Source organism: Equus przewalskii, chromosome 21 (genome assembly GCF_037783145.1).
Source record: "Equus przewalskii isolate Varuska chromosome 21, EquPr2, whole genome shotgun sequence".
NCBI lineage: Eukaryota > Metazoa > Chordata > Mammalia > Perissodactyla > Equidae > Equus > Equus przewalskii.
The window spans coordinates 4731131-5307846 of record NC_091851.1 but is presented as its reverse complement, the minus strand read 5'-3'; the positions used below and the strand labels follow the sequence as shown (position 1 = coordinate 5307846).

The window sequence follows — 576716 nt, the reverse complement described above, 5'->3', positions numbered from 1 at the left end:
ATGCAGACACACACAGAGAATGCCATGTGACCACGGAGGCAGAGGCTGGAGTGATGCTGCCACAGCTGAGCAATGCCAAGACTGCCAACAGCCTCCAAGAAGCTAAGAGAGAGGCCTGTACAGATGCTCCCTGGAGCCCCCAGCAAGGAACCAACTCTGAGGGATTTTGGACTCCTGGCCTCTGGAACTGTGAGAGAATACGTATCCATCGTTTTAAGTCACCACATTTGTGGTGATGTGTTACGGCAGCCCTAAGAAACGAATCCAATGATGATTCAGACAGCCACATAGAAATAATACTGAGTCTATCAACACATCGGGTCTCTTTGATTGGACCTTAACTATTTACAGGAAAAAGTTAAAACTATTGGTAAACATGGGAAAATCTCACAACACTGTTTAAGCCCTCTGTTTCCCTTTCCAGGTGGGGCCATTTGTACAAACAGAACAAACAGAACTCTCCAAGTGTGCCATCTTTGAAACAGTGTTTCTGTGGGAGATCCATTCCAGGCAGCACCTGGAAGTGCCCGGGCCACAAAGCCACGGCCGGGCACCTGCACACCCTCCCCCGTGCACCCAAGATGGGACCAGATCTGCCTGTGGTTCTGCCAAGATGAGGGCTGGCCGCCAGTTTGCGGGAGGAGGCTTGGCCACTGGGTGGTCAGGGGCACTGTCTAACGGGGATGGGGCACACATGCGAGACCAAGACTTCTGCGACTTCTTCTCCCGTTTGCTCTTATGCGGCTGGGCTGACGGCCTAAGCTAGAAGGCAGGCAGAAGGGTGGGGCAGGGCTTTCCCTGTGAAACATCAGCTCCAACAAAGACAAGCAGCCAGAGCTCCTTGGAAACGGGCAGAGGCTGAGGCCGGGGCCAGGTTGGGACAGTAGGAGACATCCTCAAGATGTATAGGATGATCACGGTCCCTGCCTTTAGACATCTGGCAGGTGAGTAGGGACACAGAGGATGCAGGTGCTGGAGTGTACGATGGCCGCTTCTCACTCTGCTGTGTGCCAACTGTCTGCCCAAGGGATGGAGAATCCAGCTGAGCTGTGCGTGGACCCTTGGCCCACGGAAACTGTGAGATGATAACTACGTGCTGTTTTAAGCTAACACATTTCTGGTCACTTGTTATGCAGCAGTAGAAAACATATCCTTAAACTCATGGAGCAACACAGACTGGAGCTAACCTCTGACCTTCCTTAACACATATATGTCAGAATGGTCAGTACCCTCAGAATGTTGTGAGTTCTCGGACCAAAATGCTATGTCCCTGAGGAGTACAACTGCCAAAAAGGCAGCAAATATAACAACATACCACCTGAAGCAGAATTACTGGAACGGCCTCACCAAAAATTTTAAATAAACATGATAAAAATATTAAGAAGGTAGGGGAAGAAATTAGCCAGATGAAATAAGAATCAGAGATCACACAAAAAGGAAACAAGTAGAAATATTAGCTATGAAAAAGAGAACATGTGAATATAGAAAATGATAGCTGGAATAAAGAACAGATGGACAGAGCCACGGGACCAAGGATTCGGAAGGTGTGATCCGGACCTCCTCCAGAGGACAGCCGAGGAGACCAGAGACGGAAGATGGAGAAGTCAAAAGTTACGGAAGACAGAAGTAAACGTGCAGATTCAGGCCACAGATCCAGAAGAAGAGGAGGAAAGAACTGAAATAATGTGCTTAAATTATTATTTAAGAAATCAGAATCAGAATAGAACCAGAAAAGATGAAAGTCTCCACACACAGAGTGTAGATAAAGAAAAACTCTTAGACTACGTTATAGTGGAATTTAAATTAAATTAAAAACATTGAAGATGAAGCTATTACTTTTAAGCTTCCAGATTGCCAAAGCAGATCACCTACAGTGAAGCAAAAATTAAACTGACCCCAGGCTTCTCAACAGCAGTGTGAGGCTCAAGAAGACAATGGAATCATACTTTTGAAGTATTAATAAATATAACTCTGAACTTAGAACTTTGTAACTAGCCAAATTGACACAGAACTGTGAGGACATAATACAAATACCTCCAGGCAGATGAAACCTTCAAGACTGTGCTGTATGCCAGAGGTACGGATACGCAGGGGACCACAGAGGAGCAGCTAGCGCGGAGGCTCAGGAGCTGGAACGGGAAAAGGCAGCCCCGAAGCAGAGCGGCAGGAGATGAGTAAAGAGGGGGCACAGGCCAGAGTGTGAGCCTGTGGGCCATGAGAAAGACTAGATTTCTTCTGAGAATAATGAGAAGCCAGCGGGGTGAGAGGGCGAGCGATGTGATCCATGTCCCTCCTAAATACATCATTCCGCCTGCTGTGTGTGGAATAACCAGTAGGGGGCAGGAGTGGATGCAAGATTCCAGTTAGAAGGCTACTGCAGGGTGTGGAGCGGTGGTGGCCTAGGTTGGTGGCATGCAGGTGGAGAGGAGAGGACAGATTCAGGTTACACATTGTGGGGAGAGCAGGCTGACATCAGTGATGTGTTTGTAGTTGGGAGTAAAGAAAACGCAGGAAATTCAGGATAACACAGAGATAGGGAAGTTTTGGGAGAGCATATCAGGAGTTCTAACTTTTGTATGAGAACACTGAGTAGCTGTCATCTCCCCAAGCATATAAGAGGTACGATGGTAGTTGAGTACAGAAGTTGGGAGACAAGGTGAGAGGTCAGGACTGAGGATACAGATTTGTGATCATTGGTATAGATACACTGTTTAGAGCCAGGGGAAGAAATTACCCAAAGAGAGTGAATATGTACAGAGATGAGGGGAGGGAGGGGAGGAGGGGAAAAGAAAGGAGAAGGGAGGGGAGGGGAAGCCTTGCTGGAGTCTGGTGACACTGGAGGGGACACCAAAGGAGAATGCAGAGGAGCAGATCCAGAGAGCGTGGTGTTGGTGTGGAAGCCAAGAGAAAATGTGGTTTAATTTATGAGAGAAATAAATTGGGTGCAGTAAAATGAAGAGAGTGAAGTGACCATAGAATTGGCTACATCCTGACAATGTGACTTTGACAAAAGCCATTTCCACCTAACGTCAGGGACAGACTAGAGCAGGCTGAAGAGCAAGTGAGGAAGCCAAGACGAGTAATACAGAGAAGGGTGACGTGATGTAAGGATTGTAGGTGGCCCAGAGCAGGGGTCAGCCAACTTTTTTAAAGCGCCAGACAGTACACATTTCAGGCTTTGTGAGACAGGTGATGCTTTAAAGTACAGCTTTTATTATTAGCCAGCTTTGGCAAGGCCAGCACATCAGGAGAGGATCGCCATTGCAAAGAGAGTTTGTAACTTACAGTTTCCAAGAGGAGGCGGCACGCCATGCCACAGAGGAACCTGTGGGGCAGCACCAGGGTTGGTGAGGAGGCAGAGGGAGCCAGAGGAGACATGGGCAAGAGCCTCTATTGTGGTTTCCCCTGGAAGGAATAGGTGAGGCAGGATAAGCTGGCTTACAATTGGCTAGTGTGAATCATTTCAGTGGGCTCTGAGGCCTAGGGACTGTCCCTAGTTGCCTGGCACCTGGCCCTGGGGTGATGAGGGCAGAGGGATAGTGGCCCAAGTGTGAGAGTCTGATAAAGGAAGCAGTTGGCCTATGGGTTTTGGACTAGTGGATGTGCATATGAAAGGCAGGCTCAGAGAGCAAGTGGTTTGCTATCTGTAGGAATTAGCCAACCCCGGGAGGGACAGTCCCTTCCAGTGTCAGCAAGGCCCCAAGATGTCAAAGCATCAGAATAAAAAGACATGCTTAATATAGATGGCCTCTGCTGCAGCTCCTTAACTTTGCTGTTGAAGTATGAAAGCAGCCATAGACAATAAGTAAATAAACTAGTGTGGCTGGGTTCCAATAAAACTTTATTTTAAAAATAGGTAGGGGCCAGCCCCTTGGCCGAGTGGTTAAGTTCATGCGCTCCACTGGGGCGGCCTACGGTTTCGCTGGTTCGGATCCTGGGTGGGGACATGGCACCACTCATCAGGCCATGCTGAGGTGGCGTCCCACATGCCACAACTAGAAGGACCCACAACTAAAAATACACAACTATGTACTGGGGGGATTTGGGGAGAAAAAAGCAGAAAGAAAAAAAAAAGGTTGGCAACAGTTGTTAGCTCAGGTGCCAATCTTTAAAAAATAAATAAATAAATAGATAAACAAATAAATAAATAAAAATAGGTAGTGGGCCAGATTTGGGGCACAGGCTATGGTTTGCTGACCTGTGTCTAGACAAAGAAATCAGAACAATTAGAACAGAAGCAGTAAACAAAGATATCAATAAAGAAAACCTTTTTAGGGGCCAGCCTGGTCGCGTAGCAGTTAAGTGTGCACATTCTGCTTCGGCGGCCCAGGGTTCGCCTGTTCAGATCCTGGGTGCGGACATGGCACTGCTTGGCAAGCCATGCTGTGGTAGGCGTCCCACTTATAAAATAGAGGAAGATGGGCATGGATGTTAGCTCAGGGCCAATCTTCCTCAGCAAAAAGAGGAGGATTGGTGGCAGATGTTAGCTCAGGGCTAATCTTCCTCAAAAAAAAAAAAAGAAAGAAAAAGCAAAATTTTTTTAAAGCTGCAAAAGAAATCATTAGAGACCAGAATGTTTAATCTGTTGTATACCAAATCAATGAAAATACTCATACTCTAACTCCAACACATCCTGGAAAAATGCTTAAATTAGAAAGATGAAGAAAAAGTCTTAAAAAAAGCCTGCCTATAATTATGAGGAAAAACAAATCAGGCTGAACCTAGACTTCTTCTCATTAAGAATAAATGTCAGGAAGTAATGAAGTAATGTCTACAGAGTTTTGAAGAGAAATGGTATCAGTTATTGCTATGTAACAAAATAGCCCAAAACTCAGTGACTTAAAACAACAACCGCCACTGCTGCTCCATCACTGTGTGGGTTGGCTGGGCTCAGCTGCTGGCTCTTCTACTCCATGTGGTGTCCACTGGGGTCACCCACACGGCTGCATTCCGCGAGGAGCTCAGTCAAGGCTGGCTCGTCCCAGATGGCTTCACTCACACGCCTGTAGCCTCAGCCAGAGCGGCAGGAACAGCTGCAAGCTGTCACGACTCTGTCCACATGGTGTCTCGTCACTCAGTAGCCTGTCCAAAGATTACATGGTGTTGGATCCCATGAAGGCAAAATGGGGGCTGCTGGGCCTTTAAAGTCCTAAGGCACAAGTCACATACCATCACTTTTGCCACATTCCATTGGTCAGAGAAGTCAGAGGGCAAGGCTAGATTCAAGGAGAAGGGAAATGGACTGACCTCTTGATGGGAAGAGTGGTATGCGCATAGTAGGATGGGAGAAACTGTCGGGGGCCATCTTTGCAGACAATCTACCACAGTAGACAAGAATTCTACACACATCTGTGTGTAAAGAGGCAAGAAAGATTTTCTCAGAAACAGAAATGCTCAGCAAACTTAGATCTCTTACGTCCTTGAAAAAATAGGCTATATTCCAGCTGAGCTACAATATTTTAAGCTGTATTTCTAGCTGATGAAAACGTAAATCATTAAGAATAGCAAAGACATGATAATTAAACCTGAATAATTATTGTAAATAGAATTAAAATCTGAATAGATATAAAATTATTCTCAAAAGATGTCATATAGTACAAAATAATAATTCAATAATATAAATTTCTGCCCTACAGTCCAGAGTTCATAAACAAAGAATAAGGGGGCTGAGCAAGGAACTAGAAAGCATGATGAATTCCATAGTGTGCATGGGCAGAGCTGTGGATTTTTTGTTTTGGTAGTCAAGGTAGGCAGTTTTAAAATAAATGAAAGATAATCAGGACTCTTTATTTCCCCTCCCCTCAAAACTGCTCCCAACCCAGTAAGTGGCACCATTGTCACCCAGGGGCTCACCCGAAAACCAGCACAACGTGGGATTCCTCCTTCCCTTTCCTCCTCAAGCACTTCTTCCAAAGCCCTCAATACTCGTCCTTTTATGTGGGAAAGACTCGGGGTATAAACACACAGGGAAACGCACGTGCACACACATTTTAAAAAACACTGTCCTAAGTGTTCCATTATAACTTCTGATTTTTCACAGTCTCAAAGGAGACAGTATTTTTTCAGTCAATGTAAACAAGTATTTACTATTTTAAGTCACCCTCCAAGTTTAGTAAATTTATGGATGGCTAAATTCAACTAAAGGGTAATCTAAATTGTATCCAAATGTCGCACAGGAGGGACATATAAGAGAGCGCGCCCAGGCTGTCCTACCTTCATGGTGCAAGGAGGCACACTTTTCCTCTGTCTTCTCAGAGTCTCTGGCTGGACTGGTGGACTGGAGAATTCAGTTGACATAAGACAGATCAACAGGAGAAAAACATACAAATTCTATTTTTACATGGACACAGGAGCCTCCACAGGAAAACAGAGACCCAAAACGCTGTTAGGCCTCGGTGCTTATATACTAGGCTGAAGAAAGTGTAGTGAACGGCAAAAAATAAGTAAAGAGGCAAAAGGAACAGAAGGGTTATTTTCACAAGACGTGTTTGCACAGATTCTTCTTGGCCTCAACTCCTTGTCTCCGGTGATGAGAATGTTCCTTTCCTCCTGGCAGAGGGAGGGCAGCCTTCACAGGGGAGTTTTATCTCCTGCTTTCAGGAAGAAAATAGGAGGTCACAGGGCCCTGCCTGCACCTGTTGTTTTGCAAGTGCCTATAGCTCAAAATAGACAATATGCCAAATAGGCATATTTTGGGGTGGTGTGTTCTGAACCCCCTCAATAGTATACCTTCAATCCACCCACCTTCCTCTGTCTCCTGTCACCAATCAGCTTAAATGTAGCATCCTCCAGGGAGGTCTTCTCTGATCACCCAATAATACAGGCCCTCCAGCCACCCTCCCTCACATTCCTCTGGCATATTTCCATGGCACGCCTCATGCCCTGTACATCTTAATAATTATGTACTTGTGTGTTTATTGTCTGTCCCCCCATTAGAAGGAAAGCACCTTGAGAGAAAGACTTTGTCTCTTTTATCATATATCCATAGTGCCTAGAACAGTGCCTGCCACCAAATACACACTGAATAAAGAAAGGCATGAACCACTACGGCTAAAACAAGAAGTGTGCTTCTCAAATGACTAGAGAATATAGAAAGAGATAAGGGACAGTCAGTTTAACCAAAAGGCATAGAACTTAGGAAATGGCAGGGTTTTATAAAACCCCCAACACATAAAACAAGACGGCAGAAATTAAACCAAATTTATCAGTTGGGTTTAAAAATAAAATTCAATTATGGTATGTGTTGCTTCAAAAGGACTCAGCTAAAAGAAAATGATGCAGAAAGGCTTAAAGAAGAGGACAGACAAAAATTTATCAGATGAATGCAAACACAAAGACAGCAGGGATCAGAATATGAATTTCGGTCAAAGAATAAATCAAGGCCAACACACTGAATGGAGCAAAGGAAGTTTTACACTGATAGCTATGCCACCCACCGTGAAATTATAGCACACATCAGTATCCATGTACTGGGTAACACAGCCCGAAAATGCTAGCATACAAAGGGTTGAAAATTCAAAGAAAAACGTCTCAGGACTCCAATTGAAATGGAAGATGTTAACACATCTGCTGTAAGTCCGCTTTATTTGGGAAGGGGAGTAAGGGATAAAGCAAGATATACATTAGGAGACCAGAGCCAACCCTGATGGCCTAGTGGTTAAAGTTCGGCACACTTTGCTTTGGTGGCCAGGGTTCGCTTTACAGTTGAGGAGCCACTCCACCTGTCTGTGAGTTGCCATGCCGTGGTGGCAGCTCACACAGAAGAACTAGAACGACTTACAACTAGGATATACAACCACTAGGACTTTGGGGAGAAAATGAAAAGAGAAGGAATATTGGCAACAGATGTTAGCTCAGGGTGAATCTTTCCCTGCAAGAAAAAAAAAAAATTAGGAGACTGGAGAATAAAACAGTAAAAGTAAATGACATAGAGAATTAGAATAAATATAAAAGATGAATTAGCATTTAATTAATTGATGTTCAAGTTCACTAATAAACAGTTTTTGAACAATTATTATATGCTAATTATAGAACTAGGTTATGGGGGGTATTAATATGCCCCTTCATTCTTTTCTGATAAACATATAAATTTTTTTCAAAATGGATCATATTGTAGGTCACAAAGAAAGCCCCAACTATTTCCAAAAAGCAGAAATAATAGAAGCTACACTCCTTGACCACAATGCAATAAACCTAGAAATTAATAAAAATTTAAAGAACAACAGACCTCAACACTTGGAAATTTTTAAATGATCTAAATACCAAAGTCAAAGAAAAAACTGAAATATCAGGTAATTATATGTAAGTTCGCTTTTACATTTGTACTTCTAATTCTATGTATTAATTTTATATAAAAAATTAATACTTTTTTGTGACTAAGAAAGTAATACACCATTTTAAATATTCAGACAGTTCATAAACATACAACTTGAAAAGTTAAAGTCCCAATAATCTCACACTCCAGAGATAATCACTGACTCCTTTCTTTTTGATTTTGAAACAAAGATACGAGTAAAAAAACAAATAAAATATGTATCCAGGCCAAACGCCCCTTCCTGTTAAGAAGCACCTCCCTCTGCGTGAACCACATCTTTGGTTCACACCAAAGGGGCGATGGGTATTTCTAACTCCTGGATAAGTCCCATCATCAGGACTTAGTGAACCATCCACTGATACTCCCCACCTGTCTCCCAGGGGGCTGTGGGGATTGAGCAAGGTCACATCACCCAGGACCAATCAGAGCAATAAAGAAAAGAATCACCACAATTACTGTGACTACTCCACAGCTCAGACCTGGAGTACAAAACCACCTTTTTCACGTCATTTTATGTGCACAAGACCTGCACCTCTACTTGCCCTGCTCAATAAAGGAGAGAATTAAATTGCTGAGTTGCCAGCTCAGGGTGACGCTCCCAGACCAAAACTGCTTGGTCTACTTTAGAGGGGAAATAACTTCATTAGAAAGGACACTTTCTTGGCTAGCTGGTCCTCAGCTGGCAAAAGTGTCTCCAGAGCGCTTGTGACCTCTGCAGCTGACTGGAGTGGCTACTTCAGTCTTCAGGGACCCTGGGGTGGGAGGTCACACCTGCCAAATGTGAGGTAAGTCCATGAGGGCCCAAGGTTTGGCATTTTTGTCTTTCTTTCCTGGAGTTTTCTCCAACCACCTGTTTTAAATTGCGGCCTCTTCAGCACCCTCTCTTTCTCTTCCCGGGTTAATTTTTCTCCCCAGGTTAACTTTTCTCCCCAGCACCTAACAACACCCGTGCCACATGTTTTCCTTGTCTGCCTAGCTTATGGCCTGTTTCCCCTTAGAATGTGAGTTCCCTGAGAGCACGGTGCTCCATCTGTCTGGTTCCGGGCTCGAGCCCTGCTGCCTAGAGTAGCACTTGGCTCACAGTAGCTACTCAGTTTTGAAAGAATAACCCCCAAATCCATCTCTACAGTAAAAGATGTTTTTCTGGGTGAGGACAGGGCCAAATGGGCCCCAAGTTTTGGAACAGAAGGAGTCTGTGGGGCCATCCATGGGGCAATGTCCAAAAGACATGGAAGTTTTCAAGAAGGTGAGTGGTAAGAGAAAAGGGGAAACAAGAAAGGAGTGGAGGCCCTACACCTTCAGCATTTACCTGGGGTGCTTGTGTATAAAATGGAATCAATCTGCAGCCCAAGAAGGGACAAAAGAGGGAGGGGAGTCGGGCCAGTTCTGCTTCTGTCCACCCTCCCTTTTGCCCACATATCCAACCTTTTAGGAACTCCTGACAGTTCTACCCTTAAAATAAATAAAAATCCAACCACTTCTCTCCTCCTCCAGGCTGTGACCTGCTCTGCGCCACCGTCCTCTCCAGCCTAGACTACGTCCACAGCTTCCCGGTGGGTGTCCACCTTTGCCCCTACAGCCGGCTCTCCACAAACATCAGCCTCATCTTCCAGCACTGTGGATCAGACCCTGTCACCGCCTGCCAGCCCCCTCAAAGCCTCTGTCCCTAAAGCTCTCCCCAGGTATTCCCTTCCTCACCTCGCAGGCCTTTGCGCCAATCCCACCTCCAGGAGGCCCCCCTGACCACCCTACCCTTTAATTCCACACCCTGCACGGGACGCCAGCCCTCCTCGGCCTCCTTATTCTGCCCTTTCCTTTGTTTCCTACCACTGACCTTTTCTAATATCCCGGATAACTATGGATGTTCACGGTTTACCCTGTCTCCTGCCCCTGCCCCTGCCCGCAGCTGCGCCGGGGCCGGGAGACCTTCCTGTTCCTCAGCGCATCCCAAGCCTGAAGAGCGCGGCCTGGTGCACGGGCTCGATTTTTTATTGAACCGGCGATTTGAACAGAAAGAGAAGTGCAGCGGCTTATGCTTTCCTGCCAGCTGAGCTGATTGTAAATGATAAATCAATCTTGGGATTTTAGCAGGCAGTATTCACAAGAGCTCCACGAAGGAAACCGGGTCTCTTCGGCTGCTGGTCTGAAGCAGAACAAGAACAGAAATAAGGTCTTTGTCCGTTTCTTTTTTCTGCTTCTGCCCAAAACAGGTGTCTCTGAGACTCTTTTTGGGACACCGGCAACAAGGGTAACTCTAACACTGCTGGATATTTCTCTCCGAAGGTGCTCTCCCCAGAGGGGAAGCAGGAAAGCTCAGCAGCTCACCAGGGACCGGCCTGAACTCGGAAGAAAAGACGCCAGCCGGTTCCTGCCTCCCCGCTTGCCCGCCCGCGGTGTCGCCTTCCCTCGCGGTTATAAAGGTCTCCCCGCGCAGCGCCACAGCACTTCCCGCCTCCCTGCCGCTCGGGTCCCTCGGGCCCGGGCGGGGCTGGGCGGCCCTGCACACGCAGAAACCGACCCGGGCGGCCCCCTTCCAGCGAGGATGAAGCAAAACAGCCCGCGGCTGGGCCGCGGCCGCCGCCCAGGCCCCTAGCGTGTCCGAGGCCGGCGCCGAGGGCCGGGGCCGCGCGGGCCTCCCGATCCCGGCCGGCGCTGCAGGCGGGCGGCGGGCTCGTCGCGGGAAAGGGGTGCGCACGCGTCTGTGCTGCTCTGTAATGAGTGGAAAGAAAGGGGACAGGGAGGAATCCCCGAGAACAAAACTCTGGTCCTCCCTGTGGAGTGCAGAAGAGCGGGGCGGTGGCGAGGAGGCGGGTCGGGAGCCGGTCCAGCCAAGTTTGCTCCGGGTTAGATAAACTTCCCGCTCCAGCTTTCTCCGTTGCAGCCCGAGGTCCCGGTTACCCGGTAAGCGCCGCGGCTGCATTCCCGGAGGGGCGGAGGGTGGGCGGTACGCGAGGAGGGGGCGGCCGGACCCCGGGGCGCGCAGGCGCCTGCCTTGCTCCCTCGGCCACCCGCCCCGTCCCCTCCCCGAGCTCGGGGCGGGGGGGGGGGGTGTTAGGGGAGGGGGGATGGCCAGCCCTGGAGCCGAGGGAGGGCCGGAGGCAGACACAAAGCCCTTCCCTCCCCTCCCCCTCCCCTCTCCCCTCCCCCTCCCCTCTCCCCTCCCCCTCCCCCTCCCCTCTCCCCTCCCCCTCCCCCTCCCCTCTCCCCTCCTCCTCCCCTCTCTCCTCCTCCTCCCTTCTCCCCTCCTCCTCCTCCCCTTCTCCTCCCCTCCTCCTTCTCCTCCTCCCCTCCCCTGCTCTTCCTCCTCCTCCTGCTCCTCCCGGGCTGGGAAACCCAGCCCCGCGCTAGTCTGCGGGGCCGCCCGTCGCCCCCGCCTCCACGACCTGCGGGGAGGGCCTGCGCGAGGTAAGGGGCGGCGGCACCAGAGACCCCACCCCCTGTGCCCGCACCCATCCTCCAGGGAGATTCTGGGGCGCGGGTGGGGCTCTGCGGCGTTCAAGGTTCTGGGTGCTGCTCCTCGCACTCGCCTTGCCTCCGGAGGAGACCTGGGGGAAGAGAACGAGCTAGCGTCCTCGGGGGTCGTGGGGACGGGTGGGGGAGGGAGCGCCAGGGAGTGAGGACACCGGGACAGGGACAGGGTGACCTTGGGGCGCTGCAGGGCGGCCGCTGGTCCAGGCAGGGTCAAGGGGTGTCCTCAGCTGACCTCTCCGGGGGTGGCGTGAGGGGCTGCCGGAGAGTGCCGGCGGGATGGCCACAGGTACGGGCGTGTGCGTGCGCGCAGGAGCAGGAGGAGGTAGGGACCTTTGTCGAGTTCTACCTGCGAGGACGTCTACAGGGTGTCAGGTGCGCCCCGCGCCTGTGCGCGGGGACAAGACCAGGGAAGCACAGCCCGAGTGCCCAGCGCAGATCCGGTCCATGCGCCTAGTCAGTGCACCGCGTAGACGCTCCGGCCCGAGATTTCCTCCCCCGGGTGGAGGAGCCCCGGTAGGAGGGTCGGTGAGTCCCGGCACTGGGCGATGGGGCTGTCGCGGTGATTGATGGCGGCGCCGCAGGCGGAGGAGGAGCCCTGGGTTCCTGCCGGGAAGGGTCGGGGCCACATTCCCACTTTGAGGCCTCCCCGCCCCCTTCTGGGCTCGGCCTCCACCCTTGGCCTCGGCTCTCATCAGGGAGGCGTCCACCCCTCCACCCCCCCCCCCGCCCCCCCCGTCACGGGGCGCCCCTCGACGGCCGGCGGACAGCAGGGTTTGCAGAATTCGGCTTTAAAGCCTGTGATATGTTGCCAAGAAACAGAGGGCGAGACCGGCCCCCTGGGGCCTCGGAGGCGCCGCTCTCGGAGATCGCCAGTCCTTGGGGCTCTCCTTGCAGTGGAGGCGGCCGGCCGCGCGCAGCCCTGGCGCACGCGGAGCCGCGCTTTCTTGCAGAGTGAGGGTTCCAGGCACCTTGGGGGTTCTTAGGAACGTGCTGTCATCAGAAAGGAAACCTGAGAGCACTCTTCGCCCAACAGGGCATTGTAAATATTGTAGCAAAAATAAACACTTGGCGGCACTCAGTATTAAGAAATAGTGTTTTAATGCTATATTTTAAAAAATAAAATTTAATGTAAAAGAATCCACGATGAGTAAACTGTCAACATTTTAAATAAAGACGGGATGTTGTTACCACCCTGCATCAGTGGTGTGCGTGCGACAGGAACAGTTCCCAGGCTCCCTCAGTGTGGTCCCCTCCTGGGGCCTTATGAGGGTTGATAGTGGCGTACAACAGATTATCCAGGCTGTCTTTGTATCTAGTCATGGTTTTTGACTAGAGCTTTTATTAACTTTTTACCTAGTTCAAATGTGAGAGAATATTTTGATAAGTGTACATAGACGTGCACATTTTCCTTTTTGCTCAGGTTCCAGTATATCTCCAGAACACCCATGCATTCCCAGTGCTCTGGCACTTCCATAGAGGGCATGGCCCCGGATTGACAGGGCCCTGGGACAGTGAGGGGCCCTTGCATTTGGGACTGGAGAAGAAGGCTGGCGATTGACAGGAGCTTTGGGGTTTGGGGACTCTGTTCTCAGCAGTTTGAGGCTGGTGACATGAGAGAAGGCCAAACTGCTGCCAGGACCCCCTTTGTCTGGGGCCGTTGTGTTGCAGACAGCTTATCTGAGTAGAGAAAGAGACCTAAGATGGCCACACTTGGCCCCCATGAGGGGCAGACTGGAGGAGCTTGACTCCCTCTGGGGCCCTGCTCTGTGCTGGCGGTTTAGAGATAACTTCCCAGCACCACCCTTACCCCTCCCCTTCTCCAAATTCAGGGATCACTACCCCCTCCAAAGAGGAGTTCCATGCTCCAGAGACAGCTCCTTACCAGGCTCAGTCCTCCTCCTCTGCTTGGAGGAGACATGACTCCTTCCTCCTCTGTGCAAGGGCGTGCGGCGCTGGAAGTCAGCCTTCGCTGGGCCCGCTCTTCCCGTACTCCCCACATTATAGCGTTGTGGCATTAGGTCTCACTCCCCTTGTACATGCAGCCCTCCTAATGATCCTTCAGGGGTCCTCATGGTGTCAGCTGTGAAGGTTTCCCTGACCTCCCTCCTTTCTCTGGTAAGGCACCCCTCAGCGCCACCAGAATTCCTTGTGATGTATCACTTAGGGGCCACATGCAGTGGGCCCCAGTTGCCCTCTGTCTATGAACTTCCTCAGGTCGAAAGCCAGGTCGTAGCTCTTACTGCCCAGTACTCAAGGCATGGGTGTTGAAAGAATGAACAAAAATATGCGTTTGTAAATGCATTTTGAGGAGTTATAGAGCAAGAAGTATATCCTTAGCAGATAATCATATTTTTAGAGCACCTTATAAAATGCTTTTACAGATAATGTCTCAGTTGTTTCTCACAACAGTACTATTAATTCCATTTGGTAGGTGAGAAAACAGGCCTGGAGAGGTCAGAGCACTAAGCCAGAACCAGGGCTCCCGGTCCAATAATGATTTCGCTGTGCCACAGCTGATTTGCTAGAGGTGGCTGTGCCCAGAGGCACACCCCATGCAGTATCTGTCTAGAGCGGAATTTACCAAATTGCGTTTTAGGATGCAACTTTAGTAAAGAATTACTAAAGCGTTACAGTGGTAAAATATATTAGAGAAATGCTAAGGTTAGCCGTTTTCCACTGCAGGACTTTTCAGTGCCTTTATTATTATAATGAGCTTTGGGACTCTTTAGATTGATGCCGTGATATGGAATATTTGCCAGCTTCATTTGGCCACAGAACACTCTCATGAAGGATCTTCTGGATCCAGTGTTCCAAGGAGTCCACTTTGGGAAATGTTGTTTAGCTCACCTTCTGACATCTAGGCAGTTTGCGAGGAACGTTGGTGCTCAAGATGGTAAAAATGTACATTCTGGACATTACAAAGGCACAGTAATCCCCCCTTGTAAATTTAGAGCTAATTGTTGGTTTGCCCACTTCTGTGAGCCTGATTAACACGAGTCCATTCTCCAGGGTCTGATCGGATCTCAGGGAACTGAAGCAGTCAAGTAAGCAATGCAGACAGGCCCTGGAGAGAGCTGGCGGTGCTGCGCAGGAGCCACCGGTTTATGCCAGCTGCCCTGGGAACACCTCAGTGCGGCTGTAGTGGTGGGCGGCAGCTTAGGAGGTCTTGTACCGAGGGCACCTTTCGGTTGATCACTGCACTGAGTAGGAAAATACACTTGGTGGGCCCTGGGAGCTGGCAGTGTGGATTCTGTAGGGCGTCAATGTCACATTCACCCCTGAGGAGGCAGCAGCAGTCGCTCCCTGGGCACCTCCGGCCTGGAACAGAGACTGCTGATGGCAGCCCCCAGTTCATAGGCACCTGTTGTTTGAAATCAGGTGTCTAAAAAAGAGTTTGCCTGCAACCTACTATCAGGCACTTTTCACGGATCGGTAACCTCTGCTATTCAGGCTTTATTGCCTTTAAGAGAGGAGGTGAATGGGGAAGCCAGAGTTCTATTTAAAGGATTCAGAGGAGCGTTGTGGGCTAGCAGAGGAGCCTTGGGAAAGGGATAGGCCATCAGAGGCGCGGCCTGGAGAGGTTAACGTCCACCTGCAGACATTTCCCCATCTCCACTCCCAGCGAATTGATCTCAAGATTTGTTTCATAGATTTTTCCGAAGCACGGAAAGTAAGTAATCTCCGAGATCTGCATTGAATAGCTTGGTGTCACAAGAGTCAAAGACAGTCAAAGGGAGGAGTGTTTGAGAAAAATTGACCTATCAGTTGGGGGTGGGGGGTGCGCGTGTGTGCGGGCGCCTGTGGTCCTGCATGTTTGGCCAAGGAAGAGAGTGGGGAGAAAATGCCGAGTATGATTTAAAAAAAAATTTTTTTTTTCCTTAAAGATTGGCACCTGAGCTAACAATTGCTGCCAATCTTCTTTTTTTTCTGCTTTTTCTCCCCAAATCCCCCCAGTACATAGTTGTATATTTTAGTTGTGGGTCCTTCTAGTTGTGGCATGTGGGCCGCCCCCTCAACATGGCCTGACCAGCGGTGCCGTGTCGGCGCCCAGGATGTGAGCTAGGGAAACCCTGGGCCGCAGAAGCAGAGTCGGGGAACTTAACCCCTCGGCCATGGGGCAGGCACCTGATTTTTAACTTTTGAGTTTAAAAGTCCTGTGTGTTACCCGGATAGCAATTTTCAATAAGCAGCTGGAGACACAGGGCGTCCTTGGGGCACTGTGGGGACCGGAGTGGGGGTTGATGAACTTACCCAGGAAGAGGCCACAGAAAGGGGTTAAAGCAGAACTTGGAAGCCCACATCCAGGGGCGGGAAGGGATTGTGACGCCAGGGACTGGGAGGAAAAGGCTGCACTGATGAGCAGCCAACCAGGACTTTTTTTTTCTTTTTTAAAGATTAGCACCTGACCTAACAACAGTTGCCAATCTTTTTTTTTTCCCTTCTTCTTCCCTAAAGCCCCCCCAGTACACAGTTGTCTATTCTACTTGTGAGTGCCTCTGGTTGTGGCATGTGGGACACAGACTCAGCATGGCCTGACGAGCGGTGCCATGTTGGCGCCCAGGATCCGAACCAGCGAAACCCTGAGCCGTGGAGGCAGAGCTGTGAACTTAACCACTCAGCCAGGGGCCAGCCCCACAACCATGACTTTCAACCTGCTAGTTATGGCCAGCGTCTGGTATGTGGCTGGTCAGGGCCCAGGCTGTACCAGGGTGTGAAGTATTTTTTTTTTCAATCATTTTATTGAGATCATAATGGTTTATAACATCATCTCATTTCAGGTGTACATTACTATTTATCAATTTCTGTATAGACTGCATTGTGCTCACCACCAGAAGTCTAATTTTTATCCATCACCATACATGTGTCCCTTTACCCCTTTTGCCCACTCCCCAACCCTCTTCCCCTCTGGTAACCACTAATCTGTTCTCTATCCATGTGTGTGTTTATCTTCCACATATGAATGAAATCAAGCAGTGTTTGTCTTTGTCTGGCTTATTTTGCTCAACATCATACCCTCAAGGTCTATCCATGTTGTTGTAAACGGGATGATTTTGTCCTTTTTTTATGGCTAAGTTTTTCATTGTGTATTTATACCACATCATCTTTATCCATTCATCCATGGAAGGACACTTGGGTTGCTTCTCTGTCTTAGCTATTGTGAATAATGCTGCAATGAACATATGGGTGCATAAATCTCTTTGGATTGTTGATTTCAAGTTCTTTGGATAAATACCCAGTAGTGGAATAGCTGGGTCATGTAGTATTTCTATTTTTAATTTTTTGAGAAATCTCCACACTGTTTTCCATAGTGGCTGCACCAGTTTGCATTCCCACCAGCAGTGTATGAGGGTTCCCTTTTTTCCACATCGTCTCCAACGTTTGTTATTTTTTGTCTTGGTAATTAAAACCATTCTGATGGGTGTAAGGTGATATGTTAATGTAGTTTTAATTTGCATTTCCCTGATGATTAGTGATGCTAAACATCTTTTCATGTGCCTATTGGCCATCTGTATATCTTCTTTGGAAAAATGTCTTTTCATATCCTCTGCCCATTTTTTGATTGGGTTGTTTTTGTCGTTGTTGTTGAGTTGTGTGAGTTCTTTATATACTTTGGAAACTAACCCCTTGTTGGATATACAATTTGCAAATATTGTCTCCCAGTTGGTGGATTGTCTTTCTGTTTTATTCATGGTTTCCGTGGCCGTGCAGGAGCGTTTTAGTCTGTTGTAGTCCCATTCGTTAATTTTTTCTTTTGTTTCCCTTGCCTGAGTGGACATGGTATTCAAAAAGATTCTGCTAAGACTGATGTCAAAGAGTCCACTGCCTAAATTTCTTCTAGGAGTTTTATGGTTTCAGGATTCAGTCCATTTTGAGTTAATTTTTGTGTATGGTGCAAGATAATAGTCTCCTTTCATTCTTTTGCAAGTGGCTGTCTAGTGTTCCCAACACCATTTATTGAAGAGACTCTCCTTTCTCCATGTTCCTGGCTCCTCTGTCGAAGATTAGCTGTCCGTAGATGTGTGGCTTCATTTCTGGGCTTTCAGTTCTCTTTCATTGGTCTGTGTGTGTCTTTTTGTGTCAGTACCATGCTGTTTTGATCACTATAGTTTTATATTCTATTTTGAAGTCAGGGATTGTCATGCCTCCAGCTTTGTTCTTTTTTTCTCAGGATTGCTTTGGCTACTTGAGGTTTTTTGTTGTTCCATATAAATTTTAGGATTCTTTGTTCTATTACCATGAAGAATGTCATTGGGATTCTGATTGGGGTTGCATTAAATCTGTAGGTTGCTTTAGGTAATATGGACAGTTTAACTATGTTTATTCTTCCGGCCATGAGCATGGAGTATTTTTCCATTTCTTTATATCTTCTTCAATTTCTTTCAATAATGTCTTATGGTTTTCAGTGTATATAGGTCTTTCACCTCCTTGGTTAAATTTATTCCTAGATATTTTATTCTTTTTATTGTGATTGTAAATGGGATTGTATTCTTGAGTTCTCTTTCTACTAGTTCGTTTTTAGTGTATAGAAATGCAACTGATTTTTGTACATTTATTTTGTACCCTGCAACTTTGCTGTAGTTGTTCATTATTTCTAATAGTTTTCTGATGGATTCTTTAGGGCTTTCTATATATAGAATCATGTCATCCACAAACAGTGAGAGTTTTATTTCTTCCTTTCCAATTTGGATTCCTTTTATTTCTTTTTCTTGCCTAATTGCTCTGGCCAAAACCTCTGGTACTATGTTGAATAGGAGTAGTGAGAGTGGGCCGCCCTGTCTTGTTCCTGTTCTCAGAGGAATAGCTTTTAGTTTTTCGCCATTAAGTATGATGTTGGCTGTGAGTTTGTCATATATAGCCTTTATTATGTTGAGGCACTGTCTTTCTATACCCATTTCATTGACAGTTTTAATCATAAATGGATGTTGGATTTTGTCAAATGCTTCTCTGCATTTATTAAGATGAGCATGTAAGTTTTATTCCTCATTTTGTTAATGTGGTGTATCACATTGATTGATTTGCGGATATTGAACCATCTCTGTGTCCCTGGTGTAAACCCCTCTTGATCTTGGTGTATGATCCTTTTAATGCATTGCTGTATTTGGTTTGCCAATATTTTGTTGAGGATTTTTGCATATATGTTCATCGGTGATATTGGCCTGTAATTTTCCTCCTTTGTGCTGTCCTTGCCTCGTTTTTGCATCAGGGTGATGTTGGCTTCATAGAATGAGTTAAGAAGCATTCCATCGTCTTCAATATTTTGGGATAGTTTGAGAAAGATAGGTACTAAATCTTTGAATGTTTGGTAGAATTCTCCAGAGAAGCCATCTGGTCCTGGACTTTTGTTTTCTGGGAGGTTTTTGATTACTGTTTCAATCTCTTTACTTGTGATTGGTCTATTCAGATTCTCTGTTTCCTCTTGATTCAGTTTTGGACAGTTGTATGAGTCTAAGAATTTATCCATTTCTTCTAGGTTATCCAATTTGTAGGCATATAGTTTTTCATAGTATTCTCATAATCCTTTGTATTTCTGTGGTATCCCATTGTAATTTCTCCTCTTTCATTTCTAATTTTTTTTATATCAGCCTTCTCTTTTTTCTTAGTGACTCTGGGGTTGTCAATTTTGTTTTCTCAAAGAATCAGCTCTTGGTTTTATTGATCCTTTCTACTATTTTTTTTAGTCTCTATTTCATTTATTTCTGCTCTCTTTTTTATTGTTTCCCTCCTTCTGCTGATGCTGTCCATTGTTTGTTCTTCTTTTTCTAGTTCTATTAGATGTAGTTTAAGATTACTTATTTGAGATTTTTCTTGTTTGTTGAGGTTGGCCTGTATTACTATGAATTTCCCTCTTATGACCACTCTTGCTGCATTCCACAAGAGTTGGTATGTTGTATTTTCATTTTCATTTGTCTCCAGGTATTTTTTCATTTCTCCTTTGATTCCTTCATTGATCCAGTGGTTGTGCAGTAGCATGTTGTTTAGTCTCCAGATATTTGTGACTTTCCCAGCTTTTTTCTTGTAGTGGATTTCTACTTTCATAGCATTGTGATCAGAAAAGATACTTGATATGATTTCAATCTTCTTAAATTTATTGAAGTGTGCCTTATTTCCCAACATTTCATCTATCTTTGACAGTGTTCCATGTGTACTTGAGAAGAATGTGTATTCTGCTGGTTTTGGATGGAATGTTCTATATCTCTCTCTATATATCTGTTAAGTCCATCTGTTCTATTTTTTCATTTAATTCCACCTCGTACCACTGGGGAGGAGCAGGAGCTGGGTTTCTGATCCCACTCCATCTGCTGGAAGTTGTGGGGGGTACAGCGGGTGCTCCCAGTGGCCAGGAAAGCATTCACGGGTGGGCTCAGGGCTGCCACCGCCTCCTCTTACAGTTGCACCAAGACTGGTTCCCACTTGTGGGGCCGCAGTGGTAATATGGGCACTCCTGCTGACCAAGAAGGCACTTGCACATGTGTGTAGTTCTGCCATTGCCTCTTACGGTCTCACCAGCTGCTGTGCTTGGTGGGCAGGGCTTCTTTGCAGGTTCTGTGCCTAGGCCACTCATTGGGACTGCAGTGCTGGGCTCTCCTGGCAAGAAAGCATTTGCACATGGGCTCAGGGCTTCCTCTGCCTCTCCTTAAAGTCACGCTGAGGCGCGTTCCCACTTGCAGGACCACAGCGGCACCATGGGTGCTCCCAGCCAGGAAAGTGTTCACTTGTGTAAACAGGGCTGCTGGGAAAGGGTTGGGGAGTGCTCACCAATCTTCACTGCATCCCAGAGGCCCAGTCCCTCCACCTTCAGATGTCTAGCTGCATGGGTCTCTCAAGTGTCCTCTTGTGCTGCGTGGATATCCTCCGTTGGTCAATGAATGTCCATTTAGTTGTAGTTCAAAGGGGGAGAGACAAAGGGAATGGCTTACTCTGCCATGTTGCTGATGTCCTGAAGTATTTTTAATGTCATCCCTGAGAAGTCAGCTGAGAGTGCAAACGGAACCACACACATTGATACAGCCACTAGCAAACCAACTCAGCAGCATTATCACATGTTGATTGAATGAATGATTAAGTGACATTGCTTTTTGTAGCAGAAACTATTTTTAAACTTGCTAATGGTTTGGTAAAAGTCTGAACAGTGACATTTTTAGAAGACTCTCAGAAAATCAAGTTGGGTTTTTAGGGGAATGAGGCACGAGGCTGCAGGCATTCCATCCTGTTCGAAGTGTTGTATTCTGGTCAAGAATCTTTGGTGGCAAGGACCCCCAGCGGTAACTTTGGATACCCTGAAAAGTTGCAGGAAAAGTTATAAAGATATGCTGATTTGTATTTTGAAACCATCTATAAGAACGATTTAAATGGTGTTGCTGAGCTTCACAGTGTCCAAATGAGAAACTAGTTCAGGAGGCGTTCTAATTACTGCTGTGAGCTGACGTCTCGTTTTTATTGGATACGACCTGTGGTCAAGTGATAGTAAATGAAGGTATTAACGTGTAATCCCCACTCATCTGAAATTCTCAGAAGTTGAGCATTCTTAAAATTAGACTTGTTGGAAACATTTGTATTTTACAACTTTTTTTTTTTTTTAAAGATTTTATTGTTTTTTTCCTTTTTCTCCCCAAAGCTCCCCCGGTACTTAGTTGTGTATTCTTCATTGTGGGTTCTTCTAGTTGTGGCATGTGGGACGCTGCCTCAGCGTGGTCTGATGAGCAGTGCCATGTCCGCGCCCAGGATTCGAACCAACGAAATACTGGGCCGCCTGCAGTGGAGCGCGCGAACTTAACCACTCGGCCATGGGGCCAGCCCCTCAACTTTTTTTTTTTTTAAAGATTTTATTTTTTTCCTTTTTCTCCTCAAAGCCCCCCGGTACATAGTTGTATATTCTTCGTTGTGGGTCCTTCTAGTTGTGGCATGTGGGACGCCGCCTCAGCGTGGTTTGATGAGCAGTGCCATGTCCGCACCCAGGATTTGAACCAATGAAACACTGGGCCGCCTGCAGCGGAGTGTGCGAACTTAACCACTCGGCCATGGGGCCAGCCCCTGTATTTTACAACTTTTAATGAATTAAGTCTGTTTTGAGTGAGAAGGTTAACCTAGTAAGTGAGATAAACAGACATTTGGGTTTTTATGTCTATAGTTTTGTGTGTTAGATCACGAATACAAAAATCCAAACCTTATTTGCCTAACAAAACATTGTTTTATTTATTGAAGAAATCACCACCGATTTTTTCTTCCGAATAGTTAACGCCGCATTACACTTAACTCTGGTTTGATCACAAGAATACTTTTTAAAAATGAATTGAGGGGGCTGGCCCGGTGGCACAGTGGTTAAGTGCACACGGTCTGTCCGATTAGGCGGCCCAGGGTTCACCAGTTCGGATCCCGGTTGCAGACATGGCACTGCTTGGCACGCCATGCTGTGGTAGGCATCCCACATATAAAGTAGAGGAAGATGGGCACGGATGTTAGCTCAGGGCCAGTCTTCCTCAGCAAAAAGGAGAGGATTGACAGCAGTTAGCTCAGGGCTAATCTTCCTCAAAAAAAAAAAAAAAAGAATTGAGGCAGATGTGTCTCCTGTATGAACAAGGGACACCTTCACGAGTCAGCTTGCACGTGAACCTTAGAGTCCTCGGCACTCAGCCAAGTTCCCACACCTCCCCACAGGGCAGAAACCAGAGCCGGGTCCCAGAAGACCAGTGTGGGGTTTGTCTGACTTCAGGGCGTGATGCCGGGGTAGGTGAGATGGTATCCCAGCAGCACTCCTCTTCTGCTACCCAGACATTTCTTGCCTGGGCGCTGAGTGTTCGTGGCTCTGTCACACAGCAGCTTCAACGTTGTGCCCCGTCAAGTGTTGGTACTTTTCCTTTGGATTCCTTTAATGGCTCCTGTGCTCAGAAAGCCTTTTTTGTGTCCTTAAACAGCTAGTCATTTATATTTTCTTTAATTTTTATGGTTTCGGTTTTACAGATTACTGTTAATTCACTTGGAATCATTGTCAGGTGGCTGATGAAGTTAGAATGCAGCCTTAGTCTTTTTTCCCAGTGATTTCCCCCAGGCCGAGCATCGGTTGGTGAATACGCTCTCCTCCCCAGCTCTGTAATACTTGCAGCATTTGGCAGGGCAAGTCTCATCCACTTTCCGCCCATTTATCTTTCTTCCCCCCCACATTTTCTTGGCAGTGTTCACCCTTAATTCTTCCAGTTAAATTTTATTCCATAGGATTTGTTTGGAATTGTGTTGAGCCGAGACACTGATTTGGGAAGAGCTGGCAGGTAGTTTTTGATCCTCTTCTTCTAGTAAACCACAATTGAGTGAAAGCCCACAGGCACTGGCTGTGCATATTCAGACCCCACTTGTTTACCGTCAGTCAGCAGGGTGCCGGCGGCGGAAGGAGGCAGAAACCGGGCTGGTTCTGAGGCTCCAGGTTTCAGTGCTGCTGGGAGCTGTGGGATCCTCTGGGGGCTGTGGGATCCTGGCTGACCTGAGAACTGCGAGATTCCTTTGTGGTCTGACCGTCAGGTGCCCCTCTGTAATTCCTGGTCTGAAGGGCCCTCCAGCCTACCAGGGGATACTTAGAAATACTGGCAAGGGCAGGGCAGCATGGTCATTGCTGGACTTGGAGACACACTGGTGCCAAGTTTGAATGTGAAAACCCCTAATTAAAGTTCTTCATTATTTTCCTTTGCGATTGTTTTTCCTCCTGGAAATTTCGGGATCCCAAGGAGAACAAGTACAGAGATGGGGGGTGTTTAAGAGGCTCCTCTGACTTTTGGCAACTCAGGTGACTGTGAAGGAAGGAGACTCCACCCCTGAAGATTTCATGGCTCCTGAGCAAAGGAGGGAGAGGGAGGGAGTCGGGACCAATGAGCAGACAGGTTGCCCCCCCACCTCCTGCAAGTGAGGAAAGTGCTCCATTTGGGGTAGTTTCCTCAAAGCTTCTTATCCTCCCTGTGGTGAGTTCTGATGTATGAAGTGACAGTCAGACCTGACAGCTCCCTGTCCCTCCCCAGGGTGGGAGCCCCCTCCTGGACATCTGCCCTTGCCATTCTCTCTGTAGTCTGAGATTCCTGTCTTAGTACATACTCAACACGTACTTGGTATTACAAACAGTTTTCTCTGGGCACATCTCATACCCCATTTATGCCTAATATTTTCAGCTAATGTCTTTCCCTAAGTAGTGTACAGGGTGACCTTAGGCTATGAGTGCGATCTAAACAATACAAGTGACCTCCTACGCTGTGATGTTGGCTTGGGCGATCCCCCTTCTTAAACTCTATTTTCACAGGGCTCTGGCACCTGCCAGAGCTGGGGTAATTTCAAAGGGCAGAGGCCAGGAGAGGACAGTGACCTCTTTCTGTTCAAGGAGGACGTGGTTGCATTCAGAAGGGGCACTTTATCTTGTCCCGGGTGTCAGCAGAGCGTTCACAGTGGGAGGGGCTAGTTCTGATGGGGGCATTATTTGGTGGTAGCTGGTGACAAGTGGGTTCTGGCTAAGAGTGTCACATGCGAAGGATGAGAATCAGGAGCATGGTGCATTTGGGAAGGAACGTGTCATTTGTTATGGCTCCACTTAGAATGTGAGATTCCTTGCTTGGGTTCTGCAAAGTGTGGGGAGAGAGGGAAGACATGGTCCAGACCGTCTGAGGACCTTCAGCCCAGGGAGGGAGGCAAGAGCTGTACATTCAAGACTCGAGGACAATTTAGGACAGTGTCATGTTGTAAAGAGCCAGATTGTGTGCTGAGACAGGGAGAGTCTGGGAGGGAACCTTTCATCCACTGCTCTGGGTAGCACAGGCCCCTCACAAAGGAATGCTCAGGTCCTGCAGAGGGTTTTGCCCTATTTTTGATTTAAGTAGAACCTCAGCCTCCTTTATCTATAACAGGAGATAAGGGGTGGTCTTCACAGAAAGGTTCTGGAGACAGTGTAGGACCCACCAGGGTGGCCAGATCAGAGGTCAACTTACTGGAGTAGTTGTACCCCTGTGTCAGTCGATCTTTGGCTAAGGGCTGCCCCAACACTTCCAGCTCTGTCTGTGCAGGCAAAGCAGGTCCCATGAGCCCAAAGGCCGTCGTCCCACAGAGAGATATGGATACAGAAGAGTGCTGTCAGCATCTGCCACGGTCTGGGGTGCTTGTTCTCAACCTCTCAACCTTCCAGAAGCTGGCAGAGTGGACAGTTAGGAAGAATTAGCCTTCATTTCTTGTGACTTCCTTTTGTGATGGTATGACGAGCCAGAGTTTCTTATTAATCCTGTGCCACGAGTGATGACAGATATGTCCCACTGACCCACCGGAAACCATCTTTGATGCTTCTTGGCCATGTTTATTTCCCACAGTCCTGCTGCAGACTTTTATGCCCTCAGATCTCATTGGAAATATTCAGTACAGTCACAGGATGCCTATAAATGTGTAAATATTCTTCTTGGAAATAGTTGGCTCTTTGTTTCTGTTATTGTTGGCCCCGTGGTCCTTGAAGAGTAACTGGTGAGGTGCAGGATGGAGGACATTGAGAAGTGTCGGGCTGGGAGATGGGAGAACATTAAGACCTGAAGGAGAATTTCTTAATCATGTTGGGACACGGCAGCATACACCCTCATTGTCCAGGCCAGTCATTTGTCAGATCCAGGCTCCATAAACACACGTGAGCATCTGCGTGCATATGCACCTCCTCCATCCTTTCTGCGCCATTGTCATCATCATCCTCCCCTCCTCATTTCTGGAGGTTGCATGGACTCTGCCAGTGGAATCATAAGATGTCGGGATATTCAAATTGTTTCAAACTGGCCAATCACAAGAGGCTTCAGAGATGAAGCGCCTGATTATCAGGGGTTGCAATTTAACACGCAGATCCTACCAGTGATACCACCATGCATCTGCTATTCTGAGCGTGCAGCAGCTGGAATAACAGTCGAGACAGAGAAGCCAGAGTAACATGGCAGGACCACGTGGAATCAGAGGAGATTTTAAACATGGTTCGAGAGCTCAAGAGATATATCATGGTAAGATTTAATTTGAACTATTGATACGAGGTAGAAATCAATCTCTTTAATTTTTTCTAATGTATTTTTTCATTTAGTTTAACAATCAAGAAACCATTAAAACAATAATTGCAAGAGAAAAAATTATCAAACATAAGGATAAAAGAAAATGAACATGACAAAGGAGTAATGTTTTAGCTACTATTTTCCCATGAGTCCATTCAAACTTCTGGATCTTGGTTGGTCTTTAATATTCTGAGGGATTCTCTGTACATCCCAGGAAAGATGATACAGTGCAAGGATGAAAAGCTTGAGGGAAAGCTGTACTCACTTCTTCCAGAGAGAGGAAAAAGCCAGGAATAAGAGCAATACTTCCTTTTCCCAAGGATTATGATGCTTTTATAAAATTAATATCATTCTAGAAACAGAGATAAAAATTAATAAACGTGGCAGAATAGTTGTTGAAGGTTGACTGAACTGAAGGTACTGTGCAGCTCTGTGATTAAGTATTATTAATTTTTTTTGCTGAGGACGATTTACCCTGAGCTAACAGCTGTGCCAATCTTCCTCTGTTTTTTTTTAACTATGTGGGCCACCAGCACAGCAGGGCTGCTAATAGAGCAGTGTAGGTCCATGCCTGGGAACCAAACCTGGGCCACTGAAGTGGAGGGCACTGGGCTGGCCCTGGTTAAGTATTATTAAATTTAACAAAACTGCCTTTGAGGAAACGTTGTTTTGGTGAGTGCTGGGAAAATTGACAAAGATATGATACCATCTGACTTTAGAACGTTTTTACACACCATGTGAAAAGCCCAGCACAGAAGCAGGGAGAAGGCCCTTTGACTGACAAAGCTTTTTCCAGTAAACCATTTAACAGAAAATTTCTGCAAGTGAACATTGGTGGGAGAAGACAGTCCGCCTTGCCCTCAGTCTTGAGGAAATGTGAAGTCTTGTTTTTCTTGTAGAGTTGCTTTGGCTCAGCCACCACCATCATTTGTCATCCATTGACCCTGCCACCTGGTCTCTGTCCTTCATCCGAGGCCCGTTCTCACCTGCCTCCTCCCCAGCGCGGATTCCCTAGTCTGGGATTAGAACCCTTCCTCTGTGGAAACCTCGCTTCTCTCGCCAGTTTCTGTCAGGTGACTCTCCTCACTAAACCCACCCCTGGCTGAAGCATGCCTCCCGCAGACTGTGCCTGCACCAGGCAAGTGGACGTGGCTGGAAAACCACAGCCACGTTAGGGCGTTTATGGCCGTTCATCTCAAGGCGTCCTACTCCGCTTTATTAGTCCATCCATAGACTTTTAAAAGAATTACACTCATATATATAAAAAAGTGAAATAAAGTTTTGGAAACTAACACTACTCATATTTCCTTTTCTCCTCTCTCTGATCCTATCCTGTTTCATTTACTTAAAATGTGCTGATGATGACCTTCTAAACTGATTTCACAACCCACTCATGGGTTTTGAAAAGAGATGCCGTAGATGATTATGTCACTCGCTTCCTCCCCTCCCAAATCTCCCACATCCCCCAGCTCCTCACTTTAAGCTGATGCCCTTACTTCTTATTCACTGAGAAACTAGAATTAATCAGAACTTCCATCACACTTGCCTTAAAACTGACAAGAGCCCTGCGTCTGGATCCATGTGCTCTCCCTCCCCTCCTGCCACAGTGGGTAAAACACTTGGGCTCCTCTGTGGGGTCAGCCCCTCTGCCTGTGCAGCGGATCCCAACTTCTGTCACATAAAGGACACTACTCCAGCATTTGTTCCCTCTGTCCTGTATCACCTGTTTTGCCCCCTCTATTGGGTCATTTCCACTGGGTACGGTCATGCTGTAATATCGCCCATTTTTGGAGAACCTTCCTTGACCCCACATCTGCCTCCAGCTCCTACCTCTTCTCAACTTCACTTGACAGCAGAGTTCTTCACGGGGGGGTCTGTGCTCCTGCCTCCAGTCCCCCTCCTTCCATCCTTTCCTAGATCCACTGTCATCAAGATGTTGTACCCTGAACTGATCTTGTCAAGGCCCCCCATGACCTCCGTGTGGCCAAATCCAGTGGTCAGTTTTTGGTCCCCGTCTCCTTCAATCTTCCAGCAGCATCTGACACAGGTACCTGCCCTTCCTACAAATACTTGGCTTTCAAGACAACGCTTTCTCTTGCTTCTCCTCCTTCACTACTATGCTGGCCCTGCCAATATCTGCATCCAAACCGTCAGCAAGTTTTGTCAGCTCTGCTTTCTGTATATATCCCTGATCTGACCACTTCTCAGCATCCCACTGCTACCGCCTCAAAGCCCCCATCATCTGTCTCTGAATCTGGCAGTGTCCTCCTACCCGATCTCCTTGCTTTGTTCTGGCCTCCCTGCAGTGTATTTCTTCACAGCATACTCACAGTGATCTTTTAAAAACATATGCCAGATCCTCTAGTTTCCTTCCAGTTTCCATCTCACTCACGGTAAAATCCACGGTCTTTTCCACAGCCCGAAAGTCCCTGTATGTTCTGGGCTCTCTTTACTGTTCTCACCTCGCTTCCCGCCACCCGTCGCTTGCTGGCCCCAGCCACAGCAGCCTCCTTGCTCTCCTCTGGGCCTCCGCACTCACTCTTCCTTTGCCTGGATATCCATGTGACCCGCCCCTCACTTCCTTCTGGTCTCTCTTCAAAAGTCCACTGCAGAGGGGGTGTCCGTGACTGCCCATAGGAAACAGCAGACCTACCACCCGCCCTCCTGACCCACTCCATCCCCAGGCCCTGCCCTATTTCTCACCAAGCATTTGTTTTCACCTGATATATGTTAGGAAAGTCTGGTTATGTCTGTTGGGTTCCGTGCTGCATCTTCAGCACCTAGAATAGTCCTGGCATATAGTAGGTGCTGAATAAATATTTGTTGGATTAAACAGTTAAGGCGGAATGATGCCTGAAGGTTGGGTAGAGCGGCTCAGGAGGCCCAAATATTCCTTTGGGCTAAAAGTAAAAGTACACCTTGTTCTGAGGAAGCCTTCAAGAGCTCCGGCAGGAGACATCTCACACCGGCTCAGGGCCCGTGGCTCATGCTGAGGAATCAGGAAGAAAATGGGCTACGACAGTGCTTTCCCTTTATCCTTTTCTCAATTTCTACAGGAGAGATTTGTTCTTAGTGCAAGTATGTGCAGTGTTCAAAGTAAGTTAGAGATAAAGACATTTGGACATTGAAATGCAACCTCCAGAGGGAGCTGAAGGACGGTGCTGAGGGGCTGTGACACTCTAAAGCTCCTGAAGGGTCCAGACCCTCCAGAGTCACTGAAATTCCCCCTGGAGAACATTCTCCTGCAGGTGCTGGTTGCTGCTGAGTTTTCAACCCCTGCGCGTGACTGGAGGAGCTGGCTTCGTAATTTGTGGGGCTCAAAGCAAAATGGAAATGGGGACCCCTTGTTCAAAAATTATTAATAATTTCCAGATGGCGTCAGCAGAGCATTAAACCAAGAGTGGGCCCCTCTGAACACGGGGCCTGTGTGACCACACGGGTCACACCCCCCAAAGCTGGCCCTGGAGCCATGCAAATCTCGTGTCATGTGTTGCAGGAGATGTAAGCTTCCACTGACAAGTGCTTCAACATCCCAATTAATAATCATACCAGCCAAACGGAGGGCACCAAGTGCCCACTGTGTGTCTGATGCTGTGCTCAGGACTTCACACTTGCTGTTCTCATTTTGGAATCCTAACAAGCCTGTGAGGTGGTTACCTCTTGTAGCATCCCATGGTACCCATAAAATAGTTTCCTTTTCCTTTCGGATTGTAGAAACTGAGGCACAGAGAGGTTAAGTAACTTGTGTATGGTCACAAAGCGTGAAAGTGGAAGAACCAGAATTCAAACCAGGTCTGTCAAAGATCAGCAGCTGCTCTGTAGTATCTCCAGAGCACCTCTGTGTGGAAATAGGAAGGTGAACTAGCTTCCTGGGGCTGCTATAACAAAGGACCACAGACCGAGTGGCTTCAAAGCACAGAAATGTATTGTCTCAGTTTGGAGGCTAGAAGTCCCAAATCAAGGTGTCAGCAGGGTGGCACTCCCTCTAGGGTGCTAGGGAAGGAATGTCCCGTGCCTTCGTCCTGGCTTCTGGTGGCCTCAGGGGTTCCTTGGCCTGCAGCCGCATTACTGCAGTCTCTGCCTGCACCCTCACATGGCGTGCTTCCTCCGTGTCTTCACATCGCCTTCCCTCTGTGCATCTCTGTTCAAACATCCCGTTTGTATAAGGACACAAGTCATACTGGAGTAGGGACCACATAAAGACCTCCTTTTAACTTGACTAAATCTTAATAGACTCGATTTGCAAATAAGGACACATTCTGCATGGTACTGGGGGTTAGGATACCCACATATTTTTGGGGGGAACGTAATTCAACCCACAAACAGAGAGTAAAGTAAAGCCAGAGCCTGATAGATATCCAGGAAGTGTGGCCGGTGAGCACAGTCGGGAAATAGAGTCAGCCGTTCCCAGTAGTCGTCCCTCCGTGGTCGAAGTGCCTGCCGGGAATCGCCTGTCTGCCTCGTCCTGCAGGTCAGGGACGCTCAGCACCCCCTTGGGGTGGGTCAAGCCATGAATGGGAGCGGGAGGCTCCACGAGATGGAGAGGCGAAGCAGGTGCTTCTTGACTGTGGGTTTGGAGATGTGCTGTGGTTCTGCCGCGTGCTGGTGTCAGTGGTCTGGCGGTGGCTCTGTTAGGCGCCAGGGTCTCTTGAGAGATCTGTGCTGAATGACCACACCTTCTCCTTCCTCTGGGCTTAGGGGGTGCAAGAGGCCAAATGACTGTACTGGGGAGACAAGTAATAGAACTTCAAAGTTCCTAATAATGCGGTGATTCTGGTCACAGTCGCTATATAACTTCACAGCGTGTGAAAATAAAAAAATATATATATTTTATAATATATAAGTATCATTATGTATTATATATATATAATCAAAATAAAAGGAATAACTGTAACTTTCTATAAACTCGTGGCCATGCCGTTGCTGTGCCCCTGACCAGCGCCATCTCCGTGACCTGGAGGCTCCTTCCTTCTGACCCTGGGGTTCTGTCCCATGGAACGACGGCTCTCACACATGGGCAGGATTTGGAGGCCTTCGCAGGCTTTTGTCTTTTTTCGCACAAGAAACTGGCAAAGGCAGAGCTTCGGTTCCTGGACTCTGCTTCCATAATGCATCTAAACCCACTCCAATGTCTGTCGTTCCTTCCTGCCCCCAGCAGCCGGGCACGGTTCCCTGAAGCAGGATGGAGAGCCTGGGCTGCCTACGAGGACCGGGCGATGGAGCAGCACGAGGCACTCAGCAGAACCAACCGCGATTCCTGTTTCCAGAGGAAGTCAGATAGGAATGTGCACTGGGCACACTGTATTTTTCTTGGAGCAGCATGTGATAAAAGTGTTATTTTTCATGCGATAAAAGCGTTATTTTTGCAAACAGAGAAGAAGTGGGAAATGATCAAAAGCCAGAGGTTGCAGAAGACGAGACAGGAATTTTCAGTCAGGAAGAGGTATGGTTATTCTCTCTTGTCTTCTGCCACTGTGGCATGGGAAGGAATCACAAGTGCCTGCAGAAAATCATTCCCATTCTAGAAAAAGGGCAGAAGGCAGCAAGACCCAGGCATTCATTCAAGTCTCTTGAAAACCCACGGTGGGTCAGACGCTGACGGGTGGGGTACCCACTTCCGTACCTCCGGAATCTTCGTGGCTATCGTCGGGTCTTGTGAGGAGGATGATACAATAGGATTTTATCTTAAAAAGGTCACTCTGACTACTAGTTACAGAAGGGGTTTCAGCGCAGCACGAGTGGTCTCAAGGAGACCAGATGGGAGAAGATTGTGACTGTTCAGAGAATCGGGGCACTAGGGAGGAATTAAAGGCAAAAATCAAAGAATGGCCCAGCAGAACCCAGTGATGGATTTGATGTGAGGGATGTGAACAGAGAGGCCCTGGGCTTCTCGCATGACCACTCGGCTTAATGGGGGCACCATGAAGGAGATGGTAAGTCCAGGAGGAAAAGAAGGCATGACAGAGTTCCATTTTGTAAACGTGAAGTTTGAGGTGCCTGTGAGAACTCAAGCGGAGGTGTCAAGAGGCCGGCTCCAGGATCTGAGCTTGAAAGAAGGCTTTGGGCTGCAAACACCTAGTTAGCCATTTTCAGTATACACAGAGCCGAGCCAGGGAAGATAAAATTGCCTACGAAAAGGGTATGAAGATATTGTCCTAGGGTTAGCTTACCAGGACAGTAGTAAGAGCAGAATTTTCTGTTTCTGAGTATAGCGTCCAAAGTCTGTGAAAACATTGCAACTCAAGGGTTGGTTGGCTGCTGGTTCGTTTCACTCAGCCGCATATCTTCCCTTCCAGCAGAGCCCCTTGGCAGTTGGGACTCAGCAGATTGGCATCCGGCTCCCTCTGACAGAGGGTTTCTGGGTCTAGTGGAAATGTTCTTTGGGACTGAGGAGACCACTTGATTTCGGCGACAGCCTGTGGATAGAGTCCTGAGGAGTGAGAGCGCTAGTAGTCATCATGAGAGCCAACATTTATTTAGTACACACGTGTGTCACAGCTAGGCTTGGCGCAGTCCATGTGCTGTCTTACTAAATGCTGTACCAGTCTTGAAGATGGATACTCTTATTATGCCCATTTTACAGTGGGGAAACAGAGACTTGGACAGCATAAGTAACCGGCTCAAGGTCAAGCTAATCCGTGGCGTGGACCCCGCCATATCCACTGATGGAGCCCAACTCCTCAGTGCCAGGCTGCACCGGTTCCCCACCAGCCCGTGGTCCAAGCAACAGTAACCATCACCTCATTTAGAGGGGACTTGGGGTGTGGGACTCGGTGCATCCAGGAGCCTATCCTCCAGCTCAGCTCTGGCCACAGCTGTGGAGAAATGCCCGGGAAATCTGGTTTTACCATTTCCCTCAGAAATAGAAATACTAATACTAACCAATATTTTTGTGATGTTTATAGTTTATTAAAGACTTTCCCAGGCATTCTCAAGCCTCAATCTTTCTGTGCCACCAAGTGTACTGTTAATCTCTTTGCGGTTACCTGATGAACTAGGAGGAAGGGCGAGGGGAGGCGGTGGAGGTGTGAAGGTGCGGGTCAGGAAGGGAACGCTTCTCCCCCCGCCCCGCCCCCTTTAACTCTCTTCCCTTTTATTTTTAAGACTGTATTGCCGGGGGACCACCAAATTCTCATCTTTTATGAACAAATAAAGAATTTCAGCTAAAAGATTGGTTGCAGGTTTTGTTTTCTCCTTTTTTATTACTTCTAATTGTAAAATTCAACAAAATTTACCATCTTAGCCATTTTTAAGTGTGCAGTTCAGTGGTGCTAAGTACTTTTATATCACTGTGCAACCATCACCACCATCCATCCACACAACTCTTTTCATCTTTCCAAACAAACTGTACCCGTTAAACCATAGCTGCCCATCTCCCTCCCGCCAGCTCCTGGCACCATTCTACTTTCTGTCTCTGAATTTGACTACTCTAGGTACCTCATATCAGTGGAATCATACAGTATTTGTCTTGCTTATTAACTTGTTTCATATAGCATAAATACTATATGTGTACAAAATGAAATGCTGGCTTATTTCACTTAGCATAATGTCCCCAAGGTTCAACCATGTTGTGGCATGTGTCAGAATTTCCTTCCTTTTTAAGGCTGAATAATATCCCATTGTACGTATACACCACATATTGTTATCCATTCCTCTATCAGTGGACACTTGAGTTGCTTCCACCTTTTGGCTATTGTAAATAATGCTGTTATGAATCATGAGTGTTCAAATATCTCTTGGAGAACTCGTTTTCAGTTCTTTGGAGTGTATACCCAGAAGTGGAATTGCAAGATCATATGGTAATCTATTTTTAATTTTTTGAGGAACTGCCATACTGTTTTTCACAGCAGCTGCACCGTTTTCATTCCCACCAGCAGTTCACAAAGGTTCCAATTTTTCTACATCCTCACCAGCACTTATTTTGTTTTTTTCATAGTAGTCATTCCTGACGGGTATGACGTAGTATCTGATTGTGGTTTGATTTGCCTTTCCATAATAATTAGTCATGTTGAGCATCTTCTCATTTGCTTGTTGGTCATTTGTGTATCTTCTTTGTAAAAATATTTATTCAAGTCTTTTATCCATTTTTTATTCCAGCTGTTTTTGTTGTTGAGTTGTAGAGGTTCTCTGTATATTCTGGATATTAATCCCTTATCAGATATATGATGAGGAAATAATTTCTCCCACTCTGTGTATTGCCTTTTCACTCAATTATTTGTGTCCTTTGAGGCACACATGTTTTTAATTTTGACATAGTCCAATTTATCTATTTTTTCTTCTGTGGCCTGTGCTTTTGAGGTCATATCCAAGAAATCATTGCCAGACCCAATGACTTGAAGCTTTTCTCCTGTATTTTCTTCTAAGAGTTTTACAGTTTTAGCATTTATGCTTTGGTCTTTGATTGATTTGAGTTAATTTTTCTATATGGTGTAAGGTAAGGGACCAACTTTATTCTTTTGCGTGTGGATGTCCAGTTTTTCTGTCACCATTTGTTGAAAAGACTGTCCTTTCCCCATTGAATGATCTTGGCAACTTTGCTGAAAATCATTTCACCTTATAAGCATGGGTTTATTTCTGGGCTTTCTAGTCTATTCTATCGGCTTTTTTGTCTGTCTTTATGCCAGTACCACACCATTTTGATCATGGTAGCTTTGTAGTAAGTTTTAGAATTAGGAAGTGTGAGTCCTCCAGCTTTGTTCTTCGTTTTAAAGATTTTTTTGGCTATTCAGGGTCTCTAGAGATTCCATATAAATTTGTGGATCGATTTTTCCATTCCTGCAAAAAAACACCATTGGTATTTTGTTTTTTTGTTGTTGTTGTTGTTGTTGTTTTGTTTTTTTTTTTTTTGGAGGAAGATTAGCCCTCAGCTAACTACTGCCAGTCCTCCTCTTTTTGCTGAGGAAGCCTGACTCTGAGCTAACATCCGTGCCCATCTTCCTCTAGTTTATACGTGGGACGCCTACCACAGCATGGCTGCCAAGCAGTGCCATGTCCGCACCCGGGATCCGAACCAGCGAACCCCGGGCCACCGAGAAGCGGAACGTGCGAACTTAACCGCTGCGCCACCGGGCCGGCCCCACACCATTGGTATTTTGATAGGGATTGCATTAAACCTGTAGATCACTTTGAATGGTATTGACATCTTAACAATATTAAGTTTTCCAATCCATGAATTCTGGATGTCTTTCCATGTGTTTCTGTCTTTAATTTCTTTGAATAATGTTTTGTACTTTTCAGTGTACACGTCTTTTGCCTCCTTGGTCAAGTTTATTACTAAATATTTTATTCTTTTTGATGCAATTGTAAATGGAATTATTTTCTTAATTTTCCTTTTTGGGTTGTTGATTGTAAGGATATAGAAACACAACTGATTTTTTGTGTTGGTTCTATATCCTGCAACTTTGCTGAATTCTTTTATTAGTTCTGTTTGTGGGATCTTTAGGGTTTTCTAAGATATACGATCATGTTGTCTGTGAACAGAGATGATTTTACTTTTTCCTTTCTAATTTGAATACCCTTTATTTCTTTTTCTTGCCTAATTGCTCTGGCTGGGACTTCCAGTACTGTGTTGAATAGAAGTGTCAAAAGCCGGCATCCTTGTCCTGTTCCTTAAAGCACAGGAGGAAATGGTTTTCTAATCCCCGTTTCTCCAGCATTAATGGCAGAGTGTTTTGGTTTTTGTTTGTTTGTTTGTTTTGTTTAAATGCAGAGATGTGTGCTCAGAGACTGAGGACACAGTCAGAGGCTGTGGAGCACCTGGAAATCCTGAGAAGGCCGGGAAGGGAACGAGGCTGTTGGGCCAGGGGCTGGGGCTGTACTGGGGGAACTGCAGGGCTCTGGGGAGTCACCATGTGACTGAGACGTGTCCCCAGGAGTGGCAGCTACACCAACCAACGGTGACCTGGCTCACAGAGCTCCTGCCCCTCTAAGCCTGGGGGACCCATTCCCTTTCCCCACCCTACTTGGGCCCTTCTGCCTATGGCTCCCTGCTCATTCGTCCTGCTGGGGTCATTGCCCCAGGCTATTGAAGAAAGGAGCTGGTGTCCCACCCCATGAGAGCCAGAGAGGGGTAGCTCCAATCTCACTTGCAAAGCAGAAAAGTGTTTTTGGAACCTCAGCCCTGCATTCTTCACACATTTTCCCTTCAGCACAGGAAGTTTACAATCCCACATTCCAGTTACCATAAAACTGCACCCTCAGGGATTACACAGGCTTCTATAAATTGTCAATTAGGCCTGACCCCCTCATAGCCTCGAGGTTCCAGGAAATGACCATTTGAAACTAGAGCCTCAAGTAAACTGGGGCTGTCTTTATTTTTCCCAACTTTATGTTTGTTTCCCAGCTGAGAACTGACCTTCTTTATAATAAGGGGGATTTCCTGCTCCCATGAAATCTTTCATTTCTCTGGTGCAGTTTTCATTCCACAGGAATTCAAAAATACTGTGAAAAAACAAACAAAATAATCAGGTGGAGCGAAGTCTCGCCTTGTGGCCTCCCTGGATTTTTACTGTGCTTTTTTTAAAGTCAAATTTCATTCTTTTAGAAACAAAAATATAACTGAGTGCTGGGAGGCTCGGGACCTATGACTACAGTCAACACGTGCTGCAATCTAGTCTCCTGGGGCTGCGATTTTCCTCCAAATCTAAGGAAATTCCTAGAAAGGCAATTAATGCTACAGAAGCTATATTTCCAATAGAAAAAAAAAAATCATGTCTCTGTTTGGGGTCTACTTGAATATATTTTCATTTGGGAAGGAAAAATAAAGTCTCCTGATATGGAAGAGATAATTTTAGAAATGCAAAGAGTATTGCCCCTGGGCATTTATAAATTTATAAATTGTCTGCATGAACATGCGTCACTGCCAGGTGTTATAGAAAAGCTGTCCTATTTGGTGTTGAGACAAGATGGTGAATTAAAGTTGTATCAGCATTTACATAGACAAAAAACTTTGGATAACAAAAAGACCCTAAAATTCATTGAATCCTACCACCTAATTTTACAGAAAGAGAAACTAAGTCCTAGAAAAGTTAAATTATGTGCCCAAGTTCTTGTAACTAACACACTTCACATCTTGGAGTTAGCTGTGTGCTAGCACTGTGCTGTGTGGGGCATTTATTTAGATGTTGCTAAATAGCAATTATGTTTGATTTTAATCTCAAATCATTAGTTGCCTTTTCTTTCTTCCAGGAGAGAAAGCAGTCTTATCTAGAAGGAAAGACAGTTAGTGTTTTTGTTTATTTTTCTGAGACATGTGATTTTGTAAATTATATTTGTACTTTTATTACTGAGTTATTTTTAGCCATTTAGATTTTTTTTTTAGTTTGTTGCATCCAATGTGTTTGCTACTCTAATTTCAAACTGATAATTTTCTAATTTTTTCAAATTAACTAAGTAAAAATTTTAGTAAAAAGAAAAAAGCATCATCGAAGCTCCTTCTACTCTTGATGTCACAGAGGACAGTGTTATATGAAAAAACCTGGCCATAAACTACTGAGTAGAAGCGTTGGACTCTGAATGTGAAGAAGTTTTACACCTAAGCAATTAATTTGCTTATAGTTGTCTTTTATGTGTATGCCCAAGGGTGATATATGATTCATAAAAAATATGTCTAAGTTGAATGGAGCTCTTTTGATGAGAATAAAATAAAAATTCTGTGATTAAAAGAAAAATAGTTCCCACTGTGCTGGAAACTTTATTCCATTTAGGGTCCCCACTCAGTTTTATAAAGTAACTGCCTTGATCCCCATTCTACAGATGGTTGAACAAAGGCTCTGAGAAGTTAAGTGAGCTTGTCCCAGTTGCACAGTTAGTCAGTGGTGCCAGAGCCAGGATTTGCAACCAGGAGCGGCTGATTGTAAAACTCGGCTCAGACTTCCCAGGATGCATCCCAAACACAGGCCTGAAGCCACGTCTCCGATTCTTAGCTTGGGGCAGATGCTGGCCATGGAGAACCCTGAGCCTCTTGGGGACCAGGAGCCAAGGAATAACCCAGCTCCAGCAGCCAGTGCTTGGGCCATACCAAGCAATGGAGTATTTGCGGGGGGGCATTTGGAGGAAGAGCATCTATTCAGAGAGCTGGGACCTCAGAGGATCCCTTGGGGTGCGAGGAAGGAAACAGCCAGAGAAGCCACAGCGGTTGCCTTGGTAGCGTCTGGGATTCCAGGGGTTCCCTTTCTCTCTTCACAGCCAGAGACCAGCAGTGGAGAATCTGGGTCTTGGGTTGGGAAACACTACAAAGTCAGAAGGTAGAAACATCCAAAAGACAATTCTAAGTAAGTTGAAAAAGAAAATAGGGCCATTTGACTGATCCAGGGAGGGCGCACAAGGCAGTGTTCCAGAGGATCCATCCACTTGGATCACCGCCAAGCCATAAAAGGAGACCTGGTGACATTCTTTGAAATTCTGGGTCCAAAGAAGCAGTGTCAGGCCCTGGAGGGCATCGCAATGGGGGTCAGGAGGGTGTCTGATTTCTGCCTCAGTCCTCACTTAAATCCAGCCAGTTCTGCTTCAGATGCCCAGTCCTGTGTGTCAGAGTGAGACCTGGCATTCAAGGCCCAGATAAACATGATCTTCATAATATGATAATAACAATAGTTAATATTTATTGAGTGTTACCAGGCCACAGGCCTGGAGCTAAGGGCTCTTCCTATGATGTTACTGAATCTGCCACCAATAACTAGAAGGATTGTGATAGATTTGAAAAAAAGAAAACAATTAGCAAAAACAGATGCTGGGGGGCAGTGTTTAAGGACACTTCTGGTTTGTTTTTTCAGAGACTCGCTTCTGAGCACAGCCTGTCCCGGGCTGTTTTCAATACGTGTGCAGGAAGGGAAGAGGGACACGGGTGGGCAGTTCAGGGGGCAGCTTCTCCAGGCCAGGCCCTGGGCCGGGGTGGGGGAGGGGGACACAGACGTCATCTCAGTTCATTCTTACAGCACATCCTTACCTGAGGGGGAGGTGTTACTGCCCACAGTTCATGGGGTTGGCCGAAGTGAACCTCAGACGGGTGTAATTAACTTGCTCGGGATCCCAGGATTAGAAGCCAAGATTTCAGTAAGGAATGTGATTCCAAATTCCAGGACCCATGTTGCCTCCTGGGATGAAAAGCAGATTCATTTTGGCCACAATTGTCAAACTGTAGCCAAGCAGAGAGCCTCAGATAAGTGTCCCCAGATCCAGACATTAGAAATGGAAGTATTTTTACATACGCAAACACTTAGAGATTTTCTGAAATAAAGCCTTCGCTGCTGAGACAATCCGGCCACACCACACTTCGAAAAGTATCACAGCTCTTGCTTACAGAGCTCCAGTTAACGCAATTGATTTGTTGTTGGTACCAGCAGATTTCATGCCTCTAGGGAAAGAAGACACTGAATCTTAAGTCGACCCAAGCACGGCAAAACCAGCCCTGCTAGAGCATTTGCCTTAAAGAAGCAGCGTCATGGCTTCTGTAATAGATGAGTCATTTTCCTCCCTGTGAGCAATTCGTTAATAGATAATAGCTTTTATTTTGATTATAAAGGTAATATCTACTGGTATACGATTTGAACAATTCAAAAAAAAATACAAAGATGAAAATATAAAACACCAAAGCTCATTGATTCAGTTCTTGGGCCAGAGTGTAATGTGGTTCTGAGCATGAATTGTTAATGGGGAAGATATTTCTTGAGAAATTTCATCCATCATGCAGGCAGCTATGTAATTTCAAGGCTGCGTGTGACTAGAATTCTGTTAAAAGGAAAGCGTTAAAATAGTGTGGAAGCAGTCGTGACCGAGGGCTGATGCACAGACAGCTTCCTATAACGGTCACGCATTTATGGGTTGTGAAGAGCTGCGCCTCCCTAAAAATACAGTCACAGGGGGAGATGGTGTTTCCTTCTCTGCTGAGATGTCACACGCCCTGCCATCCTCTGGACTCTGGGTGTAGGAGAGCAAACCCAGTGTGAATCAGGAGTATCACATGAGACCCCCACAAAACAGGACAGTGTTAGTTGAAGTGTGCTGTGCTCAGGATGGCTGGTGCTGGAACAAGAGGCTGATGGAGAGACAGTACAGTGTGGTGAGCAAGAGCATGTGTTCTAGAGTTCTCGTGCCTCCATCGACTGGCTGTGGGTGTGTAGGCAAATTAATTAGCCTCTCTGAACCTCAGTTTCTTCATATATGAACTGGAGATAGGAACAGCCCCTGCCACAAAGAGGAATAAAAGAGTTGTGCATGTGTAATGGTTAAATTGGTGGCCCTTTATGCACTCAGCATTTGTCCTCGTGATTTTCACATGCAGTAAGGACAATAATAGAGGTCCTGCAGGAGGAGCGGGCCTTTGTTCATTTTACCTCAGGCCTCCCAGTAGCAGAGAGATGGAAGAGCCACTGCAGCCTCACCAGGTGGTTAGGAGAGGCTGACAAATAAACCCCAAACTGTCAGGAGCTTCACACATAAAGGTTTGTGTGTAGCTGAGGTGGGTTGGGCAGCAGTTCTCCCGATGGCGACTCAGGGACCCAGGCTGTTTCTTCTTGTAGCGTGTCATCTGAAACACACAGTTACAAGGTCATGGCAGAAGGGGTCAAGGGCCTGGAGACAGGTGGGATGGTTTTAAATGCCATATCTGAATGTGGCACACATCACTCCCTACCTGTATTTAGATGGACAGAACTCAGCCACGTAGACTGAAATGTGAGAACGTCTGAGAAACAGAGGGGCACATGGATGCTTGGGGAGCAGACGTGGCCGGTGCCACAGGGGCTGCCTGTTGTGAGGAGTGGCATAGAATCACTTATTATAGTATTACCAAAACAGAGAACACTGATCGTGACTTTGGTTGGTGGCTTTCTGGAAGTTGGGAAAACTGTGTCCGGGCTTTGGGGATCTGTTTAGAAAAGCAGTGCTGTTGCATCACCCTGGAAATCAGACATCTGCCTCCCCTTCACCGTGCCGTCACCAGAGGCAGATGACTAATCAGGAACATGATGTCCTGTTTGGTTTTTCCAGGAAAGGTATTTCCAGGTACTTATCTGTGGCCGGTCTTCCTTAAAGTTCCTTAAACTTGTGCTTCCCCTTATGATGCTACTTACAGCTCAGGATGCAAAGCCTAAAGACGTCTGCATGGAAGGTTATGACGTCCTGGATCATCAAAGAAAGGTTACATTTCTCCTGGCGAGCTGGTTCCTGAGGGAGAATGATTTAGAACACGTTTTGAATAAAGCCCTCTTCAAAAACCTGTTTAATTCTTTGAGGGTTTAATTCCTAAACGGTTAGCCCTCCCTTATCTGGGCTCTGCACATGACCAGAACCCAAGGACCCAGCTCAGACAGAGTCGATATTTACAGCAGGATGATTCATAAGGTAGTTAGTGGCTCGACCACCCTAGACTGGCCTGTCTCTCTCACTCAGCTCCTTCAGGGAAGGGTCCTGGTGGAGGCTGCCTGTTCCTTGCTCTGTGCCCAGCGCCTCACTCAATCCAGGCCTGAAATGTAGATTAAATGATGATTGTAAGATAACAAAGTTTCAGAATAACTGCTGGTTTGGTTAACTGATCGCTTCAAGAATTCACAAAGCAGTGATCCACCTATAAATGTTCACCGTTTTCTCCTGCGTTCTGCATGTCTGGTTGCTTGCTTGAGGCATGAACTTTGCATGCCAGTGTGGCCTCTTCTAAACATGACCCAGGTTGACTGTCCCTTGTCCTAATCATTAAGATAGTCCCTATCTGGTGCACAGGGCCATTTCATGGCCACTCAAAGAGTATTCAGTAGGACCCACTGCACACCTGGAACAGGAGGGAAACCTGGAGGAGTACCCACGAGCCTTGTGGCAGAGTGAGGGAATGGTGACATGCAGTTAAACCGTCTCCACCTCCCCACACGTGACAGCTCCGTCACTCTGCTGCCTCCCCTGGAGTTCACAGCAGAGGCCACCAGTGGTCAGAGCCCCACGGTGGCAGTGGGAGGACTTCTGAAGAATCCAGCTCCTGCTCACTCAGGTGGTTTTAATTCTTGGACACATCATAAAATAGCAAATGTTTCCATTATATTAGAGTGTTCACTGGAAAAACCTTCCATGTTTAACAGGGTTTACATTAGTGTGGTTTTCTCAAATTGAATTCCTTATTCATTCATTCCACAAATATTTACAGAGAAGTTATTATATACACAGGCCTTTGCCATGGAATGCAGAAGGTCCAGGCCACGCTGCCCCTTTAAATACTCAGCCATGGCCCTGGGCACGGAGAAAACCCCAGGCTCTGCTCCGCATGCACATTCCCGCCGGGACCTTCTCGTGAGCTTCCCTGGCCCATGGTCATTACATCGAGACCCCTCTTCTTCTCGCCCTGCTTGAATTGGTGACCCAGTTTGGGGCTGTCTTCTGGCTCTGACCTGAGAGGTAACTCCCAGGAGGAGGCCCTGGGAGCCTAGAGGAGAGGCCCCCAAGCCGGGGTTCCCCCAGAAGGAGGCCCTGGCAGTGTAAGTAATTCACTTGGCACTTGGGGTGGGGACACACCAGGGACACTGGGAGGTGAGTGGGGAGGTGAGTCAGGGGAGGGAGGCAGCCAGTCCAGGGTGTGTTGTCAATCAAATTGACCCTGTGAACAAGAGCTTAATCCTGTCTCAGTATAAATTAGGGGTGAGGGGTGGGGGGTAAGAAGGCCAGGTATTCCTGTGCCCTCTCCCAGCAGTCCTGGATGCGGGCTCTTGGGGGTGGAGGGGAGAGCGGAGTTCACTCCCAGCACTTAGGCCTGCTGAGCTCCTGGGAAGAGCCTGCTCCCATAGCCAGAGACAGGCTCAGGCAGACCGGGCAGGGGCAGGCCTACCTCAGGCGCCTGGACTGAGAGGCCGGGTGCATCAGCAGGGGCCGAGAGGGCTCTGCCAACCCAGAGAATTCCCTGGATTTAGGCAAAGGCCGTTATCCTAGGGTGACTTGAAAATCACATGGGGCTCTTCCAGCACCTTCCCCACCCTGTGATTTCACTGAGGATGGCAGGTGCTGTCAGGGGCTCTGCATTTGCTGACAGTCGGGGCAGCTTTGGCTGTTTCGGTGATGGCCAATGATATTTAAGAATTTTGGCTTTGAGTATGCTTTAGTTGTCAGTATTTTAAACAACTGGTTGTGTGTGTGTGAATGTGTGTTAGTTATTAGAGTTCCTTTTTTAAAAAGTTACATATACTGCTGCCCTGAGACATTCCTGTATTGTGAAGAGCAAATAGGTTTGGGTAAAATGGATATATTTAATGCAATAAATGGCATTATTATTTTAACATAGCCAGCTCTGAGCTGCGATAGAATAATGGTTGCTTAGATCCAAATCTCTTTGCATAATTTCCAAAAGAAAAACACCCGAGTCAACAAATAGAGCAAATAAAGCCATCAGTGACACATGCCCACAGTATTACTCGAAGACAGAATTCTACAAACTTCAAGTTACTTGTAAGGATAAACACTCAGGTCCAGCTGGGCTGGCTCTGGATCCCACCCGTGTCGGGAGCGCTGGACAGAGACTGCAAAGAATAAGTGGAGAAAAGGAGAGGATTGCGGGGAGGCTGGGGTCTGGTGAGACTCACCCCTAGACAGACAAGTCCCATCCTGAGTGGAAATTCCTGAGTGCGCCTGGGGCCCGAGGTGACTGTCTTGGGAAAGAAGAGATTTCAAGACAGAAGGGGGAACCTTGGAAGGACACTCGCCCCTTGGAGACTGGGCGATGTGGAAAAAGAGCAGCGAAAGGGATAAAATCGAGAGAGTGGCAGAGACGAAAGGGAATCCACATCAGAAGAAACCTTCCTCCTTGCCAAGCAGCAGCCCTACGGTAAAGAAACTGCACTTCAGCAAATCAACAGCAGAGGGCGTGTTCTCACCAAGAAACCTAGTTAGCCACCCCAAGCCTGTCCCTTGTCAGCATCACCTCATTGCTGGCCTAGAAAAGAAAATAGATTATAAAAGGAGCAGAAAGCAGCAGACAACACGCAAGCAAATCTGCAATCAGAAGAAAACAGAGTCTGAGAATCAAAACATTTTGGGGGATGAATGTCCTTACCCCTCTAAACACACACATGCACGCCCAAAACAGAAGAAAACAGCAGTACGTTTTTCCAACATTAATTAGTTAAGTATCCTGAGGTAAGCATTTTCACATATATATTCATATATATAAACATTTTCATATATATCAAAAATTCAAAAAATCAGAGCTAAAATGGGCAAAACTCAGGAAGATGTGAGAGTTGGCTGAACTCAGGAGGGGAAATGAAAAAATTCAGTTTGCAGATGCTCATGTTGTCCATGGGACCAGCCTGTCCGTGGACACAGACTGACCACTAACCTTGCACCTTCCGCGTCCACGGTGCTTTCTTTCCCAAGCTGCAGCCCACAGCAAGCATTCCTTGCCCTGAGCTATGCTGCCTCTTCCGATGGGAAACCTTCTGTCAGGCTGATCTTAGTGCTAGTTTTTACTTTCCAACTTCTCTATAAACTGCAACTCTTGGAAATACCCAAATACTTTCCTAGGGCGATTCAAGTGGTACTTTTTAAGTAGATAAAACTTTCCAAGAAGAACTTCATCTCCTTTGGTAATATGTCAAAGTTTCAGAGATAAACTTTTCAGAAAAATTTGTTTCCACATTGCAATGAATGCCCACAATAAATTGTGCCGTATTTTATAGTTCACAAAGTAATTCCATCTATTATATTTATCTTTAAAGTTGCATGTTTAAACATAGGTTTGACAGTTTCTTCCCCTCCTCTGTGTAACCAGACACAGCTTAGAAACGCTTAGCCTTGGTTTATGTATCTGAAAAATGAGAATGGCAATGGCTTCCTCATACGTGATGTTTGCAGTATTTGGCTAACTTCAGACTGTGGGACAGAGTGTATTTTTCTGAAGATGGCCACAACATCATCGTCCACCCCCCATCCTTAGCCAGCTCCCTGTCAGGAGGTGGAGTCTAATCTCTTCCCCTTGTATCTGGATACATTTGTGTCTCACTTATAATAATAGCATGTGGCAGAAATAATACAGCATTACTTCTGAGGATAAGTTGAAAGAAGTAATACAAGTTCCACTTTGCTCTGTGGGACACTCTTGCTGGAGCCCTGAGCTGCCATATCAGCAGTAATACTGTTCCAAGGCCCCCCATGCTGTGAGGAAGCCCAAGCTAGCCCATGGGAAGAGACCACATGGTCTGAAACTACACGAAGGAGGAGAAAGACGCCCTGCCGGTTTCCAGAGGTGCCGGCTGTGCCTCCCCACCCACGGCCCTTTGTTCCAGCTCTAGCTGCCTTCTGGCTGCAACCATACTCAAGACTCTCAGCCAGATCTACCCAGCCAAGCCCTTCCTGGATTCCAGACCCTCAGAAACCATAGAGATGATAAAATGATTGTTATTTTAAGCCACTGTCTTGTGGTGATTTGTTATGTAGCAGTAGATAACTAGAAAGTATGAAACCTCAAGCAATAAGGACAATTTCTAGAGAATGAGTAGCAACCATGCCTAATTCCTTTTGTGATAGTTTTGTTTTGGATAATTTTTAAAGAGAAAATTGATAGACCAGAACGTATCTCTTTTGAGAAGAATTATGTTCCTCTCTAGATTTACCTTCTAAACTAACTTTCTACTGGAAAAGAATTATTTTCAGTTGATTTTTTTTTTTTTTTGGTAGTTGCAGAGCTTTAAATACCTACTACTTTTACAAAAGCGGGTGATAGGGCAGACTGTTGGAGAGAAGTGTGTACCTTGTCCGTGACTGAATTCTCAAGGCTTTGTGATGAAGCCCAAGGCCGAGGAGCTCCCACACTGGCTATGTGAGAGCAGACATGCCCGGCGGTCTAGGCCATGATAAAGAGGAGTGACCTCCGATGGAGGGCAGGAGCCAGAAAGTTTCATAGCATAGTGGCTCTATTGTGGACTCAGATGGCTTGGGTTTGGATCCTGGCTCCCCGACGTGCTGGTGGTGTGACCGTGGGCGCGTAAATTCATCTCACTGTGCCTTAGTTGCCTGATCTGTTACAAGGGTCATCACAAGGATTGAGTGGAATAATACATGTGAATGACTCAATACAATGTCAAGAATGTAGTGAGCGCTCAGTGCTCTCAGGAATTTAGGTGCCAGATCCAGACACCCAGAGCTTGTGAAAGGGATAAAACACAGGAACTAAGAACCTGCGTGACTCAGGTGTATGGTTATGGGCTAGCACGTTACTGCCCCATGCAGGAGACAGGACAGTTCTAGACCTGCTTAATCTGTCCTAGGTGATGGCCTTTCCCAAACAGAGGGAACAGTGTGAAGTGCTATGCTCCCTTGCTGAAATTTCCAAGGAAGTTAGCAAGGTTCCATTGTAGAATTTAACATTTAAGTTAAAAATAGCAGCCTTAATCTGATACATGATGTGTACAACCGTGTTTAATGGCGATATACTGAGTGCTTTTACTTTGAGGTAAGGAACACGATGGGGATGCCCTGTCACCCTTATTCACTCCCACCTCATGTCACCTGTCACCCCACCACTTGTATTCCACATTGTACTGGCCATGTTACCAGGGCACTAAGGCAATAAAAGAAATAAAGTTATTAAAATTAGAATTAGGATAGTCATTATTCAGAGATTAATGTACTAGCAACAAACAATTAGAAAATTAAATAAAAACCTACAGTTTATGTACCAGCAAATACCTAGGAAGAAATTTAACAATAGATGTACAAGAACACCACACTGAAAGCTACAAAACATTGAGAGAAATTAAGAAAGACCTAAATAAATAGAAGGATATACCATGTTCATGGATTGGAATACTCAGCAATGTTTGTTAAAATGATTAAACAAGTGAATGCATTGCCTCTACCTCTTTTTTTTTTTAAGATCAGCACCTGAGCTCACAATCTGTTGCCAATCTTTTTCTTCTCCCCAAAGCCCCCAAGTACATAGTTGTATTTTCTAGTTGTGAGTGCCTCTGGTTGTGGTATGTGGGACACCCCCTCAGCATGGCCTGATGAGCAGTGCCATGTCCGCGCCCAGGATCCAAACCAGCGAAACCCTGGGCTGCTGAAGCAGAGCGCACGAACTTAACCACTTGGCCATTAGGCCGGACCCTGAGTTGCCCCTTTTCTTTAATTGGCAAAATAGAATTAGAAATGGTTGCAAAGTTACCATGGATACATGTGTATTCCTAGAAATACTGGTCATTTCTGAAGATCCGAAGAGGTTTCCAAAATAGTGACAACGGTGACTTTTGAGAAAATGGCTCAAAAATGATCTTGTGGATATTATTGCATTTAATCTTACATATTTAAGCAAAGGTCAAAGAATCCGCTGTGAAGGTGTAGTGCTAAGATGTAGAGTGTTTAAGGTCCACAAAATTCTTAGCTTGTTTTTGACAGAAAAATGCTGGAGTAAAAGATGACCCACCAGGAGAGGAGGGGCACCCCTCCCCCCAATATCATTACACCAAAGTGAGAAAAACTTCATACAGTCACAGCAGCGTGGCTTCTGAGGGAAAAACTGAGAGCACTGGTTGAGGAAAGTTGACCAGGAAGCCCATTTTAAGGTAATCTAAAGTAATCTAAACTTTCTCTGTTACACAAAAGTCTTTGAAAAGGAATAAAGAAATATAACAAATTTAAATTCTTGTTTTTCACAGGTGCTATAATTTCTATTACCAAAGAGTATATTATTCCTCCGAGTAAGTGTTCCCAGAACTAGTAGCCAGACATATTTTATTGGGAGTGTTATTCTTCTCATGCAAACTTAGCATTTGGAATGACATATCAGTACAACTGGAGATCCTTATTCTGCTTTTATTGTGCCCATTTCAGGCAATAAATAAATAAGGGATGAAGAGTCTTCTAAATTTACCAGAAATGGTCATGTCTTGGAATTACCCATAATTCATATCTTAATTCCTTCCGTATTTCCTTCCCTCCCTCCCTCCCCGATCAGTTTCCTTGTAGGCTATTTTCTATGGTTGGGGTAGGTGGGGGGCGGGATCCCCTCTGGGGACAAGGCCAGAGCAGTGGACAGGGTCAAATTTACAGTTTGAAAGACAGAGAAACTATTCTTTGCAGGTAGAGAAACTGGCCTGGGAGGTCTTCGGAGGAGAGGCTTACCCGCAGGGAAGGAGACTTCCAGCTGCTCTCCTTCGCTCTGCTTTTGAGGTTCCACCTGTCAGCAGTGGTCAGCCACATCAGTGTCCCCAGTTCCCATTCCAACAGCAAAAATCTGCATTTGTAAAAAGTGGTGCGAGGAGGAGATTCAAGTATATAACTTGCTTTACATTAATCAAATACTGACTGAGGTCTCAAATCATTTTCTGTGAAGATTTAAACAAGAGCAGAATTTATCCTGATCTTCAGAGAGAATCATGTGGATCAGACAAAATCAAAATACAGTAGTGATAATACAATGCAGTAATACATGCTGTGAAACAGATGTATAAACTAAGATGCATTTACTGAGTGCAGTGAGTGTTCCAAGGAGTGAGGGATACACGAGGTTGGGAGCTCAGAGCAGACTTGGGGAGCGGTGGAAAGAACCAGCATAGGGGTTAAAGGTGGGGACTGTGGTGGCTGATAAACCAAACATCAATCTGGGCTTTGCCACTGGCCAGCTCACGGTGCTAAGCAGGTCCCTTCACCTCCCCCTGCTATAAAGTGAGACTCTAATGCTACCCACTTCATAAGGCTGTGTGATGGCTTAAGGGAGCCCCAGGACCAGTACTTAGCGTAGTGCCTGGCATGTAATCAATTCTCAAATGCCAGCAATTGCCTCTGATATCTTGAGATGGATCTTAAAGGAAGGATGGGATTATAGCAGGAGGTGGCAGCAGAGGGTAAGGTATTTTAGGCTGAGCAACCATTGTGTGTGTGTGTGTGTGTGTGTTCAGAATATAGCAAATACTCCAGCCAAGGGGTAGGGGATATCCATGTGGTGGTACTGACCAACAGGGCTATTAGGGCTGTTCCATAGAGAAATGTTATCTGATAGAAACATAATGTGAGCCACACATGTCATTTAAAATTATCTAGTAGTTACATTAAAAAATGTTAAAAGAAATGAGTAAAATTAATTTTAATAATATATTTTATTTAATTCAATATATCAAAATCTTTCAACATGTGATCAATGTAAACAATTGTTAATGAAGTATTTTACTTTTTTTTTATACTAGGTCTTCAAAACCCTCTGCGTGTTTTCTACTGCCAGCACATCTCAGTTGGGACTGCCCACATTTCAAGTGATCAGTAGCCACAGAGGGCTAGTGGCTGTTGTACTGGACAGCCCAGCCCTGGCGGGTCTTACTCTGACCATAGTAGCACAGTGTTCTTTGTAGCTGTTCCTCTCTGTCTTCTCCCCTTGAGAGGCGGATGGCAATGCCTTTTCTTAATACGACTAATTTAAAGAAAATTTAAAAAAAGAAAGGAAGAATCGAGGGAGACCAGTGCTGCAGGCCACCATCTTTCACAGCTGGCCTAACCCTGAGACGTGGGCTAACAAAAGCCCTTTGCTCAAAGAATTTTGGGAGATACTGGGATGTAATTTAGCCCTTCTAGATCACGTTCACATAGAGGCTCTGGAAACCTTGCGACAAAGAAGCCCATTTTACTCCTTGTAACTCCACAGTCCTCAATTTGTTAGGATTATGGAACAGTGTTTTCTCTTGACACAACTAACACTGGTAACATTGGTTGGCAGCCTGTTCTCTTCAACCTGCTTTTACCTTGAGGGTTTTCGTTTTTAAGTATTTTATAAAGGCTTTAGAGCTTCCGATGACAATAGTGACTCTGGGTATTTCCCACAGTGCATTGCACCTAATAGATGCTTAATCAATATTTGTTTAATGAATACTGGTGATCAAGACAACCCCTCCCCCATAAATTTAGCTTTCCTCCATAGAGAAATCAAATTAAACCTTAAGATAACTTACAATTGTCAAGGTTAGAAACACTTTAGTATTCCCTAGAGAAATTCTGGTTTGCTGGGAAACCAATATAAGTTTGAAATGAATTTGCATTTCTCTTAGGAAAACAACCATGTTACGGTTCAATAACCAACTGAAAACAGATGCCCTTTGCTGAGGAGATGCTTCTTGTGTCCGCACGCTATGAGACCAGCACAGCCAGCCCGGGAAGGTTTCCCGGGTCCTTGCAGCTGGTCCCCTGCCTCAGGGGCGCCTCAGTCCAACCACTTCTCTCCTTAATATACAGCTGTATTTTTCTTATATTTGCGGGGGTTTTAAGTCTCCGTATGTAAGATTTTACAATATATGTCATGTATGTCCACTGTACGCTCAGTGTAATATCTGTTCTTTAGGTTTATTTGGGTTTGGCTAGTTGCTGTATTTTTCAAAGTCAAAACCCCTTAGGAATTTTACTAATAGCATTTTGCCTGGTGAGTTTTTTCCCTCGGGTGCTCAAAAAACCTTGTCTTAAACACTAGAGATGCTCCTGCAGCATCATTAGTCAAAGCTGGACGTTGGCAGCAACATTTAATTCCCTGTATTTTGCCCATGTGGAGAGAGCACCAGATGCCTAAAACTGTAGTCGAATGTGAGAAGCTAGTTCACTGTTGACATACTGCTGGTGACAGCAAACCCCCTGCTCTGTAGGGCCGGATAGGTTTATCAGCTTCCCCGGTGTAGCGTTTCGCTAAATCCAAATTGGAAGTATGTGCCAGAGTGCTCAAACTCGGTCAACAAGGGTTAATGCAGATGCCTACTTTGTGCTCCTACTGTGTGAGCCGCCATGCTGGGTGGGCTAAGGAAAAATGAAGACCAATATCCCCTGAGCAGCACACACTGAAACAACATAATTAAGCTCTGCGAGCTCTGAAGTTTTTAATCGTTTAAGTGTTTTTCAAGTAGATGAAATGCTGCAGGATAACAGAGATATGAGATCACGGTCAGTGGGCAAAGTGTGACACACACAGGCAGATGTGCATACTAGAGGGAGTGGACGCTGAAGTTTGACCTTTTCTGTTTTGTAAAATGAAAGATTTGGGGTATAGTAAAGATTTTCAAAATGGACATCTGTAAGTGTGGACTTATTTTCAGGGGTTTACCTATCCCCTTTGGGAATTTTTGAAATCTGTTTTCATATCAAGGATAATATTTAGTTATTCCTTGAACTGTATTCTCGGTCTTCTAAGGCAGTGTTTTTAAAACTGTAGGTCATGACCCACTGGTGGATTGTTACCCATTAATGGGTGAAGTTGAGCACATCCAACGTTGTTTTAAAGAAAAGTGATTGGAATGGAAAACATCAGAATGTATGGCTGGTAGTAAGAGTGAAGCATTGGTTCATAAAATGTTTGCTTCTGTTTTTTTTTTTTTTTAAAAGAGTTTATTTTTTTCCTTTTTCTCCCCAAAGCCCCCCGGTACATAGTTGTATATTCTGCGTTGTGGGTCCTTCTAGTTGTGGCATGTGGGACGCTGCCTCAGTGTGGCTTGATGAGCAGTGCCATGTCCGTGTCCAGGATTTGAACCAACGAAACACTGGGCCGCCTGCAGCGGAGCGCACGAACTTAACCACTCGGCCACGGGGCCAGCCCCTGCTTCTGTTTTATATGTGTGTGTATGCGTGAGGGTCATGATGTCAAATGTATTTATTACTGTGGGCAGAAGTCAAAAGAATTTGAAAGCCATTAATCGCTAGATCACGCGTTCTCAACCTTTGCACCATGTTGGAATCACCCAACGGGCTTTGAAAATAGGGCTGTGTGGGTCCTACCCCCAGAAACTCTGCTGTAACTGCTTTGGAGTTTTGGGCATGGGATTTGCTTAAAATTTCTCAGGTCTATCGCTTCTTGGCCTTTTGGCTAAGATCAAGTGTAAAATTTCTCAGGTCTGGGGTTGGCCCCGTGGTGTAGTGGTCAAGTTTTCATGCTCCGCTTTGGCAGCCTGGGATTCACCGGTTTGGATCCTGGGTGTGGACCTACACATCGCTTATCAAGCTATGCTGTGGTGGGCATCCCACATATAAAGTAGAGGAAGATGGGCATGGATGTTAGTTCAGGGCCAATCTTCCTCAGCAAAAAGAAGAGGATCGGTGGTAGATATTAGCTCAGGGCTAATTTTCCTCCAAAAAAAAAAAAATTCTCAGGTGTGCAGCCAGGGGTGAGGACCCCTGAAGAGTTGAGCCTTGCAGCCAAATTCTGTCAGGTAATTTCAGTGCTTGCCTTTGGTTTGTGTTTATCTAATTTGCCTTGGGACAAAGTCGTTCCACAAATTGGAATTGTTGCACGATATCAGGAAGGAGCAGAGGGGCCTTAGATCTTTGCCCCAAGTGAAGACCAAGTGCAGTCTAGTGGGGAGAATGAACAAAAGCTTCGAAGTAGTTCAGACAGAGGAGTGTGGAGGGAGAATTCAGAGAGCGGAACAGAGTTTGGGATAGTTTGACTCTGGTGAGCAGTTCCACCTGGTATTCTGCCCAGTGAGCGAATGTCCCAGAGTCGGCATGATCTGGGACACTGGCATCTGCTGTGTCCCCAGGGGCGTCTCAGCCTGTGGGCACCTCTCACTACCGTGAGCCTCTCCCCACGGCAGGTCACCCTCAAGGGTAGTTCTTGATTTATTCTCTCCGTTAGCCCTTCCCCTCACGGAAGACGCAGCTCCACTCTAGGCCTGTGACAGGCAGCGACTTAGTTTCAGCACATCGTCCGTTGCATTGAACTAATCTTGTCACTCCTGATTGTATTGTTTACGTTCTTCTTCTTACATGATTTGTAATTTTCTTGGTTCTGTAATTGTACAAGATTGTGAGAATAAGGTATTTATACCTAGTTATTTTGTGTGTCCATACTTATTTAATGTTATAATACAGGCAGTGGAATGGAGGGACCGCTTGAATTTTTGTCCCCTGAGAGGCTAGGCTTCCTGTGCTCACGGGCTCCCTCTGTCCTGCGTGACGGTGTGGCTCATCCTGCATGCGGTGGGCTGGTACATTAACGCCAACTTCTTAGCTGTCGAATAGCAAAGATCAGAATACATTGTGAGCGATGTAAATGGAGCTTAAGGTTTATTGGAATTATTTTTCAGTACTGCTATCTATGTGAAGTAGGAGTTCAGAGGAAAATCTGGATTAAGAAGGAATGTGGGATTTAAAGTGTTACCCCAAAAAAGGTGATGATGATGATGACAATGACTGGTGTTGCTGATGGTGGCAGTTAACATTTATTGAGCATTTACTAAGTAACCCGCAATGGGCCAATGCTTTCCATGGCTTATTTTACTTGATCCTTAGAGCAGCCTTCTGAGGTAGGTGCTGTTACAATCATCCCACTTAGGAACCCAGGTTAAGTAAGTTGCCTGAGAGTCTCAGCTGGGATTCAAGACCAAATATGTTGCCTCCGGGCCTGAGAGCTGAATCTTCACAAGCACGTGGAGTGGGGCAGGGAGGAAATTCCCGGCCAGAAACGCGAATCTAGGGAATGAAGGAAGGGATGTGTGTGTCATCTGCCAGGGAGCATCCCACAGGAGGTGCTGGCAAGGAAGTCAGAGTCCAGTTATACAGCCTGATGGAGGAGTTGAGACTGTGAAATATTAATGAAAGAGTTAAAAAAAAATGAGATCATCATCTTATCCTGATGTAGGGAGTCTGATAAGATATCATGAGACTAGAACAAGCAAGCTGCAGAATGACACACAGTGACCATAGAAAAGAAACACGCACATACAGCTGTGTGTGTGTGTGTGAGAGAGAGAGAGAAAGAGAGAGAGAGAGAGAGGGAAAGGGAGAGGGAGAGAGAGGGAGATTGAATGTTTGAATGCCCGGGAGTGGTCTGGAAAGATATCATCCCAAATTATAACAGCGCCCACCTCTGCCTAGGGGGCAGGCTACAGGTATTAGTGCTGATAGTCAAAGGGAACTCGAGCTTTGATCTAATATTTACATTTTGTTTTCTGTTTGAAAGCAAGATGACTGCACTCATGTACTTAAATAATTTTGAAAAGGTTAAGGTGTTGATACAGAAAGAAAATGAGATGGGGTAATTTTGGAATTTCATATTCAGGTGAGTCTCATCTCCAAGTCCTAGACTGGAAGAGTGCAGGACTCTAAATTTGTAGGAGCTGGTGTGATGCAAGGTGTAAAGGAACAAACAAATTGTCAGTTAATTGATAGAGGATACAGTATTGTTGCTGATTAGTTCCTTTTTTTAAGTAGAGTTTTAGAAATCTGAGCATTGGCATAGGGATTTGGAGAACATTCGGGTAAAGAAAGTCCCTTCTCTTCAGTTACCTGGCCCAGAGGTGGGAATGAGGGTCAGAATAGGAGGGGAAAGCCATTCACTGTACCCTCATCTGTCAGGGTACCCTCCCAGAGCTGGGTGAGGAGCAAGTCCTCTGTGTGGTTGTTCATGGTATTTTTAAAATGCGTACAAAACTCTAAACGGCCGATTCTGTGTGTTGTAGATGGACACAAGAGATCTGGATTTCTGAACTTCTACTGGAAAAAATAAAATGTGCAAGCCCTTCAGACTGCTGGGGAGGTTGGGGCTGAACTGAAGTGGGAGATGAGAAGAGATGCTGGCGTGAAGGGTACGTGACGAGATTATAAAACCTGATGCGTGGCAACCCTGGGCTGCTTTTCATTTCCCAGTTCTTCAGTGTAGTCGAGGATATCGTGTGCTCCAGCTTGGTATGTTGGTGTGGATGTGACTGCTGTCTGACAGAGGGTCCGGGAGGATGCCTACTTGTTTCCAGGTAGCTGAGGCAGTCAGTTTATGATGCATTGGCAGCAGGAGCAAACCAGGAGCAGGATAGCTCAGGAGCCCCGAGAGCCTAAAATATAACCATTTGCGTGTATGGAGCGCTGACTGCCCCCCAGGCGTGGCTCTAAGCACTTTAATGCATTATTTCGTTTAATTCTCACAGCAACGCCATGAGATGGGCATGGCTGGTGCCCTCATCTTAGAGATAAGGGGTATCAGGGGCACAAAGAACCTGGTTAGTTACTGAGGAGGACACTGGCTGTTTCTGGGGCCCCATCCCAACATCCCTCTTTCTCCCTTTCTCGGACATTTTGCACAATCTTTCTTCCTGACCCCACTTTCCATCGATTTTTGTTTCGTGAAATCATAGATCTCCACATTGAAAGGGAATTAGCATCAAAAGGATGTCAGTATAGGTCACTGTGGCAGACCATATTTTCCCAAAATGGCCACAGCGGTGTTGCTGCTCTTCCAGAACCTTGCCACGCCCCCATCCAGCAGGGAAATCAGATTTCCCTCCCTGTGAATTTGGATGGGACTTGGTCACTGCCTTGACAGAGAGACTGTGGCAGAAGTGACACTGAGTGACTTCAAAATTCAGATTGGCAAAGGTGGTGTGGCTTCCAGACAGTTCTCTCACTCTCTTGGGACTCTTGCCTTTGAGACCAGCCGCCATGTTGTGAGGAAGCCCAGGCCCCGTAGAAAGGCCGTGTGTAGGTGTTCCAGCCAACAGCCCCACCTAAGGCCCCCTGACATGTGAGGGGGACTTGGGATGGCTCCAGCCTCCAGCCTCGGAGCTGCCCAGACTGAGGCCGAGTGGAGCAGGAACAACACAGCGGTTCCCTGATGAACCGTTCCCGCAGAGCCCTGTGTCCACAGCAGATTTAGGAGCAAAATAAACATTGTCGTTGTTTTGGGCTGTCTCATGTAAACCCCTGCAATGCCGTTTAAGGTCGATGCCATTATACTCATTTACAAGTAAGAAAATGGAGGCTGAGTGAGATGAAATAACTCACCCGGGCCCGCACTGTGAGCAGGGCTTTGAACCCAGGGCTACCTGACGCCAAGCCTGCGGGATCACCCTGCCCCAAATGGCCCATTCCTTCCGGACTGAGAGCTGAGGGCTTTGCTGCTCTCAGAGAAAGCAGCCCCTTTGGATGAGGACGAGAGGGTGCAGCTTTGGAGAACTCGCTTGATGTAGTCTGTCGTGACTCTCATTTCCTTAATTTGAACTCTAGATAGTGCTGCCGGTCCTGCAGCCGACAAGCAGCTCCGTGGGCAAGCCGCCTGCCTCCCCTCCGTGAGCTTGGATTCCGTGGGATCTGCTCACGTTACACCGGGTGCTTGTTCACATCATGTAATAGTCATCTTTGTAATCAAATGGTTCTCTGTCGTCAGTGTTTCTATTTCTTGTTTGACTTCAGCCTCCATGAGGCCAGGGGTCAGTCTGTGTGTTGTATTCCTCGTTTCTTCTAGCACAGACTCTGACCTGTAGTAGACAATGAATGCAAGTTAAATAAATACTGAAGAGCATTAAATGGGAATTTTCTTGAGAATGACGGTGATAGGATAAGGAAGTGAAAAATTCCAGGTATAAATACTCGTCTTATCTCAGTGTGAAAGTTTTGTCTTTTGAGGTCAGAACTATTTTTTTCACTTCCTCTGTCTTTCCTGTTAGATAAGACATCTTTCTGTTTGACTTTTATAAATAAATAACTTGAGTAATTCCCAGCCGTAAACAAACAATAACAGGAAGTGGCAGGCTCTGAGACAGTGTTTCGTTAGGGCGTTCTCCAAGTGGAAAATACTTTCAGACATGCAACATTGGAGAGCTGACTTTGTTGTGAATGTTGAAATATGACATGCGACTTCTGCCTTCATTCTGATCACCCTTTGCTCCTAGGAATGGTGGCACTTGGGTCTTTTACCTTGTGTTTAGTTACCTACGTGCATGTCACTGCAGCCACTTGAGAACCGTGAACTTATCTCTACATCATCCAGGATGTCCTATCCTTGACTTTGTGCTTAGTAGGTGTCGGGTTCCAGTAATAATGGAGGTAGCAACAGGACCAGAATAGGAGGACTTTTTTTTTTTTCAAGAAAGATAAATAAATGCACGTAAAATGTTAGGCAAGTTTAATTTTTTTTTAATTAAGGTTATGAAAGTTAACAACCTTGTGAAATTACAGTTGTACATTATTATTAGTCATGTTGTAGGTACACCACTTCACCCCTAGTGCCCTCCCCCAACCCCCCTTTCCCCTGGCAACCACCAATAAGTTCTCTTTGTCCATATGGTAACTACCACCTATGAGTGGAGTCATACAGAGTTCGTCTTTCTCTGTCTGGCTTATTTCACTCAACATAATACCCTCAAGGTCTATCCATGTTGTTGTGAATGGGACGACTTTGTCCTTTTTTATGGCTGAGTAGTAAGTATTCCATTGTATATATATACCACATCTTCTTTATCCAATCATCAGTTGCTGGGCACTTAGGTTGGTTCCATGACTTGGCTATTGTGAATAATGCTGCGATGAACATAGGGGTGCATGGAACTTTTGGAATTGCTGATTTCAGGTTCTTAGGATAGATACCTATCTATCCTAAGTAGTGGGACGGCTGGGTCATAAGGTATTTCTGTTCTTAACTTTTTGAGGAATCTCCATACTGTTTTCCATAGTGGCTGCACCAGTTTGCATTCCCACCAACAGTGTATGAGGGTTCCCTTTTCTCTACAGCCTCTGCAACATTTGTCACACTTGGTTTTGGATATTTTTGCCATTCTAACAGGTGTAAGGTGGTATCTTAGTGTAGTTTTGATTTGCATTCCTCTGATGATTAGTGATGATGAGCATCTTTTCATGTGTCTATTGGCCATCCGTATATCTTCTTTGGAGAAATGTCTGTTCCTGTCCCCTGCCCATTTTGTAATTGGGTTGTTTGATTTTTTATTGTTGAGTTGTGTGAGTTCTTTGTATATTATGGAGGTTAACCCTTTGTCGGATAAATAACCTGTGAATATTTTTTCCCAATTAGTGGGCTGTTTTTTGTTTCAATCCTGTTTTCCCTTGCCTTGAAGAAGCTCTTTAGTCTTATGAAGTCCCATTTGTTTATTCTTTCTATTGTTTCCCTCATGTGAGGGGTTATGGTGTCTGAAAAGATTCTTTTGAAGCTGATGTCAAAGAGTGTACTGCCAATATTCTCTTCTAGAAGACTTATTGTTTCATGCCCAATCTTTAGGTCTTTGATCCATTTTGAGTTTATTTTAGTAAATGGTGAAAAAGAATGGTTGATTTTCATTCTTTTACATGTGGCTGTCCAGTTTTCCCAGCACCATTTATTGAAGAGACTTTCTTTCCTCCATTGTAGGCCCTCAGCTCCTTTGTCGAAGATTAACTGTCCATAGATGTGTGGTTTTATTTCTGGGCTTTCAATTCTGTTCCATTGATCTGTGCATCTGTTTTTGTACCAGTACCATGCTGTTTTGATTACTGTAGCTTTGTAGTATGTTTTGAAGTCAGGGATTGTGATGCCTCCAGCTTTGTTCTTCTTTCTCAGGATTGCTTTAGAAATTTGGGGTCTTTTGTTGCCCCATATGAATTTTAGGATTCTTTGTTCAATTTCTGTAAAGAATGACATGGGAATTCTGATTGGGATAGTGTTGAATCTGTAGATTGCTTTAGGTAGTATGGACATTTTAACTATGTTTATTCTTCCAATTCATGTGCATGGAATGTCTTTCCATCTCTTTACGTCGTCGTTGATTTCTTTCAAGAAGGTCTTGTAGTTTTCGTTGTATAGATCTTTCACTTCCTTGGTTAAATTTATCCCAAGGTATTTTATTCTTTTTGTTGCGATCGTGAATGGGATTGAGTTCTTGAGATCTTTTTCTGTTAGTTCATTGTTAGTGTATAGAAATGCTACTGATTTATGGATGTTGATTTTATACCCTGCAACTTTGCTGTAGTTGTTGATTCTAATAGTTTTTCTATGGATTCTTTGGGGTTTTCTATATATAAGATCATGTCATCTGCAAACAGTGAGAGTTTTACTTCTTCGATTGCCTATTTGGATTCCTTTTGTTTCTTTTTCCTGCCGAATTGCTCTGGCCAAAACCTCCAGTACTATGTTGAATAAGAGTGGTGAAAGTGGGCACCCTTGTCTTGTTCCTGTTCTGAGAGGGATGGGTTTCAGTTTTTGTCCGTTGAGTATGATGTTGGCTGTGGGTTTGTCATATATGGCCTTTATTATGTTGAGTTACTTTCCTTCTATACCTATTTTATTGAGGGTTTTTATCATAAATGGATGTTGGATCTTGTCAAATGCTTTCTCTGCATCTATTGAGATGATCATGTGGTTTTTGTTTCTCGTTTTGTTAATGTAGTGAATCACGTTGATTGACTTGCGGATGTTGAACCATCCCTGTGTCCCTGGTATAAATCCCACTTGATCATGGTGTATAATCTTTTTGATGTATTGCTGTATTCGGTTTGCCAAAATTTTGTTGAGGATTTTTGCGTCTATGTTCATCAGTGATATCGGCCTATAGTTTTCCTTCTTTGTGTTGTCCTTGTCAGGTTTGGGGATCAGGGTGATGTTAGCTTCATAGAATGTATTAGGGAGTGCTCCATCTTCCTCTGTTTTCTGGAATAGTTTGAGAAGGATAGGTATTAAATCTTCTTTGAATGTTTGGTAGAATTCTCCAGAGAAGCCATCTGGCCCTGGACTCTTATTTTTGGGGAGGTTTTTGACTACTGTTTCTATTTCTTTACTTGTGATTGGCCTATTCAGATTCTCTAATTCTTCCTGATTCAGTTTGGGTAGGTTGTATGAGTCTAGGAATTTATCCATTTCTTCTAGGTTGTTCAATTTGTTGGCATATAGTTTTTCATAGTATTCTCTTATGATCTTTTCTATTTCTTCAGTATCTGTTGTGATTTCTCCTCTCTCGTTTCTAATTTTATTTATTTGAGACTTCTCTCTTTTTTTTCAGTGAGTCTGGCTAAGGGTTTGTCGATTTTGTTAATTTTTTTGAAGAACCAACTCTTTGTTTCATTGATCCTTTCTACTGTCTTTTTTGTTTCAATATCATTTATTTCTGCTCTAATTTTTATTATTTCCCTCCTTCTACTGACTTTGGGCTTTGTTTGTTCTTCTTTTTCTAATTCCGTTAGGTGTCGTTTGAGGTTGTTTATGTAAGATTTTTCTTGCTTATTGAGGTGAGCCTGTGTTGCAATGAATTTCCCTCTTAGGACTGCCTTTGCTGCATCCCAAATCATTTGGTACGGTGTGTTTTCATTTTCATTTGTCTCCAGATAATGTTTGATTTCTTCTTTAATTTCTTCAATAATCCATTGTTTGTTCAGTAGCATGTTGTTTAGTCTCCACATTTTTGGCCCTTTCCCAGCTTTATTCTTGTAGTTGATTTCTAGTTTCATAGCATTATGATCAGAAAAGATGCTTGATATTATTTCAACCCTCTTGAACTTATTGATGCTTGCTTTGTTTCCCAAGATATGGTCTATCCTTGAGAATGTTCCATGCGCACTTGAGAAGAATGTGTAACCTGCTGTTTTTGGATGAAGTGTCCTATATGTATCTATTAGGTCCATCTGATCTAATTTTTCATTTAATTCTATAATTTCCCTGTTGATTTTCTGTCTGGATGATCTGTCCATTGGTGTTAATGGGGTGTTGAGGTCCCCTACTATTATTGTATTGCTGTTGATGTCTCCTTTTAGTTTTGTTAATAGTTTCTTTACGAATTTTGGTGCTCCTGTGTTAGGTGCGTATGTATTTATAAGTGTTACGTCATCTTGGTGGAGCGTCCCTTTTATCATTATGTACTACCTCTCTTTGTCTTTCTTTATCTGTTTTGCTTTGAAGTCTACTTTGTCTGATATAAGTATGGCAACACCTGCTTTCTTTTGTTCATTATTAGCTTGGAGTATTGTCTTCCATCCCTTCACTTTGAATCTGTGTTTGTCTTTGGGGCTGAGGTGTGTTTCCTGGAGGCAGCATATTGTTGGATCTTGTTCTTTGATCCATCCTGCCACTCTGTGCCTTTTGATTGGAGAGTTCAATCCATTCACGTTTAGAGTGATTATTGAAACGTGGGGGCCTACTGTTGCCATTTTATCACTTGTTTTCAGGTTCTTTTGCATTTTGTTCTGATGGAGAGCTGTTACTTTGTGTTATTGTCCTTCTGCTTATCTCCTTTGTTCTGGATTTTGTAACCCCTTTCCTTTTTTTGATTTTTCAGGAATGAGGTTCTTCCTGAGCATTTCACGAAGAGGAGGTTTTGTGGTGATGAACTCCCTTAACTTTTGTTTATCTGGGACAGTTTTTATTTCTCCATCATATTTGAGGGATATTTTCTCTGGGTAGAGTATGCTTGGCTGCAGGTTTTTGTCCTTCAGAGTTTTGAATATTTCATTCCAATCTCTTCTAGCCTGAAAGGTCTCTCCTGAGAAATCTGCTGATAGTCTTATGGGGTTTCCTTTGTAAGTTATTTTCTTCTGCCTGGCTACCCTTAGTATTTTCTCTTTGTCATTGACTTTTGCTAGTTTCACTATTATATGCCTTGGGGTTGGTCTTGTTGCGTTAATAAAGTTTGGAGATCTATTGGCTTCTGTCACACGAAGTTCCATCCCTCTTCCCAAGTTTGGAAAGTTCTCAGCTATCATTTCTTTGAACAGGCCTTCTGCCCCCTTCTCCTTCTCTTCTCCCTCTGGTATACGTATAATCCTTATGTTGCATCTCCTAATTGAGTTGGATAATTCTCGGAGAGTTTCTTCATTTCCTTTTAGTCTTAGTTCTCTCCTCCTCTGTCTGCAGCATTTCTATATTCCTATCCTCCAAATTGCTAATTCTGTCCTCCATATTATTGACCCTACTGTTCAGAGACTCCAGATTTTTCTTAATCTCCTCCATTGTGTTCTTCATCTCCAGTATTTCTAATTGGTTCTTCTCTATAGTGTCACGCTCTTTTGTGACATAGCTCCTGAACTCATTGAGTTGTCTATCTGAATTCTCTTTTAACTCGTTGAGTTTTTTAATAATGGCAGTTTTGAAATCATTGTCATTTAAGTTATAGATTTCATTGTCTTTGGGATTGTTTTCTGGGTGCTTATCATTTTCGTTCTGTTGTGGAGATTTAATATATTTTTTCATACTGCTTAATGGCGTGGATTTGTGCCTCCGCATAGAGATAGAGTTTAGTCGCTGCTTCCACTTGTTGCGACTGGTGTGTGGGGGGGGGCAGCTGCTTAGACTGCACCAACCAGGAACCCTGTCAGCTGTTACTGAATGGACCTGGACCCCTCCTCGTAGTCACAGTGGTCCTGTGGGGTCCCTCGTCAGTTGTGGGGGCAATCGCAAGCGGGCCTCAGGCTGCTGGTGCCTACTGTTGCAGCCCACTTAGACGCGCTCCCTCCTTGTGGTCTGCAGTGGTGTTGTGGGCTTTCCCAGCAGCCAGGAGCAGGATCACCTATAATCACAGCTTTGTCCCTAACAGAGCCCACAAGATCACACTGGTCCACTATAGGTCCCAGCAGAGCTATGGGTATCTTCTGCAGTCTGTTGTTAGCTCACCTAGCTGTGCTACTTTTGCCCCAGGGCCTTCCCACCTTGCGATTGCCAGTCGGGACCTCTCCACTAGTGCTGTGCAGTGGCTTTCGCTGAGGCTGCTGTAGGAACCTGGAGTTCCCCACTGGGCTACGTAGCCATTTCACTGGAGCTCCACTCTGCCCCACTCCACTCTCATGGGATCTCTGGGAGCCCCTTGCCTCGTCTGGGACACAGCCAGAGTCCGTGGGCCTGGCGGTGGCTTGTAAGCTGCTGCCTTGTGGGGAATTCTGCTCTAGGGAGCTTCCTGGTGTTCTGAATGCTGGGCGGGGCCTCCCTGCCAATGGTGAGCAGCGGCCCTCCCTGCTGGGGGGGTGCGGGACCCTGGAGCATCCCCCCGGCCCGCAGAGCCAGGTGTTGGAGCTCCACCCAGTCCCCAAGCACGTCTACGGGAAGTCCGGGTGCCCCGTGCACCGACCCATGCACTGGAGACCGGCAAGTTTAATTTTTAATTGTTTTTTTAGTGCTTAATCTATCAATTAGCTTTGTGCCTAACAAACCACCCCAAAACTTAGTAGCTTAAAACAATAGCCATTTATTTAGTTTGTGGTTCTGCAGGTTGACAGTTTGGGCTGGGCTCAGCTGGTCCAGCTGGGTTAGCTGGGCTGATTTGTGAGTCTTCAATCAACTGCCAGGTTGGCTGGGTGCTGACTGGTGGAGGATGACCTCAATGAAGACAGTTCACCGCTACCTTACATGTCTCTCATCCTCCGGCAGGTTAGTCAAGGCTCCAGGAGAGTGAAAATGATGGCTTCTTGAGGCTAGCACTTGAGAATGACACAGTGCCACTTCTGCTACATTCCATTGGCCAAAGCAAGTCACAGCCCAGTCCAAATTCAAGAGATGAGAAGTAGCTCTTGATGGGAGGAGCTGCAGAGCCACCTTACAAAAGGTGGGCATAGCTCCCCTTCGGCAGCCCAGGGTTTGCAGGTTCAGATCCTGGGTGTAGACCTAGCACTGCTTGTCAAGCCACACTGTGGCGGCATCCCACATGAAATAGAGGAGGATTGGCACAGATGTTAGTTCAGCAACAATCTTGCTCAAGCAAAAAGAGGAGGATTGGCAAGAGATGTTAGCTCATGGCCAATCTTCCTTACAGAAAAACCCCAAAAAACCAAGGGTGAGCATATAGGGAGGGTGAAGAACTGTGGCCATCTTTGCAACCCACAACACCAAGTGGAGTGCAAATATTGTCCTGAGGGAATTAACAACATTACAATGGAGAGGGTGGCAAGGAAACTATTTGCATGGTTTATAACTGATGAGAAAATGGAACTGGGTTGAGAAGAGAGGCTAGTAGGGAGAGGCTGAGATGGACACGGAATAGAAGAGCCACAGGCCATTTCCCGCATCCTCTGTCCGCCTGAGTGTGTAACGCTGGGGGCGAGATGGTGGCAGAGTACAGAGGGATCAGTTGATAAGAAAGAGAGAGTTTCTCTTCCTTTGCTGTTCTTTCTTCTCCCATTGTCGCCCGGGCGTGCCAGGCCATGAGGGCGGGGCGGGTGGATCAGAGGGTGAGCAGCCACTTCGCGTCTAACAGGTGGAAAGAGACCTGCGCTGAGCCCGACAGACCTGGAGTCACTTCAGTTCTGCTTCCTGCCGCTGAAGCATCATGTCCCACACGGTTTGGCTGATGGGTTTTGTTTGCTGGAACAGTCGGGGGCCAGCAAGGAGGGAGAGGAAGGGTCAAATGGTCTGTCTCCTATATCCCTTTTTTCCCATGGATTTTCAGGAAGGCTTCAACTTAGGAACACTCGGCCTCCTGACACTACAGCCGTTCGTTGCCCCATTTCATCATCATGATAGCCCTAAAAGGGTGGGATCATTACTGTCCTCGCTTGACAGATGAGGGCACTGAGTGCTGAGAGGGTCGGTAACTCAGTCAAGGTCTCATAGTTGTGCAGTGGCGAAGGCAGGTGTGAAGCCAGGCTGTGTGATTCCACAGTGCGTGCGCTGCACACTCCTATGCCAGTGTGGCCTGCGGGCTGGACAGAAGTGGCTGTCCAACAGGTGTAGTCTGAGCAAATGACTGCAGTTTGGATGGAGGTCTGAGCAGTGTGTTACGGAAAGGCGGGGCTGGTGGGTGACATCACTGGAAAATTCATCAGCAAACAGTAAGAAGCAACTACCTTTGGGAAGGTCCCCGCCTTCCCCTGGGTGGTCGGGGATGGGGAATTTTAATCCCAAGTGGATGATCCATCTCTTTCTCCCCTAGAGGCTGGGTTTGAGCCCTCTTTTTTACTGTACCCCAAGGAGTGCTCTGGTGCTGTCTAGAGAGAGCATAGTCCTCTGCCCACCAGACTGAAGTCCTCTGGCCACTGCTGAGCCTATTTGAAATAATTCCTCACTCAGGGCACTTCCTCTAGAAATACCTCCCATGCCTGAGCCACGTGCACCAAGGAGCACAACCCCGCCAGCATCTCCCGCTGGAGGCCCCTCTTTGATCTTCTCTGGTTCTCAGCCTCCTCCTCCCTCCATGCAACAGAATTTCCCTAACTAAATATAACCAGTGGAGGATACTTCATCTTCCCTGTGTTCTCCCTGCTCTCTGTTTAGTTAGAGGCTGGTGCTGCCATCAGCTGGCTGAGAATTTAAAGCGGTTTTGTGAAGATGGAATTTATTACTATTCTCTTCATTTCTTTTTTTACTCCTTATGTTCCTCTGTCCTAGCCCTTTCTTTGCAATATTAGCAGATTCAGCTTAGTAATAAGGATAAGCAGGTCTTGCTTGAAAATAAGTAGCATTTATTGAAAGCTTGCTGAGTCAGGTCCTGTTGTAGATACGTTACATGTCCTTTCCTCACAGTAGCCCTGAGAGGTAGTAGGCTCTGTTTTTGTCCTCATTTTACAGATAAGAAAGCTGAGGCACAGAGAGGGGAAGTCATCCGTGTGCCATGGTGTCTGCACATTCAAGAGCTCAATGGATGTTAGTTATTATTTGTAGAAATGAGCTGTGTCTTGGTCTGGGTCAAGAATTAGGGTTCAAGTATTTATAAGGGTGGTGATGCCCTGAAGCACAGTGAGGGAGTCAGGATGGGATAGGAAAAGGGGAGAGGCCATACAGGGTGCGACCACGAGCAGGTGACCACTGTGGGCAATCCCACTGGGGATCTGTGACAGACTGCATAGGATGCATTTGAATTATCCCACCAAGGGATGCAGAAGCCAGAGTATTCTTGGAGAAGTGATGGGGACCTTTTTAAAGCAATTGTGAACTTCATAATTATATCCTGAATGTTTCTACCCATTTGTCCAGGGAAGGAAAGAGGGAAAGCCTGTTATACATTACTCCCCTTGGCTTCCTGTACCTCCCCTTTTTCCTCTGCATCAGCTCTTACTGGGCAATACATCATCCCCAAACTCCGAGGGAAAACTAATAATAAATATTTATTTAGCTCATGCAACTAAAGGTCACTGGGGTTTGGCTGATCTGGGTTGGGCTCAGCTGGGCAGCTCTGCTGATCTTGGTGGGGCTAACTCACAGGCGGGGTGGCTGATCCAGGTGGGCTCCGCTGTGTGACTCTGCTTCTGGCATAGGGCCAGCTAGGCTTGGCGTCTTGCTGGGGTCTAGTTCAGGCCTGTCACACCTCAGTACGTTCTAAGTCCAGGGTGGTAGCAACCCCAGGGAGTCTCTTCTCATGACCATGATAGAAGCATGTGGAAACCAAGAGGCCTCTTAACTGACACTGCTGTGCTCTTGTATTGACTAAGGCAAGTCACATGGCCAAACCCAAGTCAAGAGGCAAAGAGGTCTAGTCTGCCTTAACTGGGGACGTTTCCACCACTGGCCTTGGTTTGGGAAAAATAAGACAACTCTACCTAGCTTCCTCTGCCTCCTGCCACACTGGACAAATATAATGTGAAATTTAAAAGCCTTTACCAGTACCAGTTTTAGTTATCGCTTTGCGCAAAATCCCAAATCTTTAGTGATATTCTAATTTGTTATTAATGGGAGATGAAGCAGTTTTTAAGAACTGCACCCTTTCAGGTTCCAGAAATCTCTTTGTTACCTCAGACCTCAGTGGGGACTGTTGGCTTGTCTGGTCGCACGGCTCTGTTTGTCGTGGACTCAGGAAGGGTCTGGAGTTGTTGAGCTTGCTCCTCCCACAGTGACAACTTGTTACCACCTCGACAGCCTCCTGAAATGGTCAGACTTGCCATCCACATGTGCCTGTTGCTCAGGCTCCTCAGAATGAAATAAGAGCAGCAAAGGGAATGAATAAATTGCCAATTATATTGATGTGTATGTTTTCCTACGTTTTAAGAGAAGGCTTTGAATTCTGTAAAAATGTCATTTCTTTGCTTCTCTCGGTACCTTGGCGCACTTGTCTGGCATGACTACGGTTTAGCTGGAAGGAGAAGAGGCAAAGCTTTTATGTTGCGTGGAGTTTGTAGCCATAAATTTGCAGGGCTTTTTCCAAGTTAGCATGGAAAAGACTTGCCGTTTGATGCTTTTGGTGTGTTATAACTCATAAAGCATATGCTAAGGGTGGCTTGACTGTTGTGTTCTTGGCCCTGTAAAGAAGGTCTGTGAAAGAAACCTAAGCCTCGAACGATTAAACGTCTTTCCAAGCACTCATAAGTTATTTATACTGTGTCCCTGTGTTGGCCAAGCAAGCAAGCAAGCAAATGAACACAGACCTTGATGCTAATGTCTTAACCAGGGCACCTTATTTGGCCCAATAGAGCATCTAATTAATCTTTTAATGAAATCGGATTCCTTATTAATACTGTTAAAATGCTTGTGGACTTCGTGGCTTGATTCTTTCTTTATGTTTAAATACACAAGGATTGAGGAGAAAGTACCAGATGTGTGAGCCAATTAATAAGTGTCACTTCTTGGTGGAAGAATGGTAGGGGAGCGGAGAAATGAGATAGGGAAGGGAAGGAGTTGTGTTAATGAGCAGATTACCCCTGTAGGCAGCTGGGGCTCAGTCCTTCTGGGGAGCTCTGGGATACGGTGTCGACCTCACTGCACAGTTGCTTCACCCAAGAAGTGAGGACCCTGGGGTATTACCCACCAACTCCCATCCATCTTTGGTGAGGACCGTTCCAAGGGGCAGCAACTCCCTGGTCTTCTGGTCCACCCATGAGTGAATCAGGTATGCTACTGTCATTAGAGTCCTCAGAAGCAGAGCCATGGGTACTTGCAGTGGGAAACCCTTAACGTGTGTGGGGATGGCGGGTGCTGTGGGGACATGGGTGAAGCACCATTAGCATCTGCTCCAGGGGGCTCCAGGGATTTTAAGGAATAGAAGGAGAGAATTTGTAACTTTTAAATCTGAGCACAGCAGAAGCCCTTCAAGCTCTTTGGACTGAATGGGGAAAGGAGAGTATTCTTTTGCAAGGCTATTTAATTTATTTAAATTTTGGCACAGCCGTATAGTCAAACATATGATCACTAAAAAGAGAGGAAGAGCTACTGTGCTGACATGAAACTCTTCAAGTTATAGTTTTGTAGAAAAAAAGCATGGTACAGAACGATATTTAGAATATGCCCCCATTTATAAAAACTGTTTTGTTGAGATATAATTTACACGTCATAAAATTCAACCATTTTAAGCGTACAAGTATAAGTGTTTAGGTAAATTTATACAGTTTTCTAGAAATTTCATGTAAATGGAATCATGCAATATGAAGCTTTGGTGTCTGACTTCTTTCACTCAGCATGATGTTATTAAAGTCGTCCATGTGGTAGCATATGTCACTAGTGTGTTCCCTTTCACTGTGGCATAGTATTTCATTGCATGGATATGTCATTTTTTGTTTATCCATTCTACAGTTGATAGACATTTGCATTGTTTTTAGTTTTCTCATTGTGAATAATGCTGCTGTGAACATCCACATACAGACTTTACATGGACATATTTTCATTTCTCTTGGGTAGGTGCTTATGAGCGAAATTTCTGAGTCGTATAGAAAGTGTATGTTTAGTCTTTAAGAAACTGCCAAACTATTTTCCAAAGAGGCTGGACCGTTTTACCATGTTTCCACCAACAACGGATGAGGGCTCTAGTTTTTCCATATCTTCAACAACAGTTAGTATTGTCAGTCTTTCTTATGTTCATCATTCTGATAGAAGTGCAGTGGCATCCTATTGTGGGGTTAGCATTTCCCTAATGACTAATGATGTTGAGCATCTTTTCATGTATTTGCCATTCGTATATCTTCTTTGGCGAAGTATCTGTTCAAGCCTTTTCTCATTTTTGTGTTGGGTTGTTTATCTTCTTATTGATTACTAAGGGGTCTGGACCATTGTAATTGTTTCTGTAAGTTCAAAATGATTTCCAAAGAAAGTTTAAAAAAAAAAAAGCCTAGCCCTCATTACTCCCCCCATGTTATCTCAGAATGATACACTCAGGACTTCTTTCATAATGTGGACATCCTCACCAAAAGAATTAAAGGAAAGGACAAGATCAGAGTTTAAATCTTTCTCCAGAAAGAGTCATTGTTGGGTAACGAAACAATGGATCTTTATTAAATCAAGACATACTTCCTTGACCACTTTTTCTCTGTGAATGGGAAATTGGTGTTTAAAAAATGTCCACATGTTGGATAAAGGGAAAACGTGAAAGGGCTTATTATTATCTTCCTTTCTTCAGTTACTGCAGAAGTTACTCAGCTTCCTCAGCCTTTTCCCTTTGTGTATGGGCAAGAGGCACTTGCTGTGTGTCCTCGGGACAGTCTAGGGTCAGACGTGAGAGTGGAGGGATGAGCCGAGCTGCTCCATCTCCGCTTCTGCAGCAGGGGCACGGGCACACGTGTGGTCCACAGTGGACTTTCCCATCCTTGCCCAGTCCACACTGACCCTGACTGGGGCCGGATCAGCCCATTTGTGGAGTCACCTCTCTTTCACGTCCCACCAAATCCGCCACCTCTTCCTCAACTTCTCACATTATAAAAGAGGACCAGATATATGCCTGTAACTAAATTTACTGAGTTCAAACAGAAATTAACGGGCTAATTAGCCAATGGCAGATGGAGTAAAGACCAATGAGGTGGAAAAGAAAGATGGTCGAGTCCGCTTGCCGTCTCCCTGACTGGGCAGGTCGGCTTGTACTTGCTGACTTTCAATGTTTCAAATATTTAGCGAGTACCAACTATTCGTTCTTTCGTTCATTCATTAAATCTTCATGAACTCCTAATGTGGGTCAGACACTGTGAGGCTAGGGAGGGTTAATAGGAAGGAAAAGTGGCTGAGTGCTTTCCCCTGAGACTTCCATCCTAGTGGGCAAAACAGACAATGAGTAATCAAGAGAATAAATACGCAGTCTATGTCAGGTTATAAGCACAACACAATGAAATAAAACAGTGAGGAGGTAGAGACAGATAGGTTTATAAAAATTCTCTACTACAGGGGATTAATAAACAGACCTATAGTTTTGGAATATTTATTTATTTTCTAATTTTTCTATAACAAACTTACATTGTTTTGGTAATAAAAAAGGTATTCTAAATTTACAAAAAACATTAGATTTGAATGTCCACATGATTAATTGTATCACTCCTATCATAATTTTATAACCAAAAATATTGGAAAAGTCAACTGGAAAATAATACATAGGCTTTATTATCTGGGGTGTAGTTTCAGACAAAAATAAAACATTTTAAGGCCTGACTCAGACCATTTGCCATGGGGCTCAGCTCCCTGGAGCAGACGCCTATATCTGTGTGTGGATGGCGCCCACTTCCTGCTCCCTTCCCCCTGCTCTTCCCCTCTTCAGTGCTACTGCACATCTGACTCTGTTTTTTCACTGATTGGTACCACTTCCCAGAAAGGTGATATTTGATTTCCTAACATCACCACTGATTATAGCAACTGCTCACGACAACTAGCGTGGTCACACAACACCCTCACCCAAGACATCCACCCAAACCTGCCCGCCTCACACTCTCAAGTCTTTCAATTTCTGGTCTATACTGATTTTAAAATCCACTTGACCATCTCTGATGCTGGAATAAACCAAATCCTATCCAAGTACTAACTTCATTTTATGTTTTGTTAACCTGGTCATGTTTTCTTATAACTAAACAATTCAAATTAATATTTATCCATTTACGCATGACAAACTCAAAATTTGTGTCCACGTGGATTATTAATTGGCTCCATACTTGAAGTTCCATGGCTCCATTCACTGTTTCCAGTGATTCCCATTGTTTCAAAGTGATTGATCTCAAGAGCTTTGAGGATTTTTTTTTTGTTTGCTTATTTTTTTATTTGCTTGTTTGTTTGGATTCTAAGGAACCCAACTTTCCCTCCCTTGTTTTTCATTCCTAGATAACTCATTATTGAGAAATTAAATGGTGCTACTTGAGAGAAGGCTTATAATGAGGCAAGAATTCTCTCTATAAAGATAAGATGTACTTTAAGCAAAGTTAAAATTTGATAATAATCAACAAAAATATAGAAGGTATATAAAGGACTTTTTGAGATCAGGTGAAAAACAATATATTGGCTCTTTTTTTCTTATAACAAATACCAATTTCACTAAAAATAATTCATTTCTTTTATATAACTATATTATACTTTATACCAGTTCAATTTTGTCATAAATAGTTTTATTAGGCTTTATTTTGAAAATTTGCCTTTTTTTCCTCTTTGAACTTCAAAGAGCAGAAGTTACATTGGTATGCTCAGTGTGGTTTGTCGATGCGTACGAGTGTGTGTGTGGTTTCAATTTTTAGTTGTTTTTTCTCCCTTAACCTTTTCTTTTAATGTGAATCAGTTTGTAGTTCCCACTCCTGAGCACTGTGATTCATTGCCGTCCACTTCCTCTGGAGCTCACGACACCACAGAGTCCTCTGGGAAATCGATGAGTCATGGCACCTTGCCTGCCCGTGGTCGGCGTCAGCTCCAACAACTGTGTCTTTCAGAGGAAGGCGAAAGTTACTCTAGCATCTTCCTCTGGGGAATTAATAAAGCCTTAGTTTGGGGATTTGTATGGCTTGTCACACTCCATGGATTCGTCTTTACGATATAACATACAGGCAAATTGGGTCTTAAAAAGACAAACCTCTCATTTGGTTAAGAAGCTTTTCAGGCACACTTCTGCCGTCAGGAAATAGTTGTAAGAGTTGATCACAGCCCTTTGTCTGTGGCACGTGTGTAATGTTTACGGCTGGGTTGAATCTTAACATTTTGATACAGTTTTGAAAATCTTGGAACAGATGCATTTATCTCAAACATATTTTTATCTAACCCACTTGGGTCTAATTTTAGAAAGTTTCAAGCCAAAGAATTTTTCTTCACAGGCCAGACTTGTAAAGGCATTGCTGAAGTCATACCTTAATCGTATCAGTTTTTGTGGCTAGGTCTCAACTTGCATTTACTATTGCTGATTGACAGCTTGTGACCACCTATTCCCAGGAGGTGTCTGTGCTCTTACTCCCATTTGAGATCACCCGACCGAAGGGTGCTGTGGCTGCCAATTCTGCAATCAGGAGAACTCTGTAATTTTCCTGTTCAGAGTAAAAACTCTTTAAGTTTAAGGACCTAGAGCAGTCAAAGAGCAGGGACAAATGCTTAACCAGTTACATGGGCTGAACAAGACATCAGGTCAGATTCTGGCCTGAGCCTTAGATGGCGCTGGGAAACCGTTTTTGCCTCAGTTTTCTTATGAGTCTGTTAGCACGGCGAGTTAGAGGCGGGAAGGCAGACAGAAAACAGTGCAGCCAGGGTAAGGGTTGGACATGGGTGACCTGCGGTCAGAACTGGGTCACACAAACAAAAAGCCTGACCAAATATTAGATGAACCAATAGGAAGTGTAACAGTGAAAGGGATTGCTAGCTCCATCTCACTGAGACAGCGGCGCTCCTGTCTGGATGTTCGGCTCCTGCCTGTCCTGTTGATCATCTGGAATACAGGTGATACGGAATAAGAACATGGTAACCTTCTTACCTAGAATTAGGATTTAAGTGTTGGCACACGGTGGGGGCGATCGAGGAGAACCATATTGTACCCCAGCTCTGACGCTGGCCAGACCTCGGGCAGGTAACAGCCTTTAGGCCTCGCTTTCTTCACTGATGGAATAAATTAGAGCCGACTCTACCTGAAGGCCTGGCGTGCTGTATTGAAGAGGATTCTGAAGTACCCCATTGGGAAAGAGCCCCACAACTGATGATCAGCGTCTGCAGCGTCAGGGAGAGAAGGAGCACCCGGCGCCTGCCGTCCCCGGCTCTGTGATCTCTCAGCCTCCTCCCAGTGCCAACAGCACTCTAAGACGTTGTGACTTAGGACAAGTCTAGAGGGCCGTGTGTGTTGCTAACTTTGTGGATAACTAGCTAACCTGAACACCGGCCCGAGACCTTTACAGGCGTAGAAACTCAGTCAACACAAGGGGAGGCCCAGGCTTAGGTTCTTTCTCCTAAGTGGATTCACAGCTTGTTCCTGTGTAAACCACAGTGCCAGGTAGCGATCTACGCTGGGAACTAATGCCTGGTGGGTTAACGGAGTACTCCCTGCTGTTTGGAGTTTGTAGGCCAAGGAAAATACATTATTTTTTCAAAAGATGCCTTTGATGAGCTTAGAACTAGAAAGAAAGCGAATGGTCTTGGTGGTTATTTCCCATGGATGACTGTCCTGCAATTAGAGGTGCTGGATATCTGACCCGTCCCCTCCACCAACAAGCCATCCATCTGGGGGATCTGATAAGCTGGTTTTCATAAAGTATTTTTGTTTCAGTTTCCATTCTCGCTGGAGTGTTCTGTTTTAATTATCTTGTCACTCCTGGCTGTTACAGGAAGGAAGAGGAGTTTGTTTCATTGTGATTCAAATAATGTTTGTTTTCTCTAGCCTTTTATTTTTTTCATACTTTAGTCATTTCATAGAACTTAATTTAGGGAACTAATTGGATCTGGTGCGAGCTGGTCCCAGAACATTGCTGCAGGTGACGCTGACGCTGCTGATCTGGATGAGCCCTCCTGCCTACTCTAACTCCGCCTGCTCTAACCCCCTCCCGGGTGTCTGAGCTCCAAACTCATATATCTAGCTCTCTGTTGGTCATCTCCACTTTGGTGACCCACAGTTTCCTTGAACTCAGCTGGTCCAAAATTCAACTATTTGGTTTCTCCCACTATACCTGCTATTTTTCTAGATGCCATATTTTGGTGAATTCTTCTGCCTTCCACTCAAGTCTCCTATAGAAGCTGAATGTCATCTTAGACACCTTTTCCCCTTCCCACCTCCCACATGTATCAAATCCTGTACTCCCTAAATAGATCTCACATCTACGCCTCACCCTTTATATTCCTCTCACATGTGTACTATCATCCCCCTCACAATCTGGTTGACTCTCTGCAATGTCACTCTCCTACTCAGAAGTATTCAGTGGTGCCTCGTCATCACCCATAGGGTCAAATCTAAATTTGTTTGCATGGCCTACAAGGTGGTCTATTCTGTCCAGCCTCCATTCCCCCTCCACAGAATTATTGGGGTTCTAGCACTAGTGAGCAATAGTGGATTGGTGGTTTCCCCAAGGCGGTTGCTCACCCCTCACTTATGTATGGCATTTCTCTGTATGGCATTTCTCATGCTCTTCTCTCTGCCTGGAATCACTGCCTACTCATCCTTCCAGGCTCAGCTCAGAGGTTGCCTTCTTTGTAAAGCTCTCTGGTCTCCCAGAGGAAGAGCTTACACTTTCTATCTTCTGTTCCTATTGCACTGGTCACAAATCTCAATTTTAAAGATTTTATTTATTTATTTATTTTTCCTTCTTCTCCCCAAAGCCCCCTAGTTCATAGTTGTATATTTCAATTGTGGGTCCTTCTAGTTGTGGCATGTAGGATGCTGCCACAGCATGGCTTGATGAGTGGTGCCATGCCCACGCCCAGGATCTGAACCGGCGAACCCCGGGCCACCAAAGCAGAGCACGTGAACTTAAGCACTTGGCCACGGGGCCGGCCCCCAAAAATCTCAATTTTAGCAGTGATCCCGTTGTAAATGTCTGGGTGCAGAGGGCAGCCTTTTAATATGTCTGTTATTTCGCATTGACTACTTGGTATATTGTAGATACTCAATCATGTTTGTTAAATAGAAGAATGGTTGAATGAATTGCGCTCCAAGATATACCCATCCTCAGTGCATAGGTTGGGAAATAAGAGAACTGGAAAGATGAGAACTATGATTAGAGCTGGCTCATTCCTCTCCCACAAGTTTTTGAAGGGTGTTTTCGACAACCCAAGAATATTGTCTCCAGAACCTTCAGGCCCATAAAATCCATCCTAGTCTGTGTTCCATCCTTTAATGTGGACCCAAATGTATTTTATTTCTGAGTGGTTCAGAGATCTGAGCTTCCTGGGAGATCTGCAGACTAGAAATGGTGCAGGACGGATATCGGACAGGTCGACCAGTTCTCCAAGACTCAGCAGGAAGGTGAAAACTGCCTAGATTTGACCAGGGGGGTGGTAGCACGCTATTTTTCTGTCTATTGGTCTTGTATTTTCTCAGAGCTGATAGATGAATTTCTTATAATGAATCCAAAGAATGGCAAGAGTTTTCAGGGGCTGAATCGATGGAATAGATGGAAGAGCCCATGTTTGTATGAAGAGACAGAAAGTAAGGAACTCTCAAAGCCAACAATAGATTCTAAACTGTATCCTGATTTTATCTTCGGAGCTCTTCTGCTCAGGGCCTATCCTTCGCTAAGTACCTTCTCTAAGTACCTTTATTCTATCAGATATTAGGATTATATTAATTTAGAGCACTGTAATGGCCCTGCTAACAGTGCTTATTCTCCCGGCACTGGGTGCTCACTTATTTACACCAATGGGAGAGAGATACACGCACAGTTATAAAACCTAGATGTGAACACCATGTACATCTATTTGGATGAGCATAATTAAGTTTCAATTATTTATGGTCTCTCTTTATTACTTATGCTAATATGTGCATTATTATGGTTATGACAATAAATTTTGATAATAAATTAACTTGAAAAGTTCTTTGCTTGCATTTAGTATATTATTTCTTCACTGTGGAAAAAGAGAAGATTGTTTGCATAAATGCTTCTTATCTTGGCCTAATAACTTAGTAAACCAAGCTTTAAAAAAATCTCTTTAATAATTTCTAGTGATTAATAATAATCATTAAAATAGCCAGCATATATTAAGGGGTTACTACATTCCAGGCATTGTGCTAAGAAGTGTTTTTCCTTAGATTATTTCATTGAATACCCATCGTACAGATGAGGAAACTAAGGCACAGGGAGACTAAGCAACAGCTCAAAGTCTCGCACTTAGTGATTCCCCGGGATGCACCCTTCCCTGTTTTAATGGTCACAGAGCCATAGCAAGGAGGTGTTGCCAATTGTTGGAGTTTCTTACGTTGAAATTAAAGCTGACATGGTGAGGAAGCAGAGCATAGTGAAAATGTTTGTGGTCTGAAATCTGAAGACTGAGTTAAGTTTGATTTCATCCTTCAGTAGCCGTTTGACCTTCTCTGAGCAAAGCTGAGTGAATGATAGTAACACCTGCTTGTTTGCTTCTACAGCTGCCCAGGGGCTGGTGTGAGCATCAGCTGAGCGAGTAATTGTATAAAAGGGCGTTGAAAGCTGGGCCTGAGGGAGTCCTGCTTTAGAGGCCTGAACTAGGCTCCCACCGGATGACCCTTTCCTTCCTGGAAGAAGGCTAGGGCAGAGAAGGAAGCTTCCAAGACTGTTTCCCACCACTTCTTCTCAAAGGGGCAAGTGTCTATCCTTGGTTGAACACGAGATGATTGCAGCTGGACCGAAGATACATCTTTTTTGGGCTTAGGGATTTATTTTAAGATTATTTAAAATATATGTAACTAGCACATCAAATTGTGCTATCACCATGATTATTATTTAAGATGGGTTAGGTCTATTTGTTTTTAAGTAAATTAATTTCAAAAAGTAAATAAATGATAGTACAGTATTCCATGGATATGGTAGAAATTAATGCAGGCAGTTGTTGATTTATGGTGTATCTAGTGACACTCAAGTGTCCCTAAGGCCCTTCCTTTGCCCAGAGCCCTTCCAGGGGCCTGTGGGCATTTTATATTAGTAATTTTGTATTCTTTCTCGTAAAGGAGGCTTTCGAAATAGAGGAAGCCTCAGGCCCCTGGAAACCTGGATCTGCCCTTGCGGAACTTGGACTTTATAACAATTACAGGAGCTTCTCAGAATCTCAGGAAGAGATCTTTTGCAAGTTCTGCCTGTCAGGGACACAATAGGAGCCAAGAAGAAGAAAAATGGTCTTTAACAGTTTTTAAAAAATGAACTCAAGACATTAGTTACAAAAACTTAGGTCCCATTGATCATTTCCAGGTGGGCAAGAACATTCAAAGCCCACCCTCTTAAACCACTTGTGTGGAAGCTGATCCACCAAGATCCCTTTCACCAGGCTGGTGCACCCTTCTCCAAGCTGCTGTGGGTGTTGAATTCTAACGGCATCTCAGTGGCCTCCTTTTCTGGAGACCTGCCCTTGGCCAACAGGAACCTCCTCACCAAGGAGGATATGCCTAGCTGGGCAGTCCAGCTCATTGACTGACTGATGTACGGATGTAAAAGGCAGGACTCTTGCCTCAAGTGAGATAACTGTGTGGTTCTATTCATGCTAGAGAGCTCCCTGTGGGGTCGGGCCAAGGCTAGACTTTATTTGTGACCACAAGCTTGCTTGGTTCTTTATCCTTCTCTACTCTACTTTCCTCACTATCTGACAAGACATGGGCATCTGAATCCCCATCTTAGGTGTTGCTTCTGGGGAATCTGACGTAGGACTAAGCCTTTCTCAACCGTTACCTCTCCAAATGGTTGAATAGCTTATGCTTGACTTTCCCCAGCAATCAGGGGCCCTCTGCTTTCCAGGGCAGTCTATCCCATTTGTAGGCAGCTCTGATCAACAGATAGTTCTTTCTTAGGCTGAGCCCATCAGGTTGAACATAGTTGTAAGAAGACAATTCTCCTGCCCCACCCCACCCCCCTTCCCAGTCTTCTCTCTACCCTAAACCTCCCCAGGCGTTTCAGCTAATCCTTTTGTGACCAGATTTCTGTTCTCTCACTCCTTGGCTTCTCTCCTCACCTCAGTCCAGTGTGGCAGAATCCTACCACTGGTGTCCACAAAAACTGAGCCCTACGCTCTCGCTGAGAGCTGAGGACTCCCAGAGCAGGACTTCCTCCAATATAGAAACTACTTTCGATGAGCCCAGATATGCATGAGTGATTCAGGCAACTCCATCAGCTTGTCCTATGATTCGGTTTCAATCCAGAGTCCCTTTCACATACGCTTCTGGTAGACTGCACCTTCCCCCAGGATGTGCTTGGGCAATGTTTTTTGTATCCTTGCTCATAGGATTTTGCATTTATTTCGACTAAATTTCTTTTTGTGAGCCTATAGTCTCAGCCAGTTGAGTTGTATCTTGTATCCCAATTATGTCATCTGGTCCCATTTTTCCAAAGCATGTTACAAGCACCACTAGAGATAGCCCAGAAGATTTTTAGGTGGTACTCAGATGAGCATTTTTTACACTTTTATTTCTTTGTTTATTTTAATTATTTTAAACTTAATTTATAGTACAAAAATATAATTAGCACATCAAATGTATAGCATCTTTTTATATAAATTTGAGTTAAAAATGAGTCAAGCTGAAGAAAATCCTTAAGCCCATGTAGTACACAGTGGTGAGAATTGTGAAGGCTGTGCATGAATGACTGGTGTTTAGGAAACATTGACTTAAGATTTGCCATTTCTGTCTGCTTTAGGCCGTTTGTCAGCTTAACCTTCACACAACCTTTATCACAGTTTAACTTTTTAATAAACATCCTGGACGGGAGGGGCATGGAAAGAAACTTGGGGCCTGCTCCAGTTTGATAGCAATCCATCAACTAGGGCTCTTTGTGTGTGGGCATCTAACTATTGTATTGTCATCCTCTGATGCACACTTTTCCATCTTGCTAATAAGGTGCCATTATTTGTCAGCTCCCTTTTTGAAATTCAGATCCGCGGGTAACGGATTTTTCCTAATTTCCTAGTCTAATAGCCTTTCCAAAAACTTACCAAGTGTGGCTAAGCTAATATAGTTTGTCTTTGGAAACCCAAGCTGAGCCCTGGGGATGAGTACTTTTTGCCTAAAATATACCATTTTGCCAATAGTCTCAACCAGAGTCATGCATAAGATGGCCTCAAGCCAACAGCTACATAGCTGAAAGAGTCCATTGCCTTCTCTGTTTTTGAACCAGGAGTCAACACTATCTCCCAGCCTTGTCCCAGCACCTCTTCGGATCCCTGTGAGTGCTTGAAGATGACCACAAATAGTCTCATGTGCATTTTATTTTTAATCATAGGCTGGCAGGTGATCCTTCCAGACTGGAAAATGGAAATGCCTATAGTACATCCAGATATCCTCTTACCACTGCTTCATGGACTTCAGGATTCAATCCTGTTTATAAATGCTGCCTTCCTCTTCCCAGGCTTACAGTCTTACTTTATTTTTCTTTAATTTTAGTATTATTAAGTTTTATGTTTTTAATTTTCTGTGCACATGCGCCCCTTTACCCCTTTTGCCCTTCCCCTCTTCCTCTTTCCCTTCTGGTAACCACCAATCTATTTTCTGTGTCTGTTTGTTGTCGATGTTGGTTTATCTTCCACATATGAGTGGACTCGTACAGTATTTGTCCTTCTCCATCTGACTTATTTTGCTTCCCATAATAGCCTCAAGCTGCATCCGTGTTATCCCACATGGCAAGATTTCATCTTTTTTATGGCTGAGTAGTATTCTATTGTGTTTGTATGTACCACATCTTCTTTGTCCATTCATCCATTGATGGGCACTTAGGTTATTTCCAAGTCTGGGCTATTGTAAATAATGCTTCAAAGAACATAGGGGTGCATATATCTTTTCGAGTTAAATGTTTTCGTGTTCTTTGGATAAATACCCAGAAGTGGTATAGCTGGATCATATGGTATTTCTATTCTTAACTTTTTGAGGAATCTCCATACTGTTTTTCATAGTGCTACACCAGTTTACCTTCCCACCAGCAAAGTACAAGGGTTCCATTTTTTTCCACATCCTCTCCAACACTTGCTATTTCTTGTCATTTTAATAATAGCCATTCTGACGGGTGTGAGGTGATGTCTTATTGTAGTTTTGATTTGCATTTCCCTAGTAATTGGTGATGTTGAACATCTTTTCACGTGCCTGTTGGCCATCTATATATCTTTTATGGAAAAACATCTGTCCAGAGCCTCCACCCATTTTTAAATTGGGCTGTTTGTTTTTTTGTTGTTGAGTTGTGTGGGTTATTTATTTACTTTGGATATTAACCCCTTATCAGGTATATGGTTTGGAAATATCTTCTCCCAATTGTTAGATTGTCTTATCGTTTTGTTGATGGTTTCCTTTGCTGTGCAGAAAGTTTTTAGTTTGATATAGTCCCATTTGCTTATTTTTTCTTTTGTGTCCCTTGCCCAAGGAGACATCATATTCAAAAAGATACTGCTAAGGCCGATGTTGAAGAGTGTACTGCCTATGTTTTCTTCTAGGAGTTTTGTGGTTTCAGGTCGTAACATTCAATTCTTTAATCCATGTTGAGTTAATTTTTTTGCATGGTGTAAGGTAATAGTCTACTTTCATTCTTTTGCATGTGGCTGTCCACTTTTCCCAACGCCATTTATTGAAGAGACTTTCCTTCCCCATTGTATGTTCCTGGCTCCTCTGTCAAAAATTAGCTGTCCCTAGATGTGCGGGTTTATTTCTGGGCTCTTGATTCTGTTTCATTGATCTGTGTGTGTTTTTCTGCCAGTTCCATGCTGTTTTGATTACTATAGCTTTGTAGTATTACTTCTTTTTTTATTCGTTCATATTACCTGTATTAAACACTCCAATGGGCAAGGAGTTGAATAGGTTCGCTTTTCTTTTATTCTGCTGCCAGGCAACCTAATCTTGTTCCAAAAATACCTTTAAAACATTATTTTATGGTTTTATTTAGCTTTATCTGTGAGACACCCATTTCCTGGGCTTTAGGCTTCTCGACGTTATTCATACAGATCCCTCGCACTGTTTGGGGTTCACCCAGGCCTCTGGAACCCTTATGCTTATTTTGTCCTTTCTAGCTGTGAGTTCATTGCAAAGTTGTCGTGCAAACACATCAGCTTGTCATTCTTCTCCCTCTCGGCTATTTACGTACTTGTGTTTGTGGTGTCAGAACCCCATTTTCAAGAACTTTCCATCCTACTTGATGAGTGGAGGACATTTTTTATAGACTTCAACTCACCTTTAAACTTTAGAAATCTCTGCTCATAAACTACAGAATTCTCAGCCGGACTAGGTTTCTCATTTCCTGATGTCATGACCATGAAGATAATATGCACATTTTCTCTCACAACGCCCATCACTTCCACTTCTCCCATCAGTTCCTCCTTGTTAGTTGCTAGTAAGTTGAGAATGGCAGCTCCTCCCACTGCTTTCTCAATCTTCTGAGGGCTGAATCTGTCAGTGAGTTAGGTCAAGGGTGTGTCATACGGAGTTTTTATCATAATGACACTATGAGAAGATGTGTGGACATTTGAATCGCCATCAGTTCTGTCTTTGATCTTTCTTCCTGATTTCTGTAACAGGAATGAATCACTCATTTCCTGCCTTTGACAGTGCCTGTGGTATCCTGGCATTCCTAGTACTTTTCTCTGTTCATCTCCATTATTTTACAACATGAAAACTCATGCATAGTTGCATAGATTTATTTGTTCTGGCCTTCAGAGACAGCTTACTGACTCTCCAAAACAAACGAACAAAAATCTATTTCTTATGAGCAGAACACGATGCGGTATGTCCTCCCTTTGTCATATTCTAGCTAAGACTCCCATTCCTGAGGTCTCACTGAGTCCTGTGACGTCTACTGAACTGATCATTTCCTCCACCACTCTTAAATCTGTTTTTGTTTTCCCTGACTCTGCTCTGTATTGCGACAGGACTGGTCCAACCAGCTGTGTTTTCTCAGGCTCCCTTTGCTAACTGGCTTCCTGATAGGTTTGGGCAGTGTGAAGCCCTGATAGATGTGGAGGGTGGAAGGAAGGGAAGAGCCAGGGCAATTCACCAACCTTGCTGTATTAATGATTCAGATTCATGCCTCAGCAAAATTACAGAGATAATCACTGGAGAATAGTTACATCTGAAAATGGTAGGCCCGTGAATGCTAAGGACTATTGAAATGACTAGTCATTGGATGAGAAGAGGCATTGGTGTGAGATTTGCAGAGATGATAATTGATCCAGTCTTGAAGAGTGCATGGCATTTTCCTGACAGAATCATGATGAACATGTTGGGAAGAGGGAATAGTAGCTGAATGGTTATGGACACCAGAGTTGTAGGGTGTGCTTGCAAATGGAGATTAATTGGGTAGGACTGTAGAACAGGAGGCACAATGGGAGACAAAGCAGAAAAAAATAGTTTGGAGCCAGTGTATGAAGGACCCTCTGTAATAACCTTGCTAAGGAGTTTGTACTTTCCCCTATAGGTGAGTTCATTGGAACCCTAGAGTTCTAGAGTGAGGAAGGACAGAAAGACCAAGCTATATTAGAACAACTCCATTTATAGTCTACTTTGTATACTGGGTTTCTACAGAATATTGTATTTGATGAAAGTGCTATGGCTTAAAAAGTTCAAAATCCACTGTTGTGGGTGACAGGAGATGTATTGGTCGGGGTGTTTAGATGCCTACTACTGAATTGCCTTTAGCTGGTTTATGCAGGAAGAAATACTGAAGAACAGAGTTGTCAGACTCATAGGAGGGGTCAAGAAGTGGGCTTTAGGCTGAACTTCCCAAGTAACTCCCAGAGTGGCACCGCACAGTCAGCCCTCCAAGGATCAGGAAGCTGGTGAATCGGGACAGCCCTCCCCAGCGGCTCTCAGAGCCAAACCTGCTCTGCCATGGCCCTGCCCCTGCCTCTGTCCCTGCATCACTCAGGTCCCAGCAGATCTTTGCACGAGCTGTTCTGTTTGGCAGAACCTATATCACATGACTGCATCCCAGCAGTAAGGAGGCCAGGAAATGAGAGTTTCGTTGCTTTATTTTTACATTCTGTGTTGGAAAGACAGGACTTAGCCTGCACGACATTATCAAACTAGGGGAGTCTGGTCAAAAGCTTTGGGGCATACACCAATGACAGGTGTCCACTTCAGGAAGGCACTTATTTTTTTTAGGGGGGATATAGGATGATGCCTTAGTGTGTTCAGGCTGCTGGCACAAAATACCAGTTATTATAAACAACAGAAATTTATTTCTCACAGTTCTGGAGGCTGGCAGTCCGAGATTAGGGTGCCAGCATGGTCAGGTTAGGGCCCTCTTCCAAATGCAGACATCTGTTGTGTCCTCACCTGGTGGAAAGGATTAGGGAGCTCTGGAGGCCTCTTCTAAAAGGGCGCTAATCTCATTTATGAGAGCGCCGCCCTCACGATCTAATCACCTCCCAAAGGCCCCACCTCCTTGGCTTTTTCAACATGTGAATTTGGGGAGACACAAACATTCAGACCACAGGAGATGAAAGTTTAATTTTAAAATATCATTTTCATGAAACCATTTGGTTTTTCAGCCAAGGCAATCGTGATGACTATGTATAGGGTGTATGACTGCTGGCTTCTTTAGTTCGCTTCACGTTTTAACAAGTTCCTGAATGCAAGTTCATTAACTTTTACACTGGGTCTCAAATCATTTTTACTTATATGGCGTGACCCTTGGATCCTTTCTTGGCCCCTCTCTCATGTGTTGTTCTTGTGCAGGTTGGTGAGGACCGCCTGCTACTTGAGATATAGAGCCCTCCAGCGTTACATGAGGACTGCTCTAATAATGTAACCCTCAGCCGTAAATCCTAGCCCTTTGCAACATCATTTCCTACAGCCTGTAACATAACAAGCAGATATTTATCACAGCCTAATCCAGGCAACTAATTCAGTCTCCAGGCCCTACGTGTGGTTTGGCTGGAATTTCCTGTTGCTGTAGAATAAAGCATGTGCAATTGCCACATAATGTGTCTCTGAAATGAATGAAGGGTCATCAGTCTGGTGGACACTCTGATGTGCCACCAGACTCCCTTCAAGAAGGGGCTTGTTCCCCAGCTGCTGGGGTGTTGACCACAGGTAGCCTTCAATGTCAGCCCCTTCAGGGGTGCTTCAACTACAGAGAGCTGTCTGGGCCAAGGTCCTGTTAAAGAATGAATGCATTTTGGGGCTGGCCTCGTGCCCGAGTGGTTAAGTTTGCGTGCTCCGCTGCAGGCGGCCCAGTGTTTCATTGGTTCGAATCCTGGGCGCGGACATGGCACTGCTCATCAAACCACGCTGAGGCAGCGTCCCACATGCCACGACTAGAAGGACCCACAGTGAAGAATGTACAACTATGTACCAGGGGGCTTTGGGGAGAAAAAGGAAAAAAAAAAAAAAAGAATGAATGCATTTGATGACCCACAGTTGTAACGCTGAGCATAAGAGAGATTCCTTGCCCCCCAATCCCCAATTCTTCCAGGTAAATTCTTGTTCCAATTAATTAAAATTAGAGTGAATTCATGACTATTTGCTCATTATAACATCAAACCAAAACTAAAAGGATTTATCCTCAACTCCCAAATCTTCAATTTAAAAATTGAAGTATGGAAAGATTTGTAATTCTTTTTACATATTACCAGCTTGTTTTTCAGAAAAAGTGAACAAATTTGGTTTAACTTCATTCCTCGTAGTTATGTGGGTATTTTAATTGGAATTACATTAAATCTCTATATTAAATTAAGAGCTGTTTTCATCTATAGTATTTCTAGTCTACCAAGGAGAAGACCATGCTATCTCTCTCCATTTATTTGTCTTTCTTCCTTTTTCCCGTTAGGGTTACATAATTTTAAATGATTTTTATGTTTATTGAATTACGCAATTCTCACGTATTTAATTTCTTTAGCTATTATGATGGGGAAGATAATAAATTTCTATTCTATTACTAAGATTAAATAATGCAGTAGATTTTTATGTTTATAGGTAGCATCCTGTAATTTTGCTGAACTTAACTATTTCCTCAAAGAAATTTTTTGTTGATATTTGTGCAACTTTAAGGTATATAAATCATCCCATTATAAAAACGACAAGGACTAGAGCCTTATAACTCTGCAAACAGTAGGTACTCCTTTTAGAGGGACTGGCAGACATGGAGCACCATCATGGCCAGCCCGCTATTTTATTACTACCGCCTATTGCAGGTCACGTGCAGATACTTCCTTTAACCTTTATTTGTCCCCATTTTACAGATGGTGAAGCTGAACCTCAGAGAGGTGAAGTAACACTGAACGTAAACCACACGCACACATGCACGCATGCTTGCACAAGCATGCGTGTGCACGCGGTACATTGTGGAGCTCTGACTGAGTCCAAAGCGTTTACATATAATAGCAGCAAAAAGGAAATTTTTGACAATTAATTTAACTCAATAAACATGAGGAACGTTCATAGAACATTGAAATACCTCAGGGGAAAATAAAGGCTCTGAGAAATCAACAAATTTGAGCCTTATCTTTTTCCTAATCTTGGCTAACTTCCTAAATGAGAAACAGTCTTTCACTGTCAGTTTAATTTGCATTTTTAGTACTAGGAAGGTTCATCATTTTCAAATTAACCACGTATCTTTTTTATCCTTTTCTTTGTTTTTTGTGTGTGTGTGTTTGTGAGGAAGATTGGCCCTGAGCTAACATCTGTTGCCAATCTTCCTCCTTTTGCTTGAGGAAGATTGTTCCTGAGCTAACATCTGTGCCAGTCTTCCTCCATTTTATGTGGGATGCCACCACAGGGTGCCCTGATTATCGGTGCTAGGTCTGCCCCTGGAATCCAGGCATGTGAACCCCAGGCCACCTAAGTGGAGCGCACAAACCTAACCGCTACGCCGCCAGGTGGCCCTTGTTTTTTCCTTTTTCTTGTTCGTGACGTCTTCTGATTTCACCATTGGGATATTAGGATTTTTTATCAATTTATTTGAATTAATTATATAAGTGTATTATCTTGTGTCAAATTCCTAGCAAATGTTAAGCCATCCCTTTACTTTGCTTTTTAATTGTGTTTATGATGTGTTTTGATGTACAGTCACTTTAATTTTTTATGTAATTAAATTCATCAGTCTTTTCCTCTTTGATTCTTTTCTTTCTTGGAGTGGTGTGTGTGCTGAACGTGATCTTTGCTATCCAGAGATGAGACAGATGTATGCCTGTATTTGCATCTACTTTTATTACTTATTTATTTAATTCTATAATATATCTGAAACATATTTTGAGTGGAGGGGCAAGCAAAAGAAAGCACTTTATTTACCTGGCTAAAATAGTCATTTCTCAAAAATCAGATCTTTTTTTTTCCTTTAGTCAAAAAATCTTCAGAGATTTTAGCTTGAAGATAAAATGCATCTTCTCTTCTTGGGAGGCTATTTTGTTCTTTTAACATAGAGTAACTTTTGTTAGTTACCTTCTAACTTATTTTTAAACAGACTCTGCATCGTCAGTCTGAAACTAGTCTTATCACACACTCGGGACAAGATACTGTGAGCTGAGCTGGTATTCGCTCTGTGTCTTGGAGAATAGAGGTATGCCCTGGAGGAAAGATAGACGCTATGGTTTCTTAACTAATTTCCTCAACCAAGTTTAACTAATTTCCTCAATCATGTTTAACAGTGATTTTAACTTTAATAAAACCATCACTTTTTAAAAATTAAAATACGTCTCATAAAATTCACTCTTTCAAAGCATACAATTCAGTGGTTTTCAGTTTATACACAGAATTTCGCAACCATTACCACTATCTAATTCCAGAACCTTTCCATCACTGCAAAAAGAAACCCCATAACCATGAGCAGCCACTCCACACTCCTCCTTCCTCCTAGCCACTGGTAATCACTAATCTATCTACTCTCTTTCTCTATGGATTTACCTATTCTGGACATTTTGTATAAATGGAATCACACAGCATGTGGCCTTTTGTGTCTGTCTTCTTTTGCTTAGCATGCTTTGAAGGTTCATCCGTGTTGCAGCATGTGTCAGTACTTTGTCCTTTTTCATAGCTATATAATGTTTCAGTGTATGGATGTGCCACATTATGTTTATCCATTCATCGGCTGATGGACATGTGCGTTGTTTCCCCTTTGTGGCAGTTATGAATAATGCTGGGGTAAACAGTCATGTACAGGTTTTCTGAGGACATGAGTTTTCAGTTCTCTGGGATATATACCTAGGAGTCGCATTGATGGATCGTAGGGTAACTCTGTTTAGCTTTTTGAGAAATTGCCAAACTGTTTAGTAGCTGCAGCATTTTACAATCCCACCAGCAATATGTGAAGGTTCCGATTTCTTCACATGCTCACTGACGCTTGTCACCGTCCCTCTGTTTAATTATAGCCATCCCAGTCTGTGTGAAGTGGTATCTCACTGTGGTATTGGTTTACGTTTCCCTAGTGACTAATGATATTGAACATCTGTTTGATGTGCTCATTGGCCGTTAATATGTCTTCTTTGCAGCAATGTCTATTCAGATCTTTCCTCCATTTTTTCGTTGGGTTATTTGTCTCTTTATTGTTGTAAGAGTTGTACAAGTTCTTTATAAATTCTGAATACAAGTCTCTTATCAGACATGTAATTTGCATTGTAGCTTTGTATTAAGTTTTGAAACCAAGAAGTTTCAAATTCATTGTTGAATCCTCCAACTTTGTTCTTTTTCAAGACTGTTTTGGCCATCCTGCGTCCCTTGCACTTTAGGATCAGCCTGTCAATTTCTGCAAAACACGTTTTGAAAGGGATTGTGTCAAATATGTAGATCACTTTGGGGAGTGGGGCCATCTTAACATCTTCCAATCCATGAACATGAAATGTCTTTCCATTTATTTACATCTTCCTTAATTTCTTTCAAGGATGTTTTGTAGTTTTCACTGTACAAGTCTTACACTTCTTTTGTTCAATTTATTCCCATTTTATTCTTTTTGATGCTATTGTAGATTGAGTTGTTTTCTTAATTTCATCTTAATTACCAGTGTATAGAAACGCAATTATTTCTGTGCCTTGATCTTCTGTCCTGCAACCTTGCTAAACTTGTTTATTAGTCTGGTTTTTCTGTCTGGATTTCTTATGTTTTTCTGTACACAAGGTCATGTCATGTGTGAATAAAGATAGTTTTACTTCTTCCTTCCAATCTGTACGCTTTTTCTTTTTCTTGCCTAATTGCCCTGGCTAGAACCTCCAGTATAATGTTGACTACAAGTGGCAAGAGCAGACATGCTTGTCTTGTTCTTGATCTTTAGTGGAAAGCTTCTAGGTCTTTCCCCATTAAGTGTGATGTCAGCCGTGGATTTTTCATAGATGCTCTTCATCAGGTTGAGGAAGTTCCCTTCTATTTCTAGTTTGTTGAGTGTTTTTGTCATGGATTGGATTTATCAGTTGCTTTTTCTTCATCTATTTAGATGATTGTGTATTTTTGCCCTTTACTTTATTAATATGGTATATTACATTGATTTTTTCAGCTTTATTGGGGGTATAATTTACAAATAAAATTGTAAGATATTTAAAGGGTACACATCATGATGATTTAATATACATATACATTGTGAGAAGATTCCTCCCATGTAGTTAATTAACACATCCATCACTTCACGTAGTTATCTTTTTTCTCCTTTTTTGGGTGAGAACATTTAAGTTCTGTCATCTTAGCAAGTGTCAATGATACAATAAGTGATATCAACTATAGTCGCTGTGTTATATGTTAGATCCTCTCACCTTCCTCTTCTTATAGCTGCAAGTTTGTACCCGTTTACCAATTCCTTCCTAATTCTCCCAACCCCCAGCCCCTGGCAACTACTTTTCTACTCTCTGTTTCTATGAGTTTGACTCTTTTGGTTTTTGTTTATTTTTTTGAGGAAGATTGGCCCTGAGCTAACACCTGTTGCCAATCCTTCTCTTTTTGCTTGAGGAAGATTGTTGCTGAGGTGACACCTGTGCCAATTTTCCTCTACTTTATGTGGATTGCCACCACAGTGTGGCTTGATGAGCAGTGGCAGGTCTGTGCCTGGGATCCAAACCTATGAACCCTGGGCCGCCGAAGTGGAACATGTGAACTTAAGCACTACGCCAGTGGGCTGGCCCAACTTTGACTTTTTTAGATTCCATATATAAGCGATACCTTGCTGTATTTGTCTTTGTCTGGCTTATCTCACTCGGCATAGTGCCCTCAAGATTGTTGCATCCATGCTGTTGCGAACAGTGGGATTTCCTTTTTTCTCATGGCTGAATATTATCGTTTTATCCATTTATTCGTTGATAGATACTTAGGTTGTTTCCACATCTTGGCTATTGTGAATAATGCTGCAATCAACATGGGAGTGCAGACATCTCTCGAGATCCTTTTTTCATTTCCTGGATGTATATTATTGGATATACACCCAGAATTGGGATTGCTGGATCATATGGTAGAACTATTTTTAATTTTTTTGAGGAAACTTCTGTTTTTCATAGTGGCTGCACCAATTTGCTTTCCCATCAACAATGTATAAGGGTTCCCTTTTCTCCACATCCTTGCTAACACTTGTTCATTGATTGATTTTTGTATGTTGAACTAGCCTTGCATTCTGAAGATAAATCAAACTTGGTTATGGCATTTAAACCTTTTTATATGTTGCTAGATTTGGTTTGCTAGTATTTTGTTGAGGATTTTTTGCATCTATGTTCATAAAAGATATTGCACTGTAGTTTTCTTGTGATGACATTGTCTGGTTTTGGTATCATGTAATATGACCTCATAGCATGAGTTAGGTAGCGTTTCCACCTCTTCTATATTTTGGAAGCGTTTGTAAAGGATTGGTGATAATTCTTTAAACATTGGGTAGGATTCATCAATGAAGTCATCTAGTCCTAGGCTTTTCATTGTGGAAAGGTTTTTTTAATTACTATTTCAATCTCTTTATTTGTTATAGGTCTATTCAGATTTTCTCTTTCTTCTTGAGTCAGTTTCAGTAGTCTGTCTTCTGGGATTTGTCCTTTCATCTAGGTTATCTAGTTGGTTGGCATGCAGTTGTTCACAGTCTTCTCTTAGAATTCTTTTTATTTCTGTAAAGTAGGTAGTAATGTCTCCTCTTTCATTCCTGGTGTTAGTAATTTGAGTCTTCTTTCTTTTCTGTAGTTCAGTCTAACTAAAGGTTTGTCAATTTTGTTTATCTTTTCAAAGAAACAACTTTTGGTTTTGTTGATTTTTCTCAGTGTTTCTATTCTCTAATTCATTTATTTCTGCTCTACTCTTTATTGTTTCCTTCCTTCTGTTTGCTTTGGATTTAGATTGCTATTTTAAAAAATTTATTAAGGTGAAAGGTTAGGTTTGATTTGAAATCTTTTATCTTTTTTAACATAACCATTGTATAGCTATAAATTTGCCACTAAGCACTGCCTTAGCTGCATCTCATAAGCTTTGGTATGCTGTTTTCTTTTTCGTTTGTCTCATGTATTTTCTAATTTGCTTTATGATTTCTTCTTTGACCCATTGGTTATTTGAGTGTATTGTTTAATTTCCACATATATGGGAATTTTTCACTTCTCCATCTGCAATTGATTTCTAATTCATCTATTTCTAACTCACCTAATTCATCTATTGTGGTCATACTTTGTATGATTTTAATCATTTTGTGTTTGTTGAGACTTGTTTTATGGCCTCAGATATGACCTATCTTGGAATGTGCACTTAAGGAGAATGTTGACTCTGCTGCTGTTGGGTGGCATGCTCTACAGATGTGTCTTGGGTCTGGTTGGTTCATAGTGTTGTTCACGTCTTCTATTTCCTTATTTCTCTTCTGTCTAACTCTTCTGCCCATTATTAAAAGTGGGTATTGAAATCTGCAACTATTATTGTGGAATTTCTATTTCTTCCTTCAATTCTGTCAGTTTTTGCTATATGTATTTTGGGGCTCTGTTGCTAAGAGCATATTTATATTGTATGTCTTCTTAATGGATTGCCCCTATTATCATTATAAAATATTCTTTGTCTCTAGTAACAATTTTTGTTCAAGTCCATTTTGTTTGATATTAGTATATCCCCTCCAGCTCTCTTTTGGTTACTGTTTGCGTGGTATAACTTGTCCCATCCTTTACCTTTCAAGCTTTTTGTGTCTTCTGAATCTAAAGGGTATCTCTTATAGAGATTGTATTAGTCAGGCTTCTCCAGAGAAACAGAACCAATAAGATAGATATAGATATAAAAGAAGATTTGTTATAGGAATTAGCTCATGTGATTTTGGAGGCTGAGAAGTCCCACGATCTGCCATCTGCAAGCTGGAGAGCCAGAAAAACTGGTTGTGCAATTCAGTCCAGGTCTGAAGGCCTGAGAACCAGGGGAGCTGATGATATAAGTGCAAGTCCAAAGGGTTGGGGTGTGGGGGAAGGCAACAGTTGACGTTCCTATTTAAGTCTGAAGGCCCAAGAATCAGGAGCACCAGTGTCTGAGGGCAGGAGAAGATGGATTCTCAGCTCAAGCAGAGAGAGCATATTTGCCATTCGTCCACTTTTTGTTCTACTCCAGCTCTCAGTGGATTGGATGATGCCCATCCACATTGGTGAAGGGGATCTTCTTTACTTGTCTGTTGGTTCAAATGCTCCTCTCTTCTGGAGACATCCTCATAGGCACACCCAGAAATAATGTTTTACCAGCTACCTTTGCCCAGTCAAGTTACATACAAAATTAACCATCACAGAGAACAGATAATTGGATTTTTAAATTTCCTCTACCAATCTCTGTTTTATTGGAGTATTTAGTCCATTTATATTTAATGTAATTACTGGTAAGGTTGGATTTACATATGTCATTTTGCCATTTGTTTTCTATATGTCTTATGTCTTTTGTTTTTCTCTTCTTCCATTACTGCCTTCTTTTGTGTTAACTAGATATTTTCTAGTGTACTATTTTAATTTCCTTCTTGTTTCTCTTTTGAGTTATTTTTTAGTGCTTGCCCTGGGGATTACAATAAACATATTAACTTGTAACAATGTAGTTTGGATTAATACTAACTTAATTTTAATAACATATAAAAACTTTGCTTCTATATAGCTCTCTTTCCTCTCCTTTGTGCTAAATTGTCATACAAATCACATCTTTATATACTATCGGTCCATCAAAGCAGTTTTATAATTATTGTTTTATGAATTGTCTTTATATAAGATAGGAGAAGAAAAGTGTTTGAACAAAAAATATGTTTATACTCTCCTTTATATTTTCCTATGTAGTTGCCTTTATTGGTACTCTTGTTTCTTCATGTGAATTTGAGTTAATGTTTAGTGTCCTTTCATTTGTCTTGAAGGACTCCCCTTAGTAGTTTTTGTAGGGTAGCTCTGGTAGCAAAGAATTCTCTCGGTTTTTGTTTATCTGGAAATGTCTGAACTTCTCTTTCATTCTTGATGGATAGTTTTGCTGGATCTAGAATTCTTAGTTGACAGTCTTTTTCTTTCAGCACTTTGAATATGTTATCCCACCGCCTTCTGGCCTGCATGGTTTCTGATTAGATCATGTATCTAGGCCAACAAGCACAATATGAAATTCAGGAGGTGGCAGAACTTGCTGTTTGCGCATTTCAGTTTCCATTTCTTCACCTTCTGCAGAAAAGGAGCATGCTTCTTACTAGCTCCAGGAGTCTGGGGTTGCTCTCAAACTTTAGATGTTTGGAGGAGCGCTGAGTCCTGAAAGAGCTTGGAGGCCTACTGGGGAAAAAAAATTAAACGAAAAGGAGAGAGAGAGAAGAACTACATATTAAGGATCCTGCAAAGAGGCATGAATTAATATAAAGGGAAATGTCTAGTTTTTAAAATAAATCTACTTAAGAAAGGAAAAAAGGGAAAAAAGAAAGAGAGAAAGAGAGAGAGAGGGGAGAGGAGGGGAAGGGAGGGAAAATTGGATACCAAAGAGTTCATACCATCTGGTTCCATTTATATGAGGTTCAAACAGGCAAAACTAAGCTATTAGGATAGAAGTCAAGATAGTGGTTCTCTGGGATAGGGCAAGATAGAGGCTTCTGGAAGGCAGGCAATTTTTAAATCTTGGTCCAGGTATAGATGTGTATAAAAATTCTTAGAGCTGTCCACTTAAGACCTGTGCGTATATTCCATATCAACCCAAAAAGCAAGGAAAAAATATAATTCTGGAAAGATATTTTCGAAACTATCAATAGTGAGGGGAAAATAGAAGTAGAATTATTGAGAGAAAGAGGACAGGAATGTCACTATGTCTATCCTGTTTGGAAAAAAAACTTTTTTGCAATAATTGTGTATTAGCAGATAAAAAGGATTTCTATTTTGGAAAAATATTAAATGAATAAATAAACACTGGGGGAGGGAATGCATCTAAGGGCCAATTTAGCCTTGGAAGGAGATGAAGATGGAATGGGGGTCTTTGGGGCAGTGGATGATTTCGAAGGGCAGGGTAATTTCACAACACTTGGGGAGAACTGTGGTTGTAGCCCCTCCTTCCCTATTGAGCATCATCCTGGGGCCTGGAGCTGGCTGTTGCCATTCGTATCTCTTCCCTTTTATGGCTAGAGGAAATCACACTCCCAAACATGGTAAAATCTAAACCAATGACCTGGATACATCCATTGCAGGCAGGTTTGGCACTGTTTGTGACCTAAGGGATTGGATAACCCAGCATGTCTTGGCACACCCACATTCTAGCACCTGTTTCTGTAATGTGGGATGTGGCTCTGGGTGCAGGGTGATACTGGGGGTGCCACTCCCACCCACATACACTGCATCCTTGGAGACCTTCCCCAAGCCTCCTCATCTAGTCCCTGTAACTCCACCCAGTGGCCTGACAACACAAGCTGCTTAGCTTGGTGGGCCTGTGAGGCCTCCGTGATCATTTTTAATCTGTGTATGAGTGGACCAACCTGTTTGTTAAGAGCGAGATTCCAGCAGCAACTGCTGGGTGAGGTGGCTGTCTCAGTGGGAAGGGCCCAAGTGCCAGCCGGTGCACTTGCCCATGCTCCCGCCTCACTCATGTGCCCTGGCCTTGGTTCTTATCCCTTCCACTGCTTTAACTGCCTCACCACCATGTGGTTTCCACGGGAGGAACAAAATCACCAGGGAGAAAAGCTGCTGTGCACAAAGTCCCTTTAATTGGTATATAATTGCCTAAATACTTGTGAAGGAAATAAAATAAAGGCAAAGGTGGGGAGGGGCCCCCTTTCCCATGGCAGTGAAAGTAACTTGCCCACATACATGCCTTAGAGCTTGCCTTGAGCTTTCATGAGCTAGATCCATTTTACCTTCCCAGCTACACTTTGAAATAAGAACTATTGTCTACATTTCACAGATAAGGAAATGGAAACTCAGGAGGTCCAGCCCCCACCCAAAGTCACAAAACCAGTCCAGTGATCGAAGCAGACATGTCTCCTGGCTCCTGGCCTGCTTTTCTTCTGTGAATGGCCGCTCTTCCTGCTCAGAGTCTGCTGTGTCGTAAGAGAATTGTTTGACTAGGGAAGGCCCTGTTCTCTCTTCTCCTTCCAACCTCCTCCTGGAGGATCTGGTTCAGCCTTCACTCCTGGCTTCTCTCCTGGGCCTTTCTTCTTGTGCTTCTGTCTCCCCATCCTCCTGCCCCTCCCGCTTCTCCTGGTGTGATGTGGGCCCTCCTCTTACCCACTCATGTTCGGAGTGAATCATGTGTTATTACAATGAGCATGTATTATTTCTACCATCGAGGAGAGAAAAATGCTAAAACTGATAGTTCAATACCAATTTCAACCTCATCTTTCACGAACAAAGAAACTGAAACTCGGAGAGAACATACCTGGTTCACAGTCACACGCGGTGTTACCAGTGGAACTGGCCAAGTCCAGAACCCATGGCTCCCGTCCCTGTGGCTTTCTCCTGGCGCCAAGCCTTGGTAAGAGAGAGGTCAAGCTTATCAGTGCTTACTTGGGCAGGAGTATGGCACTCGTTCTTTGTCCCTCGTAAGGTGCCTGTGTTTCCCCCAGGTGACACCGAGCAGGCAGTGTCTAGGGAGACACAAATTGAAGCAGACATACTCCTATTTGGTTTTTTTTTTTAATATATAAACACACACCATCATTTCCTTTCCATAGAGAGCCCTTCCCCACAGTTTACAGGAATGTTTTATAATTGTTGACGCAATCCATTCGTGGGCTCCTTTCAAGGCTAAGTCGCCATGCCCCTTAGTTCAACCCAAAAGTTCTTCTGATAATGAAGGAGATGTCTTCACATGTCCAGTCACACCCTGAACTGCTGGGAGAGCATCTTCATCCCCGCTGGGTGGTGAGTCATCAAACCTCAAATCCGTACAGAGCCGTGCCCTGGGGCCCAGCAGAGCCTCGGCTGTGCAGGTTTCGCAAGGCCCTCTCATGGGCACCTCATTGTGCTTGTACTTGTCTGAAACAATCAGCCAAAAGGTGTCTTTTCTTCTAGAAACTCACAGATTTAAAATCTTAAAAATTGATTAAGGTATTTTGTTGTGGTGAGTTGAAACATAAGTCAGATTCAAGAGAGGTCCCACCGTCTCCAGCATGGGCCTTTGGCACCACTTTCTTCTTTCTTCTTTGGCTCCTCTCAGTCCCTAAGAGATAGGTTCTTTAGGGAGCGTTTGAGCAGATGGGCCATACTCAGTCCTTCAAACGCAGCATGCAAGGGCTTTGTCAAAAGGACTTTAGTGTGATTTTTTGGTATTGCCGTCTGGAATGCGAGCCGGCTTTTGTTGTTTCCGTTCTGTTGACGTGAATCTATAACTTCACCTGGAGTTGGGAGTAACAGACGTCTCATGGAATAAAAAGGCCGTTGAAGTGATGATTTGAACCGTAAAGGCAGAGCTGCCTCTTTCTCTACTAGTAAGCGTTCGTATTTGTTTTGGAAGATGATCTAGGTGTCCTCAATATGAAGGAGCCTATCGTGTGATGAAGGTGACCTTTTCAAAGATCAAAACCGTTGAGAGCCTCCCACAGTCGAAGATCATGGAGAGGCTCTGGACCTAATGCGGAAAGTGGGGGGCCAGCGGTGGAAGCGCCTGGAGCTCAGCTGGCATTTAGTCAGGACCTCCTCTGTCCTTTCTCCCTGTGGGGGCCCTGTCAGGGATGTTTGTTGATTCTGTAAGAAGGTCCCTGTAATGGAAGTGCTTCATGGTTGAGAAGGGAATTGGGGAGCAGCAATATGGAAGCAGCATACAGTGTTTGCGAAAGCTTTCTGGAGGGAGGTGGGGCTTGAGAAAGCTCTTGCCTGGGCGAGGTTCAGAAAAGCAGAAAGGAGTTGGAGGAGAGCGGAACAAAGGCTGGTCCAGGGCTCCTGGGGCACCTGACCGAGGGGTGTGGAGAATTTTGTGAGAAGAGTCTGTATGGTCCTAGAAGTTCTGCAGTGGCTGCCCTGGGCGATTGTAATGTCTGGTTCAGAAACTCTGCAGCCTGGAAAAGCACTGAGTGCGTCCCTCAGCCAGTTGTGTTCAGACCAGTCAGGGCTGCCTGTGAGTAGAGTGGTGGGTGGGCCAGCTGAGGACTTCCCACCCACCCCTTCAGCCAGGGCAGCTCTGCCCTTTTCTGGAGAGCTTCCACCTCGAATTTCACTTGAAGAGAGGGATTCTGCTGCAAATAAAAGATGTTGGAATTCACCAATGCAGTCTAGCCATCTCATGTTAAATATAGGGAAACTGAGGCTCCGAGGAGTGAGGCAACTCCTTTTTAAGGTATACAGCTAGTCAAAGACAGCCTCTCTTATGTCTGATCCAATAATCTTTATACTGCTACAACCACCAGCATGTTAAAAGATAAAATAGCAAGGACATGGAAGAATAGTCACTTTGTCTGAGTTTCTTTTGAGAAGAACTAATCTTGTTAGAAGTGGAAAATTATTCTGACAAAATAAGTTTTAGTTCTCAAAGTGTTTTCAAATAAAAGATGTTGAGTTTATGGAGAAGACATTTTATAGTTGTTTAAAACATGCAATGCCGTGGCTCTACAGCATGATTTAGATAAATTAACAAGATTCAGGGTACAAATAGCTTAAACGGGGATGCCAAAAGAATAAACTTAGTTTCCTGATTGTCAGTCATATTTAAATCCTCAAGTATGTCAAACTTCAATGCCACAATAATTTAAGAGAGAATAACTCTAGAAGCGATATTGGGAGAGTATTTTTCCAGTTTGGCTGGTAAGTTTGGAAACAGTTTGCAATTGCAATCCTGTGCTATTGGCAGCTGCCCATTAAGCACTTCATCGTCTCAGATATTTAAAGGATAAAAAACATCACTTGCCTCTGAATCTGGGACCAACTGTTTTACCAAGATGACAGCTAAAGGATCAAGGCTCGTAAAGATTTAATTGAAGCCACTAGGATATAAACCTGATAAATAATAGTTTTCACTTATGCTAAAATGTTTCCTATTGCCGATAGCATGTAACTCTGTTACTTTCCACATTAGCCTATCATAATTCTAAAAAGTTATCTTGATGTCTCAAAGTTATGTCTACTGCTGGAGGCACAAACTCAAAAACCAGGTAGTCATGTAAACAGGTGCGTGACTAGTGTATGACGACTGGGAATGGTGGAGACTGCTCAGCTAGAGAGTGCATTCTCTTTCTGGGGTGGCGGGGGCACCTTCTATTCCATCTAGCTGTCTGCTGTTACATGGGAATGCAGGACCTGTGTTCCCAGGCTTGTGATTTTTCAAAAGATGCCAGAAATTCAGACTTGTAAATAGTATGTCTTAATTTTTACACATTGGCAACTATTCAGTTTCTCTTTTGTTTGTTTTTGTAACATTGGGCAGACCCAAATTAGTATTTTGCCCTGCAGTCAACGTTCTTTTATTGCTAAATAGAATAATGACATGGCTGAATTGCCAAAGATAGTCTTACGGGATGCTCATCAACTCCTCTTTTTCTTTCGTCTGCATCTAAAGCATTTAGCATTGGTTTGCAGGTTGTTTGTGTCAGCTTTTTTGTTAGCATCATCAGTTTGTTTGTTTGTTAGCATTCTTTTCCCCTAACAAAAGTCCAAAGGGTTCTGATGCTCTCCACCAACTCATTCTACCCCTTCTTGTAAAGCTGTGAGTTTAGGCAGTTTAGGGATATGTTACAACTAAGGGTTGTAGGATTTCTGAGTGTGATTTTTTAATTCACATGTTAAAGAATCAGAGACGCTAACACAGAAATGCACGTGCAGTGAAGGGAAGGAGCCCAGGCTGGCAGTGGGATCAGCAAGGGGATGGAGGTGCTGGAGCTCCAGCTTCAGAGAGCCGGAGGGTGTTCTAGAACTGGGCTGCCCACCACAGTAACCCCTGGCCATGTGGGACTGTTGAGCACTTGGAATGTGGCTGGTGTGAATTCAGATGTAAGTGAAAGTTCACCCCGGATTTGGGAAACAGGAAGGGAAAAAGAGAAAGTATCTCATTTTCTATAGTGATTACATGTTGAAATGATAATCTTTTAGATATATTGGGTAAATAAAATATTGAAATTAATTTTACCTGTTTATTTTGACTTTTTAATCTGTCTACTAGAAATTTAAAATTACATCTGTGACTCTCGTTCTACTGGACAGTGCAGCTTTAGAACAAGAGTCTGCGAACTTTTTCTGTAAAAGTCCAGACGTAAATATTTTAGGCTCTTCAGGCCATACAGTCTTTCTTGCAGCCACTCACGCTGCCATTCTAGTGCAAAAGCAGCCATAGACACTATGTGTTCCAATAAAACTTTATTTACAAAAATGGGCGGGGGCTGGATTTGCTGACTCCTACTTGACAAGAAGGTAAAAGCCAGTGGGAAGGAGGGGTTGGGGGGGCCCTTCTGAGCTGGTGGCATTCTGTTTCTTGGTCTGGGTGCTGGGTAAGTTGGTGTGCTAACTTTTTGAAAATTCATCAAGCTGTTTTACGTGTAATTTGTCTAGTTTTCCATGTGTATATTATACTTCAATAGAAAACTGACTTAAAAAGAGCCAGAGATGTGCATCTGCTCTTGTCAGTCAGTGACAATCCTCTTCCCATTTTAAGAGTGAAACCAGTTTTTCAGTTCTCTACCAGTAGTCAACCATTTAGTTGTCCCAAATAATTTGGCTTTTCCCCAGGTACCTGTAACTCCTGCTTTACTGTCCATCATTCTTTACAACTATCTCTACTTTCAGAGAATTGTACAGGAGCCTGGAAGCTCCTGGCCATTTAGGGAGTTGTAAGCACACAGAATTCACTGGAAATCAGCAGCTTACGCTATGTTAAAGCTGTATACACTTAAGTCACCAGATTTTGCCAATTAAAAATAAATTCTGGTTCCCTGTGAGCCCATCCTGTCTGCAGAATGAATAAATGAGTTTTAATATTTTGTCCTTTAAATATAGACAGTCAGAAAAGTATGGCTTTTCCTTCTGGATCTTGATGCTGACCAGCTATAGTGCCCTTGTGCATGCCTGCTCAGATCTAGGGAGACAGCCTGGAAAACAGGGGCCGAGGTCTGGGCACCGGAGCTCAATGCACAGCCGGGTCCAGCAGCCGAGAGAGCGTTCTCCTCCCCCTGCCCTTTGCTCCTACTCTGCCTCGAAGTTGCAGTGATAGGGCCTTCCAGAAGTGGAAACATTTTTAAATAAGTCTTTTAACTTTTTGCCTGTGGATACAGCTGCGTTGACACAAAGCCACGTTTGAGGCCTGATGTCTCGGAAGCCTGGCACCACGGAGTGTTTTTCTGCTGGCCCTAGAATGGCTGGCTGTTAAGAGTGGTCCTGTGTTCAATCTCATCAATGTGGTGCTTGAACCGGACTTTCAGCTGACCTCCGAAAGGAAATAGTTTTAAAAGGAAGAATTTTAAGTCTGCCAAGAGTCAGAAAATGGCACAGCACAGAAAAAGCAAGGGTTTTGTGGTTTTTATATTAAAATACGAGTCTCTTAATGCCTCAAAACAGCAGCCTCCAGAAAATGTGAAGTTTAATATATGAGGCTAAAAAAGCCAATAGAAATTTTCTCTCTGTTCCTTGTGATTTATCGGAAAGGAGCAAGTCCCTTTCTCCTGAACCTCCTCCTACCACTGTTTTGAGTTTTATACAAGTGACAGTTCTCATTAAAGTAAATTTCAAAATGCTCTGAAAAAGTCCGTGCTGTGTTGATGAGCTCGCGCCCGAGGAGATTTTAGCCTGGACGCTCTGCAAAATGTGCCGTAAGGACAAAGGCCATTGACGTTGGTTAATCCAGCATCATCAGCTGCTTTCCCACTGGCGCACCGCTCCTTTTGCCCAACACGTAGTCGGGTGGGGACCCTGCCGGACGGGGCAGGTTGCTCACTGTCCCAGCAAGAGTCAGTCTCTGGCTCAGTCAAGGCTGTCATTTCTCCAAGAGTGATCATTTGTAAGGAGGAATATCCTATCCTCAGTGTGGACTCTTGCTGGATTCTAGACAGGGGACAGACATAAGCTCACTTATAAATCAGTTCCTGGGAAATGTAAGCTACCGTTCTCACAAACCAGTTGACCCCTATTGTCATCTTACCTTGTGTTTGTAGCGGTCTGATGAATAGATAAGGCAGAAAAGGACAGCACAGGCCACTAAAGGAGGTTTGGGGAACCCTGAATTCAGCAGAAACGCCACCTACACTTTTGTCACCTGACAGCTGCCCCTGGCGCGGTACATTCATTTATAAGAACAAGTTCCAAGGGGGTGCATTCGAGGTTAGAAATGGCTGACAGAAGGGGCTTTGCCTAAACTGCAACCTGACGCTGATCTCCAGGGCTGCCAGAACCAGGACAGCGAGAGAAGACCATAGAGCAAGGGGGCAAAGAGAAAACCTCGAGGCTGACGAGATAAAGGTGGGGAAGGGGTCCAGATGGCCTGGAGGTGACACTGGGCTAAGAGGATCCAGTCCAAGAGGGAGGAAGGAGTTGCAGCTTCAGGAGCTCTAGATGCAGGTGAAGCTTGGAGCCAGGTGTAGATGAAGGGGATTGGGAAAGATTTCCAGCCACTGTGGAGACCTACCCAGGTGCCAGAGATCCAGAGGGACAAAGAACCCTGGCCTCCTGAGGGTTCCAAGAGTTCCGGGGTGGGGTGACTGCATGTTGTTGGTGGGCTCTGCAACAGCTGCAATGACTGGCTGGGAAGGTGTATCAATCAGCTATAGTCTGAATAATGCTGCTTAATAAAGCATTTCCAAACTCAGAGGCATACGGCCACAGACATTTCTTTCTCGCGCTCATGTCTGCAGGTGGCTTGAGTTCAGTGATCTAGGCTGGGCTCGGCTAGGCTTGGCTCCAAGTCATGGTTTGATTTGGGTCTGCTCCACGTGTCTCTCATCCTCCTGGGCTCTCAGGGTGTGTTCTTCTCACGGCCATGGCACTGGAGCACAGCTCCTGTGCATAAGCGTTTTTGTTGTTGTTGTTGTTTTGGTGAGGATGATTGGCCATGAGCTAACATCTGTTGCCAATCTTCCTCTTTTTGCTTGAGGAAGATTGTCCCTGAGCTAACATCTGTGCCAGTCTTCCTCCACTTTGTGTGTGGGATGCTGCTACAGCATGGCTTGATAAGCAATGAGTAGGTCCATGCCTGGGATGCGAACCCTGGGCTGCAGAAGCAGAGCACATGAACTCAACAACTGCGCCACCAGGCTGGCCTTCATAAGCACTTTTACAACCAGTATTCACATCCTTTATTGTATGGGCCAAAGCAGGTCGCACAACCAAGCCCAACATCGAGGGGGCAGGAAATATGCTCTGCCTCTGCCGAGGGGAACTGGAAAGTCATGTGGCAAAGGGTGTGGATAGAGAGGGGTGAAATACTGGAAATGGGTAACATGCTAAGTGGATTTTTGCCAGCATGTCCAGGTAGTGATCCCTACTCAGGATAGACGCCCCCCCTAACTAAACTCACACAGCTGATGCTCAAGCCGGAATGCCAATTTATTGATTTGCAGCAAGAAACCTAATTATGCTGTGGACTAGATTTATCATCCACTCAGTGTATTTTTTCTTGAGGAAAGCTACTTAGAGCATCGAATCATAATTCAGATTTTGCTTGTGAGCATGGAGACAGAGCACGGGGGCTTGGCTGGGGACCTCAGTGCCTTGCATTATCCAGGTCTGGTTGCCAGAGCCTCCGTCTCCACTACAGGAAAGTAGCTGTCAAAGGGGTACCCCCGTTTAGCTGGAGACAGTGCCAACTTATTTTTTGTACTACTCTTTTCTGACCTCTTCTCTGATCATTCTTAACCTACCTTCTTTCTTTAGGTACACGGTAACTGACTCTATTACAGCTTTAGAGATAATAATGGAATTATTCTATGACTACAGATTGAGAATTAAGGCATTTGCAAGACTCCCCAGCTACCCAGTTACTGAATATCACTTAGGACAAGGTGCTTTTACTTGTTCATTACTAGCTCTGAAATTACCGTGAGTATGACACCTGATGGGATCTTACAATCCGTGTTGGCCGTGGGTGATGAGGTGGTTGTCATTTCCTGTGTGTGTACAAACTTGTTTGTTGTTCTTAGGGGCCTGACTGGATACCTGCAGCACCAGTGTTTCAGTCAACAAAGCATTTAAGCACCAGCTAAGGAAGGAATAAGAGTCTATGTTGTTGTCTGAAAACCTTCTATGGACCCTTCTGAAAGATCAAGAAAACACCAGCATCAGACTTGCACAATTGATGTCAGAAAATGCCACAAGAGTGGAGCACTCTCTTAAGAAATCCTGCACAATAATGCTCCTGAAAGAGTGGACTGTGTATATGAAATAATTTTAGGACTATATTAATCAATTTGTTTTGCTTTTAATGTGTGCAGAAAAGTTGTATATGATAGCATTGAAGGTCTCAATAACCATCAGGCTTTTAAAAGCACTTTCAATAAGATTAAACTCTAACGGATAAAGAGGCATCCTGTCGGGTTTAATTGGCACTGTTTGTCCGACTAGATGGTATGTAAAAAGAATGGTGGTCTTGCTATCAATGGTGACTTAGATGCTATCAAATTTAGTATTTGTCCACTGGAGAATTCCCGTGATTGGGCATCAGAAATGGAACTAAATCTTGAGAGGAGTGATTCCAGACCCTGCAGGGCATCTAGTAATGAAGAAACAGGCAGAGACACCACTTTCTGTGTGACCTTTTAATGCTTTTATGTATACTGGAATATCTTAGCCTCTATCTGCCCTCATTTTTAAAAAATTTATTTTTATCGAATATAATGTTCATACATTAAAGTAAAATCTTAGATTTTACTCAGTGAAGTATATGCACATACCCCTGTAGCCATCACTCAGATAAAGGTATAGGACATCTCCATCACCCCGGATAGTTTTTGTCAATACCACCCCCAAACGAGGAGGGCCGCTGTTCTGACATCTGTCACCAGAGATTGGTTTTGCTCAATCTATGGCATAAAATATCTACACTTTTGTGACTGCCTCCTTTTGTTCAACATAATGTTTTTGAGCTTCATCCATGTTGTGATATACATCAATAATTTGTTCCTTTTAATTCCTGGGGACTTATCCATTGTATGAATATACCACAATTTGTTTATCCATTTTCCCGTTAGTGGATATTTAAGCCATTTCTAGTTTGAGCTATTATGAATTAAGTTGCCATGAATATTCTTGCTTGTACGTATGTCTTTTTGTGGACCTGTGTACTCATTTATCTTGGATGTATACCTGAAAGTGGAATTCCTTGTTACAGGGTAGGCATAGATATCAGTAGATACTCCAGTTCTCCAAAGTGGTTGGACAAAATTTTACTGTCAACAGCAGTGTATGAGACTTCTAGTTGTTCCACATCTTTGCCAACACTTGATGTGGTCAGTCTTTTAAATTTTGTCCATTCAGCTGGTTACATGGGTATATCTCATTATGGTTTTAATTTAGATTTTCATGATGAATATTAGCTTTGAATGCCTTTTCACATGCTTTAGATTTGCATATTCTCTTTAGCGAAGGGCCAATTCATGTCTTTTGCTCCTTTCTAAAATTTGCTTTATCTTTTTCTTATTGGTTTTCAGGTGTGTGTTTTTAAAAATATATTCTGGTCAGAAATTCTTTGTTAGATGTATGCATTTAGAATATCTTCTCCCATTATTTGGCTTGCTCATTCGTTTTTTAATGATGTGTTTTGTTGAACAAAGTTTTTAATTTTAATGAAATCTAATTGATCCCTTTTTAAAGGTTTATTCTTCTTAAATTTTTTTTATTGAGATGGTTCATGCTGTTAATGTCCTGTTTAGGAAATCTTGGCGTACCCCTCATTTCCCTAGTCTGAGAACCACTGTTTCTCCTGCCAATTCACCTGCAGGCCAAAGTCAATGCATTTTCTTGAATAGGGAGAATGGAAATCAGGTCAAGCTAAATCTGGGTGAGATAGGAAGTATGCCAGAGATTAAATTAGGAAGGTGAAGTCTGTTAATTTACCAAATAGAATGAAGCTGGAAGAGGCCCAACACACCATTAGTTTTTGGTCTAAGGATCTGAAAGGAAAGATGTATTCTAGAGGCTTTGTGGTTGGGTGACCAGACAAATATCTGTATTGCTCTCCTGCCTGCATTGTGTCTCTTAGAGTATTTTGAGAAGCTCGTCAAACTCCTTCATAAAAACAGACTCTTGATGTTCACATCCCCTGATCTGTTGCCTAGAAACATTAACAAGTCGATGACGTTTGTTTTAGGGACATCATGCTAATGTCTAGTGGCCATCATTTTTCTTCTAAGCATTCAAAAACCATCTTCTTAATAATCCTTTCTTGACCGTATTCAGGAAATAACATTTACCCATCCCTAATCCGCTGACTCCTCCCCCATTCTCCCTAAGTTTTCTTGAAAAAGATCAATGTCAATAATTCCATGATCTCATCTGTTTTCCTACAGTCCAGGGTAAATGTTTGAGTCTGCTTTTCATAATGAGATCCTGGCAAGGCCTGGATGGAAATGCCCAGGCAGTGGGGACCAGGGCCAAGTGGGAACTGGCAGGAAGCACAGAACATGCAAGGAGAAGATGGGACCGCTATGAACTCTGTAGAGGACAGAAGCCTACATCCCAAAGTGGATGAGATCAAGGAGCAGCAGCTGAGTTGAGACCCTGGGGCTTGGGATATGGGCTCTGGAGACTGTGGGGCTGTGAGGCTTTCCTGGAAAGGCAGAACAGCTCGGTAGTAAGAACATACCTCTGTGCCAGGCCATTCCAAGAGTTTTACCATTAGTCTGTTGGGACAACGGGAATGGACCTTAGTCTCCTAAGAGATGGTAATTGGCAGGAACAAGAGGGGGAGGAGCCACTCAGCTTCCAAGAAGGTAAGGTGGATAAGACCGCAGAGATGCCCTTGGGCCTCTCCCCTCAGGAACAGTGTAGATGAGCTTGGCGTAATAGAAAGAGAGGGCTCTTGGAAGTCAAACATACCTGGCCCTAATCCTGGCTCTACTACTTATTAATTATAGGATACTAGACAAGATGAGACTATCATCCTAAGATTGATGAGAGGATCAAATAGTATGCATAAAATGCCAATTTTCCCATTTTCCTCTCATTTCTTTGATTCTTCCTTCTTTTTGCTACACCCAACAGATAGCTTTCAGTCCTTGTCTTTCTTGCCCACTTTGCAGCACAGGCCCCACTGAACAGTCGCAATGTCTTGAAATAAAACCATCTCTTGGCTCCCATGTAGATCCCTCTATTCCATGACGTCAGTTATCATGTTATATAAGTCTGCTAGGGCTGCCAAACAAAAAACCCACAGACTGGTGGCTTAAACAACATAATCTATTTTCTCACAGTTTTGGAGGCTGGAAGTCCAAGATCAAGATGTTGGCAGGATTGGATTCTTTTAAGGCCTCTTTCCTTGGTTTGCAGATGACCGCCCTCTTGCTGCCTCTTCACATGACCTTTTCTCCGTGTGCCTGCATCCCAGTTGCCTCTCTCTCTATGTCCTAATCTCCTCTTCTTATCAGGACACCAGTCAGATTGGATTAGAACCCACCAGAATGGCCTCATTTTAACTCCATTACCTCTTTAAAGGCCCTATCTCCAAATACAGTCACATTCTAAGGTATTGGGAGCTAGGGCTTCAACATGTGAATTTTGGGGGACAAAATTCACTCCACAACATGTACATGCTGACACCTGCCATGCTTGTATCCCAAGCATGTATCCCACTTCAAGAGCCAAGTCCGTTGATGGACCTGCCTCCTGAACTTTCCACACGGATGTCCTACTGACAACTCAAACTCAGCCATTTCAAAATTCGGTTCATTATCTTTTCCCTAAATCTTTCCCTTCCTTGCCGACTGGTGGATTTATACAAGATGAGCACTGTCTCATATGGGTCGTTGCAATTTATTGAATCAATTTGAATAGGAAAAATCAAGAAAAGCAGCATGTATGTGCCAGGAGAGGAGCAGTATGAATTTATAGCATAGTCTTAAGCATGTGGCCTCTGGAGTCATCCCTTCTCTCTACCACTCACTCCCTGTTGACTTTGGGAACATTATTTCACATCTTTACACCTCATTTCCATATCTGTCGAATTTGGGCTGATTAGGATGCCAACCTCTCATGGATGTTGTAAGAATTGTATGAGACCATGGATGTGCCCCAGCTGTGTACCCTTGGGCCTTATCATTGTGGTTCATACCAGCCTGACTTTTGGCTCCTAGCATTTGCATCTCTCTGCCAAAAGAGTCATGGGAATTAATGCCCTTTGAGAGGAGTCTTCAACCAAGGACTGGTGGGTGTTGGTGTAGAAAGAACCCCAACTCCCTCACGCTTTCGGCGGGGGGGGGGGGGGGGGTCACTCTGAGGCTTGTGTTTGATGCTGTTTGCCAGAGCTTCCTTGTGGATTAAACTTCCCTTGTCCACAGAGGTAACTGGCATGGAAACCATCCTCCCCTGCCCTGCCTTATTCCCCATTCACCCACCACTATTTCTGAGAATCATTTCCCCAAGAAATTGCTTGCCTTCGAATCTTTGTCTTGGGGTTTGCTTCTGGGGGAACCCAAACTGTGACAGGAAGTTATGGTCTGAATGTTTGTGTCCTCCCAAAAACCGTATGTTGAGATCCTAATGTCCATGGTGATGGTATTAGGGGCCTTGGGAGGTACTTAGGTCATAAGGATGGAGCCCTGATAATGGGATCAGTGCCCTTATAAAAGACACCCCACAGAGCTCCCTAGCCCCTTTCTCTATGTTAGGATACAACAAGGAGTCTTTGACCAGGAAGAGAGCCCTTGCCTGACCATGCTGGCACCTGGATCTCAGACTTCCAGCTTCCAGAACTGTGAGCAGTAAGTTTCTGTTGTTTGTAATAGCTGTGGTCTTTTGTTACAGCAGCTTCAATGGACTAAGACATAGTACATAAAAGCTTGGCTCAGTGCCTAGCATCTACCAAGTGCTCAGAACTGCTGGTGTTGTTTCTGCCATTGTTAAGTTGTTGTTCATCAGTAGAAAGCAGAGATGCTCCTAGGCGGGAGCACAGTCTTCATGCTGTGTTCATCCCCAGGCGGCAGTGAGAAGCCCTGTGTGGGCATCACGAGGCTGTGGGAGCCCAGTTAATAATGGTCAGTTTACAACATGCATTGTCAGCGGGGGCTATATTGGTCCCAAGGAGCCAAAAATTGTTCTTTGGGGGGGACAAAAAATCTTACTCTCTTAATGTATAAAGCACAGAGATACATATGACATATAAACAAATATACAGTATATCTGTGGTGTTGAAATTTAATAGGAGGGTGAGTTAGAAAAAAATGTCTAAAAGGTTCCTGGGAGAGAGAGAGTCACAACAATTACAAAACCCCACTGGTTTACAGTTTGCAGGAAAAGTTACTCTTGACGTCACCCTGGCCTTGCGCCATCCTGGGTGGCACTGTATAGTTTTCAGGGTTCGTGTCCGCTTTTCTGGAGTGGGGAGGTAACAGTTGAACTTTCATAAAGTTGTTTAGTTAAGTTTGCCCAGCGAGGCACCAGGCTTTTTGGCAAAACATCCATCTGTTTGTGGTTAAGATTCTCCTGGTTCTTGTTACAACCAGACTTGGTTACATTTCGAGAACCATGAGGCTTGGCTCCGATGAACAAGATGACCAGGTTCATCCAACACAGCATCCTTTGAATCTTTCCTTCCTGACTTCTCCAAAGCTTCTCCTCCTCCTGGCTGACAGCACTGAATTTGGCAAAAAGATAAAAGGACCAAATTCTTTAGTTCCAACTCACATTTTCTTTGTCGAAGTATGATCGTTAAAGAGTTTTAAAAATACAGCTCCTCTACAGCTGTACAATGAGCATGACTTAAAAGATTTATTTCACCCATTAAAAAGGCATCAGCAGGATGGCCAAGCTGGTTCAAAGCAGGATACAGGAGACTGATGCATATATCATCACCTCAAAGTAAGGCTGCTGAAATGTGCTCACCAACTTAGATACAAAACTGGGTACCGTCCTGCAGGGTAATCAAACCATAATCTTTAGAGTTTTTCTCTACTGGACAAATATAATTTATAAATTATATTGGGATAATTATATCTGGATATTTTGGACAATTTTCCTTAAATTATCATCTAGATTCACCTTAGCATTTTCTATCTGGGCCGAGAAATCTTAGCAAGATTTAGTTCTTCATTTTCCCTTTTGAGTATCTGAAAGGCTACCTGACAAACTTTAATTTGTCTCTTACATCAAAGGCACACAAGAGCTAGGTGCCTTCAATGGCTTGCTGTGTATGTTTGCAACACCCTCATATGTAGAGTTTGCCTATTTCCATGGTGTAAATACTCCAACCATGGTGAATTTCAAGCTACCAATGTAATGTCATTCATTGAAGGCCAAGTTGGGAAGAGATGTATACACTCACTATTGTGAGCCAGTATTTTCAGGTTCCAGCACATCATTGGGTGGTGTGCTGTGACATATATTTTATGGATATGGATCTGGATCATAGTCATGGTATTCAGGTTATTTTCTAAGGATGTAGAATCATGGTCACCGGGTAAATATCTCTGAAGAGCCTGAAAGATCAGTTCATTCAGTGGTCCTAACACTATGATCCCTGGAACCCTAATATTCCTTGAGGGTCCCTCCGAGGTTATGCAAAGTTTATTTATAAAAGTTGTGTTTTTTAAAATGCAGTGAAAGTGTACACATGCATACATATATAGCAAATATATAAAGAAATATATTGGAACTGATGAACACCAAGTTTAGAATTCTTGTAACTTCTCAGATGGAGAAGAGGAAACCATAGGGAAGAATCCATAGGGCTGGTGAATGTGGAGGTGTGTGATACAATCTTTAAACTTTTTTGCATATTTTAAGCACTGCGTTATAAATTAGCAAAACACACCCCTACAAATGGATTTTATATCAAAGTTCAAACCTTTAAAAAACACTAACACATCAAGTTGTACTTCCAGACTAACTTATTTTGTACACATGATGGAATAAAGCAATCTCCTGTCCTCTCTGTTTGATGAAACATTTTCCAGTGTCGCATGGTGCGCAGTTCTAAAGCATTAAACAGTCACTAAGAATCTTGTTTTATTTTGTGTAATGAGGTGGTGGAATGACTTTTAAATTTTAAAATAATTTCAAACAATAAATGTTGCAAGTATAGTACAAAGGATACTAGTATGCCACTTATTTATCCAGATTAATAAATTTTTAACATATTACCACCTTTGTTTTATTCTGTTTCCTACACACACACACACACACACACGCACACACACTCCTTTTTCTAAATGATCTGAGAGTAAGTTGCATGCGTCACGTCTGGAACAGTTAAAACTTCAGTGTTTACTTAAGAGCAAGGATGTATTCTTATGTCACCACAATACAGTTCTCAAATTCAGGAAATTTAACATTGACGCAATACTTTAATCTACAGTTCATATTCCAGTTTCACCAATTTTTCCAATAATGTCATTTATAGCAATTTTATTATCTTTTTTAGATTCAGGATCCACTCCAGGATCACTCATTGTATTCAATTGTCATTTCTCTTTGGATTCCTTCAATCTGAAGTGAATCCTCGGCCTTTCTTTGACTTTCACGACCTTGACATTTTTGAAGAGTTCAGACCAGTGGTTTTGTAGCGTGGCCCTCGGTGTGGTTTGTCTGATGCTCCTCACAGGTGGATTCAGGTCATGCGCTCCTGGTGGGAATGCCACAGAAGTGACGCTGAGTCCTCCCAAATGCCTGATAGCAGGAGGCACACGTGGCAGGTGACTTGATGGCTGGTCAAGGTGTTGTGCTCAGGTTCCATTACAGTGGAAGGTTTTTGAGAGCCATGATTTGGCTAAAAATTAGAGGTGAATCAAAGGGAGGTTATTTAGACCCTTCTGGATGGTGGCTCCAAAGTAGCTCTGCAAATGTCATCCAGCTGGGCAAGCCAGCCTGCTCTCTAAGCTTGGAGGCATTTTTGTGGCCCACGAAAGGGCAGCATCAGCAGCCTGCTCTTGGCAGGGGCTGGAAAAGCCATCAGTGTCACATGTCTGTCGTGGGGCACTCTGGTGTGCAAAGAGCTGGGCTAGATTCTACGACTGGAGCTGTCACCAGGGTAGGCCTGGGAATGATGGCTGAGACTGGCTGTCCCCCTGTTTGGTGATGTGATATTTGTGTGGCTTTTCTGAGGTTTCCTCACTTTACTATATAAAATGATGACGGTCTTTCCTCTGAGCCAGGGCTGCTGAAGCGCCGGGCCACAAATCCACACTGCCTGACCCAGGCTGGGACAGTGGCCTCTCCCAGAAAAACAGGAAATTAGAACATATGCACTTTCCACGTAATGGCTAAATGATGAGTTTCTCAGTGATTCCATGTGGCTTGAATAACAGAGTAATTTTCCTTCATGGAGTAAAGTACCCAAACTAATTAAGATGTATTGTATTGAATAACATTCTATTTTAGTGAGTTGTTTAGTGTCCAACACGGTTTTAAGTTCTATCAGAGTTACTCATGAATTCATTCCACAAGTTTTTCCTGGGCCAGAGAGCATGTGCTGTGGGCAGGGCAGCTGTTAGGCCCTCATCCGCATCTTATAGATATCCTGGGCGCATTTCACCCTGTATAGATAGTGCTGGACAACACGCAGGCACCTGCCCTGCAGAGGCACACAGCCTGTGGGCGACAGACAGAAACCTGGAATGAAAATGCCGTGGAGGCTGTAAGAGGGGCCTTGGGCACCCAGGTAACGGAAGACCTAACGGGGGAGCGGGGACAGTCACACAGGAGGTGGTCCTTGAGCTGAGTCGTGAGGGACGCAAGGGGCATTTTAAATAGACTGTTGCAAGGATACAAAGGTGTGGGAGATGAGGGTGGGCTCGTGGGAGGAGTCAGAAATGCAAGTAAACCTCTGAGTCAAATTCGGGAAGACCACTTAGTATATGCTAGTCAAAGGGTTTGGACTTCACATCCTAAGTGTCCGGGGCATCTTGATGAGGTTTTGTGTTTCTAGAGCAGAGTTTCTCAAACTTGAGGGTTTCTGGGAAAGAAGGCCCTGACTCACCTGTCTGAGGGAGCTCACTTGTATCTAGATATGTAGAGGTGGGAGGGTGAGGCCATTTCACCACTGGCCACACTGAGGTTGGGCTGCACTGAGCCCAGGAAGGCAGGACAGGAAATGGAAGAAAGCCAGAGACATAGGCCCTTGTGGAAATCGTGGAGCGCTGGACTGGCCCATGCCTCATGAGGACCACCTCTTGACGCCCACTGGGTTCCCCTAATCGCTTTTACTCCTTAGTGACTTTTAAATTTATATTTTGAAATAATTTCAAACTTCTAGAAATTTGGAAGAATAGTTCAGAGAACTCCCACTTACCATTTATGCAGATTCACCAATTTGTACCATTTCGCCTGATTTGCTGTGTCATGTTCTGAACCGAGTGAGAGGTTGCCCACCTCACACCTCTTTACCACTTACTACTTCCAGGTGCGGTTTTTAAGAACAGGTCGTTCTCTTACGTGCCCGCAGGAGCTTCCTCACTGGTGTGGTATTTTACGTAAACCACAGATACCAATCTTCCCAATAATGTCCTCATAGCATGTCCTTCTCCAGTCCAGGATTGCTTCTTTTTGAGGGGTTCAGGCCTCTTTAATCTCTTTTAATCTGGCATGATTCCTCAGCCTTTCCTTGTCTTTCATGACATTGATATTTTTGTAGAATACAGGCCAGTTCTTTTATAGAATATCCCTCAGCTGGAGTGTGTATGATGTTTCCTTATAATTAGTTTCAGATTCCACCCCTCCAGTTGGAATATACTGTAATTGAGGATGTATTCTTGGGGCATCCCGTCTGGAGGAACAAGAATCTGTGTACTGTCACTGGGGATATCAGTTTAGATCACCTGGTCAAGGTGTTGTCTGGTTTTTCTATCATTCCTATTGTGATTACTATCATTCTTCGTGCAATTAATGAGCATTCTGTAAGGAGACATTACTGTTTATTTTTAAGCCAATTTGAACTGGGTTTTCTGTTCCTTCCAACATAAAAGCTCCTCACTGATTCAAGGACCCATGGGATTAATTGCTGGGATTAATTGCTGATTACCATGGACAAGTAAGCAAGAGATTATGATGAGGAAAATAGGAGGAGTTTCTTAAAAGCTTTAATTGTGGTCAGGTGGGAGCAGAGCTGGACCAAAGTGTGGGTATCCTGAGAAGACTAATCATTTGGTGACACTTCTTAGTCTTTGAATTTATTTTACAAGGGCTGGACCAAAAAAAACGGTAGTCTCCATTAATAAAAATTACATCCTCTGTTCAAAATAGTTTTATCATTAGTTGCACTGAATGTAACATAACATTTTAACTTACTTGCAACTTTGCAGCAATTTGCAAATAAGTCTTTCATTTCAGTTTTTTCATCACTGGTAACTGGATAATGTTAGTTACACTCACAAAGCATAGTGGTTATTTACAGAGACAGACAAATTTTATTCAAAATATGTTTATATATTTTTTTCTGGATTTTATATTGGCAAAAATGTTTCCATTAGTTGTAATTAGCAGGATTCCTAAGAGAGATAGTGACCCAGACTCTGAGACAAGGATTCAAGAACCAGTCATGTACCCTGGTATGTGTGATCTCAGGGGACATCAGCAGGAAAGTGGGGACCGAAGACGGGGAAGGAGAAGCAGCTATTAAAGTGCATTATCAGGTGTGTGTGTCCATCTGTCCATGATTGCCTGTGATTGTCTTGGTTTGGGTGCCTCCAGAAGCAGGTGAGGATTCAAGTACAAATAGTCTTGGAGGGGTAACGGGAACACTGGTGGGAGAGTGTGGACGTGAGGAAACAGTTAGCCAGTGAAGGCGTGTTACTCAGCCAGCCCCCGCTGGGGTGACCTGAGCCTGATCTCGCAGAATCCCCCTGGAGATAGCACAGAACCCGCACCTCACATCTAACCCCTCAAGAGATGAGGGAGCTGGATCAAGGTGAGGCGAGTCACTGCTGCTTGTCGGTAGCCGCGCACCATGCATTATGTAGCTTCAGAATCTCGCCTGCCCGGGGCTGCCGACGTAGACCACTTTCAACTCCCTGGTCTAGGTTTGGCCGTGCGGCCGGGAGTGACAGCGTGCAAATGTCATGTGTGAAAATACTCAACAAGGATGGGTGGTGCTAGTCAGGAATGTTCTCTAGCTCCACTTCTGTGGGACCTCTAAGGTCTCTATTCTGGAGCGGGCAGAGCCAATCTACACACATCACTGCTGAGATTGGAAAATTGGGTTGGAAACTGGTCAGAAAGGGGCCGTAGGCTGGCCCCGTCACTGAGTGGTTAAGTTTGCGCGCTCTGCTTCAGTGGCTCAGGGTTTCGCTGGGTCGGATCCTGGGTGTGGACATGGCACTGCTCATCAAGCCATGCAGAGGTGGTGTCCCACATGCCACAACTAGAAGGATCCACAACTAAAATATACAACTATGTATCAGGAGTATTTGGGGAGAAAAAAGCAGAAAAGAAAAGAAAGATTGGCAACAGTTGTTAGCTCAGGTGCCAATCTTTAAAAAAAAAAAAAGAAAGGGGCCCTGAATACCCAACCAGGGAATATGGATATTCAATTCTAAAAACTGGGTTACGAGCAGGGAAGCAGACTGCTGGGTTCATTCCTTTGGTGTGGGCCTGCTGGACGGAGTGAAGCAGACACAGACAGTGGGGACACCCAGACATCAGGGAGCTGCTGAAACCATTAAGGTTGCCGCGGTCCGAGTCCTGAGTAGACGTGGAGCAGGGGAAGGAGGGGAGACATTGGACATGAAGACGCTGCAGAATGCGAGTGACTGAAGAGAGGGAGGAGCCGAGGCTCAGGCCTGGTGTTGTCATTAACAGAGGGGAGCAAGGACTTCAGAGGAACGGAATGTTAAGTGGAAAGTCAGCATGCAAAGCTACATTTTAGAGAAGGAAACCAAAAATGCGTGCTGCTTTTTGTCCTTTTTTGTAGACAGATATTCTGAGTTAGAACAGGAGGTAGGAAAGGAAGAAGAGGACTCCACAAATGCTTCGTTTTGTTTTGCTTTGGTTTGGTTTTTTTTTTTTTTTTTTAAATTGGAACCAGACAAAATAAATAGCTGCAATCCAGAAATAATGCACAAGTCTGAATGATTTGACTGCTGTCTGCTCTCTTTGTACACCTTGATGAAATAATAAAGGGATAGAAAATAATCAAAAACGGGAAATAGAAAGGAAAAGGAAACACTCAAGGCCTAACTGAGAACGGGGTCTGTGGAGAGAGACTGTGAAAATAGAAGCTTCTGGCTGTAGGGAGCCTCATGTTTGTAGATAGAGGCACCAGACAGTGTGTGATGCCGTCACAGGCAGTATGGGAGTTTTCCAGGTAAAAAAGATAAAAGCCCTTTGTAAATCAAAGTACCATATGCTAACTGGGTCAGTGTCTCCAGAGTAGTGGCTGTTGGCCCTGTTAGTCCAGAGCCCCCGTCTGGGTTAGGGGACAGTGAGGCGGTTGGTTTGGCCCAGCAGTGAGGCAGACATAAACTCTCTCTCCTGGCTTTAACAAAAGCACTCTCAGCCTTCTGGAGAAGAGCAAGAGGGAAAAGTCTTCAGGAAAACCAAAGCATTGACCTCTAACTGCCCCTTTGCTGGAGGCCTGTTACAGCCACCCAAAGAGAAGGAGGCCTTGTTTTACCAGGATAATCGGCTTTGGGCTGACTCTCAGGTGTGTTGTCCAGTTTTCTGTGATCTGCAGTACCTCGAGGTCAATAGAAGCTGATCGTAGAGGGTCGTAAAATTACCCCAGCCCCAAAGCAAGTGTGCGTATGGGGGCTTGACCTCAGACACAGGGCAGAGGTATTTTTCAGTGCTTATTGGGTGTGTTTTGACCTCCCACATGAGGATGCTAGGAGAAGAAAGAAAGATGGTTTAGGATGTAGATACGATTGGAGGAGGCGTTCAAGAGGTGGGGTCCATAGCGTAAGGGCTATAATGTTTTAGAAAAACCAAAGGAGCACAATAGCTGGGATGCTTTAAGGAGAGAGCATGACCTCTTAAACTGGAATTAAGAGCTAGAGAAAAATTAGGGTGCCTTAGGGCTGTTGAATCCAAGTCCGTCTGTTTTCTCCAGGTGCCACAAGGGTGTAACCAGGGCCTCTCAGAACTGAACCTTACACTTCTGCAAACCAGGCTGGAGTGACGGTGGGAGAGGAACAAAAGCGGTAGTGGGAGCTGTGTCGATTCTTCCGTGCGCCCTAAGATGATCCAACCCACCCACCCAGTAGAGCTGCAAGGCCTGGGCAAGAGGGGCTCTGCCCTGGGCGGTGCACTTTGTCCACTCCAGCCTCACCCCTCCGCCTGGAAGGAGAGGTCTGCAGGGTCGTGCCACCTGCAGCCTACGTTCCCTCCCTGTCTCCGCTACATTCCAGATGCACAGCACTCGGGAATCCACGCCTGCCCTCCCCCACAGCCCTCCACACAGGGCTGCCCTGCTCTGGGTGTGGCTTCCGTAGGCTAGAAGGTGGGAGGGAATGTGAGATGGACGGTGCTTGGACAGGAGGGCTGGGGTGACCACAGAGCTGTCAGAGGGAGGAGAAGGGTGACGAGCCATGGAGCAGGTTCAGGATCGCCCCATATCCCCACGTTCAGCACAGAACACTGAAGAGTCTATGAATTTTAAATTGAAACTGGGCCTTCCAAGGCTTATAAAGGTTCATTTGTCACGGTAGGAGAATAGTTAACAGTTTGTAGTCTTGACTTAGGACTTTTAAATATTCAAACATAAAGTACAGGAGCTTCCATTTGTCCTCTTGCCCCAGGCCCTGAAGATATTAGTGGCCACCCAACATCCCCTTGAGAGGCATGAGAGCCCAGACAAGGTCAATGCCAGCCTGTCCCTGCTATCCATCAGACTGCCCATCCGCGGGCCTGTTGGAGCCCTCGTCCTTCGCTCCTCTTTTTCCGGCAGTCTGGCCCCAAGGCTATCATGACCCAAAGCAGTCCTCCTTAGACGTGAGTTGTACTCACTTTTAAATACTCCCTATGGAAAAGGGATGATCCCACTGCCTCTATTCCGAAACCTTGGGCTCCATGCCAGTCGTGCCTGCCCTGCCATAAGCGTGGGTCAGATACCTGCACAAGAAGATGGGGGTGTAAGCCTTGAAGAGAGCATGCAGAGCCTAGAGGAGCTATTTGGTATTTGTAGCCTGTGCAAAACTGAGTAATATGCACCTGGATTTGTGAATTACCTCAGTCACGTGTGCTGTCCCTCCCAGCACAAGACACGAATGCCATTGGTCAGCCAAGAGAGGTTTTTAAACATGCCTGAACTTCTGAGGCCCCATTTCAGACGCAAAAACCACCTTTTTTGTGACTGCAGCAGATACCACTGAGAACCTTACTGATCTATATGGGTTTCCATGACTCTTTTGTAGACAGCGAATATATTGTTTTGGAGAGAAACTGTTTCTTTCTTTATGCATCTGTCTCCCTAGATAGTTTCTGGCTTCTGGCTGCAGGTCTGGCTGGTATTAATATGTGTTGGCAGGGCATTTACTGTGTATAGAAGGTGGTGTGGCATTTTGCTATTTTGCTGTTGGATGCTGTGCTTCCGCTGACTGTCCCACATAGACTCTGGGCTTAGAAGAGGGTGTTCTTCAGAGGAGGCCCAAATGTTCTCCAAGGCCAGAGATTTTAAGGCTCTAATTCCCACAACACACGGATGCAAATACATGCACAAATACAGAGACGTCCATGTTCTTGGCCAGTTATATTTTATTGGGGGTTTTGAGTCTGTTCTGGTGGGTTTTTTGTTCTGTTTTGTGGGCTCTAATGAAGATGCAATGACTTGGACGCACACCTGGAGACCTCTTTAAAATTCTGATTTGTGTAAAAATGAAGGAGCTGAGAAACATGACTTGCTAGGGACTCGTAGAGAACAAAGTGGGTTTGTGTGACAGGAAAGGCCTCCAGATCACAGATCCTCTGGGAAAAATCCAACCAGAGAGGGAACATGTGGACTCCCCAAACCAATGTCTTTATGTTTCAAAGTGGTATAAAAACTGGTTTTCTCCAGTATATTATATGGGTCAGCTGCGTGGTGTGCATGTTCCTGGCATGCGAGCTAACGTCTTTCTTGAAGCTGTGATTCTTTCTGTTATCTCCTACTTTAAGCAAGCCGTTCCTTAAAATCTTCCCTTTCAGCCTAGATGACTTCTCTGTAAAATCTCCTGCGCTTACTTACCCAGCAAACATTTACTGAGTGTATTTGTGCAGGCGCTGCGGAGGGTGTGGAGCCGCTGCTCCGAATGAGGCAGGTAGGATCCCCGGGATCTGATTGGCCGGAGGAAGATCATTTTTCCTCTTCAACCTCTAGAGAAATGGAAGTACTAAGCCTACAGTAACAGACTGAACATATGGCTTCCTTCAGGTTTTCCTCATGGTACCATTTAACTTGGTTAAGATGGTAGCCAGAAATATTTCATGTCTTACTTGGGACAAATAATGTGGTTTCATGGATAAAGCACTGGTTTCAGTCTGGAGATCTAATTTCTTACTTTTGCTATCTTTTATTGCTTCAATGTATGAAGAATCAAATAAAAGCAGCCTCTTCAGAGACCTTGTGGTTTCGACTGGGTGGATTAAACGCAGTGGTGAACTGGAGTCAGTTCTCTGTACTTACTAGGGCTGATGCTTACATTTTCATGACTTTTGCAAGCCTGTTGATGTCATTTTGGTAGCTTGAAATTGCGCATGATGGAAGTGTTTACACCACAAAATAGGCAAATGCTAAAACTTGGGCTTTTATTCCTTGGAAAGCCAGTTGTTAAACATTCTGCAGCACATTACTGATTAAAAGGGAGGGTGAATTTCCTAATGGTGAAGTGGAAAGCTTGGAAAGACACAGCATATGGAGGATCAAAATGAAGGAAAAAAGAATCAAGTTAGTACATGAAATTCCAGGCAATATTTTCCCTGAGGGGGCTAGTTTATTCTACGGGGATCATGTTCCTCTTTTTTTCCTTCATAGATGTGTTTGTCATAAGATTTCACCTAGGACCTTTTATTTTATTTTATCATGGTAAGAACACTTAACATGAGATCTACCCTCTTGGATAGGACATTTTTCATGTACCCATTTGGCCTTGTGTATGTTCTTTACTCTTTGCTCCATTAATGACAGGCTGTTAGTAAACCAAACAAAAACCATTAGCACATATGAATGGTGACGGATAAAAGCTAGAATATTGGTGGTGGACACGATGCAGTCTATGCAGAAGCTGAAATATAATAATGTACACCTGAAAGTTATACAATGTTATAAGGCAGTATGGCCTCAGTAAAATAATTCTTTTAAAAAAATAGGATCTGGACAAGAATGCCTCGTCACCATTTGAAACTAGAGTTTCTAACCTGTAAAATTGGGGGAATAATACCAGCACCTAACTCATGGGTCTGTTTCAGGTTACGTGAGTTGTTGTTAATAAATCAATTAGAACAGTACACAGTGAGCACTACAGATGTTTGTTAAATGAAAAAATAAACTAAAATAAAAAACTATTAGAGGAACCATGAGTATTGAGTTTAGAATTCTAATTGTCCACTGTTGGGCAGTAGAGTATTCCTAGAGTCCCTGAGGAGGGTTGCTTCCACTTTTCTTACTGTTTATCTAAGAAAAACAAAATATTCAGTATTACAGTCACTTCATAATGAAACAGGTAAAGCTGCACTCAGCATGATTTGTGAGAGACCAAACCTTGACTGATGAGTTATATCTTGTAATTTTGGAAAGTGAAAAAACCTTTGTCTGAGAAAAATTACACAGGTAGAAGAAAACCTAACAGCTAAAACTATGCACAGTCAGATTGTTATTGACTACAAATTGACAGAAGCATCAAAGAATCTTGCAAAATATATATTCAAAATTTAACCCAGGAAAATTGGAACTTCATAGGAATAGAAACAACAACCACTGCCCAACAGGGCAGGAACTTTAAATAGTAGAATTTCATGAATACAGAATTCTGTTTGATCAATCACATCTCTGATATAAAGTTTATAAGGAACAGAATTCATCTCTAAAAACTACTTTCCATAAAATTAAAATTAAATGGATATCCATGTGGAAAAATAAAGACTCTTGACCCCATACCTCACACCATACACAAAAATTAATTTGAGATGGATCGTAGATCTATGCATAAAAGCTAAAACGACAAAGCTTTTAGGATAAAACATAGAATATTCAATAGCTTTAAATTCTTATATTGGAAGAAAAGAAAGGTACAAAATTGAAATAGAACTGAAAAATGTTTTAAATAGTTTAACTGCCTTATAAAGAAACTGACCAAGGAATCAAGATGGCTTAATGGGATATGCCCCAGAAAACATTTTCTCCATGAAAATTATCAATAATGGTATAATTCCAATTAAAATATTTGTGTTTATTAAGGATTGAGTTAAAACTTCCATGAGGTCACAAAGACCAGATTGAAATAACAGGGTAAAAACATCTTTGCAACTGTCTGTAACTCTGTCTCATGATCAGAAAAGCTGAATCGGTTCCGTTTCATTCAAGTCAGAAACTTAAATTTTAAAAAAATAGATAAACACACACGACAAAGGCTCCACGCACATCTGCCATGGTGATAGAAGAGTTAGAAACATGCCCCTTTTTTATCCTCTTCACCCCCAAATTGAAGCATCTTCCTTCAGATGGTCCAAGGGCCTCCCTCTCCTGTTTTCGTCTAGGACATCCTCACCAAAGGTGACACCTGCAAGGTCTGTTCCGGTTTGATGGGGCTCTTTCTTCATCAGTGTGTGCTTTGCTTTATTCCAAAATCTTTGAATTAAACATTTGATAAAGTGATGATAAACATCTTAAAGTTCTACCTGCTTCTAAAAGAACGAATGGTCATCTTTCTGAAGCTGTTTTGGTCAAAGTATAGTTGCTCAAAAGGAATGTAAATCTACCCAAACTGCTCAAGAAAAGGGGACGTGTGTTGTCAGGATCAGGTACACTGAGCCTTGATACTGCCCAGCTGGGTGGGAACCGCCTGAGGCCAAGACTCCTGACTCTCAGTTGCACATGTGCATTCTCCCCTCCCCTGCCCCCGTGCTGCAATGGTCTCATCTGTTCACTCAGGATATCTGCTGCCCATAAAGCGAGCTGGCATATGGCTCCAAATCCAGCTTTCGAGCATAAGCATGTACCATGTGACTCTCAACTCAAATTCTCCAGCAGAAGATTCTGTTTCATCTGAGGACAGCCAGTGAATTGCTCGCCTGGGTCAGGTGTCCATCTCCGGTCCAATCAACTGAGGGGATGGGGTGGGCAGAATCACTCAGGTTGCATTCTCGCAGGGCAGGCGCTCTACAAGATATGAGTGGGCCGGGCGGGGCATATGAATGAGGAGACCAGGTCGGTGGGCACTGGTGAACTGGAGGAGCTTAAATCTCATGTAAAGAGGACACTCAGAGTCGGCCAGTGCTCATGCTGGAATGATAGCCCAGAATGACTGGATAGCGAGGCATGTACATTCTATGCAAAATGTCCTGAATTTGTAAAGTCGCCACTTGAAGCAGACACTGTCAAGCCCTTCCCATTCCCTTAGCATTTCTCATATCTCTTAGCATTTCCACACATGCTGGCCTAATTTCCAACTGCCAGCTTTGCCTGAGGGCTCTCTTTGGCCGCTAGAGCCCATTGTACCCACATCAGGGGCATGTTGGAAGTGCTGGTGAACTGGCCCCCTGGGGGCAGCTCTCAGCCAGTGACTGGGGGGAGCTAGACAAATACCCCAGCTCCCGGATGCCTCAGTTGAGACAACTCTGAGTCATGGTCTACGCTGGCTCCCAGAGTTCCCCGGAAGGGTTGATGTCCAGCCACCCACAGTTCACCTTGTATTGCCGCCCTTCCTGCCCCGTGTCACATCCCCTCTCCCTGAGCAGTGTTTCCTGAAGGCACCTCTAATAAATAATAAGCACCTTTAATAACAGGCACCTCTAATAAGGCGCTTGGACATGAATCCTTGTCTCAGAGTCACAGAGACAGTTAATTCAAAAATTTTTAAAGTGTTTTACTTCATCTACAGTGTCTGCAGTGTAGACTCAATCCAGGCGCTGCCAGGTCATAACCCCCAATTAAGATTAACCACCTGTACAAACCCTTTTTACCACTATGGCCAGAGAGCCTTAGAAAAGAAAGCTGTAAAGCCCAGTGGTCACAGGTGACCGTTGGTCCCTGAGGAGACCTGGAGTGTGTGGCTTCTTGTCCACGGCGTCCTCTGGGTTAAGAGCCAGTGTGATCTGTGAGTCTTCCTCAGTCTATGCGTGAAGTCACTGCACGCATATGCGGGGTGCGTGGTCACTTACCATGTGGAGCTTTTCAAACCAGGAGGTTTGAAAAGACACATGCTTTTGAAATGCCGAAAGAGAGTGCCCTTGGGGGTAGCTGCCCCCCGTCTCCCTTCTCAGTCCTGTTCCAGGTGGGCAGAGGGCACCAGCCTTGAGGCCTGAGCCATGCTCAGGAGAAGCTGCCACTCAAAGGAGGGGTAGGGATGTCTGCAAGAATGTGGAGAGGAAGAAGCAGGAGGCTAATTCTTAAATGACCCAAGGGGTAAAATGAAGGTATTGGGTGGGAGGTGGGAGAGGCAGTTTCTCATCCAAGAATAGGAGGAATTTCTTTTTTTCTCATCTTTTTTTCTTTTTTTGGTGAGGAAGATTGGCCCTGAGGTGACATCTGTGCCAGTCATCCTCTATTTTGTATGTGGGATGCGGCCACAGCATTGCTTGATGAGCAGTGTGTAGGTCCATGCCCAGGATCCTGAACCGGCGAACACTGGGCTCCTGAAGTGGAGCGTGCAAACTTTACCACTGTGCCACTAGGCTAGCCCCAGGAGGAATTTCTAACCAGCAGAGCTGCCCACATGTTGCCCAGGGCATGCACATTGCCCTTGGTGCAAGTGCCCACACCTCAGCCCCGTGGGCATTGGTAGAGCTTCTGCAGTGTGAACGAAGTGAGTCTCTGAGACACCAGTTTTCCAAGGGCGGAAAGGAGGGACCTCTACCGGAATTAGCCCCCTTTACAGGCCAACCCCAGGTGTGGCAGAACAGGCACCGACTCCTGAGCACCTTGCCAAAATATCTATAATTATCCTTGGTTACTCTTGGGAAAATCAAGGCACTGAGCATCATTCCTAGTTCTATTTTAAAACACGGTTATTGAGTAAGGGGGCTGGAAATATGGTTCTTTGTTTCTGATGTCTTCCCACAAATTCGTTTCTCTTTTCAATGAAAAGTTTTCATGAACTTAAAACTGCTTGAAAAAAAACGTTTGACTATTGACTGAAGGAAAATCAGTGCTGGACAGTGATACGAGACGCTTAAAGAAAGAAAAAATTTAAAAACTCACTTAGCTTGAATTGTCGAGCCAGAGCCTGGAATAGTTTTTTTCTGTCCAACTTGTAAAATCCGTGGTAGTACAAAGATAATTATGGAAATATTTAGAGAACTTCCCTGGATGCAGACACAGAGCCACCCCCACTCGGTTCTACCTCTCAGCAAAGACGAAAAGCGTTCAGAAGAAAGCAGACCTGCGGTCGCCGGAGCCGTTTGAGGAATCAGGTGAAAAGGTGAAGTGCATTTTTCAGGATTGGCCTTGACCTGACAGGTCCCCAGGGGTGAGTCACTTTCTCCTGCTTCCGTCAGTTTGGCTGTAAAATAATTACAATAATGAGACCTTGTTTACTAAGGACTGAAGTCCACTTTGCCTCGCCTCATTCAACTGCTAGAAAGAGGAAGAAAAAGGTGGTGATTAGAACACTTTTGTGGCCAGCTCTCACAGAAGCTTGGAGATGGGAACCCAGGGCTTGCAGAAGCCAAGTTTCTGTTAAGTCGGACTTGTGTGTAGTGGACGCCAATGTAAGTGTAACCGCTGCTTGTCTTGTGGGTTTGCACTTGTGACCTGAGACAAATGAAATAGGAAGTTTGACTGTTTGGGCTAAATAAATAGAGGGGAGAGGGGAGGGAGGGGTGGAGAGAGGATCCGTCTTGGACCCTCCATCTTGCCGAGATCTGGCCTGTGGCCAGGTAGAGCTGGAAGAGTGCCAGCGACAGCCCAGCTCTGTCGATCAGTGGACTGGAAATCGGGCACTCTGCGTTCCAGTCCCCGGTGGCCAGCCTGCAGCCAAGGTCCAGGTGTGCTGCCTCGGCGTCTGTCCTCAGTGGCTCTCAGTGGAATGGACTGGAGAGCCAGCCTTGAACGGGCTTGCTCGTCGGCAGTCAAGGCAGCTGGGAGCCCGGCCAGACGACTCAGTGAGTCCTTTATGCTTCTCAGGATGGACTTCACCTCAGCTGTCACTCTTGGAGCACGTTGAAAACCAGGGCTAGGTTTACTCTGAAGTGGCAGAGCCTGGTGTCTCGGGGAGAGTGAGAAATATTCCCTTCCTGCCTTTGTCCTTTGGCCTCGCAGAGCAACCGGCTTCGTTTACATTCCTGCAGTGATGTTATTGAAAAGGCTTGGCAGCTCCAAAGTGTTTGCAGTGTCCTTTAGTCTCATTAGGGCTTTTTTTTTTTTCCTTTGCTAGCTTTTAGCTAGCATCTGGAAAGATCCACTGGACACGCTGGGCTTGTTTTTTAAGAATCCACTTTACCCTTCAGGGAAACCAGGAAAATAGAAGCTTCCACTGTGTAAGTCTGGAGGAATCTCGCAGCCTCTCAAACAACGGTACCTTATTTGTTTCTTAGTCCAGGCTGTTATTGGCCGGGGGGGGGGGGGGGGGGGGAGTGTGGGAGGCGGCGGTTAGGATGAAACTGCTGGTGTAACTTCCGGGGGGAGGGGTGGGCTACAGTGAATGGAAAGAAGTTATTGTTTTCACTTATATTAAATTTCTGTCAATATTAAGCCAAGGTATTAGAGGTTATGGTTTGGGAAGGAAAGTATTGTTACAGCAGGAAAGACCTTAAACTAAAACTTCCTTTGGGCTCTTAAGAACCGTACCTTTTAAAATTAGAACAATCTATGATGTGCTGCTGTCCGCATGGATTTCATTCCGTGGGAAGGACCCACGGTGGCACTGGGCAGCCTGTTTGTGTTGCCTACTCTTGTCTCCATCCTGGAGCACCTTGTAAGGACGGAGGATGTGACCTGCATCTTCCCGAAGAAGTGTGAGGCATCGGCCTGCCTGGCATGGAACCCACAATGCGTGTTTCAGTGAGGACCACCTGAGGCTGAAGTGCGTGCCTGCATTTGTCAGACAGCTAATTAAACGAATAAAGTTCTGGAATCCAAATTGCTCCGTTGCTATAGGCAAAATTCCCTGCCTGTCTTGGCTCATCGGAAAAGGTTCATGTATGCGAAACTTCTGAACAGAACAAAGGGACTTAGGTTGGCTGAGGAATGAGGTCTTGGCTCTCGCCGCCGAGCTGTTCCTTAACTGCTGTGGGACGTCAAATCCCTCGCCGAGAAAACGTCTGAAAGGAAAAGAATTGCAGACATTAGGCTTGGTTTCAAGACGTGTACTTTTTTATTTGTGTGCTTCTGGGTCTAAACAGTTAATCCCTTGCTCCCGAAGGTTACGGCGTGGTTCCCATTTCACTCTTAGTTCTGAGCACAGCACTGTGTTTTCTTCCTGGAGTCTCTGCAGTCTGTGGACTTTGCTAATAAGTGATGAACTTCAAAGGGCTTGGGGCTGTGGCTCCGTTCAGCTGCTGAGCCGAGAACCTGAACTCTGGAGTCAGCGGAATTGCGATGGAAAGCTCACCAGCCTGCTCAGGAGGTTTTGGGAACGTTGGCCTTCGTCCCAGCAGGACTGCAAGTGGAAAGAAACACAAGGAAGACACCTCTAAACCTTCAAAGTGACTGAGCCATAGAGAGAGGACAAAAATAGGTGAAGCTTCTGGAAGGAGGGGGGGTGTGCGCTGCATTATTATTTTTTCCTAGATGGATTCCACTGGTCGTAGCAGCCCATGGTGAATGTGAACAGAGAGAGGCAAATTCCGGCACTGAAGCGACCCTCCCTCCAAAGACGGTCGCTCACTAGTGCGTATGGAGGTCTCTCCAAATCGCGTGATTATGCTTTTCCCCTTGTTGACATGTCCTTTGGTGCTGCTGGCTCTCTGTCCCCCAGCAAATAATGAAACAACCTTGGCAAACTGGCAGCTGCCGCGGTGGCTTCGGTGCCTCCCACCCCATCCCCGAAGCTGAACCCCTTTTAATAGTCCTTAATGTCGCACAAGATTGTTTCGCTTAATATTTTTCTCTTAATATTTGAAAATGTTTTCACTTAATATTTCCTTTGTTGTCCTTCCACCGTGTTGGTCGTGGTTAGGACCAGCTGCATCTTGCGAGTGTTATGGTGAGCGGAAGGGATTGTGAGTGGGCGGGCCGTTCTGTAGTTGCTCCTGGTCCAGCCTCACTGGATAAGGAGGGTGTGGGGATGCTCCCCCACGTCTCCTGAGTGCACGCTGGCCAGCATAAGGCCAGATGCCCAAGTATGTATGTGTTTTACTCAGAAGTGGACACTGAAGGTTTCATTGCCGAGAGGGAAGATTATTGGGTTTTGGTGCTGGAGGGAGGGAAATTTCCAAGCTGAGATAGCCATGGTTATGATCAGAATCAAACCATGCCTTTAAATTTCCCTCTGTGTCCGAAGTGCACCCCCCCCCCCCGCACCCCTGGTTATCCTGGAGCTGTTTACGTGCTATTTCTTACACAAACTGACCTCTGCAAACAGGGACACAGGATTTCATTCCAGTCTTTGATTTCTATGGAGAAAATGGAGGGATTTATTCCCAGTGCCCTTGTGTTGACCTTGCCGGGGTAGAGGGCTGGCAGCATTAAGGATGACCTCATCCCATTCCAGCGGGATTTCCTCGGACATGCAGGGTCTCATTCTTTGGCTGTCCCTCTGTGATCAGCCACATTCAGTCCATAAGCTTCAGAGCAGATTACGGTGACATCTCATATTGGTCCCTTTCGGACTTGAGCGTGAGGTCAAGCAAACACAAAGCAATCATTCTGTTTTCCACAGTCCCAGAGACCTTCTGCGTCAGCTGGAGAAAGAGGAGGTGGGGCAGTGAGGTGGGGCACAGTCTAGGAACTGTGCTGTCTGAGGCAGGAAATCAGCCTGAAAGGAAGTGGAAGGGCTTTGGTGGGAAATAAATGGCACTGTGTTATTGACGGAAAAAGATCTTGGCAGGACTATTGTTGTGAGTGTTCTGTGGCTTAGAAAGGAATTTCCTACAGGCTGAACTAACCATTAAAATGTCTCTACCTTCAGGAGTCCCAGGCGTGCAGTAGAGCCTTGCTGGGGGAGATGTCAGCTTGGACCATGGGTGCCCGCGGTCTGGACAAGCGAGGAAGTTTCTTTAAGGTAAAGGGAAGCCTTGATTGGGATGGCTGATCGGCAGCGTGCTCACTCTGCTGCGTGGGGAGCTGCAGGGCCGCAGTGAACTGCGCAGGGCAGCCTGCTGTCTGAGGGAGCTTGCCTGAGCCCAGCTGGGAGCTGTTACCAGGTTTTACAGTAGCTTGGGGTTTCTGTGAGTTAGTGCTCCAGACAGGCCCAGGACCCGGGCACAGAGAGATGCCAGCCTGCGTGAGACAATGGAGGCAAGCTTTGCCAATCGCTCAGCTGTTTGTTTTCAGCTGGATGATTTTACGACAGAGGCTGGACTTTGCATTCCAGTGAGGCAGTGCTGTAGACCCATGTGTTTTACACTTTGCTTGATTGTACGAATCACTTAAGAGCTCATTAAGAAGGCAACAACAAACAGATTCCTGGGCCTCGCCCGAGACTGATTGAACGTTATTTGCTGGTGTCTTTTATCAAACACCCCAGAGGCCTCTTATCGTCAGGCAGGAGAGAACCAAGGAAGCTTGATTAAACTGTACAACTTTTCTATATGCATGTTGGTGTTAATGGGATAAAATTACCTTGTTAACTTAATGAGATAAGATTCTAAATAGGTGTTTTATATATTCTGTGTGTGTGTGTTTTAAATTAAGACTTGGGGGGCCGGCCTGGTGACGCAGCAGTTAAGTGCACATGTTCTGCTTCGGCGGCCCGGGGTTCGCCGGCCCGGGGTTCACCGGTTTGGATCCTGGGTGTGGACATGGCACCGCTCGGCACGCCATGCTGTGGTAGGCATCCCACATATAAAGTAGAGGAAGATGGGCCCGGATGTTAGCTCAGGGCCAGTCTTCCTCAGCGAAAAGAGGAGGATTGGCAGCAGTTAGCTCAGGGCTAATCTTCCTCAAAAAAAAAAAAAGACTTGGTGGTTATTTCTGATTGACACTTGAGAAATAATTTCCTTTTGGCTTTTGCTTTGTGTCCCTTCACTCACCCTCAAAATAGTACATACTCGTGGAAAATTTGGAAAATAAAAGAATCTTGTAAAAAAAGTAGAAAAATGCAGAAAAATTCAAATGTACATTTGAAATCTGTCATAGGCAGGTGTTCAAACACCAGATCTTTTCCTCAAAGGAGGAATGATATAGAGACCTCCTAACTTTATTACTGAGGGAAACTGACAATGTTTAATAATTATCCCACCGTGATGGGTTGTAAGTATGTATTAACTAGCATTTAAAGTCAAGGCAAAAGGAGAAAATTGAGTATCATCAAAATTGCCTTTGAAAATTCCTTAGGAACACACCTTGTTGGACCCACTACAACCTATTGTTAGGTCTGTTGTAGACAGTTTTTCCTGCAGTCCTGGGAAACATCTTTTTTTTTAAACTCCCAGTTGAACAGCAGGTAAAGTAGTTTGCCTGTATTTCTGGGCTACATCCTATGAAAGAATCTGTCAGGCAGGAGGCAAGGGGCCTGTCTGTACCTGCTGAGGGCAAGGCCTCTTCCCTCATTTCTCCTGAGTCAAAAGCCCTTGAGGAAAATGTTGGCAAAGTGGCCTGCACTATTTAACTCGGCATTGTCTGTATTTGTTTTGTTTTTGTTTTCAGAGCTTAAATTGTTTAATTTATTTAAGTTGGATCCTCCACGTTGATGATAGACTTACCCTACACATCTTTTCTTTCTTTCCTCTTCTTTATACACAGTGCTATTCTTTACTATGGCTATTCCATAATTAGTTGTTATGGAATAATATTATTATCAGTTATTATAACAAATAAATAAATAATTATTCCATACTTGAGGCATGCAGTTATGTGCAAGGATGAAGTCAACTGCCCTCTGGACATTTAATACTGACGCTTTGGAGGTCTGCTTTAAGAATGCTGGGGTAGCCTTCAGTTGCTCAGATGGTTTGTCACTCAGCACATCACTGGCCCTTCTTTTATTTTGGCGAGGAATATCGGCCCTGAGCTGACATCTCTGCCGTTCTTCCTCTACTTTATGTGGGATGCCACCACAGTGTGGCTTGGCGAGTGGTGCTAGGTCCGTGCCGGGGATCCAAATCCACGAACCCCAGGCCGCTGAAGCAGGGCGTGTAAACTTAACCACTAGGCCACCTGGCCAGACTGGCCCTTCTTTTAACTCCTCATGCTTTATTTATCCACATTTATTGAGCACCTGTGATCAGCCAGGTTCTGTCCTAGGCTCCTGGGAGAGAAGCACCAGAAGCCATCCCTGACTGTATAGAGCTTTCAGTCTGATGGCAAAGAAAGCTGTGAATCAAATAATCACAGTACTAAATGCATAATAATAAATCATAAGAGGAAACAACGCTTTGTGTGAGAAGTAGAGAGGCACTGAGAAAATATAATGTAACGCGGGCTTCCAGAGGAATCTTTCCTGAGAAGGTGGCCTTTGATGTGAGAGCTGAGGTTGACTCCGTATAATCTAGGAAGGTGGGTGGGGCTAAAATTCAGAGTGACTCTTAGGCTACTGCGGTGCCGTTCCCCACAGGCACCAGCGATGCCCTACGACAGGAGAGGACAATCTCATAGAACACGAGGACTCATGGCTGTGCCCTTGGCTCACAGCTGAATTCTTCACGCTCATTATCCCTGTCTTGGTCATTAGGGCTCACGTGATTTTGTGTAAAGTGTAGATAATTGAAAGGCAATCACTGGACCTCTTTTTCATCCTTATCTCCCCCTATCCAGTTTGTGTTTTTAAACCAGAGTTGCTAACCACTAGTCGCAAGCCTTGACTTGTGGTTTCTAGTCTGTCCTGGCTCGTGGAAATGACTCAGAAAAGTCGCGGGACACGAGGGTCGTGGATAACACACACATTGTCTGAGCATTCGGGGGTGGCTGAGAATGCTCCGTGGTTGTTGTTCTTGTGGAGCCACATCCTGGAAGCTCTGGCCACAGAAATCTGTGCTGGACAAACACATTTTCCACAGTCCTTCCCAGCACCATTCTTAATTTCCCTCAACCACTGTGAGAAATAAGACCTTCCTGCTCTAGGAGGTCTCTGTGCAAACACACAGCGGGAGGCAGGTGATGCCCGGGACAAGGCAGTCCAAGTTATCTGCACCTAAGTAATAAAATGAGACACCTATTGCTGTAAGATTTCAAGGGTGGGTTGTGTGAAAGAGATTGTGTAAGAAAAACATCATCTAGGCTGCGAAAAGTTCCAGGTGGTCCTGCATTAGGGCAGAGATCCTCCAAGTCATCTTTGACCCCTCCTTTTCCTGAATTCCGCAGCTTCCCCCAAGCCACCCCTACCTACGCTAAGTGCCCAGTGCTGGCAAATTTCCCTCAAGTCTCCAAAGTCCACACTCTTCTTCCTTTTCCTACATCTGCCTCCTTACTTAGATTCTCATTCTTTCATTTGTGGGTGCTGTGGATGATGCTTGTAGTCCACCTGCACCACCACCGAATGTGTGTGTGTTTTCTCCCAGACCATTCCATCCCTCCACGTGGCCTGCTTGCAGACTCTGGCTCCATGAGGGGCCCAGGACCAGGTCTGTACTCTTTGCCTTGACATTTAAGGACTTTCAGGCTGTGCTCCACCTCCTCCCCAACCCTTCCTCCACTGCTCCTGCCACTGCGCCATCATGGGTTTGTTCCTGTGGCCCAAACCTGCTACTGCCCGGCCTCCAGGCTTTCCCCATTCTGCCTCCTCTCCCTCACCTTCCACCTCTCCCCATCAGGTTCCAGCTACCCTTCCAGGCTCGTGGAGACTCACTTTATCCACTGACAGTGGAGCTCCCACGGGCTGAGCTGGTATCTGCCTTTTCTTTTGTCTGAAGGTAAAATTGTGGTAGAGCGCCTAGCTGTGGCCCCACTGTAGTGCCAGGAAGTAAACTTCAATTCATAACTCAAGCTCTGCAATGAGGAATCTGTTCTGTCCCTTTGTTGCCATGTCCCTGATCCCGAGGGGGATCCTCTTACAGCAGAGAACAGTGCCAGAAGAGGACCGATGTGAACTGCCCACTCAACAATTCTGCTTTCTCCCAGGGATGGCCGGGTGAGCCTGCCCTCACTAGCCTACAAGGTGGTAGAGTTGCCTCTTTCTGAGTGGCAGCTTCCCAGCCTCCCTTTGCCTCTGGGACACGGGAGCATTTGGTCTTAACTGACCAGGAAGAAAATGTGTTTTGACTACAGAGTTCGTCCTCTTCTGTGCCTCCAAATGGCTCATTCTGTGGGGAGATGCCCCGAGTCTGGGCTCACAACCCGACGGGGATCGTTTGAGGGCCTGGCTGTGCAGCAGGGGCTCAGTGTGGTCCTTTTGCATGGTTTGTGTAACAGCTGCATCATATTTGTCTTTCAGAAACAGAAAGCCCATGACTATAGTTCAAAGAGGCCATGGAAGAGCTCTCTGGTACCACAAAGAGTAGAGGTGCGACTAGCTTTGGAGAAACCTAATTGCTAAAATCTGACTCTACAAAATAGATAAACCCGGGGTGATGTTTCTTTATACTCCACCATCCGTCTCCGGTGCAGCTGCACATCTTGGGCCTCAGTGATTCCTGGCATATGAATTTTCAGACTACTCTTTGTGTGGAGAGTCATTTCTCCCCGTGTATAGCCCAGACAACAATTCACTTTTGTGTAACCATGGACAGAGATGGCAGAGGCTTGAAAAATAATGGGTGGAACCAAAATCACATTTTAGTCAATAATTTCATTGAACAAATCCTTGCATGGATCTGTGGGTGCTTAAAAGCCATAGATATGAGCATTGTGCCCTTGACCTCCCAGCATGTCCCCAGGACAGTGAGTAGATGTCACATCCCATGCCAAGCATCCAGGGGGGCACCATGCACCAGTCTATGATGAGGAAAGGACTCAGCAACCTGCAGTGGAAACAATAGCAATTAGAGATGTGGTCAGAGTGATCGACATACTGATAATTTTTCATAATAATATTGCAAAGCATACCTGACATCAGTCCTTGGTATGTCTTTTATTTTCCATAAATAAATTCATCTTAGACACTTATATCTGGAAAGGTCATAGCAATGCTGTCCCATAGAAGTACCGATAAGCCACAGGTGTCATTTTAAATGTTCTAGTAGCCACATTAAAACAAATCAAACAAGTGAAATTGATTTTAATAATATATTTTATTTAACTTAGTGTATTTAAAATATTATCATGTCAGCATGTAATCAATATAAAAGTATTAATCAGATATTTTACGTTCTTTTTTTTTGTGCCACACCTTGAAATCCAGTGTGTATTTTACACTGAGCATGTCTCAGTTCAGACCAGACACGTTATCAAGTGCTCAGTAGCCACATGTGGCTGGTGGCGGGAGTAGTGGACAGCAAAGGCTTACATTTTAGCTAGTCTAAACCTCCTCCTTTTATAAATGGGGAAGCTGAGGCCCAGGGAGGTAGAGGTGCCAGGGTGGCTAGTCTACAGCAGGGATGGGAATCGGACCTGAGTGTCTCCTGTGGCCCCCCCACCCTATGTAGCCTTCCAGAGGGTTCTGCTCTGATCCTGTTCCCCCTTTTCCAGCAAGATGTCCCAGGAAACTCCATCTGGAGAGGTCACAGGGACAGTGGCCTCTCTCTGGAGGAGCAGTTGGCTTTTTTAGAATACACATGCATATCTCTCACCATCTGCTCCAAATGCCTCCAGGACACAGATCAGCCCCCTAGGGCATGGCTTTCTAGGAATGCCGTGAATTTGTTAGACAGCAGTTCCTGTCTGTTTCCAAAAAGCAATGGATTTCATGGTTTTATAGGGTATTTTTCCAGCACATTTTGGCCATCCATTTCTGATGTTAAATTGCCCGTCAGGCCTCAACACATTCTCACTCGCTCAAGGAACTTTGTTTTTTAAAAATCAAGACTGAAATACATTCCCCTGTTTCCCCTCACCCAAATATTTCTCCAGGCTTACTTGTAACTGAATTTTCCTCATTGCTAAGATGCCAAGAAGGAAGATGTAGATTTGAAAGACTATTGTGTCAATTTATAATTTTCAAAAATTTAAAACATGACTCATACAGTATACAATGAACATTGGTCAAAGTTTTATTCAGCTCATGCATGGAACCAGGAAACCAGTGTAATACTGGTTCAAAGAACACTGACAAATGCTGTGTTTGTAATTGACTTAAAAAGTCATTATATAATAAGGTTGCTGAGTTAAAGTCAAAACTGGTCAAAGTCCTACAAGGCAATAAAACTGTAGCTTTTGGGGTAATCCTTTTTTTTTTTGTTCTGAACAGAAATCTCCAGGCTGACATGTGACCTCTCAGTGCCTGAGCCCTTCATTAACAGCACAAAGCAAAGTCAAACACAAGTACATTCCTCTAGATAATGAAATAACCTTTAAGTAACCTTGTTAAGCAATGCCCAAGCGTGATGGTGAAAGGATATACTCAAAAACAAATGGCTCTTCCACCTGGAAACTTTAAAACTTTCCAATAAACAACTCTTGAATGAGAGGGGAAATACAAACTGGAATTATAGAATTTCTAAAAAACAAACATAATCAAAATGCTACCTGTCAGAATCAATAACATACATTTAAAGCAGCAGAGGAAAATTCATAGCACTGAACACGTTATCAGAAAGACGTGTGCCATCCACCTTTTTGCCTTATTTCCAAGTTTTAAATAGTGTTTCTTAACAATTAACACTGAGATGATTTGTTCCCCACCCCTTCTACAACTCTCTCCTTCCCTTGTCCCCAAATTTCTTCAACCAGGGATTGTGCCTTAAAAGAGTGACTGTCTTCCAAGAGATTCTAGAACCATGGGAAAGCTTGTTCTAAGTTGGTTGATTTAAATATCACTGGAGGGGAACTTCCTGTTCACTGAGGAATCACGGATGTATTAGTAGCATTACTTTCTGGGCTCTTTTTCATAATGTAAAATCCTGACAGCGATGTGTTTTGTATATTGCTCTGGTACCTAAAGTCAGATGTGTGAGTGGCCGTCGCCAGCAGGGTCACTGGACCAAGACGAAATGGATGCGGCCTGATTTCCAGGATAACATGCTTTCAGCTATCTTTACTTTGATACACAGAAAACCACCTTCACAACAAAATCCGAAGTTGTATTATCTATTGCTGCAAAACTACCCCAAACCTTAGTGACTTAAAACAACAAACATTTATGCCTCACACTTTCTGTGGGTCAGAAATCTGAGTGTGGTTTAGCCGAGTGCTTCCAGCTCAGGGTCCCTGTGAGATTGCCATCCAGTTGTCAGCCGGGTTGCAGTCTCTTCAGAAGGCTTGATCGGTGGGGAATCCACATCAGAACTCACTTGGCAGGTCTCACTCCCTCACCGCCTTGGCCTCTCCACAGGGCTGGCCTCACAACCTGGTGGCTGGCTTCCCCCAGGGCAAGTGACAAAGGAGAGAACAATAGATGAAAGCCCCAGTCTGTTTATAGCCTAATCTTGAGGGGGATGCCCCCGTCACTTGTGCCGTATTCTGTTCATTAGGAGCCGGTCAAGTGGTCCACCCCTCACTCAAGGACACACTACTCAAGGGTGTGAACACCAGGATGCAGGGTTCACTGAGGCCATCTTAGAGACCCAAACGTAAGCAAACTGTTTCATCACAAATTCAGAAACCTACAGGGCCAGATAGAGTGATGGGAATGAAATGAATGAGGGCCTGGCGTCAGACAGGTAGTTTTGGTGGAGACTATGGCCAACTGGAGGGACAGGCCCCTTCCAGGAAGTGGAAGCTGCTAATTCAGTTCCAACCAGCTGTTGTCACACAAGAATGAATGTGGGTCTTCTGATATTTTTCAAGAGAGGCCAGAAATCCAGATTTTTCTGTAAACTAATCCCAATTTAAAAAGCATTGTGAGGGTGAAAGAAAATGCTCCAGAGGGCTGGCTCTGGCCTGTGGGCTGTCAGTTGGACTCCTAACTGGGCGAGGAGATCAGCTGTGTGGAAGTTCAGCCTCCTAACACTGCTGACCCCCCAGGAGGCTCTGGGGGTGTGCAAGGGAGGCGGACGCCCCACCTTCTGTTTCTCTGGGGGCCTCATGTTCAGCAGCGACAGAGCCTGTGAGTTCCGGCTGAGCCCAGGGAGATAAAGGATCATCCGTGGATGGACTGAGGGAAGATAGGGAAAGGCTCAGCAAGCTTCTCTTGGCCTTAAGACAGTGCCGTGGGTCAGCCTAGGTCACCAGAGTACATAGGGACTCTAAGTTATAGATTTCTCCTCCATTTTTAGGAATAGCTTCTCACCTTTAGCTAGTGGGGTACCTAGAGCCCACTGTCGCAGATGGGAAGATGTCAAGGGAGGAACTACTGTGAGATACAGTCTTCTTTCTCCTTTCTCTTACCTTCTTGGAAGGAGAATGGCCTGCCCTAAAATATCTCTCCCACCTGCCTGTACTTCTAGCCAGAGATTCATTTTGAATTAGTACGTAGCACTTACTGGCAGTGTGTCAAATGGTACCATTAGTCATTCACAATTTAGTATAAAGGGCTTTCTGAACCATTAGCTGGGATGAGACTAGAGAGGAAATTTGAGTTCATGTGTGCTGAGTAGGAGGGGATGAAAAGAGGTAAATTGGGGTCTCTGAGAGGAAGGACAGGGCACAGGGGCCCACTGTGGGTGGGTCATCCCTCAGGGGCATCAGTCCCCCGGGGTGGAGAGGATGTCAGGAAGTAAGAGGTGCAGACACAGGTAAGCACATCTTTGGGACATTCTCGAAACACCATTCCCTGAACCTGGAGGCTCAGTGGTTCTACACGGGCCCTCTATTTAGGCTGCATCTTCCTTCACCACTAAAAGAAAACTGTTTCTCTACTCATAACACTTCTGACACCAAATGTATGGGCTTTTCCCACATCAGCCAGTTCTCCAATTCTCTGTGGTATATTGTGTTTTCTTTTTTTTTTAAGATTGACACCTGAGCTAACAACTGTTGCCAATCTTTTTTTTTTAATCTCCTGCTTCTCCCCAAAGCCCCCCAGTACATAGTTGTATATTCTAGTTGTGAGTGTCTCTGGTTGTGCTACTCTGTGGTGTTGACCGAGGAAAAATCACTACAGTTTAAACAGCAGAGATTTATTTGTGCAATTAGAATTGCAATTCAGGAGACACAGATTCAAGTGGAAACCCAAAACATGTGCCAATTACAGGAGAGGGATTCAGGGTTTTTATGGGGGAAATGAGAGGGTGAGGTGAGTTGTATTAAGAAGAGTTCGTTGGTGCTAGATGAGGTAAGGCTAGGTTTGTACTTGATAGATTGGCTTGAGGTTTGATCATCAGGCAAAAAGCTAGACTTGTGCTTCATTGATTGGTTCACGATTCGATCATCAGCCAGGTACAGTTTTATCAGTCCTTACAAACAGGATATTCTTATCCTTACTGTCTTCTTGGAATGTTGGCGGTTTGGTCCAGTTTGGAAGATAAAGAAAACAAGATGTGCGAGTCAACTCCTCTGAAATGGCTGATCCAGCTCTATTTGAATATGGCTCCACTCATGCCATCTTTCACAGTGGACACCAGCTGGGTGTCCTACAATTAAATTCCATTCTGACACTTACTACCCAGAGTTAGTGCAGACCCCACAGGTTAAGGCCTTAGTCCCACAAGACTGGCCCCCACAAGACTGCCCCCACTGAGGCACCAACGGCAAGTAGTGGCTCCCCAGGGTACCCACACTTCTGTCTGACTTGGCTACAAATCAGAGGTTCCCACAACCCCTTCTCAGGTTCAGTAATTTGCTATCAAGGCCCACAGAACTAAGGGAAATACTTTATTTACTGGTACGGTGTATTATAAAAGATAAAGGGTACAGATGAACAGCCAGATGAAGAGGTTCATAGGCCAGTGTCGGAAAGTGTCCTGAGCACAGGAGCTTCTGCGCCCGTGGAGTTTGGGGTGCGGCACCCTTTCAGCCTCACCAGCCACAAGGTCATTCATGTTTGAGCTTCACAATCAAACCCCTTCCTTTATGTTTTTTGTGGAGGTTCCGTAATGTAGGCATGACTGATTAAATCATTGGCCGTTGAAATTAACTGGGGATTAACCCAATCCCCAGCCTCCCTCCTCTCCCTGGTGGTGGGGCCGAGGGGTGGGGCTGAAAATTCCAACCCTCTAATCACATGGTTGGTTCCAATGGCAACCAGCCCCCATCCGGAAGCCATCTGGGGGCTTCCCCAGATTAACATAAACTCAGGTATGGTTGAAAGGGGCTTGCCATGGATAACAAAAGACACTTCTATCACCTCTATCACTCAGGAAATTCCAAGGGTTTTAGGAGCTCTGTGTCAGGAACCAGGGTCAAAGACCATATATAATAAATATATAATAAAGACCATAATAATTTTTATTATGTCATAACCGTGCAGGCAGGACAGGTGTGGTTAAGAGTCCTGCCTATCTCTCGAGTGAGCCAAACCCTAAAACTGGTCTTACCCCGGTTCCATTACCTTCTACCTGTGCAACTTTGAGCAAGTTCTCTCAACTCTTTGGGCCTCAGCCTCCTTATCTGGAAGCTGAGGATGAATGTACCTCCTTCCCTCATAGGGCTGCTGTTGTAAGAATTCATGATATCACTCCTAAAAAGCACTTAGTGCTGGCACTCGATCGTGGGCCGGAGGTTGCAGAGTCCTTGAGCGCTGGCCCTGCACAGAGCACATGCACACGGGCTGAGTTCCCTCTGTGAACTTGCACTGATTTGGCTGGGCCCCGGGTTTTTCTGCAGGGACTGGACTCATCTTCATCCAGGTGGTGTAAAGCCAGGGTCTGAGGAAGCCGTTGCCCCCAGTGCTGGGACCTGTTGTGCCTGGTGTTGCCGGAGACCTGGGCTGCATATACCAGCTCCTCACATTTCCGTTTCCTCATCCGTTAAGCAAGGGAGTTCCACTGGAGGATTTCCTTCCCCACACATCTCATGGGATAAGAATCCCTGTGCGTACGTGATAAGATGGAAATTCTCAGACCTGTCTCATACCCACTGAATCAGAACCTCCAAGGGAGGGAATGGAAGCCTTTGGCCTGAAGAAGGGCCCAGGTGATTGCTACTGTCAACAAATAAGAGGCATAAACTGCTAGAGAAGCAAAAGTTCATTTGAGGTCTCAAGAATTGCAATTTGGGAGACCCAGATTCGAGCCGAAACTCAAATGTGCTCCAATCACAGGAGAGGGGCTCAGGGTTTTTATGGATAAAGGGGAGGAAGATGAGGTAAGTTGTGTTGAGGAAGAGTTCACTGGTGCTAGATGAGGTAAGGCTAGGTTTGTGCTTCATTGATTCTGTCTACACAAATAGTCCATAATCGATCTATAAATCAAAATTGCGGTGAGTTTATTATATGAGCCAGTTTTGAGGACTGTAGCCCGGGAACAACCTTCACCAGAGAAGGAAGCACTTGGAAGAAGAGGTTGTACAGTGCGGTCATCAACTGTCTTGGAACAAGGAACATACTTCAGACATGACAGGAATATCCCTTTTACTACAGTCATGAGATGCTTGATAGCACAGCAGGTCAGTGGTCACGAGGAGAGCACAGTAGATCACTAGTTAATCCTTAGTTTCTGGGAAGAAATGCTTATCCTTAAAGAAATGCTGACATGGGAGGAGACATGCATCCCTATCTTTAAGGGCATCATTCTTGGCTTAGTGACATTGTAAATGTTGAAAGCATATGTACAGTGCATGCTCAACAAGCCATGTCAGGCCTTTCTGGAAGGACAAGCTCAGGCCGAATTAGTTTTAAACCAAATGGCATCCTTATATACCCCAGTATCTTTTTGCTTTTAATTTATGCATCAGTTGGCTTGAGATTCAGCCATCAGCTAAAAGGCTAGACTTGTGCTTCATTGACTGGTTAACGATTTGGTCATCAGCCAAGTCCAGTTTCTTCAGTCCCTACAAACAGGATATTCTTGTCCCTACTGACTTCTCGGAATGTCAGTGGTTTGGTCTATTTTGGAAAATAAAGAAAACAAGATGTGCGAGGCAATTCCTGTGAAATGGCTGCTCCAGCTCTCTTTTAATATGGCTCCACTCACATCATCTTTCACACTATCCTCAGAGGGCCTGGGAAACACTGATTAACCAGGTAGGTCCCTTCAAGGTGAAATGCTGAGTCTGTGTCTCTGCATTTGTGTGCATGTTAGGAAGTAACGAATACTTGAAATGTAGTCCCTGTTCAGCTCGGGCAGCCTTGGCATCGCCCAGAGCTTGATAGCAAGGCAGCCTCCACCAGAGGTTCTCGAAGTGTAGTGCCAGCTACCAGCATCAGCTTCACTGGGGAACTTGTTGGAAATGCAGATTCTTGGATTCCGCCCCAGACCTAGTGAATCAGGCATGCTGGGGGGTGGGACCCAGGGGTCTGTATTTTAACAAGCCCACCAGGGGATTCAAGTTTGAGAACTGCTGCTCTATAGCCTATGTGTGAATGAGTAAACAGGATGATACAAAAAGCATAAAAATGGCTGTATTCTAGACCTGGCTTCATGTTCCCCTCTGGAAAATAGAGTAATGTCACCTTCCCAGCTGGGTTGTGCCATCAAGTAGTTTATGTCCGGGTGGGGGAAAATCCCCTTTCTTCCCGTCTTGTGTTCTTATGGCTGGACTAATAATAAACTTGACATAAGACAAGATTAACAGGAGAAAAACCCAGTTTAATACATACATTTTGGAGATCATAGAGCAATGATGCTTGGAGAGTGCACAAAGCAGGCAGTATATATATCTTTTACACAAAGAAACAATAAATTTGTGAACAATTGACAAGACAAACTTAAGTTTGGGGTACATAGTTAGTGAGAAACTTAAACAGAGTTTCAGTTTGGGATAGGAAATCAACAAGGTTTGTTTCTGCAGGCTGCTCTCCAGGCATGCCCTCGCTCTGGTGATGGGGACGCAGGACAGCCCCTTCCACAGGGGACTGATCTCCTGCTGTCAGGCGAACAGAGACAGGAGGGTCAGAAAGACCTTTTACTTCTCAAGTAGCTTTAATTCAAAATAATCAATATGCCATTGTGGGATATTTGGGGGTGGTCTGCCCTGGGCCCCCACATTTAGACATATAGTACTTTGATGATTTCACTCACTCACTCTCTGTAAGCTTTGGTGCTGTTGCCACCGTCTGAAAAGATGTTCTACTTGTTTTGTCTGCTTTCCCGCGACACCCCCACATTATATTTGCTCTCTCAAAAGCTGCTGCACACAGACACACTACTAGGCAGAGTGACTCAGCTACCCAGAACCCAGTAACAGAAAGAAGCAAAATTGAGGCACAAAGCCTCCGTCACCTGCCATCGCCACTTACCCACATTCACTGTGCTCGAACATTCGCTCTGCTAAGATTCCGGGATGCAGGCTCCTCCTGTCTCCAGCGAGAGCCTGAGGGAAGTGAACGTTTAAACTCTACTGTTGGTGTCCACCTCTGTTAGCCAAAGGAACAGAAAAAACAGCTGAATATCCTTTGCTAAATGCCTGGCATTTAGGTGAAACATACCGTTTTGGTGCCACGCCACATGCACGGCCCAGCCTCGCTCCTTATTCAACTACTTTTTAAAATTTATGTTTAATTTCACAAACACTATTTCAGGGATCGTTCTGAGCACTTGAAACCCATTAGCTTATTTAATCCTCACACTGTCATTATGCCCATTTTACAGATGAGGAAACGGACATGGAGAGTTTACAAAACTTGCCTAGTGTCACACAGTTTGTGAATTCTGTGGTGGTTCCTTGGTGACTGCACTTCACCTTGGAAGGAATTTCTTAGAGATGGGACCTAGCACTCTTGGGGCCTTAAAATGCTGACTCTGTGCCTTGGCTGCTCTGAAATGAGCTCTAAGCCCTCTCCTTACACCGTGCTCCATGTCTGGGTCTGTGTTGGATGCTTGTTAATGGAGATGCCTGATTTCCCCACTCCTCCCTCCCAGCCTGTCCTCTACTGGCCGCCCACAGCTGTCTCTTTCAGATGGTCACCTCCCAGAGTTTCCTGCCTCAAAAAGTGGGGCTCGCCCTTCTCAAAGACCCCCAGGAATGCATACTTCATCAGAATTAGGTTTGCTAACTTGCAGCCAGGGGGAACACACACCAGAAGAAGCGCGGGGCGCTCCCAGTAAGAGGTAACTGGGAGGGGCTTATGACAGGATTGGGGCTTGTGCTGACTAATTCTAAGGAAGGAAGCGTTGCAGATTTAGCAAATTAAAACATCAGACACCCAGCTGAACTGGAATTTCAGATATGACATAAGCATATCCTATGTGATATTTGGGACATACTTCAACTAAAAAAGTATTCATTGTTTATCTAAAATTTGAATTTAACTGGGCATCCTGTATTTTATCTGGCAACCCTGAAGGAGGGTTTGAGTGTTATCAGGACGTGAGGGCAGTTCAGTGATTGGGTAGCTTAATAATTTTTATCTAGAAGGCAGGAGGAGTAGAGGGGTCCAGAGGTGTCACTGGTTAAGAAGCAGCCGATGCTCAGTGTGTGTCGGGAGAGGGGGCTGTTTAGTCGTTTTTGTGGTTTGCGTCCTGTGTTCTGTCTTTTTTCAGACCTGGTCCTTGGTAGCCTCATGGAATTGGCGTGTTTACGTTTTGTCTGCATTATTTATGTTGGAGTGGGAGCATGCCAGAAGCCTTGCTCACTTTCTCATTGACTTCCAGGTTCTGGGCTTGTTTCAGAGTCTCCCGAGATGCTGATGTCTCTAAGACGCAGGTTACTCGGGGTTCTGGTCCAGGATAGGCAGTTAGTTCCGTCTAGACCTCTGGTTCTCTACTTTTGGTTGTTACAACGTGGGTGGAGGTACGACTGGCTGGCTTCCTACGATGCATAGGCAGTTCCCCCACAACAAAGAATTATCTGGCCCCAAATTTCCATTGTGCTGAAATTGAGAGATCCTGGTCTGCAGTGTAAATTAGGAAATAACCCATTTCTGAGGTCTCTCTAACTATCTCTGGGGCAGGTTTTCAGAAGTAAAGGAAATGAAAGCAAGAAAACTGTGTGCATGTCTTTAACACCTACTGTTCTGAATTTGTATTCCCTGGTACTAGCTCATACCTGGCCCTTAATAGTAGGTGTTCAATAAATATGCTGAATGAATGAAAAATGTGTAATACATCTTTGTGTGTATTGTATAGGTATTGTTCATTTTTTCAGCTTGTATTGACTCAGCGTCTGTAAGCCTGGCCAGTCCTGGGCCTTGAGTGTGGGGTGATGGTGGAAGCAGATTACAATTAGAGAAACCCCAGCTTGAAGGATGGCAGGGAGGCACAGGGCTGCCATGGACAATTGGGGAAGCTTCCTGAGGAGGTGGCATTTCAGCTGAACTCTGCAGGAGAGAAAGAGACAAGGAGAAGAGCATTCCCAGGCAAGGGAGAGGCTCTTGCAAAAGCCAGAGCAGTGCCTGAAACTCAGAAAGAAGAACAGGTGGGGAGTGCGGAGGATGATAGAGCTGGGGGATGGGCAGGAAGTGAGGGAAGGCGGGGCTTGGCACCTGCCTGGGTGTGGAGTCCGGCTTCCGTTCTTAGTGCCATTGGAAGCTGTGAAGGGTTTTGAGGAGGGAGTGACATGATCCAGCATAAGTGCAACCCTCAGAAAACTCACTTGGCATTAGCACCCTGTCACCGCGAGTCCGTCAACCAAGAAAACCAAAGTGCGTTTCACATCTTCCCTGGAGTCCCTCAGAGGACACACAGCTGGCCTCCGTGTGGGCAGAACTTGCAGTCAGCCTGCTGGTGTCTCCCTGCACTTTGCCGTGTGCCCAGCAGCTCTGTCCAAAAACGTCCCCTCTCCACTCTCTCAAAACTCCTCCCTGCAGCTCCAGATCATCTGCAGTTCACTCCGCCTCGCCCCCACCTTCTCGTCTTTATTGTGCACATTGTCTTGCCTGTCTGGACTCCTGAGCTTTCTTCTCTGCTCCACAGTCAGAATCTGCACAGCTGACGCTGTGCAGAGCTGACGCCCCACTTGGGAGGCAGAGAGGGAGGAAGGCTGCAAACTCTGGTTGTGTATTTGTTGTTCAGTTCTGCCTCGTACTTTCTGAAGTTGCTCTCGTACCTGCAACATGTGGAGTGGACTCGGGGCAGCAGCCGAGGGAAGGAGGCAGTCGCCTAGGACAAAGTCAGCAACTGCCCTCAGCATGCCTAGTCCGGGGCGCCTGCTTTTGTAATTGGGACACGGCCACGCCTGCTCATTTATGTATTGTCTACGGCTGCTTCTGCCCCGCGGCTGCAGAGCTGCGTTGCTACAGAGACTATTGCACGCAAAGCCTAAAATATTTACTCTCTGGCCCTCTGCAGAAAAAGTTTGCTGACTGCTGACTTGGGAGATAATTGCATTTTGTCACTGAATTCTCAAGGGCGATCTTGAGTATGGGTAGCAACGTCTCCAGTTTACAAATGGACAAACACGTGCCAGGGCCAGTAAGAAAGAGGTCTCCGAGGGCAGGGCCCATTCTCCTTCCTCAGCCACACTACCTGCCTCATACAGGTTGTCAGAAATAGCTAGAATGAATACACCAGAGGTCTCAACCTCAGATGCCTACGGGGCCAGGTGGATAATGTAAACCAGTAAAGCCAACTCAGGTGAAAGTTGATAAATGGCAACTGACATTTGGCTTCGGTATTGGGGAACAACAGGAAATGGTGGGGACTGTAGCAAAACTGGAGAGCAGATGTCCCATCTAAAGACACATCACCGCGACAGCCCAGTGTTTGTAATTTTCAAGAAGCCAGCCCTGCTGATTGACCTGGTGGTTAAGATTCGGCTCTCTCACCACCACAGCTCAGGTGTCTTTCTGGTTAGGGTACCACACCACTCATCTGTCGGTTGTCATACTGTGGTGGCTGCATGATACTGTGATGCCGAAAGCTACCGGTATTCCAAATACCAGCAGGGTCGCCCGTGGTGGACAGGTTTCAGTGGAGCTTCCAGACTGAGACAGACTAGCAAGAAGGACCTAGCCACCCACTTCCAGTAAATTCGCTGTGAAAACCCTATGAATGGCAGTGGCTCGTTGTCTGATATGGTGCCAGAAGGATGGCGCAAAAAGACCGGGCAGCCTTCTGCTCTGCTATACGCAGGGTCACTAGGAGTCAGAATCAACTCAATGGCACTAATAACAAAGAAACCTTTTAATTTCTAAATTTGAATTGGGTTTTTATGTAAATCTCCTAAGTTTTGCATGAAATATCCTTTATGTTTAAACATTGAAATTATTTTAGCCATAAAACGCAGGACAAGCCCGTGTGAGGCAAGGTGGGTAAAACATAGCTACATGTGTCCAGGGACCTCTGATATACGACATACATGTTGGACTGACTGTCAGACTTCCTTGGGCAGGGTGCGTCCCTAACGAGGTGAGAGGCAGCTCCAGATAAGGCAGCTGGGAGTTGTCCTGGGCCCTCACCAGGAAAACTTCCGTGCCAGCAGTTAGTCTTGGCTTCCGGTCAAGCTTTCTGCTGGACACCAAGATAAGCTCCACTTATCATCAGAGAGAAGGAAGCATCCAGGAGCCAAAGAGGCCACAGAGATGCCGGGAGGCTGAGCTCAGAGAGGAGGGTGGGTGAGTTCGGGGAGAGCTCCAGGGTCTGAGGTAAAGCTGGTAAGTTCATCCTGGGGACAGCTAACAGTGGCTTTCCAGGGATGCACACAGCAACCTTTCAAATGTAAAAGCCCAATATTCCTTTTACTGCATCAAAGAGAGGGGCACCCTGCCTGGGGAGACATTGGTGCAAGTCTGAGAACCCAGCTGCCATCCCTGTTGCAGCCATCACCAGCTACTTGACATGGAAAACTCCCAGAGCCTCAGTTTCCTCCTCTGCAAAATGGGATCATTAAAAGTCCCTGACCTGTCATACCAGGACGATGTGAAGATTAGTGACACGATGGATGGTACTTGCTGCAGAGAAAGCCTCTCGTTAAGTGGTAGCTACTGCTGGCTGAAGCTGGCTAACACAGAGTATTTCTGTACCTTTCCTGTGATGTGTGACCTGGACTTCCTGAGACTTCCCCCAAGTCAGGACCGCTTCCATCCGCTCTCCACCCATCACATCCATAGCGCTGTCGCTTCAAGACCTGACAAGACTTATCCAACAAGCAGTATGTTATGTTCTGTACGTGAGAACTTGAGACCGATTTTGGACATCAAAAGGAGGGGGAAAAATAACCCTCTGGTAACTAGAATAACCCAGCATGCAAGTGAATGAGTGTTGAGAACAATTCCTGTAACCCAAAGACATTACTTATGACTGAGGCTTCAAATTTAAAAGTTTAAAGCTTTTCAAGATCAAACCGGAGAGGCAGAAATTACTTCCGGGTGGAAGAAGTCAGTGCCCCGCGTTCCCTTCCATTCAGAGAGATTTGTGGTCATTTGTTGAAAACCTACTATTTGAAGGAGCTGGACTTAGGGCATGAGTGATGGGAAAAATACACACAGGGAGCACTATGCCTGCTCTCAAGTTTTGCTAGTAATCTCCTGAGGAACAGAAAACAAATAGGCCTGTCCCAGAGCAGCCCGCTTTATAATCTGCCCCTGGACCCCCCCTCACTTTCTCACCCCTGCCACTCACCCACAGTCTTTTCCTGCCTACCCCCAAGACCACATTAAATGCCTTTAGAGTTTCCCAAATACTGAAAAATTTTGACTCATCACCATTTATACGTAATTAAAAATAAAAATTTTTATTTTCCTAAGTGACACAAAAGTTAACTATTTGATGAAATTAAAACTTGTCTCCTTTCTGGAAATGTTTGACAGCCAGGTACTGGGTGAGGCCATCAGGGATGAGCATTCTGGTGCATGGTGTGCTCCTGTGTATTGGCAACCCAGCACTGCTCAGCAGCCCCCACCACTGGCGTGGGCTGATGTGGGTTAAGCTCTAATGTGCATGGATGTGCCAGGCACCTTCCTTACACTAGTTCCCTTCAGTCCTCCCACCAAGTTCTCATCGCCATTTTACAGATGAGGAAATGAGGCTCAGGGAGATTATAGTCTCCGCTTACAGGTCCCACAGCCAGCAGGAGCCTGAGGTGGGCTGCCTGGTGGCCACTGAGCATTGGCTCCCCCCGGGGCACTAATCAGGAGCCTTAGTGAAGGGACTCGGCTGAGTGTGCTCTGCATGCACAGGGGCTGCAGCATGGCCAGGCCTGGGAGCCCAGCAGCCTTGTGCCGCAAGAAGTGTGGCCCCCTCACCCACGCTTCCTCTGGCTTGTGCTCCAGGGGCACATCGATGCAGATTCTGAGGACAAGGAACAGAGTGGCAGAACTTTTCCAAAGGAGAGATTTCCCACAATAACAATGTACAAAGTGAGCTTTGGAGATGTGTTGGGAGAAATTAGGGAACTTGTTCCCTGGTTTTCATCCTTGAGTACATTGTTTGAACTTTTTCCCCCTCAGGGGAGAGGGATGGTGGTTTTTATGGATTTCATTGCAAATTTACAGAAGAGTTGCAAGAATAGCCAAAGAGATTCCTTGTGTTATATCCTTCCATGTATGTATGTACTATATGATTTCGTATATATGTACTATATAATTTCAAATTTCCTTAAAACTTGCAAGAATAGTATAAGGGACTCCTAGATAATCATTACCCTGGTTCCAGATTCACCAGTTGTTTACATTTTGCACCATTTGCCCGATCGCTCTCTCTTTCTACACACACACACAAACAATTGTATATGTAAATATCCCATAAATATATAAATGTCTCTCTATAGTTTCATATGTAATATCTTTTCTGAACCATTTGAGGATACAGTGGAGACATCACGCCCATTTAAATCCTTCAGTGTGTATTTCCTAGGAACAGGGACATTCTCGTACATAATTAGAGTAAAAGATCAAAACCAAGACCTTCAACGTTGATACAACACTCTCTAGCCCACAGCTGTCTTCAACATTTGGTAATTGCCCCAGTTAAGTCCTTACACTTTCTTTTTCCCTCATCCTGGATTCAACCCAGGCTCAGTCATGCATTTAGATGTCATGATTCTTTAGTCTCCAAATGGCACTGTTTTATTCATTTTATTTTATTCCGTGTTTAACTTTTTGCTGAAGTGTAACATACATACAGAATGTGCTCACATCAGTTTCCAGCTTGATGAGTTTCACAAAATCAGCATAGCTAGTCCTGGTTCTAAATGGTGCCTGTGTAAGCTGTCAAAAACATCAATCCCTTGGTTATCACAATAGACGATTCTTAGGACATGAGCCCAGCACATGGGGACCAGGCAACATGAGGTGACTGGTTTTGATCAAAGGAGCTGTGGGAAGCCCTTTTAATTCGGCTTTAACTTCCTTGCCCTGCAGATTCCTGTGGCCCCTTGCACCATTTCAGTCTCCCCTCAATGTGTTTTGATGATTAAATTAAGCTGAACGTTAAAAGCAGATTCTAAAACTCCAGCTTTAACTCCAGCAGTCTTGCTCAGCCACCCATCAACTGGACCCAGACAAAAGTCATGTGGCCCTAGACAAGTTTCTCATCTGAACCGAGATGCTGCCAGCCCAAAACAGAGCAGGAGCTGCCAGGCATTGCTCATAGACACAAAAGGAAGACGTGTGGGGTTCCACCCAGCTCTCTAGCTGTAGACCTGACCTCAGGTCCCCCACTCCAGGTCAGTGCTCATATTGTTAGGCCAGGTCTTCCCTCCTGGGGCATCTCAGCGTTGTCACCTGATTCCAGGTGGCTTGTCAGCATTAGAAAGGTTCCTGGCATCCTTTGCTGGGATGGTCATTCCTGATCATCTTGTGTGTGAACAGCAGGCCCTTCTTCTCCATCCTGAGTGTTCGATATCATCAGGAAACAGAGGAGGCTGCATCTTGTTCTCAGCATCAAGAGGCCCCATCTGAGCGGGCCGGCCCAGGGCTGGCCCTCAGCCCCTACGGACAGGGTCAGCGAAAGCGCTGCTGAGAGCTTCCTCCTCTTCACATTTCGGGCCCTTTTGGGCTTTGCTTCCGATGACCTTACCTTTTTAGGGGAGTCTGGGGCTGGGACATTGTAGATTATTTCCTCAAAAGATGGTCTCCCCAGCATTTATCTCTAAAAAACAAAACAAAACACAAAACTCTGATACCCTGTTTTCTGACTTTTACGGATTCTGGTTTTATTTTTTTAATTGTGGTAAAACAGAAATAACATGAAATTTACCAGTTTAAACACTGTGGCATTAAGTACCTTCACACTGTTGTGCAGCCGCCACCACCATCCATTTCCAGAACTTTTTCATCATCCGAAACAAAGTCTGTAGTCATTAAACCATAACTTCCCGTTCTCCTCTTCCCCTAGCCCCTGGCAACCACCATTCTACTTTCTGTTTCTGTGAGTTTGACTAATGCCAGGTGCCTCATATACATGGAATCATGCACTATTTGTCTTTTTGTGCCTGGATCATTCCATTTAGCATAATGTCCACAAGGTTCATCCATAGTGTAGCATCTCTCAGAATTTCCTTCCTCTTTAAGGCAGAATAATATTTTGCTCTGTGTAGATTTTAGGTTTTGTTTATCCAGTCATCTGTTGAGGGACATTTGGGTTGCTTCCCCCTTTTAGCTATTGTGAGTAATGCTGCTATGAACGTGGGTTGGATTCTGTTTTTAAAGACTGTGTTCTTAGTTCTCTTGCCCTGAATCAGACTAGGAAAACTTCTCTGATTCGGGGCACATTGCCCACAAGGCACGTGTCCTGTATATTGGTGGGTGTGTGCTGGGACTGAAGTTAAACCTGAGTGTCCCCCCCGACCCCCAATGTTTGCTGGCTGAGAGAGGCAAATGGCTTTAATAACTGCCATCTATTCAGTGATCAGAAGGGCTTTCCTGAGCTATTAAGTGAGTTAGATCAAGCAAATTAAAGTTGTCAGTGGTACTACCGTCTGTGACCACTCACCAGACACATGTTTCTTGTTATTTTTCTCTGTCTTGCTTTCCCAGTCACATTGTAAGCCTTTCTTGGCATAGGGCCGATGTCCATACCTCTTTTCACGTCCATTAATCCCAGTACCCTAAAAGTAGCTGGTCTCCAATAAATGTGAGTTGACAAGGACTTGCATTCCAAGTCTACCATCTACCCACGCTATGCGTTGACATCTCTGGTCTCCTAATGCAGTATGTACTTTCCCGCCGTCAAAAGAACTTTTCTTTGGGAATTTGCACTGAACAGTTGCTGCTGTCATGTGTGCAGCTGGGCAGCTGAATTAAATTAGTGAGTTGAAGTATTAAGAAAACAACTGCAAGAGTTGATGCAGCCAGTATATATTTGGCACCTGCTACGCGACCAGCTGGACAAGATGCTGGATATACCTACATCTAAAGCATTGGTCTTGTTCTTAGGGTCTTGTCCTCTAGTCCTCAGACCTCATTATTGTTCTTAATGCTAAAAAGAGGGTTGCAAACCTCTTCATCAAAGTTATTTTGTCTGTGTGGAGGAGAGACGAGGCCAAGCTAGCAATGGAACACTGGGCCCAATTCTGGTCATATAACCTAAACCAAAGCAGTGTTGCAAGAATAGTCTGAGGCACCCCTGTATACCTACCCATTACCTGGGAACACTAGGAGGGAGAAAGTCTCTGAGGGTGGTGAAGGCACCTGGCTGCTTATGGTGGAGGAGATAGCCTGAGAAGTCTCGCTCTGAATTTACTGTGAAAAGAAAAACATTGTCAGGTTCCCCAGCAGCAGATTCAGAGAGAGAAAGGATGTGAATGCTGGTGGTCTCTTCTCTTTGGAAGGTGATCACAGGAAGCTCAGGTAGGGGAGTAGGGAAGTGAGACAGAGAAGGGAAGGTAGCCGCTGGGGCTCAGTCTTGCTGGGGACCTCTGGGAGGGGAGTGTCAGGGACTATCAGAGTTGTCCCTGCAAGGGGGTGAGAATGCTGGGTGTTTATGCATCAAGTCCCATCCTGCTCTGAGCTCAGCCAGCGGGAGCATCCGCGAACCTTGGGCAGAGACTGCCGGGTGTTTGCGGTAGGAAGCCATCACTGCGTAAGGGAGCAGTGACCTCCGACGGTTACGGTCAGGCCACTACCAATACCTGCTACACGTATCCTCTCTGAAATGTCGAGCCTTGGTGCCTCAGCCGAGTTCTGCATCAAAGCCTCGGTTCCTGATGAGGAACCAACTCTTTGCATTTTAGTAAGTTTCAGAACCTGGGTGATTCATCCCCTCAGCATTACTAATCATCTTCATAAGACTGAGAATGACCAGACTGTGCATTTTCTTAAAATCCAAATTCCCTTCTCAGAATCCCTCTGCCTTCTTCCTTCCCTAAACTAAACATATGTGCTCAGAGGACGTTGTCATACATACTCAATTTACAGAAAAAAAAATTCTTAATGGTCTGTTTCAAAATTTTCATTTTAATGTTGCAAGTTGTAGGTTCCTACCTCTTCTCCAAGTCCTTTCCCTTTGAATCTCCCCGTTCATTTCTGTTTGTTTGTTGTTTTTAATTAAAACTGAAATTCCAAATGCAGCAGTTACTATCCCCAGGGGCCGTGTCAGCATCCCCTAAGTCAGCATTTCTTTAAGGGTTTCTGCAGAACGTTGCTCCCTGGAACGGTCATCAACGGAGAGTCCTGAGGGCAGAAGGCCTGCGGAATCCTGCACACCCCAGTCTCTGCCTGGAGACCCACACGGCACGGCAGCATCTTCAAAGGTTCTGAGGGGTCCACAGTGACCTTGTTTAATCGAATGTTTAAGTCATTGGATGTTTCCAATGTTATTAGGGCAGTAACCCTTTTTTGAAGTCATGCTTTTCACATCCTATACTGCTAGTGTTGGGTGCAAAACATTTGAGGAAATACTACTTTAACTCATACCCCAGCTCTCTCAGTGCATTTGAAATTAGTAGGCGTTTGGAGTGGGTTGAGCAGAAGCAGTGGGACACAGAAAAACTATAGCTGGGAGTTTACTCTATTTTTATAACTAGAAGAAAAGAGAAAACTTCCTTATATGTAACTATTTCAGATTCCTTATTGAAATCATCCCCTGGCATGGAATTCAATAGCTCGGCCATGGGAATTGGCAGAACATCTTATTTCCTTTGTTTTATCAAGGCCTGCACCAACCAAGTGATATATTGCTGGCACTTCCATTTGGCAAATTTAAGCAGTTATTTACAGAGTATTGTATTGCCAAACCCAGGGGCTCTGAAGAAAACATATCTAACTGCTATGCTGTGAACTCCAGGTTCTATATGAATTCCACTTACTGAATTATTCTTTTACTTCTATTTTTCCCAAAATAAAAATAATTGGGGTTTTCTGGTGAGGAAGATTGGCTCTCAGCTAACATCTGTTGCCAATCTTCGTTTTTTTTTTTCTCACCAAAGCCCCAGTACGCAGTTGTATATTCTGGTTGTTGATCCTTCTAGTTATTCTATGAGGGATGCCACCTCAGCATGGCTTGACAAACGGTGCTAGGTCCATGCCCAGGGTCCAAACTGGCAAACCCCAGGCCGTGGAAGTGGAGCACAGGAACTTAACCACCATGCCACCAGGCCAGCCCCAGTTATTTTTTCTATGAAAAAAATATGCTTATTGCAGAAGAATAAAAAAATGTAAGAAAGAAAGAGAATATCACCTACATTGTACCACCTCTAATTGTCTCACCTGGAAATGAGCCCTGTGAGTGTCTTGATGCTGATGCATCCAGAATTTTGCTCTGTCTGCAATTCTATTACATTACATAAATCCATATATAAATGTATTATATAAATTGGCTCAGAGAATAGATACTGTTTTGCAACTTTTTCCCACTTAACATCACTATATTGATATATTGACATATATTGTACATATCAATAAACACATAACTGAGTCACCATTTTAGTGGCTGCATAGTATTCCAGTCCATTGTTATACCACACCTTAATGAGCCCACTGTCATTAGACATTTAGTCCTTTTTCCATTGTTGATTATTATAAATGAAGCTGCCAAGAACATTCTTTTATATATATATTTATATATATATATATATATGATTATTTCTTTGGGTCAATTCCTAGAATTAGAAATGCTCGATTTAATAGTTGCATACTTAAATTATTGATATGTACTTCAGTTGACTTCCAGAAAGGGTGAGTCAGTATTTCTCCTCCAATGCTTGTAGAAAGTCCAGTGAAGACAGCTGTTCAGTAGGAAGCTGGAGGTGGTAAAAGGGAAGTGAATGTGACTACAACATTCACGCCACCACATTCCGGAAAGGCAAGGAAGGACAGCTGGCAATCACCAAGAGTTCAAGCCAAAAGAGGCGTTAGGAATTCATTGATCTATTTAACGTTTGAGGAACCTGAAGTCCAGAGAGGGTAAGCACCCCTCCTCCACACACACATATACAAGGCCAAGGACCCACAGTCGTCAAGTCTCTTAGAATGGACAGCCCTAATCTTCAGGGATAATTTTCAAAAGGTGAAAAACATAATTCTCATGCAAATACATAGTGAGTGTCAAAGATTGATGTAGCTCCTTAAGGAGAAGATCAACAGGATGTTAGAGCCGATCGCAGATGGCAGAGACTAGTAAATAAATAGTGGACGAAGGAATCCAGGTTTGAACCAGCTTTAATATCTGCTGGTAGCTGGCTTTGTGTATCTAACTGCGCAAGGTTAGATACAAGCTTGATATTGTGGATATTCAACAATTTTTTGACCTTCTAACACTGCAATTTCATATAGTTCAACCTAATATAAAACTGGCTAAAGACATACAGGGCAATAAAACCAAAACTTATGGGGTTATCTTTTCTACCAAACAAGTATCATTTGCAATCTATCAATCTTCCAGAATGTCTGCATCTGACTTTACAGAATCTGGGCCTTAAAGAAAAAAAAGAGTCAAACAAAATGACATCCCAGGTGATCCTTAGATAGGCTTGTTAGTGCCCAACCATGACTTTGAAAGGGAACTTTTTTTGCTTCAAGCTTTGCATAGTTTTCTCAACTGTAGGAGCAACATTTTATGGCCGAACCGATCTGTGAGTGGACAAGGTTGATCTTAGTGGTGAACCTACCCATGCTGCATTGGCCAGCGTTTCCTCTGAAGTTTCCTCTGGGTTTCCTCTGAAGGCTTGAAGGCTGAAGGGCACCGCATTCAGGTTTTAGCTCTCATTTCATGCAGATGGGCTCCTGGCTTCCAGTTTCCCAGGGACCTGGGGCAGAGGTGCCTGCTCCCTGTGCAGGAACCTGCTTTTGCCAGGTTTCCAGCGGCTGTCGTGGTGGAACACCTCCCGAGAGGAGTCTGTCTTCCTGTCTCATCTGCAGAGAGCTCCAGGTGCAGCCCAGGAGGCTGGATGCCGGCTGGTCATCTCGGCAGCCCCGATTTTGTAAATTCCGGGCTGCTCGTCCCCACATAAGCATGTTTGTCACAAACAAGACAGCGAAACCAGCCCCTAACAATTGACCAGCACAACCTCAGGCCTCTTCAACTTAAGCTCCACGAAGACATAGATGAGCAGATTTCAATTCTAAGATGGACTGATTTTCGAAATTTATTGTCTCTGAAATCGTTTGTATACTATAGTCAATGATGTGCTACAACTGTAAGTGGCAGCTCGTCTTTTTCCCTCGATGTCATATAAAATATGTGTCTTAGAATTGATAGCATCTTAAATTTGATGGAGCATATTGTGTTTTTGTTTTCTTCCCTATTGTAGACCCAGAGCCTGATGCTTAATAAGTACTCTATAAACATTTCTTAAAAATATAAAGAAAAAATGCACGATCAAACTTAAACCACAAATGCTAAAACCAACCAGGGCTGTAGAAAACACCAGTGCCAACTCTTAGAAAGAACTTCATTCTTCATGGTGCTGCTCTCATTTGGCTTCTTACTTAACCTTAAAACTCAAAAGCCATAGCAGTGATATGGTGACATCTATGACTCTGAGGTCATTGAAGACTCTAACAGAATACTGGCCCCAGACAACTGACAAAGTAGATCAGGACCTCAGCAGAATGATTGTTTCAAGATATACCACGCAAGCTGCTTCCATATTTCTTATATTGAACTACAGACACTATATGTATCTTTAAAAATTGTTTTTATTTTTTGCCAAGGAGATGCTAAATTGAAACTTATATCAGAGTGTTGGCTCTGCAGGGTCATTTCAAATATAGTTTAAAAAAAAAAAGAAAAACAAGTCTGGGCTGGGCCTCCAGAAGTCACACTGACTCGGCAGCACCTGTGTCAGCATGATCCTCCCAGCCTCTCCCAGCCTGCCCATATTTGGTGTCAAGTGTCTGGCCAGGTAGGACCAAGCTGAGTCTCTTACATGTTGGTAGAAGTGTTTTACAGTTTAGTCACTGGGGGACTGTGTTTAAAGCCAACGGCTTCCACTCAGTAAGAACGTAACCGGGATCAGAGGAGAGCCGCTGCATTCTGGATGTGCAACCAACCATGTTGCTGTGTTTGGTGGTGAATAATTTAAAAATCTTGAGCAGTACCTTGTTAGTGGGCTCACAATGTCAGCTGCTTCCCCTTCATGTCCAGCTGAGGTTCCAATGGACTAGGTGGAGCTCTACCCGCTCCACGTCCTGATTTACCCCCGGTCTAGAAGGAAATGAACAGGGAAGTTACAAAGAAGAAGGCGGAAGAGGGAAGAGCGCGCGTTCATTCAAGGACTCATGTATGCCAGGGACTCTCCTGAGCTCAGAGGATACAGCGGTGAGCAAAAAGACAGCGTTGCTGCTCAGTGGGTTTTACACCCAGGTTGGGGCCATTTGGGAGAGCCTCTGGCTCCAGGAATAACCCACAGGCAGAACCATCAACCTCAAATGGTGAAAGAGGGGGCTGAGCGGAAGGTTAGGGGGCATCTTGGATCAGCTTCCTCAGAAATAGTCCCAGAGCTAAAGATTTTCATGAAAGTGGCTTATCAGGAAGTGCTCCCAAGAGAAATCCATAGTGGAGTGGGGCAGAGAAGGAGGTCAGACACGGCTCCATCTTACTGGGAGCTTGGGGACAGTGTAGCTCTCACCTCAGAGTGGTGTCAAGCACAGGTGGGGGAGCCGGAGTATTTATACCTCAGAGTCACTGGTGGAGAACTGACTCTCAGGGTCCTTCTAGGTCTCTGTGCGCCAGACAAAGCAGGTGCCGGCTGTCCGAAAGCCATCCTCTGACAAGGGACTCGGGGCTGGCTGTGAGGGGCCAGGTTCCCTTCTCCTGACTACTCGCAGGAGGCATTAGGGGTCCCCTCCAGTGGAAGCACTAGTCTCAAGGGAGGTCATCAAACGCAGCCTGATTTTTGCCGGATTGTCAGATTTGTGGAAGGGCCAAGAGGCTAAAAGTTCTAGATTCTTGGTCTCTCAGTGAGATTCCCCAGGAGGTACCAACAGCACACAAGGGGCATCAGGTCCTGAATTTCCTGGGGCTCCCCTAATTTCAAATACTTCTCTCTGTTGTAGGTACATCCATGCTTGTCAGGCCCCTAACAAGCCGTGTGGAACTGAAGTGGCTTTGGGGACATAGCATGTGGAGGTCTCCCTAATGGGCATTGCACAAGGACCCGTGTCCCCCAACAGATACAAATAGCCAACACATCCTGCTACCTTCATCCCACTCCACACGTAGAGCACCCTGTAAACCAGGCCTCTCATTTTTCTGTCATCTGTGGGTGGTGTAAGTTGCCGAGCCTTCTCCCCTCCAGCAAATACATCTGCTGCAGACTTTACCTGCATCACCTCAGTGAACTCTTAAACAGCCCTGAGAAGCCCGCCTCAGCATAGCCTCAGTTCACGGACAAGGACATTTAAGGGGTCAAATTATTTACTCAAGGACATGCTGCTTGAAGCAGCACAGCCAGAGGAATTCCAAGCCAGGCATTTAGCCAAAATTCTGCTTTTAAATATTAAATTATTCACTTGCGTTTGTTTCCTCTAAATACTGCTATTTACTACTTTGAACTAAAAACAGAAAGTTACTCAGGTTGAACCATTCATTCCCTGAACTCAGAGGATGGGTGGGGGTGGGCTGGTTATTACCTTTTACTCTATGGAAGTGTGTTGGAGGCGTGTGGTATTTTTTTGAAGATGGTGAATGTTGTTTTGGTAAACAGGAGGGTTCTGATTGTGATTAAGAGGACATTTTGAATCAGCAGGGCTGAGGTGGACATTTGCATAAATACTGTTGAGCTCATTTGCTTTCCTCTGGAATGAGAGATCAAGGACAGAGTTCTACCTCAAGCCTCATGGGCCACCCCCAGCCTTGGGGCACATTTGAAAAAGGCAGCCCTCTGGGCACACTCCTTGGCCTGCAGAAGGGACCTGGGGGCAGATACAGCATCCCAGAGTTTAGGGGCTTGGGGAACCTGGCTCTGACCATATTATAGTCATTCCTCACCTCCTCGTCCTGACTTCACGCCCCACTCAAAATTAAATTCCAGATGAATGAAAGGCCTACAAACAAATAAATACATTCTTTGTAAATAAGCAAAACTGTATATGTCTTAGCAAAAAATAGAGGAGACTATTACTTCAAGATAAGGAATGTCTTCCTAGACCAAGGTCAGTAATCAAGAGTCATAATGAACTTCTGATTCTATTAACATTAAAAGCCTAAGGAAATTTTAAATTTCTCTCATATAGAAAAGCAGTTTGAGAGAAAATCTTTTAAATATTTGAGACAATGGATTCATGTCCATAACTTATGCAGCTTAAGAAAAATCAAGAAACCCTAAAATGAGCCACAGATAGCTGAACAGGCAATCCTTCAGAGAAAGAAATACAAGTAGACAACAAAAATATAATCTGAGCAAAGCTCAGGAAGACAGTAAGAAGCCACTGTACTCATCAGATTGGCCAAAGCTTAAAAGTTTGGAAATAGCAAACGCTGGCCAGTGAGATGGATGCTTTCTAAGACGGTGGAGGCAGAGGAGATGGACTCAGTCCCCTGGAGGGCAACGTGGCACCAGCTCATAACCTCCCCACGCACGGAGGCCTGCGTTTTCCCTCGGCTTTCACACGGTACGCAAGGCTGTGCATCGCAGTACTGCTTGTGACCTCAAAACATTGGAAACAACCTAAGCGTCTATCAAAATCGAATGGATATGTGGTACATCGCCATGTGGTATATCCTTATGGTGGAAACCATTCCCACGTAAAATGAATGAACTAGGGCTTCATGTGTCAGTGTGGGTAAATCCCACAACATTTCACTGGGTGAAGTAAGCAAGCTACAGGACAGTCCGCCAGTATGATTCCATCAGGTGGAAAAAGCGATGACATTCAAGAATGGTACATGCAAAACTGATGATAGTGGTTACCTCTGAGTAGGTGGGATTCTGAGTGATGGGCAAAAAGAGATTAGCTTTAACTACAATAATATATGTTTTTCACTGGGAATGTATTCATGTATTATGTTTCTAATTGTAATTAAATTTCAAAAATATAAATGCAACCACACTTGGGAGATGTAACACACACAGTTTAAAAACAAAACAAAAGGGCAAGGCTCTGAGCTGCTTCAGCATCCTTCCCAAACACTCCTCTACAAATGAAGGGAAGAAGTCTTCATTACTTTTTTGTTTCCATGGTGACAATTCCTGGGAGCAAAATCATTTGAAAGTTTATAAGCAGCCCATTATTTTCCAGACTACTTTAGAAAAACTCCAACATGAATGTGCCCATCAGACCATAATGCTTCTCCAGCTCAGCGGAAACAGACAGGAGGAGGAATTGTTTGGGTCATGTGGTTTTTCATGACCTGGAGATAGGTCTAATCCCACAGAGTGGATGGGATTGTAAAGGACCATCACACCCCAGGGCCAAGTTGCTGTACTTGGAGAATAGAAATTCCACAGCTGGGAGCCAAGCACTTAACATTTCCCACACCCTAGGTTTCAAGACTTCATCGTATCAGCAACTCATCCCTTTTCAAACCGCTGATAACATTCCTGAGTTAGACTTGGAATTCGAGGAGCACTGTATCAGAACTTGCTCTATATGCACTTTCTTGTTTTATTTTTACTTGACCTTCAAGAGAATTTTTCTCCCTTTATCTAACCTTAAAAAGAGAAAACAAGATTTGGAGTCACTCTTGTTTTCCTCACTCCAGCCTCCTGTGCAAGCAGGGATTGCATAAATGACTTCTGTCCTCAGCTGGGGAAAATTGGTGTCCAAGATTGGGGACCTCTGGGCAGACAGGCAGAAGAAAGATTGGACTCTACAAACACTGGTCTTTGTAGATCCAGGTCTGCTGCTGGTGATGACATGGTCTCCTTGCAGGCTGGAAGGTGTATGAATCTGTTTTAAGTGTCTTTTAGCTTTATTGGCTCTCCGCTTCACAGCAACAATCACCGTTAATAGAAAGAGAGAATTTAAATAGGAAGAGAATTCGGGGACACGCAAGTGCCTGTTGCCAAGTGTTTTAATCCCATTGTCCTTTTTAATCTTCCAACACCCTTCTCCCCATAGCATCGTCTTAGCTGCAGGGGTCCAAGGAAGAGTGTGCAATGATGGATTCAGGACTCAGCCAACAGGGGACTGAGACAGGATTTGACGGCAGGTCTTCCAAGCCCAAAGCTGATGTGCTCACCTCTACTCCGTGCTGCCAAACTATCAGCTAGTCCTGCGAGCTGGCCTGCCTCTGATCCGTACAAGGCTGCTGCTCGAAGTGAGGTCCCTCAGATGAGGCTCCGGCCTCCAGGGAAATTACCCAGAATGATTACATAATGGTACAGATCTTTGCAGACTCCTGCCCCAGACTGGAGTGCGGCAGGCCCAGCCGTGTCCAGGTCTAGCCTGGGGTATGACCTCAAATGGCGGGAAAGAACCTGGGGCTTCCAAATTCTCTAGTCCTTGGCTGGGTGCCAGTTGGCATGGAAATCACCCTGGTGAACACTTTGTTATGCATGAATACTGCCAGGTTAGGGACCCTAGGGCTTTGGGTTTCTTTCTTTTCTTTTCTTCTTCTTTTTTTTTTGGTGAGGATGATTGGCCCTGAGCTAACAGCTGTTGCCAATCTTCCTCCTTTTTTTGCTTGAGGAAGATTGGCCTGAGCTAACATCTGTGCCAATCTTCCTCTATTTTACCTGGGATGCCACCACAGTGCAGCTTGACGAGCAGTGCTAAGTCTGAGTCTGAGATCCAAACCTGCGAACCCTGGGCCTCTGAAGCAGAGTGTGTGAACTTAACTGCTACACCACCAGGCCAGCCCCAAGGCACTGGGTTTCAGAGTACAATGAAGGAGACCCAGGGACCCAACCCCTGGCCTGCCTTCCTCTCCCCTGTTGTGGTGGTCCCCAGGCACCCCTGCTCTGGCCTCTTCCCACTATGGCGGCCACAGCAGTTCCTGTCCTGCCAGCAGACCGCTCTCTCCCTGCTTTGGAAGGCAAGCATACCTCCCCTCTGTTTCCCTTGGGGGGTAAACACAGGCAACGCCCAGGCTTTACCGGGACTGGCTCTGCTCTGCCCTGTACATGCTGATGACTGTCTCTCGGCTCGAGGCCTTAGTCACTGGAGTTTTCTGGTGAGAACACAGATGCTGTGTTTTTGGTATAAGAACCACTGTCTCACCAACTTAGTGCTCTGGAACCTGGCATCCCATCTCCCTGTGATCGCACTGAGTAGCAGCTGCTTGGCTCTGTCACCACCTTCCCGGGGGTCCACACACATGCTGGGCAGCCAAGGTATGAACAGGAATGCTTGCTTGCCAGCTTGGCAGATGCTTAAGCAGCCGCTTCCCGTCCTTGTAGGAATTCTGAAGAGGGACAGGGATGTGCTGGAGTGTTGGGTTGTGTAAGCGGATTTGGAGAAACTTCAGTTAGCAGCACCAATTTTGATGAAGGACTTAGGTTGAAACTGCTGTTGGCTTTAACATGGGAAAGCTTAGGTTAAAACTGGTCCCCTTGGGGGGCTGGCCCCGTGGCTGAGTGGTTAAGTTCGCACGCTCCGCTGCAGGCGGCCCAGTGTTTCGTTGGTTCGAATCCTGGGCGTGGACATGGCACTGCTCATCAGACCACGCTGAGGCAGCGTCCCGCATGCCACAACTAGAAGGACCCACAACGAAGAATATACAACTGTGTACTGAGGGGCTTCGGGGAGAAAAAGGAAAAAAATAAAATCTTTAAAAAAAAAAAAAAAGCTGGTCCCCTTGGGAGGTGGTAAGTTATCTCTGTTTGCCCTCAAAGAATGAAATTTGGAAGAACGTAGAAGCATAAGGGATGAGACCAAACATCTACAAGAATTAAAAACAAACAAACACAAATGTGTCTGAGGACAATGTGGGAAACCCCTCACATCCAGTCAGTGACATCTGGGAAGACCTCAGAGCGGAGCAGACGTTTGGGGATGACTCTTGCTGGCGGAGGGGCCTGGTGGGTATATAAACAGACCATTTGGAGAGGCTCTGGAACACTGACCTTTGGTCCACTTGTCGGGTAAATCCCTCTCTGCTGTCAGTTGGATGAGTTTGGGAAGGATGGAGTGTGGGGAGAGAAAGAAGGGGCTGAAAAATCCCTCCTCCAGCAGCGAAGGGTGCCATAGCTGTCCAGCCAGGTGCAGCCTCTGTCCTCATCCACCTTTGTGTCCTGGGGTCACTGCACCTCCCTTCTGCATTACGGATGAGTGGGTTTATCGGTAGTTTGCCGTCTGAATGCTGCTGAGTAGGACCCACACTTTGTAGTTTCTTAGTGTTTGGCTGGGAACAGAAAAGGAGGCTAGGGTGGAACATGGAGGTCTGGAAATGCACCCAAAGGTGTCAGCACAAGCAGGGTCTGGAGGAAGCAGCTGGCCGGAGAGCATCAGCTGCCTCTCCTAGAGAAGGTCATTTGGGATTTTTATCTTCAGATGAATATGGTGGCCATGAGGTGACTGCGGTTGGAGAGGGTGGATGTGTCTAGTGACCCATTTTCCTGCTGAGGATGGGAATCTTTTCTCCTAGGTTTGCCTGAGGCTGTCTCTGTTCCTCCGTCAGACAGGGCTCTCTGCTCCCTTGTGGGCTGTATGTGGCTCTTCCATCCGGGACCATAGCCATGGCCCAGATGGGAGGGGACACCAGCCCAGAGTGGCAGGGCTTCTCACAGACACTCAGCCTCCCCCGGCTCACCCCACTTGCTCCCACCTTCTCAGTCCCTCCATCTCCTTCTGTTCTCATACACATCCACCCTTTTTCTTATTTTCCTAACAATTTTGATATTATGAAGTATTTTAAACAGACAGAAAATCACACGTGACACTAAAACACGCATCACTATCTCTGTCAAATCTTATCATTTTGCTATTTCATTTCAAGAAATAAAATCTTGGGCCGGCCGGTGGTGCAGTGGTTAAGTTCGCACGTTCCGCTTCTCGGAGGCCTGGGGTTCCCCAGTTCAGATCCCGGGTGCGGACATGGCACCGCCTGGTAAGCCATGCTGTGACAGGCATCCCACATATAAAATAGAGGAAGATGGGCATGGATGTGAGCTCAGGGCCAGTTTTCCTCAGCAAAAAGAGGAGGATTGGCAGTAGTTAGCTCAGGGCTAATCTTCCTCACAAAAAAAAAAAGAAAGAAAATCTCACAGGTGGTTGAGTCTCTTGACCTGTGAACACCTCTGTCCATTTCTCCTCTAGAGGTAGCCACTGTCCTTGATTAGGACTGTAACCATCCTATTGCATATTGGAGTGGTCTTCATATCTGTGTGTGTATCTACCAGCACTAAATAGTACAATTGTGCATGGTTTTAAACTTCATATGCTGAATGTAACCCTTTTCAACTTTTCTTCCTTTTTTTTTCCTTTTATGAAAGCTTTTTGACCTTTTGTGTTTGTATGTGTATTGATGCATATAACTCTGACTCGTTAATTTTAACTGCTGTGTAATATTCCATTCTTAGCCATTCTCCAATTGATAGACATTTAGGTGCTTATAATTTGGTTTTCTTCCAAATAGCGGTGCAGCAAATATTCTTTTAAAGGTCTCCTTACACCCATGTGCAAGAGTTTCTCTAGAGTGCATATCTAGGACGTCTGTGTATCTTCAACTCTACAAGATATTGTGAATTGCTCTCCGCAGTGGTCTATGAACAATACTCCTCCAGCATCGTGTGGGGATTCCTGTTTTCCCACATCCTGGAATATTTGGCATTGTAGGAGTTTTTAATTTTTGCCGCTAGGACGTATGTAAAAGGAGATCTCCTGATCATTTTCTCTTCCAAGGCCCCAGTGCTTCTAGAAGCTCTACCTACTACCCGCACCCTAGTCACACACAAAGGGGAAGGATCAAGCATGCAGGACCTGGCTGGCCTCCCATCTGACCTCTGAGTATTGAGAGGTGCAGAGCTGTTTGTAGGCTAATAGCTATTTGCTATTTGCTTCTCTATCTACACTCGTCCCTTAGATAATCTCTGCCTGTCACAGGATTTGGGAATACTAACACATATGCCAGTGACCTCCAAATGTATAAATATCTCCATCTTCAATGTCAAAAGCCACTTCAATTTAATTGATGGCCAATAAGCGACTCAAATAAAACTTAACCTACCCAATGTCCAACTCAGTTTCGCCCTCAAGCCTAATCCTTTCCCATATCAATCAAGGGCACTGCCATCTGTCTGATTGCTCAAGCCCAGAACTTAGGGGGTGTCCCTTATTCCTCTCTTCCCACCACCCCCACATTCCATCCATCAACTTCTATCAATTTCTATGTCAAACTGGTTCTGGATTTCATCCCTTATTTATTTCTTTTCTTTTTTATTTTTTTGAGGAAAATTATCCCTGAGCTAACATCTATGCCCATAGTCCTCTATTTTTTCAATATATGTGGGATGCCTGCCATAGCATGGCTTGATTAGTGGTGCACAGGTTCGCGACCAGGATCTGAACCCGGGAACTGTGGGCCACCAAAGCAGAGCACACGAACTTAACCACTACGCCACGGGGAGGGCCCCTCCCCACTTTTTTCTAATTCCACTGCTACCACCTTGGTCCAAGCCGCCATCATCTCTTACCTGGACCCCTGCAGTTGCCTCCTAAGTGGTCTTGCTGCTCCTCCTCTTGCCCTTACAAACCATCTCTAATGAGGAGACAAAGTGATCTTTTTAGAAGATAAAACAAGTAAAATGTCGTTCCCCTACTTAAAGCCCTCTGATGGTTCTTAGTTTAGAAACCTCAAATCCAAGGATACTGCCATCTAGAATGCCGATGAGCTCCGGTCCCTGACTGCTTCTCCTTCCATATGACTCCGCAGCCTCTGGGACTTTCTCCGTGTAGATGGCTCTTCCCTTGATTGTTTCATGACTCCCTTGTCATTCAGGGGCTCCATCACTTCCGCAAAGACCTGTCCTGGCCATCCCACCATGGTGAGAGTAGTCCCTACAGAATCACTCACTTCTCTTTTCATTCTAGAACTTCTCAGTGCTCTGTGCTGGGGTCTGTGCCCCACCAGAATACCGTCTCTGTGAAGATTGTCAGCCTTACTCTATATTTGTGGTGCCTGGCATGAAGTGGGTGGCCAAAAAGGTTTGTAGAATTAATGAATGAATAGATGGGGTGAACATTTTAGAACAACCTATATGCTCAGATGAAGTTTCTCCCAGAGTCTGACTGGGATAAACGCTGCTTGACATGCTAGAAACATTTGTCTTTAGCTACGAGTGATTCTCAAAGTTTTTAGTCCCAGGATTCCTTTACACTATTAAAAATTATGGAGGACCCTAAAGAGCGTGTGTTCATGTGGATTCTATCTACAGACATTGGCTGTATCAGAAAATGAATGAAAAAAATTTTTTAATGTTTATTAAAACAATAATCTAATACATATTGACATGACATTTATATGAGAAATAACTACTTCTAAAAAAAATTAGCGAGCAATGCCACACTTTGAGAACAGCTGCTCTGTGTACAGTGCCTGGTTAGCACCAGGAAAGATTCTGTTGAATGAGTGGATAGGTGGGCTCAAGCATTTAGACCAGCCTTCAGGGTCAGATGGAGCCTCTTCCCAGGTGTGAGTGGGGGATATGAGACCACACCAGCCTTCTGCAAGAAGACAGCACGTTTCCCCCTCCATTCCCCGTGGCTGCCCCGCCCGCCCAAGCACCCACTCCCGGCCCCACGCCGCCGGCTCTCTTCCCCTTTCCCTAAGTCTTTTCTCATCAAAAAAAAAAAAACACAGAAAATAAGTTGAGAAATAAGTACAATGCCATTGAAAATTGATTTGCAAGCTGTATATGTCTTTAAAATATGCTTATTTCTGTAACCACGATTGTATAAATGTTAATCCAGGGAATTCCTCTTGAGTTTTCCCTTGATGATATGAATGTTGAGGCCTGGTTTCACCAGGATTTGTTTATTTCTCTTTGTATTCATGTTGAGTAACCAAACTGGGTGTCATATTCTTTTTCTTAGGGCGATACCGAAACCTAAGTTCTTCCTCTTTCTATGAAGAAGCTGCTCCCTCTCTTATTTTTTCGTCTGGGGAGAGGAAATTCACAGAGCCAGGACTTAAAAAAAAAAAAAGGTGGTCCTCTCTGTGCTGTGGAAGGGACTGGAGTGTCCCGGCTCTGGGCACGCCTCTTCCACTTGCTGACGTCACACTATTTTTGTCTTTGAACAGCTCATTGACACGATCGCCTCGGAGATCGGAGAACTGAAACAGGAGATGGTGTGGACAGATGTCAGCCTGGAAAATGGCTTGGGACCCACCGAAGCCCACAGGTGACAGAGGCGATTAGGCGTCGCGTGCGAGATGGGGGCTGCGTGAACCCTGTTAGCTGCGAGGACTGCCATTCTGGTCACTCCTCAAGTTTGGGAACTGGGAGAGTGGTGGCCGCTCCAGATGAAGCTGTCTGTAGGAGGTGGGAGGGGCCCAGGAACCAGTTGTCTGCTTGTTTATTTTAATCACTTTGAAGGCACTTGAACTTTCCACCCTCTCAACTCCTCCTGGCACCAGAACCCGGAAACCTAAAGTTCTCTCTGCCATATCCACCTACTCACAACGATGGAAACAGTAACGCAGCAGGATCCTCCGTGTGCAAAATAGGATTCAGTGTAGCCCACGTGAGTCTCCAGAAGGTTTAAAGGGGAGCACTAAAGAGGATGGACTCATTTTGCGTTCTCAGGTCAGAAAAAAACCCCAGCACTTACTGTACCCATTAGGCTGAAAGTGATTGAGTGTATTAGAAATTGGATGTGGTTGAAATGATTAAGAAAGGGGAGGCCATGTGTTACACTGGTGAAGTCTGGCCCGTTGTGCCCATACTGCAGGGGATCTGAGTAGGGCTGTGTCTGAAGAATGGTGGTGCAGAGGTCGGGGTGGGTGGCAGGTTGGAGGAGACAGCCACGACCTGCTCCAGCGCTTGAATGCTGTAATGCATTGCTAGCAAAGACAGCAGAATATGCTCACTACAAAATGACTTGGACACTTGGAGCCTTGGAGGCCAGATTCACGATCAGCTTCCCCTTTCCCCAGGAAACGGGGTTAAGGTTGCCTGATGCCATGAGAGGGTGAGCTTGGTGGAGTGGGTTTTGCCTGCAAGTCGTGAGACGAGACGGGCAGGAGGAGTGGGCGGGCGGCGGCCCTGGCTGTGCAGGCAGGTTTCAAACCAGCCCAACCAGTCCCGCCACAGACGGGAGAGTGTGCAAACCCGGGAGGCATTTTGCAGTGGAAGGAGGTGCTTTAACTCCTGTGTCTGTCCTGGAGGAATTGTATTTCCCCTTAGCTGTGGGAACTCTGCGCGCGTTGCAACTCCTTTCCTTCTCCACAAAGTGATGGGAGTAGACCAGATGGTCTCCTGGCTGCTCACAACAGCACCCAGGCCTTCTCTGATTCCTCTAGACCTCAATGTGATGGCTTCGATTGGTGAATGTTTTCCCATGGACTCGGCAAGTGCACACAATGATTTTTCATTAGAGACTTTCTGCCTCACATTCAAATTCTGAGGAAATTTAGCCAGGGGATTTCTCTTTACCCTTTTCATTATTGATCTAAAATTAAATTGAGAGTCTAAGTTGATGACCAGGTCCCTGAACCTCCTGACTCCCCTCTGAGGTAAATCTCCTGTATGACCCCATTCAGCTGACGTGGGACCTGGATGACGTGGGAAAAAGCCGGACTAATGAGGCTGTGGCTTCTGTGCTGGGGTCTCTCACTGATTTTTTTGGAAGCATGGAGTGCTGACTTTGCCTTTAATTCCTCCACTTTTTCCCAGTGGCTTCAGGAGGGCCAGATAACGGAGAGGTAGGGTAAAGGGGACTTTGTGTTGTTTCCACAATGAAGGCAGAGCAGTGCAGATGGGGAGTGAGAGCAGGAGCGGGGAGGGTAGCAGAGCCGCCTCAAGTGAAACCGCTGTGGTGAGAAGAAGCAGTCGGCCTCTGGGGACCTCGGCTGGACACATTCTGGTGGCTGCGCAGACGCATCTCAGTTGCCTTCCTCTGTGGCCTCAGCCACCCCAGCTGCCGTCACCGGGACGTGTCTGTGGCTCCTCAGTTTGTTAAACACTGGGTTAAGTGCCAGCCTGGTGCCCTAGGTTAGGAGTGCTGTGCCCCTACCTGCGCTGGCTTTTGGCTGCTCGCTCGTGGTTGATGTTGAGAAGAGCTTGAGATCTTTAACATTTTCTTGTGTCATGGACCCCTTCTCAGAATAGTATTTTAAATGCACGAAATAAAATATGTAGGATGACATAGGGAAAACTATTATATTGAAATACAATGATCAGAATTTTAAACATGCATGATTTCATAGCACAGGTACTTTATTAACATGATAAGTAACAAGGTGTAGCTGTGGGTCTGGGAACTGCTGTCATCTGGAAGCTGAGACGAGCATAAACAGTACTACTACACCAACAAGGAAACATGTGGGGCTTCTCTTGGTGACAGTTTCAGCTGTTGAGAGAATGACTGAGATTTCTTGCCTGCATTCAAAATGGGAGGAAGTTAATTTCAAAACCAGGTTAGTGAAAGAAAACATGTCACTTTTTTCCATCCAGTTCTCAGTTCCTACCTCCCGTCCCATCAGTGTCGTCAGACACAGTCCCTCTACCCGCCCTTCCTGGACCACTGCTGGGCTTGGCATCAGGGACCCCATGCTGCCGGCTTTCCACTCACCTCGCCCGCTGCTGCTTTCCGGCTGGGTCCTCTCATCTCCCTGGCTCCTCACCCTGAGCACCCAGAGCTCAGGCCTGGAGCCTCCTCTCGTCACATCTCCCCTCCTCTCTCTCCCACAAGCCTTGAGCAAGATGCTTAAAAGTCTCTGTGCCTCAGTGTCCACACCAGTAACATGAGGATAATAAGAGAGCTTTACCTCAGAGTTGTTAGGAAGATAAAGTGAGCTAATAGTTGTAAAGGACTTAGCACCATGTTGGCACGTGGTAAACACAATACAGTCATGCATCTTAACGATGGGGGTATGTTCTGAGAAATGCGTCATTAGGTCATTTTGTCGTTATGTGAACATCATAGAGTGTCCTTACACAAAACCAGATGGTATAGCCTACTACACAGTAGGCCTCTGAGGCTCAAATACTTTAGAATTGCCTAAGGCTCGGCATCTTTCATTCATTCACCAAATATTGTGTGTGCTATACGCCAGACACTACTGTAGGCACTGGAAAAACAGCCCTGAGCACAGACTAAACCCCTCCTCTCACGGAGCTCATATGGTCCTAATCTTATGGGACCACCATCGTATGTGCACTTCCTCATTGACGGAAATGTTATGTGGCACACAACTGTATATTGTTTACTGAAAAAGATGTCTAGAGTAATTTCCTAGGTAATCCCATCCTGGTGGCTTTGATACCATCTATATATTGGTGATTCCCAACTTATATCCCTAGGCTGGACCTCTCGAATCCAGATGTTTACATCCAGCTGCCCACTCAGCCTGACCTTTGGCATCTCTTATGAAAATCAAGACTGAGCCCTTGGTTTCCCTTCACAGACCTGCTTCTTCCATCCCTGTAACTGTGCCTCCAAGTGCTTGGGCCTCACAGTCATTCCTGATGCCTCCCCTTCTCTCATAACCGCCCTCCCATCCATCTCCACATCCTGGCAGCTCTACCTTTAAGATAGCTCCTGGACGGGGCACCACTCAGCAGCAGCACTGCTGGAGACCCCTGCCTGGTGCCTCTGCTTTCCCATGTGCACCTTCTCTGAGCTGTTATCTGAGCAGCATAGAGAATGACCTGACTTTAGTTCATCTAATCCAAATCATGCCACTCTGTTCAAAGCCCTTCAGGAGTTTTCTATTTAAAACCAAATCATCACATGGCCCTCGAGACCCCACAGGATCTGACTCCTCACATTGCCTCACCATCTCTTCTCTTAGTCTCTCCCCCTCCATCACTCTGCTCCAGGTGCACGGGCTCCCTGCCAAGCAGCCTCCTACCTCCCGGCCTCTATACTTTCTGCTCCCTCTGCCTGGAATACCCTTCCTCCAGGAAGCATTTACCCTTGGCCTCTCCCTTCCTCTGTCACCTTAGCTGGCTTTTTCTTCTTCATAGAACTTGTACAGATCTGACATATACTCCCTTGCTTCGTTGTGCATTTTCTGCCTCCCAGCACTGGAAGGTGAGCTCCGTGAGAGCAGGGGTTTAGTCTGTGCTCAGGGCTGTGTTTCCAGTGCCTACAATAGTGTCTGGCATATAGCATACACTCAAATATTTGTTGAGTGGATGAAAGATGTCAACCCTTAGGAGGCCTCTTGCAGAAATAAGACATCACCCTTGTGAAGCAATTAGGGGACACCAGATAAGGCATAAAAAATAAGAAGTTGAAAATGTGTGAGAGGCCTTCAGATTCCTCCCTAGCAAAGAAGAGGAACCAGAACCCCTTCCCTCTAGCTTCCAGCCATGCTTCCTCCAGCAATTCTGAGTTTGGGCCCTGGTAAACGTTTGCCAATAGAGTAGGAGCTAGTTAGATCTATCCCATGCCTTTGCTAGTGTTTTGCCAAATGGAAGCTAGGAGGCCAGCAGAAAGATGAGGGGTTTCTTGTTTCTGATTATCTGCTTTCTCTACATACTGTTTCCTCTGCCCTCTTTCTTCCCACTCCATCCCCCTGAAAGACTAGAGTATAGCAAAACAAAGTCTTTTTACTTTCCCCTCCCTCCCCTGGGATTTCACAATCCTTTTTCAGGTGGGGGTAGGGTGTCTGTTTGGGCCGGCCAGTGCTCCACCCTCCTCACCACCTGGACCCATCGCCTGAGACGAGTCTGTAAAGATTCTTTTGTCCTTAGGTAGAACAGAAGACTCAAACCAAACAACTTCCTGAAATGAGACTCAGGCTGAGTGTCCCAGCCAGACCAGCTCATCGCAGGCTATTGCTGGCTTTGTCTACCCTCTTACTTTCCTTTATCTCCCTCACTCCTGTTGTCACCTGGCTGGTACTCTCCAGCCCAAGTGGATCACTAGGGATGCCCAGGGTCCTGAAACTCCACATCTCCACCCCACCGTATTCAGTGCTACAATGTAGGAGTTGATCACCACTGTTGGCCTTGTCTGGAAGGGTCTACGTCCCTGGGAAGTTCTGAGCTTCCCAGCACCTATGTGACAGCATTGATATCAAAACCACAAGAAACTCAGACTCCCAGTCCCTGGTACAACCCTTCAATTCCTCCCTTAACTAGAGGTTAGAAACCAAGAATAGAAGAGAATAACAGTGGCTCACAGTCTAGGGAAGAAATGCCCAGCATTCCACTTAAGTAAGTCTCCAATAGGACACCAGTGAACCTGCTGGCTGCTCTGTGACCTAATGAATGAAACCCATTCTCGCTTAGTGCTACTTTTACAAAACTTTCCACTAAAGTAAAACATAATTGAGAAAGAGAGCACACAAATCAATATAAAGCTAGATGAATTTTCACAGAGTAAATACTACATAACAGCATCCAGATTAAGAAACAGAACATTCTTGGCACCCCTCAGTGCTCCCTTCTAATCCCTGTGCACCCCAAGGGTAACCACTTTCCTAACTTTTGTTGCCATGGATTAGTTTTGCCTGTTTTTTAACTTTATATATCTGGAATCATACAACATGTGCTCTTTTAACTCTGACTTCTATCATTCAACGTTTTATATAGGATTCCATTGTGTGAACACAGCACAATTTGTTTATCTGTTCTACTGTTGAGAGATATTTGAGTTGTTTCCAATTTGGTGCTATTTTAAATAATGCTGCTATGAACATTCTTGTGCATGTCTTTTGGTGAATGCACGTGACACGCTTGAGTTAGGAATATAGGAGTGAAATTGTTGGGTTGCAGGATGGTTATATATTCAACCTTAGTAAATAGTGCCCAACAGTTTTCCAGAGTCATTGTATCAATTTGCACTTCCACCAACAGTGTGTGAGAGTTCTCAATGCTCCATTCTCATCTGCACTTGGTACTGGCTGCTTTTTCATTTTAGCCATTTGGATGGGTGTGTGGATTTAGAGCTTCTGAAACCATGATGTATAGAGACGGGTAAAGAGTACCTGTATCTCAGTGCTCTGGGACTCAGGAATGGGGATTCTTTACTTTTGATGGAGCATTACAGTTTTTCCACATGTCTAAGTTTAACGTTAAAGTGGAGAATTCTGAGCTCATAGCCAGTTCATCGGGTGATATTTATGGAAACTGGGGCGTGGAAAGGATTATTTGGAAGGAGGAGATGAAAAGATAAAATAATCCAGAAACTATGAGAAAAGTGCAAATAGATACGTACCTTTTATTATTTCTATTTCTACTTTTGAATCTTAGGCCTAACAACCTTGCAGCAGGAAAAAATTGGTAATGAAATTCCCCCCATCTCTTAAATTCTTTTGCATTACTTTGTTCAGTACGTATATGCGGAAATATTCAGCGTCTCATGAATTGATTTGGCCAAGGCCATTAGCTGCGTCATAACTAAAAAATCTATGCGCCTAAATCTGATACAGCTATTTTTGGAGTTTAAACTGCCTTTAAACTCAGAATACATCTGCATCCAAGGCGATTTCCTATATTTAAAAAATATATGTCCTCAAGTTCAGTGACTTCAAACACAGAATGTAATGTCCCTTCATTTTATTCCTTTCCATCTTTTCCTCTTGAAAACATCGGATACAAAATGACTATTATTTATTGATTTATACCCACTTTTGCTCTTCTGAAGATTTTAGAGAGCGTATCCGTGACGTCATTTGGAAGCAAGTTCAAATCATCAGGTGCAAAAATCACAAAAATTTTGTCTTCTTACAGTGTCTGTGTCGTGTACAGTGTTAGCCTGCAAAACAAATATTTCTCTCTTTTACCCTATCTGGAAAACTGCCTGCACCTCAGGCCATTGGTTTGAGGCTTGAGGCCCATCCTAAGGTTCCGCAGATTCTGAGAGCAGGCTGTTCTCCGAGAACCTGTCAGAAAGGTTGGTTTTCCTCCATTACTGTAAGCTCCAGTCTGGCTTACCAGAACGTGAGAAGCTCACAATAATCGTTTGCTACAGATTGTTAGATGTATCTTGCAGTATCTTAGGCTCCTTGAAAAAAGTGGTGTTATTAAAATTTATGGTTCCTTCTCACACATTGTCTATTTCTGAGAATTGTAAATGCACGTTTCTACTGATTCTTGGATACTTGTCACTGCCTCCCTCTTCACATTCTTTGAAGACAATCTGGTGGGAAAACAAGGTAGAAAAGCCCTTTGACTTGGGTCGAGGTTGTGTTCTGAAAGACAGTTGAAAATCTGTTGCCTGAAACAGCCCAAGTGAACCATGGACACGGCCACTCTTTCCTTCGGGGAAGGAAGTGGGGCGGGGGCACGCTTTGAAGGGCTGTGTTTATAATTAGAGGAGGTCATGTAGTGGTAATCGTTTTGCAGTAGTAAGACATTTTCCTATCCTGCCTGTTGAGGATATTCTGCTATGACTAGCTGATCAGTTTCTCCCCTAACCCCCCCCCAATAGTGTTTTCTTATTTCAAGCCACCAAAAGGTTTTGGAATGTAGTTTCAAGGAATTTTGTGAAGATTGACCAACTCTTTGTTCAATGTAGCAACAATTAAGTTCAACTTAAAGAAAATATTTATTGAGTGACGCTATTTGGTAAAATACCTGGATAGTGGAGCCTGGAGATTTACACAGCCTAGGGAGAAAGAATTGTAAACAAATGAGTATCATGTAATGGAATGAGGACGTAACAGAGGACTATGCCAGCTGAATAGAGGTGTGCACCAGATGTCCTGGAAACCTTGGGGGATGGGGTAGGGCGAGCGGGTAATTCCAGGTAGGAGGTGGTTTTAGAAAAGATGAGATTTGAGACTCAAAATCAACCTTAAAGAATGGGATAAGCAAGTATAAGTATGGCCTCCAGATCAAAAATGGCCAAAACAGCTGTTTAGTCTGTCTTGATTGGTGATATCTGTGATATTGGGGAAGGTTTTTGAAAAGAACATGTAAGATTTCTGTTTTGATTACCAAAAGAACAACACAATAAATAAAAATAAATATTACCATGCACCCACCCCCTGAGAAAGAGCCACTGTTGAGTGTTTGTTGGCTATTTTATTTCTTTGCCTTGGCGTGTGTCCTTTTGATGCTTTTCCGTGTGTTGAAGTGGTAGATCATGCATGATTTCCGCTGATTTACAAGGGTGTTTTTGATCGTCCTGGAAATGGACAGTGTGTCCTAGAAATTGATTCCAGTTGTGTTGAGGGGTAGCATCTTCCAATTTAGTGGCTGGCTTCCTGTGAGCAGTACACTTGGGCACACACAACTGTGACAGCCGCCTACTCTCCAGTTAGATACATTTTCCCTTTTGCAGACCTTGCCTCATTGCTGGTGTTAGTAGTTGATTCTGCCACAGAATATCTGCTTGGTTAGAATGCAGTTGGGATTCAGGCCAGCTCAAATAACACCAGTGTAACCAAAAGCGTTTCTAGACTAAGAAGTGCGAATCCACAAAACGCTTCCGTTTCCGGGAAGCCTCGTGCATGCCACTGCTCAGACTCGAAGGTCAGTGGCCAAGCTTTGAGCCCGCCTGGCTCCTTTGCCTCCTGTTTTCAGCTCCAAGGGTACCCGGGACAATAGGTTCTTTGTTTCTATTGCTTAGTTTTACAGGAACGAATGAACGCCCCTGCCAGCGTTGGCTCCAGATCTGCCCTTTTCATCTCTAGCTGGAGGGTCAACGAGAGGAAGTTCATAAGCAGAAAAGTCACCAAATCCTCCTCTTGTGAAGGTGGCGGTGCCTCCACCCCGGGGGCAGACGTGTTTTTTTTGTTGATGTTTCCATTTCCGTATTCTTTCCTCCTAGTCCTCGGTAGATGAAGCTTGAAAATCATCAAAGGCCCTAAAAGTTTTTCACATAAATCCTCCTTCAACATGCTTTTAGAAATCTTTCTGAGGAGGTTGAGGCCTCCGCTGTCAGAAAGCAGCAGCCCTTAGCGATGCAGGAATAAAATCCGCAACCCAAAACACGTTAGTCTTTTTCCTTCCAGAGTTTAGGGGACAAAAAAGGGCTTGCTTGAGAAATTCAAATATCAACTTGCATGGTGTAGGGTAACTGCACCAGTTAGAGAACTGGTCCCAGGCCCAGTTCTATCAATTTCTAGTGTTTAACCTCTAATAAGGAGATAAAATGAATGGCCTCTAATATCCCTCCCAACCCAGGGAAACTGAGCGATCCTTCCAGGACGTCCCTTCCCCAGGCCTCTGCCCATCACTTTTCCCATCTTGGGTGGTGGCCAAAGATTCCTCAGCTCACCTGGCAATTTCTCTCCTATAAACTGAGAAGTTAGCCAGGACCCCCGCATGTAGCCAAAATGAAGTTGGGCCTGCCTTCCTCTCCTGACTTAAATATTACAGAGTAGGAGTTTAATTCAGCTTCACAAATTCTAAAGAAGTGTTTTCATGATTGAAAGTGTTAGGAAATCATTGGACATCAACAACTAGGTATTCTTGAAAAGGAAAGTTTGCTGGGAATTTATTTGCTGTGTGTATGTATGGGTGTTTAACAAAAATTGTAATTGGTCCTTATTCTAGAAATTTTTATCAGATGGATCTCTCAGGTATGAAGTGTTGTTTTCGTTGGGGTGGGGGAAAATCCCCTTTCTACCCTTCTTGTGTTCTTATGGCTGGACTAATAATAAACTTGACGAAAGACCAGGTTAACAGGAGAAAACCCAGTTTAATACACACGTATTGGAGATCATAGAGAAATGATGCTTGGAGAGTGAACAAAGCAGGCAGTGTGTGTACCTTTTTCATAAAGAAACAATACATTTGAGAGGAATGACAGGACAAAGAAACTTAGGTTTGAGGTACGTCGTTAGTGAGGCATGAGGAGTCTAGGCTTGAGGAGTAAATTGGCAAGGGTTGTTTCTGCGGCTTCTGGGCCCTGAGTGCCCCGGCTCTGCTGATGGGGATGCAGGGAGAGCCCCTTCCACAGGGGAGGTTTGTTTCTTGCTTTCGGGGGAACAGAGAGAGGAGGGGCAGAAAGCCCTTTTTGCTTCTCAAGTTAACTTTAATTCAAAATAATTGATATACTATTGTGGGATATTTTGGGGCGGCCTGCCCTGGGCCTCAACATTTTCTTCTTCTCTCTACGTAAGAGGCCTCTTCTACTAACGTTTTTTCAGAAACCGTTGACCCCAGACCCATCACTTCTCCTCGTCCAGCTCCACGAAGCCCTTCATTCATCTCCCACCAAGCTGGACACGTCGGCCACTGTTTGGCCTGTGGGGCGTGTTTACTTTCCTTTTGATACTTACACAAGGATCTACTGCTCCAACCAAGAGCAAGACCATGGTGGACACAGGACTCTGACTTCTGTCTGGTCCTTAATTCTTAAGATATCCCTGCACTGGCCTCTTATAGCTGGAGCACTCCAGCAGTCCCATGTCCTGGGCTGTACCTTTCTCGCCACTGTGGCTGGTTGAGGCAACGTCCTGTGAAAAGGCTTTGTCAGGCTAGGGTGCAGCTGAAGACTCGACATCCGCGGCATGAGGAAAGGGAGACCCTCAGAGAGGCAGGACGTGCATGGAAATTCCAACACAAAAATATCAAGAGAAGTGGTTTCTTGTCCTTTCTTGGTTCCATCTGAAAGCTGAGGATGGCAGGCACCAGAGTCCAGGTTGGGACTAGACCCTTATGATAGATGGGGAACGCTCCAGCTGCAGGGAGTGGCCAGGAGCCGCCCTCAAGGAGGTTCATTACGTGCTGACAACACCATGTTTATAGGATAGTCTGTGTCTCCTGGAGGGAAACACATTGCCTTGCTTTCTTTTTGGGAATATCTAAAAATTATTTGTGAGTATCTAAAACTAAAAGAGACATCCTGAAAACTCTACTGAACAGAATGTTTATTCGCAGTTCCCAAGATGTTCCAGGGTCTTATAATCAGTAGTTTTCAGGTTTTGTTTGTTTTAGTAACAGTTTCCTTTTTTTGACAAGAATCCATCTTTACAGAGAGGGGAAACCGAGGCTCAGTGACATGTAGTAAGGGGCCCAGGCCTCACAGTTCTGAGGAGTCGGCTGAGGCTTTGATTCACCTCTGACTGAATGCTCTTTCCACCAAACCGCTGGAGATGATGGGGCTGGGCAAACGCTAGAGTCAGCACCAATTTGATGGAAGCTGTGACATGCCTTAGAAAACTAGCATCTTGAAATCAGTGCACTCACATGTGCAGGAAATGAGTGGTTTTATTCCAGGTGAATGGGAACCCCTTGATAACTGAATGTTAAAACCCCTGGAGGTGTGTGCGTGAGGGTCTCACTCTGCACCTCGCTTAACCAAAGGCAGCTTTCCTGCCAGCACTACCCTCGCTTCTGTGCCCAAACAGCTGCTTCTGTTGGAATCCTAAATCTCGTTCCCAGTGTTGGAATAAGGCTTGCTGAATTTGGGAGCCCTGAATGGAGGTCCTATTACCAGCGTCCTGTGTTGGTGGGGATAGAATTACAATTCTAGGCCAAAACTCAGTGTTGACTTGTACACCCCAAGTCACCTAAAGCGTACCCCTGACCAGTCGATGGCAGGCTTGGAGGGGGTGTCCGTGAGGGAAATTCTCAACCAGTGAAGGAGCTGCTGAAAGTTTGAATTTGTTGTTCTGGAAGGGCCTCGTCTTGCCCCAGGCCCTGAGATGGCCAAAGGCCAGGGGGCTCTTAGTAGCTGTGGTGATTTTTGCCACCCATTTCCTGATAAACCCAGAGACAAGAACCCTTTGTCTCCTGAGACTGGAACTGAGCAGCCGGCTTCTGTTGATGGAGTCTGGCTGAGGAAAGGCCTGAATCAGAGGTTGTGCCGGGGGACCCAGACAGAAGCTGATGCAGAGACCCAGTGCCCGTGACCTTTCTCGTTGCCCAAGCTCCTCCCTTCCTCACTCGCAGGGAATAAACCTACTGTCCTCAGATCACCTCCTACCCAGTGCCCCCTCCCGTCACACCTAGAGCAGACATTTTATCAATGCCTGTCCTGGGCTAGGCCTGAGAATAGCCTGGGGGTGAGGCCAGGCCTGTGAGAGAGATCTGTATATAACGCAGAGTGAAATGGGGTCTGTGCCCCAGAGGCATAGACACTGTGGGTAAAGGAATTCAGTGTGCTGAAATGTTACTTGCGGTTGGCGGAGGTAGGGGAGAGGACAGGATTTGACCTTGGTTTTGACAGGTGGGTAGGAGCCTCTCTTGGCTGTGGACGCTCAAGAATAGCGTGAACACAGGCAAGCAGGGGGCTGAGCAATGACAAATAGATGCTTTTTTTCAAGATGATCTTCCCCCTTGAATCTGTGAGAGAGATTTTTTTAAACATTAATACAGGAAAAATATTCTTATGTTCTAATCTAAATTTCATCTCTTGTGTGTGCCACAATTTTTCTCTTATTCATGTACCATCTTTTTTTTTTTTTTTGAGGAAGATTAGCCCTGAGCTAACATCCATACCCATCTTCCTCTACTTTATATGTGGGATGCCTACCACAGCATGGCTTGCCAGGCGGTGCCATGTCCACACCCGGGATCTGAACTAGTGAAACTTGGGACGCCAAAGCAGAACGTGCGAACTTAACCGCTGTGCCCCTCGTGCACCATCTTTACTATTAACTTACCTAATATTTTTCTTTAAATTTGCTCATCTTTTACATTTATTTTAGAAGTTAAATTTAGTAAGCCAGTCATGAAGAGACAAATACTGTGTGATTCCACTTATACGAGGTACTTAGGTCAAGTCATAGAGACAGGAAGTAGAACGGTGGCTGCCCAGAATGGGGGGAGGGCATGTGGAGAGTTACTGTTTCATAGGTATAGAGTTTCAGTTTTTCCAGAGGAAGAGTTCTGGAGATGGATGTTGTACAACAATGTGAATATACGTAATACCACTGAACTCTACACTTAAAAATGGTTAAGTTGGTAAATTTTATATTCTGTGTATTTTACCACAATAAAAAAAATTGGGGGAAAAAAAGTAAATTTAATATCTCCACCATAATTGGGGACTACACTAAATACATGTCACTCTTAAAATAAGTATTGGACGTTAAAATAAAAACCATGCCTTCGTGTACTGCCTTGGCATATCCAGCACTCTTTGAGAAATAGTGTCAATTTTTAATAAACCATTGAGAAGTTATAAAATATTAAGTTTAATCTAAGACCATCCCACCAAATAGAGTTTTGTGTTGTTTCTGAGTTCTTCACTTTGCAGCAGGACTGCAGTTCTTTACGTTCAGGAGACCAGCGACGTAGTGAATCTTAAGCCCATAATTTAGTCCTAGACAAAAGCTACCTGGAACCCTGGGCTCTGCTTTTGTTGTTTTTGTTTCGTTTTGTTTTGTTTTACCGACGAGGTTAGCATCCTAGTGATTATGATTAGCCCCAACAATTTGTCTCGATTCATTCTATGACTGTTTATTAGGCACTTACCATGTAAACAAGGAAAACCTATTCGATTTCTTAAAAGTCTAGAAGGTCCACTGGGACCCTCAGGGAACCAGCCCTTGCTGCAGGAAGAGCTCTGGGTCTTTCCCTAGCCTTGAGTTAGTTATCAGGGAGCACTGTGCTGGAAATCCAGGCGAGGCTTGGCAAGGTATGACCTGGGGAGAGCCTGACACTCGCCCCTTAAGATTCCAGATCTGAGGCGGCCCTCGCGGCTTACTCAGTCCCACATCCAACACCAGGACTGGCCTGGAAGGAGCAGGCAAAGCAAGCAGGGATTCTCCTTCCTAGAAGAGAATTACCTTCCACTTTGTAAAGTCTGATAGAGGAGCCCAAGGGTGATGCCTGGGTCTAGGAATCGGGGAGTAGAGAAGGAGGCAGGCCAAAAGCCAAGCTGTATTTTAGCAGGTTGTGATGATCCTCCAACTAATCCTGCTGACTCAGTCTCCAAGTGACTCCAGATGACTCAGTTTACAGAGCTCGTTAATTCTGCAAGTAGAAGCAAAACAGACTACCTGGATGGACTATGAGTGGCTTTTCCATGAAGATAGATCACAAACATGCCAAATTGCAGGGCAGATGGGACAGTGTCTGTGCAAAGCCACACACACTCATACCTGCAGACACCCAGAAGGGAGCCACAGAACCATGGAGCGTGGTTTAGGAGAGCATTACTTAATTAGAGTTACTCCCCCATCATTTAATTCCACAGAGGCCTTGCCATTGATCCTATGAGAGGTTTTCAGATGTTGCTAATTAACTAAACCAATCTCTTTCTTAATTAAACTGTGATCCAACAGTCTGCTGTGAAAAGGAATATTCTTAGCACATTTTAAATATTTAATTGAAACAGCTTTTGTCTTTAAAAAAAGCAATCACAGGGGCCAGCCCCCTGGCCGAGTAGTTAAGTTCAGTGCATCTACTTCGGCAGTCTGGGTTCAGTTCCCTCGGGTGTGGACTTGTACCACTCGTCGGTGGCCATGCTGTGGCAGCGACCCACATAGAAAATAGAGGAAGATAGGCACAGATATTAACTCAGGGTGAATCTTCCTCAGGAAAAGAAAATATGTATACATAATTGTTCGCTTAATGGTATGTTTTTAACACGTAGAGAAGGTTTGGGGGCTTTTTGTTTTTTTGAGTATACTTGTTTTGTCCCTATGTTCTAACTCTGAGGACAGAGCCATCCAGAGCACTGCACCCCTGCTAAGACCCGTTAGCCAAATGAACATGTACCACCCTTGTTGACAGGAATAATTTGGCATTTTGCCTTATGTCTAGGCCCCTTAAACTTTGTTTTTGCTATTCAACAGCCAAACTTGGATTTTTATATCTAGAAGATTGTTGACTGTGTTTAACTGCACTAGTGTTTTTCTTCCGCAGAAACGACCTAATATCAAATTTTTATGTATTTTCTGTACTGCCTTGTTCATTGTCTAGCTCATTTGTTTGAAAATAGATGGGACTGTAAAGTCAAGCCTACACCACCCGTGTGTCGTGTAGAATGGAGCCTGGGAGAGAGAGTGATGTATTGGGAAGTGCGAGGGAGCCTTGGACTTCGGGACCTTGGTCATTTAGAAGCTGTATTGATAGACTGTGCCATCCTCTGGAATTCTGGATTAGGGCAAGAAACAGCATCATTTGGGAGTTCTGTTGAAAGTTATTGGTTTCTCTGAGATGAATTTAATTCTGTAAATTTTAATAAAACTAGGCCTAGTGTCTGCCTGGCTGTCCTGCAATAGAAGGCGCTTTCTACAATCGTTTATTCTTGCACCTCCCTGGGCTCCCAAAGCCTTACCCTGGGAGTGAAAGGAAAACAGCCAAGTGGAAAAGCCACTCTCCTCCCACACTCTGAGGAGCCTTAAACTGGGCATGCCCATAGGGGAGCTGGTGCTGGAGAGCCCTGTCCGCCACCCCTACTCCCCCCAGAGTGGGTGGAATATCCAACCGTCTGCTTCAGAGCCATGAGAGCCGGGTCAGTTGGAATGGGGAGAGATATGGTATAGGAGTTTTCCAGTATTTGTTCTCTGCTCCTAGAGACACCTTGCATTTGTGGGACATTTCATGGTTCATTGAATATTTTCACATGTGGGTCTCACTGAATTCATACCTGAGCTTCATCTCCCCATGAAAGCAGGCCTAGACATTTGGAAATATTAGTAATAGTTGAGTAAATAAATGAATTTTATACTCATAAAAACCCACTGAGAGGGCCAGCCCCGTGGCCAAGTGGTTAAGTTCGCGTACTTTGCTTCGGCTGCCCAGGGTTTCACTGGTTCAGATCCTGGGCGTGGACATGGCACCACTTGTCAGGCCATGTTGAGGCGGTGTCCCACATACCACAACTAGAAGGACCTACAACTAAAAATATACAACTATGTACTGGGGGGATTTGGGGAGAAAAAAAAGCAGAAAAAAAAAAAAACACCCAGTGAGATGGTAGATATTTGCCCATCTCATTTTCTCCAAGTTATTATTTTGAGAAATTGTAAACAGACAGAAAAATTGTAAGAATAGTACTGTTCATCTGAATTCACCAACTATTGAAAATTTTGCCACATTTGCTTTCTCTCTATTTTTTTCCGTTTTTTTGGGAGGAGGTGGGGAGCTGACCAGTTGACACTTACTTTCAAACATTTTCACACTTTTCCCCTAAATTCTTTAGTATGCATCTAATGCATCTCTTAAGAACAGGAGCATTGTCCGACATAACCATAATAAAATGATCACAGTCAGGATATTAAACGTCAATACAATATCATCTAATATACACCCACATCCAAATACTCCCAGTTGCCCTTTCTGGCTGTTTCTCATTCTGATTCATATTTGATCAATTCCATGCACTCAGTATAGTTATCACATCTCTTTAGTTTCCTTTTATCTATAATCCACAGCCTTTTTAAAAAAATTCTTTCATGACACTGACATTTTTGAAGAGTTCAGGCCGGTGGTTTTGCAGAAAATCCCTGAATTTGGATTTGTCTGTTTCCTCCCATTTAGATTCAGGTTAAACACATTTTGGGGCAGGGAGACGACCGAGGTGATACTGTAACCTCAGAGCATCACCTCGGAGGCGCTGGATGTCGGGTGTCTCATTTTTGGCAGTGTTAACCCTGATCACCTGGTTAAGATGGTGTCTGCCGGGTTTCTCATTGTCAGGGCACCTTTCCCTCTCCGTGATCAGTAATCTGCAGGATGACATTTTAAGACTGTGAATGCTCTGTTTCCTAACAGTCTTTCATCTCCTGATATTAGCATCCATTCATGATTCTTGATTGTGTCATTTCTACGTGGTGGTGGAGGTGTTATTTAGCACTTTCAGGTTAAAAAAACAGAGCTCAAAAGAAGAGCTGACCAGGCCTCAGGTGCCAGCTGTCCTGCTGTGACCATATCATCATTAGGATCTCCTGGATTATATCACAGTGGTTTATCTTTTATAAGCCACTCATTCTTTGCCCTCTCTCATATTTGCATGCAGGCACTTGTTTGAGAAGTCATGTCTCTGTTAATCTCATCAGATTCTGTCTTGGGTCTTGGGGGAAATCCCTGGAAGCAGAGCCTGAAGGGGGATTCTTGTGCAGTGATGAATTGAGAGAGGTTCTCAGGAGCAGCCTTTGAAGGACTGAGGCATACAGGATGTATGGGGAGGAACCCAGGCCAAGATGTGGGCTCACTGAAGTGCAGCCTCAGCCTGACTCCACAGGGAGCTCTGGAGCGTGACTAGCACCCCAGAGCTGCCCCACCATGAGGCAAGAAGGCAGCACCTCTCCGCTAGGGATCAGGATGTCTTGAGCAGTAGGTCTGCTCCTGGGGGAGGGCGTAACTTTCTGGGCACGTCCAGGGGAAGGGGCAGCTGTGAGCTTTTGGCAGCTGATGCTCACAGCAGTGGGGCCGTGGGTGCCTGGTCTGGTAAAGGGGATCTGGGGCGGGGCACCAAACAGCATCAAATGCAGGTTCGACGTGTCCCTCATTAGTTCTTTCCTGAAGGTGGTCCCTGATAAAAGCCAATTTGTCCTGTAATAATATGCTATAAACCTCAAATGGCTGGCTGAATAAAGGCATTAGTTAGCTTGGTCACTTGCAAAGACAGGATCTAATTTATGGTTGTTCCTGTATGAAGCCCCATGAATCTTATTCACCGTCTTCCTGTCTGGGCCCTGGCTTTTTAGGCTGAGATCAGTTGTCAGAACAAAGGCTTTTTAACCTTTTGAAACAACTGAGGTGTCAGGATGTGCCCTTCGAAGGAAAGAAGCAGTGTCAACATATTGACTCTCATGAGTGTCAGGGTTGCCATGTTAGAGATTGTAGAATTTGGTCTTGGTAAAATGTCCCCAACCTGAGATGACAGGGATGAAATGTTTCTTTATTTGGGTTCCAAGAATTCTTTCAGTGGCATGTCACCCGCTGTCCCTCTTTCTCCAAAAGATCCCCCACCTGATTGGATCTGAGTTAAAGTGCACATTTTGCTCTCAGGTCTCAAGCAAGGGCTCCTCAAAGTGCTCCTCAGATTGGCAGCATCAGCATCACCCAGAGCTTGCCAGAGATGCAGTCTCAGGCCCGCCCCAGACCTGCAGAATCAGACTATCTGGGGCTGAAAGTGGGAATCTGGCTTTAACAAACCCCAGGAGATTTCTCACACAGGCTCCAGCGCTCATCCAAAGCAGTGGTCGTAAACTTGGCTGCACGTTGGGATCTCCTGGGGGACTTTAAAAAATTCCAACGCCTGCCTTCTACCCCAAAGTGTCTGATTTATTTGATCTGGGGTGCAGTCTGGTCATCACACTATTTTTAAGCTCCCCAGGCGATTTTAATGGGCAGCCAGGGTTGAAAATCCCTGCTCCAAAGTCGTCTCGTTTACCTTACGTGAAAGGAATCTTAACACCAGCTTCATTTTGAAGAGTTTGTTCTTAGAGCTGCAAAGATTCACTTCAAAATACCCGGAGGCCCTGGAATGGCATTTGCAGAATGAGAAACAGCTCTTTTTTTGGCACAGACTCTCCCATCTGGAAAGTTGTAGCAGAGGTAAAGGAAAACTTTGAGGGGAAACACAATGTAAATCTTGAATGGAAGCATGAGATTCTTTCGATCTGTAGAAAGTCAACGAGGTGAGGGGGAGAAGTTAGGGTGGCAGTCTCTGGCCGACCCACGTGCTGTCGTTGTGCGTGTTATTACTGAGTCTGCACACCCAAAAATGATCGCCTTAAGTTGGCTTCCTCTGTATTTAGTCCACCTTCATAGGAGTGGAGCAGTCCACGTGCAAATAGCACACCTCCTTTCTACACACGCACCTTATATTCAGCTTCATCCTTCATCTTCCTCAATGTTGAAGACTTCAGCCAGGTAGTACATTTGGGTTTAGATGTTTGAAGACCGTGTGTACCCCAACCTAAAGTCGGCTCTTCGTACATAAATGGACAGGTCTGCTGTTCGCACTGGCCACTCCAGGACCAGTGTTGATGACCAACCAGCTCCTTGAGAGCCAGGGAAAGTGGGAGTTCTGAGCATAGTAGGGGGACAGAGACCCCAGAGCTAAGCAGCCTTGGGTTGGAATTTGCACCCTGTTCCTCTTACTGGAGGCATGTCTTTGCCTTGAACAAGTTCCTCAAGCAGCCTGAGCCTGCCGGTCCTCTCCTTGTAAACTGGGTTCCTAGGACCTGCCTTTCAGGGCTGTTGTGAGAAGGAAATGAGAGAATGCTTTTTACAGGGCCTGGCTGACCGGAGACACCACATAGACAAGCCATCCTGTGCTCATGATCTTACCTGTTACCTGCCAAGTTGGACAAACACCAGACCTCTTGAATTTCTAGCTCTGCCATTTCATAGCTATTTATAACTCTGGACAGCTCAGTAACTTCGTGGGCCTCAGTTTCCTCATTTGTAAAATGGGGATTAAATACTCAATAACAGAATTATTGTTGGTGCCAAAGGCGACGATGGAAGTCAATATGATTTTTTTATGAAAATTTCATTCCTATGTCATACAATTCAAACTTTAAAGTGTACAAGTCAGTGGTTTTCAGTATATTCACAAAGTTGTACAACCATCAGCACATCTCATTCTAGAACATTTTCATTACCTCGAAAAGAAACTTTACACCCATGAGGAATCACTGCCCATCTCGCCCTCCTCCCCTGTCCCAGCCAACCACTGATCTTTCTCTCTCTATTTTTGTCTAATCTAGATATTTCACATAAGTGGAATCATACAATATTGTGTCTGGCTTCTTTCATTTAGCATGATGTCCTCAAGGTGCATCCATTTTGTATCATAGATAGTACTTCATGAAAAGAATGAATGAATATTGTGGCTGAATAAAATTCCGTTGAATGGATATACCACATTTTATTTATCCATTCATTAATTGATGGAACCTTTATTTATCCATTCATTAGGTGATGGAGTCTATGTTTCTCATATGACAGTGGAAATGGCTGTTTCCACTTCGTAGCAATTATAAATAATGTTCATATGAGTTTATGAATTGTACAGCACCGTTCAACTGTGAAGTTTTACTACAAATATTAGTAATAAAAATGCCTAGATGTGTGAAAAGAAATAAAATCCAATTTATTTGCATATAATACAAATGTGGGTGAGAGTGAATGTTTTGTCTTTGCTTTTAGCGCATGCCATGGTCATGCTTGTGATATATACGCTATTGAGCTTTAGGACCTCATGGTTACCAAATGGAATTTAACATTTAGGGTTCTGTGCTCAGAGTAAGAAATGTGCAATGCCAGAAGACCAACTAAACAGCATTTGGAATGTTTAGAACCTTTCAAAAACTGGGTTAGAAGTAGAAGTTTGGGTCTATTTAGTGTTGTTGAGTACTATTGTGTACTCTGTTTAATATTAGAGATACAGAGGGAAATATAACATGGTGTCTGCCCTCAGAAAGCTTTCAGTCTGAGGGGAAGACAATGCGGTGGCGATGACAAGCTGGGCCATGTGCTATGCTAGGCCTGGCCTATGAGGTCGTAGGATGGTATCCTTGTTAGGGAAATTGTGCTACAGACATTTGACCCCTGCCAATTCTCTTTCTCCTAGCATGGTAAGACAGAAGGCTGATGGCTATTCCGAGGAAAAGGATGTGAAGCCCTGTCCCCGGGACTCAGGCTATGACAGCCTCTCCAACAGGCTCAGCATTTTGGACCGCCTTCTCCACACCCACCCGATATGGCTGCAGCTGAGTCTGAGTGAGGAGGAGGCAGCACAAGTCCTACAGTCCCAGCCTCCAGGGGTAAGACTCAGAACCACAGGGAGACAGGTTGAGGCAGGCAGGGCTGCTGCTTCCTCAAAGAGAAAGACTTGGAGTTCCAGAAAGTTCTCCCAGCCTGTACAGAGTGTGGTTCCCGGTGTGTCCCTGGGTTGCAATGCAGGGAAATTCTGGACAGTACCGAGGCAGCTTTCTAAGGAAAAGAGCCCTTCAGGATTTGTCTTTCTGTCTTCATCTGCTTGGTTACCATGGGAGGTCCAGGACTCAGAGGATAATAGGGCATCTGGTAGTGAGGAGGGGCTGCTGCCCAAAGGCCCAGGGCCTGACTTCTTGAGACTCAACATTGAGGATGAGCCTGGTTGTGGGGTCCTCAGTTGCCCCTGCTGTATTCTTTTCATCCTGAGCCTGGGAACCCTGCCAGGGCCCAGCCATCCAACTTGAGACCCACCCTTCAAAAGTGCTATGTCCATAGACTTGTCTTCTGTGACTGCTGATGTAATCTTCTTTTCCTTGGGCTTTCTCAGTGGCTTTCCACATGGATCAAAGACCAATTCGGTTCCTTCAGCTACTGCCACGCAAGACCAGTCTCTTAATCAAGACCACTTCACGACTCTATAGAAGTTCCTAAAAAAATGTTATTCAATGATTGGTCTATCCTATGCTGTCCAGTGTTGTAGCTGCTTACTCCATGTGACTATTTAAATTTACATTAATTAAATTAAATTAAATTAAATTAAAAATTCGCTTCCTCAGTTGCACTAGACACATTTTAGAGCTCACTAGTAACTGGTGGCTGGAGGTTACCATACAGGATGGTGCAGGATATAGAACATTTCCATCATTGCAGAAAGTTCTATTGGACAGCACTGGTGTACACCTTCCCAACAAAGGATAAGTACAATAAATCACAGATAAAATAAGACTTGAAACAACACCACAAGAAATAGAAACTAAAATATATGGAGAGGCAAGGAGAAAATTCCATCAGTAGCTGGTCGAGGAATTTCCTAACAATTGGGCACAAAAATAAACTTTTGAGTTCCCTATCAGTCGGAGCCTGTCTGTTATCACTTTTGACTTATAAGTAAGTGAGCTTTTGTTTCTCATATGACAGAAACAGGCAGGACTGGGCCCGGCCCCATGGCTGAATGGTTAAGTTCACGTGGTCCGCTTCGGCAGCCCAGGGTTTCGCCAGTTTGAATCCTGGGCGCAGACATGGCACCGCTTGTCAGGCCATGCTGAGGCGGCGTCCCACATAGCACAACTAGAATATACAACTATGTACTGGGGTAGGGGGCAGGCTTTGGGGAGAAGAAAAAGAAAAACAAAAAAGAAACACACAGGACCGAGGTCTCTGTTGGAACATGCTCAGGGCGACAGGCGCAGATTTGATCATCTTTGTGAAAATTCCTTGACTAGCATGCCGGGTCATAGCCTCTAGTTTGGGTCTGTATGATCAGGACCCCCTTCTGTGAGGCACGCATTTTATGGAGTTTGAGTTGTCTGCTCCTGCGTTTCTACAAAAAATTCTGAAGACAGAGGTTGTCCTGTTGCTAGGCAATAGTTCCCTCCTGGTGTCGGCATGTCCATTCCTGCTGAGACCAGGTGGGGAACAAGTCAGGCAGGGTGTTCTCTCTGTCTGCCTGCTTGATCCCTGAACAAGACCTGCCTGACAAGATTGGCAGGCTGAGGGCAGGGGGAGGACAAGAGCAACATGGATCAGAAAGAGGCCAAAGTGCACCAGGAGAAGCAAGAACGCTGAAGAGAAGGAAGAGCAGGTGCGAGAGGAAGGGAGGTTTGAAAGACCAACCGTGGTGGCATAGGTCCTTGTGGTGCCACCACCCTTAATTATTCTACAACCTAAGATGGGGGTTGGCAAGCTATTTCTGTCAAGGGCCAGAGTTAAATGTTTTTGGCTTTGTGGGTCATACAGTCTCTGTCATGACTAATCAACTCTGCTTTGTAGTACAGATGCAGCCATAGACAATAAGGAAATGAATGAGCTTGGCTTTGTTTTAATAAAACTTTATTTACAAAAACAAGTGGCAGGATGGATTTGGTCTGCAGTTCATACTTTCCTGACTCCTGATCTAAGGCTGCGGACATGCAGGAAATAAGCCTAGAGGTTGTGCTCTCCCTGACACCCAAGGCTCAAAGAGAGCCCCACTGGCATAAGGGAATAATACTTCTTTTCTACCAACCAACAGCTGCCTCCCAGCAGTGCTTTGGGCTTTTACCCATCAGATAGTAGTTAGGAAGCACTGGCTACAATTTTAGGGTGTCCCAGAGACACTGACTCCCAGAACTGGCTACTAGGTGAATCCCATGACTGCCTCCCCATGAGTGCTGGGAAAAAAGAGAGAACTCAAAGGTCTTTTGGTTTCATTCCGTACCAGACACCCAATTCCCACAACCCCTATCCTCCCAAAAAATAGTTTCTTAGAAGCTATTGACTGGACATTGGGAGAGAAGTGAAGATTAGGTGGAAAAAAATAAAGAACAGTAGGGGAGCAGAGAGTACTGTGCCCAAATGTAGAGGAAAGAGGGGAAGTAAAGAAACAGGACAGGATAGGCTCCTTGGAGAAGGGTCATGTACTGCAGAAGGGAACAGAACTCAGCCAGCCTGCTGCCCCGCACACTCTAGGGGGCGCCATTTGATTTGTGGTCTAGGTAAATGGTGCCCCCTGGAGTTGTGCAGTGCAGAGCAGTACAGGGCACACCTGCCTCTGCAGTGATGGAGGCCAGAATGGTGTCCTGAGATCTGTGCTGGGAGTTGGGCTGGCTTAAAGCATGTGTCTGAAGACAATGTTAGAACCTGGAGGGAGCTGTCGGAAAGTAGGTTGTTCAGGAGCAAATGGACCGCCAGCCTTAGTGCTGGCTGGGGCGAACCTCGGAGCACGCCTGCCCACCTCCCTAAGGGAGCAGCTGTTTTCTGGCTCCAGCAGGTTGTTGCTATGCATGGTCCTGCCATATCATCTCATTTTCCATGAGAAGTTAGAAATTCAGATTTTAACGTGAAAAACAAAAATTTCTGCTTTTTCACTGTTGTCAACAAATTCAATTTTCTGTTGTAAATACACCTATGAGCCAAATTAGCCAGTGAACTCCCAATTCTGTATCTATGGTTTAGTCATGTTACTGTGTTTAGATGGAGGTTTCATCAGCCAGGATTCCCACAGAAGACACAGCTAGGGAACACGGAACACGAGCTGTAAAACAATCACCAAACTGAAAATGCTTCTGCAGACTGCCAGAGCTCTTGGCCTCATGGAGCACGTTGTGTCATGGGGAAGTCGGACTCTTTTGAAGCTAGTTATCACAGGAAGGTGTCTGTGGCATGCTCGCTGATGGCCTCTTTCTCTGGCAGTGGAGTGTCCTGTGTTGAGCCTTGCAGTTTAGCCATGAAGGGGGGTCTAGTCATGGATGTTGGGTATGTGGGAAATCATATGTCCAGGTTCCAACTGTCTGGCTGTTTCCTAAGCTTGAATTTCTTCTCTCTGCTAGATTTTCCTGGTTCGTAAATCCACCAAAATGCAGAAGAAAGTCCTCTCCCTTCGCCTGCCCTGTGAATTTGGAGCCCCCCTCAAGGAATTTGCCATAAAGGAAAGCACATACAGTAAGTGGTCACTGGGTGGTTAGGTCCTGGTTGACTTGAGGGCCATGGGTCTCCTGAGAAGGGGAAGTGGAAAGAGCCTGCACTTTGAGACAGACAGACATGGGTCTGAGTCCTGGTTCTGCCACTTGTTCATTTAATGACTGGGCAGGTAACATCTCCTAGGAGCCTCGGTTTTCTTCTCTGTATAACGTGACAGTAACCTCAGAGAGTTGTTAACAGTTTAAATGGCCTGTATGCAAAGTGTGCAACCTACTGCTTGGCATACGGCCGGGGCCTAAAAGAGGTTGCCTTCCTCGCCCCCTTCCCAGTTACATGGAACATGGATTTGGTTCCCAGGTTTGCTGATGACTAAGCTGCAGGGCAAGCTGCAGCGATCGAGCCTTTTAATGGGATATGATGCTAAAGCATGTGTCTGCAGATCTTCGTGAATAATCCTGAGCAGACATGTTCCCTCCGAGCAATCACTGTTCAGTCTTCTATGAAATGCAGCTAATCAGAGGCAGAATCCAGCCCTTTGAAAAAATTAACTGGCTGAAGTTTTAAAGGGAGAGTGGTGTTTAATAGCATTGGTTTTCTTTCGCTATTCCACGGTCACTGGAAATGTGAAGTCTTGGGAGGATAAGTTTTGAATTGAAAAGGGAACACACAGTTCTGATGTACTGCCAGCCTCCAAGAAAGTCTCGGAAGCTGGCTCTGGGCCCCAAAGGGGAAGGCGTCCCCGAAATCACAGGTTAGCAGGCAGAGGTGTGAAGGCCTGGAGAGCCAGGTTTGGAAGCCCATCCACTGACTGTCTCAATAGAACACCGAAACCAGGAGTCTCACTTGCTTCTCAGTTTTGACCTAAGTAAGCCTCAGTCCCTGCCTTTGAAGAAACTCAAGGTGTTGCCATCAACTGAAGGGCAGATGTGGGGTTACCCTCCGGCCGGAGTTCATAGTCTCACTGAGCCACTGGCCTTTCCCTGAGTCTAGAGGAGACATTTCCAGCAGAAGTGAAACCTGCCAGCCTCTGTGATCAGCCTCAGGTTCAGCAGTAAACCCACGCCCCGCGATGTTTTTCTCCAGGTCTCCCAAGGTTGCTGATGCCAGGGAACAACTTCCATGGGCAAAGACACATGCGCAGTCACTGAAGCTGGTGAATGATGCACACCAGTTTATTTACAGTAGGATGTAATGAGAAGATAGATTTCAAACCACTGTTTTAAAAATAATAAATTAAATATTAAGTCAAAAAAGGCAATGCTGAGTTGGCTTTTGAAGTCTGCTAGACTAGAAGTGATAGATCTAACTGGGTTTCCGATCCCTTCTCATATCCAGAGTTAACCACGATGAGTCAGCCTGGAGGCCCCTTCCTTCGCCTCCTGCAGTAAGTGAGTTAGCGTTTGTACTTCAAAGCTTTCTTGGTGCTCATCTTAGCTCCCTTTCGGCTAAAGGTTTTCCCTCTCTATTTTGTCAAGACTTCTATCACTTCCCTGTTCCTTTCCAGGGGAATTAAAGTGGTCAAAAGAGCTAATCTGAGCAAAGCGTTGAGCTGGCTATAACTCGTCACCACAGGCCTTGGTCCTACTGTGATGGCCCCTTCCCTGCCTTCCCTGCCAACTGAGGTGGATTGAGAGAGGAAGGACTTGCTATAAAAACATAGATATTTTGTCATAACCTCTGGACAATGTGGTTTAATGTGGTATTTATATACCACCTCCTATTTGTATAGACGGCTTTCACATAAATTACTCCATTTTTTAAAATTTCAGTTCCCACTGCTACCCTTCTGGGAGACAACGAAAGTATTATTGTCCATTTTACAGATGAGAAAACCATGGCTCAAAGACGTTAACCTGCCCCAAATGAGTTTCCTCCCACTTAACTCATTAAATTGTGGCACACATGTGTGTGTGTGTTGGTCTTTGTGTGTGTCTGTCTGTCATGGTATATGGCACAGATGTGTTTTGGAGTGCTACAGAAATACTAAATAAGCAAAATAATACAACATAAGCAACTAAGCAAAATAAATGAGGACATGGAATATTACAAAAGGAAGAAAAATCTCATCTGATTGAGGAAATGAGGAAATATTCACAAAGCTGTGGCTATTTGGAATGTTTTTGGAAGAGTGACTACAGGAGTGACATTTCAGCTGAGATGGCATGAGGAGTGGTTGGCAGATATCTAAGTTGGAGTCAAACCAGTCTTGCACCACTTGGAAGATGTACAAAAGGGCACACCATCTTGCCAGGATATCTCTTCTCGTTAGGAAGCTTGTGCACGTGGCAGTGGCGGTGGTGGGTGGGGACACTCTAAGCAAATGGGTTTTAGAATCTTTCATACTGAATTGAACCAAAAGCTGATTACTGGAAACCTTGTGTTATCCTCCAAGCTTTGTGCACCTTCTGCCTTGCATCTTTACAGGAGGTGACCTGTTTTGGCAAAGAGGACTGTGACCCAGGAGGTCCATCCTTGGAGGGTCAAGGACACTGGGGGCCTTGGTGTTCCCCAAGCCCTGTCAGGTGCTGATGGTCACTCACTCCAGCCAGACTGGCCCCTTGACCCCCACCCAACTTTGTGTTCTGAACTTTGAAAAAAAGGTAGTTGTGCAATTTGAGTCTGTGCCGGTCTGTTTACCCAGCGTCGGAGCATGTGCTCTGAATGAGTCAGGGGCTGAGCTTCTGGGCCATCGACTCTTTACTGGCCTGTTCCTGGCTGACACACGTCCTCCTCGCAGCTGGTTCTGATAAGCCGCACAGTGGTTTGAGAGCACAGAGATTGTCCTCGCATGCAGCACACGGCATTGGAGGGCCTTTCCTTTCCCGGGATGCACTCAGGGACACTCAGCTGCTTTCTGAAATCTCTCTTTTCCAGCCTTTTCCCTGGAAGGCTCAGGAATCAGTTTTGCGGATTTATTCCGGCTCATTGCTTTCTACTGCATCAGCAGGTAAGGCCTCTTCGTCTCTTATGATTTCGAGCACCTGCTTGGTGTGTGCAATATAATCAGCCTGTAGGTTTCTTGATTAAAGCAGGGCAGAGGGATCTGGGAGGCTTGCTTCCTATTAGATGTCCCTGGAAGAATTGGCAACTGAATTAAAATGGTCACCAAGTCCCTTGTGCCGGGCTTCAGATCAAAACAACTACCCTGACCCCTCAAAGGTAAAATCTCATTAATGTGATGAAATCAATTAATGTGATCATGTCTTCAAGCTGCTCCCGTGGCTCCTTTCACTTAGACCTATCAAGCACCAGAAGGCACACGCATGCACACACCTACACATACATGCACACACGTGCACACACAGAAAGGGATCAGTGATGCAAACCTGTAACATTTAAGGTCCTTGACAATGTTTCTGAAACTCTTCAAGGGATGCAGTTCATTCTAGAAATGTGGGTTCCTTAAACCAGCCCATAAATCTTGTATCCTTGTCCTTCAGGCCGGCTGGGTGCTCATGCCCTCTTCACAACTAAAGCGACTGTTTTAGTCCATGTGAATTTAAGCCAAAAACCCCTCTGTTAACGGGGCTCAGGAGGGTGCAAGTTATGGAAGCGTTCTTTCTTTGTGTCTAGCCATAACAGTTTTTCAAATTGAGTGTTGTGTCAGTGGTTAAGAGTCAACCCTTTCTCTGCAGAGATAGACGGTGGCTCCTCCTAGGGAGTGGAGCTCAGTGGGCTTCCTGTGCTTTTCTGGATCTGTTGCAGCCATTCCAGTGGGATGGGCATGGTTACTAGGGTTGTTTCCACAGATCACTGCTCACAGCCTGTGATCATACTCGGAGGCTGAGAAGCTTGTTGGGGATTGGTTTATTTTATATTAATTTAAGAGTCAAGTTATTTCTCAAAGACTGAGTTAAACATTCGTTGTACCTGTTGGAGTAGACCCTTCTCGGAGCAGGCACTAACCTGTTTACTCCCGGAGGTCCCCAGGGCATCTGAAGCCACACAATCAGTGGCCTGAGGGCTAGGAGGCATTTTCTGAGGGGGAATCCAGCGCTACTTACCCGCAGGAAGAAACCGAGGGGCTTCACCTAGAATGGGACCAGAACCCTGTGAGTGCCCCCGAGGGCACGCCACCTGCCTGGAGGTGGGCAGGAGCCCTGGCCCGTGTGAGCAAAGTGCTGTCCAAAGAGAAGAGGCCGGTAGGAAGCCCCCACTGTCCCCAGGGATCCACACCTGGTCTAGTGTGAGGCCGACCAGTCCCAGGGAGCGAATTTCAACACTGACATGACAGTCAGAGGTGACATTGGCCAATGTTTATTCTTCGTAGTTTGCTCGTTGATGATTGTGCTGTTGTTATGAAAGATTGTTAGCCCTATAGAACAGTATTCGGCAGCAGTGCATAAAAGATACCATCTCTCCCCTGAGTGTTGGTATAGACTGGAATACCTGCTGTCCAGGGCTGTGTGGTGATTGAAGGAGATAAAGGACATGAAAGCCTTTTGTGAACTACAAAGCATGGTACCAATATAAGGTGCTTTCAGAAAAATCCTGACGTTGACATTTTCTGATTAGGGAGACCTGAGATTCATTGTCCTATTTTTTTTTAATGCAAAGTTTCTTGATGTTTTTGTTTCTCTTTTTACACTATATGTTACTCATTTACCTAAATCTATGTACTTAGTAATCAGTAATTGATCTGACTCAGTCTTATCAAAATATTTTTGAAATGTTCTAGTTGGTTATTAATAAAAGAGAGAAAGTGATTAGATTGTCAGGTCTGGTTTCACACAGAATGCATATGCCCATATGCACTAGACTAGAGAGTTCACGGATCAATATGCATACAATTTGCCACATCAGGAAGACACATTGAAAAGTATAGTTGAGAACATAAATAGTGATACAAACCTTGACCACCAATGCCTAATAGCTCTGCCAATTTGGTGTAATCAGTGTAGAGCAGAGCACTGCCTTACAAACTTTTATGTGCACTAGAATCACCTGGAATGTTGTTAGAGTGCAGATTCCGATTTGGGGGGTGTAGGGCAGCACCTGAGATTCTGCATTTCCAGCAGGCTCCCAGCTGATGAGGCCGACCGATGCTGCTGGTCCTACAGCTACTCTTTGGGTAGTGAGGAGCTAGAGGAAATAAAAATTATACTGATTAATTATTAAGTATAATTATAATTTCAGGGGCTTTCTATATCTGTGCTAGGCACCATACGTACATTATTTCCAATCATCATGGCAGCCCTGAAATTAGGATCGTGGAGACACTGTGGCTCGGACAGAGTGAGAGGCTTGCCTACAATTCAGTTCAAGTAGCAGATATTGGACATTTGAACCCAGGCCTGCCTTGATGCTGAAGCACATGTTTTCCCACTGTACAGCGCAGCTCCGCAGATCACGGGGCCTGACACAGCTGGGTTCCCATCCTCACTTCATCCTGCATTGGCTCTGTGAGTGGGAACAGGGACCTCCTCATCGATGTCCTCCTGTGCGCCTGACCTGTGGGATGGGGCACACTGAAGCTCTCCCCAGGGGCGCAAGGGGCCCCACATGAGTTACAGTGCTTGGTGCAATGCAATAGTAGGCGCTCAATAAAGTTAGTCTCCTCCCCTTCAGAAATAGGACATGTGACATTAAGAAAATCTAGATTGTACATGTAATAAAACTCTTGGGTGAAACGTTTATACCTAAGATGGCTTTATTTTGTCTGTTATGTAAGTTTTAGAATCGAGCCCCTTTCCTTAACAGGGCATAGGTAAGAAGGAAGCGCCCCTTTTGTGCGTGTGTGTGTGTGAGAGGAGGAGGCACTGAATGTACCCTTGGCTGGCACAGCAGGAGAGGACTCATGCCCAACATCTAATTTTCTAGTAGATTAAGGCCTAAAACCACCCATTAGCGAATGACAGGTGTGGTTTCCTGTCATGTATGTCATTAAGAAAAACCAAGACCAGTGGTGTGATGTTTAGGTTCCAGGTACTGCATTGGGCAAGGTAAAAGCTTACCATAAAAATAGCTTGGTTTTGTCATATGTGGCTTTTCCCTCAGATTGTCTAAAGAAATTAGATTTTAAATAAGTTGGGACAGCCATAGAAACATGTATTAGCATGATGTTTTGGCGTTACAAAGTTCTAGTTCCCCTTATCTTTACTAAGATTAGTATCAGGGTCACCACCTCTCCCGGTCCAGCAGCAGCTTTTACAAACACTGCCGTCCCCTGGGGCACCACCTGCTTCATCAAGAACAGATGTGAGTGGACAAGAAGGAGATGCTCCCAACATTTGGGGGCAAACAACAGGGTCTCCTGGAAGAGGAGGTGACCCAGGCTTGCCACCTCAGGAAAGAGGCACCTCCTGGCTGCCAGCTCCTAGGCTTGGTGAAGCCGGCTATCAGAGCCCTGGTGACACACTCACATTTTTCTCATGTTTTGCTCTTTGCATTGACCTGACTAATTTGTTACTCATTGTCAACAACGTCAAGGGTTCCAGAATTCTCCGGTATCCAGATTTAATCTGATTCAGCCTAGAATGTTGCCTAATCTTACTGTAAACAACTAGTTGTTTGGGATAGTTATTGTTTTCAATGGAAATATTCAGGGCATCTTGTGTAGGCAAAATACAGGCAGAAGCTCCAAGCTTTGTCCCTCACTTACTCCAGCCCAGCCACAATGGCCTTCTTGCTGTTCTTCATACATGCCAGACCCTCCCCCACCCCGGGGCCTTTGTACCTGCTGCTCCCTCTGCCTGGAAATTCTTTCCCTTGTGGTTTACTCCCTGGTCACTTTTAGATCTTCAGTCAAATGCTACCTGCTCATGGGGCGCTCCCTGGCCGACTCTCACACTTGAACACATTATTCCCCTTTTGCACTTCATTTTTATCCATGGCACACATCCCTTTCTCATATATTCTATAAACTGCATATTTGTTTATTGTCTGTTGCACTGGAATGAAGCTCCATGCAGGCAGGGATTTGTGTCTCTTTTGTTCCCAGCACCTGGAACAATGTCAGGCACATCATAGATGGCCATAAGTATTTGTTGAATGAATGAATGAATTCTTTCTTTGTAAGACTAATTCCACCACTGAAAGAAGAACTCCTTTTCAGATAAATTACCATTGTTATTATCCATTCATTCATTTATTCAAAACACACTTTCTCCCTGTGTGTACGGGGCGAGGCATTGTACTGAGCCCTGTGGGGTACTCCCCAGTGCTTAGAGCAACTTTCTAACCCTTGTGTATGAAAATGAAAAAATGTTTATTGAGTCTGCCTTTACACTTTCAAAGAAAGCAGGAGGTCGTGGTCCATGTGTTTACTAGTGGTGACTCTATCGCCTGGCCCTGGCAGGACCCTGGTGCGAGCTCAGCTCCTTCCTGTTGGGCCTGTTGGTCTGCGATGCTGTAATGCGTGTGTTTGCCGGTCTACACATGGCGCCACGCTGCTTGGGGGAAGGGTTGTTACATGAGGGACTTTAGATTTGTCTTCCCATTCAAAGCATGGTCCGGGGGCGCAGCAGCATTGCCGGGGAGCTTGGCAGAAATGCGAAATCTCCAGCCTCAGCTAGACCTCCTGTGAATCAGAGTATGCAGTATAACAAGATCCCAGGGATTCACGTGCACGTTACAGTTAGAGAAGCGCTACCTTAAGACATGAGGAAATTTTGTTTGTAGCACAAAGGACCGGGCATGGGCTTTGGCTGAAGACGTCACAAGTACAGTCAACAGATATTCATTGAGAACCTGTAGTGTGTAAGGCACTGCGTTAATCAGTCTTGGTTTAGGATTACACATTCCTGCCCAGGGAGTTGAGGCCCAGCATCTAGCAAATTAGTACATAATATTTTATGTGTGTGACAGATCCACCAACATAGTTAGCGATGTGGATATTAACTCTAGATACATTTTAGCTACCCAGGAAGGAAATTTGGACCTCGCTACAGATATTGAAACCACGTGGGCTTGTCTCTCAGCCTGTCCCGAGTGTGTTAATATGGGCAGGAATAGTATTCCTACAGTCCTATCACTAGGAAAGATAAGTTCCAGTTAGGGTTGATGTGGTGTCTCCTTGGGACATTTTACATAATTTAAGCTGAAACATCTCGAGGATGGAAATGAAAGCAAGGGATAGAAACAAGACATGTAATTACAAATATTCTCTTTTTTGAAAAATCAGGGACGTTCTGCCGTTTACTTTGAAGTTGCCTTATGCCATTTCAACAGCCAAGACTGAGGCTCATCTTGAAGAACTAGCCCAGCTGGGATTAAGTAAGTGGGTGCCCCTGCAGGTCTCTTTTGAAATGAATGCGTGGAACAGAGTCAATGTTAGGCTGGCTGATGATACATCATTACATCAAGAAATAATACCCATCTCCATGACAAAACTCTGCCTTCAGGTCCACAAGGTCCCTGAATCAAACCTTCTAAGAGTCTTTTTTAAGTCTAAGGTTGAACCGACTCTCAGAGGCAGGTGCTGGGTTTGCCTGGGTAACTCCATATCTGCACAGTGTCTCCCGGCAATGAGTTTGAGCCACCCAAATGTCCAAGTCCTAGTTCTACATGAACTTCTGTCAAGTATCGAGTCTTTCCTGTCCGTGGCATCCTGCTGGGGAAGGGCAGTGCTTGATAGAAAGGGGAATCCAGCGCAGCACATCTCACGTGCCCAGGTTTATTCTGGAGGAACACACGGGCACTGACGGCACTTTGGGGCTTTGAGGAATTTGACAGCACAGGCCTCTAGAGTAACATCTGTCTCACTTCCCCTCTTGATCATCCGGCCCTGGTGTTCTGGGCCACATCCCTTACCCTGCCTGGTGTCCTTGCTCCAGCCAGCTGGGCTTTTCTCCCCCCCCCCCCCCCCGCCCCTTTCCTGATGCCCCTACGCCCAGCAGCGCGCGGCCGGGCAGTGGTTGACACTGGATCAGGACATACAGCTCACCCAGTTTCACTTCTTTGTCCCCTTGCCCTGGGGAATCCTTGTGGGTTTAACTTTTGCAAAAAAAGTTTTCCTCCTAGATCAGAAGGGGAAATTCTCTTTAAGATTTTAGGGCTTCAGTCTTCAGCTAGATTACCAAGCAGGCCATAGTCATTGAAGGGAAGTTTGGGCTTCTGAAGTGCAAGTACCAGGATTCCTAGGACCTAGGGAACTATGATACTGACCCAGCAAATAAAAATATATGGGTTCCTCCTTTGGCATGTTTTTCTCTTAATCTAAAGAACTTGTTTTGAAGTGTGTGCCATTGCCAGGGGAACCTGCGAAATTTAGAGAAGCCTGGAGGTAGATTCAGTTTCCCTTCTGAAGCTGGGATTGCTTCACAAGAATGGCCACATGTGTCTGAGGCCTGGGCAAATGGCTGATAGGATTGGGAAACAGAATCCTGGTAAAAAAATATCAGGGCTGTATAAGTGTCCCCACTGAAAAGTTACGCCATCTCTTGCAGTTGAATTTTATACACCTTTGGAGAGAGTTTAAAACACTTCCTGAATTTAAGTTAATATAATCAACTAAATTGTAGGCCTCTGGAAGTCACGCACCAGGTCTCAGTTCTCTCTGGTGACCTCTTTCCCCGTAACTCCAGGTGCGGTGGTCAGCATGCAGGGTATGCTTTGTGCCAGGGCTGAAAGATGGAAGTATCCGGGACAGCGCTTGTGCCCTACAAAGATAAAGGCAAAAACAGCTTGCTCTAGTGGCCATTAACCAGAAGCAAATGCAGTCTAATTAATATATATTCAACTTGTAATTGTCAATGTACACATTATCCATTTTGTGAAGAGCCAGCACTTTTTAAAATTCTGTACCTCATTTATGGGTTCGTCCAACAAATATTTCTGGAGGGTCTGCCATGTGGCAGACACTGCCCCACACCAAGGGTTCAAAGGTTAATCTGTGTCCGGCCCCCTGCTTCCCCACCACTTAGGTTTATAGTCCACTTGGGAGGAACGTGTACATGTGAGCTCAGTGTACTAAGCCTTATGAAGTCTTACAGTAGTGGCAGAAGTCTGAGGAGGACCCAAAGAAGATGGGAACAGTTCCCCCGAGACACTGTCCAATAAAAACACATATAAGGCAATCCAATATGTAATTTAAAATTTTCTAGTAGCTACATCAAAGAAAATTAAAAAGACATAGGTGAAATTAATTCTTGTAATTCATTTTATTTAATGTAATATATCTGAAATGTTATTTCAACATATAAGTAATATAAAGTATTAATGAAATATTTTACATTCTTTTTTTCATATTAAGTGTTTGAAATCCAGTATGTATTTTATCCTTATAGCACATCTCTATTCAGGCACTAAATTTTCATCAGGAATACATGATCTGTATTCAGATTTCATTTGATTTACAGTCGAGAAAGTAGATTCACATACCCAACTTCAGAATCTACTTAAAAGTTTTCCAATAACTGGATTGAGCATCAGTTTTAAAATTTAAATTGATTAACATTAAATAAAATTTAAAATTGAGTTCCGGGGCCAGCCCAGTGGCAGGGCGGTTAAGTTCGCACATTCCACTTTGGCGGCCGTGTTCACTGGTTGGATCCCTGGTGCGGACCTATGCACCGCTCATCAAGCCATGTTGTGGCAGGCATCCCACATATAAAGTAGAGGAAGATGGGCACGGATGTTAGCTCAGGGCCAGTCTTCCTCAGCAAAAAAAGGAGGATTGGCAGCAGATGTTAGCTCAGGGCTAATCTTCCTCCAAAAAAGTAAAATAAAATAAAATTGAGTTCCTCCACTGCACTAGCTGGATTTCAAGCGCTCAATAGCCACAGGTGACTGTTGGCTCTCGTGTTGGACAGCACAGAACTAGAGGGAAGGGAAGGAAGGACAAGAGAAAGCAGGTGACTCAAGCACCAGTCTCAGGCACGTTGACAACACAGACAAGGCAGGGCAGGGGCTCGCAGTGGCAGCCTCCCCCCAACCCCCCATGACCAGCCATTCTTGGCCCAGAGGAAAGGAACCCATTTTAAGCAAACACAACAAGGCAAAGCTATAGATAGAGAATAACCGATTCCAAATAGAAATTACAACAGACAGCACTCATCACCACCACTGCCTCCCTCCGTTTGCCTGGAAAACCGAGACTCATCTGTCAGAGGAGACACAGGCAGTGTAGCTGCATTAAGCAATGTGCACTACTCCAAAGTGTTGAATATGCAGAGCCATGGTAAGGAGGCCGTAGGATTTGGGAAGGATAGACAGCAAACCACAAAGATAAATGGTTGAACTTGCACTTAGCATTTACATAACTTTGCTGTCTTTTTTTGCTGATGGGACCCATGTGTGTAATTTCCCTCCTTTCAGGGTTTTAATGCTGAACGTGTAAAATCCCAAGCAGATTGTGTAACATCCCCCAGGCCCAGCTGCCAGTCCTGTCCATTAAAGGGGAACTGCCAGGCCCTCCACGAGGCAGCCCCGGAGCGGTTGACTGGAAAGGCTGGTGGTGCTTTGCCATGGACCCAGCTTTTGTAAAGCAAGTCTGTGAGCCCCGTGCCCCATGGCCTTTTCTGAGCTTATACTCTAACAATGGCCCTTATTTTTTTCCTCACCTGGGAAAAGGCTGGGCTGGCTTTGTGTGTTGGCCAAGCCATTTATTTCCCAAGGGCTTTGAAGGTGAAAAGCCCCTGGAGCCTTCCAGGGAGCCCACAGCTGGGCCTGGCAGCATTTCTGCCCTTTCCGGTAAAGGAATGTAATTAAAGCAGGAAAAAAAAGAAAGAAAGAAAAAGAACAACACCCAAGCATAGCGCCTCCCCCTCCAAAGACGTGTGTTGTCATGCAAGTGTGCTTTTTTTAATTTGTGAAGGAATGGCCTGAGTGTACTGTATTTACATTCTTGTGTTCACTGATAATGACTTTCAGATTTTTGGAGCTCTCCAGCTGACAACAAACCCCCAAACCCTCCACCTCCCCATAGGCCTCTCTCCTCAGACGGTGTCTGCCCTGCCTCGCGTCAGCTCTGCCTTATAAATGGAGTGCATTCTATCAAAACCAGGACGCCTTCGGAGCTGGAGTGCAGCCAGACCAACGGAGCCCTGTGTTTCATTAATCCTCTCTTCTTGAAAGTGCACAGCCAGGACCTCAGTGGAGGCCTGAAACGGCCCTGCACAAGGACTCCCAACGCGAATGGCACCGAGAGGCCTCGGTCCCCCCCGCCCAGGCCCCCGCCGCCCGCTATTAATAGTCTGCACACAAGCCCTCAGCTGTCCAGGCCCGAAGCCCCGGCGAGCATGCCAGAAACAGTCAACCATAACAAACATGGGAACGTAGCGCCGCCTGGAACGAGACCAGCCCCCGTGCCTCCACCCCGGCTGAAGAAGCAGGCTTCTTTTCTCGAGGCGGACGGCGGCGCGCAGCCCGTGACCAGCGGCCGGCCGCGCGCGGGCCCGGAGCGGGAGCGGGAGCAGCGGGAGCGGGCGCGGGAGCCAGAGCCGGCGCGGGAGCGCGAGCGGGCGCGGGCCCCGCCGGAGGAGGCCCCGGGGCGTTGCACAAGCGCCCAGCCCGGCACCTCTGAATCACGGCCCCCGTGGCATGGAGGCCGGCAGAGGCTGAGCGACATGAGCATTTCCACTTCCTCCTCCGACTCGCTGGACTTCGACCGCAGCATGCCGCTCTTTGGCTACGAGGCGGACACCACCAGCAGCCTGGAGGACTACGAAGGGGAGAGCGACCAGGAGACCATGGCCCCCCCCATCAAGTCCAAAAAGAAGCGCAGCGGCTCCTTCGTGCTGCCCAAGCTTGTCAAGTCGCAGCTCCGCAAGATGAGCGGGGTCTTCAGCTCCTTCATGACCCCCGAGAAGCGCATGGTCAGGAGGATCGCTGAGCTGTCCCGGGACAAGTGCACCTACTTCGGGTGCCTGGTGCAGGACTACGTGAGCTTTCTGCAGGAGAACAAGGAGTGCCACGTGTCCAGCACGGACATGCTGCAGACCATCCGGCAGTTCATGACCCAGGTGAAGAACTACTTGTCTCAGAGCTCGGAGCTGGACCCCCCCATCGAGTCGCTGATCCCTGAAGACCAAATAGGTAAGTACCCCCTTGGCCTTTTTTTTTTTAATATAAAAAAATACAGTAACCTCGTAAGACAGTGCACCCTGTGTTAGTTATTTTGGATGAAGTTTTCTCCGGAGTTCGAAACAGCAGCACACTCCACTCCCTCCAGGATTGGAAGGGAAACTCGGCTCTTAAGCAGACCTCACCTTCTCCCTGCCCGGCTGCTGCGTGCTGTGCTCAGAAATGCTGTTTGGAATGACTGATGGGATCTGCAGAATGATTCTACTCAGGCGTGGAGATTGCCTTCTAGGGTCCAGTTGCCCACCTGATTTTGTGCTGTGTCTGCGTGACACAAAAGTGCATCTCTGCAGACTGTGCATGCCTAGAAAGATATTTTTGCTGCCGTCTGAGAGGCATGGGTGTTTCGTGGGGGAAGTACACTTTTATTGAGATATAGTGTATGTTCAGAAGATGCAGAGATCTGGATGTCCAGCTGGACGAGTTTCCACACTGAACACAGCTGTGTGACAAGAACCAGCTCAGTAAGCAGAACACAACTAGCGTCCTGAAGCCCCGGGACCCCCACCCTGTCCATCTTCTCCTGAAAGGGTAGCTGCCTTGCTGGCATCTAATCCCATAGAATTCAGTAAGCAGCAGTGTTTTCGAGTAAGCAAAAAACCAGAAAGGACAAGTTTATTTTGTGTACCTTTAAAGTAAGTGACAGTGTTTGGAAGTCACATGAAAGGTGTTTTCTCTGAAGTCCAGGGGAAATACTTTCTTTGTAACCTCACTGAAGGGCTGGAGTGTTAATCGTCACTTTAGCCAAGGAAACATTGAATTTGGCAAGCTGTCTTTTTTTCCAGGGTGAAAGTGTTGACGGGATTTATTTATTTCTTGAATTTCAGAAGGTTGAGTCTAAAGGGCTGATTTCAGAGACCTCATTCACTGGGCAGCAGCAGCCAAAAGAGCTAACACACGTTTCTAGGCTGTTCATAAAGCTAAAGCCGAATCTCTTCTTTCTGATTGGGTCTGTTTGTCGAAAGTAGTAAACAGTGTGTGGTAGAGAGTGGGCTCTTTCTCTTTTCCTCTCTTTCTCCTTCCCTCCCTCTCTCTCTTTCTCCTTTAAGTGAGTTTCAGCAGCTCTTTGATTTTCTCACAAAAGAATCAAAGCCTTGTTTGTTTTCTTGTGGTTTGAGCCCGGTTGGATGGGCGTGGTTAGAGCTGGCCTGTTACTGAAGCGAGGGGCGAGGGGCAGGAAGGAATGTGTCCTTGTGATGTGCCTTAGGGCTGAAGGAGACCTCCAGGACAAGGGAGAGCAGCCACACAGGCCCGCTCTTTCCCCCATCCTACCAGAGCCCACCTCTTGGGGAGACCAGCTCAGATGTAAGATTAACAGGGACCCCCAACCTGCACAAGAAGCTTCCTCTTGGGGGGGGCCCAGGGGAAGAGGGAGGCAGTTGCTGATGTCAGCCCTGAGCTATGTGGCGGGTAGCACCAACCAACCCACAGAGACAGGGCTTCCGAGGGAACAAGGGCCTTCCCTGCCAGTACTGGTCCCGCGAAGCTCCTCTGCCAGCTTCTTTTGGAGTCAAGTTCAGATATGGTACTTGCTCTTAGAGTGCAAGGGCTCATTTTCTAACCAAAACTAAATATGTACTTTGCTATTCCAGAAAGACTCAGCTTTTCATTTAAAATCTAAGGTCACAACAAGAAGGGAAGCTGTCACCTATAGAGCCTCTCATATGAGCCGGGTAGCCTGTCCAGGTGATTTCCGTGGGTCCTGGCTCACCCCCGGGTCGCACGCATCAGCCTCCCTTGTGGAGTGGAGAAAGGCAGGGCTTTGCCAGGTAGAGCCCTTTGTCTCAAGGCCACACCAACTAGTAGCTGGCAGGTGCAGCATTTGAACTTACTTCTGTCAGATTCACAGCTCATGTTTTTCTAACCTCAGCTTTCTGCTGCTGCTTGCATTCATATTTTCTCATCAGAAATTAAGGGAAATTGAAAAAGAATTGTTTTTTATTATGTTGTACATCTAAAACTAATACAACGTTATATCTCAATTTTAAAATCTTAAAAATTTTTTTTAAATAAAAAGAAAGAAATTAAGGGGAATTGGAATAGTAGGCCAACCCTTTGTTGGGGCAGCTCAGACTAAAGCTCTTTGTGGAGGGCGTGGCCTTCCCAAGCTTTGCTATGCTTTTTTATTGGTTTGTTTATTTGGGTTTTTTAAACTTTTGCATGAAAGCAGGCACTTCATCATATCTGTTGCTTCCCTAGGGAAGCCGTCGTTCTGTTTTGCAAAGCACAGTGAATGCCTGACTGGGCTCTTGAAATTAAGAGGAAGGTGAGCTGGGGCAGAGGTTAACCTGAGAAACTCATCACGAGCCCAACTGGAGGGAAGGAGGTGACTCTGATTATTAGAAAACCAATCCCCTTAAATGTGCTCCTTACTGGATTAGGACTCTGACAAGAAATGGACTCAGTCTAGTAGCCTGTGTTTTACGTATTCCTAAATGAAGGGCTCTCTAGTTTACTAAGGACTTGTTAATACGGTGACTTCCTTGAGCCTCATAATCAAGTCAAGGTTGGTTTATTTGTGTAGATGTTCTTCAAGTTTTGCAGATTGAAGAACAGAGGCCAAGGTGTGTAGAGTGACTTGCAGAGGGTCATGCTGCCAGTGAGCAGGGGGAGCTTGCATTCAACCCGATCTTCTCTTTCTCCGTTGTGTGTCATTCTCACCACGTCTGACTTCCTAGGAGGATGTCATTCACTTCGAATCTAATTCACTCTGAATGTCACCCCTGGAATCCCAAGCCTCAAATTTGTTCTGAACAGGTATCTACTAGTGCTCTTAAGGCTTTTCAAGCATGCCAGTTGGGGTTCTCTGCTTTAAAAAAATCTAGTCTGTCCTCCTTTCCCACAACTTCAGAAGGAGATATGAGTAGGGATTTAAATTTAAAGCCAGAGTTACAGAATGTCCATCCCGAAACTAAGGAAGTTGGAGGAGGCAATCCATTGGTTTAACCCCTGTAGAATTATAGCTATCATTCGTATGTGAAAAACAAGTGTATGAATGAATGCATAGGATATATGCGTTTAGTATATGGAGATAGTGCTATCTGTCTTCTCCAGAGAGTGATTCTTCAGTTGCACAGAGAAAAGCCAATGAAAACACGGAATACCTCTCACCCACTGCCACCATATCCATGTGCTCCTGTCACAACCCTTTAGGTCAGCACTTTCTAGGTGATTATAAAATGGTAAACAGTCAGTCTCAAAAATGGAAAACTGCCACTCTAAATGGTTGTGTCCTGTCATGGAGAATTTGCATTCTGTTTAGACTGCTCTGTAAAGCACTTCCATCCAAAAGCCCTGCCATTTAGAGGTTCTTGAATAAATATTAGTTCTTTGACATCAGCTTTGCCCTCCTGCTTGGAGAATGAAGCCAATGAGGATAAGACATGGTGAGTTCCCATATGAGCCAGCTCTCTGTCCATCCCAGGGCCACATATGATGTTTCCCTTCTGGACAGTCATTCACCCACCCTCACCACCCCCCCCCCCCCCCAGCAAAATGGTGCATGGAAAGACAAACAGTTGCTTCAATAAAAAGTATACACGGTTTCGGGTCCTACTCGAAGCCCTGGGGTCAGTAACTTCATTGACAGAGTGAGGTATACTCATTCCCGGTGTGTCCTGCCCTGTAAAGTATGGACCGGGTGTGACATTACTCATTATTCTGACATGTGTTCCTCATTGGTGAGTTTTCACATCATACCATTCTTGCTTCAGTCTTTTTCAACCAATGGGAGAAATTAGTCCAAAATTTCTAGCAGTGAAATCTCCACTTTACGGAACTTGTCGCATTTTGGTGGTTAGTGTTTTGACTTTATTCAAGCAAAAGAATTTTTATTTCTGATTTGATGTTAATCTTGGGAAATCCCTCTGTTTTCAAGTCTTGTTTCAAGAAAAACAAAATTTTTCCAACTCCAAAAATGCTAGCCATCCCAAATTTTCTATTTCGTTCAAACTCCCCACCGCCGACTATCAACAACGATACAAAAAAGCCAACTGTTCGTATTCCTAAAAGTCAGTAGAGAAAAGCAAGAAAATATTGCATTGCTTCTTTAACGTCTGTATACTAAAATGTGTATTTTCCCTGAAGGCATTTTAATTATGTGAAGAAAAAGTATCTTTAAACTCAATCCCCACCTATTTCAAAGAGAACATTCATTTACGTACGTGTACACGTGTTTTTTTGTTTTTTTAGTAGAGAAATGACACTGAATTGTGATTAGACACCAGAGAGTATAGCAAGAATAAGAAAGAGGGGTTGAAGTGATTCTCTCTTAACTATTACAGCAACTTTGCTTCTGATCATTTTTTTAAAAGTGAGTCTTCAAGTCTGGCTAAAGCTTCCATATCTAGTGTGACTTTTTAATTTTTAATTCACAGTTTGGTTTCAGCCCTTGGGTTATTAACTGCTCTTTTTAAGATAAAGAGTCACTCTGAGAGATGTGGCCAGAGAGGCATATTGGTGCCAAGTTGAGATTAAAACCTGGAATCTGACTTCTGATCTGGCCCGTGTGACCATATCACCTGCAAGGAGCAAATGTCCTTCTACAGTTTACAAGGGGTAGAGAGGAAGGAGAAAAATCGACCTTTTGCAGCATATAAAAAGAATGCCTATATTATTTTTGAAAATTAGTTTAAATAGAAGACTGCAGCAAGAAGCACCCCTTTTTCTCATAGGGCATTATTTGTTTTATAATTTTTACTTTAAAGCATCGCAGTTGGGTTAATTATGTTCTATCGACTAAAAGAAGGTTCGGAACCCTGGAGCTGAGACTCTCTGCCCAGGACTCCCTGACTCTGTGGTGCTCTCTCTGTTCAAGGGCACTGTTAGCTCACTTATTCAGAGAGCCTTTACCAACAAGGTGGGGATTGAGGATGGCGTCACAAATAAGGCACACGAAGATGTCTGTGCCGAGGTGTTCTCTGATTGTACCCCTAGAATCTTCCATCTCAAGAGAGAGATGAGCCCCTCCCGGGCAGCAAACATCAGCGGGTAACAGAGGCGTTCATAGAGGTATTGAGTGTGAGGCAAAGAACACTTCATACGTGACATTGATTGAAATGGAAGCCTCAGAATCTTTAAGACTTGGCCGTGTTTCCCCCTACTCTCCTCCTGCCAAAAGAATGCCTCTGGTTGGCTGTCTTGGTGAGGCGAGCACCATGTAGAGGAGCCCTCACCTCCAGGGTCCCACCTGCAGCCCTGCTACCTTCGCCCGGTCTCTCGGCAGGCACGGAGTCGGGCAGCCACAGCCCTTGCCCTGCCACTTCAGACCAGTGTCCACTCTGGAGGTTCTCCCTATTCACTCAGGCCCAGGGCCTTCTTTTAGAAGCCAGAAGTCGCAGCCCGCCTCCTCTGTCGAGTCAGGCTGTGTATTAAACATATAGTGTGTTTTTAATGGAACCAAGTGAAAGCCCCCCTAATCCCTCATCCGTGTGTAGTTCTTGACGGAGCACTTTTATGCATGGAATCCCTTTAAATCCCCTTAATACCTTAGGAGGTCCTATTTATTATCCTCATTTTTATAGATGAGGAAACAAAAGCTTAGCGAGGTCAAGCCAGAATGCAAGAAGGACTGAAACCAACTCATATGGCCGGTTTTTCCTGCACCTCCTGTGGCAGCTACCCCTGCCTTTCTGGTCCATTTTACGAGGAGAGAGGACGACCACGCTGGTGAATCACACCATACCAGAGGGCGCCTGCCATCCACATGACTTATCCTGGCTGCTCTTACCTGGGTCACCTGCCCAAGGTCGAGTCTGCCTGGTTTCTGCTCTGTAGAGCTAAATGTCCTCCACTTTCTGTCCCCTGTTCTTTGGAAGCAAGCCACTAAGCCCTGCCCACACTCAGTGCATGGGGATAGAATTAAGTTCTACCTCCCTAAGCCCAGGGGAGCCACATAAATTATTTGGAATTCTTCTGTAAGGAAGATTGGTCTCTTCTCTGCGTTTGTTTTTATTGGCCTTTTACTAGAAGTCACTGAAATCGGTCTGATGGCTTCCGTACATAAAACATTACATGAAAATAGCCTATACTTTTGCATAATGTCCTTCTTTGAAGCCCACCAAAATGAACAAAAATCTAAGTGAATCCCAATGCTTGTCATCTTTATTTTGGCTCCATCTCTGCTGCGTCCTTATTTATTATTAATGGGCTGAAGTATGCATTGCTGACTAAACTTAAAGCAAACCCAGGTTACAGGACATCAGGATGACAGGGGGCTCTGCAGGGACGGGGTGACTGCCCCATACCTGGTCAATGGCTTCGTCACGAGAGTTACACTTCCTGTATTCTGCAGGAGTAAGGAGAAGAAACATAATTTTCGCGTAGCCACCCAAAGGAAGGATTTTTAATTCAATTCAACAGTCACTTTGGAGCACTTGCTGCATGTGGGCCTCAGACTGGGGTCTGCCGATGGCTCACGTGACAACCCCCAGGTGTGGTGTTCAGAGGGCTTCTCCTTGAGGGGAGAGGTCTAGTTTGCTCTCTGCCTTGGCAGAGGCAGCAAAGAAGTCTGAGGACACGGAGTGGGGAGGAGCCGCGTGGAGGAGGCAGGCAGGCAAGTCTTCATGGGAACCCACCTCGGGAAAGGCAAGGAGCTCACCAGACACAGGAAACAGTGTGTGGCAAAGTGCAGAGGCGCAGAGGACCGCAGTACTGTCGCCTTCAGCAAGAACATGGGCTGCTTGTTCATGGGGATATGGCCGGAAGGAGGAGTGGTGGGCACGGCAGGGTGCATTGCCAGGAGCTGAGTCGCGAAGGTGGTGCAAAGCATTTTACAACAGTTACCCCGGGCAGGGAAAGAGTCAGACTCTTTAACATCTCTCTAGCCCAGGTACCAACCAGTCAAATCAGACGCCAGCCATAAACACCTGTGGACCAGTGTGACAAGCCAGGATGCCAGGGACCCGGAGTGGTCAGACACTGAGCAGGGACAACAGTGTGACCCGAGCCCTCCCCAGTTAGTGGACCGAAAACTGTTGGTGATGAACCAAATCCGCTATTCGTCCCACACACTTTCTCATCTGAAATGGGGCTGGGAGCTCTCTCCCTCTTGATTCCCATTGCTCTGAAAGATACAGAGCTTCGCAAGACGTTCAGGTCATCTGTGGTTTTCTGCTCTTAGATGGAGACAGAATGAGGCTATGACAAAACCCAGGGAGTTTGGGGGCAGGAAAACCCAGAGGGCCAGACCTTCTGTCTTTCTACCTATGGATGCGAGGGAGTGAGGAAGAGTAAGAAGACATGAGAGAGAAAGATATACAGGAAACCAGGCAGCTTCTCCATTAATTTATCAAAGCACTTTTCAGTTCCCATTTCAAACCAAGTAAACCACAGTTAACACAGCAAAAACAAAAACTGAACAGCCCCGAATCGTTAAACCTGGTGTCCTTTTTCAAAGGCATACACTCGACATTCAGAGGGAACCAATGATGTTAGCCTGCTTACTTGGTGTCGGGTGCATACGGGCTGCTCATTGTGTGAGATCTCTCCCAGTCTTCCTGACAATCCCATCAGGGAGCTGTGAGTGGTCCCATTTTACAGATGAGGAAGCTGAGGTCTGGAAAGGTCATCTTCTTCCCTCAAGGTCGAAAAGTAGAAAACTGCTGAGTTGGACTTCACATCTGACCTGAGGGCCACTGGGACAGAAGGCGATCTGCTTTTTATGAGTAGTTTGTACAGAGGATTAACAAAGTGCTGTTGCGGCTGCTTGGGTGTCACGTCTCAGCTCTGCTGAGATGGGGTGGATAAATTTCTCGCTGAAATGCAGAAGCCTGGTGGTTCAGAGCAAGCACTTAGGCTGGACCATGGGGTTTGAAGTCCCAGCTCTGCTGCTGATGAGCTCTGTGTGCTTGGTCATGTGTCTTCACATCTCTGTGCCTCAGTTTCTTCACATGTAATGTGTGTACTGGATGCTGTTGTGCCTGCTCCACTGACACTCACTTACCTGTTTGACTTCCGACTGCCAGCACTTGCCACGTTTTGTCCAACACTTTCTTATGCCACCGGAGCCCTTGTCCAGGGCACATAGAAAGGCTGGGGAATTAACGCCCTCCCCACCCTCTGGAAGCAGCCCTCGAGCAGGAACTGAAGGGAGCAGGTGTATAGATACCCCCACTGCCTCCGCTCTGGTGGGACGGCTCCGAGGCAGACTCCCAGCATGCTTGGGCTCCAGCTGCCTTCAGTGATAACTGGTTCAGTAAAGCCTGCAGCGCTGGCAGCCTTGTCTCCCGTCCGCCACCAGTGCTTCCTGGGCTCAGCTCCCAAATGAACTACCCGCACCCAAGTCCTTGTCTCAGGGTCAGCTTCTGGGAGAACCCAAACTAAGACAAATAGGGATTATGTATTCGTTTCAGTCAAAGGATTGTTTAAATATGCGTAAAGTACGTAATGTGTAATGAACACACTGAGCACCCACTCGTCAGTTCTAATCCTTAATCCAGTTACGCAGCCAAAGGAAAATATGTTAGCACGTAAAGAACATAGCAGCTCGTTTTGCCTTTGTTGTGCAGAGGGAGGCCCAGCATGCCTCTCCTGGCTTGTTTGCAGTGAGAACAACCAAGCTTATGTCTCCTTTCCACCATCCTGGGAAAATCATTTGACTTCTAATTCTAAACCTCATGCCCATCTGCAAAATGAGGATGGCACTAGTTCCTGCTTCACAAGGCTGAAGTGAGAGTTAACATATAGTGAGGTCACACAGATAGCCCCCTTAGAATAGGAACTGTTCCTGCTTCACAAGGCTGAAGTGCGGGTTAACATATAGTGAGGTCACACAGATAGCCCCCTTAGAATAGGAACTGTTCCTGCTTCACAAGGCTGAAGTGAGGGTTAACATACAGTGAGGTCACACAGATAGCCCCCTTAGAATAGGAACTGTACAAATAGATGCCCAATAAACATCAGTGATTATAAACGTTTGAATTTCACATTTTGAGTTCCCTACAAAAAAGGCCATTAGCTTCTATTTCTACTACTTGGCTTTTTTTTTTTTAGTAATCAGAATGCTAGAACTCGAAGAAACCAAGAGGCCATGTGAACTAACCTCATCTTTTATCTTTGTCATGTAACTTTAGGGTACAACCTGTATGTTTTGAATATTCTGTTGTTTAGACTCTGGGTAGTTAAAATCCCCTGGAGAATATTGATTATTACTTTGTTTTGTTTTAGCAGTCAGTCAGGTTCAGACTGCTAGTTCTGTCTTGCCTTCCGTGGGCAGTGAATTCCAATGGCAGTTCCAAAGTTCGAGGCAATGATAGTGAGAGAGGTGAAGTGACATGGCCAAAATTGCTTAGAAAGGTAGAGCCGGCCTGGCTGCCAGCCCTCATGGTCCTAGTGTTCTTTCTAAGACACACCTTCTCTGGACTTCAGCTTCGGCTCTCAGGCTCTCACTTCCCTCTAGGCAGCAGTGGGTAAGCAGAAAGTGCTCAGACCAAGTCGGTGCATGATCCAGTCTTGTGATGGTTCCCTATCTGATCTCTGACCTTCTCTGGAATCTGTTCTGTCAGTCAGAGTGGCGCAAGGGGACGAGGCTTCTGTCTTGTCTTCCTAATAGGTTCCTAATAGGGGAGTGATCACTTCACAGCACTGGAGGCCAGTACATTTGATGCTTCTTGTAAATTACCACATCAGGTCACGTTAAGGCAGGGAGCATCCAAGCAACTGCTATGATCTCTACCATTTCCCCCTAATGGATGAACTTTGGGGACAATTGATAAGATCTGTATAAATATTTTGAGAAATTTTTTTTTCCAGTTTTGGTCATTCAGCTAACATTTGGTTTCCAAAATTCAAAATGTTGTAGCTCAAACAATTCTCTAGGATTTTCTTGTTGTTTGTATCTTTGTTTGTGGATAAATACAATTGACATAGTCAGATTTCCTGGATTCAAATCCTGGCTCCCCCTCTTGCTAGCTGTATGGCATTACTCTCTTTGGATTTCACTTTTCTCATCTATAAATTGAAGAAATAATAGTCCTCCCCACCTTGGGTTTTTTTGAGGATTTGAAGAGTCAGTTTACGTGTAAAGTGCCTAGAATAGTGTCATTGCTCTTATAGTTTAAAAGATTTTGTTTTCTTGGATTTAAAGCAACCAGAGATAGTGGAAAACAACATACAGAAGTAATTTATAAGAAATATGACCAATCTGTTCTTTTTTTTTTTTCTGAGCTAGTCCACATTCTGAAAGGTTTTCTGTTCATTTTGTTTCCTCAAATCATTTTTCCCTCTCACTTCATGAGCAGAACTGTTTTTCCTATTGGAGAGAACCAGCTGGGTACCAGGTCTCTGTCATTGGGACTTTTTTTTTCTATTCCTTATGTTTATTAAGGATTTGGGGTGGGGGATGGGGTTAGGAGTAAAGTCCTGAAAAAGCATGCAAAGAGACCAGTCTTTTTTATTTTTAAATTATGACCTTTAAAAATGTACTAAAAAAAAATATCCAGCACTAGTAATTTTTTTTATTCTGAGTTGTAAGAGAATGGGCACTTGGCAATGAGTCCTAGGTTTCAGCCCTTCTCACAGAATTCCACAGCCCCGTTTATGGTGCAAAGGCCAGCATCCTTCTGTGGTGGCAAGGATGAGGTGCATGAGGGACCCCCTCAGCTTGCTGGTAATGAATTTTCTGCTGTCCTCCCCAGGAATATCACAGAACCTTCTGGAAATGATTGTGTTAACGCTCTGGCCCAGAGGTGACCAGGCTTACTCTGAAGCTAAAAGTTTCCCTTGGGGGTTCAAGGTGAAAATCCCAGGCTGGTCTCCAGTTTTATTTGTTCAGTTTGTACATGGTTGTTGAGGTTTAACTTATATCCATAAAGTGCACAAATCTTAAGTGCTCAGTTCGATAAATTTTCACGTATGTGCACACACATATAGCTACTACCCAGATCCAGATATAGAACGTCTCCCCGGAAGTGTCACCCCACAGCCCCGTTTATTCCTAAGGGTAGCTGCCATCCTGACTTTCGTCATCATAGACTCATGCTGTTTGCTTTTGAACTTTATAGAAATGAAATGCTAAAGGAGATACTATTTATGTCTGGCTTTTCCCACAGAGCATTTTATCTATGAGATTCATCCAGTTGCACTTGGAGCAGAAGTGTGCTCTTTTTCATGGAATGAATCTTCCATTGTCTGAATTCCATTCTCTGAATTCCACTGTACGAATATGTCCTTGTATCATTCCATTGGGATGGGCCTTTGGGTTGTTTCCAGTTTTTGGTTCTTATGAATAATGCTGCTATCAGCATTCATGTACATCCCTAATATTAATGATTGGCATGCCTTTCACCCCCCTTGGTGACCTCATTCAAACAGGAGTGATTAACACGGTTAACAGCAGTGTATAACACGATTATATATTAGAACCATGTGTAGGTTTCAGAACCTTTGGACAGAGAGGAATAAATTGGTGAATGTTTATACAGCACCTTGAATGTTAGAATTAAGAGATTATTTACTTTGCAAAGCAGTATGATTGATTGTTTAAAATAGTTGTGCAGCCTCAAGCAAGCCCTTAGACATCTCCAAGCCTCAGTTTCCTCATGTGTAAAATGGGCATAATATTAGTATTATGCAAAAGTAATAGAGTTAGTGTAAGAATTAGATGAGATAATGAAGTAACATACTTAGAGCCTAAATCAACTGAGTGCTCCACGTTAATTGCTGCTGTTGACTTTTCATCGTGGTGACTATTCAGGATAAAGTCAAAGATGCTATAAAGTCACCCGAGTTTATTCACGCACCATAACCATTGCAAAGCAAGTAATTTGCTTTTATGCCAGATGTTAAGTGACAATGTTGTACTGTTTTTCTTCTTACGTTATAACCTCTTTTGCTTCAACCTTGATTTCTATAGTTGTGTAAAGCTGTATATTTAAACAAAGAGATCTCTGGGATAGGATATGAAAGTGGAAGAACTGAGAAAAACTTAGGCTGGAGAAGCTAATCATTGTGGGGTCAGCACTAACTTTTGGCATCAGTTTTAGCTTTGGGTTATGAGAAAATTGTTTTTTATGTTTGTGCATCTGGCTTAGATTTCTCTTTGTCCCTGACTTTGTAATAATAGGTGATAATTTGGATTCAGTGTGATCTGATCCAATGTCAGAAATTCCAAAGGCAGGAGAGAGAACTCAGTTATTTCCAATCTTAGAAGTAAGTGGATCCATGGGCTTCAGAATGGAATCACATTAAAGGGTCATATTATGTGTGGTTGCTACCCAGGTAGTTTTGATGAGAATGTGCAAACATTTGGGATTGAAAAGCTGATGTTGAAAAAGCAGAGAGCTTATTATTGTGTAAATCATCTTAAGTCTGGATCTCCAGATCTGTGATCCTGGTCATTTTACTGTCAGCCAAGAAAGCTGCTCCGTTGGGCAACCATTCAAAGAAAGAGGGAAAAATAATGCCTCCCACACCTGAAGGTGTTTCCTAACTCTGAGCACAAAGACATTGCAAAATTTTTTAATTTTTATTTCGAAATCATTTCAGACCCACAGAAAAGTGGCAAAAAATAGTACCAAGAAATCGTGTCTGCCCTTCACCCTGATTTCCCAAAAGTTAGCACTTTGCCACATTTGTTTCATACTTGGCCTTTCTCTTTGTTTACACACAACACACACACACACACACTCACACACTCCTTTTTTCTGAACCATTTGAGAGTGAGTTGCAGACATTGTGTCTGTTTACTCCTAAATACTCAGTGTGTATTTCCTAAAAACAAGGACATTCTGTAACAAAACCCAAGTAAATACTGATTCCCTAAACTAACACTAAAACCTGTTCTGCAGGTTCTATTCAGATCTCATCTAATGTCTCAAAAATGTCCTTTACAGCAAATGAAATAAAGAAGTTTTTTGGTCCAGAATCTAATCTAAGATAACATGTGTGTTTAGCTGAATTTATTTCCTCAGAAAATATTTTAAGGGATCTCGAACCCTATTAGAAAATCCTTCCTTTAAAATAATGTATTTACTTACCTGTCAACTGGATGATTGGTAGAAGGACTAAGTCAAAAGAATGTCTTCTAAAATATTTGCCTGGGCTTATGGGGGAGGGGACGTAAAAGTAGCTAACACAAATACATTTAATTGTATTGATTGTATGCAACAGAAACTGTAAAACTTTATTAGGAAAGATTCACTCTTCCTGACATTACAGAAAAAAATCTTGGAGTGCAGGTGGTAGTGTTGGGTGGCTGGATGTGAAGCTGTATCTTGTCTGCCCTGCAACCAATGCCCAGAATTGCAAATGTCCATTCCGAGAAAGCAGACATTGCATTTCCTCTTTCTTCAGACCATGGTCACAGTAGCTGCCCTTTCTTTGGCAGATGTGGTGTTGGAGAAAGCCATGCACAAGTGCATCCTGAAGCCCCTGAAGGGGCACGTGGAGGCCATGCTGAAGGACTTCCACATGGCCGACGGCTCGTGGAAACAGCTCAAGGAGAACCTGCAGCTGGTCCGGCAGAGGAATCCACAGGAGCTGGGGGTCTTCGCCCCGACCCCTGATATTGTGGATGTGGAGAAAATCAAAGTCAAATTCATGACAATGCAGAAGATGTATTCCCCGGAAAAGAAAGTCATGCTGCTGCTGAGGGTCTGCAAGCTTATTTACACTGTCATGGAGAACAACTCAGGTGAGGCTGCCCGAAGTCCAGGCTCTTCACCACTTCCCACCAGGGCCCGTGACCAGGCCAGGCACATGTCAGTCTTTCTGAGTCCCAATTTCTCTTCCTTTCAATCTCTTGATTTCACCAAGTGGCTCACAAAAATATAAGTGTTACTCTGGTATCTGGCAAATTAGTCACATGCAACACATTAATAGCACCAAAAAGAGCAAGTGGATAAGAGCTGTGAGATTTTTGTACAATGCCAGTTGATTAAAGATTGAGTTCAGGGTGGGGGAAGTGGATTCAGACTCTGAAGTCCAAGTTCGAATCCTAGCCCTGAAGTTAATTAAGTGTGGGACTTTGGCCACCTTACTCAACCTTCTAAAAGTTTCCGTGCACCTGTTGCTGGCTATGACCCTGTCCTTCCTAAGGTGGGGATCAGATGCTGGCACAGCCTCAGGCACGATGGAAATATTAGCAATTATCAGTACTACATTTTGGACAGTGAGGTGTGTGTGAATGATCTACACATGTGTCAGAAATTCAGAGCATTCAGTAATAATGCAGTTTCATTACAGCCATTTCACTGGCTCTCCTTTCTTTGCCACAAGCTGAAGCAATGTAACCGGAATTCACAAGAGTTCCAATGTTGGAAGTAAGCCCTTGGATTTCCCCTGGGCTGCTGCTTGTAGATGCAGGAGCAGCCTTGATTCGTGGAGTGGCTGAGCCCTGCTCTGTTCCAGGTCTTCTGTGAGCCTGGTGTAATTCCGTGGATGATTACCAACTTTTCCTCTGAGTGAAACTGCTTCACGGAGAAGCAACAGAGAGAAAAACACACGCTGTAATAACCACCACTTGAGTAGATAGGAATGTGTGTGCACTGCAAATTGTTAAGCAAAGACATGCATGTGAGCTCGTGGGCTAGTGATGATAGCATATGAACATCACCTCTGAAATCCGCAAGCATATTTCACCTACGGGAAATAGAATTTTTGTAGTTCGTGAAATAATTTATGAAAGATCTCCCAAAAATATCTGCACAGGACTATGTTCTTCTGAAGCACAGTTTCTTAACCTCAGCACTAGTGACATTTAAACCAGACAATTCTTTGTTGTGGGGGCCATGCCGCTTCCTGTAGGAAGCTTGTCCGCATCCCAGATGCTACCCGCAACCCCACCCTCCAGTCGTGACAAGGAAAAATGTCTCCAGACAATGCCAAGTTCCCCTGGGGGCAAAATCACCCCTGTTGAGAATCACCATTGTAATGAAAAGTAGCAATAAGGACTAAATTTTTTTTGCCATTTATTAAGCGTAGGTACCTGTTCAGCATATACTGAATTAGCACATTTAAGTAAATTAATTCTGTCTCACGTTGAACACAGAGCAAAGTTTACTCTTGGTTTGAGTTTGGTTCTGTCATTGTGGTTATGATTAATTCGCACAAAAAGCAATAGGAACAAGACACAAAAGATTAACGTAATAAGTAGATACTTTGTAAATTTTTATAATATTACTTGCTGAAAGTTAAACTATTTAAAAGTGCTCTGTTCTAGTGCATAGCTTGATGTAAATCATGAAAATGGGGAGAAAATCTTTCCTGTGTTCATGGACTCACAGACGTTCATTCTGAAGTTGTGAGTTAGGGCTGGCCTCTGACATGAGCGGGGGTGGGGGCGAGTCACTGCCTCCATGGATTCCTGAAACGCCCACCTCTGCTCATGAATAGCACATTTCCCCAGGGTGACTCCTCGGTCTAATAAAAGTGGCAAGTAGGATATGAAAGAAAGGAATGTTAGTAACAATCTTCCCTTCTTCCCCTTTCCTCCTAATCCCAGGGAGGATGTACGGAGCGGACGACTTTTTACCGGTCCTGACCTATGTCATAGCCCAGTGTGACATGCTGGAGCTGGACACGGAGATCGAGTACATGATGGAGCTCTTAGACCCATCGCTGTTACATGGAGAAGGTAAGGGATGGGGGGAACTGGGTGCTTTTTTTTCAGTTTAGTTTTCATTTTTTTTAATTAAGGTGAAATTCACATAACCTAAAGTTAACCACTTTAAAGTGAACAATTCAGTAGTATTTAATACATTTGCAATTTTTTGCAGTCTGCCACCTCTATCTAGCAGTGAGATGTTTCATCGCCCCAAAATAAAATCCCATGGGTCCTTTTTTGACATTTTACGATTAAATGAAGTTTTAGCTTCTTTTTTAATTTAAACGAATGTGCTGACTTTTTTCTGATTACAAAAGTAATACATATTCGTCGTAGAAAATATGGAAAAGTCAGAAAAATACTAAGAATATAACCCTGCCCTAATTATCCTTCACTGAGATTGGGTATTTGCAATAAAAAAAATCATTCAAAAGAATAAATGCCATTTTAAAAAAGAAATGGTTTCTTTGATTCCAAGAGGAAGCTGTAAACTTTTGTTAGAGAATATTTCCACTGCCAGAAGAATATGCTGCTGTTTTATCTGTGAAACGGATGAAGGCCTGTCTTTTGTTTTCTAGATGAAAACAGCATTGATTTTCTTTTCTATTTAAAAAATAGTATCTGCTCGTTTTTGAAATAAAAATACAGTGGAGTGAAATCTGGGCGGTTTGCTTTCAATTGACCTTGTCAGTTCAGTTTCCTTCTTGTGTCTGCCTGACCCCAACATGTCTTAGCAGAAATTCCTTCTCCTTACACATCAGTTTGGTATTTTATCATGGAGATAATTTGGATGTTTGTCACTGTGGTGCACAGCCTTGAAAAGCAGAAATAACTGGAACTCTGATGTGAGCTAGTCTTTTTAAAGGAGAACAAATCAGGGCCTGTCCTTGTGAATCCTGTTGATCCATTTTCCTGTGCGCCTGTCAGAGCCCAGACAGACCCTGAGCGGGGAATGGTTGTCAAGAATTTCCTTCTTTTCTGCAGGGAGTTGAGTCTGGGCCTGAGAAAAAAGGTCCCTGCTGATAGGGTTTCCCAGGGAATGCATCACCCTGGGATTTCCCCTGGAGGGAATTTAAATGCATCGTCACCCCGAACGTGTCCTTAGTCCCTAAGTCCTCAGTGTTTGGCTTGCTTTGCAGAGGGTCTGTCCTCCCGGGAACCCTCGCCGGACGCCCTTCCTGCCCCTCCACGGCTAGTGCTGACTCAGGATTCGTGATGCATGTCTTTCCGTGCTGTCCCTCCACCCCCGGCCGATATGAATGAGCCTCTTTCATGCTCTACCCTCTCTCTCAGTTATCTCCCCTCATTAATATTCCCAACCCTCGAACCAGACACTCCATGATGAGCCACCAAGACCTTCCCTGGAGCTTTCATCGCCTGCTCTGCCCTGGGATTTCACAGGCGCGAGGAAGCATGTGGTTTTGCCCAGGCACTGAGAGAAGCATATGGTAGTCTCCACACCATGCTTCCCTTTCTTCTACTTCATTATTATTAGAATTTTACATGCATCCAGGGTTTTTGTTTTCTTTTGTTGTTTGTTTTTTTTTTTTGAGCTTCAATCACATTTAATTCTGGTAATAAGTATGTCAGACTCTTGGGGCTTTGGGAAAAGGGCATGCCAGTTTCACTCAGAAAATTACCGTTCTGTTGCTGATATTGTGTACTTAGGACAAACATGTGCTTTCATCTTGTGGCTCAAGGATCGAGACAGCCACTTCCTGCCACCTCTCCCGGTGTTTCCCCAGAGCGAGGCCCTGCCCTGAGCACTGTGTTGATGCCAGAGGGCATGTGGCTGGCCTCACCTCCAGGAATCAAATGTGAGAGAAAGACAGGGACCCAGCTAGTGACTACATAGAGCAGCCGGTGAGCTTGCGCCTAAACTAGAAGCTGCCTCCACTTAGCTGTGTCTCGCGCTTCTTGGCCTCCTTCCTCGGGAGAGCAGCGCGGCCACTCGGGTTGGCTGTGGTTGCAGGCCAGGCCTGTGCATCAGCGAACTGAAGCGGTGCCGACAGGAGGAAGAGGCTGCTGAGCAGAGACGCCTTGCCGACCCGGTCGGCGCGGCCTACCCGAAGCCCTCTTTGGTTTGCGGGCCAGCAGCCCACATCTCTTTTCTGCTGTTTAAGCAGGTAGTTTCATTTACGGAAAAGGCGTCATAGAATCCCTTTGAAGTGCACAGCTCTTGTGGTAGGGTTATAGTTTTGCTGAAATTTAAACCTTCCTCTAATTGCATCCATATGTTTCAAAATGTGGTCAATTTTGTGCTTCCAGCATTTTGATTTTTCTCCTTAGTGGCCTGAAATCATATCAGAGCTATGGAGTCTAAAATTTGACGTCCAAAGGAAACACCCTTCCTCCCAAACTGGGTTCTAACCGCCCCTCCAATCCCAGCTCCAATACTGACCCCTCCACACAGCCTTGCTTGAATACTGAAATCCATTCTAATTTCTCCTGAAATCCTGTGTTGCATTTAAATTCTGTACTACTGATTTTCACACTCAGTCACATGCTGATTTGTTTATGGGGCAAATATGTAGTAAAAATCAGCTACTCAGAATTCTGTACTAGCATGTAGGGGCTGCCATGGGGAACTTAGACCCAGGAGGTGGGGCCGTTCAACTATTCAAATGACTCCAAAAAAAACCCGGCCATGTGATGTGTGCCTAGAAAGTGTATCGTGAAGAGTGGGCTAGATGAGGCTGCAGTGAAGAATTACCCCCAAAGCTCCCTCAGCGACCTGAGAATCGCGAAGGTGTGTTTCTCTCTTAAGTCGCATAGCCGTTGTGATTCACAGGGGGCTCTGTTCGTGTCTCTGGTGCTGCGCCAGCTGCCGGCTTGAATGCTGCCACTTGTTGACCAGAGAGAGTTCTTTAGGGTTTTGCATTAGCAGCTAAATACTTCAGTCGTGAAAGTGATTCTTTTGCGCAAAACTCATTTAACCACAACTAACTTCTAGTCCCGGCATGAATAAACCACCAGTGTCCGTTTTCCTTTGATAAATTCATAAACTTCCCATAGAGTGGGAACTCAGATTCTCTTTCTTACAAACCCACCCCCTGCTCTGTACCTGGCTTGGGCTTATAGTAGAGATTCAGTAGGTGTTTTGACAAAGAATGTATCTCAATTTAAAATGTGCTGTGCCCAATTAGAGAATTTTCAATAAACAATTGGGGCGCCCCCTAGTGGATCTTGAAATGGAGCTTACAAGTTCCACCAAAGGCACCTAATTATAGTTTAGGACAAAACTTACGAACACATTTATATGCATCTCACCGTGTTGTAAGTCTTTTAACACTCCCCCAAACATAAGAAATCATTACCAAATACACCATCAAATGGGCATCACTTGCTTTTCCTAAATGTGTTACGTTAGTCCCCTAGTAAGGGGAAGAAAGGGACTCAGGAGTGAGAAGCTGTTTTGAAGAACCCGTATTATCGTGAACACGCTTGTATTTTGTTCAGTTATTTCAAAGTGTATAGTTTACTTAAAAATTAGGAAATATTAATTCCTAAAAGAAAAGCCCCAAAGCAAGTATTGCAAGGAGGTCTGTGAACTCTCGTTTGTAAAGTAAATGATTCTCACCTCGGAGCAATCAACCTGACCCCCCATCACAGACCTCCCCACCTCCATCAGGCCAAAATGCCCTGAGCTTTTCTGGCAAAGCATTTTGACAATTGCACTTAAATAATTTAGAGATGGGTCTCACCCATAATAATGGAAATTCCATCAGTGAAAACAGGGCATCGTCAGCCTGACCGGTCGGTGCCCCCCTGGGCCCTGGCACAGGCCTGAGTCACCCAGTACATCCATGGGGATGATGCTGAAGGATGTGCTTGTGCATACGTGCTTCTGTGGTCCCACAAGGAAATGCGTGTGGGAGAAATGGAGAAAACACGAAGCCCGGCTTCTAACTCTGTTGCCCACTGACTGTATCAGCAGAGCGTAGAGTCCTGAAGTTCACTCTTTTTGCCCTTTCTAGGAGGGTATTACTTGACAAGCGCCTACGGAGCACTTTCTCTGATAAAGAATTTCCAAGAAGAGCAAGCAGCGCGCCTGCTCAGCTCGGAGGCCAGAGACACCCTGAGGCAGTGGCACAAACGGAGGACCACCAACCGGAGCATCCCCTCAGTGGACGACTTTCAGGTATGCGGCTGCCATGGCTCTGCAGGCCCGTGCTGCTTCCTTTGTCCTCCAGGAAGGCAGAGCTGGCTCGCAGACACACGGCCCAGGGTGCCTGAGGTCCTCTCTTTGTCAGATCATCCGGTGGAAAAGGGATATTTTAAACCACCCTCTGGCCTTGTTGTTTCGCTTCCCTGTTTTCCTTACATTAAAAAAATATATGTGGGTTTGGCCTAAGTTTTGCTGCCTTTAAGAAAACAGTCAAATTAAGGCAGGATTTCTCCCAGCCTGGATGCCGAGCACCTGAGCAGACAGGAAGGAAGTCAAGAAGGAGGAAGCTCTTGGCACAGGCAGCGGAGATTTTATTTCAGCCGAGTGGAAACAGCAGTGTTGGGCTGCTATGGGCAGCAGTGCTGAGAAGAGGGAGAGATGCAGGGGTGTCTGCCCTTGTCTCCTTCCTTTTTCGCTCCCCACCCCCCCAAAGAGAAGACCCCAGAATCTCGTCAGCAGCCAATCAGGGGCAGAGTTTACAAGTGAGCATCTGAGGGGGCTGGCCCAGTGGTGCAGCGGTTAAGTGCCAACGTTCCGCTTCAGTGGCCTGGGGTTCACCAGTTCAGATCCCGGGTGTGGACATGGCAAGCCACGCTGCGGTAGGCGTCCCACATATAAAGTAGAGGAAGACGGGCACGGATGTTAGCTCAGGGCCAGTCTTCCTCAGCAAAAAGAGGAAGACTGGCAGCAGATGTTAGCTCAAGGCTGATCTTCCTCAAAAAAAAAAAAAAGTGAGTATCTGAGCCAAGTCTGCCTGGATCCCATCCAGAGTTTTCCATGACCATGAGCAGGTGCCCGGGAATGTGGGGTTGCCACAGTGCTTGTTTCTTGGAGAGGAGAGCCAGATGAAGGCTGTAGAAGTCTTTACCCAACACAGCAGCTCTTGATTTGCTCATACTCTATGAAATTTTGAGTAAGTCTGCAAACGTCTTCGAATAATATTCTGAAAGTTTCAAATCGAGTTATAAAATCTGACTGCGTTTTGTTTCTATGTGCCACGTGATGAGTTTCCAAGCAGGCCGATTTGGCTCCATGTCCAAATTCACCTTCCTTGCCCTTTTTGCCTTCTCAGTGCTCTGAAAATACTCAGAAGGTGCATTTGGTGCAGTCAGCCCACTGTGGAAAGGCAAGGTCAGCAGGTTGTCCTCTCAGATAGCACTATTCTTAGGAGTTCCTTGCCAGGCACGGAAATCTAAACAGCAAGAATGCACACTGTGTGCTCCCCCGCTGGAGTAGTTGTGTTAAGTGGTTTTACGTAGGCAGGCCCTTGGAATCTGCTATACTGGCTGTCTGACTAGGGGCTTCCTAAGGTCACCCAGCCTCTGATGAGAAGAAGGGAGGAAATGAGAGAAGCTCATTCTTCCATCTCCCCACCTGCCACCAGCCCCTTCCTCCTGTCCCCTCTCTCCTTCTGGAGCTTCTAGCCTACGGACCCCCAGATGCCACAGAGTCCCTTCCTTCTGCACACCCCTCCCCACTGGCCTTGCACGTCTTCTTAGACTATAACCCAAGTGGGGAATTGTCAGCAGTCAGCTGGATTGTAAAAGCAAATCTCAGAAGCAAAGCTCCACCTGGAACTCCTAAATCAGGGGTCACAGGCACACACACAAGTCTCCTCACTTCGGAGAGGCAGCACACCACAGTGGTGAAGACGCTAGAATGCCAGCTCTGCCAGTCAGTAGCTGTGTGGCCCTGGGCAAGTTACTTAGCCTCTCTGTGCCTCAGTTTCTTCGCTGGTCAATGGGGATAGTGTAGACTTCTTTCACAAAGTTCTCTTCAGAGTCAGTGAGTAAATGCATACTAGTGTGTGGACCAAGTATTGGGGGGGTGATGGGAGAGGAGGGGGTGGGTAAAACGGAGCACATGTGTACTCTGAGGTGTTCGAGTACACAGGAGTGTCAGAATTATCTTAGGTGTGCACAGCACACTGTCCCTCCCTCATCCCAGTAAGCTCTCTTGGTCGCCGTGTGGAACCCTGGGCAGAGAGCACCACTTCCCTTCACTCCTGAGTAGGGGTGCCAGATTTAAAAAAGGAAAATGTATTTGTTTTCTGTCTGAAAATCAAATTTAACTAGTCATTCTCTCGTTCATCTGGTAATGCCACTCCTGAGGAAGTGGAAACTGAAGAAGTTGTCCGGGGTCACGGAATCATGGGGAGCCTGGCTAGGTGTAGAGTCTCCGCTCCTCGTCCGGGCTTTGTGCGTGTGAGGCCGCAGTGTTGTCTGTTTCCCGATGGCACAGGCCTGGTCTGTTCACAGGCCCAGGCTGCAGACATCTTCTCCTTCCCTCAGCCACCACGTCGCTCTTGATCAGCTCCGTCTCCACAGGCTTTTGGCCAAGTCAACCTTCTCCTCTTGCTGACGTTTTCCACACTGGACCCAGAGACACTTGGAACCTTGTATGAGGTTGAACCACATGAAATTCCCATTTGGGGAGGTGAAAAATGGTCATATATCGGCGGTATCTTATGGTCCAACCTAACATTATTGCCCTTGCTTAGGCTTCATAAAAAGTAGTCCGAAGTGAGCACAGTATGTGCTCTCGTGTCTGCATATTTTAAACGGCTCTTCCTGCTGACTCCTGGTTCAGGCATTCCTGCTGTTTGGTTTATTTTTCAAGCTGGGAATAAACCCACTCTCGGGTCTGGTTCACACCCTCAACCAGGGATTTCTTAGCCAGACTTTATGAGGGACACTGAAAGATCAGAACAGGGCTGAACGGACTTCCTGCTTCTTATTTGCGATGAATTAAAATACAGCAACTCAGTCCATATAGGTGTTCTCCCCATTGTCCAAATTCAGATCGGCTTCTTTCCTTGCACTTCGAGGCCTCGTGTCCTGATGTTGGACATCCTGAGGAGCCGGAGCCTGGAGTGGCTCACACATTAGACCTCTCACTTGCATCTCATCCCGTTCCCTTATTGCGATGTCTCGTTTCTTCTTCTGACTTTGTCCCCGGTTTCTCTCTTTCCACCTGCAGAATTATCTCCGAGTTGCATTCCAGGAGGTCAACAGTGGCTGCACAGGCAAGACCCTCCTCGTGAGACCTTACGTCACCACCGAGGATGTGTGTCAGCTCTGTGCCGAGAAGTTTAAAGTGGGGGACCCTGAGGAGTACAGCCTCTTCCTCTTTGTTGACGAAACGTGGCAACAGCTGGCAGAGGACACTTACCCTCAAAAAATCAAAGCTGAGCTGCATAGCCGGCCACAACCCCACATCTTCCACTTTGTCTACAAGCGCATCAAGAATGATCCCTACGGTGTCATTTTCCAGAATGGGGAAGAAGATCTCACCACCTCATAGTGGTGCACCCCAGTGGTGCGTCCAAAGCGGGGTCAGGAACCTTGCCTTTGGCTCCCACATGCTTGGGCTTGAAAAGCAGTCACCGCCTTGGGGACCTCCTGGTTCAGTGACTAAGCCATCCACAGGCCAACTTGGCCAAGGACATCTTTAGCCACATTGCCCAAGCAAGGTCACTGAGGTTCATGATGCAGTAGGATTCTCTCTCAGAGATGGAGAATTGCATTTGATGGTTCAGGTGTCTTGAGATCGTCTGCTACCTGCCCCCAACCGGATTCTAGGTTGGCTCGCATGTATGTATATGTGCTGAACAAACACTTAAGGAACAAGCTCTTCTCTTGACTTCAGCAGCAGGTGTTCGACAAGACTGTCCGATGCAGCCTGTCAGGTGCTTCTCAGTTCTGTGGATGGTTCCATCCTTTCCTTCCTGTTTTTTTCTTTTCTTCATCTTCCTTTTTTTTTACAAAGAGCCTTTGTGTTTTTATATATTTCATAGAAATTTTTATAGCAGTTGCAGGTAAACTGTCAGGATTGGTTTTTAAAATATTTTTGTAACTTTAAGATATTCTATAATTATGCATGTGATTTTAACATTTAATATTCAAAAAAAATCTCTTGCTGGATTTGAGAGTATTGCATTTTAAAAGTCTCTCTTCTGTAACTGGATGTTTTGGCAACTTTGTGGGGAGAGACTGCTGGATTTCTTAAAGCGATGTATTACTGACACTGGCCACAGAATGCCTTTGGAAATCTGATGTACTGTTCCCTTGTTCACCCTCAGTGGTATTTTGTTGTTTTGTGTTGTAACCAAGTGATGCTGAGGATCAGGAGAGAAATGAATGTAGAGAGAGGTCGAGAGAGAAATACAGACTCTAAGAAAGGACTAAGGAGTGTAGTCTGCTGGTTCGGGCTCCTTGCAGGAAGTGGGAAAAGGAGATGGAAGGAACCACCTATGCTGAAAATACTGTAAACGTGCAGTGAGATTTGGCAAAAAATCTATCCCATGTTATTTGCTTTTGGAAGCAATTTTGAAAACCCTATGCAGAAAAAAAAATAAGGATAACACTGTTTTTCCTTTTCCACATAAATCAAAACTAACAGCATCAAATTATTTTGGGCAGAAACCAAGTAATGTGTAATGTGACTTTCACTGAGTTAATAAGATGCTGTTTGGAAAAGAGTTTGCAAGTGCACCCAAAAGCCTGTGTGCATTATAAGAATGTATGGTGAAGTTAAATTTATGTTTTATGAAACCTGTTTGGGGTTGCACAAAGTGTGAGGGTCTTGTATCAACGTAACACAGGTAGTTATAAAAACATGTTATTGTACTGTGTAAAGATGCATAGACATCTAATTTGGTTGGCTTTGTTCCTTGTACCTTTTTTAGCTTTTGCTGTACATCTAGAACCCTCAGCACATACTGTGTTGTACTTCCTTTTGTAAATGATTTTTTAAATGGAATTTTGCACATAATACATTGTAATACTGTACGATAATCATGTGTGAAAATAATTTTTGAAATAGTCCTCAGTTGTTTTTTTTTCCTCTAGAAGCAGAATATAATTATGCATCACACAACGTCACATAAGTCTGAAATCTAAGCCGGTGGGGTGGTTACGTAATCCATAGAGAAAAAACAGAAGAGTTTTCAGCAGGTCATGTACTGATATCGGGCAAAAATCAAGGAGCAGAAAGAAAGAATGGTGTTCTAACCTGGAAGGATTTCCAGTGTTATACAGAACAGTACTTGGCTTAGCTGGACCTAGAGAAAATCACAGTTAATCGGAAGACAGAGCTAGCCAGGACCTTGCATACAGCCCCGCCCCGTCTTATGCAACCTCTCAAGTGCCCTGGCTGAGAGTTCAGTGCTGTTTCCAAACCAACAGGGCAGAGGCTCCGTCTCATTTGCTGCCCTATTCCCGGTGCTTGGAACCATGCCCGGCATATGGTAAATGCTTGAAAAGACCTTGTTGACTGAGCGAACTTTCTAACCCAACTTAAAGATCAGAATGACAGCTGAACAGACTGCCTGCTTTTTATATTTACAATGAATTAAAAATGACAATTTAATCCATAGAGTTGTCCTCCCCACTCTCCAAATTAAGGTCATCGTGCTTTCTTTGTCTTTACAAATCGGTACACTGCTGATTTAAAACAGGTCAGACATCGGAGTGGGAGGCAGCCTGAGCCTTCAACGAGTTGAGAGTGAGATCAAAATAGGAAAAGTCCGTGTGAGCAGAAGAAAACATCACAAGACGGCCCCTGGTTTTGTCATTTGGCAACGTGTCTCTGCTAAAATTACAACATCACATGCATCTTCAATTTTTCCCCACACAGACATTTCTCACTTCTCAAATTGCCAGGAAACAGATTTTGGTGCAGTTTGGAAGAGAAGGGTAAAAATATATATGCTTGGTGGAGGGAGAGGAGAATGTATTTCTAAATCTAAAAATACATTATAAAAGTTGGCCACAGGAAAGGAGTTTTCTTTTGATGTTGTATGCACTGCCAAATGTTTCCCCCTCAGGCACATGGGATAGAAATAGAAACTGTTAAAGTGGTTTGATAGCATGTGAAAGTTACAGCTTTAGATCCATAAGAAAACACAACAGGCAGGAAACCCCACCATGAATGCTTTCATTCATAAATGTGGCCTCACCTCCGCTGGGCAGCTCTTACCTTCATCTTTAGGAGATGTGAAATGAGAGAGCACTCTGATTATTAACAGCACTGCCTGGTTACTCCCCAAAAGACTGAGAGAAATGGCACAGTCCATGGGGCATAGGTATTTTAATCATTTGGCAGTATCTGACAGTAAAATTCTAAAAATCATTATTCTTCAGACCGTGGTCATAAGGGTGAATTTGAGACCAAAACTCTTGTTGGACATTTAGTTTACCCTGATCAAGTTGGAAATATGAAAAAATTCATATAACCTTGCAGAATCATAAACAGATGCTAAGACATGAAGGAAGAGATGGAAGGAGAGAGGAGGAAAATGGGGTTTTGTCTCAGGGAACAGGTTCTTATTTGAAAAAGACCTATTTTTCCCAACATCAAAGGATGGATGGCAGTTGGCACGAACTTTTCCCACATGAACACTGACTTTGCCAGGAAAGGCGTGGGAAGTTAAAATTATTCGGAAAAGTCTGGGCAAGTAGTCCTAACAAAGCGGTCCCCGAGGCCTGCCCTGGACCCCAGCGCCGCCTGAAGCCCGCGGGGAAGCTCTGAGGGGACGCAGTTGGCGGAAGGGGAGCAGCTTCTTATCTCGATTCTAATAAATTCTAACCTTCCAAAGTGGAATTTGCCCAAATTCTGACACTCTACATAGTAGACATTTGGAATAACATCATACAGTGAAGCTGAGTATTTGACCAAACACCTTAGAACCGCAGCCAGCCCTCTCACCGCGCAGCCTGGAGGGAAAGGGGGCTCAGTCCACAGGCCGGACACAACCCGAGGCGCGGTTTTCCTCCGGGTCCGCATTTCTCAGCCCCTGCAGCGGGGGAGGGGACAGGAGAGCCTGCAGGTCTGCGGCCCGGGGGACATCGCCTTGCATAACTGAGGCGGTTTTCGGCTGGCGCTTCCCTTTTCCCTAGTTTGGCTCCATCCCCTCCTTCCCTCTCTTTCTCCCCCTGACCCCGGAGGGCTTCTCCGTCCCCCGAGTCTCTCCGGAGCGCCATCCCGAGGCTCCGCGCCCCGAGGCGGCTCCGCCGCCGGCCTCTCCCGGCCCCGCCGGAGGCTCCGCCCCCCCGGCCCTCGCGGGAGTCGGGGCCGCTGTCCCCGCGCGGTCCGGGTCCTCAGCTGCGGCCGCTTCCTCAGATCGCCCGCGGGCATTTCAAACTCCTGACGCCCAGGTTGCCCAGACCGTCAGAATCTCTGCAGACCGACCCGGGCGGCCGTCTTTACTGAAATTTCCAGGCGATTCTGTGAAATCAGGGCTGAGAAATACCAGCTTAGATCAAGACACAGGTCTTAAGATACAAACACACCTGGAGAGGTAAGACTTTGTCCACGGCCGCTAACACCTCACCAAGTGTAGGTTCTCGACCTTACTCCACTGGCAGAAAACCATGGAATATGTACTTCTAGCATGGTGCCGTTCCAGAGAAATATGATGCCAGCCACATAGGTAATTTTCAATTTCCAGTAGCCACATGTAAAAAAGGAAAAAGAAACGGGTGAAATATTACTGTATTACTAATAATTTACTTTATTTGAGTAATATATTGGTGATATAGTTTATTTAACCCATCATATCCCAAATATAATGTTTCAACAATTAATCTAAAATATTAAAGAGGTATTTTACATTATTTTATTTTTTTACATTGTCTTCAAAATCTTGTGTTTTGGACTTATAGCCCATCTCATTTCACACTTGTCATGTCTCAAATGTTCAACAGCCGCATGTGGCTAGCGGCTACCATATTGGATAGTACAGTTCTATCATATTAACTAGGAATGATTTAAAAGCTAAAAGATATAACTATGTGTGTATATAAAATAAAATCACATCCACAAAAAACACACACAGGCATACTGTCAAGCGTGTACATCTCACTGGCTGAGGATAAAGGCAGCATCTTGCCTCATCGGAGAGCTGCAAGGCCAGTATGAATTAGTCCGTGCAAAGTACTTAGAACAGTACCTAGCACACCATAAGCACATCAAATATTAGTTACTATTGGCATTACATAATCAACTTCTTCAATATTTTTCCACTATTGCTTGTTTCTACTTACCCACTCACGTTATCATCTGCTGCCAATTTCTTGTAAAATAGAAGAAAGGCAGTAACAGGTATCAAAGGTTTAAGAAAAATATATTGGGGTGGGATGTCCACTATGGGAGGATTAAAAATAAAGTGAATGCCATCCATTAATTTGGTTGTTGACAAGGGTGGTGGTGTTGGTGGTATGTGTGTGAATTGGGAGTATTTTCCCACTGTTCCCTACTGGCCGAGAGCATAAGCAGAGCTAATAGCCAGTGGTGACTTTTGCCAAGAAGGGGAAAATGGAGGAAGAAAAGTTGCAAAGACAAGCTTTGCCATCTTCCCAGTCATGAGCAAAGTGAAATCCTGAGGGGAAGCATCTCTGCCCCTATGGGAGTCCACAGTGGCACTTCCCAGAAATGAATTATTACTTAAGTAAAAGTGTAACTAGAGTCAGTGATTACTGCAACAACTTTTCCTCTTTTATTTTACTTATTATATTCAGTTATATTTACATATTCGTGTACATCATTTAACACAATTACTCTTAAAGCAATAATGCCTTACAAAAAGAATAAGGTCTGTGATGTGTTTTTCTCTCTGATGTCCATGCTTCCTATTTCTTGCCAGTTCTACAAATTATAAGAGAATGGACTCATTTATCAGATGGTAGTTTCAGTCAATTTTGTCTTTCTCACTCTCTTGTTTCTCTGTTTATTGATGTCCGGTTGCACACAGAGCAGACTTATGCATCTACTATGAATTGAAAGAATGAAAATCTGCAAAGGCTCTTTAACCAATCAAAAGCAAATACGTGTGAATTAGCTGGGACATTGGAAAGCTTCTGTTTTTTTACGAGCACATGGAAATACATGCAAATTGCAAAATGTCATTTCACAGATAGTGTGAGATTTTGCTGCTGAAAATACAGTCCACAGACCAAGTATTTCATCTCCTGGGAGCTGGTTAGATCTCAGGCCCTTCCCAGACCTGCTGAATGCTACTCTGCATTTTAACAAAATCCCCAGATGACCCATGTGCACATTATAGTTTGAGAAGTATTGAGAAGTATTAATTCAAGGCATATTTGGGTGAATGGCATTTGTGCAACTGATACAATTAAACAAATTAAAGAAACTGAGTCTACAATACAGTTGTTGAAAAAAATCCACATCAAGGCACATCACTGAAATTTTACAACAGTTGGGATAAGGAGAAGATTCTAAAAGTTTCTGCAAAATGGAAGGGTGATGTATCAGTTAGCTTTTTTCTATGTGAGAAATCACCCAAACTTAGTGACAAAACAATCCGTGGTTTGGTTGGGTGGTTCTTCTGGTCTGAGCTGGATGCATGTTGGTTGTATCGCCTAAGACAGCCTCACACGTCTAGGACTTCCTGGCATGGCTGGGACTTCTCTCCACACAGTCTCTTATCTTCTAGGAAACTAGTTTGGAATTGTTCACAAGGTGATGGAAGGGTTCTCAGCAGTAAGAGAGGACCAGCCCAATGCGCAAGCACTTTTCAAACCTCCAGTTACGTCATGTTTGCTATTGTCCTTTTGACCAAAGTAAGTTATATGGCTGGGTCCATAGTCCAGGTGGAAAAAGACTATCTAATGGTATAGATAAAGTGAGATATGGTTCTTTAGGGGTCATTATGATAAATACGCAAGGTGTATGCAAAGTATACCTTGATATACGCAAGGATCAGAAATCAAATGGTATCAGACTTCTCAACAGCGTCTCTGAAAGCTAGAAGCCAAGAGAAAGAAAATGATTTCTAACCTTCAGAATTCTGAGAGACAGTTTCTAAGATAGAATTCTCTACCCAGCCAAAGTGTCAAGCACTAGTAAAGATAGAAGATTCAGAAGAATACGTAAGGCCTCAAATATTTCATCTTCAATTCTTCTGAATGATATGCTTCAAGAAAACAAAGAAATGAGTGAAGAAAGAAGGAAAAAATGGATCTAGGAACTAGGAATGGGATATTTGACTCTGTAGAATGGTGAGGAGAATTCCCAGGATGACTCTGCAGCAGTTCTAGAAAGTAACTGGTCCACATTACAACAGGAGGATAGCCCTAAGAAGGATATCTCAATTAAAAAAAAGGAAATGACGGATTATTCTGAATTATTAGGTCCTATTGAAAGGAATTTCACAGCTGTGGAATAGAGATTGAAGGTGAATTGGTGAAAAGTACATTAAAAGTAAGCAAACAGAAAAAAAGAAGCACTTATTAACTCCAAGAAAAACAAAAAGTTGCACAAAAAGGAAATACAATTTCATTGTAGTTTAGCTCTTAACACTATACACGGTCATAATGAAAAACATTACCCAAAGTGTTATATAATTATTTGGGGAGGATGGCGAAGAAAAAGTGCATGTGTATGTACATGTGGTGAGGAGGGGTCACGGCATAAGAAGATTGAGTCCTCACTGTCTGTAATATGGACTCAGTAATTAATGTCTAATATTGGAAAAGAAATAAATAAACATCAGCTTAAGCCAATTTTTAGAAATATGGCAATAAATAATGGAGGCCACAGCTGGAGAAGTTGTTTAGGGAAAGGAACATCAGAAATAGGATTGGGGAGCAGGAACTGCTGCTTCATGATACACCTGTGAATATTTGACTTTGTAAACGATGTATTGTGTTTGTTTATTTATTTATTTACTTATTGAGGAAGATTAGCCCTGAGCTAACATCTGCTCCCAATCCTCCTCTTTTTGCTGAGGAAGACTGGCCCTGAGCCAATATCCATGCCCATCTTCCTCTGCTTTATGTGTGGGACACCTACCACAGCATGGCCTGTCAAGCAGTGCCATGTCCACACCCGGGATCCGAACCAGCAAACCCCTGGCCACTGAAGTGGAACATGCGAACTTAACCGCTGCGTCACCGGGCCAGCCCCTATATTGTGTTTATGTTTTAAAAACAAATCCTGGGACTGGGCTGGTGGTGTAGAGGTCAAGTTTGTGCATTCCACTTCAGTGGCCTGAGGTTCACCGGTTCAGATCCTGGGCATGGACCTACATACTGCTCATCAAGCCATGCTGTGGTGGCATCCCACATACAAAATAGAGGGAGATTGGTACAGATGTCAGCTCAGTGACAATCTTCCTCAAGCAAAAAGAGGAAGATTGGCAACAAATGTTAGCTCAGGGCCAATCTTCCTCACTAAAAATAAATTGAAATTAAAAATTTTTTTTAAAAAAGGGGTCGGCCCAGGGGCTGGCCCCGTGGCCGAGTGGTTAAGTTCGCGCGCTTCGCTGCAGGCGGCCCAGTGTTTCATTAGTTTGAATCCTGGGTGCGGACATGGCACTGCTCATCAGACCACGCTGAGGCAGCGTCCCACATGCCACAACTAGAAGAACCCACAACGAAGAATACACAACTATGTACTGGGGGGCTTTGGGGAGAAAAAGGAAAAAAATAAAATCTTAAAAAAAAAAAAAAACCCAACCCAGAGTCATAAAAAAAAAAAAAAGGGGGTCGGCCCAGTGGTGCAGTGGTTAAGTTTGCACGTCCCTTTTTGGCAGCCTGGGGTTTGCCGGGTTGGATCCTGGGTATGGACCTACACACCGCTTATCTAGCCATGCTGTGGCAGGCGTCCCACACATAAAACAGAGGAGGGTGGTCATGGATGTTAGCTCAGGGCCAATCTTCCTCAGCAAGAGAAGGATTGGCAGCATATGTTAGCTCAGGGCTAATGTTCCTCAAAAATAAAAAATAAAAAGTTTTAAAAAAATTACTCAAAATTAAAAATACATAAATAAATAAATAAAATAAAAACAAAAACAAATCCTCTCTTCCCCTCAAAAAAGATAGGGCAGAATCATATGAATGAACCAATGTGACAGGGAAGAGCATAGGAGGGTCCAGGATTGTTCGGAATTATTGCCTGGAGAAATGGAAGAGTCTGCAAGATCCACCACCCGTTCCCTTTGCAGTCACAGACTCGTGAGGCCAAAGGAATTCACTTTCCCATATGGTCTACACAATTTACTGCCTGGTCACCTAAGACATTTAATTAATTACATCATCTATGTTTTTTCAAAATTGATGAGTAAAATGGCCCTATAATTAATAGGTCCTCAGGCAATGAAATACCTTTAAAAGGAAATTGGCTGTCTTTTCAGAAAATACAAAAGCTTAAACTTCCTACATCACACGCGGGCAGTGTGACTAATGATCTGGATACACGATGAGGTCCCTGCACAAACACCCACCCCCCGGGTGCTGCCTGGATGGGGATGTTTTTATCAGTTGTGTTGAAGGCTCAGTCTCTTTAATTCTGAGAAGATTTCTTATATTTTTAAAATTAGCTTTTCTTCCTCACCATTTTCTTTGTTTTCTCTTTCCGGAGTTGCTATTATTTGAAAATTGGACCTAGATTAAGCTCCTGTTTTTTTTTTTTTTTTTTGAGCTTTAATTCCTACTTTCTGTCTCTGCGTCTTTATTTCTTATCCTGTTTGGAGCATTGCTTCAATTATTGAATTTTTTATTTATAATAACATTTTTGCGATTTCCAAGAATTCTTTTTTTGTCTCTAAATATGTTTTATAAAAAAAAATTTTCTGTAGATGCAATATCTTCTTATCTTTCTGTGGATAAGAGTTATAGTATGATCTTTTTTTTTTTTTTTCTGTTCATCCCAGTTCTCTTTTTCTGTTTGATTGTTTTGATCTCTGTCTTTGGGTTAGAGACTTTACTCAAACGTCAAGTGACTTTTAACTATTCGTAATTAAATGTACAGCCCCATAAAGCTTACTGGAAGCTGTGTATATTGGGCAGAGTTTGTGAATTGGTGGCCCTCCCCACAGGGTGACCATATGGCAACCTGCTCATTTTATTGGAGGGCTGAAAAATGTGAATATCTGTGGGGCTTTTCTCTTGGGTCAGGCTGTTTCCCCCCCAAAAATTCTCCAATATCCTCCTGGAGGCTGCGGGGTGGGGTTACGTCTGGCTGCCAGCACTCTGGGAGCCAAGCAGGCAGGGTGTGCAGGGGGTCATCTTTCAGTGTCGCCTCCTCTCACTTCACTGCCTGTGCTCTGAACTCCAGGCACAGCTTCTTGTGCCCCTCCGGGGAGTGAGGCTGTCATCTACTCCCTTTCCTTGAACCTGGCTCGTCTACTTCCTGAGCCTCACCAGACTCTGCACCAGGAATCAGTGGCCTTGCCTCTTGGCTTTTCCTCCTCAGCTTGCTTCTGTCTGCAGAGTTTACTAGCAGCCATAATTTTGCTGCCAGTTCTCATTGGTTAGTGTCTCCTCCTCTGTTCTTTTTGTTCTTATGGATTTATGCCTTAAAAAAATTTTTTTTAATTCTCTTTTATTCTTATTTTAGTGAGGTATTGGTAGGGAGATGTGTGCAGCCTACCTCATTTAATTGAAAGCTATAGTCAGCTCTTAACCTGAGAGGTGAGTGCATTTGAACAACCTAGTTAGCAAAACTGAAACCAGATGAGTACCTTGATGGTTGGCGTCAATGCATCTATCGTGTCCACTTCTTATTTTGCATAAATTATATATTTTATTTGAAGGCAACCACCCATCCAAGCTGTTTTATTGTCAAGCACATTGCCTAGAATTTATCAAAATATATATTTACTGTGAACTCCGTCTTTTCCACATGATCTGAAGGAAAAGAAGCAGACCAGCGACAGATGCCGCGCCAGGCTGTTTGCTTGTTTAAACGTGGAGTTTCGCGTGATGGCCGAGCGCCCGGGTCAGCACTCTTCGCGGAAGAGCACATGCTGTTTTGTCTCAATGAGCAGGAAAATGTTGTGTGATAAAATGTGGTAAAAGCTTACAGTTTTTTCCAACTAAGCAGTAAAAGGAATTACACGACGTAAAATGATAAATAAAAAACTCTATGAGTCATCTTCAATGCAGGGAAAATGTGCCGCCAGGACAGAAACAACGTTCTTCTGCTTGTTCAAAATAAAATCTAATGCACTGAAACAGAAATCAATACGAGCATGTCCTAGAAGCTCAAACAACCGTGGGGCTCGAAGGGGTTCAATGCAGTTCATGCTTTTCAAATAAATGTATTGAAATGATGGGGACAATGATGTAAAGACTATTGTTGATTCTATTTTTTTTAAAGTCAGCTTTATTAAGGTATAACTTGCATACAGTGAAGTTCACTCTTTTTAGTGGACGGTCTCTGAATTTTGAGTTACATTCAGTCAGGGAGCCACCATCATGGTCAGTCCCATGAAACCCTCCCCAATCCTCCCACCCCTTCCCCCGCCCGCTCCTGGCAACCACTGATCTGTTTTCTGCTCCTATAATTCTGCCTTTTCCAGAATGTCATATAAATGGAATCAGAGTACGTAGACATTTGACTCCATCTCTTTGACCTTGGCTTAAATATCCATGTACAGGTTTTTGTGTGAACATAAGTTTTCATTTCTCTGGGATAAATGCCCAGGAGAGTAATTGCTGGGTTAAATGGTAGCTGCATATTTACTTTTTAAAGAAACCACTGAACTGTTGTCCAGAGAGGCTGGAAATTTTACATTCCCACTGGCTATGTGGGCATGATCCTGATTTCCGTGTGTGTGTGTGAATTTCAGTGTTAAACTGCTGAAATTGTCAGAGAGTCACTACATTTAAAATGTATGCCCTGTTAAGAATGTTTTATTTCTGTAAATGTTATGACTAATGACACTCCAATATAAACTAAGTCACCCACAAAAGGGAAAACAAAAATCATGCTGGCCTTACTCTTTTCCTCTAGAAACTTTAAACACCAAAAAACAACGGAGTAATAACATTTACAGAATTCTGGTGGGAAAGAACATAGGACCCATGAATATCCAATAGTGGCTCTGGAAATAGAGGACCAGCCCCTGGAAAACAAAGCAAACCCAGACAAACAAAGAAAAGACACTATAATGAAGTCTAGCCAATCTGTAAACGAATACAAATGAAGAAAGGAATGGGAAAATAGTAATAAAAAAAATGGCAGTGTTACATCCACCCAATTATCAACTTAAAACCAAACAACTGGGAGATGCATAGTTGTAATACAGATGTAGATATCAGTTCTGAAAAGTAACAATAATACAAGCAACATAATCAAGAGAATAGGGTAAAGGAGAAAAAAATCATAATCAACTCATCTTTCATTACAAAGAGACAATAGTGTCCTAAATTGAAATTTATAAGTAAAAAATATTATTTCAATCTCTTAATGATTTTCATTAAGATGTTAAAATCATATATAATATATATGATAGGGGCCAGCCTGGTGGCGCAGCAGTTAAGTTCACACGTTCTGCTTCGGCGGCCGGGCGTTCCCTGGTTTGGATCCCGGGTGTGGACATGGCACTGCTTGGCAAGCCATGCTGTGGCAGGCATCCCCCATATAAAGTAGAGGAAGATGGGCAAGGATATTAACTCAGGGCCAGTCTTCCTCAGCAAATAAAGAGGAGGATTGGCAGTAGATGTTAGCTCAGGGTTAATCTTCCTCAAAAAAAAAATCAGATATAATATATATGATATAATATATATATCTTAAGCTTCAAAGGAAATCTTTAGGTACTCATATTCCTATTGTGCTCAGCAATCTCTTTGGTTTTAATTCAGTTCTTTTTTCTTCCGTTAAATTGAAGGAAAATTAATGTCATACTTTTTATTTAATATTGACTTATATAATCTGAGCCTCTTAAGTAAAAGTCTCTTTCTCACTCCCCTTAAACTACATAGAAAGATGTCTGCACTTCTTCCAGGATTAACATGGTTTATTCCTGGGTGGTAGAATTTTCAGTGATTTATTGCTTTCTTCTTTGTATATTTCTAGAAGTATTCAATTTTCTAAATAATATGCATATATCACTTTGATTAAAACAACACAGACTTTAAAAAAAATGTAAATAGCCCTAAGAGGTATTTAAAAAAACAAAACAAAACATAAATCATGTGCTGACATGTAGGTTTTTCTGGGTGGAGAGAGACAGTAAGAGAAAGGGAGGTGGCTTCAAAGGGTCTGCTCATCTCCCATGAGCTGCTTGTCAGGTACCTGAGCAACGTGCGTCCGCTCCCGCACTGACTGTGTTAAGGTTCCATGATCAAGGGTTTGCCTCTCCCACACTCTACATTTCCAAGTTTCGATTCTTCCAAATGCAAAATACTTAATTTTATTTGTTTTTCTTAACAAACACTTATACGGTGAGCACTGTCCTAAGTGCTTTACAAATAGTGGCTCATTTAATCCTCAGAACCACCCAAAGGGGTAGATACTATTATTATGCATCTTTTATAGACACAGAAACTGAGGCACAGTGAAATAACTTATTTGATAACATGAATATCCTGTTTGTAAACTGCTGAGGATGACAGGATTTTCGGCATAATTTGTAGGTCACCTTTCATTCAGCCATTCCACCTGTTTCCTGAGCCCCTACCAGACACCCTTCTGGATGCTAATTCACTGGAGGTGCTCAGCAATGGAAACTGATGACAGTTTAAAAACAGACAAACAGGGAGAGAAAGGAGACGCAGCCTGTGTTTCCAGGATGTTCTCTGTAATTTCCTGCATGCTCCCCATGAGCCGGCACATTTTGCCATCACCATGCAGCTACTGCAGAGTTCTGCCTGTGACTGGAAACGATGATTCCGAATCATCGTTTCTATCAGCAGTTGCGAACTGGTGGCCCGTAGAGCCCAGTGCCCGCAGGCGTCGAGTGCTGCCTTTGTGTGAAGTCCACAGTGGTTTTGAAAAATCAAAATTGCTTTTATTATACAGTTACTTAAATTGGTACAAACATAAAGTAGTCATAAATTTCCTATATTTATGGTGCTAATAAATCAGAATAAAAAATTATAAAAACCATCTAAACTTCACAACCAACAAAATTCAAATCAATATATCAATTCACGTCAGAAAAAAATGGTCATTTTGAAATGAGCAGAAAAAAAGATGTCTGGGTGTCCTGTCAGGTACACCCTTCCAAGTTAACTCTGCCTTTTATTGTCTTCGACCTATTTTTATCAATCTGGAAGCTGGAGAAAAATGATAGTAATGAAAATGATTTTTTTTGATGGAGATTAGCCCTGAGCTAACATCTGCTGCCAATCCTCCTCTTTTTAGCTGAGGAAGACTGGCCCTGAGTTAACATCGATGCCCATCTTCCTCTACTTTATATGTGGGAGGCCTGCCACATCATGGCTTGCCAAGCGGTGCCATGTCTACACCTGGGAGCCAAACTGGCAAAGCCTGGGCTGCCAAAGAGGAACATACGAACTTAACCGCTGCGACACTGAGCCAGCCCCAAAATGATTCTTGTCTATAGAAACATAAATGCATCATGTGTGTCCAGGAGATGCAATACATTACTGCACTGTGGATATTGACAAGCTTTACACCTATTTATAAATACATTTCAGCATCCTGATTGCCTTGTTCATTTTAAATTCTCCTTTGAACCAGCTGTAGCATCTTACTGGTTCTTTCGTTGATTAAAGAGTTAAAAGCTTTAACGAGGGGCCAGCCTGGTGGCCGAGTGGTTAAGTTCACACGCTCTGCTTTGGTGGCCTAGGGTTTCGCCAGTTTGGATCCTGGGCACAGACATGGCACCGCTCATCACGCCATGCTGAGGCGGCGTCTCACATAGCACAACCAGAGGCACTCACAACTAGAATATATAACTATGTACTTGGGGGTTTTAGGGGGAAGAAGAAGAAAAAAAAGAAGACTGGCAACAGATGTTAGCTCAGGTGCCACTCTTTAAAAACAAGTCTTTAATGAATGTTCGTTTTATATTTGTATGAGAATCATAATTTTACTTTTTCTAAAAGTTATTCTTTAACATTCATTTAATGTGGCACATTAGGTTTTGCTGATGGGAAACTGTCTCTAGAATTTCTCCCTGTTCAAACACCTGGCAGGCAGTCACTGAGCTCATGTCACATTCTGCCTCCTGGTGCACCTGCCGTGCCTGTGGACGTGAGTTTTCTAAGTCCCAACAGCTGTTTACATGTGTGTTTATACTCACACGCCTGTATTGTTGCAGTTTCAGAAACCATGTCTGGCTGATCTTGGACCTCGGGAGATCCTTTTAATGGGGCCAACTCACTTCCTCAACATCTGCTTCATCTCTTCTTTCTGTGCCTGAGCCACATGTCTGGGCAGGGGGCTGCTGAGGAGATTCCTATGGAGAAACTTGGGCCCCAGGGCAGTTAGATATAAGAGGGCCTTGGCATTTATACTTCCTCTTGAGGAGTTCTTTGCTTTGGTTTGACCTCAGCAACATGTCCCCCAAAACCTCCTCCGTAGTTGCTTAGAAAGGGTTCGAGAAGAAAGAACCTCCACGAGCAGGCAGGACATGCTCATTTCTTAGCCTGTGGATCTGGGCTGTCCAATATGGCAGCCTCTACCCATGGGGCTACTGAGTGCTGGAAATGTGGCCCAGTGCCACTGACGAATGGAATTTTAACTTTATTTAACTTTAACTAATTTAAGTTTAAATTTGAAAACTGATGCTCCATTCAATTATTTGAAAACTTGGCATGATTGGAAACATTTGGGTATGCACTTTAACCATACTTCTTTTTTCTTTTTGGCGAGGAACATAGTCCCTGAGCTACCATCTGTGCCCATCTTCCTCTATTTGTGCGTGGGTCACGGTCACAGCGTGGCTGACCATGAGTGGTGTAGGTCTGCTGCTGGGAACTGAACCAGGGCAGCAGAGGCAGAGCGGGCCAAACTCAACCACTAGGCCACAGGGCCAGCCACATTAACTATACATTTTTATGTACACATTTTATAAAATCTAAATACAGAACAAGTATTCCTGATGACAATATAACTCCTGGATTGAAATACACTGCAAATGTAAAATACACACAAAATTTCAAAGGCTTAGTACTACAAAAAAAAAAAAAAAGAATGTAAAAGATTACATTACTATTTTTTCTATTGATTACATATTAAATGATAATAGTTTGGGTATACTGAGTAAAATAAAATATATTATTAAAATTAATTTCACCTTTCTTTTTAATTTTAATTTTTTTGAAGATTGGCACCTGGGCTAACAACTGTTGCCAATCTTCTTTTTTTTTCTGCTTTTTCTCCCCAAATCCCCCCAGTACATAGTTGTATATTTTAGTTGTGGGTCCTTCCAGTTGTGGCATGTGCGAGGCCGCCTCAGCGCGGCATGACGACTGATGCCAACCAAGTCCGCGCCCAGGATCCCAACCGGTGAAACCCCGCGCCACCGAAGCGAAGGGCGCTAACTTAACTGCTCGGTCACCAGCCGGCCATTCTTTTTAAGTTTTTAAACGTGATATGAGAAAATCTGAGATCACCTACGCAGCCGCCAGCACTGGGCCAGGCCGCTCTGGGCCAGGAACCCTCCCGTTCCTCTCCACTTCCTGCCTCATTTACCACGGGGCATCCACCTGGTCCTGAACCCCGCTGTCTGCTGTGGTTTCCTAATCCCAGGCAGCTTTTCGTTCCCTTCCTAGGTGATCCCACAGTCTACTTTCTCCGTCACTCCAACACAGGGGTTTTCAGACCCTGGCGACCCTACAGCAGTGGTCTGGCAATTCCCGACTCAAGCCGCCAGAGGGAGCTGCGTCGCTGCCGTGGTTGCCGAGCAACCCGTGGCCCGGAAGCAGTTCCCCACCCGGCCCCGGGGCAGCCGCGCTCCGGCCGACTTCCGGCGGGGCGGAGACTGGGTCGCGGCGGTCTGGTTTCGGCGGCGGCGGCGGCGGCGGCCGCGGCGGCGCGATGACCACCCTCCGGGCCTTCACGTGCGATGACCTGTTCCGCTTCAACAACATGTGAGTGCGGCGCGCCCTGGGCCGGAGCTCGGGCCGCGGATCTGCAGCCAGGCCGGGCCCGCGCGAGCTACGCCCGCCGGGCCGTCACGGGCGCCTCCCTGGGCGCTCATGGTCAGAGGCCGGCGCCGGGGCGGACGCGCGGACGGCCCTGCTGACCTTGGCCGAGGCGCTCAGGCTTGTCCAGCAGCCCCGCGTGCTCGTCGGCGCGGGGCAGCGCGGCCGCCTGTCAGGGCGCGCCGGGCGCGAGGAGCTGGGGAGCGGCCTGAGCCCCCGGCGGGCGGCCGGTCTGCGGCCTGCGGGCCCGGGACAGCACGGGACTCGGCTGTGTCCTCTATGTGGTGGACTCTCCAGGCTAGGGCCGCGGGCGTGGTTGCGAGGTCAGGAGCTAGTCGCTCGGCCTTTGGGGAGCTTGGGCGGGTGGTGCTGGTTGGCTGTGCGCGCGAAGCGGCGTGGCGCTCGGGGCCCCCGCGGCGCCTCGTCCCGCGGGGCGGCCCTTCCTCCCGGGGCGCGCCCAGCCCGGACGGCTTTTCTGTGTTGTGTAGTTGGGGCAGGGGCACGTGCTGGTGGAGGCCCACCGCGTGTGGTTTCTTTCAACCCGACTTAAGTTGGGTGACTTGCAGGTACCACCCCCCTCCTTTTTTTAAGAGAACCTTTTATCACGGAAATTTCTGAACATTTAGGAAGTTGGCCATAGTTTTGCCGTGAACAGCCGCAGACGCGTCAGCTCGGTTCTGCAGTTAACATTTTGCTACGTTGGCTTCATCCCTTTCCTTCCTCCCTCCCACACCCGCTTTTAGAGACAGCGGGGCAGTATGTGAAAAAAAGGACCGGGTGGTTCAGATTCGAGTGTCAGGAGGAGGGAAAGAACTTGAGATGAGGTGACTAGAAACCTTTCAAAGAGGGGAGGAGCGGTGAAGGATGGGTGAAGTGCCGATAGTGACAGGGAAGGAAGTTCTGGAGAAGGACGCAGCTGTGGAGGGGGACAGCTTGAGGTGCGGCCGCACCCCCGGAGACGAGCAGTAGCTTTCTGTGACGGAGCAGTCAGAGAAAGTGGTGACGCTGGACTTTTACTCCCCTTTGACGCGTTTAGACTTGATCCTGTGGGAAGAATTCCCTCTGGGGCCTCCCAGTCGAAGCGGCGTGACTGAGGCGACCTGCACGGGGCTCTCACCGTGCCCAGCGCTGGCACTGTGGTAACCCGTTTAATCCACGCGGTTCTGTGAGGTGGATGCTCTCATTATTCGCATTGTATATAGGAGTGAACTAGGGTGCTGAGAGCTCGAGTGGGATGGCCCCGGTGCTAGAGCCGCGGGGTGGGAGTGGGTGAAGCCAGGAATCCAGTCCAAGGGGTTGGCCCTGGAGCACTGACTCCTAGAGGGTGGTCTCTCACCCTGGGGAACGAAATGAAATCCTCAGCTGTTTGAGAACCACTGCTCTGGAGCCTGAGCTCTTCACCACGGGCCGTGTGGAGCGGGAGGTGGGTGGAGGAGGTGCACCAGGCAGGGGAGCCATGGGGAGGTCTTGGCAGTGGCCCAGAGACGATGCCTTGACAAAGGCTTGGCTTTGGGAGGTGCGGGCCAGGGAGCTGCCAGAGTGCCTTGAAGCTTCAAGGACAGCCACAGCAAAGCCTCTTGGAGAATCAGGTTTAACTGAAGATCTGGGAAGGGACCCATAATATTTTATGTAAAAGTGAATAGAGTGGAAGGAAAATAACCATGAATATTTATAATAAAACATTAGATTTCAGAGAGTCATCTAGCTCGTTAAGGCCTTTTCAGAATATGCTGGTGAGGGAACTCCTCTTCCCATTTTCTCCTATTTCTCACTTTGATGAGGGCACCTCAGTAGGGAACTCTGAGAATCACAGGATTAGGGTGTTGCAGTAGGAATTGAAAGAAGCGGTGGTGGGGCCAGCGCGGTGGCGCAGCGGTTGAGTTCGCACATTTCGCTTCGGCGGCCCAGGGTTGGCCTGTTCAGATCCTAGGTGTGGACATGGCACTGCTTGGCAAAAGCCATGCTGTGGTAGGCATCCCAGGTATAAAGTAGGGGAAGATGGGCATGGACATTAGCTCAGGGCCAGTCTTAGCAAAAAGAGGAGGATTGGCAGTAGTTAGCTCAGGGCTAATCTTCCTTAAAAAAATCCAGTGGATGTAGAAATATTGTGGTGAATTTAACAAATATTTTATTTACCTTGGGAAAATATCTGCAGGCCTACTATGTACCACTCTTGGAAACACAGCAGTGAACAAATCAGAAAAAAAAATCTTCATAGAATTTACATTTTAGAGGGAAAAACAAGAAAATAGAACATTTAGAACTTAGTGTTGAGCACAAAAGAAAAAATGAAAACAGGAAAGGGAAATAGGAAGTGAGTGGGAATTCAGCTTTAGGTAGGTATTCAGGGAAGGTGTCACTGAAGACAGACCCAGGGGAGGTGAGGGAGTGGGTCATGTGGGTTTTGGGGTCGGGGAACGTCCAGGCAGAGATCCCTTTCAGACAGGAGGAGGAGGCCAGTGTTGCTGGAGCAGAGGGAGCGATGGTATGAGGAGACGAGGTCAGAGTCAAAGGGCTAGATCCTCAAGAGGCCATCACAAGACTTGGGCTTCTCTGCCGAGTGTACTGAAATACCCAGGGGGAGAAGTCAGGCACCATCTGGGCATGGAGTTCTCTAGTTTAGGTCTGGGCTAAAGATAGAAATTTGGGGGTCAACACTGTGTAGATGGTGCTAAAACCAGGAGACATCAGCTAGGTGACATCAGTGATGAAGTGAGTGTAGACAGAAAAAAAGAGGCTCCAGGATGGTGCCCTTGGGCATCCACTGTTAGAGTAAAGGAAACCTAGGGCCCATTGAGGTGGGAGGAAAACCTGATGGTGGGGTCTCAGAAGCAGAGGGAGTGGGGAACTAATGTCAAGAGCTGCTGATGGCTAAGTCTACAGCATATTTGTACATTTCTCGCAGGAGAGCGAGAATTGCAGAAGCAGGGTCCTGGGTGGTGAGAGGTGTTGGGATCTGCTCACCAGAACTCCAGGCCTGGTTACAGAAGAGCCAGTAGAGTATGGGTGCGGATGCTTGTAGGTGGGTTTCTGTGGTGGGACCTGGTGAAGCTTTCTTCTTACTGTCGTCTTTTCTTTGTGAAATAGGAAGCAGCTGAGATGGAGAAGGGGGGTGGCCTGTTGGAGAGTTGACGTGAGATGAGAGGATATAAAATAGTCATTGTATCAGAGCTGTGCTTCTCCAGATGTGGACTGGGGCTCTTCAAGTTTGTTTTGGGAGTTCTGCAAGGTCAGATTTTCATGATAATACTAAGATGGTTTTTTGCCTTTTCTGCTCTCCTCCTCTCACAAGGGCATGGTGGAGTTTTCCAGATAGGTGATCCTGTAACAGCAAGCATAACAAACACAGATATGAGAATCCAACTGTCTTCTATTAATCTAGACATTAAAAACATCTGTGAAATTGTTAAAACAATGCCATTCTTGTCATTAAGTTTTTTTTGTTTTAGAAAATGGTGATTTTTTTGGTAAAAAAAAGTTACTCATGCGAAATGGGTGAAGGTGATCAAAAGGTACAAACTTCTAGTTATAAAATTAGTAAGTAACAGGGATGTGATGTACAGCATGGTGGCTATGATCATGCACTGCATAATGATGCTTTGGTCAATGATGGACTGCATAAGATTATAATGGAGCTGAAAAATTCCTATTGCCTAGTGACATCATGACCATGATAACGTAGTGCAGTGCTTTACTTACATGTTTGTGATGGTGCTGTGTAAACAGATCTATTGCGCTGCCTGTTGTATAAAAGTATAGCACATACAATTAGGCACAGTCCGTAATACTTGATAATGGTAATAATAGACTATATGCATATTGGTATATGTATTTACTATACTAACCTTTTTGTCATTATTTTAGAGTGTACTCTTTCTACTTTAAAAAATTAGTTTACTGTAAATCAGCTGAATCATACTGTAAATCAGTATCCTCTCTTAATGCCAGTAGCAGCCTCATACATCTTGTGTTTGCTGCATCTCTTGATTGCATCATTTTCTCTTGTGCTTGATTTAATCTCATTGTTTTGTTCATCATGGCCCCTAAGCATACAGAATCCACTGCTAATGTTGCCACTATGAGGACCATCAAGTAATTGACTAGAAATGAAATTAAAAGTGATTAAGGATGATGAAGGTGGGAAATCAGTGATGGCTGTTCCTCACCAGTCAGGGATGTCCCACTCCACCATAGCTGTGATCTTGAAGGACAAGAACAGAGTGGCAGAAGCTTTTGGGATGTGCTTCCTTGAAGGCAGTGAGATTAACAAAAATTCGAGAAGGGCCTATATCAGACATGGAGAAACTTCTAATAATGTGGATTGCAGATCAGACACAGAAGTGTGTTCCTCTCGGTACTGTGACAATCACAGCCAAAGCAAAAACTTTGTGATGTTGAAAGAAAAGGCTGGATCTGACTACGATGTTGAATTTCCTGCTAGCTCTGCGTCTTTTAAATGATTGAAGAATCGTATTCATTACATAATGTGAAAGTGAGTAGTGAGTCTGCTAGTGCCGGTGTGAAGGCAGCTGAAGAATTTTTGGAAACTCTAGATAATCTGATTGTGGAGGAAAATTACTTGCCAGAGCAAATTTCAATATGGATGAAAGCTCCCTATTCTGGAAATGGATGCCTGAAAGGACTTTCATCCATAAGGAGGCCAAGTCAATGCCAGATTTCAAGGCTTCTAAGGACAGGATAACAGTCTTACTTGGGGCAATGTTGCAGGCTACAGATCCTTTGAAATCCTTTGTGATCTGACACAGTGAGAACCCCAGGGCCTTCAAGAATATCAGTAAGCACACACAGCCAGTGTACTACAGGAGCAATAAGATGTTATGGATGACCCAGCTCCTCTTTCAAGATGCCCTCCTGAATTGCTATGCCAACAAAATGGAGAAGTACTTTTTGGAGAATAACGTACCTTTCAAGATTTTGCTTATTGGTAATAATGCTCCTGGACATCCTCCTTTTATTGATGGTCTTCATCCCAATATCAAAGGGTTGTTTCTCCCTCCGAACACCACCTCTTTGATCCAACCAGTGCATCAAGGAGCTTTTAAGGCCTACTCCCTGAGGACCTTTCCTTAGGCTATTGCTGCAACTGAGGAAGACACTGAGAAGACACGGATGCAATTCTGGAAGGATTACAACATCTCTGACTGCATCAAGAACCTTGCTTGGGCTTGGGGTAATGTCACCAAGGAGTGTACGAGTGGCATCTGGAAGAAGACACTCAAGAGGTTCGTCCATGACTTCGAAGATTTGCCAAGGATGAGGAGCTTGCAAAAATCAACGAGGCTGTGGTTGACCTGACAAACAGAGTTAACCTGGATGTGGCTGAGGATGACACTGAGGAGCTCCTAGAGGTGGTTCCTGAGGAATCGACTAATAAGTTGTCAGAACTGGAACAGGAACGCATAGCTGAAGAAGAGGCAAGAGAAAAGGAAACTGCAGGAGAGAAAGAAGAACCCCCAAGAAAATTCACAGTGAAGGGTTTCACAGAAGCTTTTGCAGACCTCAGCAAACTCCTTAAAAAGTTTGAAAATATGGACCCCAACACTGAAAGATTTTCATTAATAGAGAGGAATGTTCATGGTGCATTATCTGCTTACAGGCAAATCTGTCATGATAAAAAGAAACCAAGCAAACCACCGTGGACATACTTCTGAAAAAAGTGACACTTCAAGAAGAGCCTCAGGCAGGTCCTTCAGGTGAAATTCCAGAAGGTGGCATTGTTATCATAGGAGATCAGCTCAACGTGTGTTCTTGCCCCTGAAAACCTTCCAGTGGGACAAGATGTGGAGATGGAAGACAGTGATATTGATGATCCTGACCCTATGTAGGCCTAGGCTAATGTGTGTATTTGGGTCTTAATTTTTAATAAAAAAGTGTAAAGTAAAAAATAAAAAGAAAAAAGCTTATAGAAAAAAGGATATAAAGAAGAAAAATATTTTTGTACAGCTGTACAATGTGTGTTTTAAGCTAAGTGTTATTACAAAAGAGTCAGTTTAAAAAAATTAAAATGTTTATAAAGTAAAAAGTTACAGTAAACTAAGGTTAATTTATTGTTGAAGAAACATATTTTTTATAAATTTAGTGTATCCTAAGTGTACAGTGTTTGTCAAGTCTGCAGCAGTGTACAGTAACGTCCTAGGCCTTCACATTCACTCGCCGACTCACCCAGTGCAACTTCCAGTCCTGCAAGCTCCATTCATGGTCAGTGCCCTTTACAAGTGTACCATTTTTTATCTTTTTATACCATATTTTTACATTTTATATATTTAGATAACACAAATACTTACCCTTGTGTTACAGTTGCCTACAGTATTCTGTTCAGTAACATGCTATACAGGTTTGCAGCCTAAGAGCAATAGGCTATAACATATAGTCCAGGTATGCAGTAGGCTATACCATCTGGGTTTGTGTAAGTATACTCTATTATGTTAGCACAATGATGAAGTTGTCCAACGATGAATTTCTTCATCATTAAGCAATGTGTGAGTGTAGTTAATAATTTGTATTACATATTTGAAAGTTGCTAAGAGAGTAGATGTTAATATTTCTTACCGCAAGAAAAAACATTTTCTAACTCTGTGGTGAAGGATGTGAACTAGACTTATAGTGGTGATCATTTTGCAGTATATACACATGTCAAATCCTGTTGTATACCTGAAACTAATAGAATGTTATATGTCAATTATATATCAATTAAAGTTATTGACATGTAATCTATTTATTTTTAAATGAATGAATGTTTTAAAATTTTAGATATCAGTAGAAATAATCCATACAAATAGCAGTTCTTTGGGGTGCGCAATAATTTTTGAGTGTAAAGGGGTTCTGAAACCAAAAAGTTTGAGAAATGCTGGATTGGAGAAATGTAATATGACTGTCAGGCATTGTTAAGGGTCCCAAAGAAGCATCTGACTGGATATGCAAGAGGAAGAGTTGAAGATGTAGTAGTCCCCCCTTAGTTACAGTTTTGCTTTCTGCCATTTCAGTTAGCCAGGGTAAGCTGAGGTCTGGAAATATTAAATGGAAAATTCCAGAAATAAACAATTCATAAGTTTGAAATTGTGTGCCATTCTGAGTAGCATGATGGAATCTTATGCCGTCCTGCTCCGTCATGGCCCGCATGTGAATCATCCCTTTGTCCAGCATATCCAGGCTGTATACACCACCTGCCCGTTAGTCATTTAGTAGCTGTCTCAGTTAACAGATTGACTGTCATGGTGTTGCAGTGCTTGTGTTCAAGTAACCCTCATTTTACTTAATAATGTCTCCAAAGTGCAAGGGTAGTGAGGCTGGCAATTCAGATATGCCAAAGAGAAGTTGTTGTTAATCTCTTACTGTGCCTAATTTGTAAATTAAATTTTATCATAGGTATGTACGTATAGGAAAAAACATAGTATATATAGGGTTCGGTGCTATCTGTGGTTTCAGGCATCCACTGGGGATCTTGGAACATATCCCCTGCAGATAAGGGGAGACTACTGTAGCTGGTTTTAAGCCTGTCAAAATAGTGGTTCCATTAATTGAATAGGAAAGTGAGGGGCAGAGCTCTTTCTTTGTAGATGGACGCAGAGGTGCATTTTAAGAAATAAATGCTGACTCAGGAGTGTTGTGATCAGACACTGGTGAGGCAGGCGCTCAGCAGCACCAGAGCCACATCTGGTAGGCTTCTTCTGAGATTGCAGAATTGAAAGTATATATTGGGGATAGTGGGGAAAGGGAGGTGGGAATGTAGAAGAAGAGTGGGGAGCAGAAACTGTGTGGTGAGAGAGTCCCCATATAGACGGTGGAATGAAGGAGAAAGGAGGAATTGTTAGGGAAGGCCTAGAGACAGGCAGGGAGGACCCTTGTCAGATGCTGCAGTGGGCTAGTTTTACCTCTGTCTGTGTGATTTATATGCCTAGTTGGTCCCCAGCTCCATTAACAATTTATTGCCATTTAGAGAATGGAAGATTTTGTTCCGTAAGATTTGCTAACTATAAAGTAATTTGTAAAACAGCAGCAGTCAAATGAAAATGTATACATATCTTTATAGTGGGTGTGACAGCTCAGTATGGCCGTTAGGTAGTTTAAATCATCTTCCTTAGCCCTAAAGTTGGTTTTAAAGTTGTGGATGTAGCACATTTTTTCCTTATGCATACTAGTTTTAATGGGCTTATTTAACTGGTTTTGTAAACACTGCTTACTGTTGGCTATTTCTCTTGTTTCTTTCAGTAACTTGGATCCACTTACAGAAACTGTATCCTTTTTTAAAAAAGTTAAATGAGGGGGCCAGCCCCATGGCCAAGTGGTTAAGTTTGCACGCTCCACTTCAGCGGCCCAGGGTTTTGCCGGTTTGGATCCTAGGCGTGGACATGGCACTGCTCATCAAGCCATGCTGAGGTGGCGTCCCACATGCCACAACTAGAAGGACCCACAACTGTATTTACACAACTATGTACCCGGGGGCTTTGGGGAGAAAAAAGAAAAATAAAATTTAAAAAAAAAAGTTAAATGAAGTCTTACTAAGAGTAAGGCAAATGGACAAACCAAAGGAAAAAGACAAGTGCTGAAAAACTTTAAAACTTGTAGGTCAGGAAACATCATTAGCAACATTGAAAGCAATTAAAAAAAAAATGGGAACAAAAATTGTCTTAAAACTGCCTGACAAGCTGCTAATATAATGGTCTCATATAAAGCTATCACAATACCCCTCCCCTGCCATCTTTGCCCCTCTGTAGTGAGTATAGCTGCATACAACAAAAAGCAGTGACTCAGCAAAATGGGTTGTTTCTGTCTGATGTGAACGAAGTTTGGAGATGATGATGAGTCCAGGGCAGGTGGTGGTTCCATGAAGTCACCAGCGACCAGGCTCTGCACTTGAACCACTCTACCATTCCCTGGGTGGCCTTGGCCTTCCTGTCCTAGATGGCTGTCAGAGCAAATGGCATCACGTCCATGTTCCCGGCAGGAGGATCAACAGAGGGGAAGGTGAGAGTGTCCTTCCCTTTCAGGGTACCTTTGGGAAGTACCATGCAGCCCTTCTGTATCTCACTGACCAGCACCTGTCCTGTGCCACACTTACCTAGCTATAACGGAGTCTGGGAGTGTGCCTAGCTTTAAACTGGGGCCTGTTACTAAAGGGAAGAAAGGATTTTGGGTAACAATTAACAATATCATGCCCCCAATAGGCAGAGATGTGTGAAGTTAGGGTGTTTTGGGTTATTTGCGCTAACAGGCAACCCCCACGTTCTCAGTGGCTTAAAACACAAAGTTGGATTTCTGGGTTATGTTCCATGTCCATTGCAGGTGAATAGGAGGGTAATATTAACTGATAATTTAATAAAAGAGGGCATATAGGAAGCTAATGAACATAAGAGTTGTCTCACTAATCAAAAGACTTGTGAATTAAAACCAAAATGAGATGCCATGTTTTACAATATCAAATTATAAAGGGTTAAAAAAACATGATAAAACTCAGTGCTTATGAGGGTGAGGTGAGAGAAGCATTTCGTGAATTGCTAGTGACAGTATCAACTGCTGTATTCCTTCTGGAAGGTAGTTTGTTAATACAATGCTTAGTAATTCCATTTCCTAGAAGCTGAAAATAATACATAGTGGCAATTATGTCTAGAGGAAATTATGTCAGGGGTTGGCAAACTTGGATCCACTGCCCCTTTGTGTAAATAAAGTGTTACTGGGACATGGCCATGCTGAATAATTTTCATATTGTCTTTGGCTTTGTCCGTGGCTTTCACAGTTTAAGTAGTTGCAACAGAGAACATCGCAAAGCCTAGAATATTTGCTATCTGGCCCTTTACAGAAAATGTCTGTTAACCCCTGAGTTATGTCATTACAAGAATGTTTATTGCAAAATTATAATATAAAAAAATTTGGAATAACATTCACACATAATATGGAAATGGTTTAATAAATTATGCTGTATTCATCAAGGATTTTAAAAAGTTTTTTTAGAAACTGGAAATAACCCAGATGTCCATTGTCAGGAGACAGGACATTTAAATTGTCTATTTACACAATGGAATAGTATACAGCAGTAAAAATTAACTATAGGTACAGGAAACAGGGCTATATATCAGAAACAAAGTTGAGTGGAAAAAAGCAAAAAATCTCTGAAGTTTTCATTTGTATTTTAAAAATCATGACTGATTAAAGGCCTCTTGATGTTAAAAGTAAAAGAATTTTGAATGACACAGAAAAATTTTCACTGTATAATCAGGGAAAATATTAGGATGCAAATCAGTTTATATGGTATGCTTCCAGTTACACTTAAAATTTATGGTAAAAGTCCCAAAATCCAGGTCAGGCTATATTTGAAAGTAACCTGCCAGGTCTTATTGATCAGTGAACTGGTGTCTGGGGCTCCTCCATTAGCCAGAGGAGACACAGTTACATTGTCAGTGGCTGGATGGCAGGAAGACTGGCTGTCCTGCCACGTTAAGGGTTATGTTTGAAGAGTAATCAAAAAATGGCTGTCCTTCAGAGGAGAATTTAAAGAATTTACAGCTGAACAGGTTTTACAGGAATTTTATGGGGTTTTTTGCTGAGGAAGATTAGCCCTGAGCTAACATCTGTGCCAGTCTTCCTCCACTTTATATGTGGGTTACTGCCACAGCATGGCTGACGAGTGGTGGAGGTCTGTGCCTGGGATCTGAACCCACAAACTCTGGCTGGTGAAGTGCAGTGTGCCGAACTATGCTACAGGGCCGGCCCCCAGGAATTTTTTTTTTTGTATATGATTGATAGTGTCCCCTCATAGAATTGCGTCATCAGGCTTACATGTACTAAGAAGAAATACAGGAATGAGTTCATGTCAGTAAGGACACCCAGGGTTGAAGAGTTAAGTAATGAGCAAATGATTCAGGCATTCACTCTTAAGTCAGCCTTTATTTGCTTTACTAGAAATGGAGAATTTGAATCAGTGGAGGGGAAAAACTGGGTAATTAAGTTGCCTCTGGAGCTACTTAAGTTTTAAAGTTATTTTCAAAGTCTCATAGCTGAAGCTATAGTAGGAACTAGACATTAATTTTCCAGTACACTTATGGGAAAATGAAAGTCTTGAGCATCTACTGTGTGCCAGGCACCAGGGATGGAACGCACATGATGTTCATATTCTGAGGGGACACAGTGAACATTGAGACTCTCAGGTGATGGCCGTGCTGTGCCCAGATCGAGAGTCAATGTGATCAGGAGGGAAACAGACTATACGAGAAATCTGAGTCCTGGTTCTCCACCATGTGTTAGATGGTGCCGTCTCCATTCATGTTTGAGGTTGTATGTGCAGGCAATTTTGTTAAAAATTAGTGCTGACCTAAGTATTTTATATAATGACAGGATATAGAAATCACAGATAGAGAGAGCTGGGGATAAAGTAAAAATAGAGTTTTTAAAGGAAACTTTCATCAAAAGATCCCTTTTATGAAGAACTTTTGACTGTCCATTACTTTTCACACACCTTAACAAGACTCTAGTATGGGATTCCTTTTTATTTACAGTACCTCGCCCACTGGCCAGAGTATTTCATCGTTGCAGAGGCACCTGGCGGAGAGTTAATGGGTTATAGTAAGTATGATACTGCTAGTACTATTTTGGATACGTAATTAAGATTTTAATATAGGTTTCACCTGATTGTTTTAGACATTACAGAATTGGAAGTATAATGATGATGCCTACAATTTTATTTCCTTTTCGACCATTTGACAACTCACTGATGCCTTCTGTGGTTTAGGCATTGTGCTAGGCCCAGGGGATACAGCAGTGAACCAGATAGACATAGTCTCAGTCTTCTTTGATCTTTCATTCTGTATTTACATTAAATTTCTGCATGATTTATTTGGTCCATAATGCAAGGATTGTAGCATCTTCATTGAATTATTAGCATTACTAACAAAAATTTGAGCTGTAGATTGTGTATTTATGTGTACATAAACACATACCCCCATGAAATGTAAATATTTTGAAAATACATATTCTGGTTCTGTGTTCAAAATTAGTTTCAGTATATCATTCCTTTTTTAAAAACTTTCTAATTCTGATTATACAACAGATTTAGCTTAACATTTACAAGTGAAATTCAAATAAAAGCACTAATAACCATTAGCTGGATGGCTTTAAGTAGTACTTAAAAATTAAAACTTTATTAGTTTTTTTGTAATAAAAACGTATCAAACTAAGTCTACATTTATGTGTAAATCCATGTGTTTAATTACTGAATGCAATCTTTTGTTGGCAGTTATGGGTAAAGCAGAAGGCTCAGTGGCTAGGGAAGAATGGCACGGGCATGTCACAGCTCTGTCTGTTGCCCCAGAATTTCGACGCCTTGGTTTGGCTGCTAAACTTATGGAGTTGTTAGAGGAGATTTCAGAAAGGTGAGATTCATGCTTTTCAAATAATTTATGAGCCCTGACCATTTGATTTTTCTTTTGGTGAAAATTTATAAGATTTTCTTTCCTTCAGTCTGAATGTCTATCATGCTTTACAGTTTACAGGAATTTCATTTTCAGCCTCTAGTAGTCCTCACAACAATTGTCACATATTCAGAGTGGTATTATTGTCCCTATTTTACCACTGAGGAAAACTGAGGTTCAAAGTGAGTGACCTGCCATAGGCTTGTAAGCTGGGTTATTGGTGGAATCAAAGACCTTAAGGTTTCTTTAGTGTTCTTGCCACTATAGATGTCCCCAAATTCTCTGTAGACATTGCTCTTGGCATCTCAGTAATTTTTTCACGTTGCCCCTAGGCCAAAAGAAAACAGTTTAATCTTTAGCAGTTATGTCCTAACTGCTTGATAAATATTTATGGCCTAACAACCTAGTAGCTATTTGGAAAAAAAATAAACAAATTGAAGGAAAAAATATTTTTATTTCATTGTTAAATAACTGGTTACCTGTTAATGAGATGTGTGCACTGTTGGGCATTGCATGGCTTCTCAAACCTTGGAAACATATTCGAAGCAACTACCTGCATTCCTGTTTCACACTGATTTTTGTGTGGTACTGGGTTTTTTAAATTACCTAAACTGTCAAAAACCTGGCTTCATAAAGATATTATGTCATCAGAAGGAATGTAGCATGATGTAATGTTGCATTTGTTGCATTACATCAAACTAGTAATTTGCCAGTGTCTGAAATGTAAAGTTTGTCAGTGTTTTCCCCAGACATTTGAAATATCCTACAGCACCTCTGAGTTTGGGGCACCTTGGTGCATAGTTTGGGAGCTGCCAAAATTATGGCATTTTTAAAAAAAGACGAGTTGTATATATCATTATGTGAGATAAAGGTAATATAGTAGTTAAGAGAGAAGACTCCTCCTGCCAGCTCCCATTTTAGAAGAGATAAGAGATGTGTGTATAAGTTTAACCAGTTGTCAAGCTGCCAGTTTTTTCTCTAAATGCCTAGAAGTAAGTAGGAAAGGGAATAGCAGCTGGGAAGGGCTCTTGAGGCTTTCCACTTCATTAGTGGATTTAATAAAAATAAGTTTTAAACAAGTAACCATGGCCTGAAAATGATCTGAGACAAGGTAGGGGCAAGAGGAACTTGAGTTCATTCAGAAAAAGGAGGAAATAGTGTTAGCTGAAAAAGAAGTCAACTCTAGTCTTTAAGAATTTAAAAAATTCTCCTTAGACTAAGTAAGGAAGGGGAGAAATTTTTAAAGCAAGATTATATATAGTTTATACATATTTGTGAAGGCGTATCTTGTTGAAAAAAAGTATTGGGCATTATTATATAGTGGTTGGGGAGTTAGGAAATGAGTTCTAATTAGCTACGATCTTGCATATATGATTTAACATATTTATAAGATAGATTTTCTATCTCTTGGAGTAGAAAACCACTAAGCTCCCTTCCCTTCCAGTTTCTTCATTACTTTAGACTAGTTGCTAAGATTTAAGTGATCTTTATTTGTATGGGTGTGTGTGTATACCTATATACATACATACATATATACATGTATTTTTAAATGTATACATTAAAAACAGAAACAGTATATAATTTTCAAACAAAGAAGTAGAGGAAAAAATGAAATGATAAAAATCCATTAAAAGAAGAGAAGAGAGAGAAAGGAAACTAAAGTGGCAAAACAAATAAGCATGAAATAAGATGGTAGTTATGAATCCAAATATTATCAGTAATTACAACAATAAATGTTAATGGAGTAATGACACTAGTTAAAAGACAAAGACTTGAGGACATTATGCTAAGTGAAATAAGTCCATCACAGAAAGACAAATACTGCATGATTCCACTTATATGAGAGATCTAAAATAGTTAAATTCATAGACTCAGAGAGTGGAATGGTGGTGGCCAGGTGCTGGGGAGAGGGGAAGATGGGGAGTTACTAATCAGCAGGCATAAAGTTTCAGTTAAGCAAGATGAATAAGCTCTAGGGTCTGCTGTACAACATTGTACCTACAGTCAACAATAATATACACTTAAAGTTTATTAAGATCTCATGTTAAGAGTTCTTATGACAGTAAAATAAAATTGAAAAAAAGGGGCAAAGACTGTCAGAACTGTATGCTCTTTATAGGAAATAAGTGAAAATATTAAAGTACAGAAAGATTGAAAGTAAAAAAATTTTTTAAGTTATGTAAATTCTAACCAAAAGTTAGTTCTAACCAAAAGTTGGTATACTTAACAGTAGTCACATTATAGTTCAATAATTACCAGAGTAAATTACAGTAATCAGTAATACAGTAAAACAATATGCAGTGATTGCATATTGCATATTGATTGCATATTGATCAGATTTAATTCATCAGGAAGATGTAATAATTAAACATTTGTATATTGATAAGATTTAATTCATCAGGAAGATGTAATAATTAAAAATTTTATGTACCCAGTGACGTAGGTTCAAAGTAAAAATGCAGCAAGTGAAAGAACTACAAGAAGAAATAGACAAATCAGCATCATAATGGGAGGTTTGAACATGTTCCTTTCTAATTGATAAAACAAAAATTGATTAAGGGTATAGAACAGAGGTCAACAAACTTTCTGGGCCAGATAGTAAATATTTAGGCTTTGTGGGCTCCCTAAAGTCTCTATTGCATATTCTTTTTATTTTAAAAACCCTTTAAAATTGTGAAAAACCATTCTTAGCTTGAGAGCAGTAAAAAAAATAGGTTGCAAGTTGACCCTTGCCTTAAAGAATTTCAGTCAGTAGCCAAAAATCTTTCCACAGGAAAAGCTGTGGCTTCTCTGGCAATTTTACCAACTATTTAAGAAATAATGACTATAAGCTCACTTTCACACAAACAAAGAGGGAACATTCATCCTGTTTTTTAAGGCTAGGATAACCTTGATAACTAAATCTGACAAGAAATATGAGAAAGGAAAATCTCTCATTGTAGATGCAAAAATCCCAGAAAAATCTTAGCAAAATAGATTCAGCAATTCATAAAAAGCATGATATATCAGGGCAAGGTTGTTTTAACATTAGAAAATCTGTAAATGTATTCTACCACATTAATAGACTTTAAAAGAGAAAACTATTACCTCAGTAAATGCAGAAAATGCTTCGATAAGATCCAGTATTCATTCATGATAAAAACTGTTAGCAAACTAGGAAGTAGGAGGGGGAGAGCTTCCTTAACCTGAAAAAATATCTACAAAAACCTGCAGTAAATATTTGCAGGGATACATTGAATACCTTCCCTTTGAAATCTGGGACAAGACAAGGATGCCTACTTCAGCCCCTCTACTGGAAATCCTAGATAGCACAGTAAAGCAAGAAAAATAAAAGATACAAGGTTTGAGAAGAAACAACACTACTATTTTGCACAGTTAAGGTTGTACACAAATAGAAAACCCACAAGAATCTAAAAATAAATGTTTAGACTTGATAAAAGCTAAAGTTGTTGGATATAAAGTCAGTATAAAATTCAACTGCACTTCTATACAAAGAGTAAAATTTAGAAAACAATGCTGTTTGCATTGGAATCTGAATACATTAAGGCCTTACGAAAAATCTAACGAAAGCTGTGCAAGACCTCTGAAGTTTATAAAATTTTATTGAGAGACGTTAAAGATGACCTAAGTGGAGAGAAAAACTACCTCTGTGGCATATAGGACTTGATGTAGTAAACCGGTAATTGATCCAAAGAACCAATGTAATTGCAGTAAAAATCTCAAGTATTTTTGGTGGGACTTGAGTTGATTCTGAAACTTACAGGGGAATCAAGAGAGACAAGATATTCTTGAACAACAAAATGAGTGGATTTGCCCCTCCAGATACCAAGCTGTTGCGAGTAAGACTGTGTGTGAGTGCTGGAGTCGTTGTCTAGACCAGTGGAACAGAATTTGAGAAGCAGACCCAGGAATACATGGATTTTGACACATCTCAGAGGAGGCAACTGCAGATCAGTGGGGAAAGGATACACTTTGGTAAAGGTGGTAGCACAGTTGGACATCCATATGGGAGAAGTTTTTTCCCACATTACTATCTACCATATACATCAATTCCAGATTTATTAAAAACCTAGTTGTGAAAGCAAAACTAAGAAGACCTTCTAATATAGGAAAGTGTCTCCGTGACCTCAGGGTAGAAAAGAACTTTGTAAACAAGCCATAAAAAGTACTAACTGTAAAGGAAAGCTTCATATATTCAACTTCATTGAAGTGAAGTAACTTTCTTCATCAAAAGATACATAAGAATAATGACAAGACAAGCCACAGATTTGGAAAAAAGGTTTGCAGCCTCCTTTACACAAGGTTGAATATCCAGAATACGTAGAGAACTTACAGCTCGGGGGAGAAAAAGCATGTGAAAGACCAATTTAAGGACTACAGAATGAGAAATCTGAATGGCCAGCAAAAATATTTTCAGCCTCGTTAGTAATCTGAAATGCCATTAAAATTACCCTCAGATACCACTATACTATAAGATTTTCAAAAATAAAAATGTCTGATGCACCAAGTCCCAAGACTGTGGGAGTATAAGGTGGAACAAGCAGGTTGGGCAACAGGCATTAGCTAATAAAGTTGAAGATGTGCATACCCCTGTGAGCCAGTGATGACACTCCTAGCTGTAGACCTTAGATATTGTCCCATGAAACACGGAAAGATTTATAGCAGCGTGGTTTGTAGCAGTAAAAACCAGAAATGTTTATGTGGAGGGCTGCGGACAGCTTGTAGCACATCCATACAGTGGAGCGCTAAACAAAGTGAAGGGAACAAGCTCCTGCGACACCAAGGCTGACTGGCACGGTACTAAGAGGCAGGTCACTAAAGGCTGTATACAGGATGACTCCATGTATGTAACGTTCATAAACAGGAGAAGCTAAACTATAAGAGGTTGTAAATCTACAGCAAAAAGCAAGGAGCTAATGATCACAGGAGTTGAAATGTGGAAACCTCTGGGGAAGGGAGGGGCTGTCACTGACCAGAGGGACCTGAGGGCTTCAGGGCTGTGACAGATATCCTGTAGCTACACCTGGGCCATAGCCACACTGGTGCTCGCTTCAAAATCTTTAATTTGTGCATATGGGTGAAAATATTGCATGACCACTTGGTGAAATGAGTATATCAATTACTATGATATTAAAAAAAACTAATTTTTTTAAGCCAGGTAGCAGAATTGGGGAAAAAAAAAATGCCTGCCTTTTTTTCTTTTTCTTCTTTGTTTTGGTGAGGAAGATTGGCCCTGAGCTAACATCTGTGCCAGTATTCCTCTACTTTGTGTGTGGATCGCTGCCACAGCATGCTTTGATGAGCAGTGTGTAGGTCCACGCCCAGCATCTGAACCCATGAACCCCCGGCTGCTGAAGCGGAGCATGCAAAACTTAACTGCTATGCCACGGGCCAGCCCCACAAATGCTTTTTTATTTATTTATTTATTTATTTTTTAAGAAAACAAGTATTGTAGGTTTTGAAATATTAGCATGCAAACAGAAAGTTGTCTTTCTGTACTGCAAAATAATAGCCGTAACTCCTCAGCAATAAAAAGATTATGATGTAATCAGCTGCAAGGTCCTCTTTTAACCATTCGATGAATAGTCATCAAAGCAAAGTAAAAACAAGTGTTGTTTTTAAAAATATGTATCATTTGTATTCTAGGATTTCCAACATTCTAACATTTTCCTTTTTTTTCTTTTTAATTACAGGAAGGGTGGATTTTTTGTTGATCTCTTTGTAAGAGTCTCTAACCAAGTGGCAGTCAACATGTACAAACAGCTGGGCTACAGTGTGTACAGGACGGTCATAGAGTACTATTCAGCCAGCAACGGGGAGCCTGACGAGGATGCTTATGGTGAGCCCCCTTCTGCGGCAGATCCCCAAGAGGACGCTGAAACATTGACATTCATTCTCCAGACTGGAATTTTCCATTATTTTAATAAATTTAAGAGTCATATTTTTTGGATTTAATTTGAGCTATAATGTTTAACTCTCCTATAACCTGCCTTTATGAATCTACCACTAGTTAACTTATACTAATTAATCAGTGGTTGATTACTGTCAATTGTTATTTTACTAAGATTCTGTCAAAAGGAACTGTATGAAGAGCTGAATCCCAGCTGGGGTTTGGTTAGCATCTGGTGTACTTGTGATTAGGGGTCTCACTAAAGACATTTTTCTTAGAATCTGGTTAAAGTGAGGGTGGGGGACAGAACCTCTTATGGGAACTTTACATATACACTTTAAATTTGATATAAAATGTTTTGCTATTTGGGTACTTACATTAAACTTTGTTTCCTAACAGACATGAGGAAAGCCCTTTCCAGGGACACTGAGAAGAAATCCATCATACCATTACCTCATCCTGTGAGGCCCGAAGACATTGAATAACCATGGGCAGTGGTTCTTAGGCCGATGCTCCAGATATTTTATGGACAATATTATTTTCATTGGATGATCTTGGAGCTCTATTAGGAGAAAAGTAATCATTTAGGTCTTAAAGACTTCAAGAAAATGCAGGTTATAAATGTATTTTAAATCTCATTGTTTCCAGTTAGCAATATCATACCTACTAAAGCTGTTCAGTGTAAAAAAGTTCAATCAAAACGGCAGCTAGGTCAGCAGGAAACATTCCATATCATGGTTCATAATCCTCACTATATGCTAGGGAAGAACCTGGCTCCAGTCTCCTCCTGAATTTTGTGCCTGAGAACCACTGCTGCATACACGTTTTTTATTTTGTATTGAACTGTTAATTGAAGCTTTAAAAGCATATATGAAATGTATAATCTAAGATGTATAATAAAATGCACCGTTGACTCTCTGAATGTTTTCTGGAAGTTTGTTGGTCATTTACAAAACTAGATCAGGATTGAGAAAGCCTCGTTTAGGGTATGTTGTTTCTCTTCAACGTGTCGTGTGTACGTAAAGCATTTTTTAAATGCGTACCTGAACTAATCCCTGCCCAGCATGCTGAAGCCTCCTTCCTATCGCATAGTACATTCTTCCAGTGACTGTTTTCATACTTAGTCCCACATCTTGTCTTTGTCTTGTTCCACACACATGACTTTCCTTAAATCTTGCCTTTCAAAATATAAAAAGATGCTGAGGTTTATTTAAAGGGAAAAAAGAACCTAATTCCGAAAGAATTCCTAATTCCTAGATCATAGACCAACCACGTATGATGTAGTTTTCATCATTTTTGTAACACCTGAAAACATTCAGTGAGTAAAAGAAGTAGCTAAAGAAAAACCTATGGGAATGATTATTACGAAGTTTTTACTTTGGAAAGGACTTACTTGGGTGGAGTTGAGAGTGAGAGAGAAATGAATCCTTTATGCTCTCCCGTGAGAGAATTTCATACATTTCACATTGGCACTTGCCAGAAAGTCTCACTAGTTTACCTTGGGAACATGATCACTAATTTTTTTCTAATGCATACATGCAACATAAACAGAATTCTAGGAAGACTCTGATTAGTCACCTGTAATCAGCATTTTGACCTGTTTTCAACTCACCCCTCAATTCTGCATGCTTAATCAAAGGATATTAAAATCACAAATGTTCCTCCTCATTGACTAGACAGACCTCAGCACGCAGCAGTCAGAACCCGACACCCCAGCAGCTGACACCAATGCAGTGACTAAAGCAGTGAGGCTGAGAACAGGGTGGCATTTATCCTATTACTCCTATTTTATCCTGTCCTCGAACACTGGTGTTTTCAAGATGCAATTTAGCAACATGTTACTCCCTTGGGTGAGCAATACATTTGCAAATTTAGTAATAAATCTGCCCAATGAAATTTGCAAATAATAAGTTTGCTAATCGTCCTTATAGGTGAAAAACATTCTTGATGATATACTGTTGTAGTCAAATGGCTTGGGCAATGAACAAAGCAAGAAAAGACGGGCTTGAGAAATACAGGACAGGTTAAAGGAAACAATCTTTAAGGAAAATATTTTTTGCTTGAGACTGAGCAATGTATCAGCAAATATGTTATTGTTCTTGTGCTATTTAAGTTTCATCATTTAGCACATAGTTACCTTAGGGGTTTTTCACGTTCTAAACCAAGGGTAAGTTTAATGTGTCAGGTGTTAGACGCAGTCATTTTCTACTGTACCACACTGGGAGATACCAGTACTCTAGGTAGAAATGATTCCCTCGTCCAGTAAGTTTGGGAAACATGCCAGCGTCGTTACTAGGAATTCACAATATTACAGTAGCATATCAAAGGCTCTGAGAAGCCTATAGAGATTTGATTGATTGACAAGGCTTAATTAACCCTTAATCTAGAGTTTCCCAAACTTATTTGAGCACAGGACATCGTTCTTCACACATTACTGTTCTTTAAACAAGCCACTACAGAGCTCAAACAGTTGGGGAAACTGACTAGCATAACTGAAATTTGGCTAAAATGTTCTTGGTAAAAAGACCTTGTTCAGAAATACAGTAACTAAATTATTTTATAACTAATGTATTGAAAAACAATACAAATGGCCACTAGTAAGAAGGCAAGGTTATTTATAAGTAAAGTAAGCATATTCAATTCTATAAGGAATGAACATATTTAAGAAAGTGGCTGAGAATGAACGTTTTATTGAGCACTTACTATGCACCAGGTACATTCCTTTTCTAATTTAATCTTCAAAATGAGTTGGCAAAGTATTAGCTCATTTAATGAGTGAAGAAACTGAAAATAAAGGTTAAGTTCGATATCACTATGTGGTGGAGCTGGAATGGAACTCAAATCACTGAAGACATGAAAAAGTTACGGGTTTCAGATAGATGCATAAAATTTTTATGAAGAAGACAGGCATGAGAAAACTACCCCTTAAAAGTTACTGTAGAATGTAACTTCAAAACTTCTGGAAAAAAATTCTTCCAAAAGTCTGCAGTTCCATCTAAAATAGATGCTAAGCATTACCTTAATTAGATTTCCCAATGCATGAGGTGGACAAAAAAATGTTTGGACTCAGATAAAGAAATCCAGCAGTTAAAAAAATTCCTTTACTTCCAAGCCCCCATCCTTAACTAACCCAAGTGCATTTTAAAAATAATTCAAAAAGTAGCTATCAAAGAGTCCAATCCATTCGTTCTTCGTGGAATATACAAAAACTTACAGGAGTCAAAAGAGTTCCAAACTATTAATTTATAAAAATAGTAAGACATGTATCCATGTGAACAAGGAGGTCAGGATCCACTCTCGTCGATGTCCTTATCTGGGTCTTGCTCGGCAGCCTCTTTTTCCTGTTGCTGTTTCTTCCAGAGTTTGGCCATGGCCAGGAGCTTGAGGTTGGGTTGGTTGGCAGCATCTTCCGGAAAGATGTAATCATAGTATTCTTCCCAGCCTGCATCAGACTACAGAAAAAAAGTAAAACAATTAAAAGATACCTTAACACAAGGCTGAAATAGTCACATTACAGTTACTTTAAAGTGGAGAATTTTCACTGAGAAACCTAGAGTTCAAATTCAACTTAGCTTCACTTTACAAAACAACATAAAAGTCTACTACAGAAAAAACAAGGGCTGGGCCCTGAGGATTGGGACTAAATAAGTAGCTGGTGGATTGCTGTTGCTGCAAGTGTAGCTCACTACAGCTAAAAACCTGGTGGAAAAAATTCTAAAAATCTAAGCACAGCTCCCTATAGTCAACCAAGAAGACACTCAGTGTTTCCAACTCCATCTTGCAGTCTTATGTTTAAGATTTTAAATTTTTAAAGATTTATTTAATACTTATCCAGTAGCAAAAGCCATAAATCTGTGTATTATTATTCTGACTCCCTGCCCTCACATCCCTACCTCCAGTCAGTCACTGATGTCACTTCCTAAAGATCACTCTAGTTCCAGCTTCCACCACCACTTGCTTCGCTTCCAACAGCCTCCCCACAGGTCCTCCTAGCCCTAAGTCCACCTGCAGGAGACGCCAATGACTGGGTCACGTCATTTCGTGCCTAAGAGCCTTCCTATTGCCTACAAAGCCTTCTCTGGATTGACTCCTACCTAAAAGTTGAGTTTCATTTTCTTCCATCCTGACTTCCTGCTTAATGCTCCAGAAACATCAAACTTCATGCAGTTCCTGGAATCAGGCACCACTAAGAAGCCTTTGCCAACCCCCTCCCATTCTCCACCCCCGGCTGGACTATACACCCTGCTCTGTGTATCCACAGGAGCCAGACTGCAACTGTGTCCTACTCCAGGCTGTCTACTCCCATTCTCAGATTGTACATATGCCACTGAAAAGGACAAATTTCAAAGGTGGATGCATTTCTGCTCATTTGACATGAGATGACCAGCTCCAGGGGCTCAGTTCTTACGCCATCATCAGCCTGGACCTTTCTTCTCTTCTTGACTTTCTCTGGCATGAGTTTGTCCACTCTCTCCTTATCTGATACTGTTCCAAATTCATCTTCAAAGTTTCGCCAAGATTCCAGCAGCATAAGTCTCTCTTCCTTTTCTTCACAGTTTCGCATGGTTTTGTTAGCCTCTTCATAAATTTGTCTGCATTTAGCCAAACTTCCTTCTTTCCCTGAAGACAACTCAAACTGAGCAAAACTGATCCACACCTTGAAAAAAAATTATTAGAGAACCAAATTAACCAAGTCACCCAGAAGATAATATTGTAATAATAATAAAGCTAATTTCTTGCTAATGGCATCTGAACATACTCATGTGTTCACTTCTAGTATTCCAAAGAATATAACATATTGACTATATGCTTTAATATAGTAACGTTGAAGCAGTCTGTTTCTATATCCAATTAGGTGTCTGAAATCCTTAAAAGAGTTTAACTTTTTATTCCATCCTGTGATATCCAAGTTATTGACATGCAGTATAAATATTGACCTGATATAAGCTTAATATTCCAAAGTCCTCTAGACTCACAAGTTCTCTTTAAAAACAAGCAAGTTACTTAAAATAAATATATTTTAGAAAACACTTAAAATATAGAAATACGATACTTCTTCAGAACTGCTGATTCAAGCAAAATCAAAGATAATCTACAAGGCACCGGATACCTTGACATGTTGTGTCCGTTGAAGCAATCGTCGGTAAAGATTTCGTGTTCTTTCAGTTTCTTCCTGCTCAATTTCAAAATCAATATATGATTTCCAAAGCACCTAAAAAAGATAACTTAATAGTCAGTCTAGACATTTAAAAAGCAACATGCCCCTACCCAAAGCACAGCTGTACCACCACTCCAACCCTGGACATCCAGGAACCTAGGACTTTTGTCAACAGTTAAGAAACAGATGGTATGTGGATAAAATAAATACTGGCATTTATAAGCTGGCCAAAACTTGACTAGAGTTCTAGATTATGAGAAAAAAGACCTTGGATTTATTTTCGGATTCTCTTTTGGAGTTTTTCAAATGCTAGACTTAAGAAAAGCACAGGGGCCGGCCCCATGGCTCAGTGCTTAGGTTCCTGCTCTCTACTTCAGCGGCCCAGGCTTTCACCGGTTTGGATCCTGCACGTGGACATGGCACCACTCATCAGGTTGTGTTGAGGCGGCGTCCCATACAGACAACCAGAGGCACTCACAACTAGGATATACAACTATGTACTGGGGGGCTTTGGGGAGAAGAAGAAAAGAAAAAAAGAAGATTGGCAACAGATGTTAACTCAGGTGCCAATCTTTAAAAAAAAGAGCTGAGAAACTTGCCAAGTCTCCCAGGCACCATCATGATCCTGCCACATACAAATGAACTTGTGGGGAGAAAGCAGGCCTTTGATAGCAGTATATACTGCTTTAATTGCCACTGTAAATTTGTTGATATGTTTGAATTCAACTCATAAGGCATTCAATACTTGCTAGGTACAGCCAGTTGGGCCACAAGGATGAGTAAGATGTGGCCCAGACGTCTGGGAGCTGGGAGGCTGTGAGGAGCTGAGGCCAAGTGATGGAACCAGCAGCGCATAAAGCCCTGCCCTAATACAATCAGTGGGGCCTGGTGAACCATTAAACGCAGGGTCATACTGGTGCGAGATTAACAAAACGGCCTAGTGATTTTAGCGGTTCCCGAGAGATTCAAAGTGGCCCTAGCTGTGGTTTGGTGCCACCTTGTGGCTCAAGCTTAAATACTGAAGGGATGATTTTGGGTCCTGTGGCAGGCCAGGACTTTCAGGACAGTGGCAGCAGTAATTCCAGAACATCCTGGTTAATTAGAGCCTCTTTCGCTGGCCCAACCTGGGCAAAAGTGTGCCAGGAGAATCCAGGGCTGTGCAGGCTCAGCCTCCATCTCCCTTGTTCTCCACATGCAGTTGCCTGCTGTCTGTGTCCTTGATGAGCCTTCCCTATGCCATCCCCTCTAGCCTTCTGTTTGAGACAGGGAGGAAGAGAGCCAATCACCCACCCATTATATCCCAGTTCATCCTCGGGGTCATAATGGGGCTTTGCTGTGCTCTGGGATCCAACTAGAGGGCTGCTGCCCCACCTTTTCTGTCTCCAAAACAGAAGAGTCCTAACCTCAGTGGAAGAGTCTGTAGGTTAGTTACATCATCGCTATGCCCTAAAATGCACACACATTTTGACTGTCATCTAAAGTCATACTAGAGAAGTGTCTGAAACAAAATTATATTCAGCTTGAGATCCTCACCTCTGGCATGTCCAAGCGTGGCTGACTGATGGCTAATTCATAGATTGCCCGGGCTCTCTCAATGTCACCAAGGATTGTCTCTAATTCCGCAAATTTAATCCAAGAAGTACAATTTTCAGGTCCAAATTCCAGGAACTTTTCATAAAGCTTCCGGCATCTGTCAAATTCTCGAAGCTGTAGCTCCAATTCGATGTAACCTTTAAATAACTTGTTCTTTGGACATTTGCCTATGGAAGTTCCCTGGAAAAGAAAATGATTGACTGCTGTGATGCCTTAGTGGGTTCGACTTGTGCACAGATATCGTCGACCTGTCCTAGAAGCTGTTCTCTGCTGAGCAAGAACCTTGGAGAGTCAGCATGGCAAGCGGCTCTCTCCCTCTGTGGTTTCACTGTTCATGATGGCTCCTGACAGAAGGCCAAAGGAAACTCTAATTCAGTCAGTGGTCAAGAGGGCCTGTGCCCACTGGTGCCTGTGTTTCAGAATTGTTTGGACAACTATTTTGGATTTTTAATTTCTCAAGATCTCCAATATGGATACCAGATGTATAAAATCTCCTATGAGTAAAAAGGTAATCAAAGAATAAACTCTGCCTTGCTGTCCACAGCCAGGGCAAGAGTAGCTTATCAGGACAAAAGCATTTAAACACAGTATTTGACCCTATTAAGAAATTTTAGAACAATTATTAAGAGGGAGGTGCATTTAATACATCAAAAATTTTTAACAGGATCAGACTTCTAAAGATCAAAGACCTAATCTGACCTAAGATAAAATTTCCAATGTTGAAACAGAATAATTTAAGCGTTATCACCCAATCCTTCTTCAAAGGCCATGTGTTTTCTAACATATCTCAGGTTATAAAGGCATGGTATTTCTGTTGTCTCTTAGTAGAAATTGTACAACTTGTAAGCACAAAGATGTCCATTTCCTTCTCCTGGAACTTAACGATGCATCTCGATCCTTTCTTTACTTACCAAAGCTCTTCTGGCAAATGGTAAATTTTTCTGTCTTATTTCAAATTGTGCATATAGTAACCACATTTTGGCAAATGTGAACTAGAAAACAAAAGCACAAAAACATCTAGCTTAAGAGACTCATTTAAATTAAATTAAATTAAGTTTAAATTAACAAAAGCCACAGGCAATTAGATTTCCCTAAAACTTCAGAGCTAGGACAGATATATTTTCTCATTTATGAGCAAAGGTGATGATATTTATTTCATAAAAGTTAAAACAGTAAAACAGATACTTTATTGTATTGTATGGCCCTGCAGCCCCTACTCAGAACTGGCTTTGTTTTGTGGGTATGTTTGTCAGCGGGCAAGACCATGCCACCTCTCTTCTAGAAGGTAACTTGGTCAACATTGCTACTTGTTTCTCTGCTGGGAAATATGGCAGAGATCACATCACAACCATTTCCAGAACACGCATGTGTTCACTCATGCATGCATCCATTCACTCAGTGACCAAGAAACACCTGTTTTTGTTTCCTGTACACACTGTGTGCCCTCTGGATGTGTGTCTTCCTCCTCCTACTCAGTCTATTCCAATTACTCATCCTCCTCTGAGTTTCTACATTATTATCTGTGTTATTCATTTGTCACAACACAGGTTGTCGTCTCAACTACACTGTAAGCTGTCTTCACAGGCAAAGAGCACATCTCGTTCTTATTTATGTTTTCCATAGTGCCTAGCACAGGGAAATATTCCCACAAAGAGTGCTGAGAGTGACGTCAGCATCACGGCAGAGTAAGCAGCACTCTTTGTCCCCTCTTAGTTACGACCAAATGGATGTCCATTAACTAAGAGAGGATTCCCTACACAGCACAAGAGGATGCCTGAGAGAGCCATGCAGCTCTACGTCTGAAGGTGGGTGGACTGGATCCCCAGAGAAGTAGTGGAACTAGGGGAGTGGGCCCCTCCCTCTCACAGGCCAAAGTGATCCAGGACATGGATCCTCACACAGCAGTCAGTGCAAATCAAAACTACAATGAGATATCACTTTACACCCACCAGAATGGCTATAATTAACAAGACAAAAAATAACAAATGTTGGAGACGATGTGGAGAAAAGAGAACCCTCATACACTGGTGGTGGGAATGCAGACTGGTGGGGCCACTATGGAAAACAGTGTGGCGATTTCTCAAAAAATTAAAAATAGAAATGCCATATGACCCAACCATCCCACTACTGGGAATATATCCAAAGAACTTGAAATCAACAATCCAAAGAGACTTATGTACCCATATGTTCACTACAGCATTATTCACAATAGCCAAGACATGGAAGCAACCCAGGTGCCCATCAATGGATGAATGGATAAAGAAGATGTGGTATATATATACACTGGAACACTACTCAGTCGTAAAAAAGACAAAATTGTGCCATTTCTGACAACATGTATGGACCTTGAGGGTATTACGCTAAGTGAAATAAGCCAGACAGAGAAAGATAAACACTACATAATTTCACTCATATGTGGAAGATACAGAAACACATGGATAAAGAGAACAGATTAGTGGTTACCAGAGGGGAAAAGGCTTGGGGGAAGGTGACAGGGGTAAAGGGGCACATATGTATTGTGACGGATAAAACCTAGACTACTGGCGGTCAGCACGATGCAGTCTATACAGAAGCAGATATACAATAACATATACCTGAAACTTACACAATGTTATAAGCCAATATGCTTATTAACATTTAAAAAAAAAATTTAAAAAACAATTAAAAAAATATATATATTATTTTACTGAATTATTTCACAAGTACAGAAGCAGGATTTTGACATGTTTGGAACAGAACACTTAGAGAAAATGTACCTTTTTATGAGGAATTAGTTCCAAAGAGGCTTGATACACCTGTCTTGTCCTCTCAGGATCCTGTATTAGGATAAGAAATTTTCACAAAATACTGAAATCTGTTGCTAATACTAATTTTACTGGTTACTAATTTTACTAATACTGGTAAAAAGGTGCACCCCCAACATTGAATATGTTTTCATAAGTTGCTATTTTCAAACCCTGATTTCATTTATGATCAAAAGTGTGAACTACCTTGGCCATCAAATTTTGGTTTAAGAATCACCAACAATATAGCCATCAAACTTTGAGAGCTTCCGTGTGGAAAGGCTTTTTTGCCTGATAGCAGAAAGAAACAAAGATGTTTTATGGTCTCAGATCAACAGCAGAGCTTATTAGAGAACCCATCAACATTAATTTATACACAACCAAATTCTGAAAATTCCACTGGATCTTTACCAAAGTGAAAATGTGCAACCTAGATGTGATCCCTATTTACAAGAAAACCCAGGAAACCAAACATAATTAAACTAAGGGCTGGTTCATTGTTCCCTTCAAGTTCCAAGTGATAATCTTGTTGTGCCTCAAAGTTTAAAAACCAAAATACAACCAAATAAAAAAACACCTCACCCGTGCCTACAACAGGTACAGAGTTTAAAATGTTGTGGAGAGAATATATAACTGTATGGCTGACAGAGGCCTATAAGAATCTAAAACTAAATTCCTCTGTTTCAAGGATTGTAAATATCAGTTACTACCGACACCAGCTGAGCTGTAAGCGCATGGGTAAGGAAACCATTAACGGATGACACGTAATTCCATTTTTCACCTTTGCCTCCAGTTCTTCATAGAGTGCATAGTTGACCCACAGATAGATGTAGCGCTTCCAGTGCCTCTTCTCCTGAATGGGTGGGACATTGGCAATGGCTCTTTCATAGACTTCTCGCACTGTTTCTGCTTCTGCATCACTTTCCACCAAACGCAAGTAATCAAACCACGCGTCATAATTGTGTGGATTAGCCTAGAAAGACAGTAAGTTTAATAAATAAAAACAAAACCAAGAGCTACACTTGCTGGACTATGTGAGCTGAAAGAAGGCACCAGATTAACTTTCTATTTTTTAGCAACTTTTTTCTCCAGATTTTACCTGCTATCTTACTTTAAAAATACCATCCCCGAGATTTTATAAATAGAAAAGAATAAGGAACATAGAGGACAGATTATTAAAGTGTTCCACAGCAAGACCCCTCTCACCACTACTCCCAAAATAATTACTCAATAATTGGATGCCTATTTTTATAAATGTATTTGTTTATATAAGTGACTACATATCATTATGTCTAGATTTAAAATTACAATGGAAATATTACGATGCTCACAACTGTGGCATCTGCCTTTTCAATTAATAGTAATTTATCTTGAATATATCCTGCTGGCCTCATTTAATATCTGACTTAGTCCTCTCTTTGGGAGATATCTTGAAAATGCTACTATCTTTGAATTCAAATAAAAATAGTACATTACAGACAAAGAAATGAGAATAGAATTATATCCATGATACCTCTTTCATTCAAGCAGTTAAGCTAAAAAGTAATATATAAAAACTTTTTTTGGATCAATCTCTGATGCTTCCATCTTGTTTCAAAAATGAGCTCAAACGGATTTGAGATTTTTTTGCTCAAGTTCTACAGCACACAATCAGCAATCAAAGCTACTTTCCACACGTGAGTGGCAGAGCAAATCCAAGTGGTGCTTGCTGTTTCTATCAGCCTCTTTATTCCTACCTGTCTGGAATAGCTGCCAATTTATTGCAGAAACATATCAAGACCGTAATCACTGGTAGGCTTAACGTGCTATTATTCATTTTATTGTAGCTAGTATTGGGCGGCACATGTCAGTTACTTGCAGAGTTAAGCATCTACCCCAGCACTCACCTTCACTTCTTCTTCATACTGGAATCTCCGTTTGCTCACGATGATGTCTTCAATGCCCCGCCTATCACCAAACTTCTTCTCAAAGATGGTATAATTTTTAAAGAGTTCTTGGGCCTCCTGTTTTGAAATTCTATCCAGGGCATACTTGTAGATCACTCGTACCCTTTCAAACTAAGAGGACAGGATGGTTATCAGCCATAACACAATATTCTCATTCTAGTGACAACTAGCACAGTAATTATGACATAAAATGTCACTTGTAACTTAGATTTTAAGTTCTCAGAACGTCCAAAGTAAGATTTTTCTTCTTTTTGCTGAGGTAATTCAGTCAGGATGGACTGACACTCTCCTTTGAGCTCTACATTTAATAAGGTCTACCTACCACTGCCAATTAGATGTCGCCTATGCAGCTCAGACTAAATGGTCTCAACTGAGCTCCTCTATCTCCCCACCAAACCCGAGCCTTTCCCAGTCTTCCTAATCCTGGCAAGCAACTCCTACCATCATGCACTTGCGCCAGCCAAACTCTCCAGGAGTCCTGCTTGATTTTCTGCTTTCCTCATTCCCCACATTCACTGCTTCAACAAGCCCTGCCATTTCTACCTTCCTTCACTTCTCCCCATCCCCCTGCCCACCTACCTCCATTTCCTTCGTGGACCATTTCAAAAATGTCCTCACTTTTGCCACCCTCCCCCTAATACAATCTCCATGAATTAGCGAGATGCTCTCCTTACAATATAAACTATATCCTACCACTCCCCTGCTTAAAACCCCCCCCCAATACTTCCCACCAGCCTTAGGACAGAATCTGAGCTCCCTACTGTGACCTATGCAAGACCCTGCATTCAGATCTCAGCCTACCTCTCTCAATTCTACGTTATCTGAGCTGCTTTAAGGGATTATTTTCCATATATGCTATGAAAGAAAAGAACTGACTTATTTGTGGGACAATCGCTGTTTTCATTTCAAACTCTGCTCTCCGTTCTGAGGGCTCTGGGCTTTGTGTTTCCAAATTTATTACCTGTAAAGTCCTTTAATCAGGATAGTAAGCGACTAACTCTCAGTTTATAGACAATATTCTCACTCTACATTTAAAGGCTTAATTTTCAAGCCAAGCACAACAAACTTAAGACAGTTACAATATAATCTATAATCACTCAGCTCCCAATCTGCAGCTTAGCACAAATGTATGCTGTTTTCTTTGAGAAATCATATTCTTGCATTTTGAAAACATTTTCTCCAAGGATAAGTAAATAAGAACATGGAAATAAACTCCATGTACAAAGAAGTAACCTTTTCTAAGCTGTTGTGCAACATAATCAAGTTATTTAAGTTTACTTACTTCTTTCTGATTTTCTTCAAATTTGGCAAAGGCAACATAAAGGTGTTCATCCATATGTTCATCTCCAAAGAATTCGACAGCTCTCTCGTACACTTTCCGTGCATGGGCAAAATAACCATGTTTTTCTTCAAAGCGGGCATATTTGATCCAGTTCTTCACATCAGGATGCACGAGAACAAGTGCAGGGGAATAAAGGAAATACCAGGCAAGGCAACATGGCTTCACAAAAACCCCAAATCCAAACCAAAACCCCCAACCACACAAACTCTGATGATGGGGTGATATAACACGTACAACGGCGGAGAACCACTAACCTGTGACCTCCGTGAGGGGCCACGTCTTCCTCCAGGGCTCCTTCAATATTTTAGCAGGGGTACAAAAGGAGTCTGGAGCCATCAAAAAGCTGAACTCTGGTTACCAGCCATGTGATTTGGACAAGTCATCTAACTTGTCTAAGCCTCAGTTTTATCATGTGTAAACAGAGAAAAATAATACCCACCACACCGGATGACTGCCGCCTTTAAATGAGGACATGTATGTAAGGTTCTTAGCAGTTTCTGGCCAAGAGAATGTGCCCAATTCAGGGCACCTTTTATAGTACATGTTCAAGAACATTAATATTTGAATTAATGATTAAGAAAAAAACAAGTCACAAAAAGAAAACTGCTAACTAGAGCCAAAAGAGAAAGTTCTGAATTACCATTTTATTTCTTAATAGGATATATCTATTTTTAATTTACTCTCTTTGAGGAAATCATTAATTTTTTTTTTTTTAAAGATTGGCACCTGAGCTAACAACTGTTGCCAATCTTTTTTTTCCCTGCTTTTTCTCCCCAACCACCCCCCCCCAGTAGATAATTGTATATTTTAGTTGTAGGTCCTTCTAGTTGTGACATGTGGGACACCACCTCAGCACGGCCTGGGGAGCAGTGCCATGTCCACGTGCAGGATCTGAACCAGCGAAACCCTGGGCCACAGAAGCAGAGCACACAAACTTAACCACTCAGCCACAGGGCTGACCCCTAATTTCTAAAGTAGTAATACATTCAAATATGACAGCAATGTTAAGAGCTTTGGCTCTGAAGTTGTTACTGGGTGCCATCTCCATCACCACCTGAGAGACCCCCGTCAAGCTACTTAATCTCGCATGCCTCAGTTTCCTCATCTGTAGAATGGAATAGTCCCTGCATGACAGGGTGTCATTAGGATTAAATGAAAATATTTGTAAAGTGCTTAGAACAATGCCTGACACACAGCAAGTGCTAGAAAAGCTTTTGTTAAACTAATAATATTAAAATGAGTAGAGGTAATTAAGATCTTAAAATTGCATAATAAAGTTGCTTCTCATTATTTGTGGTAGTTATGTTCTATGAAGTCACTATGACCACTTAATCAGCAAACAGTGAGCCCTGCTCCTGGGGGAAATATGTATAAATACACATATCTCATACAGATTAACATCTCAAAGCCTAAAAACAACCAATTCTTAGACTCTACTTTCTTTATTTTATAAAAGATAAAACAAGGTTCAGAGTTTTAAGTGACTTGCCTGAGGCCACCCACTAACCGGTGCCAGAGAAGGGGTTCAAACCCATGCAAGTGGCCCCAGAGTGACTACACTGCACTGCACCATCCCGTCTCCATCCTCTGGCCACCTCTGTATGCAAGTAGAGACAAGAAGGCAGAGGGTCACCTTGTTTGTCCCTAGCTGGGACCATGTGCCTCGGGTGACTCAAATTTTTCATCACTCTGTGTTCGTCTGCAAATGACTACAAATGTGCCACAGATATCGATTTTAGGGTTACAAATAAATTTTAGCGAGTAGGAGAATTTACAAGTATGGAAACAGCGAATAATGAGGACTGACTACTTCAGCTGCTAAGAGTGCTTTCATGCAATATCATCTAATGTTCACAATCGGCCCACAGTAGGAATTTTTATTCTCATTTTGCAGATGAGGACACCAAAGCTCAGATGAGTTAACTGACTTGTTGGGGTCACACAGCTAGTAAACAGTAAACCTCTGGACAGACTCCAGTAATGGTGCTAAGGACCAACTTAAACCCTAGAAAAGTAGGACAGGCTACAGCAGCTAGGGCCTTAGTATGTCATTTTCTACAAGGTACCACAGCATTAGTCCCAAAATATAAACAAATCCAGGCTCACTGAAAAAACTCAAACAATTACCCAAACCACAAACTTTTATTCTGACCAACCTACATCCCTAGAAAATACATACGTAGCTTATGATGCAGATGAAACTTGCATCTTGGACTTCTAGGCCAACATTAACGACTGTGTGTCCTGACCAGGAGGACACCTCCAGGGGAGGAGCAGCACACAAGACAGTTACGGCATCACTCAGACCTCACCAAAGGATATAGCGTTCATAAATGGTGCGGGCCCGATCCACCTCCTTGTATCGCAGCTCAAAATTGATGTAGGAGTGCCAGGCTTGCTCCTCAGGCTGCCATTCCATCCAGCGCTCAAACACCTGCCGGGCGCCAGCAATGTTTCCCAACATCTCCTCCATGTACGTGTACTTGTACCTTTAACAAAACCACCCGAAAATATCCGTCGTCACAGTCAAAATGACTTAGGGAGAAAATGCTCTCTGGCAATTTCTAGTTCTACTTTGTTAAAAGTGAAGAATATTTAACACTTTGTCTTCCCTAAAGGTTATATTAAATGTGTATTCTTACTAAAAGATAAATCTGAAAAGGACGAAAAATTGGAAAAAACATATTTTTCTTAAAAATTGCTTTTAGTTCAACAAGCAGTTTCTTATGCAGAGAAGACTGCAATCAAAATTTTAGTTTTGATTACAGAGCTATTATACATTGTAATTATGACCTAATAGACTATAAAACAAAAAAAAGTACTTATAGTAGGTTTCAAGAAAAAGGAAGATATAAAATTAAATACATACAATTACAACTAGGTAAATAAAATAAATAACATGAATGTGGATCTTTCCTAGTCTACAAAACGCCGTTTCATTAGATCAGAAACTTACCAGAACTGGTTGACCCGAGGCAGAGTTGTTATGGCCCGGTCCCAGATATTTCGGGCATGGTTGACCTGACGATTCTTCATTTCCATTTCGGCATATTTCAGCCAGAGTGTAATATTTCGATAGTCCACATCTAAAGCACGTTCGTATATGGATCGAGCCCTTAAGAAGCAAGATTTGGAGGGTATCAAAAGCAGTACATACAACACATGTAGCAACCATCTGTAGTGCCCTGCTATTTTACCAGTGTCTACCACAAGCCAGGTTCTGGCCAGAAAAAGGTGAAAAGATGTGATATTCCCAGGAACCTTACAAAGCCTTAGAGAAAGAGAGACATGCATGTAATTACAATGCAATGTGATAAATGTTATAGGCAAGATTTGTATAAGGAAGCAGAGGGGAAGAAATAAAAAGATCTGGTGGAAAAGGCTAAGCAGTGGGTAACTCCAGAATTAAGAACTTGAGGAAAGACCAGAGTCCAAGGTGGGTGGGGAGGGGTGCTCATTCCAGGCAGAGAGAATAGCCAAATGTCACAGTAAGGAGACATGAGTGGCAAGTACGCAGGCACAGTAGGGGCAAGGGGTATGCTAGGAGAATGCAGAAAGGCTGGACAACAGGAAAGGCCAGGTTGTGATTTTTACCTTGTTGGTCATTGGTTTTCAGCAGAACGATTTTTATTAAAAAAAATTCCAATAGACAGAAAGCAGATGAAACTGCACTTCTCTGGCTGTAGAGTGTGCGTTAGTGGCGAGACCTGCCCACGGAGCCTCCTCTGCTGTTCCCTCCAGGACTAACCTACCACAGTGCCCCTGAGGCCCTTCAAAGGAACCCCAGAGTTTCACGAACAAACTGTGAAAATTACCACCAGAGGCACAATCTTCTACTCATGCTTTAACTTTTTTTATTTTTTTGTATCTGTTATCTTATGACATCTTTAAGTACAAAATTACATGCTCAGCAATTTTACCTTTGAATCTCTTTTAGACTCTCTTCCCATTGTGCGTATTTTATCCAGTTACTAATTACTGTCCTGTTTTTCCTTATGTTATCTTCAAAAGTCTGGCAGAAGGCAAAAGGGGTCAAATTAAAGGAAAATAATAAAAAATGACATCACCTTTGTCTATTAATCCTTGTACTAAAAAGGTTATTCATTTTGTTCTTATTTAAGAGAAATTACATCCTGGAATCCTTGAGAAATAAGAAACCCACTAAAGAAGGTTGCAATCACAGGTATTTCTTTAAACTCTTACAGGTAAACCAAGAGAAACACTTTAGATAAAAGAATTAGGATTGCTGACATTTTCTCTTATTGCCCATAACAAATAACTGACACTTTAATATACTCTACTTGTTCCCAATAAGAAAACGTTTTTGACTATTTACGTCCTCCCAGTAATGTCTCAGAATTTCCTACAGGAACTCACTGAGGATAACTAGTAAGTTGATACAATAGGATTAGTGGTTTAAAACAACCCTCCATTCTAGGGAGAGGAGCAGAGCTGTTCCCCACGTCTTCTCATGGCTCCTTCCCAGCTCTTAACTCTTAACCCAGAAAGTGGTACAGATAGCAGTACGTAATGCAGTCTCACTAAGTCCACCCCCTTTCTAGGTGTCAGTTGTTCCACCTGTTAAACTTCCACTCATCTTTGACTCAACATCAGAATTATGTCTCTGCTGGATTTAACTACTTCATACTTTAAAATAGACAACTCATGGCATATTTTATAAAGTTCAACAAAATGCAGTTATCTGGAAACCAGAAGTTATACTATTGATGTGGCTAGAGACACTAACCTTTTCTTATCTTATAGTCTCTCTAACCAATGAGGAACTTTTCAAACTTTGACCTATAAATTCTTAACAATATTAATAGACTGAAAGATATCACATTGACTGACCTTCCTTTTCCTTAGTTTGTAATCATTTAACTCTTCTTCATCTGTGATCTTCTGTTGAGGCGGAGGAGGGAGAAGCTCAAGTTCTCTCTCTTTAGCTTCCCTCAAGAGTTGTTCTGCAGTTATCTGTACCTCAGCCGGGGCTTTGTTTTTCACCTTTTTAGACAGAAGACATTTCTGGTTTTAGTAGATGATCTTCACACAAGGTTTAGGAAACAAACGCACATTTCTTAGGATGTGAATTTCATAAGTAATATTACAAGATGCCCTCTTTGTATGACATGTTCCCATTTCTCTATGAAACTAAATACAAAAAATATGTTTTCTATCTCATGCATGGTATTTATTACAAAGCCATAGGTAAAAGTCTTAAGTGACAAGGTAGCAAAAATAGCAAGTTTTCCCTTTTAGATTAGTATAATAATAAACTTTGAAGCGGCCTAGGTAAAATTCTCACCAGAGGTTCTGTTTTATCAAGATGTCTACCACTTCTTATCTAGCATCACACCATCTATTTACACGTTCTATTTACAACCTCTATGTCCCACGCGGATAACGGTAGTTGGTTTTTCATGGCATTTCAAGTCAAAGACAATATTCAGTAAGTATCCATCATTAGACCATAAGCTTCCTGAGGTCTTAGAGCTGTGCTGTCCAACACAGTAGCTGTGAGCTACATGTGGTGAATCCAAATTGAGATGGGCTGTAAGTGTAAAATATACACTGGATTTTGAAGACTTAGTTTGGAAAAAAAAGAATAAACTACCTAATTAAATTTTTTAATATTGATTACATGTTGAAATGACAATATCTTGGATACACTGAGTTAAATAAAATATATAATTAAAATTAATGTTACCTGTTTTGACTTTTTATTTATTCATTTTATTTATTTTTTTGAGGAAGATTAACCCTGAGCTAACATCTGCTGCCAATCCTCCTCTTTTTGCTGAGGAAGACTGGCCCTGAGCTAACATCCGTGCCCATCTTCCTCTACTTTATATGTGGGACGCCTGCCACAGCATGGCTTGCCAAGAGGTGCCAGGTCCACACCAGGGGTGTGACCGGCGAACTTGGGCCCCCAAAGCAGAACGTGTGAACTTAACTGCTGTGCCACTGGGCCAGCCCTGTTTTGACTTTTTAATGTAGCTATAAGAAAACCTAAAATTACATATGTGATTCACACTATGTTTCTATTGAGCCAGTGATGCCCAAAAAAGTTTATGCAATTGAATTATAAGAAACATTAATTATTTAATGCCGTGTGTAGAATGACAATGATGATGACAGCTCATATCTAATAAGTACTAAGTGCCAGACCCTGTGCTATGTGCTTTATATGCATTATCTCTGGGAGTCATCTAAATGAAGATGGAAAGGACAAACTCAAGAGAACCCTCTGGGATGGAGAAACAGACTGCAGGGAGAGTATCTGTAAAGCCTTGGGACAAAGCCTGTCACATATTAAGCACTCAGTAAGTACCAGCCACGGATGAAAATATCAGATCATATCAAATTTATTGTTTAATTAACCTAAATTATGCCCCCATATAACTCTTGTCATCTACTCTCATTCCGTCCACTCTCAGCCGGGCTAACTCCTCCTATTCAGCCTTCTCGGATCAGCGTAAACACCACTTCCTCAGCAGTTTACTCTGGAGACCGCCACACAAAACTCTCACAATTCCACGGCGTACTCTACTTTGCCTCAGTAGCACTTGGCAAGGTTGCAATTTTACACTTACTCGCGCCTTAACTTTAAGTACCACTCGTCGCCCGCCTTCGAGCGCAGCTCCCCAGAGCCGAGCGCACTGCCCGGCTGTTAATCTTTGCTGAATGACCCCAATCCTCCGTCCGCAAACACACCTCCCCAGAACGAAGGCCACAGCGACACAGGTTGTGTTCCGTGGTGAAAAGAGCCTGCGCCCCACCACCGGCTGACGCTGCCTCTTCTTCTACACCTCTGCCCCGCACCGCTGGGTGGGCCTGCATCCGGGACAACACTCTCCAGCCCCCGGCACCATGGAAGCCCCTCTCAGGCAAGCCCCTCTCCCAGTTTCCTGCCACAAGGTCCCTCGCTACTGCCTACCTTGGCCACTTTGGGAATCCTCTGCTTCCCAGCCGCGGTGGAGGCCGCCATGGCTGCAGCAGCAACCTGCCCGAAGCCTGGACCCCAGAAATCGGCCCCGCAGGCTCACGAAGACTCCAAAGCTTCCTCACAACAAGCGGGATCCCGGAACCGGAAGCGGAACTGGCTCGGGTGACCTTTGACCGCTCGCACGCGCCGTGACGGAGGCAGCGTCGTTTCCATGGTAACCAGGCTGCGCGTCCTCCTTGGTGGCGAGCGTGGAGGATTGTGTCCTGGAGTTGCGGCTGAGGTGGGTAACGCTGGCCTGCCCTGCAGGGACATGGTTATTGAGTCCAGGGCGTCAGGGGAGCGTCGCCAGTCTGCGGGAGTGTGATGCCCGTGCGAGGACGGGTGGATCTGTCGAGCTGTGGCGCCCAGCAAGGGGAATAGGAACCAAGCTCCGGACCGGATGCTCGAGGGCGGGGGGAGAGAGAGGCCAGAAAACTACCATTCCCAGGATGCTAAGGGGCGAGCTGCAACGCTCTGAGGCAGCCCGGCTCCGCGTTGCATTTCAGGGTTTGCAGTCTCTGAGGTCCACGCTCGTTCGTTTCTTGACAGCTCTGCTCAAATAATTAACTCTAAGGCTTGTGATTAAAAATAACTGAAGGTATTTTAAAGCCAGGTAATAGAAAAAAATAAAATTAAATCAGCAGAGTACTAGCAAACCAGCCAGACTTGTAGTCAGATAAACAGATGTTTAAATTCTCTGAGTGTGCCTTAAATATATAAATTCTCTTGGCCTCAGTGTCCTTAACTATAAGACGAGGGTGATAATACCTATTTCACCAGGATTAAAGAGAAAATCTATGTAAAGCACTCAGTAAATGTAAGCTGGAGTAATTCTTGACCTGCCTTCAAAAACAGAAAAATTAATTATGTGCAAGCAAATGGTTGAAAGAGAAAAAAGTCTTTATTTTTTAGAGCAGTTTCAGGTTCACAGCAAAACTGAGTGAAAACTTCCAAGAATTTCTATTTCCCACCCCCCCGAACCCCACCCCCTACCTCCCACAGCATCACCACTATCAAACATTTGTTATAGTTGATAAAGCTACATTGACACATCATTATCACCCAGTTCATAGTTTGCATTAGGGTTCACTCTTGGTGCTGTGCATTCTGTGGAATTTGAAAAATAATATAATAACATTGACCTACCATTAAAGTATGGTAAAGAATAGTTTCACTGCCCTAAAAATCCCCTGTCCTCCGCCTGTTCATCCCTCCCTACCCCACATTGCCCCCTGCAACCACTGATTTTTTTTTTTACTGTCTCCATAGTTTTTTGCCTTTCCAGAATGTCGTATCATTGGAATCATACAGTATGCACCCTTTTCAGATTGATTTCTTTCACTAAGTAATACGCATTTAAGATTCCCATGTCTTTCATGGCTTGATAGCTCATTGGTTAAGAGGATTTTGACACTTGCAAGTCTCTTTTGGTGTTTGGAAAAAATATATATTTAGGTGTGTAGAAATATCACATCTACCTCTGCAAATAATACTTTCAAAAAAATTTTATGCTGATTTCCCAAACTGAAGTCATTTGTAACCGATATAAAAATATTTGCCATAGCTCTATACCACCTATATTATTATTTAAATATTCTTATCACTTTTCAAATTTTAAATAAATTGAATGAGATTTTATATCACAATGATAAAGAGGAGTCACCTAACAAAATAATCAAATAACTGTTAAAATAAAAAGATATTTCCCTTCAATTTGTAGCTATGCATAATTGATTTAACAAAGTTTAAAGTTAGTCATCTCCAGCCTCCTCTCAAAGACACAGCACCTTAGAAGGCTTTGCTTCTGATTGCCATCCTTCGATCTCACAAGTTTTTATTGTCTGGAAATTCAATTCAGCTTTTGTTTTTTAAGCAAAATTTCTTATCATTATCACTTTTCTTTTTGCCATCAAGGGTTATTTGGATTGCCTCCGTGTTTCCTTTTCTCCTCCCAGCATTTCATCTTGTATTCCACCTCTTTCTGACTTTAATTTTGTTCTTCCTGATATGCACCTAAGTCTTTCAACTGGGTTCTTTGAATAGTAATTTCTCTTAGCAGTTGCATGAAATTGTCTTTATATCACCTTCATTTTTAAATAATTGTTTAGCTAGGTATAGAATGCTAGGTTAATGGTTGTTTTTATCTCTGTATTTTTAAGATATTATGCTGGTGGTTGGCAAACTATAGCCCATAGGCCAAATTCAGCCTATTGTCTATTTTGTATGGCTCATGAGCTAAGAATTTTTTAAAAACATTTTTAAACAGTTGGAAAAATCAAAAGAATATTTTAGGGCACACTAAAATTATATGAAAGTTAAATTTCAGTGTCCATAAGTAAAATGTTGCCAGAATACAGTCCTGATCATTTGTGTTCATATTGTCTCTGGCTGTTATTGTACTGTAATAGAATTGAGTAGATGTGCAAAGAACATATGGCTGATGGGGCCTAAAATATTTATTGTCTGGTCCTTTACAGAAGAAGTTTGCTAACTCCTGTACTCCTGGCTTCTATGGTTGCTGATGAGAAATGCACACTTAATCTAATTATTGTTCTTTCATAGGCAGTCTGTCTTTTATCTGGTTGCTTTCGGGTTTTGTCTTTGGTGTTTTGTAGTTTCCCTATTATGTATTTAAGATTTATTTTTATTTTCCAGCTCAGAACTAAGGATTCATGTCTTTCATGAATTCTAAAAAATCATTAGACATTATTTTCTCTTTTTTTTTTGCCATTTTTAAAATTTTATTGCAGTAACATTGGATTATAACATTATATAGCTTTCAGGTGTACATCATAAGATATTTTGAATTCTGTGTAGATTATATCATGTTCACCACCCAAAAACTAATTCTAGTCCGTCCCTTCACATGTAAGCCTCATCAGCCCTTTCCCCCTCCCCCTCTTCCCCTATGGTAACCACCAATCCAATCTCCATTGCTATGTGTTCGTTTCTCATTGTTTTTCTCTTCTACTTATGAGTGAGATCATACGGTATTTCACTTTCTCCCTCTGACTTATTTCACTTAGCATAATACCTTCAAGCTCTATCCATGTTGTCACAAATGGCTGGATTTCATCATTTCTTATGGCTGAGTAGTATTCCATTGTGTATATATACCTCATCTTCTTTATCCATCTGTCCCTTGATGGGCACCTTGATGGGTTGCTTCCAAGTCTTGGCTATTGTGAATAATGCTGCAATGAACATAGGGGGTGCATGCATCTTTATGCATTTGTGTTTTCAAGTTTTTTGGAATACCCAGCAGTGGAATAATTGGAGCCTATGGTAGATCTATTATTAATTTTCTGAGGATACTCCGTACTGCTTTCCATAGTGGGTACAAAGTTTGCACTCCCACCAGCAGTGTGCGAGGGTTCGCTTCTCTGCACATCCTCTCCAGCACTTGTTCTTTCCTGTCTTGTTAATTATAGCCATTCTGACCTGAGTGAGGTGATATCTCAGTGTAATTTTGATTTGCATTCCCCTGATAGCTAATGATGTTGAGCATCTTTTCATATGCCTGTTGGCCATCCGTATATCTTCTTTGGAAAAATCTCTATTCAGATCTTTTGCCCATTTTTTATTGGGTTGTTGGTTTTTTTGTTGTTGAGCTGTATGAGTTCTTTGTATATTTTAGATATTAACCTCTTATCTGATATATGGTTTGCAAATATCTTCTCCCAATTGTTAGGTTGTCTTTTCATTTTGTTGATGGTTTCCTTTGCTGTGCAGAAGCTTTTTAATTTGATGTAGTCCCATTTGTTCACGTTTTCTTTTGTTTCCCTTGCCTGGTCAGACATGGGACTTGAAAATATGCTGCTAAGACCGATGTCAAAGAGCTTACTGCTTATGTTTTCTTCTACAAGTTTCATGGTTTCGGGTCTTACATTCAAGTCTTTAATCCATTAATTAATTTGAGTTAATTTTTGTGCATGGTGTAAAGTAATGGTCTACTTTCATTCTTTTGCAGTGGCTGTCCAGTTTTTCCAACACCATTTATTGAAGTAAGACTCTCCTTTCTCCATTGTATATACTTGGCTCCCTTGTCAAATATTAGCTGTCCATAAATGTGTGGGTTTATTTCTGGGCTCTCGATTCTGTTCCCTTGAACTGTGTGTCTGTTTTTGTGCCAGTACCATGCTGTTTTGGTTACTCTAGCTTTGTAGTATATTTTGAAATCAGGGAGTTTGATGCCTCCAACTTTGTTCTTTTTTCTCAGGAATCCTTTGGCTATTCAGGTTCTTTTGTTGTTCCATATAAATTTTAGGATTCTTTGTTCTATTTCTGTGAAAAATGTTGTTGGAACTTTGATAAGGATTTCATTGAATCTATAGATTGCTTTAGGAAGTATGGACTTTTTAATGATGTTAATTCTTCCAATCCAAGAGCACAGAATATCTTTCCATTTCTTTGTGTCTTCAATTTCTTTCAACAATGTTTTATAGTTTTCGGTGTACAAATCTTTCACCTCTTTGCTTAAGTTTATTCCTAGGTATTTTATTCTTTTTGTTGCAATTGTAAATGAGATTGTATTCTTAATTTCTCTTTCTGCTACTTTGGTATTAGTGTATAGAAATGCAACCAATTTTTGTATGTTGATTTTGTATCCTGCAACTTGACTGTATTTATTTACTATTTCTAAAAGTTTTTTAGTGGATTCTTTAGAGTCTTCTATATATAAAATCATGTCATCTGCAAAGAGTGACAATTTCACTTCTTCTTTTCCAGTATGGGTCCCTTTTATTTATTTTTCTTGCCTGATTGCTCTGGCTAGGACTGCCAATACAATGTTAAATAAAAGTATTGAAAGTGGGCATCCTTGTCTGGTTCCTGTTGTTAAAGGGATAGCTTTCAGTTTTTCTCTGTTGAGAATGATATTTGCTGTGGGTTTGTCATATGTGGCCTTTATTATGTTGAGGTATTTTCCTTCTATACCCATTTTATTTAGACTTTTTGTCATAAATGGGTGCTGTATCTTGTCAAATGCTTTCTCTGCATGTATTGAGATGATCATGTGATTTTTATTCTTCATTTTGTTAATGTGGTGTATCACATTGATTGACTTGCAGATGTTGAACCATCCCTGCATCCCTGGAATGAAACCCACTTGATCATGATGTATGATCTTTTTAATGTATGGTTGTATTTGATTTGCCAGTATTTTGTTGAGGATTTTTGCATCGATGTTCATCAGTGATATTGGCTCATAATTTTCTTTTTTTGTATTGTCCTTGTCTGGTTTTGGTATCAAGATAATGATGGCTTCGTAGAATGAGTTAGGAAGCCTCCCCTCCTCTTCAATATTTTGGAAGAGTTTGAGAAGGATAGGTGTTAAGTCTTCTTTGAATGTTTGGTAGAATTTTCCAGGAAAGCCATCTGGTCCTGGACTTTTATTTTGGGGGAGGTTTTTGATTGCTGTTTCGATCTCCTTACTGGTGATTAGTCTATTCAACTTCTCTACTTTTTCTTGGTCCGGTTTTGGAAGGTGTAAGTTTATAAGAATTTATCCATTTCTTCTAGATTATCCAATTTGTTGGCGTATAGCTTTCCATACATTCTCTTAGTATCTTTTGTATTTCTCAGGTGTCCGTTGTAGTTTCTCCTCTTTCATTTCTGATTTTATTTATCTGAGCCTTCTCTCTTTTTTTCTTGGTGAGTCTAGCTAAGGGTTTGTCAATTTTGTTTATCTTTTCAAAGAACAAGCTCTTGGTTTCATTATTTTTTCTTTCCTTTTTTTTTAGTCTCTATTTCATTTATTTCTGCTCTGATTTTTATTATTTCCTTCCTTCTGCTCATTTGGGGCTTTGTTTGTTGTTCTTCTTCCAGTACTTTTAGATGCACTGTTAGAATGTTTATTTGGGATTTTTCTTCTTTGTTGAGGTAGGCCTGAATTGCTATAAACGTGCCTCTTAGAACAGCTTTTGCTGTACCCCATAGATTTTGGCATGTCGTATTTTCATTTTCATTTGTCTCCAGGAATTTTTTTATTTCTCTTTTGATTTCTTCATTGACCCAATCGTTGTTCAGTAGCATTTTGTTTAATCTCCACATTTTTGTGGCTTTTCTGGTTTTCTTCCTGTGGTTGATTTCTAGTTTCATACCTTTGTGCTCAGAGAAGATGCATGGTATTATTTCAATCTTCTTAAAATTGAGACTTGTTTTCTGGCCTAATATGTGTTCAATCTTGGAGAATGTTCCATGTGCATTTGAAAAGAATGTGTATTCTGTGGTTTTTGGATGGAATGTTCTATATATATCCACTAAGTCCATCTGGTCCAATGTATCATTTAAGGCCAGTGTTTGCTTATTGATCTTCTGTTTGGATGATCTATCCATTGGTGTAAGGAGTGTTAAAGTTCCCTACTATTATTGTGTTACTGTCTATTTTGCCTTTTATGTCTGTTAATAGTTGCTTTATATATTTAGGTGTTCCTATGTTGGGTGCATAGACATTTACAAGTGTTATATCTTCTTGTTGGATTGTTCCCTTTATCATTATGTAGTGCCCTTCTTTGTCTCTTGTTACAGTTTTTTCTTTAAAGTCTATTTTTTTTTTTAAAGATTTTATTTTTTCCTTTTTCTCCCCAAAGCCCCCCGGTACATAGTTGTATATTCTTTGTTGTGGGTCCTTCTAGTTGTGGCATGTGGGACGCTGCCTCAGCATGGTTTGATGAGCAGTGTCATGTCCGCGCCCAGGATTCGAACCAACGAAACACTGGGCCGCCTGCAGCGGAGCGCGCGAACTTAACCACTCGGCCACGGGGCCAGCCCCGCTTTAAAGTCTATTTTGTCTGATATAAGTATTACTACCCCCACTTTCTTTTCTTTGCCATTTACATGGAATATGTTTTTCCATCCTTTCACTTTCAGTTTGTGAGTGTCTTTAGGTCTGAAGCGTGTCTCTTGTATGCAGTATACATATAAATCTTGTTTGTTTTTTTATCCAATTGGCCACCCTATGGCATTTGATTGGAGCATATAGTCCATTGACATTTAAAGTAGCTATTGATAAATATGTATTTATTGCCATTTTGTTACTGTTTTTTTCTGGGTGTTTTAGTAGTTCTCTGTTCCTTTTTTTCCCCTCTTACTGTCGTCTCTTGTGGTTTGATGGCTTTCTTCAGTAATATGTTTGATTTCTTTTATCTTACTTATTTGCTTTCTTATTATAGGTTTCTGATTTGTGATTACCATGAGGATCCTGTATTCTGTTCTATCTATATAACAGTCTGTATTGAGTTGATAGACTCTTTAGCTTGACCTCTTCCTAAAAGCTCTACTTTTTCACTTCCCTCTTCCCACATTTTATGTTTTTGAAATCATATCTAATCTCTTGTTTTGTGTATGTCTATCCATTACCTTCTAATCATTGAAATAGGTAATTTTGGTACTTTTGTCTTTAAACCTTCATATTATCTTCATAGGTGGGTGATGCTACTTTTACTATATTTTGACCTTTACCTGTGATTTTATTGCCTGGTTTTTAAAAATCTTTTTTTTATCCCTATTTGTGGTCATTGCTTTCCCACTTAAATAAGTCCCTTCAGCATTTCTGGTAGAACTGGTTTCTTGGTGGTAAACTCCTTTAATTTTTGCTTGTCTGGGAAGCTATTTATCTCTCCTTCCATACTGAATGACAACCTTGATGCATAGAGTATTCTTGGCTGTAGGTTTTTTCCTTTTAGCATTTTAAAAATGTCATGCCATTCTGTGCTTGCCTGTAGAGTTTCGGCTGAGAAGTCCACTGATTGCTTTATGGGCTTTTCTTTGTATGTCACTTGTTGCCTTTCTCTTGCTGCTTTTAGGATTCTCTCTTTATCTTTAACTTTGGATATTTTAATTATAACGTGTCTTGGTGTGGGCCTCTTTGGGCTTATCTTATTTAGAGCTCAGGGTGCTTCCTGTACTTGGATGTCTGTTTCCTTCCTTAGGTTAGGAAAATTTTCATCCATTATTTCTTCAAATAAATTTTCTGCCCCTTTGTCTCTCTCTTCTCCTTCTGGGACACCTATAATCCGAATGTTAGTGCGCTTGATATTGTCCCAGAGTTCCCTTGGATTGTTCTCATTCTGTCTAATTCTTTTCTCTTTTTTCTGTTCTGCTTGGGTGATTTCCTCTAGTCTTTCATCTAGCTCACTGATCCATTCTTCTATATCATCTACTCTGCTACTGAGTCCCTCTAGTGAATTTTTCATTTCCAGTATTGTATTATTCATTTCTGATTGGTTCTTTTTTATATTTTCCAGTTCTGTGTTGATGAGCACACTGTGTTCATCCAGTCTTCTCCCAATATCTGTGAGCATCCTTATGAGTTTTTGTTTGAACTTTTTGTTGGGTAGGTCACTTATTTCTGTTTGATTTAGTCCTTTTTCTGGGGTTTTGTCCTGTTCCCTTGTTTTGAATGTATTCCTTTGTTTCCTCATTATGCCTCTTTCTCTGTGCTTATATCTATGTATGAGGTGAGTCAGCTATGTCTCCTGATCTTGGAGAAGTGGCCTTATGTAAGAGATGCCTTTGGAAGCCCAGCAGTGTGCTTCCCTCTTGTCACCAGTCCAGAAGATCCAGGAGTGGCCTCCTTGTGGGCTACTTGTGTCCTTTTGCTGTGGCAGGATTTCTCTTAATGCAGGTACCCGGGGAGTCTAGTCTTTCCTTCCCTGGCCAGCCTTTTGTAAATCTGGTTTGGGGAGCCTCAGCACTGTTGGCTACAAGTTCTAACAGCACACTCCTGTTGCAGTTTTCCTGTTAACTGGGTAGGTACCCAGTATAGCTGGTTGCTGGGCTCAGGGGCTTACAGTTGCTATAGGCCTCAAGCCTACAAGGCTGTTGTCAGTTCTCTTAAGAGTTCAGCTGAGTGGGGCTGCCCCTGGCATGGGTGCACTCAATTGTTTTGGGTTTTGGAAGGTGGGGCTGATCCTTTTAGTGGCTATTTGTGAACGACAGGTCTTCTGCCACTCATAAGCCTCACCCCCCACAGGACCACACATGCCATCAACACAGTCCTAGTCCCTGCATACTTCCCAACCCCCTGGAGCATACCCCGATGCCCCACTGCAGAGGCCTCCACCTCTCCACCAATGCTCCCCCACAGTTTACCTGATCCTCACACATGCCCTCCCCCACAGAGGTGGACATACTCGCCTGCCTGTAGAGAATCAAGGCACCCAGTCAATGCAGGCTGAAAAGTAGCCTGAGGGCTTGCTGTTGGGTGGGGCTGGTCCCTAGGGCGGGCTGAACTGGATTAAATCTGTGCTCTAGTGGGTGTGGCAGACCCCTGGGCTAACAGACCAGGGGAGTTATTTCAGTGGCATCTGACTGGGTGGGTCTGTGTCAGCACGCCTGGACTAGGTCCGAACAATGGCCACCACCAATGTCTCAGTCTCTGGAGAGGTCTCTCCTCTCATTGAGATGCACCCAGAGCCCACCAGGTGAGTCTCTTTTCACCAAAGGACTGTCAGCCTTCTCTCTGGTGATTTTAGCTTGCTGAGACAGGTGAGTTTGGATGTGGAGTTTAAGACCCATGTCTTTTTGGCTTTTGTCTGCCAACTTTTCTGGGGTTATCCCCACTGCAGTTATTAGCCAGCAAAGCCAGATAGTAAGACCCTCATCTCAGTTGTGCTGAGATGCTTATAGTAGTATCGGCCCCTGCTTTGGACCTCACCCCTCCAGGGAGGGCTGCATACCTTAGGGTGGCTCCTGCCTGGCTGGCTGTGAAGCTCCATGGCTGGTGAAGGTGGCTTTTTTCCTCTCCAGAAGTAATTTCTGCCTCTTCCGCCTTAGGACTGTCCCTTGTTGTGGGGATTCTTTTTATCCAGTTTTCAGTTTTCTATCCAGGGTAATTTTTTCAAAAATAATTGTAACCTGGTTGTGTTCGTGGGAAGAGATGAGTTCAGAGTCTGCTTACACTGCCATCTTGATGAGATCTCATTAGCCATTATTTTCAAACAGGATTTTATTTATTCTTTTTGAGATTCCTATAAGACAGATTTTTTTTTCGTTCTGTATTGTCTTTTAAGTGCATTCTATTTTTCTATTTCTATGTTTTTCTTTCTAGATAATTTCGTCATAACTGTCTTCCAGTTCATAATTCTCTTTAATTTTATCTAATATGTTCTTAACCCATCCAATTAGCTTAAATTTTAATAACCGTATTTTCAATTTTTATAGTTTCTGTTTTTTTATAATTCCCTGTTCTCGTGACTTTTACTTCGCTTTCTATATTTCTAATAATTGTAAACCTTCTTACTTTATAGTCACTTTCAGAGACATTGTCTGAAGGTTTAAGCTTCCATGTATACAGGTGGTGGAGATTGGGATGCCACACCCACTCTGGTCTAGAATTTGGACTCCTTACAAGTATTTTTGTTTTGTTTTCTTTTCTACCTAGAGCTATGGTTAGAGAAAGCTTCCTTGTAACTTCCTTCGGGTAGTGGGTTTAGTTTTCTAATCCCCTCGTTCACAGAGAGGTCCACCCCTCCAAAGTCCAGGCCATATGTTTTGGTTCTCTGTTTTGCTGAGGCGCATGCTACCCCCATGAAGTGTTAAAACTCTGGCCCTCAGGGTCTATATCAGATCCAGTTACTTCCTGAGCCACTGCACACAAAGTCATTGCCAGTTGGTTGGAGGGTGACCCTTGCTCATTCTCTTCCTTCTTTTCTTCTTTCCTTTTTCCCAAACTCAGCTCTCTAATTATACTTTTGTATTTTATTTTCTTCAGGATTTTTACATATTTGTAGCATTAGCTTATGATATCATGTTTCACAAACAGGATGTCTCTTTCCAATTTTACTTTTAAGTTAAAACCAAAACCAGGACTGACAATATTTATGGGCAGTTTTGACAGGAGTCTGGACATTATTAAAGTCCATTTCTACCCAAAGAAAGTAAAGGATATTTGCAAATGTGAAAATTTATTGCCTCTACTAATGCCATGTCTTTATTAGGAAGCACCTAATTTCACATTCCCAGGGTGGTGGGGGACATCATGGAATGTTTAATTGCTTGGATGGTAGTCAGCCAGGTTCTAATTGCCTCCTTTGAAACACTGCTGTCATTTCATTGCTTGTTAATGCTTCCACCAGATTTGGAGTGAGAGGGACCTTCAGGTGAGACCCCTTCCAGTGAGTCTCTCCCTTATGGGCTGTTGTGCCCACCCAGCATGTGTGGTGTGTGTTTGGTCCCCTAAAATGGAAAATACTGTCTGGGATTATACACATGCCACACCCAAAAAAGAGGGCACTTGGATTGGGACCAGGGGTTTCAAAACAGTACCTTGGGTGAAAAAGTTCTGGAGATGAATAGTGGTAAATGGTTGCACAACGATGTGAATGTAATTAATGCAACTGAACTGTTCTCTTAAAAATGGTTAACGTGCTAAACTTTATCTTATGCATATTTTACCACAATAAAAAAGGCAGGATTTCAGCCTTATATGTAAAGTTCTATGTTTTTCACAAAGCGAAGGTATTAAGCATTGAAGGTATAATGAAGAAAACATTATAATGCATTGCTATGTAATTAAAAATAATTAAAAAAATTAAATGTTAAGAAAGATTGACATTAGGATTAGAACATGAAGTCAACTCATATTGCAGCAGGGCTGTGGAAAGCCATCTTAGAAAGGAAATGCTATCAGGTCACCAGAACTTGATTGCAACTTGATGAAAGGTGTGTTTGTTTACCTAGGGAAGCAAGTGTCTATTGAAAAGGGGATTGATTAGCCCTGTGGTCATCAACAATGTAGAGATGCCCAGGCAAACTGAGAATGTACCGTCCAATCATCGCCCATCTCTGGGTTTCTTGGCTTGGCATCTCTACAGCGGATGAGGGTCCCTCAGGCTTTGGGAGCTCTGAGCGACTTCTTGATGGCCACCATTTTGAATCCTGAAAATGTCCATGCTCAATAATAATAATATTAATAATTGTGACTAACATGTACTGAGCACTTAACTATATGTCAGACACTGCTTTCAGTGTGTTGCATATAATAAGTCATTTATAAAACTCTTTGAGGTATGTATATTATCTCTAGATACAGATGAGGAAACCCAGGAACAGAGAGTTTAATTAAATTGCCGAAGGTCACACAGCTAATAAAGGATAGAAGCTGGGTCTCATCCCCAGTGCTCTGATTCCATATCCTGTATCCTTGACCATGGTCCCATGTAGACCACCTTCTGATAGCTGGGCTGTCCATGTAGTTGATCTACAAAAAGAGAGTGCATGGGTGGCTCTGCCATAGCAGGGATGAAGGCTAAACCAGCTGAAAGACATGTTTATTGACATCTGTAAAGTGTGAAAAAATTTTTGAGCCAATGTTTCAAATTTTGGAGATGTATAAATACCAAGGTTTTCTTCCTTTGCAAAATGTGAAGATCTGCAACTCTGAGCCCACACTTCCACAAGACAACATCTGACTAGAGGTGAGACTAGCGTGAGCTCCTCATTTCTCCCTAGTCACCCTGATACCAAGGCTGCGAGACAGTGGCCACGTAGTGCACATGAGGTGGAGAAATGGTTCCCCACCACCCAGCTCTATCAAAGGTGAGGAAGTCAGGCTTGTACTTAGCCCATGGGACTTTGTTAGCTCCCTGAGCTACAGAAGCATGTGGACTGCTCCACTGTTGACTTTCCCTTTGTACATGAATAAATTGGCATTTTGGACTCTTCCTTTCAGTTTCTGTGAATTTGGGCAAAGTAGGGCCATCCCTCAGAGCTGGATTTGCTTTGAGAGTGCTGATGATACCTGTTTGTAAGCCTACAAAGTTGAGGGTGGCATGAATTGACTAAGGTAAAGCCCACTGGATGAGGATTCTTGGCTACTACCTGCTGCCTTCTCAAGTCCCCCTGCATTGCCTCGCTCCTCGAACCTTTAACATCTGAAGGTTATGGTTAAGAGCAGTTGAACTGCAGTTAATCTGAACACCAGTGGATGGTGAGGACAGGAGGACCACTTACCCACAGAGGCAGCTTGCAGATCACTTAAACAGAGGGGAGTGGCAGGAGGTTGGACTGGAAAGAGATGCCCAAGCTTCTATTTCTGACCAAACGTGTGTTTCTTGAGGTCAGTCACTTCACCTCATGGGCCCCAGTTTCCTCATCTGACAAAGGAGGGGCTTGGTCCAGTGCTGTCAGGCCCCTGTGGTGCTCAAGTTCTTTGGTATTTCAGCAAAATGAAAATAATGCAAGGATATATCTAAGCAACAACAACAAAAAGTCAAATGATATATTGTGTTTTGAAAGAAAGCTGTACACACTGTATAATTCCATTTATATCATTTTCAAAAATTGGCAAAGATGGTCAATATGATGGAAGTCAGAGTAGTGGCTACCTTTGGAGCGGTGAAGTGATTGGGGGGTGCTACAAGGGAGCCTTCTGGGGTGCTGGAAATGTTCCGTATTGTGCATAGTACAATGGTAATGGTACTCAGTAAAGTGGTAATGGTAATGATACTAAATACAATGGTAAAAATTAATTTGTCTGTTTTCAACTTTACTGGCTAGTACATAATAAAATGTTTTCCAGAGGAAAAAGGAAGGAAGGAAAAGAGACACAAAGGAAGGAAAGAAGGAAAGGAAAGAGAGAGAGAGGGAGAGACAGACACACACATACAGTGAGATGCTGAGACACTGAGAGAGAGATTGAAATCATTTTGTGGCCTATTATTCCTGTCAGCAGCATTCCCTAAAATGTCTTTCTGGAATGTTAGACTCTCCACTGTCGCCATGATTAGAGATTCTCCTCAGAAAGGGTGTGGGAAAGGCTGGGTTATATAAAGTCTTCTCAAAGGTTTTAATGCATATGGTGCTCCCTCAGGAGGGCCATCGCAAGCAGCATTTCCTATACTTATTTGATCACAGAACGTTTTTTTGGTCTCAAAATGTCTCTCAGGACTGCTGCCCTTCAGGGCTCCAGTTTGGGGAACTCTATTTTAGAACACTGGCAGCAGCTGCTAGTCTTTCCCCTGTAACTCGTGACCATGTGCCAGGGTGGCCGATTAAATGTAAGAGAACCCTGAATCAGTAAATCATTCTTTTCAATGTTTTTCATTCCTATTATTAGAATATTTCAAAGAAGCTTTATTGGAAACAAAGAATACAGTTGCAGAAATTTCTAGACAGGCCAATTCTCAGAAACATTATTCTTCTGGAGAGAAACATGTCAGTTGTCACAGGCTACCCCCAGGGGAAAATGTGTCCCTCCAGCACTCTAATACCACATTCACTCTGACCCTACCAAAATTGAATTAATGCCCAATTGTGTAAGTACTGAACCAGACTGGCTTGTCATCTCAGATTGACAGTGGACTGTTTTCTCTCTTTTGGGGACAGGGTGAAAAATGTCCATACTCACTTCCCCAAGAGGAAAGGTAGAAGTGGTGCATTGCCGAAGAACAGAATCGCAGGATATTTATTGTATCAAAAACCTCATTAGAAAATTTACTGAGAAGCTGTTTGGGAGGCTTAATGTCATCTATCTTCTGTAAGTACATAGCTAAGTAGCTTAAGAATGTTGGTCAGTTTTATCACACACCAGGAAGGGACCCCACTCCTCTGTCCTACGGGGCTTATGGCGAAGGAATGGGCAGCAAGAAAATCTGCCCTACTGAGCAGGAGATCTCTGGTAACAACCAATCTCTAAGTCCCCTAGCAACATGCAAATTGAAAGGATTTCTCATGGGTTTTGGATTCAGGCAAACTTTGGTTCAAATCTCAACTGCCCTACCCACTAGTGGAGTCACTTGGGGCAAGTTAATAATATTAACTACCAGTTTTAAGAATTTTTCTGTCAGGCTCTGTGCTTTGCAAACATCATCTTATTTAATTCTGAAGTAGCCACTATCGCGTCCATTTTACAGATGAGAAAATGGAGATCTGCCCAGGGTCAAGCAGTTAGTAAGTGACAAAGCCTGGATTTGTCCTTAACCGCTGCTGTTTAAATGTTCCTCTAAGTTTCAAAATATGCATAGATTTTTTTCTTAAAAGATCTTTTTTTCTCCCTGTTTTCTTCTGGACACTAGGACATAAATATCCTATAATCGGTTCCTTATGATTTTGATTGAAAAAGATAAGAGATAGCTCAATATTTTGGATTTCATAAAGTTTCACATTAAATATGATTAAAATGTTTAAACTAAAAAGCCAGCCTAAGGCATTAAAATTTGTAGTTTCTGATCACTACACAGATGAACATAATGGAAATTGGCACAATTTTGTTGGAGAGCAGTAGAGCAATATGTATAAAATGCTTTAAAATATGCATATCAGTTAAATGATTTCAGTTTTTGCCATCACGGTGGATTGAACACTTTAATGATGTCCTCTGGATGGAAACATGTTAATGCACACACACACACACACACACACACTCAAAAGTCAAGGACTGCTCAGAGAACATTATCAACATGCAATCAGAAACTTCAGAACAACAGAAACCAATGCTGCTTTCTCCCTGAGGAATTTTGCTATCCTCTAGAAACCTTGTGCTTCTGTTTTGACAGCTTTACAAAGATCAGAAGACAAACACTCCCTTCCCCTTGAGAGGGAAGTAGTAGAGGCCTTTGTATCAAACTGGGTTGTGCATTGTAAGGATGAGCGAGACATAAACCCACTGCACAAAAGTGGACCGTGAGGAAACTAGCCTGTTTCTGCCTCAGCATGGAATAAAGCGGGGTAAAGCCTCCCCCAATAACTCATAAGCACCTGTTGATTTGAGGTCCATGTTAATTATCTGTGTGGTCCCCCAAAACTTCAGAACTTCCCAAATAATGAATGCATTTTAGACTGAGAAAAATATGAATTAGTTTACCAATAGACTGAATAAAGGAAAAAAAGTGGATAATTTGATTAAAAGTGGTTGCAGGTTAGTAATGTGTCCAGGAGACTGGCTGAAATAAATACAAACTGTGTCTGAAGGGATGGAGCTTCAATTCAGACTTCAAATAATACACACAGATAAAGTTCCAAGGAACATGAGCTCACAATCAAAAATCACAAATATACAAGGAAACATGCACCGTTAGTGAGAAACAACCACAAAAAATGTACAGCAGAATCAGACTCTCAAAGAATTCAGATATCGTCAGTCAAAGAATATAAAATAGCTATACTTACTATCTCTAACTCGAAAAGATACATTTAAAAAGACCATCAAAATGAATAATGAGATTTCGAAAGTCAAATAGACCATCTAGAAATGAAAATACAGTTAAAATTAAAAGCTCAGTGTATGAATTAAACATCATAATAGACACAGTTGAAGACAGAAGTAATGAACTGGAGGCTCAATGCCAATCAATTATCCAGAATTCAGCACAGCACAAAGAGCCAGAAACAAAAAATAAGACTGGGATATTTAACACTTAGGTCTAGTCAGAATTCTAGAAGGAGATAATGGGAAGTGGAAGAGTGATTATTTAAAGAGATAATGGCTGAGAACTTTCCAGAATTATTGAAAAGCACCAATTCTTAAATCTGGAAAACTCAGTGAATCCCAAACAGGATAAATACACAATGAAATACACAACTAAGCACATCATCATGAGACACCAAAACACCAAAGCTAGAGAGAAGATCTGAAAAATAACCAGAGAGAAATGACAAATTACCTGCAAACAACTAAAGATCAGACTAATGATGATTTCTCACTAGCAACGATGCTAGCCAGAAGATAGTGGAATATCTTCAATATTGGAAAGAAAATACTGTCAAACTAGAATTATATACCCAGTGAAATAATTTTTCAGTACCTAGGGGAAGATGAATGCATTTTCAGACAAATAAAAACTGAGTGAGTTTGTCAATGGACTTTGAATAAAGGAAATTCCTCAGAATATACTCTAGGCAAGAAGGAAGACTATCTCAGCTGGATAGCCCAGGGTATAAGAAGGAAAGTAAACAAGAATATGCACAAATATGTGGGTAAATCTAGGAAAAAATGTAACTTGTATAAAACAATAATATTAATAATGACTAATCTAATATAAATAGTAAGTTATAAGATATAAATAGTAAGTTAGATAAAAAACATGACAGAAATAACAGGGAAATTAGGAGGTGCACGATTAGAATGAAAGTTCTCTTAAGATATTATTCAGGAGGGGGGTGTGGTAGCTAGTATTCAAAGATCTCCTCCTTCCTCCCATGAACCATACATCCTGCATTTATGTCCTTGTATATTCCCTTCTCACACTGAATCAGGGCTGGCCCTGTGTAGAAACCAGCAGAAGTGATACTCTATGACTTCATGTCTAGATCATAAAAAGTCTTGCACTTCCGCTGGGTCTCTTGGAATGCCTCCTCTCGGAATCCGGATGCCATACTGTTAATCTCTCAAGTCAAATGCCACATGTGGGTGCTTCATTTGACAGCCTTGGCTGAGCTCCCAGCAACCAACCAGCACCAACTGGTAGCTGTGTAAGTAGACCCATTTTAGCCATTGAATATTCAAATTACTCCAGCCACAGCCAGCATTTGACTACCATCACAAGAGAGAACCCAAGCAAAACTGCTCGGTCAAACTAGTCAACTGACAGAACCATAAGCAACAATAGTAAGCTGTTGTTTTAAACCACTAAGCTTTGGGGTGGTTTGCTACACATCAATTGATAACTGGAACAGAGGATAAAGACTTTGCTAGAAAGATACGTCAACATGGCTACAATAAACGTTAAAAGGATAGGTATAGATGACAAACAATAATGTACTACTGAAATTTCACAAGATTGTAACCTATCATTAACTCAATAAAAAAAAAGGGGATAGGTATAGAGATTATAACTTCTATGCAGGGGAAAATGGAACAAGAAATTTGAAACTAACCCTAAAAGAAGGCAAGAAAGGAGGAGGAAGAAAGAAACAGAAAACGTAGGACATATTAAAGTCACATAATAGGAAGATGGAAAAAAAATTTGATTAGATCAGTAATAACAATAAATGTATTTGGACAAAATTGTCTGGTTAAAAGATAAAGATGGGCAGATTGGCTGAAAACAACAAAACAAAAAGCAGTCATATTTTGTATATAAGGGATACACCTAAGATATAAAGTCACAGAAAGATTTAAAGTCAAAGTATTGGGGGGAAAAAGATGCTAGCCAAAATCTCATCCAAAAAAAAAAAAGGCTGGTATTGCTATGTAAATGGCAGGCAAAATATACTTTAGGGTGAAGAACATCACTGCAGATAAAGAGGGTCATTATATAATGACAAAAGGTTTAGTGCTTGAGGGAAGTATGACAGCTTTAAACTTGTTTGCTCCTAAGGACACAGTCATAAAATATATAAAGCAAAAGTAAATAGAATCAAAAGATGAAACAGATATACCACCATCATGATGGGAGATTTTAATATATCTCTCTTACTAAATGGAAGATCAAGCAAACTAAAAATCAGTTAAGATATGAAAGATTTCAACAAGAACACAAAGAACTTGATCTAATGGACGTATGTAGAATATTGTACCCAATATTAAGGAATACATATTCTTGTCAAATATACATGCAAACATGTATAAAAATTGACTTCCCCTTAAGCCATAAAGCACGCTCAACAAATTTCAGTGGTTGGTATCATACATAACACATTCTTTGAGCACAGTGCAATGGAGTTAGAAATCAATAATAAAAAGGTAATTAAGAAACAGCCATATATTTTAAAAATTTGAAATACAACTATAAATAATTGTGGGTCAATAAAAATTGGAATATATTGAGTTAAATGAAAATAAAAATATATTTATACAATAGATATATATGTTTGTAAATCGGGGTACATACTATATATAAAATAAAATTAACTTTGTCTAATGCAACTACAGCAGGTGTGGGTATTTATGTTGGAGGCCTTCTCATATTCTCCACACCTCTGTGTTCTTCCCCCGGTTCTAGTCCCTAGCTTTTAAATCTGGGCTGGGCCTGTGACTTACCCAATAGAATGTGTTGGAAGTGGTGCTGTGCCGGTCCCAGGCCCAAGTCTTAAGATGGCCTGGCAGCAGGGTTGGCACGAGAGGCCTCCAGGGTACTCATTCCCACGTGCTGATCCTTCAGCAGCCTGAGAGCAAGCACCTCTTCCAATTTTGAATGCTGGGCACTTCTCCTACCTCGCCCTAGTCCCAGCCTGGCCCGGCAGCATTTGGTTTTATGCTCTTGGGAGCCTTGCACCACCAGGTAGAAAGTCTGGCTACTCTGTTGGAGAGGCCATGTGGAGAAACCACATGGAGAGGCCATATCACAAGGGAGAGTTGAGAATCCCAGCCCATGGCAAGAAGCAAGGCCCCAGGTCAGCCGTTGCAGCAGCCCTGGGCCATTTGAACCACCTTCACTGAGGCCCAAGGTGTGTGAGTGAAGAAACCATCTTGGAGGTTTTAGCCCTGCAGATACCACTGCTGTACCCTGACTGAATTTCTAACCCATAGAATCATGAGCAAATAAATGGGAGAGGACATCCGCTAGATTTGGAATCATTTGGTATGCAGAAATAGATTAACAAAGCAGCAAGTCTTAGAGGAAACTTATAACCTTAAATTCTTACAGTAGAAGAGAAGAAAGCCTAAAATTAATGTTCTGAGTTTACCTCTAAGTTAGAAAAAGAACAATAGAATCAACTCAAAGAAAAGAGAATGAGGAAAATAAAGGACAAGAGCAAATATTAATGAAATAGAAAATAAACATCCAGTAAAGGATTCACAAAGCCTAAAGTTGATTCTTCAAAAAGGCTGAAAATAGGGTAATCTTCTGATAAGTTTAATCAAGAAAAAAGAAAGACTGTTAAATTTAAAAAGTAGTGTGAAGAGGAAAAAAAAAAAGTAGTGTGAAGAGGACATAACCAACATGTTACGATTTAAGCAGGTAATAAAATGATATTAGAGATCCACAGACCCTTAGCTGTGTTTCAGAATGTAGACTTTAAAAGATTAGTCCTGTGCATTTATCAAATATTATTTAACTCCACCAGTAAGGGTGAGGCAGTTCCCCATAATCACACACTGTAATATTTCTATGGTAAAAATGTAGGAATATTCTCTAAATGGAATAATGACTGTAGAATAACCTCATGGCACTTTATATCCAATATTGCTGCCAATTTATCTTTATAAGATAAAGTTCTGTTTTTCAAGGCTTTTTGGATTTTAAAGGTATTGGGGAGCTGCATAAAAAACTTCATACCGGGGCCGGCCCAGTTGCACAGCAGTTAAGTGCGCTCGTTCCGCTTCTTGGTGGCCTGGGGTTCATCAGTTCGGATCCTGGGTGCGGACATGGCACTGCTTGGCATGCCATGCTGTGGTAGGTGTCCCACATATAAAGTAGAGGAAGATGGGCATGGATGTTAGCTCAGGGCCAGTCTTCCTCAGCAAAAAGAGGAGGATTGGCAGTAGTTAGCTCAGAGATAATCTTCCTCAAAAAAAAAAAAGAAAGAAAGAAAGAAAGAAAGAAAAAACTTCATTCCAAAAAATTTGAAAATGTAGGTGAAAAGGATAAATTTCTAGAAAAATAGTTTCCTAAAGTCAATTTAAAAAGTGATAGAAACCCATTAAAGAAGTGGAATCAGTAATTTTAAATCCTTCCACCAATAAAACAGCAGACACAACTGCCTTTACAAGCCACTTGTACCGAATGTTCAAGGATTAGGTACATACCAACTGAGTGAACCTTCCTGGGAGCAGAAAGACAGAGAACACTCCTTAACTCCCCTTGTGAAGCTAGCATAATTTTAATACCAAAATCATACAAGGGCAGTATGAGAAAGGAAGGGTAACAGCAGATCTCACATAGAGTGAGAAATGGAAATTACATCCAATTTTGTTCGTGAGCATAAATGCAAAAATTCTAAACAAAGCATTAGGGAAGGAATTTAGCAATGTACTAAAAAGATAATTCATCACAATCAAATTGGATTGCTCCTGGAATTCAAGGTTGGTTGATTATCAGAAAATTGATTAAGTCACCACCTTCACAGATTAAAGGAGAAAATTTATATAATTCATCTCAATAAACAAAAACATTTGATAAAATTCAGCATTTATTCTTTTTTTTTAGATTGGCACCTGAGCTAACATTTATTGCCAATCTTTTTCTTTTCTTCTTCTTCCCCCCAAAGCCCCCCAGTACATAGTTGTATATATTAGTTGTAGGTCCTTCAAGTTGAGCTATGTGGGGTGCCACCTCAGAATGGCTTGATGAGCAGTGTGAGCTCCACGCCCAGGATTTGAACCCGTGAAACCCTGGGCCACCAGGTGGATGCGAACTTAACCACTCAGCCACAGGGCTGGGCCTCAACATTTATTCTTAATGTGACTCTCAAAATAAGAATATAAGACAACTCCCATAACATGCTACAGTTATCTATAAAAACCTTTAACAGACATCATACATAATGATAACATATTAAAAGAGTTCCTTTTTCTATAAGGAACAGGATGAGGATACCTGTTGCCACAACACCTGTTCAGCCTTGAACTGGAGCTCCTAGCTATTGCAGTAAGAAAGAAAGAAAAAAAAAACACCTAAAGTGTTAGGATTCAAACGGAAGAAACAAAACTGTTATTATTTGCAGATGATATATTCTTTATGAAGAAAATCAGAAGGAATATATAAAAAAATCAGAATTCATACGAAAGTTTAAAGTTGCTGGCTACTAAGTCTTTAAACAAAAATCAATTACATTTTTATATACTATCAATGAACATTTTAAAAGAAGGTACTATTTGCACTCATGCCAAAGAATATAAAATACCTAGTGGTAAAACTGACCATTTTGCTCCAAGCCCATTATGGGATAAATTATAAAACTTTGCTGAAAGACATTAAGAAAGGAGCAAAATGGCGGGGTGAGCTGACCCAGGATTCTCTCCCCTCCAAAATACAACAAAAGATTGGAAGAACTGAATTTCAGAGAATAAACACAATGCCAGCTCGTTAGAGACCTACAATACCAAGAAGGCAGAGATCATAACCTTGCTTACACCCTCGGAGGTGCTGGAACGGTAGGAGAGAACATGGCTCCCTCCCCTAGAGTGTGCGATCGCTGCGGCGCGGGTCGGGAAGGAGCGGGGGAGGGGCCGCGCGACCGGGGGATCATCCAGGACTCCTGCCGCTGATTCAGTGGAGACCCGCTGACGGGGGCAAAGCTTCTGTCTGCGGGGACCCCATAAATCAAGGGCCTTGGGAGACCAGAGAACAGAACCGATCTGAACCCAGACCACGTGTGTAAGTAACAGCCCCTCCCCCCCAGCAAAGCCAGTGGGCGCAGCCATCTTGCCCCAAGGCAGAGAGCTAACACGCCGCTCTTGACCCCCATCTAGTGGCAACAGGCTGTAACTGCAACTGAATTCTACCACCATGAGAAAAAACCGCTCCTCTACCATCCAGCAATTTATAAAAGCCCCAGACCAGAAGGAAAACAATAAAAACACAGAATTAAGTCCTGAGGACTTGGAATTAGGTAAACTAAGTGATAATGAATTCAGAGCAGCTATAATCAAAAGACTTAATGAGGTAGAGAGAAAGATAGAGAAACAAGCCGAGTTCTGGAGTTACTTCACAAAAGAGATTAAAATCATAAAGAAGAATCAAACAGAATTACTTGAGATGAAAAACACAATGGACCAGATAAAACAGAATACGGATTCCCTGAATGCCCATGTAGACAACATAGAGGAGAAAATTAGCATAATCGAGGACAGACAGGCTGAATGGCGCCAGACAGAGGAAGAAAGAGAACTAAGAATTAAAAAAGATGAGGAAAATCTCTGAGAGATAATGGATTCAATGAGGAGTAAGAACATAAGGATCATAGGAATTCCCGAGAATATGGAAAAGGAAAATGGAGCAGAAAGTGTGCTTAACGAAATTATTGAAGAGAACTTCCCAAATCTAGGGATCAACAGAGAAATGTGTGTAGAGGAGGGTTTTAGATCTCCTAGATTTGTCAATGTAAAAAGACCCACCGCAAGGCACATAATAGTAAAGTTGGCAAATAGGAATGATAGGGAAAGAATACTCAGGGAAGTAAGGAAAAAAAAGAGAATAACCTATAAAGGAGCCCCTATCAGACTGTCAGCGGATTTCTCTACAGAAACCCTACAAGCTAGGAGAGAATGGAGTGATATATTCAAAGCTTTAAAGGATAAAAACCTTCAGCCAAGAATACTCTATCCAGCAAGAATTTCCTTCAGATATGAGGGAGAAATTAAATCTTTTCCAGACAAACAAAAGTTAAGGGAATTTGTAACTAAAAGCCCTCCATTACAAGAAATCCTCAAGAAGGCTCTTATACTTGAAAAAAGAAAAAAGGGAGAAAGGGGACACAAGCCACAGACTAGGGAGACCGATGGATAGAACCAGAACAGGATAGCAAATATTCAACTATAGCATTAGGGTAAAAATAAGGAAACTACCAAAACAAGGACGATCTTAGCACTCTACAAATGAATAAGACGAGTTGGAATAAAAAATGAAAATAATTACTTAGGAGGGGAAGAGCAAAGGGTCTAAATCAGTATTGGTCAAGTAGGTAAGAGACCACCAGAGAATAGACTATATTATACACGAGATTCTAAATACAAAGTTCAAGGTAGACACTAAAATAAAGTACAGAACAGAGTCACAAATCATAAATAAGGAAAAATCTAAGAAACCCGGCATAAGAAATTGCAGTATTAAGTGGGTAGTCTAAAGCACACAGGAAAAGAAACGCAGGAAAACAAGATAATGAGCAACAGATTAACAGCACTAAGTCCACATGCATCAATAATCACTCTCAATGTGAACGGATTGAACTCTCCAATAAAAAGACACAGAGTGGCAAAATGGATTAAAGAACACGATCCAACAATTTGTTGCCTCCAGGAAACACACCTCAGCCCCAAGGACAAACACAGACTCAGGGTGAAGGGGTGGAGGACAATACTTCAAGCAAATAGCAAGGAAAAAAAGGCAGGTGTTGCAATTCTCATATCAGACCAAGTGGATTTCAAAATAAGACAGGTAAAGAGAGACACAGAGGGACAATATATAATGATCAAAGGGACACTTCATCAAGAAGAAATAACGCTTATAAATATCTATGCACCCAACACAGGAGCACCAAGATTCATAAAACAACTATTAACAGACCTAAAGGAAGATGTTAAAAACAACACAATAATAGTAGGGGACCTCAACACCCCACATCAATGGACAGATCATCCAGACAGAAAATCAACAAGGAAATAGTGGAGCTGAATGAAAAACTAAAACAATTGGACTTAGTAGACATATATAGATAACTCCACCCTGAAGGAGCTGAATACACATTCTTCTCAAGTGCACATGGAACATTCTCTAGGACAGACCATATGTTGGGAAACAAGGCAAGCCTCTACAAATTTAAAAAAATTGAAATAATAACAAGCATCTTCTCAGATCATAGTGCTATAAGGCTAGAAATCAATTACAAGAAAAAAGCTGAGAAAGGCACAAAGATGTGGAGACTAAACAACACACTACTGAACAAGCAATGGATCATTGAAGAAATTAAAGAAGAAATCAAAAAATACCTGGAAACTAATGAAAATGATAACATGCCATACCATCTCATATGGGATACAGCAAAAGCTGTATTAAGAGGAAAATTCATCGCAATACAGGCACATCTTAACAAATAAGAAAAATCCCAAATAAGCAGCCTTAAAGCACACCTAACTGAACTAGAGAAAAAAGAACAAATGAAGCCCAAAGTCAGCAGAAGGAGAGAAATAATAAAAATCAGAGCAGAAATAAATACTATTGAAATGAAAAAGGCAGTAGAAAGGATCAGTGAAACAAAGAGCTGGTTCTTTGAGAAGATAAATAAAATCAACAAACCCCTAGCCAGACTTACAAAGAAAAAAAGGGAGAAAGCTCAAATAAACAAAATCAGAAATGAAAGAGGAGAAATAACAACAGACTCTGCAGAAATACAACGGATTATAAGAGAATACTACAAAAAACTATATGCCAACAGAATGGATAACCTAGAGGAAATGGATAAATTCTTGGACTCCTACAATCTCCCAAAGCTCACTCAAGAAGAGGCAGACAATTTGAACAGACCAATCACAAGGAAAGAGATTGAAACAGAAATCAAAAACATCCCAAAGAATAAAACCCTAGGACCAGATGGCTTTCCTGGGGAATTCTACCAAACTTTCAGAGAGGATTTAATACCTATCCTTTTTGAGCTATTCCAAAAAATTAGGGAGGATGGAACACTTCCTAACACATTCTATGAGGCCAACATCATGCTGATACCAAAACCTGACAAGGACACTACGAAAAAAGAGAACTACAGGCCAATATCACTGATGAACATAGATGCAAAAATTCTTAACAAAATTTTGGCAACCAGAATTCAGCAACTCATCAAAAGGATCATACATCAGGATCAGGTGGGATTCATACCAGGGACACAGGGTTGCTTCAACATCCGCAAATCAATCAATGTGATACACCACATCAACAAACTGAGGAATAAAAACCACATGATCATCTCAATAGATGCAGAGAAGGCATTTGACAAGATCCAACAGCCATTTATGATAAAAACTCTGAACAAAATGGGCATAGAAGGAAACTACCTCAACATAATAAAGGCCATATACGACAAACCCATAGCCAACATCATACTCAATGGGCAAAAACTGAACGCCATCCCCCTGAAAACAGGAACGAGACAAGGATGCCCTCTATCACTACTCTTATTTAACATAGTACTGGAGGTCCTGGCCACAGCAATCAGGCAAGAAAAAGGAATAAAAGGAATCCAAATAGGGAGGGAAGAAGTGAAATTCTCGCTGTTTACAGACGACATGATCTTATATATAGAAAACCCCAAAGAATCCATTGGAAAACTGTTAGAAGTAATCAACAACTACAGCAAAGTTGCAGGGTACAAAATCGATTTGCATAAATCAGTAGCATTTCTATACTCTAATAACGAACTAACAGAAAAAGAACTCAAGAACATAATACCATTCACAGTCGTAAAGAAAAGAATAAAATACCTTGGGGTAAATTTAACTAAGGAAGTGAAGGACCTATATAATGAAAATTACAAGACCTTTCTGAGAGAATTAGATGACGACATAAGGAGATGGAAAGCCATTCCATGTACATGGATTGGAAGAAGAAACATAGTTAAAATGTCCATTCTACCTAAAGCAATCTACAGATTCAACGCCATCCCAATCAGAATCCCAATGACATTCTTTACAGAATTAGAACAAAGAATCCTAAAATTCATATGGGGCCACAAAAGACCCCAAATTTCTAAAGCAATCCTGAGAAAAAAGAACAAAATGGGAGGCATCACAATCCCTGACTTCAAAAGATACTACAAAGCTACAGTAATCAAAACAGCATGGTACTGGTACAAAAACAGGTGCACAGATCAATGAAACAGAATTGAAAGCCCAGAAATAAAGCCACACATCTATGGACAGCTTATCTTCGACAAAGGAGCTGAGGGCATACAATGAAGAAAAGAAAGTCTTTTCAACAAATGGTGCTGGGAAAACTGGAAAGTCACATGTAAAAGAATGAAAATTGACCATTCTTTTTCACCATTCACCAAAATAAACTCAAAATGGATCAAAGACCTAAAGGTGAGACCTGAAACCATAAGGCTTCTAGAAGAAAACGTAGGCAGTACACTCTTTGACATCAGTATTAAAAGGATCTTTTCGGACACCATGTCTTCTCAGAGAAGGGAAACAATAGAAAGAATAAACAAATGGGACTTCATCAGACTAAAGAGCTTCTTCAAGGCAAATGAAAACAGGATTGAAACAAAAAAACAACCCACTAACTGGGAAAAAATATTTGCAAGTCCTATATCTGACAAAGGCTTAATATCCATTATATATAAAGAACTCACACAACTCAACAACAAAAAAGTCAAACAACCCAATCAAAAAATTGGCTGGAGACATGAACAGACATTTCTCCAAAGAAAATTTACGGATGGCCAATAGGCACATGAAAAGATGCTCATCATCGCTGATCATCAGGGAAATGCAAATCAAAACTACACTGAGATCTCACCTTACACCCGTTAGAATGACAAAAATATCTAAAACTAATAGTAACAAATGTTGGAGAGGTTGCGGAGAAAAAGGAACCGTCATACACTGCTGGTGGGAATGCAAACTGGTGCAGCCACTATGGAAAACAGTATGGAGATTCCTCAAAAAACTAAAAATAGAACTACCATACGATCCAGCCATCCCACTACTGGGTATTTATCCAAAGAGCTTGAAGTCAGCAATCCCAAAAGTCCTATGCACCCCAATGTTCATTACAGCATTATTCACAATAGCCAAGACATGGAAGCAACCTAAGTGCCCATCAACAGACGAATGGATAAAGAAGATGTGGTACATATATACAATGGAATACTACTCAGCTGCAAAACAGAACAAAATCATTCCATTTGCAACAACATGGATGGACCTTGAGAGAATTATGTTAAGTGAAATAAGCCAGCGAGAGAAGGATAATCTGTGTATGACTCCACTCATATGAGGAATTTAGAAATGTGGACTAAGAGAACAGTTTAGTGGATACCAGGGGAAAGGTGGGGTCGGGGGTGGGCACAACGGGTGAAGTGGTGCACCTACAACACGAATGACAAACATTAATGCACAACTGAAATTTCACAAGATTGTAACCTATCATTAACTCAATAAGAAAAGAAGATATCAGTAGATTTCACTCCGATCAAAAAGTGAAAACTGCACTTCAATGTACGTACAAATGGTTCTCCGTGTAAGCTGTGTGCTGTGGTAGCTGTTGCTGTCATCATGGGCCACGTGACGGGGTTGGTACAGCCGCCAGAATAAGACTTGGAAGATCTGCTTCTCCCTTGTCTTTATTAACTTGCTGGGCCGCCTTAGCGTAAGCAAGACCTCTCAGGGTCTCATTTCTGCATCTGGGGCAGGTGATATCCCAGATGCTCAGATTTCATTAGAATCCATTAGGCCATGGGTGCGGGCTGAGGGTTGCGAGCACTTGGTTAAGAATGCTGACAGAGGGAGAGCTAAACACTCAGCTTTGCTGCTGCACGTAGGTGACAACTCTTCCCAGTTGGTCCGGGACTATCCTGGGCACCTTCTCAGTCTCGGGCACATAGGGACAGTTGGCCACCCTGACTGTTTGTGTTTAAGCCAACACAGTGGAATTGGCAACATGAAGAGGGCGGGGAAGACTGCAGTCAAGCAATTTTCCCAGCCAATCTTCAAGGGAAGGGTACTGGACATTTGGTATCATACATATAACACCTTTCTAATGAAATGTAATTTTCAATAATTTAGTTGATGGCACCAGATGTCCTGAAAGATCTCCTCCCAAAGTGGCTGCCACGACCTCTTCCAAAGGTTATCAAACCTTATGCAGTGATTGCTGAGCTTCAGCAGCCAAAGGAGGGAGAAAATGACACCTCCTCATCTCACTTCTGCTGATCTTATTCATGTGTGCAACTTTAATCATTTCTACAGGGAAAAGGCAAACCTTGCTGTTACCGTCTACAATGACAAGGAGGAGATCATGGCCCAGGCCACCTTCCTAGACTATCCCAACTGGAATGTTGCCAAGCAAGATGACTGGGTGTCCGTATTCCAGGAGCTCGACAGTGAAATCCAGTGCACAGTAAGCAATGGGTTCACAATGCCTTAATTTTGAAGGGAAGTCCTATGTTTGCATATTTGTCTTTTCAGTTTTTAGATTGAGCAGTTCAAAACCCACAACAGAAGATATATGACAGTTAGAAAAGAAATTAGCTGGTGGAGAGGAAAGGTGAGTCTGAGAGCAGGAGGCCAGAGGGGATGGGAAAAAGTGGGTGACAGCCAGGTCAGTCAGCTGCTAGCAAGACTCAGGTCATGCTTTGCTGATGAGGAGGGAGAGGGAGCAAGGAATTAATGGGAGTGCCAGCACGTGCGCTTCCCCGGTCTCCACGCTATGCTTCGAGCATCAGTGTCTGAAGTCTTTGATATGCTAGGAGGGCACCTGCCATTTATGCATTTGCTGCTATAATAATGACAACAGAGCCTCAGAGTCATGTCGCACTTTAGAATTTTCAAAGTGCCCTTATGGACTCTGGCTCATTTGATATCTTCTGGCTGCAGTTACGTGACAACCTGATGGGAGTCAGGTCAGCAGTTCCCAGATGCCAAGACTGAGCTTTCCCTGCCCTCAGCCTGCCAGAGCCGGGCCAGCACCTGGCCCCAGTTTCTGTGGAAAGCCAGAGGCCGAGACTGTGGGCAGCATGCTTGCCTGTCAGTGGAATTCAACAGCTGTCCCCAGAGCCCTGGGGATTCCCAATTGCATGAATGAGTGAGTTCAATGAATGTGTACAGGCACACACGCACACGGACACCCCAGCACATTATCCAGCATTTGTTTAGCTAGATGGTGCCTTCCTCTTGTCCTCTGTGCTCTCTTCTGCCTCACCATCCTGTATACCCAGCTACCATTGTCAGAAAAATTTTCTCAAACTTGCAAATAGGCCAGAAAGACGCTTTCAGTCCAGTGCTTATGGCTTTGATTGACTTTCTATTGATTGGGCTATTTTACAGTTCTGGAGGAACAGTGATTAACTTGTAGATTTTTGTCCATTTGAGATGTAAATAATCACTGTCTGGTGGAAGAGATAACCTCAAAGTTTACGGTTTATGGCCCAGTAGGACATCAACTATTTTAAATCTAGCCCAGCGATCTTATTTCTAACATTCTCTCATTAAATTGCCTAAAGTGGCCAACTCCTTAAATGCAATGAATCGTTTTTATCATCTCACTGGTCACCTCATTAACTGATGGATTGAATAAATTTCTGACGTGTGTTCATTTTATATTTGCATTAGGGTCATGATTTTACCTTTTTTAAAATTATAAATTAACACCCTTATTTATAAAACTCTTTCCCCTTTTGTTCCTTTTCTTGTTCTCTTAAGATTATTTCTTTTTAAACTACTCCCTACAACAGTATAGAGCTCATCTGCCCAATATGGTAGCCACCTGCTCTATGCAGCAATTGAGCACTTGAAATGTGACTAGTCTGATTTGAGATGTGCTGTAATATAAAATATGTACTGGATTTCAAATACTTAGTAGAAAAAAGTGTGTAAAATATCTCATTAATAACTTTTAGATTGATTACTTGTTAAAATGATAATTTGAATATATTAGGTTAAATAAAATGTTAAAAATTTATCTTATCTGTTTTTTTTTGCTCTTTTTATATGTCTACTAGAAAATTTAAAATTACATGTGTGGCTTGCATTTGTGGCTCAAATTATTTTTCTCTTGGACAGCAGTGGTATAGAGACTTAAGGTTTAATGTACTACCTATCCCAGGGGTATTTGCAACTGAAATAATGGTTTTTATCTTAAAGCTAAGGAGTAAATCTTGAACTATAATATTTTTTATGGAAGAGAGAATTTGGGAGATAAATCAGCCACGTAATAAACCATGTCCTCCTGTGGCTGGTCCAGTTCAGAATGTAAAACAGATGTTAAGTAAGGTTGTTGTGGGATCAGATGACTTCATACATGGAAAGTGCTTCCAGTGGTGTCTTTGCTGTTGTTATCTAGACTTTGGGGTATGTGTTGTTTGCCTTTTGGGGGTTTTCAAGCTGGTGAAACAAACTCGTGATTCTTCCCTTGCCGTTTTATGCCTGATATACACTCCTTCTGAGTGTTCCTAAGGCTTGTGCTATCCTACACAGGAGGGTAAACCAAGGCACACGGACGTGCAGCTGGTAACCCAAGGCCGTCTATAAAATTATTCAGAAAACGAGAAACACAGACAGCTCTCCTCTTGCCCTGATCTAGGTGCAAGCGCGACCCTTACCAGTCAATGACCTCACATTTTCATTATCTCCAGAATTTAAAGATGTCCCTTTAAACACAGGGGTACTGAGTTGAGCAGACTGATGTGTGGATGTATAGAACAACAACTCATTATTTAGGCCTCTTAAAAAGTCTTCAGAAATTATGGGACAAAGCTCTTTAAAAACTAAAAAGATTTAACCTGAAAGTCGTATTAGAATCTTGCTACTTTGAGTTTTCAGCTCCCAGGTTTTCTGGATCCCAAGAGTAATATTTGATTCTGACTCTGGGAATGTTGAACAAAACAAGCCATTGGATTCATAACGTGGCATCTGCCTTCCATCCTTCAAATTCATAAGAGAATCTTTCACTGTGTCACTTGAATAGAGCAGCAGCTGCTGGCTCAAGAGCCCCCGGGAAAGGGTGATTGTCTTTCACTTGGCATAGAACCCCTGAGGACAAGACTACTGAGTTAATAATCGATTTCATTCCCCTGCAGGCGCTTCCCTGCCCACTGCCTGATTGTAAGGGCAGGAAGAAGGGCCGGACGCACTGGACTCATTTACGATCCCTGTTTCCTTGAATAACTCTGAGCTAGGAGGACAGAAGGCGGCAAACAGAGTCAGTGAGACAGCTCGAGTGCTTCCTGGGTGTCTCATCACTTTAGACATAAAATATCATCCAGAACCCGGCAGCTCGGTGTCCTGGCGGCCCCAAACCCTCCTCCTACCTCCCACCCTGCTCTGACAGCCCAAATGCTGACTCAGCCCTTAATTGTACTCTCTTTTCTTCTGCAGCCTCTGAACACATTGTTCATGCACCTCTTTGTGGCCGTGGATGAGTATTCTGTTGGCTGCTGCAAAGAGATTATTCGGTGAGTGGCCGGGGCCTTGCCGATGGTGACATCTGAAGGCTGGCAGCAGCACTGTAGACAGGACATGTGAATGCCAAAATGACACAAAAGATACCATGTGGAATAGTTTTAAAATATTTTTACAGGACATGAGATTCTTTGAGATGTTTAGATTACTTGTAATTTATAGCTATATGAAAGCATTTGCTTTAAATAATAGTGATATTTCTGAAAGAAAACAATCTATTTCTTTGAATTGATGCCCCTTTCAGTGCACATCTTTTAACTTCCATTGTTTGAGGCAAGCAGGTAGTGCAGCCATTTAAAAAAATGGATTTAGGGGAAAGTAGGGGAAGAGTAAAATGTTACAGGCTTGGATGTTTCTAAAAATAGTTTCCTTCAATCTTATCTTTAGAAAAGTTTATTAATATAACAGACATAGAAGCGGCCTGAATAATATGGCATGCTGAAATGTGATCGGTGGGGCTGCTGAGTGATGGCGATGCATCTCTGACAGCCTGCGCAGACATTTGGGGGTGGCGGCCTCAGCTTTCAAGTGACTTTGTAATGTCACACCAGACCGTCCAGATGCCAGGTCAAAGGTTAATATTAGCAGAAATCTGGTGTGCCACATGAACATGGCACCCTTTATTCTCTCTACCTCCACGGAATGGATAGAAAAGGGGCCATTTGAAATCCAGAGAAAAGTATAGAAGAAAAGGAAATTGCCTTGAAGATGTTCTTGCCTTCGTAGGCAGGGAGCAAAGGAGCCTGTGTGGATTTATGAACACCTCATTTTTTTAGTAGAGGCATTTGTCTCAGTCTGGTGCCAGCTAATGGCATTGCTTTGTTATTAACACCCGTCCCACCCTCTCTTTCCCTTCCCAGGACCGTATTTAAGGCAGTGCCAGAACTTCACTTCATATTTCTCATAGTGCCATGCTACATGAGCCTGGGTAAGGTCAACTCATCTACTTCCTGTCCTCAGTTGTTAATATAGGAGATTCATGCTTAAAATGGTGCTGGGGAATGGGAAATAAGAATGATCTCTAGGTTCTAAATGTATAATGTGCCTATTTGATTGTAACAATTAAAACACAATTTCGAATGGAAAGTATGTTTTGTTCTGAACTCCTAAAGTTACTCCTTGGAAAACAAGGCCAAATTTCTCTGTCTCTATGATTAGGCTCAGCTCTCATAACTGTGTTTGACCCAGTGGGGAATGTCCCAAGTCTGACGTTTGACGAGGACTTTGCCGTGCATGTTTGTCACAGACATAACCATTACCCTCAGCTGCACATTCGCAGAGCCAGGTAAGGTGGGAGTGATGCCTTTTGTTACCTAAGCTTTACCCTGACACTTACCTTATAAAGAGTTTTTAAATTGCCAATTCTTACTGAAGCAATTATAGCTTGGATTAAATTGTTTTATAATACTCGTAAGCATTGCTTCATTTGGAGATGTTTATAGTTCCCCTTGATGACATAATGTGCAGGACTAAATATCTGATGAGACTCATTTGGGGCTATTCAGCTGGCAAAGTTGTGTATTTACTACTCAGGGGTTTCTGAAAACCCACCTTCCTTGGCCCCACACTGAATGAATTAACTTTCAAATAAAACAAACTTAAAATTCTACCTATTTAGTTTTCCCAATAAAGTCCACCTATTTTCTGACACTCAGTGAGTAAGAATTCTATTGATCTTAAAGAGGAGTTTTCCAAGTTGGAGGTCTTTACCGTCAAGGGCCCCCATGACATGCCCTGAAGTTCAGCAGTCTTAAGGAGATGGCTGTGGCAGCTTCTGTATTCCAACGATGGCTGCAACACCATCTTCCATCCTGCAAGCTCTCCTACAACGTGGCATTGCCACTTCTCTCATCAAGAGGTGAGATGTGTGTTCCCTCTTTATGAATCTGGGCAGATTGTGACTGCTTCCACTCACACAGCTTGGCGGAAGGGAGGCTTTATGACTTGTGAGGCTGAAAAGCTTCTGCCTGGTTCTCTTGGGATGCTTGCTCTGGAGGATATCAGGGGAAGAAGTCTGACTGCCCTGAGACCACCGTGCTGGAGAGGTCACGTGTTGGCACCAGGGTTGACAGCCCCAGCTGAGCTCCCATTGACAGTCAGCCTTTCCTCCCAGCTGTGTGAGTGCGCCATTGTGGACGTCCAGCCAAGGAGAGCACCCCTATATCTGCAGCCCAGCTGACATCTGACTGCGACCCCAAGCAGGGACTGCCTGGCTGAGTCCACCCAGATTTCTGACTCACAAAATAGAATACCTCTTTTGAAAAAACTGTGCATATGAAATCATTTCACAAAGGTGGTTGCTTGGCTTAATTTATCAGTGAAGAATAAATTGTATCTTCATTGGGTCAATCAAGCCATATTTGCTGGATTTCTTTAGAAATTATTGAATTTATGTTTAAAAAAAGCAAGAGCCTACTATTTACCAGGCATGTCGTATTATGGCATAATTGTTAAGAATTTGAAAAAAATGACATCAAGTGGATCTAGATTCTGATCTTTGTTCTACTACTCACCAGATGGGTTAACTTGAAAAAGGAACTTGGCCTCTACAGGCTTGAGTTTCCTCTCTGTCAGTGGGTGTGTTGGTCTACTACATGGGATTGTTGCAATGATTGGATGAGCTGATGAAAGTCAAGTACTTAGTATACTTCCAGTCACATGTAAATGCCCAAAGAAATTAAATGTTATTATTAATGTTATTAGAGTTAAGGGTGGGGGAGTGACCCATCTACAATAAGCTGTAATTCTGTGTAGCTTGGAATAGGGAAGGACACAGAGGGATGAAGACAGCATAAGTGTAGTTTACATTTACAAACTGTGTTATATCCATACAGTGATACTGCTCAGCAATGAGATGGAATGAACTACTTATATACATAATAGCGTGGCTCAATCTCAGAAGGTTTATGTTGAGTGAAAGAAGGCAGACACAGAAAAAAGACCATATACTGTTGTTTCCACCTTTATAGTGTACAAAAAGGGCAAGACTAATCTGTAGAGAAAGAAATCAGATCAGTGGTTGCCTCTGATGGATGGAAGAGTGAGACTGGGAGGGACATGATGGAATTCTTGGGTGATGGCAATGCTCTGTGTATTGATTGGGGTGTATGCAGTTGTCAAAACTCATTAAACTGTATTCTTAATATCTGTTCATTTTACTATATGTTATTATACCTCAGTGAAAACAATTTAAAGGGAAAAAGGCTTCACAGAGAAGGTAGCCTCTGAATGTGATCAGGAAGGATAAGTCAGAGTTCAGTCAGGGAGACAGAATGAGCAAAGGCATGGAGGCAGGAAAGCACCTGGAATATCTATTACCAGGCAGGTAGGCAGGTGTGGCTGCTATTCATGGTGTGGGGAGGAAGAGCAGACCATTAAATAGAAAGGAAAAACTGTAATGAGAAGGCTTTGTCTCGGAGCCAGCAGGTAGCACAGAAGAAGAAAGACATGATTCAGGCTGCATATTAAAAGATAACTGATTTTCATGTTATCAGTGGCTTATAGGGGAGGAGCACAGAACAGTCTGGCCAAGAAATGATACTGGCTGGAATTCAGGTAGTGACAAGTCAAAGAGATCCAGGTAGGAGAATGAATCAGGGCAGGTGCATAGATGCAAAGAAATGTCTGAGAGGGAAAGTCCAATTTGGTTCCCAGTTGGATGGAGAAGTTGAAGGATAAGAATGAGTTAATGGTGACTCAGGGTTTTCAGGTTTAGGGGGGATGGTGGATTCATTAGCTTAAAGTAGAAATAATAGTGTTAGATGGACAGGAGAGAGTTGGAAATACAGGTCCTCTCATGAGTAAGGAGATCATGAAAATAAAGGAGACTGTCTAATTGAGGGGGCAATTTTAAAGTGAAAAATCAGAGGACTAGGGCAGAATTTTGAAAGATGAAAATGAGCTGTTAACAATAAGAAGGAAGAAAACTGGAAGAGAAGGAGAGAAGTATTATAGAAGTCAAAGACTCTTAAAGTGGCAAATGATGCAGGGAAATCAAATAATTTGAGTAGACAAAAGAGGCCGTTGGATTTGGAAATTTAAAAAGACAGAGATGAGGTGAATAAAACTGATGAACTTTTAGCCAAAGTGACCAAGAAAAAAAAAGAGAAGACAAATTACTGATACCAGGAGTGAAAGAGATGATATCACTACAGATCCTACAGACATTAAAGGGATAAGGGAATATTACAACAACTCTACAAATACAACAATTTAGATTAAATGGGCAAATTCCTTGAAAAACACAAACTACTAAAACTCATTTAAGAAAAAAATCATAACTTGAATAATTCTATATTTATTAAAGAAAAGTCAGATGAACTTTGGGTGAGAGGGTGGGTAGCTGCTTGCACTGACACTGGCCTCTTCTCCCAGCCTCAACCTGGGGGATGGCCTTCCCCATCCCTAGTTGCTGCTCTTTTTCTCTTGTTCTCATGGCTCTGGATTCTGCTTTCCCCAGGATCTGGGCCTCAGCTTTTCCCCAAGCTCATTCCTTTGGCTCCTCTGTGCCAACCTTCGCCACTCAGTCACCAGTGCCCTATCTCCGGCCACTTGGTTTGAGTCTGGTCTTGTCCCTCCTTGAAGGGCAGAGTTGGATATTGGAAGTCAAATTGCAGTGAGCTGAATAAATGAGAGGTAATGAATTGAAGGCAAGGGAATATTCACTGCTCTTTAGAGAAGTTTAGTGATGAAGGAAGGCAAAGAGAGAGGCAGATGTTGAACATTGTGCAACCATATAAGTGATTCTGGTTTTAGTCTCCATCTAGAGCATTTACTTTGCATTCTGATATCCAGACATCATGTGTCTAAAATAAAGGTTACCAAGGAGTAGAATAAGTTTAGATACCTAATCTACAGTAGGAGAAAAGAAAATTCCTTGCAGAAAACTATTTTTCTTTACTTTCTTTTTATTCACAGCTAAATAATCACATCATAATTCTCTCTTTATAAAATACTTTTGATCATGATACCAGTACTAATACAAGCCAGATGCATTCTGAAGAGAAGGAAATTTGAGTGAAATAATATTTTCAATTGATTCTCTTATATCTTTCAAATCCTCCTTCCTATGATATGAAGTTTCTCTTGTTGGTATCATCAAATAGGCCCTCCTCTACTTCAGGAAGCTGCATTCTTTAAAGACGTTTTATTGTAAAAATATTCACAAGTCAGCAGTTTTTTATGTTATGAGAAATTTCCATAAATTAATTGCTTAGGATCTTGTAAATAGTCTAGCAATTGCTGTACTTTTGTCTTCATTTCATTTTAAAGTCTGTCACTTTTTCCTGCCATTTGCTAGTTAATTTGGGGGAGGAGTTCATTTAACAAAATGAATTATGTTTTCAAACCAGAAAAATTTTTAAGTAAAAATTACTCATTATTTCATTCTTCCATCTTAGTATGTAACTACACACACATATGCAAGTATAGTGTATATGCCCCCTCTCTCTCTATAGTCATGATCACATGTTCTGTTAATTGTATTTTTCACTTAATATAGCAGATCGTCATCTTTCTGGATCAATTTTATTCTTTTTAATGGCTTAATGGTATTTAATCATGTGGCTCTAAAATAATTCATTTAATTATTCCTTATTTATAGAAGTTTGTCCTCATTTTTTTCTATAACAGGTACTACTGTGGTAAACAGTCTTGTACATATATCTTCAAGTACTCATGCTATTTTTTTTCTATAGTATGGATACCTAGAAGTGGAATTTCTGGATAAGAATGCATTAAATACTAAGATTTAAAAATTGATGCTACCAAATTATTCAACCAAAATAGTCATATCAGTTTATATCCTAACCAATAGAGTCTTATTTTCTTACACTCTCACCAATACTGGATGTTTTCAGTTATTAAAACTGTTTCCAATCTATTAGGTCAAAATAGAATTTCGTTGTTTTAATTTGCATGTATCTAAATATTTGTGGATCTGAGTGCCATTTTGCAGGTTTCATTTTAAATGAATCAAATAGTTGAATTTAAAATTATTTCTAGTTTAGGAATTATCTGGATGGATGATTAAACGTGTGTGTGCAAAGTAGACAGTTCTTTGGGGGAGGGTAGAAGGGAATGGGTTACAGGTGAGGGAGGCACGTTTCTAAAAGTATTTTCTCCTTTTTTTTTACTTACTAGAGCACCAGTTTATTATAAAAAGATATAATGCAAGAACAACCAGAGGAAAAAGATGGAAAGGGCAAGGTGTGGGAAAAGGGCGTAGACCTTCCATGCCCGGTCCAGGTGCGCCACTCTCCCCAAAGCTTCCCGCGTTCACCAGCCCGGAGGCTCCATATTTTCTTAAAGAGTAGGCAGTATACCAAATTTGGATTGTGGGAATTAATCATTTTCTTGAGGAATTTTAAAGCTTAAGTACTTTCAACATAGGTATTCAGCAAGACATTATTGTGATAGAAAATTGTGTATAAATTTAATACTGAAACTGGCATGTACAGAGACAGCCTATCTAAAAATTACCCATTTCTTTCAATTTTAGTAAGGGGACGTCTTTGCTAACCTACTCACTGATGCCCTACTTGTCCTTCAGAATGTCGGTTGCTGGAGAAAAGGTGTAAAATGTGCCCAGCGCAGTGCTGGCTTCTAGGAAGCATGTGGTAACTGGTGGTTATGAGCTGGTCTTCTTCCTTCTCTCCTTCCCATCCCACCACCTCCTTCCTTCCTTCCTTTTACTCTTGAAAAATTTAGTGTTATGGACTATAATCTTCAAGCGGACAAGGCTGATGTGGCCTGAACTAAACTTTCCCGATTCCTTCCCCTGAGGTCTTACTTGTTCAGCCTCTGATGGTGAAACATGCCACTTGCCCAGCCCACAGTAAATCTCAAGAAGCAAGTCACAAGAGGAATATAGCCCTGGCAGCATAGAGATGACAGTGGGTACTTCGTCGTGGGGAAGGGACATTTATAAAAAGACAGTTTAGTGTATGGCATGAATTCATGAGGAAATTATGGAATTATGACAGTTGATGCTTTTGCTTAAAGAAGGTGGAGAAGTGTAATGTGTATCAAGAAGCGCTCTCTCCTAAATGTTCAATTTCAAGTTCTGATATTTGCAGGTGTAGAATTTCAGGTATCTGGAAAATGCGCTCACGGGGACTATCTCCCGCCTTAACAATGCAGAAGAAAAGAAGACCTTTCAGAATGTTACGTGGGCATGAGAATAGCCTTGGATCCTCTTGGGCTGCCGTATTTCTCTTATTTCCCCACATTTATCTTTCAACATCTGTTGCATCAGTAGTTACTTGCACTGATAATTAATTGTGAAGAACACAATTCTTAAGATACTAAAGCAGTGAAGGGTTTGGGGGTGTAATTATCCTTCTGCCATTTACCTAGCAACGTATTCAGGAGCCGGCGAATTAACGCTGTCATCCCCAGTCCTGTTTCTTTGATTTACCCATGTGGAAAATTGTGCTGTAATCTGCCCCTCTGCTTAGACCCTAATTATTGAAGTTACTGTTCTGTGTTTTGCATAATATCTGAAATGAAGCATAGCTGCTTCTGGGCACACCTTTGTAATCTGTAATGAGCTTGATTAATCATCAGTGGTGGATTTGAGATGTTCTCAGACTTAGAAACTATTGGAATAGTCTTTCTGGGAGAAAACCTACCTTTTTCAAGCCCTCATGGGAGTGAGGGAGGACTCACAAGGAAAGGATTATGTGCTGTCAGTCAGTATTATAAAGTAACTAAAATGGAATACTACTTTTTGTTGATAACGATTAACTAAATTGGGTCAACATTATTGCTATTTAAAATAGATGAAAGAAAATTTAGGACTTTAAAACATAAAACTAGTGGTTTTTAAATACTAACTTTTCACCTCTCAAAGCAATTATTTTTATTAAGCATTTGATAGTCTCATGCTCTTTAGGACTCCACTTAAGCTTGACTTCTGAGCAATTTCATATAAATGAACATTCTGATGCTAAAGTTTTGAATGTCCTAAAGTATTCAAAATATGGGGTAGAGTAATTACAGAATTTCGCCATTAAACGTGTTGAGTCCTGATAAGTGACCCAGCAAATAGAATTTGGTTAGCAATCCAACTGGAGCGATGGTGTGCCAAGATAGACTTTTGGATCAGATCCTGGTGGTGTGAATGGCAGGGGCCTCTAATTGGCCTTGAATGTGGTTTGAAATCATTTAGGGTTTAAAATCCTCCATAACTTAAAACCATGACGTTTTTCAATGAGTAGAAGCTAAATGGTTCTAAAACCTATTTCAAAGTTCTAAAATGGAATATAGTTTAGAAATGATGGATTTGATTTTCTTAAAGAAGACCACTAGAGGTCACAAGAAGTCTTGGAAAAACAAAGGTGCTTTGTTTTACACATCTGAGTAAAAAGAAAAATCCAGTTGGCACCCACTGTAGGTTTTAATACGCTGCATTCTTTCGTGCTACCACTAAACTGGATTCTCTGTGATTTTTTTCCTTCATTCTTTGATTTCTTAACGCCTACACACACGTACACACACTCTCAGGCTTGAAGAAATACCATTGTTATGGCATCTAAAGTGACATCAGAATCACTTTTTCAGTGGTACACTTTTAGGTCTAGCTAATGAAATGTAAGTCCTCTCCGGGTGTGGAAAATGCCCTCAGACAGGAGAGAGGTGGGCAGGCCGATGTTCTGCATGCAAAGGTGGTCTGCTGCTGCTGCTGCTGTCATTGCAGTCCTTATGTGTGAACTTCCATCTGTGAATGCGCAATGGTTTCTTTGCTAGCAAGAAAATAACACGCACCTCCTGTGCTTAAGGGAAGCTGGCCTGTAGATTATCCACTAGGATTGTAATTACACAGAAGAGTGGTCAAGATGTTGAGGCATTGAAGCACTCTCAGAGTCTGCCTGTCAGCAAGAGACCATGCCAGCCAGCTGGGAAAGTTCTGTGGGGTCTGGGCATCATGATGCTCCTCGAAAGCACAGCTAACAGACATAGTGGAAATGATGAGTGAGTTTGTCTTTTCTTCTCCCAACCTCCAAGGAAGCCAATGAGAGCCGTCAGGTCCCTATCATCCTTCACCTTGCCTTCTCCTGGGTTAAGAGGGCACCCATTCCCCAAGTGAGGTATCCTTGAGAGGCTGTTGATTATCCTAAGCTTTAGAGTTGACTCCATTTTCATTGGGCATGTTTTTCAGAGTCTGATGGACATTTAGTGCCTGAGCCATCAATCAGCCTTTATGGGATGGACATTTGTTTCTTCCAAACAAGCTAAAATAAAATATTATATAACTGGTTACATTAACAAGCACATAATTGCCTCCTACAAGCCACGTGCTGAATGGAAGCTATAAAGGAAAGTTTCTTTTCACTCAGAATGGTGTCATTCCCATTATACTTTATATTGGTGAACTATGACCTTCCATAGTCATCACCACTGAAAGGCTGTGGGTCACAGAGGTGCCAGGCACGTGGCTCTGCTGTGCCAAATGAATTCGGGGAAGTCGTGGCTCTCCTGCTATCTGAGTAGCAGGTGGTGCTCATCGCCTCGGAATGCTCACATTTAAACATTTCACTGGCTGAATTGTTTTTGGTAGCCGGGGTGTTTTGTTTCTGTGAGGCTGGACTTTGTCATATGCCATTTGAGACTCTGCGAGGCTGATGTCATACTTTATCATTAGCACCGGGGCTGATGCAAGATCATAAATTATCGATTACCCCAAGGAATGCATTTAGCAGAACAAGGTCCTCTTTATCCATTTTGGCTTAAGTGAGAGACTCTTCAGAACACTAAGATTTGAATGTTTTTTTCTTATATTTCCCAAAAGAATTAGAATTGTGGTATGATTATGAATAAGTTTGTTAATGGGCTGCTGAGGGCTCATGATTAGACCTACAGCCCTGGGTCCCTGTAAACCTTTATTCCTGATGTTTATATCCATTGAGTAATATTTTTATGTCCATCATATAGAGAAAAGCCCATGGTACACAGTTGATTTTGGAGTTCCCTATATGATAGCGATCTCAATCTACTTAAAATGATTAGGATATTGAGTTATTTAAAATAATTATCTCTATTAATAAATATAAATGCAGACTTTTATTTTTAGCAAAATGTTTGAAAATGGATTTGTTGGCTATGCTCACCTAGAATCTTCTTTAAAAATTTTTTTAACCTATATCATCCAGGACTCTTTACAGAGAAAAGCCACCCCTGTTAGCAGCATCCTTTGGGCAAGTTGTTAAGTGGGGAAGTGAGTGGCTTCTAGAATGCATTGGAGCATTCTAGGCTCCTTCAGCCAAGGTCCTGAGCACCCAGGTGGTGCCAGCTGGCAGGGGTTTCCAGGTGGCATGGGGTATGGTGGGGGGCATGTGAAATCTCTCCAGAGCAAATACTGCTGAGGGCTTACTGCCTGCCAGAGAGTGAACAGGAGGGTATCCCTTGTATTACCACACTGTACCCTCCCACTATCCTTGTCCCTGCCCATTTTGTAGCTGAGAAACCAAGGCCTAGTGTTGAAGTGACTGGAAAGCTTTCTCAGTCAGTAGAGTCAGGCTAAGTAGAGGGGATGTGGAGCTCCAGTGAGGGACTGTGGGCTCACTCCCCAGATGTGCCCCTTCGAGCCACACGTCCCTCACGTGGAAAACACGCAATGGCACCCCTTAGCACTGTCAGTGCGTGTGGGACACTGGGCCGGGTCCTGGTGTATGGTAAGGGCCCTGTCCATGTTGGCTGTCACTGTTGCACGTGTGCTGTGGGCTACAGGGTGTGCAGATGTGAATGGTCGACAAAACTGGATACTGGTTAAAGTGCTAAGGACAGATTTTAATTAGTAATAACTATTGTGATAGGGAAAAGCATCCACTGTGAACTGAACTCAACTTTGGTATGTACAGAGGTGACTGGGCCTCTTACAGGGAAAATGAGGGAATTGGGAGGTGGGTAAGTGGGTCTTGGTAGAGTCAGGGAGGTGAAAAATTACAAAAATCAGGAAGATGGGGTTGGTGCATATGAAACCCATCTGAGTTTGCTAACTGGTGCTTATTGAAGTTAGGCTCCTACCCTCCCACAGAGACTGGGAGACAGAGGCCCTATCCTCAGGAGTTGGCTGGAAGAAACAGGAAATTCTTCTGGCAGCCTTGAGCTTTCTCAGGAAGGCACTTTAAAGGTGGCTAAGGTCATCCTAGGGATGTGGCCTTGAGCTATTAGAAACTATGTTAGTGTTTGTTCAAGACTTTATAGGCCAAGGTTGAGGCCTAGTTGAGAAGAGGGCTCAGATGAGCCGGGCCAGAGTTTGGTCAGGAGAGAGTCTTTGCCACAGAGAGGCACAGAACTCCCTCTCTATCCACAAAGAAAAGCATGTAGCATGTTCCTTGGTTGGGAACATGTCCTGTGTTGACATTAACACCAGAAGTGGACAATGGATATCCAATGATGACACTCTCGTTGGATTCCTGGGAAAGGAGGCTGGGAAGATGAACCACTGGAGGGTGTGGGGTGGAGGTTAGCCTTGAAGGATGCTGGAATTTGGGATAAGTGAGGGGGTCACAGAGCTGTATAGGAACAGAGGTGGAAAGAGGGAAGATGGTGAGGTCCCCTTCTAGGGACAATGAGTAGATCAACTTGTATTGTTGTTGGTGATAAAGATGGAAAGATGGAGGCCATAAAAACGAGGGTAAGGCTTCTGTGCTCAACCCATAAACAGTGGGGACTGGCAAAAGTTTTTTAGTAAGGAAGTGAGGTGAAGAAGGCAAGGTTTTAAACATAGTGATAGTGAATGAAATGGGAGAGTTTATACCTACAGTGTCCAATGGACAATTTTGCAATGATTCAAGCTTCTGTAGTGATAACCTCTCCCATTCCATACGTTAACTATAGATGTTCTATGCCTGTTCTTATTGACCCTGGAGGAGTTGTGGCAAGGCTGCCTTGATGATTCACAGTGTTGACCTCTGGCCCTTGAGCCAAAGACTCTCCTCTCAACTGTTTTGCATGTGCTCATGCTTCCTGCTACCAGTTTTCAAAAGGAGTGTCAAGAAAAAGAAGGATTTTTGAAGAGCATTGTTGACTTAGTGTAGAATGTGACAGCAGCATCTAAGTCAACTGACCTGAGTTCATCACATGACTCTACTGCCAACTAGTTCTGTCCTATTAGGCAAAGTATGCCATCATCCCTCTCAGCCTTGCTCTCCTCCATCTGTGCAATGAAGATGGCAATGCCTACCTCCTGGGTTGCTATGAGAAGTATAGCAACAGAGGTAATCTGGATAAAGCCCTGAGCTTTGTATACATACTAATAACTCAATAGACGGAGCTACTATTAACATCAAAGAGAACATATTAGAAGATAAAATGAGGTGATGAAGATGGCTTAGTAATGAAATAAAGGAGAGAGGATAAAGGTTAGTAGCCAGATCAGATATACTACCAAAAAGATAACACAAATGTGGAGCATTTTAATAAGAAAAGTACCAGGAAAAAAGTATAAAAACATTCTAGACAGATAAAATAGAACACAAAATTTTACCAAGAATGTACTAAAAAGAAGAAAATACTTAAATATGGCAGCAAGTTGGAGTCCAAGGGCCAGGATGACCATGCTGCTATAAACCTGGTTCTTGGGTCCTCCTCAACCCCCGATATTGGTTGTCAAGGTCACTGTAGAGGGTACTGAGAATGGAGGTTTGAGGTGGATGTCCCAAGGATGGTGAGCAGAGCTTCGTTACCTTCAAACCAGAATTTCCTCCTCTGTGGATAGTGTAGAAATGTCTCAGGAATGAAGGGTACCATGGGCCAGTGTTGGAGAAATGCCTAAGCAAGGTTAAATATTCTTTATCCCAGTACTTCTCAGAGTCTTTAATACATAACTGTGATACTCCAGGAGGGGATCTATAGAAGGTCCTGGTTTTAGACGGTGGAATTCTTTTAGGAGGAGGAAGGGGATGCTTGAGACAATGTCATAAAAGTAGTATTCCTTGGAACACATTTGGGAAATGCTGTCCCAGCTGCTTGTCCTTTGGCTCAAGACAAATAATGCCCTATGTTCCACATCCAAACATGCCGAGTGTGTTCCCTCTGCCTGGAATGTTCCATCTCCAGGTCTCCACATAACTTCCTCCCCTTCTCTTCATTCAGGTCTCAGCTGAGATGTCTCGAGAGGTCTTCTCCATCCCAAAGCACTTCTCACTATTAGAAATGTTTGAAGTGATGTACTTGTTACAGTTTTATTGTCTGTTTCTCCTTTAGAATGTAAGTTCATTGCATGAGAGTGTTGCAGTATTCCTGGCATTTAGAACAGGGTCGGGTGCATAGTAGACGCTGCGTTGAAGAACAAATGAATGAACGAACAGTAAACTTAAGACTTTCTTTTAAACAGGGTGGAAGATCATGATGATCTTATGCCAATATTTCTGCACCATGACACCATTCTGAAGGCAACTTATGGCGAATACTTCCTGGCTGAACTAATAGAGGCCCAAGATGAAGAGAATCATGCTGTCGTGTGTGAGGTTGGTGATTAACCCACCTAGGGATGTGCTTGGTGAAATAAAAGAGAGAAATAAGTGACATTGCTCCTGATTTTACCCAGTGCCCCAGGGCTGCCATCCCCTGCTCCCTCCCCATGCCCTCCAGGTGGCATGCCAGGCTGATTTGTAAACTGTGGCATCACTCCTTCTGTGCTGTTACTGGCTTTAGGTTTTTAGGTTTTTGAGATCCTTCCAGATGCCCAGGCTCCTGTGGATTCTTTGCCCTGTTCCTAGAGTTAGGGGTTAGAGTTAGGAGGAAAGGAAAATATCCTCTAGGGATGTCTAGGGAGCATTTCTGAGATCCCAGAGGTCAGAGTTCACAAACTAGAATCCTTCTGGCAGATGGATTGTGTTTGACTTGGAAAGTGATTCATTTTTTAAAAACTTAGTTTTTTTTTTTTAAAGATTGGCATCTGAGCCAACATCTGTTGCCAATATTTTCTTCTTCTTCTTCTCCCCAAAGCCCCCCAGTGCATAGTTGTATATTCTAGTTGTAGGTCCTTCTGGTTGTGTTATGTGGGACGCCACCTCAGCATGGCCTGATGAGTGGTGCTATGTCTGCACCCAGGATCTGAACTGGTGAAACCATGGGCCGCAGAAGCAGAGTGTGCAAACTTAACCACTCGGCCATGGGGCTGGCCCCCAAAACTTAATTTTTAAAAAACTTTTTGTTTCAACAAAATTTCACACTTATAGAAAACTTATAAGTACCCAGGTTTCCTAAATGTTAACGTTTTACTACATTTGCTTTATCATTCCCTTTGCTTGCTCTTTCCCTCTCTCTATTTATATAGGTAAAAATATGTGTGTATAACATAAATTTATATATTTTTTCTGAACCATTTAAGAGTAAGTTGTGGATGTAATTCCCCTTTACCTTTAAATAGTTCAGTGTGTATGTCTTAGAAATGAGGATGTTCTCTTACGTAACTGCAATGCAGCAATCAAGTCGAGCGGTTACGGTCCTGCAATCCTGCTATCTAATCTACAGACCTTATTCAGATTTTACTGACAGTCCTGATAATGTCCTTTATGGCAGAAATAAATCCAGATCATTCGTTGTACTCAGGTGTCATGTGTTCAGTCTCTTATAATCTGGAACAACTCCCCAGTCTGTCTTTGTCTTTCATGACGATGACATTTTTTAAGAGTACAGGTCAGGTGTTTTGTAGAATGTCTCTCAATTTGGATTTGTCCAATGTTTTCTCATGATTTGATTCATGTTATATGTAATTAAATTTTGTTGAATTAGTAGCTAACATTTAAAAATTAGGAAAGAGCATATAACAATTGGAATTTCTAGCTTTCCTGGAAAAATCAGAAGGCCTGCCTGTTGGGCCTGTTTTTCTGCAGGGCCCCAGGGAGTTGGAGCTTTGGAGCAGCTGCCACTGCAGGCAGTGGGTGCCCTCCAGCCCAGCACCATTCACACCGTGCCCTGGGTCTTCACAAGCTTCCTCAGCCCATCTTCTCCATTGTGTGCGAGCACGGTCCTTGTGAACACATCAGGTGTGACCACTGACTCAGGACATGCCCTGTGAGAGTCCTGATTCCACAGTGTCCATCCAGGAAGGCTTTACAACAGGAGGTTTGGGATGGAAATAAAGAAACACGGAACCCATGCCCTCTAGTTTGCCAGCTGTACACCCAGAGGTCCACACCCAGGGGAAAAGTTGGGAAGAGACAAAAAAGAGAGCTGGCAAGCTGCTAGCTTTATTGTGTCTCAGCTCAAAGTGATGAGCAGATGAACCTGGGACTCTAGGTGGCTGATATGAGCAACTCTGTGACTCTTGAGACCATCTCTCATCCTTGCTCCACCCCTGGAGGCATTCACTGAGGGACACTCCTCCTTTACAGAATGTTAGCTAGCAGTGAGTTCCTTCTCTGCATTTGCCCCCACAGGATTTGATAAAGAAGATCCTAATTCTGATAGCTACACATATGTGTACTGAGGTATCTTTAGGCCTTTATTTGGGTTTGAACCTGCCAACATAGGCCTTCCTGAAAAATAACATGATAGCTTTCTACCTCATGCCGCTCCATCTGAAGCTTTGGGCGTTCTTAAGAGTTGAAAATGCTGAAATAGGGATATTCATGGGGTCTGCCCAAGGGTATGGAGAAACTGTCTGACTGAAAAAAATTGAGACTCTTAGCATCTTAGGGTCATTAGGGAATATGTGCTAACTATTCAGCGTTAGGAAGGATAGGGTCATGACCAATGGCATCTGCTTTATGTGTATATGAGAAATGCGAGGAGAATAATTTAAAGTAGTGGTACTCAAACCTGAGCATGCATTGAAGTTACTTCTTGGGCTAATTAGAACACAAATGACTGGGGACACCCCGCCACCACAGCGTCTCTGATCCTGTAGGTCTGGGATGGGGCCTGAGAATCTGCATTTCTCACTAGTTCTCAGTGATACTGATGCTCCTCGTGTAGGCACCACATTTGAGAACTCTGTTTTAAAGGAATGAAGCTTCCCTCCAAATAGCTTGTTATTGACTAGTGTACAAGGACCTCACAAGGCCAGCCTTTTGTTGATGGTTTTAGGAATTGAGAAAAAAAGCAATTCAAACGTGAGCTAAGATGTTCTCTTTGCATCCATGAGAAATATAGAGGGCAATTTTTTGGTAAAGGCCTTTAAGAGAGGTTTATATAGGCTTGTACTGAAGATTGTTTTTGACAGCAAGATAGTCTTATTTTGAGTGAATTTTCGTGTTTGTCTTTTGCATATCATAATTAAGAAACATGCATAGACCCCTTGGGTACCCAGCCCTGTACCTGAATATTTCATTCATAGAATCCCAAGGTTCAGGCAAAGATGACCACAAATTATGCTTTTTTTAAAGTGGATATTTGATCTTCATTTTAAAAAGGAGGGTTTTGTGCCAGTTTGTTGAAAAGCATTCAAAGGTGGGAGTTTAGCAGTTTTACTTCTAGGAGGACTTGTTTCGGGAATCCATCATTCTTCATACACTCAGTTCTCATTGTTTGACAACACTGTAAGGGCTATTTTAAAAATATTGCTTTTCGTGAAAAACATGGAATCAAAAGTTCTCTTGTTTTGATGACTTGATTAGCGTGAGACTTCGTTCTCCGTCAGTGGTTCTCAAGCTTGGTGTGTATGAGAGTCACCTGGAATGCTTTTAGAACATCCCCATGCCACTGGACTTGCATCTAGAATACGTAAAGAACTCATGCAGCGACAAAGAGGCAAATCATCCAAATGAAACGTGGGCAAAGGATTTGAATAGACATTTCTCCAAAAAAAATATGCAAATGGCCAGTAAGAATGTGAAATGATTTTCAATACCATTAGTCATTAGGGAAATGCAAATCAAAACTACAGTGAGATACCACTTTACACCCACTAGGATGGTTATCATAAAAGAGAAGGACAATAACAAGTGTTGGTGAGAATGTGGAGAAATTGGAACCCTGAGACATTGTTCTTGGGAATATAAAATGGTGTAGCCACTTTGGAAAACAGTCTAGCATTTCCTCAAAAAGTTAAACATAGAATTACCATTTGACCCAGCAATTCACTCCTAGAATTGAAAATAAATATTCACTCAAAAACTATGTACACAAACATTCATAGCAGTGTTATTCATAATCGCCAAACAGTGGAAACAGCCCCATGTCTATCTGCTGATGAATGGGTGAACAAAAAGTGGCATATCCAAACAATGGAAAATTATTAGGAAATAAAAGGAATGAATTACTGATGTATGTTACAACATATTTGAACCTTGAAAACATCATGCTAGGTGAAAGCAGCCAGACATAAAGACCATGTATTATATGATACTATTTATATGAAAGCCCAGAATAGGCAAGTGTATAGAGATAGAAAATAGATAAGGGGGGGGGGGTGATGGGGAGTGACCAGTAATGGGTATGGGGTTTCTTTGGGGAGGACGAAAACATTCTGAAATTAGTGGTAGTGGTGTACACCTTCGTGAATATACTAAAAACCACTGAATTGTATACTTCTTAAAGGTTTATTTTTATGGTAGGTGAATTATATCTCAATTTTTAAAAATTCTGTTGCTAGGAATCATCAGGATTAATTAAATCAATCTTTTGGGGTGAGACACAATCAGTATGGTTTTTTTTTTTTTGGTGAGGAAGCCTGGTCCTGAGCTAAAATCTGTTGTCAATCTTCCTCTTTTTGCTTGAGGAAGATTATCCCTGAGCTAACATCTGTGCCAATCTTCCTCCATTTTCATATTTGGGATCCCGCCACAGCATGGCTTGATGAGTGGTATGTAGGTCCATGCCCAGGATCGGAACCTGTGAACCGTGGGCTGCTGCAATGAAGCGTGCGAACTTAACCATCACGCCACCAGGCCAGCCCCCCACAATCAGCATTCTTTAAAAGCTCCCCATATAATTCCAATGTGCAGTCTAGGTAGTGAAACATTTATCTGCATGACGGAAAACACATCTGGTGAAGAATGGGATGAATTTAGAGAGATAGGGGCATTAGCTACTTAAGGTGAGAACTGTCCCTAAAAATTAGATTGTGGGGTATTAGTCCATACTAGTTGTTTCTTCTACATTGAAAAGGTTTTTATTTTTATTCTTTCATACTTAGGTTTTTGCATTTTTTTTTTAAAGAGTTGCTTTCATATATTCTCATTGGACCTATAGCTTCAGGTTAATGAAAAAAAGGAAGGGTTAGGAAGTATTTGGGCCCAGCAGGACCATTTTGAAAAGCTATGTCTTTACACGATGAGACAAAAACTGCTGAGAAGTAGTATGATTCATACAGACCCCCAATAAGGACTTTTACTGACCAAACTATAGGACTCCGGTTTAGTCAGGTCTTTGTTTTTTGGAGAAGAATTTTATTTATTTTTTGCAGCTTTATTCAGATATAATTGACATACAACATCGTGTCAGTTTAATGTGTTGATTTAATACATTTATATATTGCAAAATGATTACCACCATAGCATTAGCTAACACCTCCCTCACATGTCATAATTACCATTTCTTTTTGTAGTGAAAACATTTAAAATCTACTCTCTTAGCAGCTTTGAAGTATATAATACAATAGAAGTAATTATAATCACCATACTGTACATTAGATCCCCAGAATTTATTCCTCTTCTAACTGGAAGTTTGTGCTCTTTGGCCAACATCTCCCATTTCCCTCACCCCTCACCCCCCCTACTCCCTGGTAGCCACAATTCTACTCTGCTTCTACGAGTTTAGCTTTTTTAGACTCCACATATAGGTGACATCGTACAGTATTTGTCTTTATCTGACTTATTTCACTTAGCATAATGCCATCAAGGTCCATCCATGTTGTTGCAAATGACAGGATTTCCTTCTTTCTCTTGGCTGAATAATATTCCATTGTGTGGATAGATAGATATGTACATACATGCATACACACACACACACACGCACACTACATCTTCTTTATCCATTCCTCTGTCGACAGACACTTAGGTTGTTTCCCCACCTTGGTTATTGTGAGTTATGCTACCATGAACATGGGAGTGCAGATACCTCTTCAAGATCCTGTTTTTCTTTCCTCCTGATATACGCCCAGAAGTGGGATTGCTAGGTCATACAGTAGTTCTGTTTTTAATTTTTTGAGAAACCTCCATACTGTTTTCCATGATGGGTTCATCAATTTACATTTCCATCAACAGTTAGCGTAAGTGTTCCCTTTTCTCCATATCCTTGCCAGTACTTGTTATCGTTAGTCTTTTTGATGATAGCCATTCTAACAGCTGTGAGGTGATATCTCATTGTGGTTTTCATATCTTCTTTATCCAGTCATCAGTTTCTGGGCATTTAGGTTGGTTCCACGTCTTGGCTATTGTAAATAACACTGCGATGAACATAGGGGTGTATGGGAGTCTTGGGATTGCTAATTTCAGGTTCTTAGGATAGATACCCAGTAGTGGGATAGCTGGGTCATAGGGTATTTCTATTTTTAACTTTTTGAGGAATCTCCATACTGTTTTCCATAGTGGCTGCACTAGTTTGCATTCCCACCAACAGTGTGTGAGGGTTCCTTTTTCTCCACAACCTCTCAAACATCTGTCTCTTTTGGTTTTGGATATTTTTGCCAATCTAACGGGTGTAAGGTGATATCTTAGTGTAGTTTTGATTTGCATTTCCCTGATGATTAGCGATGATGAACATCTTTTCATGTGTCTATTGGCCATACTTATATCTTCTTTGGAGAAATGTCTGTTCATGTCCTCTGCCCATTTTTTGATCGGGTTGTTTGTTTTTTTGTTGTTAAGCTGTGGAAGTTCTTTGTATATTATGGATATTAATCCTTTGTCGGATAAGTAGCTTGTAAATATTTTTTCCCAATTAGTGGGCTGTTTTTTTGTTTCAATCCTGTTTTCCCTTGCTTTGAAGAAGCTCTTTATTCTGATGAAGTCCCATTTGTTTATTCTTTCTATTGTTTCCCTCATCTGAGGAATTATAGTGTCCGAAAAGATTCTTTTGAAACTGATGTCAAAGAGTGTACTGCCTATATTCTCTTCTAGAAGACTTATTGTTTCAGGCCTAATCTTTAAGTCTTTGATCCATTTTGAGTTTATTTTAGTAAATGGTGAAAAAGAATGATCAATTTTCTTTCTTTTACATGTGGCTGTCCAGTTTTCCCAGCACCGTTTGTTGAAGAGACTTTCTTTTCTCCATTGTAGGCCCTCAGCTCCTTTGTCGAAGATTAGCTGTCCATAGATGTGTGGTTTTTTCTCTGGGCTTTCAATTCTGTTCCATTGATCTGTGGACCTGTTTTGGTACAGTACCATGCTGTTTTGATCACTGTAGCTTTGTAGTATGTTTTGAAATCGGGGATTGTGATGCCTCCAGCTTTGTTTTTCTTACTCAGGATTGCTTTAGCAATTCGTGGTCTTTTGCTGCCCCATATGAATTTTAGGATTCTTTGTTCAATTTCTGTAAAGAATGTCCTTGGGATTCTGATTGGGATAGCATTGAATCTGTAGATTGCTTTAGGTAGTATGGACATTTTAACTATGTTTATTCTTCCAATCCATGTGCATGGAATGTCTTTCCATCTCTTTATGTCATCGTCAATTTCTTTCAAGAAAGTCTTGTAGTTTTCATTGTATAACTCTTTCACTTCCTTGGTTAAATTTATCCCAAGGTATTTTATTCTTTTTGTTGCGATTGTGAATGGGATTGAATTCTTGAGTTCTTTTTCTGTTGGTTCATTGTTTGTGTATAGAAATGCTACTGATTTATGTATGTTGATTTTATACCCTGCAACTTTGCTGTAGCTGTTGATTGTTTCTAATAGTTTTCCTATGGGGTCTTTGGGGTTTTCTATATATTAGATCATGTCGTCTGCAAACAGCGAGAGTTTTACTTCTTCATTGCCTATTTGGATTCCTTTTCTTTCTTTTTCCTGCTGAATTCCTCTGGCTAACACCTCCAGTACTATGTCGAATAGGATTGGTGAAAGTGGGCACCCTTGTCTTGTTCCTGTCCTCAGAGGGACGGCTTTCAGTTTTTGTCCGTTGAGTATAATGTTGGCTGTGGGTTTGTCATATATGGCCTTTATTATGTTGAGGTACTTTCGTTCTATACCCATTTTATTGAGGGTTTTTATCATAAATGGGTGTTGGGTCTTGTCGAATGCTTTCTCTGCATCTACTGAGATGATCATGTGGTTTTTGTTAATGTAGTGTATCACGTTGATTGACTTGCGGATGTCGAACCATCCCTGTGTCCCTGGTATAAATCCCACTTGATCATGGTGTATAATCTTTTTCATATATTGCTCTATTCGGTTTGCCAGAATTTTGTTGAGGAGTTTTGCATCTATGTTCATCAGTGATATCGGCCTGTAGTTCTCCTTCTTTGTGTTGTCCTTGCCAGGTTTGGAGATCAGAGTGATGTTGGCTTCATAGAATGTGTTGGGGAGTACTCCATCTTCCTCAATTTTCTGGAATAGTTTGAGAAGGATAGGTATTAAATCTTCTTTGAATGTTTGGTAGAATTCTCCAGAGAAGCCGTCTGGTCCTGGACTGTTATTTTTGGGGAGGTTTTTGATTACTGTTTCTGTTTCTTTACTTGTGATTGGCCTATTCAGATTCTCCATTTCTTCCTGGTTCAGTTTGGGGAGGTTGTAAGAGTCCAGGAATTTGTCCATTTCTTCTAGGTTGTTCAATTTGTTGGCATATAGTTTTTCATAGTATTCTCTTATGATCCCTTGTATTTCATTGGTATCTGTTGTGATTTCTCCTCTCTCATTCCTAATCTTATTTATTTGAGATTTCTCTCTTCTTTTCTTGGTGAGTCTGGCCAAGGGTTTGTCGATTTTGTTAATTTTTTTGAAGAACCAACTCTTTGTTTCATTGATCCTTTCTACTGTCTTTTTCGTTTCAATATCGTTTATTTCTGCTCTTATTTTTATTATTTCCCTCCTTCTACTGACTCTGGGCTTTGTTTGTTCTTCTTTTTCTAATTCTGTTAGGTGTCGTTTGAGGTTGCTTATGTGAGATTTTTCTTGTTTTGTAAGGTGAGCCTGTATTGCGATGAATTTACCTCTTAGGACTGCTTTTGCTGCATCCCAAATGATTTGGTATGACGTGTTCTCATTTTCATTTGTCTCCAGATAATATTTGATTTCTTCTTTAATTTTTTCAATAATCCATTGTTTGTTCAGTAGCGTGTTGTTTAGTCTCCACATTTTTGTACCTTTCTCTGCTTTATTCTTGTAGTTGATTTCTAGTTTCATAGCATTGTGATCAGAAAAGATGCTTGATATTATTTCAACTCTCTTGTATTTATTGATGCTTGCTTTGTTTCCCAAAATATGGTCTATCCTTGAGAATGTTCCATGCGCACTTGAGAAGAATGTGTAGCCTGCTGTTTTTGGATGAAGTGTTCTATATATATCTATTAAGTCCATCTGGTCTAATTTTTCATTTAATTCTATAATTTCCTTGTTGATTTTCTGTCTGGATGTTCTATCCATTGGTGTTAATGGGGTGTTGAGGTCCCCTACTATTATAGTATTGTTGTTGATGTCTTCTTTTAGTTCTGTTAAGAGTTGCTTTACAAATTTTGGTGCTCCTGTGTTGGGTGCATATATATTTACAAGTGTGATGTCTTCTTGGTGGAGAGTCCCTTTTATCATTATATACTGTCCCTCTTTGTCTTTCTTTACCTGTTTTGCTTTGAAGTCTACTTTGTCTGATATTAGTATAGCGACACCTGCTTTCTTTTGTTCATTATTAGCTTGGAGTATTGTCTTCCATCCCTTCACTCTGAGTCTGTGTTTGTCTTTGGGGCTGAGGTGTGTTTCCTGGAGGCAGCATATTGTTGGGTCTTGTTCTTTGATCCATCCTGCCACTCTGTGTCTTTTGATTGGAGAGTTCAATCCATTTACATTTAGAGTGATTATTGAAATGTGGGGGCCTACCGCTGCCATTTTATGTCTTGTTTTCTGGTTCTCTTCAATTTCCTTTGCTTGTCGTCCATGGTTTAGTCTGTTCTGATGGAGAGCTGCTACTCTCTGTTGTTGTCCTTCTACTTATCTCCTTTGTTCTTGGTTTTGTAGTCCCTTTCCTTTTTTTGATTTTTCGGGAATGAGCGTTTTCCTGAGCATTTCTTGAAGAGGAGGTTTGGTGGCAATGAACTCCCTTAATTTTTGTTTATCTGGGAAAGTTTTTATTTCTCCATCGTATTTGAAGGATATTTTTGCTGGGTAGAGAATTCTCGGCTGCAGGTTTTTGTCCTTCAGATTTTTGAATATATCATTCCACTCTCTTCTAGCCTGTAAAGTTTCTGCTGAGAAATCTGCTGAAAGCCTGATGGGGGTTCCTTTGTAGGTCAATTTCTTCTGCCTGGCTGCCCTTAGTATTCTCTCCTTGTCATTGACTTTTGCTAGCTTCACTACTATATGTCTTGGGGTTGGTTTACTTGCATTGATAAAGTTTGGAAATCTATTGGCTTCTGTCACATGAAGTTCCATCTCTCTCCCCAGGTTTGGGAAGTTCTCAGCCATTATTTCTTTGAATAGGCTTTCTGCCCCCTTCTCCCTCTCTTCTCCCTCTGGTATACCTATAATCCTTAGGTTGCATCTCCTAATTGCGTCAGATAATTCTTGGAGAGTTTCTTCATTTCTTTTTAGTCTTAGCTCTCTCTCCTCCTCTGCCTGCAGCATTTCTACATTCCTATCTTCCAAATTGCTAATTCTTTCCTCCATATTATTGGCCGTACTGTTCAGTGCATCTAGATTTTTCTTAATCTCCTCTATTGTGTTCTTCATTTCCAGTATTTCTGTTTGGTTCTTCTTTATAGTATAGAACTCTTTTGTGACATAGCTCCTGAACTCGTTGAGTTGTCTATCTGAATTCTCTTTTAACTCATTGAGTTTTTTAATGATGGCTTTTTTGAAGTCATCATCATTTAGGTTGTATATTTCATTGTCTTTGGGATTGTTTTCTGTGTGTTTGTCATTTTCCTTCTGTTCTGGAGATTTAATATATTTTTTCATATTGCTTTATGGTGTAGATTTGTGCCTCTGCATAGAGATAGAGTTTAGTTACTGCTTCCACTTGTTTCTACTGGTGTGGTGGGGGGACAGCTGTTTATACTGCTCCAATCAGGAACCCTATCAGCTGTTGCTAACTGGGCCTGGGCCCCTCCTCGCAGTCACAGTGATCCTGTGAGTTCCCTCTTCAGCTGTGGAGGTCATCACAGGGGGACTTCAGACTGCTGGTGCCTACTGTTGCAGACCACCTAGACGTGCTCCCTCCTTAGGTTCTCCAGTGGTTTTATGGGCTTTCCCAGCAGCCAGAGGCAGGATCACTTATATCTGCAGCTCTGTCACTGTCGGTGCCCACAAAATCTCGCTTGTCCACTATGGTCACAGCAGAGCTATGGGCAGTTTCTACAGTCTGTGGTTAGCTCACCTAGCTATGCTACTTTTGTCCCAGGGTCTTCCAGCCTTGTGGTTGCCGGATGGGTGCTCTCTACTAGTGCTGTGCAGAGGCTATCGCTGAGGCTTCTGTGAGACTGTAGAGTTTCCTCCTGGGCCACAGAGCCAGGTCGCTGGAACTCCACCCAGCCCCAGTCCTCTCCCCTAGGATCTCGGTGAGCCCATTGCCCTGTCTGGGGAATAGCCTGATACCTTGAGTTCAGTGGCAGCTGGTTGGCTGCTGCCCTGCCTGGGATTCTCCTCTTTGGGACCCTCCCAGCATTGTGGATGCTGGGTGGGGCCTCTCCGCTAATGGCAGGCAAAGACCCTGCCTGCTGCCCTGAGGGGACTTCAGAGTTTCTCCCCCAGGCTGCCTAGCCAGCCACTGGAGCTCCACCCAGCCCCGGTCCTCTCCCAGGAGATCTCTGGTAGTCCCGAGCCCCTCCTGGGCGAAAGCCCGGTCAGTGGAACTGGCGGTGGCAGCTGGCGGCCCGGCGCGCCATTTGGGATTCTCTCCGGGAGCCCCCAGGCGTTGTGGGTGCTGGGCGGGGCCTCTCCAATAATGGCAGGCAAAGACCCTGCCTGCTGCCTGGACAGGATTTCAGAGTTTCTCCCCCAGGCCACGTAGCTGGCCGCTGGAGCTCCACCCAGCCCCGGACCTCTCCCAGGAGATCTCCGGTAGTCCTGAGCCTCTCCTGGGCGAAAGCCCGGTCAGTGGAGCCAGCCGCAGCAGTTGGCAGGCCGGCACACCATTTGGGAGAGCCCCCAGGCGTTGTGGAGGCTGGGCAGGGCCTCTCCGATAATGGCAGGCAAAGACCGTGCCTGCTGCCGGGACGGGACTTCAGAGTTTCTCCCCTAGGCCGCGTTGCCAGCCGCTGGAGCTCCACCCAACCCTGGACCTCTCCCAGGAGATCTCCGGTAGTCCCGATCCCCTCCTGGGCAAAAGCCCAGTCAGAGGAGCCTGCAGCGGCAGCTGGCAGGCCGGTGCGCCGCTTGAGATTCTCTCCAGGGGCCCCCAGGCTTTGTGGATGCTGGGCGGGACCTCTCTGCTAATGGTGGGTAGGGGTTTTCCCCACCGCCTCCGGTGTGTAACTCTGGAGCTTCCCTCTGGGCTCAGGTGTAATTGCGGGGGGCTTAGGTAGGGCTCTGTTCACGTGTTTCCACCATCGCTCCTCTGGTGTGCGCTCCCTCCTGCCCTTGGCGTGTGGCAATGTTCTGGGGGCGTCTGCTGGAAGAAAGCCGCCCGCAGGCTCTAGGCTGTTTGGGGGTCGGGGTCAGAGAGTTTTCACCTATCTCCACCTCCTCCCGGAGGGAAGTCCGTCAGCCTTCCAATGTATAGCAGTGTGGGTCTCTCCAACGTCCTGAGATGCTATATAGATATCCTTTGTCAAGCTATGAATGTCCAATTAGTTGTAGATTCGAAGGAGGAGAGACAAAGAAGTCTGCTCACGCCGCCATCTTGGATCTTCCTCCCTTCTGCCCATTTTTAAATGGATTTTTTTTCTACTAAGTTGTATGAATTCTTTGTGTATTTTGGATATTAACACCTTATCCAATATAGGGTTTGCAAATATTTTCTCCCATTCAATAGGCTGCCTTTTCATTTTGTTGATGGTTTCTTTTGCTGTGCAGAAGCTTTTTAGTTTGGTGTAGTCACACTCACTAATTTTTGCTTTTGTTGCTTGTGCTTTTGATGTCATAGCCAAAAAAATCATTGCTAAGATCAATGTCAAGGAGCTTCTTCCATGTGTTTTCTCCTGGGGGTTTTACCTTTTCAGGTCTTATGTTTATGTCTTTAATCCATTGTGAGGTCATTTTTGTGAGTGGTGTAAGATAGGGGTCCATTCTTCTGCATGTTGATATCCAGTTTTCCCACCATCATTTATTGAAGAGGCTATCCTTTCCCTGTTGAACATTCTTGATTTCCTTTGCAAATACTAGTTGGCTGCATTTGCGGGGGTCTATTTCTGGGATCTTGATTCTCTTCCATTGCTCTGTGTGTCTGTTTTTATCCCAGTACCATACTGTTTTGATTACTATAGCTTTGTAAAATAATTTGAAATCAGGAATTGTGATGCTTCCAGCTTCATTGTTCTATCTCAGGATTGCTTTGGTTATTTGGGATCTTTTGTGGTTCCATACAAATTTTAGAGTTGTTTTTTTAATTTCTGTGAAAAATGCCAGTAGTATTTTGATAGGGATTTCATTGAATCTCTGGATGGCTTTGGGCGGTATGGCCATTTTAACAATATAAATTCTTTTACTCCGTGAACACAGGATATCTTTCCATTTGTTTGTGTATTCTTCAATTTCTTTCATCAAAGTCTTGTGTTTTCAGTGTATAGATCTTTCACTTCCTTGGTTAAATTTACTCCTAAGAATTTCATGGTTTTTGCTGTTGTGTATGGGATTATCTTCTTTATTTCTTTTTTAGGTATTTTATTGTTAGTATGTAGAAATGCAAGTGATTTCTGCATGTTGATTTTGCACCCTGCAACTTTACTGAATTTGTTGATTAGTTTTAACAGTTTTTTTGGGGGAAAATCTTTAGGATTTTCTACATATAAGATCATATTATCTTCAAACAAAGATAACTTTACTTCTTTCTTTCTGATTTGGATGCCTTTTCTTTCTTTTTCTTGCCTGATTTCTCTGGCTGGGACTTCCAGTTGTATGTTGCATAGGAGTGGTGATAGTGGGCACCCTTATCCTGTTCCTGATCTTAGAGGAAAAGCTTCCAACCATTCACCATTGAGTATGATGTTAGCTGTGGGCTTGTCATTTATGGCTTTATTGTGTTGAAGTATGTTTCTTCTATACCCAATTTGTTGTGCATTTTTATCAGTTGTATTTTGTCAAATGCTTTCTCTGCATCTGTTGAGATGATCATATGATTTTTATCTTTCATTCTATTAATGTGTATCACATTTCTTGATTTGTATATATTGAACCATCCTTACATCCCAGGGATAAATCCCACTTGATCATGGTGTATGAGGCTTTTAATGTGCTGTTGAATTCAGTTTGCTAATATTTTGTTGAGAATTTTTGCGTCTGTCTTCCTCAGAGATATTGGTCTGTAGTTTTCTTTTCTTGTGGTGTCTTTATCTGGCTTTGGTATCATAGAAATGCCCATATTTGGCTTTGGTATCAGAGTAATGCTCACCTCATAAAATGAGTTTGGGAGTGTTCCTTCCTCTTCGATTTTTGGGATGAGTTTGAGAAGAATTGGCATTAATTCTTTAAATATTTTATAGAATTTACCAGTGAAGCCATTTGGTCTGGACTTTCCTCTGTTGGGAGGTTTTTGATTACTGATTCAATCTCCTTATTTATTATTGGTCTGGTCATATTTTTTATTCATGATTCAGTCTTGGTAGGTTGCAGGTTTCTAGGAATTTATCCTTTTATTTGGTTATTTATTAGGTTATCCAACTTGTTGGCATATAATTGTTCATGGTAGTCTCTTATGATCCTTTGTATTTCTGTATTACCAATTGTAATGTCTCCTCTTTCATTTCCGATTTTATTAATTTGTCTTCTCTCTTTTTTTCTGAATTCAGCTAAAGGTGTGTCAATTTTATCTTTTCAAAAAACCAACTCTTGGTTTCGCCACTCTTTTCTCTTGTTTTTGTAGTCTCAATTTTATTTATTTCTGCTCTGATCTTTGTTATTTCCTTCCTTTTGCTAACTTGGGGCTTAATTTGATCTTCTTTTTCTAGTTCCTTGAGGTGTAAAGTTAGGTTGTTTATTTGCGATCTTTCTTTTTTCATAATGCAGGTGTTTATCACGATAAACTTACCTCTTAGAACTGCTTTTTAAGCATCCCATAGATTTTGGTATGTTGTGCTTCCATTTTTGTTTGTTTCAAGATATTTTTTGATTTCCCTTTTGATTTCTTCTGTAACTCCTTAGTTGTTCAGGAATGTTTTAATTTCCAAACTTTCCTGTTGTCATTGATTTCTAGTTTCATAACTTGTGGTCAGAAAATATATGTGGTCCAATTTCAGTCTTCTTAAGTTCGCTAAGACTTGTATGATCTATCCTGGGGAAGGTTCTGTGTGTGCTTGAGAAGAATATGTATTCTGCTGCTGTCGGATGGAATGTTCTGTATATATCTGTTAGGTCCATTTGGTCTAAAGTATTGTTCAAGTCCAACATTTCCATGTTGATTTTCTGTCTGGATGTTCTATCCATTGTTGAAAGTGGGATATTAAAATCCCCTACTATTATTGTATTTTCTATTTCTACCTTTATATCTTTTATTATTTACTTAATATTTAGGTGGTCTGATGTTGGATGTATATGTATTTATGATTGTTGTATCTTCTTGGTGAATTGACCCTTTATCATTGCATAATGACCTTCTTTGTCTCATGTTACTGTTTTTAGCTGAAAGTCTATTTTGTCTGATATAGATATAGCTACCTTGCTCTCTTTCGGTTTCCACTTACATGGAATGTATTTTTCCTTCTCTTCATTTTAAGCCTGTATATATCCTTAAAGCTGAACTGAGTCTCTTGTAGGCAGCATATTGTTGGGTCTTGCATTCTTATTTATCCGGCCACTCTATGTCTTTTGATTGGAAAATACAATTTATTTATACTTAGAGTAATTAATGATAGGTGAGGACTTACTAATGCTATCTTTTTCTTCTCTGGCTATGTTGTAGTACCCTTCTTCTTTTCTTCCTCTCTTACTGGCTTCCTTTGTGAATTGATGATTTTCTGTGGTGGTACTGCTTATATATTTTTTTGTTTATCTTTTGTGAATCTACTGTAGGTTTTTGCTTTGTGGTTATGATGAGGCTTACATAAAACATTTTATAGATATAACAGTGTATTTTATGCTGATAACAACTTAACTTGGATCATACACAAAAACTTTATCCTTTGACTCTCCCCTTTTATGTTTTTGTTGTCACAATTTGCCTCTTTTTATATTGTGTATCTACTAATAAATTATTATAGCTATGTTATTTTTAATACTCTTGTCCTTTTGCATTTGTACTAGAGTTAAGTGGTTAACATTCCACTATGTTATAGTATTAGTGTATTCTGAGTCTGACTATAAACTTACCTTTACTAATGTGTTGTATATTTTCATATGCTTTCGTGTTACTAATTAGCATCCTTTCATTTCAGCTTGAATAACACTTTTCAGCTTTTCTTGTAAGGCAGGTCTAGTGGTGATGAACTCCCTCAGCTTTTATTTGTCTGGAAAAGTCTTTATCTCCCCTTCATTTCTGAAGGACAGCTTTCTTGATTGGTAGTTTTTTTCTTTTAGCACTTTGAATATATCATCCCACCCTCTCCACGCCTGTAAGAGGAATTCGCTGATAGACTTATGGAGATTCCTTTGTAAGTTATAAGCTTTTTGTTTCTTGCTACTTTTAAAATTCTTTCTTTGTCTTTGATTTTTGACAGTTTTGTTATAATGTGTCTTGGAGAGGATCTTTTTAAGCTGATTTTGTTTGGTGACCCATGAGTTTCATTATCTTGGATATCCAAATCTCTCCCCAGATTTGGGATGTTCTCAGCCATTACTTCTTAAGTAAGCATTCTGTACTTTTCTCCCTCTTTCTCCTTCAGAACTCTAGTGATTCACAAGTTGGTCCCTTTGATGATATCCCAAAGATCTTGTAGGCTTTCTTCTCTCTTTTTCATTCTTTTTTCTTTGTTTTCCTCTAACTGGATACTTTCAAAGATCCTGTCTTCAGTCTCACTGATTCTTTCTTTTGCTTGATCAAGTCTGGTGTTGATGCTCTCTATTGCATTTTTCATTTCATTCACTGTATTCTCTGGCTCTAGAATCTCTATTCAGTTCTTTTTTTATGATTTCTCTTTGTTAAACTTTTTGTTCTGTTTGTGTATTGTTTTCCTGATTTCTTTGAATTGTCTTTCTGTCTTTTTTCATAGTTCATTGCGTTTCCTTAAAACAGCAATTTTGAATTCTTTATCTGGTAAGTTGGAGATCTCCATGTGTTTGAGTTTGGGTGCTGGAAGATTATTGAGATGCTTTGGTGGTGTCATGTTTCCTTGATTTTTTAATGTTCCTTGGAGTTTTGTATTGCTGTCTTCACATTTGAAGTAGCAGTCACTTTCTCCAGTCTTTACTGTCTTCAGAGGAGAAATACCTGCATCAGCACTGCTAGAGATTCTGAGGCTTTCTCAGACCTTCTGTGGATACATCTGCTCCAGGCTTCCTGCTCTCTCTTGTAGTAGAATTCTAAAGCTTGTTTGCATTCTCGGGATCTTGCAAAGCACCAGGCTGAGTGCTAACAGCCTCTCTTGTTTTCCCAAAGATGGCACTACAGCTCAAGTTTGTGATCTCTCTGGCCTGCAGATCCTACCAATTTTCCTATTTATTTATTGAGATAACATTGGTTTATAATGTTATGTAAATTTCAGTTGTACATCATTATATTTCAACTTCTGTAGAGACTACATCATGTTAAACAGCAAAAGTCTACTTGCTATCCATCACCATACACATGTGCTCCTTTACCCCTTTAACCCTCCCCAACACCTTTCCCCTCTGGTAACTGCCAAGCTATTCTCTGTATCTATATGTTTGTTTGTTTGTTGTTGTTTTATCTTCCACATATGAGTGAAATCATATGGTATTTGTATTTATCTGTCTGGCTTATTTCACTTAGCATAATACTCTCAAGGTCCATCCATGTTGTCGCAAATGGCAGTATTTCATCTTTTTTATGGCTGAGTAGTAATCCATTGTGTATATTTACCACATCCTGTTTATCCATTCATCTGCTGATGGGCCCTTAGGTTGTTTCCAAGTCTTGGCTATTGTGTATAATGCTGCAATGAACATAGGGGTGTGTATATCTTTTTGAATTAGTGTTTTTGTGTTCTTTGGATAAATACCCAGAAGTGGAATAGCTGGATCATATGGTAGATTTATTTTTAATTTTTTGAGGAGTCTCCATACTGTTTTCTATAGTGGCTACACCAGTTTGCATTCCCACCCGCAGTGTACAAGGGTTCCCTTTTCTCCACATCCTCTCCAACACTTGTTATTTCTTGTCTTTTTAATAATCATTCTGATGGGCATGAGGTAATATCTCATTGTGGTTTTGATTTGTGTTTCCCTAATAATTAGTGATGTTGAACATCTTTTCACATGCCTATTGGCCATCTGTATATCTTCTTTGGAAAAATATCTGTTCAGATCCTCTGCCCATTTTTTTATTGGGTTGTTTATTTATTTGTTGATTAGCTGTATGAGTTCTTTATATATTTTAGATATTAAGCCCTTATCATAGATATGATTTGCAAATATCTTCTCCCAATTGGTAGGTTGTCTTTTCATTTCATTGATGGTTTCTTGCTGTGTAGAAGCTTTTTAGTTTGATGTAGTCCCATTTGTTTACTTTTTCTTTTGTTTCCCTTGCCTGAAGAGACATATTCAGAAAGATACTGCACAGACCAATTTGACTGATTTTCTGTGCATGCTCCCTAGCAGTCCGCCAAAGCCTTCTTGTGCTGCTGTTGGGAGTGTGCATAGGAGCTGGCCATGGGGTAGGATGTTATGTGGGTGAGGCACACAAAGAGCTGGGGGTGTACTTGGGCCAGTTGGGGGATTCATCAATGAGGCATTCCCAGTGTCTCATGGGCATGCTTCTTAATGGAATCTGCAACACAAGTAGGATCTGTATCCCTTTAATGTCCTCCAAGAGTCCTATCTGCTGCTCTCTTTCCACGCCTAGTCATGGATCTCCTGATTTAGTACTCTGGATAGGGTGAAAGAGAAATGAGCCCCTTTGGAAGCATTCCACATGGTTCACTAGCACTCTCTCCCTTTCCCCCACAGGATAAATCATAGACCAAGAAAGATCTTTCTTGACCCTAAGCTGTGCCTCCTTGGGGAATGGGTGACATGAGTAAAGTCACACTGTTCCTCTTCCCCACTCCAGTGTGTCCTAACTTATATTTTTTTTTTGCTCCAATGGAGTCCTGGAACTTCTCTGGAAACCTGTACTTTCACAAAGGCTCTCTCCTCTATGAGTGATTGTTTAAGTCAGTATTCTCCAGGGGCTCCTGGACCGCAGCCAAGAGGGGCTGGAGTCAGTTCATAGGCCTCTGCAAGGTCCGCAGCCAGGACCAAGGTCTGTCTGCCTATTTCCCAATGCACAGGTAGGCAAAACTCTTCCCAGGTCCCTTGGCGTTTGGAGTTGGAGCCGACAGTGCCCCCAGAGGCTCTTCTGTTCATGGATGGATGCTGAATATTTGCTATTGAACGGGGGGACAACAATGATGGACATCTTTGTGCTGCCATGAAACCGATGTCACTCTGGAGAAGGCTTTCAATTCCTTGGTTTCAAGGTGCTAGTTTCAACACCAAACACTTGAGTTAGTGCTTGTAAAGTTTCAGGGACTTCTTCCCCCACTTTCTTTCCCTCTCTAGTCATGTGTTACACGTTTTCAGTGTGTAAACCTCAGAGGAAAGTTGCAGGCTGAAAATTGCAGTTCCAACCCTGCAAGGATCCTTTGGTGTTTCTAAAGAGGCAAATGGAACCCAGTCCAATCTCCAAGAGGCTGTGTTGCCTCAGACATTAGGTGCTTTGTGTTCTGTGGAGAGGAGACCACAGAATCTTAAAATGGAACGGCGGTAGCAGGAACCATCAATAGGGAGCAGGCCAGTCTAGGATCTGGGAGTGGATCTCCAGTCTATACCAAGCCATGTCTGGTGTCTTAAGCCTTTTGGGTTCGAGATCAATACTGTCACTCTGCTCCCACCTGCCTCCCTGGACCCTTCTCCCAATGACCTGGACTTTCTCAGGCTGACCCTTTTAGGCGGTGGTATGCTGGAACTAGCTTGCTTTGGCTCATGAAAGCCGATTGTTAAATCTTCAGGAACTTTGCAAGCTGGTTGTTAAACACGGCCATTACTAAAAATTAAATTTTATAAACTTGCAGTGTAATAAGCTATACTAAAAACAAAGTTAATAAATACTCAACACTTATCCCTTCCTAATTATTTTACTATTATCTACACTCTTGAGGTTAGTTATGTCTATGGTCTCTGTATAGTGGAAATACCATATTATGGTGGCTACTGGGCATCCTTTCCCAACTGCCTATTTGGTGACATCACATTGGTAGCTTAAAATTTGGCCACAATGTTAGTATTTACAGCACAGAAATTAGCAAAGGCTACAAATCGAGGCTTTTCGGCATACCATGCTTTTAGGTGACTACAGTTGACCGGACATAATGGAACAAAGTACATCAATTCTGTCTCTTCTCAAACTGGCCCATGGTAGTTACAGGCCGTGCATGTAGAATGCCTGGGAGCTGTGCCTGTGCACTGTGGGAAACCCTTGACTAATGAAAGGTTTTTAACTGTGAGTTCGTTCTTCGGCTTGATAGTTACTTTGGAGGAGATTTGAGTCATCACTTTGCTGCAAATTGCTTTTCATAACTTTATCCTGGCTTACCTTGACATCTGGTGTTTACTCCAAACTGAGATTTCAAGGAAGGGCAGTTGGAGGCCAAGGGCGGCTCCTAGAGACAGATGGGCAGAGCGTCTGCTTTGGCATCATCCACAGCATGGGTAGCTCTGGTCTAAGTAGGCATCACTGACCTGTGGGTGGGCAAAGCCGGCCAGCTCAGCCATGCCTTTGGCATCAGGCAGAGGGGATCAAAGCTGGCAGTGGTCACAATGAGGGCACTCTGATTGTGGAGTATTGTCACCCAAAAGGGACGGGTGACCGTAGGGCTTTTTAGGTGGAAGCCTGAACGGTACAGTGCACATGTGTCTATAAATGCACCTGCTTGTGAAGACAAGGCCACTGAACATATGGATTTCTAACAATCTCAGCCTTATGTATTATCCTGTAGATCTGTATAGGAAAAACAAGAACAACAACAAAACTTTCAGTTTTGCTCTGCAGTATAAGAAAATTGAAGACACCTTTGTAGTGGAAAGTACCTCTGCCACCTGGAGAATAGATAGCAGCCAGTAATTAATGTGTTTTTATTGTACAAGTAAAAAAATAGTCCATTAAGTCAATTTATTTTTTCAGAAAACACACACACAAAGATGCATTTGAATGCTCCCACAAGTTCCTATTTCAGAACAGTGTTTCTCAAATCAGAATAGTTATTTGAAAGAAACCCAAAGGAAAAAGCAGACACTTCCACAATATGTCCTTGCTCTGTGGCAGTCTATAATTGTGAACTTTTGTGAATTGTCACAACCTGGGATGAATGATGGGAATATAACAGGTTGTAGAATTGGAGAACGTTAAATCTTTGTTCCTAATGGCAAAACATGTTTTTCTCATTTTCATCAGAATGTGTGATCCATGCCATTTGAAATCAAATCCCAAACACAATGAGCCATTAGTGTAATAGCTCATTACTAACAGTGGTCTTATAAATAATACATTCTTATCATGCACATGCAGCTCGCCATGAAGCCAGCAAAAGGTATTTCAGGCCATCGAAGTTTTGTTGCGCCAGCGTGGCTGTAGATTAGAAGGACATCTCCATGTGAACCAAGATGGATGCCAATTTTCCCTGCCGAGAGTGAGGCTGGCCGTCTCTTTCTGCACATATGGTAGATCGATTGGTTAATCAGCGTCTGCTGAGTCTTGGGCCTAAAATTACAGAGAAGCCAGACAACTGCGGCTACGCAGCCTTTGTTCACGCGTGCAAACAAGACAAACAATCACTTGTTATTTGGGAAAAAAATTAAAATGTTTATTTTGGACTTTTATTAAAGTGTCAATGGCTTTATAAAACAGCTGTGTAAATCCAGCCTTTTACAGCTAGTATCATTTTGGGGGGCCTGTAAAGTAAAGAATATGCATGGAAAAAATAATTTTTAAAATTCCCTTTGTATTTCAGCATTAGGGAGAAAATAAAGGGAGTCTCACATTTATTTTTCAAACACATGTTTGAAAACAAATGGTTTTAAACTAGACAACACATTTGAGAATAAATAGTTTAATATCTAGTTTTTCTCTGTGTCATTCAAAAGACTGAACATTGTTGTGGCTTAATTCTCTGCTTTACTAGATTAAAGTAGTAACCATTTTCTCCTACTGGCCATTGATGGGATGATGCTTAATTCCTGGGACTAGGGAGTGCCTATGATTGTGGAGTTCTTCCACTGCCTGAATGGGATGGTTGTCTCAAGAAATAAAGTCTGAACACCTGAGGGACAGGACTCAGTAGATGCTGGTTTCTAAAAAGAGTTGTCAGAGTCAAATCAGTCAACTAGAATTTGTTTAAAACCCGAATTTGCTTAAATCAACAAGAATTATTTTTGTGAAATTTATTTATTTTTCTTTCTTCCCAATTTTATTAAGATATAATTGACATATGATGTTGTATAAGTTTATGATGTACAACATAATGATTTGACCTATGTATATATTGCAAAAGAATTACCACAAGAAGATGAGTTAAATAAAGAAATATGCATTCTCCCTTGCTCTCTTTTAAAATTTTAAATGCTTTCCTTGCAGAGAAGAATGAAATACGGACTTATTGAAGGGACGTAATAAACAATTTCAATCACAGTCATCTCTCGATGTGGAATATGATAGAATTAAATTTCATTGTTAATTTGTAATATTTCAGTACTAATAATAGGTGCAGATCAGCTAATTACTCATTGAAAGATAACTTTTCTCCTCTATTCACAGCACTTCTGACACTAAATGTATAGGGTTTCCCTATAACAACCAATTCTTGAGCTCTCCGGACACCGACTAGATGTCCTACAGTTCAATTCCGACACTGCCCAGAGTTAGCACAGACCCCACAGATTAAGGGTTCAGGCCTACAAGACTGCCCCCACTTCAGATGCCAGCCGCAGGTCCCAGGTTGTCCCCTGTACTTCTGACTGACTGGCTATAAATCAGAGGTTCTCACAACCCCTTATTGAGTTTGATAATTTGCTAGAACTGCTCACAGAACTCAGGGAAACACTTTGCTTACTATTATCGTTTTATTGTGAAGGATCAACTCAGGAACAGCCAAATGGAAGAGATACATAGAGCAAGGTGTCGGGGAAGGGGGAGAGCTTCCTGTCTGGGACATCACCTCCCAGCACCTCAGTGTGTTGACCAACTGGAAGCTCCCGAATCCCATTGTTTAGAGGTTTTTATGGTGATGCTATTAATGATTAATTATATCATTGGCCATTGGTGACTGAACTCAATCTCCAGCTCCTCTCCCCTCCCTAGAGGTCAGAGGGTGGGGCTGTAAGTTCCAACCCTCTAATCACATCGTTGATTCCTCTGACAACCAACCCCAATTCTCCAAGAGTCACCTTATTAGCATAAACTCAGATATCACTGAAAGGGGCTTATTATGAAAAAACAGGAAATCTCTTAGGAAATTGCAAGTGTTTTAGGAGGTTTGTGCCAGGAACCAGGGATGACTGCCAAATATATATTTCTTAGTATATCACACCACACACACATCTTCTCTCCTGTGTATTCCTCACCAAAGGCCTAAAATCGTGGGGCCATTGCAAGAGATTCAGAATCAGGTATCTGTTAGGATGCTGGGGGGCGATGCATTTGCAAATCAGACCCACATGGTGAACCTGTGCTATGAGTATACCTCTCTTGAATGTTCCCACCAAACCTCTTTCCTCACATCTCCTCCCCATGAGACCATTCAATCAAATAAATAAGTAGATTCAGGAAAATCAAAGAGTTCCTACCTGATAAAGAGTGAGTGACCATGAACTTTCTCTGAATCATGGGTCCATCAGATGGACACTGGAACAATGGCTGGTCTTACTGAGAACTGTGCATGGTGGAGGGGAGGAAAGTGGACAGGAAGACTGGACTTACAGTGGGATAATAAAAAGGATGTGGGGTAGGCAGTCTCAAGTTAAACTGTCTGGGCAAAGAGGGTACGTGTTATGTTCCAAATAGTTTTCCCTCAAGAGCTCTCTGGTAACTTCCCGGTTATGTATCTGCTTCCAAGATTGTCCACAGTGGTTATTCATTAGACATTTTTGAGCATGTTTTGTGTGCCATGCATTGTGCCGGACACTAGAGCTACCAAAGGAAGACAGTGTTCCCTCCCTTAAATATGTGCCTGCCAAACTACCAACCACCCTTATGCTGCAGGCAAATGGAAGTTTCAGGATGAGAATTCATTTGAGGTCTGATAGAGTAATGAGATGTTTTGGATGTTTCAGGTGGAAGGTGTAGCTGTCGGGTTCATGAGTGTGTGCTCAAGGGTGAACATGCAGCTCCTGCATGAGTGCTTTGACTTGGGGCCCTTCCACGGACTCTGCATCCCGCATCCCGATGACATTCTGGAACCACCACCTGAGCTAAGCATTCAAGAAAGTCAAGGTACAGTGGTTATCACAGGAAAACATGAGGAATTAAATCCATGCCCTATTCACAACTGTGCTTTTTGCGAAATGATGGCACTACATGGCTCAATTTGTATGCCCTTCTTCAATTCCCTTAAAGGAATAGTTCCCATGGTTAACCACATCCTTGTGCACCTATTTAGGAGCACGGATAGTCAAAAGTGCATAGGTATAGTTAGACATAGTGGCCTTGTAGCTTCTGGTTTCCTAAATTCAGAATGCCAGCCTTCAGAATGGTCGTCATTAGAGTAGATATAAGTTATGGTGAAATAATTGGTAGCATTTCAGGATTTTACTCACACACACACACGCACAACACAAAACCTAAGTATAAGTGAATTTGTCAAGTCAATAACTTGAGAATTTCTATATGTCTTTAAGTTTTAATCCCAGAAATTAGTGCTTCTGTGTTTATGTCTTTGACAAATTATTATGTAGTACAGGTCTATTGCAAATAGTCTTTTTAACTTGCTTAACTTATTTACAGCCATATGAAATAGTAAAATCGATTTTAAAATATTGTCTTCACCAAAATAGGATCTTCACCAAGTGAAATTAAGTAATTTCAAACTTTGGTATTTTAATTTAATGAGGTCCTGCTGCATCCATGGGTATCTTTGCGGTTGAGTGTTTTGATGCTTAAATCAGATAGATGCAGGCAGGGTCTGTTAATTCGCTTCTCTAAACTTGAGTTGCTTCATTTGTAAAATAGAAATAACAGTAATACCTCCAACATAGGGGCATTGTGAAGTTTCACTGAGATTACCCATGTCAAGGGCTTTACTCAGTGTCTTGAGCAAACTTAGTGCCCAATAAATGTTGATCATCATCTTCAGCAATTATTATTTTTTTGTGATTGGCCTTTCACCTTCTTGAGTCTTCCCAGGTTAAAATTAGGGCATTTTGAATTGCTGTGCTTTCTTGTGCCTGAAAGAGTATGTCAAGATTGTTCAAAAATAGGAAAAGGAGCACGTTGGGTGGTGGCAAAGGACTTGTCCATCTAAACTATGGCAGGTGTCGATTTGGCTGATCTTATCCCCTAGATGGGAAACCAAGTGCGTGGATGTACGGAGCTTGTCCAAATGTTCACACTCATTACAGAGAGCTTGCAGAGCTGTGGATGGAGAGCTGTTTCTCTTTTGTACTGATGATAGCACTCTTCCCAAAAGAGAGATTTGATGTCATCATTGTTTAATAGTGAAGGCTGGCTCACCTATGCTTCTCAGCAAGGAGATATTGGCATGTTCTGAAGGGACTTTTCAGCATGAGACAGTCCTGAACCATAAGTTATCCTTGTCATTTTCAAATGTATAAATTCTTCTTTGAAGTGGCATTAAAAAGGTTTTATTGCTCAATTTTCTCATGTTTAAATGGAGATAAAAATCATATCCAATGATTTGTTGGGAAAGTTAAATGTTAGAATCCAATGATTTGCTTAGCTCAGTGCCAAGCACAGAGTCAGTCCTGAAGAGATTTGGTCTTTTTTCTCCCTATGACTATTGTTGTTATTAAAAATAAGTTGAAAAGATATAGTCCTTTCCAGTGTGTTCCTGAGTGGCTCTGAGGCTGTTGATGTTCCATAGAGGGAATGAATGGAAAACTCCTATCTTAGAAACTTCATGGTGGGGAACAAAATTCAAAATTTAGGCTGAACCCTGGACTTAAAAACACACATAATCTAGTATATCTCTGTCTTTCAAAAGCCCATAGAGATGTGGAAGCTGAAAGAAGTCCTACTTCTCTCCACTGCCTTTAATATTTTTACTTAAAATTAGTTGATCTAGGACAGAATAGTAAGTAAAGGAAATGGGAAAACTTCTCTTATCTTCTGTGCCTTGTTTGGTTTTGAAAATATAGCTTTATATTCACTGATACAAAGACAATTATGAAATTTTCGCCAGGGAGCACTATTGTAGACTTCCTGTAACTCAGGGATGGGTTCACAAATCATCAACAGCTCATTATATCTAAGAAAAGAGTCATCAGCACATTTTGCTGCCATCTTCCTGTCAACAACAACAAAGAATGAGGCTCCAGAGAAAATCCTAAATGTGCTATGATCTACTGTTCACTTTTTTTTCTGATGAAAGTCTCAAGTTAAAGGAAATATAATTTGTCTAAAATATGAACTAAAATTCTTGTTTCAGTTGGGCGCGTATCATTGTGCCTTATACTTTGTATTTTGTTCAGTACTCTCTATTTTTCAAAGGGTTTTCCTGTATGTTATCTCATTTTATCCTTATAGCTTGATGTAGGAGGGCTAGGACAGGTGATCTTGTCTCCTTTTTATACCTGTCCAAGTTCATGCAAGGTGTTAAAGCTCACCAGGGGCTGACCCAGAACCCAGACCCCGCCCTTTCTGCTTGGCAAGATGACTTTTTATTTTGGATAGATTTGACTGAAAATTCCAAGGTGTCTACTACACTAGATACATGATCAGTATTTTTACTTTGCTGAGTTATTTAATGAGTTATCACTTTAATGAGTTCTCAGTGACCCGCCCATATCCCTCAGACTCTTTTTGTGTGTATGGTCTGGACAACTTCCATCTGCTGGGATCTTCACCTCTGTGTCTGCAAGATTTGCCAGAACTGTGGAAGGCCCTCTGCCCTGCGTGAGAGGCAGGCCAGTGGTGCCAGGAAGTTAATACTCCAGGAGCAGACTCTGCTTCCCTGTCTCACCTCCCTGCTCCCCTACTTCTACTTTCTCTATCAACTCCCAAAAGAACAGTTATAGTTGAATCCTTGACTCCAGGTCCGCTTCTGAGGGAACCTACACTGAGACACCGCTGGTCTAGTCTCTTCCCACCAGCTGTGAAAACATTTGTTTATACACAACTGACATAAGCCAGAGTATAAATACCCTAGCTCCCTCACCCCTTAGGTGGGATAACCCTGAGACGTGAACTTTATACTGTTTCACAGGGTTCCTCCATGGGATTAAGTTCTAGCTGTCCATAGTGGTAATATGTGTAATGATGTGTTTTATTAGCTGCCTTCCCTTCCTTTTCTCTTCTCCTCACCACCTTACTGGTGCTTCCTGGAATCACCTCCCAAGTAAACTTCTTGTTCTCAGATCGTTGACTCAAGGTCTGGTCTTTTCTCACCAGCTGTGAAACCTGGAATTTCACACCAACCTCAACCCTTCCAAACAGAATAATGTTGTGGCTCAACATGTTAAGCTAATACTGTGGCCCTCCTTCTTTAGCCTCTTAGATACATTATGATTAGCCTGTTGTCCTTCATCATTTCAGCCATATCAGAAGTTTCCATTGGATTTTAAAAGTTTAACCGCGCACATTCGATTTGTATTTTACCTGAGTAATTTGTATATGTTCCCATTTTTTTAGCCACCCATTTTGCATGTATAACACACACTATTACACACACTTGTACATTTTGGTTTTATCTTCCAAACCTTAGGACTAAATTGGGACCAATGGGAACAAAGTCTAAGGATGCATATTTTTTCCCCAGTATAAGAAAAACCTAGTAAAAGTTTACTTTTTATTTAATGGAGTACCTAGTTTAGAAGTAGAAATTTCACCAAATGTTGAAAGAGTTTGTAAAGAAACAGACGTAGATGCTCAAGAAAGGGCTTTCTGCTTGTGTGGAAGATTGTACTAGATGAGATCTAAGATCCTCCTCAATGCTAAGAGTCTCTAAAAACGAAGTGAACACACATCGGGATATTCCATGTGCCTGGCAGTTTATGAATATTTTCCTTCAGTGACAATAAACTGGTTCAAAACAGTATTTTCTTCCCAGTTGGCCCCACCACTGGCCTTGCCTGGCATTTGCAAATCAAACTGTGTCTTTTGTTCACTACGTCGTCACAATAAAGACTTTGGAGTGAGAATTGAGCTGGCAATTTTCTTCATGATGCATAAGGCAAAATAGGGCACAACCTGCATTTCCACGGTTGTACTGGCATCACCACTTTTACTAGTTAAAATAAAAATGTGAAAACAAACAAAAAACAAAAGTTTTGTTTGTTGTGTAGGCCAGTGTGACCTGGGAGGGAGCAGGAGTCTGTTCTGAAAGAGTGCTGTGAGGTTTAGAGCTGTGTGTCTCATTGCACACCCAGGGTCCTCCATACAGAATCTCTGTGGAACTTGACGAGCTGCTGGCAGGGAGAAATATAATTTTACATAGCAGAATTGTGGGCTTTGAAAAGAATAACCAGTGTAGCTCCTTATGCCCAACCAAGCAGGACAAGTGCTGCTTACCACATTTAAAGGCCCTTCAAAATGTAATTTTTGTAACATTTCCATATAAAACACAGCAATGTTACCTTTTAAATTAAAAAAATTGCTCTTGTTGTCAGGAAATCTTTCTTTATGCGTGTTTAAATTTCTTTTTATTGAACTTGCATTTACTTCTTACCTTAGATTCTTCCGTAGGGGGAGGGAACATCTGGAACCACTCTCTGTTACTGCACAAAGTGGGGTTTCTCTGCCTGATGCACATAAAGAAAACAATTACTACAGCATCAGCTTTTGAGAAAAGAAGTAGCTTTATTGCGAGGTCAACCAGCAAGGAGACAGGAGGCAATGCTCTCAAGTCTGTCTCCCTGATCCGGGGCTTGGGGTGAAATTTATGGGATGCAGGGCAGGGCCATCTGAAGTATGGAGACGGGATCGGAGGTGAGGAGAAGTGAGGTAGTTGACGATCTGCACAAGTGTACTCAAGCTCCATGGCTCTTCATAGGACGCACGTTCACAAGATGGTGGTGTCAATATGATCTGCAGGTGGAGTTCTCAGCCCCTTGATGTCAAAAGGGTCACTTATTGGGCATTTGCACAGGCCCAGTTGATGGGTTGGTGGTCTCAACTGGTCTGAACTGGACAAGAGATCAACTCTCAGTTCCTGAAAAGCAACTCTCAATTGCTCGTTGATAAGATGGGGTCAGTTGAACTGGTCCTGGTGGGCCGTCGTTACATCTCCATGTGCCAGAGCTAAGAAACAATGGCTAAATCAAGTCTTATTTGTTGTGTATCAAATAGACCCAGGTCTTTTAGCCTTTCTTCCCTAAGGTTCTATTTTATGTGCCTGGGTTACCTTCTATTTTACTTTATTCTTCTTTTAACATGGATTCCAAATATGGATGAAACACTTGTCTACAGAACATAGCAGCATTTCTGCTAAAATATTTGTATTATCTATCTCAGAACATATATTTTAGTACCCAGTACCTTCTGTAGTTATTTAACTAGCGAGCCACTAGGACTCTGGGACTCTGCATTTGTTTGTTTGGGCTGTCATAACAGAGTACCACAGGCTCAGTGGCTTGAACAACTGAAAGTTATTTTCTCACAGTTCTGGAGGCTGGAGGTCTGAGATCAAGGTGATGGCAGGGTTGGTTTTTTCTGAGCCCTCTCTCCTTGGCGTGCAGATGGCTGTGTTCGCCCTGTGTCTTCACGCGGTCTTCTCTCCATCCCTGTCTGTGTCCTGATCACCTCTTCTTATAAGGACACCAGTCATTTTGGATTAGGGCCATCCATATGACCTCACTTTATTTTAATTATCTTAAAGGCCCTATCTCCAAATATAGTCACATTCAGAGGTACTGGGGGTTAGGACTTAAACATATGAATTTTGTGGGAACATAATTCACCCCATAACACCTAGAGTCCTGAGTGCATGGTTCTCTGGAGCCTGTGGCCAAAGCTGCAGGTCCAGGCAAAAATGCAGATAGTGGCAAGGAAGTCAGCTCTACTTGATGCTCATACAGACCCTGATACACTAACTTATATTTGTTGCAATTTGAATTTTGTTGTTTTTTTAACCACTAAATATCTTTTTAGGATATGAAGGTAACAAAATTGCATTCTTCCAAAACTTTCGCCACTTTTGCCAACTTCAGTATTCTAGGATTAACTACAAGAGGTTCTAATGCTTTGCTAGGGATGTTGACAAAACGAGTAAATAATACCAGACCCATGCCTGGCTGACGAGGTTATCTCCAAGGTTAGCAGTGTAAACTCTTGCAAGCGTTCTCAGAGGGAGCCTTTGCACTGGGAACATACCAGGAAGGAGATGATTCAGACTCGAAACCCTGTGTTGTTGTCAGCGTCACTACCCAAAAGCTATCTTGGTGAACCTTTTGATTATTTAGCAAAACCTGTTGCTGATTTTCCATCTTCATTCAAATATTGGGTCTAAGCCCTTTCGAATGCCTTTAAAAACAGCAGCAACAAATGATGGCACCCACTTAAGAATCTGTTATTTTGCCAAGAGCAGGATGACTGGGAACCATGTTTGTACTCTCCTCTTCAGCACTGGGAATGACTTGTGTTATGACTCGGCCGTGCTTGCCATCAGTCAGATTCGTTTCAGGATGGTAGAAATACAAATGCATTTTTATATAGGGCCTGGAGGTCTTTCAAAGAAAAGTGGTTTTATTTATATTCGTTATGATCATTATGTGCTGGGATTATTTTCTCAGTAGGCAGTGTCTCTTTTGCCCATATTTATGAAGCAGGAAAGAAGGCGTTTAATGAATTTCAAGAGTGTATTTGACTGTAAAACACATCTCTCTTAGTATATTCACATGTAAATAGCCCTTTCCTTTGTTCTCTCTGGTGACCTTTCTTCTTTTGGGGGTAGATCACAGTTTGTTGTTGTTTTGCTTTTCCAAATGGGAGGCTGAATTATAATAATGAAAGATTATGCAAAAAAATCCGTGTTTAAAATAACGTTGATATGCCACTTGTGTTGCAGGATAATTATAGTAATTTGGCTATTACGCTATGTGGAGTCAGGAGTTAGTTGCTAGAAAACACAGTGATAGGGGTGATTCAGGGGATTTTCATCCCAACAGGCTGTTTGATCCTGCTGACTTTTCTCTTGAAAATCAATTGCTTGCAGCGAATACTCTGAATTCCCCCTTGATTAAATTGGTTGTTGGTGGGCTGCACCCATTGCGCCGGGGTCACTGTGAGTTCTGTGTCTGTTTACACAGGGTTTTTGACGACTCTTAAAATATCACGGACCAAATTTAATCTGAGCAAAGCAACTAAGGAAGCAATTACTAGAAATCACAGTCTTTGCATATGGCAACAAACAAAGGAAAATGTATGAATTCTCAGCCCAACATGAAGCCAGTTATTTTGCTACTGGGTTGCAAGCCTTTCCTCCACTGCATATTGCACTGGCCTTTGGTGTTTTCAGACTTCCAGGAATATGTAGGCTCGCTCAGTGGAAGACCTGGGACAGTCACCTTGGAAGCTGGCTCTGACTTCAGGTTTATCTTTGATGATGTCCCATTTCCCCTCAAGGTTATTAATATATTCGGATTTTCTGATTTTTAGAATCAACTTTAGGACATTAGATTTCTCTAGAAAAGCATCATTTAGTATATGAAGATTAAATAATATTATAGTTGGGGATATATATGTATTATCTCCAGTGTGTATGAGTGTATAGTTATATATACATATATGTATATATATATATACACACATACATACATACTGTTAAAAATGATTAGAGAAGACAATTTAGGTGATATAAACAGACTTTATTTAACATGTCATAAAGTGGACATTCTCTGAGAACTGCAAAATGGGACAGAAGACAGGAAGCTTTTATAAGAGAAAGAATAAAGAACAAGGAAGAGAAAAATAGAAAATATCTGATTGGCTGGAGCTGCAGAGTCAGCCTTGTTTGGGATGAGAAGGCCCAGAGCTGGTTTGGCATTTGGGGATTGGCTGATAGACTGCATTTCTGCAGTCAGGGAAAGGAGTCTAAGTTTTGGTTTGCCCACATGGCACCCCAGACAGGAGCAGCTCCATCTTGGGCCTAGAAAGTTATTTCAACTATATATATAATATATATCCAGCTCCATGTGGAAAAAGACTTCCTGTGTTTTTTATTGAGTGCTAATTTCAATCTACATGAAATACTTTGGAGAAAAGAGAAGCATAAGCAAATCGCAAAACTATACAAAAGAATATGTTATTCATAATAAGCGTGGGGAAATATTCAGCTTCCCTAAAATCGGAATGCACATTAAAACTCGAGATCTTTTCTCCCCCTTTTGCCTGTTAAGTTATAAGCATGTATTGTAATGAAGACACTTAGTTCTAGGCAAGGGGCTCCATAACTAGCGCTCAGAGCTTCTGACAGCTGTGAAGGTTGACTGATAGAATACTCTGGAATACAGTTGAGAAATGGTTATCAGAACCTTTAAATGTTCCTTTTCTTTGACCTCAACTGTAGCAAGTCTGAGGAAATAATCCTAAATCTGTAGAAAAGATACATATTCAGGACTATTCACTAAGCTTAATCATAATACTAAAAATGAACCCCCAAAAACCAAATAAATAGACAAATAAATTAAAAACCCCAAAATCTTCCACAAGAGAGGGGTGGCTAAACTTGTGAGTATCCACCAGACAGCTGTGCTGCAATCTTTACAAAGGTTCCAAACAGTGAAGGGAAATGGTTACAATATAATCTTATGTGAAAAAAATCAATACAAAATGCCGTATGAATAAAACTACTTAAGTAACTTGCTATAGAGTACCGGGGGGCAATGAATTAAAGTGACAAAATCGACCAAGTCACAGAAATGACACTAAGGCAGTGCTTTTATTTCTCCTCTCTATTTTTTAAAATGTGAAAACAATCTTAAATTTGCAGAAAAGTTGCAGGTACGTGTTTTCTTCCTGAACCGTTTAAAAATAAGTTGCTGACGTGATGCCGAGTCATCTATGAATACTGTAGTGTGTGTTTCCTACAGAAGGACATTGTCCTTTACAACCCCAAACATCCATCAGAATCAAGGAATTAATTTGAAAATGTTCGTACCTTCTAATCCGTAATTCACAGACCTCATTCAGGTTTCTCCATTTGTCCCAATAATGTCCTTCATCGCAGAAGATCCAGTCCAGAATAACAACTGCATTTAGTTGTCATATTGTCTTTCATTTTGGAACACTTCCTCAGTCTTTCTTTGATTTTCATGACCTACACACTTTTGGAGATTATAGGCCCATGATTTTGTAGAATGTACTTCAATTTGTGTTTTGTTTGTCTGATGTTTCCCCATGATGAGATTCATGTCATGCACATTTGTCAGGACAATTGAAGAAGGGACCGGGTTCTCGTTGTGTCCTGTCTGGTGTTACACATTTTCAGTCTGTCCCATTACTGATGATGTGTGCACTTTGATCACTTGATGAAAGTGACTCTTGTAGGTAAAAAACTAAAATTATTTTAGCTTATCCTTGTCTGTGCAGAGGTCTGTAATAATTTCTCTATTCCTGACCTCTATGTTGGCTCTGCCCTAATTCTCACTTAGAATCAACAACTTCAAATTGCTGAGCCGATTTTAACCCCTTCTTGGAGTTTCAGCTTTGCTCTGCCCAACATCCCACCACAGGTACTTGCTGCTGCTGCTGTCTCCTTGGGTAAATGACATTCTTTGTTTCTCAGTGAGTCAGTCCTTCTACACCTGATCTGGCTTCAGCCTCTGGTAATTGCTGCTATGTGGTCCATTTCGGGGAAATGGTTCCTGACTTTCCTTGTAATCAAAATAGACTTCACCCAGGTTGGCTGTCCTGCCACCTCCAACTAGGATGCTTGCAACCTACATGGACCCAGCTTCCAAGTGCCCAGCCTGGAGCTTTACCTACAGTTTCTTCTCTTCCATAGCTTGTATCTCTTTCTTCTCCCTAAAGTTGTCTCTGCTTTGTACCTTCCCTTAAAAAAAAATAGATTCTTTTGCTTGATTGATCTTTTCAAAGAGCTAGCTCTTAGATTTATCTATCAAGTGTGTGGGTTTATTTCTTTTTGAATCTATTAGTATCTGCTTTTATGCCATTCTCTTAATTTCTCTGGATTTGTTTTGTTCTTCCTATTCTAATTGCTTGATTAATTTATTTTTATTTTTTTCCTTCTTTGATATAAAATCATTTGTTGGGAAGGAAAACTTTTCTTCTGCCAATTCAGGTCTGAATGGTCAGAGGCCTGCAAGCTAACTGAAAATAGGCACGTTAACAGGAGAAACATGTATTACACTTAGGAGAGTAACTCACTGAATAGCCAGAGGGAAAGGTGATATACCAATTTAACAGAAGGCGGGGAGGGTTAGGGCTTTAATGAGAAAATGTGGAAGGTTGTAGTGGGTTTTTAATACTAATGACATTATGCTACTGAACTTGCCATGGATAGAATTATAGTAGAACAGGTAGACTGTGTAGTTGAGGTCAATGAAGAGGTCACTGATGGTGACAATGTCCACTTTGCCAGAGTTAAAAGGAGCCCTAGTGACCAGGCGCCCAATATGGCCAAATCTGTTTTCTCTGACCTTCACTGCTGTGTCTCAGGAACGCCGCTCATACCGCAGAGGAAAATGCAGCTGTGTGTCAACCAGGGAGGAGCAGAGAGCGTGCTTTGCAGTGATTCTATAAGGAAGCTTAAACTAGACTTTTGAAAGCTTCTTGAGACTGGGATGCTAAACCAAGAACTCACCCCAGATCTCACTTGCAGTACCTGTAGATTTGGGTGAATTCCTTTCTTCTCAAGGTCCCCAAAATATCCTTCCCCACTCACCTGTCATGCTGGAAACCCTGTAAGCCAGGCACCAGATACCCAAGAAGGCATTGTTAGCATTAGCTTCATAAAATCAACCTTCTTTCCTTAAAACTGTCTGGTCATATTTGATTCTATGCGCATCATTTTCAAATATGACATTCCAATCAAAGCCTTGGTCATATAACCAATGTTTCCAATTATGTTCTGTTTCAATGAGGACAGATTCTTACTGAACCTATGAAAATAACTATATTGCTGTAAAAATGAGAATAATCAATAAGAGTTTCCAAATTTTGGAGGGATCAGGCAGAGAGAAAAAGATAAATATTTCATTTCTGTTGACAAAAGTATAATCTACTAAATTGTAAGTTAAAAATAGCTTAAGAGAAAAAAAGATAGTGGTTCCTTAAGTCCAGGAGCAATATTTTATTTTATTTTATTTTTAAAAGATTTTATTTTTTCCTTTTTCTCCCCAACCCCCCCCCCCCCCCCCCCGTACATAGTTGTATTATATTCTTCCTTGTGGGTCCTTCTAGTTGTGGTATGTGGGACGCTGACTCAGCATGGTTTGTGGAGCAGTGCCATGTCCGCGCCCAGGATTCGAACCAACGAAACACTGGGCCGCCTGCAGCGGAGCACGCGAACTTAACCACTCAGCCACGGGGCCAGCCCCCAGGAGCAATATTTTAAACGAAAGACATAATTATCCTTTCATCAGTTTATTTAGTATCATGTAATTAATTCTTGTTCTGCTTGATCTTGGGTTAGCAGTTTCATGAACCCATTAGCTTCCCCACAAGAGTTTTATAAATCCTTGCTCAGTCCAGTGGTGTGATCTCAAAGTTATTTAAACAACACCACCAGGACCTATACTCTGGAGTACCTAAAGTACCTCTCTTTCCCATGGGTCTTTGAGACAATTCCTTTTGCTGAAGACAAGTTTTCTGGCTTGTAGCTGATTGAAAGAGCTTTCAGGAAAGCATCAGAGTATAACTATCTGTGGATAGCAAAAGACTTAAATGGCTGTGGCTACGGATCTTATGAGAGTTCATTATACAGATGACACAATTGACAAGTAAATTTGGTTGTTTCTGTGGCATATGCATTTTAAAATAATAACTGGAATGTTGATAACATTATATTGTTGTCGTCTAATATCAGGCAAAGCAGTACCAGGACATATGGACAGCAAGGACACTGACAAATTTCTAGGAGCTTCATATAATTCCTGAAATATTTATTAGTAACATTTACCCATATAAATATAACCTAGGGAAAGTTAAGCATCTCTTCTTGTTTGACAGTGCTTTTCATGCAAGTCAACATATCTAATTAATTTTTGATATCTCTCTTTTTATAAGGTAAAAGATCAAATCTTTTGAGATTCTCCAGGAGCCCTTTGGGAAATCAGTTCAGGATAAAGATTTTATTTAGGATTTGATTTTGCGAAGGCAAAATAGCAAAAGTTGTTAAACATCTTAAAAGGCTTGAACACCTGATTTTATAGGATCATAGGTCACTATGAAAAAATACTTAGTTACCTATTTAATCAAAGTAACAATAAAGAATTCAGAAGTAACTATAGGAGGTAACATGGTTGTAAAAACAAGCAAACAAACCTTAGCTCTCCTTAAAAGTGAGAAGACTTGGTTCTCTTAGTCAAGGACATGACAAAGGTTCACATAAAGCACAGAAAATTGTTCTGATAAGACACAGAGTCTTTGTTTCCTAGGCAGATTACTTTTATTTTCCTCTTATTGTGGTAGCATTGGTTTATAACATTATATAAATTTCGCGTGAACATCATTACATTTCAATTTCTGTGTAGATTACATCATAATTCACCACCCAAAGGCTAATTACAATCCATTGCCATACCCCAGGCAGATTACTTAAAAGGTAAATAAAAACCTTTGCAGTCTCTCATAAAGAGTAGATCAGTAATCCAAGAAAACTTTGTTGTTTTAACAGAGAGAAAACCAAACTCTAGTTTTGCATTCAGTCATTATTAATATTAAAACCTGAAAAAAAGAGAAACCTCATAAATAAACCCATCCAACCTTAGCCAGCTTTGACCACTCAACATAAAATTTTTTTCCATAAGCCTTTTACTACTTTCTGTATCCATTTAGGTTTTGTCCTATTCTTTCCCTTTTTCATTCTGGAACAACCAGTCAATTTCTTTCTTTTTTACTGTAATAAAAACAATTCCACATTTCTTGCATACTTTTCATATAGAATTGTTTTCCTTCATCCTTAACATTTCTGGTAATTTCATTTACATATATTGATTATAGTTTTTAGCCATTAGTAACCTTTATGTTACAGAGAAAATGAAGAAGTAGACAATTGTGGATTGTCTGTCACATACCAGCATTTTCTAGCAGACTAGCAAATTTTATGAATTTCATAATTTTTACAAGTATACCCCTTTTTACAGCACAATTTTTCAATGTGGCAAAACCAAATATCTTTATTAACAGATTCAAATATCTTTAGACTTTCTGTAAACGTAAGAAGTCAAAAGTATATAAACTTAAGCTCTATTTAATAATGAATGTTTCAATATTTTATCTTCCTTAGAAATGATTTAGATATTTGATGAATGTTTATTGTTTAACATAGCATAACTTTAAGGTTGCAAGTTACCAAAAAGATTTTGTAAACTATTTTTAGGCAGGCATATTATAAGACACAATTATAGTTGAAATAAAGTTTGTGAGAATAATGGCATAATTTGATACAATCAAATTTATAATTTTTATAATCTTAAATATCTAGTAGATATAATATTAGCTATTGGCTGTTAAACCCAAGTAGAATAAAACGCACACCTGTATTATTAATGCTGATAATTCTGGACATACCTATTTTTATTAAATCAATAATACCAAATTAATCTTATTTACCAAAGATTTATCCAAGTCACATGAACTTGAGAAGCATTTGGGTTGGCTCCCATATTTCTGGAAGTTTTGGGAATATTTAATTTTATAAGCACCTATTTTTCTCTAAGACAATTAGAATCGAGCTTCTTTAAGGGATTTTATAAATTTAATTTGGTAATACCATCCAGAGAGAGAGAAATGTCACATACACATAATGTACATACATGCATAAAGACAGGTGCAAGTAGGGACCTTATAGCTTTCTTCCTAAGATTTTAGCCATGACTCAGGCATAAATACAGTAATATAAAACTCACTACTTTATGTGAGAGTTGGTTCTTATCTTTCCCCACTTTCTAATTTTATCTGAATTGTGTTTCTGGCAGATGGAACAAGTTAAGGTTACTTGCTTAATATGAAGGCTAAAGATTTTTAACAACATTTGTGGGGGAGACTTTTAAGATTTTATTCTGTTCTGACATGTAATCTTGGAGGCTGTGGACTGAGTTTTGGGCAAGGACTGAGTCATCAGCAAGCAGCTGTCCGAGTGTCTCTAACGCTCGTCTGAGTGGATAAAATATCCAGGCTGTTTTTCGATTAGCCTTATTTTTTTTCCTTTTCAGCTTCAGGTGGTTGTTTTTGGGATCCCTGAGTCCCTGAGAGCCCCCAGCATGGGGGCTCAGGGAGCCTAAAGTTAGTAAAATCATGTCAGTAAGAAAGGAAAAGGACAAAGTTAGCACCATAGTGGTGGAGCGTATTGTCAGCCAGGGGTTGGAGAAAGGAGGTTTCAGTTGATTGAGACATTCCTACAAGGGGAGCCCAAACAAGTAAGGAGAGCAGAGGGGCCTTGAAACAAAAAGCCAAAAACTCCCAGTCCAGGAGTTAGGGAGTGAATTGTCACATGAAACAAAGAGGCAGGAAGAGGAATTTCCAGCCCAAGCAGGACCTTTCAAACAAAGAAACCGGAGATTCTAATACAGCTTCAGAGAGTGTACTCACTGCATATGTGACTCAAACCAATAACCATGGATGCAAGAGGCATCCCCAAAGAGGACACAGAAGATGCATCCTCCATACCCAAAGATAGCCAAGGAGAAAGAAAGCAAGGACCTCTGTTGCCACAGGAGATGAGAATGGCGCTTAGGTGTTTGTGTTTCCAGTCCCCCACAAAAGTGAAATGCTTCTGATCATGGACCTGTTAATCTGTGAATCTGGACGGGTGATACTGAATTCTCAGCACTACAAAGGCAATGGGGAAGAGATGACAAGGGTCTTTATGGGCTGAGACCCTTTAGGCTTTAGACTTAGGCAAACCCCCAGAGAGCTGGCAGTGGTTGGTCAGAAAATGTTCCTTATGCACTTTGTGTTTCTGGCCCCCAGCCTGATGATTGGCCTCTTCCAAGTGCAGACCTGACAATCTGCATCCCCCGGCAGGTAGAAAAACAGAGAGGGCGCTCTCGCTGGGTCCGAGTCAAGCTCTCAGGACACAAAACTGAGAAGAAAGGAGAACCTCATCCAGTTTTACTGGTAACCCACAGCAAAGTTTGTCCAAGTGACTTCCAGTCTGGTAAGAATCAGAAACTCACCAGCCTGTGAGACTGACTTGAACATATAGGATGTATGCCTATGTTCTACCCTATAAGTCTCCTTTTTTTTTTTCTCTGAGGAAGATCTGCCTTGAGCTAATATCTGTTGCAAATCTTTCTCTTTTTGCTTGAGGAAGGTTGGCCTTGAACTAATATCCATTGCCAGTCTTCCTCTATTTTGTATGTGCGTCACTGCTGCAGCATGGCCACTGACGAGTGGCGTAGGTCTGTGCCTGGGAACTGAACCTGGGCCATCAAAGCAGAGAGCACTGAACTTAATGACTAGGCCAGCCCCTAACTCTCCTTCTAATGACAAACAGCATGACAAAAGACACAGACAGACAGGACACAGTGGCCATCTATAACAAGAGTCACAATATCAAAAACACTAGTTCTTACCATAAACGTTTCTTCTGTACAGTCATGCACCACATAACAATGTTTTGGTCAACAATGGACTTTATATATATTAGTACCATATAGCCTAGGTATGTAGTAGGCTATCTCATAGAAGGTTATGTAGGTATACTCTATGATGTTCACACAGCGATGAAATTGCCTGACATCACATTTCTCAGAATGTGTCCCTGTCGTTAAGTGATGCATGACTGTATAGCTAGATTTTGGAAAATCTTTTTTAGAAAAGACAAGGAAAGAATCTTCTTACTCTCGCTTGACTGGAGCCTGAGCAGAATTCCAGGAGTCTGACTGGTAAGAAAGCTCACTTTTGCTTGCTTGGTCAGAGGATCTGGGCTTTCAGCTACAGTCTCTGGATCAAGCAGGAAGTCCCAACCATCACCAAAACCATTGGGAGAAAAATCTTTTCCTCTTACAACTTGGGTCTGAATGGTCAGGGACCTGCAAATTAACCGACAATAGACAGATCAGCAGCAGAAGTGTTTATTGCACGGGCAGGAGTACTCTGTAGTGGTGAGTAACTAGCTGAATAGCCAGAGGTAAAAGTACATAAAGCAACTTAACAAAAGGGAGTGGGGGAGTTAGAGCTTTCTTGGGAAAGTGTGGAAGGGTCTATTGGGTTTTTGATCCTAATGGGAATGGCCAGTCTCACTCCTTACTGGGAGGTTCCCGGGAGTGTGTCTAGGGGAGTGTGTCTAGGGCGGGTGGTTTATGGCTGCTCAATTTGCACTTCCCTGTGGAAAGGGTCAGTCTTCTCCCAAACAGGAAACTCTCGGAGCAAGTCCATGGCAGCTGTATTTTCAGGAGGCTCTGCTTAGGTTTAGATTATGTTTCTGTGACTGCTGATGGTTCAGATGTTTTCAGTTTAAAGTAATCTTCATAATTCTTTGGTGGGCTGTTAATCCCTCACATTTAAAGCTATGAATCTTCCACTCAGTATTGCCTTGTCTATATCCCATGGGGTATTATCAATTAATACTGATATTAATGTTCGCATTCTCATGTTGTTATTTTATGAATAATCTGTGGTTCTGGTTTTAATATCTTCTTTCATCTAAAAGTTATTTAGGGTTTGATTTCCAGTTGGTGTGATTAGTGGGTGTGTGTGTGTGTGTCCTCTTGTCAGGAATTTCTAAATTTTTTGCATTATGCTTAAAAATATGACATGTAATTTCTACTTTTAGTTTAAATTGAGGTCTTTCTTTACAGCCTGATCCTAGTATAGGATCAGTTTTTACATATGTCCACGGACTTCTGAAAAGAATGTATATTCTCTGTTTATAGAGTTTAAACTTTGATATAGCGTTATTAAATACAGCTTACTGATGACATTCAAATTTTCTATCTTTATTATTGTTGATTTGGTCTATCATATTCTGAGAAGGTAAATTAAAATTTCTGTTTATTGTGGTCTTGTCTATTTCTCTTTGCGTCTGTAAAACTTTGGCCTTAGGTACTTAGATGCTAGGCTCTTTGGTGCATGTGGTTTCATGACAACGAGGTTGTCATTGTGTCTATCTTTTACCAATATAAAGTAACTATTTTTGCCCCATCTGATATGTTTAGGTTTGTATTATATTTAACCTGATGATAGTATTTCCATTTCAATGCCAACACTATACCAGAAGAAATTTTATAATGAATTATTCTAAGCAATGTCCTCTAAGTCTAGGGCATAGGCAGTTTTGACATGAGGTAATGAAGAATGGATCCTAAACAACTTCACTCAAATTTCCCACCTCATTTTGTTTTACCTTTCACATTCAGATCTACTATCCACATGGAATTGATTTTCATGTATGGTGTGATATAAGAATCAAGCTTCATTTAAAAAAATATGGATATCCAATTGACCAAGCACCATTTATTGAAAAGCTCATCCTTTCCCCCAGTGCAGTGCCACCTTTGTCACAAATCAGTTGTCTATATATTTGTGGGTTGATTCTGGAATTCTTTTTTCTCTTTGTCAGTACTATCCTGCCTAATTACCATAGCCTTATGATAAATCCTGATATCATGTAGAGCTAGTCTTTTTACCTTATTTTTTAATTGACTTTTTTATTCTTAGTTATCTGATTTCTCACATGAACTTGAGAGTCAGCTCAAAAATGATGATAGCTTTAGAGATCTTGAATGAGATTGCTTTGAATTTATAGATCAGTTTGGGGGAACTGATATCTTTACAATATATTACGACTTCCAATCTATGAATGTGGTATATTCCTCAATTTATTTATGGCCTCTTTAATTTCTTTCCACAATGTTTTATAGTTTTTGCATAGAGGCTTTTCACATCTGTTTATTCCTAGGTATTTGATATTTTCACACTTTTGGAAATTACATCTTTAAAAAATTTTGTTTTCAAATTGTTTGTTGCTGTTATATAGAAATGCAGTTGGTTTTTGGATATTGACCCTCCATCCAACAACCTTGCTACAGTGACTTATTAATTCTATGAATTTATCTGTAGATTGTTTTGAGTTTTCTCTGTATAATGTAAATTTTAAGTTTTTACTTTCCAGTTCTTTTTCATGCACTGGCTAATACCTTGAATACAAGTTGTGTTAGCAGACATCCTTATGTTGTTCTCAATACTAAATGGAAAGCTCTCAATATATCATCATTAAGGATGACTTTGTGAATACCCATTATCAGATTAAAGAAGTTTCTGCATTTCTGGTTGGCTAAGAAATTTATCAGGAATGGTTGTCTTTTTATTGAATTGAATTTTATAAAATGCTTTATTTGTGTATTTACTGAGATGATCATATGATTTTTATCCATTATTTTGTTAATGAGGTGAATTATGTTGATTGATTTTTCTATGGTAACTATTTTGTTAATAATAACCATACGTTATTCTTTTTATGCAATGCTGGGTTCTTTTTGCTAATGTTTTGTTGAGGATTTTTGCAGACATGTTCAGGCGTGAGATTGGTCTGTGATTTTTACCCCTTGAAATGTCCTTGCAAAACTCTGGAAATGAGATTATGCTGGCCTCATAGAACAATTTGAGGAGTATTCTCTCTTCTATTTTTAGAAGTTTTTGTAAGTTTAGAAATATTTATTCTTTAAATATTTTGTAGCATTTGCCAGTGAAGCAGTCTGAACCTGGTGTACTTTTTTGGGGAAAGTTTTTAATTGCAGTTTCAATTTTTTAAATTGTTATAGAACTATTCTTCTTTGGTCTGTTTGGTAATTTGTAATTTTTTATAAGAATTTATATGTTTTCTTTACATTTTCAAATGCGTTAAGATAAAATTGAAGCTGTTCTTCATTTTCTCTTATTAAACTGTTAATATTCATAAGCTGTGTAGTGATGCTGCCTTTTTCAAAATTCCTGACCTTGATATTTGTATTCTCTCTCTGGAGCAATCTCGCTAGTGACATCAATTTTATTAGTCTTCGCAAAGAACCAATTTTTGGCTTGTTTGATCCTTCCTATTTAATGTTTATTATCTATTTCATTTCTGCTCTTTTCTTTATTATTTCCTCTTTTTTATTTTTGGGCTTAATTTGATGTTGTTTTCCTATATTTTAAGATAGGTTCTTGACTCATCGATTTTCAGTTTTTCTTCTTTTCTAATATGTGTTTAAACTATAAATATTCCTCTATGCTTGGATTTAGCTGCAACTCACAAATTTTGTTGTATAATGTATTCATTATCAATATTTTTGAAATTTTATTTTACTCATTCGTTGGCCCATAAGTTGTTTAAAACAATATTTATTTCCAAAAATATGGGGATATTCTATTTATCTTTTTATTTTATTTTATTGTGGTAAGAACACTTAGCATAAGAACTACTTTCTTAAATTTTTAAGTGTACAATATAGTTTTGTTAACTACAGGCACAGTTGTACGGCAGATCTCTAGAACTTGTTCATCTTGCATAACTGAAATTTTATACCTGTTGAATAGCAACTCCCCATTTCCCCTTCCCCCAGACCCTGGCAATCACCATCCTACTCTCTGCTTCTATGCGTCTGACTATTTTAGATACCTCATATAAGTGAAATCATGCAGTATCTGTTCTTCTGTGACTGGCTTATTTCACTTAGCATAGTGTGTTCAAGGTTCATCCATATTGTCACATATTGCAGAATTTCCTTCTCTTTTTAAGACTGAATAATATTCCATTGTATGTATGTACCACGTTTTCTTTATCCACTTGGGATGTTCTAGCTATCTTTTTATTACTAGGTTTTAGCTTATTGCATTGAAGTCAGAAAGCCTACACTGTGTGATTTTAGTCCTTTAAACGTTTTTCAGCATATGGTCAATTTTTGCAAATGTTCCTTGAGTCCATGAAAAGAGCATATATCCTATAGTTGTTAGGTGCAAGGTTCTATAAGAATCAGTCATGTTTGATAGCAATGTTGTCAAATATTTTATCCTTATTGACTTCATCACTTGTTTGATCAATTCATGAGAGGTGTATTAAAATCTCCTGCTTTGATGGTGAAAGTACCATTTTTACTCATAGTCTATCATTTTTTCATTATATATTTTGAGTCTATATTATTAGGTGCATAATTTTTAAATCATTATATCTTCCTTTAACTTTTCTTTATCAATTATGAAGTGTCTTTCTTTGCCTTAAAGTCTACTTTTTATGGTTTTAATATGGCCACACCTACTTTCTTTGAGTCATGTTTGCACACCATGTCTTTTTCCATCCTTTTATTTTTATCCTTCCTATTTCCTTACCTTTTGGATGTGTCTCTTATAAATAGCATAGAGTTTGGTTTTTGTTTTTAATTTGATGTGACAACCATTGTCTTTTTAATTGGGGTATTTAGTCTATTTATGTTTAATGTTTTAATGGGTTTATATTTACCATCTTACTTTATAGATGTCCCCTATGTTTCTATTTTTTATTCCTGGTGTTATTTCTGCCTTTTTCTTTCTTAATCTCACTAATGTCAATTTAATTAGTATTTTCAAAGAACCAGCTTCAGGATTTGGTTGATTCTCTCTGATATTTTTTCTGACTGCATCAATAATCCATTGCTGCAGTAATGCTGCTAACAGACAACCACAAAGCCACAGTTACATACCACAGCAAGCATGTTTTGCTCATGCAGTTGGGGTCAGCTAGACAGATCTGCTGATCTTGACTGGGTCTTCTCACATGTCTTGGGGTTGGTTGCCTGTTGGCTAATCTAGGCTGGCCTTGGCTCTGTTCCATATGCCTCTCACTCTTTAGCAGGCTAGATTGGGCATGTTCTCATGGTGACAGCAGAGGTGCAAGAGACCAAGTGGAATCACACAAGGCTTCTTGAGGTCTAGGCTTTGAACTAACACATGTCACTCATCCAAAACAGATCACGTGGCTGAGCCCACAATCAGAATGAGAAGACACTACATGGCAAAGGGCCTAAATACAGAGAGAGTGAAAAATCGGCATCATCATAACAACCCATGATTAAAAAAAAGAATAATGCTGATGATTTTTGTCATGGCCTTCTTTCTCCTGTCCTAAGGAGACACAAACTCCAGTTTAGCCTGGAGAGGGCTAAAACCTATAGTCTCATCTCAAGACAGTGATCTGGGAATTACTAGTGCATTATGCTCAAGTTCATCATACTGTCTGGCTTGGAGTCTGCACTGCAGTCTAGATGGGAGGAGTTGCCTTGAAAAATATGAAGAAAGCCCTTTGTCCTCCTGTCATGCAACTTGCCTAGTGTTTTTCTTTGTATCATTATGGACTCTATTCGCAGCCTCTTGCTGTTCATTCAGCTGTTCAGCAAATGCTGAGTATATCCCATATACTAGACTTTAGGAACCTAGTCTAGTACATGGTAAGTCTAGTACTATCTAATGGCAGGATAAAAATGCAAGACAAATGAATTTATAATCAGAGAATTGTTTTGAAGGTTAGAAAATTGTGGTGGGACCATAGCAGAATTATACCTAAGTCATCTTTAGAGCACCAGCATAGACTTTATAGAAAAGAAAGCTCTTGAGTCAAACTTCAAAAACAAATTGGAGCTTTCTAGGTAAATAAGCAGAAAGATTTTCCTGGAAGAGGGAACAAAATGTGCAAAATAAGGAGGTATGAAGTGAGGGAGTGACAGGAGATAAAGCAGAACAGGAGATGGAGGCAAAGCAATCAAAGCCTTGCATGCCTTACAAAAGAATTTAGATTCTATTTAATTACAACATATCTGATGATGAACCACTGGGAATCTTTAATTAGAAATGGATACATGGTCTTCCAGTTCACAGGAAGACTTTCCAAGGGTCACTAGAGTGTCCGGGACAGAGATAAGAAGAGAGTGAAACAGAACAGTGATTATGTATGAACCTGGGATATATTTTGGAGAATTGGTGGAACTTGATGTTTTACTGCATATGGGGAAGGAAGGTTGTGGAAAAGGGAAATATCAAGGATGACATCAGAAATGAGGTGGATGATGGAACCATTTTGCAAGATGGCAATAATAAGAGTGAATGACTTATTTGATGGAGATGCTGTGATTTCTGATTTGGACAAGTTTGACCTTCCTAATAAGGATTTGGTTGGATACACAACACTCAGTCAGCAACCGGTGCCTACTGAGGTAGACAGAAACATGACCTCCCCAAAGATATCCACATCCCAATCCCTGGGACCTGTAAATGTTACCTTAGTTTTGCAAAAAGAGTCCTTCTAGGTCTGATTAGGGTCTTGACATGAGGAGATTATCCTAGATTATCTGAGGGTCCCTGAATGCCATCACAAAGTGTCCTTATGTGAGAGAGACAGAGGGAGATAACACAGACAGAAGAGGAGGAGACCATGTGACCAGGGAGGCAGAGATTGGAGTGATGTGGCTACATGGCAAGGAATGCCAGCGGCCATCATGAGCTGGAAGAGCCAGGAACAGATTCTCCCCAAGAGCCTCTGGAGGGAGCGTGGCCCTGCTGACACTTTGACTCATTGCCAAGTCCCCAGCGTCTAGGGTGTTAGTGTCTAGCAGATGGTAGGTGTGAAATATAAATTTTTTAATGAGTCAATGAATAAATAAATGAACACTCAGTGTGCTTTGTTCGTACCTCTGCTTTAGTAGTTTTCACACGGTAAGATAGTTAGGGGTGTGTGTGCGCCCACACACCCTGATCGCTTGTGAGCATTTTAGAGTAAGAATGATGCGTCTTATTCCTCATTACTTCTGTGTACCTCATAGAGTGCCTGCAACTCATTGTTCTCCATTGACTTTTAGTTGAATAAATGATTTCACTTGAGCCTCTAATCTTTTCTCTTCTGAAAACTGAGTGACTTAAATTCATTTGTGAGTCTTTTCTGAAATCATCCATAATATTAAAATATTAAACAAAAATGACTGTTTTGTAGGGGCTGGCCCTGTGTCCTAGTGGTTAAGTTTGACATGCTCTACTTCAGTGGCCCAGGTTCATGGGTTTGGATCCCTGGCACAGACCTACATCACTTGTCAGCCATGCTGTGGCAGTGACCCACATACAAAATAGAGGAAGAATGGCACAGATGTTAGCTCAGCGACAATCTTCCTTAAAAAAAGAACAAACCTATTTTGTAATATTTTGAAGAAAGAAATTTACTTTTATAATGAGACATTTTTTGAATCTTAGTTGCACTGGTAATACATGAAACTGTCCTCCTTTAAAAAATTAGGATACTAGTTAAAGTTGAGTTCCCTTTGATCAACATCCAAGCCTGGTTCTCTCTCTCTTCCCCAGAAATAGCCATTGTTAAAACTTTAGTATGTATCCCTCCAGATCTCTTGTTTATACTTTTGTATGAAGTCCATGTATTCATAGAAAAAATACTACCATTTTGTGGCAGTGTTTTTTATATAAATGGCGTCTTTTGGGTATGTGACATTTCGAAGTTTGCTTCTTCACTCATCTCTTTGGGATCTGACAATGTTGATACGCATGGGTCTAGGACACTCCTTTTGCCTTCTGGGTAGTATTCCGCTGTGTGGAATGTGCCACATTTGTCCATCTACGTAGATAAATTTTCAACAGCATTTACGTTGCTTCCATTATTTTGTTATTGGGAATGATGCTCCAGTAACATCCTTGAGCATGTCTCCTTGGGGCCCGTGCAAGAGTCTGCACAGGTTGTATTCCCAGAATTGTTCTTGCTGGGCTTGGAAATGCCTCACATTGCCACCAGCGTGATGTCATTGTTTTCATTTTATTTCTCCAAATATTATTGAGGTTGAACATTCTTTGTTTATTGATTGTTTACATTTCCTGTCCATTTATTGCCTTTGCCTTTTGGGTTTTTTCTTTTCTTGAAATATTGGTCTATTGCGTGTATTGTGAATATTTTCTCCATGTATCTTTTTGTTTTAACTTTTTTTTAAGGGTACTTTTGACAGATAGAACTTCTGGATTTTGATGTAGTCAAATATGTCAATATTTTTCCTTTATGACTTCTGCTTTTGCATTTTTAAGAAAGGATTTTTCCACCTGCAAGATCATAGAGATATTCTTCTGTATTTTCTTCTAGTAATTTCAAAGTATTTTAAAAACATCTTTAGGCTGTTAATATATCTACCATTGACTTTTATGTATTATATGAAATAGAGGCCGAAATTAACTTTTTCCTATATGGTTAGCCAGCACTACTTATTGTATAATTTATTCTTTCCCCACCAATTTGAAGTGCCATCTTTAACATATATCAATGCTTCGTAATTGCCTGGCCATTTCTAGATTCCATTCTGTTCTATTCCTACTCTGATAACTTATTATTTTAATAACTATGGCTTTATAATATGTCTTAAGATTCATTAGGAAATTTGGCCCATTCTTTGTTCTTATTTCTTAAAATTTTGTTGACTATTGCTTCATATTTACTCTTTTAGAATCAGTTTATTTCATTTCAAAAAAAATCTTATTGGGATTTTCAGTCAATATTTAAAATAAATGTTAAAAACCACCAGATTGTATACTATTATTAATTCCTAAAGCCTTCATGATGTATTATTTAGCTTTCCCTATGTATTATTGCTGTTAGACAAAGAGCAGGGCAGATCCAGGTCTTGTGGCTCCTGAAGTCTGTACCATTTGGGAGCCCTCTTTAAGAAAAAGCATGCCAAATTATGAGTGCCGTGGGAGGTGCTGTGCCTTGGGGGGGCCTGTACTGGGGAGGTGCTGGAAGCTCCAGCTTTATCAGCTTCCTGGTGAACCCACCTCAGATCAGCAGTCTCCCTTGGAGAGAGAGTCCTAGCAAATTGTGCCTTCACTCCCTCTAGAATAAACTACTAGTTCATGACTTCTAAGCTACTTAGGTAGTGTAAGCAATAAAATAACAATTAAATTTGCAACCTCAGTTGTGTTTTTAGTTGTGTGTTATATAATACCACTGCCTCAACTTTTCCCTGGGATGGCACCTCACGTCTGAGGATCTCAGGGCACATTATGAACATTAACTAATTAAACCTCACAAAACCCCAGAGACACAGGGAGGAGAGAGCGAGCATCACCTCGCCCAGTTCTGAAATGCAGCCACCTCTGGGGACGAGCATGGCAGCTGCTTAATAATAATCTGCAACACCCATGACAGTTTAGCCAAGACAATTAGTCATGGTAGTTGGTAATTGTCTCATGAACATTAGGCTGTCAAAGAGTGAAGTCACCAGGATTATTAGTTCATTGCAAATCTAATTCATTCTTTAAGATTCTTCACTTTTTAGCAATTTTGTCCTAATTGTAAAAGAAACACATGCACAGGGAAGGTCTAGTTTCTTTTTAGTTGTGTTCTTTTGTAGTTCTCCAAATTTAAAGCTTAAAATAGGAGACAACTATCTTTTAAAAAAATAAAGTACAACTTAAGAATAAGGAGTTATGTGGGTTTTTTAGTTGAAAAAGTTTGCTGATGAGCAAAACAAATAAATGATGGTAGAAATCAGAAGAACAGCTACATTTAAGATGTGTTGCTAGTCAAGAGGATGAGGGAAACTTCTGGGTGCTGGAAACGCTTTCAATATTCATCTAGGTGGTGGTTATGTGGGAGTAGATATCTGTAGAAATTCACGCACTTTACTGTGTGTTATATCTCAATAACAAAGTAAATTAACCTAAAAAGCACACTGCTCTTGTCCTCTTGAGATGCTGGAAACCCTGTCTAGACTATCTGGAATGTTTTGCAAGGAGCAGGATGCATTCAGGAACTAGAGACGTGATATATTTTATTCCTCCCAAAGCGTCTTTCTCCAGAAGGGGCGTTCCAAGTCCTTTGCTTGTCTCTCCTGACATTTTCTCTCCATGGCGGGCTACCCGTCATGCTGGGATGCGGTTCTCTTTCCTTGTACCTTCAACATTATGTACCTCCTCATCTGTGCCCTTTACACCTCCTTGGGTATCTAATTTTTCTCTTAGAATTTCATTCTATTTCATTCACCTACATCTTTTCCAGGAGCAGATATAGGGCATGAATGATCCAGGGATATGAATGGAGAGGAATCTGCAGGAGCCATTGCCCTGGCTGGTGCTGGAACAGCACAGTAGGAGGAGAGGAAGCCGAGGGCATCTAGGCTGCCTCTGGCCCACAGCATCTGATGTGACAGTTACAAACATAAGACGGAGTGGCAGGCCCATGCTGGCAGCAGTGTCTTGGAGCCTCCAGCAGACCCAGGGTCCCTCCTGCATCTGCGGCAGCCTCCAAGGAGGAGCAGCCCCTGAGCAGAGCGTGCTAGGCTGCTCTGAGCTAAGGCCCAAAGACTGTGAGCAGATCAGGCTGAGAGGCCCCCAGCAGAGCAGGCACAGAGTGAGCCAGAAGGGAGGAAGTCGGGGCGGGGAGAGATGAAGAGGGGAGAGAAAGAAAGGGGAAGGGAGAGAGGGGGTGAGAGACATAGGAAGAAAGAAAAGAAAAGAAGGCAGAAGGAGGAGGATGAGAAGGAGGAGGGGAAAAAGAGCTCTTTAGGCAATAGGAAACTTTTTTCCTACTGTAATTTTTAGTCAAGCTTAAATACTTGAGCACTACTCTGCTTGTTGATTTTCCAGGATATATTAAAGCAGCTGAGCTCTGCTCCAGTTCTTCTCACTTAGACAGTAGAAAAGTGAAAATAGTGGCCACTGTCAGACCGTGTGTTCACAGCATTTTCAAGAAAGGGAAGGCAGCGCTGGTGCTGATCTTAGGCTTTCACGTGGCACTGACAGAGCTAACTGTGGCTTTTCCACATTCTGTCTTAAAATTTCAAAGCCTGGCATCCGGCAAGTTGACAGTCAGTTGTCTGTAAACGTCAAAGGGGGCTCCTCTGACAGGATCACAAAGCTCAGTAGCCTGCAGAGGTTGAGGGCGGCCTGGGGGCCAGGCCAGGCCCAAGCCCATGGCTGGCATCACTTTATCTCCACGACACTGGTAGGGGCGGGTACATTCAATCTCCATCATGTGGGCGAGGGCACAGAGAGGTCAGAATTGGCGTGGGCTGCAAAGACCCTGTTCTTCCCACCTCATGGTACTGCCCTCGGCAATATAATTCTTTAGGTATGCTGCAGTTTAGAAACACATTACTGTGCTGTCTCCAATTTCTGTGGCTCTGCAGATAATTATCATTTATTTTCTGTCCTTGTGCCACTCTTTTTCTCAAAGATGCTGAGCTCAGGAGTAGCAGCCAGAGTTCCCAGAAAATAGTCGAGGAGCTACAGGAACCTGTCTCTCCAGAGGCCATGGAAAGAGTCCAGGTAATGGAGACCATTCACTCAGGCCTGGGGCCTGGGGGCGGGGGCTGGGAGCTGCTTGTGCCATCAGGGTCAGGGGTGTTCCTTGTGCTAGGGTCGTTACCAAGAAGTTCTAAGGTCTTGGAGAGTTCTTAGGTCTTGTGGACAAGACCTCACTAGCACTAAGATCAGGGAGACAGCGGGCCGGGAGTCAATAGAGGCTGTGTGTTCATAACAGACAAATTCCAGCCTCCCTGCTGTCTCCAAGAATACTGGTCAGAATGGAATTTCATCCCTTCTCTACCTTCCTTCTCATACGTTCCCTGATTTCAGGAGGCTGAGATAGATAAAGCTGCTCATTTAAAGCCAGTTAAAAATCTAGACTTTCTGAAGAGACTTACATACTGTCCACATACTCAAATGAGGCAGCATGTTCCTTCCTGCTCGAATGGGCTCTGCAAGCTACAGAGACTCCTTGGAGAGCTGCTGGCTCTGCTGTCCTTGCCTGACCTCAGCAGGAGCCTCCCCGTGCTCTTGCCCCCCAGCTTGCCAGGGTGATGCTGATAGAGCTCTGCATCTGCTGCTGCCCTAACCTAAAGAGGGGCAAACTCACACCAAAGGAGGCCAGAGCCAGTCACGGAATAGACTGCATAGGATCTGGTGCATGGGCCCAGGGATCCAGCCATTGTTTCCTCTCTGCCAACCTCTGGCCACTAATGGGTTCAGAGTAATATAAATTCCCATGTTTACTGGGCTCTGGGTCCTCACATGTCTCAGGGCATGTCTCTTGTATCCTCAGGAACAAGGCCCCACTAAGGGGCTTGAGTGGGGCAGGAGTAGGGAGAATGAATGGGCTCACTTCTAGGCTAATGTTGTCAGCCTGGTCCTACATCAGCACTGTGTGTGGTGAGAATCCCAAGGTGCGTTTCACTATGCAGCTCCTTCAACTTCTAGTCCTCCTGACTCCTCCATCTAGCTGGACCCAGGACCCATCCCTGAGCCCAGGATGGGGGACAAATGCAGTGCCAATTCTCTCTTTTTCTCCTTTCCAACCTTGGACAAAACAATATTTACCTTGCCCATCAACTCATGCAAAGAAAATCTTGGGAAGACAAGGAGGGAGGGAGGACCTTTATCTTAGCGCTAGGCCACCTGGCTCATCCTCCTGGATTTTCACATTATCTCTGTGGAAAATGCATTCTTATCCCCCAAACCACAAAAGAACCCAAACTGTAGCTGGTTGGGTGTTATATTTCAAGTGCTGATTTATTCTCTGCACAGAGGTTGGGCACTCACAGTGGTCAGGCACTCTGCTAGGTGTTGAGGGTACTCAGGAGAATAAAACTCAGCCTGAGCCTTCAAGAGGTGTGACATCGTCAGGGAGAGGAAAACCCCCTAATTCAGTATGTGGAAAGGAGGATGGGAAACACCCCAGAAGAGACAACTGAGGAACACCTGAGCTTTTTAAAGAAGGTTGTATGGCATGGATTAGATTGAGGGAAATGAAGCTGATGAATGGAATTAATTTAAAAAAAAAAACAACACTGCAAGGGACTACTCCTTCTGGCAAAGATGAAGTAACAAAGACTGGATTTACTCTTCTGCCTGAAACAACTAAAAAGTGGCCAAAATACATGAAATAACAGCTCGTCAGGTAACAAAGGATAGGGATACCTGAGAGGTGGGAAACAAGCCAGGTGGATCTTCCAATTGCCCTGGCCTACTGTCTTGAGAGAGTTCCAGCCCAGTTCTCCCGCACAGGGCAGGAGAAACCAGTGGGAGCCCACTGGACCTCCTGAGTTGAGGAGACAGATCTGTAAGTCCATGGAGACTAAAGCCACTAAGGTTTGTAGGACAGAGTGCTAGAGAGGAGAGAGCTGCACAGAGAGAGATGTTAGACACTAGCAGATGGTCGCTTTGTGTATTCAGGTGAATACTGATCAGCACATGCATAGGAGGAAACTACTGAAGGTCAGGCTGAAGAAAGAACCTCCCAAAAGGATTAGAGTTAACAGTGCCCAGTGTTTGTACAAGGCTGGGAATAATATGTGTTCTCATCAGCCATACAGGAGAACCTTATGTGAGGAGACTCACAAGGCATTGGGAGAGTGCACAGAAGACTCTTGCATCAGTGGTGGGGACTAATTAGTTCTGGAGAGAGCCCTGCTCCGGTCCTGTCTAACAAATCTTTAGAGCAAGAACCAAAAGGGTCAAACTGCTTCCCAAGTAACTTAACTGAGTCCCAGAACAAAGTTCAAGAATATTTGTAGGAAAACAAAATTATCCAGCACTCGACTAGGTTAAATCACAAAATTTGGAATCCAATAAAAGATTACCAGGTGCTCAAAAAACTGGGAATTTATGATGCATAATGTGGAGATAACTCAATAAATCGAAACCAACGCAGATCTGAAGCAGATGTTAGAATTAGTAGACAAGAACATTAAAACAGTTATTATATAAGTTCCAAAGGTTAAGGACAGACACAGAAGACTTAAAAGCACCTCAAATAAAACTTCTAGAGATAAAAACTACAATTCATGAGTTGAAAAATACACTGGAAGGATTAGCCATAGATTAGACACTGCAGAAAAAAGGTTAGTGAGCTGGAAACAGAAATGAGAATTTAAAAAAAAGTATCATTGTATCAGTGAGCTATGGGATAACTTCAAGAACCTAATATGTGTGTAATGGGAGTCCATAAATAAGAGGGGAGAGAGGTTGAAACAGGAAGAAATATTTCAAGAAATAATGACTAAAAAAATTCTAAATTTTATGAAAACGATAACCCACAAATGGAAGTTCAATGAACGGCAAGCCCAAGAAACATGAATAAAACTATTCCAAAGCTCATCATAATCAAGTAGTGGAAAACAGTGATGGGAAGAAAATCTTAAAACCAGCCAGAGGGAAAAAAAAGAGAAGTTTGGGAACAGAGGAAACAACGCAAGCAAGAGGACAGTGGAGTCACATCTTTAAAGAACTGGAAGAAAATAAACTGTCAACCTAGAATTTTATACCCAATGAATATCTTTCAAAAGTAAAGGTGAAATAAAGACTTTTACCTACATATAAAAGGTGAAAGAATTCATTACCAGCAGACCCATGCTACAAGAAATGTTAAAGGAATCCCTTCAGGCAGAAGGAAAATGATACCAGATGGAAATCTGGATCTACACAGAGGAATGAAGAGCATTGGAAATGTAACTAAATGGGTAAATGTATAAGATTTTGTTCTGATTATTTATATCTCTTTAAAAATAATTGACTGCTTACATAAAATAAAAACAACATAGCATGGGCCTTATAACATATGTATAAATAAACTATATGACAAGAATAGCACAAAGACCAAGAGGGGAGAAATGTAAGTATGCTATTTTAAGGTTCTTATACTGTACCTGAAGTGGCATAATATCACCTGAAGATAGACTGTGATAAGTTAAAGACATCTACTATAAACTCTACAAAAGCACTAAAGTTATAAATCAAATTCAGAGAATTATATCTAATAAGCCTACAGAAAAGATTAAGTGGAATCATCAAAATATACAATTAATCCAAAAGAAGGCAATAAGAGAGGAAAAAAGAAATAAAGAACAGCGGAGACAAATAGAAAACAAATAGCAAGATGACAGACTTAAACCTAACCATATCAATAATTACATTAAATGTAAATGGTTTAAATATCCCAATTAAAGAACATACAAAGCAGATGTAGATTGGATAAAAAAGCAAGACTCAGTTATATGTGCATTGCAAAAATGTGCTTTAAATATAAAGATACAATAAGTTCAAATTAAAAGGATGCAAAAAGATACTCCATGCTAACACTAATTAAGAGAAAGCTGGAGTGGCTTTACTCATTTCAGACAAAGTGGATTTCAGAATAGGGACCATTACCAGGGATAACAAAGTTCAAGAGGACACAACAATCCTGAATATTTATGTACCTAATAGTAGAACTTCAAAACACATGACACAAAAATTGATAGAACTATAAAGACAAATAAATAAATAAGCTATCTTTGGAGATTTTAACATCCCTCCCTTAATAATTGATAGAAGGTGTAGACAGAAAATCAAGAGGAATATAGGAGATTTTAAGAATGCTATTGACCAATTTGACCTAATTGATACTTATAGAGCACTCTGCCAACAACAGCAGAATACACATTCTACTTATGTGCATATGGAACATATACCAAGGTAGACCATACTCTGGGCTACAAAATAAGTCTTAATAAATTTAAAATGATTCATTTCTCTAAAGTATGTTTTCCCACAGCAAAAGACATTACAAGAAAATAAAACTACAGATCAATAGCTCTCATGAACATCAATAGAAAAATTCTAATAAAAATTTTAGTAAATTGAATCGATATATAAAAAGGACAATATGTCATGACCAAGTAGGATTTATTCTGAGAATGCAAGGTTGGTTTAACATAAGAAAAGTAATCAATGTGATTCACCATATTAACAAACTGAAAAGAATACCTGTATGTTTATCTCGTAAATTCAGGAAAGACATTTGAAAATTCAGTATTCATTCCTCATAAAAACTCTCGGAAAATTAGGAATAGAAGAGAGCTTCAATTTGATAGAGGTTATTTTTGAAAAACCTGTAGCTAACATCATATTTAATGGCAAAAGACTGAATGCTTTTCCACCAAGGTCAGGAACAAGAAAAGAATGTCTGCTCTTACCACTTATATTCAAAATTATACTGGAGGTTCAAGCCAGTGCAAAGACAAGAAAAGAAATAAAACGCATCCAGATTGGAAAGGAAGAATTAAAACTATCTTTTATTCGTAGATAACAAAATTGTCTAGAATCTACAAAACAGCTACTAGAACTGATAATTAATTTAGCAAGTTATTAAACATATGCAAAATTAATATGCAAAGTTCAATTTTATCTCTATGTAATATTAATGAGTGGTCAGAAATTGAAATAAATACCACTTATAATAGTACAAATATACAAAATACTTAGAGATAAATCTGACAAAAATATTCAAGGTGTATACACTGAAAACTGCAAAACATTTCTGAGAGAAATGAAATAAGACCTAAATGGATATCCCATGTTTGTGGTTTCAGAGACTTGATGTCATCAAGATGTCAATTCTTCCCAAATTGCTCAATTCAATCCCAGTCATAATTTCAGGTGGAATTTTTATAGAAATTGAAAAGTTGATTCCAAAATTCATGTGGAAATAGAAAGGACCTAGAATAGCCAAAATAACTTTAGAAAAAGAACAAAGTTGTAGGATTAATACTACTGTAGGATTAAAACTTATTATAAAGTTCTCATAATTAAGAAAGTGTAGTAATGGTGTCAAGGTCAACAAATAGATTAATGGAACAGAATAGAAGATCCAGAAGTAGGATCAGCATGTGATCTATAGTGACCCAAAGCAGGTCATTGTTTGCCTGTGTTTGGCAGAGTGGCACAGGGTGGGAGGGAGGGGCACATAGAAACACGCAAGCTTTTGGAAGTGATGTGTATATTCATTATTTTTATTATGGTGATATTTTTATGAGTGCATACATAGGTGAAAACTTTTTAAAAGGTATACTTTAAATATACACAGTTTACTGTATGTATCAGTTATACCTCAATAAAGCGGTTAAAAAACCCTACTGCATCTTTTAAAAGTTACACAGAAGGAAAGGAATAGTGGAGTAATAACTGACATCTGCAGAGAATTAGGAGTTGCCAGCACTGTGCTGGGCATCTTCTCTCTATCCACCTCTCCTTATTTTATCCTCATAACAACCTTATGGGGTAGGAGCTGTTCTTAGCCCCTTTTTACAGATGAGGAAACTGAGGCTCCTTAACTTTCCCCATGCTACACAGCCAGGCTCTGAACTATTGTGCGTGTTAATTACTTCTCATGTCTTGTCATTGTCATTCGCAGGGAAAAATCCCAGAAGAATCTGCAACTGAGGAACTTTTATCAACAGTCCAAAGTGGAAATACTAGTGAAATGGAGGTAGGGCTTGCACAAGGCCTCGCATGGCAGATTTCGTTGGCCCCCAGGCGGTTCTCTCCTCACCGCCTGAGTCTTTCTGTGCCCTCCCCCGCTCCAGATGTCCTTGTCTCTCCAGCAGTTCATATATGCCATCCTCTCTGGAACCTCCACAAAGCCTCCCTCGATTAACTCTCACTCTACTGTGACTAATCTTTTATTTTTATCTCCCTTGCACAAGTTGGACCTAGAAGTTATACTTTGTACATCAATTATTTGCAACAATTTCAGTAAATAGAGTTTTTCTCTTCCCATTGTCCAGAGGGAAAACATGTTGGAAGGGCAAAACATTTGTAAGAGTTTTCTCCTACTATATGTATCATATACACATATGTACACTCATATACACACCTGTATGTATTGTATATCATTCATGTGCATTGCAGGTTCCAGTAACTGCTCCCTTCTATTTCAGATTCAGGCTGAGGGGTGGTAGCATCTTCCACTAGTTGCTAACCCTGGGCCACTTCCTCAGCCTTTGTTTGTTTCCTTTCACCCTGCCCACACCTTCACACATGGTCCTTGTTAAACATGCATTGTCCACTCCGTTGGAGTGAGCTGTCTGTTTCCTCCTAGAACCTGAGGATTCAGGTAGAGATTGGCAGGGCTCTGTGGATGCTGATCCGGATTTTGAACTTTTCTTAAGGATCAGAGGAAGGCTTTGAAGGTTTTAAGTGGGAGGTTGTCACTATCAGACTTCCTCATTCCCCAATGATGAGCACAGTTCGGAACTTTCAGTGGATTCCCACGTGCCTCTTGTTGGTAGGTCAACTGATTCAACGTGAGTCAGCCTGAGAAGTCTAGAGAACCCTTGAGGGGGCAACAGGGAGAGGAGGTTGAGTCATCTCCATGGAGGTCCTGGGAAAAATTCACTGAACCCTAATCCTAGACGTTAGAGATCCGAGAGAGAGACAGATCACTGTCCCCTTCTCCTCTCCAGATTCCGACCAATTAAGAAGGCTACACTGAAGTCAGCTAGGGATAAAAATACCACTTTATTCACTGAAGCTGAACTGGAGAACAAAGCTTGGACCTGTAACTCAATGGGTTTCCTATTTCCCCTACTGAATTAGATGTACATACCTGGCTGCTGGTAAGCCTCACCCTTGGGGCAGGGTCTGTCCTCCCAGGCCAAGTGCTAGAGGAGAGGAGGATGCATGTAGGCTAGGAGCAGGATGTGCTGCTAGAGAGAGAGTGCTTAGCAGGCACAGGGTCCACTTTCTGAATCTCACTTTAGTGTGTGCTGTGGGGCCCCTACCCACATCCCTCTGGCACTGCTCATTCCTCAGCACTGTGAGGACAGGGACTTCAAGTGCCCAGTCTTTTTCAAGTGCTGTGCCTACAGGCAAGTCATAATCTTTGGGGAGCAGCCATCAGCCAATGACTGAAGACATCTGGAGAATCAGTCCCCTAGCTCCTTTGCCTCTTAACGTGGCACAACTCCGATTGTGTCCCCACAGTCTCCCAGAGATCTCAGCGGGACTGGGTCCAGTGGTACCCACTCGTTAACCATTCTGCGTTGGTGTCCTTCTCTTCCTTGCCTCACTTCCCCACTCCCCTTGTGGAATTTCCTGGCATCACTCCCAAGTAAACTTAGCTCACAGCTTGCTTCTGGGGAACAGACGTCAGGGTGCTCACTGCTTAGCCCTGGGGAAGAGAGAGCGAGGCAGGCAGCAGAGGGGAGCAGCTTTCTCTCAGTATTTCTAAGAGGGTAGCTGTTCTTTAGGGACCCAAACAAGTATGTAGAGAGGGGACAGGATGATCCCTGCTGCAGTAGATGTACTGGAACCCCAGAGGGCATCTGGATCAACAAAGTGGATTGATCTCCCACGTTTATCTCCTCTGGAAAAAAACACTGAAATGACAGTAAAGGAATAAGAAGGGCACAAATGCACAAGCACGAGACGGGGGAGGAGATATGGGAAGAGGAGCACTTTAAAAATGTTTAGAAAGAAGAAAATCGATGGAGGAGTTTACACTGGCTTAGCACAGCGGAGAAAGGTGAAAGTCAGACACCATTATGAGGCAAGGGACCAGAGAAAAATGTATGACTTCTCCACGTATATCCACAGAAAGCTGAGGGCTTGGAGCTTCTGCGGAGGCAGTGGAGGACCAGGCTGAAAGGAGGGGTCTGTTTGAAAGCCTGCTATGGAGAGTTGGGACTCTAGATTCCCTGCAGACGGCACTTATTGCCAACAATACGGCAAGTGAAACAACCAGATGACTATTCCCTGGAGAGATCAGACAGAAGCAGCTCCAAGTCCAGGTTCAGCCTGCACTGCAGGAGGTTGCATAATGGAGAAAGACAGAGAATAGATGAATAAGTAGAATTCTCCATTTCAAATGGAGGAACCCCTGCCCTCTCCTCCTGCCTTGTCTCCAAATACTAGAAGCCAGGTCTTTGTATTAGTTTTTTATCGCTGCTATAACAAATTATCACAAACTTAGTGGCTCAAAACAACATAAATTTATTATTTTACAGTTCTAGGGGTCAGAAACCCAAAACAGGTCTTAAAGTGCTAAGATCCAGGTGCAGGCAGGGTCCTGTTCCTTCTGGAGACCCTAGGGGAAAATCCGTTCCTTTGCCTTTGCCATCTTCCAGAAGCCACTTGCATTCCTTGGCACGTGACCTCTTTCTGCATCTTCAAAGCTGGTAGCATAGCATCTTCCAATCTCTCTCTGACTCTGACCTTTCTGCCTCCCTCTTATAAGGACCCTTATGATTACATTGGGCCTACTCAGATAATCCAAGATAATCTCCTTGTCTCAAAATCCTTAATTTAATGACATCTGCAAATTCCCTTTTGCCTTGTAAAGTAACATTCACAAGCTCTGGGGATTAGGCCACGTACACCATTGGGGGCCACTGTGCTGCCTATCATAGTCCCTCATGCAGGAGATCGGAGAACTTAATTCCCCCCAAAACCTTACAGGCCCAAAGGAAAGGCCTCCAGATAGTCACTCAATGAAATGCTGTGTCTGCCCCATCAGTGCATGCAGTGCCCCAGTTAGCTAGTGCCTGTTGAGTTTTGCTCCCTACCAAGCACTGTCAACTTTAGGAAGCTAGAAATGTGCTCCAGTGATAAAAGAGCATGAACCAGGAACAAAGAAAACAACAAAAAGACCTAGAATTTAAGAAACAGGAGCTGCAAAGCCAGAAAGCAAGTGGTACAGCAGGCAGGTTGAGCAAGGCTGGACCAGAGAAGGGTGAGAAAAAAACAAAGTCATAGATTGTCTCAAATTCCTGGTTGCTTGGAAAATAATATTGATAAACACTTGGCACACCTGACAAAGCATGTGAAAAAATTAGGAAACCAAGCAAATCAAAACAAAGTGCACAAATGAGAACATAGTCATATTACATTTCTTTGCTCAGCAACAATGATACATACATATTCATAATAATGTAAATACCTACTGATTTAACCCTGAATTGTGCTGTAATTATATTGAGGGGTTGGGAGAACGGATATGGGGAAGAGGGTTACATCTACCCAGCACATCAGTATCCAACAGGACATTTAAAAAACTGACGAATTAAGAAATAACAGCATAAGCATATATTCAGAAATATAGAGGTAAATACCAAAACAAATGAGCAAGTTGAAAGTGCTAGTCAATGGGGAGAGGGACTTGGGGGGGCAGAGGACTCCTGATTTTCTTTGTAAGTTTTTAGCGTGAATATTATTTTAATTTTTACTATATGCATGTATTACTTTGATTTAGAAGAACTCTGAGAAGGATCTCAGGATGAATCATCTTCCTCAAACTGAGGAACATCTTCTTAGATGCCCCTAAAATGAGACTGGAAGGACTCAGTGCTAACTCCCTGGGTGGCTGTGGGCTTGGACCTCCCCGGGCTCCACCTCACCACAAAACTGCCCGAAAAGTCCCAAGATCCAAAAATTCTTGTAGCACAAAGTCATAATGAAAACACTTTTGGGGACAGAGGTATTTTGCTTATGGAATTAATATGTCTGTTATACTTCCATGCTCTAACCTCTACCCAGTGATGCAGTTAAAATATGGATCCTTGGGGCTGGCCTGGTGGTGTAGTGGTTAAGTTTGCACGTTCTGCCTCAGTGGCCTGGGGTTCATGGGTTCGGATCCTGGGTGCAGACCTAGCATCTCTCGTCAAGCCGTGCTGTGGCGGCGTCCCACATAAAGTAGAGGAAGATGGGCAGAGATGTTAGCTCAGCGACAATCTTCCTCAAACAAAAAGAGGAGGATTAACAACAGATGTTAGCTCAGGACCAATCTTCCTCACCCACACACACACAAATATGGGTCCTATATCAAAGGCCATCTGAAACCATTCATTTTCTGACTTCTGTGTGAAAACTTGTTTCAATCCTTTTATCAATCTTGAATATTTCATTAAGAACATCCTCTTAAAACTAGGCCTGGCTCAGGACGATTTGTTTCAGGTGAGACAGTTACCTCTGTCCTAGGAACAGGATAGCGTAGAGATGACACATCCACTCTGTTAAATTACAGACAATGAATAGGATCACCATTTGGTTCCTCCTCTCTCCTTGCTCTAGGACATGGAAAAACTCAGTCAGGTGTCCACTGTGATTGATACAGATTACTATATCAGCAATACGAGTTTGGCGTCCATCTCGCCACCAGAGGAGACCAGCCACTTCCGCCCCATCTACAGGGGAGCCTCAGCCGCTTTTTGTATTCAGCTGTTTTGTATTGATGAGACACACGAAGCAAGGCAAGTACTGTCTGCATGTTGTCTGTCACGGTAAGACTTTCTCATAGCATTAGTGGCTCAACATTTTAATCTTGCAGAGCCAGTGGTTTCCAAACCTGGCTGTACATGATAATCTCCTGGGGAGTTTTTTAAAAGCACAGATTCCTGGGCCCCATTCCCAGAGATTCCAGCCCATAAAATTTGGCTAAGGCCCACAGAACTAGGCTGCCCAGGTCTGGCTCACCTATGTAACAGTTGGGCATATGGAAAATTATCACTTATGTAACCATATGCTGCTCCCCATTCTCTCAAATTTGCATTTTTGGGGGACTTTGGATTTAGGTTGCTGCTTGTCTGTAGTCTTTTGGTTGTAAGTAACAGAAAATTCAACTGAAACTGGTTTTGAGAAAATGGAATAATTGTCTCACATAAGGAGAAGTCCAGTGGTAGGACTGATTTTCAATATGGCTTGATCCAGGACTTAGATAACCCAATCAAGGACCAGGTTTCTCTCTCTACCTCCCAGCTCTGATTCCCTGCTGCTGGCCCTGTTCTCCGAGGAGCGTCCCCATCGGGGGCCGAGAGAGCGGACAGTGGGCTTGGGCTCTGGAGCAAAGGCTAGTGAGGAGGACAGTGTGGAGGACAGCTTTCCAGCCAGAGCCCCTTTGGGCCTGATGGGGTTGTGCGCTCATTCCTGAGCTGATGGCATGGGCCAGCCTGGCCATGATGACAGTTTAGTCCCTTGCCTCATGCTGCCACCTCAACCTGGGGTTGGAGGCTCACCCAAACATAATCTGAGAGGGAGGTTAGTGACACACTGCACAATAATCCAGGCCAGCTGCTGGAAGGAGGAGGCGTGGTGGGTGCCGGGTAGACAAAGCCCAGGTGCCCACCAGACCACTCAGTCCCCTCGCTTCCTGTCCCTCCAGAGCACCGTGTGTTCAGTGCTTGCTGCCCCCTGTGATCTGGATGTGGGCTCCTGCCCTCAATGCCCAGATTGCACATCTCCTTTAGGATGCCCACCTACTCCACCATTTTGTCCGCAGAACCATCTTGAAGAGGAAAAGATTGGCCCATCTTGATAGACTGGAAGGTTCTGGAGTACCTTTTAGAAGACCAAGAGCACTGCTGGACATTTCCTTGTTAGAGGGTGTATTTAAACACATTCCCAGTCTCGCAGCCTAGCTTAGAACCATGTTTTACTTGTACTTTTTTCCTCTTAAGTTTTTGATTTCATTGGAAATCTTGGAGGTTGGAAAAGGAAATATTTTTTATTCTAATTATATTGTAGATGTCTAAAAAGCCTGTAAACCCTTCTAGATTTCTTGTGTATATTTATTTTCCCCTGTGCATTCAGATACGATTGTGCTTAGAAAGTGATTTTTGAATTTTCAAATGAAATTCGATGATCAAATATAGTTTGCCTGTGAATATACATCTGCAGCTTGTCAGAAAATCTTCTGCATGTAAAAGAGAAGAAGATGAGAGTAGCTTATAATGTGCCCTTGCCTCCCCCCAGCTCTTCCGAAAAGGAAGGAGGAGATCATGTCCACAGAATGACCATCTTGCTTTTTGAATGTGCAGAGGTTATCAATTGCTATAATAGTACCTTCAGTTCTAGAAACATACTTTATTACTGACACTGAAGCTTATGACTTCTACAACCGATAAATGCTCAGCTAGACACAAATTCAGACTGTAGGTGGCTAATCACTGCCCAAGGGGGAGAGAGCCATAAATCTCTTTAAATATACACCGATGCTGCATTTGCTTGCAGATCAGTGACTGTGCTTACTGTCTTGTTTTATAGGTCGCTGGACTTTATGAATTTTGTTTTCAGTCTTTTTCCTGTAAGTACGTGCTGAATTTTGAGTAGTATAATTGGTTTTGTAAGCTAGAAAAATCATATAAAAGTAAATGCCATATTCATTATCCAAACATTAAAATGCTATGAATGTTGAGGTTTGAACTCCTTCTCTGCTCCGAAAATAGGGTTGAATAACATGTCATGAACTCTTAAAAATAGAAAGTATTGTCATTTTCGATAATTTTTCTGTCATGCTGTTTCAATAGTTTTCTTTCAATGCATAATTTCTTTTAGAGATAGCTTTACCAGTGTTTTATTAGGATCAAATTATTAATAGAATGCTGGTAGTACATGAAAATGTCAGAAATTATACTAAAGTGAATTAGACTGTTCTCTTACTTTATGGCTTTTGTTGACTCAAAGAATTCTGAAACCATTATATTGCTTTCTGAGGGTAGGAAAGTGGGAGCTTGTGGTTGATTTTCTGGTTGGCATTGCCTGACACAGTGCTTGACGTGTAGCAGGGGCTCAACCCAGGTCAGCTCCTCTGGTGAACGGGCCCAGCAAACATTCAAGTGCAGTCAAGCCGCGCCCCGTTCAGAGTGTCCCGGCCTCTTCCTCCATTCTGGTTTCATTGCTAAGGTCAAGGGTTGGGGATTCTAACCAACCTCTTATCACTTTATTGGAGGGAAGAAAGTGGGGAGGGAAGACAGTTGAGGAACAAAATGGATTTTGACAAAGACTTTGTCCATGGCTGGCCTATCAGTTCTGTAAAGTCAACAACTATGCTGCTTCGGGGGGCTAATTACAAGCAAAATACCTATTGTCTTATTTTTCCTTGATACTCTATAAACTGAGACAAAAAATAAATATGGTTTAATTATGTTACTGAAAGCTATGTGATCATAGATTGTACTTCCGCATTTTGTTAATGTAATGAAGGCCATTGTAGTTTTTTGGATTAACTTTAAGCCATTATCGTAAGGCAAGGTAGATGGCCCTGAGGTAGAATTTACAAGGCTGCTTTCCCTCAGAGATGTCCCAAAGTAACCTCACTAAGTTTAATTCATTCCTATTTTGAAGTCCAAGTAAAGGTAGATCTTCGGCTTACAAAAAGCAAAGCTGGCTTTACAAAGGTAAAAGACATGTTTACTTTTTAATTCTATTTTATATGGGTAGACAGGAAAAAAATACCTCCATTGCTTCATTCTTAATCCTTCAAATCCAAGTTGAAGCAACTCATTATAGTCTCCTCCTCCCAAAGGAAGCCCACCGAGACTTGGCACCCAATCCTTATTTTCAGCTTGAGTATTTTGACAACCTGTCTATAAAGTTCCCCGAAAGGAGCTGTATTATTTTGCTAGAAAGAAGGAAGGTAAGGTTGAACAATGATTCACTCCTTTGGGTTGCAGAAATGTCCCCAGGGTTTTGGATTAGCACAAGTAATGCCTTCACAGGGTTCAGGAGGAGGCGAGGTCCCAAAGGGACAAATTAGCTGTGGGAAGAGCAGGCTGTTTCTGCAGGCACCTGGCAGAGGGTCAAGTGGGATGTGTGGAGCAGAGGCGGTCTAGGGCAGCACTGTCGGGTAGACATTGAATGCGAGCTGTATAAATAATTCTAAATGTTCCGACAGCCACAGTAAAAAAAAGTAAAAAGGAGCAGGTGAAATTAATTTTAAAAACTATATTTTATTCAACTCAGTACATCCAAAATGTAATCATTTCAACATGTAATTAGTATGGAAAATTATTAATGAGATATTTTACATTTGTTTTTCTCAGTTTTTGAAGTCCAGTGTAATTTACACTTACAGCCCCTCTCAATAGAGGCACTAAATTTTCATCAGAAATACTTGATCTGCATTTGGATTTCATAACGTTTACAGCTGCATAAGTAGATTCATATACCCAAGTTGTTCCAAACATTCATAAAACTTTTCCAATACCTGAATTGAGTATCAGTGTTTAAATTCCAAGTAATTAAAGTGAAATAAAATATAAAATTCAGATCCCCAGTCTCACTAGCCACATTCCAAATGCTCAGTGGCCAGATGTGGCGACCGGCCACCGTAGTGCGCAGCGTAGATCTGGAGGTAAGTGGCTGCCATTGGGACACGCGGATCCTCCCCTGTCTGCTATTTAAACCCACTACCCAGGTTAAACATGTCCCTAGATCTGTTCACCCAAATGGGATCACGTCATGATAAAACACACAGACATCTGTTCATGTAGAGCCACAGGATTTTAGAGCAGAAAAGTCCTGGAGCAGCACCCTCTCACCTCACGGAGGAGGGGACTGTGGCTGATACAGTATCACTTAGTAAGCCCATGGCTTTTGCTGCGACATCATGCTGTCTCATTTACTCCTGGATGCAAGTGAATTTGCAAATGCAAATGTCCTTAGTTTAAGAATCTACTTCCCCAAAGACCTATACGGAGTGGGTCCCATTGTTCACAATACTCATTTATTCAGGCTTCAGTCAGACTTGCAGATATTTTCTCCTTTTTCTTGCAGTTGCTTATCTGCTTGAATTTTATATGATTGCTTTCCAAATCCTAGGAAAGTTTAACTTGAATCACCTCTCATTTACACATTCTACTCCTGTTTTCTTTAGTGCTTTACAGCGGGAATTTGTTTAGCTATAAGTGATTTCTGATTCTCTTTCCACGTGTCCTGGTCTCCAATCATGTTAGGACAAGAACTTCTGCATCATTTCTGTGCCGCATCTCACCCCTGAGTTTGTCCTCATCCAGAACTTCGTGAAACTGATCCCCTTCAACAACTGCACCCTGGAGCAGGATCTCTACGTCTTCCACCGGGCTGGGTTGCTCAAGTAAGCAGACTCACGTTTGGCCAAAAGACAATCCGCAAAGTTAAAAAAAGAGAAGGGAATAAAGAGCTCCCTTCCATTTTAATTTAATGATTTACTTTGAAAATTGTCTTACTGGTGGAGGGCTTGATCAAGTGATTTTAACCAGTATTTTTAGGGAAAGAGTCATATTGAAAAGTTACTTGTCCAGTAGTATTAGAACATAATATAACCCCACAATAATCAAAACAATACCATGTTGACAGAGTCTATGGATGGAACAAAGTAACACAAGAAAGAGTTCCACCACAGACCCCAATATAGTAAGCATTTAGTGTGTGTGAAGGTGTGTATAAACATACATGTATGACAAGATTTGTGTTACACCAGTGGCAAGAGAAAGGATTATTCTGTAAGTGGGGTGGGACAAAATAAAGATAGAGACGTTCTTCATTTTCTACAGTAAAATAGATTTCCAGGTGATTGAAGAGTGAAATGTAAATACTGAAAACATAAGAAATTAGAAAATATGTCTACAGTACTAGGTTCTGTGCCAGATTCTACAGATATGACAGTGAACAACATACAGATGTGTTCCCTGTCTTTTCAAAGCTTATCAACACTCACATAATTGTAAACCTGTGGCCGTGATGGGCGTACCAGCAATGGGCATGTGGTACCATGAATATGTGTCGTCAGGAGGTTGAGCCCAGCCAGAGGAAGCTTTCCTGAGGAAGAACGTTGAGTTAGCAAGAATGAGACATCACTTTTGATCAATTGGCAAGAATTAAAACATAGAAAGCTTCAATTCTAATGAGACAAATGTAGCACTGGTCAGGATGTAAATGGATGTGAAGTTTCAAAGGATGGTTTGGCCAGAACACTAAAGTAGTTCATATCTTTTAACCCTTTAATTCCACTCCTAGAAATATATTCTAAGACACTTGTTGCAGAGATGCAAACAAAAATTTATGTATGAGGATTAAAGAATATTGGAAATACTCTAAATGTCCAACAGTAGGAGAATGTTTGAATATTCATGGTACCTATATGAAGGAATCTATACATTAACAATTCATTTAAAGAATAGTTAATGATTGGTAAATGCCCAGAAATGTAACGTTAGGCTAAAAACATATCAATATATAAAACAGCACTTAAATATGACCTGAATTTCTAAAGGAAGAAAAACATGTGAATAAAATAGACTAAGAGGAGACATGCAGATGTAGCGGGTACTGTGGTGCGCCACCCAGACCCCTCTCATTCAGGACCGAAGAACTCAGTTCCCAACTGCGGGACATGCAAGTGCCAACAGCTCGAAGCTGGGTCCCCCACAAAATAGATTGCGCAGGACTGAAGAGAAGGGCTTTGCCTGAGGTCTGCCCCTCCCAAGGGCAGCCTCCATCCAATGACTGGTCTGGGTGTGGGGAGAGGGAGGGGAGGCAGTATAAAGGGCCAGCAGCTCCCTGCTGCAAGGAGGGGCAACTCGGAGGAGGCTTCCCAGGGCCAGAACTCCCCCTGGAATCAGCTGGGCGTTTGCGGTGACCCCATTGCTCGCAGCCCCACTTCTCCCTCTGCCTCGTCCTGCTTCCCCACAGATGTGGAGGGTCTCAAGAGCCCACACTGATAAGCCTCCAGCATGCAGATCTCTGTGTGAGGCTGCCTCCCAGGGAAGCTGGCCTGCAGCGCTGGAGATGGTCAATGGTTGCCTGTGGGTGGCAGCAGGAGCATCATGGATGATCTTTAATTTCCTTCCTGACATTGCCTAAATTTTGGAATTTTTCTATACCAGGCTTGAATACTGACTGGGATTCCTTTGCTGGCAAGTAGTATAAACCTGTAAAACTGGCTTAAGTCACTGGAGAATTTATTAGTGCATACAGTGAAGTGAAGAATCCAAGGGCAATGTTGGTTTCCTCCGTAGTTTAATCAGAAAGCCAGCCCTGCCGGATCTGTCTCTGAGACGGTAGCCCTGTCTCAGACCTGTGCTCCCTCAGTGGCTGCAGGATGGGTGAAGTGGCTTTACACCTTTTATCACTCCAAGTCCAATAGGAAAAGAGTAGTGGGTATGCTTCTTTTCAGAAGCCTGGACACAGAAGTCTATTTGCATCTCATTGGCTCAGGGTGGGTCCTGTGCGGACCTTGAACCCATCACTGGGCCAAAGACTGCTGGTTGGCATTGTTTATGTCTGTTCCCAAAGCTCAGGAGTTGGTGGGGGAGGGATGCATTGCCAGACACAGATCTGGGAGCATTGCTGGAGAAATGAGCAATGGAGCTGCTCCCCATAGCTATGTTTCAGGACAGGACCATCTTGATCAAAAGGAAGTATATCTCTTATAGAAATAATATCAATAGCTTGCATTTTCTATAATTTAACTTTTTCAAGCTGTCTTACACATATAGTCTTATTCTTACAAAATATTATGAAGCTCATCAAACTGTGCATTTTAAATTGGGGCAATTTTATTGTGTGTAAATCAGACCTGAGTAAAGTTGCTACAAAATCTTACAACATAGGGATTAGTAGAGTAGTTTCAGAGACCTTTCTCTATAATTGACATTTTGGTCTTTTAAGTGAACCTTTGAGAAGCATCCTAAATGATCACTTTATAAGTGGAGACTAATTAAATGAGTTTTGGCATATTCATTCAGAACATTACTCGGCAGATTTTGAAAAAATAAAAACAGATCTATATATGTCCTGTATGGAATGATGTCTTGGATGGTGAGAAGAGCAAGGAGCCAAACAGTAACAGTAATAGTGATAACAGTAATGATAGCTAACACTCATGGAGGGTTCCTAGTGTTCCAAGCACTTTCTTGATCACTTTCCATATATCAATATTCACAGTGACTTTATTAGTGAGCTACCATTATTATCATCCCTATTTTACAGATAAGGAAATAGACTCAGAGAGGTTAAGTAACTAGTCCAAAGGGCACACAGCAGAAAGTGGCAGAACTAGAATTGGAACTGAGGCAGTTAGCTACCAGAGCGAAATTATAACCACCTCACATATTGCTTCTCTGTACTGTGTTTCAGTGTAATCCTATTTGATCTTTTAAAAAGTGTACATATATATCAGTTAGCACTTAGGCTAAGCTGTTGTAACAGAAAGACCCTAAAACACAATGGTTTGAGCCAGAAAGAAGTTCCACCTCTATCACACAGCAGTCCAGACATGAGCAGGTGGTCTAAGGAAAGGAGCAGCTTTTTCCCCCGTGAGGTCGTCCAGAGACCCAGGTTCCTTCTCTTCTTGCCCCGCCATCCCATAGAGCAAAGGTATCTGCCTAACGACTGCAGAGTCAGGGGCTCCGTGAATTTGGATGGGAAGAAAAACTACATGTTGATCTTACGAACGTCTAGTTGAAATTTAGTGTCCTTCCGTTGTGAATGGAGGCAGCAAGCCTCACAAGTGTTAGCAGAAACCATGACTTTGTAACCAGGTGAAATCATGGATGTTTTCATATCATGTTTTGTCTGTTGCAGATAACTCAAAATATGTATGCTCATCCTACTTAGAAATTTCAGTAGCAATTTTATTCTCAACCAGAACTTGTTATTTAATGCATTAATAAGGAGATACAGATATTACTTTAACACGTTTTTTAACATTTTGATAACTGTATTTTAATGTAATTTGTTATCTTTTATTTTACACACTTAAAAACATTAGTCTAAGGAGGGGTCCCTAGCATCAGCAGGCTGTCAAAGGGGCCCGTGGCACACAAAGGTTTAGACCGGCTGCCAGAGTAGGCTCTTGTCCCCCTTGTGATGGGAGCTGGCTCAGAGCACCACAGCCACATTTCAGCTGGCGGGGAAGGGTGGAAAGAGGACGGAGGGGAAGCACTTTCCTCTTATGGGCTCGCATCACTTCTGCTCGTGTCCTGTGGTCAGGAAGTTGGTTGCATGGCCCTACCCAGCTGCAAGGGTGTGCCCGGTGGTGTAGAGGAAGACATCCTTCCAAACCCACATGTTTGTCACCATCAGGGGATGTCCCATTTGTGGATGTGTCAGTGGGCCATTGTTTTCTAGACAAAGCTTAGATCTTTAATTCTTTACTTTAAATTAAATTCTAAGCACAGAGATCTTTTTAAAGAAATCACACATTTAAAGTTAGAAGTCAGGGCTGGCCCGGTGGTGCAGGGGTTAAGTGCCCACGTTCTGCTTTGGCGACCCAGGGTTCGCTGGTTTGGATCCTGGGTGTGGACATGGCACCACTTGGCAAAAGCCATGCTGTGGTAGGCGTCCCACATATAAAGTAGAGGAAGATCGGCACGGATGTTAGCTCAGGGCCAGTCTTCCTCAGCAAAAAAGAGGAGGATTGGCAGCAGTTAGCTCAGGGCTAATCTTCCTCAAAAAAATAAAAAATAAAGTTAGAAGTGGTGGTTTTTCCTGTCAGGATTGCTCAGTTCCTAAGAGGAGTATGATGTGGAGAACTGCCATCTCCCCTCTGCTCTTGTAAAGCCAGACCCCTGCGCCCCTTCAGATGGCTGAACAGGGCCGGGTGACAGCCTGGATGCCCCGACCTGAAGACGCAACTACAAAACATGGAGGAAGGAAAGATTCACACTGTTACATCCAGAGATATCTGAATTTGTTAAACAAGGAGTTTGAAGGAATGTCATATCTCACAAAATGAAGTTCAGAAATGTGAGTGTGGGAGTGACCTCAAAGAAGACCAACTGTCACCTTGGCTTGGTCCCTGGCAGTTTTACTGGAGGTGGCACCACCTTCACAGGGCCTTCCCTTTCTGCCCGTGGTTCCCCACAGCATTCTCTAAAGGTTCCAGGGTGTTTTCAGAGGCATTTCCCTGCACTGGCACCTCAGCCAGGGTGCAGGAGGGGTCCAGGTGCCGCCCCAGCGTCCTTTATAAGCCAGGGCCCTGAGTGGGGAAGCTCTGTGGCATGCACCTTGGTGTCTCAGGGACTCACACTAGGCTTTTAGTCAGTGAGGCCTTACAAGGGTTTGTTTGTTCCTGATGTCAAAAAAGACCATCCAGGGGTGGCTGGCAGATCCACAAGGCCATCGTGGACCATGACATCTTGCACCTTCCTGCCCCATGGCATGTGGCTTCCCTTCTCCAGGTTCCCATGCCTTTACTCGAGGAGAGTTCTGTATTTCATATGCTGTTTGGTTCTCCAAGTGTGGTCCGTGGATCAGCAGCATCAGCATCCGCTGAGAACTTGCTAAAATGCAGAATCTTAGGACCTGCCCTGGGACTTCTGAATCTGTGTTTACCTGGGAATCTGTGTTGCTGGCAAGTGCTCCGCTTGATTTTTCTGCACATTAAAGTTTGACAAGTGCTGGAGGTGCTTCTGACTTTTTATGGATATATCATTTGGTAGAAAAGAATTGTGATTGTGTCTCTCCTCCAAGTACAGATTTTCTATAACCATGTAAGCCACATCTACTTTAAACCTTTTGTTATCTGGTAATTTTTGGTTCAGTCCAAGTATTAAGGCCCTTCTGTATTGCATAAATAGAATCTTGGGCTAGATTTTATAAGAATATGTGAACTATGACAGTCTTATGGATTTTTATCTACTTATACAAAGTAATGCTTTAATTTTTCTTATCTTTTTCTAATTCTTGTCTTTTCATACACACCTTCCCATTAACCTATGTTTGTCTAAAACCATCTTTTTAAATTTCAGAACAGATTATCAATGGGAATGCTTTCAGATGGAAATAAAAGAAATCCCAACTAGGAATGGCTTCAACCATAGGGCGTTTATTGGCTCACGTAACTAGGAGGTCTAGAGAGAGGCAGGGCTCTAGGATTTGAATCTTCTGGGTCTTGCTTTCTTTCCTTTCTCCACTCTGCTTTCCCCAGTGTCAGTTCCAGCCTGAAGTTGGCTGCCAGCACATTAGCCAAATGGCTTCTGGGTTCCGGGCTGACCTCTCTGCACCCCTGCGGAGAGAGAGGGAGCAGGCTGAAGGCACGTGCTTTCTCTCCCAGAGGCCCCCAGCAAACCGCCCTCGTTCATCCAATGCACAACGTTGACAGCGCACTGTGTACCAGCCCTATTCCAGGTGCTGGGGAAGCAGAAGTGACCCAGACAGACAAAGATCCTTGCCCTCGTGGGGCCTGCATTCTAGTTAGAGGAGAAAGACACAAATAAAGGAAAGAGATAAAATAAGTATAGTGTGTAAATGATGAGGGCGAATGGGAAGAGGAAAGCAGAGGGGAGGCTGAGATGCAGGGTTGCAGGGGTGTAAAGGGAAGGCCCAGGGGAGGAGGTGAGGGAGGGAGTCCTGCGGGCACAGCCAGGGCACAGATCTTTGACTCTTGTTATCCCACGGTTTTAAAATATATCATGGTCTTCCATTTTTTGCTTCACTTCTCTTGACGTTTGGGATGAATTGTTCTTGCTCTTAAGTTTGGTTACTTTAAATTTCATGGCCTCAGGTTCTGGTGTCCCCCCCAATCTCATTCTTCTTCCCTTGGGAAATTATATTTGTGTCTGTCATCCACCCTCTGGCCGTGCTGGCGAGCCCTGGGACAAATCATTCCTTCAATTGTTAGGGATGTCTACCTTTTCTGTCAACAAGTGCCACGCTAAGGTTTGCCTCATTTCATTTATGACTGCTGGTCTTTGAAAAGAGAACCTCCCCTAGTATTTATGTCAATTTTCACTTGAATGTGTATGAACTAAATGCGTTTTAACACTTTTTACTTCCTATAGTAATCTCTAGGATGTTTCCAAACTTAGTAGGAGGTTAGAATGTGATGTCAATGATTCTCTCTCCTTTTTCTCCTGCATGCCCATTCTTAACCTTCACACTGGCGTTTCCTTCTTCTTTATTCATGAGCGGAGGACACATTTGGGTGAACTGGCCACTCATTCCATCTTTCTGCCCTTCCAAACTACTCTTTTTTGAAATTTGCCATTTTTAATTTGGGGGACTATGTTTCAAACTTGTTTATCCAACTAACACATTGAAATTATTTTCTATGAATAAATAGTTACTGCTAAGTTAAATTATACTACCAATTGTCAACTGTACTCAGTGAATAAAAATGCTCTTAGGTAGCTGGCTTTTGAGTCCTTCCCTCAATGTTTTGTTTTATTTGTTTTTCCATGGGTGACTCACTCATGCCTGGTTGTCATTTTTTCTAGCACGTCACCGTTATACCTATTTCAGGCCCATGTCGTCATTGAGAGTGTTTTGGTGATATGGGTCCTTCTGGTGCTTTTAATCAGACTCCTTGAGTAGAACTCAACAGAAAACTTTATTTCGTCATTATTGTTTTATTTTTTGTCTTGGTTTAAACTGAAATCCCAGTGACTATTGAACTGTTTTATGTTTCTATTACATAGATTGCTCCTTTGGAATTCAGAAAGACTCAAAGTACTTTCTCTTGTTTTCATCGTTTTGTTTTAATTTACTGGCATCAAAATATTGCCCTATATTCTGCAAGGCTGAGTGACTACACACATACACTTCTAGGTGTCTAAAACAATTCATTCATTCAACTTGAGTTTGCAAAATTAACTGTTAAATCTTTTTCCTTCTACTTTTATGTATGATTTTCTATTTTGTTATGTGTGCAGTCTGATTAAAAATGATAAATTCTGGTCTTTGAGACCAGAGTCCACCAAAAATGGGAGAAGAAGAAAGACTCTTGTTGTAAAGCAAGTGCCCAGGGCTGCAAAAGTTTCACGACCCATGAAGGGATCCCTGGGCAAGGGCTTTATTTCTTCATGGAGGTGACGTGTCCTGAGGAATCACGGCTTTGGGCATTCAGATACATCAGAGAGGATGTGCAAGAGGGAGGTGACCTGGGGAGAGGTAGGACTACTGGAAGAGTTGAGAAACAACAGCACCCTAAACAGGACCCCTCAGAGGACTGGAAGGGGGAAGCCATGTGGATGGATAAGGAAAACCACAGCTGATCTCCCTCTCTGATTCAAAGAGGCTTTAGAACCATGCCTGCGCCCTTGAGAAAAGAAAGGCTAACTCATCCCGGTTACTGAGCAAACACGTTCACTTCCGGGAGAGTCGGGCAAGGTGACGTGCAGAACAGGTAGCGAGCTGGGACTTCTTCCCGGTTACGCAGCCTGGGCCAGAAGGAAGGGGCCTAGCACAGAGCTCAGAACACAAGAGTGAAGATCAGAAACTTCGTCTCTGAAGCTTGTGAAGAGAGGAAAGTAGGGCCACTTTTAGCTGTATCCAGTAAGCCCACCATCTTTTGCAGTTCTGCCAGGCCTAATTCTGATAAGTAAACATCAAAATGGATTTTGTCTTTTTGAATATTTATTTAGCAGATTAAAAGTTCATTCCACAGAAGGTCTTGGTATCATTTTATAAACTCTCAATGAATATTCAAAGTCTTTATGATTTATCTGAAAATAAGGCAAGAAATAAAGATGGCTGCTTGATAATTGGACAATAAAGACTATCTCCTTTTGATGTGTGTGTGTGTATGACATCCATATGTATTTTAAGATAATATTATTTTAATTAAGGATCACTCATGTTGAGAATAAAACACTAAGCATCCTTACAACCTTGTTTTGAAGTCATTTTATTTTTCAGTGGGGCTTCCTACAGCTAAAACACAGACTGAGGTCTCCACGTCTCCCAGTCCATTTCTAACCTCATTTAAAACTTCAAGAGATTTCAGAAGTATTTCTCAGAAGATGGTTCTGGAATCAATAGCAGGACAGCTCCACGAGGGTAGGAATTGTGGACTATCTTGTTCCTGATGGATCCCTAACACCCAGAACACACTGGGAATGCAGCAGAGTTTCAATCAATATTTGTGACTGAACGAATTAATCATTTTTAATAAAGCCACTTTAGTAATTGATTTTTAAGGACTGCGTTTTATTTGAGGACCTATTTCTTATGCATGTTCCTTTTTTGCTTTCTCTGGATGCTCCTGTCATTTGCTATATAAAAACAATTAGGACATGTACCTATTGCCATGTTTGTATTTCCCTTTTGCCAACCACAGGTCCCTGTCATCTCATTCCAGTTAAGGGCAAAACAAACAGGCGGCCGTTGCTGGCGCCTGATGTGTAAGCAGTCATGTATGCACTGGCCACTTGCCTCAGAGCCCTTGGTGAAAGGGTCACCTGTGGAGTAAACCTACATTCTGCTTTTTGAACTCAGCAAAAACAATTGAAAAATAGCTCTTAGAGGCAAATACTAGACAACAGAGAGCAGCCTTGTCCAATAGAAGTCAGAGTGAGCTACATATGTAATTGTAGATGTTCTAATAGTCACCCTAATTAAAAAAATAAAAAAATAGGTGGAATTGGAATATTTATTAGCTAACCCCTTATAGTTAAAATATTACTGTTTCAAGATGTAATCAATATAAATAAATATTAATGAGATGTTTTATGCCCTTTTTTATACCAAGTCTTCAGAATTCAGTGGAGGTTTTACACGTGCAGCTTGTCTCCTTTTGGAGCAGCCGCGTTTCAAGGGCTCAGTAGCCACGTGTCGCTCGTGGCTCCCGTCTGGACAGCGCAGATTTAGAGTAGGGCACAAACCTACTGCTGTTGTCCATCCCCCCCCCGAAACTCTAGGAACACGTGAAAATGGTGCCGTATTCTTTGGCAAATATAAATAGCAGAGGGAAGAGCTTCACAATATAACACAAAATGTTGTGTCGCCTAATCTACGGTAGATTTTCGTGGACAAACTGGTGAAATAAAGTTTGGGTTTTTGTGATACTTGGCAGTCAAACAGCCCCATATCCCATTGAACATTTGTGGAGTGCTACTGTGGGCTAGGGAAAGCCCCAGCCTTTCGGAGCGGAACCTGATGTGGTCTGAGCTTCGAGCCTTGCCAGAGGGAAGAGGTCGACATCCCAGAAAGCACAGGATAGTGCAATAAAGATGTGCAAAAAGTGTTACATGCTCATTCACTCTCCTGGCTCCCACAACACTCTTAATAACGCAATTGTAGCATTTATCAGATATAGAAGCATGGGGAAAAGTCTCTGGCCATCTATATGTGAGCTGTATAACTCACCCACTTAACAGGCATTTCTTGAGCACCTCTTATGTGCTAGGCATTGTGCTAGCCATGGGGTGCAGCAGTGAGCAAATGGACCAAAATTCTTAGCCTCATGAAGTTTTATTTTAGTGGGAGGAGGGAAACAATGAACAAAACAAGTAGGAGGTAGGAAATACTATGGAGAAAAATAGAACAGGGAGTGAAGATGGGAGTGTCAGGGTTTCTAGACTTTAAATAGGGGGTCAGGGGTAGGGAGGGCCTCACTGAAGGGAAGTTGAAGTGAACACTTGATGTTCAGGTGAGGGAACAGGCTTGCATATTTGGGTGGGGCTGGCAGAAATCTGTGTAAGAACTCCTGATGAGGGAGTGTGCCTAGAATGTTTGAGGACACCTGTGAGGGGAGCAGGGAGAGCAAGAAGGTGACTGTTCAGAGATGAGTCAGAGGGAGGAGGCTCCAGGCATGGAGGGCCTCTCAGCCCTTCTAGGACTTGGGCTTTTACTTGAAGGGAAATGGGAAACATAGCTGAGGTCCTAACCTTGGTCCATGGGTAGAAGGCAGGGGGAAGATTGCATGTTTATTAAGCTTTAACTGAAAGTTAGCACTGCCTTCTATTGTGAAAGTAGACAACAAACCACAATAGTATCAGTAGTACCTGTAACTTTCTCTTAAATTGAAAGGACAGGTATTTTCCTATCATGTTACAGGATTTGCAGATATCTGCAAATATTAGTTATGGCTTGTACTCATCTATATACAAAATTATGGAAATTATTAGACTTCTTCTGAATCATGTTATTATGAGGCTAATGTATTGTAATCCTACATATTTTATTTTATCAATTTAAAAATATTATTCTGAGAGGGGTCCTTGGCATAATGGATGTTAAGAACACCTGTATTATTGGGATTTGAGTATCAGAGCCATATGATCTGCCTTAGTGCTTAATGAGCACCACTCTATCTGCTTTGTTGAGGATGGATTGTTGAGGGCAAAGGTGGAAGCCTAGAGACATTAGGATGCTGCTGCAATAACTCAGGCAAGAGGTGGTGGTGCTGGGGCCAGCACTGGAGGTCCTGAGGAGTACTTGGATTCTGGATGCATTTCAAAGGGAGAACCAACTGGATGTGCTGCTGGGCTGGAAGTGAGGCCTGTGAGAAAAGGAGCCAAGATGAAGCCAAGGGTTTGGGCCTGGACCACTGAAAGGATGGAGTTGCCATTAACTAAGATGGGAGAGAGGGCTGGTGGAGGGCTTTGGAATGCTAAGATTGAGAGGACTGTTAGATAGCCAAGTGTTTTCATTTGGGAGATGCAGGATCGAGCCTTTTGTCTGATATCAGTTTCTGAGAGAGGTGTATTAAACTTTACGGATATTGGTCAAATCGTCATAATTCTGTGAACTTTTATTCAATATTCTGAAGCTATATTTTTAGATCCCTACAGATTTGATACTGCCATATCTTCCTAGTGAATTTTTTCAATAAATATATAATTGATATTTAGAATATATATTGATAGTCATTTGATGAGTCAAAATGAAGATATATACTCTACATAGTAACTCCTTTTTTTGTTGAGATATAATTGACATACAATATTTTTACTTTTGTTATTAAATAGAGACTTATTTGCCTCCTAATGCTTTTGCCTTGAGGTCTAGTTTATCCGTTATTTATATTGCTACACCAGCTTATTTTTTGGCTTTTAGTTGCCATTCCTCTTTCCTTTTCCTTTCAACTTGCTTTGGTATCATATACTTTTTGGTAACAGCTTCGTTGAGATATAATTCACATACCATACAATCACCCACTTAAAGTGTACAATTCAATGGTTTTTAGTACATTCACAATGTTGTACAACCATCACCTCTTTCTGGTTCCTAAACATTTTCATCACCCGATAGGGTACCCCATACCCATTAAGAAGTCACTCCTTTTCCCTCCTCCCCACAGCCCCTGGCAGCAGCTATGTTACTTTCTGTCTCTATAAATTCGCCTATTGTGGACATTTCATATCACTGAATTATACAATATGTGCCCTTTTGTATGTGGCTTCTTTCACTTAGTGTACTGTTTTCAAGGTTTGCCCATGTTGTGGCATGTATCAGTGCTTCATTCCCTTTTAGGGCTGAATAATATTCCATTGTGTGGGTAGACCACATTTTGTTTATCTGTTCAGAGTTGATGGACATTTGGGTTCTTTCCGCCTTTGGGGCTATTATGAATATTGCTACTGTGAACATTCACGTACAAGGTTTTGTGTGGGCTTATATTCTTAATTCCCTTGGGTATTTTCCTAGTACTTTTGTGGTCTTGTTTTTTACATTTATATCTTTAATCCATCCAAACTATCAGATGTTGGTGTAAGATGGCCATATCAGAACCAAGTTCTTACCATTTACTTAAAAATTGCTCATAAATATTATTAAGGTGGTATTAATTGATAATCTTTATACCAATTAATTATAGATGTAGGTTGTTCTTTGCGAATATGCCGCTTTGTCCATAGTATAGAAGCATGCCTTAAAATTTAAGCACAAATATTCACTACAATAGAAAGTAGGTATTTTACTTTACTTATATTAGGAAGAGTAGCCTATTGAGTATTAATACCTGTTTAGCAATAAATTTAATAATTTATCAGTTCTATTTAGTAATAATGCCCTAATGACCGGAGAGCATTCAATGCAAGGCCAGCTACATAATATGCAGAACCCATTACAGAATGAAAATGTGGGGGTCTAGCCTAAGATGAGGAAGTCATCTCTCCTTCCCATGGACCCACCACTCCAACCCATGGCAAACAGGCATCTTCCAATGGCTTGCAACCTCTGCACTGGGATGCTCTCAATAACTGGATGGGGGTGAGCAAGAGGTTCACAGCGAATTGCCAAACACACCATGTCACTGCCTGCCCCAGGTGGGGATATCTACCACCTTGCTCTGACTAGAGACTCCATGAGGCAGGTGCCTGACCCCTGACCCTCCCTGTGCCCGTGTCCAGGACCCCACTGAAGGTGGAGCATGATGGCTAAACGTGGGCCTCCCCTTACGAGTGCAACCCAGTTGTCGCCCCTGGCAGAGGTCAGCAGCAGTCATGGGGCAAGGATGGGGAGGCCTCTTGGGGCCCAACGTGCCAGGGGCAGGGAACAGATGGGAGAGAACCCACCATGGATTAATGGTGGGAGGTGAGTACTATCTGTGAGCCAAGGCTCCAAGCCACTGGCCTTGCTCCATTGTCCAACTTAACTTTATGTAAAAACACAAAATCAAAGATAAAATTATTAAGGATTTTAAAGACTCATGAAGCCAGCCGAGGTTCAAGGTATTTTCTTAACTCCTTAACATACTTTAAAATTTGGGGGAAGAATTTGCCTTTATGTATGAGGTAAATATAAAACAAGGCATGGTACTGAACATTTTAAATTAAATGAATTTAGAGTGTAACTCTGTGTTGTCTCTGGTTAATGGAATTATCAGTGATTTTTACCTTATTCTTTGCACTTTTTTTACATGTGTTTTCTAGGTTCTCTAGAATGAAATGAGTTACTTTTGTAGTTAGGATACTATTTTATATAAGTGCGATATGTTACAATTTTGTCTCCATTTTTGGGAGGGAATACATATTTTAGTACCTTAACCTAAAAAATATGTCTCTCTCCTTACCCAGGTCCATTAATATAAGATTTGCCACTTTCTCGGATACTCCTGGTGTTGAAAATCTCGTCAGCACCCTGATGCTGAGTAAGAGCATACTGGAGGATTTAAAACAATACAACAAGGCTCACAGAGACCCTGTAAGTACCTGCTATGACCAGACGGGCTTTCTTTTCCTCACGCCATGGGACCGTTATGACCCATGTAGGTTCAACTCTGAAGTTTCCTTGGACCTCACTTGAAGAATCACGTGCTGGGAAGTGGCAGTGGTGGGCTTGGAAGATGGGAGCAAGAGGAGAAAAACAAGGGAACTGAGGTTTAAGGAAGTGAGGCTGTTCTCCTCACTGGGGGCCCGAAGGGGCTGATCAGATAATCTAAATCCTTATCACGAGGATGGAAAATTTGGACTTGATCCAAACAAGTGTCATGAAACAAGATAGATCCCAGCATTTGGAAGAGGCAAATCTGACCTAGGTTAGTGAACGGTAGCTCAGGAATCTGTGGGTGCCTCGTGCCCACTCCAGCAGCACTGGATATCAGATTTAGGGCATGGCACCCCATTTCCACCCTACTGGATGATGAGTGTGTCCATATCTTGTTGTTGAGCTGGCTGCATCCTCAAGGATGGCGTGGGCTGGAGAAGATCCTGTTCTCTTTCTAGTATAGTAACTATACTGTACTTTTGCCATGGCACAGGGCAAGCTAGCAGAGGTCCTTACATTAACACTGCTTTCTTAAGGACCATGCCAGTTAACATAATCAGATGTGAAATAATGCATGTAGTTAGAGAAATGCTTAGTTACTTTTTTTTTTAAGATTTTTTTTTCCTTTTTCTCCCCAAACCCCCCCGCCCCAGTACATAGTTGTATATTCTTTGTTGTGGGTCCTTCTAGTTGTGGCATGTGGGATGCTGCCTCAGCATGGTTTGATGAGCAGTGCCATGTCCACGACCAGGATACGAACCAACGAAACACTGGGCCGCCTGCAGCGGAGCGCACGAACTTAACCACTCGGCCATGGGGCCAGCCCCTGCTTAGTTACTTTTTTTGATAAATTTTATTTAAAAAATCTTCATAGAAGTATAACCGATAAACAGTTTGATGGATTTCACAATTTGAATGTACCATGTAATGAGCACCTGCTTCAGGAAATGGACTAACCCCAGCCAGCTAGAAGTCCCCCTCATGCTCCCTTTCCGTCACTTTACCCCAAGGTTAATACTGCCTTGACTACTAAGATCATAGATTAGTTATGCCTTCTTTTGAATCTTATTTAAAGGAAATCATACACAGTGTTTTCTGATACCAGGCTTCTTTTGCTCAGCAATGTTTGTGAGATTCACCCATATCATGGTGTAAAGTATTTCATTGCATGCATATGCCACAATTTATTTCTTCATCCTACTGTTAAGGACATTTGGGGAGTTCCCAGTTATTGGCTCTTTTGAATAAATCTTTTAGTTAATTTTTAAGTCATCAAGAGGGAGACCCCAAACACAAACGTAGTGAAACATTTAATGTTTGTAAAGACATTGAAGTAAAATAAAACTTTCTCCAGCATATGTTTTTGTTTTGTTTTGTTTTAGTCTCTGTTTCTTCATTTTTTGTTCCTTCCCTCCTGGCTTGCCAACCATGTAGTATGATGTAGTGCCCTGGTTCTCAAAGTGTGGTCTAAGGAACCCCAGGGGTCTCTGAGATATGAATTTTCAGGAGGTCTGTGAGGTAAAAATTATTTTCATAAAAGAGTAAGAAATTATTTTCCTTTTCCACTGTATTGATATTTGCACTGATGGTAAAAGGCAATGGTGAGCAAAACCTTGGGAGGCTCAGTGTGGATCAAAGCAGTGGCACCAAACTTCCCAGTGGTCATCAAGTTCTTCCTGCAATGCACTCACAGTAGCAACAGGAAAAGAAAACCCACAGTGGAATATCACTGCACACCAAATAGAATATCTAAAACAAAAAGGGTGCCACCACTAAATGCTGGCAAGGATTCAGGGAAATCGGATCACTCGTATGTTGCTGGTGGGAATGTAAAATGGTACGGCTGCTCTGGAAAACATTTTGGCTGTTTCTTAAGAAAACTAAAAATTTAATAAAGGCCATATATGACAAACCCACAGCCAACATCATAGTCAATGGGGAAAAACTGAAAGCCATCCCTCTGAGAACAGGAACAAGACAAGGTGCCCACTCTCATCACTCTTATTCAACATAGTACTGGAGGTTTTGGCCAGAGCAATTAGGCAAGAGAAAGAAATAAGAAGAATCCAAATAGGATATGAAGAAGAGAAACTCTCGCTGTTTGCAGACAACATGATTTTATTATATATAGAAAACTTAAAGAATGCATTAAAAAACTACTAGAAATAATCAACAACTACAGCAAAATTGCAGGGTACAAACTCAACTTACAAAAATAAGTTGCATTTCTATACTCTCATAACGAGCGAACAGAGAACTCAAGAATACAATCTCATTTACAATCACAACAAAAAGAATTAGATATTTAGGTATAAATTTAACCAAGAAGGTGAAAGACCTATTCAATGAAAACTGTAAGACATTACTGAGAGAAATTGCTGATGACATAAAGAGATGGAAAGACCTTCCATGCACATGTATTGGAAGAATAAACATAGTTAAAATGTCCATACTACACAAAGCAATCTACAGATTCAGTGCAATCCCAATCAGAATCCCAGTTACATTCTTCACAGAAATAGAACAAAGAATCCTAAAAGTCATATGGGGCAACAGAAGACCCCAATTAGCTAAAGCAATCCTGAGAAAAAAGAACAAAGCTGGAGACATCACAATCCCTGACTTAAAAATATACTACAAAGCTATAGTAATCAAAACAGCATGGTACTGGTAAAAACAGACACACAGATCAATGGGACAGAATTGAAAGTCCAGAAATAAAACCACACATCTATGGACAGATAATCTTCGACAAAGGTGCTAAGAACATGCAATGGAGAAAAGAAATTGTCTTCAATAAATGGTGTTGGAAAAACCGGACAGCCACATGCAAAAGAATGAAAGTAGACCGTTATCTTTTGCCGTACACAAAAATAAACTCAAAATGGATCAAAGACTTGAAGGTAAGACCTCAAACCATAAAACTTCTAGAAGAAAATATAGGCAGTATGCTCTTTGACATCCATCTTAAAAGTATCTTTTTGAAAACCATGTCTACTTGGCCAAGGGAAACAAAAGAAAAAATAAACAAGTGGGACTTCATCAGACTAAAGAGCTTTTGCAAGGCAAAGGAAACTAGGATCAAAACAAAAAGATAATCCACCAAAGGAGAAAATATTTGCAAATCATATATCCGACAAGGGGTTAATCTCCATAATATGTAAAGAACTCACACAACTGAACAACACAAAAACAAACAACCCAATCAAAAAATGGGCAGAGGATATGAACAGACATATCTCCAAAGAAGAAATACAGATGGGAAATAGTCACATGAAAAGATGTTCAACATCACTAATCACCAGGGAATGCAAATCAAAACTACACTAAGACATCACCTTACATCTGCTAGAATGGCTATAATCACCAAGACAAAAAATAACAAATGTTGGAAAAGTTGAGGAGAAAAGGGAACCCTCACACACTGCTAGTGGGAATGCAAACTGGTGCAACCACTATGGAAAACAGTATGGAGATTCCTCAAAAAATTAAAAATAGAAATACCGTATGACCCAGCTATCCCACTACTGGATATTTATCTAAAGAACTTGAAATCAACAACTCAAAGAGACTTATGCACCCTTACGTTCATTGCAGCATTATTCACAATAGGCAAGATGTAGAAGCAGCCCAAGTGCCCATCAACTGATGACTGGATGAAGGAGATGTGGTGTCTATATATATATACGATGGAATACTACTCACCGTAAAAAGACAAAATTGGGGGCTGGCCCCGTGGCCGAGTGGTTAAGTTCGCGTGCTCCACTGCAGGCGGCCCAGTGTTTCGTTGGTTCGAATCCTGGTCGTGGACATGGCACTGCTCATCAAACCACGCTGAGGCAGCATCCCACATGCCACAACTAGAAGGACCCACAACAAAGAATATACAACTATGTACTGGGGGGGGGGGGGGGGGCGGGTTGGGGAGAAAAAGGAAAAAATAAAATCTTTTTTTTTAAAAAAAAAAAAGACAAAATTGCCCCATTTGCAACGACATGGATAGACCTGGGGGGTATTATGTTAAGCAAAATAAGCCAGACAGAGAAAGACAAACACCATATGATCTCACTCATATGTGGAAGATAAACACACACACGGACAGAGGGAACAGTTCAGTGGTTACTGGGGGAAGATGTGTTGGGGGTGAGCACAAAGGGTGAAGGGGCGCATTTATGTGGTGATTGACAAATAATAATGTATAACTGAAATTTCTCAATGTTGTAAACTATTATTACCTCAATAAAAATAAAATAAAATAAAACTAAAAATGCAGCTATCATATGACCTAGCAATTGTACTCCTGGGCATTTATCTCAAAGAAGTAAAGACTTGTACACGAATGTTCATAGCAGCTGGAATCGGCCCAAATGTCCTTCAGCAGGTGAATGAGTAAGCACCCTGTGGCCCATCCATGCCGTGAAACAGGACCCAGCAATACAAAGGACTGAACTGTTGATACAGGCATCAACTTGGATGATTTCCAGAGAATTATGCCAAGTGGAAAAAAGGCCAATTCTTAAAAGTTACATACTGTATGACTCCACTTATGTGATGTTTTTGAAATGACAAAGTTTTAGAAATAGAGAACAGATCATTTGTTGCCATGGGTTAAGAACAGGAGGAGGGCGGAGGCCGATGGGTGTGATTATAACAGGCAACTCAAGAGATCTTTGTGTTGGAACTGTTCAATATCTTGACTGTGGTCATGGATAAATTTGTGTGGAACTTACACACACACACACATTCACATCACTGTGCATTCCTTGCTTGTCATATTATGGTAGAGTTTTGCAGAATGTTTCCATTCAGGGATACTGGGCAAAGTGTACAAGGCATCTCTCTGTATATTTTCTTACAACTGCCTGTGAATCTACAACTATCTCATGAATTTAAAAAAGAAAGGGGAAAGCTGGTATCACATGAAGCAGGAAACATTATCAACTTTATTAGATCTCTATCCTTGCGTACATGTATTTTCAGTGTTCTGTGTGGCAAAATAAGAAGTACACGTACAGCTCCTCTGCTGCAGGCTCAATTATGTTGGTTGTTTCAAGAAAGAGCATTTTTGTAGTTGTTTGAGTTGCATTCTCAATCAGCCACTTTCATGTGTTTTCATGAAACACCATTTTTACTTGAAAGAACAGCTGGCAGACAAAGTATGATTATTCAGTCTTGGGTAGTTGGCAAACATTTTCTTAAAAATGAATGAATGAATGAAAGAGGTGAGCCTTTAACTCTAAGAAAACAATGGACAGGAACCGGCCCAGTGGTGCAGTGGTTACATTCATGTGCTCCACTTTGGCAGCCTGGGCTTTGTGGGTTCGGATCCCAGGCCTGGACCTACACACTGCTCATCAGGCCATGCTGTGGCAGCGTTCCACATGCAAATTAGAGGAAGAGTGGCACGGATGTTAGCTCAGGGACAATCTTACTGACCAAAAAAATGAAAAAAAAGAAGAAAACAATGGACAGCATTTGTCCCCTATGATAAAATCCAAGCTTTCAAGAAAAAATTAGAATTTTGGAAAATTAGTATCTTTTCACATGAACTTGACAGCTTCCCGATACTTAAAAGACTTTTTCTGATGAGACTGGTGGTGATATTACCAAATGTAATGTTTTGATATTTTGTAATGAAGTAGGTCAACCTTTGGAAAAGTTTGCATAAGGTTGGTGAGTCATTATTTTCCGGATAAATAATACATGATGTTACAAAACCATGCATAGGTAAAAGAGTCATTCAAAGTGCAAAATAGACCAGTGAATTTTAAGGTAGTGATATATAGGAAGTTCACTGATGTGGTTTCAGATTCCATGTTGCAACTAATCGTTAAAACACTCCCACTTGTTGAGTTTTGGTGTAGCAGCAAAGAAGTATATCCATAATTATCTAAAAAGATTATTTATAATACTTCCCTGTTTTCCAACTATGTATCTTTGTGAAGACAGATTTTTTTTCTTATACTTCAACCAAAATAACCTATTGCAGCAGATTGAAGGCGGAAGCTGATATGAGCATCCAACTGTCTTCCATTAAGCCAGACATTAAAAAGATTTGCAAAAATATAAAACAATGCTACTCTGCTCTCTAAATATTTTTGTCAAATTTTAAAATTTATTCAATTAATAAGTTAAACAAAAGTTAATAAACAAATTCGTAATTTTCTCTGTTTTAATTTCTAATATAGAAAATAGTGATAGATATTACATACGTAAACCAAAGCTCTTTGGAATCCTCAGGGCATAGGGGTCCTGAGATCACAAGATTTGAGAACCACTGATGTAGAGCTAAAGAAAACAGATTCTGAGTCAAAGGGACCATAGTGTGAATCACAGATCCATCCCTTACTAGCTGAAGATCTTGGCGTGTTACTCAGCCTCCCGAGCCTATTTTCCTGTGAATAGAATAGAGGTACTGATTCTCCTTACCTCTTGGAGGTGGAGTGAGGGTTAAATGAACACGAGGAGGGCATTTAACTTCCTACCTGGTCCATAGGGAAGTGTTGATAGATGTTGGTTTTGACTATCACTGTCATTATGGGATCATGGGTAAAATCCATGTTGACTGCTTACAGGAACATTGATAGTGATATTTTTAAGGGTCTAAAAATTTATGCTTATCTTTTCAGGATGGGACACCACTGCAGGCATTTGTAGCTGAAGTTGCAGAACAAGTAGTTGGCATTGCAGTGATCAGAAATGAAATGGTAAATTGTGAAATGGATATTAGTTTCCTTAATTGTGTCTTTTTATATCATGAATTAGCATGTAATGCCTCTTTTGAAGTTTCATTTTTATTTATTTAATATGAATGCTTCCTTTTTCTGAAGGATATAAATCATCATCCGTTTGCATCCCACTTGGCGGCTTTTCAATTCTCTATTTTTTTCAGTTCAAAATGTTTAAAATATTATAAAAATACATAAAAACATTCATATTCTAAAAATTCAAGTAAGCTTTTACCATCAGCAAAAACAAAAGTTCCACTGCTCTCCCCAGAGGATTCCTACTATTAACAGTTAGACATTTATTCCTTCCAGTGTTCTTCCTTGCACTTAATTACATGCATCTTGTATGTATGTGTATGTTGTCAAGTGGACATCTAATTTTTTTTTCCCAATGTATAGCCAGTTATTCCTACGTATTTGTCACTGAGTAGTCCATTCTTTCCCTACTGATTTAAAATGTCATCTTTCCATTATTAGATTTCCATGTGTCTGTGTCTATTTTTCCTCTCTATTCTGTGCCATGGATTTATTTATTGATATCTGTTGCCTTATCATGTGCTTTGGTATCTGGTAGGAGAGTCTTCTCTCATTTGTCTTTTCTAAATTTTCTTGGTTTACTTAGATATTTCCTCTTCCTGATAAACCTTGTACTGCTATGAATTTATTTGCTCCTATGTGGATTTTATAGAACAGGTTAGGCAGAAATGACAATTAAAATATTAAGACTTTCCCTCTAGGAGCATGGCTTCCTATCTTGTCATTGTTGAATCCTTTTGGGTTCTTCAGAAAAGTTTTGGGGCTTCTTTCTTACAAGTTTTTTGTGCCGGATGCTTTGTTCGCCCCACAGGTTCATCCTCTGCCCTGTTCTGTCCCAGGGAGCCTGAGCTGGTGGGTAGCATCACGAGTGCCTTTACCCTTCAGCTTCTGATTGGGTTTGGCCAATGGGGAGCCCTGATGAGAGGGCGGGAGGAGTGAGAATGGGATGCCTCGAGCTGGCTCATCTCCCCAGTGAATTCCCTCACCTTTTCAAGGTGGCTTCTTCTCCAGGACCGTTTTTTTTGGATTCTGGTAACCAGGACCTCCCATGCCACCCACCTAGGGTGGTAATAGCTTGCAGTTGCTGCTATGCTTTCCCTATTGGTTTCCCTGCCCACGCCCCCTCCTTGTAAATAGTCCCTTTGTTACACCCACCTCCAATTACCCTGATTTGAACATACCATCTGTTTCCTGCTGAGACTCTGACTGATACAGTCCTGGACATTTATGATTTATTTCTACATGTTTTATATTTTTCTGGGTATTGTGAATAAATACTTTTTTTCATTGTATGTTTTAAATGTTTATTTTGGTGTATGGGAAAACTACTCATTTTTGTACTGTGATCTTGTACCCAACCACCTTTTTGAAGTGTCTTATTAGCTCTGAGAGTTTGTCAGTTGATTCTCTTTTGTGGTACAGTGTCACTTATAACCATATTTTATTGGTTAAAACAGTTACAGGGCATGCTCAGATTCCAGGGATGGAGAAATAGACTCTACCTCTTGATGGGAGTGTAGCTAGCTCACTCTGCAGAAGAGCATGTGACATGTGAATTACTGTCATGGCCATCTTTTAGAATCTGCTGAACTTTCTTTTAAAAATATTTATGGGGCTGCCCCGTGGCATAGAGGTTAAGTTCAGCCTGCTCCCCTTTGGCAGCCCAGGTTCATGGGTTCCATCCTGGGTGCGGACATGCACGACTCGTCAGCCACGCTGTAGTGGCAACCCATATACAAAGTGGAGGAAGATTGGCACAGGTGTTAGCTCAGGGCTAATCTTCTTCAGCAAAAAATAAACAAATAAGTAAAAATTTATACTTATATTTTCCAATTTTATTGTATGTTTAGAATAACATTGAATAGTAGTGTTTGTAACAGGTGCTTTTGTGGTGTTCCTGATTTTATGAATGATTCTAGACTTTCCTCCATTTAATATAATATTTGCTGTACTTTTTTTTTTTTTTTAAAGATTTTATTTTTTCCTTTTTCTCCCCAAAGCCCCCCGGTACATAGTTGTGTATTCTTCGTTGTGGGTTCTTCTAGTTGTGGCATGTGGGACGCTGCCTCAGCGTGGTCTGATGAGCAGTGCCATGTCCGCGCCCAGGATTCGAACTAACGAAACACTGGGCTGCCTGCAGCGGAACGCGTGAACTTAACCACTCAGCCACGGGGCCAGCCCCATTTTGCTGTACTTTTTTAGAAGGCATGCTTTATCAAGTTAAGGAAATTCCCTCCTATTTCTAGTTTACTAATAGTTTCTATTATGAATGAGTGTTGAATTTTACCAAATGTGTTTTTGGCATTTATTGAGATGTTCATATGGTTTTATTCCTCTAATGTATTCAAACTATCCTCCTTCTTGGATTCATTTCTCTTTTGATTCAATATATCTTTGAATAATTCTTTTAGAGAGAGTGATAGGTGGTAGGATCTCTGAATCCATACATATCCAAGAAGTTTTCATTATGTTCTCACACTTGAATACTCATTTGGCTGTGTATAGAATTCTTGCTCAAATTGTTTCTCATCAGAATGTCGATGTGTTTACTCTCATTGTCTTCCAGTATCCAATGTCACCCATAAAATATAATCTGATGTATCTTTGTTTTCTTTCTTTCTTGAAAATTAGTTTTTTCTTTTTATCCCTGAAATTCTGAAATTTTACTGAGGAGTGTCTTATGCCTCTTTAGAGCTTAGGAACATCTTTCTTCTCTGTTTTCAATAATTACTTCTTCCCTTTCATTTCCTCTATTCTCCTCTTCTTGAATTCCTTTTTAGGTGGATATTGGACCTTTGGAATTGATCCTTCACTATCTCTTATCTTTCTTCTCATATTTTTTAATCTCTTGTACTTCTTACTCTTTATTCTAGGGGCTTTCCTTGATTTGTCTTCTGGATTCCTAATTCAGTGTTCAGCCTAGTCTATTCTATTATCCAGGCCTTCTATTGGAATTTAAATTCCAGGGTTCATATATTTAACTTCCAAGTCTCATCCTTGTTTTCTTATTGCTCCTTTTTGTGTAGCAGCTTGTTTGTTATACTATATGCAAGATCCTTCTAAGTATCTCTGAGGACAGTGAGTAAAATTTTTAAAAAATTCTCTTCTATTCCCTGGATACTCTGTTTCCTCTGGAGTAAGTTGTATGTTTCTCTATTCTGGTCTTTTGCATTTGTCAGTTTTCCCCAAAAGTCTGTCCTTGTCATGAATGAAAGATTAAATTATCAGTATGGCTGGCTGGCATGGGTATCCTTGACAGTTGTGCGTATCTGCTTCTCCGTTGCATCTCTCCAGTCTCTGGGAGGGCTGCCCACCCCTCTGTCTAGTTGGGAGGGAGCATCAGTCATCTGGCTTCCCCTCGTGGTGCTCAAATGGAGGCCTGGCTGGCAGTAGACAGGGACTCTCAGTTTGAGTGGCCCAAAGTAGGAAGGTTTAGCTTAGTGATAGAGGACTTGGTATTTTTCCTTCCAAGGTAAGTCTGCCTTACTCTTCCATTCCCCATCACTCCCACTCATTATTTAAAAAATAAATTTTGGTTGTTATTTTAAGTGATTTGGGATGGGAGGAGAATTAGATGCACATGGCCCATCTGCTGTTTTGAGCTAATAACCTCTGTTGGCTCTTTGTTTTTCTATGATTTCTCAGCCCTACGTTTGTTACTCATTTTATTTTATAATGAGGGATGCCTCCTTGGTAATTAAAGAAAAGTCTTAGGGTGTAAAGGCAGTCTTAGGGTCAGTGCAGAGAAAAGGTCAGACATTGCCAGAATTGCCCTCAGGTACCACCACTGGTCTGGTTACCCTGAGCCCCATTTCCTATGTGCTTTGTGGTAAAAGCTGGAAAGACAATGAACCATGGGGGCATGGACACAGACTTCACAGTTTTCCTGAATTTTCTAGTCCCAGCTTTGCCAATTACAGGGCACATCAAGTTCCTTGCATTCCCTAATTCCTCTTCTTGAAAGTGTGCTTTTAGGGCAATTTTACTGTGAAAATTAAGAAGAAATATAAATAGGTGCTTTCCAATGTGCATGTGGTTTGATTTTTTCCTGCGTATCAGGTGTGTTTACTGCTCCTGTCATGAGAGAGAGACACACTGACTCTGGAGAGTGCCCCCACCCCCACAGGGTGCATGCTGGGAGGAGAAGCAGGACAGGCTGACCCAGTGCACAGTTAGCACGGGGGAGGCCCTGGCTCCCTCCCCCTGATGTCGGGGACAAAAGATGGTGATAGAACCAGGCCCATAGAAATAGGGGCAGGGTGCCCATTATTTCCTTTTACAAAGAAATACCAGTCCTTTAAATTACCTTCCTCCATGTAAAAATGTAATATCTCACAGGCATAAAAAGTTTAAGGAATGCTTACAGATAAGGCCCAACCTCCCAGTTTTATTACAGGCCAACCCAACCACGTGTGCAGGTCAAAATGCGTGACTTGTGGGAGGGCAGCTTTCCACGTTAATAGGTGACTAGAGGATAGTGACGGCTCCAGAGAACTGGTGGGTGTTTTCCCGCTCCTGAATTTTGCACACGCTTGGTCTGTCGTGCTGACCAGCTGGTGCTCCCTTGCCCAACAGCAGTAAAGAGCTGCTGTCCTGCCGCCTGGCCACTAGCAAGACTCAAGGCTCTCTGAATTGTTGGCAGGCATGGCTGTAAGGAGCAATTCCAAAGCTATGTAGCCATCCTCCAGAGACAAGCCATCAGACACAGGTGACTTTCAGGAAACATAACTTTTAACTTTTAAAAAATTAACAGTGAAAATGAGGTAGTATATAACAAGAGAGAAAAACACATTTCTTGCTATTGTACGTAAAGTAGTTTTTAAAAGATATTTCTCAAAAAATGCATGCCATTTGTTTAAAACATTCTTGGATGTCCTTTCCCCGCCTCTTTTTCAGGATGTGGAGTACATACGATCGCATTACAACATCGAAGACTTCATCTACTTCAGTCACCACCAGCGCGAAGAGCACGGGCACTTGTATCACTTTGCCCTGAACCCCATTTTCCGGCATTACACCAAGTTTTTTCTGAAGGAGATCCTTCGGTTAGGCTATAAGTCCTGTCTCTACTACCCTATTTACCCGCAGTCCAGGGAAGGCAAGGTAAAAGAACATCATTAATTCACTTTTCCAGCAGATCGACATTCGCGGTGTCATTCATGTTGTGTGCCGTATTTTGTTCCTTCCTCACTCGATGGACTTTGATTATAACATGGCTCTGAATTTCACATGCCATATTGAGTTTGGCCCTTTTCTTACACTGCAGTGAAAGTTCAGAAGGCTTTCAATTTCTGAAACAATCACAACCAATATAATTAGTAGAACAATTTGCTGGCTTTTCTATATTGACAAAACAGAGACTGAAATCTAGGCAGGAATACTCTAAGGCACATGAAAATCAAATTATTTCTTATGGTGCACTAATGAAATGAAAGAATGATCTTATCATGTTCTTCAAGCAAAGAACATTTTAGTAGTGAACCCATAGAATAAATGAGTTCAACCCTCTAAGATTGGTGTGCAGTCATGGCGTTCCAAGTAAGTACTATAACCATCCACATAAAAGTGATGGGTAAAAAGTGGAGATACGTGATCCTCGTGTAACCTTTGTGCAGTAAAGACCTATGGTGGGGGCTGGCCCCGTGGCCCAGCGGTTAAGTTCGCGCGCTCCGCTGCAGGCGGCCCAGTGTTTCATTGGTTCGAATCCTGGGCGCGGACATGGCGCTGCTCATCAAACCACGCTGAGGCAGCGTCCCACATACCACAACTAGAAGAACCCACAACGAAGAATATACAACTATGTACCGGGGGCTTTGGGGAGAAAAAGGAAAAAATAAAATCTTTAAAAAAAAAAAAAAAAAAGACCTATGTCACTCTGCATAATACTTGATATACTTAAGTAAGTAATACTTTTGCAGTAAACACATATCTAACACGCATACGTTATGTAATGTGCATGCAGAAATAGCAAGCTCTTCGTCTTGCTTTCATTTGTCCTGCTTTAGTCTTCTTCATAGCACTTTCACCAGCTAAAATTATATATTTTGCCATGTAAGCAGAGGTGTTTTTCTGTCTTGCTCAAAGCTGTGTTCCAAATGCCTAGAAGAGTCACACACATCTGCCTCACACACACACACTCATATACAGTGTCTTGGTTGTTCCACAGGCAAGGACCTCTTCAAGTTGCATTCCTAGGGTGTCATTTCCTGCAAGTTGGACCCTCTGTCACTGACAGCCTTGCTCCTTAGCTTGATGTAGACTCGCGGGGTGATGAGAGCCAACCACTAGGCTGGGTAGAAGTTGTCCGATCAGATCCCATTCATGATTGAAAACTTTCCCATGCTCTGCCTGGGGTCTTTGACATTGTCACATTTCTTCCTAGTTACCACAAGTGAGCTAAGTAGATTTTTAAAATGATCTTATTATTAAACTTAAAACCACTCTAAAGTATATTAGTACATACACATAACAGCAATTTTACCAATGAATCTTATTTAACAAAAGCCTTTTGGAGATGTACAGGGGAAATGGGGAAGAAAGAAGAAAATGCATGGAAAATATTTTTAGCAAGATGCAGAATATGTGCTAGTGACCATTTTTTTCCTATCAAAATGCAGCAGTGTGAATGCCCAAGATTTGAACTTAATGAGATGGGAAGGTAACTGTTTTGCTGAAAATCCTGGTCCTGCACAATTTCTTTTTACTTTGCATTTGGCCAAGTGCCAATTTGGTGACCTTCAGGATGTGATATTAAATTCTTAGTTTTTATTCATGATGTTGCCTGCATGTGCCAAGTTGGTAGAATGTCCTTTTGCATCCATAATAAAAAATAATATCTCGGACATTTCATCAAATGTTACATATTTTCCTCAATTCTAGAATTTGGAATATGTTATGCACTATTTTATGTAGGATATAGAAACAGATTTGGAAACAAATTTCTTCTCAGTCTGCCTTTCCAGTTGATTTACACATACTCATCTAAACAAGTGTAAGAAGCAGTACCAAATAATTTAGATAAGAATTTCCAAATTCTGCTATAAATCTTTGGTTTATTGTAATAAGAGTGAGCTTTTGGCTCACATAATGAGGGTGGTTTTCTCCACACCCTCCAGTCAGAGCGCATCCTGAGAGGTCGTCCAGGCATAAAACAGAGCTCTGGCTAGGATTTCCTGGGTTCTGTCTTTCAGTGTGTAAAATCAGGATGTGAAGTTCAATGGCAAAAGATTTTAGAAATGCCTTTTAGAAGCTCTTAGAAATGCCCAGGGGCTATTTTAAGAACAGCAAATAAGTCATATGTAAACCATCTTTTTATCAAATTACGCCCACAGATCCGTTTTGCTTTCTTTGCTTTCCAGCTTAAATTCAATAAATATATTAAAAATTTTGGTTTCAAAGTTTAGCTCTTAAGGTTTAAACGGTTGAAATATATCCTGAGTTGGTTTCATCAAAACCCCTACAATTTCATAAATGTGAAAGAAATGAAGATCACTGTGTTCAATTTTCTGTGCCAAGTTTTAAAAATTGAGTAAAATTAATATTTAAAGCATTCTCCTAAAACATGATTTATCATACTCCATTTCAGTAAGCATAAATCCAGCTCATAATTTAGTATTAATATAAGTCAAAATAATACGATCCAATTCCCCCACCCCACCCCCACTTTCGAGTTTCATCCTTTTGTTTTAAAACACTTATTTTATCAACAGAGGTCCAGTTGAAGTAGCTGTGACTTTCACAGACAGAAGGATTTTCACGTCTGCACTCAGTTGCCCCTCAGATGACATTTTTATCTATGCACTGTCTTAAAGCAGCTTGTGCCAAACACACAAAGGTTAACAGGACGCAGATAACACAGCTTAATGGGGTCAAATCAAGCTGATTCATGATCACTATGGAGAAGAATATCCTCCTGGGGAAAATACTCGTACTGAAAAATCCCATAAACCAAACCACTTGTTTATCTGTCATTCCCACAGAGATAGTAATGTAATTACTCTCCTAATTATCTTCATTAGTGTCAGGCATTATCTACAATTCATTCCTCTGCTCAAAGAGTATGTTTGTTTATTTGCTGATTTTTCCCCTCTCCCGGTCTGGCCGAGTTCAGAATTTTGTATTTGTAAAGCTGCATGCAGGCATCTGTGCTGCTGCGCGCTCTGACGTTCTCTCCCCTAAAATAGAGATTGCTGTCTTTCAGTTCCAGAGCTCCTACGCCCACTCCCTGACATCCGCCCTTCATTGCTTGGTTCCCGTGCGACCACGACGACAGATTGTCTATCCCCTGGAAAAGCTTGGCATCAATGCTCCATCAAAGGCGGTCTCCAAGGAGCCGGTGGGTAGCCGGGCGGCAGCAGGCAGGGAGGCGCGGTGCCAGCTCTTGCGGGCGTGGCAGATGGGGTGGCAGCACTGTCTTCGAGGGAGCAGGCTGCTTCTTAATTACAGGGAGCCTCGCGCTCATGCCCTTACAGGGGCGCCCTGCGGAGGCTCCCCTGCAGCCCTTTCCCTCAGGTGGTTATTTCACAGTAAGCCTAAAACAGAAGCGGTGTGATCTCTCGGGTGCCAGAGCCCTGGGGACGCCTTCCTGTGCTGCTGTGTCTCAGGACAAGTGGCCTGGAGTCAACCTCTGGAGTCAAAAAAACCTTCTTTTTTCTTTCTCTTTCCTCAAAAGCAGATTCCCCCTTTCCATTGATGTTTTACTTTCAAGGCAAAAGTGGTCATTCAAGATTCAGACAAAGGTGTTGGAGAAAATAAAGCTGGCTGCATTTGAGATGTTTGGGTCCCAAGTCCTCAGCTGGCTTGCTAACTCCTCTGAGGGGAGTCAGGATGATTGGAACATATTCTCTGTCCTGGGATGGCAAGGACTTTTGACCTTAAAATGAATGGCCCCTGGATGCTCTACCTACCAGAACAGGAAAAGAGATCAAAATGGAAGCTAGATTTCACTTTAAGTGGAAATGTACGTGTATATGGACACACAGTTCAGTAGCAACTGGAAAACTGTGATTTTGTCCAGTTGACTCACATGTAGGCTTGTAGTGTTTGTATACACTTCCACTTAAATAGGTTGAAAAAAATCCCTCAGTGGGCTGACATTTGTCCTTTGTGAGAGAGAAAAGAGGAAAGTGGAAAGTTTAAACTCTCCAAACATTTAGCCAAAAAGTTGCTGGTTGGAGCTAGATACAGTGCTCCGATAAACGACTCACGCCGAGCTGAGTGCCGCGGGAAGCGCATCGTCTGCCACCCCAGCTCCCACCTACACCAGGACCTGTCCTAGAGCCTGCTGCTTACTGTAAGTCTTACATTTATCTACATATTTGTAAAATAAAAAAATAAATTTGTGTTTATTTTCTGATAAGTTCTAAATTTTTGAGTAGAGACCAAAAACAAATAGCAATTCTCCCCCCACCTCGGCTCTTTACTGTGGAAAATATCAAGCATATGCAAAAGTAAAGAGAATCATGTAAAGCAGTTTGTCATTCTGTCGGTGCTGAGGAGCCTTGTCTTTTAATACATAATCCATCATAGACTGACAGTTTTGTGAAAAGTGAATTCCTAAAACAATTAGGTTAAAAAACAAAGACAGACAAAATTCAAAATTACTAAATTTAGCAGACATTGAATGACTCTGTCCACTGGCTATAAAAGCTTCTGAATGCTTCTCTCAGTTGCTCTACTCACCTCTTCACAGAGCAGTGACAGTCTGCAGATGGCACCTCTCTCGGGCCGCATGTTGAAGAGCACTGAAGCTCCCGCACACTCGGCTCTCAGCTTCAACAATGTTCAACTCTTTCGTTCAGGATCTTCTACACACCTGTCCATTTCCCCTTCCCTTCCTCCCTTCTCATTTGGAAGTAATCCCCAATGCATATCATTTCATCCGGGGTCACAGGTGTGTTCGTGGGTAGCAGGGCTCACAGCATGGCAGCTCCCGCTCTGTCCACTCTAGAGACAAGGGTGCCGCGCCCCCTGGAGTACCCTTGGGATGGCCACCAGGTGCTCTGTTTGCCTGTGGAGATCCTGGAAATGGACTCATTTGGAACGAGAGCCAAGACCCACGTGAATGGCACAGAGATAGTGTGTTGGGGTCAGGGAGGGTGGCTTCATCTATGTCTGTCACTGAAACACAGCCTATGTAGAGTCATGCTGATCCCGGGAGAGAAGGTGCCGTGGGTGCTAAGTATGTGGGTCCAGCTTCTGTGTCAGATCAGGGTAAGAGGAGAGATGCTGCCCTTTGGCAGCCACTGGAGCCAGGAGAAGCCCTCACCCGTCAGTGGCCGCCCGTGCTCCGGTGCCTTCAGTCAGTCCTCTGGTGGCATTTGTGGTGGGGCTGGAGGGGACAGGAGTGCGGAGCTGTCATGTGGATATCAAAGAGCACTGTTTTTCTGAACACCAGGAGCATCTCTCACCCCCCACCCCGCCACCCCTGGGGATCTTCAGAGTTGGACAATGTTGAGGTGAGCTGGAGCTCCAGGTGGGGAGAAAGCCAGAGAAAACATTTTGTTTCATTTAAAACAATCCTATCATTACTTCCCAGGTTGGTATGAGTTGAAATCATTGCTTACATTTAATAACCTTTCCCGTGGTCATCTCCGTGTGCTATGTCCCTCCAGAGCCCCGGCTTACTTCAAGATGTAACAGAGGATGGATTATTTAAATCCCTAGTCCAGGAAGACAACCCCTTACCCGATGGGTGGGGCTGCGGCAGGGTACCTGCTGCTGTGCTGTAGTGTTTGTGGTATTGGCGAATTCTGGTACTTTTTAAGAAACGCTTTTCCTGCCACTTGTTGTGCTCATTCTTGAGAAGGTTTTAGTAAAGATTTATATTTAGTAAACAAGATTTAGTAAAAATTTTAGAAATCTTAAAAGTTTGATCAAGAGCATACTCCACATGGGGTGGCCTGGATGGTCAAAAGTTAAAATGCTACATTTTATTATTTTTAATTATTTTTTCTTTTTACCATTTTAGATGAATTTAATGTTTTAGGCTGATTATCTGAGACAAGGTGAGCCAAATATGAATCTTCTTAGGAGTAATTTCTAGAGTCCTAGGTACACTGACATCTTGGCAGAGCGAATAGTATCGCAGCCCTTGAACTGAATGAAGTTGAATGATTGATATTACTAAATGAATTCCTTTTTTTCTCTCTTTTAGTTTTGCATCCCCCCTTTGCATGGAGCTTTAGATAGGCTCCTCAGCTCACTCACCATGTCCACACATTTCTCTTGCTGGGCACTTGCCTTTCATACCTTTTATCGTATTTAAGCTATCTCAGAGTGACCATCCGTTCCCTCGCTTTCACGTAGGAAGCCAGTCTTCAAGGCAACAGATCACTCCAGGCATGAGGAATGGGATAGGAAGCGTTTCATCTCAGTGGGTTGCCAATTTGAATCTGGCACCAGCCAGCAGTGATTGAAATTCATCACCGCATGGCAGGGAAATATGCCCCCTCCCCACCCCAAGGCCCTGGTAGTTTCTGCCTGGTTTGGATGGTAGGTGTCCCTGCCACAATACCTTCCCTATCGTTTCTATTAATTGACAGCCTGCCCCATATCAGGTCATAAGAAAGGACCTGGAAAACATGTAAATGATTTTCATCACACTTTATGGACTTAGGCCCCAAAGATTCATCATAATATCTCCACCGTCAACCAGTATAGCTTCATGGATAAGAGCGAGGGCTTTTTCCTGACCATACTCCACGTGGGATGGACCTGGAAGACTCGTTTCTTAGCTTGAAACGGCCATGTTGGCCTGTGCATTTATATTCTGAGAATTATTCTGATGGAAAATTTTTAATAAATGAATCCATTTAATAAATGAATCAGCATGGCTCACTTTCATGAGAGATATGATCAGGAAAACACTCAAAATTTGGCTGAATGAATTGAATGACCATATTATTTAAAGACTATGGAGCAAGTTGACCCATACTTACTTTGAGATGGTTCTATGTGCAAACCTGTTTTTTTCCTTCCTGCCCCACTCCAGGGATTCAGAGATGACTGTGACACTGTCCCTGCCCTCAAGGAGCCTACAGTCTAGTGGCAGTCTTACTGTGGGACTGCTCGGGCTACTAAACCAGGATGGCAGAGGCCTGCACAGCCCCCTACGGTGAAAGCCAGACTCGGGAGGAAACCCAGCCACACTGGGTTAGACCCATCCTGCGGAATCCCTTGGGAGGGAATGTGTTTGGTCCAAGGCACCATTTCCTTTGAAAGCTAGGATTTAAAGTGACTCTTATTTGTCATATTAAACACCAGAAAGTCTGCTTTGAACGTCAACAGCTCCTGCCCTTTCTTCAGTCTCAATAACTGCTCCCACCATTCATTTCAGTGCTTCCTCTTGGTTTATAGTGTTCACAGAATTATAGTGTGGACTCACGTCTCTCTCTCTTTTTCAGAATTTTTTGGGACAAAATCAATTCATCATTTTTCCTGAGGAATCTTACTTTCTATCTGCGCCTGTTGTTATTTTGGGGGAGAGGTTGTTTATTAGTGATGGTCTGTTTAAATCTCAACTAATGAATTCTTTGAGGCCTTCACTTTCCCTTTGTGCTTCTGCAAGGAAAAATGACGGTTTATTTAACCCCTCTTCTAAGAGCTAAGTGCTGGCCTGCTTTTTCCTGGTATGTGATCTCTCAGGAAGATGTCACTCACTGGCATTCAGTTACCCTTTGAATTGTCCCTTTTCATCTCGGCTGTTCTTCCCCAGTCCAGCTATAATTACCATCTGATGGACTGTTACTGGATACTGTTTCACTTGTACATCTGCTGCCCTAGGAAATTGCATTATTCTCCCAGCACCTGCTGGATTTTCCCAGCTTCATTGTTTCCCAGCCCCTTTCCTTAAACCTGGACACTCTCACTGCCCATGGTTAGACTTCCCTTGGTGGTTGTACTTGTGGTACGTGTGTGTATGTGTGTTAAAATCAGCTCTTTAGCATCTCCTTGGTCAGGGTTTCTGGAAGTGCAAACCCATACTTTTCAGCATCCTATATACACTGGTCATTATTAATGTGACTATGGCGATATTTTCCTGAAATGAAATTAACCCACTTTCAATCACTGCCATGAGTCAAGTTTGCTTTTTCAAGTCATTTCTCAGCCATTTTCTCTGTATTTATACTACCTATGGTAAATGCATTTCTTCCTATTTATGGTGAACCCTTTTCTCTGAGATTCTTAGAATAAATTTATATAAACTCCTTCATGAGCTCTTTTTTTTTCCTCCAAACAAAGAATACAAGTTCTGTGGTCATTTTTTCCCAGTTCTCTGAACACTACCTAGTTCGGTATATACATAATATGTATACATTCTTCAGAATGACTTATAAATCAGTGGTTTATTCTCATTATCATCATAATTCCTCCCTCTTAGGAAGGCTACAGAGTAATAACAACTACTGCTGCTGACATGTATGAGCTCTTGCTAAAGGCTTCCCCATGAATTATCTCATTTAACCCTCACATCAGCCCTTGTAAATAGTTACTGCTATTGTCAACCTCAATGAACCTAAAGAAAACAGGCTTGCTGGGAGGGAGGGTAAATGACTTGTCCAAGGGCTAATTCACTGACAGAGCTTCACACCCAGGCAGTTGGCTGCCAAATCTCTACCTTCAACCACTACATATATACTCTCTTATCTAAAACACTGAAGTGCTGATATCATGAGTCATTATAGGAAAAACAAACCACAGAAAAGGAAGATGGCTTGACAGAGACCTTTTGGAATCTCCTAGAGTTTTGGCACCAGCTACCTCATCAAAAAGTGACCCACAGGCAATTGGCTTTCCCCCAGAGCAGTTTGGGTTTTCCTCTTGGCTGAGTCCTCCACTGTGGGGTTTGATCCAGTGCCAGCCTGACCCTGGCTGGGCTTGGCTGGGGAGGAGCAGACATATGGGTCCCAGTAGGTGTGCCAGGGTCAGTTTTTGGACACCATCTGATCCAGGCTGTCTGCACTTCTCTCTCTGTTGCATCAGTTTGTTGTTATAAACCTTTTGAAATTGCTGGTAAAGGAGGAAAAATATTGTAATCCCATGTGCAGGTTTCGTTATAAATTTCTCAAGATGCAGTTCCACGTTATGTGTGGCTTCACAGTATTCTTATAGAAAGTGCTCGAGTAAATGCCCAGGATGAGTGGCTGGAGGTTTACTTGGGAGGTGAGGGATGGACAGGATGTGCACTGATGAGGTGATTGACAAGCCCTGGACGTTGTTTAGAAATCGGGCTTTGGGGCTGGCCCCGTGGCCGAGTGGTTAAGTTCGCGCGCTCCGCTGCAGGCGGCCCAGTGTTTCGCTGGTTCGAATCCTGGGCACGGACATGGCACTGCTCATCAAACCACGCTGAGGCAGCGTCCCACATGCCACAACTAGAAGAACCCACAACGAAGAATATACAACTATGTACCGGGGGGCTTTGGGGAGAAAAAGGAAATAATAAAATCTTAAAAAAAAAAAAAAGAAATTGGGCTTTGATAGAGTGGCAAAATGACGTCTTTAGAGTGTGATAAGAGAAGAAATTGTGAAAAGTAAAGTTAGTTCTTAACATCTCGGTATTGTCAAAAAGCAATCCTACATCTTATCCTCATTTTCTAGAATAAATATTGTAGGACGATTACCTCTCTCTTTCAATCTCTCCCCTCCCCTCTCTCTCTCTTTTCAACATCTTTATTGAGATATAAATCACATACCGTACAACTCACCAGTTTAAGTTGTACAATTTATTGGTTTTAGTATATTCACAGAGTTAGAACATTTTTGTCCCCCCAAAAGGAACCTGTTAGCAGTCACTCCCTGTCCTCCCACCCCCAGCCCTAGATAACCACTAATTTACTTTCTGTCTCCGTGGATTTGCCTATTCTGGACATGTTGTTTAGAGGGAATCATACAATATTTGGTATTTTGTGACTGGCTTCTTTCACTTAGCACATTTTCAAGGATCATCCATGTTGTAGCATGTATCAGCACTTGATTCCTTTTTATTGTTGAATAATATTCTATTGTATGGATATACTACATTTTATTGAGCCATTCATCAGTTGCTGGACTTTTGAGTTGTTTCCACTATTTGGCTCCTGGGAATGATGTTGCTATGAACATTTGTTCACAGGTTTTTATGTGGATATATGTTTTCATGTCTCTTGGGTGTATATATCTAGGAGTAGAATTGCTGGCATATGGTAACTCTATGTTTAACATTTTGAGCAAGTGCCAAACTATTTTCCAAAGTGACTGCACCATTTTACCTTGTCTCCCTCTTAGATCAGACCCAGCATTCTGGCTAGTAAGTGGTGAAGTGCTGGCCGACTCAAGGCCATGGATGGGCAGGGGCGTGCCTTACTGTTCCTTCAGTATCAGGAGGGAGCTTTCCCACCACTCGGAGAGAGCTGCATACGCATATTTGACAGCACACCACTAGTAAAAGCTTCAGTTCTTTTAAAAGGAGAGATTTTTCCAAACTGCAATCTCTCCTGCTCTTACCTTCCCTGCCTCGCCCCGTCTGGCTCATCAGCCTCCCGTGGGCCTGCACAGACACTTAGGAGGGCTCCTGCAACAGAGAAAATGCCCATGGAAACCACAGCAGTGAAATGGAGGACTTCCTGTTTTTTAAAGCCACCAGCATGTCCTTTGTTTCGGTCCACCTTTAGTAGTGTTATTGCTCTTAAAAAAAGCCGCCGCAGCTCCCAACAGAAAAAAAAAAATCCTGAGGCTTTCTTGGATGCTGATGGGGTTCTCAAAACAACCCAGTAGGAGGAAAAAAAATGCATTCTGTTCCCTACAGAGCCGGGGTAATGAATGCCATGGAGGTCCAGAAGTGCCTCGGGATACATCAGCTGCCTGCTGCTGCGGCTCCGGAAGGCTGCAGCCAAGCCAGGCTCCTGGGTGGACCTGAGCTCCCCGGGCAGGAACTGGCCTTTGCAGCGAAGTGGCTTCTTCAGAATCTGCCTTCAGGGAGGAAAAGCATGGCAGCGCCAACAGGAGGCTGTGCTTTGTGTATTTTAAAGTAGCTGGGGATATAAAATGACAAAGGGGACAATTAGAGCTGCAGATGCTGCCTAGGGAAGTTACATCTTTTCCCCTTGACTAAAAAAAATACATTGTTACAAAAGCAGTACATATTTATGGCAGAACTTTTAGGAAAAAACAATAGAGAAAATTAAAAAACTGTAATCGTCTATCTCTAGATGACCTTTGTTAATATTTCGGTGTTTTTATTTCTAGATTATTTTCTGTGAAAAAAATATGCAGTTAACCCTGGCGTCATGGGAAGGGAGGTTTGAATCGCCCCGTTTCTCCTAGGTCCTCAGGAACGTGTTTGTGTCCCCGAGTGTCCCCCGGTGCGTGCGCAGGGCTGCGCTGTCTCTCCGCCGGCAGTCCCTCGCCTCGCTGAGCGCCTTCTCTGGGCTGCGCGCTGTTAGGAGCTTTCGGGGATCGTCTCGCTGCGTTCTCACAGAGGCTGTGTGTCATTTTCCCCATTTTGCAGTGGGGGAAACTGAGGTCAGGAGAGGTTCGATTATGTAACTGAACGCTAAGCCGGCAAGACTAATGGGAATAATAAGGAAGTCACTTGATTTCTGTCTCCCGACACCCTGTAAATATGTTCGGTGTGGCCAGGCTTTCTCTTGCACCCGCATGGGAAGTGGGCAAGTCCTGTGACTTTTCTGGTCCATTTTAGGTAATTAAATTTGTGTGGGTCACTCCAAATCACAAAAACATGGTCTTAATTCCACAAAATGTCCAGTTTCATTCCGTGTAATAATCAAAACTCAATTTTCACCCAAAGGTTGGATCCCCTCCCACTGCTGAAGCCGGCAGCGGGGGAAGGGAGGGGGCTTTCTCGCTCTCTAACTCGCCCTGCCCCCCACTTATTTAGCATCCGTTTCGCTTATTTAGCTGTTTTTTTTTAAAGCCCATTAGTTAGTTTCTTCTTATTATTTAGCCGTATTTCTGGTCCTTCTGAAATTGAGGTCAGGATTGGGGAGCGTTTGGGGGGTGGGCATGTCTGCACTCGATCTCTACTCTCATGGATGACTCCTGCTGGGTTGGCCAGACCCCTCTTCTCTTGGCCCATGTGTGGAGCTTCTTCAGAGGTGCCTGTCACTGGGGGCCTGCCACCTGCACCCCCATAATGCAGGCAGTACGCCCTCCAGCTGTGCATGCAGCCTGGTCTTGTTTACCCCAGGGGGTGGTCCTACAGGAAGAACATATAATGAAAGCTCATGCCTGTGTGGCTTGGGACTCTGCCAGCGCAGGCCGCTTTCCCTTCAGCTCACCCAGCGGCAGCTGGCCTGACTGTCGTGTCTTTTAGATTTCTTGGGCAGGAATCACACACCAGTCCACTGTGTCCACCAGCTGTGGGACTCAGGTGAGGGTCTCTGAGGCCCCCTGAACCCTTTTCTTATAACTTGAAGTGGAAGACGAGACAACCCCCACCTCTCCTCTTAGGAGTGGAGTGGCATGTGGCCCAAAGCACATCAACAGTCCTCACTGAGGAAACACCCAGAAAAATCCTCTCTTACATCCATTCTTCTAAAATAATCCTTTCATATCTTGATTGTGAATGAGGGGTTTAAAAGTCATTTAACTGGTGCTTGCCCACCTGCTTTGACATTTTTACAAGAGGAACTCCTTTGGAATGCAGCATCCATTGTCTTCATGCCTCAGATGTCCTCTGTGACATCAGCTTGCCCGAGGCCACACAGCTGTAGGCTGAGGCTCTGCACAGCAGCGTGCTGACGCCAGATGCCAGGATTCACCGCTGCTGTTTGTAGCCAGTTCCTAATGCTGGTCATTTAAGACTTTATCCAAATTTTTTTCATTATAAACAATGCTACAATGCCCATTCTTACCATTTTTGAGCACATCCATAATGATTTGCTTTCAGTAAATTCCTAGAAACGGTTTTGCTAGGTCAAAGGTAAAGCCACTATCTCTTTAATCAAAAAGCATAACATTTTAGAATTTGAAAATGAGAACTTGTAATTCTGACTGTAGAAAGACGATTTCTCTTTGCAGTGTGTGGCCTTATCTGACTACACCGTCCGCGTGCAGAGAACTCTTTCTTTTAAATTGTCAGATACAGATTTATAAGACAGATAATCAAGTGTGCAGAATGGCAGAGTCTCCCATTTTCCTCTAACTCAACTGAGTCTCTGCTTGAGCCTCCATTCCACCTGCTGGGGCAAAAATAACCTCCCTCCATTCCAGGTGGATATAACTGTTTAACATGTAAAGGAGTCCTTTCAGCAATTGTCTGTCTTTTATTTTTTGGCTGGAGAAGACATCCCTGTCCTCTGCAGTCGTGTGAGTGTCATGGCCTCAGGAGGGCAGGGACGCGGTTGGGGGAACAGTTGTCTGGTGCTCAGGTAGTGCCCGTCTTCACAGGCATCCACTGGGTTTCAGAACCTCGGCTTGTCCTCAGCCGGCCCTTATTTTGCCATCTAGGTCTCTAGCCAGCCCTCCCTTTTTGCAGTGGAAGCATTCTCTCTTCGTAGCCTTAAGAACACTGTGCGTCCGGCGTCCCATCGCTGGAGCATGCTCTTTCTCTCCCCCTCCCTCCTATACCTCTTGGAGCTTTGGGAAGCTCATGACCTACCTCATCTTCTCTCTTGCCCTGGCGCCCCCCCTCAGCCAAGTGCACCCTCCTCAGGACAGATGGCAGGGCCATCTCCATGAGGCACAGAATCCTCTACTCCTAAGTTCTCCAGAACGTCTGTGGGGACCCTGCCCTTTCCTTCTATGTTCATGGCTTTAACCAGAGGCCAGGAGAGGCCTCTTACTTTCCCTCTGACTTTCCTCCTCCTTCTGGTCTTGGGATAACAGACTCTGCTATCGCAAAGTGTTCTTCCGAAATCTGTTGTTTGAGGCATCAACTCTGACTTTTGGTACTCAAAAACCTTGCAGCCTGCTATCTGCCTTGAAACGAAAAGCAGAGAACAGACCTGCTTGTTCTCCTGTGGCCTGTCTGCCCAGTGGCTGGTGTCCCCTGGTTGATGCCTGAGGGGCCGGGAGGGGTAATGAGTCAACAGGGACTTGGAAAGAATGAAATTCTTCTGTTAATATAAGATCGTACCCCCCTATGATGATAACAGTAATATACAGTCACGCGTTGCTTAGTGACAAGGATATGTTCTGAGAAACGCGTCGTTAGGCAGTTTCATCATTGTACCAGCATCCTAAGAGTACTTACACAAACCTAGGTGGTATAGACTACCACACACTGAGGCTGTATGGTACTAATTTTATGGGACCACTGCTGTATCTGTGGTCCGTTGTTGACCGAAATGTCGTGATGTGGCGCATGATTGTACACACGGACTGGAGGCCAAGAAGGGCCCTTGTGAGGCTGGCTCGCTCCTCTGGCCCAGAGAAGAATTATAAAAACATTGCTCCGTTCATTATGAATTGATTTTATGTCAATAAATGCATATATTATAAGGTATTATAAGCAATTTTTAGATCTTTTCATGGACGCTTTTAGATGTTGAATCTTGTTAATAAATTCTAATTTAAAAAAAGATAGGATATGCTGTCTTTGAAGATGTGAAAGATTAGGGGAAAAAAAACCCCAAGAACCTAGACAGGTTTTACATTCAAATCGAGGTCAGGCGGATTAAAAGTCTTCCAAAATTCAGTAATTTTCATAAAGCCATCTGAGTTTAGTTACTATCATTGTTTACACACTCACCAAGTCTGAAGGGAAATGGCATTTGTGTTCATCAGAGGCAAAGGATTCCCTAGGCCTTGGGCGCTGAAGCACTGCTTGTCGGGAGAAGCGGCCTTCCTTCTCACCAGGCTGCCCCAGGCCAAGGAAGCACAGTTTGCCCTCCGTCTGGCCCGCACGGCGCCGCCTTCAGACAGGCAGCTTGGAGCCCTCAAGCCTCGGGCCTCAGGCTGGGGCTGTTCACTGGGGTGGAACCTCTTCCAAGGAAGTATCCAAACCTGGATGTGGCCTCAAGACCATTAAGCTTAGTCAAGATTACTGATGTCATGATCTCCGTAGTAACCAGGTTAATAAGTAAGAAGAAAAAAAAAGGAAGACTTAAAAACAGAAAGAAAAAAATAGAATAAATAAGATATGGAAATAACGTGGGAGCCATAAAGGTTTTTTATTGCTGCTTGTTGGCGATATCAAACATGACTCAGCTACAGTGCAGGCGGGCTCGGGCCATCCAGGCGGCTGAAACCCACAGGAATAAACATGAATTACGTGCTATACTGTTGCTTCTCCTTCTCGTGCTCTTCAGTAATGTCCCAGGTTTTGTTTGTTCTGTCTTGTTTTTTAATATAATTCAGCGCCTTGAAATGATCACCATGGTAGTCATTATAATCACGGTTTTTATGGTAGTTTGTGTCTTTAACTGAAAGGAGCTATGCTTCCGGGGAGTCCGTCTCAGGCAGCACTTTCTGGTCACCATCGTGAAGCTCTGCTGGCCAAAACTACCTCTGTGTTCACCGCCATCTATTGATCCTCAGTGTGGTGCTTCCAGGAAACCAGAGGTGGTTGATCACCTATTTAAAAAACTGAACCGGGCATATCTATCAGAAGTTGCAATTTGTAAGCAGGTCACAAAGATGGCCCGATAGTGTCCCATGGAATTATATACAACAGACAACTATTTTGTTTCCTAAACAGCTTTGCTCGCCACACACTGGATCTTGGGTCACTCTGTGTTGGTAGTACCATGGCTAGTGGCCCGTCAGGCCATGTGACTTCTAACAGCTCACCACTCCTCCACGTCATTGATAGAGACACAGAGACAGATACACACCTGGATGATTGGATTCACCTCAAAGGCAGGAACAAATGCCAGAGGTTGAAGGAGTTTGGGTGGCTGGGCTCGACTCCATGCCCAGTGACCTGCCCAGGCCATTGGCTCTCCATCCCTATTGTCTTCTCAGGTGGAGATGCCTGACTCGACTCCTCATGAGGATGTTCCCACTGCCTCCCTGATCCCTGTGCATTCTGCGCTGACAGCTGTCTGTTCTGGAGGATGTTGCCTGGGGTCCAGTCACCCTTGGCCTAGCTCAGGGCTGCCACGCTGACATCCAGCTTCCCTTGAGCATGAAGAGAGATGGAACACGAGTGGCCTGGCTTCTCTTTTCCAGCTGGCCTGCCCTCTGGGGACCCACCTCCACTGGAGAGCAGATGGGGGATACAGCCTGCCAAGCCCAAATTCCAAAAGAATCTCCAGGCCCTGAGTAACCAAATGCTTTTTGTTGTTGTTGCTATTCAAATATGGATTTATTTCAACCATGTAGAAATATGCATGTGTATGACAAAAACAGGAAGGAAGTATATACAAACAAAAATTGTTGTGTTTAGTGCTAATATTAGAGGGGATTTAAAAATTTTTTTCTTAATATTGTTGCCTTTGCAAAATAGAACATAATGCATTTCAATTAGTCTCATATTTCTTTTCAAATAAAAAAGTGTGCTAAAAGTGAGAACAACCAACCTAAGTCAGGAGAAATATTGATAATAGTTAGCATTTGTTAAGTGTTCCATGTAAAAGGCGCTATTCTATATTCTTTATAAGAATTAGCTCATCGAATTCCCACAACCACCTATGGTCTAGGAACTCTTCTTATTGCCATTTTGCTGATGAGGAAGCAGGCATGCAGAGGTTTTGTAATTTTCCCAAGAATATACAGCCGATAAACCACAGAGTTAGATTTCAAACCCATGTCTTCTCAGATGCTTCTTATGAACCTCTCTGTCTCTGTCTCCATCTCTCTCTGTGTCTCTGTCTCTCTCTCACAGACACAGAATACATACCATCACCATCCAAAAATGGCCCTGGAGAAGGGCTCACATTCCACATTCCAAGAACGTCTACGCATATTCAACTCCCAGAGCACAGAGGGTGACAGCAGCCTAGTTTCGTGGAGTTCCGTTCCTCGGCCCGCCTCCCCTGTCCAGGTTGCTCCACCATGAGCCAGGAGGGTTTGTGCCTCCCTGAGCCTGCTTCTCTCCCCCACCACACCATTTTTCCAGGAGTCCTGTTCCTTGTCCACGACTCTGAGACACACCAAGTCTGGATTTGCCTTTTGTAGACTCACCCCCTGCCCCTGTGTGGGCAGGCTCTCTGCCCCGGCTCCTTCCTCACCCTGGGCCCAAGGCCTCTTCTGCATCGCTGGTTAGAAAGCGTGGAGGTGGAGACTTAATTTACGTTGTTCGTTCTGTCAGTAATTATCATCTGCTGACCACATGGTGAGCCCCATTCTTGGCACTGGGGCTGCAGCAGTAAAACCTTGGACAGATCCCTGCTGCCTGGTGCCTGCGTTCTAGTGAGGGAGGCAGACAACGGACAGACAGACAAGGATGCCCTGTGCCAGGTGGCAGCAAGAAGAAAGCCCAGGAGGCCGTGGAGGGTGGAGGGGCCTGGAAGACCTCTCGGTAGGGGTCATTTAAGCAGAGACCTGATCTTAAGGGGCAGAAGCGGGTGTGAGGGCCAGGAAGAAGGAGCTCGCTTCACTTCTCCCTTGATCCTCCTCAGAAACCCAGCCTGTCCCCGGGCCTGCCTCTGGTCCCTGGGTGAGAATCCACTCTGACAGGGGCACGCTTCCCCTGGCACACACCCAAGGACCCAGCGTGGGTGCTTTGACTTTTATTTCGTAGTTATCTTAAAGAATTTTAATTTAAAATTTTAACGAATTTCATGCAGGAAGCCCATCAGATGCAATTAAAACATTTCCAATTATGTTCTTAAAACAAATCCTCCCCTTCTTTTCAACCTTCCACAGCTTGCTCACAGCAGAGCTGGAGCTTCGTGGGCTTCTAACTTCCCTTGAAATGATGATTTCTATTTTTAAAAAAGAGGGGGAAAACCCAGGTGGACTCAGATAACAGTTTAGAATTTCAATATCCAAGTATTTGGAAAAGGTTAAATATTTTACCTAGATGGCAGTTGGCTTCCAGGAATTCCTAGGGAAGGCATTGTGTCTGTTTAAGAAAAAATGACAAAGTAACCGCTATTTTGAAGGCTCTATTTAACAGATGTGTAGAGTATAGAAATCTATGTATTATTAAATAATTCTTTATAATATGTTCAAGAATAAGCAATTTGTAAGCCTGTTTACGTTCTCACCATCTGGGTGCATTCTGTCACCCATCTGTTTCATGTAATTATGTAATTATCAATATAAGGAAAGAATAGGTGATATAATTAACAAGAAAAACTGATCCACATTGAAGAGTAAAAATGACATGCATCTGTTGAATTGCTTTTTGTTTCTCTTCCCTCATTGTTCACTGTGTTTTCGTTTCACAGTTGCATTCAGGCTGTCGCCTTGTATCACACCCTCAGGAGAGCTGTTTGTGCCATGGAGCTCTGTCTCTCTCTGTGTCTCTGTCTGTCTCTGTCTCTCTGTCTCTCTCTCTCTCTCTCTCTCTCTCTCTCACACACACACACACACACACACACACACATAGTGTAGAGAGGCAGAGCGATTAACAAAGTATAGGAACTGACACAACTTTGAACGAAATGAGCAAGGCCTTCTTGATGTTATTCTTTGATTCTCTAGCACTGAGAGAGTCCTAATAGTCATTTCCAGAACATGTAGTATACCGGCCAGAACTCTAGGAAATATCTACATTAATTGATGACAGACGGAAGGACAGGACAACTGTGAGTGACCCTTTCATAGAATGTTGGACAGACAAACTGCTTTAGAAGAATTTCCCTACTTGGTGCTTGTGTTTTAACATCAAGGCTCAAGCAATGCATACTATTTCATAACAGTACAAGAGTCCCAGTGGGTTGGGTTAACTTCCACGTAATCCCACCAGAGCTAGTCACTAGAGTGTTTCCTTTGTGTAACAGAGACTTATGGAACACAGAGGGAACTCAGGCGACTTCCTCCAATAAGGAGACAATGGAGGGCAAGTGGCCACCCACCCCTCTGTTTGCCCAGGCCAGACTCTGAAGTTCTCCTCCCATGACTTGCAACCAGCAGAGAGACGCACGCGTGTTTTTATGGAGGGGGCATCGCAGTGATCTCTCCACTCCTGTGTCGCCACCCCGAGCCTAATTCTCCAAAGGACAGTGCTCACCAAAGGGGTTCTTCCTGACAACTGGGGAAACCAACATCGCAGACTTAAGGTCTTGACAAAACCTCAGATTTCAATCCTAAGGCACACAGAGGGGGTAGTCCCCTAGACCCCTTTGGATGACAGTCACTATTGGAGATGAAGGCACTAAATTATTGACACTTCCTTCCACTGATTCAATGGTCAGGAGCAGGGGTTCCATGCAGGCCTCCTGATGTGTTCTGTAGACTGTCTTCTGCCTCCCTACAGGGATACACCACCCAGAGAGCTCTCACCTGGTTGCTGTTAGGGTGTGTGCCTGGGAAGGGGTGGGGGTAGTTGAGAGAGGGAAATCAGAGTGTTGCAGCCCATAAAACTACAAAACAGCTCTCAACATGGAATTAAACTTCACTCACAAACTGAGCTAGAAATCTCTAAGTCAGTCATTTCTTGACTTCTGCCTAAAGCTATTTTTTTTAAACAATGCTGCTCACTAAAAATAGGACTTACTCTGTTTCCTCTTGCTAGGTGATCATTTTACATGTTGAGGTTGTGTTGTTTTAAGAATCTGTCCTCCTTGCAGCATCGCGTGACAGAGCCTCTTGAGCAGTCTGTCTTGGTCCAGGCGTGGCTTGCTGGCTGACCTCCTGCCTGAGGAGGTTGTGTCAGGGCGGTCACTGGCTTCCCACCTTCATTGTTCTGTGTCCAGGAAGATAATAAATAACTAGTTCCCACCTAGGTTTCACTTTGTTCCTTTGAGTCCAACAGTATTCTTTGATAAATCCTCTACAAAGCCAATAGCCGTCTCCCAATCTATCTGTAGTTTGAATTATTTCCATGGATTTTTTTTTAAAGCAATGGATAGCCATAGAAGAAGCGTATAGGAGAGAATTGCTGGGCGCCCTGTTGGGAGAGCATTTTGAGTCAGTAATGGGGGACAACTGTGGCTAGATTACTCGAGGGATTTGGTTGGTTTTGACTTTAAATTTACTTGTCTCCGCAATTCAAAATTAAAGAGATTTAATTGCTACCATAACTGACTAACCCATTAAGGGTTTTAAAGGGAAGGATACCATTTGATTCCTAAAGAACCTTTCTTTTGTCATTTCTAGTTTTGAAAAGCTTTTAACAATAATTCTTTTTTTCAAGAAACTTTTCAGTTTATATTTTTGAATATTTTTTTAACAAAAGAGCACAGAGTGGTTGTTCCTCAAAAGAAAATTGTTATAAAAGAGCTATTTACATATATATATATATATCATATTCAACTAAAAAATTAAAATTAAAAAATCCTTGTATTCTATTCTGAACCATATTAAAAATCATTAAAGCTTAGACTAAATGGTTTTCATTTAACCCTCATAAGTGGCATTAATTTTTCAAGTGGTAACTGTTGCTTAAGATGCTATTGTGCCTGTGTGATAAATGTTTAATGATTTGGTAGTACATGCATGGCTTAAAATCCATTATTTATTGCACCTTCTCTTGCCTGGCAAAGGTGACGATTTTATAGCCCCAGCAGTCATGCAAACACATTTATACCAAACCGACGACTGATAATAAATTTCCTTACTGTAAATGTCAGTGGGTTTCATGTGTTGCTGCCATTACATCTTGTTTGGAAGCTGAATGCTACACAGTTATGGGAGGCGCCAGATGGTGTCATTAACACGAACGCTGGGACTGTTTACCGCTGACATGCATGTGACAAATTAAAAGTGCGGAGCCTGTCTTTGCACTGAAGCGCGATGTCAGTGGTGCACAGGTGTAAAGACAGTGCAGTATGCTTGCCTATTCCCTTCCATCTCACCAAGAGGGATTTTAGGGGTTTAAAAAAATAGTTTTTGTTTGAATATATAACAGAGTGAGCGAAGGGGAACATTTTCCCAAGGATTCCTGCTTGATTTTGTGTGTGTAGTCTCAGACACCCTGAAAGTCACACCTGCCATCCCTTAGGTGGCTCCCTCATGAGTGGCAAGCCAGCTTCCCTTTTAGGCCTCCCAGGCATGGCATGGCCTTTTGTACTAATTAATTATAGCAGGATTGTTATTTCTCTGTGTGTGTGTGTGTGTGTGTGTGTTTTGGTAAGTTCAGATATTTTAAATACCTAATATTTTGGAAAAGTTTCTGTTGAAAGCATGGAATTAGTATTTCTAAAAAGTGCTGTCAGAACCATCAGGAATTGATTCAAAGAATGAGGAGAAGAAAAAAAAGTAGAAATTTTCTATACCAATTTTTTCTGTGCAATGGGCTGTTCTTTCCACAAGAAACAGCAGTGGAACCAAGACATTTACTTTCCCTGGTCTGATGTAAAATATCTGAACGGCTGAAATTAACTCCCCATGTTTTGTTAAAATGTGTCTCTAGTTTTGCTCAGCACTGGCCACTCCCATTTATCATATTTCAGTTTCCTTCCTGTTGAGGTTTCTGCTTAGCTCTCTACCAAGCTCTCTTTTCATTTCCATTTAAAAAGAAGCTGGATTTGTTTTATCCTCCGTGCAAGTCCTTGCCTTGAACCAAGAGGCTATCCCATTGATTCTGACCAAATTCTTTTGAACTTTGTTTTTAGCCTTGGCATTCTCCATAGGAATTTTCAGAAAGGCTTATTCTTTCAAAACAATCGTTGTGCATTGCTCTTCAAAAGCTGAGTGAACCTTTTGGCGTGCAGAATTTTAAAGTCATGTGAAAGAGAATACAAACCATTGTTTGTGTTGAGATGAAAGAGAGATGCTTAATTTCTTCAGACTAACTCGGAGATACAATTGGATGTTAACAGAAATAATGAACCTAATTGAAAGACTCAAAGTGTTCATGAAGGCACACCTTAAATAGAGGCATGCATTTTAGCTTGCTTATGGAGCATGCAAGAGTGTGGTGAAGATATCCAGGAGGAAAAAGAAAGAAATTTCAGGGAGACAGCAAGATTGAAGACTTGTTTCTGTGGAATAGTGCTTGCTTGGACAGACATTCTCAGGAAATGAGTTCTTTTCTTCCACTGCTGTCATTTTCCTAGCAAATGAACCAAAAGCCTAAATTAGTGGTACAAATAGCCATTACCCGAGCTGAGCAGCCAGCTTTTGCTCTGGGAGAATAGACAGTTCTTGTCTTATTCCATGCCTGCAGGTGGGAGGTGGCGGCAAGGATGCAGTTGGTCATCAGCTGTCTCTCCCAGCCTTCTCTCCTGACCCTTCCTCCTCCTCTTGTGTCCCCTCTGTCTCTGCTTCCCATATTGCCAGGCAGGACCATTCTGCCCTCTGGGGACATCATCTGAAAGTGCTGTTATAGAGACTGATCTGTACCTCAGTGGGACTGTCACCCTTCCAGACCCTCGCACTGGCCTTTCCCTCTCATCCAGAAGTTGTTCTGTCCCTTGTCCACCTGGAATATCTTATTGATCCTTCTAAATCCAGCTCAGCTGTCGCTTTCTCCAAGAAGCCTTCCCTGACATCCGAGACCAGCCAAACTTCAGCTGATTGCACAGCTTCCCAGCTGGGTCCCAGAAGCCCTGCCGAGCTCAGCACAGCCTAGCTGCTGACCCACAGAATCAGGAGGTGAATGAATGCTTGTTCTTTTCATCCACTCAATTTTGGATTGACTTGTTACACAGCAATACACTGCCCTTATCACATGTGCTGCATTGTATCTGTTTATGTGTCTGTCTCCTGTCCTGATGAGAATTCCTTAAAGACAAAAACCAGGCCTCATTCTTACCTCAGCACTTAGGCCTGTGCTTGGCACATGGTAGGTGTTCAGTGTGTATTTGCTGAATTGCAATTGTTGAATTAAGCTCTGGGTTAAAACTTTGACGGTAGAATTTCAGGGATTGGGATACTGGCTGGGCTATCCTCATGTCCTCAGAATTGCTCCGTATATACAACTGCCTGATCCACCAACGAGTTAGACTGGCCTTGTTGCTCGAAGGTTGATTTCACTGAAATATTTCTTTTCTAGAGTTGCTTCTCCAGCTGGGGAAATGACTCTATGACATAGTAACTCTTTGCTATATATTTGTAAATTGCTTCTATGGGAATAAGGGCAGATTCCAGTCTACTTTGGGATACTAAATACAAAATATTTTAAAGCCTGTGGCTAAATATCAACTGTTCATACATCCCAGATAAACCACATATCCTACCCGTCATGATTTGGGATGGAAAGAGAAGGATGGCTTGAAGGCCTCTTTCTTTAAGCAAACGATGTTCAGACAGATGATACTTCACACCTTCTCCGGAAACCATCCTCTAAACAATACAACTCTTTTCATTTGACAAAAATCTCAAGAGAATACGTTTATCACCAATAATTTCATATATTTCTCTGATTCCTTACCTAATTATTAAGACATTCAAATTCTATATTATAAACATATATGCATTTTGTGTTTAATATACGGAGGACCATTTTTGCCCTTGGATACCTGTAGGAAAACGCTATCATTTCAGAATGACATTATTTAACAGGAAGAATGCCTTCCATCACTTTTGTAGTTGAGTATTTTCAGATTACATCGTTACAAGGGGGTCTTTCACGAGGAAAGAGGAGGTGAGAATGATTGGGCACCTAAGATGTTGTCAGTCTGTTTTTTCAAGAGATACATATGTAATGTAGTAGTAAGTTGTGCTTTTAGAACAGTGCAAGTCAGGTAATGAATTCTGCAAGCCATTTCCCTGCCATGGATTGGCTTCATTCCTGCCTTTTGCTGTGTGTCCAGCCAGAGAAGTCATTTCTCCAGTTTGTGGCTGACACTGCATTGATAGTGATCCCTCGAGCGCCGAGTAGCTGAAACATGACAGACAGGATTTGATTAGAATGCTGCAGAGGCTCAGAGGACATTTCTAAACACTTGACACTCTTTAGGTGGGACGGGAGGGACGTGGAGCTATTTGAGCTTCTCTTGGTACATGTGCTAGCGTGCCCTGTATTGGGGATCAATGAATCTCTGTGTCACCGAAAAGCCAACAATGGATCTCCTTTGCCAGTGTTCATGTATTGCATCAAAGCAATCAAATTTTTAATGATTATATGAGCTACTTGTTCAGGGCTATTATTTAACTACAAACAAGTGAATTAATCACCTTTATCAAATCTAAGATGCTATCAATTATAAGATGTACCTTTATTTGATGTGCCATTAAGAAAAAAATGTGGCCAATTAAACTGTCACACAATGTCTTAATGAGAGTCCTGAACGGAATGTAAATCAGTCGTATAAGTCTTATTGCTTTGAAATTTCTTTCATCTATTCAGAGAGGAGAGGCAATTTACATTCTCTTCAACTGCATTGTTTGCGGTTGGATGGGAAAAAAACTTTTGCATGTTTTAGTAACAAAGATAACACGACTTCATCTACTTGTGGGTATCTGTCATCCTGTATTTGCTCCTGTAAAGCACTCGATTGTGCATTGCAAGAAAATGTGGAATTACAGCCATTCCTCCAATGACTAATATTTGCTTCACTAATATCAAATTTGCACCCTGCTGCTCAGTTTCCAGGCCTTTATGGGAACACAGTAAGTGTTCATTTCAATGCCAAATCACGCTGTAATCTCTTTGAAGACATTGTCAGCAGCAGTTAAACTCAATACATGTTGTCACATAATACACACGACTCTCCAGAAGTGATGACAACAAACAGCTATGACCAAGACACCCATGCCCAGGAAAGGACAACTGTGTCACTGCTGCTACCTGGCTGAGCACAGTGGTTAAGATGACATTGACTGTGAGGCTGATTTCAGGGATGCTAATGTGGGGAAAATGTGCATCTTAGAATTGATGAAATCCAATCAAGTCACTCAATTAAACTTCCAAAACACTGTTTTTGTAATATAGATGTATAAGAATGGTTGCAAGTAAGTGTCATAGGGTGGTAATAATGTTAACTTTTTAAAATGTTTGCAAAATACTGGTAATAGCCAGGTGGGGAATATGGGTGTAGGTGAGATTGGAACAGATGGACTTGATAAGAGAAATATAAGAAAAATGGAAGTTAAAGAAATGTACTGAATAAATTATAGAAGCTTAAGAAACTTACAGAAACTTAAGAAAGACCACTAGTTCCCCCCTATATCCATTCCTCCCTTTAGCCTTAGTAAGGGGACCTCAATTTTGTTCAAGGCAGCAATGCACCCAACTAAGAAAATATATTTCCCAGCCTCCCTTGCATCTGGCATGACCATATGAATCAGTTTTGGCCACTGAGATGGAAGTAGAAGTAATTGGAATGGGAGTCTGGGAAGGCTGCTTAAAAGGAGTGGCTCAGCTTGGAGGAAAGTCATTTTTTTCTTTCCTCCCTTCTCCTTCCTGCTGCCTACAATGAGGACATGATGTCTGCATCTCCAGCAGCCAGCCAGGCCGTTCTTGAGGATAGAAGCCTTGCCCTAGGATGGAGAGTTAGGCAGGTAGAAATCTGGGTCTTTGATAAGTTTACGGCATTGACTCAATGGCCCTGGACTACATATTTCCAGATTTCTTTTGCATAAGAGAGAAAGTATCTTCTATTCTATTTAAGCTACTGTTTTCTGTTTAAGCTGGGTTTTCTGTTGTATGCAGTCAAGTCCAAAGCTAATTGATACAGGAACCCTCTTTCTTCAGCTAGGATTCAATCTATGTGGGAGAATGCCATAAGAATCTATTAAGCTCCCACTGTTTGCCTGGGATAAAGTGAAGAATGTGAAGGAATTAAAGTCTTCATTGTCTTTAAAGAAATAATAATTCTTCACAGGTAGTACTACTGATAATTTTGCAGAGAAAAGATTAGTGCTTCATTCACTTCCCAAGCGTTTGACAAGTGTGAGTGTGCCTGCTGCAATGGTGGGAATGCTACAGTGAGCAGATCACACAGGAACTACAGCCCACTCTTTGCCCCATGTTGCATGGTTTTGAGTATGCCCTTTTCCATGTTGAGAAAGCAAGGCAGAGCACGTCCTTGAGTCCTCATTGCTTTCAGCAGATGCCGTAGACAGGACAACGTGCATTTTTCTGAAGTGCTGAAGCTAAAAAAGGGAACCTTCCCCAACAAAAAGAAAAGTTAAGAGAATCCTTCTTACAACGAGGCTCAAAACCACGGCATCTTCTTGACAGCCTTCTCACGCTCTGCTGGGCCATAGGTGATGGCGTTCACATCATACTTCTGAATGCTTTTAATAATTTCAGCAGAAAGGCTTTTCAAAATTGTGTTTTGTATCTGTGGAAGAGATTTCCAACTTATTGGTTCTTTTGTAGGTGTCTATATCTCCCAACCCATTTTTTATTTGGTAAATATTGCAATACTTTCCCTCCGAGAGGTAAACTTGGGAACTTTGAAACTAACGCTGATATCTATAGCACTGTCAATCTGTCATCATTTGTTTTAATAAAATTGGGACACAGAGGGCTTCTCAAAAAGAAAAGAGAGAATGGAGAGGAATAAGAAAAAAATTACATTTATAAAGCAAAAGTAGCCTTATTAAGAATGTCAGCAATTCTATTCCTAATGGCTTTGAACCTCTCCGTCTTCCATTTCCTTGCATGGACAGAGCTCCCTTTGAAGTCTTTGGAAGCTTTCTGAAAGAAAAACTATATATACATGGGTGTGGAGCTGAAAATTGAGCTCATTGTTTTGCCCTTTTAAAATGTGTTTTTCGAAGATTTGCCTTTCATATTGCAGATGGGAGAGAGGATGTGCAATTTTACCTCGGGTAGCATCTTTGCCTGAAAAGCTCAAAGTATTTGTAGACGTTTTTAAATGAATAGTTTCCATGTTTGCCTGCTGAGGAAGGCAGAGGTTTGTGTAATTTACTTCCATTTTACACCTGAGGAAACTGATATTTAAGGAAAAGAGGCTCAAAATTTCAACCAGCAGCAGAATTAAGAAAACAAGCCCAAACCTTGCCACCAGGCTAATGATGCCCAGGCTAATGATCCTGACGGTTGAACGTGACCTCCAAACGAAATGGTATCATTAGAAAAAGTTCACCATAGATAGTGTCATGTTTCATTTTAGCATGAACCTTGCATTTATTATGAAAGATCATTTCTATTTATTTTGACTTCTTTCTAGTTTACTGGTCTATTTGTAATTCTACTGACTTCCTATTTGGGTCTATTATTGAAAATGAGTTTCAATAATGCTTTTGTAGTCATTCTAACTCATTCTAAGTGTATAAGAGAAACCAAACCAGATGGGAAACACAGAACTCAAGTCTATGTATATCAGATAAAATTATATTTTAACTAATTTTTTGTACACACGGAACAATTAACACCATGCATAAAACTCAAAACTGTGTATTTAAGATCTCTTGATAACTGTATGTGAATCATGGTATAAACCCAACTGAGCATGTACATAACATCGCTTTTACTAGAAAGATCAAATTTAATCCTAAATAGTTCTAATTATATCTGAATCATTTGTTTGGTCATTTAAGCAACTGGAAAAGAACCAACTGAAATAATTTGAATCAGGAGAAATTATGTCAACATCCTTTAAGAAGGGCTCATGAAATGCAAAGTTAACATATCTATTCTTTCATCATTTACCGAATGTCCAAAAGTGTAAGGCAGGAATTGTTCAGGTAAAACAAAATCCTCTAAAACCAAAGATGTCGTTCCTGACCCCGGGAAGCAAGCAGTCCAGTCGGAGGGCAGAAGACAAGCCAAATGAGTTAATAAAAGCAACCAAAACCCCCTCAGTGGCTCACTCATCACATGTACAGGGTCTGCTCTTCCAGAAGCTCATAGGAAATTACCGATAAATAGGTTAAAACTTAAACATTTGCTCATTTCTATTCCCTATTTTGCTCATCTCAACTCCTCTCCCACCGCCCAGCTGACCTTTATTGTTGCTTCTGTCTGAATCTTCCACACCCCTCACCTCCCCCACCTCAAGCCCAGCTCTAGAATCCCCTAACAGGGGTTTGCGGTATTATCATTCCTTCTCCTATCTGAGGGATGGAACTTAAGGTTTATGTTTTAAACTCATCATCAATTTTAAGGAACGTTTCTTTTAACCTTGCAAGCTTATATACCATGAAATATGGTTTATTCCTTCTTGCTGGGGTACATGTTGATCTCTACGTTTAAAATCATCCCTTTGTCTAAAAATGCTAGCCTAGTGTCTTTAGAAAAATAGAATCATAAATGTCTTGAAAAGAAATGGAAGTAAGAATCTGATCTCCCACCCATATTATCACTGGTATGGTATGTAGTTAAATAGCTTACAGAGTCTCCTCTGTTTAATCTTTGAAATAATTTACTCTTACAGGGCACATTTAATTTCTGTCTATAAAATATGAGTCAATAGATAGAGTTTTTATTTATACTTTACTATGAAGGAGATCAGACCCGAAGCAGGATCTCCAGTGCACAGAACACTTTTGCTACGTGTTCAGACCACAAAAAGGAAAACTGGCTTGACCCAGAGAGTTTTCTATAGCTGTTTTTCTCTACCATGAAAACCTGTAGTTTGAAGGAACATAAAGGAAGGCCATGTATTCTGCTTTCCTTCAAAAATGACTTGCACTTCCTGCTTATGGGCAAAATAAACCCTTTATACAGCGGCAGACGCTGTCTTCATTTGCAGTTGTCACTGAAAGATGTTTCCAGGCTGGGAAGAATTTTTTTCAAGGTATTTAAAAACCGTCTATCCTAACAAAAGAAAAATGTGGTTTTTTTCAGGTCACTTCATCATACCTGAGGATGAATATGTTTTTAATTAAAGCCTGGGCACAAAATTGGGTTTATTGAGAATCATTGTGATCCCTGATCACTCTCCTGAGACACCCACAGTCGTTGGTACTGATGCTAACTCTTGACACCCAGAGGCCACTTTGTGTATTCAGTAGTTAGAAAGGTGATTTCTGAGGCCTGGCAGCTATTGGTGTTAAAGCTGTTGTGCGGGAAACAAAAGCCATTCTGTTTGTTCCCCAGCTGCCTTTGTATCATTGATACAGGAGCTGTTTCATAAATGGGGTATAATTCTCTACCATGGAATTTCATTACTGCCCACGTTTCAATATTAACATATGCTTCTGGACAGCAGTGGGGAGTGTCTGAACATACCTCCTATGGAAGGAATCTTGGGTTCTGACCTCTGTTAAGATGCTTGCATTTTAAGTTTGTTAATTAGACCTGCAATTGGATGCCATCATACCAAGATCTATGCTTCCTATCATCTTGTAAGCCACCAGACCCCAGACTGGCTAGAATGAATTTCCTGCCAGCCTTCTTGTGTTTGAAATTAATCAGAACACAGTACATGGTGGCACCCACATGTACCAGTACTAACTAGTTTTCTCTCAGAATTCCTCATCGACCTGTCCTGGGACATTCTCATAGAGCAAATCAAAGCTGATGTTTATTTGAAGAACAGACACTTTTTCACCCAAACGGTATATTCATTATTGTCATTTAGAAAGTATATCGTTTAGGAAGTTACATATAAAAGAAACTAACTGGCCCAAACAATCAAGGAAATGCAGTGGGCTGTGTCATTCTCCCCAGCCGTTCCTCCCTCCCTGGGCCTTGCCCTTGCTGTGTGACTTTGAGGTTCCTCCCACTACAGGTGGGTCTACTTCCCCACCTTGTGACTGTTGGGCTCGGCCCCGGGACTTGCTTTGGCCAGGCTGAAGAAGTATTGCTCATTTTCACTTACTCTTCTTGCAATTCTACCACTGCCGTGAGAAGATCATGCCTGAGCTATCTCTCATCAAAAAAGATGAGAGAGATGTGAGGCCAATCTGGAAGCTGTAGCTCGGAGCCAAACCCAGCTGAGTCCAGCCTACATCAAACTACTCCCAGCTGACCCAGGAGTGAGAATAGATGACAATTGTTTTAAGCCAGTGCATTTGGGGGTGGTTTGTTACACAGCACTGTTGTGGCAATAGCTGACTGATATTTATTGCTCATATAACTGAAGAGTCTAAAGGTAGCATGGCCTTCAGGTAGAGTTTGAAAGGAATTCCTTTTCTCTTTCTCTGTGATTCTCTTGGAACTTCAACCCAGATGATTTCCCTTTTTGTGGCATGATGACTGTATCATTTCAGTCTTAACATCTATACCCTCTCCCATTCAGAAGGCAAGGAGGCTTCTCTTCTCCAAGCATCATAGAAAAGCCCTGGGCTTCACTCCAATTAGGCCAACATAGGTCATATGTCTATCCTGGGCCAAATGTTGAGCAAGAAGGGTGGGATTATGCAACTGGCTTATGCCAGAGTCCCCTCTTAAAGATGGGAGTGGGCTCGATCTCTTTTAAAATCTATGACGTGCCTCATTAAAAGTGAGAGTGGGGATGGAACAGATTGTGAGAGGCACCAGTAGTGTTAATTATGGATAGGGTCTAAAATCTCCAAACTTTGTTTTAAATTTCTATTAATACATTATTTGCCTCAAGACATTCTTCTACCTCCATGTTGCTTGGCTACCTAGAACTAGAGAGAGGGCTTTATCCTCTAGATTTCTCATGTTACCTGGCAAATGGCAAAGCATGTGGCCACACCCGTGCCACCTGAGGCACTGGAAGGTGGGTGAGAGCCCAGCTTTACACAGGACTTTACTAGTAGCCCATTAGACTCCCAACTCCTAGTATCTCAGCATTTTAAGAAAAGTAAAAACAGGTTTGGTCTATTAGAATTTGAAGATGTCTGACCTAGAGGATGAGTTAATGCTGATGTAATGAGAGTTTAACTGAGTGAGGTGCATTGGTAAGGATGTCATTCCGCTGACTTCTGGCCTCCACTGTTTGTGATGAGAAGTCAGCTATAATTGTTGTTACGGTCCATACATGCAGCAAGCACCAAATAAAAGCATGTATTGAATTAATAAATTAAAAATAGAAGCAAGGTCTTCTGACACAGTCTAACATTCTTTCAAGAATACCCCACCACCTTTCTGTAAAACCTTCCTTTGTACATTTAGCGCTCCTACTGAGGCCTCTGTGGGAAAGAGAAACAAACTATCGATCCAGGTAATTTTTGCAAAAAAGACATCAAAGTGATCACAGTTAATTTCTGTGCTTCTAAGAGAACTCCTGACCCAAGAACGTCTAAAAGATTGAACAACTCTTATCATCCAACATGTTTTTGTCATTCAACAAATATTTGTCCTTCTACAAATATTATTGAACACCCACTGTGCACAAGGTACGGTGTTAAGTAGTGCGAGGGATGCAGAGTTGAATAAGAGATAATACTTGCTTTCAAGTACCCAACTTTTATAATCTAAAATATATATATTTTATATATAATAAAATATATAAGAATATAATCTTGTTCATGGTTTCAGGGAAACCCGGGGCAGAAGGATAGACTTGGGACCTTTCATGAAACTACAGATTCTCAGGGAGCAGTTTTTCTGTCTTCTTTCCTTATCATCTCTAATCATAAAGGGCCTCAGTTTTACATGAAACATCTGTTGGCAATAAGACCAAATGATCTAAACCAAACATTTTGATATGAACCAGCCTAGGTATTAGCTATATTCCCATATCCTTACATTAATTTCTTAAAAATACTTTCCCATAAATTTCACCATGGCTGTGCCTGGGCATTATTCAGTTTGATTTCCCGGTAATGTCCTAGTTTAATAATCACACGTAATTGCCAATTTGGGAGTGCAGACTCAGCTACGTTTTCTTCAAGTCCCTCTTTTCTCTTTGCATTTTTTTCCAGTTGAGTTATGCCTTGAACCATACAAACAGAAAACTAACGTTGGAACCTAAAATAACTGTCAATGCCAAGATCGTTGTGGTTGGTGCATCCAATGTTGGAATTTCCTTCCTAGAGACCTTGGTATTTTGGTGAGTTGTTTTACTTTATTTATTTGTTCTCTTCCTATACTTGAGAGGATCCCTTGAAACAGACCTGAGTTTTTTTACCACACCACACACGTTGCCTATGTGGATTAATGAATCAGTGGAATATTCTAGACCAGGGGTTAGCAAACTGTAGCCCCCAGGTCACATCTGGCTTTCCACCTGCTATTGTAAATAAAGCGTCATTGGAACACTACCATGCTTGTTTATTTACGTGCTGTCTGTGACTGTTTTCTTGATACAAGAAGATCTGAGTAGCTGTGACAGACGCTGTTTGGCCTACAATGCCTAGAATATATGTACTCTCACCCTTTCCGGAAGAAGTTTGCCAACCTCTATTCTATACTAGTGTTTCCCTTATTGGTCAGATCATAAGAACCACTTAGAGTATTTGGTAAGGATGCAGACTCCCAGACCCTGCACCAGACATACAGAATCAGAAACGCCCAGGGGAGGCTCTGGGAATTTGTATTTTAACAGGTGCTCCATATAATCAGGCAGGTTTGGGAACCAATTTTGACTTTATGCACCTCCAATAGGATTTTGGAAATGGGAGACAGGCCAAGGCATTTCTTCCAACCCCTGTGTTTTGGGTGCCTGGGTAGAGGGTAAAACCCTGCAGGGACACCTGAAGCCTGCACGTCTCTTCAGATGCTATTTTCTATTACCCTCAAAGCAGTAAACCAGGTTTCCTTTCAGAGCCCATTTTCCTGAGAGATGGTTCCTGAGGCTTCTCAGCTTCCTTTGACTAGCACTCCACAAGGAGGAAGAGCCATGAGTTACTGTCCAAGAACATGGGTTCACAGCCTGGCATCACCACTACCTGACACGGAATCCTAGATGCATTGCCTAACCTCTCAGACTCAGTCTCCTCATTTATTTTTTTAAAAGCCTTATGGACCCTGACTTTGGGGAACACAGACTCCTGGAATAAAAGTGCAGTTTTTTCCAAATCTGTTGCTCAGGATCACATGAGAAACTTTAGCTACTGTTCAAAACTGCAGGTGCTAAGAGGTAAGTGGAAAATGGGAAAGAGCAGCTCCCCAGTGACTCCTCTGGAAGCCAGCTAAGTTGTGAAATGTTAGACAAGGAAAGAGATGGAGGAAATGACCCCTAAAAGGGTTTTTGCCTGGATCATGTGGAGACAACCTAACCCCAAATAGTTATTTTGCTCATTTGACGTCACATTAACCAGATAAAGATTTTTTTCACTTTCCAGCCAATTTGTTCAGTTATCTGGAACATACCCTTAGTTAACCAGAATAAGTCTCATGTCACTATTGAAAATAGCAACAGGGTTCATAGGCTTTCAATATTGTTGTCAGTCTACAGCAAACTTTCATGGCAAGAAGGGAATGATGAGAAGTGCCCAGGAATATCCATTTTCCTGTGGATACCACACGATAGTCTGAGGGGTCACTTGTTCTGATGAGTCTCTTTATCAAAGACTCTGAACAGCAAGTTATGTGCAACCATTTTGAATGATGAATTATCAGGGTGAGTTGTGAAATGATAGTAGTCAAGAAGTTATCATAAACAGGTCTTAAATCTTAATTTAGCTATATACTTAGTCATTATGTTTTATTTAAAATGATTACATTATATACATATAATTTTCTTTTTGTGGAATCAACTTAGGTTTAATAAAGACAAGCATAAATTTTGTTATAAGTACTTGGTTGATTAAATTCCTCAATCACCCAGAGCTTTTTAAAGCATTTTAAATTACTCATAATTCTCTATCATCGTTACGCAGATTACATACACTAAAAATACACTGGCATCAGTTTACAGATCTCTAATCCTTAAGAGAGGAAATAGTTTTCTCATTATTTTCTCTAATTATTTTAAATTAGCAGTCACCATAGTAACCTGCTGCATATTTTACTTTACCAGTTTAACTGCCACTTGAACTAGAATTTATAAATGATTTGAGCTGGAATGAAATTGAAGAAAGAGTTTTCACCAAACACTGACCCCCAATGTATATTAAATCCACATTTCGGAGGCGAGAGTTAGAAAACTCCCCCTTCTTGTGCTCCTGCACTGCATTATCCAACTCAGCTAGGGCAACAGAGTTCCTGGAAAATCCATTTGAGGCCCAGTATAGCGACTTCTTTTTCCAGAAAAATCTGGCTTTTTCCAAAAAATCTGGTAATCCTGTCTTTCACTGACAAAACAGACACAACTCTTTGTTCTTCTATTATTTACATGCAAAAAATCACAAAGCACCTTTGATCTCCTCTTCAGTGGACACCAAAAGCAGTCCTTGCATGATTTCCTTTCCCTTGTCACATGCTTCACCCTCCAAGTGCTAAGGTGCTAGCGGGGAGCTGACGTGATTTGACCAAAGTCACCAACTAACGCACCGGGAGACAAGCTCCGTGCGAGGAGGGAGTAGCGAGCGTGATGTTTGGATTGTTTTCTGTACGACAGTCTCTCTGGTCCTCAGCTGCTACCCAGCCACAGCTACGTCTGTATGGACACATCTTGTCTGACTGTAGTCCTGTGGGTTACATCCTCTTCTTGTCCTTACTAGGGCAAGTCCTCCTGGGCCCTCCCATGCCAGATGACATGTGTGACAAGTGTTTTGCTAGGGACACATACCAGCAGCTCTCCCCATCCTCCTCGTCCTGGTGAACCCTCCAGCACTGGCCTGAGGAGTGGCGGCCCTGTGCTTCGAGCTTTCTGCAATCTCCATCAGCCCAGCCCTCCCCAGGTCCCTGACTGGCTGGTGGAGAAGGGCTGGGGGAGGGGGGAGGATAATTCAGGGTGGGGTTGAGGCTCAACTAATTTGTGCCCTCCCCCCGCCCCCTCCACGGATCTTGGGAATTTGTCTTCTGAGGGCACTGTGCCCAGCAACTCCCATAGGGAGCTGAGGAGAAAGCATGTTCAGGCCCCCACACCCCCTCCTGCAGCCACTGTGGGCTCTGGCCACATAGGCATCCTGGCCTTCCTTCCCCATCACCTGTCCCTCCAGGGCATGGGTCACACGGTGGGAACCAGGAGCTGAGCAGGGGAAGGACAGCAGGTGCAGAGCCAGGACCAGGGGAGGGGCTTTCTTTCAGCGGAAAGTGTAGAGGAGGAAACCTCTGCTCATCCTGTGATGTAGAGGGCAGTGAATTGGAGGGAAAGGCAGCTCCTAAGACATTTTCCTGTGAATTATCTATGTTCTTCACCAAGCCCAAGGCATTCGACTGATGGATCTGAACTATTTTAAAATTGCCGTTCTCCTGATTGATAGGTTGTGTTCGTTCAGCTGCCCTGGCTCTTTGGAACTGAAAGTTCTTGGCTTGGGCAGTATAAGTGTTTCATATACATTATCCTTCTCAGTACTTCTATTAATAAGACTCTCTAAAAACCCAGCCACTGGAAAGAGCAGAAAGAACTCATCCTCGGCCGTCAGCCCACCTCTGCTGCCAAGTGCTATGGCCCTGACAGGTGGTCCTGTCCTCCTCACTGTGTGGATGGAGGGTCCCGGCAGGGCACCCCCCACGGTCCTACCAGCCTGGAGGTGCTATGAGGCTAGGACCTCCACGAAGCCTGTTAGAAGTCTAAAGGGAACTCCCTGCTCTTAGATCAAAGGCCGCGTCGGGAGGTGAGCTTCTATCATCCGTCAAGGGAACACTGTTTCCGGAAGGAGGGCTTTGCAATGAAGTCTGAAAGCTCTTTCAGGAACACAAGAGGCCTCTTTCCACAAAGCTGAGAAAGTTGTATTTTTACCAGCCACTTTGTGCATCAAATCTAGCCTTGCTGAACTCTGCAAATGAAATACTTTGAATATCTCAGGCTTTCCAGAGAAGTACTCCAAAATCATCTTTAAAAAGAAATATGGAAATGCTATACCAAAAAAGGGGCAGGAACCAGGTCTACAAACTCATCTTATGTTTTCTGTCCTTTTTACTCAAAGTGGGGCCTGTGGGCCAGCAGCATCAGCATCGCCTGGGAGCTCATTATCAACACAGAACCTCAGGCCCTGCCCCAGTCAGTGTCCCAGATAGATAGATATTTTCCAGAATTATACAGAACAGCTTCTTCACTGTCTCTTGGGCATCATCTCACAGAGCTGAAGCAGTTATGATTTTATTCTGTTTCGGTTCATGTGTCCCTATGCTTCTGAGTATTACATTCTTTATTCCTGATTATGGAGCAGTTCCTTTTAATCCGTTATTTTAAAATCCTTCCTAATTCAATTCTGATGTAAAGAATCTCTTGACGTGCCTGTAACGGCACTAGAAAAATGCATCAATGAATCCTGGGGTGGCAATACCTGAAAGCAGCCCCGGCTGGCATCCCGATGACCCTTTGAGTGACTAGAGAAATACACACCTTGATTCACAGAAAGCGCTGAAACCTAGGCTTGCCCTTGTCTCCCACTTCCACCACTGGGAAGAAGTTTCTCAAAAAACTGACCAGATATTCTCACCAAAGGATGAAGTTTCCGATTTTCAACCTAGACATTGATCCCTCATCTGATCGGGTGTGTTGAGGTAACTAAGAATAGCTTGGAACAAGGAAGGCATGTTTGTGAAGCTACAATTTGTGGCCGGATGACCATAACTCCTGTTATCGGGCCGTGCAGGACCGCACAATATCCGGCACAGCTGTGGGGTCTGGCAGCAGCCAGCCGAGCGCTTGCAGCTTAATTAGGCTTTTTATCTTTGCATTTGTCTGAGGACATCTGAAACCTTCAGTGTGGCCTGTCACTAATTAGGTGACTAATTAAATAGTTAGTGCTTACTTGCTGATCTCAGAGCTAAACCCTGGTGAACAGGTTGATGATTGTTATTCTTCCATACTGTCAGTCTCTGCCGCATAAATTGATGGACATTTGCTCTCTCTGATTGCCCTTTTGGTACCAAGGCGAATGCAGCGTGGTGGCCAGGCCCATGGCATGTGCGGTGCTGCCCTCCACTGTGCCTAGGGAACAGGCAGAGATCAAGGGGGCAGGTGGCATCTTGCCATATTGTTATGTTGGCATCACAATGAGACCTGTCAGGGGCTGATACAGAGACCCTCCGGTGGCTGAGGTGGGGGTGAGAAGGATGGGGACAGTTATGTGTTAGGCTAAGAGGCCCACCTCGCAGGCAGAAGGATATGACACTCTGTCACCAGAAAATAATATCCCGGAACGCTCTCTGGTGTTGCTAATCACAATCGGGTTTCCTAACCTGCTTCCAATATTTAAATGTAACTAAGGTTAAATGAAAATATCTTCATTTACTCAAAGTATCCACTCCTGCTCGTTTCAGGGTAACTTTTCTTATCTCCTAAGACCCCTTGGAGAGACTCCCAGAACAAGAGAAAAGCAATCCTCTTTGAACAATATTAGGCCTTTTTGGGGGATCAGATTATTGTCATTTTTTGTGGGTTCTTTCGGGTTAAGGGCGTTAAGTAAGTAATGCATCATTTATGATCCCACAAAGCGCAAACCACGTCTGTGGACTGAGTGATAGACCTGCCCACACAGTTTTCATCCTCTACCATCAGATCATTTTGAAATGAAGGCATCAGCACCTGTCTTAGTTTACATTCCTTCAAAAGCTGAAAACAAAGAATTTGGGTGGGAGTAGTTTAGTTGGGAGCAATCCTAGGGAACTGCCTGAGAGAGCAGGGAGGTGAGATGGGAAAGGGAGAAAAGTCAACAGAGCCCCCAAAAGCATTGTCAGCAGGTCACTGTGGGCAACTGGGACCCCCGGAGGGATTCAGCTGGAGGGGTCCCTCTGCCGCGTGGGGAAGCTGGGTATTTACCCACCATTTCCTGTCCTTATTGTTGCATGGACAGCCTGGACTGTTCTACCAGCCTGTCTCTCAAGCTTCCGCAGTCAGAGGATGCCCCCAGACAGAGAGGCAGGAAAGCATGAGGGTGGCAGAGCTGTTTGCAGGCCATGTGGGCGGGCCCCACAGCATCTGTGAGAGTGTCCTTACCGTCCCAGTTTCTTTAGTCTGTTCTCCTTTCTTCATATTCACACCGGTGCCCTTTAACAAAGCATGTGGGCATAGACAAAGGCAGAGAAAGGCAAGGCTACAGAAGACCGTGACGAGAGGATTTCGTGGCCAGCTCTCTTCCCAGGCATTGTTGCAGCTCTAAAGAGAACCCCAGGTGTACTACTCTGCCAAGAACCTTTGGTAGAAAAAAGATGGCCTTTGGGGCCTGTCTTGGCAAATGTTTTGTTTCTACTTTGGGAACGAGATAAGGTTAAGTTAGTAGTTTTCAAAACACGGTCTGTGGACCAGCAGCCTTCAGCATCACCTGGGAACCTGTTAGAGGTGCAGATACTCAGGTCCCACCTTGCACGGATTGAATTGGAAACCGGGTGGGGCCCAGGGCTCTGCATTTTCATACCCCTCCACGGCGTCTGAGAACTGCTGAGTTAGGGTGTAGCGGAGAGAGTCAGTGCTCTGCCATGACTGATGGGGCCCGGGAAAATCATCCAAATCTGTGAACCTCCGTTTTTCTTGCCTGTCTAATGGGGAAGTACCCCAAAATCTCTCCTCCCACACTGGTGTGAGGGGTAAATAAGGTAATATATGCAGAGCATCTAGAAAGGCTTAGCACTCAATACTCATTAGACTGACACCTCCCCACTAATTAAATTTGCATATCCGGATCCCTGGTGAGAGCTCAGGATTGTCTTTCCAATGAGGCAAGTGATGGGGACATAGGGTTTTTGTAAATGTGGAAGATGCTCCCTTCCCCAAGGATTAGGGATGAACCAGAGGTGTTTCCTGCCAGCAGCTGCATCAGCTCCTTGTGAGAGCTGCTCCTCTGGCAAAGACATTCCCTTGGAGTTTGCTTAAAATGGCCACCACCTCTGGTTTAGTCAGGAGGACCTAGCAAGCAGCCCAATGCTCTGTGGTGTTTCTATTTTGCAAAACTGCTTGACTCTAGAGGAAACTGGAGTTGTGCGCTGCCCCATTCTCTCTCCAATGAGACTGAGGACAAATCCAGATCCCTCATAGACCAAGGGCTTTCACGGTCTTAGGGGCCACATCTGTGGCTCCAACTGCCCCTCACTGCCTTATAGGCTGCCAGTGGATGTTTCTTAGGCCTCTTCTTGATATTTGGATGCTAGAGAATACTTGAGTCCTCTATTCTGCCACTCACTCACCTCAAGTTTATCATGTAAGTCTTGGGGTCCTGAGTGTACCCCCCACACTAAGTCTAGGAGTTCCACTGCATTAAAGAAAGAAAAAAGGCCAAGACAAAGATTTCAGTCCTTACTCATGTCTCTCAAGTATTTACTGGGATCATATACTTCCTTCACAGAAACTTGTATTAAACTCTACCCTCCTTTCCTGAGCGCCCCAAAACCCTGGAAGCCTCTCAATTTTCTCTCCCTACAGCAGCAGTTCTCAAAGTGTTGTCCCTGAACCACCAGCCTGGACATCATTTGAGAACTCGTTAGAAATACAAATTCTCAGGTCCCACCCTGGACCTGCTGCTGTGTTTTAACAAGCCCTCCAGGAATTTACTCGGTCTTCAATGCCACTCGGTCAATGCCATCTCCACCCTACTGTCCCCACCTTTCTCATATGCAGCCTCACTTCCGAAAAGACAAAGGACACTCCTCGCCCTCAGCCACAGCCCCAGCCCACCTCAGCTCTGAAGCCACTGGTCACTTTCTTTCCTCTCCGCAGACGGAGGATTAAGGCTTTAACCCCCACCCGCTAAATTCTTTTATCCTGGTACAAACACATAGAAGTGTCTCCAAGCACACTCAGGGAATAAGGAAGTATCACACTGGCCCCCCTCTTGCAGCATTTGATATTGGGTGGAAATTTGGACAGGAAGCCTGGACCATGGGCATGGGGGCCCTTCCACAGAGGTGCCAGGTAGCCATCCTCTCTGGGAATGGGGGCACTTAGGCACGGCTGGCTCCTGAGCACACGGCTTCTGAAGACTGTTTACCTCTAACTGTAGTCCCCTGAAGATAATTCCTTTCAAAGGGATAACCAGAATCTTTCCAACATACCAACATCATAAGGCACTTGGGCTCGAAAAAAACTGCTTTGAATTTCCCTTTTTATTTTGAAAAATGGTGGTGGAGAAAAATGTTGTGAATCAGCCCCCTAGACATGGGGTTAGTGTTGAGTAACTCTTTCTATAAGCAGCAGATTGCAAAACTTCCCAACTCAACAATTCTGCACATCAGAGCTACTTGCAGGGGCAGGGGTGAGGGGAGGGGCTGGTCATAAAAACACAGTTCCCTGGGAGGGCACAAAGGGGGAAGTGGTGTACCCACAACAGGACTAACAAAAATGTACAACTGAAATCTCACAAGGTTGTAATCTATCATAACATTAATTAAAAAAAAAAAATACAGTTCCCTGGGCCCCTATTCTTGGGGTTACAATTCAGTGGGGCTGGGGGGGGGGGTCCCAGGAATATGTATTTTTAACAGACTTGCCAGGTAATTCTGACATGCAGCTGGGTTTAGTAATCATTTATGTATACATTTCCTCAAAATTGGCAGTGTTATCTATAAGGAAACCCATTTCCCCCTAGAATTGCTCATTGTAACTAACCTATTTTTATGGGCTTGTTTTCCAAACCACATTTTCTAATTCTCAACAAATCATATAACTTCTAATTCACATCATTACTTCAGGGCTTACTAGGTCTACTTATTAACTTATGAATCATTATATAGCTGAGGTTATTACCGCATGTTCATAGTATTTGCATGCTGAATTGGACCTAGTAGAAAGCATTTCACAAAGCTTCATACTTAACTTATCGCCGTTAAGAATGAAGGCCCAAGAAGATGTGTCTGCCCAGCATGAGGCAACCTGCGCATGTGGTGTTAATAAAGCCTTGCTAACTGCCAGCGTTTGCCCAAACCATAAAACCCTTCCTCAACTTCCCCACCAGATGTGATCTCACTCTTTTTTGAATTCCCATAATGCTTCATTATTCCCAGAACTGATGGATTTGTGGCTTATATTTTGCCATCTCTTACATCTGAAGGGTTACTGACTAGTCTTTTGTAGCTACCATCTTGGTATTTACAGCTTGTGTACGCTCAATGTATATAAATATATGCTCAAAGTATAAATGTATGATGACGTTACTTCATATATATATATATATCTGTATAGATGAAAAGATCATTAATAATTCCCCCTAAATCATAAAGCAAAACTAAATTTCATTTTAGTTTATTTTTCCAGAACTCCCAAATTTTATTCTTATTCATTCAACAGACATTTCAAACATTACACTCATTTTCATTTTTTCAGTGAGGATCTATGTTCTACTTTTATGCAGAGATACATAAGCTTTTCATCTGACATCCTAAATCCCCAGACCATCCCTCCAGCCCCTTACCCTTCCAGGTCCCTGGAGAGTCCACAGAGCACCGAGGTCACACCAGGCAGACGCGTGTACCTTATTGTTGGGTCCAGTGTTGATTCCTGATCCCTTGCCCTAGGTCACAAGCCTCGAGTCAGGCAGGCATAAGAGATTTGCTGTTTGGCCCCTTTCTCCAGGCCCCATCCTGGTTCCCACTGAGGTTTCCTTGAACAGGTGAGCCATGCAAGATGGCACCCAAGAGAAGAGAGAAGTAGGGTTAGGGAAAGGGCTTTTCACCTCTTCCTCTCCGCAGGAACAGTCTCCCCCTTCCAGAAGTGCTCAGAATCCTTCATCCCACTCCTCATCTTTAGCTGTCTCTCTGGTCTCCCCCTGGAGGTCAGAGTATGCTATTACTGACAGCTGTGTGGCCACAGATGTAGCTGCCGTGTTATTTTTAGTAATACAATAAAAATGAAGTAAGTAGCCAAGGACATTGGCAAAAAAAATCTCTTTTGTGATCTACACAGAAAAAATATTGCTGAAGAAAGTTAAAAATTTTTCAGGGAAAAACTGGTAGATTCTCTATTCTATATTTGTAATAAAAATTTTGTTTTCATTTGTTTTGCCCTATATTTTTCATCTAATATTGGGTGTTCACCTAACTCCTAATTTTAAAACTCCACCTTTAGCATTTTATTATTAATTTTGTGACATTATGTGGTCACTGGGACCAAATTAAATCCGAGTTACTCTTTGATTAGTAGAATATGCTGTTAGGTTAAATACCTATCTTGAGCTAGGATTTACTGTCGTTTGGCAAACATTTTTGTCATTGTTTTGAACAATTCAGAAAGCAGAGACTCTAGTGGATTAAACTGTAACATTTACATTGATGGGGATAATTATTTTCTCTCTACATTGTCTGTTTGTTCCAATAAAAGCAGTAATGAAAACAGTTAAGTCACTTGCTTTGGTTGCCCTTGCTATGCCAAAAAGAAAAAAAATCAGCAAAACATAAAAGTAAAAAATAATAAAAATAATCAGCATTCACCTGGAAGGTTGGCAGGTTGGCAGGTCTCTACCGCCCAGAAGGGTAAGCAATGTGAAAAGCTTTATGTTTCTTTTATCATGTTCACCATAAACTGGCAATGTGACTCTCTTTATTTGAAGGATGAGGATGTTTAGACCTAATTTTGTGCTGTTCTCCCCAAGCATAGGATGAAACGCAATACCTTTTACTTATTTCCCTGGATACTCTAATCCCTCTCTGCTTTACGAGTATCTTTGAGCTGTTCCTCCCTCTGTATCCACAGCAACGTGAAATCCCCGCTGGAATTATCTGCTCGAAAATGCAGGTGCACTTGCTTAATGTTTCATTGGCTTGAGCACTTAACTTGAACTTTTTTTTTCCACGACATGGTGACCTTTGATTTCAGAGCAGAGGGCTCACAGTGATGTTCGATAGTGTTTGTATACATTAAGCCAATACCGGGAGAGCTGGGAGTCATGCCTTCTCTGTGGTTCTGCTGTTCCTGCCGTTTCATCTACTGCGTGTCCGAACCCAGGAGGTACCCCATCACCCGCTACTCCATTTGCAGGAACTTTTTGAATATTCATAAGTAATCAAATTAAAGTCTTAAACATTTTATCTTCATATTTCATCCTCAGAAGAGCCAAAATCTATCAGAATTGCCCATTATAAACATCGTGATTTTGGACCACTACTCTTAAATAGTTACAAATTTAAGAAATTAAATATCTGGATGTTTCTAAATCAGATTACAGAGGTAACTGTTACAGCAAAAATTTGAGGTTGGAGAAAGAAATAGACATGCTGGTGATAATTTCATATAAAGGCCTGGAAGAGGCAGGGAACCTTCACAGAATCGCAGGAAGGTTGATGTTACAAAGAAGCTTGAGGAGTTAGTTTAGGGCCTGACCGTAAGGACCTTATAGGCTGTGCTCATGAATTTGGACTTCATATTTTGCTAATAAAATAGTTAACATTCATTGAAAATGTAAACTTCTAAGCATTTTACAGATACTATTTCATTTAGTCCTCACAGAATCCCTAGAAGATGGCAGGTTCTGTTTTTCCCACTTCATGGGCTAGGAAACTGAGCCACAGAGAGGTTAAATAACCTGCCCCAGGTCAAAAAGCTAGAAAGTGCCAGAGCCAGGAGTCCAGCTGAGGCCATCTGACTCCTGGGCCCTCTTAGCTGCTCTGCTGCTACCAAAGTGGTAAGCAAACACGGAGACTTGAAAACCAGAACAGCTGAGATCTGATTTAATTTAAAAAGAGTTTTCCAGTAGCTGTGTGGAAGATGGGCAGGAGGGAGAGAGATTTGTGCCAGGGAGACTAACCCTGAGACTATTTCTCTAGGCAAGAAGGTGGGCTAAGGCAATGTGTCCTGGGAATGGCAGGTGGGGGCCATTCAAGAGATATGGACGAGGTAAAAGTGACTAGACATGGTGACCAGTTGTGGGAAGTGAGAAGGAGGGTAGGAGTCTGGGGTTGGCTCCCAAATTGCTGGCTTGAGAGATGGCTGGTTGGCATGCCTTTGATGGAGATAAAGGAGGAGTGGGATGGGGTTACAAAGACCTTTGTTTGGACACGTATTGAATTTGGGATGCCCAGGGAGCAGTCCCATTAGCACTGACAGACATTTGGAAATTAGGTTTGGCTCTCAGAAGAAAACTATAGCATAAATATGTAAGATGAAGTCATGATGGTAGACCACATCACCCATGGAGATGAGCATAAAGGCTGGGAAGCTTGGTGAGGGAAAGATGAGCAAAGGTGGAGGAGCTGGTAAAAAAAAAAAAGCAGTCATAAAAGAGAATCTTAAGATAGTGCTGTCGCAGGCAGCACGTTCTATGGCGGTAGCTCCTGGATAGGGCCTCCTGCATGGCCCTGGCTGTCTGTTTTCCCCTATCCCTTCCTCCTTCAGGATTGGCGTCAGTAATGGCATCCCACCCACCAGTGCTAGTCCCTGGTTGACTCCCATCCCTTATTGGTTTCTAGAAGTCTGTACACACCTCTGCCTTCATTCAATAAAACCCTGTGGAGTCAGCCATCTACTTCCTGCCTGGACCATGATTGATACAAGCATCTTCCCTGATCCCCGCCCGCCCTTCCTTCATGAGTCAACATGAGGAGAGACTTCGAGTTGCCTCCCAGTATTTATTTTGTACTTTATCCTCAGTAACAGAGCCCTGGGCAATGTGGTTCTTAGAAAAACTACTGTGTTTCTCTTTGGAAAACCACGTTTTCAGCCTCCCTTGCTGCTATATATGGCCGTGTCACTGAGTTCTGGCAATGTAAGCAGAGATGTCGTGTAAAACTTTCAGGAAGGCTCCTTAATGGGCACCCCTTTCTACCCATTCCTCTTTCCCTCTGCCTGTAATGCGGATGTAGGATGTGATGCCTGGAGCTCCAGGAGCCACCTTGGAACTGAGGTGACTTTGAGAATGGAAGCAGAGAAGCAGGGTCATGGCCCCTGTTGACTTCATGGCACCAGCTTATCAGCACCTGACTGGTTCCTTCCAGGTTTCCTAAGAACAGTTGTGAAGGATATTTGCTGGTATAGGGGTAGGGACAAATAGGAGAGGAACTTGATGAGGAGACAGGGTTAATGAATCAGGGGGAATGGAAGAACAGTCTTGTAGATTTATCTGGAGGCAGCAAGAAGGGACACAGTGGGAGAGAGTTGCCTGGTGGCTGGTCTCTGTTTTCTTTATGATGTGGAAGATGTTGTCACTTGAGAATGAGGAAGAGGGATGGCAGGGAGAACAAGGAAGTTTAAAGCGGTGAACTTGAAGACTGGAAAAAGGACCAGAACAGTGAAGGATGCGAAAGGAATTGGGCTGAGGCTAAAGGAAAGGAATGGAAAGCTGGTTTCTTTATATATAAAAATCCAGAGAATGCCCCCCTCATATTTTTTTGAGAAATCTTTAATTGGATCATAGCATAATTCAGGATACTACAATGTGGCAATTTGTAAACTTACAAGTCATTTGATCCATGTTGTTAGATAATTCAAATTATTCAGTGCCAAAGGGGTTGTTTTTGTAGTACAAAGTGTAGCTGGATAATTACTAAGCCCTCTCCTCACATAGAGATGTAAGAAGGGCCTGTATGTAGTTGTATTATTAGTACAACATAAACCACGTTTCCGTCACATAGACTTGAAAGTCAAAATAAATTTTAACTGCATGTGAGTATAAATATGTATTATTATTATTTGCATTTTCCATTAAATGGTAATAAATCAAAGGCCTGTCATCGGTGTGCATTTGCAGACTGGCAGCCATAAGTAGCTGGGGTTAATTGTGACCTTTATTTTATTTGAACATATTCAAAAATTTTATTCTTATTATTAGAGGATAAGATGTGCTCGGTTTTCTTTGTACCAAACAAGAATATTCATTCTCAAATGACACACATCCTTAGAGACTTTAGAGCAAAACCTTTCATAATATTTAACTATTTTTTTTTAAATGTCAGCTGCAGTTGAGTTTATTACATTGCCGGCCCATGCCATCACCCAAAGTCTCCCGCTTTTAGTGGCACTTAGATTGTCAGCAAACTGATAGCATTTTCCAATCTCCTCCTGAGAAAGGAGGGCAGGTGTTTTCCTCTGACTTGGTGAAGGTTTCTTTTTTGGCATTTGGTTGGTTTAAGGGGAGATGTGAACGAAGAGGAGATTTTAGGGGGAAAAAAAATCTTTCTCACCATCCTGAAGTCCATGAAATGATCAGCTCACCCATAATACGTTGCTGACTCAAGCTGGAGGGCAAATTAGCAGCAGGAGTATTTAATACTCGCAGGGGGTGGGTCTTAAAGCTCATAAGTGGGGCCAGCCCAATGGCGCAGCGGTTACGTTTGCACGTCCCGCTTCTCTTGGCCCAGGGTTTGCTGGTTCGGATCCCGGGTGTAGACATGGCACCGCTTGGCAAGCCATGCTGTGGTAGGCATCCCATGTATAAAGTAGAGGAAGATGGGCATGGATGTTAGCTCAGGGCTAATCTTCCTCAAAAAAAAAAAAAAAAAGCTCATAATTGCCTCAGAAGCCTCCACTTACATGCACTGGGTGTGCCCCTAACATTTCCCGCAGGACAGGTTAGAGGGCGCTGCTTGGAGTCAGAAGACATGGCTTTCACTTTAGGCCCTGCTGCTTATGAGCTTCATGACTGTGAACAAATTACCTACTGTTTCCAATCTTGACTTTCTTCCACATGAAATACGGATAATAAAGACTTGTTCCTACCCCCTTCACAAATTGTCTTGAAGATTAATCCCTAGGATAATGCCTATGAACGTGCCTCAGGCCCTGGAAAGCCTGATGCAGATAGAAGGCAGTTTTGCTCTTACAAGGAATCCTCTAGAACTTTCTCCTCTGAGATACTTTGGTTTCCTGATTTGAGCAATTGTATGTCTCCGAAAGTAATAAAACTAATGTTGACTGAGGGGATTAGGTGATCTTTGGATCCCTCTCAACCATTTGGGGTCAGCAGGGTGGTGGAGGCAGAGGTTAGACGAGAAGACCCTGGAGCCAGACAGCCTGGGATCACGCCCAGCCTCCAGACTTCCCAGCTGAATGGTCTTGGGCAAGTCATTTTCCCTCAGTTCCACATAATAAAACAGGGATAATGATATTACCGACCTCACTGGAATGCTGGGAGGACTACGTAAGGGCCATGCAGAAGGCTTGACGGTAGGCGCCCGGAAAGTTTTAGCTGTGGTGGTTGTAATTCCAAGCAGTTTCTTATAGGTAGCCTGAAATTCGAACTTTGCATTAACTTATACTAAATTTACGTCCCTCCTCCCAATTTTTGTGCTTGATTTTGTTTTACTTTGAGAAGCAAATTTTTAAAAATTAAACAGTGTCTGCCATTACCCTGTTGTAGCTTTTGGAAGTTTCTACCATTAGCAGCTCCAGTGCCATCCTCCTCTTTTCCTTTGAATGCTCGGTTCTGTTTGAAGGTTTGTGCAAAAAGTGTTGCTAGGTTCAAAGAAAAATCCAACAATTGGATGCCACGTGACATAAAGTGAAATTGAATTATAATAATCCTTCCCTGAGCTGTGCTTCACCTCTCTGTGTTTTGTTTTGTGTCTTTCTCCTTAGTTCTCACCTGAAGTTTAGTAACCTCACGCTGATTTCAACCCACGGACTCCCGGGAAAGAAACTTCTGAGCACTGAACAAAGGAAGTTCTTAGCAAGCGAGTATGAATTCTATTTGCTTTTTCATTCTGAGGCCTAAATGTCCTAATTTGTGTGCAGCCATTTAATAGTGGATTTCAGATTGGAAAGGGGAAAGGGCAGGCTTTTCTCCTGATGCTCAGATGTCACTCAGGAGATCCAAGTACAAATCTGTGAACAAGTGAATGGCAGGGCTGGGCTGCCTTTTTGTGTTTGTGGGAGGCCGGCTGCCCTGTTCCAAACAACTCGGGTGGAGCCTGCTGACCCCGCCACCCCGGCATTCAGGTTCTGGGTGCCGCTACAGGGTAGGGGAGCTTGGTGACTATATTTACACCAGACCAGGCAATGCCCCCAAGGTTCAGAGTTGGGAGATGAAGGTGGGGCACCTCACTGGGGTCTGGGTCTCACATCCCCCTGGCCGTTTGTAGTCAGGGGCTCATCAGCCAGAGACATTCTATGCCAGTCCCGGCAAACTTTGTTTCCATCCCAATAGAATCACTATTTGAAAACATCCATTCTAGAAAATGCCATTTCATTATCTCACAGCTTCTATTAATTTTAATTTCCTGTAGCAAAACATGGGTCCAAGAATGATTAGTCTTCCTGCCTCTAGAAAGAATGTCTCAATTTTTCCAACGACGAGGAAGGAAATTGTTCGCTCTCAGGGGGTTCATTTTAGAATCCATGACGAAGGGATCTTCTTCCCTCTGTGAAAGACTTCCTTTGCCTTCAAACAGTGAGAAAAACCACAGCTTCCTTGCCAACACAACCAGGTTCATTTTGACCTAATACTTTTTCAGACTGTACACTTTGATTTTTTTTTGAAAGACATAAGTAGTGTGTGGTAAAAAAGGCATGGGTCTGAGCCCGGTAGATGCAGCTTCAGACCCTGCCCCTGCCACAAAGGGGACTTGGTTTCTCTGAGCTTTGTTTTTTTTCCCATTGTGAAAAATGTATGATAAGCCAAGCTTGCTGGATTTTTTGGTTAAAATTAGTATAACATCAGCTCGTGATCAACACGTGCATGTACATCCCCTTCCCTTCTTTGCCCTCTTTCTAAATTACGTGATTTCCGGGTAATGTTGGTGTTATTGATAAATGTCTTACTAGGCATTTAATTGATTCAGCTTGATAAAAGTTTGTGTTAGCCCCCATGTTAGTTGTGTTATGGGAAAGGTGTGATCCTGTGTAAACTCCTTAACTGTCTAGAACCGCTCCCCAAGATAGTGGCTACTAACAACATGTGGCTATTTAAATTTAAATTTAAGTTAAATGAGATTAAAATTTCAGCTCCTCAATTACATAGCCATATTTTAAGTGCTCAATAGCCACACGTGGCTAGTAGTTACCATATCAGACAACATAGCTACAGAACATTTCCATCCTCAGAAAGTTCTAGAATGCTCCAACCTAAAATCTATCCCTGTCTGCTTATTTCTCTGACCTCACCTTTTATTATTTTTGTCCTCATTCTCTCCACTCTAGCCACACCAGCCTCCTTAATGTTCTGAAAACACAACAGGAAGCTCCCCACCTTGGGGTCTTTGCTTAAATGTCAACTTTTCAGTGAGACCTACCCTGACCACCCATTCATTTGTGACCAACACTCCAACACACTCCAGTCCTCAGTACTCTGCTCCAATTTTTTCTTGTAACTGAAATCCTTCTAAATATTATATAATTTGCCTTTTAAAATTATCTTTATTCTTTATGTTCTGAATCCTTCAACAATGTAAACTCTACAAGGGGAGGACTTTTTTGCCTTTTTCTTCACCGATGTGTTCCCAGCATCTGGGACAGTGCTTGCACACAGCAAGTGCTCAGTAAATCAGGTCGAATAGATGAAAGTTACCTCCAAAAGTCCCCGCGGCAGTTCTTTCAGTCAGGTTACAGAGAGAGACTGAATAACAGCTGGATGCCTCTGCTAGGTAACTGCATGTTCTCATAATTCTTAGAAACCACAAATGGAAACGTAAACAGGATGTTGCCTCTCGAATGGTCCTCACACCCCAATAAAGGAAATGATCTCTGGTCATGGAGTTTAAAAATAACAAGAGTATTGACATCCATAGACTTAATAATTTAAATTCCTCACTCTAAATACAAGTTCTGAACTCTCCCCTAACCAGTGTTTTATTTTTGTTGTCACTAGTTTGTGAATAGCCAGTTTTTGTCTTCTTTCCCCTGCCCTGTCCAGCATCTGGTGGAGGTGCTAATGACATGTCCGGGATACAGCAGAAAGGAAGGGAAGGAGAGACAGGAAGCAGGAGGAATCCACTAATTGGACAATAACCTTGAAAAACTGAGAGTTAGTTGTGATGCTCCTTCTTCTGAGAGTGTCACAATAAATCCTCTATGAAAACCTCTGTGGTTCTTCCCAGTTCTGAAGGGTTCTGAGTCTGTGAAGCACAGGCCTGCATCATCCTTAGGTTTGCTCCCTGGAGTTTGCCTTTGATTTTGCACCTGAAGCTCTGGGCTGAGTCTTCTGGCCACTAGTGGGGGAGCACTGCAACTTTGAGCAAGCCAGTCACTCTTCACATGTGTCCTCTTCCAGAAATTTCCCCATCTGGCATTTGTGTTGTTTTCTCCTCTTTATTACCTGTCTCCAGAATATTCTATGAAGACAACCTTTCAATTATTTCCAAGTCAGTGTCAAGCTCACTTGAGAAACATGAAGTTTCATTGATGTTCTGTCTTTGGTTCCTTCTCTCTCTTCCAGAGTACCCTAGTGGAGGTATTCCTATTGTCACAAGCTGTGAGACAGTCTCTATCATGTTAAAACCATGATGCTCATTAATCTTCTTAGGAAATAAGTTTGGAAAAATATCACTTAAAGTCTCCAGTGTCTAGTTTCACCTACCTCGTGGGTAAATTAAAGAAGGTCCAGAATGGATAGTAATGTCCAGAATAGATATCTAGTAGTCACCTACCCAGTGATATTTTAAACTGAGAGATGCCATTCAGTGTAGTAACGGGCGGTAAAAGTAAGCATCCCACATTCTTCAGTGCTCCCTCAGGTTGCTAAAAAACCAGTGTTCCCAACTGCCAGTTCCCACTGGACAGAGCTTCAAATTTTAACTCTGAAATATGCATTCTGACCTTATGAACTTTACCGTCCTACTGTCATTAAAAATAACATTGTCTTAGCCTTCCCCAAATTTCCCCTGAGAACTTTCATCTTTAAGCAAATTCTCATAAGAGTAATCCCTGCACACTAACTATATTTAATTTTTCCTCATCTTGGATGACAGACAGTGCTATTCCTATTATGAAGTAAGAACAGTCCTCTGTGGGTCTCTCATCAATGTACCAAATCAATGAAGTTTCCTGCTCTCCTGTAAACCTACCAACATGGATTTTTAAAAGGGAATTTCATCTCACTATCTGTTATTTTCCTGTAACAGGCCAGCCTCTGATTTTCTTTTCTTATTAAGAAGAAATTTTCTTGTTTTTAAGTGTTGTTTCGTGGAGAGATACAAAGCCCAGCGCTCCCTTCTCTTTCACAGGCCCCATAACAGGGTCTAATGTGCATCCATTACTAGGATTCTTTTTGTGTGGAGAGAGCAGACTCACGTGTGGATCAAAAAGAAAAAATGTTCTCCCATTACCACTTCAGAATCCTGTTTGCCTCCAAGGAGAGTAAACAGGATTATGTATCATTAATATTATTTAGAATAATACCCTTCACATATGCATCCCACTTGACAAAACAGCGTCTCTTACATCCTCATGTTTGTCCCTTCCAATGATGGAGGCAAGAAGGGAGGGATAGTTGTCCCATGTTGAGAGGGGAGGAAACCGAAGTATTGGAAGGGGATGTAGAGTCCCCAGGGTCCAGTCTCATCGGCAACAAGGCAAGGACACAGACCATGACATAGCACACCCTAGATTTGAACACAACACTGACTGTTCTGCCACCCTACACTCTTGATCTTCAGAACAGGATCATTGAGAGGTCACGTACATGAGGTCAAACCTTTCAGCAAATTTTGCAAACAACCCTCAAAAAACACTTTAAATAAACTTTAAGCCACAAGAAACCCACTTTTCTCACATTACAGTATGGTGCTCGTGCTCACATGGGACCCAGAGAAGAAAACCCATTCACCCTGGACCTGCTTTTCGTAGAAGGCCCAGTTCTCCGTAAATCACCTTGGTTGGCCCTGTGGAGCAAATCCCAAAAGTCTCCAAGGACTGTACTTGCTGCAAACCTAATTCCCAAACTCATATCCTCTCTAAATAAAATGTGTTTTGTCGTTTTGGCACAAATCCATGCACTAATTCTGAGAATGGGTCATTTATTGAAAAGCCTTAGCAGATAGGAGGGGTTTCTCAATATTCAGGACCTTGAGCCCTGCCTTTGGGAATCTTCAGTGATGCTTCTTTCTTCTTCCTCATTCCATCTGAGTCAGTGGTCCATATGACAATTCAACAGCTGAAGTAAATTTGTACCCACCATGAAATAGAGGCAGAAGAAAGAATATATTTTATAATCATTGATACACACACACACATCCTCCCTGTTGTGAACTGGCCTGCATCAGGCGGAACAATTTAGTTTTAATGGGAAGATGTCAATTTGTGACTAAGTGTCTCATAACAAAAAATCTCCTAGTATCTAGCCTCAGTCCTGGTAAACGCACAGCGCGAGCAGACTCGGCCCACTAGGGGCCTTGAACCAGCTCACCAGATGTCTAATTAATGCCTGCTGTCAGCTGCTCAAATGTCACTGATGGAGCTTCTCTCTCCGCAGCCACTGTTTTAATGATAAAGATCACGCGTTGATGTCGCTGTGCTCCTGGGTCAATGTGGTGGTTGGTAGAATGACTGCCATAGACCGAGCAGCCAAGTATGTCGTGGTTTCCAAAGAGGAAATCGTGCTCTACGACCACCTCGTCCTCTGCACCGGACAGCAGTACCAGGTGAGGCCGCCCACGGAGATCTCAGTGATTAACTGTTAATGTGTTTACTGGGGCGCATGCTCTAGGGGTAAAGAGCCTGCCTTCTTGCCCAGACAGCTGCCACTCTGTATTCCTAAAAGTCCCTTGCAAGGCCTGTGCAGGACCAGAAGTGTGTCTGAAACCCTCATGGAAATCCATTCCAAGAAAAACATTCTGCTCGAGGATAAAAATCACAGCAAGTTGGAGAAATGTCATTCTTTAAGCTGTTGTCCAAAAGTCTAACACTTACTGCTCACCAGAGCAGAATCCAGATACAACCCGGCATGCATTTATGGTAAATTAATTTATGCCTCAAGAAGCTAACATTTGGCGTGGTGATGGGCTCACGCGAAAGTATTTCAAACATGCGCACCTTCTGTCGACCCTTATTTTATTTTGTCTCTCAGTTATAAAACTAGGAGATGTGACTGATTACCCAGTGACCATGCTTTCCATTTTGATTAAATTCTCAAGCCACACTTGAAGAAATTAATGCTGGATACAGCTGAAACTGTTCAATGTCTTGGGGCAGCAAATTTTAATATTCTCCCTTTGCAATATACGTATGCATTTCAAGTGGTCCACAGAATTAGGGCATCTGTTTAATGAAATGAGATTGGCCTTGTAACTCAAAGGTGGGGTCTTTTAATTGCATTTCTCCTGGGAACCTGGATAGGCCTCCCTGTGGTGGGTTTGTTCCTGACAAGTATGGAATAATCCACCCCCCATCCCAGGTGCTGCTGTGTTTTAATCTGGTACTATCTTAGTTAGGCCATCTCATGAACGGCCGTGCATTTGACACGGGGATGTGTGTGCAGGTTTTCTTTACATTGCTGAGCCAGGAGGAGGCATTGCATGGTGGGGGGCAGGCAGCTGGCCAACTCCATGCCTCACTTACCCAATGTTCTCAGCCTTGGCTACACATCATGATCACCTGGGGCACTTCTGATACACCCATGGCCAGGCCCGGCCCCCAGAGACTCTGTTTTAGTTACTCTGGGGTGGGACCCAGTCATCAGTATTTTTTTAAGCTCCTTGATGATTCTACACTAAGGCCAAGAACCACTGACCTGAACTTTCTTGACCTAGAATCTCTCATCTGTACCTTAGAGCAGAACTTAAACTGAAATGTGCTCACATCCCCTGGGCATCTTGTTAAAATGCAGATTCTGAGCAGAGATGGGGCGTGGCTGAGATACTGCAGGTCTAACCATCTTCCAGGTGAGGCCGATGGTGCCAGTGCATGGACACCCTGAGAGTGGAGGCTGGGATCAGCCTCTGAGTAACTTCTTTTCTTTCTTTCTTCTGCTTCTTTTTTTTAAAAGAAATCCAATTCTCAAAGTGTAGAAAGGATTTTTTTTTTCCTAGTTAAAGGATAAAAAGAGACTGGAGAAATATCTTCATTTTGATACTTAAGTATTCCTCTTTTTAAAACATTAAATCCGAAGAAAACACCACCCACCCCTTTAGCTTGCCCCCCCTCACCTGCCCCGCCAAGTTCCAGCTGCTGCCTGCAACTGCAGACTTTGGAAAATGTGAGTGGAAGACCCAGCCAGCTGTCCAGAGACTAGGGCATCTGCTCATGTGTGTCCAGCTGCCCCTCAGCTTTAGTCTGTGGCACATTAAGCTCTTGCCCTTTTTACAATGGGAAAAATGAAATGAAGAAATGATAAAGGGAGTTCGAATTCAATTTTTCCAGAAGGACCTAAAAATTAAAGGTACATAGAGTGATATAAAAAAGGCAGCTGACTTCACTGGGGAGCTTCCAGGTTTTTTTCTGTTCCTATTTCTTTCTCCTCAACTCTCTCATGGTTTCATCCCAATTTTGTGATTTTTATTTTTAAAAAATAAAATGATGAAAATAAAAGTTAAACTCAAAGGAAGAAGATGACCCATTATAAAATATAACTACAAACCTTAACCTCTAATCAGACCTTTAAATGGAGTGTATTATTCGAAAATATTATGAAATATTTTTGATATCCAAATACATATCACTTAATTTTTTATCAGAAAATCCATGCACAAGGTAAAACATTAAATTGTGCTGCAAGGTTGCATGTGAGGAGGGCTGGTCTTTACTTCCAAGCCTTCTCTCCAGGGGCAACCCCCTTGAGGCATTTCTGTTGTTAGTTCTTCAATGGTTACCCCCAGAACTCCAAATAATGTCTCTGTAGAAGTTGTGATCTATCAACTTCTGAGATTACCTGTGACCTTCCCATTTTGGAAGATGATTTATCCAGCTCACTTCCAGTACTCTCCAACTCCCTTCTCTGTGCTGCCTATCAATTTTGATTGTTTTTATTGGGGAGCGCATGCTGGTTTTGAAAGTCACTCTGAGAGAGCTTACAAATGAGGTCCCTGAATCACTCTCCATGACTCGTGAAGAATCATGGAGATATGGAGAGATTTATGCCCTACACCTGGATTTGGGTCATCTCAAAAAGTTGTCATCTTTGTCAACTCAAAGTCACATGAGTCTGGCATTGACCATGAGAAGACTGTGGCAGGGACTTTCAAAGGGGTATCACTCACTGGAAGCCAGCAGGTGGGGCAAGAACATCCAACCAAGTGGGAGAGCACGCCAGGGACTTTAGTTATGGTGAGCTTGATGTGGGTCAGCAATATCATGTGGTCTCCACAGAGGTGAATTATGTCTTAGATGGGGTAAATAAGAGCAGGGCATCTAGGTCGGTGCAGCCCCAGGCGAGAGCCTGCTACAAATGGGTAGAAGAGAGAGCTGTGTACACCAATGTGCCACTCTGGTAAGACCTGAGAAAGGTGCTTCCCCTTGTCATTTGACAACATTTAACATGAAGAGACCTCACTGTGTTTGAGGATGACTAAGGGGGAACATAACAGCATGAGGTCAAAGAAAAGTAACTTTAAAAGCAAGGCTTGTGGGGCCAGCCCTGTGGCTGAGTGGCTAAGTTTATGTGCTCTGCTTTGGTGGCCCAGGGTTTCGCCAACTTGGATCCTGGGTGTGGACATGGTGCCGCTTATCAAGCAATGTTGAGGCAGCATCCCACCTGCCATAAATAGAAGGACCCACAACTGAAATATACAACTAGGTACTGGGGGGATTTGGGGAGAAAAAGCAATAAAAGAAAAAAGATTGGCAACAGTTGTTAGCTCAGGTGCCAATCTTTAAAAAAAATAACCAAGGCTTGTTTTAAAACAAGGCTGCAAATTCTGTGACGCTTCTCCAATCTGAGAGTCTACATCTCCTCCCCTTGAATCTTGGCAGGCTTGTGACAGCCTCGACCAATAGAGTACAAAGGAAGTGATGTGTTGTGGTGCAACTTGGAGGCTGGGTCAAGGGCTATGCAGCATCTCCTTGTTTGTGGGAACAGTGGCTCCTGGAGCCCTGAGTTTCCACATAAGAAGTCTGATACCCTATGATCACTGTGCTTGAGATGCCAACATGGGTTCTCCAACTGATAATTCCAGCTGAGACCAGCCATCCCTGCCAAGGCTCAAGACATGTGAGTGAGGACATCTTGGATCCTCCAGACCAGACCATCCAGCAGGTGAATGTCACCAGTAACACTTGGAATAAAAGAATTGCCCAGCCAAGCCCTACCAAAATTTCAGACCCACAAAATCATGAAAAGTAATAAAATGGTTATTTAAACCACTAAGTTTTGGTGTGAGTTTGTTGTGCAGCAAGGAACAACTGGAACAAAAAGATAACATAGAATAAAAGAAAGAGAACAACATCTGGAAAACTTGGAGAAAGAATATACTTTTGAAATTATTTCAAAATGCAGGATATACACACACACCCTACAGGAAGCTATGTATCATCCTCAGGACAAGTTGATCACCCAGCCTCTGAAATTGGAGCTGAAGCCATCTAAAAAGCAGAAGCTGAGCTGAGAAGACCTCAGGATTAGATGAAGAGGGAGATGGGTGAGTAATAAAGGATTGAAATTAAATCCCCATCAGGAGACAGGACTGCTGCTGTAAGAAAGTTGATGATGCTGAAGACAAAGGAAAATGTTCCTCTGGAGGGAAGAAGCAAAGGGCAAAGGGATACATTTGGTACAGGAGACAAGGCTCTGATATGATAGAAAGATATGATATGAAAGATATGATAGACATGGAGACAACATGTAAATAATTGGTCCAAACAAATGGAAAAGAGACAATAAAGATATGCTAGAAGAAAACTTTCCTTATCTAAAAGACATATTGCCCAATTGACCACATTCCAGGCAAAATAAAAGAAAAATTTTCTCAGCTAGTTATATTCTGAGGAAATTTTGGTTTTGTGAGAATGATAAGGGAAAAAAATGACCAAACTTCAAGAGAAAAAGAACAGATTATTGATCCCTTACCCTCAAAAAGAACAAAAATAAGACAGGCGTCAAAAAATTACATCTCCAAATTGGCAACAACATAACAATAGTAGGGGATTTGAACACCCCACTTACATCATTGGATAGATCATCTAGATAGAAAGTCAACAAGGAAATATTGGCCTTAAATGACACACTAGACCAGCTGGACTTAATAGGTATATATAGAACATTCCATCCAAAAGCAGCAGAATACACGTTCTCCTTAAGTGCACACAGAACATCCTCAAAGATAGACCACATGTTGGGAAACAAAATAAACCTCAATAAATTTGAGAAGATTGAAATCATATCAAGCATCTTTTCTGACCACGATAGTATGAAACTAGAAATCAACTACAAGAAAAAAGCTTGGAAAGTCACAACTATGTGGAAAGTAAACGACATGCTACTGAACAACTATTGGGTCAATGAAGAAATCAAAAGAGAAATAAACAAATACCTAGAGACAGATGAAAATGAAAACAAAACCTACCAAAACATATGGGATACAGCAAAATTGGTACTACGAGGGAAGCTTATAGCAATACAGGCCTACCTCAACAAACAAGAAAAATCTCAGTAAACAATCTAACACTATACCTAAAAGAACTAGAAAAAGAAGAACAAACACAGCCCAGAGTCAGCAGAAGAAAGGAAATAATAAAAATCAGAGCAGAAATAAATGAAATAGAGACTAAAAAAACAGAAGAAAGGATCAATGAAACTAAGAGCTGGCTCTTTGACAAGATAAACAAAATTGACAAACCCTTAGCTAGACTTACTAAGGAAAAAAGAGAGAAGGCTCAAATAAATAAAACCAGACATTAAAGAGGAGAAATTACAATAGATACCACAGAGATACAAAGGATTATAAGAGAATACTATGAAAAGCTATCCGCCAACAAATTGGATAACCTAGAAGAAATGGATAAATTCTTAGAGTCATACAACCTCCTGAAACTGAATCAAGAAGAAATAAAGAATCTGAATGGACCAATCACAAGTAAAGAGATGGAAACAGTAATCAAAAACCACCCAAAAAACAAAAACCGAGGACCAGACACCTTTTCTGGAGAGTTCCACCAAATATTCAAAAAAGATTTAAGGCCTATGCTTCTTAAACTCTTCCCCAAAATTGAAGAGGACAGGATGCTTCCTACCTCATTTTATGAAGCCAACATTATCCTGATACCAAAACCAGACAAGGACAACACAAAAAAGGAAAATTACAGGCCAATATCACTGATGAACATAGATGCAAAAATCCTCAACAAAATATTAGCAAATTCAATACAATAATCCATTAAAAGGATCATACACCAGGATCAAGTGGGATTTATTCCAGGGAAGCATGGATGGTTCAACATCTGCAAGTCAATCGATGTGGTATACCACACTAACAAAATGAAGAATAAAAATCACATGATCATCACAATAGACACAGAGAAAGCATTTGACAAGATTCAGCATATATTTATGAAAAAACTCTCAATAAAAAGGATATAGAAGGAAAGTACCTCAACAAAATAAAAGCCATATATGACAAACTCACAGCCAACATCATCTTCAATGATGAAAAACTGAAAGCTATTCCTCTAAGGAACAAGACAAGGATGCCCACTCTTGCCACTCTTATTCAACATAGTATTGGAAGTCCTAACCAGAGCAATGAGGCAAGAAAAAGAAATAAAAGGGATACAAATTGGAAAGGAAGAAGTAAAAGTGTCACTATTTGCAGATGACATGATTCTATATATAGAAAACCCTAAAGAACCCACCAAAACCTATTACAAATAATTAATGATTACAGTAAAGCTGCAGGGTACAAAATCAACGTGCAAACATCAATTTCATTTATATATACTAACAATGAATTAGCAGAAAGAGAAATCAAGAATACAATCCCATTTATAATTGCAACAAAAAAAATAAAATACCTAGGAATAAACTTAACCAAGGAAGTGAGAGACATTTACACTGAAAACTATAAAGCATTATTGAAAGAAATTCAAAGAAGACATAAAGAAATGGAAAGACAGTCTGTGCTCATGGATTGGAAGAATGAATATAGTTAAAATGTCCATACTACCTAAATCAATCTACAGATTCAATGTAATCCCAATCAGATTCCCAATGACATTTGTTATGGAAATAGAACAAAGAATCCTAAAATTTTATATGGAACAAGAAAAGACCCTGAAGGAGGCCTGAGAAAAAGAACAAAGTTGGAGATATCACACTCCCTGAATTCAAAATGTACTACAAATCTATAGTAGTCAAAATAGCATGATACTGGCAGAAAAACAGACACACAGATCAATGGAACAGAATCGAGGGCCCAGAAATAAACTCACATCTATGGACAGCTAATTTTTGACAAAAGAGCCAAGAACACACAATGGAAAAATGAAAGTCTCTTCAATAAATGGTGTTGGGAAAACTGGACAGCCACAAGCCAAGGAATGAAAGTAGGCTATTATCTTACACCACACACACAAATTAACTCAAAATGGATTAAAGACTTGAATGTAAGACCTGAAACCATAAAACTCTTAGAAGAAAACAGGCAGTACGCTCTTCCACATCAGTCTTTGCAGTATCTTTTTGAATACCATGTCTCCTCAGGCAAGGGAAACAAAAGAAAAAATAAATGGGACTACGTCAGACTAAAAAACTTCTGTATGGCAAAGGAAACCATCAACAAAATGAAAAGACAACCCACCAACTGGGAGAAACTATTTGCAAATCATATGTCCAGTAAAGAGTTAATTTCCAAAATATATAAAGAACTGATACAACTTAACAACAAAAAATGAACAACCCAATTAAAAAATGGGCAGAGGATATGAACAGACATTTTTCCAAGATTTAGAGATGAAAATCTGTACATGAAAGGGCACATGAAAAGAAGTTCAACATCACTAACTATTAGGGAAATGCAAATCAAAACTACAATGAGATAGCACCTCACACGGATCAGGGTGGCTATTAAAAAGACAAGAAATAACAAGTGTTGGAGAGGATGTGGAGAAAAGGGAGCCCTCATACACTGCTGGTGGGAATTTAAATTGGTACAGCTACTAGGGAAAACAGTATGGAGATTTCTGAAAAAACTAAAAATAGAAATGCCATATCATCCAGCTATTCCACTTCTGGGTATTTATCCAAAGAACATGAAAACACTAATCTGACAAGATATATGCACCCCTATATTCATTGCAGCATTATTCATAATAGCCAAGACTTGGAAGCAAAGCCAGTGCCTATCAACGGATGAATTGATAAAGACGATGTGGTACATATATACAGTGGAATACTACTCAACCATAAAAAAGACAAAATCATTCCAATTGCAACAACCTAGATGGACCTCCAGGGTATTATGCTAAGTGAAATAACTCAGAGAAAGACAAATACCATATGACTTCACTCATCTGTGAAAGATAAACAAACAAACACATAGATATAGAGGACAGATTAGTGGTTGCCAGAGGGCAAAGAGGTAAAGGGTACAGATATAGGGTGATGGATGGAAACTGGAGTTTTGGTGGTGAACACGATGCAGTCTATACAGAAGTCAAAATATAATGACGTACACCTGAAATTTATACAGTGTTATAAACCATTGTGACCTCAATTTAGAAAAACAGAAAAGGAAAAAAAATTACCTCTCCAGCATTAAATGGCATAAAAAAATAAAACTAGCCACACAGCATTTTGAAGAAAAGGTGGCAATTCAATAATTATATGCCAAGCTAAGTCTCTCCTATTTAAGGACAACAAAAAGCCATTCTTTATGAGCAAGGCCTCAGAAAAATGATCTTCCCTGTTCTTTAACATGTACTCTGAATAACTGAGACAGAGAAGAAAAAGACAAATGGCAAGCACCACAAACAATATAAAAAGTAATCTTAATGATTTTTGTAAATCTGAGAATAGATGCAAAATAGGCTATAATGAATCTAATCTAAAGTAATCGAATTGAGAACAAGTTGTTGGAAACAGGGAGCAAGGCGACCAGGGGGGAACAGCAAGGTCTTCGAGGGGGACACCCAAGTACGATGCTTCGGTCTTGACTCTTAAATTTCGAGGAAATAAGGTCAAGAATACTTTTGAACAGCATAACTAAATTGGCCTTCCAAACACCAGAGAAGCTAAAACAGAAGAAAACATCATTCATGTAATCAAAGGGAAGAAAACGAAGGAAACAGCCACAATACTTCCATGTGAAAGTGTAAACTGGAATGGTATAAGGAAAAACTACGACACTTTTAACAGTGAATGTCATGATTTTAAACTGTCCTGTTGTAAGCCCAAGGCTCCGTTTTTACACAGAATTCAAAACACAAGAGAAATACCGTAACAAAATGATACCTAAAGTTTAAAATGAAGAGAGAGTTAAAAGTGCCCCAGCAAAAGGTGTCAAGCAAGTTCAAAGAGCTATTGGAAGCGGCAGCAATATTAGTATCCAGCAAAGCAGAACTAATTGGAGACAGGAAAGCATTAGTACTGACAAGGAGTAAAATTTGTGACAACAACGTAGAGGTCATGAGCTCGTTATGTGCTGAACGTGGTTAGGTCAAAGAATGTGTCACAAGAACAGAAGTACACCTGGAATATTGCGTTCATTTTTTGGAGTCACATTTAAGAAGGAAAAGAACGAGCTGAAGCACATCCAGAGGCTCAGAGTCACTCCAGATGTTTAGCCCGAGCAGTGACGGTTCAGGATGGTTGTCCTCAAATACTTGAAGGGTTTCTGTATAAAAAACGAATTAAACTTGTGCATGATGGCCTGGGGAAGCAGATCTCAGACAGACCACCGTAAGCGATGGGAATACAGTGCTTACTCATCCTGAGAAACAACTTCCTACGTCTCCTCCTAAAGGGAATGTCCAGCCCCAGGAGACAGTGAGCCTGCACCACGGGGACCTCGGGAGCGGTAGGAACACCTGACAGAGGTTGAGGGATTGCCCTGTGCCACACGTCTGTTAAGTGATTAATCCTTGCAGTAACTCTGAGGTCTGTGCCACTTTCATCCCCATTTTATAGTTGAGGGAACCAAGGCACAGTGAAGCTGAGGTAATTTGTCCAAAGTCAGACAATGACCTAGTGACAGGTGGGATTTGAACCCAAGCAGTCTGCTCTGAGCACGAGTTCTTCACCAATGTCTCTCTCTCTCCTCTCGCCCTTCCTCCTTCCCTCCCTCACACTCTCATGTGGTCCAGGGACTACACTTGATGGCTTTTAAAAGTCTTTACAACACAGAAATTCTAGAACTTACTGTTTATAGCTAGAGTCAAATAAACAGGTGCCCCCCCCCCCCCCAAAAAAAAGACGTTTCTTTCTCTCATTAAAAATATCTGGAGAAAAGCAACTCAGGTCTGGTAAGGTGGATCCCTGGTGTCATCAAGAACCCAGGACCTTCTATCTTTTATTCTTCCATCTTTAATATGTGGCTTCCATCCTCAGCATCTTGAGGTGGCTGCTGTGGCTCCAGCCATTCCATTTGCAACAAGGAGAAAGGACTAGAGTTTTCACGTTACACCACCCAAGGACTCCAGCTTATATCTCTTGACCACCTCTTAGGTCATGAGTTGGGAAATGTTGTTTTTCAGCCGGGCATTTTTCCCAGGAGTCTGTTCCTAAGAAAGAAAGGGAGACAGGATATTGGGTAGGCTGCCAGCAGTCCCTACCAAGGTAAGTTATTAACTTGCTGAGGAGAGTAGGGTGACCAAGGAGCTCCCAGCAGCCAGTGATGCTAGCACCATTCAATCCTGAATCATCTGGCGGAATGCCTGAAAATTTGTCTGCTACCCTCCAATCACAAGTTAGTAGCAGTTTAATTAGTGGCAGAGGGCTCTCTAGTTTGGATAGCCCGCATTGATGATGCGTCTTCATTAAATATACCCATGTCCTCCTATTAAACTTTATTCCCTCTCTTACTTTGGTGACGTAATAGGATTATTTCCATAGATCCTTTTTGATTTACTGAGTTCCACTAAACTCTAGGTGGACAAATTCATTGGCCTTGGGATTTAAAATCTTAGCTTCAATTTTGCCTATTCTGTGAAAATGCTGTTGTGTGAATATGAAAAGTACATTATCCCATTAAATTTCCTTTAATTTCACTAATTCTTTATAGTTTAGAAGTGTGCAGAAACAACCCCACACATTTAAGTACACACAGGAATTATATGGGTTATTAGAATGCAATTATGTTTCAGGATTGAGTAAGCTAATTTTCATTTTGGACCTTGTGTTTTTTCCCCCTTCTCTTCCTTGTTTTTTTAATCTAAATTCCCACTGTTTGGAATGATACCTCATTGAAAGTTTTATAAGTTGAATAGCTCTCAATTTTTTCTTCAGCCGTGCAGCTTTCTGCCAAGGTCTTTTCCTGATTCGTTAAAGCATGACCTGCTAAACTGGTATAATGTTACTCCAATTTTATTTTCTTTCACTACAATGCTCGTTGTACTTCCGGTGAGGTTTCAAACCTCCAAAGCACAGTATTCAATATTGTGCACTTTAAACCATTCCCCAGAGCGCTCAGTGGACTGCTTACGCTAACTGTGGAGATAAAAAAACCAACATTTGAGTGTATATAAACAAATTATATTGCTAATAAGAAAATTTTACCTCCACAATGTTAGTTGCAGTAAATGACCACTGCTTGTGGAGTTGGTCCTTTTTACTAAATATAATTTTACTGCAGCCTCTTCATGGAGAAAGCACATGTAGCTTTAAAAATTGATTGTTTTTTTTAATTATTATTTAATCCAGTTTGAAATTGAATTAAATACAGCACGGTAATGCACCAAGGCTGTACCATTTCTATTGAGGAAGGATAGAACCAAAAAGTTTCCTAAATGTCACGTGGGGTTTCGTGAAGCCCCATTTGTGTAAGCACCAGCCAGCATTCACATCTACCCAGTAAAACGAGGCATTTTCTGTGTTTGTCAAGGGAGACTTTCTCTGCACTCATTTTAGTTTCTACTGAAAGTGAACGTTTTGCCCGTGATCGCTGTGGAACAATCCCTGACTTACAGCCCATAGGCTCATACCGTGAGGATGCAGGACGACTGGTGTGGGCCTTCCAACAGGGGCCTCAAGGTGCTTTTACGTCTTGCCGCCAGTGCTGGCCTCATTATCTTCTACGTCATCTCCACCTGGCCACTGAATGAAAATTGGAGGGGCATAGTGGTGGCCCACCGGGCAAACTTGCACCACTGTGCTGTTCCTTGATTTTCACAATGTCATTTGTTTGATTCTAATTTGAACCAGAATAATGGAAAAATCAAGGGTCCACATAATAAAAGCAAGTATCTGGCGTTTCTTGAGACTTCAGATCTGGCAACTCTGAACCCATGCTATAACCTGGCAACAACTGGATGGAGTTGAGTCATGGCTGAACTCTCTGGCTGGGCATGGGCCCTCCAATTTGCCATTGTATCCTTGACACCAAGGACGAGTGTCAGCCATCATCCTTTATTGCGTTTTCACTGTTGCTTTCCCTGTAGTAAAGGAAAGTGTCTGTTTCTACTCATGTCTGTGTCAAAAGTGAGAGAACAGAAGTTATGCTGGGAGGGCTCTGTGTTGAGAGAAAGCGAGAGAGGGATTGAGACAGAGAAGGAGAGAGATAGAATATTTCTCTGACAAAGTGAGGAATAATACCATAATTTTCATAAGTACATAGTAGTCCACATCCCTCATTTTCTTTTCTGCCTAGCCCCTCTATGCACTTGGATTTTAATCCTTGATATAATTGCTTTCGTGCAGATTGTTTTTGCCAAAAATGGCCACATCAAATCCAGTTCCATGTGCTCTTCCATGGCTTTGCCACTCCTGCATGGAGAGGTGGATTCTAGTTTCCCTCCCCTTGATCCTGGGCAGGCCTCTATGATGACCTCCACGAACAGAATATGATAGAAGAGACATTGCTTGACATTCTAGATTAGAAAAGAACATGGAGCTCTCTGTACTGGGTCCTCTCTCTCAGGAGACTTGCCCTTGGAACCCAGCCACCATCTCATGAGGAAGCCCAAGCCACATGGAGAGGCCACATGTGGTGTGCTGGCCAACAACCCTAGCTAAGATCCCAGCCCACAGCCAGCATCAATTGCTAGATATATAATGACAATTGTTGTCATTTTTTAATACCAAGCATGTTTTCTGGGGGAAAGAAAAAAATTGAGATGGTTTATCTCCAGATGAATAGAACCCCCAGAAATCGAGTCCTCCCCGGCCTTTAAGTGCTCCTAGCTGAGGCCTCTAACATTACACTCAGAGATAAGCTGTCCTCACCTTGCCCTTGTCTGAATTACGGACCTACAGAATCTGTGTGCCTAATAAACAGTTGTCTTGCACCACTGAGTTTTGGAATAATTTGTTATGCAGCAGTAGATAACCAGAGCAACTCCGGAGAATTGTCTCCAAGTGGTCGTTCGCCGATTTGATTCTTTTCAATTAAAACCTGATTGTGTCTGAGGACATAAAAAAACATGTCTATACTGGAAATTTGCCATGTTAATTTAATTAATTTATTTACATACTGCAGGTCCCTTGCCCTACAGGGGCCGATATTAGTCAACACCTGACAAACAGAGAAGTTCCAAACAGCAGCCAACGGCGGTACACCGGGAAAGTTCCCTGCAATCATTTCACTCTCAACGATGAGGAAGATTGCTTCAAGGCCCTGACTTGGATAAGGAACAACTCCATCACCACAGAAGGTAAGGATGTTGGTAACTGCGCATCTTTTCAGAATAGCGTTTTATTTTTATAATGAGTCTCATTCTTCATCTAGTTCCAGTATATAATTAGTGCCTAATTAATTCCAAGCAAATCATTCATCTGTCATGCTTTGTTTTCCAGATTAATTTACAACTTGTTGTCATTTTTGGATACCCAGCATGTTTGCTGGGGGAAGAAAAAGGCTTGAGATAGTTTAATTATCTATAATTATTTTATTACACAAAATGAATATCCGAAGAGCAAAGCATGGCTAAAATCATTAACTAATTAAAGAATAATTTAATAAGCAAACATGTTTAGCAATTATATGGAAAATATGTCTCCTTTTGTGAAGCTGAAAAGACCTAGGAAGAAAAAGAAAGGTCTGCATTGGAAGGGCTCTTTTCTTCTTTTCAAAGTCCATCGTTCTCCTTCTTGGTGTTGCCTGCACAATCCTTCCCACAAACGCACATATTCGAGTTGTGTGCCACTTTGTGAATCAAAATGACAGAGTGAACTATTTGTACAAATGCTTCTGCCACTCAAAAGTGTTTTCTCAAGCATCTTCCTCTCTGTTGCTTGGATTAAAGTAAACTTGTTTGACTAGTAAAACAACCAGAATAGGGCCTGGCTACCTATTTGTTGTTAATGGAAAGCCGGCAGTCAGGTTTTAGAGATGACTGAGTGCAGCTCCTTCGTTTGACATAAAGCTCTTGGTTGGGTTTTACAACCGCACATGGTGAGCTGGGATTCTAACTCAGACCTTCATTCAGTCCAGGGAGGTAAAAAGCACTAAGTGCCTAGAGTGTGGGAATAAATAAATCTATTTAATGTATTTATTTAATATAATTTAATTACAGATTTATGTATTAATTAACTTTTTATCAAGTTACTACAGTTACTTCATTACAAATAAAAAATGGGTATCAAGTGGCATTCCATACATTGCTGGATTCAATTTGTTAATATTTTATAGGCTATTTGCATCTAAATTCATAAGTGAGATTGGCCTGTAGTTTTCTCTTTTATGCTTTACTTGCCAATTTTTGGAATCAAGGGTATGCTAGTCTTACAAAGTATTTTTGGGAAGCTTTCCATGTTTTTCTGGGGTCTGAAATACTTTTGTGTAACCTAAAAGTTGGACAGAAATCACCCATAAAACCAATTGGGCATGGGACCTTTGGGCAGAAGTGGGTTATATAGATATGTACCAGGGACCCAGATTTAAAACTGGTCAAGATATTTTCATATTTGCCTCAGAACTTGTTATTATTTTCAGTTTTGCCTCTGTATGTGTTTAAACCTGTTTCAACATTTTAGTCATTCTTTAATCACTGCCCTACGACCTGCATAGACTTAAAGAATTCCCTAATCTGAGGGTCAGCAAACTCTTACTGTAAAAGGCCAGATAGTAAATACTTTAGACTTTGCAGGCCATATGGTCTCTGCCCAACTACTCAGTTCTGCCATTATAGCAAGAAAGCAGTCAAACATAATACATAAATGAATGAGCATGGCTGTGTTCCAATAAAACTTTATTTACAAAAATAGGTTATGAGCCATAGTTTGCAGAATATTGCTTTTATGCATAAAATTTATAACAAATCATTACCATTTCATCAAGTCCAGACCTCAAAATGTAACTTAAACTCCCTAAAAGCACAAAAGCCAATGGTTCAGTACAAAATACACAGTATGTCTTAGGACCATACCCAATCCTGTTTTAATGCAGTGTTTTAACTTCGAACTGTTTGATGTTTTAGGTATTAGGAGTGAGGAGCATTTTGATCAAGAAAAGGGCCTTTGAAGGTGGCAATGCAAGTTCTTAAGGTTGAATGTTTATGGCAGGGATTTAGAAATCCCAAAGCAGGAAGCACTATGCTCTCCTTCAGATGCCTTCTTTTTCATGCTCTTGTTGTCGGATGAGGGAAGAGCATCAGTGCTATTCTGATGACTTGACTAGTTGTCAGATGGTGTTACCCTGGTACCCACGTAAAGGGAAATGCTTCTGCAAGATTTAAGAATGTCTCCCCTCAGCCACTGCATAAAACCCTGTGAGGGCCTGCTTTTGTCCACTGAACAGCCAGGATAAGAAGTATGTAGAAATTAGTTTCTTGTCTTAAATGTAGGCTATTTTCCCCAGGTCCAGTGCTAATGACACCCCCAGGGCACCTGCCAGGTATGTACTCTTAACAGTCAGATGCTGGGCCTGACTCTGGGAGGCATCTGAGAAACTCAGCCCGGCCAAGTTAATTCAAGTCTGTGTGGTGGTCCTTCTCAAATGGCTTTTCATGTAAGAAAAGTTAGAAAGAAAAATGTTAACCTCCTGCTTAAGCAAGCTCTTTCTTTTTGTAGCTTTTCTATGGTTAGAGTCATAGTAAGATTTGAGTTTAATTAGTCCCACTCCTAAGAATATCTTCCTCACATGGGTTGATGTAGGATTAAATGGGATAAATAACATATTACACGTCTGATACATGACAGTGTCTCATACATAGTAGGAGTTCAATAATATCGGCTGTTGTTAGCATTACTATTACTACCACTGCATGTGATGGAGTTGTTGCTCTGCACTGAAGGTTCCCCAGAGTGTAAGTCTCAGCCCTGCCATGCTGGTGATGGCGCAGCCCAGGACACAGTCTCTACACAGAAGGCGGAGTCTGTGTACACCAGGGGCCAGTCTGGTGGGAGAGAAGTGCTGTGGCCTTGAGGAGAGTCCTGGAGGCCTGAAGGTTGGAGGAGACTTCCCCAAGAAAAGAGGATTGGAGCTCAGCCTTAAAGAAGGGCAGGATAAGCAAATGGAGAGAGAGGTTGGGGGAGTTTGCTTTGTGTCCAAAAGATAATGGCCAACAGCATGGCCTGGGCAGACTCTTGAAGGGCGGCCATGTGAGATGGTGGCAGAGGAGCAAGTGGAGGACCTCAGGGTCCAGCCAGGTCCAGGTTTAGCTGTTTACTTTTTAGGGATTGGGGATAAGCAGCGCACAAAACTTCACTTTAGGAAGGTGAACCTTTCATCTGTAGCATCCACCCAGTAGAAAGAAAGCCTTCTTGTAACAATGGGGTAGAGAAGACTACTGGAGGCAGTTGGAGGTGGGGCAGCCATGCATTCAGGTGAGGGTTGGCACAGCCACTTCCAGCTTATTTCCAAGTCAGTTATGGAATGACGGTGTTTGAAGCTAGAAACTAGAAGTCTGGCACATCATGAAAAACAAGGAGCAGGGCTGCATTCCTGTATCCATTTCCATCCCTCTGCCTGTCAGCCCTTGCTTCCTCTTCATGTCGCCTTAATAACACTAGGAAGAAGGTGGATATTTTTCATGATAGTTAGCTTTGGCTCCCTCAGTGCTAATTTTCCCCTTTCTAAATAGTTCAGGGTGGGATTGGCAGGAGGGAGCTGAGGACAGGGCCCTTCTCAGAAGAGTCTGAGAAAAAATCTTGTGTATCTCATTGGCTGTGATTGGGTCATGTGTCCATCCTGGAATCATGCCCTGAAGCCGGGGAAGCTCCAGGCCTAACTTTGCTGAAGCACAGAGACTTGAGGGGAGGGGCTTATTTGCTGAGGATGGTGGGAGATTGTTCTAGAAGGAAAGGTGGATGCTGGGTAGCAGAAACAATGGATGGTCACTAGGAGGAGGTTGGCTCTCTGAAATCCTGTCGATTGAAACTACACAGATACCACCCCAAAGCATCCGCACTCTCCCCCAGTTGCTGTTTTATCACTCCTCCCTCTGCTTCCAAAGGAGAAACAGTTGTTTCTGTGATGGAATTAGTTCAGTATGAAGGAAGTGGTTTCCTGGGCTCTAGAGTTGGATGGATTTATAGATGTAAATTATCCTAAACTATCAGAACTGCTCCGGTATTGCAGAGAATAGCTGACATCACTGGCTCAAATGCCGCTTTCAACTGCAAACCAAACCTGGAGAGTTCAGCTGGGGTGGGGGTTCAGATAGAAGCCGGCAACCTAGTACATTATACCACTTTATGGCATTAATTGAAACTAATTGAAATTCATCTGCTATTACTTCTGTACTTTCCATGAAAATGAAAAGTAGGATGAAAGTAAAGTAAAAAAAATAAAACTGCCTTAATGGCCCAAAATGGATCAATTATTTTCATCTTTAGCTAAACACAGTTTACTGCCTTATTAAAAGCATGTTTATAGGAAAAGTATAACATTAAAATTCCAGTGCATGAATCACAGAACAAAGCCTTTGTTATGTTATAACTAATATATTCTTCCCTTTTTATCTGGCAGAGCAAAATGGGACAGGTCAGACTCAGGTCATAGAAATCTTATGGCTTTGACTTATAAAAATTAAAAAGAGCATTTTCTGGTCTATTTGTGGACATAATATGTTTTTTCACTGAGTGTTTATTTCGTAATTTATTGAGATTCTATGATATCTATCTAAAATTCTTTCATTATCTAGTTATTTGCTAAAATTAATTATACAGATAAAATGCCAAGTTGAGTGTTTTGGGGGGAATGTGTTGCATATTTATCTGCAATCATAGTGTAGTGTGCGCACTGGTTCTAAACTCAGGCTTGGCAGGTGTGCGTCCTGCTGAACGATCTACTTGCTGTGTGACCTGGAGCTTGTTACTTATCCACCCTGTCCTCAGTTTTTTGAGAACATAATAAAACTTATCTCATGGGCCTGTTCTGAGGATGACTGAGGTCATACATAATCACTCTCTGCCTATTTTGAAGTGGAAAAAGGAAATATAATTCTTCATTAAAATACAATGGAATATGTAAATATCATAGAAATAATTTAAAATACACACATTATAAATTGTCATCTATAATTCTTGTTTTCTCTGGCCTTAAAAATATATTAACTATGAAGAAAAATTCATATTACTATCTGTGTGCATAAATCCTGAATTTGTTTCTTGTACTCTTGAGATGTGATTACATGGCTAGACAACCAGGTCAGGAAATCCTTCCCTTTTGCTGTTTTCAAGTGATCGTTTCTCCCGGGAGAATCCTTCATCTTTGGAGTACTGAGCGTGGTCATGAAAGGGCAGCAAAGCATGTTTTCTAGGCGGTTAGAGCGCTCAGTTCAAAAGAATAAACTGCTGCTTTAGCACCTACTAAAAACAACTTGTTAAAAAAGTTGTTCCATTACTTTTAGGGCAAATCTGTGTCTCAAAAAATTAACACCATATTTTATTTTTTGAACCCAACAGAGACATGAATGTAGCATTTCGTTTCTATAAAGCCATGTTACCTTTAAATATGAGTAAGCTGTCTAGCTTCTGAAACTATTATTTACCTCCTCTATGAACCAGGATGATGAAACTGGCATCTTTTTCCCCCTGATTAAGCTAAAGTGAAGAACCTCTTAAATCTGGGTGCATTATGATAGTTGAAATTATAAGGTGCGTTACGTTTTTTTCGTGGTCACAATCTAAGTTGCTAACGTATTCATATAGACCTTCCAAGAGTTTGTATCAAAAAGCAAAAAGATCACCTTTACGTTTATGCCAACATTTTAAACTGCAAGTCGTGGTGCTTTTTCGGTCTGAGGTGGAGAGCCAACCGCTCGCAGAGGGAGCTATTTGAGTCATCGCCGTCCCCCTCCCCAGCTGAGCTGTCAACACGCAGCCCCTCTCCTCTCAGAAGCGCCCCTGCACATTTCGTCTCAAAGGTGGTTGCAGGCCAGCAGGGAGAGGACTGAGCGCTCCTTCTTGCCAGCTCTAGTTTTCGGAGCTTTCACGCGGTCGTCCTCTAATGGTGCCCTCCTTGCACTCCGCTGTCTGTGTCAGATCTGTAATCTTAGTAATGCATAATTTATTCCCTAAAAGGAGCAACAAAGATTGGCCTTCCATGAAAACGGCTATAGTTATATCCATTATCCTTTATTGAAAATTCACCCAGACTGTTCTAATCATCAGTTATCATTTGCCATTTGAAAGTAGGGCAGCCCAGCATTTCACCTCTGTCACCTATCAGATCAAGTGCAAAAACTGGTCATTTCTTGTCTGTTAAATAAGCTGAGCTGCAAAGAAGACAGTGACCAGATCTTTTAGCATGAAACTGATATCCAGGGGAAATCCTCAGCTTTCCCACTCTATTTCTTCCATATATGCATAGAAACTTCAAAAGAATATATATGATATCCCAATTATGTGAAGGAAGCCCCTGCAGGGTGTCACCTCCTTCTAAATATTTGCAAAGACTCCATGAGTTATAAAGCACCTAAATGGTTGAAATACACTGGCTAAATTAGTCTTTAACTAACTGAAGTTGTCTGACATTAAATGCATGCTGTAAATGAGTGTATGTCATGGGTCCCCATAACCTGGAGCTGCTTCAGCCCCTCTGTACAGCCATTGGGTGTTCTGCTCCCACAAAACCCCATCCACCCTGTGTCATACACTCTAGCAGGGACACAACTATCAGAGCCAACGTCTCCCTCCCTTTTCACTGTTGTTATTCACGGCTCAGTTCATCTACCCCCTCACCTCACCGTGAAACTACTCTCTTTCACCTACTTTTAAACTCTTTCTTCCTTCTAATTCTTACTCAGCGATTGAAGAAAATCTATTTCTCTGAGGCTCTCTCTGTTCTTCCATCTCTCTGCCCTTTCTTTCTCTCTCCATTTCCTTTCTTCCCCATCTTTCCTCCTTGATTCAACCAAAAATTGACCGAATTGTCGCAACATGATAGTTATAGAGCAGGTAACCTCTGTATGAAATATTCTCATTTCCCTGTGTTCAAGTGCCAACCAATATGGCGGGAGTACTATTTTATACTGTTGTGTTGTAGGCGCACACAATTTTGGTTACATTTAGGATTATGTAGCATTTTGTGAGCTAAACTGGAAACCTAATGACCAGATCTAACATTGTTAGGGAGAACATGTTTCTATCTTTCAAATCTCAGGTATACAACACATCCTGGATATTTCTTGTAGTGCCAACTTAATAGTGAATACCAAGTAGAAATATGTAGTAGGAAAATCTAGCCACAGCAAGGTTGTTCTGTGATAAATATTTAGAGGGCACAAAAGTAACACCCAGTTAGCATAGGATCAGCAATCTGATAAACCTCAAACATTCATTCATGCATCTAATCAGGAAACATTTTGTCACATCCATTGTAGGCCAGGCACTGTACAAGTCTCCAAGGATAACATGCTGGGCAGGGTAAACTCGAAGTATCTCACTGGTAAGCCTAGGTGTGTAGACTGTGGTGAGTGCAGAGAAGGAAAAGTAGAGACTGCCACAGGCCTACGGCACCTCACCTGCTGGAGGCTGGACAATCTGCTGGGGCCCAGGCTCAGCCACAGGCTGTGGGGAGGCCTTGACAAGGGGGCTTCAAAAGCGCTAGTTCCACCCCTTCCACGCTTGTAAAATTACTCCCATAAATAGAAGTAATCATATTTTTATGCCTAGATTGATTTGTCACAAAATGAATCAATGAGTAATTAAAATCTTTGTCTATTAGTTTTTTCTGAGGGACTCCCCAAAATAGAAGAATTTGGTTATTATATGAATTATCTTCATGCTTATATTTTTGCTGTTAGCTTATGAAAAAATTATTTATGGGTATCTGAGTGAAGCCAACCCATTATTGTTAACAACTCTAAATGTTATTGATGATAATAATAATAGTAAGAGATTGTGTATAAAGTGCCTAGCTTTGTACCTGGTATATGGAGTCACAAGATAAATATGAATCTAAAAATTCTTTACAAAGTAAAAGTGAGAAATGATGTAGAAAGAACTCACAACTGCACAAAGATAATGAAAAGAATAATCCCCTACAGAATGGAGACAGTTAAAAGGCAGGAGATCCAGCTGCCAAAGAGTAATAGGCCGGCTCTGTTACATCAGGTCTTGTTACATATGTTTAGTGATGTGATTTGACCTGTGACATGTTCTTATTTAGTAGCAAATTATATTATAATGAGATTCGACTATATTTTATAGGTAATGAGAGAAATATAACTAAATAATCATGTAAACCATGTTTAAATGAAAAATTTTAGATGAAATCACATACGCATTTATTTAGGATACGCCCAATATGACTGTGATAGTTTGGACTACTGTTGAGCAAATATCCACAGCCCTCCCCCTCCCACTGTGGGCACGGTTTGCTTCCTGCGCCTTTGACCACGGGCGTGGCGGTGGGACTTGCTGCGGTCGATAAAACATGAGTGGATGTAATGCGAGGAGAGCCTCAGACAGTGCTCGTGCAGTTGTGCTTGCCCTCCTGTGCTCTTGCGTTTCTCCATAAACAGAATAGGCCTCAGGTATCTGTTGGTCCAAAGAGGATGAAAGATACACGGTGCAGACCTGACCCCAACCACAGCTTGAGCCAGATCAGCTGACATCAGCCAGCCCACAGATGTGTGAGCCGACGTACAACAGGCTTATTGTTGTTTGACATTGAGTTTTGTGGTAGTTTGTTAGGTAGCATTATCATGACAACAGCTGACTGTTATGATAACCAACTCTCTTATTGGGGAGGTGGTTTCAAATTAAACTTAAGGGTAGATACGATTATTTAGACGTTAGAATATCTATAAATAAATGTCTAGTTTAAATAGTAGAGGTTTTATAAAATGTATTACCTTTTGAATTGAATGCATCATCCTCTCATACCTGCCGATAATCTGTGGGCACCCCTTGCTAGATGGTACAGCTTTCCAAACCCCAGTGGCATTGCCTTGCCTAGGTTTTCACGAGCCTGTAATGAAAAGACCCATCGCACAATATAGTCACTAAAAGCTAACATGAAGGAGACTGGAAAAACATTAAACTCTGAGTTGCATGGGGCCTCAACACTTAAATTTGTTTCACTGAAAATAAATATTGTTTTGGCATGCATATTTTAAAAGGGCAGAAGACCTCAAACCTTTGACAGTTTTAGGCTCAAGCTTTGGCTTTCCTGGCAGGCTGGCTCTTTGTTGTGCCAGACAGCCAGGATTCATGTTTCGCAGCAGGTGGGAGCCTCAATAATTTAAGCAAAATGTTGGCTCTTTCAGCCAAGGAAAATGCAGCTCACTGAGGAATGTTGCATTAGAGCATCTGAATAGAGAGAGAATCATAGCCACAAATTGGAGCATTCTGGTGAAGGCAGGCAGGAAGGACCCTGCCCCCAGGCTTTGGGACATCGTGGCATTCCATAGGTGAGCAACAGGAAGCATGGGAGAACTTTCTAGATGCTGTTACCCTCGGAGAAGCAATCTGAAAGTTATTCTAGTTCATTTTTTTCTAAGCAAATAAAACAAGCCCTTACATCTCCTCTCAATTTTGGATCAAAATACATTTTTGCATAATTTATTCAACCAAATTGAATAAATATACTTGCCATTTATTTTGCTTCATAAAATTCCTTTTCATACTATTCATAAACAGGAGAAAAAAGTGAATCTATCAATTTTTGTGGTAAAATTGTTACAGCTACCTGGAATGTGAGTCTACAGCAGTTTCTGTCTTCATGAAAAGGTAAAAATGCCAATTTAACGTCAAAAATAGCATACAAATAGCATATAATACATTTTACTCATTTAATAGTATCATTGATCTTAAAAACTGATGAAATTAGTAGAATAGCATATATAATTACTTCTGTAGTATTTTTAAGAAATAATAAATAGTATAGACTGTTACCATCAAAATGTTGTTATACAGAGGAAATCTTTCAAGAAGATTTTGTGATTTTATTTTTACCTACCAAAAAAACACCCTTCATCCTGTTTTGCTAGGTCTTGACATATTAAATTTTAAAAATCAGAGTTTGAATCTTTATAAAATTATCCATTGAAAAGCAGAATATCAAAAAAGGAAAAATTTCCTTGAAATCAACTCAGTTCAGCATTTAAATATTAAAATATCGGTACCATCATGTACACGAATATTTTTTACCATTGTCCTTTTCATCACTTAGGAAGAACTTGTATAGATCGCAAACTTCAGTAATTTTTTTCCCTTAATAAGTGTAGCAAATAGGGAACAAAAACAAGATAAAAGGTTTTATTCTAGGTGGTTTCATTTAGCATAATTTCAACTTTCAAATTATGAGAATAAAAATGAATGTCCTACTTCTGAGTTAAAAGTACTTGACTACTTTGTGGGATGTTTTGTGCCGATTCTTTACTAAATTATCTTGGTCGCCGTTGCTAGGTAACACCGCTGGCTTCCTGCGGTAGAAAAAAGAAGAGGGTTATAAGAGCAATTCGGCATTATTAGATTTGACTAATAAGGTTGTTGGTTCTTTTTTAACTGTCTGTCTTAGCGTTTTCCCTCTTTTCTAGGGAATGTCATTGTCTATGGGAGTACAATTGACACTTATACCACCGTGGAGACTCTCTTAAACCTTGGAGTGAGGGGCTCCTGCATCCACCTGGTGCAGCCCCCGCCCAAGTCCACCATCACCTGCATCAACAACTACTCGGTGGAAGGCGCAGTGGAGGACGCGCTCAGAGCCGCGGGCGTCACCGTTTACCGGGACGCCATCCTGGCTCAGTGGAACGACGGCCTGCACCCAGACCCCATTCAGAGCGCCAGCTTCACCACCCCCACCAAGCCTTTCAAACTTCCGTGCGCCGTAAGTGGGTCCCTGTGAACTTCACCCACAGCCTTGGGGAGCCCATCACCTCCAGGGACTTGGGGTCTGGAAGATCGTGGGCGGTGAATTTATAGTCACAGGTTTTGGGTTTCGTTTTTGAACTCTTCAGATTATCCATTGCTGAGTAACCAACCACCCCAAACTTAGGGGCATAAAACAATAACAATCATTTATTATCATCTCTTCTGGTCCTGGGGTTTGACCTGGCTCTGCTGGGCTGTTCTCACCCAAGGTGTCTCATGTGGTTGAAGTCAGACTGTGGGAGGGGCTGGAATCATCTAGAAGGCACGTTCACCCACATGTCTGGCCGTTGATGCTAAATCAACTTCAACTGAGATTTTGGCCAGAACACTTGTAAATGGTCCCTTCATGGGACTGAGCTTCCTCTCAGCGTGGTAGCTCGGTTCTAAGAGCAGCTAGGAGAGAGAGAGAGATGCCCTATCACCTTTTGTGACCCAGCCTCAGAAGTGAAGCAGCACCACTTCCACCCCATTCTGTTCACTAGAGGCAAGTCACTAAGGCTGGCCTGTATTCAGGGGAAAGGGAAATAGACCTTGCCTCCTCATGGAAGGAATGTCAGAGATTTGAAGAGTGGTAATGTTGAATGAGAGCTGGCCGTGTCCCAGGCACAGTGCTGTGTGCTTGCAGTGCATTCTGTCGGGCCCTCACGACAGCTCTGCAAAGTGAAGCATCCTCATTTCACAGGTGAGAACACCATGACTACAAGTCAATGGTGTGCTGAGATCTCAGCCCAGGTCAACTGGGCCCCAAAGTCTCTGCTGCTGTTAACCTCCTAAGATTCTGAAAGAGCAATAGTAGGTCTTTCCACATGGAGTAGAGGCTTAGAAGATATCTATATATCTATATCTACATGTGTCTATCTGTATATATATAGAGAGAGAGAGAGAGAGAGAGAGAGAGCAAGAGAGAGAGGGAGGAAACTTCTCTTTGGAGTGTGTAATGCTCGACTTACAACCCGTATCCTCAGAGTCACCAGTTTGGGAGACTAGCAGAAGCCAGCAGGGAAGGAAAGAGGGGAGAGGCCAGTCAATCTAATGGAGAAGCAGGAGACGCCTCACAGAGGGGAGGCTGAGGTCAGTGTGAGTGTTGGGGCTGTGTAGGTCAAGGGTGTATGTTAGTGGCTATAGTAAAGGATACCAGCAACGTCTAGTGGGCAGACTGTTAGGGGAGGTCAGTGGGGGTCAGAGCAATTCCTTACCTAGGAGTAGGGGGTGGTCAGCCTAAGTCAGGGCTTCTCAGCCAGGTGTCCCTAAGTGTAGATGATGATCCTCATCCCCCGAAGGCTAGACGGGAGCTCAAAGGGGATCACCACCACAAAAGAGAGTTGTGTGGAATTTCTCATTTTATCCTGATAATCCATGGAAATTTTGCATTCTGCTCTTTGGTACATTCATTTATTCTCTCATTCCACAATTTTATTTTTTTGCTGAGGAAGATTGGCCCTGAGCTAACATTTGTTGCCAATCTTCCTCTTTTTGTTTGAGGAAGACTCACCCTGAGCTAACGTCTGTGCCAATCTTCCTCTATTTTGTATGTGGGTTGCTGCCATAGCATAGCCACTGACAGACGAGTGGTGTAGGTCTGTGCCAGGCAACCAAACCTGGGCCACTGAAATGGAACGTGCTGAACCTAACCTCTAGGCCATATATTTTTTTAACAAATATCTTTTGAACGCCTACTAGGTCTTAGGCTCTGTGTGTGAGAGATACAGCAGTGAAAGAGACAGAAAAAGTTCATTTTGTTTTAACATAAAAATGACATTATCTATACATGTATCTCAAAATACCTATTTAAGACAGGAAAAATCAAAATGTTTTCACCCAGATTTTCCCCCAAAATGATAATCTTGAAAAAATGCCAGGTTTATCCTGGGGGACCTCTGGAGGTGAGCACACACCCTGTTTAGGAAGCAGAGGTGTAAGAAAACCTCCCCAAATATCCAACTGAGGGCAGGTTCCCTAGCAGCCCTCTGGCCTTCACATCCCTACTCAGATCAGAATTGCGATCACGGCAAAGACATCTTGCAAATATTCTCAACTGCCTTGATCCAACACACCTTCCTGCTAGAACTCCATCCTGAAGCAGTCCGAGGCAGGCTCGGCCTGTCTGCCGTCAGGTGCAATCTCCTGCTTCTCCCATCTGCACGCTCCACAAGGAATGACCCCTGCAGATGGCACTTCCCGGGCCTGGTTGCTCTTGGGCTTTCATCTGTATGTGGCCAACAGTGTGTACTGGCAGGAGATTAGAAATAGGAAGAAGGGAGAAGTCAGGGTATTTATCCATCCTACTGGCAGCTTTGGGTAGCATCTCTGTCAGGACATTAGGAAACTTTTGATGGGGATGAATATATTCATTATCTTGGCTGTGGCCCTGGTGTCGTTGGTTGAATTATGTCCCTCCAGAAAGATACGGTCCTAATCCCCAGTACCTGTGAATGTGACCTTATTTGGAAATAGGATCTTGGCAGATGTAATCAAGTAAAGAGAAGGTCGTGCTGGACTGGGGTGGGCCCTAAATCTAATAACTAGTACCTTTATATGGAGAGAGAGATTTGCTGACACAGAGGAGACATATGAATAAGAAGGCCATATGATGAGGGAGGCAGAGGTCGGAGTGATGGCAGCTACAAGTCACAGACCAGCAGGGATTGCCGGCAACCACCAGAAGCCACGAGACAAGGAGGGAGTCTTTCCTTGAGCCTTAGGAGGGAGGATGGTCATGACAACACCTTGATTTCGGACATCTAGTCTCCAGAACTGTGAGAAAATAAGTTTCTGTTATTGTTTTTTTTTAATTCAGTTCCTTTATTTATTTTTTCATTTTTCTGAGGAAGATTAGCCCTGAGCTAACATCTGCTGCCAATCCTCCTCTTTTTTTGCTGAGGAAGACTGGCCCTGAGCTAAAATCTGTGCCCATCTTCCTCTATTTTTTTATGTGGGACGCCTGCCACAGCATGGCTTGACAAGTGGTGCACAGGTCCGCACCCAGGATTCAAACCGGAGAAACAGGGGCCACCAAAGTAGAACATGTGAACTTAACCACTGCGCCACCAGGCCAGCCCCAGTTTCTATTGCTTTATGCCACCCAGTTTGCAGTACTTTGTTACAGCAGGCCTAGGAAACTAAAATAGATGGTGTCACAAGTATACACACCTGCTAAAATGAGAATTTTTACAACTGGAATTATACATTATTTACTATTTTATATTTGGCTTCTTTCACTCAGCATAGGAACATTAAGATTCATCCATATTATTCCATGTATCAATAGTTCATTCCTTTTTATTGCTGAGTAGTATTCCATTGTATGGATATACCACATTTTGTTTATTCATTCACTTGCTATGCACATTCTTGGACACATTTTTGTGTAGATATATTTTCATTTCTCTAAGCTATATACCAAAAGAATGGCTAGGTCATATAGTAGATGAATGTTTACCTTCTTAAGAAGCTGCCATACTGCTTTCCAAAGTAACTGTATCATTTCACATCTCTACCAATAATGTATGAGAGTTTCAGACGCTCCATATTCTTGGCAGCACTTTGTATTGTCAGTCTTTCTAATTTTAGCCATTCTAGTGGGTACGACATGATGTATCACTGTGTTTTTAATTTGTGGTTTCCTGATGATTAATGTTGTTGGGCATCTTTTTACGTACTTATTGGCTATTGGTATATCTCCCTTTGTGCAGTATCTGAGCTACTATAAATGAATTTTTAAAATTTTGTTTTCCAATTGATCACTGCTAGTATATTAAATGCAGTTGATTCTGTATATAAACATTGTAACCCAAGACATTGCTGAATTCACCTATTAGTTCTAGAGTTGCTTTCTAGATGTATAAACATACCATCTGCAAATAGGGGCAGTTTTACCTCTTCTTCCAATATTTAGGCCTTTTATTTCATTTACTTGCTTTATTCTGCTGGCTAGGACCTCCAGCATAATGTTGAATAAAAGTGGGGAAAGTGCCTTTTTCCATATCTCAAAAGAAACCTTTCAGGCTTTCACCATTAAATATGAGGTTAGCTGTGGGATTCTCTTTGGTGCCTTTTCTCTGACTGAGGAAGTAACTTTTCATTCCTCATTTGTTCAGAAGAATTACCATGAATAGCTGTTGAATTTTGTCAAATGAATTTTTCATATCTATTAAGAAGATCATATTCTTTTTTGCTTAATTCTATTGATAATGGTAAATTACACTGATTGATGTTCAAAATGTTCAGCCAACTTCACATTTCTGGAATAAACACTGGTCGGTCATGATGTGTTATCCTTCTATGTATTGTTGAATTTAATTTGCTAATATGTTTTAAGGACTTTTGAAACTATTTTACAACTAATTTATGAGGGATATTTGTCTATAATTTTCTGTTTCTGTAATGTCCTTGTAACTTTTTGATATTTGGGCTATGCTGGCCTTGTAAAGTAATTTAGGAAATTTTCCTTCTTCCTCTATTTTCTGTAAAAGTTTGTGTAAGATTGGCATTATTTCTTTCTCAAATGTTTGACAGAATTAACCATTGAAATGATCTGGGCCTGAAGTTTGTTTTGTAGGAAGATTTTTGATAAATTCAATTTCTTGACTAGATATAAGCTTATTCAGATTTTCTGCTTCTTCTTTTCAATGTCAATTTTGGTAAGTTGCATTTTTCAAGAAATTTGTCCATTTCACTTAAATTGGTCAAATTAGTTGGCCTTGAGTTGTTCATATATTCATACATTATCTATTTAAAGTCTCAGATCTGTATTAATAATCCCTCTTTCACTCTTGCTGTTGGTGAATTGTTCAATCTCTCTTTCTTGAACTGATGAGAGAGAAGAGACGCAGAGAAAGAACTATCTAAATTTCTCTGTCTAGCCGGATGTCTGTCAATTTTATTGATTTTTTTCAAAGAACCAGCTTTTGAGTTTGTTAATTTTCTCTGTTGTCTGTTGGTTTTCTCTTCTGTTGATTTCTACTCTTAACAATTATTTCCTTCTCTGTGCCTGCTTTAGTTTACCTGGCCCTTCATTTTGAACCTTAGATCATTTTTATATAAGCATTTAAAGCTGTAAGTTTCCTTCTATGTTTTAGCTGCATCCCACAAATTTTAATATGCTGAATTTTCATTATTATTTAGTTCAAAATATTTTCTAATCTCCTTTGTGATTTCTTTCTTTTTGATTTCTTTTTTGGATTATCTAGAAGTGTGTTGTTCCTAGATACCATATTTTTGTTGATTTATAATTTAATGCCACTGTGGTCAGAGACATATTCTGTATGATTTCAATCCTTTAAGATTTGTTGAGACTTGTTTATGTCCAAGCATATGGACTATCTTTGTGAACATATAAAGAATATGTAGTTTGTGGTTATTGGGTGTGGTGTTCTATAAATAACAATTAGTTCAATGTGATTGATAGTGACATTTGAATCTTCTGCATCTTTACTGACATTTTTTGTCTAGTTTTATCAATTGCCAAGAGAGGGATACTAAAATCTCTTACTATTATTGTGGAATTTTCTATTTCTCCCTTTAATTCTGTTAATTTTTGCTTTATCTTTTTGAGCCTCTGTTATTAAGAACATGAACATTTATAATTTTTATATCTGCCTCTTGAATTGTGCTTTCAATTATTATGAACTGTCCCTCTTTATCTCTGGTAATATCCCTTATATTAAAGTCCACTTTGTCTGATATCCTTATGTTTACTAGTTCTCATGGTATATTTTTTCATCCATTTACTTTCTACTTATGTGTGTCTTTATATCTAAAATGTGTCTGTTATAGGTATCATAAAGTAGATAGTATGTGTATTTTTATTGCTGCATAACAAATTACCACGAACTTAGCAGCCTGAAACAGTGTTCATTTGTTAGCTCCTAAGTCTGTAAGTCAGAAGTCATGGTATGGCTGTCTGCTCTGCTCAGGGACTCTCAAGGCTAAAATTAAGATGTCAGCCAGGCTGCACTTTATCTGGAGCTTGGAGTTGTGGTAGAATTTAGTTCCTGAGGACTGAGGTCCCTTTTTTCTTGCTGGCTCAGACGGGTCCACTCTCAGTTCCTAGGGGCCAGCCACATGCCTTGCCACATGGCCCCTTCCATCTTCAAGCCAGTAACAGAGAATCTCCCTCATGTCAAACCCTCTTCACACTTCAAATCTCCTCCTTCAGGATAAGTCTGATCTCTTTGTAAGGGCTTACCTGATTAGGTCAGGCCCACAGAACATATCTTAAAGTCATCTGTGCCATATAACATCACCTAATCGTGGAAGTGACTATCTCATCATATTCACAGTTCACACCCACATTCAAAGGGAAGAGTGGGAATCTTGGGGACCAGCTTAGAAAATTACCTGCATGCTTTTTTAATCCTTTCTGACCATCTCTGCATTTTAATTGCAGTGTTTAGATCATTAATATTTAATGTAATTATTCATATGGTTAGATTTAGGTCTACTATTTTATTATTTGTTCACTGTTTGTCTCCTCTGCTTTTTGTTATTCTATTCTCCCTTGCCTGCTGTTTTTAAATTAGAGTGTTTTTTTAGTATTCTATTTCAGTTGACTTTTTAATTATACCTTATTTTACTTTTTGGTGGTTGCTCTATGGATTATAATATACATCAGTAATCTTTCACATTCTAGTTAGAGTTAATATTGTACCATTTCACATGAAATGTAAAAACCCTGCAACTATACAGGAAAAAGGGCAAAGGCGCTATTGGTTCCTTGAGGGATAACAAAGGACATCACAGAGATGATGGATCAGAGTCCAGCACTGTCCAATGGAACTTTTTGTGATGATGGAAATGGTCTATATCTGCACTGTTCAATGTGGCAGCCGCTAGCCACCTGTAGCTTTTGAGCATTTGGAATAAGCTACTACAATTGGGGATCTAGATTTTTAATTTTGTTTATTTTTAATTATTTTAGATTTAGATGTGTATAGTCACGTGACTAGTGGCTACTGCAGGATCATTCATGGATCATTCATCATTCATGCATGTGGGGAAGGGATATGAAAGGGGTGTCCCTCTGGCCCAGAGCAGCTGATTTCTGTACATAATGGGGCAAGTATAGTGGGTAAAGCAGGCATGTAAAGGAAGCAGGGAGTATGACGTCCATCAGAATGATGAGGGTCCATGTCATATGTTCACTTTTTAGCATGCTTTTAACAAGGTGGCAAACTATATTTAGATGAAGATAAAAAATATTAAACTTAGCTACTTCAGTGACATCTGAAGACTTAAAAACAACCAACTTGGATTGCTTTAATGACTTTCAACATCAATGTGGAAGAAGATATCCAGATGAGCATGAGAAAGCATTGAAATTTGGGCAGAGAATGGAGGGGGCTTACAGATTGCTTCTAAGGAGCATGCAGAGGGGTCTGTGGCCCCTCTGTATAACACAGGGCATGGCCTATGGTAGGTACCCCATAAATATTTATTGAATGATCATCTGCCATACCAGGGCAGGAAGCAACAAGGCAGGAACCCAGACCTGATAGATACCGAGGCTGATGGGGCTCTCCTCCTCTCAGAGGCATCCTGAAGGGACAGGCTCTCTGGGTTTAAAAGGCCAGGAATGGGGCAATCTGAAGACTCAAGACTGGATGAGGTGACCCCAAGAAGGAATCTAGAGAGACCTAAGTGTCAGACACAGGAAGAGGAAAATAGAAGGAGGCTGAGATAGAGCTACTCAAAATGTAGGAGAATGAGGAGAAGGTGGTGCCTCTATGAATGTAAACCTCCCTACAGGGAAAAAAAATTTACTCCTGTGTTAGATATTCCATCATTTGGCATCCTTCTCTCCACTGGATGTCTAGATAGAATGATTAAAAAAAACGGACATTGAGTGATCTTAATTTGTTCTTTATACCAAAGGCAATCAGTCTCTCTCTCTTTCACACACACACACACACACACACACACACACACACACCATTATGACAAACTTTTAGTAGATTCAGGTTTTTTTGCGTGCCCCGAATGATAAAATACTCTAGAGACTATTCACAGTCTTGGGAAGGTAAAGTGAAGAGTAATAACTGAGTAATAATGTGATTGTTCATTTTTTAGATGTTTTTCAGCTTCTTTGAGAAGAATGTGGATTACGAAACATTTAAAGCTTTCAATGATGCGTGTCTGGTCTATGATGGCCGACTTGTGATTGATGCCAACTTCCACACCAACGATGTAGCCGTCAGGGCTGCCGGCTCCCTCACCAAATTCTCCAATAGATATTACTCAAATGAGTGGACTCATAGCAGCTTCAATTCCAAAGAAATTGGCTTCCAGCTGGCAGCAGCTATGCTCAGTCTCTTTGATCCAACCCTCGAACCTGTGACTGAGCCACCGGCTGATCTGGACCGACTCATCCCCATGTACAAGGGAGCCAAGATCCAAGGTGTGTAGTAGGCCTCTGATGAAGTGCCGTTTGATCTGGACCAGTGCTCAGGGCAGCCCACCATATTCCTCTTAGGCTTAGTGAGGGGACTCCTCTGTCCCTAGAGGATTTGCACAGAGACAGAGTAGGGCTCTCTTTCTTTTTTTTTTTTTTTTTTGAGGAAGATTAGCCGTGAGTTCACTACTGCCAATCCCTCCTCTTTTTGTTGAGGAAAACTGGCCCTGAGCTAACATTCATGCCCATCTCCCTCTACTTTATACGTGGGACACCTGCCACAGCATGGCTTTTGACAAGTGGTGCCATGTCTGCACCTGGGATCTGAACCAGCAAATCCCAGGCCGCCGAGAAGCGGATGTGCAAACTTAACTGCTGCGCCACTGGGCCAAGAGCTCTCTTTCATTTTTAAGCATCTATTATGGACCAGACATCATTATTATGGTCCCTTGCATTTTGAGCTTTTATTATGGACCACATCATAACTGTAGTCCCCATTTTACAGATAAGGAAACTGAGACTAGGGGATGATTAGTAACTTGCCCAGACAGGGTCACTCACAGTTGGTAAGTGGTGCGATGCCCTGACATCTTACCAAACTTTCATTCCCACTATAAGTTCAGAGATAAGGAGACCCTTCCAAGCATCCCAGACCTTGGCCCGCTATCTGAATGGATAAGCTAAACCATTTGCAACTGTGAAATAGTCCACTTTCATCACATAAGCCTTATTGGCCCCTAAGGAGATCATCATATGAATAACACAGGATTTCTTTATGTTGGGGAGGTGAGAGATACCTTTGAAAATAGTCTTTGAATATTGTGGACCTTCTATCAGAAAAATGCACATATTTACAAAATTGTATTTTCGCTGCCAGGAAGTTGATAGACCAAACCCCAAAGCCATCCATGGACCCCCAGGGTGTCCATGGACCCCAATCCAGTAAACAGAATATTAGACTAAAGAGACAAAAGCCCTACATTCCAGTCCTGGTCTTTTTCTACCTGAGCAAATGGTCTTCGAGGTCTTCCTCTGCTTCACTCTGGATAAGACCTTAGGAAACGTGGTGGCCATGGGAAAGGAAGAGCAGGCGTGGGTGTCAGAGACCAGAGCCAGATCAGGCTCGTACTTCTGGGACAAGCTAGAAATATTAAGAATTTCATAATGATAGTTTTCTAAAGCATTGAACAAGACTTTTGTTGATTTTCCTGATAACATTCACTTTTTACAATATTTTGGTTATGTATTGAGGAATGATGGGGAACGGGAAAACCACTGCAACATTTAAGGCCTCTATACGTCTTGGTCTGGCTTTGGCAGGTGTAGGTTAAAGTGCCAGGAGTTGTGGGAAATGACAGGATACACGGGACCAGCTTGGCACATCTTCTTGGAGCTTCAGTGGCTGTATTATGGGGTATAATGGCACATTCACATTGATTTAAGTGAAATCAATCCCAGCTGGTTCCTTGCTAGTAGCAGTACTTTAGTGGGAAAGTTATGAGGAGCATACACTATGGTAGGCATCTCTCTTTGTGCTGTGCTACAAATAAAGCTCTGTTACCCACTTCATTAACAACTAAATTAAATGTGGAAAATTGCCATTTCCTCCAGGAGGCATTCTTCCTGGGTCTTACCATTATCTGCATATTGCCAAGCCCGCCATTCCCACTCCCTTGGAGGTACAAAAGGCCCAGCCTGATTTTGTAAGTACTATTCTTGAATTTCACTTTAGTGAATATAACACTTTGTTTATTATATAAAATATAACACTTTGTTTACAAGGGGGTGAAATTCTTTATTAAGAGTCTTTAGCGTAATGTATTGGTTCATGCATCAGAAAGCCACTGTGGTAGCCAGTCCCCAAAATGGCCCCCAGTAATTCTTGCCACTTGGTATTCGTGCCCTTGTATGGTCCCCTCCCACAATGAATACAGCTAACCTGTGCAGCCAGTAGGATATTGTGGAAATGACAGTGTGTGACTTCTAAGGCTAGGTCATGAAAGACATTACAGCTTCCAACTTGCACCCTCCTGGATCACTTGGCTGCCATGTTGTAAGGTCTCCCAGGCGGCCCGTTGGAGAGGTCCATGTGGTAAGGAATTGAGGATTCCTGCACCAGCCATTAGAACTTGCCAGTTGTGTTAGGGAGCCACCTTGGAAGTGGATCCTCTAGCCCCAGTCAAGCTTTCAGATGATGCAGCCTTAGCTGACATCTTGACTACAAACTTATGGGACACTTTGAGCCAGAATCCCCCAGCTAAGCCACTCCCAATTTCTGACTCCCAAAACAAAGATAATGAAAGTTTATTATTGTTTTAAGCCACTGAGAGTTTTTAAATAGACTTTATTTTTTAGAGCAGTTTTAGGTTCACAGATTTCCCATAAATCCCTTGCCCCTATTCATGTATAGCCTCTCCCACTGTCAACATCCCCCAGCAGAGCGGTACATTTGTTACGATTGGTGAGCTTACATTGATGCATCATCGCCCCAAATCCGGTTTATATTAGGGTTCACTCTTGGTGGTGGACGTTCTGTAGGTTTGGACAAATGTATAATGACATGTATCCACCATTTTAGTACCATACAGAGTAGTTTCACTCCCCAAAGAATCCTCTGTGTTCTGCCTCTTCACCTCTCCCTCTCTTCCCCCAACCACTGGCAGCCACTGATCTTTTTACCGTCTCCATAGTTTCGCCTTTTCCAGAATGTCATAGAGTTGGAATCATGCAGTATGTAGCCTTTTCATATTGGCGCCTTTCACTTGGTAATATGCTTTTGTTTCCTCCATGTCTTTTCATGGCTCGATAGCTCATTTCTTTTTAGCGCTGAATCACATTCGGTTGTCTGGATGCACCGCAGCTTATTTACCCCTTCACCTACTGAAGGACATTAAGCCACTAAGTTTTGAGGTAACCTGTGATGCATCAGTAGATAACTAAAATAACCACTTTTGTGGCAATGTAGCAGGTAAATTGCTTAGGGTCTGGGATATCCATCCAGACCCCATTGTTCTCCTGCCCTCCCTGAATTACACAGGGAAGATGACCCAGGAGAAGCAGAAGCTGTGAGGTGTGGTGTCCCCTGGGTTCAAGGTAACTAGAGAGGACGCGGCTTGGTGGTCAGTTGGTGTGCTCCTCAGATAAGATTCTCTGACAGATGGTCCCAAACTAGTGTTTATCGTCAACTGTTTCCTTTCTGGTGTGTCTTGTTTGCTTTTTTGTCAGTGAGGCAGACATTGGAAGTTGCCTACTTTCATTCCCATTTTCTTATCTATTATCTTTGAATATTTTTGAGGGTTAATGATCTGACCAACTTAAAATAAACACATTTCCCAGATTCCCTTGAGAATAAGGTTGGCCATGTGGCAGATTCTAGCCAATGAGGTGTAAGTAGAAGCTATTGGAAAATTCCTTAAAGAGAGCAGACTCAAAATGGCATAGGCTGTTGGCCTCTCACCCTTCTCCCTTCTGGAAATCTCAATCCCAGCTCTTCCACTTACTTCGCATGGACTTTGGACAAGTTATTCAACTTCTCTGTGTTTCTGGGATTGTTAATAACCCTGCCTTTAAGCAACAAAACAGCTGAGCAATCAGTGTGGATGTTGTTGTTAATCAGAGCTCCCGACAAATCATGAAATCTGGCTTTTCCAGGGAAGGGACAGATGCTAGGTGTCTAAAACTTACTCCCCTTCGCCTCTCCCAGATTCTTTTAGGTTCTTTTAGATGGTCTGATGCAAAATTTGCTTACAAATAGAGAAAGGATCATAGCAAATGGCATTCCAGTTCTAGTGCTACGTAACAGAAATGAGCAACATGAAGCAGCTGTTTAATTTTGCTCACAGATTCTGTGGGTCAGGAATTTGGACAGGGCACAGTGGGAACAGCTTGTTTCTGCTCCACAATGTCTGGAGCCTCAGCTGGGAAGACTAGAATGTCAGGGGTGACTCCCTGGTTGGGTCCTCTGAAGGCTCCTTACGCACCTGGGCTGGGATGACTCGACCACAGGGAGTGCTGACCAGAGCCTCACCCGGGGGCTGTCTGTGTGGCCTGGGCTTCCTCACAGCATGGCAGCCTCGGGGTAGTCAGACTTCTTACCTCACACCTCAGGGCTCCAGGGCAAGTGTCCTCATTAGCAAGTTGGAAGCTGCATTTCCTTTTATGACCCAGCCTCAAAAGTCACACAGTGTCCTTTCCCCCACATCCTCTGTTAGAGCAGTCACAGCCCACCAGGATTCAAGGAGAGGGGCAGAGAGTTCTTCTGTCGATGGGAAGAATGTCAAGGTCCCATTGAGGAAGAGTCTGCAAGATGGGGGTATCGTTGTGACCATCTGTGGAAAGTACAATCTGCCACCCATGGGGTGGGGCATTAAACTAAGCAGGATGAAGCCCTGATGATGTGTTCAGAGGCTGAGCATTTTGGTCACTGTAGATAAGTAACTGGAGCTGAATATGTACAAGAGCTTGAAAATACTGGACTTGGCTCCAGACAGAACCAGATTCTTCAAGGATAATGTGTGATTTCCCACATGCAGTGTTATTTATTTATGAACCACTGGCTCTCTCTGAATGAAGTCAGAGGAGGAGCCAAAAGGGGTTTTTAGATAATGAGAGTTTTAATAAGAATGCAACTTAAATAGATTCTTTGTCTGGTGCTATGACAGTATTTGAACAGGACCCCTGACTTTAATTAACCATTTTGCCAGGTGGGCCTCCTTTTTAATTAGTACAGAAGATCTAAACAGATTTTTTTCCATTTTATTCTCCGAGAAAAAAAAATGTAGGATGGTTCCATGGCAATCTTTGGGGTTGGAATTAATTTGATCAAGTAAAATTGTTGCCAAAATGGTCAGACAGTCACCTAAATATAGCCAATTGATTGAGAATGGAGCCCATTGAACAATATTTCGCTAGAGAAACTAAATTAATATTCTCACAATAAATGTAGTACAGATGAATCTTATCAGACTTTTATAGCAGTCACTAATTGGAATATTTAAGTAAGAAGGCACTTCAGTAATTCATGAGCTCTCTGAGAGGTAACCTGACAAAAGGAAGAAAGGGGACCCCAAGTCGTCTACATAATAAACTGATTTACAGATTCCAGTCCACATGCTTTGTTGGCTTAAACACCATGGAATAAAGAAATTTGTCACAACAAATTCTGCCTTGGATACCATTAAATTTAAAATTGTGCGTTCATCATGAGGATCGGGAATGTGATTTCCTGCACATCAAGTCTGATTAATCCTGTGTCTTCCATTTGGCATGAATTCCAGAGCCATTTTCCAACCATTGTCAAAATCGTAAAGGAACTCAAAGGATAATTGTATTCAGGAAAAAAGGAAGGAAAAAAACCACAGCAGAACCAGTTACTCCCTCAAAATCTTAAATTCAAGATCCCAATTTCCTGACAATTTACTTATATAGTTAAAATAAAAGAAGAAACTAGACACATCCCACAGAATAGGAAAGTGTGTCAAACGATCATCATTTCCCTGGAACCCCTCATCCGGGGGCAGGGCTGGAAGCCGGGCAAGTCCTCATTGAGTGGAGTGACTTTCTGTCGGAACAGGCAGACGGGGGCCTGGGCCTCACTGGGTTTTCCTGATCTGCAAGCACCTGTGAACAGGTATGACCTAAGAAATTTAGGTGAGTCTGGCCGACCTCCAAGAGTAACTTGTGTCTGAGAAACCTGTCGATAGGTGAATTATCTTTAATGTCAATGCGATATATTTCGATGCATTCCACATTCCCAGAATGGCCCCCCGGTTATGCTAAGACAGTGCCAAATCTAGTTAAAATGGACGCAGTTGCTTCCATAGTTAAGATTAGCTGTCATGGCACAACTCCGTCGTTTCTTTCTCTGCAGTGTGGCTGTTTGGTGCACTTGTTAAGCCCGCATGGTGCTAAAACATACAGAGGCAACCCGAAGATTGTAATTCCATATTTAAATTTGAAAATAAATTAAAACAAACAAACAGAATCATGACAACAAATCACTGAAAACAATGCTGACAATGCCGCCCTCGGGGAACAGGCTGCCATTGGAGGCACAGACCGCTCAGATACCTGGCCAGCAGCCTGCCGGACGCCGAGCTTGTCGAGACTGCCCTCGTCTTGGGAAGCTCAACCTTGGCCAAATCAGCCTTGTAAACCCAGAGTTCTTGTGAGGAGAAGGTGAAACTCTGCTTTAATTTAGTGAAACTGCAAAATCAAAATTTTGTCACCCACGTGGGCAGATCTCACGCTGCGGCCCTTTGATGCCTGGTTTCCTGTCTTCACCGCTCAGATTTTTAAGAGGAGGAGGATGAGACCAAGACCTTGTGGGATTGCTGACTCTGCTCTCCAGTGAGCCCTGGGGAAACCTGGCAGCTGGTACTATGCCAGAGCTGTTGACAGTGTCCCCTCTTTCAGACGCTCAGCTGCCACCAAGGCGAGGGAGCGGCCTCTCCCTCGACACTCAATTTTTCCACCTAGCCATCCCTGCTGCAAAGGGACCCCCCACCCCTGGGGTGGAGGGGGTCGGGGCTAAGTCTAAAGCTGCTGGTGCCAAACTCGAATGGTCTTTAAAGTCTTGTGTTTAATCATAGAAATGCACGTGAAGGGCACATTCTTCACTCTCATAGATCTGTGCATATTTAATGCAGAAATAGCATTTATGGTGACGGGCCACCAAGTAAAGTTGATGGCAAGGATTATTCTATGTCATGTGCCCCAGCCCAGATATGTTCATCGCTCAGTCTGAGAAGTCAAAACTTAAAGAAATAGACCTGAATGAAAAATCCATGGGGTGATCCAGGACAGAGATCTAGGACTTGTGGCAAGAGCAAAGGGTGAGGGGATGACCAGCCTGCAGCCAGGGGCTCCCCACCCCAACCTTCCTCCCTTCTTTCTCCCTTCCTCCTCCTGCTTTCTGTTTCATGTCTCTCCCTCTCAAGTTTCTCATCAAAAGTCTAATTCCTTGCCACAGCACAGCCTGAGTATTTAAAAATAACTACATTTTCTTTTTTCTTGCTGAGGAAGATTAGCCCTGAGCTAACATCTGTACCAACCTTCTTCCACTTTATATATGGGTCGCCACCACAGCATGGCTGACAAGTTGTACAGGTCCACGCCTGGGATCTGAACCTGGGCTGCCGAAGCAGAGCACGCCAAACTTAACTACTAACAAACTTAACTGCTGTGGGGCTGGCCCCTAAAAATAACTTTTTATCATTTTAGAAGTGATAGTCATTGTATTAAAAAAATTAGAAACTATAGATAGTCAAATGAACCAAAAGAGAAACAACAAAAATGACCCAGTCTCCCAACCACAGACAATGACATTTTGTTAAAATGTTGATTAAATTGCTTCTGTAGCATAATAAAATGTACTGTGAATATATTTCCCTGTTATGAAGTCTAGTTTACCAATAGTTTTTATTGGATGCGTTGCGCCTCACTGTGTGGATGTACCATTGTTTTCTTAGATAGAGCCTTAACGAGTGGTTTTTTATAACACTTCGCTGTGGTGGTGGATTTCCTCTCTGTCTCCATCCACCTTGATGAGTGATGGGCCACCTGCACCTCCTTGAGGTGCCATCTGCCACCCCCTTTCCTGAGCTGTCTTTGTTCTCTCCCCAACCCCCAAATCCTCAGTTTCTCACACACGCTTGGGGTTGGCCCAGGATTTGCGGGCATCCCTCCTGTGCATCTCACCCGTGCCTTTACAGTTGGCTGACTCTCCTCAGGGCTTCGCCATGTGACACCCAAACACCTACCAGTTGCTTCAATTGATTTAAAAATCCAGTTAAACCGTGTGTCCTTGTTTAGACAAAGTCCCTGGAGACACCCAAGACTAAGTCAATGTTTGGGATCAGTGCTGGCCAACTTGCCTTGTATTTCTAAATGCCACGTTCAAGTTCAGAGCCAAAGCTTAAGTCTATATGCACTCAGGAGGGAGTTATTGAGCATTACTGTGTGCTAAGTTCAGAGTCCAGGGGCAAAGCGCAGGTTCAGCCACCACCCACAAAGCCTGTGTTTGGCCACTGAGGAGTCTCGGTTGGGTTGCCTGGGCCGGTGGGGAATGCGTGTCCATTGGGTAAGTCAGTAGCCATTAGGGGCTGAAATAGAAGAAGTCATGTGATGGAATAGAGCGGATCTTTCCTTGTCATCTGGGTATACATGGCAGTTTCGGCCAGTTCATAGGGGACATAAAGCCATGACTCCATACCTCTGACAATTTACAAATTAACAAGCAGCCTGCAGAACGTATATGTGTATTTCCCATAAACTTGAACCTTCTTGCATAGAACAGACCTTACAAAACAGCTGAACCTCCCCAGGCCCCACTGTCAGAGATTCACCTTTTACTTGTTCCTTTTGTTTAAGTAAACTTTAAAAGCTGAAATACTTTCTGATCACTTTTCACCAGGAGGTTTTTCTGAAAATGGTGGTGCAAAAAAACTAAGAAAATTAAATCTTAAAACACCTCACAGAAGAGAATAGACCCAGTGCCGTGTGAGGCATCAAGTAATAGAGAATTGCTCGTAACCTAGCAACGAATTTAGAAACGCGGAGCAATGCAATCACAGTGTAAAGTGTCCTGTGGAACATTTAGTCATTAAATACAAGTATGTGGTTTCTGACATGGTTATCTTCTGTTGAGTTTAGTCAATATCTATAACTGTTAGTTGCAACCGCGATAGTATATAACCTGTTTTATTTGAAAAAGAAATTGCTATGATAAAGTTCCCAAAGTCCGGAAATGTTTCTAATGTTGTTTTTCTGATCCACCCCCTGCCAGGGTTTAGAAATAGTAACAGGTAATGCGAAAAATGGGACTTACTTCCGCATACACATTAACAAGTATAAAATGGTGGAAACCATCACATGCCTTTCTAAGGAGCCTTTTCCTGCCTCCAACTACATCCGCTTGTTTGGCCAGCACGAGCAACTCCTCAACAACCTGTGTGCTCGGTACGAGGACGAGCTGATCACAGATCTCTACAGGTAAGCTGGACACTGCACTGTACTAAGGGACATGCAAACATACATCATGTCTTGTGATGTGCCAGAAAGCAAAACAGGAATCCCTGGGAGATGCTAGAGTGGCAGAGATGTTGTCCTAATATAACAAAGAGTATCTGACCGCTAGCATCGGCCATAGAATGGAGAAGTACATGGACTCCTGATGAGTCCGCACCTGGCCCCCATGGCCGCGCACAGGCCCGAATCCCAGATACACCCATGCACGGCCTCCACACCACAGACGGGCCTGGATGAGGCGATACTCAAGTCCCTTTCGACACAGGCTGCTGAAAGAGAGCAGTGGTCAGAAATTTAAGAGGTAGATTTGGGAGCAGATTGTGGAAGCACGTGGTCCAGGTGGGACTACCAGAACCATGGACAGGCTGTTTATGACTCCAGCCTTCTTCCTCATGGCACGTGCTCCGGCAGAGGGGGCGGCCATTTGTCCAAATATTGTTAAGGGAATTCTACACTGGCAGGTTGGTTAGACTGGGTGGTCTAGATCTCAGACTTTTCAAATTCTAAAACACTCTTTTATCCTGTACCTCTAGGAAGGCTAGAATTTTAGATTAGAAAGCTACTTCTGGATGCAGCCTGCTGCTGAGAAAGAGTAGGAGAATTTCCCTCTATCCATGAAACAAGATGATGACACAGCCAGTACCAGATAGAGATGTAGGACATGAGTCATAGGATTCCAGGATCCTCGTTACCCTTGGAGGTGACTGCCAGGATCAGAAGTAATCTCTCTTTCCTCTTAAAAATTTTTTTCAATTGTAGGATACAACACAAAGCATACAGGCAAAAAAAGTATTTAAAACATGTCTGTACACTTTAAGGGATAATAGTCCTGGAAATCTATGTGCCTACTGCCTATGTTAAGAAATAACTCCTTACTTCAGGATGTTAGACACTCCTCTCTCATCACGCCCGCCTCTGGCTCCTTGGAGGTAACGACTGTCCTGAAGTTTGGGTTAAGTATTTCCTTTCTTTCCTGTAAAGCAAGGATCAGCAAACTTTCTCTATAAAAGGCCAGACAGTAAGTATTTTCAGCTTTGCAGGCCAGAGGACTTCTGTCACAAGTACTCAACTTTGCCGCTGTTGTTGTGAAGCAGCCATAGACCATCGTAAACAAATGGACATGGCTGTGTCCCACCAAAACTTTACACAAAAATAGGTGCCAGGCCACCCTTGTTTTAAGGTTGTGCCACATATATATGATTTCCTAAATCATATATTAATTTGTTTTGCCTACTTTTGAATCACTTCTGTGACCGACTAGAGAAAGCCAGCACTCTGTTTAGCACTATGTCTGTGAGGCCCATTGTGACGATGTATGTGGCTGTGGGTCATTTGTTTCCCTGCTGTATAATATTCTCTTATGTAACCGTGTCACAGTTCATCCCTCTATTTTCCTGTTGGACGATGTCTAAAGTCTTCCCAGTCTGATGTCATTACAAACAATGTTATGGGGCTTGTGCACACACCTCATGTGCAAGAATTTCTCTCGGGTGTACGAGGTGATGCCAGGATGTTCCCTAAAGTAGCTTTATCTGCCGCTGTACCTCATGGACTTGAGCGTGTCTCCGCAGCTCTGGTGGTCCTCGGCGCAGGCAGACGTTAGAACTGGGCCAGCCTGGTGGGGTGAAAAGATGTCTTCCTGTGGTTTTCATTCTCCCTTCCCGATTAACAGTGCAGCTTAGTGCCTTTTCCTTTGTTCCTGGGCAGTTTGTGACGGCTTCTGGGAAATGCCTGGTTATGACATTTGCCTATTTTTCTTTTGGGTTGTCTTCTTCTTACTCATTCACAGGAATGGTTTAGATATTCTGGATACAAACTTGTGTTGGTTATGTATTCTTAATATGTCTTCTCCCATTTGAGGCTTCTCTTTTCACTTGCTTTATGGTGTCCATTAACAGGCTATTCTCAATTGTAATGTAATCTGTTTGTCTTCTTCTTCTTAATCTGTAACATTTTTGTCCCTTTGCTCTGCCAATAGTTTTATAGTAAACTTGTGAAGCTCTGTGAAGAGCCCCACTGGATTCGACAGGAAATGCATTAAACCTTAGATCAATTAGATGAGAGCTGACATCTTTGACATTAAGTCCAATATCTTAGCCTAGTATAGGTTTTGATTTATTTATGTCTCTTTAATATCTTTCAATAAACGTTTATAGTTTTTTCCATAAATGGCTTGCATAATTATTGTTTGATATGATCCAAAGTGCTTTATGTCTTTATTGCTCTTGTGAATCTTATTGATTTCTGCTGTATAGTGTATAAAAATGCACTAACTTGTTGTATGGTTTTGTATTCTGCAATTTGCTGAACTCCCTCATTCATTCAAATAATCAACCTGTAGATTCTTTTAGATTTCTCATGCAGAAAAATTCTATCATCTGGAAATAATGATGGTTTTGTTTCTTCTTTTCCAATCTTTGTAACTAATTTCTTTTTCTTGTCTTACTACACTGGCTAAGGTTTGCACTAAAAGGTAGGCTAGAAGTAGGAAGGGATGGCACCCTTGGCTTATTCTTAATCAAAAGGGAATGTGTTCAATATTAAGTGGGTGACATTTGCCATGCATATTTTTGTAGATACTGTTTATCAAGATAAGAAAGTTTCTTTTTATTACTGGCTTGCTAAGCATTTTTATCATGCATGGATTTTTCTCTGTTTCCATAAAAAGTGCTTAATTTCTGAAACCTTTTATGTATGAAGATATCTTCCTAATGCTTGCAATTATAACCTATATTTTAGTAAAATATCAAATTCCTTAATCAGGCTTTCCCTCCTCAAATCTTTGTAGTCTTGACTCCAATATTTATTTAAAATAAAGAAAAATACCAATAATTAGAAAATTAATTCATGTATTCCTTAGTTTGTGCATAGGATTTTATTGTTGCTTTCAACCTTACCCAAAATATTTGAGTTAAAGGGGAATCAGTTGTTTGTTAAAGAAAAATTTTACTTGATGGGGAACCATACGCTTCAGTCTTCTCTGAAAATGTTTGCATGTTTGACCAAATTCCACAGCCCTCGCTGGTTTGTTTCTCCCTGAGAAGAAGGTAATGTTGAAACAGACAGACTGCGTGACCTTGGGACTACTAGTCGGGGTGCAGCTGGTAACTGATGACAGTAATAATTTTAAAAGTTAATTCGATATGCTAAGAGTGAATATTTGGGATGACAAAACAGGACGCCACTGTGTATTAGGATATGCCAATTGACTTCTGTAAGAAAGAAGCTGGTGGGCAGGAAGATGATGGCTGACGATTGAAGGGGTCACCGGTCATTTTTAGGTGAGGCACTGAGGGCACTGCCCTGCCTCATCAGTCACTCCCTTACGTGTGTTAGCGTGCACATGCAGCTATGGCCACATTCTTTTCAAGTGCCACGAAATGCTGCCAGGTCCCAGTGCTAATTCTTGGCCCAGCATTGCCTGCCCTGTCTGTTGTCAGATGGACTGGCGAGGCTCTTTCCAAGCAGGCCGGGTGAATGGTTTAGCTTATTTTGGCCACAATATGAATGCTGGTTGTTTCCCTGACCTTGGCAGCACCAGCAACATTTCTTGTTTGAATCCGGGCATTTTTCCATGGCCGCATCTGGGGGCACCTTCCTCCACGCTGGGAGGGCTGACCGCTGATCAACTGCTCTGTCTTCTGAAAGACAAACATGACCTCAAGATCAAGTTCCTCTCCAGGTTCAATGAAACCCTCCAGATCCTTTCTCTCCGCTTCCCCCAATCTATCATCTTTACCCCATCAAGGGCCTGGACAGAGTAGGCACTGGCAGTGCCAGCGGGAATGGTGGCAGCCACGGGGGCAGATGCTGTAGCAGTCGGGGCCTCACGATCAGTGGCTCTGGCTGCCTGTGGAGGGGCTCGCTTGGAGCCATTTGGGGACATGTGGTGATGGCCGAGCAGTCAGCTACTGTGATGTACAAGCGGACAGCTGTCACAGGACAGCAGTACAGCTGAGGGTTGGGGCCCAGGCTGGCTTGGATTCTGTCTATATTTTATTCTTTGTTTTCCCCTCGGAGTGCCAGTACAAACCATGGAGATGAAGAGAACAAATTCACCACTGGTGACTCTGTGCATGTGTGCGTGCGTGCGTGCGCACGTGTATGCATGTGAAAGAAAGAAGGACAAATAAAGTGATCAATTGATTGATTTACCATTTTGGAAAATGAATGGAACCCATTTTTATCATTTGTTCCTTTTTGAACCAACCAGCGTTTAAAGTCATGCAATAAGTGTGTTGCTAATCTGTACTTCTTCCAATCTTCCCCTTAAGAGCACTTGTGTCCCATGTGCACACATACACACAGCCATCCTGAACCTTGCCATCCCTCGGCTAAGTCCTTCGATGGTGTCCTTCCACCCTGTGTATCTTAGTCCTCCCTGGGGACCCTGGGGGCAGAAGGAGCTTCCACAAGGGTGCTGAGAAGTTGGAAAATGGGAACCGTGAATGGAGAGGAGAAGGGAGGCTGAGGCAGTTTTCTGAGAAGTCTCTGTCACAGGGCTTTAACAAGGCAGGCCCCGTGCCTTCTCTGCCTTCTTAATTCTACTTCGACTTCATTTACCCCACTTATCGATGGCCCTGCAAAGAAAAGGTCTTGCCTACTGAATCCCTCTCCCCCCTTAGCCTTAATTAACAGTCTGTAGCATCTTTTATCCTCACGGCTTGAAGAGGTCTTGCCCTAGCTTCTTTGTGTGAGCCCATCAGATACTCATAAACCTTGATTAAGTCACCTCTTTTCACATCTTAACGTGTTCAGCTCTCAAAGACTGCCCTGAGCTGGCCCTTTCCTCCTGCCAGGGCTGCCATCCTCCTCCACACTTCCCCCAAACACTCGAATGGCCTATTTTTAGTGGGTAAGTGCTGCTGTGCACAATATTCTAAATGGCATTTGAGCAGGCCCTTTAAAAGGCTGCCCATTACCTTTTTGAACTGTGAAGCTCCAGAAGTGACTCCCTCAGGAAGCTGCCTTGTGCTCTCTCTGTCTTTGGGGCTGCAAAGCAGGATGCTGCCAGCCCACACTGTCTCCTAATTCACTTACTAGATTCCAATCGGAGCCATTTAATCATGACTTCAATGTTTTTCTGCTCGTCTGTACTCAGCGGCCTTGCACTGTGTCCAGTAGAATATCTAACACCAAATTCTAGGTGCCCATTTTTCCAGACTTATCAAGATTTTCTTGAAATACGACGGCCCACTCCAACTTGTTGATTTTTTTGTACATATCTGAAGGTTGTCGGATAATAGTTCTCCTAAGATACGAACTTCCCTGTCGGCCACTTAGCAAGCCAGCAACCTGCCTTTCTGTAGGCTTTGAAGTGTTCCTGCTCTTCGGTTTCATTTCGGATAATGCCGGTTCTGTTTGATAGCCTTGTAAAGAATTATTTCTCAAATGATTTGCTAAAATCGAAATCCGTTCTCTTCGTTCTGCTTCCCAGTCATTTAATTACAGTTTCTCTGCCCTCGTCAAAGGCGATTTAGATCAGGCTCACTCGGTCTGGGGGCTCCGCACTGATCACTGCCTGGCTTTCTGGCTCCAGCAGGCAGCTTTTGCAGTTGGTGTTTCTCATGCTATCACATAGCCTGTGAGACTGAACCCACGTTTTTGAACATCCCTCGTTACTGAGATGGCCAGCCTCAGATCTGGAAGAATAGGCCAGCGTGGAGGACAAATTCCATTTGACACAACATATGTCCATTTTTATTTGACATATTGCTCTGATTAGAAGACTGTGGCTTTTTCTTCCTGGTATATGTCACCTCCCTCCTTCTTCCTACAGTGACATTTGTGTGGAATTAACCTTTCCTGAGATGAAAGCGAGATTGTTTCGAACTGTCCTGAAATTATAGCCAGCACATGTCCCCTCAGATATTCATGCCAAAGATTATAACGTGAATGAAAAAACCACACCTATTCACACAGTCAGGCATGAATGCTAAAAGTAATGAGCATGTGGAGCTCTGCAGAAAGCATGGATCTTTTTTTTTTAATCTCTTATTAGCTGATGTGTTCCAGTAATTTGCCTCATTTGTCAAGAAAATATTATTTGGCATATCATGTTAGCATTTATCAGACAGGCCTGAATTGAGATTTTTTTTATGGTTTTGAGATCTCCAGGAAGGTATAAATGCTTATCTCAAGTACTTTGATCTCATTCGTGTTAGTAAGAATCTCTGCCTTGAGGATGGTGCCCACGAATGAATGAAAGAAAAATGAGGATCCCATTGCAGCCAAGATTTTTTTTTAGTGTTAAAGGCTTTTATTAATGAGAATTTCAGAATGAACATGCAAATTTGGTACCCATAACATCAATCTAAAGTGGAAGGTGAGGGGCGGGAGCTCACATTTATTAATGGATTACTCTTCACTAGCATTTCTCTACCCACTTTGTTCAACGTGAACTCCAAGAGTCCTTATGTCACCCCTTCCAAGCAGGCATTATTACCTCCTACAACAGAGGAGCTTGACATTCTCCCCACTATAAAAGAAAACCAGTGCTTTCATTATCTGGAAGGAAGTATTATGTTTAAATCATGTATTCATACGTGGGGGAGACAACTGCAATGCAGGGATGGCCCTACATCCCAGAAGGCAATGCTGGAGTATGAACTTTACATGGGACAAATCACCTCAAGCGTGAGACGTAACTCACATACATGTCTGTTGGACCACATCTGTTTCACCAAGCTTCATAAAAGCAGGGAAATACCTTGTGGTGAGACCACCACTATCACCTGCAAGTTACCTGTGGCCCCCACCTCCACAGCTGCCACCCGACCACCATCTTTGTCACTCTGTGCCTGTGCAGTCTTGGTATAGATTCTAACTGAATTTGGTTTGAAACTCTGACAGTGTGTAAAAGTGAATTGTTACTTCTCTTTCCCCAGAGTCAAAAGGACACTACACTAAGACAGAGGGCTCAATTCTGGCATTGTTGTTCATTAGCTTGTGAACTTGAGCGAGCCACTTACCCTCACTGAGTGCCAATTTCCTCATCTCTAAGTAGAGATGTAATCTATGACAAATCTGCCCACATCACAGGATAAAAGTAGATGATCATGTGAAACTATTTAACAGATGTAGGGGCCGGCCAAGTGGAGTAGTGGTTAAGTTCACGCACTCTGCTTTGGCAGTCTGGGGTTCACAGGTTTGGATTCCCGGGTGTGAACCTACACACTGCTCATCAAGCCATGCTGTGGTGACAACCCACATACAAAACAGAGGAAGACTGGCACAGATGTTAGCTCAGGGACAATCTTCCTCAAGCAAAAAGAGGAAGATTGGCAACAGATGTTAGCTCAGGGACAATCTTCCACAAGCAAAAAGAGGAAGATTGGCAACAGATGTTAGCTCAGGGCCAATCTTCCTCACACACACACAAAAAAGCGGGCCAGCCCCATGGCTGAGTGTTTAAGTTCCCATGCTCTACTTTGGCAGTGGCCTGGGGTTCACAGGTTTGGATCCTGGGCATTGACCTACACACTGCTTATCAAGCCATGCTGTGGCAGCATCCCACATAGAAGAACTAGAAGGACTTACAACTATGTCCTGGGGCTTTGGGGAGAAAAAAAAAAAGAGGAATATTGGCAGCAGATGTTAGCTCAGGGCCAAACTTCCTCACCAAAAAAGAAAGAAAGAAAGAGAGAAAGAGAGAAAGGAAGAAAGAAAGAAAGAGTTGTAAAGTACAAGTGCAAAGTTTTGTTTTCGTTCAAAAATTCAAGTGAGTAAATGTTTTAAAATTGCACTAATGTATGCACTTTCTAGATCTTATTTTAAAAATTATTTAGTTGGAGGTGCCCATGAAATTTCATATGATTTTTTTTTTTCCCAGGGTCATGCTCTGAGAAAAAAAAGTTACTCAGGGAGAGGTCATTATCAAGAATTAAATAAGTGAGAAAACAGGTGCTTCATTCGGAGTCAGTAATTAGTGTATGAAGACGCACCTCACAGGGCACTTTATAGCAAAGGAGTGGATCAAGTGTTTCTGTATAAGCAACACTTAAAGATGATTGCATTTCAAGCCACTGACACCAGAAGCAACCAAGTATGTTCTGAATATCATTTAAAATTTGAAATTATGAGCTGTTAGTTGTATAGTCATTCTAGAATCTAATATCATGGAGTTTTACAAACTGCTCTGGAAAATTGTTCCACACATTTTGGAGTTAGAAACACCTTAGACTGGCGCTGTTCATTATGATAGCAATTTCCAGATATGACTATTTAAATTTTAATTAAGATTAAATAAAATTAAAAGTTCAGTTCCCTAGTCACACTAGCCACATTTCACCTGCTCAACAGCCACATGTGGCTAGTGGCTACCACACTGAACACACAGAATAGATAGTTCCATCATTGCAGAAAGTTCTGTTGGATTATGCTTCTGTAGACCAGTCACATTCATGGAATTTGTAGTCAGTGGTGTTGGACACGGCATCTGTGGACAATCATTTCCTAAAATGCTAATCATCAGCCCCATTTTGTTAGTTGTGGTAACTAACAGATGGATGCTCAGTGAAGGCTAAGTGGGTAAAAGGAAGACGTGATTTCTCCTCCCAGATCATGGACGAAAGGTGGATAGATGGGGAGGGAGAGTGGTGTGGGAGAAAGGGAGGAGGAGGCAAGCTCTCTGGGGGATTTGGTCACGCCATATGTGAGGCAAAGGACACGTGAGGCAAGGGACACAGCTGGCTGAAAGAAAGACTCCATCCCACCACACATATTCCTCCCTATCCATTTATCCTCGTGTACACTCAGCTGGCCAAACCCCAAGCACCCTGCCACTACCTCACCAATTATCCACAGCTGTCTGGATTTCTAACATCCTATCCCACTGTCAGACCCCAGGGCTTGATTTTGGATTCAGGAGATCTGACTGGCACATTCAGAACTGACTTCTGTCCCTCTGAGCATCTTTGTCATAACACTTTTCTTTTCAAACTTTTGCTGCAGGAGTTAAAGTCCTTTATACATTTTCTTCCTCCTCCTCATCTGACAATATGTGGGTCAAAGATTATTTATGAGTTTAAAATAATAGCTGATGAGTCAATGGTTATCTACAAGGCTACCAAATTGCTTTAATATAAATACCTTTTTACCAAGCTCCAAGAAACAACTGAGTTGTTCTATTGTTATTGGAATTGTTAAAATAAATGCATTTCAGAAATCATGTTTTCAGTCTACTGAACTGTGAGAAGACTGGCCCACCTGCCTAAATTTTTTATGGCAACTAACAACTGTAAAGAGATGCTTTGAAGCCAACTGGGCAGCATGGAGTTATCACAGATGCAACATTCTTATTCCTTTCCTCCTATGTCTGGATCTTTTTATATCTCTTTTTGGGGATTATTTTGTACATATTTGTTTACTTTTTACTATTTTCTGTTACAAAAGCAATACATGTTTATTATAGAAAATTAGAAAAATCTTTTAAAAGCTAAGTAGAATACAAAACCCGTACCTTGTCTTACCACCCAGAAGATGTTTCAGATGATTGAGCTATATGAGGTGAGAAGAGTTGAAGGGTAACTGCTTTTTGCTCTTAGAATTAATACCTGCAACAAGCTCCTGACAGTATAACTTACCTCTCTTGGAACCTAGGTGCTAGGAAAGACCTTAACTGCAGCCCAACACACTCACCTCATAGAAAAGAAGACCGAGGTGGAAGGGCTTGCCATGGGTCACAGTGAAGATGGTGCCATCAATGACACTGGAACCAGAGTCCCCTGACTCTCAGTCTAATTCCCATCATACAGGACAAAGGGGTATGTTTTCCACTATGCAGTGACCATCTTTTAGAGAAAGCACTTGTTGTGTTTGACTTGTCATTTACCTCTTATAAGAAGATCAACCAGAAATACAATTTATGCTTGGGACATGAGAATAATTTTACTTCTCTGACAAAATACCTCAGGGGATGCGCAGGATAATTCAGGTGTGGAGGAAGAAAATGTTAAAACTTCTATTTGTATTTTTATTTTTTAAAAAATAGAGAGGAATCAAGCATTATTAGTGTTTGAAGCACAGAAACCGGTGCACCCTTGGGCCAGATGAAAGTCAGATGTGTATCCTATGTGGACGCAACACATTCGAGGTTACGGGGGATGTCACAGTTTAGAGGGGTCAACCTTTTTAGTGAACTTTGGGGCATACTGCAGTTTTTGTGTATCTGTGTATTTACAAATACTCTTTGGTTTTAACTAAACTAACCTCCACAAAATGGACGAGAGCATTTAAAGGACTCCTCCAAAGAAACCACTGATTGAAAATTCTGGTAAAGCATTCGTGAGCAAACCAGGAAGTGGCAGAGCCAACCTGTCTCCCATTTCTCAGACAAGCTTTTTCACCCACCACACTATGAGTAAGTACAGTGATTAATCTATCAGTCAGGCTTCAGCTACAGAGAACAGAATCCTCTCTGGCCAGTTCAAACAGAAAGCAATTGCTGTCAGTTTGGGATAGTTTGTAAAATTCCTTAAATAGGCTGGAGGAGCAGGTTTTAATCTGGCTTCCAGAAAAAATTCAGAAAACAGTTCTGCAGACCTGGTCAACCTCTGCCACAGAGAGGAATTTATGGAGTCAAGAAATTGCCACAACAACTGCCAGCACCATGACCGTATTTTCTCTGCCAGAATGTACACCAGGAAAATGGGTACCCCAAGTGCTGCCTCTTGCCACCCCTACTATTCTGCTATAGCTGACACCAAACACTACCATGACTAGGCTTACCAGCAAAAGCAAGAGAAGCAGTGGAAACAGAGTCTCCCCCTCGTGGTGTTCACATCCACCTTCCAAGTCTTGCATGAGGGTGTCTCTCTGGAGGTAGCTCAGTCCCGTGTAGAACCCACACTGTATGTAAGTCTGGGAAATGTAGTCTTTTGCCTTCTTACCTGTGGCATTTTGGGTAAGTCATGCTACAAAAAGTCTGGAATGCAGCTGGCTGAACTAGTCTGTGATATCTTTCATAACTAACTAATCAAACTTGATAAAAAAAATCAGCCAACGCCACCCCCCAAAACTATCAAGAAGACCATTTGAAGTTTGGATTTAATCTATTATCAATCAGGATGAACTTAACCCTAATTATATATAGGTCAACAAATCCTTATCCAAAATCCTAGGAGCAGATGTGGTATTCAATTTAAAAAAAAAAAAAATTGGGGGGGGAGTAGGTTTACTCTCTCACCTGAAACAACTCTAAAACTGCACAAAATATAAAAAATATTTTTTTTCAAGATATTGGACATAAGGCAATGAAAGACAGTGATCTCCACAACACTGGAAACAAATAACGTGAACTGTGATTGATCCAGCTTGCTGCCTTGAGAAAGTTTCCAGGCACAGCAGAGGGAGTGGAACCCAGGCAGACCTCAGCAGACTCCCTGAGCTGAGGAATGGAGCTGTGAGTCTGAGGGGTCCAAGGAAGCTAGTGTTCACACAGGGCTGCAAAAAATGTGTGTTCCTACCAGCCAGCCTAGAAAACAGCAAGATTCATGGAGCAGTGGGTACAGTACATACTAGGGTCTCCCCTCAGTAGCAAGAAAAACTAACAGGCATCCAAAGAAGGAAGAAAATATAACCCGTAATGAGAAAAAGCAATCAATTGAAACCAACCCAAAACTGACACAGATGTTGGAATTAGCAGACAGGCATATTAAAAATTATTATAATTGTATTCCACATGATCAAAAAGTTAAGTAGAGATGTAAAAGGTATATAAAAGACTCAAATCAAATGTCAAGAGATGAAAACTACAGTGTCTGAGATGAAGAAAATACACTGGATGGGATTAATGGAAGATTAGGCCTTGTTGAAGAAAAGATTAGTGAACTTGAAGACATAACAATTGTAATTACCCAAAATGAAACGTAAAGAGGAAAAGGAATTTAAAACAATGAGCAGAGTATTAGTGAGCTATGGGACAACTTCAAACATCCTACAGAAATAATGACCAATGTTTTTTCAAATTTGATGTAAACTATAAACCCATAAATCCAAGAAGCTCAATGAATCTCAAGCATGAAAAATATGAAGAAAATTACACCAAGGTGTATCATAATCAAACTGCTCAAAACCAATGATAAAGAGAAAACTCTAAAACGCAATAAAAGAAATATTGTTTTCAGAGTAATAAAGAATGACGACACATTCCTCATCAGAAACAGTGCAAGTGAGAAGTCAGTGGAGCAACATCTTTAAAGTACTGACATTTATTTCAAATTTTAGAACTCATTTATTACATATTATGTAGCATCTCCAGCTTAATACATGGCATAACACTTCCCTCATATTACATAGGTCACCCTACCCACCCTCAACCAACATCTCTGAGTCATTCTCCATCCGATTACCCTGGTTAATTTCTCTTCCAGTTTGCTCTCCTAGTTGATAACCCCGCTGTGACCCCACTGCTGTGGACTGAACTGTGTCCTCTCAGAAGTCATATGTTGATGCCCTAATCCCCAGTGTCACTGTATTGGAGATAGAGTCTTTAGAACGTAATTAAGGTTAATTGAGAATAATAAGGGTGGGGACCTAATCTGGTAGCCCTGTGGCCTCTTATATAAGAAGAGGAAGAGCGAGGTCTCCCTCCTCCACATGAGGACACAGGGAAAAGGTGGCTGTCTGCCAGCCAGGCAGAGTCCTTACCAGAAACGAATCATGCTGCCACCCGAATCTTGGGACTTCCAGCCTCCGGAACCGTGAGAAATAATGTTGTTTAAGCCACTCCGTCTGTGTTATTTTGTGATGGCAGCCTGAGCCGACTAAAACAGATTTACACCCCCAGTTTGGTGCTGCTTTGTCTCCTAACAAGTCACTAGGCTGCCATGCAGCCAGGCAAAGGAAACCTTGCTGCTTCCAACAGCTGCTGGCCGTGCTGTCCAAGGCATGTGGTACCCCCCTGGGCACTCCCGTTCAGCCACCATGGGAATAACCTCCATGTCAACCAGTCCTGGGTTCAACCCCTGCTTCTCACATTACACCAGCTTCAGGTTTCTTTTGAGGCGTAAAGGGACTCTCCTGGTTCTCACTTAGTGGCAATATCATGTGAAAAGGAGAGTGCACTCCTCAGAAAACACACCCAGGAGGTCCTTCGGACCTCGCCTACCCTGTCTTGTTGTCTTAAACAGGTCACTCCGTTCCTCTAAGTTTTGTTTCTCTTATCTGTAAATGAGGGCTTATAACTATATCGTGGGGCTGATGTGGAGACTAAACGAGATGACGCACAGGAAGTATCCAGCTCAGAGCCTACCTGGAGGAAGGATTCAGCAGAGGGTGGTTGTGCTGCACTCCTACTCGAGGGGCTGGAGGCCCCAGCCCTGGGGCCTTACTGCTGCAGGCCCTGCACATGCCCAGACCTGCTGCGGGTGTGCTGCTTGCTAGTCGTTCCCACACCCGCTCAGGATAACTTTGTGGAGTGACAGATGGCATAGCCCCAGCATGGCCTCACCCACTTCTCCTGCTCTCTAAAGACACTTTTTGTCACCCACCCAGGAAACTCTGCACTGTGTTTTATGACTTATTATTCACTCTATCTAGTAATTTGGGGAGAAGAGAGCACCAAATGCCACCAATGAGGCCCCACAGCTGCTAATAGGAACGATTGTTTGCATCCCACGGTACTCTCTTGGCCCCAGCGGCTCTGGCAGCTGCTGGAGCACTGTCTGTCAGGGCAGGATACGTGCTGAATGCTCCAAAGGCAGAATAGAGCCCAGCACAGTCACACTGGGATCCCGGAGGCTGGCAGCATTAATAATCTATAGTTCAATCATTAGGAGCAAATCCAAGTGAAATAGGAAAATATGCAACATGCTGGAGGCTGCAAAGCTGCTGGGGGGTGGCTGTCCTGCTCTGCGGCAGCCTTAATGATTAGTTCCCAGCCACTAGCAGCCCCAACTGACAAGCGGCGCCTGCAAGCAATAGGCTTTCTACGTGTGATAATTGAACAAAGCTAGAACTAGTTCAAGATATTAACATGGACTCGCTGCTAGGGATCTGCTGGGCTTGTCAGGCCCCCAAATTGAACCCTTTCCTGTGCACTCTGAAGAATGACCATTGGGTCAGTTATGCCCACTAGACAGATCTGCAAGTGTATCTTTCTGGATGCAGGGTCCAAGGCTGCTGGGGTCCTGGCAAGAATTTAATATGTGAACTAATATGACCCCATCCCGATTTCTCCAATTACATACTGGACAGAAGTGCTAACCTAGGCCTTTATTGTAACAGGTCAGCCTGTAGCACAGTAAGTAGGAAGATATCTGTAGTGGAGAAGCATTTTTAATTTGTTTTGTTTTGTTTAAAGATTTTATTTTTTTCCTTTTTTCTCCCCAAAGCCCTCTGGCACATAGCTGTATATTCTTTGTAGTGGGTCCTTCTAGTTGTGGCATGTGGGACGCCGCCTCACCGTGGTTTGATGAGCAGTGCCATGTCCGTGCCCAGGATTCGAACCAACGAAACACTGGGCCGCCTGCAAGGGCGCGCGCGAACTTAACTACTCGGCCACGGGGCCAGCCACTAATTTCAGGTTTTTAAAAAAAAAAATCATTCATTTCAAGTTGTCATTGGATCAAAGGTTTATAAAAGGCTTTGTTGATAGCCTTCCTAGTCATAATCATTAGTCAGGAGCCTCTGCCTGCAAATGACAGAAGCCCAGCTCAAACTAAATGAAACCCCAGAAGAGACTCGAACGTCTCGCAGAACTACACCAAGGGAGGGGCAGGTGGCCTGGAGTCAGGGCCTCTGGAAGCCCAGATTTGAAATGCCATCGGAAGTCTGCTTCTTGTCTCTCCATGTTGGCTTCCTTCTCTCAGACTGGCCCCCGCAAAATGGAAGTCACAGGAAGCTCCGGGCTCATGCACCTCATAGCTTGGTGTTTAGAAAGCAGAGGGGCCTCTTTCCTAGTGCCACGCTGAGAATTTCTGGAGAAGAACTCAGAATGTCTGGCTCCTATGATGAGTCCATCCGTTCAGACCATCAGCACGGCCACATCCCGTCCCAGTGCTGAGGCACATGTCCTCAGGCTCTCCCAGCCTTGCTAGTTCCCCTGAGACTTTCAGCTCCTCCTCCCGCTTCAGGCTCTGATGAAGCCCTGCGCCCCAGGCTGTGGGATCTGGCTTCCCAAGCAACTGCGAAAGAGGCTGCATGATGCAAGGCAGAAGTGCAGAGGCCTAATTCTCTGTGGACGGGAGGGAGCCAGAGAAAATAAACCCCTTTTCCTTGCCTCTGAGAGACTGTCCCAAGACCCAGTTTCTCCATAAAGCCTGTCCAAAGATATCCTGCATGGCTGAGAAAGTGCCCCTGGCTTAAGCACTGGGCTGTACATAATGCATAATCCTGCATTGCTCTCCATCTTTCACCACCTCAATTCTCTTTCCTTTCACTCTGGCTGTCCTTGGATTATACCTTCCAAATAAAACATTAACACTTAATCCTTGCCTCAGGCTCTGTTTCCTTGGGAGGGCAGGGAACACACTTGAAAAGCCTGAATGATGAAAATCACGACCACATCCTTTTTATTATGCCAAACATCCTCAAATCTGTGAAGACAAAGAACTCAGGCTGATCTAGAGGCAGTACCCAATGAATTTCTCTCCCAGAATTAGAATTCCATGAGACTAAATTTAGATCAAAGTTTGGTGAAAAGACTTGCTGTTTAGGATTGTATTGAAAAAGCATTTTAGGGGCTTCTGGTTAAATATGGCAGATTGAACATGCAAGTTTACCTCCTCTCCCTCCAGAAACCCCCATAAAGTGACAATAAAGCAAGAAAAAACTTATAATCTACCCATAAGGAGAAATAAAACTGGAGAGAAGATGATGGCAGATGAGAGACGGCAGTGTATTTTGGGAGGCTGGCAGTGGCAGAGCAGAGAAAGCTGAAATTTAAGCACCTATAGAGGGAACACCGGAGGATACAAATGATGATGGGAGGCTGGGAGGAGGCACAGAACTGATTAAAGTAAGAAAGACACTGCCCCTCTGGCTAGTCCTCTCCCCTCCCTCAACAGCCAAGCAACCTGCCCCATAGGAGGCGGGAGGTTTGCTCTCTGGAAAATGTGAACTGGACACACTCCAGATGTGGAGACGCCAGATCCAGCAGAGGAGAAGTGTGAGGTGAAAGTCCCAGTGCTGACTGGTAGAGTTCCTTGTCCCCTTCTCCTGGCCCTGTGTCCAGAATGGCAGCAGCCAGGAGTAGAGGTACCGGAAGATAAAGTCCAGGAAATTTCATGAAAAAGAGAACAAGGCCCTCTATCTGACTAATAGGAATTCCAGAAAGAGAGGGCAGAGACAATGGAGTGGAGGGGTCTTTTAAAGGCATGGTAGTAGGAAAAATTCCCAGAACTGAAAGACATCAATCTCCAGATTGAAAAATTCACAGTAAGTGACAAACAGCCCAAGCCTCTCTATCAGGAAATTCCAGAACACCAGGGAGAATGAGAAGCTCCTGAAAGCTTACAGAGAGTAAAGCATGTCATTTAAAAAAGGAACTAGAATCAAAATAGCATCCGGTTTCTTAATAGCAACCTCAGAACCTAAGAGTTAATGGGGCACTGTCCTCAAAATTCTGGAAGGAAATAATTTCAAGCAGTAATTCTAAGACCTCAGGTAAGTGCCAAAGGAATAGGACTATTGCTGTTCATAAATGAAGGAGAAATGGTATGATTAGAATATCACCATTTTGCAACCCCTAGTTGTTTAATTAATTTAATTAATTAATTAAAGAAGTATTGAGCATCAGTGGCTGCTGCCACAGAAAAAGAGACACCCAGACAACCAGATACCATGTACTTCCTGGTGGGAAAACATGCTGCCTTGAAAAATAAACTGAACCTGACTCCCGCCAAGACTGTAGACTCCCTGGCAACTTAAGGAAAATACAGGAGACAGAGGAACGTGTTAAACAGTACCATGGAGCTGCAGTCCACAAAGTTCAGGTGTGGGAAACTAAGGACAAACAGCCTGATTCGTCTGAAAAACAAATTGCAAGAAATAAAACAGAGCTGGAAGGGGCTGCCCTGGATTAAAACAGATTTTAAAAATGTATCAGGGGCCCGCCTAGAGGCACAGTGGTTAAGTTTGCACGTTCCACTTCTCGGCAGCCCAGGGTTTGCCAGTTCGGATCCTGGGTGCGGACATGGCACCGCTTGGCACGCCATGCTGTGACAGGCGTCCCACGTATAAAATAGAGGAAGATGGGCATGGATGTCAGCTCAGGGCCAGTCTTCCTCAACAAAAAGATGAAGATTGGCAGTAGTTAGCTCACGGCTAATTTTCTTCCTCAAAAAAATTTAATTTAATTTAATTTAAAAAGTATCAACTTATTTGAATCCTGATTCAAATAAACCATAAAAAAGAAATTATACCATTTATGACATTACTGAAAATGTAAACACTGGATATTTAATGATGTTAAGGAATTATTAATAATTTTTTTAATGTGAAGACAGTATTGCAGTTAAATATATATATTAAAAACAGAATCCATATATTTTGGAGAAACGTATTGAAATACCTGGGACTTGCTTCAAAATAACCCAGGAGAAAGAAGAGTAGATGGGGCTGGAAATGACACAAGATTGGCCATGAGTTGATAACTACTGGAACTGGGTGATGGATAATGGGAGTTAATTATGCTGTCTGTCTAATTTAAATATATTTTAATTTTTAAAAATAATTTAAACTAAAAAAAATAAAAACAGTTCACCCATTTCTCCTACCTGCCCCCCCATCCTCACCTCTGGCAACCACCAATCTGTTCTCTGCATCTATGAGCTTGTTTATTTACTTATTTATTTTTAGATTCCACATATAAGAGAGATTGCATGGTGTCTGTTCTTTTCTGTCTTATATAATGCCCTCAAGCATACTTTTAAATTCTTCTCAAAACATTCTTTAAACATTTTTTTAAATGTATTTTTAAATTCTGTATAATAAACAGTTATTTTTAAGAAACCAAAGTTGTAGCCTAGGAAGGAGTAAATCAGGGGCTTGAACCTGGAGAAGAGTGTGGGGAGTCCCTGGGACCCAGGGACAGCCAGGCAAGCCAGACAGGAGCACAGGAGGTGGTGAGAGGGAGGGATCCTGGGGAAAAAATTAATTATTTCGATTATTTGATATGTTTATATGGAAAATAATATTAAAGGGCATTTTACAGAACTGCTGGATCAGTTTGAAAAATAAATTGTGCTAGATACAGTCATAGATCACTTAACGACAGGGATATGTTCTGAGAAATGGGTCATAGGCAGGTTTTTCATTGTGAGAACATCACAGGGTGCCCTTACGCGAACCTAGGTGGTATAGCCTACTACACAGCTAGGCTATATGGTACTGATCTTATGGGACCACTGTCACATATGCCCTCTGTCATCGATCAAAACGTTGTTATTTGGCACACGACTGCATTGAAAACTAAGAAGAAAAACAAGGCAGTTATTAGCCCTAGAAAAGCAAAAAGTTACACAAGAAAGAAATGTGGTTAATATTTGCATTGTTAAAATAATATAACCATAGATACTAATTTACCCCAAAATTACAATACAAACTTTTTGGGAAGTTCAGAATAGGGAGAAGTGGGACTTTCTGTTTAAAAAGATAAATCCTCATTTGCCATAACAAGAAGTCAATAGGTATGCCTGAAACTAATCAATAAGAATTTATATCATGTTTATAAGCAAGCACATTTATGTCAGTAATCACTTGAAAAATCAGATGATAGTCTCTGAGTTACTTAGGATTCTTTGGTTGCAAGCAACAGAGACCAAGCAAAGCTAGATTTAAGATAAAAAGGAGAATTTATTTTAAGGATTCATGGTTGTATCTGATGGGAGCAAAGGGCAGAGGTATGGCTGGGCCCGGGGAACGACCACAGTCAGGAAGGACAAGGCAGTTAGAAACCAAGCAGTGGCTGCTCCTTTCTCTCTGCAGACTGGCTTTCTCAGCTTGGCCCAAAGCTCCATGTTTACATGATACAAATCCCAAAACCCACAGAGATGAACCAGATGCATTTCAGCCCCCAATCCAATCTCCTGGAGAGTGATTCAGTGGCATGGTTTGATGTGGCAGTTTCAAACTGACTGCAAGTTATTTGGCACTCCTCCCGTAGAGAAAGCGGGGTCTATGTCACCTTCCCTTGAAGCTGGGCAAGCTTTTGATGGCTTTGACCGTGGAGTCTGGCAGAAGTGAGGCCATGTGACTTCTGAGGCTGAGTTATGGAAGGCCACCTAGTGTCCAGCTTGTTTGCTGGAACATTGACTCTTAGAGTCTTGACCTGTTATACAAGAAGTCCAGCCATCCTGAGGCTTCCATGTGGTGAGGAAGCCCAGGCTATGTGGAAAGACGATGTAGACAGTCTAGCAGACGTTCCAGCTGTGCCAAGCCTTCACGTCATCCCAGCCCAGGTGCCAGACATGTGAGTGAAGAAGCCTTCAGATGATTCCAGCCCCAGCCATCTGAGTGGCCCCTAGTGATTCGTCTTCTCGTCTGAAGCCCCTGCAGTCATGGAGCAGAGTCAAGCCCTGGAGAGCATAATAAAATGGCTTTTGCTCCATGCCGCTAAGTTTAGGGGTGATTGTGGCGCATGAACCTGTAACTGGAATGCTTGGATCAGATGACTGTCCCTGCTTCATGGAATCATGAAGTCACAGCATGACTGCTGGGGATCTACCTCCCAAGTAGGTGGGGATGGCAAGAAGTGGAGCAGCGTCCAACAAACTATGGCTTGACAAACAACCCTCAAGTTGTCCGCTGCATTTTCTGTCTTGGTTTCACAGCAGCCTGTTGCCTACCCTAAACAGAAGGAAGGACATTTGGGTTGAGAACTCCTGAATTCTCTTATTTAAGCCCACTTCTCAGTTCTTGCTCTCCTACACAGTAAGCCAATGAAAAGGAGGGAAGAGTCTATGTGCCATGGGAGATGGTATCATTCATTCCCTTCCCTCCCAGTTCCATGGTGGTCTTCTAGCAGAAACAGTTGCCAAGAAATGGGAAATATCCTCAGAGCTCTGGCATCTTCCCACTGTGGCCTCTCGAGTACAGAGGAGATAATTAGAGAGTCCTCATGTTGCCTAGCAACCAGTGAATGCTGTTTGCCATCATGTCATTAATATGATATGAAAGTGTTTCATAGAAGACATTCATCTTGCATTAATGAAAATCAAATTTGCTAATATGACACAAAATCTGTTCTTCCTTGTGACTTTCTATACTTAAGTAGCTTATTTATTGAATTAGGCTGTGAGTGGTTTTCAGGTTTGAGACTGTTAAAGTATCGTAATAATGACTTTGTTTTCAATAATATCAGATGGCTGTTAATGATGCGATTATGAGCTATAACCCTGTGATCACCATCCCAGACGAAGCCCCCTCCCCTGAGGTCCAGCCCCAATGCCAGTTTACTCTCTGCCACCCAACTTGTTACTGCTGAACCTCAGCTAGGAGAGGATTCTGGTCTACTTTCCAGACTATCCAGATCTTTCCTTGGAGCTCAGAGACAGATAACTGAAGAAACACCTGTAGCCTAAAGAGGGTTCCAATGAATAAATGGATCTCATGTCATCGTAAGCATGAAAGGAACTACCAGAAATTATTCAGCTGTCCTCTTCTTTCTAAAAAGGATAACGAAAGACCCTAAATAAGTCAGGCACTAAAAAGAGGATAAGAAATACAGACAGTCCCCTTCTTTCAAACACAATTCATTCCTGAAAACAAGTATGGAATTCAAATACACAAAAGCCAAATAATAGACTAATATAAGGGAAATTCCCAGAGAGTTAAAAAGTGACTGCCCAAAATGTTCTTTAGTATCTTTAGCACACGAAAGTCTGAATTCAGCACACAGAAAGCAGTTTAGGGGGTATCAGTGGCTGAGATATGGACAGACAAGCTGCGCTATAGTCAGATACACAGAACCAACATCCATCAGTCAAGGGCTGCTTCTCAAGGCATCCAGAAAGAAACCTTTCAAAAATCTCAACTGCAGAGCTGTATTTCTAGAAATGTTATTTTTTTACAGAGAATTTTTTTCTATTTACAAAATTAATGTATAATCCTCACATAACCCAAAGAGAGTGGGGTGTAAAACAGACAATCAAAAAGAAGAAACCAAAAGAGATGATCATTGTACAATTTTTGGTGTGTGTCCCTCTAATATTTTTTCTCTGAATATATAAAATATATATGTATGTTAACAATATTTTACATACTGACTAACAGCTTGCTATTTTGGCTTATCAGGATATTCTAAACATTTTCTATTTCTTGAACTATTATTTTAATGACATGATTTTTTAGTGACAGAGGGTTCCACCGTGCCAATATGCCTTATTTAGTTAATCAGACTGCCTCTGACTTCTTGTTTTGATAATTAATGCTGCAGTAAACATCCTTAATGATACATCTTTTTGGCATATCTCTGTTATTTCCATTACAGTTTTTAAAATGTCATTAGTTCTTATTCATTCAATGCATGCTTACTGAACACCAGTGTGCTGGGGACCTGGGACACAGCCACCAACAAGAAAGACTTGCTTTCTTCCTTCACAGAGCTCAAAATTAAGTAGTAAAGATAGAAAATTTTAAATGGCTATTAAAAAATTCTGCCACCACCCAAATGAGTGTTCCTCCCACCTCTCGATCCTACTTCTCTCCCAGCGCTGCCGCATTCTAGAAGTGCGAATGTGTGTGTTTCTCAAAAATACTGTGCATATTCTTCTTTATTTTTCTGTTTTCACTTAATAATACCAACTGAAGATCATTCTGTGTCAGTACACATAGATCTCATTCTTTTTAATGGCTTCCTTATATACCACAGAATGGCTAAATCTCAGTTTACTTAACTTTTTTCCTATTAATAAACATTTAGGTTATTTTCAATTTTTTCTTGTTATTGTAAGTAATGTTTTCACTGAACATATTTCTTTGTGTGCATCAGTGGAAGTTCTGGATCAGTGGGTATGCACATTTAAATTTTGATCAAGATATTAGCTTAAATTACCCTCAAAAAGGGTTACGCCAATTTATACTCCCAGCAAGAGTGTTGGAGAGGGCTTGTTTCTTCCCATCCTCATCAACATTGGATATTTTCCCCATTTTAATTTTTGTCAGTGTGCAAGAGGAAGAAAGGGTAAAAAGACTATCTTGTACTTTCAATTTGCATTTCTTCAGTGTCAAATAACTTGTTTTTGTCCATTTTCCTGTTAAGTTGCCTTTTTCTTTTTGATTTATGAGAGTTTATGATAAAATAAGACTAGTAATTCTTATTATATATATTGCAAATGTTTTCCAGCATATCATTTTTTTTCTAGTTAATAGATTTTTTTAGAGCAGTTCTAAGTTTATGGAAAAATTGATTGGAAATTTCATAATCCCATATACCCTCCCTGCCCCCACCAGATTTCCCTATTATTTATATCTTGAATTAGTGTGGTATATTTGTTATAACTGATGAGGCAGTATTGATACATTATTAACTAAAGTCCATAGTTTACATTACCTTTTATTCTTTGTGTTGTACAGTCTATGGGTCTTAACAAATGTATAATGACATCTGTCCATCATTACTGTGTCACTGTCCTAAAAATCTCCTGTACTCCAAATACTGATCCTCCCCGCCACCTCCCAAAACCCTTGGCAAAACTGATCTTTTTATTGCCTCCATAGTTTTACCTTTCCCAGATATTGTATACTTGGATTCATACAGTATGTAGCCTTTTCAGATTGGCTTCTTTCACTTAGCAATGTGCATTTAAGGTTCCTCCATGTCTTGGTAGCTCATTCCTTTTTGTTGACGAATAATAGTCCATTGTACGGATGTACCACAGTTTGTTTATCCATTCACCTATTGAAGGACATCTTGGTTGCTGCCAAGTTTTAGCGATTATGAATAAAGCTGCTATAAATATGTGCGGGTTTTTGTGTGGATATAAGTTTTTAACTTATTTGGATATATACAAAAGAGCACAATTCTGGATCATATGGCAAGAGCGTGTTTAGTTTTATAAGAAACAGCCAGTCTGTCCTCTAAAGCAGCTGTACCCTTTTGCATTCCCCCAAGCAATGAGTGAGAGTTCCTGTTACTCCACATCCTTGTCAGCATTTGGTCTTGTCAGTGACTGGGATTTTAGCCATTCTAATAGATGTGCAGTGGTATGTCATTGTTGTTTTAATTTGCAATTCCCTAATGACATATGATGTTGAGCATCTTTTCATATGCTTATTTGCTCTCTGTATATCTTCCTTGGTGAGGTGTCTGTTCAGATCTTTGGTCCGGTTTTTAATTGTTTTCTTTTCTTATCATTGGGTTTTAGGGGTTCTTTGGATATTTTGGATACAAATCCTTTACCAGATACACGTTTCACAAAGATTTTTCTCCCAGTCTGTGGCTTATCTTTTCCGTCTCTTATATCATTTGTCTTTGATATCTTTTTTCATATAAAAGTTTTAATTTTTTCATAATCAAATCTTCTGTGTTGCTTCTGAATTTTGTCTCCTACTTAGGAAAATCTTTTCCAACTGAAAATTGCAAAGTATTCTCCTATTTTCTTCTATCACTTTTGCATTCTTTTTTACATTGATATCTTTGAAGTCAGCTGGAATTTTTTGTGTGCATGTGTACAATGTAAGGTAAGAATCTAATTTTACTATTTCTAAGTACAGAGACAATTTTTTCAACAACTTTTGCTAAATAGTCCATGTTTTTCCTCTTTAATTGAAATGCTACTGTTATGATATACTGATCTAAATTCTTTTACACAGATGAGTCAATTTCTGGACTTGCTGTTCTGATTCCATGGTTCATTTTTTCTATTTCTGTATTCTTCCATGCTGTTTTAATTTAACACAGTTTTTTTGATGTCTCTGATGAACAATTTTCTTAGCTAGTTTTGCACTTTTTTTCCCAAATGAATTACCATGTGTAATCTCATAATGATTCATTTTGAGATTTTTAACTGAGTTTGAATTGAATTTTTAGGTTAATTTAGAGTATATTTGTAAATTAATTATTACCATTCATAGCTTCTTTTGTCAGTAAACTCTGATAGATTTCTTCATAGAGCTTGCACATTTATTTTCAGGTCTGTTTTAATACTATTTATAGTTTTGTTGCTATTGTTAAATGGGATATTTTTTCCCATTACATTTTCTGATTTTTTTTTTTTTTTAAAGATTTTATTTTTTCCCTTTTCTCCCCAAAGCCCCCCGGTACATAGTTGTGTATTCTCCGTTGTGGGTTCCTCTAGTTGTGGCATGTGGGACGCTGCCTCAGCGTGGTCTGACGAGCAGTGCCATGTCCGCGCCCAGGATTCGAACCGACGAAACACTGGGCCGCCTGCAGCGGAGCGCGCAAACTTAACCACTCGGCCACGGGGCCAGCCCCTACATTTTCTGATTTTTAAAGAACACTGGTAGATAGGGAAGATACTGGTTTGTAAGTTGCTTTTGTGTTGACTTCTCCTTTTTGTTTAAATGCATTTTAGTAGGTTATCTTCAGATTTCTAGTCAGATGATTATCAGCTGCAAATAATGACGGCATTTTTTCCTATTTATTTTTCTTGTTTTATTGAATTGGCTAGAGCACTAGTACAATATTAAGTAATAGTGGAGATAGTTGCCTCATTTGTCCTCTTCTTGCCTTTCATGGAAAAGGGACAATGAACAAATAATTTTTTTTAAAAGAGAAACTAAGTCAAGGACTTCTAAGGCTGGTGTATAATTTCATGGATTGCAGTCAGATAACACTGGTGTAGCTTCTTACTATAATTTCTCTTCCCTTGGAAAAGTTAAACTGAAATGTCCTAATGAATATAGATATGCCTCACTTTACATAATGATATGTCTCCAAAATGATTGGCACAAGCTCTCATCTTGATTTTAGGAGACTTTCTTTGTTGCTAAGATTACATGTTTCTATCTTTGGACTGCCATTATCTTAAACTTTAGGTTGGAGAAATATTATTTTTATCTTATGTTACAACCAGATAACTGTGACCTTCCCTAAAGAGGAAATGACTTATCTATTCCAGCTTAGGGAGGTAGTTTAATGGAAGAAGGGAAATGACCAGATATATTTTATTAGATGAATTACCAAATTTCATCCCAAAACAGACGGCAGAAGATATGGGAGTCATTTGAATGCCCTGAAGGTCCCTATCCCCAGGATTTCCTGCAAATCTTTCTCCTTGGTAGATCAGATCTCTCGTGTAACATGAATTGCTGGGTGGTCACTCATCACGATGTTAGGTCTTATCTGGGTGAGCACTTGCAGTCTTAGGAGCATCCCACCTTGCTCTCAGGCACTGCCTGTCTCTCCAGAGCCCATGCTCTAGCCATGCCCATGGTCCTGCCAACATACAGAACAGACTGGGTGCACTGCTTCTTCACTTCGAAAAGTAAGTAAGCCATTTTAAAAACTGGACTTTAAAGAGTCACTTGGAATTTTAAATTAACTTGCTGGGTTAAACCTGCTAAATAATCAAAGCGAGTTTGTTTGTGTTGATAGGACCCATGTTACCAAACACTATTCAGATTGACTGTGTGCCTGACGACAGTGGTCATGAGGCAAGACAAAGTGACCGTGACCTTGGGCCCACGGAGCTCGCCGCATTCCACACTGGGGCACCATCGCTGGGGTTCCCTGGTCTCTGAGCACCGCAAAACAAGTACACATCAGGGATCCTGGCACGTTGCATGGTGCTTGGCACATAAGGGTGGGTGTCCAATGAATGTGTGACTGTCACTGACTTACTAGGTTTGTCTGTCTCTCTTTGTCTGAAGGAGTAGACTATGTTATCTCATTTTGCTCATTTCAACTGAGACTTCTCCAGTTAATATTCTAATGGTCTCCTAATTGCCAAATCCAATATAATTTTTGGTCTATGATTTTTATTCATTCATTCATTCAGTAAACATTTATTAAGCACCTGCTGTGTACCATGTTCTGCAGATACGGTTGTGCATAAGACTGAAAAAGTCCAGCCCCTCTGGATTTTATATTCTAGAGGAGGAAGGCAGACACAAACAAGTAAATAAATATGTAAATAAGACCATTTCAAAGAGTGGTAAGGGCTATGAAACAAATTAAATAAAGTGTGATAAAGCAGACTGAGTAGGAGTTGAGGTGGGTGGGGCAGATGCTCTGAGGAGGAAATAGCCGAATCCTGGAGGATCAGACTCAGCCAGGCATGCATGATCTGGGGGGAGAGGAGTCCGGCCAGAGGGACCAGTAGGTGCAGAGACCCTAAAGTGGGAGAGATCTGGGTATGTCTGAGGAATGAAAAGAAGCCCCGTGTCGCTGTCGCAGAGCGCAGGAAGGTCAGAGGAGCTGCATCATGTCGATCTTGTAGGCGGAGGTTTGGGCTAGATGCGTATTTCCGTGACTGAAGGACAGTAACGTGCCAATCATAGGAGGCATCTTCAGAGTAGAGAAAAGGGCCGAGAGTATCCCAACATTTTGGTGCCCAGCAGAAAATACAGTTCAAAACGTAGAAGAACACGATGTGGGATTTCCCAGAAGCTGAGAGAGTGAAGTAGTGGTCAGCCATGTCGGGTTCTCCTGAGGCGCTGAGTCAGTTGAGGACGGAGAATTGGTTCCTGAACTGGCTTTGGAAAGAGCCGCTTCAGAGGAGGTGGGGGCTGGAAACAGCTTATGAGAGAGGAGACCTGAGGAGCTGGACATGTAGCAAATAGAGCCGAAGCTGGAGTTCTCTGTGAAGTGGGATAGAGAGCGGCGGAATACTGTGGAGAGGGGACTGGAGTCGAGAGAGAGTTTGTTAAAGAGGAGAGATGGTGAGTCTTGTCTGTAAGCAAATAAATGACGCAGAAGAGAGGGGGACAGTGGCAGAGCCAGGACAACTTTCTATCATAGTAGCCGAAGAGGCAGAGTCAGGGGAGAAAAGAAGGCGAGTTGCGACCTTTAGGGGTGAAAAGATAAGGCAGTCCTCAACCCTTCCTGTCTTCTCAATAAAGCGTGAGTAAGGTCATCAGCTGAGAGCAGAGAAAAGCAGTCGGGGGTATTGGATGTGTGAGGAGAGAGGAAAAGTCATCTCAGAGAGCAAAAAAGTGAATTCACCAGGGCAATGTCTGGGATTGCCAGGTAATGCTGAGTGCGTATTAGGATCTTCGAGGAGAAATGTGAAGTGAGATGGGGCTGCGTGGTTGGGGGGGTGGTTTTTTCTACCCGTATCTGGCTTCTCAGGTGCAGGAGAGAGATAGGCGGAGAGTGGGTTAAACAGAGGGACTGGATGAGGGAGTTATGGGTGTTTGCAAGACAGGGATCCTTGAACTTCATCTCTAAGGAGCAGCTGATGTTGTCGGCCACCGTGTCATCCTGACTCATCCCAGCATCCTGGGTCCATTCTGAGAAGGTGACAGCTGACCCTGAAGCTGACCTGTGGCAGCTAGGCAGTAGCGAACAGTGCTCACAGACCAGGCCCCCTGGGACCCCATCTGAGACAGGACAGGGAAAGGGACAGTGCAACAAAGACAGCTACACGCCCTCTCTTCTAACACGAGTGACTGCTGCTTTTGACCAATGACAACTCGGGTCCTGTTTTCAATCCTCCTGCCTCCTGGATAGAAAGCACCAAGACAGCCAGTCACCAGACTGCCAGTCCTCCCCTCCCCCCCAACAGCAGGCTAGCCACCTCTGCCTTAACCTCCCTTAGAACCACCCCTCAAACCCAAATCCTGTTATAAGCCCCTCCCAGCTCGCTCTTATCAGGATCCCGGCAGCGCCTCGCTCCCCTGCTGTAGCAACTACATAAACCTAACTCTGCTCTTCCCCAGAGGCTGCCGGTGGTCTCTGGCTGGTGGGAGTCAGCAGTTGGCTCCTCACTCTCTGCCTATATTCCTGGTCACTTCTGATGACGCTTTGCTTCAGCGTCTCCCTCTGCTCCTCCCATCCCGCCAGCCCCTGTGAAATATTGGCGTTCCCTGGTTTTGTCGTCAATCCTCTTAGCATCTCTTTCTTGCACGGCCCCTCCTCTCCGAGGCCCTCATCAGCTCAGTCGGTGCTGCTGTTGGTCTGGCCGACTGGACGTTAACACTGGTTTTCTGTAGGCACTTCTGCTTCTACCTCGTGCTACAAAAGGAACGCACTCCTCACCCCTGCCTTTGCCCTGTCTACCGCCTCGTCCTGGATTCTGCTTCCTACGTGGTTTCTCAAGCCAGGACCTGGGACCACCTACGCGCCCGCCTCCCTCCCACGCTGCTCCCTCGTGTGGCTCACCGCAAACGTTCTGCGCCACCTCTTAGATCGCCCTCAACCATGCCCTCCAGTCATCGCAGCTGAACTTGCCAAGTCCCTTTGCTTCTGGCCTTATCCCGTTCCTGTTTAGCTGTTCGAAGACTTAAATATGATGACATCGTCACTCTTTTTAAAAAAAATTCCCCATGGTTCTATAGCACTTAAGAGAGAAAAGTCCAAAACCCATAGACCAGCACTAGACGTAGTCCCCAATTACCGCCTCCCACGTTGCAAAACCTGATGCTAGAGCCACAAAGCATTTGTTCTTCCCAGAAGCCCCCCTGCGGCTTTGTGCCTCCACATTTGCCCATGCTGTTCCTTCTGCCTGGAATAGCTGAGGGGAACACCGACTCCTTCTTGATGGTTAGATAGATCCTCCTCGATATTTCTGTAATCAGCTCCCAGCAGGTTATCGCCGGGACTCTTCCCTGCTCTGTTACAGTGCTTCTTGCCCACTCTTAGGATTACTTTTTACATGTCCGTTGTCTCTTCTCGTCGGTGAGCCTCTGGATGTAGGCCCCGCCGCAACTTTGTCTTTGGGTTTGGAATATTTCTCACAGTAGACATTCAGCAAATGCTTGCTTTCTATTTTTCTTTTTGTCTAGACCAGTGCTGTCCGGTAGAAATATAGTGTGAGCCCTATTTGCAATTTTCACTATTTTAGCAGTCACATTAAAAGAAAAAGATGAAATTAATTTTAGTAATATATTTTTATTTAACTCAATATATCCAAACTATTGTCTTTTCAATATTTAATCAATATAAAAATATTAATGAAATATTTTATTTTCTCTCTTTTTTAATACTGTCTTCAAAATCCAGTGTGAATTTTCACTTGCAGCCCAATCATTTCAGACCAGCCACGCTGCAAGTGCTCAGTAGCCACTATGCGGGTGCCTCGTGGCTCTTGCACTGGGCAACACTGGTCTTGGCAGTGGCTGCTCTGGACCAGGTCTCCAAGATCTGCAGTCTCGCATCCCTTCCAGCACTGAAAAAAGGGCTGTGATATTTCACGTGAATTGAAGAGAATGTCTCCTCTCTCAGAGTGGAGAGTGTCCTTCCACCATTGACCAGATGGGCCCCAGTCATTTCCTTGTATTCGCCCGTCCCTGTGCTCACTGTGTACACAACCCTCAGGAACATGGTCCAGCCACAAAAATCCTGGGGGCACAGATTGGAAAACTCAACCTATGGCTATTTCTTTACTAAGAGTAATGGAATAAAGAAACTAAACAATGAGTGATTTCTTTTCACTTTTAATTTCAAACTTCCGAAAGCTTACGTAAATAGAACAAAGAACAGCTGCACACCCTTCACCCAGAATCCCCAAATGTTAGCATTTCACTGCACGTGCTTTATCGTTCTTTCTCTCTCCCTCTGTCTCTTTACATACACACATACACACACAGTCTATGGACAGAAAGATATAGCTTTTTGTTTTATTGAGGTCATAATAGTTTACAACATTGTGAAATTTCAGTTGTACATTACTATTTGTCAGTCACCATGTAAGCGTGCCCCTTCACCCTTTGTGCCCGCCCCTCAGCCTGCTTCCTCCTGGTGACCACCGAACTGTTCTTTTTGTCCGTGTGTTTGTTTATCTTCCATACATGACCGAAATCGTATGGCGTTTGTCTTTCTGTCTGGCTTATTTCACTCCGGATAATACCTTCAAGGTCCATCTGCGTGGCTGCGAATAGAACCACTTTGTCTTTTTTTATGGCTGAGTAGTATTAGTATTCCATTGTATATATATATACTACATCTTCCATATACCACATATCCAACCATCAGTGCATGGGCACTTGGGTTGCTTCCACATCTTGGCTATTGTGAATAACACTGCAATGAGCATAGTGCTGCATAAGTCTCTCCGAATTGTTGATTTCAAGTTCTTTGGATAAATACCCAGTAGTGTGATAGCTGGATCATATGGTATTGCTATTTTTGGTTTTTTGAGACTCTCTGCACTGTTTTCCATAGTGGCTGCACCAGTTTGCATTCCCACCAGCAGTATATAAGGATTCCCTTTTCTCCACAATCTCTCCAACATGTGTTATTTTTTATCTTGGTGATTATGGCCATTTTAATGGGTGTAAGTTGATATCTTAGTGTAGTTTTGATTTGCATTTCCCTTATGATTAGTGATGTTGAACATCTTTTCATGTGACTATTGGCCATCTGTATATCTTCTTTGGAGAAATGTCTGCTGATATCCTCTGCCCATTTTTTTATCAGGCTGTTTGGTTTTTTGTTGTTCAGTTGCGTGTTCTTTGTATATTACGGAGATTAACCCCTTGCCAGATATATGATTTGCAAATATTTTCTCCCAGTTGGTGGGCTGTCTTTTGGTTTTGATCCTGATTTCCTTTGCCTTGCAGAAGCTCTTTAGTCTGATGAAGTCCCACTTGTTCATTTTTTCTTTTGTTTCCCTTGTCTGAGAAGACATGGTATTCGAAAACATCCTTTTAGGACGGATGTTAAAGAGTTTACTACCTATATTTTCTTCTAGAAGTTTTATGGTTTGAGGTCTTACCTTCAAGTCTTTGATCCATTTTGAGTTTATTTTTGTGTATGGTGAAAGATAATGGTCTACTTTCATTCTTTTGCATGTGGCTGTCCAGTTTTCCCAACACCATTTATTGAAGAGATTTTCCTTTCTCCATTGTATGTTTTTAGCCCCTTTGTCGAAGATTATCTGTTGGTAGATGTGTGGTTTTATTTCTGGGCTTTCAACTCTGTTTATTTCTGTGCTTTCAATTCTGTTCCATTGATCTGTGTGCCTGTTTTTGTATCAGTATCATGCTGTTTTGATTACTGTGGCTTTGTAGTACATTTTGAAGTCAAGGATTGGGATGCCTCCAGCTTTGTTCTTTTTTCCCAGGATTGCTTTAGGTATTTGGGGTCTTTGGTTGCCCCATATGAATTTTAGGATTCTTTATTCTATTTCCATGAAGAATGTCATTGGGATTCTGATTGGGATGTCACTGAATCTGTAAATTGCTTTGGGTAGTATGGACATTTTAACTATGTTTATTTTTCTGGTCTGTGTGCATGGAGTATCTTTCCATTTATTTATGTCATCCTTGATTTCTTTCAATACTGTCTTATAGTTTTCATTGTATAGCTCTTTCACCTCCTTAGTTAAATTTATTCCTAGATATTTCATTCTTTTTGTTGTGATTTTAGATGGGATTCTATTCTTGAGCTCTGTTTCTGTTAGTTTGGTATTAGAATATAGAAATGTAACTTACTTTTGTAAGTTAATTTTTGTAGTCTGAAACTTTACTGTAGTTTTTGATTATTTCTAATAGTTTTCCAATGTATTCTTCAGGGTTTTCTATACATAAAACCATGTTGTCTGCAAACAGCAAGAGTTTGCTTCTTCGTTTCCTATTTGGATTCCTTTTATTTCTTTTTATTGCCTAATTGCTCTGGCCAAAACCTCCAGTACTATGTTGAATAAGAGTGGCGAGAGCAGGTACTCTTGTTCCTGTTCTCAGAGAGATGTCTTTCAGTTTTTTCCCCATTGAGTATGATGTTGGCTGTAGGTTTGTCATATATGGCCTTTATTATGTTGAGGTACTTTCCTTCTATCCCCATTTTGTTAAGAGTTTTTATCATAAATGCATGTGGGATCTTGTCAAATGCTTTCTCTGCATCTATTGAGATAATCATGTGGTTTTTATTCCTCATTTTGTTAATGTTGTGTATCACATTGGTTGATTTGCGGATGTTGAACCATCCCTCTGTCCCTGATACAAATCCCACTTGATCATGGTGTATGATCTTTTTGATGTATTGCTGAATTCAGGTTGCCGATATTTTGTTGGATCTTTGTATCTATGTTTATCAGCGATATTGCTTGTAGTTTTCCTTTTTTGTGTTGTCCTTCTCAGGCTTTGGTACCAGGGTGATGTTGGCCTCATAGGATGTGTTAGGAAGTTTTCCATCTTCCCCAATTTTTGGGGATGGTTTGAGTAGGATAGGTATTATATCTTCTTTGAACATTTGGTAGAATTCTCCAGGGAAGCTGTCCGGTCCTGGACTTTTATTATTTGGGAGGTTTTTGATTACTGTTTCAGTATCTTTACTTGTTATTGGTCTATTCAGATTATCTATTTCTTCTTAATTCAGCTTTGGGAGATTGTAAGAGTCTAAGAATTTATCCATTTCTTTTAGATTGTCCAATTTGTTGGCTTATCGTTTTTCATAGTATTCTTTTATAATCTTTTGTTTTTCTGTGGTATCCATTGTAATTTCCCCTCTTTTATTTCTAATTTTATTTATTTGAGCTTTTTCTCTTTTTTTCTTACTAAGTCTGGCTAAGGGTTTGTCAGTTTTGTTTATCTTCTCAAAGAACCAGATCTTTGTTGTATTGACCCTTTCTACTGTCTTTTTTGTTTCACTTTCATTTATTTATGCTCTCATTTTTATTATTTCCCTCCTTCTGCTGAATTTGGGTAGGCTTTGTTTGTTCTTCTTTTTCTATTTCTGTTAGTGTAGTTTGAGATAGTTTCTTAGGGATTTTTCATGTTTGTTAAGGTGAGCCTTTATTGCGATGAATTTCCCTCTTAGGATTGTTTTTGCTGCATCCCATATGAGTTGGTATGGTGTATTTTCATTTTCATTTGTGTCCAGATATTTTTCCATTTGTCCTTTAATTTCTTCAATGATCCATTGGATGTTCAGTAGCATATGTTTAGTCTCCACATCTTTGTCCCTTTTGCGGGTTTTTTCTTGTTAATTTCTAGTTTCATAGCATTATGGTCAGAAAAGATGCTTGTTATTATTTCAATCTTCTTAAATTTATTGAGGCTTGCCTTGTTTCCCAACACATGGTCTATTCTTGAGTATGTTCCATGTGCACTTGAGAAGAATGTGTATTCTGCTGGTTTTGGATAGAGTATTCTATATGTATCTATTAAGTCCATCTGGTCTAGTTTTTCATTTAATTCCACTGTTTCCTTGTTAACTTTCTGCCTGGATGATCTATCCATTGATGTGAGCGGAGTGTTGAGGTCCCCTACTGTAAGTGTGTTGTTAATATATCCTTTTAGGTTTGTTAGTAGTTGCTTCATGCACTTTGGTGCTCCTGTGGTGGGTGCATAGACATTTGTAAGTGTTATGTCTTCTTGGTGGAGTCTCTCTCTTATCATTATATACTGCCCTCTTTGTCCCTCTTTACCTGTTTTATCTTAAAGTCTACTTTGTCTGATATAAGTACGGCAACACCTGCTTTCTTTTGTTTGCCCTTATCTTGGAGTATTGTCTCCCATCCCTTCACTCTGAGCTGTGTTTGGTGTTGGAGCTGAGATGTGTTTCCTGGAGGCAGCATTATGTTGGGTCTTGTTTTTTAATCCATCATACCACTCTGTGTCTTTGACTGGAGAATTCAACCCATTTACATTTAGAGTGATTATTGAGATATGAGGGCTTAATGTTGCCATTTTATCACTCATTTTACTGCCTGCATTTCCTTTGCTTCTCATCCCATGTATTTTGGACTGCTAATTCAGTTAGGTTGTTTTCTATGCTGGTTTTCCTAGTTTTCTCCTTATTTATTATTTGTGCTTCTGTTCTACTTATTTGTTTAGTGGTTACCATGAGGTTTGTATGAAAAATCTCATAGATGAGATAGTCCATTTTCTGATATCCTCTTATTTCCTTAGACTAAGCCAATTCCATCCCTTTCCTCTTCCCCTCCTAAGTTGTTTTTGTCACATCTTATTCCATCTTGTGTTGTGAGTTTGTGGTTAAAATGACAAGATTATATTTAGCTTTGGTGTTTTCCTTCCCTTTATCTTTAATGTTATATTTGAGTGTTTGCTAACCTGTTCTGATGGATAGCTACAATTTTCTGATTTTGTCTACCTATTTATCTCCTTACTCAGGGCTTTATAACCCCTTACTTCTGTTTTTCTTCAGGTATAAGGGCCTTCTTGAGGATTTTTTTTTGTAGTGGGGGGGGGGGGTCTTGTGGCAATGAACTCCCTTAGCTTTTGTTTATCTGGGAAAGTGTTTATTTCTCCATCATCTCTGAAGGGGACAGAGTATTCTTGGCTGAAAGTTTTTGTCTTTCAAAGATTCAAATATATCATTCCACTCTCTCCTAGCCTGTAAGGTTTCTGCTGAGACATCCAGTGAAAGCCTGATAGGGGTTCCTTTGTAAGTTACTTTCTCCTGCCTTACTGCCCTTAGTATTTTTTCCTTTATCATTGACTTTTGCCAGCTTCACTACTATATGCCTTGCAGTAGGTCTTTTTACCTTGATATAGTTAGGAGATTTGTTGGCTTCTTTCACATGTATTTCCATCTTCTTCCCCAGGTTTGAGAAATTCTCTGCTATTATTTCTTTGAACAAGCTTTCTGCTCCATTCTCCTTCTCTTCTCCCTCTGGAATACCTATAATCCTTATGTCCCATTTCCTAATTGAGTCAGGTATTTCTGAGAGACTTTCTTCATTTATTTTTAGTCTTAGTTCTCTCTCCTCCTCCAAATGATGCATTTCTCTATTTCTGTCCTCAATGTTACTGATTTGTTCCTCCAGGATATCAGCTCTATTGTTCAGGGAATCCATATTCTGCTTTATCTCATTCATTGTGTTTTCCGTCTCCAATATTTCTGATTGGCTCTTCTTTATAGTTTCAATCTCTTTTGTAAAGTGTCTCCTGGATTCATTGAACTGTCTATCTGCATTTTCTTGTAATTCATTGAGTTTTTTTATGATAGCTATTTTGAATTCTCTGTCATTTAGATTATAGATTTCTGTGCCTTCAGGATTGATTTCTGGGTACTTGTCATTTTTCTTCTGATCTGGAGATTTAATATATTTTTTCGTACCGCTAAATGGCATGGATTTGTGCTTCCACATGGTGGTACTATTTGATTGCCACTTCCACCTGCTGCCACTAGATGGGGATCAAGAGCTGCATGTTCTGAGCCTGCCACGACTCACAGCACAGCTCCCAGCTGCTGAACTGAGGTGCCAGGTGGGGGGAGGGGTACTTTCTTTCTCCTGTGCCATCTCGGGGTTTTCTCACTCTGCCCTCGCTATCTGCTTTCCTGAGCTGTTAGCTTGATGAAGACAGACCCACAATAGCTAGTCACTTCTGTGTGGGGCATTCCCCTGGGCTGTGAGGGACCTCAGAGAGCAATGGTATTCCTGTGGATGGCCACCCCCCACCCCCTCAGAGTGGCACGCAGTCCCTGGATCACTGCCCTTCAGGAGGAAGAGAAGATTTCTCTTATCTCACTCCCCTTCCTCCAGCGGAAGGCTCCAGCACCTCCACCTTCCGACATGTGGCTGCATGGGTCTCTCAGGCGTCTTTTGTGTTGTGTGGATGTCTTCTGTTGGAACATTAATGTCCTTCTCATTGTATCTTAGAGGGCAGAGTTCACAAGGAGAGCTCACTCCACCATGGTGCTGATGTGACTCCTCAAGATGTGACTTTTTTTCTGATGTTTGAAAGTAAATTGTAGACGTAATACTCTCTAAGTACTTCAGTATTTAGGATTCTCAGTTCCTAAGAATAATAACATTCTTGCATAGCCATAGTACAATTGTCAAAATTTAAAAAATGATATTAATACAATACAAATTTGATCTTCAGGCATTCACATTTTGCCAGTTGTCCCACTGATGTCCTTCTTCCTGTCCGAGGTCCAAATCCAAGATTCCACACTGCGGTTGGTTGTCATGTCTCCTTAATCATCTCCAATCTGGGACGGTTCCTCAGCCTCTTACTTCCATGAGGCTTCAAAATGAAGTGAAAAATACAGGCCAGTTATTTTGTAGAATGCTCCAGTTTGGGTTTGTCTGATGCCTCCTCATTATTCGTTTCAGGTTATGCGTTTTGGGCAGGAATCACAGGAGTGGTGTTGTGTCCGTCTCAGTGTGTCGCATCAGGAGGCACATGGTGTAGATTTGCCCTTTCACTAGTTTTGTGAACTGTGGTCACTTGGTTAGAGTGGAGGTTGCAGTTTTCTCTGGGGAGACGTACTATTTTTACCTTCAAAATCAATTAGTGATACTTTGAGACTAAGTAAATATCCTATTTTTCATCATTCTTTTTTCCACTAGTTTTAGCATCCATAAACAGTTCTTATCTGAAACAATTGTTCCTATGTTGTTCACCAAAGGGTGATTTTCTAATTCCATCATTCATTCTACATTTATTACTTAGCATTTGACTGTAAAGAAGTGTTGTCCCTTCTCCTCCATTTATTTATTTATTCACTTGTCTATATGAGTGTGCACTGATGGATTCTTATGCTATTCCATGGGTTATAATCCATTAGCCTCATTATTGTGCTTTTGGGAAGTAAGAACTAGGAATATGTTAGTTGAATTTTAATGCTTTATTTTAGAAACTACAAACCTGAAAACATAAGAGTCACAAAGAAAGTGAAGGAACAGTTTCTAGTTTGTCATTATATCTGTTAAAGCTTCAGTAAAAAAAAAAAAAAAAAAGAAACACATTAATTAGAAAAGCCTGTTATGAAAGGGAATTACTTTAAATGTATTAATTATTTAATTTTTATAAACATATATTAAACATGCTTTATATATTCTGTACTAGTGAATGATAGTTCTACTGAGCACTCTTTTAAAATTTAAAGAGCAGTTAATTTAACCAAAGGAATAAGGAAGTAGCAGAATTTCTTGCTTTCTGGGGTTTGCTAGTTCTGGTGGCCTTAGTCTCATAAAAGGTAGTTCCAGTGAGTTCCTTTGTTCCCCACCTTGGACTTGTGTGTGGGACTTACGTGCATATATACACGTTTTTTCTTTTCCTACAGAAAATAGATAGGAAATGGGCACGGCTGTGAGCGTGGCTGAGAGGCTGAGTGGCCTAATGCTAGCCTGTGCTCTCCACAGCCTAATTAAAGGAAAATGGTTCTGCTTTCTATGAAGAGAGGAGCAGTATAAGAGGAGACGGACACAGGAAGGGGAGCTGAAGCCCTAAGAGCTTTCCTTTTTCTACAGAATTAAATGCTAAGCTCGCCTCATACTCTTAGTCCTGAATTTATATAACAAATCGATGTAAATAGCTGGACAGCTTCCAGGGCACTAGATTTATCATAGAAATTCAATTAATGCAGCCCCTCATAGACCAGCAATGTGCAACGACATACCTGGATGGAATAAATGCCGACCTGTGCCCCATGCCCTAACGCTGGGTCTGGGGGGTGTTCAGAGCCTGCCAGGCCCAGATCCCCACCACGGTGAAAGGGCTGGGCAGACGACATTTTGACTCTGCGGTAACTGGTAAGCTTAAAGAGAAAGAAAATTCTTACGTATATAAAAATCATGCTAGTTCTACAAGAAGACTGGTTTTCTCTGGCAAGTCAGGCAAAAAGTCAGATCAGTCAGAAGAAAATCCAGCCAAATGGGCCATGGGCGGCCTGCACCTTAACCCCAGTTGCTTTTCCTGACTGCCATCTTAACACATCCCATGAACAACTGGTTTCACCATTTTGACTTAATTGGCTCACTCTTCAAAATAAACAGGCAAAAAGAAGGACCTCCACGTGACACCTTTTCTTTAACTTTCATCAACTCAGACAAGAAAAGTATCGAGGCCTCAGTTTAATGATCGCTATGTAATTTTTATGGATTTCCACATAACTCATTAGTGCAGGACAAAAATTCACGAAGGCTTTTTATGAAAAGGAGAAAAATTGCAGAGTAGCACCAAAGAAAGACTTTCTATTGATTAAACAGCAAACAGAGTGTTTATTTTAATAATGTATTTAGTCTCTAATTCACACCAGAAAACATCTGAGGCAGCTTACACAAATATATACAATAGGATAATAAAGAACAATAATAGTAGTGGTAATAATAATAGCACAATACCTATGGAACCCTTGCCCTGTGCTGGGCGTAAAGCCGGCTTTTTCCTGGAGGGTCTCCACGCTCTCATAGTAACTCTTTGAGGTAAGGACCGTCATCATCCCCCTTTACAGCTGTGAGGACTGAGGCCGGGAGAGCTTACGCTAACTAGCTCAAGATTACGTAAGCCAACAAGTGGCAGAACTGGGAGAAAAAGAAAAAGTCATCAGTAAACGGGGAGCTAAGAGCAGGATGGCACCTGAAGGGGAGCTGAGGTGGCGACTGTGTATTCAAGCTCGGATCTTGATTCAGTAAATTCACACATTTGGCTCTGAGTTCCTTCAAGGTCAAAGCAAGGAGGGAAATGCTGGCAGTGGCTAGATTTGTAAGGTTCGTAAGATAAACGTATTCCATTTTCTAAAGTGAAGCACCGTTTTTCCTGGGCTGAGTATCCAGGATTCAGAAAAACAAATGGACAGCAGACAGATCTTTTGGATAATTCTCTAACAATAGTACTTCTGAAAACCAAGACTGTGGTGGCCAGGGTGACAGGCAGCCTGTGGTCTGTCCTCAGCACGATCTGGGTGCTGACACTGATTCAGGACAAATGTGCTCTGGGATTCCATGTTCTTACTGACACCAAGGAGCCTGAGAGAAGCTTGTGCTTGAGAGAGAGCACGGCCTGCAGCTCAGTGGGGTGGGTGGGGGGCGTAGGGCCTGTGGGCTGGTTAGGATCTCCATCCAAAGACAGTTCTGGCTGTATCCAGCTCACAGACACAGAACCAGGCCTGTTCCTGTGGCCTCCAGTGGCCAGCAGCCTCTGCACTCTGGGCAGAGACAGCTGTTCCAGGCAGTGCGGCCCAGCCCCTCTGCAGCAAGATGAGGGCTCCCAGGGGCCGCAAGAAGCCACTTTCAAGTGGTGTTCGCTTCTGGTTCCTGGGTACCCAGGGTAATTGCCAGACGCAGCCTCTGTAGATCCAGACCAGCAGGAAGAGAGAGGCTGCTCACGAGCCAGTCAGAAGATGGCTGACTTCTGTCAAAGGTCAGGATTTTGATTTTAGGGCCAGTGTATCATAAGCCGTTTTTCCTTAGAGAGTAAACATCCATTATCCGTCCAGGCCAGTTCTAGATTGTATATTCGGGGGAACTTGTTTTTCTGTTATCTAGATCTTTAGCAGGTGACAGTTACAACTGGTTATCAAATAACTAGTCAGTTTTACTTTCAGAATCGTTAATCCTTCCTTTCTAGAGCTGCCTCGAGGCGATAAACTGACTAGATAGAGATTCTGGCAAACTCAAGTCAGACAGGAGATATTCACCATCAAACTTCCATTTTGGTCTTCAGGGCTTTTGTCACAGTGCGTCGCACGGCTAAGTCTGCTCATGTGATATGTGGCTTCCCCGAGTAAACGCCACTGCCCCAGAAATGTGTAATTTAATTTCCGAGCAAACCTAGGGTTGACTGGATATACTCATTTGTTCCTGTTCTTATTTTTGAAAATTGTATTGAAATGCACGAATCCACTTTCTTTCATGGGCAGAATAAAGTGGCCAGAATGCTACCCGACAGTGTGAACACAAAGCGTTCCTCTTCTCCTCTGCATTTAAGCCGACTTGGGCCAGATGAGGACAGGGGGACGCCGGGACTCTCCCCCGGGCTTGGAGGTGGCTGTCACACATGGACAATATTTTGTGTGATTTTTCCCAGGGGTTTAATTTGAGGACAGCTTTGAATCTAGAGCGATAGATGTATTCTAGTTCCGGGAACTTCAGCTAAACACATTCTCCTAATTTTCATAAACTTAACTTTAAGAAAAGATTTTTGTTAACAGCCGCTGGTGTGATGTCTATTGGGTATCATAACAGACACAACACCTGTTCTCTCTTTACTCATCAGAAACAGAATCTTTATGTATATGATGTTACACTGTACCTAAAGTAGAGAACAGTGATTCCAAGTCTCTCCTATAGCCAAGGAAGCCATATGATCAACCTTTGGCCAGTAAAATATAAATAGAAGTACTGTGTGAAATTTCTAGGAATTCTCCCTAAAAGAGAGGAGAAGGGCCCTCATTTTCCCTCTCTGCATCCAAGAACAAGTATGTGATGACTGGAGCTCAGCAGCCATTTTGCACCATGAGGCCCAAGGCCCTATGAATAATACTGTGATCTGACATCCATGGAACCACCATGCCAATCTTGGACACCCCACCTAGACTTTCTTTATATGAAAAAATGTATGCTATGCCTTTTTAAAGCCAGAGTTATTTTGAAATTTTTTATAACTGCTGGAAAACCTAATTTTAGCTAATGCAAGGAAACTGGGGTGATTCAGAAAGTTGCTAGAAAGGCTCAGGAATGAGCATAAGGAAATAAGGTTTGCCTGTGCAGTTATTCATAGCATGAACTTTTGGGTCAAGTAGAATTACAGTTATGATCTAGTTCAGCCACTCATTACTTGTGTGACCTTGGGCAAGTCATTTAACCTCTCTGAATCTATTCTCTCATCTGTAAAATGGGCCAGCAAGTCCCACTTTAGAGGACTGGAATTAGGATGAAGGGAGATAACGCACAGAGACTATTTGGCACAGTGTCTTTGAATTTGTGTCCCCAGATGAGTACAACAGCACCTCTACCACCAAGCTGCTAAAGCAAATGCCATGTCCCAGAGTGCACTGAGCATCCGCGGGTGGACGCCACACACCTCAGGCAGCAGAGCCACACATCTTATAACTATGGAATAATTTCAGGAAGAGTTAGAAAAAAATGTACGAGCACATCAAATCTGTGATTTCACAAATATTACTGCTTAGGACAAGGCAGAAGTAGTTATTTCAGTTAAAAAAAAAAAAAAAGACAAATCAATCTAAAGAGAAATTTTGAAGTAATAATGTCCATGCAAAAATAGATGGGTTCCCCTCATACACCGCTGGTGGGAATTCAAACTGGTGAAGCCACTATGAAAAACAGTATGGAGATTCCTCAAAAAATTAAAAATAGAACTACCGTATGATCCAGCCATTCCACTACTGGGTATTCATCCAAAGAACTTGAAATCAGCAATTCAAAGAGACTTATGCACCCCTGTGTTCACTGCAGCATTAATCACAATAGCCAAGACATGGAAGCAACTCAAGTGCCCATCGACCAATGACTGGATAAAGAAGATGTGGTATGTATATACAATGGAATGCTACTCAGCCAGAAAAAAGACAAAATCATGCTATTTGCAACAACATAGATGGACCTTGAGGGTGTGATGTTAAGCAAAATAAGCCAGACAGAGAAAGACAAACACCATGTGAGTTCACTCATATGTGGAAGATAAGCAAACACGTGGATAAGGAAAACAGATTAGTGGTTGCCAGAGGGGAAGGGGGTCAGCGGGTGGGCGAAAGGGATAAAGGGGCATATATGTATGGTGACAGATAAAACTAGACTATTGGTGCCAAGCACAATGCAGTCTATACAGAAACTGATAAACAATAATGTACACCTGAAATTACACAGTGTTATAAACCATTATGACCTCAATAAAATAATTGAAAAAGAAGAAAAAACATCAATGGGTTCCCAAGTAACTGAAGCTTGGCAAGCACTTGCCCAAGGGAGGCAGACCAAGCAACGCACAGGCAGAGAGGACAAAGAGCTGAGGGCAAGTGGACCACAACTTCACTCCAGGCTGAGTCACGCTCCAGCCTTTGGCCTTCCGGCCACTGTCCCCCTCTGCACTGCCGTGGTGGGGACCACGCCTTCACCGTGGTACTGTCAATACCAGCAAAGCGTCTGGCGCATAATGGCCATACTTGATTAATGGCGAAGAATGGCCCCTAGGTCTTCCCCTTCCTTGCCACTTTAAAGCCATTGAGATCAGAAGCCCTGGAAGACGCCTGGGACAGAGAAAAGAGGGGAGAGAAGAGCCTGATGGGGCACAGCAGGGAAGGAGGGAGCATTTGTTGAGGGGTGGATTGAGCCAGCAGAGAACAGAGAACCGGAGGAAAGGGGGCCTTGGAAATAAAGAAACAGGGTTTTGAAAGGCCTCGTTGTACCTGTTAAGAGGGATGGACAGACAGAAGGAGGTATGGGCTGATGGATGGAAGGGAAAGGAAGATAGGACATGGCGTATGTGTTCTTCGCACACCCCCCAGCATGAAGAACAGGACGTGGGGCAGGCGGCTTCAGAAAAAGTGTTTACAAACCTCCCCCCTCTCACCCGAACCCCTTAGCCAGGCGGGGCCCACCCACACGCCCACCGTGGCCCGGCAGGGAGGATGCCGGCCGGGCTGGGAGGTGACAACGATGAACCACGGAGCGCATCACTTGAGCTGATTGCTGCCATAAAGCAATGAGGACCCAGCATCGCCAAATCTGATTTTTTAAAGAAAGGCCGAAAATCTAATTTCCAAATGTTGTTCAGACCAAAGCAAACACGTCTGTAGTCACAGCTGGCCCCCGGGGTGTCTGTTTGCAACCTGGATTATATATCCTGACATTTATCACTTCCTACCTCCTGTGTTTGGAAGGTAACGGGAGAGACGAGACCCAGTGCCACGCTCCAGCCACGGGACCACAAGGTTGAGACTCGCTGTTGAGCGTAACCTACCACTGGGTGTTGTAGACGGAGAACTGTCTGTCCTCGCCATGAATCTCAGATGCTGTCAGTACGAGAAAGAGCACGGACAGTGAGAACATCATTCTTGCCAGAAGCCTGCGGGCCCCCAAGCCAGAGTTCCCCGCCAGGAGAAAAGGCAACTCTTGGGCTAGTTTTCAGCTCCAGCGAGCCTCTGTGCGGGTGTGAGTGGCAGCTGGGGATCCTCTTAACAGGTCTAAAAGCAAAAACTGACTACTATCACACCAAGTTAAAATTAGAATGCTTTTCATTAAAAAAAAAATCTTGGAGAAGGACTGTGTTGCTTCTCTGCCTCCCACCTCCTTTCTCCTAACTATTGCGGAGTTTAGCAATTTCCAGTTGAACCTTTGCATGCCAGGGAAGGCAGCCTTGCTCTCCTGCAATTCTCCTTTTCTATCCATGTGCCAGAAGGGCCTTGGTCTTGGAGTTAAGATCTAGGACTTGCAAGAACACCACCCTTTCCCCACTTTTCTTTTCCCTTAGACATGTTGTACTTGCTCCTAAGGCCGGTGAATGCAACTTCTTCAGCGTGCCTCGTCGATTTGCTTTTCTCAGCATTCAGCATGGGCAGTGGCTAAGCTAGTTACAAGATCCCCACCCAGTTTGTTTGATTTTGTCAATATAATAGGCTGAATGACCAGATGAGGATGAGCTCTGGAGAAGTCTGATCAATTGCTTAATGATTGGACCATATCGACCAGAAGTGGTTAATTCAGTTCCACGAGTCGACATTTCCCAGGGCTTCTGAGAAAAGTGTATTATTTGCAAAAGTGATGGAGAATTTAAGTCCCCCCCGATAAGCCAGGCCAGCCATTGGCAAAATGAATAGAGACAGTAATGTCTTCTGTTTGGGCCTGGAGAATTTGTGTAAACGTTTCTCATGGCTGTGTAGAAATGATTTTGGGGATGTTAACACCCAAATCCACACAGCCGCTTCCACACCTCATTGTCGCTGCATTCTTCCCTGGCATTCTCTCCTGAAGATTCCTAGGCAACTAGCTCTGTAGGTTACTTAGTGGCTCCTGTTAGTCTTCCCTTGTTTAATATGAATTGGGAAAGAAGTTAGTATTTTCTAGTTTTTAAAAAAATTCACACTATTCATGGAAATAGAAATTTCCTGAAAGGGCATCACTAGTTCTGATCATCCATAGCACTTGGGACCCATTAACACAGTCCTGCTCCCCGGGCTCGGTGAGGATTCCAGTCCTCCTCTCCTTGGACTGGAGAAGGGAGGAAACTAAAGCACAGAAGTAATTCAGTTTTGGGGAAAAAACTACACCTAAAACTTTTCTTAAAGTAAAACTTCTTTCTAACATCCTTATGTCAAAAGGAGACAATCTTCGTTTGACTCAGTGTTAGCATCCATTGCAAAATGAGTTTGGTGAAATTGAGAGCTTTTCTGACTTTAATAATGCAGGCTGCCCTGTTTCTGGGATGACTTAGGGGAGGCTCACAGGGGTCTGTGCCACTCTAAATTGGGTCGCCGCACTGGTGCAAAATCTCCCCATGGAGAGGAGGGGCAGCGGGCTGAGTCTGACCCCTGCCGTCATCTGCAGATGTCTGCAGGAGCTTCGACCCCACCTGCTCCTAGGAGCGTCTCTCGAGGCCCAGCCCTGTGCTGGACGCTGTGGGGACCCAGAGTGCATGGTGTGTAAGAGAACACGACACGCACCAGGTTAGCACTCCTGCAAGGTTAGAAGTGCCCCATGCAGTGAAAATGGCGCAGAGAGAGTGAGTGGGAGCACCCAGGCCAGGCATGAGCTTTGAGGAGGAGGTCTGTGTTAGACTGGAGCACTGGGTGGCACTGGGGAGGATGCAGGCATGGGCTGGGGTCCTCTGGGCTGCAGAGACTGTGCAGAGCCCGTCAGGCAGGAAGGCCCAGGTGGAAGGTATTTGGAAGAGCAGGGAGGGGGTGAGAATCTTAGACCCTCCACAGGGAGGGGGCAGCGAAGGGAGCAGCCAGGCAGTTGGGATTCGGATTTTGAGTGGGAAGAAGCCTGAGCCAGAAGGAGACTCAAGGGTGTGCCTGACGCCGCCTGAGTCAGCTCCCCCCCGCCCAGAGCTCCCCAACCTCGCCCCGGGGCAAAGGAGGACCCTGGAAGCTCTGCACCCACAGCTGGTGTGGAAGGGAGTTGACCGTGGCTTCCCAGCCTTCCAGCTCCCGTGCAGCTGAGATGGTCTGTGTAGGAAACGCTCAGCTGGGTGCCACTTGCCATTAAGGTTGGTGTTGTGCTTCCCATGCAGTGTTGGAAAAGAAATATAATGCAGGCCCTTTTCACTTTTCCATAACGGGATTAAATTTGCCTGCTGTTGAATGGAATGCCTAGGCACCTGATGGAGGGGAACGGGTCCTGACTGCCCTGCTGCTGGGGTGTCCTGGCCCACCGGAGAGGGTCCTGTGCAACGAGGGTTTGCAAACCAGGACGCTCAACATGCAACTTCGTCCTGTCTGCAACGAATCTGGTTCAGAAATTCTCAGTGAACAAACCTCACCTCAGCTTCACAAACGTTCGGCTTGGGAACGAAAGCACGTGGAGTTTTAGCAAGTAAATTATAATGCCTACGTTTAAAAATCCCCCGGAAAGTCGTAGCCCCTTGCACATTATAGAAAACAGAAATGCAAATAGCTTTCATCCTAAACTGATGCCAAAATCCAGCACCTTAGGAAATCAAAACCTGAAGCCACTGGTCTGAGGGGCTGCTGGCAAGGGTGGGGGGACAGTGTTTGTGTGGGGAGAATTCTACTCTGTTTCTAAAAGAAACACTAGAATATAGGGTAATGAAGATAGTTTATGAAATGGTTCCACAGCCCCATTTTCTCTAATAAAAATCAATTTCCTAAAATGTTAATGTGCCAGGCATTTGGAGGGAGGGGAAAGAGGAGGTGCGCAGGGGGCCCCAGGGCCGTGGGACTGCTCCCTGTGTTCCTGTAGTGCTGGATACAGGACATGATGCATTGTCGGAACCCAAAGAATGCACAACACAGCAATTGACCCGAGAGTAAATAAACCACGTGCCTTAGCTAAGAATAGCGTATCGTAGTGGCTCCTCAGTGGTAACAGAGGTGCCTCGCTGATGCAAAGTGTGCATGCAGGAGGCTGAGCAGCGATGGCACGCGGGTTCTGTGCTTTCGGCTCCATTTTTTCTGTACAGCTAAATCTGCTTTAAAAATAAAGTCTATTAATAAAAGAAAAAGCTAATTTGCCGGAAGCAAACAAGCTCTTGGGGAGTGTGGAAGTGAATTATGGGCAGGGGCTGAGCGACGTGGGGGCCGTGAGCGGCAAAGGAAGTGGGCGCCCTCAACACAGTGGTCGCTCCGAGGTCATCCGGCGAGCCCTTTGAAAACCACCACCAAAATAAGAGCTTCGGTAAGAACTGAGGGAAAAAACTTGCAAGTAAGATTATTCGCTGGATAGATTTTGGAGTATATTTTTCCTTCCTATCAGAGGAACCAATTCCTTTCATCATTATCCTAAAACACCTCATTTCCAACACTTGCCCTACAAGATAGCAGCTGCTTCCTGAGATGGAGATGTTGCTAATTATCCACCCACTCAAGACCTGGCCTGAATCCTTTAAACACAGCAGACCAAGGGCATCTTGGAAACTGCAGATTATCTGCTGGTCATTTTCTTCCTAAATTCTAATCAGTTCTAAGTGCCTTCTGACTAGAGTTGCACTTGGAATGGTGACCTTCCAGTGGGACTCCTGCTTCAAGGATCGACTGAGCCTGAAATCCTTGTTTTTCCCCTGGCTCAGGCTGTTGCTTTGTACATATTTAGCTTGATCCGTGTGGCGGGCTGCGAGCAATCTGGTGTTGCAGACAGATGTGCAGAAGCTGCTCTCCAGGTGGGAGGCTGCACACTCGTCTTGGCGAGGCACGGGTTCTCCGGGGGGCGTGAGCATTGTCGTTTCATGACCCCTACGGAAGTGGCCCTAGGGACCACCCCTGAAGCTGCGGTAAAATTGAGATGGAGCCTTCAGAAGGTAGCTTGTCGATTTGGTTTCTAGGGTATCGTTTGATTATCACACTTGCTTTAACAGAACCCAAGAGTTCTTTCTTGAGACAGAAAGAAAATCCAAATAGAGCTCTATACACCTTTCTCTTTTATAAATAAAAATGGCAGCCATAGGAGAATTCCGGGAATCTCGGTTGCAAACAGTTTGCTACAGAGATTGGCATTTTCTGGACAAGGGTCCCAAAATGTCTTACCACAGGGGGCTGTGGTATGAGTGGAAAAGAGAGAAAACTTCAGGTCTCCTAGGTCACTGCTCTATAAACTGTTCAATGTCCTGTGATGAGAACAGCGGTCCTCAAATGTGCAGGTACCATTTCTGCTGGACACTGGTGCAAGAGGCTAGGGAGAGTTTCAAAGGCAGCAAAAGAAAGACTTTGGAAAAACATCCAACTTCCCTTCTCCCTGCCCCCCCAGCACTGTGCAGACAGGCTTAGCAGCTTTATTTTCAGAGGATTAAGGGCCACTTGCTTCTCCAGCCATCTGTTTGGCTTCGTGGACAGAGGCTATGGGAATGTGGGTGTTAGATGGTGGGCCAGAGCCCGAGGTGGGCAGCAGTGTGACCTTAAGGGAAGTGGGGTTTCCCCAGATCCCCCTCTTTGAAGCAGACAATGAAGAGTCACTGATGGGTGGCACAGAGGGCGACACTGGGAAGGCCCTGGGCAGTGAAGACTGTCTGAACAGCACCTGGGTTTTTGGAACAGGGCTGTGCTGGCGTGAGGACAGCAGAGACAGAGCTTATGGCACCTAGAAGGACGTGGCTGTAGACCCCCGAAACCAAGAGGGTGGGAACTGCTGGTGGTGCCATGGAAACACACACAGGGCATCTCAGCAACTGAGGGATGATAGCAACAAATCTCAAAGGGCCCATTGGTTTCTAATTTAGGGGTTATGATAGTTTCACGATTTGCACATCCACAATTCCCTGAAACTTTTCTAGAAGCTGTTCAGACCTAAGAGGCAGGGACCATCCTGGCAAAGCTGTGCTTGAGTGTCTGGACTTAGGCTATTATTGTTGCTTTGGTCCAAGAAGCTACACTCTAAGGAAATGTATCAAAACATCACCCTATTAAGCGGGTCCCTCCTGAGGCAGCCAGCCCCGGCCCAGGACCATCGCTCCAGGAATTAGATGGATGTTGGCTGTTGGCCAGGTTGTAGGCGCCCAGAATCCCAGCTAGAAATCCCACAGACTCGACTCCATTCATTCAGGATTCAGTGGCCTTGAGTGACTCCAGAGCCGAGCACTCCTCTGACAGATTTCCATTTAGTGCCCTCTGACACCCTTGGCCTTCCGTGCTGCAGGGCTCAGTGAGACCATCCTTAAAGCCTGGTTTCACACAGGGCTTTCCCGCTGTTCCCAGCAAGGCTCCCTTTTTCCTAATACTGCCCATTTGGGGGCATTTTGTAGAGTTCTGTTGCCTATTTATTTAGCAGAACTTTATTCTATATTAATGACAGACCAATCAGGGCCAGGCAGTATAGAAGAATGTATACAGTGCAATGCACATTCTTTCACCTATTCATTCATTCATTATTCCTTCATTCATTCAGAGAACATCCATAGGGCCTGTTGTGTGCAAGTGCTGAGCTAGATGGCCTTGGAGACACAACAGGTCTGCCTGGACTCCTGCCTCTAGGAGCATCCTTCCCCCATCACCTCCTGAGCTCGTCTCCTGTCACTCCCCCTTTGTTTACTTCCACTCTGCCTCCCTGAATGGTCTGTGCACACGCACACTCCTGCCTCTGGGTGTTTGCACCTGCTGCTCCTTCTCTCCGGAAGGCTCTTTCCCCAGATCTCCATGTGGCTCGTTCTCTCCTTTCCCTTGGGCCTTTGCTCACTAAGACGCTGCCTTAGAGGTGAGCCTTTCTTTGGTCTCCCCTGCCCTTGCTTGATTTATGTTTTCTCCCTAAGCAATTCTCACTATCCAACATGCTGTATATTTACCTATTTATCCCTTGAATATAAGCTCCGTGGTAGCAGGGATGTTTGTCTGTTTTGGTCCCTGCTGTTTCTCCAGTTCCCAGAACAGTGCTGGGCACGTAAGGGGTATGGAGGAAATATTAGTAGAATTAATAGTTGGATGAATATGTGACTGGAACGACAAAGTAGGGAGTTAAACATGAAATTAGGTCATAGTTTGGTCAAGCGAATGGGTGATAGGTACTCACTGACATAGCTGAGTGCTGTGCTGATGGTGGCACAGACTCTTGTCATTAGACTTGTCTTTTAATGGCTCAGTGGTCCCTGGGACTCATTACCTCCTTCCCTAAGAATTAGCTTTAAGTTTCGGAAAACAAAAGGCGCCCATCGGCACGTGGGCACCAGTGTTTTCCTCCCCTGCACACATGTGATATCCATTAACTGAAACGGGAACAACACTCAAGTCCAGAGGCGAGTGAAGCCCACACAATCGACATGTCTCTAACCCTGAAGAAGGCAAGTTATCTGTTCCAAGACACTTAATGTTAAAATAAAGTAAGAGTTAAAGATACTAATAAATGTCCTTGATTCTTCCAAGAATGCATCAAATTTTCAGCCATCACCTGTGAATAAAGGATGGCCACGTTGCTCTGCATGCAAGAAAGCATTTGTTCAAACAGTTTTCAGTGAAAAGTTAGCAAATAAAAACACTGAAAGAGCTGCTCTCCTAAAGAGATTCAATTAAGCATCAGTGCAATTGTACAGAGACCATGTTGCAACACCAAGGTGGCCTGTTTTTCTGGTCATTATTAATCCAGAAACCTTAATGATGAACAACATTTGTGTTATTGTCTACCCAAATTTAATTTGTTTATGCAGCAGTTCAGTTAATCCTGCAATCTGGTTTTCTCAAACGAGGGCAGATAATGGAGACATCGTTCTTTACAAGTCTTCAGGCTTTTAAATTCTGATAAAATCAGGATTCTTCACTGGGTCTTGCCCCAGCTCTGAATTAAACCACTTTAAATGTAATTATGGAACCTGGCCTTACATCAGGAACATCCATTTAAAAAATTGATTGGTCAGGCTGTTCTACAAGGCATTTTATGAGCAAACAATTGCAATGGGGCCAGAACTGTAATTTATAAAGGCAAAAAAGCAGGTAAATACTTTATTAGTGGTAATGAGAGGGTTTCCAGCTAACTGAATCCTTTCTTTCCTTGCTAGCTACTTCACGGAGCCATGGTGCATGGCCCTCTTTCACGATCGTTTTATTGATCTCAGGAAAGAGTTACACCAAATCCTAACCTCCAAAGAGGTAAGAATGATTAATGGGTATGTGGGCTATTCCTTGCAAATTATAAGCAGTTTATAGTTGTTGGTCATTTAGACTTTTCCCTACATTCCCTCTTTATGGTTTTACTTTTAAAAACCAACTCTACTTCATATAAACTATCTACAGAGCGTGTAAACATAGACAGTGAGGTTCCAGGGAAAGAGGATTGTTTAAACCCTTTTATGAGGGCAGGTGTCTTTTTCCTTTTTGCAAGTAACTGCATTTTCATTATCAGCTAACGGTGTTGGCTGAAAACTGAGTATGAGTTGTATCTTCTTGCCCTCAAGAATGAAGATTGCATTCCTTTAGTTTCTGACCGTATTTGTCCAGCCATGCTTGTGGATTTTCTAGATTTCTAGAAAGCAAAACCTCTGGAGGAAAAGCCTGCAGTGGGGGATGGTTCTGGTTTCTGCATTTACAAATGGGAAGGCCGCAGGAAGAGGGGGTGCATCCAGTGGGGTCTACCTCTAGCTCAGACTCCTGTGGAACAGGGACTAGCTATTCCCACCTCAGAGAGCTGTGGGAGAGTAATGGAGTGCAAGCAGTGTGTATATATATAAACAGTAATTCCTTTTCTCAAATATTAAGATGACATAACCCATTTCATTTCCCTTTCTACCTTGTCTTCAGAGAAGTAAAGAAGTTCAATCCCATTAACTATGATATCCTAGAGCTCAGTAGATCCATTTTTATCTCCCTCCACATGTGGAGAAAGAAATAACAGACTATTGCCTACAACTGTTATTATAAATAATTTCAAATCTATATATGACATTAAAAAACAAGATCATTATAAGATATCTCAAATCCTTTTATGTAAGTAAGAGAGGCACAGATTATAAATCCACTGGTACTACATTTAGCTGTGACTGAAGCCAAAGAGTTCCCTACCAATGTGAAGCTTTGTGCAGTCAAAATGATCCTTCAAAACCCTCTAAGAAAGGTGATAATTATAAACATATATGTACCTAACAACAGAACCCCAAAATATATAAAACACATGTTGATAGAATTGAAGGAAGAAATAGTTCTAGAAAAATAGTTGGAGACTTCAATATCTCACTTCCAATAATCAATAGAACAACCAGATAGAAGATCAGTAAGTAGACAGAGGACTTGAATAGTACTATAAACCAACGAGATCTAACAGATGTATAGAGAGCACTCCGTCCACCAACAGGAGGCACATTCTTCTCAAGTGCACGTGGAATGCTTTCCAGCATGGGCCATATGTTAGGCCATGAAACAAGTGTCAATAAATTTTAAAAGATTTCAATCGTACAAAGTATACTCTCCAACCACAATGAAATAAAACTAGAAATCAAAATCAGAAAGAAAACAAAAATGCACAAATTTGTGGAAATTGAACAACAGACTTTTAAGCAACATCTTTGATTTTAAGAAAATCAAATGGGATATTAGAAATACTCAGAGACATATGAAACTAAAAACACGACATACCAGAACTCATGGGATGCAGTGAAAACAGTTTTCAGAGGGAAATTTATAGCTATAAATGCCTACATTTAAAGAAAAAAGTGAAGATCTCAAATCAGTAATTTAATTGTGCTCCTTAAGGAACTAGAAAAAGAAAACCAAACTAAACCCAATGCTAGCAGAAGGAAGGAAATACTAAAAAGTTAGAGTGAAGATAAATGAAATAGAGAATAGAAAAACAACAAATTAATGAAACCAGAAGTTGATTCTTTGAAAATACCAACAAAATTAACAAAGCTTTAGCTAGATTAAGAAAAAAAGACTCAAATTACTAACATCAGAAATGAAAGTAGGGACATTTCCACTGACCTTACAGAAATAATAAAGGATTATAAGAGAATACTATAAACAATTGTATGAAACCCAGTTAGCTATCCTAAATGAAATGGACAAATTCCTAGAAACACACAAACTACAAAAACTAACTCAAGAAGGAATAGACAATCTCAACAGACCTGTAACAAATAAAGGTATTGAATCAGTAATCAAAAACCTCCCACAAAGAAAAGCCTAAGACCAGTTGGCTGCACTGGTGAATTCTACCAAACATTTAAAGAAGAATTAATACTAAGCCTTCTCAAACTCCTCCAAAAAAATAAAAGAGGAAGGAACACTTTCTGGTCCTTTCTATGAGGTCAGGATTACCCTGATACCAAAGCCAGACAAAGACATCAAAAGAAAAGAAAACTACAGAACAATATCCCTTATGAATTTAGATAATCTTCAACAGAATATTGGCAAACTAAATCTTGCAGCATGTTAAAAGGATTATACAGTATGACCATGTGAGATTTACCCCAGAAATGTAAGAGTGATTCCCCATATAAAAATTAATCAATGTAGGGGCCAGCCCTGTGGTGTAGTGGTTAAGTTTGGCACACTCTGCTTTGGGGCCGGGTTCACAGGTTCTGATTCCGGTTGTGGACTTACTCCACTTGTCAGCTATGCTCTGGTGGCAACCCACCTATAATGTGGAGGAAGATTGGCACAGATGTTAGCTCAGGTCTAATCCTCCTGAAGCAAAAAAAAAAAAAAAAAAAAGACGAAGATTGGCAAGAGATGTTAGCTCAGGGCTGATCTTCCTCAGCCAAAAATAATAATAATCACTGCAATACACCACATTAATCAAAGGAAGGGGAAAATGCTATCATCTCAACTGATGCAGAAAAAGCATTTAATGGGGGAATCTCGTCAAGATGGCAGCGAAAGCAGACTCTGGATTCATCTCTTCCCACAAACACAACAGGTTACAACTATTTTTGGAAAAATTACCCTGGAGAGAAAACTGGATAAAAAGAACCCCCACAACAAGGGACAGTCCTGACTAAGGAGGAAGAGGCAGAAATTCCTGCTGGAGAGGAAAAAAGCCACCTTTAGGAGCAGTGGAGCTTCTCAGCTGGTGAGGTGGGAGCCACCCTAAGGTACGCAGCCCTCCCTGGAGGAGTGAGGTCTGGAGTGGGGGCGATACTGCTATAAGCATCCTTCAGACTCAGCCCAACTGAGACGGGGGTCTTACTGTCTGGCTTTGCTGGTTATTAACTGCAGTGAGGACACCTCCAGAAAAGCTATCAGCCGAAAGCCGAAAAGATTCAGGTCTTAAAGGGCCCACGCACAAACTCACTCATTGCGGCAACCTAAAATCACCAGAGAGAAGGCTGACAGTCCTTTGGTTAAATGAGACACACCTGGTGGGCTCTGGAGGCACCTTGGTGAGAGGAGGGACCTCTCCAGAGACTGAGACATTGGTGGGGGCCATTGTTCTGACCTGGTCCAGGTGTGCTGACACGACCCTCGTGGGAGCCATTGAGGTTCATCCCTTGGCCAGTTAGCCCAGGGGTCTGCCACACCCACTAGAACACAGATTTAATCCAGTTCAGCCAGGGCAGGCAACCCGCCCTAGGGACCTACACCACCTAACAGCAAGCCCTCAGGCTACTTTCAGCCTGCATTGACTGGGTGCCTTGATCCTCTACAGGCAGGCAAGGGTGTCTGCCTTTATGGGGCAGGGCCTGTGTGAGGACCAGGTGAACTGTGGGGGGCATCGGTGGAGAGGTGGGGGCTTCTGCAGTGTGGCGTCGGGGTATGCTCCAGGGGGTTGAGAAGTGTGCACCCACCAGGACTGTGTTGATGGTGTGTGTGGTCCTGTCAGAGGTGAGGCTTATCAGTGGCAGAAGACCTGTGCTTCACAAATAGCCGTAAAAAGGATCAGTCCCACCTTCCAAAGCCTGAAACAATTGAGTGCTCCCATGCCTAGGGCCAGCCCCACTCAGCTGCACCCAAGAGAACTGACAACAGCCTTGTAGGGCTGAGGCCTATCACAACTGTAAGCCCCTGAGCCTAGCAACCAGCTACCTGGGTACCAACCCAATTGAGAGGAAAACTTCAATAGGAGTGTGCCGATAGACTTTGTAGCCAACAGTGCTGAGGCTCCCCAAACTGGATTTACAAACAGCTGGCCAGGGAAGGAAAGACTAGACTCCCTGGGTTCCTGCAGTGGGAGCAACCCTGCCACAGCAGAAGGACACAAGTAGCCCACAAAAGGGTCACTCCTGGGTCTTCTGGACTGGTGATGAGAGGGAAGCACACTCCTGGGCCTCATAAGACATCTCATACATAAGGCCACTTCTCCAAGATCAGGAGACATAGCCGACTCACCTAATACATAGAAATAAGCATAGAGAAAGAGCCATAATGAGGAGACAAAGGAATACTTTCCAAGCAAGGGAACAGGACAAAACCCCAGAAAAAGGAATAAATCAAACAGAAACAAGTGACCTATTCGACAAAGAGTTCAAACAGAATATCATGAGGATGCTCACAGATATGGGGAGAAGAATGGATGAACACAGTGAGCACATCAGCAAAGAACTGGAATATATAAAAAAAAAAAAATCAGAAATGAAGACTACAATACTGGAAATGAGAAATTCACTAGAGGGTCTCAGTAGCAGAGTAGACGATGCAAAAGAACAGATCAATGAGCTAGACGAAAGACTAGAGGAAATCACCCAAGCAGAACAGAAAAAAGAAAAAAGAATTAGACAGAATGAGAACAGTCTAAGGGAACTCTGGGACAATATCAAGCGTGCTAACATTCGGATTATAGGTGTCCCAGAAGGAGAAGAGAGACACAAAGGGGCAGAAAATTTATTTGAAGAAATAATAGATGAAAATTTTCCTAATCTGAGGAGGGAAACAGACATCCAAGTTCAGGAAGCACAGAGAGCTCCAAACAACATAAGCCCAAAGAGGCCCACACCAGGACATATTATAATTAAAATGTCCAAAATTAAAGACAAAGAGAGAATCCTAAAAGCAGCAAGAGAAAAGCCACAAGTGACATATAAAGGGAAGCCCATCAGGCTATCAGCGGACTTCTCAGCTGAGACCCAACAGGCAAGAAGAGAATGGCATGACATATTTAAAGTGCCAAAAGGAAAAAACCTACAGCCAAGAATACTCTATCCATCAAGGTTGTCATTCAGATTGGAAGGAGAGATAAAGAGCTTCCCAGACAAGCAAAAATTAAAGGAGTTTATCACCAAGAAACCAGTTCTAAAAGAAATGCTGAAGGGATTTATTTAAGCAGGAAAGCAATGACCACAAATAGAGATTAAAAAAAATTATTATCAAAAAAACAAAACAACAACAACAAAAAAACAGGCAATAAAATCACTTGTAAAGGTAAAAATATAGTAAAGGTAGCAGATCAACTACCTGTGAAGATAATATGAAGATTAAAAGATAAATGTACTAAAATCACCTATTTCAATGATAAGAGGGTAATGGATGGGCACACACTAAACAAGAGACTACATATGATTTGAAAAACATAAAATGTGTGAGGAGGAGAGTAAAAAAGTAGAGATTTTAGAAAGAGCTCAAGCTAAAGGGTCTATCAACTTGATATAGACTGTTATATACATAGAATATTAAACAGGATCCTCATGGTAATCACAAATCAGAAACCTATAATAAACAAGCAAGAAAGTAAGATGAAAGAAATCAAACATATTACTAAAGACAGCCATCAAACCACAAGGGAAGAGAGCAAGAGAACAAGACAGGAACAGAGAAGAACTACTAAAACACCCAGAAAAAAAAAAGTAACAAAATGGCAATAAATACATATTTATCAATAGCTACTTTAAACGTCAATGGACTAAATGCTCCAATCAAATGCCATAGGGTGGCCAACTGGATAAAAAAACAAGACCCATGTATATGCTGCATACAAGAGACACACTTCAGACCTAAAGATACTCACAAACTGAAAGTGAAAGGATGGAAAAAGATATTCCATGCAAATGGCAAAGAAAAGAAAGTGGGGGTAGCAATACTTATATCAGACAAAATAGACTTTAAAACAAAAACTGTAACAAGAGATGAAGACAGGCACTACATGATGATACAGGGAACAATCCAACAAGAAAATATAACACTTGTAAATATCTACACACCCAACATAGGAGCACCTAAATATATAAAGCAATTATTAACAGACATAAAAGGAGAAATAGACAGTAACACAATAATAGTAGGGGACTTTAACACTCCACTTACACCAATGGATAGATCAGCCAAATAGAAGATCCATAAGGAAACACTGGCCTTAAAGGACACATTAGACCAGATGGACTTAGAAGATATATACAGAACATTTCATCCCAAAACCAAAGAATACACATTCTTTTCAAATGCACATGGAACATTCTCCAGGATTGATCACATATTAGGCCACAAACAAGTCTCAATAAATTTAAGAAGATTGAAATAATACCATGCATCTTTTCTGACCACAAAGGAATGAAACTAGAAATCAACTACAGGAAGAAAATCCACAAAAATGTGGAGATTAAATAAAATGCTACTGAACGATGATTGGGTCGATGAAGAAATCAAAGGAGAAATCAAAATATTCCTGGAGACAAATGAAAAGGAAAATACGACATGCCAAAATCTGTGGGATACAGCAAAAGCGGTTCTAAGAGGGAAGTTTATAGCAATTCAGGCCTACCTCAACAAAGAAGAAAAATCCCAAATAGACAATCTAAAGGTACTGGAAAAAGAACAACAAACAAAGCCCAAAATCAGCAGAAGGAAGGAAATAATAAAAATCAGAGCAGAAATAAATGATATAGAGACTAAAAAAAAAATAGAAAAAATTAATGAAACCAAGAGCTGGTTCTTTGAAAAGAGAAACAAAATTGACAAACCCTCAGCTAGACTCACCAACAAAAAAAAGGAGAGAAGGCTCAAATAAATAAAATCAGAAGTGAAAGAGGAGAGATTACAATGGACATCTCAGAAATACAAAAGATAATAAGAGAATACTATGAAAAGCTATATGCCAACAAATTGGATAATCTAGAAGAAATGGATAAATTCTTAGAAACGTACAACCTTCCAAAACTGGACCAAGAAGAAGTAGAGAATTTGAATAGACCAATCACTAGTAAGGAGATCAAAACAGCAATCAAAAACCTCCCAAAAAATAAAAATCCAGGACCAGATGGCTTCCCTGGTGAATTCTACCAAACATTCAAAGAAGACTTAATACCTATCTTTCTCAAACTCTTCCAAAAAATTGAAGAGGAGGGGAGGCTTCTTAACTCCTTCTACGAAGCCAACATTATCCTGATACCAAAACCAGACAAGGACAACACAAAAAAAGAAAAGTACAGGCCAATATCACTGATGAACATCAATGCAAAAATCCTCGACAAAATACTAGCAAATCGAATACAACAATACATTAAAAACGTGAAACATCATGATCAAGTGGGTTTCATTCCAGGTATGCAGGAATGGTTCAACATCCCCAAATCTATCAATGCGATCTATCACATTAACAAAATGAAGAATAAAAATCACATGATCATCCCAATAGATGCAGAGAAAGCATTTGACAAGATACAGCATCCATTTATAATAAAAACTCTAAATAAAATGGGTATACAAGGAAAAAGCCTCAATATAATAAAGGCTATATATCACAAACCCACAGCAAATATCATTCTCAATGGAGAAAACTGAAAGCTATCCCTTTAACAACAGGAACCAGACAAGGATGCCCACTGTCACCACTCTTATTTAACATAGTATTGGAAGTCCTAGCCAGAGCAATCAGGCAAGACAAAGAAGTAAAAGGGATCCACATTGGAAAAGAAGAAGTGAAACTGTCACTCTTTGCATATGACATGATTTTATATCTAGAAGACTCTAAAGAATCCACTAAAAAACTTTTAAAACAATAAAGGAATACAGTCAAGTCGCGGGATACAAAATCAACGTACAAAAATCGGTTGTGTTTCTATACACTAACAACAAAGTAGCAGAAAGAGAAATTAAGAATACAATCCCATTTACAATTGCAACAAAAAGAATAAAATACCTAGGAATAAACTTAACGAAAGAGGTGAAAGATCTGTACACTGAAAACTATAAAACGTTGAAAGAAATCGAAGAAGACACAAAGAAATGGAAAGATATTCCGTGCTCTGGGATTGGAAGAATTAACATCCTTAAAATGTCCATACTTCCTAAAGCAATCTATAGATTCAACACAATCCCTATCAAAGTTCCAACATTTTTCACAGAAATAGAACAAAGAATCCTAAAATTTATATGGAACAACAAAAGACCCCGAATAACCAAAGGATTTCTGAGAAAAAAAGAACGAAGCTGGAGGTATCACACTCCCTAATTTCAAAATATATTACAAAGCTAGAGTAACCAAAACAGTATAGTACTGGCACAAAAACAGACACACAGATCAATGGAACAGAATTGAGAGCCGAAAAGTAAACCCACACAATTATGGACAGCTAACATTCGACAAGGGAGCTGAGCATACGATGGAGAAAGGAGAGTCTCTTCAATAAATAGTGTTGGAAAAACTGGACAGCCACATGGAAAAGAATGAAAGTAGACCATTCTCTTACACCCATGCACAAAAATCAACTCAAAATGGATTAAAGACTTGAATGTAAGACCAGAAACCATGAAACTTCCAGAAGAAAACATAGGCAGTACTCTCTTTGACAGCGGTCTTAGGACCATATTTTCAAGTACCATGTCTGACCCGGCAAGGGAAACAAAAGAAAAAATGAACAAATGGGACTACATCAAACTAAAAAGCTTCTGCACAGCAAAGGAAACCATCAACAAAATGAAAAGACAACCTAACAATTGGGAGAAGATATTTGCAAACCATGTATCAGATAAGAGCTTAATATCCAAAATATACAAAGAACTCATACAGCTCAGCAACAAAAAAACCAACAACCCAATTAAAAAATGGGCAAAAGATCTGAACAGAGATTTCTCCAAAGAAGATATACGGATGGCCATCAGGCATATGAAAAGATGCTCAACATCGTTAGCTATCAGGGCAATGCAAATCAAAACTACAATGAGGTATCACCTCACTCTGGTCAGAATGGCTATAATTAACAAGACAGGAAACAACAAATGTTGGAGAGGATGTGGAGAGAAGGGAACCCTTCTACACTGCTGGTGGGAGTGCAACTGGTGCAGCCACTATGGAAAGCAGTATGGAGTATCCTCAGAAAATTAAGGATAGATCTACCATATGATCCAGCTATCCCACTGCTGGGTATTTATCCAAAGAACTTGAAAACGCAAAGACATAAAGATACTTGCACCCCTATGTTCACTGCAGCATTATACACAATAGCCAAGACTTGGAAGCAACCCAGGTGCCCATGAAGGGACGAATGGATAAAGATGTGGTATTTATACACAATGGAATACTACTCAGCCACAAGAAATGATGAAATCCGGCCATTTGTGACAACATGGGTGGACCTTGAGTGAAATAAGTCAGAGGGAGAAAGTCAAATACCTACCGTATGATCTCACTCATAAGTAGAAGATAAAAACAACGACAAACAAACACATAGCAATGGGGAATGGATTGGTGGTTACCATGGGGGAAAGGGGGAGAGGGTAAAAGGGGTGATTAGGCTCACATGTGAGGGGATGGACTATAATTAGTTTTGGGGTGGTGAACATGTTGTAATCTACACAGAATTCGAAATATATTATTATGTACATCCAAAAGCTATATAATGGTATAACCCAATGTTACTGCAATTAAAAATGAATAAATAAACAAAAAAGAAAAGGAAAAAGCATTTAACTAAATTAAACATGCTTTCGTGGTAAAAACACTAAAAATCCCTAGGAATAGAGGGGAACTGCCCCAATCTGATAAGGGGTAGTTATGAAAAACCCACAGCTAACATTGCACTCAATTCTGAAAGACTGAAAGCTGTGCCTCTGAGATCTGGAACAAGAAAGGATGCCTGCTTTCATCACTTACACTCAACATTGTACTGGAAGTTCTAGCCAGAGCAATTAGGCAGGAAAAAGAAATAAAAAACATCCAAATTGGAAAGGAAACTGATCTCTGTTCTCAGATGACATGATCTTATATATAGAAAATCCTAAAGAGCCACAAATAATATTAGAGCTAATAAATGAATTCAGCAAAATTACAGGATACAAGACTGACATACAGTAATCAGTTGTCTACATTAGCAATGAATAATCCAAAAATGAAATTAATAAAACAATTCCATTTACAATAGCATCAAAAAGAATAAAATACTTGGGAATAATTTTAACCAAGAAGGTGCAAGTCTTGTACACTGAAAACAACAGGACATTTCTGAAAGAAATTAAGGAAGACCTAAATAAATGGAAAGACATCTATGTTCATGGATTTGAAGACAGTATTGTTAAGATGGCAATGCTAGCCAAGGCAATCTTCAGATTTCAACGCAATCCTATCAAAATCCCAATGGTATTTTTTGTAGGCATGGAAAAGCCAATCCTAGGGTTCATATGGAAATGCAAGGGACTCCAAAAAACCAAAACAATTTTGAGAATAAAAAGAAAAAGTTGAAGGACACAACTTTCCAATTTCAAAACTTACTACAAATCAACAGTAACCAAGACAGTATGGTACTTGCATAAGGATAGATACATAGATCAATGGAATAAAATTGAGAGTCCAGAAGTAAACCGATTTACATGAAAAGATGTTCACATCATTAGTCATTAGGGAAATACAAAGCAGAATCACAATGAGATACCACTTCACACCCACTAGGATGGCTATAGTTAAAAAAAAAAGGGGGGGGGGAGGAAATAACGAGTGTTGGCAAGGCTATGGAAAAATTGGAACTGTCACACATTGCTGGTGGGAATGTAAAATTATGCAGCTGCTGTGGAAACACAGTTTCATGGTTCCTCATGACTTACATACAGAATTACTATATGACCTAGCCTGAACTCCTAGTTATATACCCAAAAGAATTGAATATAGGTATCCAAATGAATATTTGTACAAAAATGTGCATAGCAGCACTATTCAGAATAGCCAGAAGGAAGAAGCAACCCACATGTCCATCAACAGATCAATGGATTAACAAATGTGGTGTATCTCCACAATGGAAAAGTATTCTGCCGTAAAAAGAAATGACGTACCGATAGTCTGCAAAGTGGGTGAACCTCAAAGACTATGTTAAGTAGCAGAAGCCAGACACAAAAGATCAGGTATTGTGTGTGGCATTGTGAGGTGAGCTGTACGGATGAGCACTGTGGAGGGGAGATAGTCACCCTGAGAGAGCAGAGGGTCACCCTGAGAGGGGAGAGTGTCACTCTGAGAGGGGAGATGGTCACCCTGAAGTGGGGACGGTCACACTGAGAGAGGTCACACCCTGAGAGGCAAATGCACGAAAATATGTTTATAATCTAGAGCAGCATTTGTCTTAGGAAAACTTAAAAGTTCCGTTTTGTCAATGTACAATTTTTACCCCAAGGCAGAACAGCATCATACAATATGAGCCCCAAATCTTCTGTAATTTTTGTAAGTTCATTGTTTTTGATTGATACAAGTCTCCTGAAAAATTAAGAAAGAACCAACCTCGTAGGTATTGCAGAACATATGCTTGGGGGTGTGCTGGTGGCGCTCCAATGGTCCAGCTCCTCTAACAGTTGGTTCTCGGTGGCAGTTGCCTCTTTCTCTCTCACCGTCCTGTTGAGTTGATTTGCAGTCCTGTGACCCCCACTGACTTTTCTTCCAAATGTATCATCTCCAATGCCTGGCAGTGGCTTACTTAAATAACCAAGTGATAATTACCTTATGCCTCCATACAGTTTGAATCTATTTTTCTATCGAAGTTCTTACTATTAATAAATTAATGATCCAGTAGAACTCTGCAAGTTATCCACTTTTTTTCTGTTCGAAATAGAAAGAATTATTAGAAGTTCAAATAAACACACCATTGAGGTCCACGTGACGCTTCCTTGAGGGTAATCGTCAACTGTTTCGGTGTTCAGAAAGCACGCAGCTCAAACCTTGGTGAAGTGTTCTTTGACACAGCCCCTATAGATGGGCAGATTTGTGACACAGCAAACGAGGGGCAGCGTTAGCTGGAGAATCCAGGTGGTGTGTGTGCAGGTGCTAACAGTATAATTCTGTCAACTTGCCTCGGTGTTTGAATATTTTTACAACAAAATGTTGGAAAACAATTCCATGTTATAGATATGCACAGCATGTGATTCTCAACTTCAAATAACTTTATTCTCTCAGCCCTATCTTTAAAGATATCAATGAAATTTAACTTTACTAAGAATTTATTCTAAGGCTTTCTGTGTGTGTGTGTGTGTGTGTGTATGTGTGTGGAAGATGGGCCCTGAGCTAAATCGGTTGCCAATCTTCCTCTGCTTTATGTGGGACGCCGCCACAGCGTGGCTTGATGAGTGGTGGTAGGTCTGCGCCGAGGATCTGGGCCTGCAAACTCCAGACCATCGGAGCAGAGTGTGGGAACTTAACCACTATGCCCCGGGCCAGCCCTGGAATTTATTCTAAGGCTTTTTTAAGTCCTATTTTTGGGGAGTGTAACCAAGTAAAGTAAACCATGTAGGAGTTTTCACGTAAAAATGTTTAATCACTTCCTTTCTTATTTCTAAAACAAGCATGATTTACAGATAATTTTTATCTGAAAATTGAGCTTAAAATTGCTATCCTTGCCGAACCTTGAATACATGATGCTAAGTGAAGTAAGCCAGTCACAAAAAGACAGCTACTGTGTGATTCCATGTATATGGGACACCTAGCGTGGTCAAATTCCGAGAGCCAGAGAGTAGAGTGGTGGCTGCCAGGCGATGGGAGGAGGGGCTAGGGGAGTTAGTGTTGAATGGGGACAGAGTTTCAGTTTGGGAGGATAAAAAGTTCTGGAGATGGATGGTGGTGATGGTTGCACAACACCCTGAATATCCTTAATGCCACTGAAATGTACACTTCAGAGTGGTTAAAGTGGTAAATTTTATGTATATTTTGCCACAATTAAAAATAGTTTTTTAAAAGATAAAAAGTAATGATCCTTGGGGAGCTGAGCACTATCTTTTCATTGTAGTGAAGCTTCCTTCTTACTGTGGGCTAAGTTCTCTCTCTGGCCTCTTCCTGTATTTTCCAGGAGGGAGACCTTCCTTCCATGGAACAGTTAGCCCGTCAGATAGAAGATGAGGAAATTAGCCTGAAGGAGAAGCCCAGGAGCTATCTCAAAAGAGTTTTCCAGGAAACCATCTACAAGCCGCTGGTGGAGAAGAGCATCCTTGACTACCTGCACTACAATCAGTACCACCTGCCCATGTACGCGTGGCCAGGCATCATTTAGTCGTGGCCCTGGTCTCCACTTTATTTTCTTCACACATGTAGTTCCTGGAAGTGCTCTGTATAAAAAGGAAACCTCTCTGAAGCCTGGCTTGATAGCCAAGGCCCATCGCATTGTGGTTTTGCCATTTCTTTCCCGTGTCCTTTTATGCTTGTAGTTTTCTATCATCCCGGTAGGTGGCGCACGGCGGTGAGTCTCTATTCTGGGGCAGGGAGACACCTTACCAACACGAGGCGTGTTCCTGGGCAGAATAAGCCCTGTTAGCAATAAAATGAGATTGTACTGTATAGAACTCGTTTTTACCTTGGGTGTGATTCTGTTTGAGTCCCTGAAATGTTCTGCCACCAATTTTGTTAGGTCTTCACATGTTTACCCAGTAATACTCCTGGGCGATAAGAAAGAAAATCCTGTGCCCAGAGTGGAAAATTGGTAAAACAGATGATGAGACATTAACTCTGTAATCTAACATCGGAAAGACAGATTGCGTTGGAAAGTCTACCTGAACTTTGGAAAGGAGGAGGCTGCTGTCACAGTCCCTGTTTTTTTAATGTTGCAGGTCCTGAGCATAAATGCACTGGAAAACTAGAAGATCAACACACCAGCTCGGGCACAGCTTTTTAGATCACAAAAGTGCAGGAAACTAGTGGGAAATTAATCTGGTTCATTTCCTCTGACCTTTAGCACTGTCGCTTTGCAGTGGGAGCCTCTGGTACATGTCACCTGTAATGTGGGTCAGAAATCCCCCTTCTTACAAATAAAGCAAATTAAGTGTCTGCTAGAAAACATACGAATTCGGGAACAACACATAAGATTGTTTTCATTTATTTGGATTTCTTTTAGCAGACTGTAACACAATTTGTGACTGAATTTTTTACCAGCAGGGCTTAAAACTGGTTTTCATGCACACAATTCCAGTTTTTGTTCATTTTTTTGTATTTATGTTAACATTTAGCAAAAGCCTCAATTACAAAGATTGCATAGCTATTAGGAGGAAAGGTCATAGTTGGCATTACAGAATTATACACCCATTATCAAGCTGATACTTCTCAAAAATAAATTGTTCCAGCACACTAGACTCCGATTTTTCTAAGACAGGCAAAAGCAAACAAGAAACTCCACTAATTCCTTCACATGTGTGTTTTACACAAATGCATGGGTCATTTAAGGGGAGGGCCCAACTTCGGCCAGATGGTACAAACTGTGTAACTTGAATGGAGAGCGATCCCTACTGGTTCACCCTTCCAACTGCAAGCCCAACACACCAGAAAGCGGATTGCAGGGGCATGCAGATGAGTCAGTTTAGAAAACCACCCTCCCCTCGGCCCTCCCCCACCCCAGAGGCCCTGGGTCAAATTCATCAGCAAACGGAGCGAGTTTCTGGGTGGACACGAACAGAACCACCTCATTTAGAGATCAACAGTTATGATTTCTGTGACCAAGGATTACAATTAAAAAGCTTCTAGTTACATAAATGTGACCCCAAATGACAATGCCATCCTTAATACTGAATCATGCATAAATTTGATGTTTTCTTTTGCTGCTAAAAAAAAAATAGTCTTGAACCTCCATAAGTATCATGGCAGATTTGAAAATGTCTAGAAAATATTTTAGTCTACGGAATATGTCAATGAGTTTATTCTAATCATCGTCCCATATTCAGAAGGTGAGCAATTTCCTGGATCTGGACAGGAATTTTAGCAAATAAGTGCAGACTTGAGCATTTTATCAATGAGGAGCAACTTTTCAAAGAATAAGAAAGGAATCCAAGAGTCGTTGATCGTAACTTGAAATGGGCTGTTTTAAAGGGCTTCAGGAGAATAAAGATGCTTGCTGATGACAAAGCCTAGCCAAGGAAAAGGCTTCAAAGAGACCAATATTCGGACTTCTGTCGATGTGCACAGGCATGGATTCTGCAGAGACAGATGAATGTGTGAAGTCCCTACGTGCTCCAGCATTTGCTGCTGAGCTGGGGACATCTTAGGTTCTAAGCCTGATCCTGGCATTCTATGGTTTTCAACAAAGAACACCGACGAGAAAATATCCAAGTTTTATTCCCCCAAATCTCATGCCACAACCATGCCTCACAGATGCCTCTAACAGTCCCTGACAGATGTGGGTTTGTGAGAGGTAGCCTCCTCCTTTCCAAAAATGGCTCCTTATATTACCCCCAGACACCGCAGGAAGGCAAAGCAAAATGAAAGATGAGGTGAGAGCGGATAAAATGCAAAGCCAGCCAATCAATATTTACCCTTAGAAGAGGGTGGGTTTGCGTGCGTGCGTGTGTGTGTGTGTGTGTGTGTGAGAGAGAGAGAGAGAGAGAGAGAGAGAGAGAGAGAGGGCTTGAGTGCCCCGGGTGAGCGAGTGTTAGCCAAGCAGGGAGAGAACTGGAGAGTCGCCTCGTGAGAGGAGCTGTTGATTGTTTTCTGGTCGAGAGAAGAGGTGATGATCGGCTGGGATAAAGTGAGCGCCGGGCCGGGGCAGGAGCCGGCAGCTGTATGCTAATGCTCACAGAAACCAAGCCTCCGCGTCCCCCATTAAAGCAGGCGGCCAGGAGGCCACACATCACTGAACAAATAGGCTCTCTCTAGACAAATAAAATAACACACGTTGGCCTGCAGGAAGCGGGGAGAGCCAGAGGGGGCGAAGAGTTGGGGGAGAGTGAGGAAGGGGGGAGAGAGACGGGAAGAGAGTAGGAAAGAGGAGAAGGAGACAGGGTGAGAGGGGAGGGGGAGAGAGGATGGACTGGAAGAGAGAGAGACCGGGAGAGAGGAAAGGGAAGAGAGAGGGGAGGGGAGAGGAGGAGAAGAAAGCGAGGTGGGGGGCGGGGAGAGACCTAGGAGAGAGACGGGGAGAAAGAAGGAAAGGGACAGTCTGAGGGAGAGAGACCGCAAGGGAGTCAGAGAGAGACAAGGGGAGTGAAAGACGGGAAGCGAGAGAAGGAAGGAGGGAGAGCCGGGACGGTGTAGGGAGGGCGGGGGGGGGGGGGGGGAGAAAGAGAAGGGGAGAGACGGGGAAGGAGGTAAGGAGAGACCGGGAGAGACAGGGGTGGCAAACAGGAGGGAGGAGAGGAGAGGGAAGGAGGCCAGGACCGGGAGTAAAAGAAGACGAGAGGGAGGGCAGGAGGAGAGAGGGTGGGCGCGGGGAAGAACACCCCCAAACCCAAAGGGTAGCAACACGAAAGGGGGGACCGAGGCCAAGGCGAAAAGGGCGCCCCTTCTGGCCCCCAGGAGCCTGGCTGCCTCTTCGTCCACCCTGGGGCGGGCGGGCGGGTGGAGGAGCGGGTCGCCGGGGCCTTTCTGTTCAGCTTTGCTGGGTTTTTGTCGGCCCCTTTTCCGAGACAGAGGCGCGCGGGTGGAAGCAGGCCCCGCGTGCGCCCCACGTTCAGTGCCATCCCGGTCGGGGCATAATTCTCTGGTGATGACTTTCCCACATTTTCTGGCGTCGCCTCTGCCAACACCACCCTCCAGTCGCGGCCCGGGCCCTTCCTGCCCTCTCCCCTCCCCAGCACGACGGTCCCACCCGAGGCAAAAACAAACAGCCCCGAGGGCACTTCAAGGAGCGTGCGGTGGCCCCGACGGCACGCTCGGGAGGATAAAAGAGGCGGCAGCCACCCCGCCGGCCCCCGGCCGGATAATGGGCGCCGAGCAGATTGCCGGGGGCACTTGAAACTCGAGGGGAGGGAAACACTTGAGCGCCGGCCCTCCCCGCGCCCGGCGGCCGGCGCAGCCGCGCGGACTCGCCCTTGTTCGCTCTTTCATGCGCTCGCCTTTTGTGTGGAATTATTTAAACGGGAGATCCATGGCAGCTTTATGCTAATGTGCCGAACAAAGGCAACGGCCCGCGGGCGGGGGGCCCGGAAGGTGCCTGGAGGCCGGACCGGGCCAGGCGGAGCGGCGGCGGGCGGGCTGCGCGTGGCTCTCGCGTGCCCCGGGGACCGCCGCAGCCACCCCTCATTCCTGCAAACACAAAGCCTCTCCGGGCCGGGCCGGCGCGCTGGGCGCACGGGGGCGCGGGGCCGGACGGCGGCCCGGCGGCGGTAAAGCGCAGCTCAGCCGGGCCGTGGCTCGTGGGCAGGGAGGGCCAGGGGCGGGGCGTCGGTGAATCCGGGACAGGGGTCCACAGCAGCGGGGGCGGGACGCTGACAACTCCCTCTCGCCCCTCCCGGGTGTCGCTAAACGCTCAGCGATTGCGGACCCTCTGGTCTTCGCCTCCCAGGGGCTGCCTGGACTCATCGACACCCCCGGGGCACCTGCTAGGCCGAAATTCTCCGCTTTAGCGCTTATTTCTAAGCTTCGCGCTTTCTAGAAACTCCTTGGAGATAGACTCTTGAACCCGGGGTCCCAGCGAACCCCGACGCGCTCCCCGACGGCAGCCTGGGACACCAGGACAGAGCAGAGTGCCTGCGGCCTCCAGCTCGGCAGCCGTCAAAAGAAGAACCCACAGCCGGGTCTGCAAGGACCCGAAGAGGAGAGGCCGCCTTACTTTTCCAAAGCGCCGGCCAGGACCTCGCAGGGAGGGGGGGAGTAGCCTG

General features: G+C 42.8%; 4 protein-coding genes and 2 long non-coding RNA genes across 39 annotated transcripts; 3 read left to right on the top strand and 3 right to left on the bottom strand.

Moving 5' to 3' along the window:
- Positions 1-4998: 4998 nt before the first annotated feature.
- Positions 4999-8530, bottom strand: LOC103549441 (uncharacterized). Of its 2 annotated transcripts, XR_011531188.1 has the most exons (4): positions 6214-8431; positions 5854-5930; positions 5248-5349; positions 4999-5149 (listed from the first exon to the last, which is right to left on the bottom strand). It is a non-coding gene; the product is annotated as an uncharacterized lncRNA (long non-coding RNA). The 2 variants fall into 2 exon arrangements; XR_544539.2 differs by lacking the exon at positions 5854-5930 and having other exon boundaries at positions 5000-5149; positions 6214-8530.
- Positions 8531-11087: 2557 nt separating this feature from the next.
- On the top strand, positions 11088-224937 carry RIN2 (Ras and Rab interactor 2). Of its 15 annotated transcripts, none has more exons than XM_070589492.1 (13): positions 11102-11215; positions 54210-54335; positions 125770-125862; positions 163310-163410; positions 183619-183811; positions 187292-187403; positions 190257-190329; positions 195505-195596; positions 199194-200357; positions 213727-214032; positions 215842-215973; positions 219921-220084; positions 223091-224937. In XM_070589492.1, exons 3-13 carry the CDS (start codon positions 125806-125808, stop codon positions 223412-223414), a joined length of 2718 nt encoding a protein of 905 aa, XP_070445593.1. In that variant the 5' UTR covers positions 11102-11215; positions 54210-54335; positions 125770-125805; the 3' UTR covers positions 223415-224937. The 15 variants fall into 15 exon arrangements, with proteins under 15 accessions (XP_070445592.1, XP_070445593.1, XP_070445597.1 ...); XM_070589490.1 differs by lacking the exon at positions 11102-11215 and adding an exon at positions 11592-11719; XM_070589488.1 differs by lacking the exons at positions 11102-11215; positions 54210-54335 and adding exons at positions 11634-11719; positions 25625-25776.
- A 14821-nt stretch (positions 224938-239758) lies between these two features.
- NAA20 (N-alpha-acetyltransferase 20, NatB catalytic subunit) lies at positions 239759-259207 on the top strand. Of its 14 annotated transcripts, none has more exons than XM_070588756.1 (9): positions 239797-239919; positions 243061-243202; positions 246074-246192; positions 248203-248227; positions 248780-248958; positions 251484-251550; positions 252221-252356; positions 258089-258234; positions 258685-259207. In XM_070588756.1, the coding sequence occupies exons 5-9, from the start codon at positions 248896-248898 to the stop codon at positions 258768-258770; spliced, it is 498 nt and encodes a 165-aa protein (XP_070444857.1). In that variant the 5' UTR covers positions 239797-239919; positions 243061-243202; positions 246074-246192; positions 248203-248227; positions 248780-248895; the 3' UTR covers positions 258771-259207. The 14 variants fall into 14 exon arrangements, with proteins under 14 accessions (XP_070444850.1, XP_070444853.1, XP_070444851.1 ...); XM_070588754.1 differs by lacking the exon at positions 239797-239919 and adding an exon at positions 240999-241143; XM_070588753.1 differs by lacking the exon at positions 246074-246192 and having other exon boundaries at positions 239790-239919.
- Positions 259208-260955: 1748 nt separating this feature from the next.
- Positions 260956-278246, bottom strand: CRNKL1 (crooked neck pre-mRNA splicing factor 1). Its single transcript, XM_008539941.2, has 14 exons — positions 278045-278246; positions 275959-276111; positions 275028-275119; positions 274064-274222; positions 273430-273596; positions 271048-271226; positions 269706-269876; positions 268601-268792; positions 267793-267852; positions 265948-266028; positions 264977-265216; positions 263396-263497; positions 262694-262942; positions 260956-261737 (listed from the first exon to the last, which is right to left on the bottom strand). The coding sequence occupies exons 1-14, from the start codon at positions 278093-278095 to the stop codon at positions 261570-261572; spliced, it is 2064 nt and encodes a 687-aa protein (XP_008538163.1). The 5' UTR covers positions 278096-278246; the 3' UTR covers positions 260956-261569.
- CFAP61 (cilia and flagella associated protein 61) lies at positions 278239-572958 on the top strand. Of its 6 annotated transcripts, none has more exons than XR_011530921.1 (27): positions 278239-278333; positions 292421-292571; positions 306600-306750; positions 309726-309802; positions 310670-310737; positions 310968-311094; positions 323149-323281; positions 347419-347578; positions 374604-374695; positions 380598-380672; positions 385253-385431; positions 387221-387260; positions 389911-390050; positions 403678-403804; positions 410497-410574; positions 415528-415734; positions 418832-418966; positions 447319-447446; positions 462885-462983; positions 467713-467881; positions 480797-480971; positions 491228-491539; positions 499651-499978; positions 501584-501675; positions 508758-508963; positions 558872-558962; positions 571988-572477. XR_011530921.1 is itself a non-coding variant. In XM_070588742.1 (27 exons), exons 2-27 carry the CDS (start codon positions 292429-292431, stop codon positions 572186-572188), a joined length of 3714 nt encoding a protein of 1237 aa, XP_070444843.1. In that variant the 5' UTR covers positions 278239-278333; positions 292421-292428; the 3' UTR covers positions 572189-572958. The 6 variants fall into 6 exon arrangements, 5 of the variants coding, with proteins under 5 accessions (XP_070444843.1, XP_070444844.1, XP_070444845.1 ...); XM_070588742.1 differs by having other exon boundaries at positions 491247-491539; positions 571988-572958; XM_070588743.1 differs by lacking the exon at positions 292421-292571 and having other exon boundaries at positions 491247-491539.
- On the bottom strand, positions 488967-491414 carry LOC139078128 (uncharacterized). The gene is made up of 4 exons (XR_011530924.1): positions 491281-491414; positions 491035-491128; positions 489561-489676; positions 488967-489243 (listed from the first exon to the last, which is right to left on the bottom strand). It is a non-coding gene; the product is annotated as an uncharacterized lncRNA (long non-coding RNA).
- Positions 572959-576716: the final 3758 nt, after the last annotated feature.

Bases quoted from the DNA above. Each gene is read 5' to 3' on its own strand.
- RIN2 (XM_070589487.1), top strand. From the start codon at position 122,222: ATGAGACCTTGTTTACTAAGGACTGAAGTCCACTTTGCCTCGCCTCAT. The intron at 183,812-187,291 runs GTAAGACTCAGA...TCTCTCTGCTAG, and splicing joins TACAGTCCCAGCCTCCAGGG to ATTTTCCTGGTTCGTAAATC. The intron at 187,404-190,256 runs GTAAGTGGTCAC...TCTCTTTTCCAG, and splicing joins CATAAAGGAAAGCACATACA to CCTTTTCCCTGGAAGGCTCA.
- NAA20 (XM_070588748.1), top strand. From the start codon at position 240,028: ATGGTCAGAGGCCGGCGCCGGGGCGGACGCGCGGACGGCCCTGCTGAC. The intron at 240,297-248,202 runs GTCAGGAGCTAG...TGTTTCTTTCAG, and splicing joins GCCGCGGGCGTGGTTGCGAG to TAACTTGGATCCACTTACAG. The intron at 252,357-258,088 runs GTGAGATTCATG...TTTTAATTACAG, and splicing joins TTAGAGGAGATTTCAGAAAG to GAAGGGTGGATTTTTTGTTG.
- CRNKL1 (XM_008539941.2), bottom strand. From the start codon at position 278,095: ATGGCGGCCTCCACCGCGGCTGGGAAGCAGAGGATTCCCAAAGTGGCC. The intron at 275,120-275,958 runs GTCAGTCAATGT...GCCTTCTGCCAG, and splicing joins ACAAACTAAGGAAAAGGAAG to ACTTTTGAAGATAACATAAG. The intron at 267,853-268,600 runs GTGAAAAATGGA...ATCCTAATACAG, and splicing joins ATGAAGAACTGGAGGCAAAG to GATCCTGAGAGGACAAGACA.
- CFAP61 (XM_070588742.1), top strand. From the start codon at position 292,429: ATGTCCATACTCACTTCCCCAAGAGGAAAGGTAGAAGTGGTGCATTGC. The intron at 410,575-415,527 runs GTAAATTGTGAA...CCTCTTTTTCAG, and splicing joins CAGTGATCAGAAATGAAATG to GATGTGGAGTACATACGATC. The intron at 467,882-480,796 runs GTGAGGCCGCCC...TACATACTGCAG, and splicing joins GCACCGGACAGCAGTACCAG to GTCCCTTGCCCTACAGGGGC.